At 37.4% G+C, this 558,528-nt stretch overlaps 15 protein-coding genes, 3 long non-coding RNA genes and 3 pseudogenes across 27 annotated transcripts in view; 16 read left to right on the top strand and 5 right to left on the bottom strand.

Moving 5' to 3' along the window:
* Positions 1–7,938: 7,938 nt before the first annotated feature.
* On the top strand, positions 7,939–67,610 carry ARL6 (ARF like GTPase 6). Of its 3 annotated transcripts, XR_012075460.1 has the most exons (10): positions 7,939–8,377; positions 11,413–11,562; positions 17,530–17,591; positions 18,015–18,083; positions 21,219–21,319; positions 44,893–45,022; positions 47,676–47,731; positions 52,693–52,885; positions 58,570–58,703; positions 67,308–67,610. XR_012075460.1 is itself a non-coding variant. In XM_072966882.1 (8 exons), the coding sequence occupies exons 2-8, from the start codon at positions 11,440–11,442 to the stop codon at positions 52,716–52,718; spliced, it is 567 nt and encodes a 188-aa protein (XP_072822983.1). In that variant the 5' UTR covers positions 7,939–8,377; positions 11,413–11,439; the 3' UTR covers positions 52,719–55,497. The 3 variants fall into 3 exon arrangements, 2 of the variants coding, with proteins under 2 accessions (XP_072822983.1, XP_015098004.1); XM_072966882.1 differs by lacking the exons at positions 58,570–58,703; positions 67,308–67,610 and having other exon boundaries at positions 52,693–55,497; XM_015242518.3 differs by lacking the exons at positions 58,570–58,703; positions 67,308–67,610 and having other exon boundaries at positions 7,943–8,377; positions 21,219–21,313; positions 52,693–55,497.
* A 7,025-nt stretch (positions 67,611–74,635) lies between these two features.
* On the top strand, positions 74,636–177,816 carry CRYBG3 (crystallin beta-gamma domain containing 3). Its single transcript, XM_031672287.2, has 22 exons — positions 74,636–74,959; positions 91,476–91,542; positions 105,869–106,299; positions 112,825–118,981; positions 120,334–120,378; positions 120,625–120,740; positions 121,727–121,874; positions 126,263–126,399; positions 127,611–127,725; positions 128,906–128,941; positions 131,322–131,455; positions 134,403–134,529; positions 141,700–141,842; positions 141,950–142,076; positions 142,972–143,004; positions 148,489–148,601; positions 152,155–152,281; positions 166,646–166,785; positions 169,556–169,679; positions 174,074–174,232; positions 175,194–175,353; positions 176,094–177,816. Exons 1-22 carry the CDS (start codon positions 74,811–74,813, stop codon positions 176,180–176,182), a joined length of 8,877 nt encoding a protein of 2,958 aa, XP_031528147.1. The 5' UTR covers positions 74,636–74,810; the 3' UTR covers positions 176,183–177,816.
* On the bottom strand, positions 111,679–115,109 carry LOC140698053 (uncharacterized). Of its 2 annotated transcripts, none has more exons than XR_012075458.1 (3): positions 115,011–115,109; positions 114,148–114,263; positions 111,679–112,655 (listed from the first exon to the last, which is right to left on the bottom strand). It is a non-coding gene; the product is annotated as an uncharacterized lncRNA (long non-coding RNA). The 2 variants fall into 2 exon arrangements; XR_012075456.1 differs by having other exon boundaries at positions 114,999–115,104.
* On the bottom strand, positions 157,530–176,136 carry LOC140698054 (uncharacterized). The gene is made up of 5 exons (XR_012075459.1): positions 176,051–176,136; positions 174,119–175,435; positions 168,432–169,155; positions 166,117–167,360; positions 157,530–163,812 (listed from the first exon to the last, which is right to left on the bottom strand). It is a non-coding gene; the product is annotated as an uncharacterized lncRNA (long non-coding RNA).
* On the bottom strand, positions 177,380–202,744 carry RIOX2 (ribosomal oxygenase 2). 6 transcript variants are annotated; one of them, XM_072966839.1, is made up of 10 exons: positions 202,698–202,744; positions 197,257–197,725; positions 192,370–192,489; positions 191,125–191,253; positions 186,258–186,361; positions 182,937–183,039; positions 181,967–182,162; positions 180,010–180,098; positions 178,729–178,815; positions 177,380–178,234 (listed from the first exon to the last, which is right to left on the bottom strand). In XM_072966839.1, the coding sequence occupies exons 2-10, from the start codon at positions 197,686–197,688 to the stop codon at positions 178,076–178,078; spliced, it is 1,419 nt and encodes a 472-aa protein (XP_072822940.1). In that variant the 5' UTR covers positions 197,689–197,725; positions 202,698–202,744; the 3' UTR covers positions 177,380–178,075. The 6 variants fall into 6 exon arrangements, with proteins under 6 accessions (XP_072822940.1, XP_072822934.1, XP_072822952.1 ...); XM_072966833.1 differs by having other exon boundaries at positions 202,603–202,718; XM_072966851.1 differs by having other exon boundaries at positions 181,991–182,162; positions 202,603–202,718.
* Positions 202,745–214,572: 11,828 nt separating this feature from the next.
* Positions 214,573–263,341, bottom strand: GABRR3 (gamma-aminobutyric acid type A receptor subunit rho3). Its single transcript, XM_072970341.1, has 9 exons — positions 263,217–263,341; positions 253,616–253,734; positions 247,639–247,706; positions 243,376–243,599; positions 239,882–239,964; positions 238,705–238,845; positions 232,207–232,359; positions 221,280–221,476; positions 214,573–215,852 (listed from the first exon to the last, which is right to left on the bottom strand). The coding sequence occupies exons 1-9, from the start codon at positions 263,339–263,341 to the stop codon at positions 215,550–215,552; spliced, it is 1,413 nt and encodes a 470-aa protein (XP_072826442.1). The 3' UTR covers positions 214,573–215,549.
* Positions 263,342–264,060: 719 nt separating this feature from the next.
* LOC140698068 (uncharacterized) lies at positions 264,061–482,105 on the bottom strand. Its single transcript, XR_012075478.1, has 5 exons — positions 481,844–482,105; positions 439,463–439,577; positions 349,075–349,187; positions 269,199–269,290; positions 264,061–264,406 (listed from the first exon to the last, which is right to left on the bottom strand). It is a non-coding gene; the product is annotated as an uncharacterized lncRNA (long non-coding RNA).
* LOC107033887 (olfactory receptor 5AC1-like) lies at positions 285,809–286,724 on the top strand (annotated as a pseudogene).
* On the top strand, positions 307,342–308,274 carry LOC116277693 (olfactory receptor 5AC1-like). Its single transcript, XM_031672327.1, has one exon. The coding sequence runs from the start codon at positions 307,351–307,353 to the stop codon at positions 308,272–308,274; it is 924 nt and encodes a 307-aa protein (XP_031528187.1). The 5' UTR covers positions 307,342–307,350.
* Positions 316,045–316,968, top strand: LOC102537902 (olfactory receptor 5AC1-like). Its single transcript, XM_031672326.2, has one exon. The coding sequence runs from the start codon at positions 316,045–316,047 to the stop codon at positions 316,966–316,968; it is 924 nt and encodes a 307-aa protein (XP_031528186.1).
* LOC102537650 (olfactory receptor 5AC2-like) lies at positions 336,065–336,987 on the top strand. Its single transcript, XM_015242516.2, is given in 2 exon segments — positions 336,065–336,179; positions 336,182–336,987. Coding segments are annotated over 2 exon segments (921 nt in total).
* Positions 350,863–351,785, top strand: LOC102544956 (olfactory receptor 5AC1-like; annotated as a pseudogene).
* LOC102537401 (olfactory receptor 5H2-like) lies at positions 364,776–365,726 on the top strand. Its single transcript, XM_006208066.1, has one exon. The coding sequence runs from the start codon at positions 364,797–364,799 to the stop codon at positions 365,724–365,726; it is 930 nt and encodes a 309-aa protein (XP_006208128.1). The 5' UTR covers positions 364,776–364,796.
* On the top strand, positions 383,595–384,521 carry LOC102544417 (olfactory receptor 5K1-like). Its single transcript, XM_015242520.3, has one exon. The coding sequence runs from the start codon at positions 383,595–383,597 to the stop codon at positions 384,519–384,521; it is 927 nt and encodes a 308-aa protein (XP_015098006.3).
* LOC102537149 (olfactory receptor 5H2-like) lies at positions 392,217–397,967 on the top strand. Of its 2 annotated transcripts, XM_031672324.1 has the most exons (2): positions 392,217–392,228; positions 397,035–397,967. In XM_031672324.1, the coding sequence occupies exons 1-2, from the start codon at positions 392,217–392,219 to the stop codon at positions 397,965–397,967; spliced, it is 945 nt and encodes a 314-aa protein (XP_031528184.1). The 2 variants fall into 2 exon arrangements, with proteins under 2 accessions (XP_031528184.1, XP_006208127.1); XM_006208065.3 differs by lacking the exon at positions 392,217–392,228 and having other exon boundaries at positions 397,017–397,967.
* On the top strand, positions 410,807–411,757 carry LOC102544146 (olfactory receptor 5H2-like). Its single transcript, XM_006208081.1, has one exon. It carries the CDS (start codon positions 410,828–410,830, stop codon positions 411,755–411,757), a length of 930 nt encoding a protein of 309 aa, XP_006208143.1. The 5' UTR covers positions 410,807–410,827.
* LOC102536907 (olfactory receptor 5H2-like) lies at positions 421,495–422,439 on the top strand. Its single transcript, XM_006208064.2, has one exon. The coding sequence runs from the start codon at positions 421,513–421,515 to the stop codon at positions 422,437–422,439; it is 927 nt and encodes a 308-aa protein (XP_006208126.2). The 5' UTR covers positions 421,495–421,512.
* LOC102543886 (olfactory receptor 5H2-like) lies at positions 435,990–436,925 on the top strand. The gene has a single exon (XM_072969374.1). It carries the CDS (start codon positions 435,996–435,998, stop codon positions 436,923–436,925), a length of 930 nt encoding a protein of 309 aa, XP_072825475.1. The 5' UTR covers positions 435,990–435,995.
* On the top strand, positions 458,585–459,508 carry LOC102543639 (olfactory receptor 5K3-like; annotated as a pseudogene).
* Positions 482,106–521,157: 39,052 nt separating the features above from the next.
* Positions 521,158–522,088, top strand: LOC102543139 (olfactory receptor 5K1-like). Its single transcript, XM_015242521.3, is given in 2 exon segments — positions 521,158–521,802; positions 521,804–522,088. Coding segments are annotated over 2 exon segments (930 nt in total).
* A 35,619-nt stretch (positions 522,089–557,707) lies between these two features.
* The window catches only part of LOC102536671 (olfactory receptor 5K1), a 1,339-nt gene continuing 518 nt past the window's right edge, over positions 557,708–558,528 (top strand). The window contains exon 1 of the mRNA XM_006208063.3: positions 557,708–558,528. This exon is cut by the window's right edge and continues 518 nt beyond it. Coding sequence (XP_006208125.2) covers positions 557,805–558,528 — 724 coding nt within the window. The 5' untranslated portion in view covers positions 557,708–557,804.

Genomic DNA, 558,528 nt, shown 5'->3' with positions numbered 1-558,528 from the left:
TTTTATTTATTCTCACATGTTACTTTTGTCTTTAAGGTAAATCTGCTTAAAATTATGGTCTTTAGAACCTCTATGACAAAATCGGTGACCACTCATTTGCTAACAGACTTGTAACTGAACAAGCTATTTTTTGTTGATGTGACTGATGTGAACATTGTTAAAGCAAACTTGTTTGAAAATCCATTGTTATTTTATCTAGAGCTATTATTGCAATATCTTCAAAAGTACCTTTAAAACAATACTGAATTTCATGGACGATATAAAAACAAACAGTGAATGAGGCTTTTAAAAAATTTCTTCACTGCTTGGAAAATAAGGTTTAATATGCATAAATGTTTGTCATTGAAATTTGTAATTTGCTTTGATGTGCTGTTTCTTCCTGTGCCATATATGTGTATTTAAGGAAAATTGTATTAATATATGCAAAAATCTCATTTTCTTCTTACAAGTATGGAGTTTTGATATAGTTTTAGGTATTTTATGCCTCCAAGAGAAAAAAAATCAAAATGTGAAATGGGCGCCTTTTTTTTGGTAGGGCAAAACACCTAGTGTTCCTAACAAATAAGAATATGAGTAACACTGGATTTTAAAGATTACTATATATGCTTTATTTGTGATACATTATTAATCATTTTGTTAATTATACCTCATCCTTAGAACGTGTCATTGGAAATTTGAATAACTTTGGACATTTTTCACAAGCTATACTTGGGTTTAATTTTGTATGCAGTACAAACTTCAACAGCTTAATTTTGACTTTTGAAAGAATAATTGTTAATTAACAGTCTATGTGTCCTAAAATGTTAGTTATACCTTCTATAATAACCTTATTTTTAAAAAAATCAGAGGCAGAGCATGAATGACCAAGTTCCATTAAAACTGACGAAAAGACAAAAAGGTAATACAAAGAGGTGTTTGTGTTAAAACTATTAATTACCTCCTTAAAAAAACAAAAAATAAATAGAAAACAGTGATTGAAAATTATGTCATGTTACTCTTACTGGTAATTTTGAAATTAAAATGCATTTTGAGGATGAGACTCTCTAATATAAATAAGTCCACTAATATTTGTTAAAATATATAGTGCTATATAAAACTAGAAAGAAATGTTACTAAAATATCAAAAATTTAAATTTATTTTTTAAAAGTTTTAAAAGTTTATTAATAACCAAATGATCACAATTATTAACATTTCCCTAATAGTTCTTTTGATTTCTAAGATATATATAATTAAAGAATTTGCCAAAAAACATTGACTATTAGACTGTCAAAGCACTTTATACATATTAATGAATCACTCCTATTAATAATTAAGAGTTGTTTCTTCTGCTTTATTAACTGTAAAACCAGTGTATATAAAATGCAGGTAAAAATAACTGACTTGAAATGGTAGTCTTTTAGAATCAGCTTATGCTTTTATACAGATACATAAATTTTACACGGTCTTAAATGTTCCAAAAATATGGTACCTGCATATTAGTTGTGCATTATATCTTATGTTCTCTAAATGCTTATATTCTTTCAAGGAGATGGCCTTCTCTTTTCAGTTGGTTAAAGTATTAAAAGAGAACTGCTTTATATTTGATATTTCTATTCAATCTCTCTAATAGTGCTTATAACTTTCCAATTCCCAGAGAAGTGGAAGCCAAAAACCATAACATAGTGGCTAGAAGTTATAATTTTTGAAGTTGCTACTCTTCTTTTGTCTAATATCGGTCATATATATCATAAAGTCTGCTGGAGAAAGCAAACTCTTACTTTCTTATGAATGGAAATACCAAAAGAAAATCCTCCATTAGACTTTCTGTATTCAACATAGTGAACGTATGTTTTTATAGTTACTTCCACTGCTTACTGTTTATTCAGTTTTAAAAATTTCATCAAATGGGATACTTCAAACAAAAGTGAAAAGCCATTCCATTTTTGCATAAATTGCTTAGCTTCTTTGGAGTCTCCAAAAATTCCTCTGAGGAAGCAAAATATTCTCTTTCCCACCTTACAGCTTTGATCACTCTACCATTAAATGAAAGTTCAGTGTCTACAGTTTAATATAAAGAATAGCAACAACAAAAAAGTCATGATTTGTCCAGTCAAACTTTTTACACTACAGGGAACAGATATAAAAACAAAAAGACAAAATTAAAGAGAATCACATGTTTGCTAGCCCAAAACTGTGTAAGTCCTAATTTTAAAAATATATATATACACAGATAATGATTTATTTTAAATACATATTTATGCATAAGTCCATTCATTCACTAACTAATGTTTATTGAACTCTACCATGTACCAGTGTCCTGTTCTAAACCCAGAGAACACAAAGTGGCCAAGACAAGCAAAAGCCCCAGCTTCATGAAACTGACCTTCTAATGGTAAAGACAATAAAAAAGTAGTGATGTGCTATGCTGATAATTAAATTAATAACGTCACACAGCATGACTGTGGCTTCTTTATGTAAAATGGTAAGAGAAATCTTCTCTGAGGTTGTGATTTTTAAACTGATATCTGAAAAACCTGAAGGAACCAGTCATGAGAAAATCTGGGGGCAGAGCATTCAAGCCAGAGGGAACAGTTTAATGTGTGAGTTCGGAATGTTTGAGGCCAGAGAGAACGGTGTGGTCGGTATGCAGTAGATGAGCCAAAGTGGCCAAATTGAGAGGGGGGTCAAAGAACATTTATGAGGCTACTGCAGTAATTAAAGGGGAGAAAAGTGGCTTTTGTTAAAGTGGAAATAGATGAAGGAAAGCCAGTAGGTTTTGAATGTAGGGGCTTGTTTGAAGATAGAGGCTGGCTAATGGAATGGGCCTGAGAGATGAAGAAAGAAAAATTGAAGATAAATTCTACATTTGGAAAGTAAGAAACGTAATTAATGGTGGTGTAGGAGAAGCACATTTGGAGGATAAAAATCAAGTTTGGTTTTAACCATGTAATGCCTGAGATACCTGTTAGATATTCAAATGGAACTACCAAGCAGTTATATATAAGAGTTCAAAGGAGCAACCAGGGTTAGATATCAAGATTTAGAAGTCATCAGTATAATGGTATTTAAGGTTTTTAAATCACCTAGGGAAAGCCCATAAGATAGAGAACTAGGCCTTGATTGAGATCCAGAGCATTCTAATGTAGAAGCTAGGCAGAAAATTAGAAGCCAGCAGAGGACACTGAGTAGTGTAAGGTAAGGAAGAGAACAAAGAAAACCAATGGCCACCTGGATTAAATGCTTTAAGCCAAGATTGGAATAAAGAAATGGCCATTGGACTTGGTGACATGGAGTTATTGCTGGTTTTGACATGGGCAGTGTCTATGAAGTAATGAAATCAAAGCCTGGTTGATGTGGATACTTTAAGAAGATACTTTAGGGAAGAAGGTGGAGTCAGTATCTATAAACAACTCTTCCAAGAAGTTTTACCTCAAGAAAGTAAGAAAAATAGGGCAGTAAGTAGCTAAGTATCTGGAAGTAGATATGGGGTTAAGAAAGGGGTGTGGGGGCGTGTGTGTGTGTTAGAGGATGCTAGAGCATATTTACTTATTCATGAGAATGATCTGGTAGAAAGGGGAAAACTAATTATGCAAGAGAGAATTTATAGAAAAGGCTTTGGGAGGTAGAAGGGTTCAGATTCATAGCATAAACAGGGAGGTTAGTTTTTGATAGGAGGAGACACATAGAACTATAATGGGAGGGAAGGCAGAGTGTGTAACATGCTGATAGGTTGGTAGATTTGTGATAAAAAGGTAAGGATGTTACTATGTGAAGAGTTTTATTTTACCAAGAGAATTTAAAAGTCAACATGGGGAGTGGGAAGTGAGTATAGGTTGAAGGAGAGATGTGTAGGTAGTTGGAAAGAGGGAACACACACACACACATATATGTGTACATATATGTGGGTATTTGTGTGTATGTAATACCCAACAGGAAAAAGACCTATTATATAAAATACTTTAAAGCCATTTTCACTAAATATTTTTGAGACATCTTATTTGGAAGATCTGAATTGGAATTCTGAGCTTTCCAAGGATGCTGATAACAGAGTACTCTTTTATGTAACGTAGAGATTGAGCACTTCTCAATGCTATAGATAATTCTCATGTTGTTATTTTTGTCTATTACAGTGTGAAAGACAAACATCTTACAGCTATTCTAAGTCAAAACTTATGAAAATTAAACGGCTTAACCATAAAAGAAGTGTTTTGCATACTCAAGTTGTCAGTTTTCTCAGAACACTATATTGAGAGGGGTTGAGCCCCCATCTGAATTTTTTTTTAAAAAGCAATCAGGCTTTAATTGTTTGGTAAAACAATACTTTTATTATGATTTGTTTTCATATGAAAAACATCTGTCATTTAGGAGAGGGGGGTTATGGTAATTTTTTTCATTATGCCCTCCCTATCCCATAGGAAGGATGAGTTCTTTGTGCTTGGAGCTTCATTTCTAAGTAGGTTGTATGTAATTCAGTGTATTAGAATTTATAGGTACATATTTATTCCTTGGATTTGATGTAAAATTAGATTGTGAATAATGAAATAAGACTGTTCTACTTTTTTTTGCTGTTTTAGCATAGCCAAAAATATAGAGATACATTGTACATATAAATATGTATTTGATTAATCCCTTAATAGTTAAATGGTCATGTCAAATATTAAATGGTAGATTTGACAGTTGCAGTGTAAATAAATAAAAAAGCTATAAAAATCTTTGTAGCACAAATCCTGAAGAATTTATTAAATACTAAATAGTACATTTATATTAAGTGCCTAGATAACATCTGTCTAGGTTGAGACATTTAATCCCTCATAGAGCAATATCTGACTAGTGAAAAACTGCAGCTGAAAACATTTGTCCTTCCAATAAGTATGAATATGACTTTTAAATGCATCTTTTTGTAACCTATCATAAACTTATTTACCATAAATATGGATTTAGCACTGAATCCATCTACTCTTGCAAAAGGGGGAAAAGATCTGTTTGTGAGAATAAGGAAGCACAGCACTGTATTACTTTTTTCTCTCTGGTTTTACATCACTAGTGTTTCAATACATGCCCTCCGCTCAGGTTCCTTACACAGCCTATGTTCTCTTTTCTGGTTGTATCACAACATTGTAGAAAGATAAACATAGTAAGAGGGTGTTAACAATAGAACTGCAATCCTACCTATTACCTACTTTACTATGACAGTGAAGTAGTCCAGACTTACTTGAAGGTGGTATTGTTTTCATCTTATAAAAATCTACTGTAATATTATGATGTTCCATGTAAATTTTCATGTGCTGGCATGCTTAGAAGTTAATAGAGTTATAGAATGCTCAGCTCTCAATGAGGGGTCGTTTGTCGTGAGTCGCATTACATATGTCATCTATCTATTTGATGAAAGAATATGGTGTTTAGCAAAACTACCTGCTGAGCAACATAATAAGATTTTTGTACAAAGTACAAGTAACTAATTACTGTATTTTATTTTTCTATGATTTCCTAAGAGGCATTATCAGGGTCTTACAGATGGAGTAAGCCTGTTTATTAAAGTATCTATTAGTAAATAAAAGTTACAGTTCTGGTGGTTGAATTTGTGACTTTTTTGTATTGTTGTATTGATCATATTTAATATAATCTATTTTAGTCTATTAAATCTAGATGTTCTTTATGAGTAATTCTGGAGACAAAATCATAGCTGTAAGTTTTCAAAATAACATCATTAAGGTCAAGACATAAATCACTATAAATAATTGGGACATACTTTTGTAATGATTGTATATCAGCAAAATATTTTGTGAGATTCAAGTAAATTAAACTGTCCATTGCATAGGTAATACTGTATACAAATTCAAATGACCAAAAGATACACATACAACTATTCAAACAGCTTTAGACCATCAACATTCATTCCAAAAATCTTCCAATAAATTATGAATCATGGATTTTCTATTTATTTTCTTAAAGTTCCTGGTAAGAAAATACATTAATTGTATCTTGAATTAACCAGAATAGTGCTGGATTCATCATATCTCACTCTTCTCTCTTATAATTCTTCTACTACAGTTTCAAAAGCCAGTATGAAATTTTAACTGATAACAAAGTACTTGAAACTTTCTTTCCTTATACAGGTATCTTAAGTAGCCCTCATGAGACTACATACCATTTTAAAACTTCTTATTCTTCTAATAAAATGAGAAGAACCAAACTAACGTCGTAAACCAAGGAAAACCAATTTTTATGTTGAGCCTTGAGTGTGCTGTTGAGAGTTGTTTCCACTGGCAAAGCACCAAAACGGCAGATTCAGCCATATGAAACATTTACTTTTTTTAAGGTTGTTAGTTTTGAAAACTAGCATTTTCTAGGTTATGGAGTAGATTGAGGGTTTCATGACCACTATTTGGTCTCTAATAATGATAAGCCAACAAATCAACTACGCTAATCTAAGATAACTACTTAGCTAAAATTTTTAAGAGAATTATGTACCTTAAGAGAACTATTCACTTAGCTAATTTCTTTTTAAGAATTATATTATCTGCTTAAATTTACTGAAAAGTTAGATATCCAGTCTCCCCATTGTATGTCCAGTTTTCACTAAATATTTTATACTAAGCAAAAACAGAACTCAACCTAGGGGCATAAAATATCAACTCCAAACAGGAAAACTTGTCTGTCTACTAAAGTTTCCTGAAACATAAGATTTCTGCTTAGCTCTAAAAAAAAAAAAAAAAAAAAAGGGTCAAAGTCTGGCTATCTGCATGTAGCTTCCAACTTTTATCAGAGTGAGTCACAATATCCAGACACACAGAAAAGTAATCAACACCTTACTGTAAATTCATTGAGTCAGAAGGTGAAGGACCACATTTAAAAATCCTATCCATATAATAAAAATTTCATGGCAAGGGAAGACAGGAAATTATTTATCGAACATCTACAATGTGCCAAACACATATACTTCTGTTATCCATTTATTCCTCAAAACATCCAGTTGAAGTAGTGTCATTTTGAAGGTGAGGAAGCTGAATAATAGAGCAGGTTAATTGGCCTAAGGCCACACAATAAAGACTATATTTCCATACTCCATTTTTACAAGGACATTGGTAAATAAGTTGTTTTGTATAAGCAACTATTGTTTTTTGTGTTTTGTCAGTTCTTCTCTTTCAACAGTCACTAGTCCAGACCACATTTTTTTTCCATCATAAAAATAACAGAACCATATTTGAAAATTTGGAAAATGAAAGAAAACCACCTCATGATCATGCTAATACAGCCTTTTATATAATTCTTTCTAGTCTCTTTTTTTCAACCTAATTCATTTAATAGGCCCAAATAATTCATATGCCAAAGAACAGGTAGGGTAGTAAACATAACATTAGGTAGCTGGAGGGGGGAAACAATCATACTCATGACTGACAAAGGAAATGAATCATTTACTATTAACACCCCAGAGCAATTTAAGAAGGTGTTTAAGCATTCCGACTATGGATTCCTTTCCTGACCACCCGCAGATTTGATTCTGGAGACTGTAATTTAATCACAGGAGACTATGCCTCATGGAAATCTCTTCAGGAGATCAGACAGCTAAGAAGCCAGGTTACAGGCATATTTCCTTTGCCAAATAATGCCTTTGATATCTCCTCTCCCTACCCACAGTAACAGTCTTGCTTCTCCTGGTCCCCCGGGTATGAGGCCCAGCAGGGCTGGAAGAGGGTAGGTGCGATGGGCAAGGGGCCTGTCCGCCGCACACCTCGCCCTAGAGTGCAATCGGCTCCTGCAGCTGTTGCCACCACGCTGCGCCCCTGCCCGACGCCGACGCAGGCGCCCCAGCGCTCTGAGCGCTGATCCCCAAGAGCGGACATCCCCGAGCTGGCTGGGAGCCTGGCGCGGCGAGAAAAGCCCGCCGCAAAGGCGGACGCCACACGTTCCCAGCAGGCTGTGCGCGTGCCTACAACTCCCGTCATGCTCCACGCGGACTGCCCAGCTCCTCGCTGGAAGGCGGCAGTTCGCCCAGTCACCCTTGCTCACACTTCTTTAATACTCCTCGCTGTGCCTCTGGCATTTTGGGGACCTTTTCAATCCTACAACGAGTGTGCGGCGACTGACGCGCTAAAACCTCTGAGGAGGCGTGGCTCCAGACCGGAAGAACCTTCGGTTGCCACGGGAACGCCACGCACCAAAGGCATCAAGGCGCCTGCCCAGCTACTGATGGTTGGGCTGAAGCAGACGCTGCCCCTTCGCCCAACTTGCAGAGGCAGTTTTGTTCAGGACTCGGCGTCCTTCTTCCGATGGAGGCCTAGAGAGAAAGGCTGAGGGGCGTCCGCACCACATTCCCTGTCGAGAGACGGAAAGGAGCGAGTGCGTCCGTTCCTGTTCAGCAGCTCCTGGGCCCGCGGGACAAACGTCAAAGAGCAGGTATCTCCCACCCCGCAGCGCCGCCCCCCAATCCCGCCGCCAGTTTTAGAATTGCTCTTGCCCATGTTTTTCCCTACGTGTAGTTGTTTCTAATGTGTGAGAGGTAGAAAAGAAGAAGTGGGCTAGGAACCCCAGAAAACTCATTGCACTGCTCTGGGTGAATTTTTGTTTGATTGGGTGGTTTTAACACTACCCAGATTGGGCCTTTTTATTTGGTGTGTACGAAGTATAATTGAAATTCCGTCATCAAAAACTGAAAGCTGAATAAAAATGTTTATTGGGTGTGCTATAATTCACTCTAGAAACATTTTTAAAGTTTATGAAGTACCATTCATGGTGTCTTCTTTGCCCGACCACTCTCTACAACTTACCTTCCAAGCTCTTAGCTGTGGATAGTATCCTAATTCTTCAGAACTTTTCTGGCAACAAGTGAAAAAATCCTTTAGAAAGCAGTTTCTTCGATGACAGCCAAGAGAATTTGATTGGCTGGTATGCAGAGAGGAAAACAGTGAGATAAGAAACTGGAAAGGTGGACTGGAGTCCGATTGTAAACAACTTTAAAAGCTGTGCATGAAAGTTTAGACTTTATTCTAAAAGCCAGTAGTTCTAATAGTGACTGTACATCAGAAACGCTATGTAGCTTTTTAAAACAGATGCCCTCATTCCATCTTCAGATATACTAATCCAATTAGCTGATTCGATTGTGCAGGCAGGGTTGAGAATCATGGCTGTAGGAGTAGGGAGATACAGAAAACTTTAATTGTATCTCCTACTGTGGACTTAGGAGCCTCCAAATGAATGCTGAGAGATTTAAACTGTTATCTTTCATTTCCCTCTTTCATGCATGCAAAAAGTAAACATAAAAATGTAGAATTACTGAGAAATAAAAGCATATATAAGGCTATAAGGTAGATGTTACAAAGCTACTTCAATAAATGTAATTATATCTTTTAGAACATCTGACTTCTCTTGTAAATTGTATGTCCCAGAGTTTTTCAATAACAAGCATTAGGTGCTTGATAATCCATGAAAAAGGGATGGCAAATCACAACCCAAGGTTCTATGAAAAAAAGACAAATATTCAGGTATCAAGCTTTTGACAATCAATGCTTTATATAGATGCTCAGAGGGAGATGATGTGAGAAGTGTGAGAAGTGGTCGTATTTTAAAAAATCCGTTCAAAACTGTATGGAAATTGGAAAGCGAGGTATAAGCCTGTATCAATATGCTTAGTACAATTAATAACAAAGTGAGCTATATCAAATTTATTTTGATAAAATGATCTATATGATTTGTTTCATGATATCAGAAGGCTAACTTAAAGTAGATTCTACAGATGCCTGTCCTTAAGCTGAGATTTAGAGGAACAGATTGAGTGAGATTTGAATCTCTAACACAAGGGGAAAAGTCGATTCAAGCGGCACAAATGGAATTCCTGAAGTCAGACCCATCCCTTGGGTAAGACAGACACCTGTGGCCTCATGCTTGGGTGAGGCATTGCACCTTCTCTTTTCCACACATCACTGAATTGTTGATGCAGCCTGCTTTCAGATGCAGTTGTCTCGGAAGCCTCTTATTTTTCAAGTGGCTGCATTTTTTAAGTGGCCTACAAGGTATGGTCTTGCGTGGCTGGTATGGAATGAAAAATACTGAAATAGCTATAAAATGACAGGTTTCTGGAGCCTTATACAGAGATGAATTAAATGATATTAACATTTAGAAATTTTGAAAATGATGGTTTGGGGAGTAATAGGAAATGTTTGGAATACAGGTGTTTTGTAGTTACTGCTGTAGCAGTCTCTGCAGCTAAGGGCTGGCAAAGGCGATCTCTTTCTTCTCTCACTACATGTTTTTTAGAGTGGGAGTGATGGGCCCAAAGACAGAACCTTGGGAAAGTTTCATTTGAAGACCAGAAGTCTAAATCTAACAGTACCTTAAAGGATATGAATAGCCATAAATTTACCACATAGCCAGCAATATGTCATCAGCAATTTTATTTGACTTCAAAATAGGTGGATTGCTGATGAAGTTTGTTTTTTGTTTTTGTTTCTGTTTTCATTTTTTGAGGTTTTAATTGGAAGGATTTTTTTTTCCCCAAAGGAAAAATTGATAAACAAACAAATGAACCCTTCAGGGACAAGTTAACAAAGAAACTTTTATGGTATTTGAGAAAATGAGATTAAAATATAAGATTAGTATTAGGGTTCCTATATTTTACTAGTATACTAATTAAAGTTCTTTTAAAATAATGTTTAACTACATATTTCAGGTAAGTTATAGTTTCAAAGAAACAGATATTTATTAAAGTTCAGTGAAATTGTGTATTTTATACATAGCCTTCTTCCCAAATGGATTTGTGTTGACTTACGAGGATATATGTAAGGACTAAAGAGAAATTAAGATAAATATATCAGTTAGGATTCTTTGTTTCTACAGATAGAAAACATACCTAAACTGGATATAATCAAGCAAACAAAAAGGGTAAATTTAATATTTATTAGTTCATATTATTGCAAATACAGCAATGAGGCTGGCTTTAGAAAAAGATTTAGCCAATGGCTCAAATGATAGAGCCAAAATCTCAGTTTTTCTCTGTTATTCTGGTCTGCCTTCTGCTTCTGAGCTTCAGCATCATACCCCACATGAATGCCGTTGCCTGTACGTTGTTCCAGATTTCCTGAAAAGGCTGCAGATGCTCTCAGGTAGCACAAATGGCAGACCTCACATGACACTGAATTTAACCACATTTTCTTCTTAAATATTATAAGTTACTATGAGAAATGTAGAGTTATTTCAAGGGCATTATTCTGTGTTACCAGGGGTTATAAGCTGCCAATCTGCATTTCAGTTAAGGCTCCTTTCTGGTAATCAGCTTAAACTCTGTTTACTAAGTGCAAAGCTACATTATCATGGTTTTCACAGTATCCCTGTGTCTTTAAATTATGAAATTTTTGATATATATGCTCATATTTTCCATATTTAAGATACTTGTGGGAGATATATTTTTTTTTCTTTTTTTTCCTCTTGACTTACAGCTGGTTTGGAAATACTTGACTCACATTATGGGATTGTTAGACAGACTTTCAGGCTTGCTTGGCCTGAAGAAGAAGGAGGTTCATGTTTTGTGCCTTGGTTTGGATAACAGTGGCAAAACAACAATCATTAATAAACTTAAACCTTCAAATGTAAGTATATTTATTAGATACTTTATGTATTTTCTGCTAAAGAAAGTTAATGCCAAAGTATTTCATTTGCCATTATAATTTCATTATCATGTTATAAAATCTTGTTAACCTTGTAGTACCTTAAAATAATAAGTATCAGCCAGCCATAATTTGCAGTTTATTTTATGCAGATATGTAGGTAAATCTTGATTAATTAAACCAGAATATTTTCCAAATATTTGTCTTTTCCTCTCAGAAGATCTTGACAAATTTGCAGTTTACTTTCAGGTAGCATTGCCTTCTTTTTACCTCCCTCTTTATAAGAGGAGCAAAACAAGCAGAAAGGTGAATCATTTTTATAGGTTCTATGGATAATTAGACAGTTTCCCAAGAGTGTGGTATGCGTTATCAGTAGTAGCAAGCAGAATGACTTTAAGTCATTTAAGTAGTAAATATGTGAACATATTATTTTAATAACTGAAAAATATATAAAGCTAGCATATTCAATACATAATGCATAAGTTAAAGTTAAGTTCTGCGACAAAGAGAAAACCCCCATAACGGTGGACTAAATAAGATAGAGAGGCTTCTTTTTCTGTCATCTAAGTAAGTTTATATGAGATATTCCAAGCTACACGGCCAAGGCATCTGACATCTTTCTGCCCTGCTATCCTTAGTGCCTGATTTTCCTCCAAGATCCTCAAGATCCCCACGTGGTCACCTTAGCTAACTATCCTGTCTATATTCTGTCACAGGGATGAGAAAAGAACAGAGCAGAAGAATAGGTCTTCTTGCTAAATAAGCTCTCTTTAAAGAGCTTACTCAGGAGCCCCAACTAATGACTCTTAGACTTCAGTGAAGTGGCTACTTCATCTGTAAATGAAGCTGGATTTTTTTTTTTTTTAAGCAAGGCATACTGTTGATTCCATAAATGATCAAGGTCCTATAAGTATGGAAGAAGAGGAGAGTGGATATTGGGTAGATAGCTAACATTTACAATTGTAAATGCATTTGTTTAGGCAAACCATTAGTCAATTAATAAAAAATGTTGATTAAAAAATAGTATAGCCTGCATGCAGTTAGAACAAAAATTAGGAAGCTGACACTCTTAATGACTGAATGGCTGGGGAGAGGGAATTGTTCCTAAGTCTGATGGTTAAAGGTTAAAGTACTTCATTGCTTCCAAACAGTGCTTCAGTTTGGGCAGAATCAGAAGCCTTACTGCTCCATTTTCTTATTGCAACAGCTTCAGTTTTACTTCTGTTTCAGTTTGCTATTACTTTGGAATTACGAAAATGCCATTATTTCTTTTCTTCTGGTCATCATTCCCTTCTTCTACATGGATGAATTTGCCACTTGAAAATAACTAACTGCTGGTGTATTTTCAGGTGGGAATTAGTTTTAGGTAGCTGGAATAAGAAGCTGAAAATGGATGTGGAGAGTAATTTAGGTGTTTTAAGGGGCTCCCCAGCTGAGTTGGAAATCAGCTAAGATATGCTGAAGTTAGGCAGGGATGAAAAATAGCAAGTGTATTGAAAAAGCTGACTTTGAAGGGCAAGGTTTAGGTCTGGTCAGAGGACTTGCTAACAGTCTCTTGAATTATGATTAACATCCCAGAATACAAGCGTTCTTCCTCAGGGAAAGATCCTACTCTTCTAGGTTCACTGCATGGCTCAGAACAGGTGATGAGTATGCATGGTTTAGATAAGCATGTGGCTCTCAAATGAGAGTGAGAGACAGGGACAGAGAGAGGCAGAACAAAGGATGCTTAGTTCCACTTCACACACTGAGCAGTTAAAGAAGTCTGTTTTTTCCCCCATAGAGAGGAGTAAATTTGGAGACGGGAAATAGAGTAAACTAGAAGTGTCATTTCTGGAGTTTTCTCTGTATAGAAACAGGGGGAAAAATATTATTCCCTAGTAAGGAGGACAGGTTAAAAAACCTGTGTACATGGGAGTCTTGTCTCCTGACCTAGGTGAATATAAGAAATTTCGTTATCAGCCCTTAAGAGGAAGATACAGCATCCTACCCAATTGAATGAGGTCCAGGATTGAATTAGAGAGCAGTGAATGTGTCGTAAAAGTAGGACCATACCCAGGTAGTCCTTAATCAATACTGTGAATCAACTATCAGCAGATCAACCTGGGCTAATATTTAAGAAATTCAGTGGCTGGTGACCTGCACTTCTGCAGGTAAGGCCATCAGCAATAAGTGAGCAAGATTGTAAGGAAGTTCTTTAGGTAAGATCCTATTCTATAGGAGATACTTCCATTTTTCTCCATATCAAGGAATATCCTCAAAAGAAAATTTTTTTTGGTTGAAGTAGTCTCAAATAAGTACAAAATGATTGAAACCAAAGCCACAGTTAATAACCCCAAAGTGGAACAGCACCCCACCCCATGCCTGCTATACTCAAATTGGCAGAAATAACATTCAAAGAACAAAACAGAAGTTAGATTCTCTTATTCCATCATCCTCAATAGTTCAGCAATCTTTTGTCCCAAGACAAGTTTATTACCATAGGAATAATCTTTGATACGAGTGGAAACAGCTTTCTTCATTAAATAATATTGGTCATTTGAAGACAGTTGTTCTTATTTTTTAGGTTAGTTATAGATTTTTTTCCATAATTTCTCCTGTCATTTCTAGGAATTTGGGGCAGAAAGAGAGAAAGCAGCATGAGCTCGGTTTATTATCTTGAAATATTCTAATATCTCAATTTCAGACTAGTCTTGTAAAAGACCTGTTGACATTGCCTAAACACCATATTAGTCAGGGAGAGCCCTCAGGAAAACCTGGGCACCCAGCCAATAACTAAAGCATTTTAATTAATCTTCTGCTTCACAACATCCCTGTCTCTGTGTTACCTCTAGTGAATTATGGAACTAGCATAGACTAACTCCAGGGCTATTTTTAAAGGGATCACCTAATTTCTGACACCATATCCTGACACTTAATCCTTATGCAACTGTCCTATCTCCTCAGAACAATTGACATCTACATTCTGAGAGCCAAGTTGCTTTGCTTTTTTTTTTTTAATTAAAAACAACTTGGTGATAATAGCCAAGAGGCTGCTTGAAATGGAACTTCTTAAAAGCCCAAAACTTCCGTCACTCAGGTATAGATGTAAAACTTACTTCCTGCCTACCTTTGAACCCAAGAAGAGTCTCTTATGAATTTATATCCACTATGAGAAAAATTATTTTTAATGAATTAAGTGAATTATAGAAATCTACGGTGCTTTATTAGGAAATGCCTTACAAAAGAAATTACAAATCTCATTTTATAGTAGTCTCTTTATTTTTTGTGGATAAAATCAGTTTCTAGATAACTAGATACCTGCTGAACCCAAACTGATTTTTAGTATTAAGTTGTCCTAATGTTCATTTATTGTTAATATATTGAGGTTGCTGGTGTTTTCTAAACTGATGGATAGGGAGAGAGAGGAGATACATTTTAACCTGGTAACTCTTTTCAAGAATCTGGTCATTTTCTTAAGAGATGTGCTCTATAAACACCTGTCTTTTAAAGTTCCCACTTTTGCCTCACTCCCCAGCATAAATGCTCTCATTCTATCACTTCATCCAGTTTTATATTCTTAACCTTTAAAATAATGTGGGATTATCTTGCATATTCAGTTGGTAACTGGTTTATTAAATTTTTCCTCATTCTAAAACTAAATTTCATATGAGCATAGATCTTGTATTGTTCAACATGAATCCCAATACCTAGACTATTGCTTGGTACTGAAACATATTTTTGAACAAGTGGACTGATGGGTGATCTTTTTATTTTCATTTTTGGGCAGGGAATGATGATTAATAGCATCAAGGATGTCATTTTTAGCAGAATTAATAAAACTAACCAAATAGGTTCTCTCTCAGAAATCTTGTTCTAGTCTTATTGATGTTGGTCTATTCCTGGGCTATCTCAGATGATGTGTTCCACTTAGGTAATAATTTCTACCCTCTTTGCTTAATTTGTAAGCTTTTCCTGTAGCAGGTGAAACAGCAAGTTAAAAAAGAGTTTGTGAAGAAGCTGGGAGGCTGTGGAGAGGCTAGGCCAATTTCTAATTACAATTCAGTGAAAGCTGCTCATTTGAGGTATATTTTCAGAGATTTCCTTCAACTTTTAACTTCCTCACTTTTTTATTATTGTTAGATTTTTCCTGAGTATAATCGCTGATGATTTATCACATGAAAATCCTTAAAATCAAAACAGTAGGGTCTTTTGAGACAACAAAAATTAGGAAACTCTTTATTCCTATGTTTGTTTGCAGGGAAGGGCCCGTAAGGTATGAGGCAGGAATCTGAGTAGCGGGAAATAAAATTTTCTAACATAAACAAAAAGAAAGATATTTTTGGAAGTATACTAGACAGCTCACAAGATGGAAGGAAAAGCTGAGTAAATAAATTTCAGAGAAGCAAAATCAGGGCAACTCGGGGAGGCCTTGTCACTAGCACATTACTGCTCAGGTGATCAAGCTACAGTGACTTTTCAGCTTCTGTCTTTCCACTTGAATTTTAAATTTCCAGAAGTAGACTACCAAAGTGAGCATAATGACGTGAGACATCAATTCCTCCTCTCTTGTCTTTACATAAAAGCAACAAGATGACCTGAAGATGGTGTTTGGTTTTTGTTGGCTTTTTTTAGTTACACTTTTGACAGTATGGAGAAAATTGGGGACAGGACTGAAATCAGTGAGCAAGTAATTCAAATAATAGCAAACATTTCTTGAGTGTTTACTATGGACCAAACACTTGTGTTGGGTATTTTGCATCCGTTAACTCATTTTATTCTCATGATAACATTATAAGTTAAGGTTAATAATATAATATTTCACATTTGAGAAAACTAAGGCTTAGAGAAGTTACATAACTTGTTTAAAGTAGTATCTTAGCAATTAGGGGTAATCAGGAGGCTGGTGTAGTCATTTGAAGTAAGAAATGATAAGGGCCTGAGCCATGTTAGTGAGATAGAACCAGCAAAGCTTAGAGAACGGTTATGTAGGGAACATAAAAAAGGGGAGGTGTCAAGAATAACTCCTAGGCATCTGAATCAGAAAGTGGGTAGATTGTTATTCAAAAAGAAGAACAGTTTTGATGGTAGAAGTATTATGAGGCATATGATGAGTTAACTAGTCGGTTTAAGGCGTTTTACTTGCCAGTGGGATTTGTCAGCAGGTCTCCCGCTGTGCTCTTGCCCCTTGCAATCTCTTTTCCACACAGTCCCCACCAGGGCCTTCAAGGCCCCACCACTCTTACGTGGTCACATACAGGTCTTCCCCTTACTCAATCTACATTAGATGTATAAGCCTTCTACTTTCCCTGAGTAGTGAGTTCCTTCCTGCCTGTGGTCACTGCCCTGGCTAATTCCTTTGACTGGAATGTTCTTTGCAAAGATCTGGTCATAACTCTTCCCCTCCATACCACTCACTCCTGGGTGAGATGTCACCTCAGACAGGCTGTTCCTATGCCAGCCCTCCTCTGCCCCATTGTCCCCCACCCTTACTCACCTTTCATTTCACTTATCACCGCTCACAGTTATGTTCCCTTGTTTATTGCTGTTTACCTTCTCTAGATTATAAATTTCATGAGTGCAGGGACCATGTAGATCACCATCTAGACATGAGGACAGTCCTCTGTAGCATACATAAACTCAGTAAGTGTGTGCTGAAGTATTAGAAAGTCCTATATGTGAGCTAAAGGTGAGTTATCAAACCACTTTAAGTCCATGATAACTTGCAGCAAGTCACAAAATGTGAATTGAGACATATACATTATACAGATTCCTAAATAGTAAACCTTAAATTTTTATGATGAATTTATATACAGTCGTCCCATTCCAAAATTATGATTTTGTTTAATCCTTTCATCTCCTTAGTGGCAGACTTTAGAATTGGAAAATCTGGATGCTTTTTTTTTTAACCTGAGGAAAAATTCACCTTTGCTAATTGCAAATTTCTAAACTTCATCTTTTCTCTTAAAGGCTCAATCTCAAGATATAGTTCCAACTATAGGATTCAGCATAGAGAAATTCAAATCATCCAGGTAATTCACTTTATTATACTTGTGGTTAAGAATTTGTGGGTGAAAAATGATATTACATCTACCTAGTCATTCCTCTGCTCTTAGAAAATAATGATTTGTTGTTTTAAGAAGCCCATAGATGTTAAAATATTTGTACCACTACCTCTGGATTATTCTTCAGACTTTAGGTTTTAGATACACTCTGATAACCTCACTAGCAAAGAAAATATCTTTTTTTATATGTTACTCATTATAAAATCATATTTATATTCAATAAATTCGTCTTATGGCACTTGTACTTGAAAGCTGCTCTGAGTAGAATATTGTATATTCAAGGGTGGTTCCTTTGATTGAAAACAATTTAAAATTTTAATTAAAAGCTATACTTTTAGTAGTTTATAATATGGTTTTTTAAATTTTTGTTTTGTTTGTTTTGTTTTGTAGTTTGTCTTTTACAGTGTTTGACATGTCAGGTCAAGGAAGATACAGAAATCTCTGGGAACACTATTATAAGTAAGTCTGTGAATGTTGGTTAACTAGATGGTCATATTTTAATAACAAGCAATGATTAGAAATCCAAATAATTACATGAGCTGGGTTGCAATGTTTAATTTTTATATAATTTAAGTGTATTTCCTAACTTAAAAAAATGTATAATCATACTTCCCATTATTTCTCAAATGCTACAGATCCTTTGTGACCTTGGGCCTTGCATATGCTGTGCTCTGTTTTTAATGCCCGATTTTACCGTGCTTCTCTGCAGCTTATATTTAAGAACTAGCTCAAAAGTCACCTCCTCTGTGAAGTTTCCACTATTTTGCCCAGTTATTCTGTCCCCAGTGTTCACACAGTACTTTGTCCATTCACATCTCTGTAATCATACTTACTGCATCTTAATGTCATGTACCATAGCTGCCTCCCTAATGAGACTATGAACTCTTCAACAGCAGGGATTTTTTCTTATTCAGGTTATTTCTTCATGACCATGCATGATGGTAGGTATATAGATCAGTAAATACTTACTGAATAAATTTTGTTAAAATAACAGCAGTAATAGTTGATCCATTTGTTCTACAAGCAGTTCTAAACAAGACATTTTTCAGCATGTGCAAATCAAGTGCTAATTACTTGAGATTAACAGCTGTCAAGTTGCTAGGATACAAATGTATTATACCCTCTCGAGATTTGCTTGTGGTGTTAAAATGAATTCAGTAACTTCTGATATTGCTAGGACTCCTTCATTTATTTGTGTAACTCACTCTTGGAGTCTGAAACTTATAAACAGTATCTCTTCACTAAATGCCCTTTTGTCAGAATGAACTGCTATGTGATGACTGCCAGATCAGGTTTTGATTTTCATTGGTTAATTCTTTCGTACTAATGTAGGAACAAATACTGTATTCCTTAGATATGAACCAAAGGAGATTTATTCCAGATATTCTTTTCAGCAAGTACCTTAATAGATTGAAGGCCTATTTAAATCATAAAGATACAGAGGACCTCTGAAGCAGTCTCTTCTCTCTACCTCAGATTTGAGGATCAGTTTGGAAAAAGAAAGGTGGAATGTTTGTGGTATCCTGCATTAAATTCCCTGGGGAAATGTGAGGTGTTTTTGTTTTGTTTTTAAGGAAACTTTGGTTTTCAGTATAGGATTTTTTTTTATTTTTGAAAAAACATACTTAGCTACTTTTTAAAAAATAACATTTAATTACTTTACAGAGAACACAGTACTACATAGAAAACAGTAGTTGAAAAAAGGAAACTTTTTTCTGATTTTAGCTTCTTTTTCTTCAGAATCTTTTGGAAGAAGTTAATGAATTCAGCAATATTATAGATACATTGTAGGCTGTGTGTATTTGGAAAGGAGTTAATGTTTGAAAAATATAGGAAAGAGTATCAAAAAATTGTTTCCCATAAATCTCACTACTAACTACCATTGTTAATCTTGGTATGTTTCTTCTATTTTTAAATACATAATGTACACCTTACATAACTGAGAAAGCAACCTTCTAAAGTATAGACCATGTGTGATAGTTTCCCATTTAATGTTCTATGATAAGGGTAAGTCAGGAAAAATGTACAAAGAGTGTAACTCTCATGGCTGTCTAATATTTTTTCATATTCCTGTGCTAAAATTTGCTTAATCATTTCTCTATTTTTAGACATAAAGGCTGTTCTCAGTTTTTGAACATTATTAACACTTCACTTAACATTTTGCGGCAAGAGTCTTTGTCATAGTTCATGCTTCCTTAGAATAAATTCCAGTAATAAAATTACTGGGCTCAAAATGATTGAACATTTTTAAAGCTCTTGATAGATATTTTCAGTTGTACAAGTTTTTATACCCATCAGTAATATATGACTGTGATAATCTGCATTCATTCTTTAAAATAATAGCAGAAAATGGTATTAAAAGGTTGTTCTATTTTTATATGCATGTGATAACTAATGACATTGAACTTTAAAATCTTAATTTATGACTAGAATAAGTGATTCACAAAAATATATAAATGCCTGATATATATATGAAAATATATTGAATTTAACTAGCAATTAACAAAACACAAAGTTAAATATGTGCTGTTAGAATGGTAAAAAATTGAAAAGAATGGTAAAAGCCATGCTGGCAAGAGGGTAGGAAAAGTGCCGATAGTAGTATAAATTGGTACAGCATTTCTGGAAGATAATTTGTCAATGTTTATCTGAAACTTTGAAGTTTGTGTGTATGCCTAGAAATTTTATTCTTAAGAACAAATCTTAAAGTATCAAGAAATTTTAAAAATGTGTTTAGAAGGATGTTTATCCCAGAGTTTTTCATAGTAATGAAAAATTGGAAGTCATCTACAAAGTCCAACAGTAGAAGTTTAATACAGTATTTAATGACACACCTATACAGTGGAGCACTTTATAACCATTAAAAGAAAGGTATGGAGGGAATCTGGTTTTTGAAGTGCCACTGTGATCTGTAAGTGAATCCTTAAACCAGTTTCAGTGGCTGATTATCAACTTAAAAACATCAAATAGAGTAAAATAAAAGCTCTTTGTAAGTATTGTTTCAGGAGACTATTTCAAATACATTTACATATAGTTACTTGTCTAACTGCATCTTAATGTAAAATGTATTTCTGACTATGGTTATGGTAAAAAAGTATTTGAAAAACCGTAGGACAGGGTTTTAATATTTCATATAAAAGTAGTTCAAACTATACTGTAAACAAAAATCATGTACATATATATCAGAAAGGCAGTATAAAACAGCAGGATTCCCTTTATATACAGATGTAGATAGTCATATGTGAATATACAAAAAGAAAACGTTGAAAGTGATTTACATGAAAGTATTAATGATTGTATCTATATAATAGGATTATAGTTTTATTTGTTATTTTTTAATTTTGAAATAAGTTATTGGATTTACCATATTATGATCCAAAGGAAAAGAAATTATTGTGCACGAAATATGACTCACATGGTTAATATATTAATCATGCGTATAAACTAGTAAGAAACAGCACCAAAGACTGTAATGATAAATGGATATAGGACATGAAGAGATAAATAGGCAGGTTAGAAAATGCAAATGAGTAGTAAACATAGAAAAATGTGTAAGTTTATCTTTAATTTTTCTCATTTTTTTATATTATACAGAGAAGGACAAGCCATTATTTTTGTCGTTGATAGTAGTGATAGATTACGAATGGTTGTGGCCAAAGAAGAACTGGATACTCTTCTGAATCATCCAGGTACACGTATGTGTCTTTCAGACTGTGATGTCCACTGTGCTTTGGAGTCTGATTATGTATGATGTTCTGTTTTTTAGATGAGCAAGAAGTGTTGTTTATACTGTGTAATATACTGTGTAGTATATATGTGTAGCATATATTTTTAAAGTTTCAAATCTTTTTGCAATGTTTTCCAGGTCTTTGACCTGTATTTCCCTGAAAATAAAAATGCCCTTTTTCTGATTACATAAATAACATATGTCAATTGCAAAATGTGAACAGGTAAAGAATAAGGAAGAAAGTAAAAATCCATTTTGCAGCACGTTAACTTTTTTTGATTACCATCTTTTTACATGTATGTATGTGTATGTATGTGTAACCACAGCATTTCTTACATATTTGTTGTAGGGAATTCTTTTAAAACAGATCTTTTCTGTTTTTAAACTAGTGCCAGTTCCTCAACCCCTTTTTAATATATCAATATTATATTATATGATATTATATAATACTATAATATATCAGTATTAATAGTTTGATATTTTTTCTTTCATACCATTATATAATACCATTTCATATATATATGCATATACATATATAGGTACTATAGATACATATAGTCATCCCTTGGTATCCACAGGTGACTAAGGGGTTCTAGGACCCCAAAAGCTGTGGTTGTTCTAGTCATTTATGTAATGTGGTGTAGTATTTCTGTAGAACCTATGCGCATCCTCCCACATACTTTAAATTATCTCCACATTACTTGCAATACCTAACAAAATGTAAATGCTGTGTACATAATGCCAGCATACGATAAATTCAAGTTTTGCTTTTGGGAACTTTCTGTCATTTTTTCCCCGAATATTTTCCATCTGCAGTTGGTTGAATTTGTGGATTCAGAGTCTGCAGACATAAAAGGCCCACTGTGTACAGTTGGGGGCTGTGAAGACTGTCATTGTTACTTACTAAAATGGGATCATATTCTGTACACTCTTCTGCATCTTCCTGTTTTCAAATAACACTGCATGATGAAAATCCTTTCAAGTCAAATTTCATAAATGTAATTATTCTTTTTAATGATGCATAATATGTCATAGTACAAACATGCCACAGTTTATTCAGTCTTTCACCTATTGATAGATACTCTTTTTTTCCCCCACACTACTAACAGTTCTCCAGTAGTATTGTGGAATTCCACATTTTGATCCTTACTCATGCAGAAAGATTTTAAGTAGTTTTTGTGTTAGGACTTTAAGAAAATGATTTAAAAGAAATATGAATTTGTTAGAAATAGAACAGAAATAGTATGGGGCTTTCTGACAATTCTTGCTGCTTAATCATGGTGTCTTTGGTATTTTTATTGGATAACCTCAAGTTTATTCAAATATTGGGTGAGGAGGAGGAATTATCCAAGTTTTTTTCTAAATATATTTTTGTTGAAGTATGGTGTGTCAATTTCTGGTGTACAGCATAATGCATGAAGATTCATATCATTTTCATATTCTTATTCACCGTAAGTTACTACAAGATATTGAACATAATACCCTGTGCTATATAGTATTATTGTTTATCTACTTTATGTATATTAGTATCTGCAAATCTTGAACTCCCAATTTATCCCTTCCCACTCTCTTCCCTTCCTGGTAACTGTAGGTTTGTTTTCTGTCTGTAAGTCTGTTTCTGTTTTGTAAATAAGTTCATTTGTCTCTCTCTCTCTTTTTTTTTTTTTTTTTAGCTTCCACATACAATTGATACCAAATGATTTTTCTGGTTTGATAATTTTCTATTGTATTAGCTCAGTTTCTTTTTGGTTTTTATGATTCTGTTGTATGCTTTTGATTTGTGGTTACCCTGTTTTTCAAGTATGTTACCCTCTTACTCTGTCTTTGCTTTGGACGGATAGTCATGTAGGCTCAAACACATCCTAAAAAGAATGATGGAAAAAATGAAACAAAAAAAAAAAAGAGAGTGACAAAAAAATCTGTATTTTCTTGCTCCCATTCTCTGTAATGATTTTGATGTCCTTTTTTTTTTTTAACATCTTCATGTTTATTCTGTTGCAAATCATTGTGGTTATTGCATTTCCAGTTATGGTTTTCTTGTTCTATAGCTTCCTGCTCCTTGCTTCTTTTCTATTTAGAGTAGACCTTTCAATATTTCTTTTAGGATAGGTTTGATATTGCTGAATTCTTCTAGTTTTTGCTTGTTTGTGAAATTCTTTATCTCTGCTTCTACTCTAAAGGATAGTCTTACCTGATAGAGTATTCTAGGTTGCAGCTTTTTCTCATTCAGGAGTTTGAATATATCTTGCCACTCCCTTCTGGCCAGCAGTGTTTGTGTAAAGAAATCATCTGAAAGCCTTATGGGAGTTCCTTTGTTACTAATTCTGTTTTTCTCTTGCTGCCTTTAGAATCATTTCTTTATCTTTTACTTTCGTCATCTTAATTATAATATGTCTTGGTGTAGATCTGTTTGGGTTCTTCTTTTTTGAGACCCTCTGTGCTTCTTGTACTTGGATATCTATTTTGTTCTTTATATTTGGAAAGTTTTCAGTCATGGTTTCTTCAAATACCTTTTCAATCCCCTTCTCTCTTTCTTTTCCTTCTGGGACCCTATAATGCATAGGTTGGCATGCTTTATATTATCCCATAGGTCCCTTATGTTGCTTTCATTGGTTTTTACTTGCTTTTCTGTCTGCTGTTCAGATTGGGTGAGTTCTGTTATCCTGTCTTATAAGTCACTTGAAAATTCTTCTGCATTATCTGGTCTGCTTTTGACTGCCTTTAGCTCGGCTCTTATCTCAGCCATTGAGTTTTCTGTTTTTAATTGGCTCCCCTTTATAGTTTCAATTTCCTTTTTATAGTATTCTCTCTCTATTCATAGTCTCTCTTATTTCCTTCAATGCTTTTATCACCCCGTTTTTGAAGTCATGGTCTAGTAGATTGTTGAGGTCTATCTCGTTCATTCTTTCAGGGGACTTCTCTTGTTCTTGCAATTAGGAGTGGTTCCTCTGCTTCTTCATTTCACTTGTATTTCTCTGGCTTTGTGGCTTTAGAAGTACCAGTTATCTACTGTGGTCTTGAAGGGGTGTTTGTTTGTTTGTTTTTATTTAAAGTGGGAGTGTTCCTGTGTACACTGTGTGCATCTAACAGTTTTATTGCGAGGGCTGTTCTTAGTATGGATGGTTGCCACCTCTTTCTTCCATGTGTGTTGGCTGTTACCCTTTGATTGGGGTTGTGGTTGGTGTTGTGAGAGCCTGCCCTGATTGTTGTTGTTTAGCTGGGCCTCCTTTTTTTGTTCTGCAGTTGTCAGAGCCTTTACAGGGGCCTGGTCTGCTCCCCTGTTGCTGAAATAGGAGCTTCTAGACCCATTTCTGAGCTGTGGTGTGTAGTAGGCAGGGTTGGAGCGCTTCAGCTGGGAAGAAGAGAAGGCAAGAGATGTCCACTGGGAAGTGCCTTCTGTGGTGTTCTCTGTCACTTGTTATGCGGGCTTACAAAGTACTCTTTGTTGACGCTGCCTTTGTCCCCACCTTTGCTCTGAGAATGTCAGCCACCCACTCTGGTGTCCCCCGGGTTCTGGGCCCCAGAAACCACCAGCGCAGATCCACCAATGTCTGGCACTAGGGCCTGCCATAGTGAGCATGTAGTCACACACTTGAATCAGCACTGCACCACAGGGTCAGCACAGACCCAGCCCCACTTCCATGTGAGGTCAGTACACCGGCCTGTTGTCGGCCTGTTGTAAGTACCTGTACTTGCCCCCATCATGCGTGATGGAACTCTGTTCACTGCCTATTTGTCCCAGAGGTGCAGGTCCACAAAGGGTCCAGGGAGAGCAAATCCACACTCTCTGCCTGGGGCTGTAAACAAATCTCAGTCCTGACTGTGAAGTTGCAGGGCCCTTGGGTATAAATATTTCTTAAATATTTGGGTCAAAGTATTTTCTGATTTACCTTGTAAATTATCTGATGCTTGGATTATTTAGTAGTATATTATTTAATTTCCCAAATATTTGGGAATTTTGTTATTGGCTTCTAATTTAATTGACTTCTAATTTAATTCCATTTGATCAAAGAACCCATTCTGTATGATTTTTATCCTTAGACATTTATAGTCTAACATACTTGGTTTAGTATGGTAAACATTCCATCTGCAATTATGTAGAATGTGTATCTTGCTGTTCTTGAGTGAAGAGTTCTATAAATGGCAGTTGATAGTATTATTTACACCTTCCACATTCTTTGTTTTCACTGAGGTATAGTTGATATACAATATCATATAAGTTTAAACATAGTGATTCACAATTTTTAAAGGTTTTGTACCGTTTATAGTTAATATAAAATATTGGCTATATTCCCTGTGTTGTACAATATATCCTTGTAACTTATTTTATATATAGTAGTTTATACCTCTTAATCCTCCACTCCTATCTTGCTCCTTCCCCTTTTCTCTCCCTACTGGTAATCACTGTATGTACCACATCTTCTTTATCCATTCATCTGTTGGTGGACAATTAAGTTGTTTCCATATCTTGGCAATTTTAAGTAATGCTTCTATGAACATTGGGGTGCATATATCATTTTAAATTAGTGTTTTCAAGTTGTTTTTTTTTTAACATTTTTTATTGATTTATAATCATTTTACAATGTTGTGTCAAATTCCAGTGTTCAGCACAATTTTTCAGTCATTCATGGACATATACACACTCATTGTCACATTTTTTTCTCTGTGATTTATCATAACATTTTGTGTATATTTCCCTGTGCTATACAGTGTAATCTTGTTTATCTATTCTACAATTTTGAAATCCCAGTCTGTCCCTTCCCACCCTCTAGCCCCCTGGTAACCACAAGTCTGTATTCTCTGTCCATGAGTCTATTTCTGTCCTGTATTTATGCTTTGTTTTTGTTTGTTTGTTTGTTTTTGTTTTTTAGATTCCACATATGAGCAATCTCATATGGTATTTTTCTTTCTCTTTCTGGCTTACTTCACTTAGAATGACATTCTCTAGGAGCATCCATGTTGCTGCAAATGGCATTATGTTGTCGTTTTTATGGCTGAGTAGTATTCCATTGTATAAATATACCACCTCTTCTTTATCCAGTCACCTATTGATGGACATTTAGGCTGTTTCCATGTTTTGGCTATTGTAAATAGTGCTGCTATGAACATTGGGGTGCAGGTGTCATCCTGAAGTAGATTTCCTTCTGGATACAAGCCCAGGAGTGGGATTCCTGGGTCATATGGTAAGTCTATTCCTAGTCTTTTGAGGAATCTCCACACTGTTTTCCATAGTGGCTGCACCAAACTGCATTCCCACCAGCAGTGCAGGAGGGTTCCCCTTTCTCCACAGCCTCTCCAGCATTTGTCATTTTTGGATTTTTGAATGACGGCCATTCTGACTGGTGTGAGGTGATACCTCATTGTAGTTTTGATTAGCATTTCTCTGATAATTAGTGATATTGAGCATTTTTTTCATGTGCTTTTTGATCATTTGTATGTCTTCCTTGGAGAATTGCTTGTTTAGGTCTTCTGCCCATTTTTGGATTGGGTTGTTTATTTTTTTCTTATTGAGTCGTATGAGCTGCTTATATATTTTGGAGATCAAGCCTTTGTCGGTTTCACTTGCAAAAATGTTCTCCCATTCCGTAGGTTTTCTTCTTGTTTTATTTCTGGTTTCCTTTGCTCTGCAGAAGCTTGTAAGTTTCATTAGGTCCCATTTGTTTATTCTTGCTTTTATTTCTTCTAGGAGAAAATTTTTGAAATGTATGTCAGATAATGTTTTGCCTATGTTTTCCTCTAGGAGGTTTATTGTATCTTGTCTTATGTTTAAGTCTTTAATCCATTTTGAGTTGATTTTTGTATATGGTGTAAGGGTGTGTTCTAGCTTCATTGTTTTACATGCTGCTGTCCAGTTTTCCCAACACCATTTGCTGAAGAGACTGTCTTTATTCCATTGTATATTCTTGCCTCCTTTGTCGAAGATGAGTTGACCAAAGCTTTGTGGGTTCATTTCTGGGCTCTCTATTCTGTTCCATTGGTCCATATGTCTGTTTTGGTACCAATACCATGCTGTCTTGATGACTGTAGCTCTATAGTATTGTCTGAAGTCTGGGAGAGTTATTCCTCCAGCCTCTTTCTTTCTCTTCAGTAATGCTTTAGCAATTCTAGGTCTTTGATGGTCCGTATAAGTTTTATTATGATTTGTTCTAGTTCTGTGAAATATGTTCTGGGTAATTGGATAGGGATTGCATTAAATCTGTAGATTGCCTTGGGCAGTGTGACCATTTTAATAATATTGATTCTTCCAATCCAAGAGCATGGAATATCTTTCCATTTTTTAAAGTCTTCTTTAATTTCCTTCATCAGTGGTTTATAGTTTTCTGTGTATAATTCTTTCACCTCCTTGGTTAGATTTATTCCCAGATATTTTATTACTTTGGGTGCTATTTTAAAGGGGATTGTTTCTTTACTTTCTTTTTCTGTTGAGTTATCGTTAGTGTAAAGAAATGCAACTGATTTTTGAACATTAATTTTGTAACCTGCTACCTTGCTGAATTCTTCAATCAGCTCTAGTAGCTTTTGTGTGGACCTTTTAGGGTTTTCTATATATAGTAACATGTCGTCAGCATATAATAACACTTTTACCTCTTCTTTTCCAATTTGGATCCCTTTTATTTCTTTCTCTTGCCTGACTGCTGTGGCTAGGACTTCCAGGACTATGTTGAATAGGAGTGGTGATAGTGGGCATCCTTGTCTTGTCCCAGATTTTAGTGGGAAGCTTTTGAGTTTTTCACCGTTGAGAACTATGCTGGCTGTAGGTTTGTCATATATAGCTTTTATTATGTTGAGATATGTTTCCTCTATACCCACTTTGGCGAGAGTTTTTATCATAAATGGGTGCTGAATTTTATCAAATGCTTTTTCTACATCGATTGAGATGATCATGTGGTTTTTGTCCTTTCTCTTGTTGATGTGATGTATTACATTGATTGAGTTGTGTATGTTGAACCAGCCTTGTGTCCCTGGGATGAACTCCACTTGGTCATGATGTATAATCTTTTTTATGTGTTGTTGGATTCTGTTTGCTAAAATCTTGGTGAGGATTTTGGCGTCTATGTTCATCAGTGATATTGGCCTATAATTCTCTTTTTTTGTAGTGTCTTTGCCTAGTTTTGGTATCAGGGTGATGGTGGCTTCATAGAATGAGTTTGGGAGTATTCCCTCCTTTTCAATCATCTGGAAGAGTTTGAGAAGGACTGGTATGAGTTCTTCTTTGTATGTTTGGTAGAATGCCCCAGTGAAGCCATCCGGTCCTGGACTTTTATTTGTAGGGAGGTTTTTAATTGCTATTTCTATTTCCTTTCTAGTGATCAGATTGTTCAAGTGTTCAGTTTCTTCTTGATTCAGTTTTGGTGGACAGTATGTTTCCAGAAACTTGTCTATCTCCTCTAGGTTATCCAGTTTGGTTCCATATAGTTTTTCATAATATTCTCGTATGATATTCTGTATTTCTATTTTGTTTGTTGTAATTTCTCCATTTTCTTATTTTGCTAATTTGTGCTCTCTCTTTTTTCTTCTTTGTGAGTTTGGCCAGAGGTTTGTCGATTTTATTTACTTTTTCAAAAAACCAGCTTTTGGTTTGGTTGATTTTTTCTATGGTCTTGTTAATCTCTATTGTATTTAATTCCTCTCTGATCTTTATTATTTCCTTCCTTCTACTGCTTTTTGGGGCTTTTTGTTCTTCTTTTTCTAATTGATTCAGGTGGTGGGTTAACTTGTTTATTTGAGATTGTTCTTCTTTTTTGAGGAAGGCCTGTATCGCTATAAACTTCCCTCTTAGCACTGCCTTTGCTGTGTCCCATAGGTTTTGAGTGGTTGTGCTTTCATTATCATTTGTCTCAAGGTATTTTTTAATTTCAGCTTTGATTTCCTCATTGATCCATTGTTTTTTCAATAACATATTGTTTAATCTCCATGCTTTTCTTTTTTTCTCCTTTGTTTCTCTGTTGTTGATTTCCAGTTTCATGGCATTGTGGTCAGTAAAGATGCTTGAGATAATTTCTATCTTCTTAAATTTGTTGAGGTTTCTTTTGTGTCCAAGTACATGATCGATCCTGGAAAATGTTCCATGTGCACTTGAAAAGAATGTATATTCTATTTTTGGGGGGTGTAATGCTCTGAAAATATCCACCAAATCTAGTTTTTCTATTGTCGTATTTAATTTCTCTGTTACCTTGTTTATTTTCTGTCTGGAAGATCTGTCTAGTGATGTTAATGCAGGTTAAAATCTCCAACTATGATTGTATTCCCATCAATATCGCCCTTTATCTCTGTTAGTAATTCTTGTATGTACTTAGGTGCTCCTATATTGGGTGCATATATATTAATGAGTGTAATATCTTCATCTTGTATCACTCCTTTAATCATTATAAAATGTCCCTCTTTATCTTACTTTATGGCCTTTGTTTTAAAGTCTATTTTGTCTGAAATCAGTACTGCAACACCTGCTTTTTTGGCTTTTCCATTTGCATGGAATATCCTTTTCCATCCTTTCACTCTCAATCTATATGTGTCCTTCTCCCTAAAGTGGGTCTCTTGTATGCAGCATATTGAAGGTTCTTGCTTTATTATCCAGTCTGCCACTCTATGTCTTTTGACTGGAGCATTTAGTCCATTAACATTTACAGTAATTAATGATAGATGTGTGTTTATTGCCATTTTGAACTTATCTTTGCAGTTGAATTGGTATATCCTCTTTGTTCCTTTCTTCTTCCTTTTGTGGTTTGGTAATTTTCCTTTGTATTATCATGGATTTTATTTAATTTTTGTGACTCCCTTGTAAGTTTTTGACTTGTGGTTACCCTTTTTTGTAAATCTATTAACCTATACCTGTTTTTATTAAACTGATAATAACATGATCTCAAACCCATCCTACTGTTAAAGAAAATTTAAAAAAGAAAAAAAATTCTATATTTCCCTGCCTCCCTCTCCCACTCTCAGTGATTTGTATGTCTTCTTTTATAATTTCGTGTTTTCTTTATTTGTAATTAATGAGTTATCACCTTTCCAGTTGTGAGTTTCTCATTTCTGTAGCATCCTGCTGCTTTTCTATTTAGAATAGCCCTTTCAATATTTCTTTTAGCATGGGTTTAGTGTTGCTAAACTCCTGCAGCTTTTTTTTGTCTGTGAAATTCTTTATTTCTCCTTCTATCCTAAAGGATAGCCTTGCTGGATAAAGTATCCTAGGCTGCATCTTTTTTTCATTCAGGGCTTTGAATATATCTTGCCACTCCCTTCTGGCCTGTAGTGTTTGTGTAGAGAAATCAGCTGAGAGCCTTATGGGGAGTTCCCTTGTAATTCACTCTTTGCTTTTCTCTTGCTGCCTTTAGAATCATTTCTTTATCCTTGACTCTAGCCATCTTGATTATGATATGTCTTGGTGTGAGTCTATTTGGATTCTTCCTGTTTGGGACCCTCTGAGCTTCCTGTACTTGTATATCTGATTCCTTCTTTAAGTTTGGAAAGTTTTCAGTCATGATTTCTTCAAAAACCTTTTCAATCCCCTTTGATCCTTCTTCCCCTTCTGGGACCCCTATTATGCGAAGATTGGGATGCTTTATATTATCCCATAGGTCCCTTATGCTATTTTCATTATTTTTTATTTGCTTATCTTGTAGTTCTTCTGAATGGGTGCTTTCTGTTGCCCTGTCTTGTAGATCACTAATTCGTTCCTCTGCATTAACTAGTCAGCTTTGCACAGCTATTAGATCATTCCTCATCTCTGTCAATGAGTTTACCCATTCTGCTTGGCTCTTTATAGCTTCAATTTCATTTTTGACATATTTTATTTCTCTAAGCACTATCTCTTTTAATTCTTTCAGCAATTTGATCACTCCTTTTTTGAAATCTTGATCTAGTAGGCTATCGATGTCTATTTCATTGATCTTTCTTTCAGGGGATTCCTCTTGTTCTTTTAATTGGGAAAGGTTTCTCTGCTTCTTCATCTTGCTCATACCTCTCTGGCACTGTGGTTTATGGAGTATCAGTTGTCTATTTTGGATCTTAAGGATTTTATCTATCTACTGCCTATTTAGGAATAGAACTTAGGGAAAAAAAAGAAAGAAGAAAAAAAATAAGAGAGAGAGAGAAAGATTTTTAAAAGAAGGGAGAAAGAGGGTTTGAAAACAGTGTATAATGAATAATAGAAGAGCGGGTTGAAGCAGAGTATTAATCGGGTGGAGACGTCCTTTTAAAACCTTTAAAAAAAGGGGGGGTGGGGAGATGAATATATGTGTTTGAAGCCTGTGTCTAATCAATAACAGGACATCAAAACCCAAGAGAAATAGAAATGAATTAAGAAGTAATAATTAAGAGAGTAATTGAAAATAGAACAGGTAAAAACAGATTTAAAAAAAAACAAAAACAAAAAAGGGGTTGTCGGTGTTCTCCTGGAGTCTGTGTGCTTTTAATGTGAAGTCCTTCTGTCTTCGTCCTGTTTTGGAAGCTCAGCTTGTTTTCATAGGCCCTCCCTTGGCGCCCTCTTCTGTGCTGCTCCCAGCACCCGTCGGCAAGCAGATCGCGCCTCCTCCTAACACGGGGTCAGATGCAGCTCTCCTCTGCTGCGGGCGGGCGGGTCACTGCCCCTCCGGATGCCTCAGTCAGATGTTGCAGACTGGCCAGGCAGGAGGGCGGGTTGTGCCCCCTCCCAGCACCTCTGTCAGGGGCTGTGTTCCTGCCTGACAGGCGGGGGGCCGCTCTTCCTCTGCCTGCGCGCCGGTAGCTCTGCTGCTCTGTGAGGCTGCGCGCTCCGCCCTGGTCGTGCTCCGCTCTGGTCGCGCTCTGCGGGTAGGCTCGGGAGAGACCAAGGGGCAGCCTCGTCCCTGCTCAGAGCCAAGACCCAGCTCCTTGTTTGTCTTTGTGGAGCAAGTTCTCTGAGGGACCAGGATGGAAGGATCCTATCTGCCCCGGGCTGTAGGCCCGTCTCAGTCTGGCCTTTGAGGCTGCTAAGCCCTTCCGTGTGGATGCAGGTTTCGCTCCTGCCCCCTCCTGGGTGCTAAGCGCCAGAGAATGTGGCGGCTGTGCCTTGGCCCCGCCTCTCTTCCCCTGAATAGTTTCCGTGGGTTTTCAGAGATGGGGGTATGCACCCTTCCCCTGAGAGCACATCAACCTTGCTGTTTTATGGAGGGCCCAGGTTGTTCTGTCCTGTACACCCACAGCCCCGGCGCCCAGCCCCTTGCAGTCCCCCGGAGCTGCCTCCGTGTAGCCGCCCCCGACCTCCGCCCGGCTTGTGCAGCCAGGCCCTGCCCGCTGCTGCCGGCCCGCGTCTCAGGCTGGGTGTCGGGGGGACGCTCTGTGCCCGTTTAACTTAGTTCTGTCAGACAAGGGCTGCTCTGTACAGATCCGAGCCTCGTGGGCTCCCCCTCCGTCCCGCTGGCCTCTCAGTTGGAGAGGGGAGACCCAGCGAGTGAGCGCCAGTCCTCCTTTGCCGCCCCCTCCCCGCGGGACCCGTCCCGCGCTGCTTTGCCTTTTGTTCTTTCTTTTTTCCTTTTCTCCTACCAGATTTTTGGCGTCTTTATCTTTTGAAGAGGGCGATGTTCTGTCGGAGTTCCGCAGGTGCTCTGGTTGGCTGAGTGGGTCTGTAGATGTGGGTCTTGGTGTATTTGTGGGAGAGGGTGACTTACAAGCGTCCTTCTACTCCGCCATCTTGCCTCTTCTTGTTTTTGTTTTTTTATAAATACTCAGGAATGGAATTGTTGGGTCATATGGTAGTTCTATTTTTAGTTTTTTGGGAAACCTCCATACTGTTTTCCATAGTGGCTGTACCAATTTACATTCCTGTCAGAAATGTACAAGCGTTCTCTTTTCTCTACATCCACACCAACATTTGTTGTTATTTGTGTTCTTTTTATGATAGCCATTCTGACAAGTGTGAAGTGATACCTCACTGTAATTTTATTTGCATTTCTCTGATGATTAAGTGTTGAGCATCTTTTCATGTGATTGTTGGCCAGCTGTATGTCTTCTTTAGAAAAATGTCTGTTCATGTCTTCTGCCTATTTTTTAATTGCTTTTTTTTTATTTTAAGTTGTGTGAGCTATTTATATATTTTGGATATTAATCCCTTATTAGTCATATCATTTGCAAATATTTTCTCCCATTCAGTAGATTGTCTTTTCATTTTGTTGATGGTTTCTTTAGCTGTGAAAAGCTTTTAAGTTAAATTAGGTCCCATTTGTTTATTTTTGCTATTATTTCCTTTGATTTAGGAGACACATCCTCTCCCGCCCACCCCCCAAAATTACTACAATTTATGTCAAAGAGTGTTCTGCATATGTTCTTGTCTAGGAGTTTTATGGTTTCAGGTAGTCTTTAATTCATTTTGAGTTTATTTTTGTATATGATATTAGAGAATTTTCTAATTTCATTCCTTCACATGTAGCTGTCCAGTTTTCCCAGCACCACTCATTGAAGAGGCTGTCTTTTCTCCGTTGTATATTCTTGCCTCCTTTGTTGTAGATTAACTGACCATAAGTGCATGGGTTTTTCTTCTGGGCTCTCTGTTGTGTTCCATTGATCTATGTGTCTGTTCTTGGGCCAGTACCACACTTTTGATTACTGTAGCTTTGCAGTAGAGTATGAAGTCAGGGATCATGATTCCTCCAGTTCTGTTCTTCTTTCTCCAGATTGTTTTTGCTATTTATGGACTTTGTGTTTCCATACAAATTTTTGAAATATTCTAACTCTGTGAAAAATGCCATTGGTATTTTGATATGAATTGCATTGAATCTGTAGATTGCCTAGGGTAGTATAGTCGTTTTAACAATATTATTTCTTCCAATCCATGAACACAGTATATGTGTATCTTTCCATCTATTTGTGTCATCGTCAGCTTCTTTCATCACTGTCTTACAGTTTTTCAAGTACAGGTCCTTTACCTCCTTAGGTAGGTTTATTCCCAGGCATTTTATTCTTTTTGATGCAATTGTAAATGGGATTATTTCCTTATTTACTCTTTCTGATAGTTCATTGTTAGTGTGTAGAAATACAACAGATTTCTGTGTTTTAATTTTGTATCCTAAAGCTTTACTGAATTTTTTATTGAGCTCTAGTAGTCTTTTGGTGGTATCTTTAGGATTTAGTATATAGAGGATTATGTCATCTGCAAACAGTGACAGTTTAACTTCTTCCTTTCCAACTTAGATTCCTTTTCTCTCTCTCTTTCTTTCTTTCTCTCTTTCTTTCTTTCTTTCTTTCTTTTTTGTCTGACTGATGTGGGTAGGACTTCCAATATTATTTTGACTAAAAGTTGTGAAAGTGGCATTCTTGTCATGTTCCTGATCTTAGAAGAAATGCTTTCAGCTTTTCACCATTGAGTATGATGTTATCATTAGGTTTGTCATATATGGCCTTTATTATGTTGAGGTATGTTTCCTCTATACCACTTTCTAGAGTTTTTTTTTAAATCATAAATGGATGTTAAATTTTTTAAAAGCTTTTTCTGTATCTATTGAGATAATTGTATGATTTTTATTTAGTTTGTTAATGTGGTGTGTCATAATGATTGATGTGTGGGTATTGAAAAGTCCTTGCATCCCTGGGATGGATCCCACTTGATCATGTTGTATGATCCTTTTGATGTATTGTTGGATTTGGTTTGCTAATATTTTGTTGAGGATTTTTTCATCTCTGTTCATTAGTGATATTGCCTATAATTTTCTTTTTTTGTGATAGCCTTGTCTAGTTTTGGTATCAGGGTGGTACCGGCCTCAAAGAGTGAGTTTGGAAGCATTCCTTCTGCAAGTTTTGGAATAGTTTGAGAAGGGTGTTAACTCTTTTCTAAATATTTGGTAGAATTCACCTGTGAAACCATCTGATCCTAGACTAATGTTTGTTGGGAGTTTTTGTTTTTTGAGTTTTTTTAACTGACTCAATTTCATTGGTCTGTTGTATTTTCTGTTTCTTCCTGTTTCAGTCTCGGGAGGCTATACATTTCTAAAAATTTGTTCATTTCTTCTAGGTTGTTCATTTTATTGGCATATAGTTGTTTGTAGTAGTCTCTTATGATCCTTTGTATGTCAGTTATAACTTCTCCTTTTTCATTTATAATATAATTGATTTGGGCCCTCTTTTCTTCTTGATAAGTCTGGCTGGAAGTTTATCAATCTTTTTTTTATCTTTTCAGAGAACCAGCTCTTAGTTTCATTGATCTTTTACTGATTTTTTTAGTCTCTATTTTATTTATTTCTGCTCTGATCTTTGTGATTTCTTTCCTTCTACAACTTTTGGTGTTGTTTGTTCTTCTTTTTCTAACTCCTTTAGATGTAAGGTTGTGTTGTTTATTTGAATTTTTTTCCCTGAGGTAAATTTGTATCACACAAACTTCCTCCTAAGAACTGCTTTTGCTGTGTTGTGTAAATTTTGGATCATTGTGTTTTCCTTTTCATTTGTCTCCAGATATTTTTTTTATGTCCTCTTTGATTCCTTCAGTGATCCATTAGTTGTTCAGTAGCATATTGTTTGCCTCCACATGCTTTTGTATTTTGCTTGTCATTTTCTTGGGGTTTTTTCTTGCAGTTGATTTCTAGTTTCATAGAATTGTGGTCAGAACAGATGCTTGATATGATTTCAATTTTCATAAATTTACCGAGGCCTAACATGTGATCTGTCCTGGAGAATATTTCATGTGCACTGAAAAGAATGTGTATTCTCCTGTTTTTGGATGGAATGTTCTACGTATATATCTATTAAGTTAATCTGATCTAATGTGTCATTTAAGGCTAGTGATTCCTTACTGATTTTCTGTCTGAATGATCTGTCCATTGATTTAAGCAGAGTGTTAAAAAACCCTACTATTACTGTGTTACTCCCTTTGTTTGTTAATGTTTGCTTTATTTATTTAGGCACTCCTATGTTGGGTGCATATATATTTACAATTGTTGTATCTTCTTCTTGGATTGATCCCTTAATCATTATGTAATGTCCTTCTTTGTCTCTTATAACAGTCTAATTTTGAAGTCTATTTTGTCTGATATAAATATTGCTACCCTGGCTTTCTTTGCATTTCAACTTGTATGGACTACCTTTTACCATCTCCTTGCTTTGAATCTGTTTGTGTTTAGATCTGAAGTGGAACTCTTGTAGGCAACATATATATAGGTCTTGTTTTTGTATCCATTGAGCCACACTGTATCTTTTGAGAATTTAATCCATTTATATTTAAAGTAATTATTGACATGTATGTTCTTAATTTCCATTTTGTTCATTGTTTTGGGTTGTTTTCATAGGTCTTTTTTGTTCCTTCCTTCATTTGTTTTCTTGTGGTTTGATGAGTCTCTTTAATGTTATATTTAGATTCCTTTTATTTTTTGTGTATGTCTAGTATAGATTTTTAGTTTGTAGTTACTTTGAGGTTTATATATAGCTAGCATATATTAATATGATTGTTTTAAGTTGTTGACCTCTTAATTTCAAATGAATTTTAACAATCCTATATTTGTACTCTTCTCCCCTCATGATTACTGTTGAATATCATGTTTTGCATACAATTTCTTTGTGTATCCCTTAACTGCATATTGTGGATATAAATGATTTTATTTCTGTCTTTTAACCCTCCTACTACTTTTGTGGATGGATGATTTCCTATCTTTACTATATATTTGCCTTTATCAATGAACTTTTTCCTTTCATGATTTTCATATTTCTTGTTGTGTCTTTTTCTTTTTCACTTTAAGAAGTTCCTTTAATATTTCATATAAAGCTAGTTTGGTGGTGCTGAACTCTTTCACTTGTCTGTGAAGCTTTTGATCTCTCTGTCAGATCTGAACAAGAACTTTGCATGGTGGCATATTCTTAGTTGTAGGTTTTTCCCTTTATCACTTTAAGTATATCAAGGCATTTCTGACCTGCAGAGTTTCTGCTAAAACATCAGCTGATAGCCTTATGGGAGTTCCTTTTGTGGTTCTTGTTGCTTTTCCTTTGCTGCTTTTAATATTCTCTTTTTATCTTTAACTTTTACTGTTTTTTATTACAACATGTGTTTCTCTTTGGGTTAGTCATGTATGGGACCCTGTATTTCCTGGACTTGGGTATCTGTTTCCTTTCCCAGATTAGGTAAGTTTTTCAGCTATTATGTTTTCAGGTATGTTCTCAGGCTCTTTCTCTCTCTCCTCCTTCTGGTACCCTTATAATTATAATGCAAATATTAGTGTGGTTGATGTTGTCCCAGAGATCTCTTAAACTGTCCTCATTTCTTTTCTTTTCTTTTTTTTTTCTGTTCAGCATCAGTGGTTTCTGCTACTCTGTCTTCCAGCTTGCTGATGATTCCTTCTAATGTAATTTTCATTTAAGTTACTGTATTCTTCATCTCTGGTTGTTCTTTATACTTTCTAATTCTTTCTTAAAAACTTCTGATTTCTCTCTCTATGCATCCATTCTCTCCCTAGTTCTTTGATCATCTTTATGATCACTATCCTGAACTTCTCTAGTAGGTTGCCTGTCTTCACTTCACTTAGTTCCTCTTTTGGAGTTCTGTCTTGTTCTTTGTTTGAAATATGTTCTTCTGTCACTTTATTCTGCCTAACTTGCTGTTTTTATCATTGTGAATCTGATAGGTTGGTTACATTCCCTGACCTTGGAGAAGTGGCCTTTTTAGATGCCTTCTGCTTCTCAGCAGTGCCCTCCCGTCTCATCACCAGAGCTTTGTGCTTTGGGGTTTCCTCCATGAGTGCTGTATGGGTCCTGTTATGGCAGAATGACTAAGTGAGGAATCTGGTAGGCTTCACTGACCCCTGGTTCATTTGGTTGCCAGGTCCTGCCTTGTGTGGAAGCTCCTGGCTGCTGGTTGGCAGGAGCAGCTGGCTAAGTTGACTGACCATAAATCCAGGGAACCCTGAGGCTAGAGCTGTGTTAGTCTTGGGTGGAGTTAGGGTCCGGGAGACTCTGGGGCTATTTCCTGCCCCTTGGTGGCTGAAGCCAGGTCCTGGAGCTAGTGCTGGCCTACTGGCAGGCAGAGCTGGCTCCTGGGGTCTCAAAGCAGGTGTCAGATTGCTGATGAGTGGAGTCCTCTCTTGACACAGTTGAGTATGGGGATGGGGCCTGAAGTAGTGTTGAAGCTTGTGTTCCGCTGCTATTGGGTGGGGTCAGGGCCAACCCATCCCAGAGCAGGGTCTGCCCTGCTGGTAGGTGGGCTGGGTCCTTAGGCTGCAGGGCTGAGGTTTTCTTATATCTAATGTCTGTCCACTGTTGGGTGGAGCTGGGCCCAAGACTAGAGCAGCCTTGCCATGGGCAGACCCAGGGCCTTAGGGTTCCTGAGGCTGGTGCTTTCACACTGGTGGATGGAGGTGTGTCCTGGGGTATCTGGCTGGGAGAGCCCTTAATGTCTTCAGTCTAGTGCCCATGCACTGTTCTGTGAGACCAGATCCAGGGCCATCTGGTGGGCAGGGCTTTTCCCACAGTTAGCTGTGGGCTCTGGGTGTCTTAAGGCAGCCCTTCTGCTGGTGGGTGGGCCTGTGTCTACGCCAGTTAGTAGCTTGGCCTGAGGCATCCCAGCACTGATGCCTACAGACCACTGGGCCAGGCTAGGGCTGGGTCCTGAGGCTAATAACCTAGAGGGAGGATCCCAAAATGGAGCTTGCTGGCACCAGTGTCCACGTGGTAGAAAGAGCTCCCAAAAATGACCCCTACCAGTGTCTGTGTCCTCAGGGTGAGCTGCAGTTGCCTCCTACCCCTCCATGACACTCCAGGATCAGCAGGTGAGTCTGACCCAGACTTCTGTTGAATTACTGCTTCTGCTCTGGGTCCTGAAGCATGTGATATTTTTGTGTGCATTCTTTAAGAGTGAAGTCTCTGTTCCTGCAGCTCTCTGGGACTCCCAGAAGTGAGCCATGCTGGCCTTCAAAGTCAAATGCTTTGGGGGTTGATCTTCCCAGTGCAGGACCCCTGGGCTGAGGCACCTAGTGTTGGGCTCAGATCTCTCACTCCTTTGGGAGAACCTCTGCAGTTATAACTATTCTCCCATTTGTGGGTCACCTCCCCAGGGTTATGGGATTTGGCTGTATCTCAACTCCACCCCTCCTACCCATCTCATTGTGATTTCTCCTTTATATATTTGGTTTTAGAATCTTTTCTTTTCATTGATGGTTATTTGGTGAATAATTTGTGCCCATAAGAGGAAGTGAGCTCAGTGTCTTTCTACTCAGCCATTTTGCACCTGCATGGGGACAGTCCTTGAAATGAGGGCTCTGTGCTGCAGTTTAAGAAGAACATCTGGGAGAAGCAGCAGCACAGCCAGCGGGCAGACATCTGGGGGTGCAGACATGGCGTTTTCCTCCCACCACCGGCCACACGTTGTCCCAAAGTTGGCTCCTCATTCAGTCCTGTCGAAAATAATCACACATCTTTCACATTCTTAGTGATATTTTTGTCTACTTGTCTATCAATTTCATAAAGAAGGGTGTTGAAGTGTCCACTATGATTGTGGGTTTATTTATATTTCCCTGTAATACTCTCAAATTTTGCTTTATGTAGTTGGAAGCATGTCTTTTAGATACACACATAGAACTGTTGTGTTATTAATTGACCGTTTTATAATTTTTAAATGCCTTTCTTTTTCATTGATAACACCTTTTGTCTCAAATACTACTTTATCTGATGTTAGTGTAGCCATGCCAGCTTTCTTAAACGTGTGCATGTTATGTCTTGCCAGCCTTTTACTTTCAGCTTGTTTGTGTCCTTATGTTCAAAGTGTGTTTCTTGTATACATCATATAGTTATGTCTTGCTTTTTAATCCACTCTGATAGTTTCTTCTCCAGGATAAATTCCAGCTGGACTTAATGTTTAAATATAAAAGTTACATTATTACTGCAGTTGAAGAAACTGGAGGATTTTTAAAATAGTTTGAGGGCAAGAGGAAACCTTTCTAACTACAACATGAAACCCAGAATCCTAGGGAAAAAAAAAAAGGTTTTGAATGACAGAATGAACCATGAGTAGTCAAAGGCAAATGATAAGCAAGGAAAAATATTTGCAATTCATACCATAGCTACAGGATTTATTTCCTTACTGCTTAATGTGTTCTTACAAATCAATAAGAAAATAAAAACAATAGAAAAATGGGGGAAAGATATATAACAAGATAGTTCAGAAACAAAAGAAATATAAGCATGTTTTGAATATATAGAAAGGTTTCTAACCTTTCTAAAAACAGTGTAAGTAGACACATTCTGAGTGTATTTTTTATCTATCACCTATCATATAGAAAAGAACAAAAGGTTTGATAACACTCTTCTGGCATAGGCAGTGGAAACACTCATTCTTTTTTTATTTTTTGACTTATTTTGACCTTTTTTTTAATTAATAGATTTTATTTTTTAGAGCAGTTTCAGGTTCACACCAGAATTGAGCAGAAAATAGCACTCCCCACCCACACATAAATACTCCCCTACCCTCAACATCCCTCATTAGTGTGGCATATTTGGTACAATCAATGAACCGACATGGACACATTATCAACGAAAATCCATAGTTTACATTAGGGTTCACTCTTAATGTTGTACATTCTATGGATTTTGCCAAATGCATAATGACATGTAGCCACCACTATAGTATCGAACAGAATAATTTCTTTGCCCTGAAAATCCCTTGTGCTCCATCTATTCATTCTTCCCTCCCTCTCCCCAGACCCCTGGAAACCACTATCTTTTTATTGTTTCTGTAGCTTTGCCTTTTCCAGAATGTCATTTGGTTGGAATCGTACAGTTTTTAGCCTTTTCATACTTGCTTTATTCAATAATACATCTTTTAAGTTTCTTCCATGTCTTTCATGGCTTGATAGCTCAGTTCTTTTTTTTTAACTGCACATGAATTTTTTTAATTTACATATATGTACTGTTCATTGTTTCTAAGAATGTTTAGAGCTTTGGCTTTTTAAACTTACATAGTTATCAAAGGGATAAAGCCAACTACAAAATAAGAATTAATTCATAAAGACATATATATACCCTGCTGTTAATAGCAACATTATTTATAATTGCCAAGACTTGGGAGCATCCTAAGTGCACATCAATAGTTGAATAGGTAATGAAGATGCAACATATATATATATATATATATATATATGTAATGGAATACATTAGCTCACTCATAAGAAAGAAGGATATTTTGCCATTTGTGGCCTATCATTCACCTTTTTTTCACTTCAAAAACCAGAATTTTGTAACTGGCATAAACATTTCCATTACATCGAAAACAACAAAATACCCAGAAATAAACCTAACCAAGGAGGTTACTTAGACTCCGAAAACCAATGACACAAGAAATGGAAAGATTTCTTGTGCTCTTGGATTGGAAGTATCAACACTACCCAAAGCAATCCACAGATCCAACGCAGCCCCCGTCAAAATACCCACGACATTCCTCACAGAACTAGAACAAACAATCCCAGAAGTCACCGGGACCCACAAAAGACCCCGAACAGCCAAAGCAATCTTTTGTAGGTCTCTTTTTTTTTTTTTTCTCTTTCTTCTTTGTTCTCTTTCCTTATGGTTTGATTGCTAGAGAAGGTCCTTTAACATTTGTTGTAAAGCTGGTCTGGTGGTACTGAAATCTTTTAGCTTTTGTTTATCTGTGAAGCTTTTGATTTCTCTATCAAGTCTGAGCAAGAGACTTGCTGAATAGAGTATTCTTGGTTGTAAGTTTTCCCCTTTCATCACTTGAAATATATCTTTGCCACTCCCTTCTAGCCTGTAGAGTTTTTGCTGAAAAATCAGCTGATAACTTTAGGGGCATTCCCTTGTATGTTATTTGTTGCTTTTCCCTTGCTAATTTTAATATTTTATCCTTGTCCTTAATTTTTGTCAATTTGATGACTATGTGCCTTGGTGTGTCCCTCTTTGGGTTGATCCTGTGTGGTACTCTCTGTGCTTCCTGGATTCGGGTGACTGTTTCCTTTCCCAAGATGAGGAAGTTTTCAGTGATTATCTCTCCAAAAATTTTCTCAAGTCCTTTCTCTCTCTTCTCTTTCTGGAACCCCTATAATGCGAATATTAGTGCATTTCATGTTGTCCCAGAGTTCTCTTAAACTATCCTCATTTCTTTTCATTCCTTTTTTTTTCTGTTCTGCAGTAGTGATTTCTACTCATCTCTCTTCTAGCTCACTGAGCCGTTCTTCTGCCTCATTTAGTCTATTCTTGGTTCCTTCTAGTGTGTTATTCATTTCAGTAATTTTATTCTTCAATTCTGTGTGGGTATTCTTTATATTTTCCAACTATTTTCTAAAAACTTTGTTCTGTGCATCTATACTCCTCTTGAGTTCTCTGAACATCTTCACTATCATTACTTTAAACTCTCTCAGGTAAATTGCCTATCTCCTCATCACTTATTTCTTCTTCTGGGATTTTATCTTGTGCCTTGGCCTGGGAGACAATTCCTTTGCTGCCTCATATCATCTATCTTTCTATGTGTTTGTGGATTCCTTCCACAGGCTTTGGGATTATTGTTTTCTTATTTCTGATATCTGCCCCTGGTGGATGAGGCTGGACTAGAGGTTTATGCAGGTTTCCTGTCAGGAAGAGCCGGGTGCCTGCTCACTGCTGGGTGAAGCTTGGTCCTGGACAACCTCTGGTGGGCAGGGCTGTGTCTAGAGGCCTTTGTGGCTTAGAAAGTCTGCTGATGGGTGGGGCTGTGTTCCCACCTGTATGTTGTTTGGCCTGAGGCTTCCCTACAGGCTGTTGGTTGGGGCTAGGGCTTGATGCTAACGATCCAATCAAGATGTCAGCCTCCAGGAAAGCTCATGTAGATGAACACTCCTGGAATGTCTGCCACCAATTTTTATGTCCCCTGAGTGAGCCGCAGCCATCACCCACGTCCCCAGGAGACCCTCCAAATCCAGCAGGCAGGCCTGGCCCAGGTTCCTATAAAATCACTGCCTCTGCCCTTGGACCTGGCGCACATGAGTTTCTGTGTACACTTACCAAGCAAATGGAGTCTCTGTTTCCCCCAGTCCCATGGGAGTCCCAGAGCCAAGGCCTGCTGGCCTTCAAAACCAGATGTCCTGGGGTCTCCTTCTCCTCACAATGCCGGGACCCAAGCTGGGGAGCCTGACATGGGCTTAGAGCTCTCACTCCTGTGGGAAAGCCTCTGCGACTTAACTGTTCTTCAGCTTGTGGGTCGCCCACCCCGGGGGTGTGGGACCCAATTATATCGTGAGCACGCTCCTCCTGCCATCCCTCTGTGGCTTCCTCTTTATGTTTCCAGTTACAGAAGATCTTTCTTGCTAGGTTCCAGTCTTTTTATTCTATGGTTGTTTAGCATTCAGTTGTGGTTTTGTTGTAGTTGTGAGGAGAAGTGAGCTCATGGTCCTACCATGTCACCATCTTGACCAGAAAAATCAGAAACACTCATTCTTATACACTGTTGCTGAAATTAAATTGATACAACTTTTGAGGGAAGACAGTTTGGTAATCACTATCTATCAAAATAGAGATTTACATTTCTGACCCAACAATTCCACTTCTCTGATTTATCCTATAGACATTGTAGCCCATGTACGAATTTTCCTTTCTACAAGTTTATTCATTATAGCATTATTTATAGTTGTAAATATTGGTAACAAAACAAATGTATCTCAGTTGGGTACTGTATAAATAAATTATGGTAGATAGTAGTAAAAGACAGAACATTCATAACTGTTAAAATAAAGAAGAAACTACTCTGTATGCACTGATACGGGACAATCTCCAAGCTATGAAATTAAGTGAAAAGCAAGAGGTATAAAATAGAATAGCCTGCTGTTTGTATAAAGAATAATACATAATAACCCATAATGAAAAAGAATATGAAGAGGAATATATATATGCATAAGTGAATCACTATTCTGTACACCAGAAATTAACACAACATTGTAAATCAACTACAATTAAAATTTTTAATTTAATTTAAAAAGAATAATATATAATAATTATTTGCAAATATGTAAAATATTTCTATAAACATGCCAAGAAACAGATGAGATGGGTTGCCTCTTCTAGGGAGGTCAGATTGATGGTGTTGGACAAAAGTGGGAGGGAGATTCTTGTGCTGCATAGTTTTATGTCTTCTGAATTTTGAACTATTTAAATGTATTACATATTCAAAACAATGAAAAATATTTCCAAAACTGTATCTAGATAAAAACATCTTGTTGCAGTTTTATCTAGCTTGTCACTTACAATACTGTAACTAAAATGTAAAATCAGACCCAGTTTGTCCTCCTCCTACTCCTGTTTGAAGTTTGCCTCCTTTGTGTTGACAATAAAAATGAAACAAAATGTTTGACCCTTTTCTAGGTGCTGTTCAGTAACTGTCTAATGAGCCCTCCATTCCCACTTCATCCATCTTTGTTTTAAAGTTCCAACCAGAGGGCAGAAAATCTTAGGAAGAAGTATTTTTTAAAGTTTCTTATCACTCAAATCCATACATGACAGTATGTCTTTAAATGTTTTATGTATGTGTGATATGGAAGGAAGTGATTGGAAAACAATTTTAGTGGATTTCAATTTTAAGGATTTGGGGGAAGATAACCCAAAAAGCTGGAAGTGTGATAATAGTCTTATTTTCTCTTGCAGATATTAAGCATCGTCGAATACCAATCTTATTCTTTGCGAACAAAATGGATCTTAGAGATGCAGTGACATCTGTAAAAGTGTCTCAATTACTGTGTTTAGAGAACATCAAAGATAAACCATGGCATATTTGGTAAAGTTTTATATTTACTCTTCTTTTTATCATTCTAAAAACTCCAAACTTAAAGGTTTGTTGTTTTTTTTTTTCCCAAGTTCATTTTATAAGTGACTTAGCATGGTAGTGTAAGGTAAGGATCTTGTTTTATAGAATTGTGGCATTGCAGATATTCATGAATGTACTACCATTAAACCTTTTCAAATCTTTTCATGGGTAGAAAAATAAAAACAAAATCTTTTAGTGGGTAGAAAAATAAAAACAACTCTTTAAACTTAAAAAGCCCACTTACTCATGCAACTTCAGCCACACTGATTTTCTTCTGCACATTGAATCAGCCAACCACAATCCCATCTCTAGGCATTTGTACTTGTTACTCCCTTTGCCTGAATCAGTCTTGAAAATAATTGTCCTACTTGCTATTACACTTCTTTTGGGAAAGAGACCTCTCTTGATGACTCCCTGAAATATCACTATACCTTATCCCCATCTCTTGTTTTTTCCTTTTCTTTGTTTTTATTGCCATGTGACTTCTTGGGCTTTTTTTTTTCTTTTTTGTTTTATAGTCTTATCTTCCTACACTAGTGCATTAGTACCATGAGACCTGGAATTTTATTGATTTCGTTCTCTCTATAGCCCCTGGAATAGTAATTGTACCTGCTACTTAGTAGATACACAATAAATATTTGTTTATATGAATAAATAGAAATGTTAAAATTAGCCTTATTTGGACATACTTGTAAGATTGAACTGTTAAATAGTAGCTGAAATTATTATACATTGTTTATTTAGAAAGCAGTTTCTTACTAATATATTTAACTCCAGTGTGCCTTTCTACCAAAAAATTCCAGTAAGGATAACCAGAAGTTATATGTTAGAGAAGATTTTAATACCTACCACTACCTTATATTAAATTATCCACCCACCTCCCCCTGCCAGATGATATCCTTCTCTTGCCCTTTTTCCCCTTTTCGTACGAAGGTGTCTATTGAGAAAGGCTGGAAACAAAGGCAAAGAACTCTAGGAAGCAAGGAAGTGGTAGAGCTCAGAAAAGAACATTAAGAACTAACCTTGGTGCTGAAAGAGTAATGACATACAGAAGAGCTGAGAACACCCTTGAAACTTCTCAGTACTCAAGAGCACGTATCTCAAGGAAAACCCTCCTTACTTTTCCTCTGATTCTCGAGTTGGAATTTGAGGTTGTGTGCTATTTGCTTGGTAAATAAAGGAGGGATTTGGGGTAGAGAAATATCTTAAGGTAGAACCTTTGTATTTCTCTAAATCATACTTAAATTGATAATATCTAAAGTAGAATAATTTTTTAATTTTTAGCATTGGATTAAGTGCTGTGACTGCTTTGATTAAAAGTACAGCATTCAAAACATGGGTCTAATTAGTAAAATATAGAGTCTTTCTTTTTGAAGTAGAAATTAATTTTGCAAATTTGGAGAAGTCTCTTTCTACTTCGAATAATTAGCAATTGAATTTTAACCAATTTATTTAATTGTGACATCTAAATACTTTTTAGTGAAAGAAAAAGTGGTATCTGATGCTATAAGGATATGGACTATTATATTGCTAGTTTCTGTATTTCTGTATAACCTAGAATGCCAAATTTTTCTTTGAAATTTGTCTAAAATTTTGGCTTCTTAATTCGAACTGGACATCTGACTAAGTTCTAATTAGTGTTTCATTTGTTAAGTTTGTTTTTTACTTTTTGCAATATTTTTAAAGCATGTATGAAATTAAAATTACACTTAGCCTTCTTTTCTAGTTTTAGAGAGAAAGGTAACGCTCAGTGATACTGAGTGTTGACCATGGTACTAAACATACAGTAAACTCTGATGTTCAGGTTTTGATTGTGTTATTGTTCTTCCCATGTGTTCACTGACTCAAGTCTCTGGCGTGACATGTGTATGTATTTGCTTATTTACTGTGTTGTGAGGAAGACGTAATAAAACAAGTAAATAGATGCATAAAATGTCAAAAAATAGAGTAGGATAATAAAAGAAAGGATAACGAGACATGGTTCCTCTCTGACATCTAATTGAAGTCAGGGAGCAGTTCATGCAAAGGTTCAGAGGAATAGCTTTCCAGATAGAGAGCCCAGCAAGTGAAAAGACTCTTGGATGAGAATGTGCATGGTGTGTTCTAGAACAGCAAGGCGCCCGTGCTGGCTGGAATAGAGCGATCTAGGAGGAAATTGTAGGAGATGAGGTTTATACCTCTAGAGATCAGAGTTCACTTTGAATAAAATCATTCCATCCTATGGCTAAATTACAACCCAAGTCAAGCATTTCTAATAAGTAAATGCTATTGAGTCACTGGGGCAGGGCAAAGTAGGATGGCATACTCTATAAAACTCTTCCACTACTGGGAGAATAACTCAGAGTGTATGTTTTGTTAATGTCAACCTGAATAATATTCCTTGAATAATATCTTTTTAATGATACACTCTTCCAAGTGTCTATATAAATTATGAATCATTTTCTCATGTCTTGCTTCTGAGCACTCAGACTTTATATCCTGTGTATATTCAATTGCAGTACTTAACCAGTTTTGCTCAGATATGTTACCAGAAAATATTAATTTGTCATATGAGAAAATTATAATTATTCTTACAGTTTTATGATGTAATGAAATGAGTATTTTTTCATGAATTTTATTTCAGTGCTAGTGATGCCATAAAAGGAGAAGGATTGCAAGAAGGTGTAGACTGGCTTCAAGGTACATCACCAAATACTGTGCATCTTCAGCCTTTATTTCCTTTCCATTCACATTTTCTTTCCTTTTTTACATTTTGTTTTTATTATATCACTGCCTTTTTTCCTCTTGTCTCCATTTATTTCTGCTATCAGAAAAAACAATACAGTAAGTATCCAATACCTTGCTCCATTTACTTCAATTACATCTTTATAAAGAATTTATTTAAATAAAGTGCTTACATCAATATACATGACAACTCTAGGAAATAACTTAAATTTATGGCAACAAATTTCTTTCAGATCTGGTAATAGAAGCACATTTGAAGTTTGGGACATATTTTAGGCCTTACTATCAATAACTAAAAATAAATCTGCATGGCATATATGTATCTTTTACAAATCATGCTGTACTCCACATGTAGCTCCATTTATACATGGCATGTTTATGCAACTTTTAACTCTCATATTTAGTATTATATATACTGATGTTCTGTTAATGTTTTATACATCACAGTTCTATTTGTTATTCCTCAAAACAGCTGTCATGTATTGGTACAGGCTTACTCTACCAGGGAAAAAAATTAAGATACATCATTTTCCCTAAGGTTACATTGTCTTCAACACGGAGGAATGGCTTGAAGCACAATGACCCACACAGAGCAATAAAACATGAATGTTAATGAAACCACGTTCTGTGGGTCCTTCTTATTACAGGACCCTGAGGGTCAGGCAAAAAACCTTCCGTTTGTGAGCAGAACAGCTGAGGGTGATTTCTATTAGGAATCTCCCTGGCCTGAACTAGAGTGAACAACAAGAGATTACAAATTCTAGTTATAGTCTTGTGGCTATACATTTATTTTTTTCTATACCAACCTTACAATTCCAGTTACATGTGATTTTTTTTCTCCTCTGTATGTCATCGTGGATCTAGGGGCAGCCTGCTTGCCCACCACACATAAAGAGACAACATCTCTTTGGTTCAAAGAGCTAAATGTGCATCTGAGAAATATTTCTACATTTTATTAGTAAAACGTGGTATTTTAGTTGCCTGCACAGACTGTTGTATTTCTCTTCCATTTGTGTTTGTGTGGTCATCATGCCATTTACTATTAAACTGCAGAGAACTTTCTAGTCGTATTTTACAATTAAGTGACAATTAAGAACCTCTAGTGGTTCTCAGAACTAGTGGGATTTTTCTGTCAACATACCAACTTAGTTTCTTAGACTGTGCTAAAGAAGTGGTCACAGTGGCCACTTTATGGGACAGATTGCCACAAAACACAGATATGTTACAAAGGAGCATTCCAGAGAAGACACCAGAAGCATGTTTTCAGTCTTTGTTTACTATTTTATTATTGCTCACAGTGAAGTACAGCATAGATGGAAACCCCACTATTACTCCTGATAAAGTAATTGAAAGCAGAGTGCTTACTGAAAATAGGTCACACACGCTCTCTTTCTCTCTGGTTTTATTTTGTCTGTAATAATGAGGCCACTAGGTGTCAGTGACGATCCAACATCACAGTGCCACTTGCCAACTCTGGTCTTGTTACCTAATCTTTCATCTTACCTCCCAATTATTTGTAAGAAGGATACATTATTGGAAACACTTTTGTGCCTTTATGTTGCCGTATTATTTTATGTACCCTTTATAACAGTTCTCTGCAAGGTAAGTTGTACTATCCCCATTCTGTGTAGGCAGCATGCAATAGTAGTAAAAGGCACTTGGGCTTTTATTTATTCCACTAGTTATTTGTTACTGACATCTCTTATTATCTTACAAAGATAATTTTCTTCATATGTAAAATTTTAAAATGTCAAAAAATTGCTGTACAGATTAAATGAAACGCTGTATGTGTTAAAGTGCCTAGCATAAGAAAGCATTCAATAAATGTTAAATTCACCCTTTTACCGAACTGCTCTATTCAGCAGAGGAGGAAACTTAGTATGTAGATTTAAAAGTTTTATCAGTTTGTTTTGAGTAAGAGAGCCTTTGTTCATAATTTCTATGTAATAGTAAATAGTTTACATTTTTGATGCTCCTGTCTCTCTTGATTTGGAAAGAGGTAAAAACCTGTTTCCAAAATAAATAGCAGTAAATACAGGAGACTAGTCTGTGCCTATAACTGTTAATTTATTAGATAAAGGTTTTTTTTTAATAAATCTAACTGTAAGTGTATTCTGAACTCAAATCTCTTCATTTTGCCTGCAAAAATTTGAAATTTCCTAGCATGGCGAACAAGAAGGCCTCTGGTTCATTTTGAACTGATTTAACCTTATTATTTTCAGTTTAAGGTTGAAAAATTTGGAGTAAAATATTAAATGACACATTTTGTACCATGAGTCCGTTCTCTTTTGGAAGGATTCTCAATAATTACCTATGCATTATAGCCCAAACAGAAGAACCCCTGAGCAGGCAGACTACAGAGTATTTTTTAAAACTACCAGGGAATATACATAAAATATTGCAGAGATATAAATTGTTTTCTAGCTCTGAAACTTTCAAATGAGATATTTATAAAAAAAAAAATCCTGCCACATGACTAATGAAACTTACTCATTTTATCACTTTATCTTTATGGGACAAGTTATTAATGCTTCCAGGTTTTAATATAGGACTTCTATAACCTATGCATATAGGTGTTCCAATGAGAGACAGAGGATTGAGCACACACTTTGTTTCATCCCCTCCTCAGATCTCACTAACAGTAAAGAGACTTTTGTTTAAAAACATTAATCCATGAGGACAAAAAGAATGGGAATGACAAAAATGGCAACCAAATTTGGAAGCTGAATATCTGAAGAATGTTGAATAATTTAACATACCTGAGAAAGCTGAATTCTAAGCTAGCCCTGGAGAAAGCTGGAAAGCATCCTAATTTACATTGCAGATCCCCTCAAAGGCTCAGAAATAGACATTGGAAATAAAGATGAAGTGAGACTGAAAGGATAAGGCAATTGTACATCCTTGCCGCAAAAGAAGGCTGCAGTTTCATTCTTTGCAGAGAGTCTAATAGTACCTCTGACTAGAGAATACCAAGCACAACTGTGTGTGGTGATGCTGAACTGAAAATAAAGAGTGACTGAGAGTTTCATACTTAATACGATAACTGTCTTTGCCTTCTCCTGTTTCTCCTAGAAGACACTGTCAGTAAGTAGGAGATAGAAGGTCATCTCTGAAGAATCAGACCAGCCTAAGTGAAAAGACCTAAAGATATTAACACTAGAAATCCTCAAGGAAATGGCTTAGCTAAATACACTAGAATAAAGACCACCTTGACAAGCCTCACACACATAACAAAATTCCAATCAGCACTCATACAAATGAGAAGATGGCAAAGGATCACCAGGTATTTGAAGACCAAAACATTAAGAATTACTAGAACTTAAACAAAAAAAAACAGGTTAAAAGAAGTAGAAGCTCTTTAGGGAGGACATTTCAATAAGCTATTGCAGTATTCTCAGAGAGATAAGAAAAGGTATTGCTTTGGTGAATATGGTCAGGTTACTGCTTGAAAAGGAACAAAGAACAAGAAATGAATTCTTGGAAAATAATAAAATAGTAGAAATGGGAAACTTAATAAAAAGAAGATAAAATAGAGGCAAGCTCTCCGAAAAGCAAAAAATGAAAAATTGGAAAGAAAAGAAAGTAAGGAGTCATTTTAGGACACCCAACATCCAGATAATAGGAATTCTTGAAAGACAGAACAGACAAAATATAGAGAAAAGATCATCAAATATATTAAGCAGTATTTTCCAGAAGTGAATGATGAGTTTTTAGTTGTCAGGTCCCTTGAAAACCCCATGCGGTGGATGAAAATATTTCCACCCCAAGGTGCATCATGATTAAAGTCAACACTGAAGACAGTGGAAGACTCTACAAGCTTCCTGAGAAGAAACAGGTTTCATCTAAAAGATAAGGAAACAAAGTAGCATCAGACTTCTCACCAGCAATATTTGGAAGCAATGCCTGGAAAAGTCTAAGGAGAAAATAATATTCTTGGGCAGTATCAGTGTATTGTGATTATAGAATTAAGACATCTTCAGCTGTGTAAAGTCTCAAGAGTTCACTTTCTATACCTTTTACTAAGGTAGCCACTGAGAAGTGTACTCATCAAAAACAAACGAATAGACCAAGAAGAAAAAATGTAGAACCGTGAAATAGAAAAACCTGCACGAGAGAGTTGGGGAAGGAATCCCAAAAGAACAATAACGGAGATCCTAGAATCCTAATGAAAGCTCTCATACGAAAATAACTGGGCAAGCATGGAGAAAAACTGTTTCAGACTAGAGAGTTTTGCAAGACTCTAAGGGAGAGTTCTTCTGAAATTGATCAACTACGTAACATGCTTCATAATAGTAAAAGTTGAAACACTGCAAGTAGTGGGATTGAATTCATGTTAAGTAACATTAAAAAAACCCAAAAAACTAAGATAGGGTTGGGGATGCAGAGCATTCCCTAACTACAAGAAAAAAAAATGTAATAGAAGAAAGGAAAAGTAACCAGGGCATACCACTGTCTGGGCTGTGAATAGTATGCATATAGGCATCATACTGATGACTGCATTACCGTTAGGAAAATGGGACTACTAGAAGCATCATGAGAGTGGCAGAAGAACAGTATATGAGTGTTTGAGAACAGGAGCCTCATATTACATTGAAGGGACTGATATTTCAAGTAATGATAAAAGCTTATTATTTAGAGTTACAGAGGTAATCACCTAAAAGAAGTTGGGAGTAGGAGAAAGAGGAGACGAGGCAAGGGACTGCTGTTTTTCATTATAAGCTTTGTAGAACTAGTTAACTTCAACTAGGTGCATGTACAGTGACAAAAATAAAAACTATAGCATGAATTGTGTTTTGAAAAAAAAACTGGTGTATGTATAGGTTTCTACCATGTTCTTATAGATTTGTCTTGGATTACTATAGAAAACATTTTGCTCTGTAGAGACTGATGATTTTTTGTTTGGTTTTTGTTATCAGATCAGATCCAGGCTGTGAAGACATGAAAAGATAGTATTTGGAAACCTCAACAGTTTTCAATTCAAGGAATATATCTTAAAGCAAACTGAACTTTAAATTTCTTAAAAGGTGTTTGTACATCTGAGAATACTTTATAATCTTCTGCCTGCATTTATGGACTCTGAATGAGGTTTTTAAGAACATAGGACTTCAGGTATGCTAATCTGGCCATTAATTATACGAAAATTAAATCTTTCCTCAGAAGGGCTCCCTCCCCAGAATTACCGACTTCTTGGTAAAAGTCTGCATTTGATTGTAACTAGAATGTTTAAAGTCAGAGTTATAAGCCATCTCAATATCTCATCATGATTTATGATATCTTTAATGCATTTTACTTTTTTTAATTGTCTTCTAAAACTTTAGTTTATCATATGACTTTTGTAGTATGATTGTGCTTGTGGAAAAAGAACTTTAAATATTTATAAGGGACCATTGGGTAATTAATATATATTAAAGTTTTTCTATATGTCACCACTAATAAAACATAAAGTGTACCAAGTAGGATGCTTTGTATGCTAAAAAGAATAATGGTGTGTTACTATGGTATTTGGTGTTTTACTGTCAAACATTTGTAAATTATCTGAAACCAAGTTAAGCTAAATTTATCCAGTGAATATATATGAAACATCTCTATACCTATACTAGTTTGGCATTTTCCTAGGCAATGGTGATACAAGATAAATGAAACATATTCCTTTTCCTTAGAGTACTTAAATTTGAGGGAGAATTTGAGAATCTTTTCATTCATAATTTTATTACATTGGCTGAATGAAAATACTGCATCTTAAGATTAAGAAGTATAGAAATGAATTAATGTGATTCTTCACAATTATTACAACTTACTTCTTTCTTCTGTTAAAATGTCTCCAGTTTACTGCACTACTTTGTTAAAATAGACTGTGACTCACCAACTATGTTTTTCCTGAGCATAAACTGCTACAAAAATGTTCTTTAGAATTTTAAACATATCTCTGCCATTTACTGTATGAAAATTGTGTTACTTCTCACAACTTGGAGACTACTTATAATTATAAACTCTAAATAGAAGCTTTCATTTCAAATTAATCACTGGGAAACAGTATACTGAACAATGGTGTGAATCCTGAAAAATATTATGTATAAGGAAAAACTGTAATATCAGTGTGTAACCTCTTAAATATCCTTAGCTGTGAAAATGATAAAAAATAGAAGGGAAAAGGTAAGTGAGTAATAAGGATGTGTTATAGTAACTATGGTAGTGGTATTTTCACAGAGATTGAATAAAATAATTTTAAAACTACAGTAAAAATTCTGTAGTCCATTTTCTCTTAGTGCAGAAATCCCAGTGATTTAGAATTTGGCAAATTGAAAGTTATCCAGAATGTTCCAGTGAACCAGCATTTTAGCTAGCTTTCTCTCATAAGTTGTTTTGATGAGGATACAAAGTGAGTCTCGAGTTGCCTCAGATATAAAAAAGGACATGAAGATGAAAACACTGACTTTAATAAAAAAATTAATATTATGTAACTGTTTTAGGAGGATGGAGAAAGGGGTGTTTTAAGAGAATTCAAATCTCATCTACAGTAGGTAACAATAATAATAGCTATCACTATATGGTCACTCTGTTTTGAGCAAGATATCATACATATGTGGGATTTTGCATCATATAATCCTCACAATAACCTCATGTAGTAGATTCTAGTATTTTGTAGAGAAGGAAACTGAGGCCTCAAAGTTTATTTGTTAAAGGTCACAAAGCTGGTAAATGGTGCTGAGATTCAGAACCAAAAGTTCTGTTTAAAATGGGTGATTCAAGAGCTAAGAGTGTTGCTGATTTTAGAAATATAGAGCTATCTGCCATAAGAACAGCTAAAAGGTTGGGAAAGTCTCACTGCAGTGGGAGACCCGAATGGGGCTAGAGGAGGTCAGGAACAAAGGACTACTGTTTTTTTTGTTTTTTGTTTTTTTGTTTTTGCTTCTTTTAAGTCTATTAACACTTCAAATTTTAAACTCTGGGAAGAAATGACTGATAAAAATAAAACTATGTTGATGCTAGTAAGTTAATTAGTATTCCACATACTATAGTAATTCACACTTAAGCAAATATTTAGAAGAGAGGGACATACTAATTTTTTCCTTTGTTTCCATGATCTCCAAATCTAGTGTATAGTCTATAGTAAACATTTATTCCTACTCTACATTTTCATGTAAAGATTATGTACAGCAAGTTGGACTGCAGTGGTCACAGGATGCCATGTAAGTGTGCAAATGCTGAGGTTATTGTGTTTGTATTTAGCATTATGCAATTAAAATTTATTGCATTAAAGCTCAAGCAAGCGTTTTATTTCATGTTTAGACATCACTGTGTTGCAAAGTGTAATTCATTAAGCTCCACATTTCAATATAAAACGTCATAAAATGTTCAAAAGTTAGCCTGTTGTATGTTTTGCATTTAAATATTTATATGTGGTACTATTCAGCCTGTGCCTTATAAACCACAAAAGGGCTGAGTTATATTTGTTTTCTGTTTATAAGTTGTCTGCTAAAACTTACGATTGTCTTATTACTTATTTTTTTCCTTTGAAATTTTTGGCCCACCTTGTTGTGATTTCTATAAATGTAATGCAGTTACTCTGAAGAAAACTTAAGGTAAATACATCCTGCATGTAATTCTGGTACATTAAAATACTGTAGCATTTTAACTGACTTTGTACATATTTTCTGCTTTCCGGTTACTCCCTCTTGCTTCTTAGTTAAAAAATAAATAAAACCAATATTAAAAGCTCACTTAAATGGATGTTAAAATAGGTTTTTTCATTTCTGGGGCTGGAAAGAAATACTGTAATGGTTGAGAAATGGTTATTGTGTTTAATTAAATGTTTCGAGTAACTTAGTTATTACATTTTTAAAGTGAATCTTTCTCATTAACGATGTTCCTTCTGGGGTCTGCAAGGGACTGCCTCAGGACCATTAGTGCCTCTTCTCTCTGATCACTAGATTTTAATGCCACTCTTTAATTTAAATAACTTGCCTACAGTCACACTGCAAATAAACACAGGACCCCGGATTTTGAGTCTAAACTATCTGGCTCCAGAATTTGTGTTCTTAACCTCTACAAAGTTTCTCAAAAAGGTAAACATTATTTTTAAATGGAATAGAATAATTTGAAATTACTTTCTTAAATAATTAAAGATAAAAAAAGCAGATGCAAATGGCTGAAAAGTAATGCTTTTTGAAGTCCTTTTTTTCCCCCAGTTAGATCAATGTCTCAGCCCTTTTCCTTCCTTTTGTTTAAATGGGTGGCAACAGATGGGGCAGATTCTGAAACATCAGACATGTTCATGTCTTAGAGTTTAATCACACACAGATTATCTCCAGGCATCAGGCTTGGACTACCAGATTTCTCAGTGAGTTTTACCAGTATTTTGAGGTAAATGATAACTAGTGTTGATAGTCTTGAAATGTGGTAAAATGTGGAAACATTTATAATTCAATTTGTGGGTATGCATTTTAAGTTAAATAACCACAAGTAACAACTATAGCTAAAACTATTTTCTTAATTACAAATATTTCATGATTTTGCCTTAGTGTTCTGAATTTTTGCTATTTGACTGGTGAAATAGCATATATTCATAAATGCCAAGGCCTAGAAATCAGTCTCTCTTCCTCTTTTTCTCTTTCTTATTCTCTCTTGGAAATATTTATCAATTCTTCCAAGTATTTAATGAAATATCATGATGTTATAGTAACATATCACTGAAATAGGTTTACATTTCCTCCAGTTAAGTGTAACCGTTAATGTTGGAGTTAAAGCCAATTTCACATTTAAGCTCTATTTTCTTAGGCTCAGTATAGTGTATGTATCAGAATGCACCATCCTAAAGGTCACTGGAAGCTCACACTTCACTCATTTTAGTGATCACTGACTTTTTCCCCAGGGCTTTTTGGGGCAGGTTTATAGATATACCTTGCAAGATACATTATTCTTAACCATGTTGTAGGAGTTTTTTTGTTTGTTTTGTGATACTCTTAAATGTGATACATAAGCTCTTGCCATTTCAGGAAACTTCATTGTCTGTTTGATAGAGGTTTTACTGCATTCTTCAGATGTGGGATTATTAGCGTCTTAAATCCTTTTCACTAATTCAGTGAGTTTAATTTATAGATTCACAAAATATCACTTACTATCCCTTTTTACATTGTAAAACCCCAATACTGTGAATAATTTTATTTCATTTATGCATAGCAGGACAAGATTTTTTAAGAGCAAATTAAAAAATTTCCAAGACCCTATATCAATATAGTATCTCACTAATGTTAAAATTTGTTTCTCTAATTTGAAATACATCTAACACAGGACTGTTTTTTAAATGTTAATGCTTTGTTTGCTGATTAAAAGGATGTATTGGTCTCTGTACAAGCAGTGGCAGCTGAAACAAGAGATGTTGAGTCTGGGAGAATATGAAATGGCTCACAGATTTTGTCTGAAACGATATATCTTAAAAGTTAAGAAATCTCTCAGATTACTGGCTTGGTTTGATGCATGGAACTACAGTGTATCTTGGTCATATTTTTAACCATAGATTCTTTTGGGGCCAGGGTAGGTTGTAGATGCTTTGGTATTAATTTCTTTGACAGTTACTGAAGAATTAAGCCATTCAGAAGTTTCCAGGTGACCTATATGAAAGTACTAACATTCAGCTGCCTTGGGCCTACAAATGGTTGTAGGTTCCAGACAACTGTATGTTGGTGCAACTTGACAATGCCCCGCATCTCTCATTTCCTATTTTAGAGCTTCCTACTTTTTGTCCCTATTCCTCCACCACTACCATTCCAAAACAGACGTAACCCAGCAGGGAAACCATTGACAAGTGGAAGATAAGAGCTAATGAATAAATTCTTCCCTCAATCATGGACAGTCTTGAGACTCACTATATATAGCTTTTGGGATGATTCCTCTGATTCTAACAATTAGTCATACTTAGCTGCAGCCAACTCAATAACACCTCCTCATATTGCTACTCTCCTAACCTGCTTCATTCTCCTTTTCTGTGACTTTACTTCCTAATAAAGTAATGCAGAAATCTCTCTGCCACAGCAGTGCTTTCTGAGTACCAAGGCTATATCCAACAATGTTCTCAAATTTTTATCAGATTTTTCCTAGGATTTTTTTTCTTCATTTTTAAAATAGACTTCAGAGCAACTTTAATTTCACAGCAAAACTGAGCCAAAGATAGAGATTTTCTACATACTACTGCCCCACATAATTCATAGCCTACCCTACTATCCACATCCTGATGCCCTAGGATTTTTAAGTACATAAAAGTCACCCTCAAGTGAGCATATGATAGTTGACCAAAAGCTAGCTTGGAAGTTCTGGCTCTGAATAAGTTGGGATAAGCACACTCTGCCCTACCTCCCCCACTGAATGCAACCACAATACCTGCACAGACTGGCCATTTAAATGCATGGACCAAGGGAAGGGTATATAGCTCAGTGGTAGAGTGCATGCTTAGTATACACAAGGTCCTGGGTTCAATCCCCAGTACCTCCATTTAAAAAAAAAACAAAAACTTAAATGCATGGACCAGCTACTTGAGGACTCTGAGAAGTAAATAACAGATTAAAGAAGACCAGAATTTAACATGCCACAAGACCAGCAGTGAGTTTGCCCATTTTTCTCCTTTGGTAGCCTCTCTACTTGGCTTAAGGCTGCTTAAAACCCAGAATTGGGAATCTGTGCAGACAGAGCTCCAGAGAAATTCTCTAATTTTGGCTCAAAGAATAGGAAGAAAATCTAATGATCAGCAAAAATTAAGGAAATACTCCATTTTCTTTCTCTGTTTTCTTGTGCACCAGCTCCCCAGCAATCTGAGGGTGTCAGCAGCAGCACCAATAGCAGCAGCAGCAGTGGAGAACCCACAGACCCTAAAATTCTGAGGAATAGGAACCTCATTCTGCAATCAGAGGAGCTTTGGTCCCAAGAGGATGTGGTAAATCCCATTGCTTTTGTTCTCTCTCTCTTCCCATTGCTTGGCCCCAGACAGGGACATTTTCATAGGAAGTGGATTACAGAGCAGGGTACATAAAGCCCCAGCTTTCTAGCTGGAAGATCAAAAAAGGGAGCCCCAGGAACTAGAAAGTATGGAGGAGGTTGGGAGAGGGAGGAGATTGGCAAAGCAACCCCATAAAGTTGTTTATGAACTCTTAGTCTTGCCCTCAGTGTCAATCTGAGCCTAAAAAGCGTACAAATTTAACAACTCACCTATGACCCAAATCCAAGATTGGCTGCTGGGTGGCTCACACATGGCCTAGAATAAAACTATAAAGGTTTTTGAAAACAGAAATAACATTGAAATTACAACTCCCTCATGGCTGGTTGGAACTTTTAGCCTGAATTCAACCAAGATGAAGGCCTGCTAAAGCAAAATTATCAACAATCTCCACAGAATTAAAAAAAAGAATCAGACTCTCGTAGCATTCAGAATACCCAGGATACAATCCCAAATTACTGAGTATACAAAGCCCATGGAAAACTCACATGGCAGAGAAAAGATGGATGTCAATACCAACGTGACACAGATATTGGAGCTATCTAACAAAGACCTTAAAACAGTTGTTATAAAAATGCTCAAAGTAAGGGTGAATACTCTTGAAGCAAATGGGGAGATAGAAAGTCTTAGAAGATATGACAAATTAATGAAAATTTTAAAACTGAAAGGTAACAATAACTTGAATGAAAACTAACTAGATGAGTTCAATTAAAGAATGAAAATGACAGAGGGAAGACTCCATGAACTTGAAGCAGATTAATGGAAATTACTCAATCTGAATAATAGAAAAAATACTGAATAACAAAAATAAACAGAGCCTTCATGACCTGTGGGTCAATGTCAAAAAGTCTATATCATGTAATCAGTATCCCAGAAGGAGAGGAGAGAGTAAGGAGCATAAAAGTTATTTTAAGTAATAATAGCGGGAAACCTCCCAAATTTGGTGACGGGCATGGTGTACAGATTTCAGAAGCTCAGCTTGAAAGCAGCTGGGGAAGATGACACATTACTTACAGGGAAACAGCCATTCAAATAACCACTGATAGCTCATCAGAGATCATTGAGGTCATAAAGAAGTGGCACACCATTTTCAAAGTGCTTTTTAAAAAAGAACTCAATCCAGAATAATATATCCAGCAAAAAATATCCTTTAAGAATGAAGGTGAAATAAAGACACTGTCAGGATAAGAAAAACAAGAGCATTTATTGCCATCAAGTCTGCTCTAAAAGAATTACTAAAGAAAGTTCTTCAAACAGGAGGGAAAACATAGCAGAAGGAAACTTAAAGAACATTTTGTGTTCTTTAAAACGTATTTGACAGTTGAAAACATTGTGTTATGTCTCCGTGTGTGTAGATGTAATATATAATACAACTACAAAATAAAGGGGGAGAATAAAGGTTAAGTATGGTGTTTTTCTACTCTTGAAGTAGAAAAACATTTTTCTAATTAGACTGTGAAAAGTGTGTTTATTGTAATATCCAAAGAAGCCACTAAAAGACTATACAAAGAAACAGTCAAAAACATAAGTGAGTTTAAATGAAATACTGAAATATGTTCAGATGATGCAAAAGAAGGCACAAAAGGGGACAAAGAGCAACTAAGTGTGGAGGGAACAAACAAAACATGTAATTGTAGACCTAAATCTAAACATACCAATGTTACTAAGTGTAAAGATACACATACCAATTAAAAGAAAGAAACTGAATGGATAAAAGCATTACCAAACTATATTTGCTCACTAAAGTATAGTCTATAACCCCTCTCGCAACTAAAATGCAAGCTCCAAGAGAGAGCACAATTTTTGTTTTATTCACTGCTGTGTCTAGTGCCTTTAACAAGTGTCTAGTGCAGGGCAGTTTCCTCAATAAATGAATGCACCAGGAGATGAATGAGTTAACTACAAGTAATCCCGTTTAAATACAATGATATAGGTAAGAAAAGATTACTATGCAAGACTAATCAAAAGAAAGGGGGAATGACTATATTAATATAAGACCAGCTAGATTTCTGAGCAAAGAAAATTATCAAGAATAAGGACGGGTACTACTCAGCCATAAAAACCGACAACATAATGCCATTTGCAGCAACATGGATGTTCCTGGAGAATGTCATTCTAAGTGAAGTAAGCCAGAAAGAGAAAGAAAAATACCATATGAGATCGCTCATATGTGGAATCTAAAAAACAAAAACAAAAACAAACAAACAAAAACAAAGCATAAATACAGGACAGAAATAGACTCACAGACAGAGAATACAGATTTGTGGTTACCAGAGGGGTGGAGGGTGGGAAGGGGTAGACTGGGATTTCAAAATTGTAGAATAGATAAACAAGATTACACTGTATAGCACAGGGAAATACACACAAAATGTTATGATAACTCACAGAAAAAAAAATGTGACAATGAGTGTGTATATGTCCATGAATGACTGAAAAATTGGAATTTTTTGAACACTGGAATTTGACACAACATTGTAAAAGGACTATAAATCAATAAAAAAAAGTTTAAAAAAAAAAAAGAATAAAGACGGGCATTACATAATGATAAAGGGTAAAGTTACCAAAAAGATAACAATTTTAAATGTGCAGTCACCTAAAAAATCTTAAAATACATTGAATGATTCAAAATACAGAAGAAAATAATGACAGTACTGAAATAGGTCATATATATATATATATATATATATATATATATATATCACAATAATTGATAGAATTATAGACAGATGATCAGCAAGGATATTAATATTATCAAACTGCTAGATTGAAATGACATTTATGGAACAAGCAATCCAATAACATCAGAATAGTACTTTTTCAAGTGTAAGCAGAATAGTCACCAAGATAGACCATATCCTAAGTCATAAAACAACCCTAATAGATTTAAGACAATTGAAACTGCAAAGTATGTTCTCTAATCATGAAGGAATTAAAGTGTAAGTCAACGACACATTTAAACATCTCCAAACACTTAGAAATTAAACACAGTTCTACATAATCTACAGTTCAAAGAGGATGATTCAAGGGAAACTAGAAAATATTTGTAACAAAACAAAAATAAAAATGCACCACATTAAAATTTGTGGGATGCAACTAACAGCACTCAAAGGGAGATGTATACCATTAAATATACAGCATTAAATTAGAACAAAATGACTTAATAATCTATACTTCTGTGTTAAGAAAACTGAAAAAGAGAAGGTTAAACCTAAGGCAAACAGATGGAAAGAAATAATAAAGATTAGGTTAGAAACCAGTGACATTGAGAAAACGATAGAGAAAATCAATGAAACCAAAAGCTCTTTAAAAGAAATAAAGTACCATAGCTTTGAAAGAGATTCTAGGCCTTGAATGCCTAGATGGCTTTGATTCATGTATTCTCTTGTCTTCTGATCCTGATTTCGCTATTTGGTGATTCTCACTAGAAATAGAAAACACTATTGTAAAACCAGATTTTTGAGGCAAACAATCGGAATTTGGGACACCGAGGGATATTTTTCTAGGGACTTGACCAGCCATGGTAAACTAAGCTTTTTAGAAGATAGATCTAAGAACTGGAGACAGATAGCAAACAGCAGCATTGAATTGTTTCTTATTCTTTCACTGTTTTTGACAACTTGGTGTGTGCAGATACCTATGTAAACACATACATAAGTATGTATGTTTGAATCAAGGCAGATTTAGGACTAACTGATTAATTCAAGGGATACCCTAAAGTTTCGGAGAACATTCATTCTCTGAAAAAATACTAAGATAATATGTTTTCAGTTGTTAATGAGGTCTCCAAAATGTTTAAAGCTTGGTGCTTTTTGTTTCATATATGCACATTTTGGAAATCTGGGATGGATGGCTATATTTCAACAGTACTGTTAATCAGTTTCATTTTTTGCTGTTAGATGAAGGCCAAATGGCATAATCTTGTACCCTATTCTAAAATTTACAGTAAGATAAGTAAAGAAAAGTGGGATAATTGAGTAATCACAGTTATATAAATATGCCAAAACCAAAAGAACTTGTCCCTTATAATCAATATTCCATTCACTTTGCAAATAAGTATAGTAGGACAGTCCTATCTTTATATGTACCAACTTGCATGAATTCATTTCGCCAGTCAAAATAAGGTATCAGTGATTAAAATGGGTTCATTGATAGCAAAATAAAATAACAATGATACTGACACAAATTATGATTCATTATACCAAAGTCAATAATCAAATTGAAAACTGTTAAAATATGAAGAAGAGATATAATTTCTTCTCTCATATCCCTCTTACAATCCATCACCAAAAATCCAGAATCTGACCTCACACCACCTCCACTAGTATTTCCCTGGTCCACGCCACTATAAACTCCTATCTGAACCTCTAAATTCACTTCTTAGTCTCTCTGCTTCCACTCTACCTCAACATCAGTGTTCCCTCTTCACAGCAACTAGTGTCATTTTTCTTTTTAAAAAATAAAACATATCACTTTCCTATTCTTAACCTTCCAACAGATTCTCATCATATGTAAAATAAAATCCAAAACTTATCACAGCTTACGAGGGTCCCTACCTAACTTATTTTGGCTATATGTTTAGTCTCCTTCGCCAAAAATTACTGCACTTCATCTTACTCCTCAAATGAGCCAAGCTCTTTCTCATCTCAAGACCACTTGCGTTTGCTCTTTCCTCTACCTAGAATGCCTTTCCCTGGATCCTTGCATGCCTCATTCTCTCATTTCACTCACTTCCTCAGACTTGTCATCTCTGACTATCATATTCAAACTAGCAAATGCACCCTCCTCAATTCTCTTCTACTGCTATATCTTCTTTAAAACACCTTATCATGACCTAAAATCATTATATATGTTAATTTACTCATTGTTGGTCTTTCACACTAGAATATAAATTCCGCAAGTGCAGGGAATTTATTCACACACTACATTCCAAGTGCCTTGGACACTGCATGGTATATATTGTGCCCACATTTGTTGAATGAATAAAAACATAAGTTAATATTATATGTAATATTTGCCCTGGTCCGCAGATTTGGGGGAGCATAATAAAGAAATTAAATTGTAATACTAATGAAGATTAATATTTGATTAAGTTAATCTAAATAAAATATTAAATTATTCAGTGATGAACTATTTTTAATATGTTCATTTAACTTCTATTCCTAAAGATACTCTTAAGCTTCTAACCATGAGGTACTGGGTTAGTAGTGTGTGATCTTTTTAGGTTTAGACTGAATTCTGCTTCTTGTATGGTAGGAGTAAGTTCCTAATAGACCAACCTTCCTACAGTTAACTATAAATGCTGACCAACAACAAAAAAAATCCAGCTACCTGAAGGTTCTTGAGAATGAATAGGAGCAGGCATATTTTGGAAGAAAATTGAAACTTAGAAAGAGGCACTGGCATGGGGTGATTTTCACATTTGGAGGCTTTTAGCCTGAGGACAGGCCACAGTCACAGCATGGGGTGGTTAAAACTCTGACAGAAAACCTGCCATATTTTTGGCTGTAAAAAAAGAGTGCGGACCACGGCACAACCAAAACCACTGCAAAGTAGAGGGAGGAGCCACTGCAAAGTGGAGGGAGGAGCACTCAGTAAAGGAGTGTTCCAGAGACAAAGAGTCTAAAATTCTAAGAACAAACTTTCCTGTCTCCGGCTGAGCCTCAAACCATGAACAAACAGGGCAAACTCAAAGCAGCTTTCAGCTAAGGCTAAAATAATTAACTGAGATTTGACCTGATGCCTTCAGTGAGCAAGGTCAAGTTTGCAGTTTGAGTTTAACCAATTTAATGTCCCTGTAAAACAGAAATGGCAACACTCTTTGGAATCAGTTCCCTCAGCATAACATTCAAAATGCCTAAGAGATAATCTAAAATTACTTCACATGAGCAACCAGAAAACTGTGACCCATTTTCAAGGAAAAAGATAATGGAGGCCAACACTGAGAGGACTCAAATTGGATGATCAGATAAGGACTTTAAGGCAGCTATAATAATGCAGCTCAATGAGGTAAAGGAAAACATTCTTATAACAAATGAAAAGATAAGAACTTCAGTAGAAAAATAGAATATATAAAAATAAATGAAATTCTAGAACAGAAAAATACAACCTCTGATATTAAAAAAATCATAGACCTAATAATAGAATGAAAATGACAGAAAATAAGCAGTAAACTTGAAGATACAGATCAATAGAAAATGTTTCATCTGAAGAAGAGAGAGCAAGAAATGTTTTTTTAAATGATCAGAACTTCAGGATCCTGTGGGATAATGTCAAAAGGTTGTTTTTTTGTTTGTTTGTTTTTTAATATATGTAATAGAGTCCCACAGAGAAAGGAAAAAGAGAATGGGACAGAATATATTTTTGAAGAAATAATGGGTGAACAATTCCCAAATTGAATGAATAGATTCAAGAGCTTAGAACTCCCCAAATAGAGTTAATACAAAACAGACAAAAAAACCAAAGTATATCATTGCAAGTTGTTGAAAACCAAGGAAAATCTCCAAAACAGGAGGGAAGGGTGTTGGGAGATCAACATTATGTACAAAGTAACAATGATACAAACTACTGTGGATTTCTTATCAGAAACAGCAGTGCAATATCTTGAAAGTATTGAGAGAAAAAACATGTTGATTCAGAATTCTCAAATAGAAGACTAGGGAAATATTTCATCAGCACATCTGCACTACTATAAGAAATGTTCTTTGGGCTGAAGGGAAGTGATACCAAAGAGGAACTAATTTTAAGGAAACAACAAAAACTAATGAAATGGTAAATATTTGGGTAAACATAAAAGACTTTTTTCTTTAATGTCCTCAAAGTACATGTTTAAAGCAAAAAGCATAGCATATTCTTACAGGTTTTATAATATATGTAGATCTAATACAAATGACATGACAACTGCAGTATAACTATGGGGTGGCTTATAAAAGACGTTTACAGTTTCAAAACCTAAATTTTACATGAAGTTATACAATATTAATTCTACTAGACAGTGTTAATTAAGAATGTGTATTGTAATCCCTAGAGCAACTGTTTTAAAAATGTAGAGAGGTATGTTAAAAAAGCCAATACATTTAAATGGAATTCATCACGTGATCCCAGTAAATATCATCTGTACTGGGCCAAACTGAAATCGTGGGCATGAGCAACAAGAAGAGCCTAACATTATTTTTGTGATATTTGTGCCAAAAATGCATAGCCTGACTCTAACCATAAGGAAACACTAGACATACACAAATGGAGGGCTGTCTCTGTAGCATTTAAAAGTGTCACAGTCATGAAGGCAGAGAGACTGAGGCACTTCTACAGAGTGCAGAAGACTAAAGAGACTTGACAACTGAATGTAGTATGTGATTCTGGGTTGGATAACTTTGCTGTGATGCACATTAATGAGACAACTGGCAAACGTGAATGGGGTCTGAGGATAAGATGGTAGGATATATTAACACTAATTTCTTGATTTTGAGAGTTGTGTTTGGTTATTTAGGATTTTAGGAGAGTGATCATTTTGTAAGTTATACATCAATGTATTCAGAGTTATAGGACATCATTTTGACAACATACTTTCAGAGAATTCAGGGAATATAAGAGATTCTTTGTACTATTGTAATTTTTCAATAAGTATGAAATAATTTCAAAATAAAAAATTATCTTTAGATATAAATAATCTTACATGAAATAGTAATATAGGGCAAGTGGCATTTTACATAAGAGGGACCAGAATAGTATACAGTAGATTTGACTATGTTATTTTCAAAAAAGAAAGTCTGAAATTGTATAACATATAAAAATTAACTGCTTGAATATGTTGATAATTGCAAACATTATGGGAAATGTGAATATATATATTACATAAGTTACAGATTTCTTGAAATTTATGGATCTAGTATTAGTACAGTACTGCTGCCAGTTTTAGTAGAAAAAACACTTTACTGATCATAAAAATGGATCAGGTAACTTTGTGGATTTCACAATAGGAATAATAGCAAACTGACAAGTTAGAGTGTATTCAAGGTCATAGCTATGAAAAAGGCAATTTATACAAGAATTCCAAACACGTGTTAACTGTTTGATTCTTGTATGCATTTGTTGATTTTGGTCCTCAGTTAGATATTTGTTTGGTAGTAAGACTTGCCCAGCCTGATTTACTGGTCTAACCTGTCTCAGTCAGTAATTGGCAGATATAAACTCAGATTATGTAGGTTGAGTTAGGATCAGTGCAGCAGTTTCTCCACTAGCATATTCCTCATACTTCATCATTGTCATTTACTTTTTAATTATGCAGTTATTTTAAAAAAGGAAGCAAATAGTTCTCATAAAGATAGTTTGATATTAATATACTAAAGTCCTTGAGTATTCTTATGTTACACAGTATTTGATGATTCACAATGTAGTAGCACCCATTGGCTACAATATCTCCTCACCAAATCAGATAACGTATTAATTATGTGTCTATTGCTGGCCTAGTATGGTGTGCACTCCTATAGGACTTTGATACTGCTTTTTGACAAGCGTGACATTTCTTACATAATTCTGTTTCAACAGGTGTTTTACCTGGGTGTGATTGCTGAACTTTCGGAGCCATGTTTCTGGAGCTTGATTTGTGAAATCTATCCCTGACCCCAAGCACAGCCTGCTCATGTGATACAGTTTGGCGCTTTCTTCTCCCTTTTTCCCCTTGTGCGTATTTCCTGCTCTTCGTATTTATCACACTGTGCTGTAACTGGTAACTGTCACTTAGTTCCGTTTCCTTGTTTGAGACTGAGTTTCTTGAGGATGGATCACACTGTGTATTCCAATCACCAAATATAGGGCCTGAAAACATTTAATAAATGTTTTTTGAACTGGTGGAAGGCCGTAAAATAACTTTGTAGATAGGATATTACTTTTCATTTAAAATTTTCTAAAAAAATATACATTCTTCCCACCAACTTTCCTAATCACGTTTGAGGCAACTACCACCAGAAGAATGACTACTAGGTCAATGATCTTTATTTATGCTCAATCCAGATCTTTTTCAGAATTTTCCAGTTTCTTGTTTTGGTTTGTTTTTCTGAAATGTAAACTGATTAATAAATTTTTTAGTAAATACATAATTTTTAAAAAGTTCTCTGACTACCTTCCTCACCTACTAAGGAAAAGTTTTTCCAGTAGCTACTTCTTAAATTTCATTTAAAGATACCTTTTTTCTAAGCTAAATTGTGTTTTAAGGTACAGAGACTAAATATACCTACAGAATGTCCTTAAGTGGTAGGAAGAACTAGAATGAAAATGGCAGAATTTTAAATGAATAAGTTAATTTCCATTCCCTCAGTCTGCATGTGGTTGATAGTTTTATAGAGACAAATTGTGTACTGTGATGTGGTCAGCTTCTTTATTTGATGATGTGCATGACTGATCATTTGAAGTGGAGTTCCTGTTGAACCAGATGGAAATAGAATCATCAATTTGAAGTTACTTAATACCAGCTGTTTTTATGTAAGGTACATAAAAACAATTGGCTCATTTAATTGTCTTCCAGACTTGATACAATACTGCATGAGTATAGTAGTATGTCAATACATTTACCTGCAGTAGAAGTAAACCAAGTGACTTATGATGGAAACTGACCCCCTAGAAGTGCTTATTTGTGGAGCTGAAAGGAAAATAGAATGCAGAAATGAATAAAACTTAAAAATGGTTGTTAATATGAAATCAATTTCAAGAATTATCATTTTACTTCGATATTAGAGTCAAAATATTCCTATTGCAACTTTTTGTCTTCTGTTTTACCCTTTTTCGTAGGTAACTCCTTTTTTTTCTCTTTATCAATGAAAATTTGATTGGAAGCGGTGAAGAGGGAATTCAGTTGCTAACATAGACTGATGGAAATATTTGATGTAGGCTGCTTTTGTATTATATGCAAAACCAGTTAAGTTAGTTTGATGTATTTTTACAAATTTTTTTCAAAATTAAAGTGGGGTCATTGAGAAATATACTTGCTACATTTCTGAAAAATCAAAATTATATCCTCTAGTAGCACTTGATTTTATAAGCCCCATATGGGTTTTTTGCTACTACTACATTTAGCAATATTTTTAAATGAAATTTCATGAACATTGGCTAATGTTATTATTTCATAATGGACCATGTAAAATTTCCATAAATAAGTATGTCAAGTTTATATTCGGCACTGTATTCAGTACTTCATCACCCCAGATTATAAACAAAGTAAATAGACTTCCATTCTATACAAAGAAAATTCATGTTAAGGAAATAATGCTAATCTCAATTTTAAATTAGGTAAAGGCCTTATGTGAAAACTGTGGCTCATTTTATATGACAGCATGTATCATTTCCAGCTGCTTTCTCTCTCTAATCAAAACATTTGCTCACAATAACAGCTGCCTCTGTGCCTTGTTTTTAAACCATTTGCAGCAAATCAAACTGAGAACAACGTGTCCATAGTAAGAGAACTCAGAATTCTGGGACACGTCTGTTCTAAAACTTCCAAATAAGAAAAAAGGAAAGCCAATTCACAAAGCAGTTACTTTTTACTCTAAAGGTTTGTTTCATGAGCCCTAATAAATAAAACTTACAATCAACATTTAATATAGTGCAGTCCAGAAATTTATAAACAACGTTCTTTTTAGAATAAATACATTTAAAATTGTATATCAGATACAGTGCATAGCTTATGTACTCAGATCGATTATTTTGGGAAAACAGAATATAGGAACTAGGTTCCTCATATAATAGTGATTATTCTGAACCATTATCTGTGTCATGCATATGAAGCTGTATTAATCCCAAAGTTAATATTCTACATGTGACTATATTTTAGATAGCATTTGACTCAAACAAAAGACATCAAACTGAACTGGTATGAATAACTATTTTGGAATACATTTTATAACCTATGTTTGCCAGAGAAATCCTTCTATTATACTCTTTAGAATACAATGTTTTGTTATTAGCAAATTTTGCACTGATTAAGAAGTAAATATTTGATTGTTAATATTCTGATTTTGTAAAGTATTCATTTTTCTTCATAAGTATCATCATTATATCAAGGGGAGAAAAGAGTAAATAATTTAGGTCAGACTAACTAACACATCTTAATTTAAGCATTAAAAGATGTGTGTTTGAAAGATATCAATCTCCACATGTTCTGGAAATAAAAACCAGACAAATAATTCAATAAAACTTCACATATCCCATAGAAGTCTGAATAACCAATTACTAAAAATTTCACCATCTGCTCTCATTGAAGCAGCAAGACTGAGGCATTTCCCTGTGTTGCACACCATGATAATCAGAATGTAACAGAATGAGAACTACTAACATCATTTTTCCCCCTTTCTTATTTGCTGTTGTGGTTCTTAATGAAAACCTGAGCTATACAAAGGAAAGGGGAGAATATTCCCCCGCCCCACCTACTAATTGGGTGCTTATACACAGTAATAGCTTTTTGCTGCCCTGGGCAGCATGACATTGTCTCATTTGGCCACGCACAGCTATTATTCTAGGAGGCAGCTAGTGAAGTGCCCCAATCCATCTGCTTGCTTTTCATGGGCTGGTGCTTTCCTTGATGTTGACAGCTGTCTTAATATTCCTGAGCCACCTGCCACATAGTAAATACTGTGCTCTAAGATATATACAGAAGTTTATCCCTCTGGTGGACTTCTCAGAACAAAGAGCTTAGCATTTCTAAACTACCCTTGCATCCTTGTTGAAATGCTTCGGGGATCAGCACTTTGTTCTCACACTTTTGAGGAGCACAGTGCTTACTATGCTTTGGAAATGGTAGTCCACTTACAGTGTGATGAACTTCAGCTTTTCTCACATGTCAAATAAGCTAGTGAATTGCAGACTTTCTGTGGAAGTTGTGGTCACAGGAGGCAGAGAGGAAGAGAGCATACTGACAGTTATCTCTAGTGAGCCTTCCTGGAAACGTGTAGACTAAGTTGAGGGTCTATCCTAGTTATGCCCATAGAAAGATTGCCCCTGTCCTACTCTCTTTGCTCATCTGCTTCCTCCATCAAACCTGCTCCTAGAGGGAAAACACTTGATCTTACTCATCACTGTATCTGTAAGAATGAGTGTGAATCTGACACACAGTCGGGACTCAGGGACAGATCCACATTTTAAGGTATCTAAAGAGTTTTGCAATTTCTCTTTAAAGGAAAAGATTTAAAATGAAAAATAAAAATTCACAAAAGTGAATGAAAAAATAAATCAAATTACCAATTTAAAAGGTTGGCTAATATTACAAATATCACAAAGTCTAGAAAATCAGTATTTTTTCCATTAACTCCCCCACATGCCTCTATAATATTGTTTCTTATACTTTGTCTACTCTTTGATAGGCTTCCCTATGACAATCATTTTCTAATATCATTTTCTGTACATATAATGGAAAGGTAATTCAGTCTTTCCTCCAAATTGGTTAAGTGTATTTATTATTGAGACAAGGGTTACATAAACATACAACACTAAACACACACACCCAATGTTGTGGTACTGCTACAGGTTTGTGCCCTACAAACAAAAATTTTGATAAATTCTATTTTACGTGATTTTCACTGAAAAAATACTGGGGCATTTACAGTTATAAAAATTGTATACACTACATTAATGAACATCTTACTGTTATGAGAGAAATTACATCAATTAGAAGTGATTCTTCCTATTTCACTTTTGTCTTTTGATGCCTGGAATACTTTTCCACAAGTCCCTTTTGCTATTTTACATTTAAAAATCTTGTTTCACCTCTACTACCCACATGCTTTCAGTGTTAGGGGTCTTAGGATATGTTTATGTCTTGTTAGTACCTCTGGTCCTGTATCTTGGGTGTAATGCTTGGTGAGCTGCACAATGGACAAGTTGGAATTTAAGCAATAACAACTATACTTTGGAAAAGCTGATAACCATATAAATATATCCCATTAAATCCGAACTGAATGTATCCCCAACACAAATTTCCCAGCAGATCCCAAAGTGCTCGCAGTAATTCCAATACCAACTGCCTCTAGGAATAATATGATGGAGGGGAAATCCTAGAGGAAAGAGCTTGTGGTCTTACTTGCAGTATAAATACTTGTTTTGGCAAATTTCATAAAAATGCACGACCAAGCGATCGCATTCCTGAATTCACACTGGAAGAGACTGTGCCGGTGAGATGCCTTGAAGTTGTGCTTCATTAGCTTCACAGAAAATGTGCTTCTACTGTAAGTACTCACTCACTAAATGTCAGTGAATGAATTGACTGGAGATAACTGTGCTAAATTAGCATCTCTAAGATGCTTACAACTCTAAAATTTAACGGGAAGTTTTTACTGACTTCCTAACTCTACCTTAGATCTTAGAATTCAGAATGTGTTGTTATGAGTTCAGAATATAAGGATGGAGGACATTAGTACTTGAAAAATAAAGAAATGAAAATTCAGGGGTCATTGATTTATGACTTTAAGCTACATTTTCATAGACAAAAGTTTGCCTTAATGGAGGCTGCGCATTACTCATTCACTCAGTGTGGAGATCAGAATATTGTTAGATATTGTTTCCTTCCTTAAGTAGTTGCTTTTGAGGAAAAAAAAAAGGTTTGTATTGGCACAACTGTTCATTTTAGGTGCCTCTAATAACATTTATATTATCTTATACCCTTCCAAGATGTTTATTAATAGAAGGGATTCTAACTAGATGAGCATTAGCTTTATTTCTACTACTTACACTGTCACCACAAATACTGTAGAAAGTTTCTATATGAATGAAGGACTTCACACATCATGATTCTGATGCCTTCTCGTTTACCCCGGGTAGTGGCTATTGAAAGAATATGATTATCACAGCTTTGTCCCTGACAGCTATTTTTTAGAGAAATTATTTTCTTAAAGAAATAGCATTATTAGTTAAAATCATAATTCAGTAATAAATCTGACTGGCCCCCACCCACGTTTATCTCCAGAAAGACCTCCTGAACAATCCACCCTCTGGGTAGGTATTAGAGCGCAGGGCCTGCTTTTGTCACAGTACAGGTGGTGGACACATCTGGTAGTCATTTAACATCCCTTTGGGGAGATTAATTCTCTAGGCCTTCTAGCTGGAGGGAACAGTTTGTTTCGAACTCTCTTTGCTTTCATATTCTCTGAGCTTTCTGGTAAGTGGGCCTTTAATGGAAATAAGACTCGAATTAGGAAGTCTACTTTTCTTATTCTAGTGTATTATTCTACTTTTTCCCTGTTTTCTCAGACTCACAGAGAAAGAGAAAAGATTTGCCAAAGAGAAAGTGCTGGTCAGTCTTGAGGGATAGTCTGGAATGAACCCAGCAGAAGGAAATGGGGCTGATTTAACTTTGGTAGTTATTGCCATCAGCTGGTGCTGAAATTTTGATCTGGGGCTTATAGACATCCAGTCTACTCAGAAGCAACCATCTCCTCCTCCAGCACTCCAAAACCAGAGCAGGTGATGACCCTAGGGTAGCTTCCTTCCCCTCCCCCAAGTCAGAACTGCCTTGGACATTTCACTTTTATCTCATTTACTTGTATAAAATTTTTAGTGAACAGGTGTGCCATATCATGTCTGTGATTTCTACACCCTCTCAGGTGTAAAGCAGTTGGCTTTAAAACAAAACACCTGGGGTAAATGGGCCTCGATGTTTTCTCTACTAGCTACTAGGGTGTAAAAACTGAAAAAAAAAATTCATGCTACTATCTTAGTGAAATAAGTCAGACACGGAAGGACAAATACTATATTATATGGATTCACTTATATGATGAATCTGAAACAGTCAAATCCATAGGAGCAGAGACCGGAATGGTGGTTTCCAGGGGCTGGGAAGGGAAAAAAGGGAGGGGAGGAATTAGTCAAAGGGTACCAAGTTGCAGTTACACAAGGTGAGTAAGTCCTAGAGTTCTTCTTACAGCATATGTCTATTGTTAATAATACTGTATTGTATACTTAAAACTTTGCTTAGAGGGTAGATCTTACATCTTAAGCGTTTATAGTAATAATAATGAAGGTGGAAGGAAGCTTATAGCCGTGATTATTTTATGACATAGATTGTGTTGGTGGTTTCATGGTGTCCATTTATCTTCAAACTCATCAAGCTGCATACATTAATTATGTACAGCTTTATGTATGTAAAATTTTAAAACACTAAGAAAATTCAGACTACTGTATTTAGACATTATTTAAAAGCAAATCTTAAGGACATTTTGGTTTCCAGATTTCAGTGCCGTCTGTGTAATGACTACAAATATTTGTTTCAGCGTTTACAAGTTTCAGTCACACTTGTTTCTGATCAGTGTCATTTTTGCAAGAGGGCTTGTCGGGGAGTAGTGGGTAACACGGCGTGTGAGACGCACAACGCACATCTGGGTTACTCCACACGTAGTGAGCCAGCCAAACAAGAAGAGTTGTTGACAGACCTCACTTCTGGGACTCAGCCGTAGGGCAACCTCATCTTTTGCAGCCCTGGTGGAAGCTGTTTTAGGAAGAGCTGTTCGTTAGCTGAAAGGCAGCCCAGGGCACTCTGGCGCCGATTTACCCAGGTGCGTTCACAAACTTTAGTTCATGAACCTGTTTCAAATGTTTGATAACTGTTCCGTGCACTGGCTGGAGGATAGAAAAACAATCCAGAAATAGATAAAAATTGAGCGCTAAGACAAATGAGCTGGCAGCCTGAGCTCGTTTGGGCGGGAAGCCGGGAGCCCGGCGTCGCGGGGTGGTGCGTTCCCCTCCGGGTCTCAGGCCCGCGCCAGCCGCGGGGACCCTGCCAGCGGCGGCGGCCGGGCCCGGACTCGGGGCGGGGCCGCGGCCTCTGGCTCCTCCTGGGGGCGGGCGGGCCGTGGGCGGGAGGAGGAGCCGCCACACAGCGCGTGAAGGAGCCGCGCTTCGAGCGCGTCTCGCCCGCGCCTCCCGCCCGGGATGGACTGAGCTGCGCCGGCGGCCCGCGCCGAGTCGGCCCTCCCTCACCGGGTCCCGCGGCGCCGGGCCGGGCTGCGGGCGCAGGACACCGCGTCGCGCGTTCCCCGCCGACGGCTCCGGACCGGCTGCCGCTCCGGGGAGATGTCCGGCGGCCGGAGGAGGGGCGGCGCCCCCTGGCACAGCTTCTCCCGATTCTTCGCTCCCCGAAGCCCTTCTCGGGACAAGGAAGAGGAAGAGGAGGAGAGGCCGGGGACGAGCCAGCCGCCCGCGCCGGGCCGGGGCGCTGCCAGGTGGGAGCCGCGGGGGACGTCGGGGGTCCTGCGCGGACTCGCGGGGCAGGGGCGCCTTGCCCCACTGCCTGCAGCCCGCCGCTCTCGGCCGGGCTGCGCTTCGCTCGCCACTTTCTGTTCTCCTTCCTCCATTGCCCAAGTTTCGTCCTCCTCGCCTAGTTCCCGTGCCGCATCACTTGGTTCGTTCAATCTGGGCGAAGTGCGTGGCCCGCGGCCGGCCAGCCCGCCCGCGGGCGCTCTGCCTCCCCACCTCCCCGCCTCTCCTCCCCGGACGTGAGTCGGTTCCCGTCCCACACTCGCGTCTGCTCTCCAAGTTCTGTGGCAGAAGCCAGTCCCCGGCGTCCTGCCGGCAGTAATGGGAAACAGTTGTGAGCCCGGCGTCCGCCAGGGCGAGGAGGGAGCGATCTGAGAAAACCACTCGTGCGGGAAAGGTGACGCTTTGGGGCGCCAGCTGGTATTTTGCCATCTTGTTCAAATTTTCCCAAAATTATTATTATTTTTTTAAAGAATGGTGATGCCTAGTTCCCAAGACTTCATCAAAATGTTAAACTCTCGCCAGGTTTATTTACCATTGCCTGACGTTTAAATGAGGCCGCCCTTTACCCGTATCTCTAAGGAAACATCTGCCTCAAGTTTCCAAACGGATTCCAGAAACCAAGACTCGCGCTGTCTTGGTTTCAGTAGTGAAAACGTGCCCCTTATCTGCAGCCTTGTCTCCTTCCTCCACCTGCTGCTGTAAAATCGAAAAAAAATTTTTTTAATCCGTGTCTCATGAAAATACCTTGAATCCTTTCATCCGTCCCGAGGGAAAAAGAGGGGTTAAGTGAAATGCAACTTGCTGTTTTAAACTTGGGATGAGAAGAGAGGCTTACTGCTCCGTCTTCCCCCAAATTGCGCTAGAGGAGTGTAACCCATGTGGTTGAAAGGACTTTAGGTGTTAAAGACTTTGTGGAAGGCTTCAAAGAAAAATGGATAGAAAACCTAACTGTAACCGTGACCGAGCTGATTCTGTCAGTCAGTATTCATTCTGGTCTTGTCCTTGGATTCTAGCCGTTTATATGTTCCTCAGTTTCCTTCCTTGTGAACCGTTTCCATTATGACCTTCTGTTAATAAAATGCCGCATCTTTCCAAGAAAGCACCTATGTTATAATTAGTAAACTTGTGGGAAGCTTCAGCTACTATTGCCCTATTAAGACAGAATTTAAAATTCAGAGTTACACAGTAGTTAAAAATAGTTTTGAAGTCTGACAGGACCCAGAATGTCCCAGTGCTGGTGTGGGCAGACAGCCTGTGGTGCCTGCCATCCCTGTAACAACACTAACAGTCTTGAATAATGTGGAAGCGGTGCTTAAAAGAAATCCCAGGTAGACTCAGCAAAAGTTGGAAACTCGAGTCAGCTGTTAAAAGGGAATAGGCCGGCTAGTTTCAGGCTCATGCCAGAATTGTCCTGAAGCCCTGCCTATCTTCCTGCCCTGTGTTGGTGTTTTAGACACTTCTCAAATCTAATTTTTCACTCCAGAGCTAACCACTTCAGCAACTTGTCTCTTGTCTGCTTACCACTTCTCTATTCTCATCATCTCCAGAGAGGCACAGACTGGCTTTTCGACAATGAGAATTTTAATTGTGCTTCTATGAACACTAATTTTGTCCTCATCTCTTTTAGAACTTGCCAGATGTTAAGGGGATAGCAGATAATCCTTTGTGAGGGTGTTTTACCTTTTAAATGAGCTTTAAGCTATCTTTTCAAGGATATAAAGGCCCACAAAGCCTTTACTGAAAGTTTAATGAAACAAATGGAAACACTCAGTAGTACGGAGTGTCCTAGTAACACAACACCCTGTGCTAACAAGATTGGAAACAGAATTGCAATTCGTCACCATGATCTTATTTCAAAATGAAAGGGTATTTTGACTGTTTCTTTTAGAGGCAGTAGAAACTTTTGGTTTTGATGGGAGCCTGGTGTACCTTTTGTACTGGTGATTTTAGATGCAGGGGAGTCTGTTCAGCAGACACAGGATGCTTGGTGTGGTAGGGATGTAAAGATGACTGAGAAAAGGGTCCTTTCTCTAAGGAAACTGAGAATCTGAGACCACTTGAAAATAGTCATACTAGCACTTATGGCACTTTACAATTTTCAGGCTTCTTGTAATAATACTACACTTGAGGTTGGACAAACCTGTATGATCCACGTTCTCATTTTACTGTTTAAAAAAAAAAGTTAGTCTCATAGCTACTTTTGAACAAGTGTTAAGTCCTGTGCAGTGCCTGCCTCTCGGAGGCCCCTTAACATGCATTAAGGATTAATATATGTATTCTAACTTTTCAGAGTACTCAAAATGAAATGCATTCTTTCCAACGTGTACAGTATCCTTTTCTGCACTCCCATTGTTGACTTACATGAATTTTGTGTTGTAACTTCTGCATGTACAAATACAAATGGGACGTGAATTCCTTAACAGAATTCCTTAACACTTAAGAACAGAGTTACAAATTAAACACAAACATAACCACAAGACCAATAAAAGTAAAATTTACAGCATTATCCTGACAGCTCTTTTTTGGCTACTCACAAAATGCATATTGGTACCAGCTGGGACAAACACAGGGTCTTTGGGAGTTGCCATCACTGTACCACTCTACCAAAACATGATTCAGGTTTTCCAATATTTCCCTATTTGAACCATAGGAAAACCTTTGCTTTTATGGTGTGCTGTAAGTTATTTGGGCATCATTTGGTCTGAACGCATTTTTTATATATATAGTGTTTGCTGCTGTTCGTTCTCATTAACCCTGCAGCAGTTAAAGAAGCTCTGTTTGCATCAATACTGGTGTATATGTGAATTCAGGTGTTAACAATTGAATTGCTTGTCAGTACTTAATATCTTGGGTGGTTGACCAGATCCAGGAAATGCTTATATTAATTTGTTTTAGATTAGACAGAAATGAAAACTGCAGTGGAATTAAATCCACTGTTGTAATGATTAGCCCAGTTTATGAGCATGCAAGGAATGGACTCCTTAGAAGTGATAGGGGAGAGCAGGGAGGGCTTCGTGGTAGAGGTGGTTTTACCTGGGCCTTCAAGGCACTGGTAGTGTTTTCCGTAGGTAGAGAACTTAGCCAGGAGATAGAGAGCAATAGGGAATGGGTCCTCTGGGCTGAGCAGAGGCTTTCAGGGGTTATGATGTCTTGGGGGCTAAGTACATTAGTGGGGCAGAGAGAAAGAGGCGGTAAGAAAGTTAGATTAGAGCTGAGCCATAAAGAGTGTTTACCTCTTGATTTAAAGTTTAGAGAATTTTAGTGAAGTTCTCTTAAACAGTTACTGCTAAACTGTGAAATCTGGAGGATACCTGCCTTCTAATTTGCCCTGCTTTCAGAGTGATTGCTCAGTTTTGTTTCTTTGCTATATCACACATTATGGACATGTTTAAAATGAGCTCCGTATAATGTTTGTAACTTGGGAAGAGGACAGATAGGTGGGAACAGCACTTATCAAGAGCTGACTGTGCACTTGCTCCTGGGCTGGATACTCGGACTTGCAGCATCTCATTTAAACATCACCCTCAGTCTGAAAGGTTGGTATGCTAATCGCTATTCTGACAATTGAGGAAACTAAGGGTGAGAGAGTTCTTAGTGGTGGACACTTCCAGCATCTTGGGTGGGACAGTTCATTGTTGACCTGGACTCTCCTGTCCTTGCAGGATATTTGGCATCTGTGGCCCCGCCTACTAACTACTAGAGCATCCTCCAGTCACTGGGATAACTCAGAACACCCCCACCCAGTTGGGTAGGGGAGGGAGTGCTAGCACTCCCAGTGGAGAATGACTTATGCCAAATCATGCCAGGAGCAAGATTTGAACTTAGGTTTCTCTGACTCCAAAGCTCTGGTTCTTTTTCCACACCATCCTGCCCTTCTTGAACTGAGTAGTAAGTCAGTTGGACCTTTCCTTCCTTTGTTCTGGAATGGACAACATTTCACTTATACTCTTTTTGACTGTTCCTTTGAGTATCCCAATATAGTGTCATTGACAGAAGGTGAGACAGGATCACCAGACCCAAGGACAGGGCCTGTGTTTCATTCCTCTTCGTGCCCTCTTTGCCTTGCTCAGGTGAGGGAGTGAACCTCTGTTTGTTGATGGAGCATGACAGCCCTTATTAGTGGCTTTCAGCCCGGGGTGGTATACCTCCTGCCCTCAAAATGGGCATTTTGAAACATGGTTGGGTGGTGGTCTGTAAAGATCTCTAGGCAGAGAGATTGGCTCTTGATTTAAAGTTCAGAAAATTTTTGCTTTTCACCATGACTGAGTGTGATTAAGTGGGTGGAGCCAGGATACTAATGGGCTGTAGTGCAGGAGATAGTTTCATAAAAGATTCAGTACTGCCCTTGGTTCCAGCGTGAGAGCTGTTGACCTTCAAGTTAAATGTTGACCACAACATCAGTTATGTGGGGAAAGGGAGCTTTCTCCTCTGAATTTTCATGGTGATTGCATTTTCATTGATTTGAAAACACTATAGAAGATAATTGGTCACTAGTTTAGTGGAATGAGATACCTATGTGGTGTTGAAAGCCCACATCCTTAGTTCATGCCTGCTACAGTACAGGTGACTGGAAAATTCCAGGAGTCCTCTGCCATGTGTACTTTGTGAGGATCTTGAGCTCCCAGGTTAACGGAAAGCACAGGACCTACTCTTGGCAGTGGAGTAGAAATACAGGCTGTGGAACTGTACTTCTTTTCAAATGAGATTTCTCTTTTGGGTTTAACAGGGTGTCTGCCAGATGTCTAACCTGGGGATTGTGTTTCTTGCTGAGGACATTCCTTGAAAACTAATTCAATTGTACACTTTAAATATGTAAGAGTTGCAAGTGTACCTCAAACTGGCCTGCAATAAATTTAATCAGAACTTCTGACTTTATTAAAACAAACATTTTTGGGTTCTTTTTTTCATCTCAGTGGAAAATATGTAAAAAGGACAATAGCAAATTTTGTAAAGTAACAGGAAAATAGTATTCCCTCAATAAAATACTTCATTTTCTAACCAGAGTTCTGATGAAATATACTGACAGGTATACCAGAAATGCCAATACAACTATGGTAGCAAGAAAACATAGGTTGATGTAAATTGAAACTAAGGAAAGTAATCCAGGCTACCTACTGAAAAGAGAGGATCAGCATGAAATAAAAGTTGAAGAAGTCCTATTTATTTTGAGTCTTTGTTCTATAAGTTGGAGTGACTGCTACGTGTAAAGTGTGTTGCTTAGGAGTGGGATACAAAGATGAATGAAAGGCCAAAACTACTCTCAAAGAGTTCCTGAAGTAATGGAGGAGATGGACACGTCCATCTGCTTTCAAGATGAACTCATTATAAGCCAGGCGGATACTCAGTGTGCATGACTTGTTTCATTCAGAACACGCTGTTTTGTGAGTGTCAAACATTGTTTGAGGACTGTAAGTGGGCTTCACAGTGTCTTCTCGCATTATTAACTTTTCTCGGAGCATGATTTGATTAGCATCCTTTCCCAAGCAGGCTGGTGGGGAGGTGTGGTGGTAACTGTACCAGCAGGGTGAATGCGAGTGCTTTCCCTCCATCCTCCTGCCCTTTCTTGACTCCATAAGGCTTAGACTGGGACAGAAAAGCAGATCCTTTCAAAAATCAGCATTCCAAGTGAGCTGGGATCCTTATACAAAATGGTTTGCTGCTGATGGAGAAACAAGCTGACATTTTGGGACCAGAAGTAACTCCTTCTTAATGTTTATTTGGCAGTTGTGAATGCCAAGTGCTGGTACAACTCCAGCAGGATTATCCCTCAGTGTTTAACCCCTGGGGGTATTTAATTGGAAGTGTCCCAAAGGAGTGAAACAACTGTTTGCTTAGTCAGGTGTGTTTCCCCCCTCCCCCCCCCCCCCCCGATGGATTAGTGGTGACAAAACTAAACCACCCTTTATTGAGGCTCTAATAAGATCCAAGCCCTATGCCTGGGGCTTTAAACATATGCATTCCTTTAATCCTCAGAGCAACCTTATGAGAGAGGAATCTTTACTCCATTTTACAGATGCATAATTTGAGGCTTGGAGAGTTCCAGTAGCTAATCAAAAGTCTCACAACATCTTGTGGTAGAATGAGGAGTCAAATTTTCCTTCCTGAATTCAAAGCCTACTGCATTATGGGACTGCTTCCTCTGCTTAATTGGGAAGATCCAAACAGAAGGCAGGCCTTAGAAAATGGTTTTGAATGGAAATAAGACAATGGCTTGCAACTGGATGTCTGCCCAGATGGCCTGTGTCAGTGCCCATATGATAAAGAATTTATAGTCTTGACAACTGAGAGAGGAAAAAATGTATATTTATAAAATTTATAGATCATTCAAACACTTAAAAAATCACCCTCCTTCAGAAGAGTTACAAATTAAGACTGTAGCAAGATGCCATGTTCCACCTGTTTGATAATCAAAACTTGAATTTGATATGGGGAAATGAGAGCTCTCAGACATACTGTTGGGAGTATAAATTGGTGAATCACTTTGGAGGGCAATTTGACAAGGTCTGTCAATATTTTACATTCACATACTCTGATTTAATAATTTCCTTCTAGGAATTCTGTTGAATGTATACAGTTTACAAACGGGGCAAAAATTGCCTCTACAAGTTTAGTCATTGCAATGTTGTTTTAATAAGCCAGAAATGAAAAAAGTGGAATTCCATCAATAGTAGACTAATTGGTAAATTATGGTATATCCATGTGGTGGAATATCACACAGCTGACAAAAAGAATGTTAAAGTTTTTTATGTATGGATAAGAAAATATCTCTTAGATGCATTAAGTAAAAATTTTTTCAAAAGCAAGGTACAAAGCTTTGTGTATAGTATGCTCCATTTGCATATAAAAATGGGGGTTGTATAAAAAGTCTGTTACTAGTGTTTTGTTAACTGTTTAGGGAGGATGGAGACTGGGTGAAGGAATGAGAAACAAGAGGGAGGCCTTTCATTTTAGACCTTTTTATACTTAAAAAAATTGGGGGAGGGTACAGCCTAGCATGCACGAGGTCCTGGGTTCAATCCCCAGTACGTCTGTTAAAAACAAATAAATAAACCTAATTACCTGCCCCACTCCCCAAAAACATTAACAATTATGTGAATTATTTATATTAGAAAAAAAAATAAGATTGGTTATGACCTAGTGTGTATCTATATAAGAGGGGAGAAACAAGAGAATTTATCATCCTGAGTTGGCAGAAATTCTCCAAAGGAAGAATGTAATCCATTAACTTGTTCAAATGAAAGAAGTTATGATTAAGGCTGTAAACAGATGGAATATATATAATGCAGAATAATTTGATATTTTGATACTTTCTACAAGTATGAGTGAGGATTATGCATTATTAATCTGCAATGTTAAAACTGAGTGGAATTAACAGCTTCAAAAATATCAACTCACTTTTGTGAGATCACCTACATCATACACCGTGAGTAGCAGTGTGACTCTGGGCAGCTCAGGGCTCTCTCAGTCTTGATTATAAAGTGAGGGAGGTGGCCCTCATTTCTAAGGTCTCTTCCAGCTTTAGCATGCCACTCAAAACTCCATAGGGTAATGGGTGTGTACAAAATAAAGAAGTATGTCTTGTAGATTAGGAAGACTTGTACTGGAAAGGTCACATGTGAAAGTGTATGGGGTATTTCCTCTATGTGGTCCTAACATTTGATCATTTGATTTAAACACCTACCTCACCAATGTTTTTAACAAGAATTCATTCCGTACCACTTGTGCCAGGCACTGTGCTAGGCTCTGGGGATCCAGTGCAGTATGGTCTTTGGCTCAAGCACCCATGCAGTTTTGTGGGGAAGGCAGACATAGCACAAATCTTTCTTCCACCCTTAAAATAAATACCGAGTTGTTACACGGGACTGTGGCACATGTCATAGGTGTGGGCCCATTCTTGAGACTCCCCTCTTAGAAGAAACTGTTTTAATCTTATTTAACTTGTTTCTTCTATTCTTTCTGTATGTATGTCTATTTACTATTCTTCCTTGATTTATAAACTTTAGACAATTTATATTGATTCCTGGTTATGGTAGGTGAGGACTTAGCTATTTTACCTCTTCCCACTTTTCTTTGTTCATTCAGCCAAAATAAGTGTTATAATTTTGGGATTAAATAGAAAATCATTCTTTCCACTTATATAAAATATAGTTTTGGTTTCGGTGATACAGCATGCCTTTTAAGGAGCTTATCTTTTATATGTTCTTTATGACAAGTAGCATAAATGGCAGTGCCAGAATGACGTGAATATGGCATTTGAGTGCTCTCACAAATACCAATTTTGTGTGATTTCTACAAGATATATGTTAGAGATTTCTGCTTTACTCTTTGTATTAAAATGTATACAAAACACGGATACTACATTAGTGGCAGACTGTAATTTTTTTATAACTGCCATGATGCTTATGACAAGAAATAAAATACTTTGAATTTCACATTCTGATAACTGGAAACAGATTAGGTGAGGTGTTAACTCTCAGCTTTTTATTGTCTTTGTTATCATAGCACCAAGGAGCACACCCTGGCTGAAAGGGTGGCATTGTGCTATGTTAGTCAAAGCCGAAAATGTGTACGGTAATAAATTTGATTGTTCCATTGTTCTAGGTAGGCAGATAAGGATCTTACTTGGCAATGCTGGATTTATTACGATACAAGAAATTGCCATTATGTACTATGTGTGCTACTAGTATTTAGTTGTCTATTCTAAATTCATTGCTTGCATTTTTTCCACTGCCTTGTTTCTATTTGTTTTTTGAAATCAACTGCAATACTTGGGGATTTTTTTTTTTTTGCCTTTTAATAGTAATATATCCTTTTCTAAAACAGGTATGAAATGATAAGAAAATCAAAAAGAAAAAAAGCAGGACTCATATATAACCCTGTCCACTGAGACACAAGTACTAGATTCTTCTTGGTCATTTCCTGTGCACATATCTGCAGGTATACATATTTTTAGAAAAAGTAAGTTCTCTTTAGGGTTTTGAAACTTGAATTTCTTTTTTCACTTAACAATGGTGCTTTTACATTTTCTGCGATAGTTATATACACTTATATAAACTATAAGAATAATTTTCAATTTAATCCTTTAAAAAATCTTAGATGTGTCAATCACTTTTTCTGATTTGAACATCTAACTACGTCTCCGCTTACAGAGGTTTGTATTCCGATGGGAGAGGGCAGAAAGTAAACAAGTCCTACAGATTTATCTGTAACATGCTTTGAAGTGGAGTGCAGCAGGGTGAGGGAAGGGGACATGGTGGAAGTGGTGAGTCCGGAGTGAGGTGCAGATGGGATGGTCGTGAGAGGTCTCTCTCCTGGGCAATATTTAGCCAAAGACCTGCATGATATTTGGGAGTGGGACATGAGCAAATCAGAGGAAAGGACTTTCCACGCAAGGGAATAGACAATTTCAAGGTCCTGGGGCAGGATCATGTTGACCAGATGCCAGAATAGGCAGAGAGGACAGATGGAAGGGAGCCAGGGGCCAGGTGAGGTTGGCCTTGGTAAGGCTTTGAGATGATGAGATTACTTTTTTTCTTAAAAAGAAGAATCACTTGGGGATGGGTTTGTATGTGTGTGTATGTATATTCTCACATTCTATCAGTTTATTGGTATATGGAAGAGTTTCCAGAGGAGGAGGGATTTGGGCTGGAGAAGCTCTGGGCAGCTCTGGGAATGCCCAGTCTTGCTGTTCTTGACCTCCAGTGCCCCTCTCTCAGGACAGTTTGTTGAATGGTTCATGAATGAGGGTCCCATTTTAGAAGGCAGCTGGAATACTGCTTTGAGTTTATGTCAGCAAAAGTTCAGGGTATTGATTCTGGTGGGGGGGGTTCCAGATGTTGAGGATCTGCAGGGTACACACGTAGAAGACCGTGGGGATGGAGCAGTTGCTGGTGTCATGTACGGATGGACAGCTCAGGTACCCATCAGACACACTGAGCTGCTCGCTCTGTAGCCTGGGATTAACTGTGATTATGGGTCTTGTTTTGGGAGCGTGAGATGGGAACAGGACACAAGTCAGCTTCGAGGTAGATAAATAAATTATAGGGGAGGGCAGTAGCTCTGGGAAAAAAAACTGTGGGAGGAGGCTAGGACCGCAGAGCCGCCGTGCTTCATAATCATGTCTGTTACCTCCTCCCTTCTCCCAGTTTCTCACCGGAGAGCTCTGAAATTCAAATGCCAGATGTTTGAGCTAAAATACATGCTGTTTGACTGTCTTAAAAGTGCACCTTTTAATTTGAAGCCCAGAAATAGCTATAACCACCTGTTTTATATTCTGTTAATGGTCATTAAAAAAAATACAAGTGCTGCTGTACTGCTGGCAGTCACTGTTTATGAACGGACAGTTGTCCAGATGGTTGTTTGCAAACCGTCGGAGTGGAGCTCTGTCTCTATCCCCACAGAAGCAGGGTTGGAGATGCTGGATGAGGCTCTGGGCCAGGGCACAAAAGTCAGTTTAATCTGTAATGTTCCTGCAGTGTAGCAGTAAACAAAGAGAACTCTGGAGCTTGTGCAAAGATGTGTTTCTAAGAAAAGATCCCCGAGGTAGTGTAGATGCCCCCAGGGCATGAGCAGACCTTTTGGAGGGTGTGGGGCTAAAGCCACACTATGTTTAAGGACCAAAGTAAGGGCTGGGAGGAGGGTGGAGTCTAAGGGACTGAAGGATGGTCCTAGTGTGGCCTCAGTCACTCTGAAATAAGGGACAGGAGAAGATTCTGCCTCCTTGTTGGAACAGCCTGGTATTATTTTGACTGGACTGCTTTCTTGGCCATAGTCTTTCTCTTCCTTTACCACAAAAGCCTCGATGTGAGTCTACCTGTTTCTTTTTCCACTTACCCTGCTATTGGAGGATCCTGTGGGGATTTTAGATCTGGCGGAGCACTGGTCTGACCCCTTCAATTTACATATTTGAAAAAAATCAGATCCAGAAAAGGGCATTTTGACAGAAGTGCCTTTTGTCCCTAAGGTGCTGTCCCTGAAACATACATGTCCATGTTGAATTTTTGCAAAGCATCTTGCTACTCATGACAATGGGGAAGGGAGTGGGGAGGGAAGAGACCCCTGCTTGTTCCATATTCTTTCTTCATTAGTCCTCCAAGGCTTTACTGAAGTACTATCACGTTTCAAGGGATGGCCACATTCTGGCTGCTTCTAGGGTTTCATCATAGGAGTTGTGTCAAGTTGCCTCTGAGGTGCGGAGCAACATGCCCGGAAGGAAGGCTGAAAGAAGTTGCGGTAGAGGAGATGCTGCTTAGTGGGCCAGGCTTCTGGAGCGAGCAGGGCTTTTTGTTAACAGGGGAGGAGAAAGCCATAGAGGGATGTACCCTGATTCTCTTTCCTTGTCCTCAGCGGTACTGCTGGTTCCTGTGCTGTGTGGACCATACCTTGTACAATGGAAGTGAAAATCAAGAGTGGGAAGAAAATCTCAGGTAGCAGCAGGCTGTCTGAGTGGGATGGAAGGGAGGCAGAGAAGGGAAATCCTCAGCAAAGTCCCCTAAGAATGGTGTAGGGTTCCTGGGGGCAGCGGACTGGGGGCACTGCTTAGAGGTAAGGCGATACCCAGATCAGGAACGACCTTCTATTAAATGACCTGAGCATCTTGGGATGCTCAGAATTAACAGCCAGTGATGTCATCAGTAGCAAAGATTGCCTCCTGGAAATGGCAAGAAATCATAGACTCAGAGATTCAGTGAGAAGTAGGCAGTCCTCTGGAAGACGGTTATGGAAGCTGCTTTAACATTTCCAGGTTTTTCTGATGCAGCCACAGTAACGGTGAGTGAGAAAAGAGACGGAGTAGATGGCGGTACCCAGCAGTTGTATTCCAGGACGGGGAGGAGTGAAGAGCTTTATCTCCCACACTGTGTGCTCTCCCCCATCTCCTTCTGTGTTCATTGACCTTCTAGGAAACTGTGTTCTTAGCACTTGAGGAACTGGCTCTGGTAGACGCCCCGCCACATCCCTTATGCTTCAGTCTGCGGTATACACTGAAAGAAGGGGATTTTTCTTGTTGGTCTCACTCAGCTCGCGATGCTCTGTGTGCTCACTAGGGTATCAGCTCTTCACTGGGGCCAGCTCTGCCAGGCATCGGTGTTGGAAAATGGGTAATGTTTCACGTGAGTGAGGTTTCTAAATAATTGATACCTACCTTTAAGTATCAACACATAACACACTTAAATAATATTAAGTGGAGATCCCTCCCACCAGATGGTTCTCTTCCCTGGGCAGCTCTCAGTTGCTGGTTTCAGCTGAATAGAGAGGGAGGGTCTCTGACCATTTATCAAGAATGCGGTCAGAGGGCGACCTGCGTCTGAATGACCCCGTGGAAGGGGAACTGGTTATTAAACATGTGGATTCCTGGGCTCCACTCCAGCTGGATCCTTAACTGTCAGGCCTGGATATCTACTTTATAAACACAGTTGCCCAGGTGCCTACAGTACACCTGGGTAGGGATTCTGAAGGAAAGAGGGCAAGGATTTTGCCTGGTGTGTTCACTGCTGAGCTCCTTGTACCAAGAAGAGTGCCTGGTACCTAAAAAGTTTGCAGTGTGTATCTGGTGAGTGAATTCGTGGCCTGGTTTTCTCCTTCTTATTTGCTATGAGTTAGGGAATCTTGTTAGAATTTAATAAAAAAAAAGTTTAATATAGCTTAAGTGACAGAATAGGGACTCTCTGTGTACATTATTTGAGCCTTAAAATGTAAATATGCCCCATTTTTTTTTATGGCCCAGAGGTTTGTTTTATTGTACGTCTGGCATAAAGTCAGTAGATGCTTAATGGTTGTATGTTGGGTTCCTGGTTTTTAGCTATGGTCCTAAGGTTGCTTCAGAAACGAGGAGTTTCTGTGTTACTTTGACCTTGATATTTGGACTACTTTGAAAGATTAATTTCCAGAGTCCTGTTAGCTGAGTAAGACTGAGGCTGCTTAGAAATACAAGGCAGTCCTCTGTGTGCCTACGTGTGGCTGTGATTCCTGCCGTGAGCAAAGTGTACGCATTCTAAAAATACTGCTATTGAAATAGTCCCAGGTCCCAGAGGGGGTTAAATTGTGAGAGAACAATAGGAGAGGCTTGTCGTCTTTCATAAGGTTTGAGATATCTGAATTTGAAATGTTTCTCTTTCCCTCATACTTTTGAGAGTCTGAGAGAACCACTCCAAGCCTTGTGAGATTTTTCTGTAATTTTTTTTTTTTTTTTTTTTTTTTTTTTTGCTGAGCAGACATCCAAGTACCCAGTGTTCTGAGTATCTTTATGGACTCTCTTCTGATTTTTGTGTGTTTTGTTTATAAATCAACTGAAAATATCTTTGTTCCTGTTGAGTAATTTTCTTCTCCCAGCCCCACTGCCTTCTTCAGATAAAGATGATGTGGATGAGAGTGGCTGGTGCATGCTTTCAGGAGCCGTGTGGACTAGGGTTTCATTAAGAAAAAGGACTAATGTGTCTTACTACGTTGTTCCCAATGGAACAGTGTTTTCTGATTCAGCACACACAAAGGGAGTGTATTTTATGTCAGTTATTTTTAAAATTCATTTAACAATATTTGAGTGCCTTCACAGTGCCAGGCACAATGTGAGGCTCAGGGATACAGCCATGAATGATATCATTCCTGAGTTAAATGAGTTCAAACTCTAGTTAGACAAGTGGACAACCAACCAGCCATTAGGGTAAAGAGCAGAAGTGCATGAGGGGTATCACTGGGTGCCGTGGGAGCACAGAATAATACTGGTTAAGATAGAACTAAATTGTAAAGGTTGAAGAGTTGGGCAGAGTGGGGAAGGGTGTTGCAGGCAGGAGAAGAAAGTGGTTGCTGGCATGTGAATTTGGTGTGATCTGAGAATGGGAGTTGGTTCCACACGACAGGTGTATCTGCGACCAGGTTGTGAACGTCTATACTAAGGACTCTTCATTTTATTCACCAGCTCCTGGAGGTTTACTGAAGGATTTTTTTGAACAGGAGACTGTCATGATTACATTAACGATCACATTGGCCAGGGAGAATGAATGGAAGCAGAACAGTCCTGAAGATGCCAGAGACAAATGAGGAAGGGACTCCAGTAAATCTAGAAAAGAAATGGGGCAAGCTTTAAGTAAGGCAGTGATTTTTATATATAACCCCAAGTTTTGAAATGTTGTTTGCTTTAAAACTCAACACATTTTTAAACTTTGGCTTAGCAATAAAATTCATGAAACGTAAACATAGGATATAAGTTTCAGAAAGTTTTATAAAGTGTCAAGTGTTACTTCTTTTAGTGATTTCAGCTTTAAATTCTTTAGTTGTTTGCGCAATACAAAATACTTATGTGCTGACTTACAGCTGTATTTTTCTGGCATTTTGTGTGTGTTTATAGTGCGGAATTAATTATAGCTACTGGAAAACACTGAGTTCTGCCTTAAATCCCTTGGGCGCAGAGCTGCATCTTCCGCAGAGCTCTTGTGCTGGAAAAGACGCTTCACTATTTTCATTTACAGCCTCACTGCAGCAGTAAGTTTATAGAAAGCCCTGTAAACACTCTGAATATAATTTCAGAAATCTTGAAGTAACAACTAGGATACTGAAGTTATAAATGCTTATATATTTAGGTAGTTTTTAGGTCATTCAACATAGATTACAGTTAGAACACTTAGGAAGTCATCAAGGCCAGTAGTGTTCATGATTATACCCCAGGTCCTTGCAGCATGCTCTTTCTACATGTAATTTGCCAGTCTCTTTTTCTTGATTCGAGCTTAAATAGACCAGTATTAATTGACATTTAATTTTTAAAAAACTGAATTGTAAACAACCTTGTGGCTAAAAATACACCTAGTAAAATAGGAAAAAAAAAAGAGATAAGAACCTATTCATATTAAAAATATTAACCATTTGAGACATTCTTACTTTATAGCTACGTATGTATGTATAGGTTACAGTTCTGTGTTGTACATTGTTATTTTTTCTGCATTTGTCTTTGTTTTTCTCTGTGCAATTTCCATGTGTCAAAACAAATAGCTCACATATTTATCTTATTTACATGCTTGTTTGTTCCTATTGGCGTTTAAATGGCTTAAGAGCATGGTTGTATCTTGTTGGACCTTGTAATCCTGCACAGAGTCTGAGACTTAATAAAATCCATTGTGTTTTCCAGATGTTCATGATCTCTTTATGTTTTCTCCCTTTTTTTTAAATCATTATTTGTTTCCTGGATAGTCTGCACAGTTGCACTGGGTTTTATGGGTAGAAAATCTAAGTAGCACAAATCATGTTCTCTCTTTCCATCCTGATCTTAGCTGTTGACCCCTCCTCCTTTCCATTTCCCCTCCCACCAGTCACCAGGATCCCTAGGCTGTTCCCCACTCTCAGTCATTCTCCTGCCTGAAGGCTTCCCAGGGCTGGTAGGACAGAGACCGCATTCTGCAACGGGTCAGACAGGTTCTTCATGGTCTGGCATCCACTAACCTCTGGTCTCATTCTCATCTCCAGCAGGATCACCTCTGCCTGTCACAGGTTCCTGTGCTCTGGTTTTATATTAAAAACAAGTAAACAGAACATGGTTTCCTGAAATGCCGTGTTTTCTATTACCCACTTCTCTGTGGGCACCTCACTGAGCAGGCAGAATTGCTGCCCTTCTTTGTTTCCTCTGTGTTCCATGATACTTCATGCATTCAGCAGTTACAGCTTGTACCTAACTGTATGATTACTTTGTTTGTGTATCAGTCTCCCCTACTAGACTGAGTTTTACAAAGACCCTAACCTACTGGTTCTTAAATCCTCAAGGCCAAGCACAATCCCCAGCACGTGGTAGTGTCATGAATATCTTCGGTGTGGAGCAACCCAGTTTGCCCAGGATCAAGGAAGGATGAAAGCAAAATAATGTGTAAACACAGAGATATATTTAGATCTAAAGTGTATGTGTGCCTAATAGGCAAAGTAGGTTATTATGAAATCTCATAAGACATCTGTGGAGGTATTCCAGACAAGACAATTAGAAGTAACTATCTGGAAAATCAGATTTTTAAGGTGACATCCGGGACACATTTGGGGTTAGATAAACCTGCATCTGTTTTGAGCAACCCCAGAACTCACTATATGTTTATAAAAATTTACTGAGTAGAAATATATTCAAAATAACACTCAGCATAGACATTAAAAGAGGTCAGGCAGCAGAGAGCCTTAGTATACATAAAGTAAAAGAATGCCAACATTCCCCAAGATTACGATAGTCGTGCACTGGTGCTCCTTTGTTCAGGTGCATCATTAGTGTGATGCTGGTCGTCAGCATAAGAAAAGAACAGCGCATGATGGACTCCCCAAATTGTCTGAAGCCTGGATGAGCATTTAAAGGGTCAAGACTCAAATCAACATATTCTTAGTACAGCACTTTGTGTATGAATCTTTTGAGCATTGCTATTAAAAAAAAACTTTTAATTTTTGCATTAAACTCAAAAACTGTATATGATTTTTGATAATTCTCTTTTAATTTCAGAAGAAACTGTGGTTTTTATTTTTCAGTGTTGAAAATGAGCCCATGAGCACAAGTCAGAAAAAGGAAAATGTACTTTCATCAGAAGCAGTGAAGGTATAGTTTTAAATTAATATTATTTTATATCAAGCAAATATTTTTCTTAATTTCTGCTCTTCTTTCTTCTTTTAGATTCTGCCATCTCATTTTACATTTCAAAAACAGCGTGGAGTCTTACTATTTTATGTGGAACTCCAGCCCAGCTCCACTGGACATTTGCATCTCGGGGTGGGCGCTGGGGGAGGGGGGCACCGAGGGGAGACTTCAGACAGTGGTTCTCTTATCTCTTATCTCAGCTGAGCCACTAACCAGCTGCGAGGCCTTCAGCTGAAGCATTTAACTTCTGTGTGCCTTGGTTTTCTAATCTGTAAATTGGATCATCTGACCTCTACAGTCTCTTTTTCCCTAGGAAGTACTTTGATTTTTGTTGTGTTTTCTCAGAAGCCACTGACAACTAATAGTGCTTTTGGGGGCGTAGAAGTTAGTGACATGTCCATACGTGTCATTAGTATGTGAAGATACGTTGTTCAGCTCACATATGGACTGACTGTCTCTGCATCTACGGGACAAGCATGGAAAGTGTATACTCTAACTTCTACCTATATAGTTACTGACTGATAGGTGTGGTTAGAAATCCTTGAGAACCACTAAACCTCGTGACATTTCTTTTTAGCCATAAGTGATTTTCTAGAAACTGGGTGTTGGAGTTGTTTTGGGGGTGTGAGGCCAGGTATATGATCAGGTATTGGTGGCTGTCACACATTCATGGAATTTAGTCCCAGTTATTTTCTTTTTACATGATTTGTGACAGCCAGTCAAGGAGAAAGCGCCTGCTTTCCAGGGGTTGCAGGGTACGTTAGCTTGGTCAGTGGGGGGACCAGAAAGTCATCTGAACTCTTCACTGCTGATACAGGGACTTTTAAGTATTATGAAAGGTCTAAAGGCCTTAAATATGGTAAAGATAAAGCTGTTTTCATTCTTTATTCTCACCTTCCACATCATGGTTAACAATATAAATTTTTTTGAAAGAAAGTTAATAAGTTAATATTTTTAACTTTATTGAAAGAAAAAAAAAAACAACCAGGATCACCTTGCTCCCACTACCTTTCTTCATTCCTTTGTGAATTTGGCTACTGAATCCTGCTCCCAGGTTTTGTAACACTTCCTACCTACTCTCTTGCAGCCAGTTGTTAGCCAGCTTGTTGGTTTACCAGTGCACGGGCTCTGCAGCTTTCTTCCTCTCCTTTGGTTTTTACAGGTCCTGAGTTGCCCTACTTCAAGATTTTTACTTCTAGTTCTCCACATGCAACCTTGCTGTTGAGTTGTTTCACAGGAAGTACGTCTGTTAAATTCTGAGATCTCAAACTTCAAAGATTCTTTGGCTGCCAACTCCTGTCATTCCATCTCTCAGTCCCTCGTTGCCTCTGCACCCACCCTTGACCGTCAGCGAACCTTCCTTCCTTCCCTACTCTCTTGTCTCTACTTGTTCGCCTACTCAGCCTGTGACTCTTAGGTCCCACTTCAGCAACTCATCTCACCGAAAAATAAACCTTGAGTCCTCAGACTTGGCCCTCAGACTTCAATTTCCAGTGGTCCTGCTTTCCACCTGCAGAGATCTGCTCCAGAAAGTCACATCTTTGTGGCTTCAGTGAGGATACATGGTGGACAAATATAGTGGCTGGACCTCCATGATTACAGTCTTTTCTATCCATTCTTAATATCCGTTTGAATGCACAGGATAGTTTCAGTTTGGAATTTGGGCCCCCAAGTAAATACAGTCCATTGTCATGGGACTGTTTCTCCCATGATTGGAGGCCTGTGGGATTACTTCTGCATGGGCAGTCTGGTGAGCCCATAATAGGAAGGGCACCAGGGCTCTCTCACTGGGGTAGCATAAGCATGTTGGCCCATGTAACTTTTTTTTTTTAACTTTCTGGAAACTACTGGTAGGATTTCTTCAACTTGGCTACACAGACGCAGTTGTTGTGGGACCTGTTGCTGCCAGGAATCAAAAATACATTATTTTGCAGGTTACATCCCATTATAGGTTATTAAAACGTATTGGATTTAATTCCTTCTGCTATATAGTAAATCCCTCTTGCTTCAATTTTTTAGAAAAGTGAAAAAATACATATTTTGATAGTATCAGTAGTCAGCCCCATACCTTGGGGTGGGGGTAAAAATGTTAGCAACAATATTTATGATCTCGCTATTTTAAATAGTTTCACTCTAAGTTTTTTTTTTCATTTAACAAGTGGCATAATACATGCATTTGTTTTCTCACTAATGAATGGTTTTCTGAAACATAGCATTCCCCTGATGTGACATTTCTTGCCACGCTTCCATCTTCTTAACCTGAATTTTATGATAATGCCTTCCGTGATGAGAAAAAAATGTGCACCGTTTTCCCTCTTGATCGTAAACTGTAACAGATTTACGTATCGTACATGTTTTTATACATTTCTTTTTGTGAGTATTTGACCTTGAGATACCGAATCAAGATGTTGAAGATTGTTTTGTTGTAAATTTAAGCTACAAAAAATTAATTGCGTTTTTCAAACAAGAGACTACAGCAGCTTTGTTTTCTTTGGACATCATTAGATTCTTAGTTCTTAAAATATCACTTATATGCTGTACATATTTTGCTGTTTTGCTAACGTTGGTAGCTATTTCTCACCCTTGCATCTACCATTCCACTGAAATATATATTTCTTCTTTATAAGTTAGGTTTTTATATCTAGCTGGCAAAACCTTCAGATAGTGACTCCACATTCTACCTTTATTTTTCTGTGGGGCCTACAGTCTTGTCTGGTACCTTAGGCTCTTGATGCATTCGTGTATACTGTTATTTAGAAGAGAGGGAAGGCATGTCCCAACGCCCTGCTCCGTTCTTCCTACTTTAGAGGCACGTTCATTCCCTTCCTTCCTTCCAAGGCTAAGCTCCCTAAAGCCCCCTGCTAGTGGTATTCGTGTCTCATTTCCTGCCCCCTCTTGGACCTCACCTTCACTGTGTTCATCTCTCCGTCTTCACTGGCTTTTTCTGTTTCTCTCTAAATATATGAAATTTAAAAAAATTTATTTTTCCTTTTATGGGTCTGGTTTCCTTTCAGTCTATCATTTCATTTTATTCCTACCCTTTTCCAAAAATTTCTTGAGAAAGTCTGACATAATCACTGTTTAATTCTTAACGCTTTCTAATCTGGCTCCTGTCTCTCTAGCTCCCTTACACCTGGGGAGACTAGTACTGTGCCTGGCACACATGTTATAGTTGTTAAATGAGTGAAAATCATTTCATGAAACTCTGACCGCTTGCTAACCATCAGTGGCCTTTTCTTAGTTCTTACTTTATTTAACCCATTGAGACACTTGATTTTCTAAGTCTTGTCTCCTTTCCAGAAATTTTCCTTTTTATATTTGCTCTTATGATATTGTACTTTCGTCTTTAAATTCCTGTGTCTGGCCATCCCTTCTGTTGTCTTCACTGATTCTCTTCTGGTTAAATTACTTTTCATGTTGATGTTTCCCAAAGTCTTTAACTCTCCTCAGTATCAACATTCCAAAGTAGTATTGTCCAATCGTATTATTGCTTCATCTTTTGGCTCTCAGATCTCTACCTGACATCCCTCTTGAGATCTAGACTTGATCGTTCAGAGTTCCAGACATTTCTATATGGATGGCCTTTGATACCTGAAATTCAGTCTGCCCAAAAGTCTCAGTATTTTCAGAGATGTTCTCTCTGTATATATTTATTTGGAAGGTGAAGTGGTGAGAAGGAGGGATTCTGCTCGTTTAATTGCTTGGGATGGAGGAAGAGCCCTAGGGGTCAAGTACTCCATTTGGAGATTTTCAACCAAACTGTACTTTAAATTCCGTGCCTCACATTGCCCTAAGTAGTGGCTAGTTTCTTCCAGTCGTGCTTTTTCTGGTGGTCTGTTGATAATCTGTCTATAGATTGTTTCCCCTTATGATCAGACTTCCCCGTTGCTGACACTTGGGCAGAAGCTTCTAGTCAATTACCCTGCCTTTGTCTGCGTTTGCCTTCTAAACCTTTTCTGAAATCTCTTACCTGCTAATATCTACTGTCTTCCTCTGTATTCCTCACTTTAAAAAAATCCCTTTATTGTCGTTTTAGAGTGTTTTGTACAAGAGAAGAAATCAGTCTGTGGTTTATCTACAGTGTTAATCAGAATTTTTATCTCTTTTTGTTGTTGAAGAAAGTGACTCCCAGAGAGACTGTCACTTGACAAAACTCACACTGTTCCTTAGAGGAGGCTAGAGAATTCAGATGCAGTTCTGTGCCATACTGCTTCCCATTTGTGAACTTAATTTGTAAGGTATATTTATAAACTTAATTTACCAAAAAGAAATCATGTTAAAAATTAAAAGGACCATGGCAGTAAGTCTGTTTTCAGAATGAGTCATGAGCTAAATAAAGTGAGTTAAACCAGGACCATAGATTACGGACTTTCCAAACCAGGCTTAAATAAATTGATGATTATTAGGCTTGTTCTCAACAGCTTGACATCTGCTTTATATAAAATTTAACTCTCACCCCACTTTAGAGTGGTTGCTCATAGCTGCTCACATAGCGCTGGTGAAGTTTCTGGCATCTTTTAAGAGGCCATGGTTGATATTTGCCTGTGATGGTTCCTATGGATAACCAAGGAGTACCAATCTAGTGCAAATTTCTGTTAGTTATTAATGATTCATAACTCCTATTTTTAATATTATAATAAGTAAATAATTTCCTAAAAACAGCCACACATTTTTAAATTATTACCACTATTTACTGATACGAAAAAATGGAAGAATTGTAGCTCAAGAATATCTCACTGAAGAAAAATAGTCACAAATGGTTCTTTACATCCATGCCTGTATTGAGGGTACAGCACACTGTTTAGTAAGATGAATATATTAAATTATGTATCTGTTCATTTTTTGATTTGTGTAATTCTTCTTTAGTGTTTCCCCCACCCCAACTTTTTCTTGGCCAGAAGTGAAATGGTAGTCAAATTTAAATAGATTAAATGTCTTCATGATTAGAAGAAATTTAATTACTGGACTAATTTTTAAAATAAATTATGGCCTTGCTACATGTTTGCTATCCTTTTTTCCCCCCAATGATGCAGATAATAGCAATATGACATCAGTTTAACATAAAGATTTTCACATTTTTCTTTTTCAAACACAGGAGCTCTTAAAAATTTTTTTTCAGCTATAATTGGATTTGGAACCCTGTGTATGAACAGATCAAAGCAAAGCTCCCCTTTTGGTGACCGGAATGAGTGGCCTGGAGGGAGCCTCACAGCCCCTGTCCTGCCTCTGCCAATGGCGGCATCTCCTTAGAACAGTCTTAAAATTACATGTGTGGTGATGGAAAGAACGCAGTCTTTGGAGTCAGGCATGACTGGGCTTCGGTCCCAGATCTCCATGTGATAGCTTTGTAACCTTGGAAAGTTTACTCAACCTCTCTGAATGTGGTTTCGCTGATCTGGAGTGGGAGTGTTCAATCCTTATTTTATGGAGGTGTTTTAGAATGAACTGAGGTAACGTGTGAAGCGCTGCACGGTACCCGACACAGAGAAGGTCCTCACGGAGAGTTGCCTTCTTGCCGTGTAAAATCTGACTATAGCTTGGGGTCTAACCGTTTGCTTGAGAGTGGTACTGGCTTTTTCTGGGTGAATAGTAGAGGACTCAGCTACTAGAAACATTGATTCTCTATAGAATTTGAAAAGAAGGCGTATGTGAACGTTTACATATTAAACTTCAGCTGGAAATCAAAAATTCTCACCCTTTGATTGCTTCTGTAGAGACTGAGTGCTGTCAGGGTGCCTGAACTGGAGATGGCACTGTGTGTCGCTGTGCCATCTCGTCACCAAAGGGACTACCAGGGCTTAAGCCTGTTGGTCTGGCTGGCGCCGGTCTGGGGCCCGGACTGTGCGGAGTTCTTGGATATTGAATGTATTGTGAGGGATCTGGTTTGATTTGCGACAGTTCCAACCTGTCAGGCCCTGGAATGGTCCTGCTCTGTGGTGTGATAGAGCACCTTACCAAAATGGAAACTGAGGATGAAGGGTCACGTACACACTCAAGATTTTTCTGAGTAAGTTTGTCTCCACCATTGCCGGATACTGATTTGAGAACTTTAGAGGAAAGTTCTCATAGAATTAAAAACATATGTTAGTCTTGCTCAGTGTTTGCATAGCAGGACGGGATGGCTATTCCCCTGTGTGATGTCATCTTGTTCCTGTCTCTTCTCACTACACACACCTGCCCTGGTTTCTGCCTGCATCTTAGCCTGTGGTGAAGCTCACATCTGTCCCTCCAGCCCAGTGTGTGTCTGAGCTTCAGGGTGATAGAGCCAGCCCTTTGATGGACCTTTCCTGCAGATGTTGCTGGGTGTGAGATTTGACTTACTCAAAGTTGAATTCAGTATATTTTATCCTAATTTCCTCCTCTTCCTGCATTCCCTATTCCGCTGAAAGGTCCTGCCAGTTACCCAGTCTTGACATCAGGCAATGATTCTGCCCTTCGTTTCCCTGCCCCCTGTGCCAGGGCCAGCCCTTCCCACGCACACTCCGCTACCACGGCTCAGACTTCTCTCATTTACATCAGCAATTTTCACCCGTATTTTTTTTTTTCTCTGACACAGATGATAGATGACTGGCTTGGGTCACCTGTAGTTGAGAGCACTGATTTGGTACACTGTACATAACTATACCCCTTTATCAGAAATTTTGTAGAAATGAAGGTGACACCAAGTGTAACCTTGGTTCCTTTCTAGAGCAGTTTTTTAAATGAAGTTTCAGCTTTCTAATTTTAGTAACAAATTATTTGTGACATCCCAGAACTGATCACAACACTGGTGGGTCATGAGGTAAAAGTTGCAGATAATTCTTTGTTATGTTAAGTGATGACCAGCTTAGCAAAATATTTGGTGGCAAACCTGCTTTCCTATTTACTTTTTTTAGTGGGGAAAAAAGTTCTGTAATAAAAATGTAATGTTTTCTTCCAAGCAAAATTACTTTAACAACAGGGGTATAAATAGCTCACCTTTGCACCCTAACATTAGCTGTAAAATCCATTTATTGAAAAATATTATTCATGCAAATATGTGTCAGTAGTCTATATAGAGTTAATCAGACAACTTACCACAAACTAAATCCATTATGATAAAGATAAACAGTGATTTTTATTTAAAATTACAGCACTACTTAAATTATAGTTAACTCAAGACATCAGTAGTAATAAGGTGATAAATATTTTCCTCAAAGTTCGGGAAATTTCAACTATTGGTGGTAGAATTTTAAATATTAGCAGATGTGCCAAGTAATGTGTTGTGGCAGAGGTCTTAGGAGAAAACTAACTAGAATTCTCTAGTAAGCAGCTGGTTTTAGTTTATGAATACCAGATTTGGGTAACTGTTAATGATTTAGTTAACAGCCTTACTCATGATGAAAGCGTGAAATTGTTAGCCTTCACCTTGTGGTGACAAGGAAAAATAGGATTTTAGGATTACTGATTGGAAGAACATATGTATAGGTCGTTTCCATTCTGGAAAGCCTGAGTTTTAGTAGGACTTTTCTAGGCAAAGAGGCCAAGGGACAAGTGATTTCAGCAGTGATGACAGCATTGGGCAGAGACATACCTGTAGAAGACAAAGAGGGAGCAGGAGGGGAGGGGAGAGGAAAAATGCTCCTGAGACTCCTGAGCGTGCACATGGTGATGTCAGGCACTAGGAGCGTTGTGAGTGGCAAGAGGTGGTGTCAGAGAGAAACACAGGGGCTGGATCCACCAAGACCTTGAATGCCACGCTAGGGAGTTTGAATTTTATCCTGACAGCACTGCACGGCCATTGGAGGCCTTTAAGGATGATCCAGTTTGAATTCTAAAAGATAGCTCTGGCTTTTGTCTGGAGAGCAGACCTGGGAACTTTAGGAATGGAAGTGAGGAAACCAGTTGTCACTCACTGCCAATAGTATTCGGGGGAGAGGTCATGGTGTCTTGGTGTTTCATCTGACTTTTTAACAAGTGGGAATGTTACAGTTTATAGAAAATGGAAGAGTAGAGACAGCACGGTCAAGTTCAGTTTGGGATATACTGAGTTTGAGGTTCCTGTGAAGCATCCAGGTGGGTACAGATGTCTGGTCGATAGTTGGATATATAGTCTGAGTTAGGAATACAAATCTGGGAATAATTTGATTCATCTAACCTGTGGGAAATGAGACCTCATAAGAAGATCATGAAGGTAAAGCAGGTCCAGGCTGGAAGTTGGGGAAACATGGTGTGTAAAGGATGGCTAGCAGGATGTGAACTTGAAGGAGATTGAGAGAGTATTCAGGAAGAAGGGAAACAGGCTGATGTCAGGAAGCCAAAGGAGGATTGGTTTTCAGGACACCTCCTGTAGGCACATCATATGAGACCAGGGCAGAGGAAAAGTACATTTGAATTAGCAAGTAGGGCAGTGAGATGATGGTCATAGCACAACTGGGGAGGAAGCCAGATTGCAGGGGCTAAAGGAGTCATTGGAAGGAAAGGGAAAGAAGGTGGTGAGGGCTGGTGACTCCTTTTAAGGAGGTTGGTAGTGAGGAGAGAGCAAGGCTGCCCCTGGACTCAGCCTTTTGAATGGTGGGCTTCCAGAAGGTGCAGATGAGGATGTGAGGTTCCTGAGGAAACATCAAAGATCATGAAGTGGTGCTCTGGTGAATTCTTGGAGGAGGAGCCCTTCCTCCCTTCATTGTGGGACAGAGGCGGCTGCTACGGTGCAGGTAGAGGAGAGGTGGAGGCAGAACTGTGAGAGAGGGTCCCCGTGCAGTAGAGGGAAGGGTCCTCTGCTGAGCGAGGGATGGGATGGTGGAGGGGGCGTGGCTTAAGGGATGTGGGGAGGGTTTGAAATAGCTGCTGTGGAAGACCAGGAAGGTGCAGACTGATTTCCAGCAGAGGCTGTAAATCGTGGCTTGTTGGCAGCCCAGATCTGCATTGCTATGCATATCCCTGCGGATTTTTAAAGCAGGATGCATTCACTTATGTGGAAAAGATAAAACTGGAACTTTTCTGGGTGAGGATGACTGAAGAACAGACAGAAGAGGCTTTGAGGGGGTTAGTCGTATTTGATGGCCAGATAGAAAAGATACGGAAATTTGTGGGAACTGAAAGGGACACAGTAAGAGAGCACAGAAGCTGTGCTGAGGCAGAAGAACTGGTATGGTGGGTGCACCCGGGCCAGTGAGTAAGAGAGCTGGAAAGATGAGAGGGTGTGCACACTCGGGAATGCCTGAGACTGAGATTCAGAGGTTGGGTGGTTATAGGTAAAGACAAGGGTCAGGGTTAGCCAAAGGGTCAGGTAGAGCAGAAGTGGAGGTCATTGGACTTGAGGGTCATATGGAATGGGGATGAGGGTGTTCTAAGGATACCCCAGCTATGCACAGTGAAGGCAGAGCCCGACCACGCCAGGTGCTTGACACTGTAAAGGAAGAGTCATCGGGCAGACTCTTTGGTGATGCTCTCTACCCCTTGACCTTGTTCCCTGTGCCAGTCACCATGCTGAGACAGCACCTGCTAGAGCTACTCAATGAGGAGACGAAGTAAGGCTAATTAGGCCTGCAAATAAGTTCTTCCATCACTAGAATGTAGGCTCTGTGAAAGCAGGGCTGCGGGTATGTTTTGTTCACTGTTGCATCAAAGCACAGAGTAGTATCTTGCTGTTCACTGTTTACTGAATGAATGGATGCTTTGAAGTTGGCACTGACCCTGGCTGCTCCTTGGGACACGCGGCTGCAGCCTTTTGCTGCATTCCCCCGAAGCACTCTTCCAAGTCATCTCTGCCTGGGGAGCTCAGACCCCAGCTCCACCTCCGCATCCCTCCATCAGCTCATCGTCTCTCCCCTCACCTTGCGGAGGTCAGAGCCACTTGTTGGGCCGTGCTCACTGTCTGCTCCCCCTCACAGGATTGCTCAGGCTTTAGCTGCTCTCTTACGCTGTGCTTGAAGGAGGAAGCATCCCGGCTCCTCTCCAAGGCTAATGCCTTCCCTTTATTAGAAGAGTTGGCGACTGCACTGGTCTCTTCACCTCATCACCTGCTTTTCTTTCTGGAACTCATCAGCCTTCTCTTGTACGGCAGTTATTCCCTCCGCAACGGGGGTAGAAGTGACCCTTAAAACAGGAATAAAGGTCTGTCTGGGACCTTAAACTGTCACCTTGTTTCTAGTTAAAAAAAAAAAGTCTCAAAAGTATTGCCTTCTACATACTGACTGTTCCTATTTCCTTGCTGTGTATTCACCGTTTAACACCTTGAGTTCAGGGCTGTTCTCACAAATTCCTGAGCTGTTGTAACTCTCTCTCCTGCATTCCTAGGGCTTCTCTACAGTCCTGTTCCTTCATGTGTTAATCCGACAAATATTTAAGCACCTCTTACTGTCAGGCACATTTCAAGATGCTAGAGATACTACAGTGAATAAAACAGACCACAGACCCTGCCCTTGGGGCTTTTATTTTCCAGAGAAAGAAACAGATAGTAAATCCGTGTGTATGTGTGTATTTGATACCAGCAAGTGCAAAGGAGAAAAAAAGGCAGGGAGGGGGTATAGGCAGTTTCAGAGTAGACAAGTTTACTATTTCAGATGGAGTGACTGGGGGAACTTCCAGGGAAGAGATGACTGTTCAGTAAAGGTCTGAAGGAGGTGAGGGGAGTGGGTTACAGAACGTTCTGGGGAAGAACATTCTACGTGGAGGGAAGAGTGAATGCACAGTCCCCGAGGGGTGAGGCCTCCTGTGTGGAAGAACAGTGAGGAGGACAGACCTGTCCTTCTTAGCCTCTCAGTGACATTTGGCCTTTGCTCCTCTTTGCTTTTGGAAATATCCTTCGTCCTTTGCCAGTGGACACCAGCATTCTGGAGGGGTGACTTCTGGTTTTGACCTTCCCCATCTCTTTCACAGCTTTCTTCTCTTCCTTGTGTCTGCCTTTTAATCACCGCCCCCCCGCCCCACCCCAGGCTCTTTTGTTGGTCCCTCTTTCCCCTGCACACACTGTGTATCATTAAGTTGCATTCTTAACTGTGCTCTGACTGCTCCACCAGGGGACCAGAAATTCAACATGTTTGACAACTAAGTAGTTTGTTACCTGACCTCCCCTGACTCCCACAAAGGCCCTAATCTCGCCTCTACTATCTGTCTTATCCATTTTTGGCTTAACTACTTAAATAGTTTCCTAGTTTAGAAAACGTCGTCATCTGTGGCTTTGTTCTCGCTCACCCTCCGCTTCTGGCTGGTCATCTTTTCTACTTCGTTCTCTGTCCTCCGTGGTGGCCCAGTCTTCTTGCCGTAAGAAACATACTTCACACTTCTGTCTTTGTACTTGCTCTACCCTGGGTCTAGAATGCGCTTCTCACCCGTCAGGAGCCAACTCACATGTTTCCTCCTCTGGGCAGTGGACTGTCCCCATCCCCAGCCAGGTAAATGTTGTCCTCCGTGGTGTGTGCCTCCATGGTGTGCATACCTGTGCTAAGCCTCACACAGTGATACGACGACGTGTATCTTGCTGGACTATAAGCTCCTTGAAGCCACAGCTAAGTCTTATTGATCATTGTACCTAATGCTTTCCTGTGTTTCCCTGCATTGTGCACATGGCAAAGAGAATGGATAGATGGACAAGTTTGGACCCAAGGGCACTGCATTACAACATATTGAGTACGAAGGGTGAAAAAATAACTTCCCAAGATTACATGTGCCTTTGTCAGTAGCCTTTATATGTTATGTGCAGAATACCAGCATCTTTGTTGGCAACTGGAATCAGTGTCTTTTGTTGGTGTTTGCTTGAATCCTGAGTGCATTCATTCTGGTACTCACTTGTGGGAACAAAGACCTGTTGGCAGGTGACAGTGGCTCTAGCTTGTGGCAGGGCTGAGCTTCACTGTTCTCTAGGCTGAGGGCAAAGAACAGCTGTTTTAGATCAGACTTTAAAATGTAATTATAAAAATACAGAATTTGTTGTGTTCACTTTGAATAGCAGTGCTCTTTTCTGCTAATTTTTTTCCTCTAAATTTACATTTTTGTTATTGTTGCAAGTATTTTAATTACCAATACAGATTTCTCATAAGATATTGGAGAAAAATTAAGCAATTAAGACATTTAAGGAAACTGAAAAAATGCTCTAGTAAATTTAAGATTTGGGGATTCTTAAATAGCAAAGAAGCGAAAATTGAGGGAAAGGCGAAACAAGTGATTTTTTAAAAATTCATATTTATTGCCCTAAAAAGATTAAATATGAAGGCTTTCGCTGCTTCAGCAAAATGTATCTTCCTGCTTAGAAAGGAATCTACTATATTTTAAAAGGAATTGTCAAGTAAAAATAATTGAGGCAATCAAATAAATAGTATTTTTGACAGAAAACATTTGTCTTGAGATTTTATTGATGTCAAAAATGTAATCTCCATGCTATCAAAGTTTTCCTTTTTTTTGTTTTTTAAATGGTTGCTCCAATTTTATAAAACTCCTTTGTGGATCTGCAGCATTTTGAGAATATTTATTTTAGTGAGTAGCCTGTGGCTCGCTTTCCTCCAGCAGCTCCCCAGGATGAGCAGTGGTTCATACTAGTTACAGAAAAGAAATCACTGTTCTATTCATGTTATACAGTCTTGGTTCACGTGGAAGCAGAAAAAGAGACTGTGGGCAGCCGTCACAACAAATTAAATGTAGTAGTTAAAGGACAAAAAATGTTTACCTTTCATATACATGATCACTTTCAAAATGCCCCCCAGCCCGTTTCCTGCTGCCAGAGTGAGAGGCTCTTTATGCTGTTTCCATGAGGAGAGGGCATAATTGGCTCACAGGGCGGGCCCCCAGAAAGAGCAGAAGGCTGGGTGGGTGAGGTGGAGACGTGTGGGGTCGAGTCGCAATTGAAACCAATAAAAGGTGAGACTTTGAGTGACTCCAGAAGGCTGGTGATATTCTAAATGTAGAGACTCACAAGTTATATTAAGGTTCTAACACATAGAAGAATACTATGTGTTTACTCAAAAATATCCTTGACTCTTAGGGTGGGAACAAACTTAAAATATTGTCCGCTTGAAATGAATTTCTTGGGCTAATAGGTTCTAAACATTTTCTCAACCTTTCCTATGCCAGTTTTAGTGGCTCATGGGACAATTCTTTAAACTGTTTTGAATTTGGATTAAAACATGGAACGAGGTGAACAAATGACATTATAGTTACTATGCTCTTGCCTTCTTGAAGGTGAGCTCCTTACAAAACTTGATCCTTTGAACGTACAGTGCCCTAAGGTGGTTTTACCTTGGCGACTTGATATTTTTCTGACTCACATTTGAGCTTCCCTTTTATAAGGACTTGTGAGCATGACATCTGACAGATACTATCAGACCGCATTCCTTTTACAAGTAGGTGAGTGAGCTTGTTCGGAGGCAGGCGGAATTGGCTCACTGGGCTGCAGCTAACGAGGCTTTGGGGAAGAGCATGACGGGGAGTGCCCACGTGCTTCTGACAGCAGCCCAGCCCTCCTCACACTGAGTCCACGTGAATGGCAGCTCGCTTCACTTGTATCTTACTTACGAGCAGGTAGAATGCACCCCAGAAAGTGTTTGGTGTCTGCAGGGGTTCCCAGTGCTGTCCACTGTTTGCGTTAATGCACATACCAGGGCTTTGTGTTTTACCGTCAACAGTTCATAGTGGGCTTTTCCTCTAAATTGATACATCGTGTTTCTGTCTTTCCTCATCTTCTTGAGCAACAATTTTCCACAATTGGCAGCTTCATGGATTAACACAATGCTGAAATGAGGAAGTCTGTCTAGGTGTCTCATGTATCTGAGTGTATCAAAATACTGTCCATTAGCTCTGTAACAATACAGGCTAAATTTAAACAGATATAAGATTTGCTATCATCTCTCTCTTACTTAAGTCTTCATACTTACCTTTCACTCTTCTCATTTTGTCCCCTAACCCCCAGTCATAGTAAACTCCTTAGAAGCTGAGACCTTGCTAAACCCAGAGTTGAGGAGAGAAGGAGATGGGAGGGGAGAGGACAGGGTAAGGGAGATGCACAAGCATCACACAGGCACTGACATCCTCTAGGAGGCATCCCCCGAGTTATTGCCTCTGCTCTCGCCACCACCGAATCTGGACCAGCTGTGACCGTTCTGGGCTCCCACGTGTGCTGCTCTTCTCCCTTTGTGACATTTACTGTGTAGCCTCGTTACAGATGCGCTGACTGTGCCTTTCAGTAGATTGTGAACTATTAGGGAACAGAAGCCATCTCTTATTCACTGATGTGTCCCTGGCATCTAGCGCAGAGTGTGTCATGTAATAGGTTACCAGTCAATCTGTGTTATTTTTTAAATGATGATGCTTATTATTCTCTATTTTGTTTTCAAAGATTCCCCAGAGTGAGGACAAGAGGAACCATGCTGAGAAGCTATCCACTCTTCCAGCACAGGAAGTTTCCAAAAAGCCAAATGACCTTTCCAGCTCTACTTCAGATGCCAAAGTGGGAGAAAGTGATAAACAGCCAAAAGAAAGCTTTTTTCAGTTTCTTGGTAACTTATTCAATATCTCAGGAAAATCATCTCTTGGTGAAGCCAAGCAATCTTCTTTTAGAGATGACCATGACAAAACTGAGAAAGATTTACGGAACCCCAGTGCCCGTCGTGAGGAAGGGGTCCTAGGGAAGAGGGCCACCGTCGGTGGCTCCCTGGGGGCCCAGGCACTTCCAGCAGAAGAGCTAGAGTCCAACTCAGCTGAGCTCTCAGATGCCTTTTCATTGGATACATCACAAGACAGTGAACAGGAAGCCAGTGATTTGCTAAAGTAAGTTTAAAATTTACTTAGCTAGAAAATTGAGCTTTCGGACCTAGTTTTTGAACCTTAGTTCTATTCATAGTAATTAAGGGGACTGGAAAAGTATGCTGTAACGTCCTTGCTACTCAGGGAAAACCTCTGTGATTCTGTGCACCATACATGTATTTTAGGCCCTTGGGAGCTATGTTAGGGGGCGGTATCGGTACCTTTTAGGTACTTTGTCATACTACAAGGTTTATTTCTGATTTGGGACTTCCTTGAATGGGAGTGTTTTCTGTTGTCTAAAGTATTCTGTAGTACAGCAGGCAGTGTGTTCAGTTATCTGCATTTTAGGAACAAAATAGACCTAAGGTTTGTGTTCACGCTCTGTCAGTATCTTTTCTTTGTGGAATCCAATTAAAGGGGTTAAGAAAAGAAATTAAATTTATACACTTTATTCATAAAACTGGCCTTTTGAACCTTTCCCACAGCTCAAAGAAACAAATCTTGCAAATATTTAAGGAGCATTTCATCACTCTTTTCTTCCCTTTCTGTGATTAACCTTTGGGCACTAACTTGTTTTTCTTTTACTCAAATGAACTAGAAGGAGTATTTTCTACCCCAAAAATGTTTATAACGATTTTGAGTCCATTAGATATTTTGTGTGACATAAAAGTATTTATTCATAACTAAGGAGGATCTGTTTTTATTGATTTCAATTTGACCTCTACTTGAGAATTATTTTTATTATTTGAAGAGGTCATCAATAATATTATTGTCAGATATAGATGATATCTTATAGCTCTGTAGTTCTTTGTAGTTCAAAGTGTCCTCGTGTGTGCTTTCAGTTAATTCCTCACAGTAAGTATCATAATAAGCATACGAGTCAGGGTATGCATGGACCCATATAGTTATTAGAACCGAGACCCAGATAGATGTGAGTTTGCCCAGCAAGAGTGATAGGTGAGGCTTGCCCTACCAAATGTTACAATGTACTGACAAAGCTACATTAATTGAAATGATGTCATACTGATATGATATTTGCTAGACACTTAAATGGAACAGAATAGACAGTCTGGAAACAGGCCCTCATCTATTTTGTGATTTGAACTGTTGAATGTGATCTATTGTAGAAAGGAAGACCTGGGGAAATTGGATAACAATGGGGAGAAAAAAATAAAAGCTAGATAGTCATCTCACTTTTATATTAAAATTAAAGTGGAATAAAAATGTTTAAGAAACTACAAAACAAAAAGTAGCTAAGTGTGAATTATTTTATTTTGGTGAGAAAATTTTCTAAGCATAAGCATGGTAGCAGAGAAGAGCATCAGGAAAGAGGTGATCAGTAGATTGGATTGCTTCCAGTTTTCAGGCTCCCTTATGTCAGACACCATAAACAATGGTACATTAAATCGGCAAATGAGAAAGTTATATACAAAACATATCAGAGAATGCTTTAACTGATAAGAATTTTAGACCTTAACTCACCAACAGAATAAAATGGGCAGTGTAAACAAATCATTCCAATGAAAGAAACACAAACTTCAAGTAAGTGGGGAAAAGGTTTATTCTCACTAGCAATCAAAGAAGTGGGAACTAAAATGAAAACTTTTCTCCTATTAAATTGATAACTATAATAATGAGTGATAATACTCTGGGAGTCAGAGTGGACATGGCTGATGCTCAGACTGAGCTGCGAGTGGACGGCATGTTCAGGGCAGTGTGGATCAAGAACCTTAAAAAGCTTGTGGGTTATTTCTAATGATGTGCAAAGATGTTTATTTGTGGAAACATGTAACTGGAGACAAAAGTCCAGCAGTGGGAAATGATTAAACTGGAGTACATCCGTAAGAGAGGATTGTCTAAAAGCTGTTCAAAGTGTGGTCCCTGCAGCATCAGCAGCACGTGAGAATTGTCAGAAATGCAGATCATCTGATTCAGACACAGTGATTCAGAATTATTAGGAGTGGGGTCCAGCAGTCGTAGCACAGCCTCTCAGGTGACTTTTTGGCTCCAAAGTAATTTAAAATGGAGGGATTTTTGAGGTTACATGGGGATTGGGTAGAACTGAAAGTCTGTGCTTTTTCTCCTTTGGATTTGCTTGGTAGGTCATGTTTATTTCTTTGGTCCTGGACAAGAGAAGATGGAAGAGGATGCTCTGCCTCTTATTTCTTGTTAGTAAAGCCGCCCTTATTAATAGGATAATTGCTTTGGGCAATTCACCAGAACCACCTCAGCAAAGAAAAGTAATTCTCAACTTAGAGGAAAGGAAAAGACCATTGGGCTCCCAGTTTTAGATATAGACTTTCTCCATCCCAGTTTCAGAAATCCTACAGAGTTATAGTTTTAGTAATATAAATGACTTACAGTTAATGATTAATAGTAATGTTAATGACTGACAGACTTTGTTAATGATTGTCAGTTCGATTGTCATATTACCACATGAAAGTTGAATACCGTTTTGGTTAACAGTTTATTCTGACAATATGATTAAGCACTGCTTGTAACTGATTTTAGATATTATTTAAATAATACATTTGGAGAAGGTATTTACTAATAATTTTGAGACTCTGCATTTTAAGAATTAAAATTGTTTTGGTTCTGTGATGTGACTTTACTAAAAGCAAGGATATATTTTTTATTAAGATTATGAACATATTTCAGATATAAAATGTTATTTAAAATTAAGAGCCTATACTTTTAAAGTTACTAGAATTCTAGGTTTTAGTTTCACAAAAAAATTTTGTTTTTTTAATATAAGAAAAAGTGAATTAACTGAAGGTTTTGCATTTTCTTTCTTATGTAAAAAATGCCCCTACTTGTTTTTTTCCCTTATAGGTCTTTCGTAATCAGGGTGCATTAAAAAAGGTTAATAGTTTAATGTAGACAATTTAAGAAAATAACCTGTGCTGTGTAATGCTGTCCATTACTATCATCAAATATATTTTTGATCACTATTAATACAGTTTTCAAAATTTAGACAATAATTTGAAGTGTGTTTTTAAAAAACTCTCATCAAAAAGCATTGTAAATGATTTCATTTTCACTTAATTAAAATAATAAACAGCTTCATAATTGTTTTTATGCATAACTGACCATGCATATTTCATTTTTAATATCCATAAAGCCTTTAAACCTGTTCAGTAATATATTTTAGATTATTTTTCATACATTAATTCATACTTCTGGTGTAATTTATATAGGAAGCTACCTCATTGTTGGGTTGAAATTCTTTAAAAATTTCTCTAGTTCTTAAATTTTTAACAGATTCATATCCATCATCAGAAACTCTAATGTCAAAGCCTTTTCATCCATTAAAAAAAAAATTGCTCATTTTGCATCTTTTCTTTACACAGAAAAGCTAAAAGCCTTCCCTACTGTGAGAGAGAAGATATTCTTAACTATGTAATTTGAAAGGGAATAAATATTAATGCTAAAAAAGTAGCTTAATCATACTTACTAAAAGTGAATTAGATACTTATGTCCTAACTCTATTATTTCCAGGCTGCTTTTATAGAATGTTCTTTGAAGAATGACATGTGTCTTTGGTTGACCTTTGTGGTGTCAGGTACCTCACACTTATCCAGGGTAGAGCACGGCCGTATGTAGCACCCGGGGGCCTAAAAAGCCTTCACATGACAGGTAGTTACAATTGGGCTGAAATGCGTAAAACCTTCTCAGATTTTTTAATATGTATGTCTGTTTTCTTAAACATTTGAAATGTCTAGATGTTTTACTTTTTTCTTACTGTTGTGTGGATCACATACCTCTAGTTATGTAGGATAAGCTATAGCTCCCGTGCACGGTTACATAATGCATGAAATTAATACATTCTTTTCTCTGTTCAGTTTGTGAAAATAAACCTTTTAAATTTTCTGTCTGTATTTATAAAGTTATATGTTTTTGACATTTCCATTTTCTTTCTATTTTCTTTACTAGGGAAAAACTTAACAAAGAACAGTTTTATGGTCTTAATACTATTCAATTATGAAGATTCATCTGCAGCCTGAGAAAGAATGTTGCAGAAAATAGACTATATTGGCATGACTAACCTGTTAAGAAGCTGGAGTGTAGCTCATCAGTACCTGAAGGGACTAATTATAATACATGAAGCTAAGCTTGCAACTTTGATGTTCAGTGCTTTAAAGATGGTAATATAGTTATTTAGTATAAAGAATTAATATTTGAGTTACAAGCATATGACTTTTATGCCCAGGATGCTGCAGGAGATTATCTCGTTAGAAATTTAAACTAGTTTATGTAAATCAATTTAATCAGTTTAGTTGAAACTACCCAGAAAGTTCCAAAAGTGGAAAACAATGATCCCCCTGCTGCCCAAAGGACTCCAGAAACTACCAAAAGGCTTTATTACAGTGAGCGGAAATTTAGTGAATTTGTCTCTGTGGTTTATTTTAAAAGAAGTTCTTTCAGATCAAAAGTTGCATTATTGGATTGATGCAAAGTAAAATGCCTTGAGGTCTCATTAAGATGGAGCTGGTAGTAAAAGAACCTAAGTTTACTGTACTTGAGGAGTAAAATTCTGGTCCTTATCCCTCAATGTCCTATTTCTTTGGACATCATGTACATTTTGGTGATCTTTTGGGGAAAAAAATGAAATGACTGCAACCTGTTGAAATTAGGTTTTAAGTGTAAAATGTAAAAGCTTTGAAAGAAAAATCAAATGATAAAACTTCTTGTCATTTGTTCACACTTCTGGATCTTTATATGTTGCTCTGAAAGACTCTTGTATTTTCTGAGTAATTTATACATTTTGATTTGGGATTTCACCAGTAACGTTAATTTACCTCTATGTGTTTTTCTCTTGCATGTTTTCTTAACAGGTTCCCTTAAAGTTTGTTTCATAACAGTCTTTGATTTGGTCTGAAACTCATGCAGCAGCTAATATCACTTTCCCAAGGCAAAGTTTTTCTCTATACATCTCCCTTGGTTGTTTTAAAATGGACAGTAAAAACAAATTAATGTATCTGATACAATTTTTTTTTCACAGTGGCAGTGTGGTAGGATTTTAGGGGCCAGCAATTATATAGATTGCAATAAGTTATTTCAGCTAAAATTCAAGAAATATGTAAGGGACGCAGTTGATGAAGATTTTACATGTCAGAGGTTTACTTTCTGTTTTATCATTTAGACAAATCTAGCATTTTTCATGATATTGCTTTCAAGATGGGGAGAAAAAACATTTTTGATGTTGGAATACTGATAAGTGGATTTCTTATTTATATGGATTCTATAATGTTTTGTTAATTATATGTTTAATCTGAAAAAGTTAGAACATACATCAAGTTTTTATACCATACATTTTTGTAGTTGGGACATGAAAATGTAACGAGTCCAGAATTACAAACACTTTTGTATCTATAAGAATTAAGACAGTCAGAAACAAATTGCTTAGCATTTAGAATCATGGCTTTACTTATTCATTAATTCACACAAAGTTATTAAATATATACCATTTGTCAAATCTTATGTGGGACACTTAAAAATACAAAGATAATGAAGATACAGTGCCTTCCTTCAAGTAGCCACTAAGCTAGTGGGGAAATAAATCAGTGCACAGATCTTTATAGTTTAATAGGGCAAGTTCTGTGCTCAGGGCCCTTTGCACCCACAGATCAGAGGCTACCTGCCCACTTTAGCAGTAAAGGGGTCCTGGAGTACTTTTGCTTTGAAGATAACTTGAGAGCTGAGTCTTGGATGACACTGGAGTTTCTCTCTGGGGCTGGAATTGAGGGGGGAAAAAAGGGTATGCGTGGAGGGTTGTAAGGCAGCAGAGCATGATGTGAGCGCTCGCAGAGGGAGAGTCTGCAAAGGAAGTTGGACGCTGAAAACATCAGGAACTTCATGTTGGGGTTGAGAAAATGTAGGGAACTTGGGCTAGAAATCAAGATTTCTTGGTTTCTGCATTCATTCAGGCAGTTTAGTACTCATTACGCTGATTGACTATTTGAAGAAAATATCCTCTCTAAACAGCATATTTAAAGGCACTTCTGTCATTTACTGACTTAATACATGTATACGGAGTGCTTAATGCGGGCTAGGCATCCTGCCAGGTGTTTCCCTTTACGGCTTTTCTACTGCTGTGCTGGAAGTTGCTGTTCCACATTCACATCTAAGGGAAGGAGGAGAAGCTTGCTATGATGCTCTGATATGGTGGGGAAATCAGTGATGTAGCCATGCACTTGCGCTATCGATATGAGGCACAAAGCCAGCGTGGTTCCTTCCAGTCGGGATCAGAAGTAGAACCCAAGCCTCGGATTTGTCAGCCCACATTCTCTCCATTAACCACCGTGAGAGAGATGAGCATAACCAGGTGAAGGAGCTCAGACGTCGATGCTGGCTTGACATTCACATGCTGCTGATCAAATCTGTGTTGTGTTTAATAAAGATAGGTTAGACTAAAACATTCTAGGATGTCCTTCCCAAATTAGGACATACTAAGAGCAGAAAAATTTGAAAGATACTTCACCACAATTTCTAGGATTGCTGTTAAGTGTTACTAATTATATTTCCTGATACTCTTATTTCTTTTTGCAGACAAACAGATGGTAAGCCAGAGAGGCCTTTGGTAACATACGCAACATATCGAGGCCCGAGACAGATGAGGAAATATTTGAAGCAACAGGCTGTGTTGGAAACCGTGAATCCCTCAGCCAAAGAAAATGAAAGTTCTGACTCTAGTACGAGCACACACATGGGCCCTGGAAGTGAGGTGGAGGCTGGGACGGTGTCATTGTCATCAGCTAGCACAGACGGATCGGTAAAAGGATACGTGCTCGAGGGCCTGTCAGAAGACACTGATTATAACGAAATAAATCTCAGCACAGAAAGCCATTCAGCAAACAACCAAGAACTGCCAAACACTGCTTCCAAGGATGTTTTAAATGAAAACGATCCTGGGGGACCTGAGAGAAGAAGTTCATCCCCTTGTGTGACCAACTCCAGCTCCACTGTTGGAGAATCTGACTCACAGCACCATTTAAGCTGTGCGCCAGTTTTGCAGACTGACAGAAATTTGGTGTGTTCAGTGTGGTTTACAGGAAGTAACAGTAGCAAAATTCCTTGCAGCCCAGACTTGCAGAGGACAGCTACACCAGGAACTATGGTAAAGGAACACAGCTCGGTGATGAGTGATGGGACACTGGTGCAAAGAGAGGAGCACGTGGAGCCTGAGAACCCTGCTGTTTCTGACTGCTTCTCCAGTAAGTCTGATAGGAGCAGCACCACCAAACCGGGAAGTGCAGGCTTGCCAAGTCCAAGTAAATCAATTAGGCGTGAAGACCTGCAGAAGCCAGAGAGTAAGTGTTCCGACAAGCAGACCATAGATAACTCATCAAAGCAGGCTGCCAATCATACCAGCCCCATTGCTCTCCAGAGACATGCTGTGACAGACACGGAACTTGTAAATGAAGGAAGCAGGTTGTCTGCCCAAGACACACAGAAAAATTTGGCTGTTGCAGAAATCAAGCAAGAAACCGAAAGCATCTCAGTTGGTGAAGCCAAAGCTTCAAGTCATGTCAAAGCTCCAAAAGATAGAATTGAGTCCTTACCCAAAGATACTGGCCAGTTGTTTGTAACAGAAACCAGAAAGCTTGATTTTAGGTCGCCGGGCAAAGCGCCTCCCCTTGTTAGAATAAATCAAAAGGACGCTGCCTCTGTAAAACACATCCGTGAATCAGCAGTTTTAGCATATGGAGAAAATAAAAGAGCACTGGAACTGAATTTTGAACTTAATAGAAATCACATTTCAGAATCTCTTCTTGATTCTGAGAGTCCTCAACCAGCCAAAGCATTGCTTGAGGCCACAACATCTCTTAACCTTGACCATAAAAAATTAGATTCCAGTACTTCATCTCCTACCTTTGTTTCCAAAGTTGGCCTGCTAAGCAAGTTGGATAGTCCTGTGTCCCAGAATGAGGGTTCTTCTCTGCTGGTTGAAACTCGGAATGTCAGCATTGCTGGTATTTCCAATCAGCCTAGTAAGTGTCAAGAAAAAAATGTGACAGATCATGTTGAGGCTGTGGACAGGGGGAACCTCCCTGCTTGCCGTCACCCTGAGCATCCATCTGCAATTCTTGAATCCAAAGCTGTTCTTCCTGATAGTGGGGAATGCCAGTTTCCCCTAGATCTTCAAGCCAGGGACACCCACTTAACTGCAGTGGACTTGAGCTTTGAGTCTGAAAGCCTCTCTAAGGACCACAGTTCCACTTCATCTCAAGACCCTAATAAGGCAGAGTTAATGCTGTCAAACACCACAACAAGTAAGAACGCTGTAGAGAAGTCTGACTCTTTCTCCTTGGAGACCAAAACTGATAACATTGTAGAAATTTTATCGAAAGCTGAAGTGGATGGTCAGAGCCGTGTTCCTGTTGCGTCACCTTCTAGAGGAGGGAAAACTCTAGGTCTCTCCGAAACACCTATTTCCCAACCAGGGCCCACAGACACTTCTTGGGATAAAACTTCGTCTCCACTTGAGATGACAGATGTGCCAGCAAAGCCTATTTTGTCAGAACTGACTTCCCTAGAGCTGGGACAGGACAAAAGTTTTCAGTCAGTTGGTCAGAAAGAGACTAAAGAGAAATATTCAGATGCCGGCCTCAAAGAGAATTGCCAAACTGAGGTTTCTCCTTCTGCTTCCGAATGTCAAGGTGTACAGGAAACAGAGACGGAGGCCTTAGGTGATCCTCCTGCTCTGCTCCAGAGTCATATACCTGGGGCTTTACCTCCTGCTCATGCTGAAAAAGTCACTGGGCAAATGGCACAGAGTTGTGAAGCCAACGCATGTGTGATTCCTCGACCTTCAGCTACCTGTGGGACAGAAAAGGTTCCTGGTTTTTCAGACATGGCAGAACTCAGCTTAACTAATACTTCCCCCAGCTTCCTGGAAACTGACAGCACGAAAGTGAACCCGCCTCTTCTGGATCCTGGTATCAGTTTGGAAAAAAGGGCTTTTGCGTCTGAGGATTCAAGTTTTGTTACTGATCCTTCTGTGCTGAGATCAGAAAAGGGAGCCTCATCTCACAGAAGGAGAGAGAACATTCATCTCCTAAGTGGTGGTACTGACAGCGTGTCTTCTTCCTCCAGTAACTCTGAAGAAGTTAGCGTGGGTGCGAGCTCACACAATCCCCCAGGTGACTTTGGTTCTGTAAAAGTTGCCACGGGTGGCACAAACGAAGGTGCCTCCTTAGCTAACCAGCTGTGCCCTAACGGCTCTTGTTTGGAATTTGAAACATCTGTCACAGCAGGGGCAGAAGTCACCCCGCTTCAGGAACATTTTGGGAATCATCCTGGGATGGTGTCTCTTGATTTCCCAACTGCTGCCCAGTGTGACAGTCCCCTGGCAGCAGGGGCTGGAGCCGTTGCTGGGGCTCCAGCGTCAGTTAACAGCTCAAGCCAGCAGTGTTCTGAAGTGTCTGCTGAGCACATAGAAGCAAGGAGGAGAGCACATGACCAACTTGTGGACCTTGAAAATGGTCTGCATAAAAAGGCTGGTACATTGATTGGTGAGATCTTTAATTCTGTCAGGGAGGAACTAAAATCCAAACACACAGTCGGTACCTGCCAGGAGCCTAGAACCATACACGGCATAATGAATCCAGGTGCCTTGGAAGTAAACACCCCTGAGAAAAACCCCTCAGAAGTGACACTAACAGGGATCCAGCTGGCAGAGCATCTGGAAGAGCAGGCCGCTGAAAGCATGTCAGAAGCCCAAGGGGAAGAAAAGACCTGTGATTCGCCTACTGTTGGTGAGAAGAGCCTCCTTGCAGATTCTGCTAGAATGAGTGTATCTTGGTTGATAGAAGATCGAGCTAGGGAATTGGTCAATGAGATTATTTGTTCAGCCCAAGAAACCTTAACAAATGATGCTTTTGAAGATACAGAGGATAGCTGGGATTCTGAACTTCAGGCTAATACTTCAGAAATTCTGAATAGTGGTAGTGTTAAGCCGTGCGATATAGTAAGGGAGTTCTTAGTGTCGGAGCAGGCAGTAAATCAAACCACATGTGAAATTAGTGAAAAAGTTCTAGATAGATTCTTTGCTGTAAGTAACTTAGTTAATAACACAGAGTCAATTAAAGGAAGAGAAATTGTTCTCTACCAGAAGTCCCCATTTTCAGGAAATAGAGCTGGGCTGTCTGATAGTATAAGTTTGCAGGAATCAGATACTGTTTTACTAGCTGAAGACACACCCGGTACAGGGTTAGATGATCAGGCAAAAACACATTCATTTCTCAATGGGGACTCTAAAGAGAAAATGGAAGTGGAGTGTGCTGATAATCACAAAACTGAGACAGAGGATACAAGAACTCTTGCATTGAATTTCAAATGGCCTCCATTTGTGAATGATGACATCCATGTACCCGGGACATCTAAAAGCAGTTTGTCTGATACTTTTGTATGTATATCTGAGAAAAGCTTGCCAGGACACAGTAATAAAAGCACACCCCTTGCAATGTCAGAAGTAGGGAAAGTGCACAAGAAGGATACTGAAGTAAATGTAGGAAAAATTGAGCTTATGCCTTCCATGTTAGAAATGGGGAAAATAAATAAGAAGGATGCTGAATTGAGTGTCTCAAAAACTGAGGCAACAGCTGACATTCTGAAAATGAGAGAAGTAAACCAAATGGATGCTGAGAGGTATATTGAAGAAACGGAGGGATTACCTGCCAGTTTAGAGGTGGAAAAAGCTTATAAAATGAGGGACACTGAAGGGGGTATTGGCAAAACTGACATGATTCCTGTTATGTCAGAACTGAAAAATACCTATCAAGAAGATGCTGAGAGAATTACTGGAAAGACTGAAGTGATTCCTGCTATGTTAGAAATGGAAAATATTTACCAAAAGGATGCTGAAGGAGATATCGCAAAGACTGAGGTGACACCTGTTACATTAGATGTGGAAAACATTTACCAGAAGCATGCTGAAGGGGATGTTGGCAAGACCGGGGTGACATCGGTTATGCCAGAAATGGAAGATACCTACCAGAAAGACGTTGAGGGGACTCCTGAAAAGGCTGAAGTGATACCTGCTACATTAGAAATGGAAGATATTTATCAAAGGGATGCTGAAGGCATGATGGACAAAACTGAGGTGATACCCATTACAATAGAGATGGCAAATACCTACCGAAAAGATGGTGAGGGGATGACTGGGAAGACTGAAAGACCTATGATGGAAATGGAGAACACTTACCAAAGGGGTGCTGGAGGGGTGCTTAGGAAAACTGAAGTGGTACCTCCTCTTGAGCTGGAAGTGAACAAAGCACCCTGGGCAGCAGTACCTGCCTTCTCAGAAATGGAAGACGCATGCAAGAGAGATGCTAAGGAGACCACTGGGGTGATAGTGCCCAGGCCCTCTAAGACAGAGACAGAAGGAACGTCCCCAGGAGATTCTGACGGGACTGTCAGGAAACACAGAGTGTTGTCCTGCGTGGTAAACAGTGAGAAAACGTATGGGACAGGTCTGGAACTGCCCGTCACACGAGTGGAGGCCACACCTCCCACACCTGAGGCTGGGGCAGCGCGCCAAGAGTGTGCTGAAGGGAGTGCGGGGGAGATGGCGAAAGAGACGACGGAGATGAAGGCGGGCTTGATAGCGTGTGACACCAGACTCGCCTCCTATTTCAGGGGACATGAGTCACCTACGCTGAGTAAGGATTATGAAGGCTACCCAGCAGTGCCGCATGTTCAGCCCGAGGGCACCCTGGGAAGGCCGGACAGAAGGACACCTGTTGCTGCAGTGCCTAAGAGAACAAGACACCTAGATTATGGGGACGAAAAAGGGGAAGCCAACTTGGCCTTCGTTTCTCAAGATGAGCAAGAAAATTCTTCCTTTACTATATTATATGAGGAGCCCCTTCGAGATGAGGACAAGTGTGCTACTGCAGAGGTAAGAAGAACACGTTCTCTCTTGGTTCCGGACACATCCACCGACAGCATGACTGTTTTCGCGTGTGAAAGGTCTGAGAGCAGAACTGACCTCGTCCGGCATTTTGAAAAGGAAACCAAAGTAGGTGAGGCGTTCGACGGTGATAGTTCAGACGTGTTCTTAGCAGTGGAGGCCAAACGGTACAAGATCTATCCCTTAGCTCTGTCTCCCATTTATGAGGACGACAGCTCCCAGGAGGACGTTCTCTCCAGCGAGGTCTCACCCGGTCATCACGGCTCCACGAAGTCAAGGGAGAGTGCAGACCAGCCCTCCTCTGTTCTGTCGCTTCTCCAATCAGTGTCAGAGCGTTTAAAGTTGAACTTTGAGGAAGATGACAGGCAGGAGGGAGGGGAAGAGGAGGAGAAGGAGGAGGAAAGGGAGGAAGAAGCATCACATGAAGGAAGTCTGAGAACTCGAAGGCGGGAAACTGTTACCTTCAAGCTGCCAGATTCTTCTGTCACATTTTACCCCGATGGTGACCAGGAAAGTACTGGAACTTCTGAGACTTCGTATGTGATGTCAAATGAACCCACTACCTCTAATCTGCAGTTTGGATTGTGGCCAGAAAAGGCCTCATTTCTACAAAAATCCGACCTTACTTCCAAGCTGCACTCTTCTCTGAAGAGTGCTTACCATCAGTACTTGCAGACTTCCAAAACCCATTGCTCGGAAAAAGGAGCCAGATTTGGTGGAGTTTTCCAGGAACCCGTGTCAAAGTATTTCTGTGCTCAAGACACCTCAGGCCGATTGAGCCTCTTCACAGAGGTGAGTTATTTTGATTATTGATCAGTGAAGTAGTGCTTTGGGTCATGAAGTGAGCTAAAAGCTTATTAAGAAAATAAGTGTTTTGAGGTTGTGTAAAGGATTTAAAAAACACCACCGGTTAACTTTGTCCTTTGATGGAACTGTACCATGATTCAGCTATTTTAGCTGAACTGTTATATTTCAGAAAACAGAATTGCTTCATCAGAATTTAAAAGGCAGAAGAGAGAAGCAAATTATTTTCCAGTTCTTTGCTAATTTTTAGTTTTCAAGCTAAATTAAGTGACAGCATTCTGAATTTCTCGAGGTACTGTATGTGGGAAAATTGTCACTTTCCGCTGAGCGTGTGTCTCACGAAATATTTTAAAATATTTTAAAATATTTTAAATGCTTAAAATATTTTAAGTGTTTGCTTGACAACAACCTCTCCCTGTAATTGCTCATGTCCTGGGTCCTACATAGCAGGGCAGTGAACAGACTAATTCAGAGGAAAGGAGAGGAAAACATCATAGCCGGAAAATGTCTTGAAATTCAGTTACATCTTTCTTTGCCTTAGAAGTATTTAAATGTCTAATATAGAATATTCATCGAACATGGGATATTCCTTTCTGACATTCCCAAGATCATGGAACTTTCTCTAGGATTCCCAGTGGCGGTGTCTTTACTTTGAATAGCCTTTGTAACAGAATAATAATTGAATACCAGCCAATAGTTTGTGAGGCAGAGTCGTTTTAAATGAAAGGTTGGAATTTGGAGAAGTGTTTCTTCAATGGTTCCCTATTGCCTACTAAGCCAAGGGCAAGCTCTTTGCTCTGGATTACAAGGTCGCCAAGTTCTGTTTGTTTAACCTTGTCTCTCTGTGCTCTGGGTACACACCCTATAAGAGATAAGTACTTTTTCTCAAGATGTCGTCTTCCTGGAATTTTTTTCTCTGCTACCCCTACCCCAACCTGCCACGTTTTTCACTTATTGAAAGTCCGTTTTTCAAAGTCCTCTCCATACCAGTTCCCCAGATAAGCCCCTTGGGAACGGCCTTGTGCCATCACCTCCCCTCCACGCTCATGCCATTCCCCTTGATTTCCATAACCTGGCGTTTTGTTCACCCAGAAGAGTCATGGGAATGTGATGGTCTGTTTCCCCTTCCTAAGCTGTAAGCTTCTTGAGGGCAGAGTCAAAACATTATTTTCCTTTATGTCTACCTTTACATTCCTCGGAGTATCTAGAGGTGCACCTTACAGCTAATGGTCACTAAGTAAGTATGCGATAAGTTGGATTTGTGACTGCTAAGAGAGTGAACTGTGTATCTTTCCATTGATGTTTCTTCAGATTTACTTCTTCCACTTTTATTATTTCAGAATGTTGACAAACAAACTCTGAAGTGTAACCCAAGACCTGGCAAGGTAAGCATACATTTCTTAGGTAGAATAAGATAAAATATGAAAAATAAGGTTACTTTTAGGTTTGGGGAGTTTTAAGTAAATACTTTTAACTGACATAGAAAAATAATTATTTTACTCAGAGATTTAGCATCTGAAGTAATATTTGCTTTTTTACATTTAGATTTTGTTCTCTACATTCTAGGATGTTTTAGAACTGTAAATGTGTTCTTAAAATGAGTTATCATGCCTACTTACTGTATGTTGCAGGTGGTTATCTATGATCTCCATGGAAGTAAAGATAAACAAGAGATCTACTGTAATATTCCTGATGCTACATCTTGGTTCTTTCCAAATGGGGTACTGATAAAAGTTGTAAGGGGCTGGTAAGAGAGCTCTTGACATTTTATAGCATTTTCCCTTTAAATTAAGTGTTTTCTTCTTGGTTTTTTGTTTGTTTGTGTTTTGTATTTTTAAATTAAAACCACATTCCTTTCCTTGTAGAATTTTTAAAATATTATTAGTGTTTTATAACTTATTCGTTCTCTGTATTTTCTGTAGCAAAAACTACAGGTTGTTCTTAGTACTTAAAGCCAGCAGTAAGTAGTGAGACGTAATAAATACGATACAATCGATACCATTTTGTAACTGCATTGTTAGCAGGATAGATTTGGCAAGTCGAGCCATAGGCTTCAGTTGAATGAATAGCTTTGGAAATGAGTTCAAAATCTGTGGGATGCTAAGGAATGTGAAGGCCACAAGCTTAAAGTCATTTGTACAGCTGACACGCTCAAGAAGTGAAGGACTCTTTGTATGGTGTAAAAATGATGGAAAAGCTCATTTGTTATTATGGACCACGTCCCATGGATGTGCAGGGGCCAGAATTTCTCTGTCCAGTGTTTCGGTTACCCACTGGGCAGTATGCATGTTGTAAGCAGTGTGGTGCAGTGCTGTCTTCATGTAATAAAATGAGACACGTGGGCTCTGTTATCCAGCAACAGGAAAATTAGGGTGGAAGTGGAATTTGGAATTGTTAAGCTGTTGTTTTTAATATAAATGGATACTTTTGTGTATCCAGCATCTGTAAAGTGTATGTATACATGAATATAGGCACAGCATACATTGTGGTGCTGTGTTCAGGAAGTGTCCCTTCCAAGTTGTGTGCACTTTTATTCTTGCTAATGCTATTTGCCTATACTTACATTAGCATATATCACTGTTTCAAAATAGGGTTATATGGAGTAGTGGGAAATAGCCCAGACTGAAAAAATACAAGTAGAGAAGATGGTCTGTAACTTATCAGTATCATTTGCTTTATGCCTCACTTCTTAGAAAATTAATCATAACTGATCATGCTTTTATATTTGTTCAGCTGGATTTTATATGAGAAACCACATTTCCAGGGTCAGAAATGTGTACTAGAGGAAGGGGAAAAAGTATTAAACCGTGACTGGATCCTTCAGAACAGAAAGCATCCACAAAGAGACTTTGTATTGGGTTCTATCAAGCGTGTCTTAAAGGTAACGGGACAGTTGATCTTCCCCTGCTATTTGTTTTGTTTTGTTTGTTGTGTAATGAAGCTGTGCTTTGGCCCAGTAGTGCTTAGAAATGGTTGCTAATATTTGTGCTAATTTTATTAATCTTCATTATCGTATTAATATTTTTACCAGATATGTATAAAGCACTAAGTGAATGAAAATTTAAAATATTACATGTAATCTGACCTGTAAAATGTTACATGTTGTAATTTTTTTTAAAATAGTAGTAGGAGTGTACCATCCAGACATCTTTAGGAAAAGATGTTTCCAAATATGTCTTTTTCTAGTGAATTTTACTCCTCAGTGTACGTGTGTGCGTGCATGCGTGCATGTGTGTGTGAGAGAGGTGGGTATTAGGGAAATTAGAGAAGGAAGGATGATGAGCGGAAGGGAAAGTGTGTTGCTTTTTTATTTTCTGTTTAGAAAATATTACGGAATACTAATGTGGGGAAAATCTTGCCATATAATAAGACATTTTGTGGGAAGTGCCTTGCTGGTTTAGTGGCAGGGTGAATTAGTGATAAGGACAGCATTCTCCCATGTACTCTTAGGAGCTCCTCCCACAGCAATGTACTACGTGACTTAGTGCAGTTGCTCCTATGACAGTCACAGATATGTATACATATATTTCAAACTCTGGAGATTCCATTTATATGCTAAAAAAAGTAGGAATTGAAGTGGACCTTATCATGATTTGGGTTAATGTCATTAAACCCTTGAGAGTTGCAGATAGCATCCGGAAAAATATTATCATAAGGGGGCATCTGCATGTATTTTATGTGAATTAATACTTTCTGCAAAACTGTAGACAGACCTGTGGCTAACAAATGTGTGTGTCTGCACTTGGACCTAATATTGTGGTAGGCACTGGGAATAGAACTACAGGCGAGGTGCGGTCTCCTACTTGAGATTGCTCAAAGTCTAGAGCAGAGATAGGGGGATGACCTGACCATATGATGTGAGAGGTTCTCTGCAGGGACCTGCAGGTGCACAAAGAAGAGGCACCTCCCCTGGAGGAGGTGGCACCTGATTGGAATCTTGAGAGAGTAAATAGGAGTTAGGCAGCAAGCCACTTGTGTCAGATACGGAAGTGAGCGTTGGTGTCTTGGTGGTAGTGTAAGGAGATTGATGGCTACAGCATAGAGGGCCGTGTGCCTTTTCACTGCAAAATTTAATTGCCAGCAGTTCAGCTGAGCAAGAACATTTGCATGCTCACTTAATTAGCTCTCTCACGAGAAATGCCTTAAAACAAATAATTAGTTTATACGTAGAATCTTCTAAGATTTAAATAACTTGTGGTTTAGTGCCTGCCTTGTGAGTGTCAGGCACCGTGCCAAGGCTGGTGAGGGAAAAAAAGATGAATAAGCTATTGTAAACGGCAACCTCCACACACCCCCACCCAAAATCAAACAATAATAAAATCAAACAAAATACTCAATCTGTTGAGCATGGGTATATAAATGAGTATTTGCACATCCGTCATTTGCTTAGAATATATTATAAGAAAGAATAAGTCATGCATGCATTTTTTTCCTTCTTCCATTGTTTGTTCTTGGACTCATTTTTTAAATTGCGGTGTTAGTGCCCACTCCTCTTGGACAGGCTAGCAACTTTTAGTGAGGGAGGAAAATAAAACTATTCAGCATTGAATGGGAAAAGCATTATATTGTTCTAAATATCTGACAGAGCAAGAGTGAGGCATCAAGCTGCTTCCTTTCTCCAGCCTTGTCAAAATCCTGCCTATTGATAGCTTCATTTTCATGGTGGCCATTCCACATTCACTTAGGCCTACCTATGCTAGCTTTATCTTGTTTCATCATCTTTTAGTTGCTCTAATCTGAGTAGTCAAAACATTAATGTTCTTTAAAGATAATGCTTTCATGATGTCTTCGCTTTGCTGTGAGTAGATACAGCAGGAAGCAAGCGACATAGTCAGTTATCAGAAATTGTAGATTCCGCTCAAGTGTCATCTTAGCTCCCAGTGGAAATAATTCACTGCTACAGTGAATCTTGAGTCAAGAGCTTTGTTTTCTTAAAAAGGTGAATACTGCAAATTACTCTGTTTATTAAGCATTTAATATTTTTTTAAAAAAGGAATGACATTTCCTTCCTTCAGAGGTGACTTAGGTTGTTTCCTCATTAGTGAGCCAAGAAGAGAGATCCATTGTTAGATCAGGGGCTGAAGGTATTTCATACAAGGTGGAGGCAAGCAGTTTTTGTCACTGGGTTTGTAATTCATTCCTACCCAGCTTCTCTCCTTTAGCTTGGTCTCCATTCCTCCTGATTGCTCTAATAGTCTAAGCTTGTAGATTTCGCTGAGCTATATTTACAAAGTATATTGTGACTGGAAAAGCCTGGGAGGAAGACATATAAACCTTTCTTTACTAAGAATAAACTGCTTATTGTTGCTAGGTTACTAGAAGGCGCCCTTCAGTTGCTTGTGTTTACTGCCTCTGTCCATCAAGAATTATACAAATCTTGCAAAAGACATTATTTCTGTGACTAGCCACTGTGGAGAAAATAGAATTATCAGTGAAATTTTTTTCAGTCAACTAGAGAAAATAATTGGTTTTCTAGTAAAGATAGTTGAGAACATAAATGATCTTATTTTTGTTTATTTTCAGTTCTTTAGCAGTTTCCATTATGCTGTTTCCTTCTGTGTTGTGTTAGTCTGGATTGCCTCTTAGCTTTTTCCCTTTTAAAGTACACCACCCAAACATTGTTTGTATAACACAATGCAGAGGAAACTTATTTGTGTGAGACACTTAGTTATGTATTCTGTTTCTGTACCTCAGATCCCTGCGGAAACAGTAACATTGGCCACGTTTTAAATAATGTTACTAGAACTCTATTTTTAATAGCAAACAAAAGAGCCTTAACGATTGACAGGTGACTGTTTTAGACATTGCTGGCTATTTTTTAAATGAAACTTTAGAAGTAAATATACTTCTTAAACTTTAAAGGATATTTGAGGTTATACCTTTTTACCGTATTGCATTTTAGAACTAACTTTCTGAAAATAAGCAGTATCAATTTGTTTGCTTTTACATATTAATAATAATGATTAGTAAAAACTCAGTTTGGAGAAAGATTTAAAAATCAGAAAATTGCAGTTTTTAAAGTACAAAACAGATTATAATAAAAAATATAATTGTTCAACCTAATAAATTTCACCCCTGATTGTTACTGCATTTACCTACATTATTAGAGCGTAACTATTTAAATTTCACAACATCCTAGATGACAATTGTGTTACTGAACCTTGAATTGTATAGTTAAACACTCATGACTACTGAGATAGATTGTGTGTTCAAAGCACATCTGTCATTTCAGAGAAGGGAAAAACAGTTGTGTTTTGATTCTTTAAGAAAAGATGAAGTCTTTTTTGAATTAGGACCTGACTAATAAAGATTTTCTTAGGTAAGAATACAGAAAATTATGTCTTTAGTTGCAATGAGGGAAACATTTACAGCATTCAGAAAGGCTAAAAGGGGAAGTGGAGATAGCACGGATACCAGTATGACTGAAGAGTTCTGGGGAGTTAGTATAGGTCACTAGGTTGGTGCCACACTGTAGAGAGGAAAACAGAAATATAAATTTGAAATGCTTAGGTGCTTGAGTCTTAAGCCAAGGAGTATCACGAGGAAAGCGGTGTTCACACAAGCCCAGCTGTATAAAGAGGGAAGCTAGTACCTGCCTGGTGATGCAATCAAAGTCATGGCCTTGATGAAGGACCTTGACAGTGGAAATTTTAAAGGGCGGTTTGACAGGACATGGCGACAGTGCACGTGTGATGGAGAGTAGGGTCAACTTTCATAATGCCTTTCTTCTTCAGACCAACGTGTGCTGAAGAAAGTAAGTAGAGTACCGCAAGTAGGAAAGGAGATTTCCTTTACCCTCACCTCTAATTCCTGCTTCCTTTGTCGATGTAAATTAGATAACACGCTAGGGGAGGAGTGCCTCTCTGTTGTTTATTTTTTATGTTCCCCATGAGATCAGCTTTTATTTAACTCCCTTCCTCCCCATGGCTTTGTTATGCTTCTGAGAAGGAAGGCTTATAGACTTTTGGCACTCACATAGTTTGGTGATTCTGAACATTGCTTAATGGAGCAAGACTTTTAAAAACAAAGCAGAAAGAATTGGGCTAATACTGTTTCAATCAGTAATCTTTCAATCAGTTTTCATGTTATCCATGTAACTCCTTAGAAAAAAATTATTTTAACAAACCAGTAAGGAGGAAAAGTATTTCCATTATGTTTTTGGGTAGAAATTCAACTGAACAATGAGAATAATTGTAACTGTATGTCCAGGGTGTTAAGAAGACTGGACTGTGTGTCTCTAGATATTTCAAAACCATTTTTTCCCCCCAGGATTGCAGTATTCCAGAGATAGAACTTTGCCCACAGTCTGACCCAGCATGTTGTCCTATCTACATACAGCAAGCGATCCCCAATTTGGAAGAGCTGAATATCCCCAAGTCTGTGTCCTTCACTGTGAAGTCAGGAGTGTACGTATCCGTTTCTCTTTACAACAGTGATTGTTGGCTACCTCAGCTACCTTGTTCCGTATTTCAGTAGTTTAGTTAATTTTACCATATATGCTTCTGAATACCCAAGAAAGACTTTTGCAAGCATTAAAATAGATTCTGTCTGTTTTCAAATCCAGTTAAGCGTTGGATATATGACTCACTGGAGCAAATACAGATTCTCAGAGAGGGTTCTTGATGGGCACATCCATTGCCTTTTCACCACCAAATTGTGGGGCTGAGAAATAAAAACATGTCCCTGGCTGCAAACTCTGGATCCTGAGCTATTTGTAGGGTGTCTCAGTGCTAATAGTTATTGAGGGTCTTCGTGGCACGTTTTTATTACTCCTCTATTCCTACAAGGCTGGTGGAGCTACTTGCATGTCATACACCAAGAAATTGGGTGGCTGGCTTGACGCTACCAGCCAGTGGGCATATATTTGATACTAGGCCTTTCTGATTCCAAAGGTAGCTTCAGAATTGTGGGTCTGAATTCAGTCTTAACTCAGTCCCATATTGACTGGAACCACAAATTCTGAGATGCCTGGCTCAGCAGGGATCCCTCTCGTGTCTCTCTCGCTGTCTTCATCTACTCTGACGATGGTTGGTGCCAAATTTGGGGGTCACTGTTAGAACTCTTGGGAAGACCCAGTTATTGACCCTATCCAGGAGAAATGTCTGTAAGTATCAAGTGTAGCTGGATGCTGGATGGGTCTGTTAGGAGCCTTTTCTCAAATACTGTTCCTGAGGCAGCCCAGGAACTGATACTGATTCTAAGTATGTGGTCAAAGATGTAAAATGCCTGCTCTGATTGCCCCAGTTGAAGGAAGAATGGAATGTAGTGGAATGGTTTTGATTTTTCAGTTATACCCTGATTGAATTAAAGGTGTCACACCTTTTAAATATTGGAAGTCTGAGGAAAGTAATAGCAATGCTTGGAAAACATATACTAGACTTAGAATAGTGTTTGAATGTTAAGTACTTAACATGTTAGCTCATAGTTATATACTGTCTGGCAAAGTGACCTTGAGAGTGTTTTCCTAAATTCTGTGACAGAGGTTTCTTTCTTTCGTTTTCTTTTTCTTTTTCTTTTTCTTTTTCTTTTTCTTTTTTTTTTTTTAACTTTTAACTGTTGAAGTACCAGACTAAAGCATTCCGAGTATACTTTAACCAACCATTCATTTCTTATTTAGTTGGCTTGCCTACCCAGATATTAATTTTAAGGGGCAAGCTACAATTTTGGAGGAAGACCAAGGACTCTTTGAGATTTCTGCAGCAGAAATGAAATCACTGCATCCACTTCAAATGGTAAGCAAATTAAAAAAGAAGCATTTTCCCAAGTATCCATGATTCCAATATTAAGATAGCTCTGATAATTGCTCATGCACCTCAGCCTTGAGATATGAATATGTATGCTACCGACTTGGCAAATTATTCATACATTGTCTTTCTGTTTCTTTATATTACAGAGAATGTCTGTGTGAAAATGTTAATGTTTTCTAGAACACAAATGTCTGAATTTACTTTGTGCTGCATTTATCACAGTACATGCAGTTTCCTTTAATAAGATTCTGTGAAAGTTTTGCCTATTTAAAAAAGTTCTGAATTTGTTTTTTGATGCTTATTAGAAAACTGCTTGTTGTAAGTTATACTCTTCCACTGCAGTAATGAATAATAAGTTCAGCATTAATAATAAATGGGCAGAACTGTCACTGGTTGCTTTCTAAAAGATAGTAAATGCCTGCATTAATTACTTATTTTGTTGCAAACATTTTTATATGAAAGACAAGCTGTTCAATTAAATGTCAGCTATATGACAAACCAGTTTTGGTTGTGCTGTACCTTAAAAAAAATAAAAACCATGAAAAACAGAAATTTTTTGAAATATCACCATATGGAATAGCATTAGAAACAAGGAAATTATAGAATTGAGAGCTTTTGTGAGTGGGGTTACTTTTTATGCTCTACACTGTTGTGGTCACAAAGACACTGAGTGTAATATGAAGTGTTGATGCAGCGTGGGTGAGGAAGTGCTCTCTCTAATGTAGAATTCCCAAGCAGCTGTAGAGAAGAAATTTAGTCTTAAGAGGTTTAGAAATCTACTCTGCCAAATAAAATTTTAAATCTACTAGCAATTTCACTCTTCTTTCTGAGACACTCTGTAGTGGGATTAAATCTTTAACTGGTTGCCTGTACTTAAGGACTAAAGCTGTTCCCTTCCTTGTAGTGGTTGTAATCTAGAAAGTATCTTTTTAAGATTTTTCACCCCATCTACATTGATGTGGAGAAGTCTGACTTGATTTTGACAACTGTGGAGTTCTGTACTTAAGTTTTTAAATTAAAAAATTTTTTAAATACCACAACTTTAATTTGATTAGCATGTACTCTTCACTAATCAGATTTTTATGTAACCTACATGCACCACTTTGTTACTTTCAAATATTTTAAAATGTATATACCTAATATTAAAATTTCTTGTCCTCTTAAGGGTGGACTGAAAGTGGAAATGCCTATGAACTTAAAGGTAAGTCTTGGACAGACTTTAGGAGCAGGCTAAAACGTTTGAGTATTACTCTTTAACTATTTTGAACTATTAAAATAAAAGAGGATTACCTGAATGCATACTAATAACACCTTGCTAATGTGTACTGGGGTGGTGGGAAGTGACCGTGCACTGCGGTAGTTGGGGGCCCAGCTTGATGGAGGAGTGGGCTCAACAGACAAAGACGGAGGTCTGTGCCGCCAACCCATCAAACCCAATGAGCACCTTCTGGCAGGGTGGAAAGATGGTAGGTTTGGTGGGGGTGAGGTGGGGTGGGAGGCACTGGGGGGATGCTGGGGTGGTTTGAGGTGATAGCTGGACATTTAAGTGGAGATACCTGGCAGGCGTTTGGGAGTGATGCTCAGAACAGACATCAAGGATGATCAGAAGGAGGTGGAGGCAGCTGCTATCAGGCAGATGTCAGTTTGCACGTGTGAGTATCTGAAGAAACAGCAGAGGCAATGAAAACTGGGGTGAGAGTAGTGCCAGGATTAAGCACATTTTGGGAAAGGAAATGGAATTGCAAAATGTCTGTAAAAAAGAGGAAGAAAACCAGTGTAGTGATCAAAGATGCCAACTGGCCTCGGTTTAACTAGGTCACAGCACTTTCCAGAGGCCTGTAGGGAGACAGGGAGTCATCCATCGTCCTTTCCTCCAAAATAAGGCACAGCTCCTCCAGTCTCCCCATTTCTGGGCTTCCTGCTTTGTGGAATTGACTACCATTCTCTCAATCACATGGGTGGAGTTTCTAAAACCTTAGTATCTGAGTGTATCTAATATACCTTGGCTATATGTTGGAATCATACATATGTGAGTTTTGAAAAAAATACTTATGCCTGGGTTCCACTCAGGAGATACTGCTTTGGTCTGAGTGTGGTCAAAATGTTTCAGAGCTCCCCAGGTGACTCTAACATGCAGCCAAAGTTTCGGACCAGTGACCTAATAGATGCAGAACTAGGCGTGACACTCCCTGAATGACTCTCCTCTCGGTCTCCTTGTCTGCTGAATGAGGACTCCAGCTGCGACAGGCTGAGTCTCCCTTGGACCGCTGCAGTCTGACGGGTTGTAGAAGTGAATGAATGATGACTGTTGTAGACAGTCACGAATTCCAAGTTGTTAGATGTTGGCTTATGACTTACTCACCAAAGAATTATTGCTTCCAACTTATTTGAATGTGTTCAGCTTATGTGGCATATGTTAAACCCAAATAATGCTTCATCACTTCCAGTACAGCACTCTGTGAAAATTTAATTTGTAGAAAACAGAGTGGTACTACATATTTTTTTTCAGTGTCTATTATATTCTCAGTTTTTTTTTAATAAAGAAGCGATAATTTGCTGGTTCAGTGTGTCTAAGCTTGAGGTCTTATTCGCCAGTTGCACACAAATTATGCCGTTAGCCATAAATAGGACCAGGTGACAGAGTGTGGAGAGATTAGTGCTGTTGTCACTTCCCTGTGCTAAGGGCAGCTTGCGCTTGGGAAGGAAAGGACATCAAAATGGGAGAAGGGAAATACTTGTACCAATCCAAATTTGAAGCAAATGAAATGCTAGAACTCTGTTTCCTACTATCTTCCCTCCTTCCCCATTTGAATCAAATAGCCAATAAAAATACCAAAATTTTTCAATAATTTCTAACTTTTAGAAAGTTTTGTATTTAAATTCAGTGATTTGCATGTCTAATTCTTCTCAGTAATTAGTAACGACATACAAGCAGTGTTATAATAAACAGCGTGTTTTCTCAAATCAGTAGATAATTTATCATTATTCCCTGAAAGCTCAAAGAGTTTTTATTTCTTTTTTTAAATTTATTTTTTAATTAAAAAATTGTTTTAGGGGTAGGTACGTAGGTTTACTTACTTACTTTATTATTTTTATTTTTAATGGAAGTACGAGGGATTGAACCCAGCGCCTCAGCATGCTAAGCATTCACTCTACCACTGAGCTATACCCTCCCCACCAAGTTTTTATTTCTTATAGAGGAAATTCAAGAAATAAAAGGCCGGTCTGTATCAAATTCTAAACAGAGATAACCTTAGAAAGATAACTCAAGAATTGTAAGTCATTACCAGTTATAAGACAGTTTATGAAATTGTCCTCGTATTTGGGTAACCAGAACAATGTAATCATACTTGAGTATATTGAAGCATATTATTAAGATATTTTTTTACCTTTATGATGATAAAGACTCACATATTCCTTGTGAACATCAGCTAATGTGCTATATTTTAAGTATATATTAATGAAGAAAATGGACAGTGGTCCTGAATTCATGTTGTAGCCCTTAGTGTCACTTAAATAAATCAGTATGCATCTATTCTAAAATATAAACATGCTAAGTAATTTCCTTTCATATGTTTCAGGTTATTATTTATGAGAAACCTCACTTCTGTGGACAGGCCAAAGAATTTAGTGAGCATATAGATTCTGTCCCTAATTTTTTAAAAAATGATGTGGATTTTCATGGAATTGGATCAATCCGTGTCATCGGTGGAGTGTGAGTGTTATACTTTCAATAAGTGATTCAGTTGTCTATTTTTGAAGAACAGCACAAAAAATGTGCTAAGCAGAGCAAAAACAACCTGCCTTAATCTAAAAATATATATTCCCTTCTGTAATGTGGGAAATAAACAATATTACTTACCGACAGCTTTCTGTGAACTCTTGTTGGCATTAGAGGTTTTGAGATAGATTAAATGAAGAAAACAAGTTTCTAAAACTTAAACACTTAGTGTTTCTAAACACAATATAGAAGATAAGAATTGCAAGATAAAATTATCTTGTTACAGAGTATGCATGTGAATGAGATTCCCCAGTTTTTGTTCTCTGTTCTGTCTTAGTTGACTTTCCGTGCTGAGGATATAGGCAGTGAGTCCTCCCTCATTGAAGAAGTATCCTGGGTTGTGTGTTTCCAAAGTCAGGGATTCCTGACGCTGGTTACCCTCTGGCCTTGCACTGGTTTTAAGGAAGCTCTCTAGGAACCTCTAAGTGCAAACCCAAGTGTAACCATCATTGCTGCTATCCCAGTCTCAATCCGCAGTTACGGGGGCAAGAACCCCAGAAAAGCTATGACTGGACTGGGATGTGCTTTTGTATTTACATCCTGGCAGGTAAAACCATAGAGAAGAAGCTGTCCTCATCGCTTATTTGCCATTGTCAACTTAGTGTTAGAATCCCTTCAGACACCTTCTATTAATCTCTCTGTTGATACGTTGGATTATTTGGAATATTGGTTCATTTTAATTTAAGCATCAATATCTCTTTATTTGCAGTAACATTGCGTAACTTGTTCATGCTAACCTAGCAAAAGATGCTGCTGAAATATTTTATTCACAGAAGTTAAATGACTTGCTTAAGATCACTTAAGGGTCTACATTTAGAGGCTTAGCCTTTGCAAGTCTGACAATAAATCAAGCAGTGGTCACACTAGCCAAAATGGAAATAAAGGAGATGATGTGATGCTTTGGATATATTGGTCATCTCCATAAATGGTCTGACATATTAGTAATCATTTAATTACTTGTTTTTGAAATTTTGAAAATTTATTAGGGGCTTGAAAAACAAATGTTTTGGATAAACAAATTTTTATTATATTGTACGTTGCATTCCTCTCTGATCTGTGGACACACATGCTTCTTGCTAATCCTGCTATAAAATGTTTTCTCCTTTTCTCCCCTTTGAGATTTGAATGGTTTTATCGTTAGCTAGTTTGTGATTTGCATTGTTATTTTCTGTGTATTTGCAATTCTCTTATGAAAATCTTAAGAAAGTATTATGGCTTATAAAACAGCACACATGCTCTCACTTTTTACATGACAATTGCAGGAGAAAAACGTGTGTCCCTATTTAAAGATGAATAGCTGACTTCATTATTTTCTATTTCTATTTTTTTTTTTTTTTACTATTTTACTATTTTTCACTTTTAACTTCTGTGTGTAGTATGAACTCTTCATCTCTGTCCTCTCTGGAGGAATCTGAGGAAGGTGAGGTTGATGTTTCTTAATTTTTCTTAGGTAACATCTATTTTTAAGTATTCCAAATGGATACAGAAATTGAATCTTAATGAAAACTTAATCTATTGAGAAAAGCTGGGCAGAAGATTTTTGAACTGTCAGTATGTAATAATTCACTAATTTGTCCTTTAATGTTAGGTTTCCTATACCTTTTATTATTTTTTCCCATTCAGGTGTATTGAATAACCACATTTATATAAAAGAAAACTTAGAATTTGAAAGGTCTCTTGTGAAATTTATCTTCACGTAATAGTTTAAGATTAAAAAAAGGTTAGTTTCTTTACACATTTCAAATATACTAAGATGTATAAAATTTTTATTCTAACTCATGTGGACCCTCATTCCTTTCCCTGCCATATGCACACCTACACACAGAAATTGAGGAGGTTTTCATGGTTACTGAGCAGCTACTGTTATTTTGTAACCTGTGGAAACAGTTCTTTGGAATATTTTTTTTTTTTTGTATCTTCCCAAAACAATAGTCGTCAGCCCTACTCAGCTTCATTTTGTCAAGCTCCATAATTCAGAACCCAGGAGCCCAAAATAGTCATCCTTAGAATCTGCCCTATTGGAGGGGGCCCCACTCTAACCACACAGCACCAGCTGAAGGCACATGTAAGCAGGTCAGCGTGTTATGAACCACCTTTGCCCACATTGCGTTAGCTATTGTGGATTACTCCATATAAAGGTAAGTTTCCTGGAGGAGCTTAATGACTAATGCTGTTTATCAGTGTTCTGTGCTGATAGTTTTAGGTTAGAAGTCAAGAAACCGGTGTCCCTGGAAAGCCTCTCCCACAGTGCTTCCTGTTTCCATTATCACCACTGATAAAGCGGTGGGAGCAGCATTTCCTACCCGTAAATATTTACAGAAGTCTTTGTATAAATTTAGGCCACCAGGGCTGACACCATCCCAGTCGTATTTCCCAATTCCCCGTTGCTAAACCCACCTGTAATGTGTTTCAGATCCAAAGCCTGGTTCCTTTGATTTAAACCCTAAATAAATGTTTAATATAGTAATCATTCTGTGATTCCAGCAGGGCTTAATCAGAGGGAAAAAAACCTGATTATCTTTGAATCTCAGTGTGAGTTTGTAACTTTTCTCATTGGCTGTACCTTCCATTATTTTTTACTTGGCACCCTATTCCCCGACCACGCTGAGATATGACACCAGGTCCTGCCACAAACAATGAGCATTACTCTGTTGCAATTCTACAACAGTTAACCTTTTGTTGGGAAAAGCCTCCAAACTATAAAAGATATTGATCCATGAAGCATACACTATTTGTTTGCCTTTGTAAATGGTAGCAAAATAAATGTGTTGCTTTTTAAAATACAGTGATGTGCAACTAGCTGCTTTATCATGATTTTCTCTCTTGCTTTCTTGACTGCAGTTCTATTAATAACTCAGTTGGTTGTCCTCTGTATTTCTAGTTGGGTTGCCTATGAAAAAGAACATTTTAAAGGCCAGCAGTTCTTGCTTGAAGAAGGAGATTTTGAAGACAGTAATGCCTGTGGGGCGTTAAGTGGTTCCATCTTGTCTTTCCGGTACTTACAAGCTGTGAGTTGGCTTCCTTATTCTTAATTTTCTATCTGTTTTATCTTTCCATGAAAACTGGACATGACCTCTGATAGAACATACGGTTATGAAATGTTTCTAATATCTGAGAACATTAAACTGAACGGCTTATGTGACTTGCCTGCTCTTCTTAACTGCCATGGTTATTATGGAATACTTACGTTTACTTTTCATCCTTTGATTCCATAGTCATTTTTGAGCATCTGCTTTGTTAGGTGTATTATGTCAGGTGCTGGAGACAGGGTGGCCAGAGACTCAGTCCCTGCATTCTCAGAGTAGGCAATCCGGTAGGGAAGGCAGCAGCTATGTAAATGTTTGATACTGTTTTTTGACTATGATTGGATTAAGCATAAAGTGCTCAGGATACCCAGAGAAAGGTCAAGTACTTCCACGGGAAGTAGAGGAAAAGACGGCAGCTGAGCTGAAATTTCAAGTGTAAGAGTTAGCCAGGTGGAGAGATTTTGGGACAGAGTGAAGAGGAAAGGTAGGTGTTTTAGCAAGAGACTAACATTCAAAAAGGCAAGGTTGTGAGCCAGTGGTTCTCAGCTAGGGGTGACTTTTTACCCCCTAGGGGGCATTTGGCAGTGTCTGGAGACGTTTTGGATCGATCTGACTTGGGGCAAGGGGTGCAGCGTGCTACTGGCGTCTAGTGGGGGGAGGCAGGGATGCTGCTCAACACCTGCAATTCCCCCGACAGCCCCCACAACAAGGAATCTTCGGCCTAATGTGTTACTGGTGCTGACGTTGAGAAACCCTCGTGTGAGTGAAACTGGTGAGTTTTGGAAATGCCGTTAAGTCACGGTATTAGGCAGAACTTTAGGAAGATGAGTCCAGAACCAAATAGTGAAGGGCCTTACCTGCCATGTTGAGCTCATACTTTTTTTCTTGGCTTGACCGTAAACCACTGATGAATTTTGGGCCTAGTGAGCACGACTAGATTAGCCGTTTGGGAAGATCTTTTTGGTGAGTGTGTCAAGAAAAGGCATGCAGTGAAAGAGGCAGCCTGGAGGCAAGAGGTCTAGAATGTTACAAGCCTCCAGCTGGAAGCTGATACAGGCACAGAGAAGAGGAGATAGGTGGTAGAGAGTCCTGCAGGATGTCAGGGCTTCATCAGACGTTGTTCATTTTTCTGACCAGCTCTGGAGACTTCTTCAGTGTGTTCAGAGAGGCATGTTTTCTTACAATTCAGGAGTTAGCACTGCAATGTCTTTCCAAAATAATCTTTACCAGTGTAAACTCTAAACTCTCTGGCATGGCCTCCAAAGCCCTCTTTGAAGGAATTGATAATGGGTCTGCATGGACTTTGGATGAGCGCAGAAGTTGTGCGTTTTGGCCCCTTAGGTGTTTCTGTCTGTCAGGGCCACTAGCAGCACTGTTGTTACCCTTCAGCTGGTCGGGCAGGAGGAACCAGAATGGAAGAAGCACAGGGAACAAGGGAGCATTTTGTGTTTGTGTGTGCGCACGCATGAGTGAGTGATCCTTGTTACTAAGAAAGTGAGTTGCAAACCATTTCTACCTAAAATAAATGTAGGACAGTCCACTGATGACTGGGCACTGCGTTTGCTCCAGCAATGGACAGCTAGCTTTTGAGGTGTTTGGTTCACAGTTGTAATGTACAAGGGCTGTGGGTTTTCTCTGCACCGCCACTCCTCACTTGCCCACTAAAAGGCAAGCAAGATAAGATAGAGCCTTCATCTTTTTTTCTTTTAGGTCATTGTGACCACATGCCTTGAGGAAGCTATGGGTCATGATTCAAAGCATCTTCAATTTAAAAAAATTTCCCCTCTTTTTTTTTTTTAAAAAAAAAAGACTTGACTGGAAGTGTTGCTTCTAAAAATGTTCAGCAGTGGATGTGATGGTATCTTCCAAAGATGACTGTGGCTAAGACAAGCAAAAATAGAAACCAAAACCCCAAGGCGCTAGTTGAAATCTTCCAACACTAGAAAATGTGGAAAGAAAAAAAAACTGTATAGCTGAATAATTAGGAGATATTTGATATAGATATGCTATAAATAGTCAAAGATAAAGTACACTGGAAAAATTGGCATGTTAATTACTGTTGCTCACAGAACTGTTGGGTATTTACAAAAATGATTTATAGTTTTTAAGTAAGTAAACATTTCTTTCAAAGAAAATCTGTTTTCTTCAGATTTTTTTAAAAAATTGGAAGATGAGTTTAGCTTGTGAAGATGCTATCGTGATTCTAGTTGTAGTAACCCTAACATTTTCAGGTACTTATTCGTGCCTTTACATGCATACCTCGCACTTAATCTTCACAAAAGCAATGAGATATAGAGACTCTTATGAGTCCCATCTTACAGATGCAGAAACTGAGGATATAAGAGGTTAGGTCCTGTGCCTGAGTGTAGAGCTGTGATTTGTGGGCAAGTCTGTCTCATTCTAGAGCCCAAGGTGTATTACCCATTTTCCTCTGTTGTAGAATGATTAGACTAAAAACAGCACCTCAACAGTGGAAAATTAGAGTCTCATTCGACCAAAGGCTTACTAACATTTCATTTGTAGCTATAAATATATAGTCACTTTGGGGACTAATGCACATATATAATGAATAATTATTAACATAATTTCATGCTGTTTATAATTTTATGTTCACTAAAGTGTTTCAGATGAAATATTTTATACTCTCCAGACATAACACATAATTGGAGAGGAGTTCTCTCTCTTTTAAAACTGCTTTATTGAGGTATGATTGATATGAAATCCTGTATGTAACAGTGTGTACTTAATGTATATACCTGATGCGTTTGGGGATAAGTATACATGTGGGAAACCATCACCACCTCAAGGCCATAGAAATATCCATCTCCTCCCAGAGTTTCCTCCTGCCATCTTTATATTTATTAATTTTTTTGTGATAAGATAAAACATAAGATCTTCCCTTTTTGAAAACTGGGCATGTGGTACAGTATTACTAGACATAGGAGTTGAAGCTCGTGGGGTGTCACAGCCTGCGTAAGTTAGCAGGTAGAGCGCTGTGAGACATCTGTTCCCCAAGTAGACTCTCAGAGGTCTCTAACTTGGGAAAGAATGAGGCGCTGCATTTAAAACCGAAGTTGAAATAATATAAAATGAGCAAGAGGACAGATAGAAAAATTGTGCAACACAATGCAATCTGCTAACGTCCTGGCTCGAGTATGGGGAACACTCTGGATCTACTAAGGTCAGATCTTGGACATGTTCCGTAGGGAAAATGTGATATGTGTCACGGAGTGCTTTGGAGGGGACAACCAGAAATGTGTTTCTAATTCCAAATGAGTCAGGCAGATCCATTGACTTGCAGTTTATTATTTTGTAAAAAGAAAAGGACCAGAAGGAATACAGCAGTATTTAGACTCCAGGGATGAAAGTAGGAATTTTTATTCCTTGGCTTCCTCGATGAAACTTTCTTGGTATGCTTGTTTTTCCTCAGTTTTATAGTATCTGAACTTTTGGATTTGCTTTTGTTATGATTTTCAGACTTGGGGCCTTTTTGCAGATCTCTGAGGCCAGGTGGTATGCAGCAGACATCACTGTGTCTCCTCAATTAATGGATTCAGCAGATCTCCACTGGTGTCTCCTGTTACGTTGCCCACCCCGGGGGTTTGTGTGAAAGAGTGCCAGGGCCCGGTGAGCTGAGGGATTTTATGGAATTTAAAAACAATCAAATTACTGATCCTGCAGACTGATTTTTGGTCCTGAAGCAACGGCTCATTAGTTTTCTCTAACAGTGGGGAGGACAGTACATGAGGCTATTATATTAGACTGTCGAGATTTTTCATTGGATTTAAGTGCTGTAAAAATTTCAAATGGAATGTAGATTGGAAGTTCCTTCATTATTCATTCTTCTGGAGCAACAGAGCTCCACTTAAATCTGTGTGATTTTCAAAGTTATTTAATTGTGCTTATGGTTGGACTGACGGTAACCCAGTAACTGAACAGGGCTTACCCTGGGCGTGACTCTGAGAGTGCCTGTGATGATCACTTCATGAACAAGCCAGTTAGGAGTTCTGGTTTTTGTGTTTTCTTGCGCATTTTATACCATACTTTGTACACGTGACCCTTGGAGAGTTAGCCCCAGGTGATTGGGTTTGGCTTAGAGTTAGAGCTCTGCCCAGCAAGGGTACCATATGGATGGCAACTAGTCAACTACATCAGATACTAAATATATGTTCAGTTTGACTGAAAAACACAGAGTGTCAAAAATCAGGAGACTGGCTCAGAAAGGTACTTAGAAAAAGATGGAAGGCAGAAGCTACAAGACAAGAAAAGCCACAAATAAACAAAAGCAGAAGATAGAAAAAGAGAAAGGCATCACCTAGGAGACTCCTGTGGCCCTTGGCCATGTGTCTGGGAATGGTCGTCAGGGTAGGAAGGACACAAACTCAAGCATGTGAGTGAATTTATTTGTGAACTTATATGCTGCCAGCACTTGTCCTTGGCACTGGGTCCTGTGACAGCGGACCCCACCTTCTCTGCTCAGCTCCTGGCTGTATCATTGCCAAATGGCCTGTGCCTCCAGCCCGTTGCCCAGCTCACCCTCCTGGCTGCTGCCACTCTCCCACAGCCCACACAGTGGGATTTGTGCAGAGCATTGCTCAAGTAAAGTACGTCACATCATGACACAAGTGATTTCTCAATGAAAGGGCTCAGCCACAGCCCATGTGCACCTGTCTGTATTTATCATTTTCTACCCTTGTCCCATTTTACTCCAGCATGACACAGTGACCCATGGTATATGTCAGCTTGTCCCTGCTCCCTCATTCCTACAACCCTAACAGGGAGCAGAGCACAGTGGTAGGGGCCGAGGAAGTAAAAGCAGGCATGGAGCACTGCAGTCGCCAGAGGGGGGCCAGAGAGGTCCATTTGTGAGTGTGGCTCAAGCCCCACCCACTGCAGTTGGCGTCTGACTCTGTGGCTACTGAAACCAGTTCCTGACCAGGACCCAGAAGGAGCCCCTTGGGTTGTCATCACCACATTGTACCCTCACAGCCACCTGGAGCTGGTTATGCACTTTCAGGTTGCAAGAAACGGAGGCATTTTCATGTTCCTCAAGTGACGGAAGTTTATGTTGTCAGTGTAGCCCGGTTTGCTGATGTGGCATCTGGCTGTAAAATTTAATTTGGGAGGCTTGTCCAGGGGACCTTGAGGCAAATCTCTTACAGGCTGTTAAAGCCTTGGTTTAATATATGTGTATTCCAGATTTGTATCGAGAAAATGGCAGATCTGTATCTGTAGCTGTACTGAGACAGACATATAAGGAAGGATGGTGAGAGTGATGAACATAAAGCCGCTCAGCCCCCCCCCCTTTTTTTTAAGAACCATGTGAAAGTAATGAACGTGACAGGTGTTCTCTGGTTCCAAAGGTTTAATCTCAGGGAGGAGTTGAAAACACAGATATGGGTTAGGAATAATTTTGTAATAAAAATTTTAGGTGAAAAGCATTTATCTTTTATTCTAAAGTCTCAAATGAAATTTAACCCACCTGTGTCAGCAGTTTTTCAGTCCTTGAAAGTTGACAAGTAAGTAGTGAGTGCAAGAGACCTTTTTTTAAAATGTATTTTCTTTCTCTCCTCATTGATGCTTTGTTTTTATTGGACACTGTTTTGCTTGTTCATGTAAAATGTATGTTTATCCTAGAAATCTTAGAGTATGTTTATATAATAATCCTGAGAAATTTGATAGTGTTTGAGATGTACAGAAGCTGATAACATTTCTTCATAGGTCTAAGTCTTGATTTATAAACAGTGAAGTAGTAGTGGAATGAATGGAATTGTTTCTTTTTTTTAATGTATTCTATATTTTCCAATTAAAAATATACATATTATAATATTTTGAAAAAAAAGTAGAGTAAAATTGTCCAACTTCCCTGGACCCAAAGATAACCACTCGTGGTCTTTTTTTTCCCTTCCAGTCTATTTTTTTATGAAAAGTTGGGGTTTTTTTTGAGAGCTTGTAGTCTTACCAAGTTTATAAGTTTGAGTTTTTGTCCCACTCCTTCATCCTTCCATTTATATCTGACAGTGATTAACAGTTCAGACTAGGCAAATAGATTTAGATGCAGTCTCTGCTACTCAGCTGTGTTGTACCAGATGAATTACTCAATTTTGTTACTGTAAAATGGGAACGATCGCAATAAAATCACATGTGGTGACTCTTTTGGAAATAATGCGTGTAAAACTCCTGACCAGTGTGAAGTACAGGATGGGTTTTTAGCTGTTAGCTTGTTAACAACTCTTCTTAATTGTATTTATTTCATCAAGTGGTAGATGCATAAAGTTGTTATGTTTATAAATCTTTTGGACACTTACACCGTTGACAGCATGTCACTACGATAAATAATGCGTCTTTGCGTATAAGTTGTCCATCATTTAGTTTTAGGAAACTTTTCCTAAGAAAAAAGGAATTTCAGGCTCAAAGAATATAAACAGTTTCAGTCTTCTAAATATATTTCTAAATTATTTTCTAAAATAGCTGTAAAATTTTTACTTCTACCAGCAACGTTCCATGATAAAACTGGGTTTTAGATCTCTCTTAAATTAAAAAGTGAAATTATATCTGTTTTAATTTGAATTTCTATATTTTTACTAGTGAAATTAGACATTTGTTTTTAAGTTAATCTTTTTTTGTGAATTATCTGTGTCTTGCTGATTATCAAGTTGGGTCTTAGAAGTTTTCTGTTATTTTTGTCTTGTGTGTGTTTTCTGACTATATAAATATGTTGTCCTTAATTTTTAATAAACAATTTTTGTCAAGCAAGTTTTTTTTTCTGTCACATTTAAGCTCATAAAATGCTCTCCCATGGTACCCGCCATACATTGTATATTTACTTTTTGTTTCATGTGGCTTTTGCTCTTTGGGCACAAGTGAGACTTCAGTTTCCTTTACAGTTAGTGTTTCATATGATAGTCTGTAAGTCCCAGCAATTTACTAACTGTTTTATAAAAATGTTATGTTTTCCTGATTCAATTTAGACTTTTTTTTTCTTTAAACTATTTAAGAGTAGTGACTATTAAAACTGTTTCCAGTGCCATTTAAAATTCTTGCTGGAGTTATTTGTGTGAAAATTATCCCACAAGTATGTGAAAAGTGCTGACACAGCAGTCCATAAAGCAGAATGCCTGTGTTCTCCTGAACTTTCTTTCCTCTTTTTAGAATTTCATAGAATCTTCTATCACACTGTTTGAATCTGATCTAGAGAGTGGGAAGTTTATTGACATTACGAATCAGGAAGTTTCTGACTTAGAAGAAATTGGCTTTGGCAGTGAAACAAGATCCATTCACGTTAAAAGTGGCGTGTAAGTTGTCTCCTATTCTGAGAACCTGGAGAGATTCTTTGGGTTTTAAAAGTACTGGCTGCTTGATTCTATGTCACCTCTGTTCTTTTTCCTTTTGTCCCTGCTAGATGGGTTGCCTACCAGCAGAAGTTCTTCTGTGGAGAACAGTACATTTTAGAGAAAGGAAAATACAAGTGCTTTTTTGACTGGGGAGGATCAAATAATACAGTCATGTCAATAAGACCTGTCCAGCTGGTGAGTCAAATGCAAACATAGCCAGCGCCAGTGACGTGTGCAGGCGTGCAGCTGAACGTGTGGGCCAGCTTTTCCAAAGGGGAGCTGTTCGATTATGTTGTGTGTACCTATAGAGAAAATGAAATAGCATATGAACGTTATAGACTCACAGAGAGCTAGTAGTTGGTATTAGTGCCTCGATGATTAGGGGCTGTCATTTGATCAGCTCCTTCATTCAGCGGCATTCATTTAGTGCCTCTGATAGGTCAGACAGGACTGATCATGAGACAAAAGATGAGTAACACCGCCCTGATGGGTCTCAGCCTCTAGACATGTGCGTAGTTACTTATATTGTGACTCATGAGAAATAGAGTGTGTGGGCTGTGCTGGGGGAGCAGGGGATGGGGGAACAGAGAGCGTGGGGAGTTGGGGACCATGCTGCGCCTCAGGAAGAGGATGCACTGAGTGATGTCTTAGGGGATAAAAACAATTTTTACCGGTGGGGAAGTGGGGCAGAAAAGGCGGTCCCACAAAAAGGGAATCATGCAAAGTCCTGAAGTTATGAGAGTGTGGCCAGTGAGGATGTTAACCAGCACTGCAGGACAGTAAGGGTGCCCACGGGATAGTGGGGGAAGGGAACGGTGGGAAGATCAGACTCTGTCTTTCTGATGGACCTTGGGGCATGTTTACTTCTAACTATAATAGTACTCAAAGTGAATTAGTAATAAACACTAAAATTATTGTAAGATAATTCAGTATGTTATTTGACAGTCCCAAATCTAACCAGTTCAAGGAATCTAGTAAATTGCTCAGACCATTTATTCTTTTTTACTTTTCAAAGGATGTTTTCAGTACTTTCAAAATGACAACTAAGATTATATGATTGTAATTTTTTAAATGTTTTAATATGTTTCAGGAACCGCTTGGGATAAATGAGCCTCTACATTTGGTATGTTTAAAAATATTCTGAACTTAAAATTGTTAAATCGCTTACTAGAAGCACTGATGCCCTCTCTCTCAAGCCTGTCTCTTTCCCTCAGATGACATTTATGTGTCTGTGTGGCAGGGCGGTTTATGTGGTACTAGGAGCCCGGAAGCACAGAAGGGCCTGCTGTCTTTGGTACTGGTCTCCCTGGCCTGGATTTGTCACAGTCCTTTTGTTTTCTCCTAAGAGAGCTTCAGCTCTGACCACTTTGGGCTCCTCTGGATCCTCTGTCACTCTCTTTCCCGTTGCCCGTCTTCTCTCGAGTGTCCCCCTCTAACTCAGCACAGGATGTTCTGTTGTCTGTGGAGGTGCAGACTTAGCGTGGAGGAACAGCATGCTTGTTGTGTGGATGTATTTCTAGTAACCCAAGTCATGTATTTCTGAAAAGCACTGATAAAACTGCAACCCTGCTTCTTTATTTGTAGTGTGTTAATGGTTTGAAGGATTGGGCAATACCCTGGAGCTTAATGTTTATTTACTATCCATTGAAGGCTAGAAATTGTGCTTATTTAGTGCTTCTAATAACTCTGTGAGGTCAGGATTTATCCCATTTATTAATTAAAAAAATGAGGTTTAGAATTTAAGTGTCATTTTATACAGCTAGAAATAGCAAAATAGGCATTTTTTCAGTATCTAATGCCAAGATTTTATATCAAAGAAAGACATATTGTGTTATGAACAGTGATAGGAACATAGGAGAAAGAGGGGATGAGAGACAGTGCTTCTTCCTTCTGTCTCATTTTAAGTAACAAATTCAGAAAAATGTCTTCAAAAAGCCTAATATGGTGATTAATTTTAAATATTTGACATTTGCTGGTTTTACGTAATGCTGAATCTTTTTCTCTGAGTGTGTATGTTTTTCATGTTCAGGTCAGTGTTTATATATTTTAAACTAGCTTAGTTTAACCATGTTTCCATTCGCAGTGCTTTCAGGTTTTATTATTTTCTGATTAGCTCAGGCCTCTTGGGAACATTTCCTCGCTGAATATAACTCAGTTGCTGTTCTGAAGACATTTCCTGCCAGATCTTTATTTTGAATCTTAGAAAACTCCAGCTGTGGGCTTTTCAAAGCACTTTTTTTTTCCCCACATGCATCAACATAACATGAATTAGATAAAGAAATGAACAGGGGTAATTCCAAACTGCACATTTTCTGAGTTTCAAGTGCAAATAAAAAGTCACATTCTTTTGAGCTCTGCCCCACCTCCACCCCCATCCCTGTCCTTTTTTGCGAACTTCCTTGTTTGGGGCAGATTACTCAGAGCGTTTTCTTTATAGTATTTCCAGTCCAACTTGAAGAGAAAGGAAGCAGCAGCAAACGCCCGGTGACATTGGCCCTGTTTCATTTTTCTGATTTGGGCTCTGCCATTGCCGTGGGAGATGAAGGTCTCTGACAAGCGTGTGATGGCTGGATGTCTGGTAACATGCAGACAGAGCCTCCTTAGTTTACCCAGTACCAGAGCTCTTAGTATTTCACATTAGGCCAAATTTTCTGAACGTTTTGTTTGTTTTCACTTACCCAAATAAGAACAGATGGATCTTGGCTGACAGTCTGGTGCATTCAGTAACCAGAAAGTATTTTCTCCTTCAGGAGTAGTCGTGACAGGTTGACAAGTCAGAGGCTGTGTTCAGATGGGGTGGCTATTCTCCCTGCCTGGGGAATAAGGAGGAAGTCACCTCGCATGTTCACGTCAGAAGAGAGAATTTTCTTTTATGCTGGTGATTTGAAAGGGAACCTCAAGCAACCTGAGAAGGGAAAAGGCCAGAAAATATTTGTGTGTAGAGATAAATATATAGCCTGAGAGTTATGCTAGTAAAAATATTATTGCTGATGTGTAAGCGTATTATGATGATACATGTGTCTTATTTGGGACACAGAATGCCACCTTTTATTGAGAAGATTGTTTTTTTTCCTGTGGCTGAAGATCAGTCACCAAGTCTAATTGCCAACTCAGAATATTTGATACAATGACAAGATCATTATAGAGTTTTTCACAGTTAGCAAATGGCCCTTTCTTTCTGCTTTTACTTTTCCTCAAATAAAACAATGTGGATTATTTCATAGTGTCTTCATCTCCTGCTCTTAGCAAGTCCTGAATATCAGAAATCTCACTAGATTAAATCTTAGAAAAGTGAGTTTTGTTTCCAGAGAGGTTATAGTCGGGCAGCCACTGTCTAGAAGTTGTAACCAGTTCCCCACTTTGACCCAGCAGAGGACTTTACTTTCTTAGAATCTTTTTGAGTCCCCTTGCAGATACAATTAGAAGTTTGGATTTCTTTACCTGCTGAGCCTCTGTTCCATTTCATACATGATTCTAGCTGAGAAAAAGCAACTGAATATTTTCTTGTATTGGATAGTTTGGCCAAATTGAATCTTAGGAAGATCACAGGGTCTTTAACACTTGTGGTTACTGTTATATGTCTGGGGGATAAGAAAACAATAGTTTTAGTCAAGTATCAGTAAGATTCAAGAGCAGCAGGGGAAAACATTTCTTTGCGGTATGATAACCAGATCATTTTTAGACTCAAGAGGCCAGAAATACTCATGCAGTAGTACTTACTTATCTAAGTAAAGAAAGGCTTCTATGGGTAAACAGGGAAGTAAAATCACTGTAGAGTAAGTAATTGATGTGAAAAGTACATAACACTATGGGGCAGTGTGATGTAATACAAGAGTGAAAACAAGACTGTTCTTTGTTGAACAATCAGTATGTTTGTGTGAAGGAAGTCCAAAGGGCTACAGAAAGTCTCATTTAGACAAGGTAGAATGTTTCTCATAGAAATTATTTTAGCACTGGAGTAAATAAAATTACATTAAAAATTATTTTGATATTGTGGAATAAATTAAGTGAACACAACTTCTTTTATTGGGTCAGTAATTCAGCTCTTGAGTCTCTGGTTTGTCAGAGAAGATTGCATGTGTTTGTGTATATTATAAGTGAAAAGTACATAGCAGAAAAAGAAAAGAAAAAGGTTTTCTGTGAAATTATCATCATAAACGGATGATGATTTCTGCTTCAAAGCGTAGTTCTAAAGAACACAGAAGATATATTTGTGAAAAGGCACCTTGCAAACCAGTGATACACTGCCTTTTTTTGTTTTTCCTTGCTTCCATACAGTTCCATGTAGGAGGCGGGGAGTGCTTGAGCCATGCTCCCGTGGCTCGGGGGGATGGGTGTGGTTCAAAGTAAACTAATTTCTTGTTCATCTGACTATTCATCTGCGTTCTAAGCAACCTATCTGAGTTGTTTTGTACATTTATTCTGCACTAATCTGGAAGGGAAACCAAAATGGCGAGTTTATCTTGCTAGCTTTTCACGGGACTTATTTTCACCAAGGCACTGTCACTTAATTTCACCAAGTATGGAAACCACAGATGAATGATTATAATTAGAAAGCACAGAGTTGGTTTCTGTAGGGATCCCTCCTCAGAACATTGTTATGAGAATTTCTATTCTCAGGCATTTGTAAGGCTGTCAAAATGAGGTGTTACTTTTCTGGGGCTGGACAAGTCTTGGGTGAACCATATACCATATCTCATTTTGGGGGTAAAAATAAACTTAGATCTGTATTAAGCTCATTTTTTTTAGTATGGGTAAAGAACGTTTTAACTCATTGAATCAGAACAAGACTTGATGGCAGAGTGAGTACCTATGTGTGAATTTTAATTAATGCTTCTGAGTATGAAGACTGAGACTAAAAAGTAGAGGTGGCTGGTACAGATACCATCAGAAATATGCTGAACTTGCACTGTCAGCTGTCCAGGATTTGACATTTCATGGCTTCACGGTGAAATATTGAAGTATAAATCTTAAGCTCAGCAATATGAATATAATTAATTCAACAAACTGGGAAAACACACAGTGAACAAGGCAGCTGTGATTTCTGTTCTCCAGTGGCTTTTCTGATTCTTGTAGTGAATAAAGATAATATTTGGCTGTAGGAGCAATTATGCCACACTTTTGGAAGTTAAATGTGATTCACTTTTTAGCCTCCCATGTTTTACAAGCCTTTAAGTTAAAAAACATACTCTGAAAAGCCACTAACCAAAATATATGCTGTTATGAAGGAATTTAGGGCCGTTTGCCTGGACACAAAGAATTGTTCAGGGAGTTGTTCCAGAAGTCTTTATTGTTTTGGACTTGCTTTTTCTCGCTTTCTCCTGCATCCACCAAAGGACCACGATAGGAACTTGATGGATCACACCTCCATAAGGCAAGGAGCCCCTTGGTGTTTTAATGCTCCAAGTGCAGCCTCGTTTCACAGTAAGAAATCATACTGTGCAAGCCCCGGTGGTCGGGGGAAGTGGTTCTCTCAGCTTCATGGTTTTGGGTTCTCTTTGATATCAGGCCAAGAAGCAAAGTCAGAGCAGAGTGAGATAGCCAAGAAATAATTCCTCAGAACTCAGAGACCGTCCATCTCTGAGAGGACCCTTGGGAAGATGCAGGAAGTGGACATCAGCTGCTGAAAGAAGCCTTGTTCTCGATGACAGCGCTGGCGGGAGAGAGGGCGGCGCTGCAGATGGTCATTGTGATGCATTCTTAGCTACAGTGCAGGCCTGTCGGAGTCGGGTGGATCTGTGGGCCATGTTATTTCAAGGCTCCAGTGTATTATGAAACATTTATAGGGCTCATTAATTTTTTCTTGCCTATTAGAGATCCAGGGCCACGAGCGCTGCAGATGATTCTATCTCTGGTCCAAAGGGAACTGTTGAGATTTCATGAATTTTCCTTGACAAAAATAACTGAAGTAGAAAGGTAGTTATATAAAGCTGTAAGCTGTGCGTTCAAGGTATTCCTATCAGTAAACTGAAGCCTGTGGGCTGGAATGCATGACACAGACATCTTCCTTTCTTCCCCGTAAATCTTCCACTAATCTCATCATTATTATCTTCTCTGCCATCTGCTCCTGGGGTCTCGCAGGCCATCTCAGGCTCATTTATGGGCATCGCCTGTCCTTTCTCCGTCTCCCTTTGATGAACTGTGGATTAGGAAGACTTGGGGAGGGAAGAGGAGTGGTCACCAGACCCCACACCAGTCCCAGCAGCCTTCATGTTTAGCACTAAGTTGCTTCTTACTTTAGACATGCAGTCTCACCGCAGGGGCTAGTAATTGTCTGATACAATGGGCGGGGACCGCATTTTAGTGGAGGAGGGATTCTGGCTTACTCCTGTGGGTAGAATTGTTTCCTGGGCCTCTGCGCCCAGACCCTGATGCAAGGGGTGGGTGGAAATGGTAAATAAATCTTGACATTTCTGGAAAACGCTTAAGGAAAAAAAGAGTGAGTTTAAGGAGAATCATCCTGAACATGGATTCATTGTTAATAAGTAAAACACGAGTGTAGTGTTTTGCTGAATTTTTGTAAGTACATGAAACGAAAGGTTTTCATTTGCTTTTGTGATGATGTCAAACTGTTCTCTGTGTAATTGCTGTGTTGTTGCTCTTGTAGCTCAAAGCATTCAGTAAACCAGGGTTCCAAGGTGAATGTGTAGATTTCACAAAAGAGATTTTGGATTTGACGTCATCATTCTGGCCATGTTCTTTTAAAGTTCTTCGGGGTTGGTAAGTGTGCTTTATTGAATGATTTCCACTGTTGTTTAATAACTAAATTTCTGTTAAATTTATGGAGATTTGACTTTTATTTTTTGCATACACAGTGAAATCAAAAAAATTTTAACCAGTAGTCAGAAGCTAATTAGCCTATATTACCTTTGCCCATCTTGTGTCATGAGCCATTGTGCACTGCAGAGAAACAGGATGCTGACTGGCCAACTTTGGGAGCGTTTTGGTGATTTTTTTGTCTCACTGTTATCTTAGATTATTTCCTAACTATTTTGAATGTTTCATTGTGTGTTTACTGTATAGTGTAATAGAATGCTATAAAATTAGCATTTTTGTCCAGATAATACATATTACTCCTAAATTTAAAAAAAAGTTTTTGTTTGTTTAAATTATTTGTTGCCCCCATTTCACAGATTAGGATCCCTGCTTCAGAGTTAAGGTTTCCCAAGATCCCACACCAAGTGTCAGACCCAGGATTATGTTGGCTGTTTAGTGTGTGTTTGTTTTAAATTCTGTGTTCTTCCAACTGCAGCAGCATACTGGACCTTTCTCACGTGGGTATATGAGACTGTGTGTTTTTCAATTTATGTTCTAATATATTCTATCATTTTTATTGTGGTACAATATGTATAACATGAAATTTACCTTTTTAGCCATTTTTAAGTGTATGTATCTTCAGTGGCATCTCTGTATAGCAGATATCCACCTAATAACTCATCAGAGTCTCTTTCCCAAGATATCTTGGGTTCATTGATTCTCCTCCTTTCTCTCTTGAACCAGTAGAGACAAGGATCCTACTTTCCACTTGAGGAATTTCAGTCTCCTAATTAGTCCTACCCTGATGTCCTCTTATTTCCAGTGTTTGTCACAAACCAATCGGAGCCCAGTTATCTGTCCCAAAATCCAGTTTAATGTTTTCTACTACTCTTCTTTAAATCCCAAGGTCATGCTCTCATTACCAATCAGATCAAGTTCAAACTCTTTTTTCCTTTCCAGGATTTGTCATCGCCGAATCTCATTTTCCATGTCCATGCTCCAGTCTGTCTTTGTACTGTACCCCATCCTCTCCTCACTGGGCATTTACTCAGCTCTGTGTTTCATGCCTTATCCTCTTTACTGGGGGTCAGCAGACTGACTCTATAAAGGGCCAGGTAGTAAGTATTTTCAGCCTTGGGGCCACACAGGCTCCGTGCCAGCTACTCAGCACCGTCACTTCAGCACCAGAGCGGCTGTGGGCGATACACACATGAATGAGCATGGCTGTGTTCCAGCGAAGCTCCGTTTGTGGATGTTGAAATTTGAATTGGATTTAATAGTCACATATCACAGTTTTCTTTTAATTTTTTAAATCATTTAAAAATGCAAAACCAGTCAGCTTGTGAGCTGTTCAAAAACTGGCAATGGGGAGGATTTGGCCCACAAGCTGTGGTTTGCCGTCCCCCCACTCTGTCTCAAAGTTTGTGGGTTTCAGGTGAATCTCGCCAGCACATGTTACTTGTTTGGCCTACACACTATGTTTAAAGTTTTTGTATCAATACTTAAGTTTAGGATATTTTTCAGAAGAACCTGATTTTTACCTTCTCTTTAAAAATTAGAAGGTTTGAAAACTGGGGAAACATTCATCTTTGGTATTGAGTAGAGAGGCATGTGTGCTCCCCAGCGTACAGTAACACTGCTCATTTTTATCTGCCAGACCTCCCACAGGTATGTAAGTTTGTGAACCCTGCTTAATATTAATCCAAATACGTATTTTTAAGATTTAGTCCATCCTCATTCCCTCTGTTAACCTTCTTGATTAACCCTAAATCAAGCAGTCTTTTCCTTCTCTGCTTTCCTTAGCTCTCACTACTTTGAACCCCTTCGTATCAGTTACTGTATTTATAGTTACTTCCAAGAAGAATATGAACGTTTTACAGTAGTAAAACATGTAAAGTAGGACACGGTTAGTTAAATAGATTATCTGCAACTCTAGTGAGAAATATTATGTATACACCAAAGACCTGAAATAATTTTGTTACTAGTATTTGGCTCTGAGTTTCTTCTCCTCTAAGATTAAAAAAAAAAAACATTTTGAAAGATATATTTTAATTTTCTGATGAGAGGGAGCACTGAAGTTTTTCTGGAGGGGAATATTTTTTCCTGACACTGAAGTCTAGGACAAATTAGTCATATATGTTGCTTCATGTAGGAAATATTTATTTTATTTATAAATATATATAATATATATACTTTCTATATATAGTGTATATATTTTACACCCCCCCCAACACACACACACGTGTGTATTTATGGGGGGGAGAGAAGTCCCTAGGTATGTGCAGGGATTGGTTCTGGAGTCCCCACATATACCTAAATCCATGGGTGCTCAGGTCACTTATATAAAGTGGCTTAGTACAGTCAGGCCTCCGTATCTACAGAAGAGACATTTGTGCATACAGAGGGCCAACTACGTACAAAATGTACATTTTATATATTTTATTTATATTTATGTGTAGTTTATTAAACTATGGCTTTAATAAAAGAATACAAGAACCATGGTGATTAAGTGCCTGTAGTGCTTTAGAGATCTGGATTTGAGCCCGGTACACCACGTCCTCATTCTGTAACATTAAGCACTTTGGACCATCTGAACCTCAGTTTCCTCCTCTGTAAATGTGGGATAATAACAGTACCTACCTCAGAGGATTCTTACAAGGACTGAAAAATTAATGCACAGAGGGGCTTAGCTCCATGCCCAAAATACTGAAAACCTTTGATAAATATTGGCTATAAAATGCTTATTACATAGAAGACATGGCAGTAAATTAAGTCACACAGCATTTCTGTGGTTATCAAAAGTTAGTGTCGTCTAGCTAGAGTATAGTTCTGGTGATCTTAAAGTATAGGGCTAGAACTTAAACACACGGAAGCTAAAAAAGTAACAGCCAATTAATTTCTCCCTTGGGCTCCTTCTTTCCAAAAGAGCATGTCTTAACCAAGCTTTTGATGGCTGCTGTGTTGAAGATAATTTGCTATGGAATATTCTAAAGGGTTCATTTCTTTTGAAAAATCTCCACTAGCTATCAGCTGTGCAGGTGACATATTCTTAAATACTGTTGTGTGAATTGTTAGGACTCTGGCTTATAACTCACCCTAGACTGAAAGCAAGCTCATTAAATAAGAATACAAATTTTTATTTTTCTCAAAAAGAACTTCTCATCTGTCCAAGTACTTAATAATCACTATAATTTGATTCCAGGTTTTTTGTGCTTGAAAGCACTGAATGAAGCTAATGTCTTTAGCTTACAGCGGATGCGTTACTTCAAATCTCAGCTCTGTCATTTAATAGTTGGGGGAGTCTTGGGCAAATCATATAACCTCAGTTGTGTTGACTGTAAAGATAAGGGCATGTTTCTACCTCACAGAATTATTGAGTGCATAGTGAGACAATAGTCTGGCACGTGGTAAGCACCAGGACTTTTATGTCCTACTCCTCATTCTGGTTCCCACTGCATGATGATGAGTCAAACTGCCAGCTGATGGAGTTTGAATGTTTCACTGCTTGCTTTCTCAGCTGGCTCCTGTATTACCAAGAGGACGTTTCCAATAACGAGTGTGTGTTAGAAGAAGGCCTCTATGCTGACCTTACTTCCTGTGGCTGCCCAACATCCAGAGTCAAATCCCTCAAGCCTATTGACTATGTAAGTTCCTTACTGAATGCATATTTATAAGACTTTTTCTTGTCCAGTTTAATTACCATGAATGATAATGTGAAGTTGGAAGAAATAATACAAGGGAAAATATAAAAATCTTAGTGAGTGACTTGTAGATTGTAAAATTGAGATTCACTCATGAAATCCAGCCAAAGTGTGAGATTGGTATCTTTCTTTCTTCCTTTCTTCCTTTCTTTTTTTCTTTTTCTTTTTCTTTTTCTTTTTTTAGCAGAATGCAAAATTTAGGAACTAGAGCAATTGAGGCCTGAGCTTAAATTAATACTTTAACCAGTCTGGATGACATTGGCAAAGTTACTTAGTTTTCTCATCTGTGGTAGTACTTCGTAAGGCTACTGGGACACTAAATGTGATGGTGCTTGTAAAATGCTTAGCACATGGTGAGCGCTCAGTATTAGCTATTAGTATCGTGGTTGTAAGTGTTATAGCTGCTTAAAAGAAATAATAACCTGATCATTTTCTTATTCTATTAGAGAAGTCAAATGACAACTTGTCTGCTATGTAGGCTTACAATGTTACTTTAAGGCGTGGACCACCACTGGTTTCATTTCAAACCTTGTCTTGGGGGAACTAGGGCTTTCCTGCCTGGTGTGTAGAATTGTCTGGGTCACCTGAGACGGCTACATTTATATAGAGTAAGTAGTTTCTCCTTTCTGTCATATTTACTCAGAATTTTAAATGTGAGAAAAACAGGATAGCTACTCTGGGACATTCACTCTGGGCTCTTGGTTACTGGTGTTTACGCAGAGGAAGTCGTGGGGATCTGGAATATTTTCAAGATGCCTAGTTATGATAATTCCCTAGGAGCATCTGGTCAAAGCTGAGATTTACACGATGATGACTAGAGGCCCTACATAGTGGTAGGAGGGACTCAGACCTTTCAACCAGAGCTGATGATCATACTCGGGATCTTTGATCCCAGCCTCAGCAACGTGGTCTTATTTCACAAGGCATTCCTGGAGAGAGTATTCTTGGTATCAGGCTAAGAATAGAGTCTTGGCTGAGGAGCAAGAATAAAAATAGCATCCTGGTTGTGTCTCAGTGGCCTTTAGACACCAGCTTGGAAAGACTAAATGGCTACTGATGCTTCCTGTCTATTGGAGGAAAACTGGTTAAAAACAAAATAGTAGGGGAGGGTATAGCTCAGGTGGTAGAGTGCATGCTTAGCATGCATGAGATCCTGGGTTCAGTCCCCCAGTACCACCTCTAAAAATAAGTAAATAAACTTAATTGATCCCCCACCCCCACAAAAATAGAATGTATTCTGGTCAGTCTCTCCAGGTATTGATAAGGCTGAAAAAGGCATTGGAAAGTAGTCTGCGTTTACTGAAAAAGGAATTTTCTTAGCAAACTGTAGTGGTAAAACCAGCAGATATATACTTAGATGATCCAAATTGGTGGTATTACTATTTTTCTTTGTAAAATTTTCTTACATTCATAAAGTCAGAAATGAGTAATTAAAATTAGAAGTGAAAATATATAGAGAGAAAAGAAACATCTTTACACAAGATATAACGTGCAGTTGCATGTCCCTGGTTTGGTCCTGTGGGATCCAGGCAGTGTAGGTGAAGGTGCCTCTTGGGAGGGACTTGAGAGCTACGGCCTTTTCACTCCAAGAATTGATTAAAGAGCATGTTAGTTTTCTTAATGCGTTTCCCAGGTATGTTTTAAATTTTTGAAAGGTCTTTGTTGAAGACACGTTTAGGCAGTAGGTTTGGTGTTGAAATGGAAGGGAATATGAGATGAGGTTGGGCATCCCAGCAAAGACCTGCAGGTTGACCAGGAAGCAGCCTCAACAGGTACTGTGTCCTTGGTGATGTCAACTGTACTTCATCCTGATGGCCCTGAGTTGATCAGACCTAGGAGACTGATAGGTAAGACAGAGGGCCAACCTAGTGATTTGTAGTGGGTGGATTCTGGTGACTAGAATCCTTGGGAATTCTGTCCTGGGCATTTTTGTGCCTCTCTGGAAGAACCTAGGAAACTGAATTAGTTACCAGAATGTTACTTGTTGAGCTTAAGATTTGGGTAAATGGTGGTTGTCTGGAGAGTAGCTTCCCTATTAACATTCCCCACAAAAGGGGCCCCTCCCGTTTCTCCAGGGCCCCTCGTGGCTGCATTTTCCAGATTCTGTGTCTTCTTTCTATGGAAAATTCTAGACACAGTGTACATCACCTGCTTCTCTGACTCCTTCCACAACTGTGCTCTTACTTAGGGATTGGTAGGCCTTTTTCTGTAAATTGGTTAATACTGTTGCCTATGCAGTGTGATTCTGGATTCATTCTGGGAAATGTGACATCCAGTTGAATTGACTTTACATATATATATGAGCTGATTTTTTTATTTTGCTCTTATTATTATTTGGATTCTTTTTCTTTTATTGAAGTATAATAGCTGTACAATAGTATATGAATTACAGGTGTACAATATAGTGATTCACAATTTTTAAAGGTTATGCTTCATTTATAGTGATTATAAAGTATTGGCTATATTCTCTGTGTTGTACAGTATATCCTTGTAGCTTATTTATTTTATACATAGTAGTTTATACCTCTTAATTCCCCACCCCTATCTTGCCCCTCTGCCCTCCTCTCTCCCTACTGGTAACTACTGGTTTGTTCTTGGAATCTGTGAGTCTGCTTTTGTTGTTGTTGTTATAGTAACTACTTTGTTATATTTTTTAGATTCCACATATAAGTGGTATCATACAGTATTTGTCTTTTTCTGTCTGACCTATTTCACTTAGCATAGTGCCCTCCAAGTCCATTCCTGTTGTTGCAAATGGCAAAATTTCATTATTTTTTTCAGTTTTGCTTTTATTAGTTAAAACTGCAGAATTATGAGGGTGTTACCCATAGTTGGCATTCCTAGACACCCTGTGACTTAGTGCTAAAGTGTCGTCATGGTATAATACTGAGGAGCCCTAAGACTCCATCTTCATACAAGATCAGTGAGTCTTGAATTTGACACAACATTGTAAAATGACTATAACTCAATAAAAAAAATGTTAAAAAAAAATCAGTGAGTCTTGCAAATGACAGTTTGCTCCAGGCTGATTTTTATTTGTGCAGACATGTGTTTCATTCTAGAGGTCCATGGATGCATAATTTGCAGTCATTTTATAGTGAAAGGAGCTGTGAGCATACGTTATAGTTCTGCTTTTCACTAGGGTGACCTTGTACAAATCACTTAATTTATTTTGACCTCAGTTAACTCATCTGTAAAGCAACTGCTAGAACAGGTATTTTTAAATCTTTGACAGCCTCTAGTATCCTGGGCATGTTTCTAATTGGACATGAAAAACAATATATCCAAACTTAAGACTCACATGGTCTGAGGGAATAAGATGGTATATTAGCTTTAGTAAGGTTATGCCATTATAACAGTCCCCAAAACTGTTGGTAAGGGGCTAGAGGTGGGTGGGGAACCTAAGTAAATGTTTAAAGCATTGGTCTAGTAGTTTTTGGGGTAACCTGCTTCTGTTCCATTTCCGTGGGAGCAGCAGTCTGCTCGTTCCGTCCTCAGTGTCTCCATGGTGGCTTGGCATGGAAGTTGGCCTCCTTTGAAGTATAATCCAATCCTGGCAGCTATAAGCAGGCAAAGCAAAAATAACATTATAACAAGAGGTTGAAGGAAAAGTTCACATGAAATTTATGACTGTGATGACATAAGTGATCTTAAAAGGTAAAATAAGAATTGGCAAGGCAGTAATTCATTCTGTGCAAGAGTAATGAGTAAGGGGTAAGCTATAAATAGAAGGCTCTAAATCCAGCCACAGATGAAAGGAACAAATGACTTTATAAAGTGTAGAAGAGTTCGGTTGCTATTAAATTTTCAGCTGAACTCATGTGTAGTTAATAGTAGAGACTCCGGTGTACATTTTGAACACGAAGGCCAACAGAAAGCTGCGGTAAACATCATACTTCCAAGTGAGACATCTGAAGCATTTCCTTTTAAATTCAAGCAGAAGACAAAGTTCTCAACCATCACCATTTCTATTCAGCATTAATTTGGAGTCTTAGACACTTTAATAAGATTAAAACCAAAAAAGGTTTAAAGCAAGAAACAAAGTTGTCAAGAATATCAACTGACAAGTTATTAGGACTCATATGAATTCTTTAAAAGTTGCTGGATACGAGATTAACGGTAGTTAAAATAGAGGAAATGTAGGAATAAATCTACCAAGCCAAGTAAGCCCTTTGTGAGAAAAACTGTACAAACTTCTTTAAGGACATAAAAGACGGAGAGAGATTTTTATAGATGAAAAGACTCTATTGTAAATACTGTGGTCTTCCCCAAATTAATAAAATTTCAGGCAAAATGCTTACAGAATCTTTTGTATTTTGGGGTGGTAGTGGTGGTAAAACATGACAAGCTCATTCTAAAATTAATTTGGAAAAGATGGGGGTTCAGAATAGCCAAGATTATTTTTAAGAACAATAGACAGGATCACTTGTCTTCCATTATTTCTCAGTAGTAATTAAGGCAGTGAGCGTTGGTGCAGGGAGAGACAAATAGAACAGCAGGATGGGAGAGCACAGGAACTGACCTACGTAAATAATGGAATTTGGAAGATGACAGACAGCATTTCGGTGGGGCTGTTACGAAAGACAGTTGGCCCTTCATGTGGAAAAATATACAGTTAGAATCTTGCCTTATTCCAGACACAAAGATAAGTTCCAGATGGATTAATGGCAACTTAAATGTGAAAAACCAACTCGAATGAAATGTACAGTGTGGGGAATTTAGTCAGTACTTATGAAATATCTTTGTGTGATGACACATGACAATTTATCATGGTGATTGTTTTGAAATGTGCAGAAATATTGAATCACTGTGTTGTGCACTAGGAACTCACACAGTGTTGTAGGTCAAGTACTTTACTTTAAAAACAAGCCAACAAACTCAGAAAAAGATCAGATTTGTGGTTACCAGAGGGTGTGGGGAGGGGGAACTGGATGGAAGTAGACAGAAGATACAAACTTCTAGTTATAAGATAAGCAGTAAGAATGTAATGTATAATATGATAAACAGAATTAACACTGCAATATGTTATGTACAAAAGTTAAGAGAGTAAGTCCTAAGAGTTCTCCTCATGAGGAGAAACATTGTTTTCCCATTTCTTTTATTTTGTATCTATGTGAAATGATGGGCATTCACTAAACTTATTGTGGCAATCATTTATTTCATTGTGGCAATCATTTCACAGCGTGTGTAGGTCAGATCATCATCTTGCACACCTTAAACCTATACAGTCCTGTGTGTGTCAATTATATCTCTATAAAACTGGAAGGAAAAAAAACTTGAAAATATCGGAGACTATCCTAACGATATTAGAGTAGAATGTACAAGTCAGTGAGGGGTAGAAGGCAAGTGTGTCAAGTTTCCTGTTGCTTCTGAAACAAATTACCACAAATGTAGTAGTTTAAAACAACAGAAATGATACTACAATTCTGGAGGTCAGAAGTCTGAAATAGGTCTTACTGGGGTAAAATTAAGGTGCCGGCAGGACTGCATTCCTTCTGGGAGACACAAGGGGAGGATCTGTCTCCTTGCCTTGCCCAGCTCCTAGAGGTCCCTGGCGTTCCTTGGCTCGTCGTCCTCTTCATCTTCAAAGTGTATCACTCCAGTTCTGCTCGCTATCCTCTATCCCTGACCCTCCTGCCTTCCTCTCATATGGACCCCATGCGACCATGTTAGGCCTATCTAGAGAATCCAGACAAATAGCCCCATCTCTAGATTCTCAACTCTCAATCACATTTGCAAAGTGCCTTTTACTATATCAGGTAAGCTGCTCCCAGGTTCCAGAGATTAGGATGTGGATATTTTGGGGGGTGGCGGGGAGGGCAGTGGAAGTGAGGGGACATTAATCATTGACCAAACCAACCACAGCAAGCCACAGATTGGAAGAATGTATTTTCAGACCTTTATAAACTGCAGAGGTTTAATGTACAGAGTATCAAATCAATTGAGAAAAAAATAAAAGCCTATTTCAAAAATCAGAGACTATGAAGAGGCACTTCAGAGATGTGAGAATAACGGCTAAGGACATACAAAGGATGTTAAACCTCACTAGTGATCAAGTAAATGCAAATTAAAGCAGTAATTAGGTAGTATTACCTTACTTTAGATTTGAAGATCTGACACCAAAATTTAGTTTAATGGTAGAGAAGTGGGATTATTCATACACAGGTAGTGGAAGGAGTGCCAGTTGTGATGAGGGAAAAATAAGGATGTTTGATGCATCATTTATGGATGGAACAAACTATACAGCATATTGATAAAAGGAAATACAATATAGTAGGCGAGGTTCACGTGTTACTAAGGATGTTACAGTAAGGATGTGTAAGAGCTAGAAAGATTCACGACAGCTTCAGAGTAGTGGGGGGGGATTAAAATTCAATTGGACATGTTATATTTTACTTGTTTATACAATTTGATATAAATATAGTAAAAATGATTTACTTCTGGGTGCTGATACATGGTCATCTAGGTATTATGTATTTTTTTGAAATGTATTATAACTTTTTTGTTAAAAAGGAAAAAGATGAGTTAGAAAGTGAAATTGATTTTCTAAGCTAAATGGAAGAAGCTTTTATGAGGGGGATTATAGTTCACTGTAGAAGAGTTTGGTTTGGGAGGCTGACAGACCACTACGTGGTGGCTGAGTGACCCTGAGCATATTTCTGGCCACTCTAAGCCTCAGCTTTCTCATCTAATAAAATGAGGATTAAATGAGCTAGTGCATGTGAAGCCTTTAGCACATGAAAACACACAATAATATTATAATACCTCATAGACAATAATTAACATTTGTTGTACAACATCAAGATTTGATAGACTGAAGGTATTTATATGATTTTATTTTAAATAGGCCAGGCTTAGAAGATTCTAGGTTACAGTCTAATTAGAGGTTTATGAGCCTTCTATTACATTTTCATTTCAGATACCTTTTTGGTATTTCTTTGCACTGAGGAACACAGCACACACTATGTTTACTTTCCTTGAATTCAGTCCAGTTGCCCTTAGTCTTCTTAGCCATGGTTCATTTGGCAAAGATTAGGGTGACGTGATATTGTCAGCTGTACTGATATGGCTGTTCTCAGTGGCTGTTTGCAAGATATTTTTAAAATAAAATAACATGTTATATTGAGAATCTAACCAAATAACATCCTGAGGTACTATCAACACCTTTTCCACACAAGCAGTGATCTGAAACTCAAAGAACTGTACAATGCCAATGTACAAGTCTGTAGGGTTTGTGTGTGTGTGTGTGTGTGTGTATGTAAATAAGTGAGCATGTTTATTGCTCAAAAGGAAAGAGCCAGAAAAAAATGGAAGGTGGAAATGTCAGAGAGAGGAAGAAAGCTGATGATGAGAGACAGTTGATAAGGGACGAAAGGATTCGACTGGACTTGACAACTGGAAATACCTGGAAGCGTGAAGATCTGCTTAAGGCAGATAAGGATATAAAGTGCTGAAATGCAAACGATGATAGCTAACTTTGCTACTCTGGCAGATGAGGCCGCAAAGACGGCTGGAGATCAGAACGTGAAGGGCTCTGTACACCAGGAGAGGAAGTTTTGGACACTTGCTAGAGATCAGGGCTCAGGATTTCCTTCCAGCTCAGAGATCGAACTTGTTTAAGTATCCCAGGCACTTGGCAAATTATCTGGCCTGCAGCAGGAAATCAGAAATGTTTGCTAAATTGAATACTTTCTTCTCCCTTCTAAGCATTGAGAAGCAAGGCAAGATTTTCAAGCCTTGTTTTCAGTATTGTCAGTCAATAAATTGTCCAAGTGATTTTCATCTCTGTTCTCACTTCCCGGATGGCCTCTTTTTCTCCAATAAATGTGGTCTTTGAAGGGGACGTTCCCTTTGATTATGTTTTTGTCAGCAATCTCTCTCTCCCCTTCTCCCCCCGTCATAGTCTTACACAGACTCTAACTCGAGACGTTCTGTGTGATTACCCAAGCCATGCTTCTAGGACACCAACATATTTCCACTTCAAAAACATTTTGATTATGTGCTTTCAAGTTATGGTTTTTGTGCTCCCTGGAGCAAAAGCTTAAAGTCTTGGCCCCATAATGACACCAGGCTAATCAGTATAATTTAATATTTGCTTCATCTATAAAGTTAGGAAAAGACCATTCGACAGACTTCATTCTACCTCAAAGACCTATTATAGGAATAAAAATGAATGAAAAAATATATAAAGTACATACATTCTTTTTCCTGTCTTAAAGTCATACAGTTGATGATTAGGGAAACTACATGAGAAAAAGGAAAATATATTTGTATAAATTCATCCCCATTATTAAATCCTAGTTCAAGTCTGTGTAGCTTTAAAGAATGTCAAAAATTAGAAATTGACACAATATTATAAATTGACTATACTTCAATTAAAAAAGTCAAAAAGTAGTAGTTGGATTTTAAAATTTTATCCAATTATATTGAAGATGCATTGATATAAGTACATTCCTTCTAGTAGAGTGCTTGTACCCAGGGTCTCAGAGCTTCAAATTTAGATGGTGGGCACACCTGTTAAGTAGATGGGTAGGTAGGAATAAGGGTCACACATACTTCCCTGCTGAGCAAGTTGAAGTCAGCTCCTGGAGATAATATCACACCTGCCAATCAAAAATATTCTATATGGTAAAATTACTGGTACTTAGAACATTTTAGAACCGAAGGGTAAGGGTTAAAAACATGGCCTCTGGGGCCATAATGTCTAGTTTTAAATGCCAGCTCTTTTACTTACAGTATGTGACCTGTGCCTTGATTCCTTATCTGTAAAGTGGGGATGATAATGGTACCCATGTCAGTGGGATGTTGCATGGATTACATGAGTGAACATAGTTCTGTGATCCCTAACATGAATGTATTATGGGATTTGGCATTTTTCACATTTTATTTTTTATTTTATTTCTTTAGCAATTTAAAAAATTTATTTAAATTTACATATGTGTACTGTTCATTGTTTCTAAGAACAGTTTAGAGCTTTAGCTTTTTTTTATTTTTAATTTTTTTAAACTTTATTGAGTTAGTCATTTTACAATGTTGTGTCAAATTCCAGTGTAGAGCACACTTTTTCAGTTATACATGAACATATACATTTATTCATTGTCAAATTTTTTTTTTCGCTGTGAGCTACCACAAGATCTTGTATATATTTCCCTGTGCTATACAGTATAATCTTGTTTATCTGTTCTACATATGCCTGTCAGTATCTACAGATTTTGAACCCCCAGTCTATCCCTTCCCACTCCACCCCACCCCCAGCAACCACAAGTTTGTATTCTATATCTATAAGTCTGTTTCTGTTTTGTATTTATGTTCTTTTTTTTTAGATTCCACATATGAGTGATCTCATATTGTATTTTTTTTTCTTTTTGGCTTACTTCACTTAGAATGACATTCTCCAGGAGCATCCATGTTGCTGCAAATGGCGTTATGTTGTCGGTTTTTATGGCTGAATAGTATTTCATTGTATAAATATACCACTTCTTCTTTATCCAGTCATCTGTCGATGGACATTTAGGCTGTTTCCATGTCTTGGCTATTGTAAATAGTGCTGCTATGAACACTGGAGTGCAGGTGTCATCCTGAAGTAGGGTTCCTTCTGGATATATGGCATTTTTCACATTTTAAACAGTCATATGGCTCACGTATAGCATATAAAAGAATACCCTCAGAAAGGCTCTGGGCAGCACCCCATAATTGAGCACATTTCTATTTCTGTAGCAAAATATAGTCATAGCTATGCAAATTGGATAAATATTATAGTCTTCTACTTAGGCTTTTTGCCAAATGAATTAGATTTTTAAAAATTGGAGTTTTAGAGCTTTTTTCGATTTCAGATATATATATATATATCTCTCCATCCATCCATCAACCATCCCCTACCTATAGTGTGTGTGTACATATGATGCCCAACATATTAAATGCCATATATATGTTAGTTATTACTATTACTGTAATATTTTAAAATATCATTTTAGTTGATGGGATGAGGAGTGATGAGTTGTTTTCATTTTTCCTTACTGAAAGTTCGTTTGTTCAAGTATTCTTTTCTTTCTTAACCACATCCTCCTTTTAGAAATTGTATCCTCTCTGCATGGCTTAGACATGACCCAGCAGGAATGTCCTGTTACTGCTGACACCTAAGAAGAGCCTTTGGCCCCAGATGGTTGGCTGTCTTCTAAGTTAGTGTGGACTGAGGCCAAGAGATTTGTAGAGCTCAAATTGTAATTAAATTCTGGCAGTTTCTGTTGTCCTTGGAAAGTTCCAGTTACTGTGTCATCTTCAGTTTTGAAGACTATTAATAGTCTATATCTCTACTTTCATGTTTGGAAAATGTGTCAGAAAAATAAGATTCTGAAATAGTTCTTCAGCACCCTGTATTTCTGAATGATTACCCTCCTAGTCTTTCTAACCTTTCAGCACATATATGAATCAAGTACATTTATAAATGTAAGTGCCGTTGACCCTTGAACAACACAAAGGATTAGGAGCACTGAACTCCCCCTACAACCCCTGCAGCCAGTGGAAAATCTGTATACTGCTACTTCTGCCTCAAAAACAAGGGAACTGATAAATGTCTCACCCAAGGGCAGGAAGCTGAAACAGTCTGGATAGAATCAGGACTAAAACCTAGTTCTTTTGATTCCACATATTTTGATCTCTAATCAAACAGAAACTTTTACCCGCACTTAGTTAAATATCCATAAAATGAAAATACACATACTATTTTTATTGGAAAAAATCCACCTGTCAGTGGACCCACACAGTTCAAACCTGTGTTATTCAAGATCCAACTGTATATTTGTGAATTAAGACCATTAAATTAAAACAACTTAAATAGAGAAAAGTCAATTTAAATATATATATATATCTCAGACATCTAGAGGGGGAATGACTTTAAGCTTAGAAACAACAGATGTTCTAAGATGAAAAGTTTGACAGTTGGGACCACATGATGATACCCATTGTTGTCAGTGGAGAGGGGGGAGATTATTCCACATCAGTTAGTCATATTTCTTCCTTGGTTAATGCTGTTTGTTGGTTTGTGTTCTTTACCTGTTAATGTATTGGGTCTCTTAGAAGGTTCTTAAACTCATAAAAATATTCAAAGTCATTTTCTACAATTTTTTCCTTAATCTCCTTGCATTGTCATTTTTAAAAATTAAGTAAGTTTTATTAGGTTTTTAATTTGGGGCGGGGGTTATTTGATTGATGGATGGATATTAATGGAAGTACTAGGAATTGAACCCAGAACCTCTTGCATGCTAACTAAGCACATGCTTTACCACTGAGCTGCATACCCTCTCCACCATCATCATTTTTAAAACAATTTTTGTGATCCTTTCCATCAAATTTTGCATTGTCACCTTAACATAAATTCTTAGATATACTGTTGCTAGATTGTCTTTGAATGGGGGAGCGAATTTGATGCAGTCTGAGTGACAATGGCAGTCTTTTAAAAACATCTTTGTGGCATTCTGCAAAAGGAAGAGGGAAAATACACATTTTTCTCAGAACATTACTTAGCATTTAATTTACATCCCCAAGTAAGCTTTCAATTTTTCCCCCGTGGAACTGAAAATATTATGTCAGCATCAAATGCCTTTAATGTAAGTGTCTGTTGCTCTTGTCACAGCAAACTCTTTACTGGGGAGAGTGTTGCTGATGGCTGACCATGAGCCAGACCCAGGCTCCTTGCCTGTCTGCCCTTCCTTACTAATTAGTAACTCAGTGGGTAGATGTGTGAAAGGTACGCTGAAATGCTTTTTCAAAAGCTCGAGGGTGAAGATGCTGGAGAAAGTCCAGCAGTAAAGTCGGGGGCTTATCTGTGGATTTTGATTATCCATTTGTTTTCAGTCACCAGTTTTAGTGGGTAATTTAGAGCTGGCTGTTGGCTGCGTTTCTAACCTACTGCTGCTTTGGATTCCTACACGGATATTTCTTCTATAAATGGTTGGGATGCTTCCAGTTCCTATTTTGCAGATAGCAGAAGAGAAGCTTGATCTTGCTTGCAGTCACTCAGGAACTCAGTGACTGGAGATGAATTTCCATCCCTGACCCAGTTTTTGCTGTTTACTGAAGGAAAATCAGCACTCCAGGGCAGCTTTCTCACGCATGGCTGACTGTCTCACTGTGCACAGTGATGTGCACCTTCTTTTCTAGCATCCTCTAACCCCTAAACCTGCACTATCCGATACCACAGCACTAGCCACGTGAGGTTGTTTAAATTTGAATAAATTAAAATGAAAGAAAATGAATTCATTTCCCATGGCCACATGAGCCACATTTCAGATGCTCAGTGGCCACGTGTGGCTGGTAGCTCCCGTATTGAGGAGCACAGATACACAACATTCCTATTGCTGCAGAAAGTCCTATTGGACAGGGCTTCACACCTTCCCTGACCCACAGGGAACCTTTGCCACATAACGTACAGAGAAAATTACTCACATGTTTACCTAATTTAAAACCCTAGAGATATCTTGGCATTCTTTTTCTATCTTTCCTCGGATTTCAGAGGAAGCACAGTTCATCCTTTTCAAAGCAATCCTTTCCCTCATGGACTGAGTCCAGTCAGAGGTTCTGAGCTGACGGGACAGGGGGTCAGACCACTGCCTTCTTCCCTAGAACCACCCCTCTTGCCAAGCATTCTTTAGCTTCTTCCTCCAATGCTGCCACTTTCCACGGGGCCCACGGGCGTTCACAGAAGCCTCCAGCCCACTTCCCTCCTCCTCTTCATCAAACTTCTCTAAAAAATAGCCTGTGTGCCCTGTCTGCAGTCTCTCCCCACACACTGTTTCACCGGTGAGGAATCTCAGGTACCAAGAAATGAAGTGACTCACCCAAAGTCACAGTGCTTCTGAGGGGCAGAGCGAGGGTATTTGCCCCTAAGATATATATCTTGCAGAGCTTTTGTAACAATCTCCTCATTCTTTCTACAGCGGTACAGGATTCCTCCATGAATGCACCGTAATTTATTTTATCAGTGCCCTCTTGATAGACATTGAATTCATTCTCCGCCCTCTGCTACTGCAAACACTGCTGCCAGGGTTAACGCTTTCACAGTGCATTTTGCTCTTACGCAAGTATATCTGCAGGTCACCTGAACGAGCCAGTGTTTGACTGTTTATTTACTGTTCTGAACATCCACAGTCCCTCCACTCATGCTCTGCTTCTCATGTACCACTTTATGGATAGTTCAGCCCAATCCTAGTCCCCTGCCCAGAAGCCTTCAGGGATGCCCAGTTTACAGGCATAAATCTGGCTCTGCCCTGTCGGTGTCGGAGAAGCGGGCGACTCAATACACAGTAGCAGACAGTAGGTGCACCTGACACTATTTCTTGTTGGACTCTGTGTTGGAGCTAAGTGGGTCTACTTGCCATTTCCCTAACGTGACTCGCATATTTCTGTCTCCCTTCTTTGCACAGAGAGCCTTCCTTCTATTCTCCCTAGGGCCCCCCAGATCCATTGCATCCTTTGAGACTGAGCTCACACACCACCACGGCCGGGAAGCTTCCTTGAGTCCTGCTCCCTTCTGCTAAAAGGGATCCAGGCTTCCACTAGGAACTCTCACAAGGCACATGCTTCTCCGCCCTGGACTGCATTACAGCATCTGCACAGTTCTCCTAATTTAGCCACTCGTTAGTAATGCCCCAAACACAAGGATGGTGACTTGTTTTGATTTCTTCCCCATCCTAGCATGGTACCTTGTACATATTCATGAATGAAAAAGAACAAAATTGATTCTCTTCTTGTCTGACATGAGGGCTTGGGCGAATACTTACTTTTAATGTAGAAATCACTCCCATCCCTGTGCCTTTGGCTTTTTGTCGCTGATGTTAAATGAGAAATGCCTTTTCTCCCCCCCCCCAGTAATGTTTTTAAGAGCCTAGATCCATGAAGTCTTGTTTTCTCAGTGACTGCTTCCGTGACCTCCTGGGAAATGAGAGTGCCCTTCCGTTCTGTGTTTATTCTCTTGCCGGCCAAAAGCAAGGCAGGACCAAAATGTGGTCCGTATTACAGCACAACCAGACCTTAATATGTGATTGGAGCCAGGTCTCCACTTTCATTACGAGATTAAGATTGCTTTTCCAAAAGTTCAACTTCAGTATACAAAGGAAGTGAGGAAAAATTAGTAACGGAATCTAACCTCACCACTGCACTTTTGACTACAACACCGTCAGAGGGTAGAGCAGTAAACGACATGTCCGTGAGAAGCAGTGGGTCCAGGGCGCCCTGCGTTCTGACTGGGAGCCACTGAGGTATGGCTGCCCTGTATGGTGATGCTTTTTTTTGTCTTTTCTCTGCTGTTAGGTCTTTGAAGAGCCCTCTATTAGCCTTTTTGCTCTGGAACATTGTGAGGGGAGAGAGTTATACCTGGAAGAGGCTGTGAACTCTGTTCTGAACAAGGACCTGCACTTCTACACCCAGTCCGTGTGCGTGAAAAGCGGACTGTAAGTCTAAGTCTGGGACGGGGGCTGGGCTTGCTTCGGTCACTCTGGTAGGACGGAGTTGCACGGCTGCGTTTCAGTGCCCGCGCTGCTGTTTTGGTCTGATGGTCCACTTACTCCACTTCTCTCTCCATGTAATACCAGTAGTTCCTCTTCAGGCACGAGAAGGCTGTGGCCTGTGTCCAGTGGCACAGCAGGCAGTGGTCTGGGAGAAGAGCCCTCGGGGAGAGAAGGGCTGCCTTGTGTTCAGACCATGTGTCCTCGAGTAGGTGGACCATGTGAGCTTAACCATTTGCGCCCACCTTCCTTTCAGGAGAAACCTCATTAAACTGGCAACTCTGGCCAGTTGAGACCATTGCCTGCTTAAGACAAGTGACTGTCTGTAGGACTAACAGGGTTTTGTGTTTTGTTCTGCCATCTCCTTTACTCTCGGGCTGCTGGCTCCAGAGCGCTTACGCTCACGCTTGGAGTCCTGGCTGAGCCAGCCCGCCTGCCACGGTTGCTGTTCATGCAGGTTGTCCGTCAGGGTGGATCCAGGTCCTGTGGGGCCTGCACCTTCACAGTCTGGGGAGATGACTCTAAGAAATGAAATGAAATATGATGGATACATAAATTCGTTATGAACTTGCATATTTATTGAAAACAAAAATGACAAGCAGCCTGCAAGTGAGGGGCACTGAAGTTGAAGTTCCAATGCTTCCTAGAAAAATCTGCCTCTCAGGCCATTTTTTTGTTTTGTTTTATTGTAAGTACTGAGCCCAGGACCTTCTGCATGCTAAGCACACGCTCTACTGCTGAGCTATGCCTACCCCGCTCGGGCCGTTTCTGAGAGGGACTGTCAGCATGCATCTTTGGTGTTTTGGTACCAAAAGTTGACTGAAAGAACACACATAGCTCTCAGTGATTAATACAGACGCCTGTTTTCATGTCCTAAGACTTTCAAACTGATAATCGACTGTTTGTTTTAAATATTTGGGGATAATGAAAGAGAAAGCTGAGATTGTGAATTGATTTGAAAATTTACTGTAAGTGGTTTCTGTATCATTCACATGTACAGCAGTTTAAATTTCCTTCTGCAAAGCATTTCACCTGGTTTGATGTTTATTAAACATAAATTGATTTGCTCTCTAAGCCTCATAACCCATATATTATATCCCAGTATATTATTTACCACTGAATGAAGTCTGAACTGAATTCTTCATCCCTGTGGTACAGGACTTTCATAGCATTCTTGTACATTTTTTTTCCCACATTTTGAAGTGCAACTGATGATTACTGATTCACTTCTGGAAATTTCTCACAGGCTAATTTCACTCTTTGTAGATAGAAAACTGGTGCCATTTTATCTTAACATCATATTTCTTCTCTTGAGCTCACCTTCACTCACTGTTCTGGATTCTCTGCAAGAGAACTGCTGCATGGAGTGAGGAAATGGTGAAGGCTGTCTGAGGATCCTTCTAGGCTACAGACGGCGCACAGAACACCCCCTAGTGCACAGCCAGCTACCCTCAGTGACAAGTTTTGTTTTGTTCTGTTTAATCAGCATGTTTTCCCATCTCTCTGATCTTTGGTGGTAATGGGGGCCAAGGTTTAACGCTTTGCAGCTGTGGAATTCACATCTTGCTTAGGTTTTTATAACTGAGACTCACCTGCCTATAAGCTAGAGAGGTGGGTCAGCCTCTCCATGGTCCCGCTGTCCTGACCCTGCTCCAGTCTGGTGGTTTAGATTGTGTCAGCAAGAAGGGGCAGAGGGGAGGTTGTCTCTCTCACTCATTCATCTGTAATCTGGCCAGGCCTGAACCCGGCTGTGGGGAGCAGGGCACTTTGTCTGAACCAAGCAAGGCAGCTGCCTCATCTTCCATGCATACTTTCCAAAAGCACCTCTTGCGGGTGACCTAGAGTCCTGCTGAGAATTTCAGAGCCTCCTGGCAGCCCCACCAGATTCTCCTTAGCTGTCCAGCTTGATAACAACCTCGGGCTGGGCTCGGCAAACTTTTTCAAGAAAGGGCCAGATGGTCTTTTCAGTCTGTTGGCCGTCCTGCCTCTGTCACAACTGTTCCACCTGCTGTTGGGGTACAAGAGCAGCCAAGGCCAGCCTGGAAAGGAACGGGCTGACTGTGTGCCACTGAGTAGGGCTCCGGATACTCACCTCCAGGGCCTGCATGCTTTTATACATTTTCCGACTTGGTGCATGGTGAAGGTCCCCGGAGTACTGAGGAGTTGCTTTGGAGCCAGACCTTGAAGGAGGAGTTCAGACAGGATCCTACAGATAATTTTAAGTAGTCCTCTCTTGGAGAAGTTGTGGAAGGGGGTGTGCCTGGAGTGGTGGCTGGAGCCTCCCGGAGAGGCTGCTGAGGATGAGGGACGATGAGCCTGAGAGTGGGACAGGAAGCTGGTGTCTCTTACCTGGGTGATGGGCAAGGGTTACAGTCTATCCTTGAATGTTACATTATGGAAAAAACTTGGTATTTATTATCAAAGGAACATGGGATTGTAGAGCTGGAGGGAACCTTGTTTTGGAAGTAAGGAAACCAGAACCCTGACTGGAATCTAAATCTTCGGCGCCCCAGCCCAGTGGGCTTTCTCCTAGTCCTCCCTGCTTTTTCCTGCATTTTCCCTTAAAATACACTCTTAAACATTGTTTTTCCTAAAAGAAGAATCTACAAACTTAGAAGTTTTATAGAATGAGCCCTGTATGGTATAGTAGCAGGTATTTTTTGATTAGAAATTGCTTTCTGATTTAAGCATCCCATTTCTTCTTGTTCTCATGTAGGTGGATAGCTTATGAAGGACCCAATTTCCTAGGAAGACAAATCCTACTCGAGCCTAATGAGATCCCAAACTGGACAGCGTTCAGTGGATGGAAAACAATTGGCTCTCTCCGTCCTATGAAGCAGGTAAGGAGAAAAGAAGCATAAGTCCCCAAATAACTTGATTTCCTAGTAGAAATGTTGTAAACCACAGCATCTGAACCATGGACTGTTTAATTCAGCTTGCCATTTATGTTCCGGGGGGATCGGATTAGGATGAGGATCTTTATAAAATTGTACCTAAGGTCAGCATAGGGTTTTAGCTTTGAGTCCAAAGCTTGAACTTGTCGTCTTTTCTTGGAAAAATAAGTATCTTAAGCTCTGTGGCAAGCAGCAGAAAACAAAAATGAGCTCTGAGAGTGCACGAAGTTTTACCTCCTAAGTACCTGGCTCCTCCCTTCCACTTACATAACCCTCAGGAAGGATCCTGGCATCTAGTTAACGGGGTATTTATTACACACCTACTGCTTGTCAGTCTTCTATTCAAAAGCTTCCCACTGCACGTGGGGTGCAGTCTAATCTCTGCAACGTGGCCTCTGTGATCTGGCTCCCCCGGCCCCTCCAGCCTCGTCTCTCACCGTCTCCGTCACCTGCACCGGCACAGGGTGCTTCCCCATGCTAGCACGGGCCGTGCCCTCTGTCTGCAAGTTTTCATCCCTCATTCTTTGGCCAGTTCTCACTCCTCTAAGTCCAGCTCAAGTGTCAGGTCCTCCAGCATGTGTCTTTCACTCTCTCCCAGTGGAAATCAGATCCTTAAAGACCAGGTTCTTTTTCTATAAGACACTGCGTGCGGCTGGTAAGCAGTAGTTGTTGGGCCGGGCGCTTTCTCACTCTGCTGCGAGGCACGGACTGTGCACGTGTGCTCACTGCTCTGCACCTGGTGCCCGTCACCACGTCTGGCACATTGTGAGAACTGAGGGCCTATTTGTCTAATGAAGGAATGAATGTGTAAGTGGGTAAATGAATGTCTGACATTATGCAACGAATTATGGACGATATGTAAGGCTCGACATGGTTTCTGCCTTATCGGAGCTTACATTTTTGTTGGGTAAAACACACACTCAGAGCAGTAATGTAAAATGCAAAACAGTGTATGGTCATCTAAAAGCCACAGGCAATGCCTGATTTAGAGGAAGTTCGATAGGAGGTTCTGTGGAGGGTGGGAACCCAAACTAGGCTGCTGGGACGCCATGGCCCATAGACGTGCCATTTGGACTTCTCTCATCCCTTTAGAAACGCTTTCTTGCTTGATTCCAACAATAGTCCTTTAAGGTGGGAGTTATTACCGTTGACCCTTGAACAACACGGGTTTGAACTGCGCAGGTCCATCTATATGCAGATTTTTCCGGTAAATACTACAGCACTACAGAAACGACCTGCCTGGGTTGGCTGAATCCACACATGCAGAACTGAGAATATGGGGTATAACTATAAGTTATGCTCAGATTTTCAACTGCACGATTGATGCCCCAACCTCCACATTGTTCAGAGGTCAACTGTATTCCCATTTTCTGGAAGGAAAAATAAGGCTCAGAGAGAGAAAGCAAATTGGCAAGTCATCCAAGTGTCAGAACAAGGATTTGAACCCACATCTTAAATGCTCTAAAATCTGTGTTCTTAAACAACCACACCCTACTTTCCTGCAAAATAAGACAAACATTTACAGGGTGGCACCATATAGCTCAGGTCCTGAGCTGAGGGTAGCATAGTGGTTATAAATGCTGAGGCTCTGAGGCTAGATGTGACGCATGAAGTGGTAAATACACGATAGCCAGTTAAAAAAATTACCCTAATTGGTCTTGCTGCCCCCTTCTCTCCCTCCCTCTCTCTGTCTCTCTCTCTCACAGAGACATGTGCATGTGTGCACACTATGCTCACCTCCACCGCTCTGGTTCTGTTGGTTCAAACCCTAGCTCTGCCCCTCAGAAGTGAAGCAGTAGTCAGTCAGGTAGTCTCTTCATTTCTTGGCACCTCAGATCCTCAATGATGAAACCATAATCACATCGCTTACCTCTCAGTATCACCGTGAGGATTAAAGAGCCTGGCACAGCATCTGGCTCTGGTGTTACCACAGTAACACATTTATTTTGAAAGATTATTCATGATGTCCCTTGAGAACCAGAGATGCTCCTCTAAGGGATACCAGAGTTCAGTGCACTTTTCTGGCGGAGTGTGTGGTGCAGCCTCCCCTGACCTGCACATCTTGCTCATTCCGCACTCGTGTCACATGGGATGATGGGTAACACTCCACCCCAAAAGCCTTGGGGGTGAAAATCAGGACCAAAGTGGGATTTCAGTTTAACTTTTACTAACTATTTAATAATGCTTAATCCCATGTTGTTAGAAACTTTAGAAACCAAGTTGGAGGCTGAGAATATTTACCTCACTTTTGAAAGGGGGTTCCTTGCTGGTAAGGATGTCTCTGCCTATTGTTCAGGGTCCTGAGATAAAGGAGATTTAGAACAGTAGCCTCTCCTTTTCCATAGACGTTTTATGACAATTGCCATCATGTCTGTTACTCTCCTTACATCGTACTTTAAATGTTTAACCAGAATAGGAATCATTTAATTTCAAAATATTCTAATAGATTATGCTCCCTTTGTTTATTTCGGCCACAGCTCTGAAACCCAGCAAAGGAATTCTGGGTTTCTAAAACAGTATTATGAGTCATATTTCCTCGTTGGTAAGGCTGTTGGCACCGCTTTAGTTCATATTCTTGTTTAGAAATGCAGGAGTAATTAACACGTGATCCTCTCTGAGGCTGGGAATTAGGAAGTCACTAAGGCACTTGTAATGCGTATCAGTGTTTGAATGTATAATTACAGAGGAGTCAGACTACAAGTGTGTAATAAGGGTAATTAGTACCTTGCTTGACTTAATTGATTAAAACTGTGATGTTTGGTGCTAACATAATTGGAACGCTGTCCTCTGTGAAGGTCACACCTGTTTCCTTGCGTGTACAAGGTGAGGACACTGTAGTAGAGGATGTCCTGAAGCCTCAAGAATTAATCATTGCAGTGGGAGACTTAAAGGGTTATGTGAGTTACAGACTTATGAAGTAGAGACATGTTAAGTCCTTACTGTTGCCTTATGCATGTGGAAGTAGTGGTATGAAACATGTAAAACATTTTGCCTAGGAGAGGTCTCTTTCACCTGCTTTAAGTTACCAGATATAAAAAAAAGTGGCCTTTCATTCACTTACGTGGTCAGAACGTTTATTTCCTTAGGGAGCCTAAACATGACAGCAGTTTACCAAAATTCAGCTGGCCTCGTGTCTATCCATCGTAAGTTTCAAAATAGAATATTCACAGGCGGCCTCACCCTGATACCTTGTTGCAGGTCCCTGGCACTTAGGTTTCCCAAAGTGACAGTGCTCCCTCATTAAATAACAGGCTACGTGTTATTACTGTTTAGCGAGGTTTCAGTCAGGATGCTAACAGACACCTGACCCAAGGCGGGGATGTTGGGCATCCTGTATTTTATTACATTAAGCCAGGAGTCCAAGTCCTGGTTCTGTGCAGCTTCAGTCATGCGCTGTGTCCCCGTCATCACTGCCACCTTTGGAACCAGTCTCTCATACCCTGTGTCTAAGAGTAACTAGTATGTTTCTGCACTGGCCTTAGAGCAACAGGATGAAGAGGGAGGGTTTTGGTGCAGAGACCTGGCTTTTACATATCTGTGTTAACCTTATTTATAAAATGCAGGTCATAATTGTACTTTCTTAAAGGGTGGTTCTGGTCACTAATTCTGATAGATGACACAGTGGCCCAGAAAGCATTTAACACACTGCTTGGTATGCACTAAATCTCAATAAATAATAACTCATCCTTAGAGGCAAGTCCTAGATTTAACATTTTATTTGAAAACTTCCTGTATATATTCCAAGCCCAGGAGATGAAGTCCCTTGTGACCCAGTTCTTCCCTTGAAGTATAAAAGTCAACAAAGTCTAAATGTAAACAGAGATTACCCGAGCTACATGGGCCCTCAGCGGCCTGGGTTTTTTAGCACCACCCACAGCGGTCAGTTGGCACTTAATCGCAGCTCAAGCCAGTATGTCTGATTATTGTCCTGTCTCTACTGAGATGTTGTTAGATGCAGGTAGGTAGCACCTTGCCCTTATTCCTACTCCCCTGCCGCTCCCAGCCCAGCATCCCAAATGAAACATGTCAGGTCCCTAATTCTGCACCACTGCCTTGCCCATAATGGAGTCCTAGTGAATGAAATGACCACCTTTTACGCTTCTGAAACAGCATACTTCAGAAAAATACACTAGAGAGTGTTCAATTTAAGCTGTATGCTCAGTGGGCTAAGGATTTGTCCATAGAAAATATTAACTTAGACATACTTCCTTAAAGGGTGAAACTGATAAATCAGCTAAATTCCATCACCTCTCACTTCCCCTCCAAGCTTTCCTTTGGAAGGACTGACTTCCAGATTCAAAGGTTTTTTTTCCTAAATGGCTCTGTTTCTCCCGCCACAGCCTGCAGTGTACATTAGGATAAAGAACCGAGCCCAGGATGAGTACCTGACCGTCACCGGGAACGTGGCTGACACCCGGGCGACCTCTGTGTGCTTGTCTCCATACAGTGGGAGGAACACTCAGATCTGGCACTACTGCCGAGGACTCTTTAAATCCAAGGTAACCAGCCCCACGGACGCTGTTCCCCGCTCTGTGGTCTGTGGATTTTTTTCTGTTGGAAACCAGAATCTTGCCTAATCAAATGGCATCATAAGGTAACACAACTTCCTGTAAACAGTTTGTTGCATGATTATAACACTGACACATGTTACTGAAGCATTTAAGTGAAATGGGCTCAGAAACCAGATTTTCTACATCAAAAGTTTCTCCATTTTAAAGTACAAAGCAAGATTATCATATACTGTGGATATTCCTCAATGATTTTTTCTAAACCCATGAGAAAAGACACTACCCAGCTGGACACTGTGCTTCTGTGAGACATTCCTCACACTCTATGGCCCATAAAATCGGCCGTCTTTGTGATTCCAAATATGGTGAGGCCTTCTCATTGTCAAAATATACAGTGAAAGAAGCAGCAAGCTGCTGTTTTTGAAGAAAGCTTAGAAAATAAAATTTAGGTCTGCTTTTGTGCAACCCTTCCACTGATTTTTGATGCTGTGGGGAATGGAACACCAGTTTTATTGTATCACCAGCAAATTAATTACTTTTAAGTGCTTTTCATTTTTGTAGAAGCATGAGAAAAAAGTAGATATTGTCTGGGTATCTAGAACATCACCTGATGTTTTTGTCAGGAAAACAGGCTCGACCATATACATATAAGCTAACAGGGACTCAACACTTAATTCTAATTCTACAAAACTTTTTTTGACCATCTGTTGTCAGATCCAGATGTCCTTTTAAAAACAAGTACCTCTAGTTCTATACATTAATTCCATACCATCTCCTCCCTTCAGCCATAAAGACTCAGAAAGTTGACTGAGATTATAATTATGCTGTATAGTTTTTTTAAGACAAGACAGTCATGGAATATCTGATTTGTTCACATGAAAGAAGAGGGACCCAATCCAACTGATTGTAGCAAACACCACAGTTCTGCCCATTTATTTCTTGACCCTTTTAGGCCAATAACACATGTCTTGATGTGATCGGTGGTCGGGACACACCTGGAGCTAAAGTCGCCCTATGGACTGAACACGGCCAGTTGAGGCAGAAGTGGAGACTGAACAAAAATGGAACCATCAGCTCCTACCTCAGTGATCAACTTGTCCTTGACGTTAAAGGTGGGCCTGTGCTGAAACCCAGCGTTCTGTGTCCTTGAATATTCATTTTACGTTCCAAACCCCCTCCTCAGTAAAAGAAGTCCTTGTGTACAATAGAAATATTAAGTCATTTTAAATTATGCTTGAAGAAGTTGAGATATGCCATTTTAACAAACAAAACAATTAGCGCTATATATGGATCAAGCAGAAAAAGCCTCAGGCTTTGTTCATCAGTACAGTTGTAAAGCTGTCACTATATGATCTCTGAGAACAATTCTAAGTTTGAAGCATCATCAACCATGAGATGTCATCTTTTTCTTAAAGAAACACCTCTGACTTTCTATCGTGAATTGTGTGGTCCTTAAAAGCCCTGCATTAAAATTCATGGTAGGTATCATTTAAACGTGCTTTTGAATTCAGCAAGGTCAGGGCCAGTGTTACTCAGTGCTGTTGCTCTAAGTGGGTTAGTCATAGCCACCTTTGGTGTAGAAACAAAAACCCAGTACCTGACTTGGAGCCAGGGTGCTGTCAGAGCACCGTGTTCTTAAGCCCATTGTTAGGAACACGGCTTATGCAAGCATCTATTACAGCTCTTAGTTTTTCAGTCTGAGTCATAAGGTGCGACTTGAGGTAAGGAAGAGCTGTGCCTGTTTAACCTCAGATTCTGCTTTACAAATGACGTAAACAAAAGCTCGTGAAAATTGAAATTGTTACGCACCTGTGTGAACAAACGATCTTTCCTTTTGGAATTTCTATTTTAGGAGGAAATTATTATGACAAAACTCATGTAATTGTAAATCAGCCCCTGGAGGGAGAAGAAACACAGAAGTGGGACATTGAAATATTGTGAGAGACCCTGCAGCCTCCCTGAGAGTCAGCACAGGGAGCAGGGACCTCGCCCCGTGGAAAGGAAGCTGCTCACCCTCACACTCCTGGATCACTGAGCAAACTTCTTCCCCAACTACAAGACTGTTGCTCTTAACCATGGCAAAGCTCAAAATATTCTTGCCAGTCATTCCATGTTCCTCTGAAGAGCGTGTTCTGATTTCTGGGAGATTGTATTCCCACCTGATCTCCAGCTTTGCTGAGCAAGTTTCCTGAGGTCTGTTTCCTCTCCTCTCCACCGAACAGGAATCCTAGTCCTGACTGTTGTCAGACGCTGGTGATGCTGTCATCCTGTGTTAGCTGTTAATCCCCTAGCAGACGCGTGTATGAGCGCCAGGCACAGGGAAGCAGGGTCCTATAGGTCAAGTCAGACTTTTAAAAGGGTGAATACTTCTTTAGCAATATCTGAAAACATATTTAATAAACCTTCCTATTAAGCTGCTGTATTAGATAAACATTCAAGGTTCTCTACTGAGGCTTTTTATAACTGAAGCACCGTAAGTATTCACACTTGTCACTGCCCCCAGGGAGGGGCCTCAGCTTTGTAAGGAAAAAGGGTCAACTACTGGAGTGTTTTGTGGCTGCTCTTTGCTCGGTCCTTCAAACTAAAAAAGCACAAATAATATGCAGCCATCCTGGCACTCTCAGTATTAACAAAGACACCCTTCTGGGTGACAAGACTCTAACCAAGGCTTACCTGTCCCTGAGCAGAGACCTCCCTGGTCTGCCCTCACGGTATAAAGACTCTGTCACCCTTGTAAAAGATCAAATTTTTCTTCGCCTGAAGTAAAAGGAAATTTCAAACGTTCAAAACCAAGCGGTATTTGAGCTTGACTTATATACCATTTTACTTTACAAAATGACAAACTGTTTTTTACTCCCGTTTGGAATAGCTTTCATTCAAGCAAAATCAGGTAGGACATCGTCTTTGACTTGATTACAAGTAATCGTTACCACCAGTCCCCCTGCAACCCACAAGCACCTTGCCCTCCATTGACACAACAGTTTCCATCATCCCCAACTTTTGCCAGAAAGCAGAAAACCATCTGCCCTATTTTTACATAGAAAGATTAAATTCTCCAGTGATATTTTTTAAAGTATCAACCTATATGCACTTTAGAATATAAAATAACAGTGAACTGTTTTAACTCAAGACCCACTATTTTGAGTATTTTTTATAGAGACTTGGTCTTTCCATGTAAATATTATTGGGGCTTTTTTTTTCCTTCAATCTCAGGCTCTTTTGTCACCTTTCAAGCAACATCTGTAAAAACCCCTTTATGCCCATAGCTGCGATGGCCTCTTACTAGTAAGGCAGTATTATTTAATGAAATTTATGTTATAGGAGTAACTTTATTTTAATGGGGGGGAGCTTGTGTATACATAAAGGTATGTATATTTTCATTGTAAAAAACCAAGTTAAATTTTCTTTTTCTTCATGTTAATTGTTTAAAATTTTTCCAGAGCCAGTGAGGCTCTTTAAAGAAGCTGTTTCTTCCAAAGAACAAAGCCAGGTAACATTTAATTTTAAATGAAACACTTCTTATTAGAGCTGTGCCTTTTCTACCACACTGGATTAAATAAACTTGTCAGAAAGTATGGTTTTGTCACTTTCTGGGGCATTTAGTAAGTAATCTGGTGTTCTTTCTTCCATGTGCCTGTTAATACTTATGGCCAACTGACCCCCTGTATCGGGCAGGTCTCATGTTATAAGATACACAGGTGTGAGACACACGGGTGAGAAACATTACATTCATCTCGTCCTTGGCTCAAAGCACACATATCTGTAGAATCAAGTGTCTATATAAGTATCTTAAAATCAAGTAGCTATAGACATATTTAAGGCTAAGTGAAGGCACTAGACTACTTGGATTAAACATTCTGTCCAGAGGGACACTACCAGGCTGTGCTTTTCCTCATCCGTAGTAAGTTTCAGGTCCTTGACAGAAACAGCTGAACTGCTCCAAATTTGCTTCAGTGCATCCATGTGCGAGAAAGGAAAGAGAAGTCCATGAGACTGAAAAGAGATAAACCATTTAGTCCAGTAAGATTCTATTTTAGTCACTCAAGTGGCATTTTCTACAATTCTCAATACAGCATCATTTTGATGCTCTTCACAAGGATGAACCTTGTTACAGATAAGCTATTTACAAAAAGTATAATTAGATAACTTACAAAAGTTGCCAATTCCCATATGAAAACTCAAACTTCATGGAAGGCACGCTAATTTATACAGTGAGAAACGTCAGGCATTTGAACTTCACATTTGTCACATTGCACTTTCCCTACAAGGCTACCGGTCCCAGCCAGTATCTTTAAAAGCTGGGATATGAGGATGCACATCCCAGAAACGGTGGACTGACTCATCGCTGTGCAAGGGCTGGTCATCTGTGAAACGTTAAGTCCACACTGCAGTCATAAAAACCACATTACCCATAAATCAAAGGTAACAGATTTTTCCCAGCCACCACCCAATCACAGGAAAGACATTCATTTTAGGTTGGAACAAACCTCTGTTTCCTCACTTCCCATCATGTGTGTCTCTCTTTTATTCTTTAAGGAATGATAGATGTAAATGACCTTTTCTCTAGTTTCATCCTTAAAAAAAAAAAAAAAGTGTCAACACCAAAATATGATCACTTGGATACCAGGAGGGTTTTCCAATAATACAGGTCAACACTAAGGAAAAAAGTCTCAGTGCTCAAGGGAAATTTATTAAATGCTAAAGAATCCTTTTGGCAAAAAGTTACTTATATAAGGATATATATATGCTCACACACAATATGTGATATATACATTACTTCGTTATCGTCATCACAGATTACCATTTGTAGGTAGCAAACAAGCACTCAAGTCATTTTTTTAAGAGAGCAGAGCATCTTCAGAAATTTGATTTGATGAAAAAGTAATCATTTATATGTCGGCTTTCTAATGAAACACTCTTCATTTAATCATACCTGCACTCTTTTTGCATCAGAAAAATCTGACACTCCCAGGTATACATAAACCGACAACTTATGAACACCATGGAGCAAATATTCCTTCCTGAGAAACAGCAGCTGTGGGATCTATAAAAACTCCCATTTCTTTATAGTGGCCTCGGAATGGTCTCCACTTCCCCTCCCTCTCCATCTGCCCTGCACCGTGCAGTTTATTGTCTCTTCCAGAACCTTCAGTCATTCCCTGTCACCTCTCAGATGAGGATCAAACACCTCGGCCTGACACAGAATGCCTCAAATTGACTGGCTATCAGTTTAATGGGGAGGTGGGAGGTTTTGTGTGTACATTATAGACCAGATGAAGCCCAGGAATTTATAATTTCTAAACATTTTCCAGTTGACTATATTCAGCCAGCTTTAGGAACTGCTGTGCTAGGTGGGTAGTTAGAGAATGTAGATTCCCCTTGACACGATCCATAGATTAGAGATTTTTTTTTAGAAGAAACATCAACAAAACCATGTGTAAAGACAGCTCTGCACCGTATACAAGACAGGAGAGGGGCCGGGAGAGGGAGACGCATGAACGGGGTCTGCAGCCGTCTAAGTGAAGGCAACCTGGCCTGCAAGGAGGAGGAGGGTTCTGTGGGGGTGAGGACAAGTCCTCAAACGCCCAAAAGGCAGGAAACTTTGGAACCAGAAGAGCTATAATCTGATCTAGTGACGACGGTAAGTAAGCTGTGAGAAGATGGGCTCCCAAAGGAGGAGGGCAGGGGCACTGTTAGTCTGATAACCTGGGGCCTGTGATGGAAATGCCCTGAGCAGGGAGGAACCCGCTTCCCCTCTGCACACTCACAGATGGATCCGGATCCGGTCCTACAGTGAGGACAACGTGGTCTCTAAACTGCAGTCTCACCATGCTGTCCAACCTCGGTAACTGTCCACCTAGGAAAGCCAGAGAGAGAAACCTCCCTTCAAAAGAGGGAACCAGCAGGCTCAAGCTTGTTCCCAGGGGCAACTATTGAGAAAATACACTTAGTAACAATTTGCAGCCGAAGCCACATGTGGGGCGCCCTCTCCAACTCAAGTATTTGCTTACCCCCAAGTTTCCAGTGATACTAAAAGCACAGTTTATAGCTTAATGGAGCTCATTCTTAAAGTGAACACTGATGCACAGTTAGATAAATAACCAGAGAAATTGGGAAGTTCACTGAATAGCTGTCACTAGTACCAGGGGAGCACACACCATCACATAACAGACAGGGCCAGCGTGCCTTCTGCACGGAACACTCACTTCTCTGGTTTCCCCCCCTTCCTGCTCTACACATGGACTGTGAAAGGACTTCCTGGGCTCAGGGTGCACCACCCCACCAATTACTAGTTGCACGACCACGGCAGACTATTCAGTCTATGTAGGCCACATAAAAGCCACCCAATAAAGCTCACAGAAAAACACTGCTCTTAACTAAATTGGATCTAACTTAATGAAAAAAGCAGCCACTGCAAACAGACTAGCCTTACAGGGTCATCTGGCTGCAGAAAGAGTTGAGGGATCACAACTTTATAGACTATGAGGGCTGAGACAGGAGAACCTGAGATCAAACATCCTGGGCCATAAGCTGGCACTCAGGAAACTGTTCTGCTGAGGATTAAAACATATGCTGGGAAAACGTGCTATTTTGAATAGATGTTATCAAAAACAAAATTTAAACTCCTCCCAGAGATTATAATAAAAATGTCCAAAGAATCACGTTAGAAGGGACTTGTAGACTGTGTATCTTGGTGGTTCTCCACTGGTGACGAATAAGGCTTTTATGAAAGTCAGTGAAAATTAAAGTCTCCCTCTACCTGACTACGAGGGAAGCAGCCCGAGAGCTGGCTGGGCATCCAAGGCTGTGTCCCCAAGTTCTCCCGACAAACACAGGCCACTGCACAGAACACCAACATTAAACAAGGTAATTCTGCGACTGAGCAATCAAGACAAAATCAAGACCACTTCATCATCAGTGCAACACTCAGACAAAATCGAGAACGCTGTCCAAACCACAGAAGCGACAGAACTCGCCCCTCTCCTAGTTCATCTGAGTGCTGCTGCTCCTCTACCAACCCCTCCCTTCAGCCCGCTCCCCTCCTCCCTGCTGTCACGGAAGCCTGACCAGAGACCCAAGCCCAGAACCCCTCCCATTTCCCAACAGCATCCAATCCAGAGCAAAGCCGTGTGTCCCTGAACCTCCCTGAAAATCACCTAACTCAAACCCAAGTCCTCTAAATCCTTTCCAACATCCTTTTACTGAGATACCCCCACAGTCCCCAGTGGTGTGTGGTCTTCCCTGTTATGACAAATCAATGAGCTGAGCTGTGTCCGACTACAGGACTACAGGACTGTGGTGTTGGTGGCCTCTGCTCCAGGACACTGATCCACCCAGAAGTCTGTCAATGTCATCTGTAGCCTCAACTTGTCACAAAATACGTCACCTGGGACTTGGGGAAAATCTGTGAAAACGGGCATTCCTGGCAGGTCACCTGAGGATCATGACATTTTATCCCCTCCCTGAGTTAATTCCAACAAGATTATTTCCATGTTCACATCCTTAAAACTTCCTGAGGATGATGAATACTGGAGGGGCCATAAATACACAACATTTCTCACCTAATATCACAGGCTCTCACTCCCCATCAAGCAGCATGTCTTGTCCAACCTTAACACACTAAAGACAGGCCCACGTTAATTCCAAAATGCTGCATACTCTCCATCAGCTTAAAGAGGTGCCCACCCAGGAAAGCCTAAAATGCCCATGTTAGCCCCTAACCACCTCGAAGAAGACAATCAGCTCCACCTGGTGTTGAAAGCTCTGCTCCGTCTCCCATGTAGTAAGGCGGAAGTCTGTTCATGGCAAAATCCTTCTTCATGTCTGCTGAAAGCAGTTCTCCGGTGCCCTCCAGCCGGTCTGCAAGCATCCTCAGAAAGCCACTTAATCTTCTTGTTGCAACAGCTGTGGTTTCCACCTGCTGGAAACAGAAGTGAGTTCTGGCCCCGACGCCAGCGCCCGGACTGCCCAGGCCCCACCTCTCCTGAGTGGTCCACTCAGCACCCCCCCACCAGTGCACATCGCATCACTCCTTTAAAAATAACATCCCGCTACACCCTTAGAACCACTGTTCATCTTAAGCTGCTCATTGTTTGAGGGGAAAAAAAGGTCGATTTTCAGCAGTGTGCCTGGAAAGAGGGATCCCTGGAGATAGGTGCAGTCCTGGCTTTGCCTTTGGGAAAAGAAGTCACTAAGGTGACTGCTCCAGACGGTGAAAGCACCCTTTGCTCAACTCAGCACTAATGCTCTCATCTTCTCCAAACCAGCCTAACCGTGCTGTTTCAAAGGTACAACAGGATGGACAGAAAAGTCAAGGAAGATGGCAAGGCCAGGCTCTGCAGTGGGTCTCTCCTCACTCGTGATCACTGCTGAAGCTATGGTTCTCCCAGCCACATTAGTTACTTGTTCAACCACGTATGCAGCCAGCATCCCCATAGTGCCTGCCGCTGCGTTTACTGCTGCCCTGAAATACAGAAAGTGGGCTGTTGGCACAGAACCCCTGGTCTTTCGGGGAGCATGTGATGGGCGGCACTCCATTCATTCTGCACACCACCCAGTCTGGCAGGTCAGCATGGGAGGAGGCTAGCTTGGCTCACGTGGGGAGAAGGATGCTGGGGTCCCAAGGAGGCTGCCACTGCTCTAGCTGGCCTGGGCTGCGGCTTCCCCTCCTTTCCCACCTGCCTTCACTCCTCACCAGGAGCAGCTGCCGAGGGATGCCGGCCCGTAACTCCACATCGGCCTTCGCGGTATCAAACACGAGCCCCGAAATGGTGTCCAAAAGGAAATCTCCCCATGAACTGGAAAGTGCACCAAGAAAATAGAGAGGGAATGCGTAAGAAATGTGCCTAAAACACTGACTATTAAAAGCCTAGAGCTACAAATTGTCAAGCCAACTCCCCTGCCCTGGCACCTTGAATTCTGTAATTTCACGTCACTCAGCATGAAAACTCAAGGCCTCCATCAATCACAGGCTGCCCGCCCTCCCCATTTCCGGACAGTCACATGGAAAGTTAAAGGTGGGAAGCTAGGCTTTATTCAGGATTTATCTCAAATGTAAAGATACCAGAAAATTAACTACATACTGTCATAAATAGGAAGTTCAAGAGACCAATTTTTTTTAATGTTTTCAGCTGTAACCCAGTGCCTATGAGGAGAGCTTCGCAGGAAACTTTAACACTCAATCATTATAGGACCTGAAAAAATTTTTAAGTGCAATGAATCCAAAAGCAATACATTTAAGGTAACAGCAAGATTCCCCAGACTGTGTGACAGTCTGAACAGTTAAAACACTACATGTTCCTTTGTCCCTTACAAAAAAGAGGGACACTGTTTCTCAGTAAAATATCCAACATCCACGATTTCAAAACAATTGATTTTGCAACTTGTTAAATTCTAGCAATGGTTTTCCTGGGGTAGAAGGCAGAATTCAGAGGCCCAAAATAACAGCTCAGGATGAGCGTCAGTGTTCAGCTGTCTCTGACTTCTCTGGGGCGTTTCAACTCGATCCTAACCGTGTGCCAGCGGGGGAAGCCCACGCTGTGGGGCTGCCCTCTCTCAACATTTCTGAGCTGTTCAAAATTTTCCTCTGTGTCACCAGCAGATTTCAAATTGTTAGCTACATGCAAAATGGAAATTCACAGTGTGGCTCTTGCTTCTCGCTCAGTAAGCAAAATTAACACTTTTATGCTTCCCTCCTGGGAAAGTGGCAAGAGGATGAAAGCCACATGAGACACTTTCCCCAAGGTGTCCACTCCTACCTGGTGGTCTCACCACCGTGTGATTTAACACTACGCCCGACCTCACACCTTTGATTGCGCTTCGACCTGGAGGACGCGCGCAGGCCTCCCAGCAGCAGGAAGTGAGCTCGTCCTTCGCGGGGTCCCAGGTAGCCGTCACACAACAGTAGCTCATGGAGGGGGTTAAGCGCAGTTAAACTGATCTCCGTGCTCTTTCTAGAAGGTATCTCAGGCCTTTCCAAAGTTTGGGAATAACACCTCTTGAGGGGTTCACTTTAATAAAACAGCCAAATCGACCTGCCACTGTCCCATAGAGCAGGTACCAAATGTTCCAACAACATGACCCCTGAGAGGCCAAGTCCATTGTGCCTTAAGGAGCACCAGGACCAAAGCACAGGGGACATCTCTGGGGAGCAACGGTCCTCACATTACATCTGTCCCATTCTAGCGCCAGCCCCACTGACAAAGGCACAGGTCAGCGTCCAGCCTAGACTCACGGGTCCTGGTGCCCGCCCACAGCCCTGGGGCATCCTCTGTAACTCAGACAGCTGGTCCCCAGCCCCGCTGACTTCGGGGGGTGGGGAGAGCCGGGAAAGCCTACCAGATCCTCATTCCTGGGACTGGGAAATAGCGTGTCAGGCACCCAGGGGAAGCACAAGCTAACAGGTTCAGCAAGGTCAAGGGAGGTCAGAGAAGGCACTGATGAGAGTTTGTGATGAGCCAATGTTGTGAGTAAACAGAAACTGAGGAAGGAAAACCAGTTACTAGAAAGCCAGTTGGTGGCAGAGAAATGAAAAGGGCGGAGAAGGAGGGAAAGAGGGCGCAGCTGAGTATCGGTGATGGCAGGACACCCAAGGATGCATTCATGGGCCAAACTCTGTGGCTGCCAAGGCCCAGAGCCAGTGTGGTCCACAGTCAACTTCTGGTCCAGCCTCCCTGCGGCTGCCCTTCCCCACATGCTACGACGCGCTCCTACGACCGCCCCTGTCTTCAGCTGTCCTCAGAGGCCTTCTGCTCCTTGTTATGCAAGAAACCTAACTAGCTACGGTGACATGGGCATTTTTCATAAAGGAAGCCTGAAACAAGCTTCGGCTCCTACCTGTGGGCAAAGAGCCTAACTTCAGGCCCAACTCCAGCTGGTTCCTCCAGTCTCTTCACTTCACACTGAAAAGCCAGATGAGGAGGCCGAGGAAGGCTTACTCACTTGTTCTGCAAGCTCCAGCTCTGAAGTCAGAGGGGACTTGCTGCCCCTTGGGCTGGAATGGCCTCGCCTGCTCTGCCCTTCTGACCCACCTCTACTTCCTCATAAATCTCCCTCAGCTCAGGTGTCATTTCTGAAGCCTTCCCTCATGCCCCAGCTGAGCTAAGAGCATTGCTCTGTGCTCCCAGGGTCCCCTCCGCACACCTATGATGGAATATATCACACTGCCTGGTAACTACTCACACCCTCCCCACCACTTCCAGAGTGTAAGTTCTCTCAAAGCCCCTCCAGTCCAGTGCCTACAATCCCAGCAACCAGCACAAGGTCTAGCCCCTGCGTGATGAGTAAATTAAGCTTTTAATGGGATCTGGACCAGCAAGGTGGCTGCTGTCAGGAAATCACTCCCAGGGCACTGCAGCCAGGTCCTGTCACGTGACCAGGTACTCACCCAACTGGAACATGGTTTTAATTGGAACTGTTTTCAGCACATGTGCTTTTAGGACTCCTTGTTCCAGACTTCCTTTCTGATTTTAATTTCATGAACTATAAAAGATGGAGACCTTAAAAAGAGACCCAGAGGTTTCAATGGATACAGAGTTTCTGTCTGGGGTGATGAAAGTGTTCTGGAAGCAGATGGTGGTGATCGTTGTACAACACTGTGCGTGTAATTAATGTTACCAAAATGGACACTTAAAAATGGTTAAAGTGGCATATTCTGTGTTATAAATATTTTACTGCAATAAAAAAAATTTTTTAAGGAGAAAGACTACTAGCCCAGCCTGGCATCACAAACACACCGCCACACCCACAGCTAAGGTTCTGTCTTCCCAAACCCCGAGAGCCTTTACTTGGGCAAGTCCCAGCATTCTGTAGAGTCAGGTTCGTGACGTTCCAGGACAATACCCAGATGGGTCAAGGGCACAGGTAGGACACTGAAGGGATACAAAGTCAGCAGGGGATGCCTGAAACCCCGGAGCTAGATAAGTGGTAAAGAGGCGGCCAACTCCCCACCACCGCCTCCTGACCGTGGCTGCCCGGAGGAGCTGTAGGGGGACAAGGCCGGGAGAGGGGCGCTCACCTGCCCTGGTAGGTGCTGATGGTCACGTGAGTCGAGTGCGCCAGCCCCGGGGGAGTGTCTGCCTGATGAATGGTCCCCCTGGGGAAGTACAGCAGGTCTCCTGGCTACAGGAAGGAGGAGAAAGGGGGGAGGGAGTTAGAGCAAGGGCTGTCTTCTCATTCCTCTACATTTTAAAGAGACAAATGCAGGCTGTGAGTGTCAGATCTGCACCCTAGATACCTCTGCCTGGTGATCTAGCCGTGGTCTGCATGCTGGGCTCAGCAGTGCCCGCTGGTCTAGCTCGGCAGTGTCTGTGAGCCTGTCACCATGAAGCCCAATCCTGGAGGGGCTTCCAGCACCTCAGGTCACTTTCTTTATTCACAAGCTGAGACCAGATTCACCAGAAACCACCCCGCCCTGATCCAGGGATCAAGGAGGTGATACCCTGTGCCCAGGAGCCTGCTCTGTCCCCCGCACCCTTCCGTGGAGCAGTGAGGAGGAGCTGCACCCACTGGCTGTGACCCCCAAAGTACCTGACCTCCCAAAGCCTCAGTTCCTTTACGTGTGAAATAGAGGCAGTTGCCCCAAACCTCACAGGGTGACTTTGAGGATGAAAGGAGACACTGTACCCAAAGCTCTTGGAGCAATGATGGCACGTGGCTGTGTTATAATTATGACTTTACCTGCCAGCCCTTGATATTACCTGTGAGCTCTTACAAGCAGAGTCTACGTCCACCTTGTCTCTGCAGGGCCTAAACCACCAAAGCACCCAGCACACGACAGAGGCTCAAGAGACATTTGGAAGAACAGATGAAAACCCCCGTAACCCTTCACTTGAACCTAAACACTAGACGTAACTACAGATCAGTCACTGTCTTGGGCCAGTAAGCCTCCTCCACCCTGTCCTATTCCTCTCCCAAGCCAGTGAACAGAAATATTCTCCCCAAATCACTCCCGTCCTGGAGCCACCTCCTCCCTCATCCCACCCAGATGGAAAACACTCAGCAGGGCAGTTGCCTCAGAAGAGGAGAGGGAATCATGAGAGTCACTCAGCTCCTCTCCACAACCATGGGAAGTGGTCTGCCTCACTGGTTAGGAGCATGGGCCCTGGAGGAAGAGCTCAAGAAATATCAGTAAAAACTTTTTTTTTTGAAATGTTAAGATTTGCCTTAGAGCAAGAAATAATACACAATAATATATGTATTCATAAGTGCTATCTTGGTGGCTCATGTGCCCTGAATGACACCAAACTGACAGGGAAACTAGTACTTCAATTTAATAAATGCATTACTCATAATTACACCCATTATATGGGAGAGGCTGCGTGCTAGGCCTTGAATGAGGCTCTCACATGTATTTCATCCATTCATTCATTCACTCATCCCACAAACATGTGATGAGCCCTTCCCTGCCCAGGCACCACGCTAGGCACCGGGGAAAGAGCATCAAACAAAACAAAGACCTGCTCTGATGCAGCACATTCCAGAAGAGAAGACAAACACCTGAGAAGGGAGAAGAGACAATAAACACAATGAAGACAGTCTAGTGAGGCAAGAGGGATGAAATAAAGTAGCAAATAATGTCAAGTGGTGAATTCGATGGAGGAGGGAAATGATGCTCCTGGAACCGGGGGCAGGGTATGCCTGGAGTAAGAGGTGCTATTTTACCCCAGGATGGTCCATTAAACCTTACTCGGCTAAGGTGACATGTTGGTAGAGACTTAAGGAAATGAGTGAGCCAGCCATGTGACTACCTAGGGAGAAAGGATTCAGCTGGAGGAAAGAGCAAGTGCAAAGGTCCTGAGGCTAGAAGGTGTCTGGCAAGCTGAGGGACATAGGTAGGCCAGTGTGGCAGGACAGTGAGTGCAGGTGGGAATGAGGGGAAGGGAGGGGAGGTGAGCAGGCAGCAGAGGACATTACGGGGTCTTCTGGACCATTTCAAGGACTTTGGTTTTTATTCTGTGTTTAATAGAAAGTCACTGGAGGTTTGGGCAAAGGTGCACAGGATCATAAAAGGATCAGTATGGTTGTTATGTCAGAAAGTCTGCAAAGGGGACACCAGATAGGAAGCTTTTGTATACATGTGTCTAAGAATTTTGTCCTGAACAACCAGAAAAATGGCGACACATTTGCATGAAGAAGGAGGCTGGGGACAGGGTGGGACATGGGATTCTGGTTGGGGGAATATTAAAGTTATGGCATCTTCTACCTTTCCAGGGGAGACATAGAGTGGGCAGATGGATTATGAGTCTGGAGCTTAGAGATGGGGGCTAGCGATCTAACACAGCATTTAAAATATATCACTGTAGAGGGTATTTGAAACCTTGGGAGGGAATGCTGACTCATCAAAGAAGTCCAGGAAACGAGCCCTATATCCTAACTAACAAAGGTGGGACGACTGAGGACAAGACAGCAAAGGGGATGAAGAGGCCGCTCAGTAAGGTGGTGAGAGGACCAGGAGAGGGTTGCACCCTGGAAGCCAGTGAAGAAGACGGGGGTGACCACTGTGTCAAACACTGACGACAGGCAGACTGAGATGGGGTTCAGAGCTGACCACCTGACAAGGTGGAAGTGACCTTGAGAGTAGTTCTAGAGGAATGGTGGGGAGGAAAGCCTGCTGGGAGGGGTTCCCAAGAGCAGGAGAGAAGAGGAAAGGAAGACAAGGCATTGTGGCAGGGTCCCCAAAAATGTCTACCTCCTAATCCCTGCCACCTATAAATAGGGAGGTTACATGGACAAGGTAACTCAAGGCTGCAAATGGAATTAAGGATGCTGACGGGAAGATTATTCTGGATTACCTAGGAAGGCCCAATGTAACCACAAGGATCCTTAAAAGTGGAAGGCGGTATTGGAAGACAGAACCAGAGAGAGGGCAGCAAGAGAAAGACCAAGCCCCTTGGTGCTGGCTTTGAAGATGGAGAAAAGGGCCATGAGCCACTGAATGCAGGTGGCCTCTGAAGCTGGGAGAGACAAGGAAATAAAATTTCCCCTAAAGCCTCCTGCTGACACCTTGATTTCAGCTAAGCGAAACCCCTGGACTTCTGAACTGCAGAACAAGATAATACATTTGTGTTGCTCCGAGCCATTGAGTTTGTGGTAATTTGGTAAGCAGCAATAAAATGACACACAGCCATCTTGTCCAAGGAATTCCACTATAAAGGAAGCATCAAAGTAACATTTTAAAATCCTTACCACTTACAAGGTCAGCATTATGATGTCCATTTTAATAAAGAAGAAATCAAAACTGAGATCAATAACTTGCCCAAGGACATGCAGCTTGTAAGTGACAGCAGCTGAATTCAAACCCAGGTTTGTTAGTCCCCAAGCCACAGAGACACGATACCAACAGGGGTGGTCCTCGCCCCAAGACCCCATGCTTGGCAGACATACCAGCCAGGCTGCTGCTGGAGCAGGAAGGAAAGGGTGAGGAGGGCTCCAGGCCTCCGACTGCAGCCACCACGCCCACCCCTGCCCAGAGCGACTCAGCTTTTCTATTTCATATATTGGGCATTTATGCCAGATTTCATTAGAAGAATTTCACTGATTAAAAACTCAATCAACATCAACTTGAAAAACGTTGCAGGACACAGTGCTGTCTTTCTCCTTCCAGAAGACTCAGAACTTCTCTCATGAACTGTGATCAGGATGGGTGTTGCGACCAGTGGGCACTGCTCTGCCTCCTCCAAGCCCCACACCTCGAGGACCACCATGCAGCCCGACCTTCTCAGGCAGGGCAAGATGTCAGCCTGAGGAGCCCAGCCCTGGCCTCAGAGACCATGGATGGCTTAGTCTTTGGCTTAAAAACAATCAGCCAAGAGCAGGGCCGGCTCTTCCTGAAAAGGGCCAGATAATAACTATCTCTGGTTTGTGGGCCACATGGTCCTGGTGGCAGCTAGGCCAGTTGGCTGACCGCTGACCAAGAGCATAAAAAAAACAAAAGGTACCTTTACTGTTGTATTTATTCAAGTCCCCTATGACACGGGCACCCATCCTAAAAAGGGAGATTGTTTCTCCCAGCTACGGCAGGCAGGCAAAGATTTTACAATCAAGAAAGAGCCACAAGGCAGTGAGTGAGAATTAGATACTAATTACAACTTTAAGACACAAGAAATACAAAAACAATAGCCCTGTGCAAGTCTACCAGGTGACTTAGAATCTTTGGAATGGTTTGAATCAACTTTTACCACTGAAGGAAATTAAATCGAAGTTTTGTAGGAAAAGGTATAAAGTTTAATTATGCAGCTGTTCTTATTTCTCTAAGATTTCTTCGCAGCAGCCTCACCTGCGGGGTTTGGCTCTGATCCCACCCAGGCTAACAGCTCAAAGACATGCTGTCTCAGCAGCAGGTGCCAACAGGCCAGCACATGCTCCGTCCAGCACAGGTCTCCCCGGAGCCTGCAGGGTGACTATTCTGGTGACTGTATGCGGGGAAGGGAAGGGCGCGCGGAGAGTCTACCGCACAAGCACAAGCACAAGGGATCAAACTGGAATTTTACCTACAGAAAAGCTAAGGAGTCCCCGGCCGTGGGCTGCCTAGGTGACCTACGACCCAGCACTGACCACTGTCTCGGACCTGGTGAAGCTGCCAAGGCCGTGCCTTCCACGTTTACTCTAGAGAAGTCAGCGGTCACTGAATCCATACTTCATTCCTGTCGAACTTGGATTATATTCGGAGGCAGGTGGTATGCAAAACGAACCTAACATTTGCTCAGCTCAGTTCCATGAGTACCGACCACCAGGGCTCCCTCAGAAGCTCCCCGCACCAGCTACGTGGAATGAGAGCCACCCGCCCACAGTCTCTTGGATACGTTCCCAGGGGACCAGGACACAAACACTAACCCTCAAGCCAAACTTCTCGCCGGAGAGGCACGCACCACGGCAGCCCGTACCTTCAGCGTAAACTCCTGTGCCGGCCTCCCGATCCTGTCCTCGGCCACCACGCTGTACTCCCGCGCCAGGGGCACCGTCGGGCGGTACAGGCGCCAGTGCTTCTCTCCCTCCAGCTGCAGGATGAAGACCTGCGGAGCCCAGGGCCCGGGAGTGTCAGGGAGCCTCCTGACGGCTCACAGGCAAAGTGCTCCTAGAGTCTCCCCTGCCGGGGCTTAGACGAATTACAAATCTCAGATGAAAAATAAAAATGAAAGGTCACAGATGCATTTCACTCCACACTGAAATACAAGTTACCATTACCAGTAATCACTTTTAAAACCAGGTCATCATGAACCCTGACACTGGAAGACTATTCATTCTTTTCACTTTCATAAAGCCTCACAAGAGTTCTTTATATTCCACCATCCAGCCCACTATCGCATCCCCATAAATCTCCTATCAAGACAGCAGAAAGCCTATAATCTCTGATGGAAAAGCCAAGCTTCAGATACTACTGGGTGTCTAAAATCCTGACTATAATCCCTGGCACAGAGGAAGACTTCAAGTTTTTTAATTCTTCATTCAACCAAAGATATTTTAAAGTTCTGTTAAAAAATTTTAAAAAAAACTTTTGGAAAATGTCTTGATATCAAATTGCTCTCAAAGGAGGAAAAAACAGGTTTCTTCTGACTAATAACTCTATGTTCACACATTGTATTAGTACAAAAATAAAATTACAAAATACCTAAGCCAAAGAGTTAACTTTTTTTGGCAGCCACATGAGAGTGAAATCAACACTTGTCAAGGTGCCAGTGCTTAAGTGAAACCATGACCTTCATTCGAGCTTCCCCAAGAATTTCACAAATGGAAAAAATATATATATTTTTGGCAGTTACAGAAAAAGGACAAAATGAAAGCAGATGGAAGGATTACTTGTGACCCCACCTTATTAAAGACCATACGTTGTGAAATTAAAGAAAAAGGCCAATCACACTTTTCTGTAGATAAATTCAATAAATACCTGCTTCATAAGAATGTGCGGCTTTTTCTATTAGGAAATAATTTCTCCCCTTTCTGAAGGAGCAGGAAACCAGTTTGGTGGGATTAATTTTGGCCCCTCACCGAAGTGAGGGAGGTCTAGCTCTCCAGAGCCCACACAGGAAGAGTGGGCGAGACCCAGCTGGTGAGCTGAGCTGAACCCTACGACCCCCTGACCTGGCAGCAACTCTCTCCTCCCGGAGCCCAGCAGTTTCCTCCCCTCTCACCTCGACATCATCATAATGGGGTGGCAGGCCTTGAGCTCCTGCGGGCGTCATGTACACATTCGAGCCAACCAAGGAGCCAAAGTAGCATTCCAGCTTCTCCTGGATCCTCCAAAGCTCATCCTTAAAAAAAAGGGAAAGAAAGGTGGAGGAGGAAGAGGTGAAAAATACATTAGAAGTAAGAGGAGAACATGATCCTATTTGCTCAGCAAGTCTTTAATGCACAGCTGCTACGTTCCAGACACTGGGAGTTCATCCGTGACTGAGCCAGCACCTCTGCCCTCAAGACCCTTCCGTCCAGCGCAGCACAGCAGAGAAGAGGTGGCAGATAAACAAGGCAACAGCGAGGCAGGCAACAGGGAGTCACGAAGGATTTTAAACAGGACAAAGATATGGCCCAATTCTCGTTTATAAGAGTTCTCTCCAGCTACGGTATGGAGAATGGATGGTAGAAAAGCGAGAGAGGGCAATCAGGAAGCTACTAAGGCAGCAGCGTAAGGGGGAAGTGACCAGAGTGGTGGTGTCACTGAACCAAACTTGGGTCCGCCCACCTGCCCGCGCACGCAGTAAAGCCAATCTACTGGCACCGAGTGGTGGTGAAGGAGAGCACAGGGTTTACTACAAAGGCGCTAATACAAGGAGTATGGGTGGTTCCTGCTCTAAAACCCCGACTCCCTGAAGGGTTTCAGCAAAGCACTCTTAAAGGTGACGTGGGCAGTCCCAGGGTATGCGATCAGCTCGTGCACAATTCTGTGATGGGCTGATGGTGAGGTAACAGGGCGGTGTCACAGGGGTTAACAGTATTAATCTTTAGGTGCCAGTAGGTCTGGGGGCTATGTGCCCATGATTATCAAGTAGTTAACTTCTCCCATTTGGTGGTGGTTTTAGCATCTGTAAAACAACTCAGGAAATGCGCATCAGATACTGTTATCTGGGTACTTCAGAGAGGAGCTACAGCAGAGGATGTGAGGGAGGGTCCTGCTTGGTTACAGGAGAGATGAGCAGCAATGCCGAGATGTGCTCTAGAAGCAGCACTGACAGGATCCCGATGGCCCAGCTACAAAGGGGTGTGGGAGGGGGCAGAATAAGACCGACAAATACTCTTGGGCTTTTGACTGAGGCAGTTGGTTAGCTCCCAGTTCCACTGAAATGGGAGATTTGCTAAAGAACAAGTTTTCAGGGAGAAAACAGAAAAGCTGTACCTCAGAAACGTTAAGTCTGAGCTGCTAAGACCCCCATGTGGAGGCATTTTTAAGGAAGCCTCTGGCTGGCGAAGTCTGAAGTTCCTGCAAGCTATAAGGACTGGGATTTACACTTGGGGACCAGCCCTCACAGCACTGGTATTAGAGCAATGGGAGAGGAAATGACAGCTTAGGAAGAGGGTACAGACGGAGAAGGGGGCTCGGAGGCGAGTCATGCTCCCTCCCTCCGGCCCCAGTCAGCTCCCCAGGGCCTGACCCAGAGAGGAGCCACCACCCCTGGGAGGGAGAAACTGATCTTCCCAAGGCAGGCGAGGAGCGGAGAGGCCCAACCTGGCCACGTGGGTGCCAGCGCTTCTCACAGGCCAGGCACTATCTCCGAGGGCTTTACTTCACACTGTAGTTCTACCCCTCTCCCAGCAACTCTCTCTTGGATTCAAATCCTGGGATTCAAATCCACGCAGCCTGGCTGCAGAGCCCACACCTTTGCCACAACTCCGCACTGCCTCTCCAGGGGACTGTCTTAGAGAAGAGCCACCTACAAAGAACACTGGGGCCCCACGTTTCAAGCATATGAATGTCCAGTGCCTGGCACTCAGAAGACATTGAAGTATTTAAATATTTGCTAAGGAAACCAATGACCGCGGCTTGGGAGTCAATCCTGCCACTGGAGTGAAAAAAAAAAATCTGCAGTATTACAAATACCAAGTGGGGAAGAACTGGGTCAGCAGGAAAGAAGCTTTGAGAGACACCTGTATATAGACCACTGGGCTACTCTGCATCTCAGGGATTCTACTTAACACAGGAAGGATAATAATTTAATAGCATCTGAATAGCTCCAAAGAGTTAGCAGATCTCCCAAGCAGCCTAATGGATACCTGGCTCTGTAATTCCATTTATACAGTAACTGGAACCGGCTTCTCTCTCCCTGCTTCCCCTCTCCCCACCCCCAGCCCCTCTGATGGCCCTAGTGGTGTCTCAGAACCTTGAGTGACTTTATGGCTCCTAACTCAAGCTTCTGGGTCTGGAATTGAGGAGTACACATCTCTTTTCTTCTTAAAGGTTACTGAAAACCCTATCCTTTGTACAGTTTTTCTCTCGGACCTCTAGCTTCCGAATCTGGCAAGTGTGGTCCACTAGAAAGAGATCTGGAGTCAAACCACGTCAGTCCAAGCTGTAGTTACAAGCTAGGTGACTTCAACTTCTCTGTTTGTATAAGTGAAGACTCCTATCCTAAGATGGTGGGGAACAGCATAAAACTCATCTCAGATCCTATCTAAAATGCAAAGCAGTATACAAATGTTACAGTTTCACCAGAGCTGACTTAGGCAAAAACAAGGCTACTGAAATCTGTCTCCTTTAACTCCTGTCTCCCAGCTATGTCTGGAGAAGCCAAGGAGGACCCCAGGACAACAGGAAAGCGAGGGGGGAGCCCCTCCTCTCTCCACTGACCTACAAGCATTATCAAAGCCGAATGCAACGGCTAAGCCCAGAAGCCCACGTTCATGCCTAAAGAAAAGCAAAAACAAGCATGCCAAAAGCCCTACTATAATTCAGTTAACATCTTTAGACATATGGTTAGGAAAATGCCCTCAATCTGGAGTCAGAAGTCCTTCCTTAGTAGCTATGGAAGTCCCATTTGTGAACTTCAATGGAGACCACAGCGACTGCTCTAATGATTTCAAATGTCTGCTGCAAAGACTGACAGTGAACACACGTGCAAGTATTTGGTAAATTCAAGTGGACTTTTGATATACAGATCACACAAAGCAGGTGGGCAACAACCTCTAGGCTGTTCATTTCCAGACTAACTAGCATAATAAGCTGTGCACATTCTGGGACCTGATAAAGAAAGGGCTGACTGTTCACTCTGACAGTCTCTCACCCTGGCCAGAGAGGAACTGCTCCAGATTTTCTCTATCCTGAGAGCGCTGTGTCCACTAGTAAACATACACACGCAACACGAAATTGCCACATAACACTACTTAGAACCCAGCAAGCGGGTGAGAGCCTGCAGCTGACAGGTTTCTCAGGTCCTGGTGGTGGAGAGAGAAAACAAACAGGATGCACCCTAGTCTGGCCTGGGGGCGGAGTGGAGACTGGGAAAGTGCATCCTTCCCGCTTTAATGAACACCGCTAAGAGCTGAGTCAACAGGGCACAGGGAATGCGTTCGGCCACAGGAAACTGGGAAGGAGGAATGTGCAGCGCTTAGGCAGATGAGCAGAGAGCCCAGGATGATTCTGAAGCACAGAAAAGACAGCCGCAGAGGACCCCCCCCACACACACACACCAAACAATAACTTCCCGCTGGTCTGCAACCAAATTACATGTAATCAACCTCACTGGTCTTTTCCAGTCATAGTTCTTAGGCGTTGAAAAAACACTCTTAAAAAAAAAAGTGCTGATTCTAGCCAAGTAGAGTCAAAGACTAGCTCAGAGCGAAGTACCCTGTTGTCCATATTTTCTGAATGCAAATCACCACTTGGTCTGGCAAGTGATTCATAAATTCCTTTTGGGTGCTAGAGCCAAAAGGCTGGCATTGCAGGGGCATTTCAACTGCTCAGGGCTGCATGAGATGGAATATCTGGAGTGAGGACTTATACTGAAAAGTTTCAGAATACTTTCACTTTATGCAAGAGTACAAACAGGTTCAGGAGGCCGTGGACAAAAAAGGGAAAGGCATTCACAAGATGAGTGAGGCCTAACGGATCTAACAAGGCACCTTGAATTCAGTCATAAGAGGCATTCCTGGTAGCTGGTGACAAGGCCCTGGGAGCCACACAGCCAGAACTCAGCCCCTCGACGTGGGACTTCACGCACTGCTCTCCCCCTCCTCCCGTGCTGATGGGGCAATTCAGCCACGGGTCACAGAAGGGGATTTCTGAAGGGGGATGAACTTTTACCTAAGAACAGGCCCTCAGTTGCTCTGAGCTACCTGTCACATAAAGATCTCAAACCTCTGTGAGAGCAGATTAGCTCATCCTAGGTCTACGTTTTACAAACACAGAAAATGAGCATGGGGTGGAGGGTGGGGTGCAAATTATTCCTCAAATGTCAACCACTGATGGAGAATAAAGAAAAGTTAGCCAGTCTTTCCAACTGGCAAATCAAAGCTACCGTCCACCTATGACTGCCCCCAGCAGCAGTTCCAGGGCCCTGCCCCTCAGCCCGGTGGCTCTTAAGAAGGGTGAAGTCTCTTTCTTGAACATGCAGCTGCTGTGTGGTCTGGTCACTGCTCCAAAGCCTCTGATTTGGCAGATGGAGGCAGCAGAGGGAGGCAACTTCATGAAGAAAATGATCACCTTGATGCTATCATGCCTTAAATCATAGTGATGGGACAAACCAAACAGAGATGCCTACCATATAGCAAAACATACACCAGCCCACGGAGATGCTCCTGGAGCTGTCATGTCACTTTAACAAACTTTATAAACTTGCAATATAATTTAGTTTTTGCAGCTCAGTGACACCTAGCCATGTCCACCCCAAGCTGTTAGAGATCCTGTTTAGCCAAAAGGGAACACAAAAATCACTGAAGCTGGAGTGCATCTGAAGACCAGACAGGTGCTACCTCTTCTCAAACTCAACTGATGGCAGGAGGCTAATCATAATCAAACCCCTGAGCTGATCAGCAGCCAAGTGTTAGTGCTTCAATACACACGAGGCCCCTGCACCGCGGAGATCCATTACCTTGAATCTCTGAGGTTGGTGAAACTGAATTGTTGCCCTTTTCTGGTCGAAGTCTTTTCTCAGCTGAAGGAAGTGCACTTTGCCATCTTTATTTAAAACCTTTTTCTTCCCACTGACACAACGGCAGACGTTGATGTCCCTCCCGTAGTACACACCCTGGCGGCACAGGCTCTTCAGGTCTGAGAGCCTGAACAGGGACTGGTAATATGTGGCCAGCGCTAGGTCATCTCTCTGGATGAGAAGGGGCTTCTGCTCCCAGAATTCCTGGAAAAAAGTCTCTGCCTTGACGGGTGAGATTAAACTTTCAAAGAGGCCACTGGGGCTGTCAAAGTTCAAAGGGAAAGGCCCCTCGGCCACCTCCACCTTCATCTGCTTACAGGGAGCAGGCCCCTCTTCCTGCCCATTTGCTGCAGGCTTCGCTTTCTTCGGCATTGTTGTCTTCAGCACAATGCTGCAAGGAGCTGCAAACCTGCCAAAAGGACAAAACACGTGTTTGGGTTTCCCAGTGCCGGCGTCAGGAGTGCACACACAACAAGCACACGGACTCTTCTCAGCCAAGGCCATTTCCTCCAGGATAAGATTCAGTGGGAAGCCAACACCACTTCTTCCAAGGTATGACTCAGCCTCAAACACCACTCAGATCACACATTCACAGAAAGCATGTTTCTCCTGTACACAAGCACTAAGTCACAGAATGCATTACTTATTAGGAGGTATAATTATCCCAAATTAAACAATTCAATGGCCTCAGCAGTTCCGAGTCACAGTTTTAGCCTATGGCCATTGACGAAGCAAAGTCGAAATCTTATATTTGGCTTTAATCAGCACCAGGTCCCGGCTCTAATTAGATGCACTGAGTTAAAAACACTTGACCTAGAACTACCAAGGGCTGCTGTCCAGACCATCGGGGACAGTGGTGCCACCTGGTGGCTGAAGCAAGAAGTAGCCTGCTCCCAAGTCTTTCCTCAAGCCCCTGGGCCACCTTACTTCCAACCTCAGCTTATTGTTAAAAATCGACACTTTACCAGAAACCTCCCATTAAAAAATAAAACAAGAAACTAATTAGGAGCTGAAAAATGAAGAGTAAATACAGTTACATCCCAAGCCTTTTAAAAGTTGTAACTTTTTAACTAACATAAGACACAACAAATAGCAACATCATTAACCTCTAACACAGCGCTCCTCCCTCTGGCTTTCATGGGCACACACATCCCCTTGGGCACCTAGACGTCAGGTGGGGCTTGAGAGTCTGCATCTCTATCAAGCTCACAGGTAATGATGCTGCTGCTGGGCCACAGACCACACTTGAGTCTTAAGAGAAGCAACCCTCCTAAGTGTTGCCAAGGTCTCTCAGAGCCACCCCAAACCACAACTGCCGTCCCGCTCGCAGCGCAGATGCCCTTCACCTGGACTTCAAGAGCAGGACTTCAAATTATGTGAATTTCCTGAAACTGCAAAATTCTGTTTTATGGTACATTTTTTCCCCATAGGAAGGCTAGGGTGGAGGGGATTCACTGCTTTAACCAGATTCTTAAAGGAGTCCCCATCCCCTCAAAAGGTTAAAAACCACTGTGCTTAGGAAAACCACTTTTTCCCAGAGACCAGTAACTTATTTATAAGTGTTATGCATTTCTATTTTATTGGGTTATCAGAATTGCAAGAACAGTTTTCTGCTCTTTTATCATTATAACTAAGCTGTATTTCAGTTACACTGTGGACTGAGTAGAATGAATGGTCTGGCCTGGGAAGCAGGCAGCAGAACGTGTCACACTTACGACAACTTACATATAAATTTAGAATTGATTAAGTTCAGAATAAATCTAGAAAATAAATTTAGAAGATCCCTTTGTCCAGTGTAACCAGCCCAATGGTCACTTAGTGGCCACCGTGGTTATCAGATTGTCGATGTTATTGCAGAGATGGTGTGCAAGTGACCCTTGTTTTACTTGATAATGGCTTCAAAGCACAGAAGTAGTGATGCTGGCAATTCAGATATTCTCTTACTGTGCCTAATTTATAAATTAAACTTTATTGTAGGTATGTATGAATAGGAAAAAACTCTTATTATATATAGAGTTCAGTACTATCCAGTTTCAGGCATCCACTAGGGGTCTTGGCACATTATCTTCCACGGATAAGCGGGCACAAATATATAAAACTCTCTAGAAGTCTCATTTTAGCTCCTAAATTTTGAACCCATAAGCAGCTCAGTTCCTTCAAAAGACCAAGTGCTTTTGGTAGGGAAACACAGGACCATGGCAGGAAACTAATACAAACTTATTCTGAAAGCTTCCCTTGAATGGGTAAGGGCTTAAGCTTAAAAGCTTTTTCCCTTAAACTTAGGGGAAGAAACAAATTTGGTGCTTTAGGATTTATCATCAATGAGACACATTTTCTGAAAATGCTTCCTATTCCTTTTCAGTGAAACAGACCAGCTTGATTTCTCAACTGAAGAATCAAGGCTTCAGTGAGACAAAATATTGCTAGAACTTGGAACCCAGAAATGTAGAAATACAAAAAGATATGAAAACAGATTCAGTCAATAGTCCTGCGTGTGCAGAAAATTTACTTGTTATCCTTTGAAACGCCAGCATGTAGCCGAGAGTGTTCTCACCGCCATTAACTGATAATAGGAACTCACTGAGCCTCAACTCTACAAACGATGGGGGTTATGACCATCACCTGCATTCCTTCTGGGCGTCAGGAACTTTGATGTCTGCCAGGCAAGGAGGTCCTGCCTGATCAGCCCCCAATAAAAACCCTAGGCACTGAGTGTCTAATGAGCTTCCCTGGTTCGCGGCACTTCACACGTGTTGTCAAAATTAGCGGCTGCAGCAATTGTGCGCTTGGTCTTCTTTCGCTGTAATAAATCAGCTGTGAGTCCTAGCAAATCACCAACCCTAGGGGTTGTCTTGGGGACCCCCTGACACATGGCTCACATTTAATTTTTAAAAACTCTTAGGTTGGCTCAGAAGGTTTGGATCATTAAAGGTATCCTATAATGATAAAATAATTTCATATTCAGCCACACATCTCTTATCCCTCACAACCTGTCAATTAAGTTTATTTAAGGGATGTGAGCAGCAGGAAGATGCAAACAAAAGGCCTGTTTTCTTTAAGCATAATAGATGGAAACAGCATAAGCATGCTCACCAGGATGAGTGGTAAAAAAAATGTGCAAAATACTTCAGCCAAAAATAAAATCACTTGGAGCATTTTTCCCATCTCCAATCACTGACAAAATAAACCACAACGGTGCATAACAAATGCTTTTGTTAGAACATAAATTTCAGTACTTATACTGCCAAAAGTTACATCATTTACTGCTTATGTTCATATTGAAATGATCTGTTGCTTAATTGGAACCAAGCTTAGAGGTTACTGGGTAAACATACTATTTCTCTGATTCTCACTCTATCCATATTGTAAGACAAACATTTTAACAGCTTTTGGAAGGTGGAGAGGACAACAGAGGACACAGCCCACCACAATAAACATACAAAAATAATAAGCTGCATCACAATTTCAGAAGTGTAAAAAAAAAAAGTGTGTCTTGGAATCTAAGAAATACAAGAATTAAGCAAGAGAATGCTTTGTCTAGAAAAGTACAGCCAACACAAGCCTGCCTCTAAACTGCACGGACCACCCAAACAGAAGAGTAAATATTTTTATAAAGCTGGGGGGCGGGGAGCAAGCTTTTAAAAAGCAACTGTTTCCACTTTGAGTTAACTATAGCATTAAAATGTAAAAAGTCTAAAGATTCAAGGTTCATATTTTACTAACTGCCCCCAGATAAAAAACACCAGCTAATGTAAACAACTTTGAAGGATTAAACTCCACAAGAAAATCAGTACTGGTACCCATTCTACAGCAAACAAATATACATAAAGCCTTTATATTTTTAAGTGTCCCAACCTTCTTCTCTATGGAGAGAACCTTCTTCTCTGAGAAGTCCTAACACAAGACAGCTATCCGCACACTCCCAGAGCCTAGTACAGAGCGTGGCATGTAAGTCCTCAATAAACATTTGCTGAATAAAGTCTTTTTCCCCTTCTTTCATCTTTTGTATACAATTTTAGAGGAAAATCTCAAAAGCCTTACACAAAACAGAGTGGGGGAGGGGGACAGATGGTTTGTTCAGTGGGGATTATTCGGATGGCAGCTGTAGCCTGGGTATTTAAAAGTACTGTCAGAGCTGAGAGGCCTCTTAGCCATCAGTGGTCATTACCAAGCAGGGAAGGTAGGCGTGTCTTTATAATCTCCAGAGCTGTGTTTTACAGAGTGTAGTCAAGTGACCAGGAACGCTTGTTAGCATGCAAATTTCTGGGCCCCATATCAAGCCTACTGGATTAGCAATTCTGGTAGCTAGGGCCCAGAAATCCGCAGTAACACAGTTTAAAAAAAAAAAAAAAAAAGGAGGAGGAGGAGAAGTCAAAAAAGAAGTTAAAAAAAAAAAGTAACCACCTAAAACATTTCTCTTAGGCCCACGTTAAAGTTTATCAAGTCAGGGAGGGGAAAGTGGTTCTCCTATTGACTTAAAGCTGTGATTGGTACTTATGTTTTTGGTTCTATTTTAGAAAGAATGGGTCATATCTCATTAATGTATTTTAGTAACCATGAGGTTACAAAGGATGAGGGCAGAGAGCCGATGGTGGAAGAAGCTGGGTAAATCAGGCTCTTCCACTTAAAGTTGAGACCGGTGAAATGAAAGGCCTGGCGCTGGATTTACAGCTTGTTAGTGAAGTAATCAGAGCCTGCGATTCACAGGCCTGTACGTCCTGAAAACACAGTGACCAACCTGGTCTAATTAACCCGATGGACGCCAACAGTCGGGCAGCTGTCCTAGGCACATTCGGTGACCGATGAATGAAGCGGAGGAGTAGGCTGTAATTTGAAAGTCAGGGTGTGGCGGGAGAGACGCAGCTCCCTAAGCCCGCACTTCAGGTTTCCCAGCAGTAAAGCCCGGCTCTTAGGCCCTGCCTGCCGCCCATGTGCGGCGCCCACGTGGGGGCCGCGCTCCAGGAGAGCCCGCCGCGCCGGCGCGAAGGCGGGCACCACCCCCCATGCCAACCCTCCAAACTTTCCACGTGCTCGTCCTGTCTCCAGACCACAGGCCGAGCACGTAGCTACACGCTCGGCGCCCAGGCCATTCGCGACCCTAGTCCCGGATCCCGGCGGCGCCAGACCCGGCGTGTCCAGCGTCCCCGTCCCCGGGACAGTGGAGCGCGTCGGCGCGCGTCCCCCATACCGCAACCACCAGCGCCCGCCGGCGCGGGCCCGACCGCAGCGAAGCTCCCTGCCCGAGTCCGGGGGCCGGCCCTGAAGTCCTCCCCCCACAACCCCGACCTTGCTTCACCCGCACTAGCGCCTCGGCGCCCGCAGGATGAGCACGACCGCCGGTCCCGCGGCGCGGGGCAGCGGGCGGGGATCGCTCCACTCACCGGGCTCGGCCTGTTGCGCGCGGGTGCGAGCCGAGCCGGGGCGGCGCGGGCTGGGGGCGGGGCGCGGGCGGGGGGCGCTGTGCGCACGCTCGGGGCGGGCCCTCCTGCTCCGTGCCCGCCTCCCGGCCGCGCCGCCGGCCGCCCGCGGTGGGGGTGCTTCCGGCACTCGGATCCCGAGTGTGGTCAGGGCTCACGCCGGTACATTTCCTTCTTCGGTGTAAAAGGAAATAAATGAGGATTTTGTTGTTGTTTTTTGAGTCGGGGCGGAAGGAGGCTCAGAATCTGGGGACGCATTCTAGTACAACCATGTTCCTTCAATGAATGAGAACCTGAGGCCGGGAGAGGGGAGGTGAGCTGCCCAGGTTTAGGGAGCTAGTGGTTCAGGTTCTCCATCACTTTCTTAGACACGCTGTCTGCTACGCTGTGCTGCTTTGTACTAAGACAGCTTTAATGTAAAATGTGTTGCTCCCGGAGAGAGAATGAATCCTGTTTTAAAAGAATACTGGAAATTCTTGCAACTGTGGCGGTAGAAGCAAAGAACAAAAGCAATGATTTGACTAATTTCGGCCTAACACTCTCTCCTTTTGACTCATTATCAGGACTTCGGGGTTGAGAGGTTGGGACCAGTGGGAAGGGGGTCAGTTACTCACCTCTGCTCTGGCCTGTGCCCTTCTTTGTTCTGTTGACAGCCAAAGGGGACACAGAGGAAAGACGTCTTTTCATTCTGTTAACATGATTGAGACCAGCAGCTGTATCTGATGGTTAAGTGACACGTGAGCTAATGGAAACGAAGTATACATACCTTTATCTGACACTTGTCCAAAGTAACAGTAATAGTGTTAGGTAGTTGAGATAGAAATGAACGCTGGGCAGGGGGAGAAGAAGGGGAAAGGAACAACCCAGAAAATGGCAATGTCTGCATTCAGGAAAAGGGACACCAGATATTTTTACTTTCTCTGAATAAGGGCCAGTAAAAGAAGCCAGTTAAAATCAAAGCACTGCAGCTGCGCATAGGAGGGGACCTGGTATAACTTGACCCGACGAACCTGCCCAAAACGGGATGGGTGTTAACAGAGCACAGGGAACCTGAGTTGTCAATCAATCAATCAATCAATCATGAAACCAGGATATGAAAACAGGAAAAACAAAGGAATGGCGCCATGTTTCCTCTCTTGGATTGGCCTGCTCCCAATTCTCGGGAGTGTAGTATCTTTTACTATTTTTTTTTTTACTTCACTAATAAAAATCTTGCTTATATCACATTTTCTGTCTCTTGTCAAAAGAAAGTTTTTTTCAGGTGACTAAGAACCAAGGTAATTCTTACTTTCCTTTTCCCGGTAACCATAGCAAGGCTTGAACTGAATTCTTCTGCTTTTCGGCACCATGCTAGGTGTTTCATAGACTCCTCACCACAAACTCCACTTTACAGCTGAGGAAAGTGAGTCAGGAGAGGTTAAGTAACTGCACAAGGTCACACAGCTAGGAAGTAGCAGAAACAAGATTGGAGCCAAACCAGTCAGTCAACTGTTTAGTCCTTTCCCAGAGTGTTGTGCTTTCTGCCTCCCACCATCACCTGAAAGCTGCCGGGCAGATTCCAGTCAAGGAACTTGGAGTTCAGTTCAAATTTAGCCCTTTCAGAGAAGACTACGTAAAAACTCTACTCTACTTCACATGATGTTGGTAACATACCTTGTTCTTTATTTGTACTTCAAACCATCTCCTGAAGATAATATAGAGCAGTATGGATGTTACAGGGATTCAGAAAATGGTAAATTCTCACCCTTGTCCATTACATGGAAAAGCAGTACTTTGTGTCTGTCATAAATAGTTCCAATGTCAACACAAAAAACTATTTCCTGGCATATAGAATAGTACCTAGGATGTCTAACAGAACAAAGCACATATTGAAGTCAGCTCTGCTAGGGAAAATCATACATCGCATGTAGCAGTTCCCCTAATGCAAAATTAGACTTTCAGTATTCTCTCTGATATTTTCATTATAGTCCAGATTTCTTAGTATGGCAAGCAAAAAAGTTATGATCTTCGGACCTAAACACGGTGCCTGGCATGTCTGTAAAGCAAAGGAGGAAGGAGCGGACGTGAGGGAGAGGAGGGTTGAGGGTGGCCAGTGGCCCATTAACTTGCCCAGGGAGCTTCTAGGATCTATGGCATTCCTAATGTACTGTTTCCAATACCTTCTTTTTCATCTTTTGCTTTTAGTCAGTTGAGTTTAAAAGCTCTGCCAGAAGACAAGAAAAGGAATACTATCCAGTCCCCAACTTATTTATTCCAAGAGTCATTAAAAAGTCAATTATCTCCTTTCCATAATTCATTTTCTCATGAAAACAGTGTCATAGATAGTCAGGGTTGGCTCAGCCACTCAGACCTGCCTAGAAGTCCCCAGAATTCTGAATCAATCAACTTGGGATCCTCCTGCAGATCCTGGGAACAAGATGCCAAGATGACAGGAGAAGGTAGAGAATTCCCTTCTTGTCTTGTCTTGGACATAAACCCTGAACAGATGTGTTTGTGATTCTTACAAAACTAAGTTACACTCCTGCAGAGGTCCTTTATGTTCGTAACCTTGGGGTTGCTTTGTTAAAAGTTCTTTTCAGACCCAGGTTTGTCATCCTTCTCTGTGGCCTCCTCCTAGGCTGTTCTCCTGGGAGATCCTTAGGAATTTAGCCTCCTCACTGTGACTCCACCAGGCCTGACCTGCCCAGGGTCAGGCTGCAAACGTGCACCCCTGTCCTACCTCCACCTCCAGTCAAAGTGCAGCTGGCCACAATCTAAGAAACATGGTGTGTGAGTGCACTTTTTAAGGTTGTTGGGTCTACCTCGGGGGGGAGAGGCCACCAAGTATATGAACTCGGACAACTCTCTCTCTTTGCTAACGCTCAGTTTCCTCATTTATAAAAAGAGACCGAGCCAGATGTTCTGCCTTGTCCCTACTGACTCTCAAATTCTGTGATCCTAAGGGTCTGTGCACCGAGTTTCACAGGGTGTTAGGAGAAAAATCAGTCTGGTTGGAATCACTCATGCATCTATAAACATTGATGAACTTGTAAAATGACTAGTATTTGTACATTAAAGTTTTTTGTTTTAAAACTTTCTTTTAATTTGCAGGGCTGCTGCATTGCAGAACTCTAGAAGGCACACACATGGTTTTAAACTATGTGAATGGTGCCCCTTATGTACTTGTATTCACTTTGGTCCAGAAAATATCTAAATAGTTTCTTTCTTATATATGACTTTATTTTGTATCTATACCATTATTATCATTTTTATAAACAGCATTAGATATAGAAATAGATATATAAATAGACTGATTATATATATATGTATGTATATATATACATATATATATACTATATATATATATATATATAGTATATATATATAAACTGAGGCATAGCAAGGTTAAATAACTTGCTCAAAACTATGGACACTGAATAGCAGATCTGGGACTTAAATCTAAAGCCCATGCTGCCTAGCTACTGATCCTCTCTTTCTGCCTCTTTTATCTGCATCTGTAAAAGTGGTTAATTTTGCCGAACTCATAAAGCTATATGAGTCTTTAGGTGAGTCTCAGGTGAGAGAGAGTAAGCAGAAAAGTTTTAAAACCATAAAATGTGATTCACCCGAGAGGCATTGTTGTTAAATCCTTTATAGCATCTTGAACGTGATCCACAGAATGAATTAAATGCAGTTGAGCCTTTTACACATATATGCTTCAGTTCATTGACAAGACTCATCAAGCAAGGCACCTTCAACCTGACATGCTTATCACCATGGAATAATTTTGGGATTGCGGTAACTTTAGAAGAGACTTTTGGCGGGGGGAGGGGATGATCCAGGTTGAGATCGTCCAAATTTTTAGTTGTGACATATACCTCATGGAAATCAATATATTTAACTTGAAAAAAAGCATACCATCACTGTTTGGAATTATATTTTACATATAACTGTGTCTGTTTTGCATGTCTTAGAGGCAGGAAATTGTTTTCTTCCATTCTGAGAACTGGAACAGAACTTTGCATTGTAGCTACTCAGTGTTTACAAAAGTGAATTGAGCTAGTATTCCCATTTTCTTACTTACTGTCTAATTCCTTTTAGAGCCTGTGCATATAGGAAACTCAGTTATTAGGCTGTATATCTCTTTAAATGAAATGATACTGCAGATTTCCCTTCTCCAGCAGCTCAGCACATGTTAGAACACACCTTGGGTTTCAGCCAATGACTTTTCCTCATGGAGATGTTTTGTTACTTAATATGTTACCTCTAAACCTGAAATAGAGTTGTCTGTGATTCTTATAAAAATAAGATACACGCCTGCACAAGTGCTCTCTGTTCATACTTATTGGATTGCCTCGTTAAAAAAGTAAACAAGCTCCTATTGAAAATGTTTCCTGGGAGACTAAAAATAATGTACAGATGGATGAGAGAACTTCGGCATAGTGATTGTACATTAGTTTACTTATTTTCTTTTAAAAAATTTATCAAAATGACCTAATTATGACCAACCAACTGATATCCAGTGTGGTAGTAGCCAGGAACTGACAGGTCTACAGATGTTTTTTAACTTCCAAGGAAAAGGAAAATATACACAAACTGCTTCTAAATATAGAAAAGAAAGATAACCCTAAAAAGGAAAATATACACAAACTGCTTCTAAATATAGAAAAGAAAGATAACCCTAAATTACAGAGACTGTAATTTTATTTCTAAAAATGAATGCATAAACTGCAATAAAATAACTTGTATAGGAGTAGACCTAATGGGGTTTTTACATGATATTTCAGCGAAAGCCCCAAAACAGGAGACAGTCATATTTGTTCACCACCTACCATTTTCCAGGCACTTTTTTAAACTTCTTACTCAAACTTACTAGTCCACACAAAAACCTGTGAAAAAGATGCTATAATTCTCCTCATTTTGCATGTGAGGAAACTGAGGCCCCAGGAGACTAAGTTATTAGTCAAAGGTCACAGAGTAGCAGGAGACAGAACCAAGATGTTATTCCAGTCAGTCTGGCTCTAGAGCAGGCTTTCTTAACCTGGGTGTTATTAGCCCCTGAGACTTGGCTGTCCTGTGTGTCACAGGGTGTTCAGCAGCATCCCTGGCCTCTACCCACCAGATGCCAATAGTGCCTGCTCCCAAGCTGTGACAGCCCAAAATGTCTCACCACTGCTTTAGTGGTAACCCCCACCCAGCTTTTAACCTCACACTGTGCTGCAGTTAAGCACCACATTTCTCCAGAGACATTGCCCTTTAGAACTCACTAAAAGGGCCCGAGCTGATTCCATGAGCATCATCCACCTTCCGAGTACAAAGACTGAAAATCTAAGGGAAATCTGTGGAAGTAGGGAACATAGAAAAGCAGATCATCAGCCCAGTGGAGCTCGCTGTAGCACTTTCCTTCCTCCCACCAAGCCAGGTGACACGGACTCCAGAGCCCGGCAGAGAGACTGGGGTCACCTGTAGGGGAGTCCCCAGCCAGCTGCTTGCTGAGCTGTGGGATCTGCTGCTCTGTTCCAGGGCTCCTATCAGAGAATATCTGAGTGTAGTTCCAAAGCTCCTGGGTTTCTGAGACACGGTTGTGGGAATTTGGGGATGATTTGTGAACAAGTGGCTGCTTCTTGCCTGGAGGACCCTGAAGAAGAAGGCGGCACGCAGAGGCCAAAAGGCAGTGTGCGGCAAGTGCTCAAACACCCTTTGTTATGTCAAGGATCCTTGCGTGTCCTCTGGGCTGAGGCAGTGCTGTGGAAAGTATTTGCATTTGGTCCACCTGCAAGGTGCCAAAGAGAGTGACATAGCAGGTGGTGAAGGCCAAGCATTATGGGACAGCAGGGTCCACTGGCATAAACAGGGAAGGAGGTGTGGGGCCACAGGAGGTCAGTCAGATCAGTTGAAAGGCTCTAAAAGAACTTTCACCGGCGTCCTTTGAAAGCTTCTACACGTTACCAGGACCAGCTACATCATGCGCGGGGCTCAGCGCAAAATGAAAATGTGGAGCTCCTTGGTCCAAAAGTAGAGGGGGAAGCAGTCATTAAAAGTACTAAAATATAAGGTGGCTCCTTTCTTTTGCAGTCTCCCTCTTCACTATCGTAGTGTTGTTTTTAATTTGCTATTTAATGTCGTGCTCTCGCAAGCACAGAAATACCTGAAAGGTGAGTGCAGACATTCAGGGGCATGGGAGGGCCCTACGGTGCCACTGGGACCCGGGTAGGCACAGGAGCCTCTGGCCCACAGGCTGTCGAGTTCCCCCACCTGCTAACTGCTGGACCGACAGTACTGTGCTCTGGCCAGGGGTTGGGATACCACGCCCTGATGCACTGGTCATGGCCCCAACTCACAGCAAACCAGCAACCCTCAGGGGATTGCAACCTTCCACCCAGGGACCACTCCTTACCTGGATCAGGGGTGATGGGAGGCCTGTTCCAGTCCAGCCATCCTCCAAACTCACCATGGTGCTGCCAGCCCAGGGTGGTTACAGGGTTTGAGATGTGTGCACTGGTCCCAAACCACCCTGCATCTGTGTACCAGCCTCTGCATTGGGTAGAGAACGGAGAGGGAGGTGAGAAAGTGAGGTCCAGAACCCATCTCACAGGATGGGAGGCAGAACTGCATGTGCCAAGCCCTGGTCCATGCTTGTTGTTCCCAAAGGACTTCACTTACAAAACAGATCCAAAGAAGACGTTATTAAGAATGTCAAGATGGCAGCTGCAGAGCATTAACCCCGAAGGTGAGGCCCTGCGTGAAGGCACTGGTTTCATGCCCCGGAAGTAGGCTCTGCCTGCCACCCAGAGGACATCAACAGACTAAAAGAGCTGAAGTACATATCATTTAAGTAAAAGACTTGCCAACTCTTTCCCTAACCCTCTCCATCCGTTCCTGGCCCCCGAACCAGGTGGAATGGAGGAGGGTGGGAGAGAGGCCTGTATTAAAGGGCAAGTTCGCCCTTCTTCCTCAGGCAGTTTCCTCAGTTCAGAGTGGGCGCCAAGCTGTGGGAGGGAAAACAGACTTGACTCAGTCTAGGCTTTCCACCTGAAAATTATCATCGCTCTCATCAAAGTGAGTGTTGGGTATGTATGTATATAGGTAGGTGTTTGTTGATTGACTGATAACTCAAAGTACCCAAAAAGCAATGGGATCCACCTGAGAAGTCAGCAAGGGGCAGAGAAGGAGTCGTCCATAAAACACGTTTGACAATTATTGATGAATAATACAGCCATTTTCTGTCTATACCCCTGACTAACTCAGCTTGTTACACATAAAACAAGGGTTCAGTAGTATGAGAAATGGGTAACCCATGTTAACCAAGTAGAACTCACCAGAAATTCCACTAGTAAATTCACTGCACAAAAGGGGTAAATGAGAGTCATGAGAGAGAAATTTGAAATGGGTTGGTTGTCCCTCAAGATAGTATGTTGTACTGATTACTTAGTGACCAATATGTAGGTTAATTGTTTTGATTGCTCAAAGACACACCATCTTTTGTGGGAATGAGCTATAAATCACCTGGTTGCATTCATCTAGACAAGGATATTATCCAAAATAGTCAAATATAATCAACTCTACATTCAAATCCAAATATTTCCCCAAGATACACGGGACTTCAAGTAGTTCATTTTGTGGCTCAAGTACATTTTTACCTTCCACCTTTCTCTTTCCTTTGCCTTATTTTCCTCTCCTACTTCAAGTACATATTATCCATATAAGTCATATTAAATATAAGTGTTCATTTTCACAAAACTGTCTCCTCTTTCAAATAAATATGGATTGCATATTTATTTAAAAGCTGTGTATCAGGTCCCGCGCCTCCTTTCACCTTGATCCATGATTTAATTTAAATATGACCTCACCCAAGATGCAACCTAATTAACAAAACACATTTTAAGTTATTTTGGAGAGGTGTGATAGCTCTAAAAATTTGTTTGATGTGTGGGTTTGTGTTTTTAGCACTTTTTGTAAAGTGCAAAATGCTGGAAACACCTGCATTAATGTTCTCTGAAGAAGGAAGAGAAGAAATAAGTGTGGGTGCAAGCACTCCCTTTCTTAGGAAGCCTTGTTCAATCCGCTAGTCTTTTTGGAAATATCAGAACATATGTCACTTTTAAAGGACACAGGCTTCTGTATCAAACTTCAGAAAGTCTTATTACCTCACAATAGATTTTTAAATAGTTGCTAATGACATTATAACGTCATTGACTTTTGATTGCCTAAGGCAAGAAGAGATCAACGAGCAGCACAATTTGGTAGAAAGCCTTTGAAGCACTCTTGTAGAAAATAAGTTTTTATAATGAATTGTACTGATCCTAGGATTAAAAGTAATAGCTCATCCTTCAAATGACCTAGTTGATAATAAAACATAGTTCAGTTTTTCCTTCAAAAAAGTAAGTATTGATATATTGAAAAGAAAATTCATAATTTTTCCCAGTGACTGTGAAATCTATTTTCACTTGGTCCCATCATCGACCAAAAAGCATTATGATTCAGCAGTGGATTGAAATGGAAGGATAACTGACAATGGTGAACTTTTCCTGAAGCCCTTGTGTTCCTAGAAAGTACAGCAAGGTTGAAAAACCCCCCACCGTTTCATCTTCTGGGAAGTAGCCACCTTGCTCTCGTACATTCTGAGATAAGACCCACCAATACCTTTCCTGAGTGAGTGTGACCCCTTTGTTTATCTGCCTCTTTGAAGTTATCGACCCCCTTCCTTTACTCTGAGATGTTCCTCAAAATGAACACCCTTCCTATTGCAATAGCCTGAAAATCATCTCCTTAATCTTGTGCATTTAGTCTTTCATTGTTTCTTTACAAGAGGGAAAATAAAAGTTCAAGTTCTATATTCTTTGTTAAATCCAGGAAAGTCGCATAGCAGTTGGAAAGTGATGTAACTTTGAAATGAGGCAGGACTTCACAGTTTGGTCAAGTGTTTTAAGGCAGTGTTTACGAGGACAGAGTAGGGGCTCCGTTCTTAAAGGAGGCAGTTGGAGTGTAACACTGATTGCTTTGCCCGAGGCCTCACCAGGAAATAGCAGCACCAGGTTCAGAATTGTCGTTGAAACAGCAATTCCCTCACCACCTCTTTCCCCTGCTTTTTAGAGGATGTTATGTAATCTCATTGGCATTTTTACCTTAATCATGATAATAGGATTAGATATAATCCCTTTCCTCATTAATCTCCATTTTAAAAAAATTATATGTATGTGTATGTTTTATGTGATTTGAACAGGTTTATAAGTGACACAAAATGAGAGACCTTATTCATGAAAACTAACCCACCTGCAAGGATTAAGACAATGTAACCATAAATTATGATTTTGTAGCAACTCATACGCAAATGTTTGCAACTTCAGTTACTTACCTACTTAACAAAGGCGGCTTGTGGTGGCCATAACAGTCATGGAAGGAAGCAGGATTCCTGTCATGTAAGTATTTTATACAATGCTGAAACTTCTTTTATATAAAGGGAATGCCAGTGGATATATATATACCTATATATACATGTATGTAGGCTCTGCTCTGGGAGAAGACATAAACTAAAACTTTTAAAGTTTCTTCGGTTACAGTGATCTGTACCCCAGAGCATCTGGACAAATAGATGAGTCTGACATAGCAGATTCCAGAGGCAAACAGGGATTCTTATAAAAGAAATAAACGCTGAAATTTGGATAAGGCTAGAAATTTCACTTGTTTCTACAACAATTTCACATCTAAATATTATTTATGTTGCTAATTGCAGCCATTATAATAGCACCCAAGGGGAATTAAAGAAAATGTCCCACAGGAGATGGGTTAAGTAAACTACTGCATACTCACTCAGTAGATTTCTCAGCAGCGTATTAAAATTAGTTCACAGGAAAACATGGCATAGTTGTCTATGAAAAAAATTAAACAAATTGAAAAAATTTTGCTTAGAGAAGAAAACCTGGTTACAAACGGCATAATTTGGACACATTTTCAAATGGAATGTGCATTCAATGAGTCAGGGAGTGTCCATCTTTCATTACTGTATCCCTTGCAGTGTTTGGATGGCATAACGGTTTATGTCAACAAAGGAAAGTATACAAAGTGATTCCACTAGAAAAATATGTTATACATAGAAAAACTCTAAGAATATACATTAAAATGTAAACTGCTTAATTTTGAGTGGATATTTTTGCAAATTAGCATTTTTAATTTTTAAAATGAAATTATATTTCTTTTGTAATCAGATCAAAAACAATAAATTTAAGTTAAAAATCTATCTTTTTAAAGGTTTTTCGGAGCAGTCCTTATAACATAGCCAGTTTCTGTATTTAGACAGTTTATAGAGCTGGCTGGCTTTTTCTTAATCTTGGAAAGCAACTTATTTTCTGAAATCCTCGCATTTTATCCAAGCTTATCTCTCAGTGAACAACCACACACAGTCTGTTCCGGATTGTGATCAGTAAATGAAGTGAAAATCACGATGAGGTAACTATTGTGTCCTCTCTGTCACTCACAGATTTCCCAGGTAACTGTGATTTTATTCTTCGTGAAGTAAGAACTGAAACAGAAAACTTGTTGCTCCCCTATAGAAATGAAGTTCTCAGGAACAGCTCTGTCCTCACAGTCTTCAACAATCCATTGGTTTGAGAAGAAAATGAGCTATAATCCTAGGAACTCGTTCTGAACACTCCAATAATTCTCTTGAGCAGTAAATATATTTTAGACACTTATTACTAAATAATGCAATGACTGTGTTTCTAGACATTAACAAAAGTTACATTTGATTGGTCAAAACTTGTGCATCAGTGCCCCCCAAGAGGAATGTTGAGAGCTTGTGCAGTGCAGTAGGACCCATTTTTCTAGTCTAGATTGCCAAATATATTCAGTGATGCATTTGATTTCAAATTGTGAAATGAATATGCCCAAGGGAAGCATTGGACATCCTGAATGTTATAGTTCAAAGTAGAAGAAAAAACAGCAATGTCTGGAAAACCAGAGAGTTAGAAGAAAGGAACTGTGTAGATTTGTTCTGTTCGTTGGTAGATTTGTCTTCTTTTTTTTTTTTTGCATCAATTATATGCAGAGTATGTCAGAATCAGAAATATTAATCCAACTGTAGTGCTTTGCTTAAATAATGGCTACGAATTTCCAAAGAACCACCTCGGATATTAATCTGTTCTGTATTTTGAAAATATAATCCTAGAAAATGTAAAAATTTTACGTCAAGCCTAAAAGCTACTAAATAAGTAGTTTTAAAATTTATTTATAGTCTATCTTCAATTAAAGAGAAAGGTTTTAAATAAATTATATCAGCTCAATTTGGGACCCTTTCCTAGAAAAACACAATCTTTGGAAAGTTTTGAAAGAATTGGAAAGGTTGTATTAAGAAAATAGAATGAAGTATCCCAGAATTAGCCTGCCCATGAGGAAAGTCATAGTAGAGAAAGAATTTGCCTTTAAATCTTTTGCACCCAAGAGGAAAATAAGTTTCTAGAACCTTATGTCATTCACAGCAGAGAACCAAAACCAATGTTACTGGTAAACAAGCAGGAAGCCATCTTCACCTAGTATGAAATAATTAAAATCTCTTTAGTTCTCTCTCTGGTAAATAAATGCTAAGACACTGAAAGTAATACACCAGTAATTTATTTCCCTTAATTCAATACCAGTAATCAAAATAGGATGGGAAATATTTCATACGTCCTCCCAAGAGCTTATCTTTAAATGGACTCTTTTTCATAAATACTCAACACAAAAGCACATACACCGTCAATCTACAAAATGAATGCTGATCATTGGAGATTTTTCTATGTAACAAACCTTTATTAAATACCCACTTGACCTGATTTATTTGGTTCAAGCAAAGTTACTAAAGATTGCTATGGGGATATATAAATTTCATTCCATTTTTAACTCAATACTATGACTGGAATGGAAGCATCTTCAGTTGCTTATAATTTGAAAGTCCACATTCCTTCATGGATATTCTTTTTCTCCTTTCAATATCTGCTTTTCAGACCCAGGCAGCACAGTGTATTTAGCTCTATTTTAACATACATTCCATTTATTATTTATTGTAGCTACCAATTCACTGTTCTTACTGTGCTGTGCACTCACTGATGGCAGGAATGTTATTTTGTATTCATTTCACCAAATAAAGTGGCTGGCACATGTAGGAGGCCAATAAACATTGGGTGAATAAAGTAACTACCTCCAAAAATCTATGAAAGCTATACCTAACTACAAAATACAAGATGCTATTATTGAAGATTGACATATTACTTTAACATTAGGATGGTAAGATTGAGTGAAGTTTAGATTTTTTTTTTGTCCCCCTTGGTCTCAACAATATATGAAACTTAATAGAAAAATAAGATAAAAGACTTGATTGGATATGGACGAGAGAGGCTTTTTGTGGGAATCTCAGCTGGTGACTGTCCATGGTACTACCTTGATGCTGATGTTCATCTTTAGAAGGATTCAGCTCTGTTAGGTAATCTGGCACTTGGCTGGCACTAAGGAACGAATTCTCCTTGAATTACTGTCATAGTCCAGCTTTATTCCTTAGTTAAATGCTGGTAATTTACATTTAGAAAGCAAGCAGAATCCAGATGAAGTAGTTATAAAGCTTTTCCCTATGAAAATTGTTTTTCCATAACATACATGCCTGTGACTCTTATTGATGGTGTCAAATTCTCCTGGGACCTTAAACTTTTTCCGAGATGGAAATTAGTCAACTTTCAAGCCTTCTTTGGGCCAGGAAAGATGGCTGACTCCAGTTTAGTCTAGTATCGTCCAACTCATAGTTAAGAATTGTTTGTCATTGTTGTTTTAAACATAACTCCAAAACAAGTTTTATACATTGAGAATTCCTCTTTACACATAGATACCCCAGTAAATCAAATTAAATGTAATGTACACAATGGGAAATAAAATCCGTGAATAGGAGTCAATGACATGGTTGTTCTCCACGATGATTCTACCAACGTGCCCTCGTAGGGATTTTCTTCTCTTTATCCAAGGTGAATCTATGCTGGGGCTGCCTGTGAATCTTCCTTGCATGGAGTCCTCTTCTGAGTGGAGAGAAAAGGAAGTTTGGTCCATGTCTGTCTTACTGTCATGGTAACAACCATCAAAGGCCATGGCTCGAGCTGCATCAATATTGTATATTCCAGAAATCTGACAAAAAGACTTTTGTTAGTAAGTCATGAATATGGTTTTAGGAGGAGGAATTACACTAAAAGTCTAAACAATCAGATTTTAAACATAGTTTCAATAAATGTTAAGAATGTTTTGCTTATTTTAAAGAACAGAATTCTGATTTTGTTTCTGGTGTCTGATTAAAAGTCACGTTCATAATAAATGGAAAACATCATTTTAGAGACCCATTTTTAATAGGTATTTAGAGAGAGAGAGAGAGATGTGCATTATTACAAATAAATGTATCACGACTATAATTGCCAATGTGTTCTAATTTAGTTCCTGGCCTGATAGACTGTTACACTCCATGTGTGTTTCCCAAGAAGGGAACATTGTTTTTGAGTTGTATGAATTGTTTGCCATAAGTTTGTGAGTTAAAATTGAATATGATTTGTCAGAAGACTAATATAAGACAATTGGATTTGTCTTTCATTGTATTTTTTCCCCTTCGCAGAAAACATAGCAGTATGCCCAATCAGTGTGTTTTCAATCCCAAACAGAACAATATCTGATGATCCATTTATGCTTAAATCTGGGGTGGGAGTAGGGAATGATTTTAACTGCTCTTTTAAAATGCAAATTGGCCAAACCTTTCCATTTTTGCTGAAAATTACCTATGAGTGTTACTAACATAGCTCAATTAAACAACTTGAAATTGGCTTATTTTTTGGAAGGAATGAATTATCAGTGCTTTCTGGCTCCACTGCCTGATTGAATCTAAACTACCATTTTTCTTTAAGGTTTTACTCTAAGGGAGATAATGGTTCTCACCGGTACAGAGCTGTGTCTAGGAAGCAGCTGTTACTAATCTCTTTCTGAGAAAACAAAATCACTTCTTGATCTATAGGGAAGTTAAAAAAATGAACAAACATGGACAGGCTACTACTGGATGTAAATATTCAGAATTCAGATTGGACACTGCAGAGTAAATTCTGCCAAAACATGTATTTGGTTCATAGTGATTCAAAACCCTAGTATTTTACTGAATTCAAGAGACATGGGGACTATTTTGTGTGGTAAGTAAACTAACCAGGGACTGATACTCAAATTATGTTGTCCCTTTTTGTTTTAGTTGCAGAAACTTTCCACAGTAAAATGTAAGTGTGTAAAATAAACATGAAATGACATCAAGACTGAATTACTAGTAGCCAATGATAACAATAATATATTAAACTCTTGATCTAAGGATGGAGTAACTATGTATAGTCTCCTTGGTGGTTTTGCTAGGCACCCAGAACGCTGCTGAGTCGTCCCAATGGACATTCACATTTTTATGTTAACAACAATGTCATTAGTATGTTAAAGAAGAAGTAATCTTCTTTGAAAAACAAGAATATCATTTTCTTTCTTCATTATGATAATCTAGATCTATACAATTGATTAAGTCTTGCAGTACACCATTTACCAATGGGCTACTAATTTCCACAAGTTTACAAGGTGGCTCTTCCAACAGAAACAGTTTTAGAACTGGTCTTTAATTTTTCACTTCAGCCCACAAATAAGCACATAGCTAAGGCATATTATAGCTGAATACAGATGTAACTGTTTTAGAAGACTGAGTTCTAAGCCCTGGAATTAGGAGACCATGTGGATGACGGAATAAAAAAGAAATCAGCTTCCTTTCACCTTTCTGGGAAAAGGTCGACACTCAGCACAAATTTTCGATGGCCCCTTGTCTCTCCCAGCTCTTGGCATCTGGGGGTGATGGGCACAGGTGTGCGATGGTGGTGATGGTGGTGGCGGTAGGGCATGAGCTTTGCATGACTTTATGATTTCATAGGGAGGAACTCCATAGCCTAACAGTCCTGGTCTTTCTTACCATCCCTCAATAACTCCATCCTAGGGGTTTGGAGGAAGGAACTGGCATATGTGGCTCAGTCCCTTTTGAGTTTTCACTTTCAGATCTGTATTCGTGTCCTGGTTTGTTCTCTGAAATAAGGCAAAGGAAACTGTCCTTACAGGGGGAGTCCTAAATCATCTAGCTTCACCAGCAACCAAGAGAGTAACTACATTTAATACAGCCATGAAATAATAATGACATTTCCTGCTCACAGACCTAACACACTTTCTCCAAACTGCTTTATCAGTAACAAAGATAACATCATCACAGCAATCAGCCTGACTCCCACATCTCTCTCTCTCACTGGTTCCCCAGCTCAGGGATGATGGGGAGAGATGCCATTCATTAACCCCCAAACCTGCACACGTATCCTTCTTCCCTGCCCCTTATCAGAGCATCCCACCCTCTGGTCTCAAACAGCCTGTTCTCACTATCCCTATTAAAACTACTACTCCTTCAGAGCATATGGTGTGGGCACTGATCACAATAGGAACTTAATATTTGTGGAGCACTTTATAGTTTGAAAAAATTCAAACCCACTTATTATATCATTTGACCTTTGTAACAGCCCTGTGAGGTAAACAGGGAAGAAATTCCACCATTTTGCAAATACAGAATGAGGTTTAGGAGACAGCCTGGAACACAGAGCCAGCAAGTTAGGTTTGGCATCATTTCTGGCTCCAAATCCTGTGCCCTTTCCTTTGTCCCACAAATATATGAATTGCAAGTGGGACACTTCTCTGAGATAACTGCACCTTTGAAGGAAGATGCTTAGAATGGTGGTTTCCCAAGGATCAGAGGAGGGGGAAATGGGGAGTTGTTTAATGGGTACAGAGTTTCAGTTTTGCAAGAAGAAAATGTTCTGGAGATTGGCTGTACAACAATGCAAATGTTCTTAATACTACTGAACTGTACATTTAAAAATAATTATGGTGAAAATTTCTATGTTGTATATATTTTACTACAATTAAAAGTCAATCCCACTCCTGGGCATATATTTGCAGGGAACTCTAATATGAAGAGATACATGCACCCAATTGTTCATAGCAGCACTATCTACAATAACCAAGACATGAAGCAACCTAAATGTCCATTGACAGATATTGGATAAAGAAGCTGTGGTATATTTATATAATGGAATATTACTCAGCCATAAAAAAGAATAAGATAATGCCATTTGCAGCAACATGGATGCACCTGGAGATCATCATTCTAAGTGAAGTAAGCCAGAAATAGAAAGAAAAATACCATACTATATCACTTACATGTGGAATCTAAAAAGAAGGTCATAAGTGAACTTTTTTTTTTTTACAAATAAGAGAGACTCACAGACATAGAAAGCAACCTTACAGTTACCAGGGGTAAAAGGGGTGAGAAGGGATAAATCAGGAGTTTGAGATTTGCAGATACTAACTATTATATATAAAATAGATGAACAATAAGTTTCTTCTGTATAGCACAGGGAACTATATTCAATACCTTGTAGTAACCTATAGTGAAAAAGAATATGAAAACGAATATATGTATGTATATGTATGACTGAAACATTATGCTGCACACCAGAAATTGACACAACATTGTAAACTGATTATATTTCAATTAAAAAAAAGATCAGATAAAGACAGGAAGGAAGAAGAAAAAAAGAGAAAAAAGAAAAATTGTTTTTAAAATCAAAAAATAAATTTTTAAAATGAACAACACTTATTAAGTCAAAAGAATCTCTTCTGTGGTATACAGATTGTCTACAATATGATGAAGTGAAAAAAAATTCAGGTAGTGTGAACATGTGTGTTGTTTCTACACTGGAATTTGACACAACGTTGTAAAATGACTATAACTCAATAAAAAATGTTAAAAAAAATGTGTGTTGAGTGGCAGGTGGGGGTGGGAGATGTAGATATTTGTGAGTCAAAGGACTAGACAGAGGTAAGCCAACATTACTTTAGTGCCTCTTTCGAGGGTTAACCACTCCCCATGTAAAAACAAAACAAAACAACAAGAACAACAAAATTCTTTCCCTCATCACACATTTTTCTCTGTCACCTTTCACTTCACAGATGATCAAAATCATTGCTTTTCACAGCGTGGGCTAAGGATTGGCTGCCTCTGGGGCTGGTGAGAAATGCAGGCTCTCAGATTCCACCCTAGAGCTACTGAACGAAAATCCTAACAAATCCCAGGTGATGCGTACATGCCAATTACCACATACTCATCTAAGGGCTCCTGACCCCCTCACCCCTGCAGAGCAGTCACTGTGGGTGTGTGCGACAGGACCCACACTCACATGCGGTCAACAAAAGAAACTGAAGCATCTGCAATAAAGCAAAATCAGCTTCAATTACAGCTTTGACTCCAAGGATATGAAATAAAAATGAAGCAGCATTACAGGAGATCTGAATTGCAATTGCAGCTCTGTTGGCTGTGGATCTTTTGGCAAATCACCTTACTTCACTAAAATTCTGCTTTTGGAGTTTTAAAAGAGAGAAAATAATCTCTGCAAAGCCGCCATCCTGGAGCTGATCTGAGGGTTCAGTTCAAGAAGACGATATAAAAGTGCTCTGAAAAGTATGAAATGCTCTCACTAGAAGTATAAAAATACGAAATAATGTTTGGGGCATGTATAAATGCTCATATAAGAATTTCTTAAACCCATGTGAATATATTAGATTAAAATTATACATATATACAAATACACATGCACATATATATAGCAAAGAAATTAATTTGATCACTTAGGCTTCTGAAGCAAAATACCTCATGTCAGTTCTCATAACAACAGGGAACTGGTGCCCTAATCCTTTATGAAATGAAGCAGGTAAAGATCAGTCTATCCGGATTTATTAGCAATGTCACAAGAAACATGTGATACATTTAGAGCCCAGAAGGCACCTTATTCCCACGATACTGTGCAGAGAAGAACTTCCCTTTATGCTCTACCACTTTCCCGAGTGACAAGAAAAGAGCAACAAATCCTAGCCCTTGGCGAAGAGCTATCTTTATTGGTCAAGTGCATAATCTTTGGAGTCAGGAAGCTCCAGAAACAAATCCCGATTCCTCTCTAGCTGTGTGACCTTGGCCAAATACTCCCCTTCTGCTCCTACTTCACCTTGGTAAAATGAAGCTGATAATGTACCCACCTCTCGGGGTCACTCTGAGCATTAAATGACACAATACGTTGGGTGGTTAGCCCGATGCCAATGCATAAGAAACTCTCATTAAAGTTGGCTATGATTATTATCGTCACCATCATCTACTTGAAAGGATGTGATTTGTACAACCCCTTCTTCCCAAGGGTTAGAGTCAGTGGAGGGGAGCACACAGAGAGAAATTCCTCACACAAAATACCTCCTCCAAAGGCGAATGAGGATCTGAGGAAACCAGCCAGCACAGAGCAGAGAGAATCAGTATGAAGTTCCATATTAAACGGTCATCATCCTGCAAACCTGCATCCCGCCAAGGCACAATGGACTCTATACAAGGGTTGCAATGCTGTCAGGAGTGGGCAGAAATGAGGGTAGTCTTTTTCATATTCCCAAAAGGATCCAGTAGTCCAAGCAAGCCAGTACCTTTCCTGTCTTTTTGAGTCGTTTCCGTTCTTCCACTGTGGTGAGGTAGTTCACGGCTGCATATTCAATGACCGACAGGAAGACAAAGAGGGAGCTGACCCACAGGTACACATCCACGGCCTTGATGTAGGACGCCTGGGGCATGGAGGCACTCACACCAGAGAGGATGGTGGACATGGTCAGCACCGTGGTGATTCCTGCCATTTGAGAAAGTGATGAGCTCAGTGACAAAACCACTCAGTTCCAGGTCCTGGTGCTGGACGACATGAGGGGATATATTTCTAGAATATCTGGTGATCAAAGGTGTGTGTGTGGAATCCCTTCATGTTAACCTAGAAAAAGCTTGAGCCTAAGCAAGAAGCTCTCCTTAGATTTCTCTGTCTGTCTCTTTTTCTTATCCTCACCTCCATCGTCCATGACGTATCCTTCCCTCCAGCTAAAGTCTTCAGGACTCAGACATGCTTTTTTTTTCTCATTTTTTATTGAAGTGTAGTTGATTTACAATATTAGTTTCAGGTGTACAGCAAAGTGATTCAGTTACACATATACATACATGTATATATTTTTTTTCTCTTCAGATTTTTTCCATTATTTGCTGTTACAAGAAATTGAATATAGTTCCCTGTGCTATACAGTAGGTCCTTGTTGTTTATCTATTTTATATGTAGTAACATGTGTCTATTAATCCCTAACCCCTAATTTATCCTTTCCCCTTTGGTAATCATAGCTTATTTTTTATGTGTGTGAGTCTATTTTAGGTTTGTAAATAGAATTTGTATCTTTTTTTTAGGCTCCACATATAAGTGATATCATATGATATTTGTCTTTCTCTATCAGGAGTCGGATATGTCAGAAAGGTATGTCAGAAGTTGGATATGTCAGAAAGGTATGTCTGGAGTCGGATATGTCAGAAAGGTAAAAATGTATTCAATTTTTTAAAATTCTGGGAAAGAAATTCTGAAACTATTTCCACTACCCTTCCCATCACTTCACTGTTAAGAAATTGTCTTCATGTCAATCTTTAACCTTTCATTTGTCATGGAATGATCTTTAGTAGCCTTAAGGACCGCTGTCTCTGTACATAGAATACTTAGAAGCCAACATTACTGCTATCACTTTGTCCCTTGTTACTGAAACCACAGTTCAGTTGAGATTCAGAATGGAAGTGTGCTATTGGAGGCTCAGTTCAGTGAAAATATTTACTAAGCAACTGGTAAGTGCCAGTGACGTTTTCTGCTCCCTTCCCTTCCCCTCCCTTTCCCTTGTCTTCCCTTTTTCCCTCCCCTTTCCTTCTATTCCTTTCCTACTGCCTCCCCCTTCCCTTTCCTGGTCCTCTCTTCCTTTCCCTTCTTTAATGTCTGCCATGAGCATCAGAGGTAATGAGAGCAGGGTTCTGGGGGATGGTGGAGAAAGAAGTGACTCAGATTTCCTTAATAAAATGCCAGCCTCGAGGAGGGCTATTCTGTGTCGACACTAATTTCTCAGAGGGATACTGTGAGAGCACTGCCTGGAGAGAAAGCATAGGATTGTAAATATTTGAAATGTACACTGGCTGGCATGGTTTTATTTCTTAACTTCCCACCAGAGAGGTGCAAATGGAATCCTTAATGATTTTTCTAAGTTGTGAGGACATTTTAATGTCAACAGACAGAATCCCAAACAGCAGGAAGAGCACTGTGATTTACTCCTAAATGGACAGACGCAGCATGTGCACAGCTTCCGCCCACACACTTCCCCCTTTTCTACAATAATTCTGCAAGGCTCTTATCTGAGGGAGGCCCACATCAAAGACAATGACAATTATTCAATTTCAATTAAGATTTTCCTTTGAATGATCAAGACCAAAGCAACTTGGCAATCCTGCTCCTGACATAAACATGGAGATGTCAAATTTTTGTTGACAGTACAGGTGTGTGTGTAGCTGAAGTCGAGATGATTAAATAAAACTTGCTTGCCTTTATTCAGTGTTTACCCACCATAAACCTAGGTAAATATTAGCCACACACTGCAGAAAAGAAATATGAGTGGTGTGGCTAATCAGCCTGAGTTTTGTCAGGAGCAGGATCGAAATCTTTCTCTCTGAGTGTAGGACACATTCTTTTTACATGCAAATATGCGGCCTCTCATTTTGAACCCATAAAGGGAATTTCCTTTTGTTGTTAAAATTATAAACCAATCTCTATAAATGGAGCTTCTCTGAGGAAAGATGTCATAAAACGGAATGTAGAATTATGTCAGGAAGCATGAAGGTGATTTGTGCTTTTCAAGGGGCCAAAAATCTTATTCTTTCCAGGATTTTGCTGACGTAAGTAAATGAATCCTAAATGAACATTTGTATTTAGTAGCTAACCTCATTTGTTCAAAAAGTTTTTAAATATCTTCTCTTACTGGTTATCTAAGATATAGAGGTTAGAATTTGACTTTTTCCCCAGTGGACAGTAACATGGGGCTTAACGGATAAAATAAGGGTTTAGAACAAACACACAAGTTTACATGTCAGATAGGTCTTGTCATGCATTTTAAATAGATGATTGTTGCATCAGTAAAAGGGAATTGCATTATCTGTATTTGCCAGATAGCAATCAACTATCAGTCATTTTCGTTAGAAGGCTGCTTAGTCCTACTAATTTATGGTTGCTTTATTTATTTTGAAATTAGCATTCTAGATTTTCCTGTTTAAAATGAGAAAAAAAAAAGGGTAGAGAGAGAGACTGGGGAGAAGGGATTGTCGAGTATAGGGAGTAAAGGATGAGAACTCTGGTACATAAATTCCTAAAGCAACAGAACTTGGAGTCAGGAGCATTACAGCTACATTAAACATACCTATTATGTCTTGAGCCGCCCCTTAGAAATACATTCATCTTGAGAAATCGTCTTCCTTCCAAGCCCATTAAAGTTAACATTGCAGTAAAGGAGTTTTGAATTACATGAAGTGACCAATTTAGTCAAAAAAAGGTCCCGTGCTGGAATTAGAGATTTATCTTCCTGCCTACTGAAATTGCTATGCATAGTCAGGAAAGCATTAAGAGACAATATTTAGTTTGTCCCCTGGGAACTCAACTTCCCTGAGCCTTGCAGTTGCACCATATTAACTCTTATGGACAGATATGGGGTCCTAAGAACCCTTTAGTTAGGGGAGAATTATTAATCTGTGTGTTTCATTGGCCGCGTTTTTGCCACACATGATGGAGTGGTTCATTGACCTCTGTGACAGCAGCAGCGCCTGCAGGCATCACCTAGAACCATTGAGTCAGTAGCTGTGCTGTGGGGAGCCCTTTTGAAGGAATAGGTATCTACATTCATCTTTAAAAGAGTAAAAACATTTTCCTAGTAGGCTTAGGCAGAAAGGAAATATCAAGTGATGTGAGGGAGAGGAAGATGGGCTGGATATTCCAACACTGCTCAATGGTCAGAGAGTAACAACCATTATCCCACTGCAGTGGTGCCAGGGTCCACTGCACCGAGGTTCTGGTAACCTCTGTAATGGTAAAATGAACACCACCGGAATGCTTACTTTCCCAGGTATATGGCATATCTTCTGTCGGACATTTTCCTTTATGAGGACTGCCTGAACACTTTAGTTGCCTTTCTCTGCCATGTCTATGTCCTGATAAATGACCCCGTTACTTCATATGTTTTACTTGAATGCCATACCCCATGCAGAGTGGCCAAACAGGAATGATGGAGGCAAGGAAAGAAGGAGGGAGACAGAAGGGAGAACCTCCAAGAGGGTTAAAACATCCTTGAACAGCTAATAGCCTCTCTCTCTCTCTCCATACCAAATTGAATGGAAACATAGAATAGTATTTTTAGCCCATTCTAAGTTGGGATGGCTGTATCTCTTATGAGAATTGCCTAATCACAGTTGATACCTCAGATTGTTCTTTATCTGAGACATGACACATGTGGAAGGGTCTTAACCAGTAAGTGATTCATCTTCAATCAGAAAATGAACCCAAATGTGGGTTTTAATAAGCAATGAATTTTCATTTGTTTTCAGTTAGTAACTGAAGTACAGTTACTAAAAACATGATGGGCTGAATACTGGCAATTTAACAACTATGTATCGAGCACAAAATCTGTGCAGGGCACTGTGCCCATCACTGCAGGAACAAAAAAGATGGAAATAATGATGCTCATCCTTAAGGAACTCATACTTCAATAGAGGAGACAAGATAAGCTACCAACCCAGCCCATAGCTACACACAAAATTGAGGAAGTAGGTACCTTAGGAGAGATACAAAGTGCTCTGTGGTTCAAAGATGGGAAAGATCATATCTGCCTGGAACCATCAGTAAAGGCTCCTGGCCATTCAGAGATGGCAGGACTTTGACAGAGAAAGACAGGCAGGGAGGACAACGCTAGGCAGAGCAAGAGCCAGGACAAATGTATGGAGGTGAGATAAGCACAGGTAAGAGGGCCTGCCTGACAACACTGAGTATTCAGATTGACTGAAGCCCAAGCCAGGTATGCTGGGGCAGGGGTGTGGTTGAAGACTTAGCCAATAAAAATACAGAACACTCAGGTATATTAGAATTTCAGACAAACAATGAAGAATGTTTTAGTATCAGTATGTCCCATGCAATATTTGGGATATGCTCATGCTGAAATATTTTTTGGTGCTTATCTAAAAATACAAATGTAACTGGGTGTCCCATATTTTATCTGGCAACCCTCAAGGGACACCTTGGATTCCAAGTTGAGTGTATTTACACGATGACATCTGAGATGAGTGTATTGTGACTGTATTTGTGTTTAAGAGACATCACTCTGGCAGTAGGATTGAACTGGGGCAAGAACAGGAGGTGAAATAAGCAATTATAAGTCCTGTGTAATCTGTGCAAAATCAGTAAGAGATGCCCCTTCCTCCAGAGGATGTCACCTCAAACCACGTTCCATGGAGCTTAAGCTGGATTTCTGCTCCCTACTCCCCAGTGGGACAGATGTCACAAAACCTAGCAGATAGTGATCTATTGGGACAATCCAGGGAAGAGTTAACAAGGCTCGCAGCACTGGTCAAGGCAGGAGGAAGGGAAAAGAAAGGGTAAGCATATCTGGAGACTTCTTACAGAGAAGGCTGACTCTGAAGAATCAGATACCTTACAACCATGGTTCTCAAAGTATGGTCTGCGGGTCCTTTGGGGACTCCAAGACATTTTCAGAGGTTCTGTATAGTAGAAACAAGTTTGATAAGAGTACTAAGACATCATTTACCCTTTCCACTGTGTTGACATTTGTACTGGTGGGACAAAAGCAATGCTGGGGAAAACTGCTGTTGCTTTAGCAGGAACCAAGGCAGCAGCATCCAACCCAGCTGGTAGGCACTGCATTCTTCAGCCCCCAGCATCACAATTTAAAAAATCAGTAAAAATTGTTAATTTTATTAAATTACAGGCCTGAGGATATGCCTTTGAAACATTCTAGTTGAGGAAATAAGAAGTATATATAAAATACTTCTGCATAGAAAGGTACAAGGGCTGCCTTGGGGGAAAGGGCTCAGGTAATTGAGTTGTGAGCTGGACACTAGGCATTTTTTTAAATGAAAAACTACTTTTACTCAAAAGAACAACTGACAGACAAATGATGGTTGTACAGATCTGAGTATCTGACAGATACTTCCCTCAAACTGAGTAGTCAGCCTATCACTTGAAGTAAAACAACTAATGGCATTTGTTGCCAAATGATAAACTTTGAGCTTTCAAGCCAAAATTAGAAGGATGTTAAACTTGGACCCATCACCATGAGTTTGAGAGCTTCCTACAACTCAAAAACTTTTGGGTAAGATTTTTTTTTCTTTAACATTTTTTATTGATTTATAATCATTTTACAATGTTGTGTCAAATTCCAGTGTTCAGCACAATTTTTCAGTCATTCATGGACATATACACACTCATTGTCACATTTTTTTCTCTGATTTATCATAACATTTTGTGCATATTTCCCTGTGCTATACAGTGTAATCTTGTTTATCTATTCTACAATTTTGAAATCCCAGTCTATCCCTTCCCACCCTCTACCCTCCTGGTAACCACAAGTCTGTATTCTCTGTCCATGAGTCTTTAGATTCCACATATGAGTGATCTCATATGGTATTTTTCTTTCTCTTTCTGGCTTACTTCACTTAGAATGACATTCTCTAGGAGCATCCATGTTGCTGCAAATGGCGTTATGTTGTCGGTTTTTATGGCTGAGTAGTATTCCATTGTATAAATATACATCTTCTTTATCCAGTCACCTGTTGATGGACATTTAGGCTGTTTCCATGTTTTGGCTATTGTAAATAGTGCTGCTATGAACATTGGAGTGCAGGTGTCATCCTGAAGTAGATTTCCTTCTGGATATAAGCCCAGGAGTGGGATTCCTGGGTCATATGGTAAGTCTATTCCTAGTCTTTTGAGGAATCTCCACACTGTTTTCCATAGTGGCTGCACCAAACTGCATTCCCACCAGCAGTGTAGGAGGGTTCCCCTTTCTCCACAGCCTCTCCAGCATTTGTCATTTTTGGATTTTTGAATGACGGCCATTCTGACTGGTGTGAGGTGATACCTCATTGTAGTTTTGATTTGCATTTCTCTGATAATTAGTGATATTGAGCATTTTTTTCATGTGCTTTTTGATCATTTGTATGTCTTCCTTGGAGAATTGCTTGTTTAGGTCTTCTGCCCATTTTTGGATTGGGTTGTTTATTTTTTTCTTATTGAGTCGTATGAGCTGCTTATATATTTTGGAGATCAAGCCTTTGTCGGTTTCACTTGCAAAAATTTTCTCCCATTCCGTAGGTTTTCTTCTTGTTTTATTTCTGGTTTCCTTTGCTCTGCAGAAGCTTGTAAGTTTCACTAGGTCCCATTTGTTTATTCTTGCTTTTATTTCTTCTAGGAGAAAATTTTTGAAATGTATGTCAGATAATGTTTTGCCTATGTTTTCCTCTAGGAGGTTTATTGTATCTTGTCTTATGTTTAAGTCTTTAATCCATTTTGAGTTGATTTTTGTATATGGTGTAAGGGTGTGTTCTAGCTTCATTGTTTTACATGCTGCTGTCCAGTTTTCCCAACACCATTTGCTGAAGAGACTGTCTTTATTCCATTGTATATTCTTGCCTCCTTTGTCGAAGATGAGTTGACCAAAGCTTTGTGGGTTCATTTCTGGGCTCTCTATTCTGTTCCATTGGTCCATATGTCTGTTTTGGTACCAATACCATGCTGTCTTGATGACTGTAGCCCTATAGTATTGTCTGAAGTCTGGGAGAGTTATTCCTCCAGCCTCTTTCTTTCTCTTCAGTAATGCTTTAGCAATTCTAGGTCTTTGATGGTTCCATATAAATTTTATTATGATTTGTTCTAGTTCTGTGAAATATGTCCTGGGTAATTGGATAGGGATTGCATGAAATCTGTAGATTGCCTTGGGCAGTGTGACTATTTTAACAATATTGATTCTTCCAATCCAAGAGCATGGAATATCTTTCCATTTTTTAAAGTCTTTAATTTCCTTCATCAGTGGTTTATAGTTTTCTATGTATAATTCTTTCACCTCCTTGGTTAGATTTATTCCCAGATATTTTATTACTTTGGGTGCTATTTTAAAGGGGATTGTTTCTTTACTTTCTATTTCTGTTGATTTATCGTTAGTGTAAAGAAATGCAACTGATTTTTGAACATTAATTTTGTAACCTGCTACCTTGCTGAATTCTTCAATCAGCTCTAGTAGCTTTTGTGTGGACCTTTTAGGGTTTTCTATATATAGTAACATGTCGTCAGCATATAATGACACTTTTACCTCTTCTTTTCCAATTTGGATCCCTTTTATTCCTTTCTCTTGCCTGATTGCTGTGGCTAGGACTTCCAGGACTATGTTGAATAGGAGTGGTGATAGTGGGCATCCTTGTCTTGTCCCAGATTTCTTTTGGGTAAGATTAGCTGTGGTATTAACGAATGTGATTTTTTGGTACATGTAAGGAATGATGTGAACATTGGGAAGATTCGTGCAACCTAGGACACTGATATTTTTCAAATGACCAATGCATGCATCAGAAGATCTAGTCAAAGTGCAAGATAGAAAAATCGATTTTAATTTAACAGAGTAGAAAACATCCATTGATATAGCTTCAGATTCCACATTGCAGCTAACCTTAAAGAAAGTGTTGCTTGCTGAACTTTGGTCTAATGCCAAGGAAGACTACGCACAATTATCTGAAAACATTATGAAAATATGACTCTTTTCTCCAACTATGTATTTGAGTGAGGCCAGATCTCTTTCTATATGCCTAGCACAACAAGTTGAATGAAGAAGCAGAGGTAAGAATCCCGCTGTCCTCCATAAAGGCAGACAATAAAGGTCTGTGAAAATGTAAAGCAATGCCACTCTTCTCATGGAAAATGTTTTGTTTTAGAAAAACAGTTTTCATTCAGTATGTTATTATGGTAACTTGTAATGAGTTTATTATCACTATATTTAAGTGAATTGCTACATACTTCTAAAAATTCTGTTTTAATATCCAACATGGGTAATAATGACAGATACAACTGACAAAAACAAAAGCTCTCTGGGGTCCTTAATAATTTTTAATGTGTAAATAGATCCTAAAACCAGAGTTTGAGAACCACTGCCAAAGACCAAGAGAGAAATTGAAGGTTCAAACATGACAGGCTCAATGAATTGGTGACCCTTAATAGAAGGGCTGAAGTCAGGAGAGTAAGTGGGAGTCAGGTGTGTGTGGGAGGAGAGTGGTTGCTCAGTTTTGACCGTGCTGAGTGCCTGTCCACCTGAAGGTGAAGTCCAGCAGGCAGCAGTGCCTACCTCTCTGGAACCTGAGAGAAAGACGTGAGATAAGGACATAAACTGGGGATTTCTTTTCATAGGGACAGACATTGGAAGCAGGGGCCGTGGTCTACTGGATGAAAGAACCAAAAGTGAGCAAAACCTTGGGAAGGAGTGACTTAAGGAGTGGAAGGAAGAAGTAAAAAATGAGAAATGGAAGAAAAGTCCAAGGGAAGAGAAAAACAAGACCAGTGCAGAGTAATGAAAATGAATGTATTTTTTGTTGGTTGGTTTTATCCAACACTACGGCATAGACGTCAGCCTGGCCCGTGGACACAAATGCGCCCATTTAATTCCCATGGTGACCTTCAGGAAGGGAGTGTGAATAATCTCATTTTGCAGATGAGGAAGCTGAGGCTGGGCTCTGGACCACTACATTTGGTTCTGAATTTGGAGAGGATGCTTAATAGTGTAAAGTACTTTGGAGAAAGTGAAGTAGGGGAAGAGCTGAGAAGACAGCTTGCTGAGGGACCTTCCAGAGAGCTGTGTAACACCGCATTTGGGAAGAGCGAGCAAAACAGAGCAAAGCATCTTTGAAAGAATGTGAGGGCAGTAGGGAGCAAAAGCCTGAGAAGATAGCAGTGTTCTAGGAATACTGAAATTCTCTTACTAAAAAACAAACAAACAAAAAAGGACAGGGACACATCTGATTCCACTTCTGATTTGTATATTCTTTTACATAAATCTGCATAGTGGTTCCCTATGCATCAGATGTAGGCATCAGATGTAGCTGCAGGAAGCACAGAATTCCAGGGGTGTCTTAAATGCATTTTAATGTTCTCCATTCACCCCAACCTGCCCTGGAACCAGCTTTTATTGCTTTAATTTTCAAAGTGTAAGAACTGAGCGTTCAGTTTTTGGGATCCCATTGAAAAATCTTGTTCATAAACCTTTAGAGACTGAATGCCTTTCTCATCTGCCTCGAGGGCTGGAAATGGGCCTTTGGTGTCCTCTTTGGGTCTACTCTGCCCTCTTGCTGAATGTCCTCAGGTCAGAACCAGGCTGCTCTGATGTGAAGGAACAGCCACAATAATTTAATTACTCATTCAGCTGGTATTTTTCCCCCTGAAGACATTCAAGCCTCAAATTCTTGTAGATTGAAGCTTTTAACAGGGGAAAGATGTGAACAAATTATTAATATTAATGACAATTTAGGTCTTTCAAATCATCTTTTGAAGTATGCATATAATTTGTGAGCATTAACTTAGAAATCACCCTTTCTGGACTGAATTGTGTGATAATTACAATGATTGTGAACCACTTTTAACAATCTTTGCTCTAGACAGAGCATTACAGGTGAAAGAAGAAAATCAGCCCAGATGAGAGAGTTCTGCAGTTTTACCCTGAACCAGCCAAGAAAGCAGATGGGATAGACTCCTGGGTTCTCATGAAGTAACATGTTATCTAAGTGCTTAGCTTGGCACCTCCACTTTGTTGGGTCTCAGTAACTGCTAAGTGGGTCTGAAATGGTTCCATAAATCTGTATGTGTGACAGTGGCACATAACACTCTAGACAGGGTAGATAATCACACCTGTGTGGCAACTTCAATGAGGCTGGCAACATCCTGCCACCTAAAATCTCTCGCCAACTGAATTGACACCATGCCTAAAAGTTCACTGTGGTTGATTTGGATTTTGGCATTTTGGTTAAGCCCTAATTTCTGCTTAGCATTCATGTTTCCGAATTTAAGCATTCCCCTTCTCCAAAAAGAAATTTATTAAGGTACCAATAGTATAGTGTAAATTAGTTTGAATGGAACCCTTCTATGATGTAAATGTTGGTCAGGCAAAGCGAAAAGAAACTGGGCAAGGGGCGGGGGCTTTTCCTGAAAAGGAGAAGAGAGACATCTGTGCTTCACCACTGCACCCTCTCCTTACTGTCACCCGGCTTTGGCCGCTTGGTGCAGCTTCATACCTACGTCTGGGTTCCCAGGGAAAGAGGCCAGCCGCACTTCGCTCCTGAAGTTCTCAGCCAAATACTGTGACCTCAGTAATCTGTAACCAACCCTACTAAACTACCACTCTCGTTCCCTCTCCACTTATCACCCTTTTTATTTACAGCCCTCGACATTTCTCCTATATTAATATTTCACAAAGATGTGGAAAGACTTACCCAAGGAAACTCTTGCAGGAACAGCTCTTCGGTCAATCCAAAATGAGACCCATGAAAGCATGACCATCAGCATAGCTGGGAAATACGTTTGCAGCACAAAGAAGAAAATATGCCTCCTTAGCACAAAGTTGATGAAAAGCCTGTTGTACCAACCTATGAGAAAAAGCCGAAGTTTTCATCAGAACGGGCTTCCTTGTGGCAACCCCACGCTTAGTGAAATGACCTGCTTCTGCAGTCTCCAAGCTCTTAGGAAACGTGGAACTTAATGCTGTCACCCTAGTTTACCTGCACTGCATCCAATGTTTGTTGAGCTACCTGAACTGCAGTCTGTTTAACTATCTGACTCAAATATTCTCCCTTAAATTTCATACCTGCTGTTTGGGGATGAACAGTAATTTTATTTTGTGGGATGGCCTTTAAAGACCTTTTGCCAAACTATATTGTGTTTGCAATGTTTCTGCTGGTGAAAAAGTCTTCAATACGTGACTAATGACTGACCACAAGAGGCAATAAACCATTTACTCGCTGTAACAAATGAAAGGAAACATTTTATCTGAAGGAAGAGATTCACAGTAGCTACTAGGTCACTGGATTCCAAGTTAGGATCCAGACAGCTAAGCATTCAAAGAGGGACTGGGGGAGGGAGTATCTGTGACCTATTTTTATTATTTCAAAGTTTTATGGGTACCATTAATTTATCTATGACAAATCTGCCAAAAAGTAGCCAAATGATAATGTTTCTTTGTTTCTGTTGGAATTATATGAACTCATACTGGTACTACTGACTGATTAGCGCTGATCAAGAACACCAATTGTGGTCATATCTACACACATACTTTGTTCAGGTTTCCCTTTTCACATTGGCTGCAAGGAAGCCTACAGGCCAAAATTTTGGACTATCTATAGGACTTCTCTGAGTGCTCTTCTCTAATGACCAAACATCGGATTTCATACAATAACTTACCCTTGTTCTACATTTTACTCTCTCACACATTTTTAATTCATATAATGTTGCTTTATTTCACAATTACTGTGATGCCAATTTTATTAAATCTCTTCTCAAATAAGACAGTGAATAATAAAATACATAAAAATGAAAATATGCTTACATTAATAAGTGGTGGTTATTTTTTCTATGATAAATGCTGTTCACTTTGAGACAAAATTATTCAAAACACGGGGATTACAGGTTAAAAATAGTAACACTAAATCACAGGTGTTGCAAAGCTGGAAAACCCTTCTACTTCCTCAGCAGTAATTTCTTATGTAACCCAAGATGGCAAACCTATTAGATCAGGTAAATATTTAGGTACTCAGTCTAAGATACACACCTATCCAATCCCCCACGAACTGGCAGGCTGCACTCCTAGTACTCTATTCTTAATTAAGTGCTGACCACCCTTCTCTTTCCTGCTTGTTCTGAGGTCCTCTCAGCATCAGTTGATATGTTTCAGGAATACCCAACAATTTCATTACAAGGGTAATGTAATAAAGGATACACTACATACTACATTCTAAAGTAAAATATACATTCTGTTTTTAAGCTGCCCATTGTCTTGTATTACCTATGTTACAGCCCACTTCATTATAGTTCGCAATTGAGAATTTTGAATATGGTTGTAGAGTGGAATAATAGCATCTCTCATGTTATAGCTTCATATAATTATTGTGAGATTAAAAGAAATGAGGAAAAGCTGTGAAAGTACTTCATAAAGAAAGACACGTTAATGTATATGGTTTTAAGTCTTGAAATAAATTTAGGTAATGAAGTCTTTTCTTTACTCATAATTTTCTGAATTTTTTTTTTCTGCACTCAAGCAGGAGAAATGCTGCTCTGTCTTGCAGTTCTTCTGGGAAAGGGAGACTAGGGACAGTTTGTTGCTGAAGCTGTAGCCAGGAAGAGTTCCCTTTACTCATCAGGAAAAGCAGTGCTGCTTTGGAAAGAGAAGGAGCCCTCATTCTGGGTAGTGTCATAAATACAAAGTCTGACTCCATTTTTGGTATTTGACTGCTGCTTGCTCTCTAGCCCCACGTCCCCTTCTGCCCCACACCTGGGCAAGCTAGTAAGAAAGCCCCGTGCTCCCTCTTTTGGCACCAGCAGTGGAAGATCAAACTGTGCAAACACGGCTCTGTGCAAGGGGGCCCTCACCCCAGCCCCACTGTCTAACCACCGCAAAACCCAAGCCAGGCTCCCCTCCCTGTCCTCTCAAGCCATTTTCAGACCTGCTTGGGAGCTGCCCTGCTTTCTCTAGAAAACCTCACTTATTAAGTAACAAATCTCTTTATACCTTTCAGTACGTGTGTGGTATCAGGAATTTAGACATCTGAACTCAACTGTGGGTGGAAGTGTCCATCCACCTCCATCAGGTTGCCACACTATAGAAAGAAGGGGAGTTTATGAAAGAAAGCGAAAGGGCAGGAGAGTGAGCAGCAGGAAGTGGAAGAGACAGGCAGTAACTGGGGAGACAGTCCAACACAAGGTTCAAGAAGGTTTTCATACCTGGAGACTGTCACCTTCAATGGCCTGTTGATGCTATGGCCTCAATTTGTGTTGAAAGGATAAGGATGATTATGTTGATAAAAAGGGTGATAATGACAGCTACTAGCTAGTATTTTTTGAGTATAGCAGGCAGTATTCTAAGTTATTGGAATTTATTAAATTATGTATCCTCACAACCCTACGAAGGGTGATAATGACAGCTACTAGCTAGTATTTTTTGAGTATAGCAGGCAGTATTCTAAGTTATTGGAATTTATTAAATTATGTATCCTCACAACCCTACGAGGTAGAAACTAACTTAAAGGTGAGGAAATTGAGGCTTAGAGAGATTAAGCAACTTGTCCAAGGTCACATTTGTAATAAGTGGAGGAGTCAGGATTTGAACTCAGGCAGTCCCTTTCCAGAACTTGTACTTTCAGCCACCACATTAAGCTGCAATAAACAGTAATTGTTCAATGCATCTCACAGGGGCAGGAGTCATTTCTTTCTCCTGCTAAATTAACAGTGCATGCTTTTGAGGGGCTCTGAAAGGGATGAGGGGCAGAAGCCCTCACCTGCTTGTTAATATTGACAGAGAGTGGTGAAGGCAATGACACGGGAAAAAGTGAGTACATGATGGCTCAGCTATCAAATGCAAACTAAAGGTCTACAACTATAACTATACTTTTGCTTCTTGTAACCAAAGCCACAAATACAGCTTTTTTTTTCCTGTATCACTGATTTGGGAATGGTGGTGATGGTAGTTGTTTTAGTGATAGAAATGAAGACAAAATATAAAATATTTTTGATAAAATGAATGTTTAATCTGAGAAAAATACTTGAATTTGGCTCTGTGTAGACTGGTAATTTATGGAAAATGTGAGGTGGAACTATCACTAACTAAAATCAATTTATAAATGTTGATCTGAGACCTCAGAAATGGTTGAATGAACTGAGATATCATTATTGACTTGATATTTGAATAGAACTTCCAACATACTTTATTTTTTTAAGTCTTAGGGTCTATTTTAATCTTTCTCATTAAAAAGTATGTCTATTTTAACAAATTAAAAAATAGAGAAGTGTTGAAATAAAATTGAAAATCTTCCTAATATTTATACTTACTTCTCAAAGGTATCTATCATTAATCTTTCTAAACATTAAAAAACTATATATATATATATATTTACAAATAGCAAATATGGGATTATATATATATATATTTTGTTACTTGTTTTTTTAATTTTAATTTATTATGTAAACCATGTATATTTGAACCTAATTTTTTTTTCAGTTTTCTTCAAAAATCAAAATGCTATTTCTTAAAAATGCAACTACATTGGAGTGATAAGAATTTTTACTACATTTTAAAACGACTAAAAGCATCTTTCTGAGCAGTAAGTTTTTCAATGCAAGTATTAATTTGACCTTAGGCAGACTCTAAAACATGACCAGAAGGAGATAAAAATCAATTAGTGTCAGAACTGCTTGGTAGGGCTAAAAAAATCTGACAAACACAAATCAAGAGACAGTGGAGCCAGTAGAATGATACGTGGGTGAAATTAGAATTTAGAAGTGAAATTTAACTGCTTTTTAAGAGACCGTCTGCATGTATGCTAATGGATACTTAGGCTTCAAGATCTGAGGAAATTGCCATTGTTATTATATGTGTTATATGTATTCTGTGCAGGAAACAATACTCTTGAATTTCTATGCTTCATATATATCACATTTTAATAGCTTCAAATATTGCAAAGTTTATTCACAACTTACCATGTGCCAAAGTTATTTCATCATAGCAGTAGTAAAACAAAAAAGGCTAAATGATACTTCAATGTGCATCATTGTTCACTGCATTACTTTGTTTAAATATTAATTTACTTTAGAACTAAGGGCATTAAAAATCCTGATTAAAAAAACATACCTATATTTACTTATATAGAGAAAGACAAAGAGAGAAAAGAAGAAAAAGAAGTAGAAAATATATCAAAATAATAACATAGTTTATATCCATGAGGTGGGATTATAAAAGCTTTTTCTTTAAACTTTTCTGAATTCTTTCCAAATTATCTACCATTCATTCATTCATTCATTCATTCATTTAACAATTAGCTATTGAGTGTCTACTGTGTGCCAGGGACAGATCAATGATCAAAATGAATATGTCACTTATATAATCAGAAAAGGCAGGAGGAAGCATTATCACAATTAATAGCATCACCTGCTAAATCCGAAGCAATGTAGACAAACAACGGAGTGAGATACAACATTTCTTCTGGACCTAAATAGCGACATAGCTATTGGTCCTAGAAAGTCCTTTAGCTTCTGTGTGATGTAAATTTTGATTTCTCTCTTAATGGCACAGGCTTTTGGTAACAAGAGAGTCCAAGGACAGAGTGGTGCACTCAGCGGCAGCGGTGGCACGCTTTCTGGCCTCAGCAGGGCTTCAGGAATGTACAATGGTGTTTTATACGGGTTCTGTCTGAAATGACCGAGAATGCTACCAACCAGGGAAGACAAGGCCCCTTGTAACTTGAATCCATAGGGATCCAGAACAATTTTTTAAAGTGCCTTGGATAAATGTTGTCACAGCACAAATATATCTGTCATGGAAAGGAGTATATCATTCAGGCCCAGTTTTGAATAGGTTTTCTATTTTGAGCAGTGACACACTTTACTGATTGATCAATCCAGCTGCTGTTTATTGAGCACCAATCACAGCCCAGGCACTTTCCAGGTGCTGGGGAAGAAATGGTGAACGAGGCAGACAGATCCCTGCAGCCTCTCTAGCTGGCCCTCAGACAATAAAGCAATCACACAGAGACGTATTTCAGGAAGGGGTAAGTGCTGTGAAGACAGACACAAATTGGGGGTGGTGAGGAGGGAAGACTCTTCTAGACAGGATGGCTAGGAAAGCGTTCATGGAGGAGATGATATTTGAACAAAGTCCTGAGCGAAAAAGGAGGAAGGAAGCTGGTCATAAAAAGATGGCAGAAAAGCATTCCAAGCAGAGAGAGGAAAGGGCTAAAACAGAAGCCCTGTAGATGGAATGAGATGGGTGTGCTTGAAGGCAAACAAGAGGCCAGAGTGGGGTGAGCAGGTATGGTGGAGGGGCCAGGAGTGGCCGGTGAGGTCAGATCGACCTTAGGTGAAGCCAAATCATGTAGGGACTTGTAGGCCATGGTGAGCTTAAATTCTTCCATAGGTTTGATGGAAAAACACTGGAGGGTTTTGAGCAGGAAAAAACTCATGCTCTTTATGTTCTCAAAAGAATACCCTGTCTGCTGTATAATGAGTAGCCTGCAGGGGCTGAATAGAAGCAAGATGTCTAGTTAGAGGTGGTTACATGAGGAAGACAGAAATGTGATCAGATGGTTGGTCCTTGACTTTGGATGACTTAATTTAGGATTTTTCGACTTAATCATGATGTGAAAGCAATACACGTTCAGTAGAAACTATACTTCCAATTTTGAATTTTGATCTTTCCCTGGGCTAGCGATATGCTGTTTCATGACACTGGGCACAGACAGTGAGCCACGGCTCCCAGTCAGCCCCACGATAGTGAAGGTGAACAACCGATATGCTTACAACCATTCTGCACCCAGACAACCATTCTGTTTTCCACTTTAAGTACAGCATTCAACAAATTACAGGAAAAAGTTAACATTTTATGATAAAATAGGCTTTGTGTTAGTTGATTTTGCCCAACTGCAGGCTAATGTTAAGTGTTGTGGGCATGTTTAAGGTAGGCTATGCTAAGCTATGATGTTCTGGAAGTTAGCTGTAGTAAATGTATTTTCAACTTACAGTATTTTCAACTTAGGATGGGTTTATTAGGAGGTAACCCCATTGTAAGCTGAGGAAGATCTGTCTTGGAAAATGGAGATGGCTGCCTGTAAATGAAGGATGATGTTATTGGCCAAATGGGATCCTTGTTGGACTTAAGTCTTTCCACGTGTGCTTTGCAAATGATAGATGCTCAATAAATGCTGATGAATTGTCCACATAAAATACTGTACCTGTACTGCTATAGAAAGCAAATCCACTGGATGCACTGAACTCCTCGATGAAGAACTGAGAAAGGGAGATGTGTTCATCAGTATTTAGGGACTTGTTTCCGTGTTTCCAGTACAGCATTAGATCCTCCTCATTGTAGGCATCTAAGACAGGACAATAGCATTCTTGTAATTAGAATAGGATCTTGTAAGTTAGTTCCCTGAGGTCTACGACCCATGTTTTATATACTTCTGTATCCCCAGGGACATGTATACAATGTCACATATATATCAGGTGCCAAATATGTTTGCCAACAGACTGATGAAACTCACACCTTCAAAAAGGAAAAAAAAAAAACCCTTCAAAAATTAGACTCTGACTCCTGACATAGTGTGGAGACTTTTCTTGTGCCCACATGATGCATTAAAACTCTCCAAAGAGCTGCTCCCATGTCTGTGTGCACTGAGCGACGTCATAGCATCACCTCTCAGGCACAGGCCTGACGCCAAGTCTTTAGACTCCTTCAGTTCTATAGCTCTCTTGGATGAAATTCCAAAGTGAGTCGAGCTTGTAAAGAATATTTTTTTTCTAAAATCGATAGTGTTATATAAAGTTTATAATGGATTTGGGGAAAGGTGTCTATGTAGGAGACATTCATTGAGATTCCCAGCATTTTACCCACATCATGAAAAACTGCAGTCAGCTTTCAAGATGTCATGTCAAAAACAGCTGGTGGGTCAAAGTTATTGACAGGGAGCTGGCTTGGTTCTTTGACAGGACTCTGATTAGGGGATCTTTGTGTAGAACTGGACTTTTCTGGAGAACCCAAGAACACTTAATGGAAGCTTGGGATTCATACGGGAACAAAAATTCCAGAGCTTTCTAAATCTGTCAGTCTATGTTAATAATGTTAGTAAGAATACACTTTTCTAGGGAGATGTCCCTTTAAAACCATTGTGGAAACCGCAGAATATGTAGTTATCAAAGCATTTTTTCCTTGAATTATCTATCTTCTCATTTGAGAGAAAATTTGCCATCATCCTTAGTAGAAAACAAACCAACCACACAGCTGTTTTGGATAAACATATTTAACTTGTATGAAGATGTTTAAATGCTTGTTAAGAGTGTGCGCATTTATACACAAGTTGTGAGGATGAGTTCCGATCATGCATACTCACTCCATCAAGGAGTAGCACTTACAGCTTTCCAGTTCAAGGGAACAATTTTGAGTGTCAAGAGGAAACCTGCTGAAATCCATAAAGCACATGGCCGAAACAGTTATCCTACAGAAAAAATGAGAGAAAGAAAACTGCAGATCATTTAACTACATGGTCAAATAAACCACGCAGCATTGAAGCTCTCCTATCGAATGCAAAATTAGCCTCTTTCATCCAAGTAACCCAAAAGGAAGCGAACACAGGAAGGTGGGTGATTTGCTAAAGACACAGAGTTAATGAGTGAATTCCTGCTCTAATAATTGCTTCTGATCTCACCACTTCCTGGTCAGCTTCGTCTGTATTTTCTGGCTCTGATGTTTTCAGAAAAACACACTTCAAAGTTAGAAGATTTTTCAATAGATTTAAATATTTTCTACCTTTTGGAAAACCCAAACTTTAAATGGTTTCCAGCAATAAAGAGCTGGAAATGGTGGTCATAAAAACCTTTGGGTAAAGGTTTCTTTCACAAAGCAAGTTTACTCGAGGAAATTATCTTTCCAGGAGTGAGGGGTAAGCCTGGAACATTTACAGTTATAGACCTATGTGCAAAATGCGTAATTCAGGTGCTATTAAGTCGAAAGGTTTGCATATTGATTAGGAATTTTTTCCCCAAATTTTATGTCCTCCTAGATTTTCCTGGCTTGGCTTCAGGCAGAGGTTGCTGTACTATGGTCCTGCCTCAAAGTAAAAGCTTTGGTATCTACAACAGCAGATCAGAGGTTCACAAAAGGCCCCTGAGCAAGTCTGCAAAACACAAAGGCAACAGCTGCTCCTACCCCTGGTGCCCCCAGGTTAATCAGAGAAGCGGAACCTTTTTTTTTTTCCTGCCGGGGGTTGAATTCTACCGCCGATAGTTATGCAGCAAAATGCCAGGTCAGGGAGGTGTCTGGATGACTGTGTCACAAAACACACTCATCTTGACATCTTCCTGGTACTTTAAAGCTGGAAAGGACTTCTGAAGTCTTTGAGTCTACTTCCTTCAGAGTACATGTGAATAAATTAACAACCAAGGAGGTCAGATAGGCACTGTGAAAGAAAAAATTATTCCTGACACTTGTTAAAGAATGGTAAGGCAGACTCCATTTAAGAGGATTACTATATATTTTTTAAATAGGGAAGAGAGATTGGGCTCAACTCCAAATATAACAAGTGGAAATTTATAGCGAAGGAACAGGGGGTTGGGGGTCAGTGGATGGAAAATTACCAAGAGGAAACATCAGGGGTTGGGGGGTTCCGGCTAAATGGACCTGAGAGGATTCTTGCTGAAGACGGGCCAGGGTGATCAGATATCACCTGGGGTTTGGGGGCAGGGTAGGTGGATGCGGAACCTCATCAGATATGGAGGGTGATCAGACGTTGAGAATGGGGGATTCTGGCTAAACTAACTTAGCAGACACAAACATAGAAGCTCAAAATCAGGGTCAAGGTAAGAAGAGAGTTCAGAGGAAATGGAGCAGAATTTGGTCAAGGAGAGAATCACTGTCTGTAGATGGTGTGAGAACCCAGCCTGAGGCCAGGTGACCTGGCTCTGGGCTTGGACTGGCTCTGCCGTCAGCTGAAATCGCTGTGCAGACAACAATTCTGAGTCTTTCTGTATTCGGGATCTCCAAGACCAACATCAGGTTCAACAATTCACTAGAAGGGCTCACAGGACTCCTCAAAGCTGTTAGGCTAACAGATGATGGTTTACTGCAATGAAAGAGACCAGCTAAAATCAGCAATGAAGTAAGGTGCACAAGGCAGGTTCCAGGGGAGACTAGGAGCGAGTTTCCCATTGTTCTGTTCTCGTGGGTCTCTGTGGACGGCGCTTCTCTTCGCAGTGATGCGTGACAACATGCAAGGAAGATACGTGAGCCCTGGAGTCCAAAGTATTAACTGAGGGTTGGTCACGCAGTTATGGCTGACCTTAGTCTTCAGCCCCTCCCGAGGTCAAGTTGATACCATGTGGCTCAAGGCCTCCAGTAAATAAAGACACACTTATCAGGCAGGACATTCCAAGGGCTTGTAGGTTATTTCCCAGGAGCCAGGCAAGAGCCAAACATTTCTTTGGAATATGCAGAGTAAAGGACAACCCACTGAATCAATTCTTTAGTGGATATCCTCTCATCAAAATAATACAAAACAGTAGATGCTGCGGCCAGATGGGGCTGTCTTCTTCTGATTCCCTAGTGAGGCTTGACTCCAACACTTCTTACAGTCCTATGTTACTCCTGATTTAAAAGTCCTATGGAAAGTAATATTTTCCTTTAATAGCACTTTTAAAAAAAACATGGACAACTTTTATGAAATGTCTGGTAATAGCATCTTTGTACTAAAGTGAGCAAGGTGTTTTTCATGAACAAAGAGACTCGGTATTGCTTTCCTGTTTCCACTGTAACAAATTACCATAAAATGTGGTGGCTTAAAACAACAGAAATTTATTCTCTCAGAGTTTTGGAGGCCAGGAGTCTGAAATTAGTATCACTGGACTGAAATCAAGGCATCAGCAAGGCCCTGTTCCCTCCAGAGGCTCTGGGGGGAGGTTCATTCCTTGCCTCTTACAGCTTCTGGCAGTCACCAGCATTCCTGGGCTGCTGGTTGCAGGGTTCCAATCTCTGTCTTCATGGTCACACTGCCTTCCACTCCTCCACATGTGTCACATCCTTCCTCTGCTTATCTCTTACAAGGATACTTACGGTTGCATTTAGGTCCCAACCAGATAATCCAGAATAATTTTCCTATCTATCTCAAGATCCTTAATGTAATCACATCTGCAAAGATTCCCCCCCCCCCCAAATAAGGTAACCTTCATAGGCTCCAGAGATTAGGACATGGATATCTTTGGGGGAGCTATTTTATTTTCAGTTTACTACTGAATCTTTCTGGGATTTCTAAGACATGCAAAAAAAAAAAACTGAATTGCTTGGATTTACCAAAACTTTTTGGATTACCTAAGATAAGCCACTTAGTATGTACAGGACTCATTAGGTTTAAATAACATATGGTATGTTAAAGATGGAGGACACCCATGGCATAGTGTCAGAACAAATGTTTTAAATTAAAAATTTTTTCATTTTCAAAATTTTTTAAATGAAGAAATTAGGGGTAACCTGGATGATGATGAGATCTTCCTGTGAGAAATGGGGATAGTTCACAAAATTATTTAGTTAATTCAAGATTCCAAGACGACTTGGTGGGATGCAGGGTGGGGTGGAGTTGGTGAGGAGGAAAAGCAGTTTTGTGTACCCAGAAAATTGACTCTTAAGGATGTCCATAATTCTCCAATATATGCCCAGAGTGGGTACAGTTAGACTAGGAAACCACTCTTTAAAACCTAGAAATTAGAACCAAGAAAAAAATCACATCTTCTGCTTGCCCCCACGCTCTAGCCTGACTACATACAGCACTACTGTGAGTTTAGCCTGAAGTGAGACCCACCAGCTGTGGTGTGGATGGTGGGGTATGAGAAAGCCAAAGGCAGCAAACAGCGCTCCTTACCTGACACTGAACAGGACGTTTCCATCAGGGTGTACACGTAGCATGATGTTCTCCATGGTTGTATCATGGATGAAGGATCTTTTAGAATGGACAAAAAAGATATCAGGCACCCAAATCTTTTTGATTAATCTATGATCAAAGGTCATGCTTTTGTTGGTTTTGCTGGGAAAGGAGAGCCTTTCATCTTTCCAGTAATGCCTGAGATAAAAAGTCATTGTAAAGTCCTAGGCAGAGAGAAAAAGAGACATGTCAAAGCCAGTAGGAACACAGTTCAGGATGACCAACCAACCCTATTAGTCTCAACTGGTTTCCACGGGTGTTAATGACTTATACGTGAATGACTTCTATTGTTATTTTCAGAGGTAGATTTAGAATGAAGCTACTGAGCTTCAGTTACAGAGCCTCTCCCTCACCTGGACTCTGGTGAATGTTGAGAGTTTCTGAAAACTATCAAGTAGTCAAGTTGGTGAAAGGAAACAGGTTATAAGTGGAAAGCATTTCTACCTAAGCATCCTGGTAAATCACCTAAAGAGATCTCAGAAGAAAGGGACCTGAAACCCCATGGCCTAGTATTTTATTTTTATTTCTTTTCTCATTATAAATACATACTCACTTTTATACTTGATTTTGTATCTGTAAATTGATATCATGTTTGTTAAAGAAGACCTCCCCACGTGGGAGAAGCTACAGTCCGACAAAAACCTGGACACAGCCTTTACTGCAGCTGTTAGTGGAAGGCATATTGTCAGAGGTCCTGGGACAGAGACAGTAATCTCCCTCAGCTTAAGAGACAAAGTGAATACCATGAAATGGTGGTCCTGAAATTCAAGGGTGCAAAAGAATCACCTGTGAATTTGTTAAAATGGCACATTTCCCAGAAGCTAGTTCCCAGAGACTCTGGCCCAGTATGGCTCAGGGATTTCAATTGTTAACGTGCATTCCAGTTGTAAGGAGGCAAGGATGAGAAGAAAAAGCAATATTAACATTATTTTAGCAGAAAAAAAATGGTTATGTCAATAATTTGAGCTCTGTTTGACTCTCAGATGCTACATTTAATGTTTTGTTTGTTTGAACAGAAACTTTCTTATCTTGGTCCAAGTCACAGGTTTGGGTAACGACAGTGTACTTAACCTTTCACAACTGCTTACTTCTTACTATCATTTATTTCCCAGCAATACTCAGTTTTTTTTCTTGAACTAATACATATGACAGAACTTTGACATTTATTATATAAGCAAAGGATAAATCTCACTAAACCACAAATAAGTCATCAAGTAATGGTGAGCTCATTTGTTTTTCAGAATAGAGGTATATTGTATCATTGTTCTGGGTTAATCTGGGAGCATCAGGCATGTGCAGTTTTGGATTAGGGTGAGGGTGAATAAATAGGATGATTCATCCATCACCATAACACCACGACACAGGGAACTTTGTGGTTACCGTATGCATTGCTTTAATAAGCATATATTTAGAATCAGACGCTCAGTCTGATCTGAAGGGCCCTGGCAAATACTGAGCCTGTGAAGGCACGTGGCCGACACTGGTGCCTGTCAGTGATGTATGAGCATCACGGCTACTTGGCACCATCAAGATAAGGAGGCTGAACAGCATGTTGGGAGGAGAGCAGGGCGAAACTGAAAGGGATTGAAAGTGAATTCACGGTGGGGCAAGGGAGGGTGGAAAAGTGATAAATGAGAAGCAAGAGAGGCCAACACTGGGGGTCACTGATAATTAGAGAGCATTTTCAAGTTGGGAGTGGAGAACACAGTTGTTTTTGCTGATACTGAGTACCAAGGCTGACCTTACACAGCAGAGAAGGATGAGGTCGTTTTAGGGGCTGTGGGGTAGACAGTGAGAAGTTTAGATGCAAACTGGGTCATTCAGGGATGACTTCACGATTATATCAGGAGAGCGGAACTGAGAGCCTGCTTCTGGAGCACAAGATGCTCAAGGAAATGTCAGTAAAAGCCATTTTTGTTCGGAGAAGAGCCAACGCTTTCTAACCAAGGCATTTTTGAGTAGTGGGTAGTATTGGTGCTTAAAATGAAGGAAGTTTCATGAAAGGCTTGATACTGAACTGAAATAAATATTGACTTAGATAATGACAGGGACCAGAAGGACATTAACTGAAGATTAAAATGAGATTTCGGATCATAGAAGATTTTGCTTTGACTTTTCTGGACTTTTTATGTGTTATAATTTTTCACTTAGTTATCACTCGGGTGGTAATGATTGGTTAGAAGAATCACTATCAATAAAAATACTAAGTGTATATATGAAAAGGTTATTTGATCTTTCAATTAAGTAATTTATATTTTTCTAGGTCCTGCTTCCTTAAGAGAGCCCTACTTTATTCTCTCTCTTTAAAAAATTTTTATCTTTAATTGTGGTATTTGCATACTAAAAATAATACAATAGAATCTAAATTTCAAAACTGAATTCTATGGAAAACACTATATATAAGCTACAATTCATACACCAAAAATACTTTTATTCCAAAAAGTACCCTAAAGCTTCTGAAAGTTTCACAAAAGCCTACATGTAAAAGATTCCAGAAAGAGGGGTGAAATGCAAGGATTAATGTGCATAACCATGTACACAAAATGACTAGGTTGTATAAACAACAAACTAAACCTTTCCAGATGGAAAATGGAGTTTGAAATGAAAGTAGTTCATACCCTCTCTAGTCACGGAGGAGACATTCCCCGGTTTTATTTTTGACCCCCTCCCACCTCAAAATGAGCTTCCATAGTCAAAGTAGAAAATGAAAGACAATAAGCATTTGGCCTAGGGTTGCAACCCCAGATGACCCCAGGGCACCAGGGAGGAAACATCAGTGAATGAAGCAGGACGAGTGAAAAGGAAAGCCAGGCATGGTTTCCAGGGCACACTGCAGGGCACAGGCCCCCGGGATGGCACTCACAAACTCCCTAATGCTTTGTGGGGAGGTGGGAACAAAACTAAAGTTCGGACCAAAGCCAAAATTGATACCACCACCAAAACCAAAACATACTCAGAGCTGCGTCTTACCAGTTAATACCCATGAGAGCCCTTGTCAATAACAGGTGCTCACAGTGTAGTTTGATAGGAAATAAAAGGAACGCAACTACAGGAGATGATGGAAAAGACAGCACAATTGAAGAGAACAAAATTAGGAGGAAAGAGTGATTCAAATACAAGAATATACACCAATTAGGTAACAACAAGGAAATGGAAATTGTAAATTTGAAACTGTAAAGCACTTTTTATTTGGCATAGAAAAATACTAAAATGGGCTACACAAAACTCTAAAACATGAACAAATTAATAGAACAGTAGAAGGTAAAAAGAAATTCCAGCTATAATGCACGTGATTGTACACGGAAGCTAGTTGTGGTACGAAGCACTATTTCTTAAAGTAAAATCTCGATAAGACCTGGAAATATTTTAAATGAAAAATGGTTCTGGTAATTATGTAGACACAGTGGTTCTAAAGTAAGAATAGAGAAAATAAAATGGGGAAATTATGGTAGTGGATATTAAAACATAAGAACAGCAAAAATGGTAAAACTGAGTTGGGGGTTAGGGAACAGGAAACAAAAAAGTAAGGCATGCAATCTGGCAAAGAAGACAGAAAAAGGCTAAAAGGAAGGTTGAATATGGTAACAATTGGTCAGTTTAAAGTTTTAGGGACAATGGGTTTAAGTAATACTCCATGAAAATGACAGATATTCAAAATGAAAGAACAGCAGTCTCTTCTAGGTTTCTAGAAAATGAAACGAATGGACAATATTTTCTTAATTTAACTTGTTAGTCCTATGAGTTTTTAGAAATGCTTTTTTTTATCCTGCTATTATTTGTCTACAGATAAGCAAATTTAGTATCGACTGAGATATTTGGAAAGAGTCCATCCACCCAGGTTCAGCTGTCCATCATCTTACGGTTTAGGACTCATGGCTGTGATTTCATATTTCACATATATTATGATCATCTTTCTTCTTGTACAGTTGTTCCTAGTTCATGTCACACAGCTAAATACGCCACGATGTCCTTCAGTGCTCCACTACCGTAAAACCATTAGAAGGAAAAGAGGGAAGGAATGAGAATGGAAAAACAAGGAAAGAAAGCAGTGAACACAAGACAGGAAAGCAACTTCCACTTTATTAAGCAAAGTAGGAAAAATAAATAACATACACGATCAAGATGATCTATTAAAACACCACTGATTTTGACACCGTTGAGACCCTATCTTTTCAGAAAAAAGTGTCTCATGGAGAAACTTACCATGTTAACCTCGGAAATGCTGTCAATGCTTTCAACCTGGACATCTATACCCACTGGCACTGGAGATCCTTTAGAAAGAACAGATAATATAATGAGGAATCAAGGTTATTTTGGAAACATTTAAAGTGGAGAGTGGTCAACGTTGCAAATGAATTATTTCTCAAGTTTTAACAATAAATCTCTCCATTATTTATTGATATATTAGGACACACTCAGAGTAGTGTGTCTTAATAGTAGTAATAGTAGTGTGTACTCAGGAGCAGAGCAGTCCTGAAGTTCATGGCTCTGGGAAATGTGGGAGACTTTTTTCTCTCACCAAAAAATCAGCCTCTTTCACTTGGATGGTGCACAGCAGGCTAGAGGAACACACTGCTATTCCAGTGCTACACAGGGAAGCCGCACATTCAGAAGTGTCCCTTCCCAGATCATCAGTAACCACAGCCTGCATTTGGGACGAAGCAAACAACCTGAGAAACGCATTTGCTGAGAGTAACCTGAAAGTCAGAATGAGAGCAACTTCAGACAGACAACCGCTGAGATTTGTCTGCAGTTGGGTGTCACAGGCTCGGGTTCACGGGCCCAGAGAATGCGAATGATAAGGCAAGAGAATCCAGACCAGACTGAGACCAAGACACTTCCCTGTTACACCGTAGGGTTTCACCGGTTCTGTGTGATGGGATGCTGATGTTAATAACTTCATTATTTAGTATTTGTATGTGAAATTTGATGCAGATATATATTACAATAATTTATATATTTATACATAGAGTCTTCACGTTTTCTTTCCATGGAGAGCAATTCTCAATTAAATTTTATAGTTCCCAGTTTAAAAATGCTTTCAACTCCTTGTTGAAAAAACAGAAATCTTGCCTAGAAGGATCCCAGGTGGCTGTTTCAATCAAGATTTTGGGATTCAGAAGGGTCAGGCCAGAAAATCCTCCTTCCTTACTGAGCTAATTAATGTCTGGGTGTACAACATGTGACATATATGTGCATATAGGTCAATAAAGCACCTAATCATTGTGTTTTAAATGTACAACGCTTTATAAAATGAGACAAGCCTCACCAGTCCCTGTCCACCATCTATGAGTCCCTCCATTAATTGGCTGACATGAGCTTCTCTTTATCAACACAAGCTCCCTTTTCTGCTCCCTAAGTCTAAACCTTCTTACTTACGAGGATGCAGCTGGCCTGTCACTAGAATATATCTCTGCTTCAGGCTTTAGGAATACCTCATTTGCATCTTAACCACCAACTACTTCCTGCCATATTGGACCAATTACTTTCTACAACATTAGTAATGACAGTTCTATTAAATATTTATTTAATGATAATTATGATTAAGCACTGACTTGGGAACAGCTTAATATTATTCCTTTATTGATTTCAGCTCTGATGTTTTTATTTTGTTTTGTTTGCCTTTTTTCTTGAGTTGGTAGAGATATCAAAATAAAAATTCATGGAAAGATCTCATCTCTGGCCCTACACAGCCTTTCAGGATGAGTAAATCTTCCCATTAACTCCAGTACTCTAAGGGACTGAAGGGACTGGAGAGGTCTGAAAGAGGGAGCAGAATGTCCTGGAGAAAATTCTGGCATGTTAATACCAGACTAGAGTTGGAACTCAGCTCCACAACTCACCTGTGATCTAGGGTCAGTAACTTCTCTAAGCTTAGCTTTCTCAGGTATAAGATCTGAGTAGTAGTACTCACCTTGGAGACTTATTTAAGGACTAGAAATAATACTCAGTTAGTACTCGATAACCGGCACAGAATGTTACTGCTACTGAAATTCAGCCAAAATGTGAGTCTGCTCCTAGGACTGCAAACCATAATTCCCAGTCCTGCACTCAGACATTCAGACAATCAGTCCACTCTTCGTAACAAATGATCCAGTGGCTCTCAGAGATTATCATGACTTGTGAGTAGGACCCAGTTACCGATGACTATCCCTGCAAGTCTGGGGACAGTCTTATAAAGCCACTGTACAAAGACACATTCATGCCACCACTGACAAGCACCGGGCCCTTGAGGTTGTTTGAAGTCACTTCGTTAGGTAGCTGGGTAGAAACAATTGGAGCTCTTTTTGACATATACAGGAAGCCATGCTCAGAGAGGCTGAGAACTTGCCTGAAACCCAGAGCCAGTGAATGCAGGGGTACAACCAGGTCCCTCTGGCTCCTGGTCTAGTCGGCCCGTTTGACAAGCAAAGACTAGACAAGTGGCCTTTACAACTCTAGCTTCGGTTTTGACTCAGTAGCCGGTATCTAGATGCCGAATTGATTTCACTTTAAAGAAACAAAGACATCATCATCTATAAGACTAAAACAAAAAAGCCCTTAGTTATGAGAGCTGTAAAGGGGAGGGAAAACATAAATAAAGAAAATGAGCTGCAATTTATAACCCAAGTTAAACAAAATGCTCCTCTAAATTTATACCCTCCTGTTTCTACATAATGAGTCAATTAATCTTCTAATGCTTTATAAAAGTGAAAAACACTGTGGTAGCAGCTGGTTTTAATGTTACAGCTAATTAGGAAAACATTAAGGCAAGAGAAGTGCTGAAGTTACATTTAACTCAAGAGGAAAGGAGTATGTGTGTGTGTTAGTGTTACAGACAAGTAGAAAGGGAGAGGAGATAAATTTAAGTCTGTCTTTTACATCCTGCAGTCTGATTTTCCCAGGAAGGCAAGTTTGAGAGAGCAGAGAATGGGTCACTGGTATAAAAAGCTGTTATGCAGGGGGAAGGTATAACTCTGTGGTAGAGCACATGCTTGGCCTGCATGAGGTCCTGGGCTCCATCCCCAGTACCTCCATTAAGTTAAAAAAATAAATAAATGAACTCAATAACCCCCAAAATTATTTTAAAAAATTAAAATAAAAAGCTGTTCTCACCAAGACAAGAGGAGGTTAAGGACTATATTTCACAGAGTTACCAGACTGACACTTCTGACTGAATTCATGCATTTTTCTGCCTGAACTGACTGAACACGCAAGCCGTTTGGATATCATTTAGCCCCAGTCCACGATTGTCAGAAAAATTTCTTAATCGAGGGATGATTTGCCACCTGCCACTAAGTAGCACATTTCAATTGCATTTTTAAGAACCCCACAAAGTAGCCTCAGGAAAAAAAAATTGTTTAAAAAATGTTAACACGCATCTCTAACAGATCAGGAGAAGTGGAAATTTAAGGTCAATGTTATGTTTTCCTGTGGGATGGGGATGATATAGAAAAGGGAGAATAAAGGCATAAATGTTTTAAGATAAAAGCAGAGGGTCAGCTCTTAGTAATCTATGACAGTGCTTTGCAAATTGTAAAGTGTACTGGATTCACCTGGGGATTGTGTTAAAAATGCAGATTTTGATTCAGAAAACCTGGGGTGGGGCCTGATCGTCTGCGTTTCTAACTCGCTTCCAGGTGATTCTGCTGCTGGTCCTCGGACCACTTTGAGCTACAAAGTCTAGAGCGCTCGTTTCAAGGTCCAAATTCAAGGACAGTAATTTTTCTCTTAATCTTTCTGGCTTTTAACGGTCTAAAATAGGCCCATAAAAAGCCTTTCCTCTAGGACAGGAATTCATTTATTTGAGGAACCTAACCTGACAGGAATCAGGGCAGGTTTTCAAATTGCTGTTGAGGAGAGCACAGCACGCTGAGCTGCTGAAGTCTACTCCGGAGGTGTCTATTTCAAACCATTCCTGTGAGTCTTGCGCCCTCTAGTGGCACAACAGACTCATAGCCGAGCAAATTTAACTTCGTAGATTTTCTCTGACTAAACGTTTGGTAGTAGGGCAAAGATTTTAGAAACTCTTTATAGAGACCAAGGTTCAGAATACCTGCATGATAGTCACAGAGTATATTATCCAAAGTCTTGGTAAATTTGGTTAGGGGAAAGAAAAATCTATCAGGAGTAGTAGTTAGGGCCCAGACATCTGTAGGAGAACTGTGGTAAGAACGACACATCTGAGAAGTAGTGATGTAAAACAAAAACAAACACAAACAAAAACAAAAAAACCCCAGAAGATAAGGAAACAGACTTAAAAGTAAAAAACGCACACGTCTTTAAACTTGATTTATTCTGAGGCTTTTAAAATCTTAAATTAGGTTCAGTAAGTGTGAGAAATGCTCTGGAGAAACAAAAACATTTACACTCACCATGCCTTAATCCGATGCTGATAATCTGATTGAGTAGTTATCAAATGTGATTCTCAGATTGGCAGCATCAGTATCACCTAGAAATTTATAAGACACGCACACTGGTGGCCCCACCATATCTAGTGAATCTAGGCCTCTGTGGGTACAGTCCAGTGATATGCGTTAAGAAGCCCCCAGGTGCTCTGATGCTTGCGGAAGTTTGCATAGCTGTACACCAGAAATTGACACAACACTGTAAACTGACTATATTTCAAAAAAACAAAAGACAAATGAACTTATTTACAAAACATAAACCGACTTACAGACATAGAAAACAAACTTGTGGTTACCCAGGGGGGAAGGGGGTGGGAAGGGATAAATTGGGAGCTCTAGATTTGCAGATACTAATATATATATAATAGATAAACAAAAAGTTTATACTGTATAACACAGGGAACTATATATTCAATATCTTGTAGTAAACTATGGTGAAAAAGAATATGAAAACAAATATATACATATGTTCCTGTATGACAGAAGTATTATGCTGTACACCAGAAATTGACACAACATTATAAAGTGACTATGCTTCAATAAAAAAATAAATTAAATTTGCATCATTAACCTAATAAAATCAAAATCAGACCCTTAGAATAGCAACCCAATAGATTCCAGGAAAGTAAAGAGCAAAAACCAAACAACCCTCAACATAACAGCTACCTGATGTACTTCTTAACCTGTTAACAAGTTAGTTTTCTATGGTACCTACATGCCTGTTTGCTTCCCTTTGTCACAGACACAATATGATGAGTATCAAGTTCTCCCTACCCACTGCTGAGGACTTCAAGTATTAGCTGCTTATCAAAAAGTGGTACCTCTGGGGGATCCTGCCTCCTCACCCCCACACTCACTTCTCTTATCTCCACATCTCTAGCATGAAAAGCTGTCAGTTCAGGAATCATCAGACTGGGGGACCTTAGGTCACTGGCAGAAGAGTCAGGATGGATTTAGCAGTAAGGTAGAGTGTTCAGTTCAACTAGTTGATTTCGCCACATCCTGTCTCTCTCTCGAAAACTTGGTACCCTCAGTGGTACAACTATGCCAGTTAAATAATCTCAGGGCAGGAAAGGCTTTGTTTCAAGGGCATCCATCTAATACGGCTTGCTTCTGTTCTTTCTTGTCCTTGCATCTTGGTTCTACCACTTACTGCTTTTTCATGTCCTTGAGCAAATTTCTCAACCTTTCTAAGCCCCAGTTTCCACACCAGAATATGAAGGATCATAATATTGCCTACTTCACAGGGTCACTGTGAGGGTGGAATGAGGCGGTGCATCAGAGGGCTTAGCACAGTGCCTGACACTCCAACATTTCCATCAATTTTGGTTGCCAGACATGATAAGAAGAAAACACCTCAGCAGAGGTGGTTCACAGGGAGCCATGGCGTTTAGCATGCTAGTTCTTCCACAGAAGTCAGGCATTTCAGCTCACAGGAATAGCCAACATGATTTTATGAGTATTATCATGTAACCCAATATAACATTTTAATTAAAACAATAAGTTGCTGTATGGGCAGGATATATACATTGACTATTTTTTGAACACATTCTATTTATCGAACACCTATTTAGAATAATATATATAGTAAAACATTGAGTCTTTTTGGTTAATTTAAAATGCATACATTATCAATGGTTATTTAAGAGAAGATCACTATAAAAGGTTTTTTGTTTTTGTTCTTTGTTTTAATTGATGGTCTTGTGTTTTGGTTGCAATTGCTTCAAATTTTCAGCTCAGTTCTGACAGCACAATGGCACACGGCACGAGAGTTTTGTAAAGACAGTACTCACCTCCAAATCCAGGTCTCATTGCAAAGTCATGGTCCTCTATGTGGAGAAGTTGCTTGTATTTCAGGGGCCACACTTTGGTGCTGTCGTCTTTCCTCATTCTAGTTTCTTGTTTGCTGTACCTTCAGGGGAGAAAAATGCTTTTGAGATATATATGCTTCTGGATACTTCAATTTAGGTTAGCTTTCTGTGCTCAACATGGTATGCTCTAAAATAGCCACATAAAAGCTCACTTTTTTCAGTTCATATTACATGTGATTAAAGATCCACCAAAATTTACTCTTTATTATGTGAGGGTGGGGCAGGGAAGGTAAAAAAAAATTTGGAGTACCTTAAATGACAAACTGAGTTTGGATGTAATTACTGAAGAGCAGTGTTTCTCAGAATATGGTTTTTAGTAGGCAAACCTGGTCACTACCAGCTGGGTGGAGGTGATCAAGACTGAGATCCATAGACCCTATCCCAGATCAGTGAAAACAGAACCAGAGGAAACAGGGCCTTGGGATCTACATTCAAAGTGCTAGCTAAGTGGTTCTTGGAGTCACTGAGGCTAAACTACTTCTTGCACCAAGACAGTGAAGAAAAAAAAAAGCCCTGCAAAATTGTAAATTGATGAACACAGTGTTTTACAAAGACAAAATATGCAAAAAGTATAAGTGGAGGCTGAGATTAGAGGAAGCCCTGCAGTAGATCCTGGCTCTTGAGAGAAGGCGATGGGAACGGACAGGGAGAGCAGCCGCAGGGGAAACGGATGTGCTGACGGCTGACTGGCCTTGACGGCAGGTATAGCCCTGAAGTAGGTGCAGCTTACTTCACTGCAGTTTTCTAGCACAAAGGCAAAGAGGGGTGGCCTGACGGGTGGGTGTGGAGTCCCAACCTGGGAGTGAAGCCTGCCTGCTCCCTGGTCTGTGAACTCACTGGGTCTCGCTGACTCATTTCCTATCCCGTGACACATTCTTCCCAGCAATGTTCTAAGTGCAGCGGCAGAATGTCTGTGGAAGCCCAGCCCTTCTAGAAGTGACAGGTAGCTGTCTTCTTGTCTCAGGTGCCCCAGACCCTGCTCAGCGCCTCCTTCCAGGAGAGCGTGCCTGTCATCAGCAGCAGCAGCAGTAACACGAGACACTTAGGAATCTACTGGGTGAATTCTAGTTACTCTGAATTTCTGATTTGCTTTTGCACAGATACATGTCTTCTTCAGAAAGTGTATGTACCTTTTTTGTGTGCACTTTTTTTTTATTGAAGTAAAGTCAGTTTACAATGTCATGTCAATTTCTGTTAGAAAACACATGTACATTTTTAACATATGACTTGTGGACACAATTTCTTAACTCAATAAAGTGACTTTGATGGTGGGAATTTCACATCCTGAAGCAGCTGGTTTAAGAAATATGTCCAGGCTTATGGGCACCTGAGATCACCCAGTGTGGTTTTTCAACAGGGAATTTTCCAGCTGAAACCCTCAGAAATTTATGTATGTATATTTGCCATTGATAGAAACAGGGAGGTTGGAGGAGCAAATCTGTTTTGGGTAGAAGACAAATGAGTTTGATCTGAAACATAAGTCATTTTATCCTATGAATAATGGAACACATAGAACTATTTCTTCCAAGGATCCCGAAGTAACTAGAAAACTTCTTTCAAGGAGCTAGGATGAACCACTTACTTAAAAAGTAATAGCAGCTATTTTTTATTAAATACCTACTATGTTCAAGGCCCCCCACCAGATGTTCTGTAAATATAATCTTCTTTGGCCTGTATCTGAATCACCACGTTTGCTGGACCCCCATGCCCAGAGTTTCTGATTTCATAGTTTTGGGTTATAAGATTTGCACTTATAACTATTTCTCAGGAGAACTACTGTTCTAGAAGATAGTAGATATTTAATAAAAGCTAGCTAATTATTATTTTAAGAAAAATGGAATGTAACTTTGGGTGGAAACTCATAGAAATCTGTGAACTCCTTTGGTAACATAGCACACCAAAATGCCACATTTCTAACACTCTTTTCGGAAGCGTACTTTTCCATGAGGTTGGAAGGGATAAATCTAATTAATCAAGAATCCCGAGAGCAATAAACATGGACTGTGCTATGAAGGGTACTCCTGGCAGTGCCTGAAAGCACGTGCTCCTGCTCTTAGCTGTGGGCTCTTCTGAGGCCCAGTGCGATGTCCCATCTATTTATTTTTGACCTTATTTATACATCATCTACTTCTCAAAAAGGTTTATGTGGCTTAGGTATCCTCTGAAAGAATTTCAAAAACCTCACACATACTTAAGTAGACATCCAACAATTTTTTTCACCATAAAATTTAAAATTACTTAATATTGATAATTTAAACTAAAACTTATATGCCTCCTTTTACTGTATCCCATGAACTTAAAATATCCACATTAAACATTTAAAAATAAGCTCTTTAAAAACCAGAAGTTTGATCTCACACCTTATTTTCTTGGAACTTTTATTTCCATTTTATTTCCTTTATAGAATTTTATCACCCCATCATGCTTCTTGGCAAGAAACTATATGTATACATTGAAATGAACTTTTTTTAAAGCCTCTATGATGATTACAAATGGAGCAAAACACAACTTATACAAATGTTGGTAAATATTTACTAAAAATATGAATTAAATTTTATTGGAGATGTATTTCTTAATGAAGTGATGGTACATTTCCCCCAATTATTTCATGCATTTGTATATAGATATTACTCATTGAATGTGTTACTTCTCGTCTTTTTGATAAAACCCTTTTTAATTGGTGTGAGGTGATACTTCATTGTGGTTTTGATTTGCATTTCCCTGATCCTATTTTTCACTTTTATAAATGAAAATATTGAAAAACCTTGTTCCTATATGTAAGTACATGGAGTTTGAAGGAATGTAACTTAATTATTTAAATTCTTTCTTACTTATTTTCCAGAATTCACATTGTGGCCCATCATCAACAATTATTTCTAACGATTTGTTTCCTGACGAATTAATAGGTTTCTTTATCCAATTTTGTTGAAATCAAGGGAAAAAAAAAGGAAATCACCCAGTTTGGAGAAGGACGTTTTATTTGAACTAAAGTCATCTCCTATCTCAACAACAATATTTAAAATGGCTTCTCTGTACCCAGGAGGATTTTATACACTGGGTAACACACAGTAAGATCTGAGAAGAGGGAGAGGTACGCCTTTGTTTAGCTAAATGGGACAGAGCAATCATTTCCAGAGGGAGGCTATAAAGAAGACGGCAGGCAAGTTTTCAGCTGGATCAATTTTCAGAAAGAGGTCAAAGAAAGTCAAAGATCCAGAAATGATTGCTTTAAAACTATCCACTCCCACAGGCCCCTCTGATAGCTTGTGTGTACCCTTAGGGGTACATTATACCCTAGGAGTGTGAGTGCCCTGTTTGAAGACACCTGGCTTATTTAAAAAATGACATATGTGGAAAGGCTGATAAAATGAAGACTAAAATAGAACAACGGCAAGAGCAGCAAACATGCTTCACAAGCGGGTTAACTTATGAAGGAGCATCAGATTTAGCTCAGAGATTTCTGGTCTGGTTCCATATATGCATCATTTTAAGCCCCTTTGTGTCGTCTGCCTTCTCCCCTTTCCTAGAAAAAAATGATTTTGTTTTTAGTAGTTACTGAAAGAAAGCTTTTGGGTAACTTCTGTCTGAGGAGAGGGTCTTCCGGATGGCTGAGTCCTGATGAGACAGAGCGAAGAAGAAATCTCAATTCATGGAATAGTCTTACACCAGCATTCTTAATCTTTCCCCACAAAGTATTATGAACACTGCTTGAGAAATAGCAGGTTTCAGTCCAGGTAATAGTTACCATCTTTCTTTTGAGTTAGAACCCTTTTTTCTGGATGAAACAAAGAAAACATATTTCTATGCTCCCAACTCTTGTCAGTATTAGAAACTCTAATTTTGTGAGGAAGAAAGTGGGACCCAGAGGGAGGAAAGGCTGGATTTTGAGTGGTTTCGGGGGAATAAAGGAGTTTTTTGAGGTGGACATATTAGGCAAAAAATTTAAAAGTACTCTAACTGGTTGAGGAAAAGCAAATACATCTAACTCATCCTGATGCATTGGTGTTTATTAAGTGGAAAGACAGAAACTCATTTTGAGTCACACTCAACTGGTTGCTTTACCAAACTGCTTTCGTAAGGGCCTCTGCATTTGATTAGTTTACTAAGAACAGGACATGAAAACAACTAGGCCTGTTTGAATAGGCTGTTTACCCAAGGGAGGATATAATAAACAAACTTATTAAAAATATTTAACCTAGACAGTTAACAGTGAGATACCAATTAAAACTATAAATACCATTTTATACCTATTAAATGAGCAGAAAACAAAAAAAATTTAGCTGCTAAGGATATGATGAAATGGAAACATTTATACTTCGTAGGTAGCAATAAAAATATTGGTAAAACCCCTTTAGAAGTCAATTTTGAGAGCTATGAAGATAATTTATATGCTTTGACTTAGTAATTTAATTCTAGGAATATTATAATTTTTATTGGTAAAGGAAAAATTACATGCATGAAAATATTTATTGCTTTTATTTATAATAGTGCAAGCTTGAAAATAAATGTTCAATAGTGAAGTAGGTAATTTTGGTCCTTTAGTTCAAAGTAATAGTATGGAGTGATTAAAAATACCATAATGATGTCTATGACAGTGTGGAAAATGCTTAAGAAAATGAAAAATAGTTCCTACACTAGGAATTATTCCTATTTAAATTATTCATATTTAAATATGAAAAATCACGTCAGGGAGAGCATAATCGAGATTCTCTGTATTTTTTTCTGTGTAAAAATCATTATTAGATTTGTGCAATAAGTGCTTTATGAATTATCTAGACCAGATTGGACTTGTCATCTAGGGTCTTTTCCAAATAAGGATCCAGCCGAGGCTTAGTACCACCTCGTCCCTGCATTCTCCTTGTCCTCCTGGGAGCAGGGCCTGCCGTCAACACGGATATTTTCTCCTCACACGAGCGCTGCTGTGAACCAGGGCACCTGAAGCCCAGCTTGTATTCTCAACGTGGAGGCAAAATTTAAAATCCTTTTGTAGACTTATTATTTTTCTTTAGAAAAATACAAAATGTAGCAAAAAATGTTCTATTAGGCTACATGGAGGCAAATTCAAGGAATGCGGTAAAGTATGGGAAAGTCAGTTGATTCGGTTTTTGATTACAAAGAAAACCTTGATAATTCTGGATCCAAGGTCTATTTCCAGGTCCCAGATGCTTTTGAAACTTCTAAGAGAGGACATGGTGCATTATACGGAGCAAATCTTGGGGGTCGATGAAACTGCTCCCGAACTCGTGAACTCTGGGAATACACATCTGACGTTACTTAACGGCCAGTCTCCTATAAAGGAAGTATCTCTGCAGAGCATTTCTGTGGATGAGCCACCAGATAGTGCCTGCTTGAGACACCACCGTTTCTATGACTTACTGGGTGCCTATGAGATCATGAGCTCAGTGAGGTCTCCGTTTCTTCATCTGTGAAATGAGGAAGTCAGACCGGATTAAGAGATGGTCTGCAGACTGGATAGCCCATGTGGTGTATTAAATTGGAAAATTTCACATGAAAATATGAAATTTTCTTTTGAAAAATCAGAATCTGGCAAACACTGGGCTCAAGTTCTCTCATCAGAAGAGAAGGCTAAAACTGTCCAGCCACCCCCCCCAGGGGAGCAGACTGCCTGTAGTTGCCACCGTCTCTGCCACTCACTCCCGTCTCACCTGCAGTAGCAGTTAAATTGCAATCTCTGGGAAACCCTTGGCTTTTACATTAGGTTGATATGCTGGTTAATTGTTTAACACATGGCTTTCCAGAAAAATTTTAAAAAAGCCCTATATGTAGTGTTTGCTGATTTCCATGACATAAAAATACTTCCACTGAAGTTGATTTCAAGCTATGGATATGACAGAGATATGCACAGCCTATAGTGTAGTGAAGTGTAATATAATATAATATAATATAATATAATATAATATAATATAATGTCTTATTGTCTATAGGGGAGTATAGCACAGTATAGTGTAGTATTTCTACCACATAGATACGAGGTGTCATAGCCATAAATAACCTTGAAAACAACAGATCATAGTAAAATGGAGTAAAGTAGGAAGTGGCGAATTTTAAGTATTTATTACTTTCATTTTAAACATAATTTATTTGTGTGTTTATACAATTTAATTTTTAATAATGTTTATTTTTTAACAGCCTTAAAATTGAACAGTTGGCTCTTGCAGGTGGATCTGAGCAGACTTGGGCACTCTGCAGATTATTCCTAAGGCCAGAGACAGTATGTGGTTCCTCCTAAGCCCCGACCCAACACTTGCCATACTAGAAGCACTCAGTACAATTGTTGAGAAAGAATGAATAAATAAATATTTAGTGAGTCTACTGCCTAATCCTCTTTGCAGCCCTAGGGAGCCAGATGTCTCCCCCACGCAAAACAGGAACATTTTCCCCTGCCATATTTACTTTGTTCTCCAACTCCTCCTCTCCCCCATTTTGTTTTTTAAGAAATAAAGGGAATCTTTGGATGAAAGATTTTTAAGATATTTGGATGAAAAACAGAATCTCTGAGCAAAAAGTAAAATTATATTCTGAATAAAAATAGTCAATAGCAAAGACTTCAAGGGCCTGACTGTAGAAAAATTAGCTCAAAATAATGTATATAAATGCAAGCTACTGTATATAAATATACTTATTAATTTTCAAAGAAAGTTGAGGGCTTTCTTCTATGTTCATTCTACTAGTTCTCTTGCATTTTGAAAGAGTAGATTGTTAATTCATTCCGTTATTACTTGTTTAGTTACTGATAATCAGACTGGGCATGTGGCAAAAAATGTCACAGTATTTATTCACAGACTAAGGTCTGAAGAATCCTGGGCTCCTTACTCTAGAAACTGCATTATATAGTAATTTCAGCATTTTTGCTAAAATGTCTTAAAATCTACATGAGTGAGTGCTGAGTGACAGCTCAGAAATCGGCTGGCTGAATTACTCTGTTCACTCAGGAAAATGCCTGTCTTTCATCCTAAGTGGCTACTTCAGAACCAAGGTCTATGTTTTATGCAATCCCTTGTGTCCTAAAGGATTTTTTCTTTGAAGAACAAAAGAATCAGATATACATTTTAATGAATCATATTGTAGCTTTTCACTGAAAGGGGTACATCACTTAGGATATAAAGAAGTGAAAACAAACATGCTTGGCCCTATAATAAACAGGACCTTATGGGGCCTTCCCGGGGCAGAACTCTACCCCCACGTCCTCTGCCTACCTCTTGTTTATAGAAAAGCTGTAGTCTCCCAGGCCTCCTCTTAGTCAAAAATGCCTGGCTCAAGAATTAACGATTGAAAGGATGTGAACATGTAGTGACAAAAGTAGCAGTTGGGCCAGAAGAACTGGTAACAAGTTAAACAGTAAATCAGCCATAGGGAAGTCACAGAATCTTTAGTTTCTCCCTGAAGTACACAAATAACAGTATCTGATGCACATTTCCTGAGTTGTTTTACAGACGCTAAAACCTCCATGAAATGGAAGAAATTAACTACTTGATGACCATGAGCACATAGCCCCCAGACCTACCGGAGCCTGAGGATTGATAATGTTAACTTCTGTGACACCGCCCTGTTATCTCACCATCAACCTATCAGAGAATTGTGCATGGACTGATCACACACTCTGTGACTCCCCTCCCTTACCTTGCTTTTAAAAATGCCTCCTTGAAACCCATCAGAGAGTTCAGGTTTTTTGAGCATCAGCCATCCCAAACTCCTTGTCTGACACTTTAACAATAAACGCTGCGCTTTCCTTCCCCACCCAATGTTAACAGATTGGCTTTACTGTGTGTAGGAAAGTGGACCCAAGTTTGGTTCAGTAACAGTGCCATGGAGTAGAAAGCCTGAGTTTCCAGGCAAGGGGGTATAGCTCAGGGTTAGAGCATTTGACTGCAGAAAGCCTGAGTTTCCCTCTTCATTTAAACTTTTAAAGAAAAACATTTCCACCCTACCACAAAGAACAGGTGTTCTCCTCTTGTCCCTTAAAAATGACACCTAAAAAACATACATAGTAGATTTTTCTGCAGCCACTCTTCCAATGACAGGGGACTGGTGAAATTAACTCCTGTGACAGTCTCCCCTCTCATCTACACATCCACCAAACAAACTGGACAAATCTACTGTTTGAGTAGCAGATGGTATTTTTAAGCAGTCTCCATTTGTTTCAAAATTAGATAAAATATACTACACAGATGTTATAAGCAATCTGAAAAAGCATATAGCCTGGTTATACAACCCCACATTTCCCAAGTATTGCTTGCCTAGTTGCCTTGAAGAAGACTCAGAAAGTGGTTAAACTGGACAAGATTTCATAGCATCTCAGATCTGCATGTGGAAGCAGAAGCCCGGAAGGGAAGTATGAGAGGCAGTCCTTCATTTTTAAGAGCAGAGCAGAGATCAGGAATCTAGTGACCTCTCCCTACCCCACATCTCCCTCCCCCAACCTCGCTTTTGTTTTTGTTCATTAAACCTGAGTCTTCAGGAGGATTTATTAAATTTTTATGTTCTCTTTCATGACCTTATTGTGAGTTCTTCATAAATATTCAAGATGTGAGGGCGATCTGGCTGAGACATATGTCACCTCACGGATGCCACGGTTGGCTGAGTGGTATCACTCACCTTCAGACCTCAATTTCGCCTACTGGGCCTTTTTGGAAATCTTGTGCTTGTTGAAAAGGACAGATTTCCCCCAGGACATTCTTTGACCATTAAAGGTACATACGTAGAAGGGTGACTAATTGTTCTAGTTTGCCTGGGACTGAGGGGTGTCCCTAGGACTTTAGTGCTAAAAACCACAAAGCCCCAAGCAAATCAGGAAGAACTGATCATTCTAGCAGAGAGCTGTGCCCCTTCACTAGCAGGTCCAAATACACTCTCCATTATTGATGATAAGATAATAATGGTGATGTAGTGACATTCAGGATGATATTTCAAGGGTGATTTTCAAAACAGAAAACTAATCTTAAAAAAAAAACCAACAAATGGCTTTAATGCCTTTCAGTACAGTCTCATTAATATACAAACTATACACTCTGCAAGTATTTGACATTAGAAATTGGTGCTTAGACTGATGTGTACTCAGAGAAGTTCTGAAGAAACATTAAACATGTTGTTTTTTATAATAAATGCATTACTCATTGGAGAAATACATTACCTGGAAGAAGATTCATGAAACATGAGCCCCTGAACTGTATTTTTTTTCCTAAAGAATGCAAACGCCAGCAGAGACCCCAAATTCTGCTCTTTCCATGCTAACCAGAGGTGATTTATTTTAATAAGTTAATGCTATCTCTAGAGACAATCAGTGCCACAAATTTGGGCTACCACTGAAGATTTATTTCCCCACAGGTCTGAGGTGGCTAGTGAGGGAAATAGAGATTAACTTATGGCTATCTTTAGGTCATTAGGTTTATTTATTTGTTTATTTTTATAAGGAGGGCACTGGGGATTGAACCCTGGACCTTGTGCATGCTAAGCACACACTCTACCTTTGAGCTATAACCCCCTTGGGTTGTGGATATCTTACCGGGTCCATTTCATTGAAGAGGAGCAGCACTGGTGGGGCTTCTTGATTTCAGCAGCAGCAAAAGCATTTGGCGTCAGTGTAATCCAGATGCAGGTGAAGACGACCAACAGGGATGCCAGGATCATCTCTTCCAAAAGAAAGGAAGGTAGACGGATGCAACCAATACTGTTACCAATATTGCTTCTTGTTGTGTCTTTTAAAAAGTAATTAGAGTGTCAGGGAAAAAGGCATCAAGGGAAAAAGAGAGACATTGCCTTTGATGGTCTTTTGTTCTAGTAGGTTAAGTAGATTGACATCACTTACAGGCAAACATCTGTCTGGATCGTCAGCAATTTAAGGAAAATAAAGCAGATTTTTTTCATTTTCAGTTTCCACCCTTTAGTCCCTCTTTCCAGGGGAGGTTCTTAGTGGGATGCTTGATCCCCTCCTCAATAAACTCAGCTGTGGTCCTCGGCAGACAAAGAAGTGAGGTCAGGCACTAAGTCCCCTTAATCCCACACAATATCATTTAAATACATTTAAATACTCGGCAAAATAATACGCTTAATGAGAACGTAGATGATTAATATAATTTTAATTACACTTTAAAGACCTTTTCCTTTATCTCACAGTTCCTTTTTAATCCAGAAAGAAAAGAATCATTCCCTCCCCAAATGCATACAGATGGCCAGAGTACAAACAAAAAATTAAATTATTATTTTGTCAAATTAATAAACATAGTTTAAGATGATGGTTTATTCCACTGATATCAAAAGTGGTTAAGTTTAAGGTTTAATATGGTGAGCAGCCAGATAAATAAAAAGAAATTAGTCTTCGGCAGTGGGTAAATTATGGTCAAATAGGCAAATAGGCTTCTAAGGGTACTTTGCACACATAGAGTAGAAATATTCCCTGGAAATATTCCCTTTATGATGAATGGACATGTCAGTGAAATTCAATTTCTCCAACTGGGAAATCGCAGGGCGAGCAATACAGTGACATCTGACCTGTTTACTAGGACTCAAGAAGAATGCTGTTCTCTTCCCAGGAATATGCTGTGAAAGAATTCTGAAATTTCCTCGAATTGATTTGTCTCCTTGACGCCTTGTGCAATTGCTTGATTGTGTTCATTCATTTTGGCTTGGGTTACACCTTCTCTTAGCTGATGCATTATCACCTCCTCCTCCGTTTCTTCGGCATGTCTTTCTTTCCTTTTTAAAATATGGTTAATATAAAATATTATAAATACTGAAATACTACAATTATACAGAATGATGTAATAAATCCTTACCTCTTCCTTCATCCCCTATTTAGTGTTTATCATCAAATAAAGTTATACTATTATATATATTCGTAAATAATTCACAAATCTTTTGCATGTTTCAGGAAACTTTATAAAAATGGTGTTAAATTATACTTTTAATTCTGCAACATGTTTTTTCTGTCCCACATTGTGCTTAGATTTATCATGTTGATAGACGTAGCCCTAGTTAATTCATTTTTAACCACTATTTCAGTGTGTGAATAACTAAAACCTTTCTTATTCATTCTTCTGTTGATGGACTTTATTTCTTACTTTTTCTATCAAACAATCTATTATAAACAATCCTACAGTGCATTTTTGTCAACATTATCTTGCACTCATGTGGAAGAGTTTTTTTAGGGTAAATACCTAGAAGTAAAACTGCTAGGCTGAACATTTTCACATCTTCAAATTTACAGGAGACTACCATAATGCTCATTAACACAACGGCCCCAATTTAAAGCCCCACTAGCAGTGAATGAGAGCCCTCAGTTCTTAAAATCTTTTCAAGATTGATATTATCAGGCTCTGAAAAATTACCCAATGCAATGAATGTTGTAGTTTTAATTTTAATTTCCCTAATGTGTAGAGAAATTTGAGCATTTTTTTCATGTATTTCTGGGCCGGTAGGCTTTCCTAGTGTGCAGAAAGCCAGTCAATAGAGGAAATGTAAGGGAAGTTGCTGGTCTTAAGCTACTGTCACTTTGGCAGCTGGAGGATGTCACTGTGGTCAAAGTTTGGCTTCCATCGAAGTGCTCCCATGAGATCCAGGGCCCCCAGCTCTTGACCCCAGCTCTCTGTGCTACCCAGATCTGTTCTCTTCACTGGGTACTATTATCTACACCGACATTTCCCAGAGTAGTTCTTGGCTACACTGGAGATGCTTTGTGAGAAAATGTTCTGTGCTAAGTGAGTTTGGGAAACACTATGCATTTCACTGCCCTCTCGGGGATTCACAGTTCACACTACATGGTTCAGTGAGAGTGGCCCTTAGCAACGAGGAGGATGTTAGTCTGACGGTCTAGTCGCAGTCCTTGTCTTACTTGATCTACTGGACACAGTGACACACTTGATTTCTCCCTCTTATTTGAAACAGTTCCTTTACCTGTCCTCTCTGTGCTGTGCTGTACTCTCCTGTTTTCCTCTTACCTCTTGGTCATTCTCTCTCTGATCCCCTTTCTCTGTCAAATTCCACAGCATTAGAGCAGTCCTACACTCAGTACTTACAGAGTACTTGCCTCTCTCACATCTTTAGTGATCTCACCCAGTCTAGAGGCTTTAAAAATTATACCAAACACTCCCAAATTTATATTTTCAGTCTAGGCTTTCCTCCCAAAGTCCCATTTCATATTGCTATGGTTTCAATGTTTGTGTTCCTCAAAATACAAATGTTGGAATCCAAACCTCCAAAGGTGATGGTTTTAGTAGGCCAGGTCTTTGGGAGGTGATTAGGTCACGAGGATGAAGCCCTCAAAAATGGGATTAGTGCCCTTATCAAAGAGACCCCAGAGCGATCTCTTACGCCTTCCATCATGTGAAGACACAACAGAAGTCTGCAGCCCAGAAGACAGTCCTCAATCTGACCAAGCTGGCACCCTGATCTTGGAGTTTCAACTTCCAGAATTGTGGGAAATAAATTTCTGTTGTTTATAAGCTGCCCGTGTGTGATATAGTATTACAATGGCCCAAGTGGACTAAGACACATACCCAACTGCCTGCTTAATATTTCCACATGGATGTCTGATAAATACCTCAAGTTCAACATGTCCAAAAGCCAGCTTGTTAACACCCCCCCAACCCACTATAGCCTTCTTTATCTCAGCTGATAACAACACTGTCTGTTCTTGACTCATCTCTCTGACACTTCTTGTCCAATTCACCTTAAGAATGCATCCAGGATCCAAGTACTTCTCACCACCAGCTCAGCTACCGCCTTAGCCTTTTAGTCATCATCACCTGTTGCTTGAATGATTGCAGTTGTGCCCTGTCTCCTGGCTTCTTCCCTGGCCTTGTTTCAGTCAACTCTCAACAGAGCAACCAGTGATCCCTTAAAAATATAAGTCAGATCAAGTTACTCTTCCCTTCAAAACTCTGCAATTGCTTCTCAGTCTCTTCAATTTAAAAAGTCTTTACTATGGCCAGGAAAGCCCTACATAATCTACAACTCCCCCCTCCTCCTTGCCTTCTGGCTTCTCAGGCTGTTCCCTCCACCCCACCACCTGTTCCACGAACACTGGCCTCTTTGCTGTTCCTTGAACATACCAAACATGATCCCACCTCAGGGTCTTTGCACTGGTGGTCAACCTTGCCTGACACACTCTTCGTGTGGGAATCCATATGACTAACTCCCTTAATGAATTTAAATCTTCGCTCAAATGTCATTTTTTCCATGATGCATACCCTAACCACTCTTTAAAAAAATGCAGTATACTCCCTTTCTTCCCACAACCTGTGTTACCAATCTATCATACACTCCATTAGCATGTTTTATACAGTAAACTCATTGTGTTTATTATTCATTATTGTCTAATCCTGCTAGAGTGTAAGCTCTACAAGGAAGCATTCTTTGTTTTGTTCCCTAGGGTATCCTAAACACTTCTAACCATTCTTGGCATGTAAACAGTGTTTAATAAATATTTTTTCCCTTAAAAGCTTCTGTGAAAAAGCCTGTTTAGTTCTGCTGAATTCTGTTTATCAAACTTGGTTGATCTCAGATCTCCTTTAAAAAAAATTCCACCAGATTTACTAATATTTCTCAAAAAAAAAGTGCTCCTCCAGAGGACCCAGTTTGGAAGTTCTGATTTACAGGTAAATCTATGCTTTATATATCCTCCTCATCAAAATTCTGGGTCCTAGCAATCGAGACGACTTTTGATGAACACTAAACTTTTATGTTCATAATGAAATAGTGGTAGCCGAAAAGGTGTAAGCAAGACAATAAGAGGGGATTTCTTGAAGCAATGCTTTGATCTGAAGGAATGAAGCCCTAAAGTGGAAGTTATCGACCTGTCAGGCCAGCAGTGGAGCTTTTTTGGAGCACATGTTTTTCAGAAATATGTGGCAGATCATACGCCTCCTCACCGTCACATAATCACATCAGGGTTCCCCCCTCTACAATGTAGAAATTAACCAACGATACAAATCCAGCTGACCTCTTTATTGAATAATCTCTGCTAGACCAGATACCCATATCCACGTTAACCTTAAGGGAGGAATAAAAGCAGTTCATATTTTGTCAGTTATGAATATTAAGTCTGCATAAAAATAAAAATAAGGCAACGGACTAGCTTACAAAGAGTTGGCCCACAGAAGGTCTCAGAGTTTCAATTCAATTACAGTAAGGCATCTGTCTCTGTTGATCCTGAATCCACTCCCTAACCTTATCCTTTTAGTGCTTTCTTTGCAAACCCAGTTAAGCTTCTTAAAAAAAAAAAGCAGAAAACCACATCTGTCAAAATTAGGAAGTGGTAACTACCAGGAAACAAAATTAATCACAGGGTCACTGAAGAATTTTGTAATGGTTCAAGCTCTGCCTTGCATCAACTGCCTCCTGTCCACTCTCCTTCCACTCTGATGATGTCAGCCAGTTTCTGTTCCTTTGGCAAGGAGCCAAAGAGAAGACCTGGATAGCATGGCTGTGTCCTCAATATTCATCTTGGGACATGCAGCTATTTTGCTTACGAAGAGAAAATACAAGGAAAGTGAAGGTCCTGTTTATATTGGATCAATAACATCTGATAACAACAACAACAAATTCCAAGCCTCTAGAAATTTCCCAGTGTGTCTGCATGATGTCAAACAGGCAAAATATCTTGACTGGGAAATTGCAGAGTCATAGAATGTTGGTATGAAAAGACCTTCCGAGATTATTTAGACTACCTACATCCTTCTTTTTTTGTATTGAGGAAATTAAGACGGGGGAGATTAAGCACACAATTCATTTGCTTTGGTACCCTGGAAATAAAACATAACCTGAAGTGCCAAGAGCACCCAGTAGGCGGCATTTGCTATCCCCCCAAAAACCTTGCTCTCACTCGAAATGGTGTTTCCACTTCCGTTTCCCCGAATTATAAGAGCCTCACTAGAGTATTTTTTCTTCCTACCCACTCTTTCATTCCCCTCTCACTTCACTCCTGAGATACAGAACTAGCTGTGATGGGAGTGGTGACTCCCTTTTAGTGGAAAGTGGGTGACAGGAAAGCAATCTTCATCATAGTGTAATAATAGAATATAACCACTAGATGGAAGCATATATACGATATTTCATTAAATATGTATTCTCTTCCTTAGGAAAGGAAAACCACAAACGGATTAGCGCTTCCCAACACTGCAAAATTAAATGAAAAGATTAATGACATAATGCCAAATGATTCAGGCAAAAAGAAAATCCTTGTTATTGAGGAAAATGCAATTTACCTTGCATGAAGATTGACTAATATGGTTTCTCTGACTGAAAACTTCAGGTCTTTCCTAGATGTAAAAAAAAGCGTTTTATGTTCTCTTTCATGTCTTTTTAAGCTTTCATGTTTTTCCTAGATGTAAGAACTGCATTTTATTTTATCTCTAGGAACGCTAGGTGGTAGAGGTGAACATTGGAAAAGGCAGCTTTCTATCAAAATAAGTGCAGATAATGAGTAATATATTGAAAGGACACAGGATAAGGAGCTAGGCGACTTGGCTCTGGGCGACATGGCACTTACTGTATGATTTTTAGAAAGCCCTTAACCCCTTGGGCTTCCATTTCCTCCTCTGTATTCATTAGGCAGATGGATTTAGGTGACTTTTAAAATCCCTGAGGAGACAAATACAGTGGTTAAGAATGTGATTTTTGGCAACAGATTTTCTAGGTGCAAATCCTAATTCTTCCACTTACTAGATGTGTGAACACTGGCAATAGCTTGATATTTCTCTCTGAGTCAGGTACTTCATATGTCAATTAGGAATGATATTGCTAGGACCTGTCTCTTAGGGTTATAGTTAAAATTGATGGGATAGTGCTATGTGTTCAGCACAAAAATTTGGTACATTGAAAATACAAGAATTAATTTAATTAATGTTAACTGCCAATTTTATTCATCTCTATTAATACAGTCTTTGCATTTCCAACATCATGATTTTGATCAAAATGACCACCATCTTCCAGTCTCCCAGTCTTGAAATGTTGAAGTCAGTTTTGACCCCTCCCTTTTCAAGACTTGAATTTTTTTGGTTTGTTTATTTGGGGATTTTTTGCTACAAAACTTTTTTTAGTTTCTTTGTATTCCCATTGCCACTAGACCTTTTTGTCTCTAATATAAATATATACCTCAATCAGTCTCCTTGCCCCAAGTCTTTCTGCTTTCATGTCTTCCATATGCAGTGGCCAAATTTATACCAATGATACTTCTTTTCCTAGTTTTTTTCTCTGGTTACAATGTTTTCCTATTGCTTACAGGCAAAAATCTATTCTGGTACATTGGCCTATGTTACTATATTTTTGCAAATACTGTCTTATCACTGTAACTTTATAATAAATAAATCTTAAGATCCTTCAACTTTATTCTTGTTCAAAGCTCTCTTAGTCATTCTAGTTCCTTTGTTCTTCTAAATAAGTCTTAGAGTCAGCTTTTCCACATCTACAAAAAATTCTGCTAGGATTTGGATTGGTATTGCATTAAATCTGTAGGTTAGTTTGGTGAGAATTTAAATCTTATGTTGACTCCTCCAATCAATGATCAAGGTATGCCTCTGCTTAGGGTTTTTATGATTTCTTTCAACAATGTTTTATAGTTTTCAGCATCTAGATCTTGTCTGTACTTTGTTAGGTTTATACCTAAGAATTTTATGTTTCTGGAGTTATTATAAATGGCATTGATTTTTTAAATTTTGGCTTTCTGGGGGATGAGTATAGTTCAGTGGTAGGATGCATGTCTATAGTATACAGAAATATAATTATCTTTTACCCCAATTAAAAATTGGGAAAAATCCAAAAATGACAAATGCTGGAGAGGCTGTGGAGAAAGGGGAACCCTCCTACACTGCTGGTGGGAATGCAGTTTGGTGCAGCCACTATGGAAAACAGTGTGGAGATTCCTCAAAAGACTAGGAATAGACTTACCATATGACCCAGGAATCCCACTCCTGGGCTTGTACCCAGAAGTAAATCTACTTCAAAAAGACACCTGCACCCCAATGTTCATAGCAGCACTATTTACAATAGCCAAAACATGGAAACAGCCTAAATGTCCATCAACAGGTGACTGGATAAAGAAGAGGTGGTATATTTATACAATGGAATACTACTCAGCCATAAAAACCGACAACATAACGCCATTTGCAGCAACATGGATGATCCTAGAGAATGTCATTCTAAGTGAAGTAAGCCAGAAAGAGAAAGAAAAATACCATATGAGATCACTCATATGTGGAATCTAAAGACTCATGGACAGAGAATACAGACTTGTGGTTACCAGGGGGGTAGAGGGTGGGAAGGGATAGACTGGGATTTCAAAATTGTAGAATAGATAAACAAGATTACACTGTATAGCACAGGGAAATATACACAAAATGTTATGATAAATCACAGAGAAAAAAATGTGACAATGAGTGTGTATATGTCCATGAATGACTGAAAAATTGTGCTGAACACTGGAATTTGACACAACATTGTAAAATGATTATAAATCAATAAAAAATGTTAAAAAAATTGGGGTAAAATATACATAACATATAATTGACTATCTTAGCCATTCTTCAATGTACAATTAGGTGTGCACTAAGTATATTCAAATTTTTGTGCAACCATCAACACCATTCATCTCCAGAATTCTCTCTCTTTCATTTTTAATTAAGACATTAAAAAAAAAATTAAGGGAGGTAATTAGGTTTTTATTTATTTTTGATGGAGGCACTGGGGATTGAACTCAGGACCTTGTGCATGCTAGGCAGGCACTCTACCACTGAGCTATATCCTCTTCCCTCAAGACATTTTTTTAGAGCAGTTTACAGTTCACAGCAAAACTGAGAGAAAGTACAGAGAATTTGCATGTACTCTCTTCTTCTACACATGTAAAGCCTCCCCCATTATCAACATCCCACACCACAGTGGTATGTCTGCTACAATTGATGAACCTACACTGATAATTCATAGTCACCCAAAGTCCATACTTTACATTATGCTTCACTTTGATGTTGTACACTCTATGGGTTTGGACAAATGTGTAATGACATGTATCCATCATTATGGTATCACACAGAATAATTTCACTGCCCTAAAAATACTCTGTGCTCCACCTATTCTTATCTCGACCCACTACCCTGGCAACCTGTGATATTTTTTTCCTGTCTCCATAGTTTGCCTTTTCCAGAATATCATATAGCTGGAATCAGACAGTATGTAGGCTTTTCAGATTGACTTCTTTCACTTAGTAATACGCAGTTAAGTTTCCTCCATATCTTTTCATAGCTTGGTAGCTCATTTCCTTTTAGCGCTGAATAATATTCCACTGTCTGGATGTACCACAGTTTATTTATCCATTAACTTACTATAAAGGGCATCTTGGTCCCAGTTTTGGCAGTTATAAATAAAGCTGCTGTAAACATCTGTGTGCAGGTTTTGGTGGGGACATAAGTTTTCAACTCCTTTGGGTAAATACCAAGGAATGCAATTGTAGGAGTATGCAATGTAAGAGTATGTTTAGTTTTGTAAAAGACCACTAAACTGTCTTCAAAAGTGGCTGTACCATTTCATATTCCAACTAGCAATGAATGTGAGTTCCTATTGCTTCACATTCTTGTTAGCATTTGGCATTGTCACTGTTCCAGATTTTGGCCAGATTTGGTGTACAGCAAAGTGATTCAGTTATATACATATTCAGATTATTTCCACTATAGGTTATTAAAGATATTGAACATAGTTCCCTATGCTATGCAGTAGGTCCTTGTTTATCTATTTTATATATAGTAAACCTGTTAATCCCAAACTCCTAATTTATCCCTTCCCCAACTTTCCCCTTTGGTAACCATAAGTTTGTTTTCTATGTCTGTTGAGTCTGTTTCTATTTTGTAATAAGTTCATTTGCGTCATTTTTTTAGGTTCCACATGTAAGCGATATCATGATATTTGTCTTTCTCTGTCTGACTTACTTCATTCAGTATGATAATCTCTAGGTCCATCCATGTTGCTGCAAATGGCATTATTTCATTCCTTTTTATGGTCAGGTAATATTCCATTATCTATCTATCTATCAATCTATCTCAATAGACATTTAGGTTGCTTCCATGTCTTGACTATTGTAAATAATGCTCCTATAAACATTGGGGTGCATGTATCTTTTTGAATAGCTTTTTCCATATATGACTAGGAGTGAGATTGCTGGATCATAAAGTAATTCTATTTTTAGTTTTTTAAGAAATCTCCAAACTATTCTCCATAGTGGCTGCACTAATTTATGTTCCCACCAACAGTGTAGGAGGGTTCCCTTCTCTCCACACCATTTCCAGCATTTACAATTTGTAGACTTTTTGGTGATGGCCATTCTGACTGGCGTGAGGTGACACCTCATTGTAGTTTTGATTTGCATTTCCGTAATAATTAGTAATATTGAGCATATTTTCATCTGTCTCTTGGCCATCTGTATGCCTTCTTTGGAGAAATGTCTATTTAGGTCTTCTACTCATTTTTTGATTGGGTTTTTTTTTTATATTAAGCTTTTTGTATATTTTGGAATTTAATCCATTATTGGTCACATCATTTGCCAATATTTTCTCCCATTCTGTAGGTTGTCTTTTCATTTTGTTTATGGTTCAGTTTGCTGTGCAAAAGCTTTTAAGTTTAATTAGGTCCCATTTGTATTTTTGCTTTTATTTACTTTACTCTAGGAGACAGATCCAAAAAAACATTTCTTTGATTTATGTCAAAGAGTGTTCTGCCTTACACTGTGTAGCACAGGGAAATATACACAAAATGTTATGATAAATCACAGAGAAAAAAATGTGACAATGAGTGTGTATATGTCCATAAATGACTGAAAAATTGTGCTGAACACTGGAATTTGACACAACACTGTAAAATGTTTATGAATCAATAAAAAATGTAAAAAAAAAGAGTGTTCTGCCTATGTTTTCCTCTGTGAGTTTTACAGTATCTTGTCTTACATTAAAGTCTTTAATCCATTTTGAGTCTATTTTTGTATGTGGTGTTAGAGAATGTTCTAATTTCATTCTTTTACATGTAGTTGTCCAGTTTTCCCAGCACCACTTATTGAAGAGACTGTCTTTTCTCCATTGTATATTCTTATCTCCTTTGTCATAGATTAATTGACCATAAGTGGTGGGTTTATTTCTAGGCTTTCTACCTTGTTCCATTGATCTATGTGTCTGTTTTTGTGCCAATATCATGCTATTTTGATTACTGGAGCTTTGTAGTACAGCACAAAGGCAGGGCACATAATTCCTCCAGCTCCATTCTTCTTTCTCAAGATTATTTTGGCTATTTAGGGTCTCCTGTGTTTCCAAACAAATTTGAATTTTTTTGTTCTAGTTCTGTGAAAAATGTCATTGGTAATTTGATAAGGACTGGATTGAATCTGTATATTGCCTTCGATAGTACAGTCATTTTAACAATATTAATTCTTCCAATCCAAGAAAATGGTATATCTTTCCATCTGTTTGTGTTGTCTTCAATTTCTTTCTTTAGCATCTTACAGTTTTCTGAATATAGATCTTTTGCTTCCTTAGGTAGATTTATTCCTAGGTATTCTATTCTTTTTGATATAATGGTAAATGATACTATTCCCTTAATTTCTATTTCTGGTAGTTTGTTGTTAGTGTATAGAAATGAAACAGATTTTTGTATATTAGTTTTGTATCCTATAACTTTACAAAATTTGTTGATGAGCACTAGTAGTTTTCTGGTACCATCTTCAGGATTCTCCATTTAGTATCATGTCATTTGTGAACAGTGACAGTTTTACTTCTTCCTTTCCAATCTGCATTACTTTTATTTCTCTTTCTTGTCTTATTGCTGTGGCTAGGACTTCCAAAACTGTGTTGAATATAAGTGCCAAGAGTGGGCATCCTTGTCTTGTTCCTGATCTTAGAAGGAATGCTTTCACCTTTTCACCGTTGAGTATGATGTTAGCTGTGGGTTTGTTATATTCAGCCTTTATTATGTTGAGGTATGTTCTCTCTCTGCCCATTTCTAGAGAGTTTTTATCATAAATGGATTTTTAATTTTATGCAGCTTTTCCTGCATCTATGGAGATGATCATATGACTTTTATTTTTTAATTAATTAACGTGGTGTATTACAGTGATTGATTTACAGATACTGAAAATTTTTTGTATCCTAGGGATAATGTGATCATAGTGTGTGATCCTTTTACTATATTGTTGGATCAGGTTTGCTAGTATTTTGTTGAGGAAGTTTGCATCTATGTTAAGTTGTGATATTGGACTGTAATTGTCTCTTTTTGTGTGATATCTTTGTCTGATTTTGGTGTCAGGGTAATGTAGCCTCATAGAATGAATTCAGAAGTGTTCTTTCCTCTGCAAATTTTTGTAATAGTTTCAGAAGGATAATTGCTAACTGTTCTGTAAATGTTTGGTAGAATTCCTCTGGGAAGCCATCTGGTCCTAGACTATTGCTTGTTGGGAGTTTTTAAGTTACTGATACAATTTCATTACTGCTAACTGATCTGCTCATATTTTCAACATTTCATTCTGGTTTAGTCTTGGAAGATTGTACTTGTCTAAGAATTTGTCCATTTCTTCTAGATTGTCCATTTTATTGGCATGTAGTTGTCACAGTAGTTTCTTATGATCCTTTGTATTTCTGCGGTGTCAGTTGCAACTTCACCTTTTTCATTTCTAATTATTGATTTGGGCAGTCTCCTTTCTTTTCTTGATGAATCTGGCTAAAAGTTTATCAATTTTGTTTATCTTTTCAAAAAAACACCTCAGTTTCACTGATCTTAAAATTATTTTTTAAGTCTCTGTTTCATTTATTTATGCTCTGATCCTTACGATTTCTTTCCTTCTACTAACTTTGGGTTTTGTTTTTCTTTCTCTAGTTTCTTTAGGAGTAATGTCAGGTTGTTTAAAATTTTGCTTGTTTCCTGAGGTAAGCTTGTATCACCATAAACTTCCCTCTTAGAACTGCTTTTGCTATGTCTCATAGGTATTGGATTGTTGTGTTTTTGTTTTCATTTGTCTCTAGGTAATTTTTGATCTCCTCTTTGATTTCATTAGTGATCTATTCTTTGTTTTGTAGTGTTTGTTTAGCCTCCATGTGTTTGTGTCTTTTGAAGTTTTTTTCTTGTAGTTGATTTCTAGTCTCATAGTGTTGTGGTCAGAAAAGATGCTTGATATGATTTCAATCTTCATAAATTTACCAAGGCTTGTTTTGTGGCCTATCATGAGATCTATGCTGGAGAATATTCCATGTGATCTTGAAAAGAATGTGTATCCTGCTGCTTTGGATGGAATGCTCCCTATACAGCAATTAAGTCCATTCAGTCTAACGCATCAGTTTAGGTCAATGTTTCCTTAGTGAATTTTTGTCTGGAAGATCTGTCCATTGATGTAAGTGGGGTGGTAAAGTACCCACTAATATTGTGTTACTGTCAATTTCTCCTTTTATGTCCATTAATATATGCCTTATATATTTAGGTGCTTCTATGTTGGGTGCATATATATTTACAAATAAGTTATATTTTCTTCTTGGATTGATCCCTTGATCATTATGTAGTGTCCGTCTTTGTCTCTTGTAACAGTCTTTATTTTAAAGTCTATTTTGTCTAATGTAAGTATTGCTACTCCAGCTTTCTTCTAATTTCCATTCACATGGAGTAACTTTTTCCACCCTCGCACTATTAACCTGGTTCAAAAATGGGCAGAAGAATGGAATAGACATATTTCCAAAGGGGAAATGCAGATGGCCAGCAGGCACATGAAAAGATGCTCAAAATCACTAATCATCAGGGAAATGCAAATCACAACCACAATATTACCTCACATTGGTCAGAATGGCTATCATCAAAATGAATACAAATAATAAATGTTGGCGAGGATGTGGAGAAAAGGGAATCTTCATACACTATTAATGGGAATGTACATTGGTTCAGCTGCTATGGGAAACACTACGGAGGCTTCTCAAAAAGCTAAAACTAGAACTGCCATATGACCCAGCAATTCCACTCCTGGGTATATGTCCAAAAAAAAACAAAAACACTAATTTAAAAAGATACATGCACCTCAGTGTTCATAGCAGCATTATTTACAACTGTCTCGATATGGAAACAACCTCAGTATCCATCAACGGATGAATGGATAAAGAAAATTGTGATATATATATATACACACACACACACACACACACACACACACACACACAATGGAATACTACTCAGCCATAAAAAGAACAAAATTTTGCCATTTGCAGCAACATGAATGGACTTAGAGAATATTATGGTAAGTGAAACAAGTCAGATAGAAAAAGACAAATACTGTATGATTTCAATTATATGTGGGATCCAAAAAATACAACAAACCAGAGAATATAATTTTTGTTATAGTTAGAATCAAGCTATACATGTGAAATATTTGTAGTTTACTGTACAGGAATCATACCATAGTAAAGGTGTTAAAAAAAACAAAAACAAAAACAAAAGTGAGATGATTAAAACCAAGCACATAAGTATATCAATTGTCCTCTAAAACCAAATTTGCTGCTGGCAATTAAAGCATGATACAAATATTATCATTAATTTAAAAAAAGCAGACTAATAGACATAGAGTGTAAACTAGTGTTTACCAGTGAGCAGAGGAAAGGGGCAGGTGGAATACTTGGGTAGGGGAGAAGAGGTACAAACTATTAGGTATAAAATAAGCAACAAAGCTATAATGTATAACCTGGGGAATCTAGCCAATATTTTATAATAACTATAAATGAAATACAGCCTTAAAAATTGTGAATCACTATATTGTACACCGGAAACTTATATAATACTGAATAGCAACTACACTTTAATAAAAGAAATAATTAAAAATAAAAATAAAAAGAATTAGCCATAGGAGACCTAAAAAAACACATAAAATCCATTCAAAAAGTGGTATTTCCCTAAATGTTCTAAAAGTGTTCTAATAAGAAATAATTTGATCATTAAGAGATAGAAAAACCAATTTCTTACAACATGTGAGAAACAGAAATCACTCAACCAGACAGAATTTGGAACAATTTACAGTTTAATTGACTCATCTCCTTCCTTTCAAAGAAGATTCCAGACCAGGGTCCACTGTAACAGACACTCAAATATATTTGCTGACTGAATGGCTAAGTTATACCAATTAAGTCTTTCCTGAATCATTAACAATTTGACTGCATCTAAGAAGGAAGTGGGCTTTTGGAGAACTTGGAGAAGCATCTGAACTTCTGACAAGGTCAGATAAGTCAAAATAATGTTTAGACATTTGCTTGAAATTTCTACTTCTTTCTCTATGATACATGTCAGATCTTATGCCACATTTTCCTTTTTTTCTAGTCACAACTAGAAAATATGCCACTTAAATGAGGTAGAAAAGAGATAAAATTAAAAAAATTCAAATTAAAAACCATTAAAACTCCAAATAACACATTTGAATCTGGAAGGGATCATCAAAGGACCCCCCCCAAAAGAAAAGTTAGCTAAAAAATGGATGAAGATCTGGACATTTACAAGGTACTAAAGGATCATATCATTAATTACTTGCTAGATGTAAGGGAAAACAAACATGGAGAAATCTTGCTGTTACCTCCTTAATCAGTGGATCATACTGAGCCTCAGTAACAGTAAGACAAACAGACTTCTTTTGCTCCCTGGTGTGATGCAATATGAAGTTCATAATATCATCTATGATGTATTCTTGCCAAAGATGCTTAATCAAGCCTTTGGATATAATTTCCTCTGGGAACAGAAAAATACAGGGAATAGGAAAACAAGTCAAACAAAGCCAATTAAACAAATCCAGAATGTGGAACCCTCCACAAGACAATTGAAAAACTGGCCCAATTACTCCAGACGTCATAGCCATTTGGGGAAAAAAAAAAAGCCCCAAACCATTGAGATTAACAAAAAGAAATGATAATGCTCTGTATCGACAAATATAACAAACAAGTGCAATGCAGTGCTGCATAAGACAGTTTGGGAACTGGAGAAATGTAAATATAGATGGATTATTAGATGGTATTGGGAGAATAGTATTAATTTTGTCTGATTTCAAAATAGTACTGTAGTTAGGAAGCAAAATGTTCTCGTTTGTTAAAGATGCAGTTTAAAGTGTTTAGTTGTGAAATGTTATGATATCTGTGATTTTCATGAAAATATTTACAATGTTTCTCTTTGGAGAGGAGATAAAGATGGTGGAGTAGGAGGACAAATCTCACCTACCCCCATGAACACATCAAAAATACATACACATGTGGAGCAAATATTACAGAAAACAAACTGAAGACTGGCAGAAAGACTTTTATATGACCAAGGGTGCAAAGAAAGATCCCCTGGAGAAGGATAGATAGGGAAGAGAAGCAATCAGGTCAGGACCTGCACCACTAGGAGGGGTCACAGAAGAGCAAGGGGATTACATTGGCTTGTAGATCCTCCCTGGGGAGTAAGCAGTTCAAAGCATATAGTGAGTTCCCCAGCTTGGGGTCTGACACTGGGAAGATGAGTCCCCTTAGCTGCTTTGAAAATCAGTAGGACTGACAGGAGGGCTGTAAAAAACCTAGATTCTACTCATGAAGACTGTGTAGACACTTACATACTACCAGAAATGTCAGAGGAAACCGACTAAAACTGCCTGGGATTCTCCAGGTTTCCACTGACTGCCCCCGCAAGCGCATGCCCTAGCCCACTCCAAGCACCTACCCCAGCCTCTCTGGCTCTGCCACAGATCCACACTAGGGCAAAGACTTCCATTGTCAAGGAGAATGTGCACGTGGCAGGGATGGAGCCACTGCATCTGAATGGGACATGGGCTGTCATGCTGGCACTCACAGAGGTAGTGGAGAGGAACTGTCTCGAGCTCTGACTGCTATGGTGGGATTGCCCCAGCATGCACCCCAGCTCACAATGAGAGAAATTACAACTGATATCAAAGAGACACAAAAAATCACAAGAATATACTACAAACAGTTATATGCCAACAAATTGGACAACCTAGAAGAAATGGATACATTTCTAGAAACATACAATCTTCCAAGACTGAATCAGAAAGAAATAGACAATCTAAAAAGACCAGTCACGAGTAGTGAAATTGAATTACTAATCAAAAAACTCCCAGTGAACAGAAGCCTTGGACTGGACAGCTCCACAGGAGAATGCTACTAAATACATAAAGAAGAGTTAATACCTATCCCTCTCAAACTGTTCCAAAGAACTGAAGAGGAAAGACCACTCCCAAATTCATTCTACAAGTCCATCATTACCCTGACGGCAAAACCAGAAAAAGACACTACAAAATAATTACAGGCCAATATCTCTGATGAATATAGATATGAAAATTCTCAATAAAATATTACCAAATGGAATTCAACAATGTAAAAGATTATACACCATGATCAAGTGGGATTTATTCCAGGGAGATAAGGATGGTGATACACAGTAACAAAAGGAAGGACAAAAATCATGTGGTCATCTCAATAGATGCAGAAAAAGCATTTGACAAAATTCAACATCCATTCATGATAAAAACTCTCACTAAAGTTGGTATAGAGAGAACATATCTCAACTTAATAAAGGCCATATATGACAGATCCACAGCTAACATCAAACTCAGTGGTAAAAACCTGAAAGTTTTTCCTCTAAAAACAGGAACAAGACAAGGATGCACACATTCATCATTTTATTGGACATAATAATGAAAGTCCTAGCCACAGCAATCAGACAAAAAAATAAATAAATAAAAGACATCCAAACTGGAAGGGAAGGAGTAAAAAGTCAGTATCTGCAGATGACATGATACTCTATATCGAAGTCTCTACCAAAAAAGTATTAGAATTAAAAAATGAATTCAGTAAATTTGTAGGACACAAGATTATTATACAGAAACCTGTTGCTATCTTTATACACTAATAATGAACTATCAGAAACTGAAAGCAAAAAATTCCCGTTTTCAATTGCATCAAAAAGAATAAAATACCTAGGAATAAACTTAACCAAGGAGCAGAGAAATCTATACTCTGAAAACTGTAAGACACTGATGAAGGAAACTGAAGATGATACAAAGAAATGGAAAGATACTTGCGTTCTTGATTGGACAAATTAATGTTGTTAAAATATCCATACTACTCAAAGCAATCTACAGATTTAATGCAATCTCAATCAAAATACTTAGGACATTTTCCACAGAACTAGACCAAACAATCCTAACATACGTATGAAATCACAAAAGACCCTGAATAGCCAAAGCTATCTTAAAAAAGAACAAAGCTGGTGGTAAAACTATCTTTCAGTGATTTTGTTTGTGATTGCATATAATTTATATGCTAATTTGGGAAAATTAACACCTTTACTGGATCAAAGTCTTTCTATTTAAAATTTCTTTCTATTTAATGTATGAATTTTCATACCTTAAACAAACGTTTATACCTTTCAGTAGTTTTACGTTTTTGCCAAATACATATAGGTCAGGCATATTTCTTGCCAAGTTTAATCATAAAAATAGATATAGATAAGTATGATTATGTGAATATATGTATGTGTGTATGTATATATGTGTGTGTGTATGTATATACTTATATACCCTCTGCTCATTTGAAAATCAGTACAACTTGTAGTAGGCTCTCTAAATATACGTTCCTCCATATCCAAGTTTCCTTTGTAACCATGGTTCTGCATCCATGGATTCAACCAAAAGGGAGGGGATTGTGCAGTACTGTAGTATATGCTGTTGAAAAAAATCTGAGTATAAGTTTCCCCACCCAGTCAACCCTGTGTTGTTCAAGAGTCAGCTGTATTTTAAATTTCCCAGTCTTTACACTACCAAAAAGTAAGTAAAGATTGGGAAATTTATTATTTGCTATTTCAAAATTTGTAGTGTAACTCAGTACAATTTTCCCAGGAGGCCCACTGAAGATTTGTTATAAGAATATTCTTAATGCCGTGCACACATTTGGACAAATTAGCTTCAATTCTAGAACTTTAAAATTACAGGTTTTTTTTAGGAAAAACGATGTAGCCCAAGAGATAATCTACATGTTTTTCAAACTAAGAACATAAGAAAATATAAATGATATATTATTCTAACAGCATAATTAATGTAAAATATGTGTGGCAGTATTATAATTATTTATATATAATTGTGTATATAACTTTTATATCTAAATATACACCAGTATAGCTACATGCATGGGTTAAAGGTCAAAGAAAACAAACCTCAAAAGTTAACCATATTTTTCTGTGATTAGTGAGATTACAACAATTTTTCATCATGCTTTCCTACATTTTAATTTTTTCTACTATTAAATTGAAATTATTTTTTAGAAGAAACAAGTTATAAAAGTAATAGGTGTAAATGGATTTTTTCACAGTGATTTGTTGATAGATCTGTATGCCCAGTAGATGACTTTATTCTACAAGGAATCTTTTAGTGACATGGAGGGAATTTCAATATTATCTTCCCAAACAGACATGAAGATGAGAGGACATAAATATCTTTCCTTCCAAGCTGCATTCTTAAAGAAGATTAATATGAGATGAATAATTGTTTTGGACATTTTTGTTCTTATAGCATGAGTTCTTCATGACATTTTATATCTTATGGCATCTCTGCATCTTCTTATTGGAACTGGGTGAGAATGCAGTGCTTTATTTTATTGTCATTATTCTTTCCATGAAAAGTGATAGAACATATTTTAATACCAAGAGTTTCTTAGGAGCTGTCGAAATATCTGAATTTTTTTTTCAGATGATTTATCTACTAATTGGAGCAGAAAGCAATCTGAAACTGAATAGTTAAATAAACATATTCAAAACTCTGAACCCTTAAGGATACAAGCTATATATTTATAGAGTGAAGATTTGAATTAATGCTTTTACATATACAGCTTAATTGCTATACTCTGCTGTATACTAAATAGCAAAGAGGAGTCATAGTCTTAGACTGTGAGCAGATGTTCCTTAGAAAATCCAGTGTTTTACCAGTGAGAACCTTAAAACAAGGTCATAAAGTGGTTTAGGCATAATCATTTAATAATTTAGAGGTGGAACTGACTCAGAAATTTTGTTACATTTCTGTGAATATTTTCTTTGCCAGGATAATAAGTTATAGAACAAATCTGTTGAATACTTTGTATCTTCAAAAGTAGAATTCATTCTGGGCTTTACTATACTGTCATAGAATTTGGAAGATTTCTTAACAGTGAAGAATCATAGAGTTATGGGGCTTTTTTTTTTTCTTTTTACATTTTTTATTGATTCATAATCATTTTACAGTGTTGTGTCAAATGAGTTATGGGGCTTTTAAGAGCAGTAAATGCCTTTGCCTTCAACCTGGTTCTTTTTTAGATTGTACTTCTCTGGAAATGAGCAGAAAGGAGTTCCCCACATCTGCCCAGAGCCACACCTCATTATTTTATTCTAGACAGAAGGTAAAATGAAGATAATCTGGTACTTTCAGAGATTTGACAGCAGTGTGCTTACTCAGTGACTACTGCTAATGTTACCAACCCCTCTTTTGTATTATTTAAAGTCTAACATAAATCTCAAACAAATTTTCTCTTATACTGTTCCCTATGAAGATGCAGAACTGTTTCTTTTAATGTAGCCTCCCTTTTAAAAGGAAAAAAAAAAAAACCCTCTCCATGACTTTCTGTAGAAAACACCCCAATTCTTCTAAGTGTTTACTGTTCAAAGATTATTCTTATCAGAACTGAAATCACAAACCCTATCTTACTCAAATTTTCTACATGGTTTTCTTTTCTGAATTACAAAGCAGGCACTTTGAGAAAACATTTCAGCACAGCAGACTTGGCCGTGAAACCTTCAGCTACATTGTGCAGAATTGGTGACTAGGTTATAGAAATAAAAATATGTGTTGGAATGTCTCCCACTTGGCTGGACATGTCATGAAAGGCAGCGAGATATGAATCCAAGACTTGTAAGTATTCCCTTGCACAGTTATAAACTTAGAGCAGCCGTTTCTAAACGGCTAGACCCGTCTTTAGATAACTGAGGCAACATTTTGAATGCACAAAACACATTTTATGTTTTGAATATATATCATTTGTCGTTGATAAGATGCATTTTGAGGATGAGGACTTAGGTTTACCCTCTCCCCTCCCCGGGTTTCCACTTGATTCCCAGGATTATCAAACTAACAGATACATTTTTAGATTGAGGCTCTGTTCTGCCTTCCTATCTTCATATTAGCCATTACCTACTAATGTGCTTCATCTTCTCTCCTCATTTGATTTGGATTTATACAAAATTTAATTTTTTACTATTTAAATTGCATCCAGATATTCAAAACAGTGGCTATTCTTTCCACTGTGCTGTCTTCTGTAATGTTATATTTCTACCCTGGCTTTCATACTCACACTTGTAATCTCAAAAAGGGCAGGGAAGGGAAATCCTTATAATTGTTTTAGAATTATGTGCCTCTTACATATTAAAAACATTCTTGGTTCAAAAATGACAAATGCTGGAGAGGCTGTGGAGAAAGGGGAACCCTCCTACACTGCTGGTGGGAATGCAGTTTGGTGCAGCCACTATGGAAAACAGTGTGGAGATTCCTCAAAAGACTAGGAATAGACTTACCATATGACCCAGGAATCCCACTCCTGGGCTTGTACCCAGAAGGAAATCTACTTCAAAAAGACACCTGCACCCCAATGTTCATAGCAGCACTATTTACAATAGCCAAAACATGAAAACAACCTAAATGTCCATCAACAGGTGACTGGATAAAGAAGAGGTGGTATATTTATACAATGGAATACTACTCAGCCATAAAAACCGACAACATAATGCCATTTGCAGCAACATGGATGCTCCTAGAGAATGTCATTCTAAGTGAAGTAAGCCAGAAAGAGAAAAAAAAATACCATATGAGATTGCTCATATGTGGAATCTAAAAAACAAAAACAAACAAACAAACAAAAACAAAGCATAAATACAGGACAGAAATAGACTCATGGACAGAGAATACAGACTTGTGGTTACCGGGGTGGGGGGCGGGGTAGAGGGTGGGAAGGGATAGACTGGGATTTCAAAATTGTAGAATAGATAAACAAGATTACACTGTATAGCACAGGGAAATATACACAAAATGTTATGATAAATCACAGAGAAAAAAATGTGAAAAAATAAAAATAAAAATAAAAACTATTTTCCTAAAAAAAAAAAACAAAAAAACATTCTTGGTTAATGGCATGATAATTGTCTACATTAATCTGGAGAGTCTTAGCTCTTAGATTCTTCCCAAATCTGCAGATAAGCTGGCTAATGCCTATTTTTATTTTCTTCTTACAGGAGGGGTTATTTTAGCATCATTGGTGAAATACAGTTAGGTTTTAATATGTGACTGAGCTAGGATAGACAGTACTATACCTTAGGAGGCATTAAATAAATGATGGCTGAATGAATGATTATGTTCACATATGAGAATTTCTTGAGTAAAATTAAAGAGTCTATTTGAAATTTAGGTGTCATTTGAAGAATGTATAACCAAGAGTCTACTAGGAATTTGGGGTACATATTGATGAATATATAATCAAACAACATAAGAAGAGATTGGAAACAGCAAAAATGAAATTTTAACTTACTGTCTTATTACTCTATCCATTAATGTCTTAGTAGGAAATAATAACACATATCAGTAATACAAAGATATAGCCCATTTTTTGGTTCAATAGAAAAGTTACAAAAGAGTTCTTGAGAAATGGTGAAAACATTTTGGAACCTGAACAAGAGTCTCACTTTTTAGAGATTGCAGAATAAAATGCATTATATATTTTTTATTCTTAACTTTGTACAACATTTCACTGTTAACACATTCAGTTTTAAGGTATTTATGAGTGACAAATTATGTCTACAGCCTCCTCCAGAAACCTCTAAGTAAATGTATATAGATTTTTAAAAAGCATCTAAAAAATCCTTCCTCATCAAAATTCTTTATAATTTACTTAATACTCTTGTGTGTGTTTTTAAAAAGACAAAACCCTATATCTTCATATTTGCCCAGTAAAGTATATGTGAAATAGAGAAATATGACATTGACACTTGAGATAAGTTTTCATGAATCTTGATTAACTTTTTCATTTCCATTCTCCTATTGCAGTGACAGCCTGAGTAGATATGATGGAGGCAAATAAGACGCTGGTGACTGAGTTTGTTCTCACAGGACCTTCAGATCTTCCAGGGCTGCAGGTTCCCCTGTTTCTGGTGTTCTTGAGCATCTACTTCACAACCATAGTGGGCAACCTTGGGCTGATTTTTCTCATCTGGAAGGACCCTCATCTTCACACCCCCATGTACTTCTTCCTGGGCAGTTTAGCCTTTGTAGATGCCTTTTCTTCATCCTCTGTGACCCCCAGGATGCTTGTCAACATCTTAGACAAGAGTCAAATGATATCCCTCTTTGAATGTATGGCCCAATACTATTTTTTTGGTTCCAGTGCAACTACAGAATGTTTCCTCCTGGTAGTGATGGCCTATGATCGCTATGTGGCCATACGCAAGCCCTTGCTTTATCCAGTGGTGATGTCCACCAGACTCTGCACTTGGTTGGTGAGTATGTCATATGTAATTGGTTTTCTGCATCCTGTGATTCATGTAGGATTGTTATTTAGATTAACCTTCTGCAGATCCAATATAATACATCATTTCTACTGTGAAATCTTGCCACTTTTCACAATTTCATGCACTGACCCATCTATTAATGCACTGGTGCTTTTTATTTTTGCCACTTGTATACAGGCTTTTACTTTTATGTCCATTATAGTCTCTTATACTGGTGTCCTTTTTGCCATCCTGAAAAAGAAGCCCAAAAAGGGCAGGAGCAAAGCCTTCTCTACATGCATTGCCCACCTGCTCTCTGTTTCCTTGTTCTATCTTCTTCATGTATGTGTGTCCTGGGTCTGGCCGAGATCAATACCAAGATAAAATGTATTCACTATTCTACACAGTCATAATTCCCTTGCTAAACCCTTTTATTTATAGCCTAAGGAACAAGGATGTTTTAGGTGCCCTGAGAAAAGTGATAAAAACATAAATATTTTTCAGGAAAATAGTCAGTTTTCTCCTTTTAACTCTCTGTTTAAATAGAGCATAATAACTGGTCCTGGGCTTTGCACATGGTATGGTCTAAATAAATAGTCTTTAAATGAATGACTAATAATATTTAGACCAGATATGCTTGTGAAAGTTTTAGGTTAATGTGATCATCAAATTATTAGTAAGAACAGATATCACCAACTTTTTGCTGTTGTTGGTGTAAATCTGCCCTTGTAGTTGAAATTGAAACTGAAGCCCCCAAATTCCTAAGTTTGTGATATAGATGAGCACTTGTGTTTTCAAATATACACATTTTAAAACTCTTTAGAACTTATATTCTTTTAAAGGAAGACTCAGTGTGTAAATCCTCTGTTTAAAAATATTGATGCCCTCCTAAGTCATTCTTGTGTAAGTAATTTTTAAAAATCTTCCATTCTGTGGCTATATATGATGATCCAAATGATATGTACATCAAAGTAACATTGTTAGACTAAATATGACAAGATATATTTATCTGGAGGCATTTAAATGATTATTTATAGGAAGTTTAACAGTAATTTTGAAAATTAATTTATATTTGTATTGCATTCATGAAAAGATATGCAAATATAAAAAATACTTAAAATAGGTCACAGTGTGCCCTGGCTAAAACAGGCACCCACAGGCCCACAAGGACATCCACGTCCTCATATCCAGAACAGGGAATATGCTAGGCTACATGGCAAAGGAGAATCGAGGTTGCAGTGGAATTAAGGTTGCTAATCAGCTGGCTTTAAGAAAGGGAGATCAGCTGGGATTATCCAGGTGGGCCTGATGCAATCACAAGGGTCCTGGGAAGAGGGAGACAGAAGAACCAGAGGCAGAAGAGGTGTAAGAACACACGGGATCCACTGTGAGAAGGATCCTACCCACCACTGCTGGCTTTGAAGACAGAGGAAGGGGGCCAGGAACGAAGGGGGCCAGGAGCAACGGAAGGCAAGCAGCCTCCAGAAGCTGAAAAGGCAAGAAAATGGATTCTCTCCTAGAGCCTCCAAAAGGAATCGGCACTGTTGACACCTAGCTTTTAGCCCTGTGAGACCCACATCAGGCTTCTGACCTGCAGAAGTGTAAGATAATAAATGTCTGTTTCTAACCAGCAAAAGAGAAAAAAAAAAAGTACTTAAAATAATCAATTTTCTTGCAATATAAGGAAAAGTTCTGAGTTTTAAAAACTTCTTTAAATGTATTAAATAATCTTTGGAATACAGTGTTTCTGACAAACTTACACTGATTGAATACAGATGTGTGTGTGTGTGTATATATATATTTTTTTCTGATATTGATAACTACCTGAAATAGCAGGTGTGCTTGATCGACTGATAATTACATAAGTTAAATGGATTTTTCCTTACAAAAGTTATGCATGTTTTCCACCTGGTCCTTTTGCCCTTTGGTCTCCTGACTTTATTACATTTGGCCTTGTCAATATCCTAGCAGAAAATACGGGAAAAATATCCTCATATACCTGATGCATTCTCCTTACCTCTAGCCTGTTCATTGATTTGAGGGAATAAACCACTTGTGGGTCAGATAACCCCAAGCCCAAGGTGGGCAGGCTGCCTTCGGCACAGGTGTGTCAGCCTAGTTTCCTGAGACCCTAGTCACTGTCCCTGCATCTGAGCTCCGCCTTCTGCTGTGAGGGCTCCTTCTAAGCAGCTTGCTCCCTGTGGTGCAGGGAGCTCCTGTCTCCATCCCTCCACAGTCAAGACCAGTGGCAAAGCTTCCTCTCTTTCTTCTATTTGCCATACAGACTATTTAGGCTCGGCTGTCATACAATTGTTGTGTGTCAATAGATGGTCATTCTCTGTATCCTTTATAACTTTATTATTTCAGGCAGTGGGATGCCTGAGCCCATACTTTTTTCCTCTGCCCTATGCTTTTTCTACATTCCTGTAAGGTGGTATGTGAGGGGGAGGAAAACACCAGATGGGCGAGGGAATAAAAGCCAAAAGCCAAAGGTGACTAAGGACAAGTAAGTATGTTCATAAGAGTAAAACAGGACAACAGAATGACCTGACGCTGATGGCTGAAGAGCACAGGGAAGGAGATGCGGCCAAAATACCGCCAACTGCTTCTTCTCATGCCACCCTGTGCCCTGGGCTAAGGGAGTGAAAGGAACCCTCTGGATATGCTTCCTAACTTCATATATTTTACGTGTAAGTTCAGGTCCCTGTGCTAGGTTTTCCATAGGATCCTGTGAGCTCTTTGTAGAAACTTATTTTTCAAGGTTTCCTATTTTAAATGAAAGATGGCTTGGAATCCACTGAGTAGCCTCATAATCAGGTGCGTCACAGTTCAGTTTACAGAGTACTATAAAACTGCATAATTTTTTGATGCATCAGACCCTTCTGATAACAAGTAACAAGACTAAGTGTCATCAACCAGGTCTTGCATATTTTCTTCTTCCTCACCCAGAGAGTACAGATAGTGGTTCTCACTCTTGGTTTTCAACCCAAACCAAACAAATCAGAGTCTCTAGAAGGAGGTTTCAGGCTTCTGTACTTTTAGAAACTGCTCCAAGTGATTATAATGTGCAGCCAGTGTTGGTAATGACTGGAGACCGTGGTGAAACTTAGCAAGCCATTGATGGAGATGTGATGATTAGCACGGAGTAGAGGAATTCTCTGTGTGACTGCTACAGTGATTTGTCTATCAAAAAGGCTACTTTATGATGCTTTAGCCCATTTCTCTCAAGACTTTCATTCTTCCATGTTTTTGACAAGACAACCAGAATAATGATATATACCTGCTGTGTACTGCACAGTATACATATTTATTTGAGACTGTGGGTCACAATCCTAGGGGCATGATGGCATCACCTAAGGTCTTTTCAAATAAAGATCCTCCGATGAAATCTCAGACCAGGAAAATCAGGTTCTCTGGAGATGTAACCCAGCTTTGGTCTATCTTTAACAGCCCAGGTGATGCCAATGTGCAGGCCAGTTTGAAAGTTCCTGTTTTAAGAGGCAAGTAAAATCCTGAGATGGTTCTTGTTCTCTCATTGTTCTTGGAAGTTGAAAACAACTATCTCAATGATAGTGAGTGTGGACGTGGAGTTTGCTGTCTGAAAGCAAATGCATTCATGAAAACACTGTAGATGACACTATTTCTTTCAAATTGCCATCAGATTATCAGTTTGGGGAGTTAGGCCATACATATCCAGAGAGTTCACAAAAAGCTGCTTACAATTCTTTCCTAGCAAATACTTTTCTTGCCTTCTTAGAGTCTCATAGTTCAGTAGTGTTTTCTTTATGTGGGACAGTTCTCCATTTTTCCCCTATCACAGTGTAGTACAGTCAATCCACTGAACATCTACTAAGTGTCTACTGTGTATCTAATTTATATATTTGGAGTGTACAGCCTCTATATAGCATTGAATCTGGTCACTAAAATAGAAGAGGGGCCAAAGATGTAGAGATTTCTCACTTCGGTATGTTATCCTCAAATTCATGAGTATGAGCCCACAGGTGCTGGATTCAGCAGATCATTGGTGGGCCTGAGGTTCTGCATTATTCTGAAGCATCCAGGTGATTCTGATGCAGGTGGGCCTTGGACCACCTTTTGAGAGACAAAGCAGTAAAATGCTCAAGCATCCATGGCCACCGCTTTACAGTTTGAATTCTGACTTCTTCTACATAGGAAAGCCTACCTCTATGGTCTGAATGTTTGTGTCACCTCAGCATTCATATGTTGAAATCCCAAGCCCCAGAGGTGATGTTTTTAAGAGGTAGGACCTTTGGAAGTTGCTTAAATCACATGGTGGAAGCCTCATGAATGGGATTAGTGCCCTATAAAAGATGTTTCAGAGAGAGCCCTAGCCTTTTTCTCCATCTGAGGACATATTTGAATGTGGAGGCTGTGGACCAGGAAGAGGGCATTCACCAGAATTCCATCATGCTGTCACCTTGGGTTTAGACTTCCCAGCCTCCAGAAATGTGAAAAATAAATTTCTGTGTTCATAAGCTATGCAGACTATAGTTTGTTTTGATATTAGCCTGAATGGACTAAGTCACTATCTCATATTAAACCTTACTCAATTTAATGTTTTCATCCGAATTATCTTAATTGACCCTCTCAGGCACTTTGGAAGAATGGAAAAGAGGAGGTAATTCTTCCCTTCACAAGTCAGGCAGCCCAGAGTAATGGAAAAGCCCAGGATGTTAAATCAGAAGACCTATTATTTTTTACTATGACTCAGATAAGGCCAGAAGTAATCACAGTAGCCTCCATTAAATCTACTATTGCTTAGAGAGGTGAAAGAACAATGTTTGATGCTAACTTAAGAGTGCTGTAATTTCTTCATTTGTACAGTGGTGATAATAATATGCATTTATGCCTGTGATAAGCTGATTAGGTGATTTAATATATGAGGATGTACATTACAGAGACTATATCACTATACAAATTTTTATACTTTTTATGAGGAAAAAATTTTTTATACTTTTTTATGAGGTTTTACTTTTATTAGGAAGTTTAAGATCTAACTTTCCCAAAGTTACAAAATCAGTAAAGGGTCTTGCTTAAAGAAGAACCACTGTCACAAGGTATTGTCTCTAGACTGCCAGTGTGACCACTTTGTAATTCTTTTCATTTATATCAAGATACTGTGAGAAATGTCAGGAGCTCCAACACTGTAGAGAAAGAAGGTAGTTCATGTGAAAAAATTTTTGAAAAGTTAAATGAAACAAAATTAAAATGATATTACCATAATTACTGTACTAGCCACTCAAATTTATTTGCAAACTGAATGACTAAACTATTTCAAATTAGCCTTAACTGAATTAGTAACAGTTTTTTTGCATCTTAGGAGAAGGCTGGGCTTTTGGGGGACTTTGAGAAGCAGCTCTGAACTTCTGTTAAGGTCAAATGAGTCTAAACAATGTTTAGACATTTGATTGAAATTTCTATTCCTTTTATATGATATGGTTCAAGTCATTTTGTCATATTATTCTCATTTCTGATGTGTTACAGTATGCCAGCTAAAAATGAGGAAACAACTATAGAATAAAAATTTACCACTTTAAAATAAAAAGTATCCAAATTGGAATGGAAGTAGGAAAGTTGTTCTACTTGCAAATGGCATGATGCTCTATATAGAGAACCCTAAAATCCCCACTCAAAAACGATTAGAACCAATAAGTGATTTCAGCAAGACTGCAGGATACAGGATTAATATACAGAAATCTGTTGCATTTCTATATACTAATAATGAAATATCAGAAAGTAAAAAAAAAAAAATCCTGTTTAAAATTGCATCCAAAACCAAAGTAGATTACCTAGGAATAAAGTTAACCAAGGAGGTGAAAGAATTATATGGTAAAAACTATAAAATATTCATGAAGAAAACTGAAGATGATTCAAAGAAATGTAAAGATAGCCTATGGCTTTGGATTGGAAGACTCAATATTATTAAAATGACCATACTACTGAAAGCAATCTACAGACTGAGTGCAATCTGTCAAAACACTCATGGTATTTTTCCCAGACTAGAACAAATAATCCTAACATTTATATAGAACCACAAAATATGCCAAATTGCCACAGCTATCCTGAGAAGAAAGAACAAAGCTGGAGGTATAAATCTCCTAGAATTCAGACTATACTACAAAGATACAATAATCAAAACAGTATGGTATTTGCACAAAACAGACACATAGGTTAATGGAACAGAAGAGAGAGCCCAGAAATAAACCCTTGTACCTATTAATTAATGACAAAGGAGGTAAGAATATACACTGGAGAAAAGACAGTCTATTCAGCAAGTGGTGCTGGCAAAATTGGACAACTATAAGTAAAAGAATGAAATTAGAACACTCCCTCATACCATATACAAAAATATACTCAAAATAGTCTAAATACCTAAATATAAGACATGAAGCCATGAAAATCATAGAAAAGAGTATAGGAGAAACACTTATGACATAAATCATAGTAACATATTTTGAATCAGTCTCCCAAGGCAAAAGCAATGAAAGAAAAAAATAAACAAATACAACCTAATTAGATTTAAAAGCTTTTGCACAACAAAGGAAGCCATTAACAAAACGAAAAGAAAACTTATAAAATGGGAGGAAATACTTGTGAATGATATGACTGACAAGAGGTTAATATCCAGAATATACAAACAGCTCATACAACTCAATGTTAAAAGACCAATCCAATTAAAAACTGGGCAGAAGACTTGCATTTTTCCAAAGAAGACATCCAGATAGCTACAAGGCACATGAAAAGATGATCAACATTGCTAATTACTGAGAAATACAAAAAACCCCAAAACTGCACCAATGAGAAATCACTTCACACCTGTTGATGATAGCAGAACAGCTATCATCAAAAAGTCTACAAATAACAAATGTTGGTGAGTATGAGGAGAAAAGGAAACCCTCATACACTGATGGAAGAAATGTAAATTGGTACAGCCATTAAGGAAAAAAGTGTAGAGGTTCCTTAAAAACCTAAAAATAAAATTTCATATGATTCAGGCATTCCACTCCTGGGTATATATCTGGAAAAAACCAAACACACTAATTCAAAAAGATACATGCAATATTGTTGACAGCAGCAATATTTACAATAGCCAAGACATGGAAGCAAACCAAGTGGCCATCAAAAGATAACTGCATTAAGAAGAAGTGGTATATATACAATGGAATGTTACTCAACCATAAAAAAGGATAAAATTTTGCCAATTGCAGCAATGTGGGTGGACCTACAGAATATTGTGCTTAGCGAAATAAATCAGACAGAGAAAGACAAATACTATATATCACTTATATGTTGAGTGTAAAAATAATACAAATGAGTATATATACAAAAGAGAAACAGACTAAGACATAGAAACCAACTTTTTGTTACCAAATGGGAGAGAGAGGGAGAGGAGGGACAAATTAGGGGTATGGGGGTAATAGATACAAACTACTATACATAAAATTGATAAGCAACAAGCATTTACTATATAGCACAGGGAATTATACCCAGTATCTTGTAATCACCTATAATGGAATATAATCTGCAAATATACTGACTTACTATGCTGTACACTTGATACTAACAGAATATTGCAAATTAACTATACTTCAATAAAAAATTACCACTTGAAATTCCTAATGACATAATTGATTCTGGCAAGGATAATCAAAGGATGCTATAAACCCTAGCAAAAATGTGAATGGGGGCAGGGAATATTTGCAAGGTGCTTAAGAATCATATCATTAATTACTTGCTAGATATAAGGAAAAACACATAATTTTACAGTGGAGAGATCTGGCTATTACCTTAACCCACAGTTCACATCAAGCCTCAGGAATAATGAGACAGACTTTCCAGTGTGATGCAATATGAAGTGCATAACATCATCTATGAAATATTCTTCTCAAAAATGCTTAATCAAGCCTTTAGATATAATTTTCACTGGCAACAGAAAAATACAGGGAATAGGAAAATAAGTCAAAAAAAGCCAATAGGCAAATTCAGAATGCGGAACCTTCCACAAGACAAATGAACAACTGGCTCATCTCTCCAACAAGTCATAGCCATTAGAGAGAAAAATGATTAACAATAAAAATAAAAACAAAAACAAGTAAATGAAGTGGAAAGAAATGAGACGGCTTTGGATGAAAAGTTTTGATAGCTACAATAAATAAATACAATGCAGTGCTATAAAAGACAGTTTGAGCACAATTGGACAAATTTTAATATAGATGAATTCCTAGATGGTATTGAGAGAACAGTATTAATCTTTCTGATGTCCAAATAGTATTGTGGATGGGAAGGAAAATGTCCTTGTTTGTTAAGATGCAGTCTGAAGTGTTAAGCTGTGAAATACCATAATGTCTGTAATTTTTAGGAAAATATTTAATGTTTCTTTTTATAACATTATACCTATGTTTTTTCCTTACAGGTGATGTATCTCATTTACCCCACAAAAATCCTATTTTGTGTTCTCTGTGCCAGCTTTCAGATGGCTTGAGCTAGATGTAAAAGTTATTTTATGTACAAAGTTAAACTGCCCTCATCACAAATTGGTAACAGAATAATACATATCTCAAATTTGCTCACCCAAAACACCATGCCCTAACAAAAGAGCTTAGCTGCCTTCCTTTGCATAACGAAAATAGCTGACAGACAGATACTTAAAGTTATTATTAATGAGCCCTTGTTATCTGTCAAGTACAAGGTTAAGACTACACATTCATCCTCTCTTTTGACTCTTGCAACAACCTGTAAGTGCACATTATAACTTTCTTTTAAAATGAGGAAATCAAGGCTTAGAGAATTTAACTTACTGACCAAAGTATTAGAGGAAAAGTCAGATTTGAATCCAAGTCTGTCTATCCAAAGTGTATGCTCATAATCAACTCTGCTACTCTTCCTCTTGATGACTTCCTACCCCTAGTGAACTGTGAGGACATCAAGCATAGTTTCAATGGTGTATTGCTATATTGGGCATGGAACGTCTTTATTTTTCTCAAATAATCTCTTTACATATGAAAACAAATTTCTTCTTCCAGATGAATTAGAATTTACTAGTCAAACTATCTCCCAATGATTTTGTTTGTGATTGCATGTACTTTATAAAATGTATATATTAATTTGGGAAATTTACCTCCTTGACTAGATCAAGTCTTTTTGTTTAGATAAAATTACAGATTTCATATACTAAACAAATTTTATACCTCTCAGTAGTCTTACATTTTTGCCGAATACACATAGGTCAGGCATATTTCTTGCTAAGTTTAATAAAAAAAAATAGAATTAGATAAATATCATTATGTGTATATGTGTGTACATAATTATAGGTTTTTATGAAAACGACATAGCCAGGGAGATAACCCAAAAGTTTTTCAAACTAATAACATAGGAAAATATGAATGATATGTTATTAAATTAAAAATCATTTGTGAAACATTATGTGTAGCAATACTCTGATATTATTTATATATGTATAAAGGTTTATTTAAATTAAGTGTATATAAATGTATATATAATTTCTGTAAATAAATATACAGAGATATCATTCCATGGGTTAAAGGTAGAAGAAAAAAACCCAAAAAGTTAACTTTTGGGTAGTAAGCAGTGATTAGTAAGATTACAGCAATTTGTTTTCTTTGTGCTTTCTACATTCTCAATTTTCTTCCACAATTAAAATGTTGCTTTTTATTTTTAAAAGAAGGAAACAAGCTGTGAAGGAAAAGGGGGGCTGGGCTAACTCGTATATCTAAGTTCATAAGTGTTAGATTGGTGATTCCCTGCTCATGTTTTTTTTTTTTTTTCTTAGCCAGCTGGATTTTCAGAGAGACATATCTGGCCTTGAAATGTTGGTTTGCTGCCTCCCTGCCTCTACTTTTGTGATAATTATGCTGCTAAAGCTATTCCATGACTATTGGCCAAATACCCCTAGCTTGTAATTAACCCTATAAAACCTCATGCACACGTCTTGGAGGTGCTCAGAGCTTTGAAGCAGAAGCCCCTCTGAGCCTGCCGCCATAATAAATCTGAGTACTCCAACCCTACGAGTGGTGCTTGTTTCTTGGTTGGCTTGTCGTTTCCGTACATTTCTGGAGGCCCCAGCGAGGTTCAACCACGCCAGCCACTTGAACCGCTGGGCTGGTGGCTCTGGCCGATGGGGGGATGGGACTCCGGCAGCAAACGAGGTGGCGCCGCCGAACGGTATTCCGGGTTCTGTTTCATGATGGTGACTTGGCCCCCCCGGGTGACTGGGCTACAACCAGAGCCAGAATTGGTGGACGGATGGACAGACGCACCAGGTGGCTGTCTGGAGAAGGTAGGAACCCCCGGGGAGAAATCAGGTCCTGCCCCAGTGGACAGAAGAGGAGGCTGATCCCCTCCTACAGGAAACAGGATATTGGGATTGGTGGGACTGATGTTAACCTCTGTGTGTGTGTGTGTGTCTGTGTGTGTGTGAATGAATGTGTGGCCTGTGAAGCATGCAATCAGGCTTGAGTTTGTAGCTCCATGGCATTCTGCTACGGAGTTCGAGTGAGTCCCAACCTGCAGCTCCATGGTGGCCTCATATGGCCCAGGGCAGTATCAGTCCCTTAGGGTCCCGATCAGAGTCAGTGGCTTCTACGGACCCACCAAAGCTAAGTGGCACCTTCGTCCCCGCGAGGGGAGTAGCCAGGCGGACGCAGCAAAAACCCTCCTTTGTCTTGTCTGCGACACCAGTACAGGGTGGCTACACTGGGAGGGAAAGGGACATAAAAGAGCCAATGAGTCAACACCCCCTGTGCCCTCAGAGGCTAGGATGCTATTTCTTCGAGAAAGTCTCCTACCTGGCTCTGTCATAGAACACCCGAGACTTATTGTTCCCCTATTGAACTGACCCAAGGAGTGCCCCTTTTGCCTAGCCTCAAACCCCCAGGACTTGAGTTTAGAAGATGAATTTCTTCAGGACCGGGCTAGTCCAGCCTTGGATGTCCCCTTTCTAGTCCATTTGTTTTGCCATCAGCTGTCAGTCCCACACCCTTGGTACGTTAGTTCAAGATATAGAGAGGATTTAGTGCGGAAGCCCCTGGAACTGCTTGAGGCCTTGAGCTCCAGAGACATCAGCTGTGACTGGAACCCAGACTCCCTTTAAACAACTCATAGACCCAGGAAGAGACCGGTCTTTCTGGGAACTCCGGTGTTTTGAAGAGTGAAGAAGGAAAAGATATAAAGGCTACCTTCCCAAACACCCAAAGCAACAGATCTATTATCCTTAAACATCTCGACAGAATGGGAGGCTCGAAGTCGAAACCCACCACCCTAGGCTGCATGATGAAAAATTCCAGAAAGTGGTTCTCAGGAGACTATAGAGCTTGAATGACCCGTGGCAGGCTCCGCACTTTTTGTGAGCTTCAATGGCCAACCTTTGGAGTCAGGTGGCCCTCAGGAGGAACTCTGGACCTAGCAACAGTGCGAACAGTCTATCAAATAATCACTGGAACCCCAGGCCACCCAGATCAACTCCCTTACATTGACTCCTGGCTGAATATTGCCCAGACTCTACTCCCATGGATTTGGTTCTGCTCAAATGGACCTGGACAATGCAAGATATTAGCAGCTCAGCCGGTCCAGGCCAAAAAGACAGAGAGAGAAAAGCCTATTTTCCAGGGAGACACAGAGGACAAGATGTGCCTGCCCCCTCCATATGCCTCTGGGGCACCGACACCTCCAGTCCCACTGGTGACACCACCACCCTCTGTGTCACCACCTCCCTAACCTGAGGACCCAGAGGCAGAGCCCAGCCCCCAGCCTGAGCCTGTAGGAAGGAGACTCCGCTCAGCACAAGCCGGGAGACCAGCACCACCGGCCCTCCAAATGCCACTGCGGGAGAAACAATGACTGCAGCAAGTTGGGGAAGACGGGACTGTTCAGCCCAGGTACCCCGTACTCTACTACCAACCCTTTAGTACTACAGACCTTCTCAATTGGCACCATCATACTCCTTCCTACTCTGAAAAGCCGCAGGCTATGATTGACCTCGTAGAGTCTATCTTCCATTCTCACAGGCCCACGTGGGAAGATGTCCGCCAGCTGCTTCTGATTCTTTTCAATACGGAGGAGAGGAGACGCATTCTCACTGAAGCACGAAAATGGCTACAGGGCCGAGCTCCCGGGGACACAATGGATGTTGAGGGGTGGGCCATGACACGGGCCCCTGACAGCAGGCCAGATTGGGACTTTAACACCCAAGAAGGAAGAGAAGCACTGTGTGAGTACCAGGAGGCCATCCTACAAGGGCTGAGAGCGGGAGACAAGAAGCCAACTAACATGTCTAAAACGACCACGGTGACAAAGAGGCCAGACGAAACCCCCACTGACTTCTATGATAGACTATGTGAAGCATTCCGAGTCTACACTCCTCTTGATCCTGAGGCCCAAGAAAACCAGCGGATGGTCAATGCTGCCTTCGTAGCCCAATTGTGCCCAGATATACGCTGGAAACTAGAAACTGGATGGATTTGCAGGGATGAATGCTACACAGCTACTGGAAGTAGCAAAGTTTTTGTAAACTGAGAATGGGAAGTCCAACGAGAAGCAGACCAGCGAATGAAGGAGAAAGCCACACTCCTTGCAGCAGCCCTGGGGAAAACAGGCTTCAGCCAGAATCCTGCACCACCCCAGAAGAGGGGACCCCGACCATGGATGCCCTTGGGTGGAGATCGGTGCGCATATTGTCGGGAGACAGGACACTGGAAGAATGAGTGCCCAAACAGAGAGGATGGGAAGAGAGCCCCCTGCAAAAGGCCTCCTTATCAGCTGGGGCCACTAGCCAGTAATTGCATCAGACTGGCTATGGTTGACTCAGAATAGGAGAGACCGGGCTCCCCCAGAAGCCCAAGGTCAAAATGTTGATAGGGGGCCAACCAATGACTTTTATGGTGGACACAGGAGCAGAGTATTCTGTGGTGACTCAACCTGTAGACCCCCTGACCAAGAAAAAGGCGACTATTATAGGGGCTACTGGGGACTTGACTGCCCCCCATTTCCGCCAACCACGATCCTGTCAAGTAGGGGGCCACCTAGTGACACATGAATTTTTATACTTGCCTGAATGCACGATACCATTGCTCAAAAGAGATCTTCTATCTAAATTGGGGGCACAAATCACCTTCGTCCCCGGGAAACAGGCACATCTGACCCTACGGGGAGAGTCTATGATTCTAGCCATCTCAGTTCCCCGAGAAGAAGAATAGCATCTATATGAGAGCAGAGAACTCCAGGAAAATCCTAGCAAGCTCCTGGAAGAGTTTCCATTAGTCTGGGCTGAGAATGGGCCACCAGGCTTGGCACATAATCAGGCACCACTGGTGATTGACCTCAAACCTGGAGCCAGACAGAAGCAATATCTCATGCCTTGAGAGGCTCACCTAGGAATCCAGAAGCATATACAGCGCCTCCGACAAGAGGGAATCCTAACCGAGTGCAGATCTCCTTGGAACACACCATTGCTCCCAGTGAAGAAAGCTGAAGGAATAGATTATAGGCCAGTTCAGGACTTATGAAAAGTGAGTGAAGTAGTCACTACAATACATCCAGCAGTGCCAAATCCATACACTCTTCTAGGCCTCATTCCAGCAGGCGCCAAATGGTTTACATGCCTAGACCTTAAAGACGCTTTCTTCTGTTTTTGACTCTTACCTGTGAGCCAGCCCATATTCGCATTTGAATGGGAGAATCCCCACACAGGAGGGAAAACTCAACGGACATGGACATGTCTCCCCCAAGGCTTTAAAAACTCACCCACCCTGTTTGGAGAGGCACTAGCCTCAGACCTTGTAAAGTTCCCTGGGGAGACATTGAACTCTACTCTCTTCCAGTATGTGGATGACTTGCTGTTAGCCAGCCCCAGTGAAGAGGACTGTTGGAGAGGAACTTGAGCCTTTCTAGGGTTACTCCAAACAACTGGATATAAGGTCTCATGGAAAAAGGCCCAGATCTGCAAAAAGACAGTCAAATACCTGGGATTTATTATCTCAGAGGGACACCAAGCCCTAGAACCAGAGTGAAAACAAGTTATTTGTGCCATACTCAGACCAGAAACAAAAAGAAACCTGCGAGAGTTCCTGGGCGCAGCTGGGTTTTGCCGGATCTGGATCCCCGGGTTTTCAAGAATAGCCAAGCCCCTCTACAAAGCAACTGCTGAGTCAGGAAAGGAAGCCCTCAAGTGGGAAACTGAACAAGAAAATGCCTTTAGGCAATTAAAAGAACTGCTCACCCAAGCCCCAGCACTAGGCTTACCAGATGTAACGCGAGAGTTTAACCTGTTTGTGCATGAAAGAGACCAAACTGCTCTTGGAGTCCTGACTCAGAATGTGGGGCCATGGCAGCGCCCTGTGGCCTATTTGTCTAAAAGACTGGACCCTGTAGCATCAAGATGGCCACCCTGTATACGGGCCGTCACTGCCACAGCCCCCCTGCTCAACAAGGCAAACGCACCCTGGGACAGACTTTAAATGTAAAAAGTGCCCCATTCTGTGGTGGCCCTGATGAACGGCCCAGGTTACAAATGGATAACTAACACAAGAATGACCCACTACCAGGGGCTTCTATGTGAAAATCCAAGAGTCCGTCTAGAGACTGTGTGAACCTTAAACCCAGCCACATATTTGCCTGAGAGGGAAGGGCGGCCTGACCACGACTGCAAAGAAATCATTGAAGAAGTGTACGCGAGCAGGCCTGATCTAACCGACAAGCCCCTGCAAAACCCAGACCTGGAACTTTTCACTGACAGCAGCGGTTACATGCAGGATGGACAACGGCGAGCAGGTTATGCTGTAACAACAACTGGAGAGGTAATAAAGGCAGAATCCCTTCCCCCAGGATGGTCTGCTCAGCAAGCAGAGATCTGGGCACTGGTCCAGGCACTAAGGGAAGGGAAAGGAAAACAAGTCAATATATACACTGATTCCAAATATGCATTTGCAACCTTGCATGTACATGGAGCCATCTATAAGGAGAGAGGACTTTTGACTGCTAGAGGAAAGGAAATCATAAACAAAGAAGAAATTTTACAGTTACTGGAGGCAGTATGGGATCCAAAGGAAATGTCTGTTATTCACTGTAAGGGACACCAAAAAGGAAATGACCCAGTGAGCCAGGGGAACAGGCTGACTGATCAAAAGGCAAGAGAGGCAGCCACCCGGGAACACCCAGTAATGAAAATTATGACAACACCAGAGCTAACCACTGCCCCAGAATATAGCCACGATGAAAACAAGTGGGCGCAGGCTGAACAATGGAAGAAAGGAAAGGATGGATGGTGGATCATAATAGATGGGAGGGTTTTCATTCCAGAACGACTAGCTTATCGCATAGTCCAACAAAAACACGAAGCCACACACATGGGAAAAACGGCTTTGGAGGCCCTGCTAGAGCGGTATTTCCTGATTTCTCGTCTCCCTACTCTTTGTGCATCAGTCTCCCAACGCTGCTTGCTCTGTGCCCAAAACAATCCAAAACAAGGGCCCAATGGGCCAACGGGAATACAATGATGTGGATTGGCTCCCTTTGAAGATTTAGAAGTGGACTTTACTGAACTTGGGCCCAGTAAGGGATATAAGTATCTGCTGGTTTTCATCTGCACCTTCACAGGGTGGGTGGAAGCCTATTTCACCAGGACAGAGAAAGCAAGGGAGGTGACCAAGGCTCTTCTGAGGGATGTCACCCCTCGGTTTGGAATGCCTACCTCCATCAGGTCCACAATGGACCCACCTTCGTGGTAGAGATTGTGCAGCAAGTGGCAAAGACAGTGAGCATCCATTGGAACCTAGACACAGCATACCAGCCTCAAAGCTCAGGGAAGGTAGAACGAATGAACAGAACTCTAAAAATAAATGACAGCTAAAATCAGCCAAGAAACTCAGCTCCCCTGGGTGGACATTTTACCTCTGGCTCTGTTGTGAATTAGATGTACCCCAAGATTTAATACTGGGTACTCTCCCTTTGAAATCCTCTGTGGGAAATCCCACCCTGGAGATAGGAAATTTAGGGCTCCACCAACAACTGTTGGGACTAGTACAAGGACTATGGGAAGTTTGGGGTTGGGTAATAGAACCCCCATTTCATTAGAAGTCCATGTGCATCCCCATAAACCAGGTGACCAAGTATGGGTGAAGGACTGGAAAAAGGAACCTCTGAAACCAACATGGAGTGACCATATTTAGTGGTATTAACTACCCCTACAGCTGTTAAAGTTGCAAGAATCATCCCTTGGATCCACCACTCCAGGGTTAAGAGAGCGACTTCACCTCAGAAAGAGGGTACCTGGAGATTTGTGAGCGTCCCAGGAGGCCCACTCAAGATCAAGATCATGAGGGGCCAGAGAAGGATCGACGAGCCCTGCTCTAGCCACACCCGGAAGCTGGCTAGTCAATGCACAGCCAAAGCTTGAGGAAAGCTGAATGAAGCTGTTAAATGTATTCTGCTTGTGCTCCCTTGCCTCTTTCCTTGTTTGCTCTACTAGCCTGAGTATTAGCAGTGGGGCTAGCCAGCACCGTCCCACCTGACTGGAATGTAGGCCATAACATCCTGATAGCTATTTTATACCTTATTATAACTAGTGCCATCACTGCAACATTTTGTCTAAGACAATCATAAGGCTGATACTACTGACACTAATGCCTTCACTCCCCTTGCTAGTGGGGCTCAAAATGACAACAGGGGTGGGCACAGGACTCGGTGGCATAGTCTCATCCTCTTACTACTATTATCAGCTTACAGGTGAGTTCAGCCAAGATCTCCAATGAACAGCAGAAACCCTGGGAGCTCTGCAAAATCAGATTGACTCTGTGGCTGAGGTGGTATTACAAAACAGGAGGGGTCTGGACCTACTCATGGCCAAAGAAAGGGGACTATGCCTCTTCCTAAACGAAGAGTGCTGTTTTTATGCCAATGAGTCAGGAATTGTCAGAGGGATGGTTCAAGAGTTATAAGACCGAGTGGAAAAGAGGAAACATTTTAGACAAGAGCCCATGTACAGGCCCCTGGGGCTGGACCTCCTGGCTGGCATTGTTCATAAAACCCTTGGTCCTGATTTTTGCAGTTCTGCTATTTGGGCCCTGTGTCCTAAACTTCCTGACCCGCTTTGTCAGTGAGCAGATAGAGGCTATAAAACTCCAGATGTTAGCCTCCAATTATGAGCCCCTGCAACAGGTGAAAAATGATGCTTACTCCAACAAGGGTTGTAAAAGCCTCAAGAGGGGGGAATGTGAAGGAAAACCTGGGATGGGCTAACTCGTAAATCTAAATTAATAAATGTCAGTTTGCTGATTCCCTGCTCTTTTTTTTTTTTTTTTTTCCTAGCCAGCTGGATTTTCAGAGAGATGTATCTGGTCTTGAAATGGTTTGGCTTGCTGCTCTCTGCCTCTATTTTTGTGATAATGATGCTGCTAAAGCTATTCCATGCCTATAGGCCAAATACCCCAAACTTGTAATTAACCCTATAAAACCTCATGCACACGTCTTGGAGGTGCTCAGAGCTTTGGAGCAGAAGCCCCCCACCCCCGAGCCCGCTGCCGTAATAAATCTGAGTACTCCAACCCTCCAAGTGGTGCGTGTTTCTTGGCCTGTCATTTCTGTAACAAAGCTATAAAATTAATAGTTGTAAAAGGGTATGTTTGAAGTGATTTGCTGATTATTGTAAAGTGCCCAGTAGGTTGACTTTATTCTACAGGGAATCTTTTGGTGGCACTGAGGGAATTTCAGTATCATCTTCACATAGAGATTTGAAGATGGGAGGATATAAATACCATTTCCTTCGAAGTACATTTTCCAAGAAATTTAATTTGCAATGAATAATTGCCGTGAAACTTTGATTCTTGTACCTTGAATTCTCCATGAAAATCTATATTTTATGGCATCTCTGGATCTTCATATAGGAATTAGGTGAGAATGCAGTGCTTTATTTCATTGTCATTATTCTCTCCATGAAATGTGATAATATATCATTTTAGTACCAAAATTCTCTCATGAGCTATCAATATATCTGAAAAAAAATTTCAGCATGATTTATCTAACAAATGGAATAGAAAGTAATCTAGAACTGAGTGGTTAAATAAATATTATATTTAATCTTCTGAATCTTTATGGATACAAAATTATATATCTGTAGAATGAAGATTTGGACTCACAGTCTTACATACGATGTTGTGTGCTTAACTGCTTTGTTCTGCTATATACTTAATAGCAAAGAAGAGTCATAGTCTCATAGACTGTGGGCAGATGTTCCTTAGAAAATCTAGTACTTTATGGATGAGAACCTTAAAACAAGGTCATAATTGGTTTAGGCATAATCATTCAGTAATTTAGAGATGGAACTGACTCATAGCTTCAGAAATGTTGTTACATTCCTTTGAACATTTTCTTTGCCAGGATAATGAGTTATAGAACCAATCTGTTTCATACTCTGTGTCTTTAAAAGTAGCATTCATTCTGGCCTTTACTATACTTTCACAGAATCCAGGTTTTCCAACAGTGAAGAATTATAGGGTTATGGGGCTTTTAAGAGCAGTCTATGCCTTTGTCCTCAGCCTTGTCCTTGATTAGATCATACTTCTCTGGAAATATGCAGAAAGAGTTCCCCACATCTGCCCAGAACCATACTTCATTATTACATTCTAGACAGAATGTAAAACAAGGAAAATGTGATCCTTTCAGCGATTTGACCAAAGTGTGCTCACTCAATAATTACTGCCAATGTTACCAGCCTCTCCTTTTGTACTTTTTAAAGTCTAATATAAATATCAAGCAATTATTTTCTCTTTCCCTGTTCTCTATTGTGAAAGAAAAATACTGCAAACTGTATCAGTAAACAAAGAATGCTGAAACCATCAAGCCATCAGTAGCTACTGCCACTCCCCATTGAAGACAAGCCTGAGCCCAGCCTCTGCAGCCACTAACAATGGTGCACCCTGAGGGGACTCAGAATAAGAAAGGACAGTATACTGGCCCTAGATAGCTAGATGCATGTCAAAGGAATGAATTCAATGAGCCCAAATGTTTGCTTCCTCCCGTACAAAGAAAAGCACGAAATTCTTTAACTTGAGATGCCTGGTTTTCTTTAGTTAACAAGTAATCTTTTATTGTTCCAAGGTCTTTGTTGTAAAGCTCCTATATATCCTAGCTCCTTCTCTAACTTTTTGGAGCAGTCCCTCAGAGTGATCTGAGAGGCTGTCATCCCAGTTCAAGTCCTCCTGCCAAATAAAACCTAACTCTTAAGTTTTAGGCTGTACATTTATTTCAGTCGACACTATGAAGATGCAGAAGAGCTGGGTTTTTTTCAGTGCAGTCTCCCTTCTAAAAGAAAAAAATAAAAGCCTCTATTTGACTTTTCATAGAAAATACCCCCATCTTCTATGCATTTACTGTTCAAAGATTATTCTTGTCAGAACTAAATTTTCCATAAACTCTATATTCCTTAAAATTTCCAGATTGTTTCCTCTCTTTGAATTACATAGCAGGCACTTTAAGAAAATGTTTTAGGACAGCAGAGACTTGGCAGTCAAATCTTCAGCTACATTGTGCAGAATTGGTGACTAGGTTATAGAAATAAAAATGTGTTGGAATGACTCCCACTTGACTAGACATGTCATGAAAGCCAGAGAACTGTGAATCCAAGACTTGTAGGTATTCCCTTGCATGATAATACACTTAGATCAGCTAGTTCTAAATGGCTGGACCATCCTTTACATAACTGAGGCAGGGATTTGAATACACAAAACATATTTTATGTTTAGAGTTGTGCATATTCTGTCATAAATGAAATGCATTGTGACCATGTGAACTTAGATTTACCCCCCTGGTTTCCACAGGACTTAGCCTTCTCATTTGCATCGCAGGATTATCAAACCCACGGATACATTTTTAGTTTGGGGCTCTTTTCTGCCTTGCCTATCTTTATGTTAGTTATCATTTATTAATGTAGTTGACCTCTCTCCTCATTTGATATGGTTTTAAACAAAATTGATAATATTTATTATTTAAATTGAAACAGCTCTAAAACACTATTTTTTCCACTGTGGTGTCTTTTGTAATGTTGTAATCCTCTCTGACTTTTGATATTCTCGGTTGTAATCTCAAAAAAAGCAGGAAAAAACATTACAATTATTTTAGGATTATGTGCCTCTGACATATTAAAAACATTCTTGGTTAACAGCATGATAATTTTTCATTTGGCATATTCAACAACATTGCTTAGATCCTTCCCAAACCTGCAGGTGAACAGGCTAGTGTCAGTTTTTTCTCTCTTCTTATAAGAGGGGTTATTTTGGCATCTCAGTGTAACCCCTGGGTTAGAGGTTCTATATGTGACTAAGCTAGAAATGACAGTGTTCTGGCTTACGAGGCACTAAAAATACTTAATTACTGAATGAATGATTATGTTCACATATGAGAGTTTATTGGATAAAATTAACAAGAGTCTTTTTGAAATTTATAGTGGTTTTGATGCATAATCAATCTTATAGGAATTTGGGGTAATTTTGATGTATATAAAATCAAACATAATAATGATAACAGATAGAAAATAGCAGAAATGGTATTTTAACCTTCTTACTACTCTACCATTAATGCCTTAGGAGGAAATAATTATGTATAACAGTAGTGTAAAGATATAGCTCATTTTTTGGTTCAATAGAAAATACATGAAAGAGTTCCTTTGAAATAGTGAAAAATTTTGATCCTAAAACAGAGCCTCACTTTTTAGAGATTTTGTTATAAAACGTATTATATATTTTTTATTCTTAATTCAGTATAACATTTCATTATTAATACATTCAGTTTAAAAAATTTATGAGTGACAAGTTATTGACCAAGTCAATTAGAGCTACAGCCGCCTCAATAATTCTTTAAGTAACTTTATATATGTGCCCTTAAAATAGTCTGTACTTCTAAAAATTGTTTAAATGTACTTATAATATTCTTAAGTGTGTCTAGAAAAAGAGAAACCCTGTACCTTTGTATTTGTTCAGTAAGGTGCATCTGAGAGAAACATGAGAGAAATTGTCACCCAAGATAAGTTTTCGTGAAACTTGATTAATTTTTTTCATTTCCATTCTCTCATTGCAGTGATAGCCTGAGTGGATATGATGGAAGCAAACAAGACGCTGGTGACTGAGTTTGTTCTCACAAGACTTTCAGATCTTCCAGGGCTGCAGGTCCCCCTGTTTCTGGTGTTCTTGGGCATCTACCTCACCACCATGGTGGGCAACCTTGGACTGATTTTTCTCATCTGGAAGGACCCCCACCATCACACCCCCATGTACTTCTTCCTGGGCAGTTTAGCCTTTGCAGATGCCTGTTCTTCATCCTCCGTGACCCCCAAGATGCTGATGAATTTTTTATCTAAGGATCACACAATATCTATGGTTGAATGCATTGCTCAATTTTATTTTTTTGCTTCCAGTGCAACTACAGAATGTTTCCTCCTGGTAGTGATGGCTTATGATCGCTATGTGGCCATACGCAAGCCCTTGCTTTATCCAGTGGTGATGTCCACTAGACTCTGCACTTGGTTGATAAGTGTGTCGTATGTAATTGGTTTTCTTCATCCTGTGATTCATGTAGGATTGTTACTTAGATTAACTTTCTGCAGATCCAATATAATCCATCATTTCTACTGTGAAATCTTGCCATTTTTCACAATTTCATGCACTGACCCATCTATTAATGCACTGGTAGTTCTTATTTCTGCCATTTTTATACAAGCTTTTACTTTTATGTCCATTATAGTTTCTTACACTCGTATTCTCTTTGCCATTCTGAAAAAGAAGTTTGAAAAGAGCAGGAGCAAAGCCTTCTCTACATGCAGTGCCCACCTGCTCTCTGTTTCCTTGTTCTATGGCACTCTCTTCCTCACTTTCGTGTGTCCTGGGTGTGGCCCAGATCAGTATCAGAATAAAATGTATTCACTGTTCTACACAATTATAATTCCCCTGCTAAACCCTTTTATTTATAGCCTAAGGAACAAGGAAGTTTTAGGTGCACTTAGAAAAATGGTAAAGAAATAAATATTTTTCAGGTAATCTTTCATTATTCTTTCCTTTTTACTCTGTTTAAATAAAACATAATAACTGGCTCTCATAATAGAGAGCAAATGAATAGCTGTTAAGTGAATGAATAATAATATTTATAACAGATATGTTTGTCTTAGTTAATAAGTTAAAGTGATCATCATTATAATTAATGAATACATTAAGAACAGACATCACTTTTTCTTGTTTTAAGATCATCCCTAAGGACGGAACTGAAATTGAACCCCCCAATTTACAAAGTCTTTATAACATGAACAAGCTCTTTGGTTTCCAGATATGCATAATTAAAACTCTTTTGAACTTATATTCTTTTACAAGAAGACTCATGTAAATCTTCTGTTTAAAAAGTACTCATGCCCTCTGAAATAATTCTTGAGGAAGTAATTTTTCAAAACCTTATCTTTAGTGGCTATTTATAAAGATTCAAACAATATGTACACCAAATTAATATTGTTAGAGTAAATATGACAATATATATTCCTCCTGAGGGATTTGAAATGAATATTTCTAGACTCAAAAGTAATTTGAAAATTCTTAAATCTGTATTGTGCTCATTGAAAACTATAAAACTAGTAAATACTTAAAACAGTGAATTTTCCTGCAATACAGTAAGAAGTTCTGAGTCTTTAAAATATTTCCCTTTCAATTTATTATGTAATCCTACTGAATACCTTGTTTCCAACATGCACATACTAATTAAATACATTTTCCCCTCTGGAATTCACAACCTGAAATAGCAGGTGTTCTTGTTCAACTCATAATTATGTAACTTAAATTGTCTTGTTTTCCTTACAAAAGCTTTGTATATTTTCTATCTTGCCCTTTAGCCTTTTGGGTTTCCTGATCTTATTCCATATAGTTTTGTGAATATCCTAGTGAACGAATAAGGAAAAGATGTCCCCATATACATGACACATTATCCTCACCCCTAACCTATTTTTTTTTAATTTGAAGAAATAAATAGTTTGTTGAGTCACAGAACCCAAAAGCCCACAGTGAGACAGGCTGCATTCAGGACATTGATGGGGCTCATTTTCCCCAGATCCTGGTTCCTCTCACTGCATCGGAGCTCTGCCTTCTGTGTGGGCTCATTTTAAGCAGGTTGTTCCATGTTTACTGATTCTCTTAGGAATTTCTGTCTCCATCTTTCTGCAGTCAAGGCCAGTGGTGAAGCTTCCTCTTTCACTTTTTTAATATGCCATACACTGTTTAGTCTTGGCTATGCAATGGCTATATGTTAATGTACAGACCTTCTCTATTACCTTTATTACTTCTAGAAAAACTATTACTAACTTGGAATATAATCTAGAGGCAGATGATTACAATTTGTATTCTTTTGTCAACACATGCTGATATATATATAGCAGGACTGCCATCTTCACAGTCCCCCTAGAGACAGACAGTGACAGGAAGTTCCAGAGTCAATAGGATAATATTTTTGCAAATATTAAACAATAAAATTTTAATTATCTATTTTTAACATGTTTCTTTTCATGGTGGAAAAATCTAGTAATTGCTTTTTAGCAACTCTTAAGAGTAGGCTTTCTAAATTCATTTATTTCCTCCTTTGGTACATCTTTTATGAAAGATATACCAGATTTGGTAAACTCACTTCTTGCTTTTTCTGTCTATGACTAGAGGATCTTAAACTTGATACTCTGTTAAAAGGAGGACATGTCATAATAGGGGGAAAAGTCTGCCTCTTCTGGCCCCTGAAGATGGAGGGAAAGATAGAAGATAGGGGAAGAATCAGACCTGACTGGAAGTGGAAGTTGATTCCTTCATGCAACCACAGTGTCTTGGCCCTCAGCCCTCAGCCCCAGCCCACAAAGCTGGAGGCATAACTCTCCTTGACTTCAGATAATACTACAAAGCTACAGTAATCAAAGCTGCATGGTACTGATTCAAAAACAGACATAAATATCAATGGACTAGAATAGAAAACTCAGAAATAAGCCCACACACCTACAGCTAATTAATCTCAAGACAGTATACAGTGGAGAAAAGATACTCATTTCAGCAAGTGGTGTTGGGCAAGCTGGACATGTAATCAATGAAATTTGAACACTCCTTCACACCATATACAAAAATTAACTCAAAGTGGTTTAAAGATGTAAATATAAGACATGACACCATAAAACTCCCAGAAGAGAACATAGCCAAAACATTCTCTGACATAAATCATAGCAATATTCTCTTAGGTCAGTTTCCCAAATCAAAAGAAATAAGAGCAAAAAAATAAACAAATGGGAGCTAATTAAACTTAAAAGCTTTTGCACAGCAGCATTAACAAAACAAAACCATCCATCAACAAAACAAAAAGAAAATCTACAGAACTGGAGAAAATATCTACAAATGATGCAACCAACAAGGGGTTAATTCCAAAATATACAAACAGCTCACCCAACTCAGTATCTAAAAAATAAACACCAATTGACAAATGGATGTAAGACCTAAATAAAATAGATGTTTTTCCAAAGAAGACATACAGATGACCAACAGGCATATGAAAAAGTGCTCAACAAATATATCTCTATTTTATTTAGGCATATCATTCATTTTTGGTGCAAATGGAGCCATTCTCAGAAACTGAAAAAGGCTGCAGAGGTGGTGGTCCACATTATATCCTTATTTATTTTACCATCCTAGTCTCTGCAAAATCTATATAGGTCATGGCTGGTAGTGGCAGAAACCACAAACTTAGCCATGTTGTGCCCATTGTTGTTTTGCAGATATGCTGCTCTTACTAGGACCCTTCAATACAGTATCTGGTATGAGATATGTGGCTGCTGATGTGTGGAAAATGTATTCTTTGAATACCAATCATGCATGAGGATTAGAAGCATTTTACATTCATCTGGGATGGGTAACAATATACCTTAATGGTCTTGCCCCAGGGCTATGCTGACTCTTCTGCTCTGTATTTAAAGAAAATATTATTTTCTAGACATTTTGTAGAAGAGTAGGTTGGTTCATTATATTGATGATGATATGTTAATTGGACCTGATATGTACTCTGGATACCTTTGTAAAGTTCACATGCTCCATAGGATAAAAAAATCCTACAAAAAATTGCATATCAGGAGGGTGTAATTATAACATGTGGCAAAACAATATATTCAAAACAACTCTTGGTACCTACACAAAGAACAGCCTTAGCTGGAATTGGTGGAGAGAACAGAGTATCACCTCAAAATCCTGTTTTTTGTTGAGATAGGTACTAGATGGGAGTGGGGTTTGAATCCCCAGGAGTAAGGCTGAGAGTGTTCTCTATGTGGGAAGGAGGGTAAAACAGGTAAATGACAATCAGAAGTACAGTAGAAGAATCTGTTAGCTGATCACCACATCCTTCTCGTCTCTTCCTAGATACACAGCCTCTGTTTTCAGTTGACTGCAGTGATACATATCACTTCCACTTCTAGCTCATAAAAACTTCATATTGGGAATCCCCTGTGAACTTTCCCCTTCCAGCTTGATCCAAAAGAGAACACAAGTGTTGAAGAAAGTTATGTGTGTGGAAAATGCTTGAAAGATGAGCTGGAAAGAGTCTAGGACTCTGAATCACCAGTTGGAGTAAAACAGGCTATCAGTTAGGAACATGTGCTTTATACTTATCATGAAGAAGTTAACTTCTATTTTATCAGTCTACCTAACATACTGAGAATTATCTGTCAGTTCAGTTAGTGCTAGAACAATATACACATATAATGCAAGAAAAATTCTCAACTGCATACAGTTAATTATTGGGTCTGTCTATAGGGACATGGATATTAGGCTTAAGAATTTTAGTTGTTACTCTATATGCAATGAGAAATTATTAATTAATTAATTATTAATTAAATGGGAAAGTGTGTTGTGGGGTGTTAATGAAATGGTGTATGTCTTATAAAAATTAGTCTGGCATCAGTATGGAGAATAGATTAGATGACTGTGTTAGGAGATGCAGATAGTGCAGTTATGAGGTTACTTAATAAGCCAGGCAAGAGATGACTGTATCTTGGATTTTAGTACTGACTGTACAGATAAAAAGAAACAGTTGGATTTTAGACATCTTTAGTAGATAAACATTTGCTTTGTGACCCAATTCCCTGAGACAGGAACACTGAAAGAAAACCAGGTTTGGGGGTAGAATAGAGGAAGATCATAATTATAAGGTACTTTTGGGATTTCCAAGTGGGCAAGTCAGGTAGGTAGTTGGGTAATGGCAGCATTAAAATAAATAAGAGGAAGGAAAACAAGCTTATTCTAAACTCCACTGAGTGATATTTTATAAACATGCCCATATAGTGACCCTTGAGGACACACCATGTAGTTTTAATTGCTAAAACTAGCTGTGTATGGATGATTTGAAGATTAGCTTACAATGCCCAGTAGAACAACTTGGACTTAATCCTACTGGAAATAATTTGGAAGCACTAAGGGAATTTCAAAACTTTTTAAAGAATGGGTTTGCAAATATGAGAAAGAAATGCTATTTCCTTCCAGTTTGGAGTTTCTAAGGAAAATCAATGCATAAATAATTCTTCTCCATTTCCATGCCTTCTATATTACTTTGAGAAAACCAGCACATTTTCAGTTTCCCATGTTTTACAGGAACTGGGTAAGAGTGCAGATATTTTCATAATTTTCATTAATATAGCTTTGTAATTTGTCTGTATGGTAACAAAACATCTAAGTAAGAAATTAAAATCCTAGACAGCCTTTTTCCCTTTTTAAAACAGCAAACAAAATCTGGCTGGACAGAAGTAAATGTTTGTCTGAACATGCATATTTCAGTTAGAACTATTACTGTGTAGATAACACATTTATTGAGAGTTTTTAAATAATAAACTTTGATTAATAGAAGAATGAAAGAAAAATTAAATAGCAATGATAAAAAAATCCAAATTTATTTTATAATGGGATGTTTTCTTAATTGAGACAAGCTATGCAGCTCAAATTTAACTTGCTTGTAAATTTTCTGAATGAGAAATTTTGGCCTCAGGTTTATTGTTGTACAATAAAAATTCTTTAATTTCATGGAATTATGAGAATATGGGCTAAAGTCGCTGAAAGTAACTTCAAAAGACTCTGTGTTATCCATCACACAACTGTTGAGAAAAAAATCACAAGGGTTACTAATTCTTGTCTAAATTATACATTACAGGAAATAAAAGTAGGAATAGCAATAATTTGGTTATCTGAGATAAGAAAGTTGGGCCAGTTTATACAGGGTAAATATTTCCTATGGTTCTTAATTCCCAATTAACATTTTTGCCTGTTTTGTACATATTAGGGCTCTCTGTGGGCATATATTTAAAAGTAAAGATTCTGAAACTCTAATTCTTCACTTATTTTTAGCATAGATAGGAAAATATTTCACAATCTCTTCTGCTGATCATTGATTCTTAGGGAAAGAGCCTTTATTCATATTTTAAAATTAGACAAACTCAGTTTTTCTAATATATTCTCATAGTAAAAATTTTTTGTATTCCATAAGTATTGAGAGGTATGACTATAATTTATGAAAATGTTTTTTTCTTCATACATGGATCTATCATAACAATCTGTATACCTAAATGTATTTATTTTTCTTTTAAAGGTAATCTAAAAGTATCTATATTCACCAGAAAACTCCTTTTTGGAGTTCTTTCATGCAAACACCAAATGTTGTGTTCACAACAGTGACAAAACAATAAGTATGCAGGAATTAACTGAATAACAAAATTACTGAAATTACAAAAAATAACTCTTAAAAAACCCTCCATTAGTCTACTTGAATCTACCTTATGTCATTATAGGTAACTTTGGAATATTAAAAAATTGTATCTATTTTCAATGGTCAAAAATTGGCTCCCACTGATAATATCCAAAAGAAAATGCTAATTTCCCTGAAGGCCATTTCTGCATTTAACTGATGTTTATGTACACAAATTTAGACATACTTACATCCTAATTTTATGTTTGAATTTTCAGTTGCAAAGCACCTCCTTAGAAAGGTGGCAATAGGATTTCAGTGTTCTTGTTTATTTTCTCTACTATTAACATGATGGGGGCCATTCTTTCACACATACAGATATATATACACACATGTAAATCAGTTGCATAGTTTATGTGGTAGGGAATCATAATATACATGCTGCCCTTCTCATGGAACTGTTACTTAGACTTCTACTCTCCTTCACTTCCCTCATTCCTGTCTCTACTCTCACTCTGGAAAAACCATTGCTATAAACTTAGTGTCTATTACTCATGTATTTCTCCCTATAAAAGAGAGATTTAAAAGTACATTTCTTTATTTTACAATGATGAGATCATAATTTTTACACTTCTTTGTATCTTACTTTTCTCAGATAACTGTACATTGTGGAATTTCAAAATCAAAATCAGGTAGAATAGCTCTTTTTCATGGCTGAATTATATTCCATAATATGAATGTAGTGTGATTGGTTTAACCATTTCACTGTTGGTGAAGACCAAAAGACCAAACTGGTCTTTGCTACCTTAAACAATAATGCACTGATTATTCTTTGTATGTTTATCTTTGTGTAGTGGTGTTTTTATTTCTAGGACATATCTAAAAGAGAATGGTAGTGAAAGGGTATATATATTAAAAAATTAAATAGGATCATATAAAATTGCCGTTTAAAAAGGCTGTTGAAATTCATATTTCTACAAGTAAAATATGAGAGTCCCACTTTTCTCACCTCAGTCAGCAGTGAGTATTTTTATTCATTTTTATTTCTCCTATTCTGATTCATGAGAAAGGATGTATCTATGTGTGTGTGTCTGTGCATACACACATGTATCTATCTATGACAGAAATTTGGGCATCTTTTCATTTTATTTATTGATTATTTTGATTTGTTCATCTGTAAACTTGCTTATTCACATGCTTTACTCATTCTTCTTTTATATTATTTGCCTTTTCTTATCTAAACCTAACAGTTATTTTTATATTATACACATAAATAGATGTCTTCCATATACATGGTAAAATATATTTCCCAGCCTATTATATGCCCTTTGACTCTGTTAGGTATTATTTTGATATTCATTCAAACTATATATACTTATATTTTTATACTGACTTTCTTCTCTTGGATAAGGATTTCTCTATTCTCCATGTTACATTATTGTCTCCTAAATTTCTTAGAAAATATTCATGGTGTTAGGTAGGAGCCTAGTCTTACTTCCAGACAACAGTCTGCAGAGTCCATTAAATCAATCACCTGTTTCCTAATGAACTTGTCTTCTGCCACATTCCTTTCTATTTCTGAGCTCTCTATTCCATTGCGCTGATTCTCTTGCCTCTTCTTATGCACTATCTTAATGTTTTGATGACACAGAACATTATATTTGTTCTTAATGTATCTCTATATTATAGTTCAACATCAATTCTGGTATTCTTGACTACTCTTAATATCTATATTTTTCTTGGGAAAAATGGGAATTCTTTTCTTCCATATGAGTTTTAAGATGAGTATATACAGTTCTAAAACCTGTATCTAACCCATGTTAGATTGAAAGGAATCTGCATTATATTTACTTGTCAACTTAGGTGAATATAATTTAAAAACTTTTTATTATGAATAATTTTGAATGTATATAAAAGTAGATGAATGGAGGTAAAAATTAGTAACTACCAATTAAATGAGAAGCATCTCTTATGAATATGTTAATCTCATATAATTTCACTGTTTTAATGATTTTTTTGTGAATGTTTCCTCACTTATTCTTTCATTTTAGTGATCAGCCAGGTCAGATATGGCAGAAGAAAACAAGACACTGGTGACTGAGTTTGTTCTCACAAGACTTTCAGATCTTCCAGGGCTGCAGGTTCCCCTGTTTCTGGTGTTCTTGGGCATCTACCTCACCACTATGATGGGCAACCTTGGGCTGATTTTTCTCATCTGGAAGGACCCCCACCTTCACACCCCCATGTACTTCTTCCTGGGCAGTTTAGCCTTTGCAGATGCCTGTTCTTCATCCTCCGTGACCCCCAAGATGCTGATGAATTTTTTATCTAAGGATCACACAATATCCATGGTTGAATGCATTGCTCAATTTTATTTTTTTGCTTCCAGTGCAACTACAGAATGTTTCCTCCTGGTAGTGATGGCCTATGACCGCTATGTGGCCATATGGAACCCCTTGCTTTATCCAGTGGTGATGTCCACCAGACTCTGCATTCAGTTTATAGGTGTCTCATATTTCATTTGTTTTCTACATTCAGCAATTCATGTGGGTTTGTTATTTAGATTAACTTTCTGCAGGTCTAACATAATACATTATTTTTACTGTGAAATTTTACAACTGTTCAAAATTTCTTGCACTGATCCTACAGTTAATATACTTCTGGTTTTCATCTTTTCAGCCTTTATACAAGTCTTCACTTTTATGACCATCATGGTCTCTTACACCCATGTCCTCTTTGCCATCCTGAAAAAGAAGTCTGAAAATGGCATGAGCAAAGCCTTCTCCACGTGCAGTGCCCACCTGCTCTCTGTTTCCTTGTTCTATGGCACTCTCTTCTTCATGTATGTGCGTCCTAGGTCTGCCCCCTCTGAAGATCATGACAAAATGTATTCTTTATTTTATACAATAATAATTCCTCTACTAAATCCTTTTATTTATAGCCTGAGGAACAAAGAGGTTATAGGTGCCTTGAGACGAATAATGAAGAAATAAATATTTGCTAGATAATTTTCAAATTGTTTCTTCTTTACTGACTATTGAAAAAAGCCCCCAGTCCTCAAGATTAGCCATGACTCTGCCAATTCATCGTGACTAGTGGTTAGGGTGGTCTGTGAGCTCTGTGTGAAGGAACCCAGCTTCCTATTATGTTTACTTGGATATGGTACCAGTGAAAGGTTGGTAACCTTACCTATTACTAGCTCATTTAGAAACATTGTGCTCCATTTTTAGCTTTTAGCATTTAGCTTTTGCTAATTAGCTATTTTTATGGGACTTTAAAAATTTCAGATAGTAATTGACAGTTTTACTGAGAAACAGCTGTAAGTAATGCTGGCATATAGGGTTAGTTCCTGAATGAGCCCAGCTCACTGCTCTGGACTGGCAAGGTAATAAGGTTTCAATGTCTTCCACCATACACATTAGCTCCAGTAGATGCACAAAAATAAAATTCTGCTTCTTGGTAGAATATATATTCCTGGGAAGGAATGTACTGTTTAGTCATAAAAGTTGGGAAAAAGTAAAAAGTTCTAAAGAAATTGGTGGACTTAAGGAAGAAAAATGGAAGCTGGCATGAATTTAGGAATGGAGCCTCAAAATTAATCACAGTTCATATTTATAATTCCATATGATATTTTTATCAGGGATATTGCATGTAGTCATGATATTTAATAACTTATAAATATAGGAATATTTGAGTATAATACAAAGCAATTTCAGAGATCAGCCTTGACTGCACTGCTATTCCTAACAGTTGTAGCAGGAGCTGACTGGGAAGAAGGCAAAGAGCCTAGATCAGAGATAAGAACCTAGTTTTGTATGTAAAGATATGGGTGAAAACTTGTGTCAGTGAATTCTCTGCCACTAATGTACTTCAATTTGGGACACAGTCACTTAAAACATATACATTCTAATTTATTTTAGAATTATTATATAGACATAGATGATTATTTTAGCCAAACAATTATGCTCCTTGAACAATCTGTATGTGTGTGTGTGTGTGTGTTTTTTTTAGCACATTCACTTAGGAAAAATAATTATACAAAATGGAAATGAAGTTTAAGTTGTTGAAGAATAAAAATATGACTGTTGTTCTAGTATTTTTAACACATTTTAGATCTCAGTAGTTCCAAAAATATACTAAAAAGTATTACCTAAAAATGTAGGTATATGATAAATATCTTTTATCACTTAAATTTATTTGTCATATAAATATTATGGGAAAAAGTCACCTTGTTTGTACGGCCTTGACATTAATTCATATTGATCCCCAATAACAAAATTTATTTTAAAAATACCCCACATGATTAAATTTATTCTCTTTAAAAACTATTTGTACTTGTCGGTGATTTTCAGCAATTTCAGTCTTTGCAACTCATTTTGCAAACGTTGTAAACTAAATATATTTTCTTAACATTTTTAATTTTCTTTTTGAGAAAAATCTTTTTTATATAATTTACCATTGGTCTTTTAAAAATAAACCCTATTTTTATTGTTTATATAAATATAAATACATTTATTTCTTAATGTACATGGTATAATATGTTTATTTGGAGAATTTGCAACAATAACTATAGGAGTCTCCTATTATCTGTGGGGGATACATTCCAAGACCCCCACTGGATGCCTGAAACCACTGATTGTACCGAAACCTGTTTTCTGTTCATATCTTCCACCTACAGCTTTAATGCCTTTTCCATCTTAACAAAGTACTTATCTCACACTGTGGCTATGACTTCTGCAATTTGAGATGTGACAGCAAACTAGCATGGATTTCTTTTTCCTTCTTTGCAATTTCATAGATAGAAAATTCGTTCCCACAATAGATCTTAGAAACTACAGCATACAATTTTTTCCTTCCCTACTAAGTTGAGAACTTTCATCTTTTCACTTAAAGGAAGAACTTTATAGCTTTTCTTTGGCATATCCAAATTGCCAACAACAGTACCCTGTGCTTTGAAGCCATTATTAAGTAAAGTGAGGATTCCTTGAACACCAGCACTGTGATACTGTAGTAGTCCATCTGATAACAGACAGCTACCAAGTCACTAAGGGCAGCTAGCATAGTGTAGCATGTACACTAGTCAAAGGGATGGTTCACATCACAGGCAGGGTGAGGTGGGATGGTGTGAAATTTCATCACAGTACTCAGAAAGGTGTACAATTTAAAACTTATGAATTGTTCATTTCTGGAATTTTCTATTTAGTATTTTCAGACCATGGTTGACTTTGGGTAATGGAAACTGTGGAAAGCAAAACCACGGATAAAGGGGAACTACTGTATGTGTTATAATATTTACACTCTTTTAATATCTTTATAATTGCACAAGTAATACAGGAGTTTATCAGGATTATTTTCAATAAAATTCCAGCTTAATTATATACATTACCTTGGAAATAAAGGGTTAAATTGAATTTTATTTAGTATTGTCTTCCAGTTCGATGGCCCCATGAGAAATTGACATTTATACAACCTTGCCATGTCAACTCAAGAGATGCATCAATTTAGGATAAATTAGATCTTAGCTGGGATTGGTAGGAACTGATTGCTGATCTGAAATGTTCCTAAGTATGTTGTATGTCAAGCATCTCAAGACTGTTTACTGTACAGCCTGTATTTTATGGAATGCAGCTGCACTAAAAGGTGGATGTGAGACAAACATGCTTCTAGGTGGTGGTGACAAGCAAGTTACTTAAGCTGAGAGACCCCAGACCCTCTCTGTATCTTCCCAGTACTGAGTGAGGTACTTAGGTCAGTTTGCAAAATGGGTTAGAAAACAAAGGCAAGTAGGGAAAATAGCTAGAAACATTGCTTGTTTGCTATTAATAACATTGACAAAATGGAAATTCTATCAGGAGAATAGAAAGAGATTGACTGACTTAGGATAGCTGAGACAAATATGTAAAATAGAAGATGTTGATACCAGCAAGAGAAATAAACTGATGAGGGTGCTACATAAAAGTTGGTGGTGAATTATTACTGGCTAGGAGGTGGAAAACCCCTGGTAGTTTGGGCAACGGCACTTGCCTTGCTAAAAAGACCTCAACAAATTTGTTCTAATTACTCCTATTTGGGATCTGCCAAAAGGTATTGGGAAAATAAAGTGTGTGAGCAAGGTGCAGGGATACTCCATTTATTATAGCAAAAGAGTAAGAGGGTTGAGATCTACTTGCAAAGTTTTAGCAGGGAAATCTAAAGATGTATGACTGGTATAAGTTAAATGGCTTTATTAGGGTGGTAAAGAGAGTCTTCTGGGATTACCAAAAACAGAAACATAATACATGGTGACGTGAGCTAAAGACAAAGAGGACAACATTAGAGGACCAACAACAAAACTCTGAAGATAATGTGATGCTATATAAGTAGGTACAAAAGTTATATTAAATTACAATTTGGAATATGCAAAGTAAGAAAAGCCTGTCGAAATGTCACCTACCTCTATCTGGGTGTTTTATTAGATTTGATATGTTGTGAGAATGGAGGGCTTTGCCATGGCTTGCTATTATCTATCAGGTATTAGTCAAGTTGGCCTCCACTCGTTTCTACTTTGATATACAAGTGAGAAGCATTAGAACTGTGCAAACTCTCCTCTGGAGTGAATATTAAGAAATACTAAATCCTTAGAGGACAACATTAAATTTCTCCCTTAATTTGAGAGATGGTAGCAACAGGTGATGTTTATCCAAATTGACAAATTGTATAAAAGTTCTGTCTGGTCTCTAAGAAAAAAAATTTAGTTCATGGAGATTAAACATGACCACTGAGGACCAAAGAAAATAGTTCTACTGACAGCCTCCTCTGTGCTCAGTACGGTGAAAACAATTTAAGAAGTACAGTGAGCTAAAGGTGGCTGGTACACTACTATAGATTTGGCTAATGATTTGTGTTTTTATTCTAATTTCAGAAGAAAGTTGAACAACTTTCTTTCATTTGGCAAAGACTCCAATACATGTTTGAATAGTTAATCACTCTTGTGTAACCACCCACTTTGGTTAGAAAAGATATAGATTTGATCCCTATAAAGAGGGCACTGGTTTATTATGTTGAATATACTATGATAATTTATCTTTCAGAGGAGGAAGACACCTAGGAATTAAGAACTGTGGTGACATACATGATTAATCCAAAATGGCCAATCTATTCAGCTAAAATATAGGGTCTTGCCTGATATATAAAATATAGGGGAATAAATTGAACTGAGACCACAAAAGACATTCTACAAATAGTATGGAATAAATTACCATCTTTTCAGACTCTCTAGGATTAGAAGAGGGCTATATGCATGTTGGAGAGTATATGTACTACACTTGAACATTTTATTAAACCTTCACTGAGTTACTCAAAAGAAATCTGAACTTTAATGGAGTTGAGAAAAAGTTTTTAGAGACTTATAAGCTGTACCCAAGCAGTCTCTTTGGAACTGTATCGTCCTAAATCACAAATGATTTCAAATGTGTCTACTATGCAGTTGCAGGGATTGGAGTCTCTGGCAAACATTAACACAACCACACAATGGTATCCATTTGGAATTTTAGACTTGTAAATTACTTGGTGTACAGCATGGAAGAACCCTTTGGAAAGCTAAATTCAGGTCTGTTATTAGGCTCTGGTGGAAATAGTTTATTCCAGGGAAATATAGCAGATAATTTAAAAACTTGAGATAACTATTGTGTATGAGCAATGCCACAGAAATGGTCCCCTAAAAGAGAGAATACCACATAGCTCATGGACTAAATGAAAAGAGGAATAGCCACTAGTGGTGGCACTGGGGGACGTATCTCATGTTTTTGTATTCGTGACTAAGTTATAGCTCTGCCAGTGAGACTGAATTTAGGACACCCAAAGGAGATATCAGCTCCTAGCTCCTAGTGCCAAATGGTCTGAACCTTATGTTCTTCCCCTGATAAAGCAAGCTACCTGGGTCATTACCAGAAGATGCAGAACTGAGATAAGATGCATTTTAGAAATCTGTAGCCATTTACCTTGCAGATCAAGGTTATGTATGGGATGAGTTAAGAGTTGCTCATTTTATTTCACATAGATATCCAGCTTTTCCAGTCATATTTTTTTGAAAAGACTATCTCTTCCCCCACTGAATTACACTGATACTCTCTGAAAAAATCAGCAGACCATATATACCAGAGAGAGTTCTCCAGAGAAACAAAATCAATATATTTATTTTAAGGAATTGGCATGTGTGATTGTGGGAACTGGCAAGTCCTGAATCCAGGCAGGAAGGCTGGCAGGCTGGAAACTAAGGCAGTGTTTCTATATTACAGTCTTGAGGCAAAATTTCTTCTCAAGGAAATCTCAGTTTTTGCTATTAAGGCCTTCAACTGATTGGCTGAGGCTTGCACATGTTGTTGAGAGTAATCTCCTTTTTGTAAAGTCAACTAATTGTAAATGCTGATTATGTGTATAAAATACTTTCACAGCAATGCCTAGGCTAGTGGTTAATCAGACATTTCTGGGCTCACCTCACATGTTCTCTGGGGTCTCAGCAGTCCTGTGCTGCCTACTGTCTGCTGTTGGAAAAAACAGTTGTTTCATTTATTTCATATATTTCCTCCAGTTTTCCAGCTGTATACAGTGGAAGTGCAAGCCCCACAGCAATTACTTTTTTGTTGAGGGAAATGGAAATATAAAATACTCCTCTTTGTCATTTCATATCTCTAACTAAAATCTCCTAGTACTTCTTTTCTGGCTACATGATAGAGTCTATGTCACTTAGCATAGTGTGAAGATCCATAAAATAACCAAACAAATATTCTGTATTCTTGCATTAAATAGGTAACTTACTTGTTTCTATGATTTTGTTCCTATTGCTCCCTTCTTCAAATGGAAAAACTTCTCCGTCTTTACTAATTTCTAAATTGTTGCCATTACAATTCTAAGAGGTTGGATCATCCCAAAAGTTATCAGTTGTCTCTTTGAGCTTTAATTTTTGATACTTAAGCCAACTTAATAGTTCATTCAATCATTCACACTTCTTTTTAAAAGAAAGCTTATTAAACATCTAATAGATAAATTTAGGGACCATATTTGGAAACCGGCTATCACATTCCATTTCCTTCGATGGTTATTCTTTTCAAAGAATTCATAGTTTAACAAAGGAAATAGGTTGGTAAAAATGTTGACTGTAACAGAGAATGAAAGTGTTATAAAAGAAGTAAGTACAAGGTACGGAGCTGGTGGATGGGATACTGCTCAATTCTATTTTATAGTAATAACGGAGGAGAATCAAAGATAACTTTCTAGAAGATGGCACTGATGCCAGATTAGAAGCAGAAGAGAGTGTTAACAGGAGTTACAAGGCGAGAGCAAATTATTCCAGAACGAGAGAGCAAAACACATAAAAATACTGCTCTAAGTCATTAGGTGCTGGGGGATAAGTGTATCACAGCTGAGATTGGAGGTGTAGGCAGGGATTAGACAATGGAAAACCACTTACGTCATGCTAGTAAGTCGGGCTTTATTAGATGAATGAGTACCAATGAAAGCTAATGAGCAAGATTGAAAAACACATTTTGAAGGTTCAATTATTGTGAAAGTATGAAAAATAGATTAAAAACAAAGAAAGACTGGGAGAAAAAATTAGGTTATTATCACAAATAATTGATATTTCCCTTCCCTGAATTTCTGGAAACATTATTGCACTGAACATGGCTGGATATATGTTACCACTGAGAAAATCCGATGCCAATCTATTTTTCTTTCCTTTCTTTTTACTGCCATGGTGAAGCCCATGGTATTTTCTTTATTTTAAAATTTAATAGTTTTAATGTAACATGTCTCAAGTTGATTATTTCCCTTAATTTTTCAAAGTTTATAATGGACCTAATATATAGATTCATATATTTTTATTTCTGGAAAGTTTTGTCAGATTATTATTTTCATAATTTTATTTAAATGATTTTTCTTCTTTAGGAGTTCATTATATATATGTTGGATTTTATTTGCGTATCAGTTATATCAATTTTTTTTTCTCTATTTTTACCTCTTTTAACTTTCGTTTTTCTCACTTGGTTGTTTTCATGACTTTTCTTAACGTTTCTATTATTTACTTATGCATAAAAAGTGACCAAAGTTAGCGACCTGCCAATAGTCTAATTACTATCTCTCACAATTCAGTGGTTTGGCCAGGCTCAAATGGGCGATAATTTTGCTCCATGTACTGTCAGCTGGTCTGCAGGCAACTGCAGACACGATTAGTCTGGATTCTCCAATATGACTCATTTACAAATCTGGTCCATTAGTGAAGATGACTGGAATACTGGGTTCAGCTGAGATGCTAGAGTCTTTGGGCCTGTCTTATTCCCTATATGGTTTCAGGTATTATCTCTCTGTGTGATCTCTCTGGGTCCAAAAGTGGAAGTAACTTCTTATGCCTGACCTAGTACAGCAATAGTTTTGCCACAATCTATTATTTAAAGTCCTTGGGCCAGCCCAGATTCAGTGTAGGTGGGGACTACACAAGAGCAGGAATACCAGGAGATGCGGTTCATTAGGGGCCGTCTTTGGAAACTGGCTATCTCATTCAATTTCCTTCAATACGTTTTCAATAAAGTCTATTTTTCTTTCACACCTTATAGTTAAATCTATTTCTAAGAATATTTTGTCTTTGATTCTTTCCCGAGTCTGGTCAACTGTTACCTCACACCTTAATTTTAGCCCTTATCTGTTCTTAGTTTTAGAAGTTTTGATTTTTTTAAATATATATGTGCTTATTTAAGAATGTTTATTTGAGTTGGTGTCCTATGATACTATGTCACAATTATGTCCCACTCTATGAATGTTTTTAGGGGAAAAAAGTAGAAATGCGTTGGTTTTAGTTTTGTTTTATTCTTATAATAGCTTACTAAGGATATCTGTAATTGCTTTCTGGTCATTTGAAATGTCCAATCTTCTAGGACTGTCAATTCAGTTATGGATAGACAGGTAGCAGTATAGATAGTTTACTAGGTTTTTTTTTTAGTTCACCATGTCCTTCTGTTGGCCTATAGTGAAACGAAAGTTTCAGATTTCTAGAACCTTCCTCGGAGGAGAGTTTGAAGTGTCCCCTGATTTTGTGATTCTCTTTTGTTTCTTTAGGACTCTAATTTCCTTTTTTCTCTTTACTACCAGGCTAGTTAGAGGTTCATCTGTCTTCCATGTCCCTCCTTCCACAGAGGTGATGCTTTCACTGAGGCTGCTTATTTCACTCCCGCATCCTTCCAGGTGTCTTCCTTTCAATACTTCATAGCCTTTGCTCTTACCTACCAAGTTTCAGGCTGGTCCTCGATATTTTCTCCACTGAGGATGGAACCTCCTATATCTGGGATTGATTTTATCTGTATTCTGCTGCTCTGAGGCCTCAGTTCTTCTCTCTCTTTCTCTCTCTTTTCTGTAGAGTCTCCATCATCTTTTTAGTCTGGTCCAGTGTCTAGAGTGATTGCTTGGGTATAATTTACTGCTTACCTGTAAATTAAATTTCATAGTATTGTCTGTTTCCTAGTTATACTGAAGGTGTGTTTTATGAATGTTTTTGTTCTCCTTGCTCATCTGTAGTTTTTCTTTTTTTTTTTTTTGACTTGAGAATGTGTGGAGAGATTTGGACTTTTCCTTGTTTACATTATCTTACAGAAAACATATGGATAAAAAGGATTAAATTAACTTTTATGAGCCAACATTAATTACTTTTGTAAGACGCAGGGTACAGATAAAAAAAATCAACTGAATCTATTGTATACATTTTTCAAAAATTCTCTGTATGAGGCAAGTATAGTATGGAGTGAGTCATAGCCATTTTAAGGCCTCAAGATAGAAACCACTATAGTCTTCTCAAAGATAATGACGGTTGGGACATTTTGACCTTCACAGATATTCATATTTTAATATATATTCTTTACAGCAATAAAAGGACCCTTTCGCATGCTTGATTATCTGAACAGAAATGACGTTAAGCCTTGGGTTTATTATTTCTCACGTCTGTGTCAACTATGATGTTCCATTCACAAAGGCCATGGCCAGGCCATTGTACATTTACTTGATACTTTATAAAACTTTTCTCTGATCAGTTGGAGCTGGATTAAGAAGATGTTGAAACTCTGTTGCTGTTTTGATAGAATTCTGTACACTTGTAGACTATTTCTGAATCTATGTTTAAAAGCCACAGTAATCATACACCTGCAGTGTTATGTTAAATATCTCAGGCACTGTTAACTAAGAAGCAGAGAACTAAATCGATATGGTGATCATGCTCTTTTTGGAGAGAGTAACGGTAGATAAACAGAACTTTGTGTCAGTATGACATTAAAGTCCAAGCTAAGGCCAAATAAGTCAAACATGCTCATCTTATCTATAACCATAAAATTTGAATCTTCAAACAATATAATACTTGGATTCTGCAGCAAGGTTGATCCATACCACCTGTAAGTTCTATAAATATTTATTCATACTAAACAACACATAGGGGTTCACTAACCTGCCAGCATTTTTGTGTTGGTTACCACTTTTCAACCACAGAAGACTGGTCACCATGAAAGAATAAACAACCACTGCTCCTATTTAGGATAACCTGAAGAGGGCATTAAACAAAGTCAGGGAGGGCAGATGGAAAACTTGAAAATTTGCAAATGTAAATACTTCTTTAGGACAAATGAACCACTACCAGATTTCAGAGTTACCTGTTTAGTAGTTAATACTGTACGTTGTCTTATTTTTGTTAAGGAATTCTTGAAGTATTGAAGACTAAAAATTATCATGTTCCCAATAAAGGGAATCAAAGTAAACTGGGGATAAAGAAGATAAAACTTTGCCTCCTAGTTTAGTGGGCTATAAATGTAGAGTTTCAAGCCTGTTTTAAAATAGCTCAGAGAGTTTTGCAGCACATCTTTTGGGATAGTTTGCTCTCCTTTTAAGAGGCAGCCTTAGATCAATATCCAAGGTGGGTAATTAAGTGAGAAGAAAGTGGGCCAGGAAGAATCTCTTGATATGCACCTGAGGAGATGCTGGCACAGGGGAACTCTCCTTTCAATATAAACTCATTTAGGACTTTCAGAAAGCAAGGATGAAACCAACTATGATTACTGAAATACAGACTATATCAAGTCCTGTGTTATGCCAGACTTGAGAGTAATCATCTTTGCTCCTATAGGAGGAAAAAAAAATTTTAACAAGGTGCCATGAGAATGGTAATTATTTGAGATAATGAGAAATTGCCCAAGGGAAATTAGCAAAAGTTTGGTTTGGTGACAAGAAATTAGATAACAGTTTCACTAAGTAACTTTTCAATTCTCATATGAGGAGCAATGGGCATTATTAGTAGATATTTCCATCATTCCCTAAAACATCTCTAAATGAGTGCTGGGGTGATAATGAGAGACTTTAAGTCAAACTCAAATTATATAGGGTATTGGTTAATTCAATCCTTGTTAATCCTGATTCAAATCAGGTCCTTGTCAGCTGGGAATTCTCACTTGCCTCTTCTTTTCTGAGTTCCTTCAACGTCAAGATCCCTGACTCTTTACGATTCAATTATGGTATGAATTGGTGGCAATAGCTGACTGATTCCCAAAATACATTTGGAAGCAACCAGTTCCCAACCTGTAATATGTATATACTACTTAACTCTTATTATTGACTGCAGAAACTTTCTCAATCCTTTGAGTCACCAGTGTTACTTCCTTTAAAGTTTCAAAAATGAATCTCTTCATGGAACCACAAAAAACCCCAAATAACCAAAGTAATCTTGAGAAAAAAGAACAAAGCAAGAGTAATTGTCCCTGACTTCAGACTATACTACAATACTACAGTAATCAAAACTGCATGGTACTATCACAAAAACAGACACATAGATCAATGGAGCAGAATAGAAAGTCCAGAAATAAATGCATGCACTTATGGCCAATCAATCTATGACAAAGGAGGCAAGCTTATACAATGGAGAAAAGAGTCTCTTCAATAAGTGGTGCTGGGAATACTAGATAGCTACATGCAAAAGAATGAAATTAGAACATTTTCTCACACCATATACAAAAATAAACTCAAAATTAAATACAGGCCTAAATGTAAGACCAGAAATCATAAAACTCCTAGAAGAACATATAGGCAGAACACTCTTTGACATAAATTGTACCGATATTTTTTTGAATCTATCTCCTAGCTTAAAGAAAACAAAACTAAAAATATGCAAATGGGATGTAATTAAACTTAAAAGCTTTTGCACAACAAAGGAAACCATCAAAAAAAAAAAAGAAAAAATAACCTACTGAATGGGAGAAAATATTTGCAAATGATGTAAGTGATTATAAGGGGTTGATACCCCAAATACATAAACAGCTCATAAAACTTAAGATAAAAAACAAACCACCCAATGAAAAATGGGCAGAAGACCTGAATAAACATTTTTCCAAAGAAGAAACACAGATGCCCAACAGGCACATGAAAACATGCTTACCATTGATAATCATCAGAGAAATATAAATCAACAGCACAATCACCTCATGCCTGTCAGAATGGCTATCATCAAAAAGACTTCAAATAACACATGCTGGAGTGGATGTGGAGAAAGGGAACGCTAGTACACTGTTGGTGGGACTGTAAATTGGTGCAGTCATTATGGAAAACAGTATGGAGGTTCCTCAAAAAACTGAAAATAGAACTCCCATATGATACAGAAATTCCACTCCTGGGTATAAAGCTGAAGAAAATTAAAATGCTAATTCACAGTGATAGATACATGCACCCCAATATTCATAGCAGCATTATTTGCAACAGCCAAGATATGGAAGCAACCTCAATAATCAACAGATGAACGGATAAAGAAGGATATATAGATATATACAGATATAGATATATACACACACAATGGACTACTACTCAGCCATAAAAAAGAATAAAAATCTTGCCATTTGCAACAACACGATGGACCTAGAGAATATTATGCTTAGTGAAATAAACCTGACAGAGAAATACAAAGGCTGTACATTATTACTTATCTGTAAATCTAAAAACTGAAACGAATGAATATAACAAAACAGAACAGACTCATAGATACAGAGAACAAACTAGTGGTTACCAGTGGGGAGAGGGAAGGGGGGAAGGGCAAGATAGGGTTGGGGATTAAGTTGTACCAACTACTATATCTAAAATAAATAAGCTACAAGGATGTAATGCACTACATAGGGAATATAGCCAATATTTTATAATAAATTTAAATGGAGTATGACCTATAAAAGTATTGAATTGCTACACTGTATATCTGAAATTTATATTAATATTGTAAATCAACTATACTTCAATTAAAAAAAATACCATATGGTAACTGAAGATAACCAGAAATGGTAATTTTAAAAAGGTTAATGTAACAAATTCTATAAATATGTGTCTTTCTTTCCTTTTTATCCTTCAGCTCATTTAAGAGCCATAAGACTATACTAAGCAACCATTGTAACAATTGTCCTGTAAGGTATATAGATGTAATAGTACAGGTCTTATTTTACTAGTGTTAAATTAATATAAGTCTGAAGTAGACTATAATAAGAGAAGATGTATATTATAAATCCTAGGACAAGCAGTGAGAAAAAAACTCAAGATATATTTTAAAAACTATTAAAGTTATAATAACAGTCTAGAATATACCTAAAAAGTAACAAAGGAGGAATAGAGAGAAAATATAACATAAGACATATAGAAAACAAAAATCAAATGGCAGAAGTAAATCCAACTATATTAATAATAACATTAAATGTGAATGATTAAGCAGTCCAATAGAAAGGCAAAAATTGTCAGACATAATAAAAAATATACAACCACACACTGTCTAGAGAAGATACACTTTAGATTCAAAGATACAACTGGCTTTCATTCTTCTAAATAGAAAATCTTATACCATACATACAGCAACAAGAAAGCTGTGGTGGCTATACTAATATCAGAAAAACAGATTTCAAGACAAAAGGCAAAATAAAAAATATTTGAGATGCATATAAACAAAAACAAAGCACATCAAAACTATGAAATGTAGCTAAAGCAGTACTTAAAGGGATTTTATAGCTGTAAAAGAGAAAAAAAGATCTTAAATAAACAGTCTAAATTTCCATCTTCGGAAATCAGAAAAAGAGTAACAAGCTAATTTCAAAGTAAGCGTAAGGAGAGAAATAATAGAAAAACATTAATGAAACAGAAAATAGAAAAGCAATAGAGAAGATAAGCAAAACCAAAAGTTGATTCTTTGAAAAAAAAAATTAACATTCCTTTAGCAAGACTAACCAAGACTAAAATAGAGAAAACTTCAATAACTAAAACCAAGAATCAAGGAGGGGACATCACTATTGACCATACAGAAAAAGAATTACAGGGGAATACTATGAACACCGCTATGCCAATAAATTAGATAGAGGAAACTGATTAATTTCTAGGAAGCAACAAACTACCAAACTAAGTCCAGAAAATCTGAATAAACCTACAATAAGAGAATAATAAATCAGTAACTTTAAAACTTTCCACAAAGAAAAGCCCAGTCTCAGATGGCTTCATGGGTGAATTTTACCATACAATTAAAGACAAATTAATACTAATTTTTATAAACTCTTCTAAAAATAGAAGAGGAGGGAACATCTCCTAACTCATTCTATAGGGCCAGTGCTATAGACTGAATGTTCATGTCTTCCAATATTCATACTTGAAATCTAATTCCCAAGGTGATGGAATTTAGAGGTGGGGTTTTGGGAGGTAATTAGAATTTTATAAGGTGATAAAGTTAGAGTCTTCATGAATGTGATTAGTACCCTCCCAAGAGTCACAACAGAGCTGGTTTCCTCTCTCTGCTCTCTACCATGTGAGAATATAACTGGAAATTGACAGAACTCAACCATGCAGTAACCCCGATCTTAGACTTCTCAGAAATGTGAGAAAAAAATTTCTGTTGTTTATAGTCCACCCAGTCTGGTATTCTATAATGGCAGCCCAAACAAACCATGACAACCAGTATTATCCTGATAACAAAAAGCAAAGACACCACAAGAAAAGAAAACTAAAAAATATACCTTATGATTTTGAAATAAGGCAAGCCAAAGAAATAAAAATCATCCAGACTGGAAAGAAAGAAATAAAACTATATTTACAGATAATATGATATTTTATATAGAAAATCCTAAGGAATCTACTAATGAACAAATAGAACTTATAAACAAATTTAGCACTGTTGCAGGATACAAGATCAATACACATATCAACTATATTTCTATGCACTAGCAATTAGCAATGAAAAAATTTCTTAGAAATTAAGGAAACTTATATTCAATAGCACCAAAATAAATTAAAATGTATGTCCAAATAAACAAAAACACCCTTATACATGAATGTTTATAGTAGCATTATTCATAACAGCAGGAAAGTGGAAACAACCTATGTCCATCAACTGATGAATAGATAAACAAATGCGTTATAGCCATACAATGGAATATTACTCAGCAATAGAAAGGGATGAAGTTCTGTTACTTGCTACAATATAAATGAACATTAAAAACATTATGTTAATGAAAGAAGTCATTAAAACTACATAGTATATGATACCATTTGTGTGAAATATCCAGAATAGGCAAATCTACAGAGAAAGAAAGTGATTAGTGGCTTCCCATGATGGAGGGAGGGAAAAATGTGTGACTGTTTTTAGTCATGTTCTGAAGTTAGACTGTGGTGATGGTTGCCCAGCTCTATAAATATATTAACACTGTTGAATTGTATACTTAAGAAATCACACCTGTCTCATTCTTTGGAGTACTATTTGATAGAGTACTTGGAAGTACATTGTTAAGTATAGCTCAGTATATAAATACAGGTTTACCCATTCTACTTCTTAAAGTAGCTAGGGTTGCTACAACCAGTACATCTACTCAATGTAAATGAAAAAATAAAACTGTATGTAGTTAAATATTGTATCTGTATTATGAAATAGGATAAAGGATAACCAGCTTAAAATATTTGGTCTTTGGTTTAAGTGCAATGGAAAAAAATTTACAAGTTTTAAGTGGAGGTGGGATGGGTGGATATATTAGTTTACCATGGCTGCCATAATTAGTATCACAGACTAGACGGTTAAAACAACAGAAATTTATCTTTTCACAGTTCTAGAAGCTGGAGGTCCAAGATCAAGGTGTTGAGAACGATTCAGTGATTTCTGCTGAGGCTTTTCTCCTTGGCTTGCCAATGACTGACATTTCACTGTCCTCATGAGGTCTTTCCTTTGTGTGTGGGCATAGCTAGTAACTGTGTCTTCATATGTCCTCTTCTTATAAAGACACCAGTCAGATTGGATTAGGATCCACCTAATGGCCTTATGGTGCTTACGGTGCTTACTTATGTTTTTTAGGGGACAGAATTCATTCAGGCCATGACAGTGGTAGGAATGGAGCATGGGTAGTGACATAAGTTTTACATTTCATAAGATTGGTCTTGGGACAGTGTGGAGAATGAATTGGATGAGTGTATTAGTGGATGCAGATGGGTTAGTTAGGAAGTTATTTTAGTAATTCTTGCAAGAGGTGAATGTAGCTACAGACAACATGAGAAGTGGATGAATATGAGAGACTTTAGGAGATGAAATTTATAACTTGGCAAAGGCTAATGCATCGAATCAAAGGGGGAGTTCAGTGTCAAGAACTTCTCTATTTTATGATTTGCATGACTAATTGTTTAGTGGTGTTACTCCTTGAGATGGAGAACATTGGAGGGTAATTATGTTTCGGTGTAAGGTTACAGAAGATCCTAACCTCAAATTTGGACATAGTGACTCTAAGTTACCTTTGATACTTTCAAAGGAACATGTAGAGTAGGTATCTGGATGATGGCATCATTAAAAGAAAAAAGAAAGGGAAAACACATATTTCCTAAAGCCTGTTCATTGATTTCTCTGTATAGATGTTCCACAGTAATCCCTCTAGATTATAAAGTTTTTGATTGTTACAACTAGTTGTGAGGGTGAACTAATAATTAACTCACCATGCCCAGTAGAATGAATTTGACTTTACCTACAGGGGATCCTTTGGAAGTGTAGAGGGAATATCTTTCTTTCATTTTTTTTAAAGAACAAATTTGGAAACAGAAGTAATAAATATTATCTCCATTCACTTTGGAGTTGCTGATGATAATCAGTGTGCCAGTAATCACTGCCTCATTTCTACATTTTCTGCCTGACTTTAGGAAACCATCACTTGCCAATTTCCCAGTGTTTTGCGGGATCCCGGTGAGAGTGCAGTGATTTCTACAGTTTCCATTACTTAGAGTTTTGCAATTTATCTTTAGATAACAAAATATCTATATAAGATATTTATGCAAGAAATTAAAATTCCAGTGAGGCAATGAGATTTTTTTCCGTCAGCCATAAAAATCTGGACAGATGGGAGAGGATGGTTTACTATAAAGGAGACATATTTACCACAAAATTTTGTAAATAATAAACTTTAACAGTAGAATGAAGAAAATGGAAAAAATTAAAATAACCACAATAAGAATGATTCAACAGATTTAAATTTTATTTTAGAGAGTTTAGAATTGAAACAGCCATGAAGCTTTGTATTCACCTTTTTTGTAGTTTTGCAGAATGGAGAGAATCCTAGCCTTTAAATTTGATGGCTGACCATAATGCATAGCTTTTAAAATTTCAGGGAATTGTAAGAATAAGGGCTAAAGTCAGCAGTCAGTCCTTTATATAATAGATAATAGATAGCTAGCACTGTCTCCTTTACTCTAACGTGGAAATGTGTTTTTATGTAACTCTTAAGGAAAAAAAAATTCCCAAGGCTTGCTACATCTTAGCTTAATTATGCTGAATTCATGAAGTGAAAATAGAAATGTCTATTATTTGGTGATTTGGGTTGCAAAGAAAGTAAGGCTACTTTATTTAGGACAAAATCTCCTCTTTAGAAAGAAAATATTTCCTTAACATTCACTTATAGTCCATTTTTAGCAAATATACTCCAGTGAATCTTTTAAGGTGTCTATATTACAATAGGGATCCCTGTGAGTAGGTATTTAGTAACTTAAAAGAACTAAATCTTTTTTGTTTAGATTAGTGAAGATGGAGAATAATAACTCATTGTTCTCCCTACTAGTTAAACAAACCTAGCTTTTTAAATGAACTTTCATTCAATGTCTCTATGTGTTATGTGTCTAGAGGTATGGCTATAAATTTATCAAATTGATTTTTAAAATAAGTTATTTATTTTAACTGTTACTATTGTGGCAAATGTATTTTCTTTTCCCTTTCAAGGCAGGTAGGAGGTTACACATTAACTCTAAAATATTTGGGAATTCTATTCTGGACTTTCTTTTAGATATAGTTCATAAGTCATAGAAGGAAATCTTATTACTGCATAAAAATAATAGATATTATATTCATAATAGCAGTAAAACCTATAAATCCCTTAGGAATAAACAACTGAAAAGTACTGAAACTACATGAAGGAAACTATAAAAACGACTACTATACTTAGACACCATCTTAAACAATTTCAAATACCTTTTGACTATTTCAAATCATAATTCCTGCTCTCAATCATCTATTATCAAATATTTAAATGGAAAGTATCATTAAGAATTAAAGATTGTTAATAGATATTTTCATAGAAAACTTTACAGATTATTTGTTTCTAATTTTAATTAGAGTTTACAGTGTCAAAGTCCTCCTTAAAAGTAACAGTAACATTTTATTTTTCCTATTATCTATTAATATACCAGTGATTATCCTTTTATATATCTTTCTAGGCACACACATGCATGTAGACAGACACACAGGCATAAACACAAATATACATTCATATGTAAAACAATTATATGTTGTCATATATGTTGTATAAAAAAGTTATATGATACATTTTTTTTTTTTTTTTGGTCGGGGGCAATAAAGTACCTCTCTCCTGCTTCTGCTGTCTTTACCTCCATATCTACTGGAAAATCAGTGTTAGCAACTTGGTATATTAGCCCACATCTTTATCCACACTCATATCGTCATATTTATTTATATTTATAAACAAAATTTTTAATTATATAAATGAGACCCTAAAATGTAAACTTCCTTATATTTTGATTTCCTCTTTTAATAATACATTGAGAAAATCCTCCCATAGTTAACTGATTCAGTTCAAATTCACTTCTTTCATGGCTGAATAATAATCCACAGTAAGACTGTACCATAATTTATTCAACCATTTTATAGTTGTGAATGTTCTTTCTGTTTCCAGGCTTTGCCCTCATGAACAATGCTTCATTAAAAATCTTTGAACTTTATTCTTGTATAGGATGAATATTATTTACAGAATATATATCCAGCAGTAAGACTAATAGATCAAAGTTTATATAAATTTCTAATTTTGACAGATAATATCAAATTCAAAAGACTGTTGTAATTTACATTTTTTCCAGTTATATTAGAAAATGTTTCCTCTCTCACTTTCCTGTCATCAGTAGGTATTACTTCTCATTTTGCATAACTTATAAGTGAAAATAATGCATCAATTTAAAAAATATTTCTAATTATTAAGGAGGATGAGTATTATGTCATATATTTATTGCTCACACTGACATGTCTGTTCATAGTTTCTGCCCATTTGTTTCACTGGGTCATTTAAATTGTTTTCATCTAGTTTGTAAGAGGTTGTATGTGTGTGTTATAATTACCAGCCTTATAAATGCAAAATATGTTACATATACTTTCCCAACACACTTTTGTCCTTTCACTTTGCTTACGGAATTATCTCTGCAATAAAAGTTATATGGTTATGCCTATATGAAATTATTACTCTATTTCTCTTCCACATGCAACGGTTTTGCATTTGTGTCTCTTCCTCATCAATTGTCTTCCACGTGGTTTTAATATTCCCTCACATATTTGTACTTATTTCAGTTTTTTTCCAATTTTAGAGTCAGACACCTGAACATAGAATTTGTAAACAGATTTACTTTTGGATGAAAGTTAAACTTTAAAAACTGCGAATTAAATGGAAAACAACACTAAGGTACAGTTTAATTTGCAAATAAAATGTTACTACTTTATGTTATCTTTAGTGATTGTCTTTGTCACATATTTTCTCATAACAGTGATCAAGTGTGAGTATGTCAGAAGGAAACAAGACTCTGGTGACTGAATTTGTTCTCACAGGACTTACACAGAGACCATGGCTGCAGGTTCTCCCCTTCCTCCTGTTCTTGATCATCTACCTCACCACCATGGTGGAAACCTTGGACTGATGGCTCTTATTTGGAAGGATGCCCACCTTCACACACCCATGTACTTGTTCCTTGGTGGTTTAGCCTTTGCAGATGCTTGCACTTCAAGCTCTATAACACCCAGGATGCTGGTCAGTTTCTTAGACAAGACTGCAAAGATATCCCTAGCTGAGTGCATCACTCAATTTTATTTTTTTGCTTCCAGTGCAACCACAGAATGTTTCCTCCTGGTAGTGATGGCCTATGACCGCTATGTAGCCATATGCAATCCCTTGCTTTATCCAGTGGTGATGTCCACCAGACTCTGCACTCACCTGATTAGTATTTCATATGCAATTGGTTTTCTGCATCCCCTGATTCATGTGAGCTTGTTATTAAGATTAACTTTCTGCAGGTCTAGTGTAATATATTATTTCTATTGCGAAATTTTACAGCTGTTCAAAATTTCATGCAATGACTCATCTATTAATGCACTAATGCTACTTATTTTTGGAGCTTTTATACAAATTTCCACTTTAATGACCATCATAATCTCTTACACTCGTGTGCTCTTTGACATTCTGAAAAAAAAGTCTGAAAAGGGCAGAAGCAAAGCCTTCTCCACGTGCAGTGCCCATATGCTCTCTGTTTCATTGTACTACGGCACTCTCATTTTCATGTATGTGCGCCCTGCATCTAGCCTAGCTGAAGATCAGGACAAAATATATTCCCTATTTTACACAATTATAATCCCCCTGCTAAACCCATTTATTTACAGCTTGAGAAATAAAGAGGTTATAGGTGCTGTGAGAAGAGTTGCAAAGAAGTAAACAGTTCCCAAGGGAAATTTCAAATTGTTTCTCTTTTCACACTTTGCATAAACAAATCCCCAAGTCTTGCAGATTAGCCATAGTTCTTCCCTTTCACCAGAGTGGTAGAGGTTAGGGTGGTCACTGAGCACTGGGTGAAGGAACTCAGCTTCACACAATGTTTACTTGGATGTGGGTCCAGCTGAAGTTACTACTTCAGTTGAAATGACACACACCATCTACAACTGACATTAAAAATACTGCTGTTCCTTTTTATCTGAACAGTTAGTCTTTGAAAATTTGCCATCTTCAGGGGATTCCTCCCCCAAATTTCATTAATTTCATTTAACAATTGACAGTAACTGAGGCTGGTGTATAACTGCAAGTCATTTAGTTCATGACTGATCCTAAGTCACTAAGCTAGACTTCCATGTTAACAAGGCTTTGTGTTGCCACACCTTGATAAAGTGGTGAGAACTTAGATACTTGTTTCTAATATAGAAGTGAGGATAATAAAAAAAAGTGAAGAGGTTTAAAAAATTGCGGCCTCAATAACAATGAAAAAAAAAGTGGTTGACTTGAATTGAATAATGAAACATCAAAACTTGAAACTTTCTATATCTAAAAGTCCACACACTACTTTCATATAGGACATTATATGACACATTCATATTCAGGAATTTGTAGATTTGCAATATCTAAAGATATTTGATATCTCAAGATAATCTTAAATATTGCAGATTCCCTGTACTCTATTTACATGAGTATTTTGTTTGTAATAGTAATCCTGGTCAAACACTTGCAGAGAGATTGCATTGCTAAACTACAAGAGGCAGAAGTCAAGGATGAGAAACTGGTTAAGAGTACACGGAGGTGGGTGAAAAACTGAGGTAGTGATCACTCAAAGCTGAGACTAAGTTCTTGCAGTCTCAGCCACCAATTTACTTACAATTCAGTGACAGGGCCACATTAATATATATTTGCTAATTTACTTTAGTATAATGGAACTGACACAGAGCTCCTTTTTTTCTTTTGCAAAGACTTGATTATGTTCCTTGAGCAATCTGTTCAAGCACTGATTTTAGGAAAAAAAGAATTCACAGGACATGAAAATTAAATTCAGATTGTTGAAACAAGAGTGAAATGTTTCTCTTATTGAAGTATTATAAAATTATTCTTAGTTTTATAGCTATAATTCTAAAAAATATATCAAATACTTATCTAGGATAAAGACGTGGTATATATTATATATTTATTGATTATTTGATTACGAATATAAATGAAAGAAATTCTATTCATTTGTATGGGTCTACTGTTTATTCCTACAGTTTCCCACTGACAATTTTTTTAAAAAAATTACACACCTGAAATATATTCTTTTTAAAAATACTATTGACATCCAGGATATTCTGATTAATTTTACTATCTTGGTGGCTAACTTAATAATTCAGGATATTTTTATTTTATAAGTTAGGATTGATTTTTACTATTATATTTTCTCTCCTTTTGATTAGGGCTCTATACCCTTTATGTTCTGATATACTCTATTAAATTCTTGCTATCATTTTGAAAAATATTATTCCTACATGTACATGTCTTAATATGTACATTTTTTAGTGTGAATGTATGACAATCCATAATGTTTCTAATTTCTGTAATTATTTTATGACTGAACTATTAGAGCTACAAACAATTATTAAATTTTTATTAACCTTTTAGTGCATATAATGATAACAAATATTTTGTATTCATCTAACCACAGTATAATTACCATATGCAGCAAAATTAATAATAGTTAATATTTAATATCCATATGTGTTCAATATTTCCAATAAATATCAAAAATTTTCCTATCTCTGTTTGAATCAGTATTTAAATAAAGTATACACATTGCATTTTGATGATAGTTTTTAAGTATTTTTCCTAAAGACTTCCTCTCCCCACAGCTCCTCTAGACACGGTTTTGCCCACCAGAAAACCAAGACCAGCTTCACCCACCAGAGGTCAAGCACTGGATCTGCCCTCCAGGAAGTCTGCACTAGCCTCTAGACCAACCTCGCCCACCAGCAGGCAGACACCAGATGTAAGAAAATCACAACTTTGCACCCTGTGGAGCCAGCCCACCCACAGCAGACCAGACCCTACCCTGGGACCAGCTAGACTCTGGCCCTGCCCAATAGCATGCCAACACAAGTTTTGGGACACCTTGCATCACATACTGAACTGTGTCAGAAACCACTCCCTCCCATACCCAACCAGTGATCTGATTCCAGCTCTGGGATTCCTGGATCCTGAAGCCAGACTCCAGGATCCAGCTCTGCCTGTCAGTAGTCCAGCACTAACCCCAGGACCTGGCTTCACCCACCAGTGAGGGGTGATGGGCAACAGCCCCAGGGTCTTCTGGATCCTGACTCTGCCCACCAGTGAGCCAGCACTAGCGCTGGGGCCCCCTGGGGTCTGCAGTCAGCTGCCTTGTGACCAGGCCCCACTAACCAGCAGCCAACAGCATCTGCATAAGGCAAGGCCTGGAAACCAATCAGACTAGGGGCCACCTAAATCTACCAGACCACCTACATAGTCACCCGCCACAACAGAAGGATCCACAAAGCCATCTTAGGGGGAAACCCTAGAGAATACAGCTTATGTGATGAGAGGGGATTCTGCTACTGGACATCTGTAGAAGGCCACCTCTCCAAGGTTAAGAAATGTAACTAGCCAACCACTTTCATTAAAAAAACAAATAGCAACTTAGACAAAATGAGGTGGTAGAGGAACATGTTCCAGACAAAGGAAAAGACAAAATTCCAAAAGAAGAACTAATTGAAATGAAGACTGGAAAACTACCTGAGGAAGAATTCAGAGTATGATGATTAAAAAACTGATGAGTAAACTCAGGAGAAGAATGGATGTACAGAGTGATAAATTAGAATTTTTTAACAGAGTTAGAACATATAAAGAACAACCAAACAGAGATAAAGAATGCAATAACTGAAATGAAAAATATAGTAGAATGAAGCAAAAGCAGACTAAATGATAAAGAAGAATGGATCAGTGACCTGAAGACAGACTAGTGGAAATCACTGCCACTGAACAGAAAAAAAAAGAATGAAAAGAAGTGAGGACAGTTTAAGTCCTCATTTATGTCCTCTGGGACAACATCAAGTGTGTTAATATTTGTGTTATAGGGGTCCCAGAAGGAGGAGAGAGAGAAAACAAGGCTCAGAACATACCTGAAATCAAATCTTTCTCTAACCCAGGAAAAAAAACAACCATCCAAGTTCTGTAAGTACAAAGTCCCATATAGGATTAACCCAAAGAGGAACATATGAAGACACACTGTAATTAAAATGACAAAAATTAAAGATAAACAGAGAACATTAAAAAAACAGCACGGGGAAAGCAACAAAACACATACAAGGGAACTCCCATGAGACTATTAGCTGATTTGTTAGCCGACACTCTGCAGGCCAGAAGGGAGTGGCATGATATATTTCAAGTGATGAAAGGGAAAACCTACAACCAAGAATACTCTATCCATTCAGATTTGATGGAGAGATCAAAAGCTTTACAGACAAGCAAAAGCTAAAAGAGTTCAGCACCACCAAACCAGTTTTAGAACAAATGTTGAAGAAACATCTCTAGGTGAAAAAGTGAAGGCCACAACTAGAAACAAAATAACAAAGTGAAAAAGTTCACTGATAAAGGCAAATAAAGAGCAAAGATAGAAAATAATCCACACACAAAGCTAGTAGGGAGGTTAAAATAAAAGTACCAAAATTATCTATATCCACAATGAGCAATAAGGGATATACAGAATAATTAAATGTAAAATATGGTATCAAAAACAGTAATTGGGAGGGCAGTACAAATGGTTTTTAAAAATGCATTTGAAATGGCAAGATCAGCAGCTTAAAACAATCATATATATATAGACTGCTATACAAAAACCTCATCATAACTGCAAACCAAAAATCTATAATAGATAAACACACAAAAAAGAAAGAGGTATCCAATCATAACATTAAAAATAGTCATCAAATAAGAGAAAAGAACAACAAAATAAAGGGGAAAAAAAGGCTTACAAAAACAAACCCAAAACAATTAGCAAAATGGCGATAAGGACAAACATATTAATAACTACCTTAGTTCTAAAGGTATTAAATGTGCCAACCAAAAGACATAGGGTGGCAGAATGGATACAAAAATAATACCATATGTGTGCTGCCTATAAAAGACTCATTTCAGATCTAGAGATACGTGTAGACTGAAAAGTGAGGGGATGGAGAAAGGGATTCCATGCAAATGAAATCAAAAGAAAGCCACAGTAGCAATACTTATATTAGACAAAATAGACTTTAAAATACTGTTATAAGAGACAAAGAAGGACACTATGTAATAATTAAGAGATCAATCCAATAAAAAGATATAGCAATTATAATATATACAGACCCAACATAGGTGCACCACAATACATAAGGCAAAAATTAACAGACATAAAAGGAGAAATTGACAGTAACACAATACTAGTAGGGGACTTTAACAGCCCACTTACATCAATAGACAGATTATCCAGACAGAAAAGCAATAAGGAAACACTGGCTTAAGTGACACATTTGACCAAATGGAATTATTTGACATATATATATATATATATATATATATATATACATATATATATATATATATATATATATATATATATATATATATATATACACTACTAAACAACCAATGGATCAATGACAAAATTAAAGAGTAAATGAAAAAAAACACCTGGACAAATCAAATGAAAACACAATAATCCAAAATCTATGGGATGTAGTAAAAGCATTTCTATGAGGGAAGTTTACAGCAATACAAGTTTACCTCAGGAAACAAGAAAAATCTCAACAACCTAACCTTACACCTAAAGGAACTAGAAAAAAAAGAACAGATAAAACCCAAAGTTAATAGAAGAAATCATAAAGATCAGAGCAGAAATAAATTAGAGAGTAAAAAAAAAAATAGAAAAGATCAATGAAACTAAGGGCTGGTTATCTGCAAAGTAAACAAAATCGATAAACCTTTAGAAAGACATATCAAGAGGAAAAGAGGGCCCAAATCAATAAAATCACAAATGAAAAAGGAGACGTTACAACTGACACCACAGAAATACCAAGGACTATAAGAGACTACTATGAAAAACTATAAGCCAATAAAATGAAGAACATAGAAGAAGTGAACAAATTTTTAGAATGGTACAATCTCCCAATACTAAACCAGGAAGAAACAGGAAATATGAACAGACCAATTACCAGGACTGAAATCAAATGAGTAATTTAAAAACTCCCAAGAAACAAAAGTCCAGGACCAAATGGCTTCATAGGTGACTTCTAACAGCATTTAGACAAAAGTTATCACAAATCCTTCTCAAACTATTCCAAAAATTTTACAGGAAGAATGCTTCTGAACTCATTCTACAAAGCCAGCATCATGCTGATACCAAAACTAGACAAAGATATTACAAAAAAAAATTACAGGCCAATATCTCTGATGAACAAAAATCCTAAACAAAATTCTAGCAAACTCAATCCAACAATACATTAAAAAGTATCTAACACCATGATCTAGTGGTATTTATCCCAGGAACGCAAGGTTTTCAATATCTGAAAATCAATCAATGTGATACACCAATTAAGAAATTGAAGCTTAAAAATCATATGATCATCTTAATAGATGCAGGAAAAGCTTTTGATAAAATTCAACACCTATTTCTTATTAAAAAAAACTCTCCAGAAACTGGGCACAGAGGAAACATACTTCAAAGTAATAAAGGCCATATATGATAAACACACAGCTAACATCATACTCAACAGAGAAAAGCTGAAAGCGTTCCCTCTAAGATCAGGAACAAGACAAGGATGTCCATTTTCACCACTTTTATTCAACATAGTTTTGAAGTCCTAGCCAAAAAAAGCAGAGAAAAGAAATAAAAGGAATCCAAATTGAAAAGGAAGATGCCATTATCTGCAGATGACATGATACTATACTTAGAAAATCCTAAAGACACCACGAGAAAACTATCAGTGCCCATCAATGAATTTGGTAACATTGCACGACACAAAGTCAATACACAGAAATTGGTTTCATTTTTATACTCTAACAATGAACTATCAGAAAGAGAAATTAAGAAAACATTTGCATTTACCATCACATTGAAAAAAATAAACACCTAGGAATAAACTAAGGAGGGAAAATATCTGTACTCAGAAAACAATAAGACACTGATGAAAGAAATTGGAGACAACACAAACAGATGGAAAGATATACCATATTCTTGGATTGGAAGAATAAATATTGGTGTTTTTTTTTTAACATTTTTAAATTGAGTTATAGTCATTTTACAATGCTGTGTTTAATTCCAGCATAGAGCACAATTTTTCAGTTATACATGAACATACATATATTCATTGTCACATTCTTTTTTCTCTGTGAACTACCACAAGGTCTTGTATATATTTCCCTGTGCTATACAGTATAATCTTGTTTATCTATTCTACATATGCCAGTATCTACAAATTTTGAAATTCCAGTCTGTCCCTTCCCACCTCCAACCCCCTTGGCAACCACAAGTTTGTATTCTATGACCACCTCCAACCCCCTTGGCAACCACAAGTTTGTATTCTATGAGTCTGTTTCTGTTTTGCATTTATGTTTTGTTTTTGTTTGTTTGTTTGTTTTTTTAGATTCCACAATTCCACATTGAGTGATCTCACATGGTATTTTTCTTTCTCTTTTTGGCTTACTTCACTTAGAATGACATTCTCCAGGGACATCCATGTTGCTGCAAACGGCGTTATGTTGTCATTTGTATGGCTGAATAGTATTCCATTGTATAAATATACCACCTCTTTATCCAGTCATCTGTTGATGGATATTTAGGCTGTTTCCATGTCTTGGCTATTGTAAATAGTCCTGCTGTGAACACTGGGGTGCAGGTGTCTTTTTGAAGTAGAGTTCCTTCTGGATATATGCCCAGGAGTGGGATTCCTGGGTCATATGGTAAGTCTATTCCTAGTCTTTTGAGGAATCTCTGTACCGTTTTCCACAGTGGCTGCACCAAACTGCATTCCCACCAGCAGTGTAGGAGAGTTCCCTTTTGTTCACAGCCTCTCCAGCATTTGTCATTTGTGGACTTTTGAGTGATGGCCAAAGAATTAATATTGTTAAAGTGACCATACTACCCAAGACAATCTACAAATATTCAATGTAATCCCTATCAAAATATCAAGGGCATTTTTCACAGAACTAGAATAAATAATCTAAAAACGTGTACAGAGACAAAACACCCTGAATAGCCAAGACAATCTTGAGAAAGAAGAAAAGAGCTCAAGACATCACACTTCCTGACTTCAGACTATACTGCAATGCTACAGTCATCAAAACAGTATGGTACTGGAAAAAAAAGTGAAAGAAAAAAGAAAAAACCCCAGACACATAGATCAGTGGGACAGAATAGATGGTCCAGAAATAAACCCACACACTTACAGTCACTTAATCTATGACAAAGGAGGCACGAATATACAATGGCAAAGAGTCTCTTCAATGAGTGCTGCTGGGAAAACTGGACAGTTACATGCAAAAGAATAAAATTAGGACATCCTCTAACACTATATACAAAATGAAGTCAAAATAGATTAAAGAACATTGGCAAAACACTCTTTGACATAAACTGAAACAATATTTTTTTGGATCTATCTCCTAAAACAAAGGAAATAAAAGCAAAACTGAACAAATGGGACCTAATTAAAGTTAAAGGCTTTTGCACAAAATGAAAAGGCAATCTACTGAATGGGAGAAAATATTTGTAAATGGTATGACTGATTAGGGGTTAATATCCAACAAATACAAACAACTCATACAACTCAACAGTAAAAAAAACAACTTGATGAAAAAAGGGAAGATGACCTGAGTGGACATTTTTCTAAAGAGAAAGTGCCAATGGCCAACAGGAACATGAAAAGATGCTCAGCATTGCTTATCATCAGAGAAATGCACACCAAATCCACAATGTGATATCATCTCACACCTGTCAGAATGGCTATCATCAAAAAGAACATTAAATAACAAATGTCAGAGAGAATGTAGAGAAAAGGGAACCCTCATACACTGTTGGTGGGAATGTAAATTGGTGAAGCCACTATGAGAAACAGTTTGGAGATTACTCAAAAACTAAAAAATAGAAATATCATATGACCCAGCAATTCTACTCCTGAGTATACATTTGAAAAAAATAAAAATGCTAATTCAATATGATACATGCACCTTAATGTTTATAACAGCATTATTTACAATTGCTAAGATATGGAAGAAACCTAAGTGTCTACCAATAGATGGATGAATAAAGAAGATATGGTATGTGTATGTGTGTATGGTGTATATATATATATGTATATATATATATATGGTATATATATATATACATATATATATATATACACACACACACACACACACACACACACACACACACACACACACACCATAATGGAATACTACTCAGCCATAATAAATTATGAAAATTTGACATTTGCCTCAACATGGATGGACTTGGAGGGTATTGTACAAAGCGAAGTAAGTCAGACAGAGAAAAATAAAAACTGTATAATATCACTTATATATGAAATCTAAAATGTAGAACAAACTAGTGAATATAACAAAAAAAGAAGCAGACTCACAAATATAGAGTAAAAACTAGTGGTTACCAATGGGGAGAAGAATGGGGGCAGGCATAATACAGGCAGAGGGGATTATTAGGTACAAACTATTATGTGTAAAATAAGCTTTAAGGATATATTATACAACACAGGAAGTATAGCCAATATTTTATAATAACTATAAATGGAGTATAACCTTTAAAATTTGTGAATCACTATATTGTACACCTGTACTTTATAGAATATTGTACACCAATATACTTCAATAAACGTAAGTTTAAAAAAAGGCTATCAGAGAGTGTAATATTAATAAGGATAGTTACTCCAAGAAAACTACTGAAATTTCTATTCCAGGTCCAGACTAGTCTTATGTAAATCAGTGGAACACAATCATTTCTCATATGCCAAGGGACACACCACCCATTTAAGAGCTGAATTAGATTTGAATGTGTGATCTAATATGTGGGCATGCACTTAGAATGCTAGACAACATAGTTGATGAAATAAAGAACTGTGAGGTACTAGCCATTCTATAAAATCTGAGAAAAAGACAAATTATTGAGAAATTAAATATCAATCTCCTACCACCACACCTCATCCCCCCAAATCAGTGAAACCTTGCTTCTATAACTGCCACCATTTAAAAAAAACCCTGCCCTATAAAAAGAAGACTGGATCTGATTTCACTGGAACATTTTATCACATTGAAATAATAGCAGTTCAATGGAAACACTGTAGGATATTTAAATCTATGCCCGTGTTAAATATTAATTAATTAGCAGTCTGGGCTATAGGGAGAAAAATATATATCTTTAATTTTCTGCTGTGTCACTTCCTTTCTCACTGACCCAAGGTATGAAGAATAGCATTAGAACCTCTGAATACTGAACACTAGTGGGGTATTTGGGATGAAATTCTTTCTTTCCTTTAGTACTTGTGAATAAGGCTGTTTCTTCATAAGAAATCTGACCTGTAAATTTCCACCTCCCTACTTGCAGTGATATATTGAAAAAAAAAAAAGCCTGAGTTCTGAGTTACAGCCAAATCAAGTAGAAGAAGAAATATTCTCTTCCCCTCTCTACTTTTCTTCTTTCAGGATCTCCCTAAATGCTCCTAGATCCCAATAAGCTAAAATTCCTTAGAGTTCCCAGCCCAATGGAGAGTAGATGTGTAAAGGAATTAGGATCCTCTAGTCAAACATCTTCATTTTTCACAAGTGAGGAGTGTTATGCTACATCACACAGAATTAACAGAAGGAGTTTCTTATCACTCCAACGATCATTTTAACCTCTCTACATTAAACAAGCTGCTACCTGGTAAGAAGTGATACTATCAATTATTAGAATTCAGGAGTTCGTTGCAGTCATCAGTCTCTGGATTTGAGTTGTGAGAAATGAAATCAGTCAACTGCAGCAAAAGTCAGAAACTGGAGGGAAGGCATGGAGGCACTGGTTGAGTAAGAGAGTGTTAAAGAGGGCCAGGCTGCTCTGAGGGAGGGTGAGGGGAATGAAGCTTCCAGCGAGACTGCGTGAGAAAGCCTCTGCCCAAAAGTAAAACATAATGCAAGGTTTAAAAATTACTGCTTTGATAAGAAATCATGAGATCTTCTGTATTAAAGTTGCACAAACCACAGGGCTACCCAGAGACAGCATAATTTTCCCTTTCATTGAATAAATCTCACTCACAGTTGTATACCACAAGCAATTCTCAGAGGAAATCTTTGCAGCTCCAGAGATTTGTCAGAAATGTGAGGTTTTACTATCTTGTACCTAGATCAGATTTTGTGGTATGTTCTACTATGTCCCAGGCAGTGAAAAGGACAAGTTCATAATTCTATGTCATTTTCAGACTTGAAAACTTCTATGGCCTGCTTACATTACTGAAGAAAGCCTAGTCCCAACAGTTGGCCCTTTCAGAGCTTCTTCAGAGTTCAAGAATTCTGTCAGCCTCAATCACAAAGCATGTGTGTTCCTCCCCTCACAGGGTCAGCATGTCAGGCAGAAGTCTAATGGGCCTCGAGAGATACTAGTCACCTTTCAAGGAGAACTCTTTTCTTTCTTATGATAAGATTAGGAAAATAAAGGGATAAACTCTGAATTTTGTTTCACAGCAACATCACATACAGAAGGCACAAATGAAATTCTGAATTTTATCAACTCCTAGATCAATTTTATTATCAAAGAAATATCAGAATCATTCACCTGAAAAATCTATGAATTACATTAAACAAAAACTTTGAATTTATAGAGGTATAGAGGATTATTGGATATGTTTTAGGATGAAGGAAGGGATATAAGAGCTAAAGGATTTCATTCCTTCTCAGAGCCACTGGAAATTATTTGTAGGTTTAGGTGGAGTTGTAGCAATGGGGGTGAGAATGGTGGTGATGTCAGCAGTTTGACTTTTTATAAAGATGACTTTGCTCCAAATATAGGGAATGGTATAGGAGAAAATGTTGGAAATTACATAGAATATTAAAAGGTTATGTCAGTATTCTAAGTAGGAGATGAATTTTCTTGAATTTAGAGAGATGCAGACAGTTTGAACAGACATTGAAGAGATACAAGCTGTCGGTCTGATAATGGTTTTGACATGGTTTTGAGGGATAACTCTCAGGTTTATTTCTTTTAAAATGGGGAAGATGGTAATGTCATTAACTGAGAATGGGAAGACAAGATGAGGTCTATGTTTAGTGACAGATTAGAAAAGACTAAATTTGGATTTGGACATGTTGAGGTTGACAAGTCTTTGAGATATCTTAAGAAACTATCAAGTCATTGGAATGTAGCAACATCAAGAATAATAAGATAGAGGAAATTAATGTCTTAAAAATGACTCAGAAGCAATTTATCAAGTTCCCTGCATAGTAAACTCTAACGACACAAAGTGTGGTTCTAATTGTTACACTGGGTACGTCTGGGGTGATTTGCTCGCTGATTAGCTCATAATGCCCAGTAGGACAACTCTGCCTTCATCCCACAGGGAATCTACTGGTAACTTTCATTAAGGGAATTCTAAGATTCTTTTTACTTTTTCATGAATAGATTTGAAAGAGTACAAAGAAATATATCCCTGCCATTGAGGATTCCAAGGAAAATTCTTGCACAAGTAAACACTGTTTCATTCTGCATCTTCCACTTTTCTTCATTGGAGGGTTTTAAGAAGATATGCAGCCATACATGTGAGAACAGTGGTGGCCTCATCAGTTTGGCGATTTGTAAAGGTGACTCTGGCCCTAGTGTAAAGTATGGTAGAGGGAAATATACATTTTTAATTTATTTTCTTTGAAAAACCATCTTCTTTCCTTCAAGAAAACTATTGCTTTGTCATTCTTCCCACGACTTATAGAAACTGAGTGAGGACACCAGGATCTGTCTAATTTTAATTATTTGTTGTTTTTCACTTTGCTTACCTGATAATGAAATATCCAGGTAAGAGAGAAAAATCTTGGCCACCATACGTGATTTTCTGTTCCTCATCAGGACAAACAATTCCATATGCCCGTCATAAATACTAGATGTTTTACTGTTGAGAAAATATGCATAATAAGATTTATTTTTAATAGTAAACTTGGGATATGAGAAGACTAAAACAATAAAAAATAATGATAATGATTCAAAAGTTTCAGAGGTTATTTCATACTACAGAAAAATTTCTTGTCAGGGTATGGACAACTAAATTAAGCTGCTCAAATTTCCTTAATTTATTCATGGAATCATGAGAAGATGAGGTAAAATCACCAATGATAAATTTCTTAGGCAACTTAATTCCAAATAGATGGGTCTTTCTCTCTGTCTATTTATCTACCGACCTACCTACCTATCTTCATCTATCTTCTATATCTTAAGGGCAAAGATCCAAAATGCTTAAAAGCTCTTGACCTAGTTATGAAAATTGAAAATATTAATTATAGTTGGGAGTTGGCAAGAAAACTAGGTAGGCTCACTCAGGACAAAGCCTCCACTTTGGAAACTAAATGGCCTACACTCATTTCCAAAAGTCCAATTTTCAGTGGAGACATAGCAGTCAATCTTCTTACTTTTTGTATTATGTTTTCGGGGCTCCTTGCAGGTACATACTTAAAAAGATACATTTTTAAAACTAATTATTTTCTTGTTTTATTCTCAGTGAAGGTGGAAAATAAAAACTCAGATCTATTTTAAGGTTAAACAAATCCAATTTTGGTAAATAGAAAAAATTTTAATGTATTTTAATCAGCAACAAATACATGTATAAAATTATGTTGTTCATTTAATTTTGAGTACAGCTGAGTCTACACACTAAATTATAGGTGGGTTTTCTCCTTCTAGGTAATTGAATAATCTCTGCATTCACCTCCAAATATATTAGGATCTTTTCTTTTGGATTCAATTTTTGGCAAAATTTGTATGTCACAGAACAAAGTCAAATTATTTAAAGATCACATCAATTATTCCATCTGTATTATTGACAAAAATTATAAAATATGTACAAAAAGAAAGGTACTTTGTTATCAAAAAGAACAAAAATGTACTGAACTTGTATGCCTAACTTTATTCATTTACAAAATACCTTGTTGAGTACTACGAAAAAAAAAACCAAAAAAAAAAAAAAAAACAATGAGGGAGAGAGAGAAAGAAATCACTCTCAATGGTTGAAGACAGATGTTACTGAAAATATTCAAAAGCATATGTACTAATCCAAAATAATTACTGGACTGAAGATATATATTTTTACAAAAATTTTACTTACAATGAATTCTAATTTTTTAATTAAAATTTTTATTGCTACCTCTTAAATATAATAATAGCATTTTTATTGTTTCTTTTTCTCATCTTCACCATATTTAAATAGCTTGATTCTTTTCCTATTTTAAAAGATTTTTATATCAGAAGATGATTATTAAATTACAATCAACTTTTCCAAATTACAAAATAAGATCTCTTATACAAGTCATGGAATCATCAGTGTGTGTGTGTGTGTGTGTGTGTTTGTGTATATATATATAAATGTATTTTCCCCCTAATTTATAAGACCAGTTTACTAAATACTTATTGTTTGTAAAGAATATTTACTCAAGGGTAAAGGTAAATGTCCTGATTAACAGGGATACATAAACAAGGAAAATGTATTTTTTTCAAATGAAATGTACTGATTTTCATCGTATTTCATGACTGTGTTCTTCATCTACTCTTTCACTGCAGTCACAGGCTGAGTGGATATAATGGAGGCAAACAAGACTCTGTTGACTGAGTTTGTTCTCACAGGACTTACAGATCTTCCAGGGCTGCAGGTCCCCCTATGCCTGGTGTTCTTGTTCATCTACCTCACCACCATGGTGGGAAACCTTAGACTGATGGCTCTTATTTGGAAGGATGCCCACCTTCACACACCCATGTACTTGTTCCTTGGTGGTTTAGCCTTTGCAGATGCTTGCACTTCAAGCTCTCTAACACCCAGGATGCTGGTCAGTTTCTTAGACAAGACTGCGAAGATATCCCTAGCTGAGTGCATTACTCAATTTTTTTTTTTTGCTTCCGGTGCAACCACAGAATGTTTCCTTCTGGTAGTGATGGCCTATGACCGCTATGTAGCCATATGCAATCCCTTGCTTTATCCAGTGGTGATGTCCAATATCTTCAGCACTCAATTATTAGGTGTTTCTTATTTTATTGGGTTTCTTCATTCCATGATTCATCTGAGTTTGTCATTTAGATTAACTTTCTGCAAGTACAATTAATACATTATTTCTACTGTGAAATTTTACAACTATTTAAAATTTCCTGTACAGACTCTAGGGTTAATATGCTCCTGATTTTTTTATTTGCAGTCTTTATACAGGCTTTCACTTTTATGAGTATCATTCTCTCTTATTCCTTTGTCTTCTTTGCCATCCTGAAAAATAAGTCTGAAAAGGGAAGAAGCAAAGCCTTCTTCACATGCATTGCCCATCTGCTCTCTGTTTCTGTGTTCTATGGCACTCTCTTCTTCATGTATGTGCGTCCTGGGTCTGGACCAGCTGAAGATCAGGATAAAATGTATTCTTTATTTTATACAATCATAATTCCCCTGCTAAATCCTTTTATTTACAGTCTGAGGAACAAAGACATTATAGGTGCCTTGAGGAGAATAATAAATAGATAATTATTAAGGCAAAGTTTAAACTTGTTCTTCTTATTTATTGTTTTATTGAAGTATAGTCAGTTTACAATGTTGTATCAATTTCTGGTGTACAGCCTAATAGTTCAGTCATACATATACATACTATATTCCTTTTCATATTCTTTTTCCATTATAGGTTACAGTAAGATGCTGAATATAGTTTCCTGTTCTATACAGCATAAACTTACTGTTTATCTATTGTGAATAAAATAAAATTAAATTAAATTTTTATTGAATTATAGCAAACTGGTTCTTTTTCAACATTCAAATTAGCCTTGGTTTTATAATTTTAACTGAGGGCAGTGTCTATACTGTATTAATCTTTACATATTTTACAAAAGCAGAAACATAATTTATATAACTGCCACTCATAATCTCTTATTTTTACTATTTAAGTAAAAATAATTTATTTCTGCAATTACACAATGCAACAAATCTTAATTTGGGTAAGTGCCACTATGGGATGGTTCTCATTTCTGAAATGACTGTAAAAACTTTCAATGTAATATTTATTGTTCTTTCATAGACAGCTCTGTAAGGAATTTGTAATAACTTTCTCTGTTGGCCATATTCTAAATTTAAAGGAACTCTAAAGTAGTAAACATACAATGTTTGATTTTATAATATCATTGGCAACCCATTGCTGTTTCGAAATCCCCAGGTGATAACCTGATATTGCTGAGCAGTAAGGGAGAATTAAGAGGAAGTCATGTATACAGAAAATCTGATGTATAGACTTAATAGGCATGCAGGGTAGGAGGGTGCAAGACTGAGAAATGAAGTCGGCACTACAGCTTCTCTGCACTGTTACAGGCCATCTCCAACTTTTAACAGGGCATAGAGAGTAAGTGAAATTAAAATAATTATATAAATGTAATTGGCTACTTAAACAGGCAGTGACAAGAGGAATGAACACATTGAAGCTAAATGAACTTAAAAATTCTACATATCAAATTAGTATTGGGAGAAAATGGTCCTAGTTGTGGAGGAACTTAATAGGGGCATATTTGGTGCCGATAGAGATCAAAGTGTCTAATCCATCTATGCTTCTGCAAGGTGCTCTGTCTTGTCTTCAACTAGGCAGGGGGAAAGGTTTAGATTTGTGAATGGGGACACCATTATTTCACAAGTGCTGTGAAGCCATATATTCAAACTCATGAAAAAAATCTCGTATGTTGAAGTATTTATTTTTTGAAAGTATTTTTAAGAGAAGTGACCACTGGAGGGAGTCCATAGTGCATTTACATCCTGGTGATTCTAGAATAGGCAAATCAGGCTCACCCAGTCTAAAATGTAGCTCATCAAGCCTAGAAACAAAGGAAATCTTGGATTCCTAAGCTAAGTAATCTGCAAAGGATAGCACTGATAGTGCACCAACCACAAGAAAACTGCTCCTGGCAAACGGTCCCAGACTTTAGGAGGAAAGAGAAGATCTACAACCTCCTAGATAGAGAGACTGGGTTACTGACAAAGTAAAGATAAGAACAGTAATATCTGACTTTCTATTTGTTGCACTGAAAGTACAAGACAATGGAATGACATTAATAAATTATTGAGAGAAAAATAATGGGTTCCATGAATAGTGTTGTGACAAAGTATATGCAGAGGGATTGTGAATGACCATTCAAGCTGTGTGCACTGCTTAACTCAGGGGCACTATTTACAACACAATATTGTGTTGCTGACTGCACTGTGTATAAGACACCATAAGCAATGACCTAATGGATGAAGATGATGTGACTGGGAACAGTATTGTAAGTATTAGTTAGATTTTTAAAGATTGTAAAATAAATTAAATAACATTTCATTGCTCTTTTAGGGAAATTTTGGCAAATGTCAGAGGAGACTTTCTTCCAGTCAAGAGGCCCTATGTTAAGTATTATGTAGTACAGATTGTATGCCATGACTCACTTCAAAACACTGTTTTCCACTTTTCTAAGCCTATGAGAGCAAGTTTCATCATTTCTTTTGTTATTTGTGGACAAACCTTAATTTAAGGTTTTTGAAAATGGGTTGCTTAAGGGATAGCCTGATACACTGTAATAGCTAGTGTTGAATGACTCATTCAGTGTGAGTCTCAGATCACACTGCCCTTGATTCTTATATATTCCCTGTCACAGATACTGCTTGTGTCTCCCCTTATCTTTTCTAACTGCACATCTGCGTCTGAGGGTTTTCTCTGATGGCCAGAGCCATTTTACCCTCATTTAAGGCAGACTATAAGAACTGGGAAATGATTACTATTCAAAGAATCTCCCTTAGATCATTTATCAACCAGTGACTTGCAGGAGTTGGTGAATAAATACCCCAAATCCTTTGCCCTTTGGTTGATATAAATTTGATGTTCATGCTTCATACTAGCTCATGGTGTTTCCAAAAAAGAGTAAGCTTGATTGCTTACAATTGTAACTTGTTTGGTAAATTACCCTTTTTGGCTGCATTCCTCTCCCTGTCTCACTTCATCACTTTATCACTCATCAACTATTAACAAAAAACTACTGCATTCAAATCATGTCTCAGTCTGACAGAACACAAACTAAGATACCCCTTTTCCCCAAAGGTAGAACTGAATGTCTTATACAGGAAGCAGGCATACCCGAAATATCCCATTTCAATATGACAAAATTATTACTTCTACATAAATCTCAATGGTTGAGGGTCTTTCCACTATGGATATGCCCCATCTATCCAGATGCTATTCAGCTCTAAGCATAATCTTAAAGTGGTTCTTAATTTTACCTCATACCCTACCATACAGATACAGAATACAGTCTTTCAAAGTTGATAATCAACGTCCCTTTTAACTTGGTATCTGAAATACAGATATTTCAGCTATTAAAAGTAATTTTAGGTTTTTATAATTCAGAATATTTCATTTGTCCTCTTAAGTACTGTTTACTTCCATTTTTACTGTCCTACACATGAAGACCAGATTTCATTAAAAATTGTGAAACAAACAAGCAAACAAAAAAACCAAGAATGAAACAACACAATGTCAAAAGGCAAAACAATTGCTGGTCATTGATTCCCCCAGCAATTCCCGGGATGAATTTCCTTCCACCAGCGGGGGTTCTGGGCATAAGAAAGGTCCTGGGGATATGTGTAGAACCAGGACCAAAAATACACGATTTAATGAAAGTGTCATCCCAATCCTCTTCCTCCCTAATCATTCTGATTAACTCCAGGAAACTGGGGAGACACTCCTGCTCACTTGCATACATTCTGAGAAGATTCTTGAGCCTAAAGTGCAGGTCCCCATTCAGCTCAGCCCCTAAAAGGAGCTGGTGCAGTTGAGTCTGGTTTGTATCTTTCTGAGCTATGACTCCTGCCTGAATAGCATTCTGGAGCTGCACCTCTAAACGGATCACATAAAGGGAGGCTTTCTCCCCTTGTGCCTGCAGGGTGTTAAAAAATTTACCATGAGAGGTCACACTGCTTTCAGACTCCTCAAACACCAATTTCATGGCGTGCAAGAAATCTGCCACACTTAGGTTGCGGATCGCAGCCTGCAGCAAATGCATGACCTCTCGCGCGGGGCCCCTCAGGGTTTTAAGCCAGCACTTAAATTTTCCCTCCTCAGACATATTCCAATCGGGCAGGACCTCACCGACTTGGATCAGCCAGTTTTTAAAGGTTTCTTCCCCCTGAGCTGGCACCACCCTCCCTGAGAACAATTTCACGTTTCTCTCTGCCATGTTGGCCATTAAATGACCAAATGAAATAATTGATTTAATACAAAACATAATCTATAACAGAATTAAATTAGAAATCAGTAAGAGAAAGATATAAAATCTCCATGTATTTGGCAATTAAAAAATCATCTATCTAAACATCCACAAATCAAGGAAATAATCACAAGGGAAAGAAGAATATATTTTAAATTCAATGAAAATGAAAATACAAACATTTAAATATGTGGGGTATAGCTAAAAGAGTGTTTAAAGAAAAACTTACAGCATTAAATACTTACACTAGAAAAGAAGAAAGGATTGAATCAACATTCTAAGCTTCCACATTAACACACTATAAAAAGAAGAGCAAACTAAACCCAAACAAACAGAAATAAATAAATAAATAAATAAACATAAGAGCAGAAATCAATAAAATTGAAACAAAAGTGATAGAGAAAATCAATATAATGAAAAGCTGGTTATTTGAAAAGATCAATAAAAATGATAAACTTCTGGCCAAACTGGCCAGGAAAAAAAAAAGAGAAAAATCTTAAGTCACTAAATGACAGAAAATGCATATATCAGAAGAGCAAGAGAAACATCAATACAGATGCTATAACGTTTAAAGGACAACAAAGAAATACAGTGAGCAATTTTATGACCAAAATTTTGTCAACCTAGATAAAATTAGCACATCCCCTGGAAAAAAATAAACTATTAAAGCTTATTTAAGAACAAACAGATAACCTGAATACTTACACGATTTTTTTAAACTTGAAATTTTAGTTTTCAAAAAAGAAAAGCCCAAGTCCATATATTTTATATAAAACAGATAAGCACAAACAGCGAAATCATCTTCTAGGAGTTTTTTGGGAGATGTATATAAATGTTCTTTTAGACATTCTAGAGAAAGAATATAAGAAAGGAAAAGAAAACAAAGTAAAATATATTGCAACTTGAGCTTTGGTCAAAATAAGACAGAAAATTGTGGTCTAGACTAGAGGTCCAAGGAGCTTTTTCTCCTTTAAGCCTAATCTGAATCTTGATTTCTAGTGCTGGAAGAAATGGAGCTAGCAGTGTAGAAGTTAACCCTTGGTGCACAAAGCTAGCCAGACTAAGCCAGGTGGCCAGTTTGGAAAAGAAAGAGTGAAGTGGAGCTGGCCATGTTTGGAAGGAAAAGTCCATGAGTGAGCTTATTTTTCTGGCAGGAAGAATAGATGTTTCAAGGGAGCATGCCTGCGGGCTACTTAGCATTTCTGCTAAAAGAAGACACAAGCTACGGTCAATCAAATCGACAGTCTGACCTCTGGATGCCCCTTAAGCCCACCTACGGAATCCTACCAGAATCTCGTAATTTCACACATCGTATTAACATCTCCTTGCTTCAGGAAAAGGAAAAAGGGAATTGTGAAAGGATCAGAGTAGGAATTTGAACTCCTTTCTCTAGAGTTATCATTCCACATATATTAAGCAGGAATAGCAGGTTGCAAAAATATGTATATTGCATAATTTCCTTATCTGCAAATACACAGATGTATGTATATTTGTATAATATATGATAGAAAAATTTTAAAGATTGATACTAAAATATTAGTGTATATTTCTAGATAATTATAAAATATTTTTACTTTCCTATTACTTATCAATATCTTTAAATCTTTCTATAATAGACAGTTTTACTTGTGAAATAAAATAATTCTAGAGTGATAAAGATAATGATAAAGATTCTCTCACTCATCAAATTCTACTCAGACTCCTCTGAGCTCTTGTTCAACCACGCCTGATTTCTGGACGTCCATATTCATCCGCGAATTGTCCAATTTTGGCAAGAATCCTGCTGAATCACTTTGATCCTTATCTTTGATATCTGATCACCCCTGATACATATTTGGGTTCCTTATCCTACACCAACCCCCAGGTAATGTGCTATGGCCCTAGCCTGCCTTCAGCAATACTGTTAGGTTGGTTTAGCCAGAATTGCTCTTATCCCTGATGTTTTCTCTCGGTAATTCTCCATCCACTCTCCTGCACCCTGCTCCTTAGCTATAAGTACCCACTTGCCTATGCTATGTTGAATTCAACATCTCTCTCCCACTGCAAGATCCCATTGAAATGGTTCCTGCAACTATTATAATAGCCTTCCCTTGAATAAAATCTTCCTTACGACCTTCAACAAGAGTCACTGATTTTCTTTAACAGCATCCAGATTGAAGAGGAAGAAATAAATAATATTTAAATAGATAATATAATTATCCCTCCAGAAAAATCAAATGGAGTACAAAAAAGTTACTAAAACTAGTAGATGAGTTTAGTTAATTTCCAGAATACAAAATCAATATTCAAAAATCACCTGTATTTCTGTATAGTAGTAATAAACATTCAGAAATTGAAGTTAAAAATACTGTGTACAATAGTAATCAGCATATGAAAACTTAGTGATAAATCTGACAAATAATGTGCAAGAGCAATAAATTGAAAAAAAACAAAGCTTTTATAAGAGAAATTAAAGAATACCTAAATATATGGAAAGATGGATTGGAAGAGTTAATATCGAAAAAATTTCAATTCTCTCCAAATTCATTTATAGATTTAATAAAGTCCCAATCAAAATACTAGCAGGATTTCTTGTAGAAATTGATAAGCTGATTCTGATATTCATATAGGAATGCAAAGAATATAGAACAGCCAAGACAACTTTGAAAAAGAAGAACACAACTAGGGATCTAACACTATCTGACTCTAAGATTTAACATAGAACTTCATTATCAACACAGTGTGGACTTGTTATAAAGACACACAAATAGAGGAGTGGAACAGAATACAATCCAGATATATACCCATAAATTTATGGACAGCTGATTTTGAATAAAGCTGCAAAGGTAATTCAGTGAAGAAATGACCGTCTTTTCAACAAATGATACTGGAACAATTGGATATCTATATGCAAAAAATGAACTTTGATGTAGATAATATAAAAAATTAACTCAAAATGTGTCATAAACCTGAATGTGCAAACAACAAATAAGACATCAAAAGCACAACTTATGAAAGAAAAACCACTGACAAATTAACTTCATTAAATAAAGAACTGCTGTTCAAAAAAAGTGCTAAAATGAAATGACAAACCATAGAATTTCAGGAAATATCTCTAAGACATATATCTGATAAAACACTCATATGTAGGATATAGGAAAAACTCTCAAAGCTCAGAAATTAGAAAACAATAACTCAGTTAAAAGTGGACAAAAAATCTGAACAGACAACATTTGACTGAAGATGGCCTGCAGATGTCAAGTAAGGGCAGATATAATCATCATTAGTCATCAGGGAAATGCAAATTAAAACCACAATTAGATACCACAACCCACCTATTAAAATAACTGAAATTGAAAGGGCAATCCATGCCAGAAGCAGCAATACACACCTTTGTACTTATAGACAGACAACACAAAACCTGGAAGATAATTACTCAAAATTGAAGGGGACAGTAAACTTAAGTCAAGTTTTTGTTATGTTAAAGCTCCCTCTGCACATCCTGTACTTATTCAATCCTTCTGTAGAGTTTTCACAGTGAATTCTCTTTTATCTATGTTACTTCTTCTCCATTTCTCTCCCTTTCACAAACAAGATTCTAAGGAAGCAGGAAAGGGATTAATGAAGCTATCAAACAATATGCCCTTTTTTCTCCCTAGGTTGCCAGTCACATTTCAGAGGTTATTCTTTATCTTTTTTTAAAAAACTTTATAGATTTCAAATCCAAATATCACAAGTAAATTAAGGTTTATTTTATGAATGTTCATGGATAATTTTATCTGTTAATGCACAAAAAAGCAAATTTGGACACATTACCACTCTGTTCAAAATCCCTCAATAGTTTTCCTTTAGGCTGGGGTAAAGAACAAAGTCCTGACATAGTCTCCCACATATGCTGGCCTCTCTAACCGCATATGACTCCTCCTTGCTTCTCTGTTTGCAAGCTACATTTATCATGTTGTGCTTCTCCAAATATGTAGGCTCTCTGATACTCTGATAGTCCCTCCAGTGAGGAAGACCCTGTGGCCCTGTGGAAGACACCTGTCCATAGGCAACAGTCACCTTGCTAGAGATGAAGACCCTTCGGCCCCTCACAGACCTACTGAAACGAAATCTTCATTTTAACAAGCTCTCCAGGAGATTCATAGACATTAAAGTTTGAGAAGCACTGATGTAGGCCACCTCCCACTGTGGCCCTTTGTTCTGTTTTACCTTTGCTTCTCCCCTTGACCTTTGCTTAGTAAGATTTCTCATCAGACTTCTCCACTAATGTGTGGAGCTAGGTATAGGTATGGAATGTGATTTACAGTTCGCATGAGGACAACTTTCTTGGGATTGGCTCCTGAAGGGGTTCTAGAACTCTGGCCTCATTAAAATCAAGTGTGATTAGCTCAGACAAGACCATACTAAGCTGAGCATCAAAATTTACACATGAACTGAATTTTCATAAACATATCAGAAGTGTCATCTATGGTTGAAAGTAGTGGCATAAAGTGCAATTTCTACTGTTAAAACTGGAAAGGTCTAAAATGATCGATTTTTATGATTTCAGAGTTTATAATGCCTGGTGGAATAATCTGGATTTCCTCACACATGTCCAGGTTCACAATGCCCAGTAGAAAAGATTAGCTTTGTCCTAAAGGGAATCCTTGGGCTCTATCAGGGGAATTTTGGTACTTCACCCCTTCTTCTGGTAAAAGCACGGAGTTGTATAATTGGTTGACTATTCTATTCAAAAGAAATTAATATAAATAATAACTTCCTTAGCTTGAAAAGTAAAGCCTCCAAAATCAGTATGCAAAGAATTGCTACTTGTGTTATTGTCATTTCCTGTACTATCGTAGATTTTTCTACTCTAGAAAGCCTACTGTATTGAAAGGATATCCACAATTTCTCATAAGATATGGGTAAGAGATAAATGATTTGCATAATATTCATTATTCTTTATATAAAAAATTTAAAATACTGCTTAATTTACAGTAATTTTAGATTGGGCACATAAGATGTCAAAATAGCCAAGTGGAAATGGAAAAAAATAGTGAATTAATTGTGTCTTTTACTTTTGTGACTAAAATTCATATATGTAAAATAGCTTAAGACAGAATTGTTCCCTTTAACAATGTTTTATTATTTTGTTAACCTATCTCTAACAATTTTATGAGGTGAATTTTGGTGAACCAGAGGTTAAATAGTTTAAAACTGGGTTTAATGTTTCATTTCATATGATTCTTATATAAGAAATCATTTTGATGATTCTGACAAAAAGACTCACTCTGATTAATTAAACACTGATTAAAACTTTTAAGGCAAATTATTTAAATATTAATTTCTGTTTTTTCACCCACTTCTGAGAATAACTTTATTGAGTATTTTGTACATATAGCATAGAAATATATATGCACTATGGAATATAAATGAAAAAAAGATATATACATATAAATCATTGAGTACTTTATATATATTTATATAATATATATTTTATTTATATATAGGATATATGTAGAAAATGTTTCCCTACTATGCTTGCCAGCATTTATAAATAAATATCCACACACAAATTAGATTTGAGAATTTTCAATTATTTAGTGATTGCAGGGAAGGAAGGCAATTCTATATAAAAATTGAATTAACAACGGGAATTATTGATGTTCATTATTTATATTGCCTATACTCAAGATCTAATTTTGGCTCAGTTTTTGTTTCCCCCCAAAACTAAAGAAATTGACAACTGGTGGAGAAGGAAGTGGTCTGAAGTTAAACGAACAGGATTTCTAGAGAAGTTCAGTTCTAATTACTCTAACATAACAGCAAAGAGAAAGCAAGTTTTAAATATTGAAAGAACTTTAGGCAGAGCCAATATATTTACGGGCAACACACAATTTATAAAATTTAAAATTGAAGTCTCTTTTTCATACACAAATTCCATAGGAAAATAAACTTTGACTTAAAAAAAAAAAGATTCTTAGGACTGACCTTTGGGAACACCAGAGTTAAGACAAACATTCACCCCTAAGTCTCTAAGCCTTTCCCTTTATAGATTTCCCCCACTATCTGAAAGTAGGGTGTTCTTATGAAACCTTTTAAAAGCTGAAATGGCATAAAGAGAAGAAGCTACTTTTCCTAAGAGATGCTCAGAATAAATCGAGATAAAGCACAGATACAAACAGACACAGTTCAGAGCTATTGTGGCTTGATGCTGAGATGCTAAATGTAGTTTCCAGGGAAGGAGCTTGGCGGAGCACTCTGGCTGCCAGGGGTTGAGGAGTGTGGGGGGTGGGGAGGTGTGGGAGGTGGTGGTATGAGGGAATATTGGTGCGATCCTTCTATAACCGCTTCTTGCAAAAGGAATGCTGACAGCTGTTTTACCCTTTTTTTTTTTTTCAGTAGTAGCAAAAATTCTCTTTGGATCTCTTTTGATTAGTGAAAACAGGTGCTAAGTAGTTCTTTCATAAAAGTGAAGTGGCGGTTCAGCGAACTTCTGAAAAGCAGGGCATATCTGTATTTTCTGTTCAGCCTTTCCCAGATAGTTTCTCTCAGGTCTTCTTTGGCTTGTTTTCCCAACATTAACCCACCTACGTCTTTGTTATTTTCCATCTGTTACTCACCTCTCTGCCGTTTTTATTTTCACCAATACATATGCCTTCCCACTTTTCCTGTTCCCTTTCTCCTCTCAGTTCCTTACTCTCCTCTCTTTTGAAAACTTTCCTTAAAATGTTCTAGAGGGGAAAAAAAACCCTACATGTGTATATGAGAAGCAGAAAAATGCCAATGGTTCTTCACATTTCTTGGAGTACTCTGTATCATTCCGTCTACTTGTTCCTCTTTCACTTCTCCTTATTGTCTGGCCTCAACTCAATCACCAAATGCAAGCTGCTCTCACTAAAGTCACTAAAAATCTCTTAATTTCCACACTCAGTGAAATCTGATCATTTATTTTGACATTTAACATGTCCTTCACTTTGTTCTTCTTGAATATCTTTTCTCTATTTAAGTTCACAACACTTAACTTCCCAGTTTCCTCCCACCTCTCTGCTCGGTATCCTTTCTTGGTCTCTCCCTAGTCCTTTTTTGTTGTGAGCCAGGCTTCTTGATTGTCACAGGAAATGAGTTAATTGAATGGAAATTGGCTCTCACATAGAAATGCAGGAGAGATTAAAGAAATCTGGTGAAAAAAAAATGGTCAGGAACACAAGGAAGCAAAGGAGACAATCAGCAGCCAAAATCATGTCCTAACACCAGCTCAATGAAACCTGCTCTTGCTACTGCTGAATTTGGAATGCCAGCTCACACTCACAATGCCATGGTCATGGATGCAGGATGCGTTTGCTGGAGTCCTGGTATTGCTGTCTTTGCAACCGATATTCTCTTTTGTCCCTGTACCTTTTTCTCCCTCTTTCTCCATATTCTAAATGTAGGTTGAGTGGATTTGATTTGCCAAATCTAGGTCAAATCCCCTCACTTCAGGTGTAAGAGGAATGGGAAGTCAGTTTCTAGCTCTTTTGGCTTGTTGAATGAATGATAACCTCTACCAGCCACCAAGAGTGTATGGGAGAAAAGAGGATGAGATGTTGGTTATCTAATATATGCAGTGTACCCACTGTGTAACCTCTCTAATGTAACTTCAAGTTTCTTTCCATATCCTTCTTTTCTTTATTTTGTGCAGACTCTTTAATGGATATCAATACATATACCTTCAGCTACCCCAGTAACTCCTAAGACATTATTTCTACTAAGCTATAGTTGACTTATACTACTGAGTACATCTCATCCGAATGTTCAGAGAATGCTCTCTGCAAAAACTGGCTACTGCATCTGAGTTCTTGATCTCACTTTTTGATGACCATGGTTAGGTAGTTAGATAAGTGAGGGCACTAGGCAGATAGGTGGAGGAGAGGGAGGATGGTCCAGAAGATGGTGTTAACACCCACCTCCAGCATAAAGGGACTTTACTTCTTCTAAATGAGTGTCAGCAAGAAACCAGTTAAGACCCAACAGCCATGACTGTGCAGTTGTGGAAAGGATTTAACTGGACACGACCCAACATCCATTGCATTACAGTTAACTTTGTAGTTTAGCCACCCCCCAACCCTGCCCATGGGTTTTTCTATGTATACCACGGGTAAGGACATGCGTAAAGGGACTAAACATAACTAAGCATTCCAGGAACAAAAGCCATCAATCAATCAAAAGACCACCTCTAAGTGAGGGTGTAAGACAAAGGAGAGATAAAAACCACTGTGATTGTCCCTTGAATAAACCCACCTCCTGTTCTTGGACGTGTACTCTTCTTTTTCTAAATAAATCTTTTAAAATGTTTTTGCTGTACAACACTTTCTGTCTCCCATCTGTAAATCTTATCTTTCAAGTAAGACAAGAATTGGGGTCTTTTCAGTTTCCCTTTTGGGTAACCTATCTACCCAGTCACCAGGTGGCCTCTCTCTCCTTCACTGATCACCCCTTCCACCAAGTCTTAGGGACTCCACATTTTGAATTTTTTTGCATCTATATTTCCATCCTTCTCACAACTTCCAAAGTTATATCACTAATGAACTAGGCACTCCACATGCATTTGAATCACCTGTGGAGCATTTTTTTAAAGTACAGATTCCTAGAACTCAATCTTGACCCACTGAATTAATTTCTACAGTAATATCTCACAATGTATATTTTACACAAAAAGCTTCACAAACAATTCTGATGTGTAGTCTGGTTTGAAAACCATTGGGCAATAGCAACATTTCCTGAATAGTATCCCTGACTTCCTATTTCCCCTCCATGACACCTATTTTTTGCCCTAACAAAAAATTAATTTAAGATACTTTCCAATGCCTCTCCCTGTCTTGAAATTTTTCAGTACATATCTGTTACCTGAGGAAAAGAGTTCAAGATTCTTTGCATGCATCCAGTTCATTTTATAATCCAGATCCTTTAAACATCTATTCTCTTGACTAATAATCCATGTCCCAGACTCAGAATTTCCCTACCACATTCTATCGAATCTCCACAAATTTTGAAAATGGTTAGAATGTCTTTCATACATGAATCTATGAATTTCTGCATCTTATTTGAACTGAAATTATATTTATCAGCATTTCTTCAAGTCCCAACAAGTTTATTATAGTACTATTTTGTGAGATTAAAAGGGCATTCTGATAGAAGTATAAGTTATTTTGACTCCAGAAGTATAATTTATTTTGACTCCATTCTCCAAGTTCTCAATTCATAAATCCATAATGAATATTCTTTTTACATTTATTGCATTTTATTTCAGAGGAGATCTAGTGAGGATATGGAAAAGGAAAATGCAACATTGCTGACAGAGTTTGTTCTCACAGGATTCTCATACCAGCAGGAGTGGCAAATCCCCCTGTTCCTGGTGTTCCTGGTCATATACCTCATCACCATCGTGGGCAACCTTGGTCTTATTGCTCTCATCTGGAATGACTCTCAACTTCACATCCCCATGTACTTATTCCTTGGGAGTTTGGCTTTTGTGGATACTTCAATATCATCCATAGTGACCCCCAAGATGCTGGTCAACACTTTCACCAAGAATAAGATGATATCCCTCTCTGAATGCATGGTCCAATTTTTTTCCTTTACAGTCAGTGCAACCACGGAATGTTTTCTCCTGGCAAGTATGGCTTATGATCGCTATGTGGCCATATGCAACCCTTTACTTTATCCAATGATTATGACTAATAGACTATGTATGCGGCTGTTAATCTTATCATTTGTAGGTGGTGTTCTTCATGCCTTTATTCATATTGGTTTTTTATTCAGATTAACCTTCTGTAATTATAACATAATACATCACTTTTACTGTGACATCATGCCATTGTTTAAGATTTCTTGTACTGACCCTTCTATTAATATTCTGATAGTTTTCATTTTCTCTGGTTCAATTCAGGTGTTTACCATTCTGATTGTTCTTATTTCTTATACACTGGTTCTCTTTACAATTTTAAAAAAGAAGTCTCTACAAGGTATAAGGAAGGCCTTCTCCACCTGTGGAGCCCACCTCTTATCTGTCTCTTTATATTATGGGCCTCTTCTTTTCATGTATGTGCGCCCTGGCTCCACACAAGCAGATGATCAAGACATGATGGACTCTCTGTTTTACACTGTCATAATTCCTTTGTTAAATCCAATCATCTACAGCCTGAGAAATAAGAAGGTCTTAGATTCATTAACAAAAATGTTAAAGAGAAATGTTTAGTTGACATACTAATAGGTGTTCTTTTTTTAGTAAAACACAAAATTTTGTAGATTAGATGTTGCTCTGTATTGATTAGTGCTCAAAGTTCTTTGCATTTATAATTGTCTTATTATTTTAATGACTTAAGATGCTAGTGTCTAACAAATTCCTTAAAGTCTCTATTTTATTCAATAACAAATAAGGAATTTGAATTAAGTGTTTATATAATACTAAAATAATTAAAACAGAAAACAAAAATGAAAATATTTCACATTCTTGCATGTTCTTCAATGTGGCTTTATAAATTCATCAAGTACTATAATAGTGCAGTTCTTCCGAACAGGACTTTATTATGATGTATTTTATACCTACACAGGTGTACAGCCTAGAGACTCATATCACATTTAACTCCACAGTGGAGGTAGGTTTGTGTTTGAGTGAACAGAAGCAAATCCCCAGAATTCTGCCTGCCATCAAAAGGTCTTACATTCCACTTTATTTGAGACATTATAAATTCATTTCTTGTGGTGATCAACTCTCATATCACAGAGAAATAAATAGAAATTTGAAAACAATGAAAAAAATAGCATGAGAGGTAATGGAGTGAAGACAGTGCTACAGTATAATAGATGCTCTTAGCTTAGTGTGCTTCTTAGAGAAAGGCAAAGACGCAAGGTGCCTTTCACTATCTACAACGCCTTCTGAGGTCCTTTCTCACTGTGTCTGTATTTGTAGGTCAATCTGAAAAACTTCACTAATTCAGAAAGTTAACAGATTAGATAGATGATTTAATTTGGATAGAGGCATAATTTGGATAGGCATAAGAAAAAAAGAAAAGTATGGCAGAATAGGAAGAAAATGGTCAATCTTTCTAGAATTAAAAAAGTAAAGATAAATAAAAAACAGTAATATACAATAGTTATTGGAATGTGTTGTTGACAAGAGAAGCATTAAATGCACAGTATAAAAGTTCAAATAACATTGAGATGATATGACATCATAATGCTCAGTGGGTGGCTGGGAAGGACATAAAAATGTAAGAAGAGTTTGAATGTTTGTGCCCCAAAGTCTTTAAATGTTCATTTTCATCACACTATATTCTAAGAATAATGAGTAATTCATCTTCAGGTCTACTCCTTCTCCTCCTCTTACCAATGATTCTGTGTATATTCTTACTGATACCACTGAAATCCTCACCTTCATCCTCACCTTCATAACTACCCACTTCTGTGATTTGCAAAACTCAAGTTACTTATCCCCTCCACTTCACCGATTCTCTCTTACTATTCAAACATAGCTGCCAGTTTATTCTATGTAAACTGTACTCGGATCAAATCATACACTAGGCATTCTCAATGCTATAATAACGTGATTTTTACTTCTGAGAAGACACCTTCTAAATGAGACTTATTTGAGGAAAATGGCTAACAGTAGCATCATGGTATTTCAGTCTAATTTTCAATATGAAGCAAGAAACTTGCTAAACGAACTGTATTTGTATTAGTATAGGGTTGTCCAGGTTAACAGAACAAATATTACATACATATAAATATATATCATATAAATGTTTTTATTATACAGTATTGGCACATACAATTATAGAGGCTGAGAATCTGCCCTCTGCAAAGAGGTCTAGACCCAGGGCAGTAACTATTCACAGTTCAAAGGCTTGAGACAGTAGAACTAATGGTATAGATTTCTGCAAGAGCCTGAAATCTTAAGAACCAAGATCATCAAAGGAAGAAAAAGAGCAATGTCTATGAGTTAAGCAGAGAGGAAATTCAACCATCCACTGCCTATTTTGTTAAATTCAGTTCCTCAGCATATCAGATGATGCCCACCCACACTGGGGAGAGACATTTGCTTTACTCAGTCCACCAATTCCATGCTAGTAACTTCTGGAAACATCCTAACAGATACACGCATAAATAATACTTTTCAAGATATCTGGATGTTGCGTGTCCCAGAAAAGCTGACACATAAAATGAATCATCACAAGTCTACCTGCTGTCAACTTGGCACCTATATATAATTCCTCATCCATATTTAATCTCCAAATAAAGACAACAAGATCACAATTCTGCCTAACATAATACAACTATGCTATGTTCAACAAAAAATGCACTAAACCTTTCACCAGAGGAGGAGGTAAAATGCCTGAGTGATGTTTAGTCTTCTCCTTGATATCTGGTAGCTTAATACTATGATGTCAAATTAACAATGCTTAATTACAATGATATAGAGTCTATACATCTTACTTTACGTGATAAGAAAAGGAATACTGGAAGGAAAACAAATATATTAGCTGTATACACACACACACGTGCACACACACATACATAAACACACACACAAAAGGTATTCTTACCAAAGTAAGAAGAAATATGACATTACTGTCCTCAAATCTGTAACTGATCACATGGTATATATAACTGTGTTCTTCCCCTACCAGTCATGTCCCCATTGCCTTTAGGAAGCACTTCAGCTAGTTACTGTTATTTACCTGGTGGGGTGACACAAATCTTCATTCCCAAATAATCTGGATCATTAGAACTCCTGGCCAACTTGTTTATTAAAGTTTGCCATTGACCTTAATCATAGGGAAGAATAGCACCACTAAGACAGAGCCAAAGTAATCTGCATTTTAGATATGCTGATCCTTCCCTACATGGTACTGTAGTATTCCAATTTCTCCTTGGTTGTCAGGATCAATCATCCCAGCCAACACAGCAACTCCCTTCTTTGCCTGATGATTCAGAGTAATGAGGAGCCCAAAGTGGTCCAGTGGCAGTTTTAACTTCCAGCTCAACAGAATCATCATTCTGTGTTCTGATGGAAGTATTTCTCTCTCAGGATCTAAGATCTCTAGGTCATCAAAGCATAAGATCAAGGAATATAAGCAAAAATTATGCCAGTGGGCTTATAGGGGTAATAGTGAGTGATAACACTCCCATTTCCACCTCTTGATTACTGGATCTGTGAAACCTGGCTATGGGAGAAAATATAGCCTACATTAAATGCTGATTCAGAAAATAGAAAGCCCTCTGGAGAATGCTGCCCTAACTCCGCAAAATATTTCCACTTAGTTCTTCTGTAAATGAGTCTACAAGAAGGTTTTCCTCCATTCAATAAAATAAGTTGCCTCAGAATGGTGGGGAACAGGTTAAGACTAGTGAATCCTACAAATCATAGGCCTATTGCTACACTTCTTTGGCTGTGGAGTGAATGCCTTGATGAGAAGCAATGCTGTGTGGAATACTATGACAGTGGATTAGAAATTCTGATAAGCAAAAGGATGATTGCTTTGACAGAAGCATTGACTTCATGAAAGGCAAATCTCTATCTAGAATAAATATCTATTCCAGTAAGAACAAAACACATCCCTTCTATGATGGAAACTGTCCAATGTCATCAACCTGCTACTAGGTAGATGGCTGATCACAGCACTGAATGATACTATATGAGGGACTTAATGTTATCTTTGCTCCTGGCAGACTGAAAACTCATCAATGGCTGCAGCCAAGAGCTGGCAGTAGTTAATGGAAGTCCATGTTCCATTTCTTCATGAATGATCACTTCAGTATGTTGCTGGGAAAACTGGACTGCTACATGGAAAAAAATGAAATTAGAACATTTTCTCACATCATATTCAAAGACAAACTCAAAATAGATTAAACACCTAAATGTAAGACCAGACACCATAAAACTCCTAGAAGATAACATAGGCAGAGCATTCTTTGACCTAAGTCATACAAATATGTTTTGGGTCTGTCTCCTAAGGCAAAGGAAACAAAAGCAAAAACAAACAAATGGAACATAATTAAACTTAAAAGCTTTTGCAGAACAAAGGAAACCAACAACAAAAAGAAAGGACAATCTATGGAATGGGAGAAAATATTTGCAAGTAATATGACCAATAAGGGGTTAATATACAAAGTATATAAGCAGCTGGTACAACTCAACATCAAAAGAAAAAACAACCCACTGAAAAAATGGGCAGAAGACCTGAATAGACATTTTTTCCCAAAGGAAGACATACAGATGTCCAACAGGCATACGAAAAGATGCTCAATATTACTAATCATCAGTGAAATGCAAATTGAAACCACAATGAGATCTCTCCTTGAACTTGTCAGAATGTCTGTCATCAAAAAGACCACAACTATACAACACTGATAAAGAAATTAATGATAATTTTAAGAAATAGAAAGATATCCCATCCTCTTGGATTAAATGAATTAATATTGTTAAAATAGCCATACTACCCAAAGCTATCTGCAGATTCAATGTGTCCCTATCAAATTACACAGGACATTCTTCATAGAAATAGAACAAATAATCCAAAATTTATATGGAATCACAAAAGACCCAGAATTGCCAAAGCAATACTGAAAAAAATGAACAATGCTGGAGGCATATCCCTTCCAGACTTCAGACAATACTACAAAGTACAGTAATCAGAACAGTGTGATATTGGCACAAAAAACAGACATATGGATCAATGGCACAGAATAGAGAGCCCAGAAATAAACCCACACAACTACGGTCAATTAATCTTTGATAAAGAAGGCAAGAATATACAATGGAGAAACGACAGTTTCTTCAGCAAGTAGTGTTCGGAAAACTGCACAGTTGCATGTGAATCAATGAAGTTAGAACACTCCCTCACACCATACACAAAAATAAACTCAAAATGGCTAAAAGACTTAAACTTAAGACAGGACACCATAAATCTCCCAGAGGAGAACATAGGCAAAACATTTTCTGATATAAATTTTAGCAATATTCTCCTAGGTCAGGCAATAGAAATAAAAGCAAAAATTAACAAATGGGACTTAATTAAACTTGTAAGCTTTTGCACAGCAAAGGAAACCATAAACAAAACAAAAAGACAACTGACGGACTGGGAGAAAGTATTTGCAAGCAATGCGACTGACAAGGGCTTAACTTCTAGATATATACAAATAGCTCACACAATCCATTAAAAAACAAACAATCCAGTCAAGAAATGGGCAGAACACCTAAACAGACATTTCTCCAATGAAGACACGCGAATGGCCAATAGGCACATGAAAAGATGCTCAGTATCACTAATTAGAGGAATGCAAATCAAAACTACAATGAGATATCACCACACATCAGTCAGAATGACCATCATTAAAAAGTCCACAAATGATAAAAGCTAGAGAGGGTGTGGAGAAAGAAACACTCCTACAGTGTTTGTGGGAACGTAATCTGGTGCAGCCACTATGGAAAACAGTATGGAGGTTCCTTAAAAAATTAAAACTAGAGGGAGGAGGGTATGGCTCAAGTGGTAGAGCACATGCTTAGCATGCATGAGATCTTGGATTCAATCCCCAGTACCTCCATTAAAAGCAAATAAACCTAATTATCTCCCCTCCTTGCCAAAATAAAATAATACAATAATAAAAAAAAATTTTTTAATTAAAAATAGAGCTATCATATGATCCAGCAATTACATTCCTGGGTATGTATCCAGAGAAAACTCCAAGTTGAAAAGATATATGTCTCCAATGTTCACAGCAGCACTGTTTACAATTGCCAAGACATGGAAACAACCTAAATGTCCATGGACATATGACTTTTATAAATATTATAAAACAACTTTATTATATATATATGGATGATGACAAATGAGATTCAGAGTAACATTTCCGTATGATTCCAAAGATTGTTTTGTAGTGTATCACCCATCCATTGCTTTAAAGGGAGCAGTGTGCACTGTTTTGTAGGTTACTTTTTTCAGGTGGTATTTTGAGGGTGTGAAAAACAGAATAAAATTACTTTAAACTCAAAAATACACACACACACACACACACACACACACACACAGTGGAACACTACTCAGCCATAAAAAAGAATGAAATAATGTCATTTGCAGCAACATGAATGGACCTAGAGGTTATCATACTAAGTGAAGTAAATCAGACAGAGAAAGATAAATATCACATATCACTTTTATGTGGAATCTAAATAAATGACCCAAATGAACTTATTTATAAAACAGAAAGAGAGTCACAGAAATAGAAAAAAACTTGCAGTTACCAAAGGAGAAAGGGTAGGGGAAGGCTAAATTAGGAGTTTGGGATTAGCAGATACAAACTACTATATATAAAATAAAAAGGTCCTACCATACAGCACCAGGAACTGTATTCAATATCTTATGATAACCTATAGTAAAAAAGAATATGAAAAAGAATATGTGCATATATCTGTATGACTGAATCATTATGCTCTTCACCAGAAACTAATACAACATTGTAAATCAACTATATGTCAATTTAAAAAAAGACCACAAATAACAAATGTTGGCAAGGCTGCAGAATAAAGGGAACCCAAGTACAATGTTGGTGGAAATGTAAATTGGTACAGCCACTATGGAAATCAGAACGGGGATTCCACAAAAAACTAAAATTAGAAATACCATGTGATTCACCAATTCCATTCCTGGATACATATCCAAAGAAAATAATAACACTAATTTGAAAAGATATCTGCACCCTAATGGTCATAGCATCATTATGTACAATAGCCAAGATATGGAAGCAATCTAATTGTTCATCAACAGATGACTGGATAAAGAAATGTGTATACATTTACAATGTAATACTACTCAGCCATAAAAAACAATGAAATTCTGTTACTTTCAATAACATAGATGGACCTAAAGGGCATTATGCTTAGTGAAATAACTCAGAAAGAGAAAGACAAATACCCATATGTTATCATTTATATGTGGAATTAAAAAAATAAAACAAATGAATAAACATAACAAAACAGAAACAGACTAACAGATACAGAGAACAAACTAGTGATTACCAGCGGGGCGAGGGAGGAGGGAAGAGACAAGACAGGGGTGTGGGATTAAGAGAGATATGCCACTCAGTATAAAATAAATGTGCAACAAGGATATATTGTACAGCAAAGGGAGTATGTCTATTATTTTATAACAACTTTAAATGGAGTATAATCTATAAAAATATTGAACCACTATGCTGTACACTTGAAACTAATATTGTAAATCAACTATATTTCAATAAGATAAAAAGAAAATGACAGTTCCAGTCTCTACACTTATATTCTAGTAGAAAAGAGAGATTTAAAAAAAGTAATTAAATTAAGTAGTAGTATGTACTATGATTGGGGAAGACCCTTTTGCCTCTACGCAGTTTAATGTTAGGATTCGATAAGGTTCAGCTGTAAGATTCTTTATTCTATTCTTTCTATTCTTTTTTTATGTGGCTCCATCTATTTTTATAGTTTTTACTATCATCTACATGAATGAATATTTCCAGCTCTGTCATCTCCCCTAATCTCCAGACTTACATGTCTAATTGCCACACAGGATATAGTTCTTTGAATTTCCCAAAGACATCTCAAATTTAATGTGATCAAAAAGCAACAGAAATGTGGGTATTCCTGGTCTTCTCCATCTTGATAGTAGCATCCTCCAACCATTGGGCAAGGATAAAATTAGGAGTAATCCTCCATCTTCTCTCTTGAGATCCACTCTTTCACAAGATCTGTAACTCTGTCTCTGAAATATATCTGTAATGTGTCCAAATCTCTCCATTTACACTATCTTCACACAAGTCTATGTTGTTTAACATCTCTTACCTGAATAATGTCAATGGCTTCACACTGGTCTCCCTGCTACTGGTCTGTTTATGTCTTTTAAATTTTTATTCATAAACCAATTTAAAAAATGTTACCAAAAGTGCATTCAAAAATTATAATCCTTTGCCCACCATAACCTATGCATATCAGATATAACCACTTTCTAATTATTTTTAGCTATTTCTCTTTTATAGTATCAATTGTAGACATATTAATCAACTTCCTGCTATGTTATTAATGTATGCATCTACATATATATGTATTTCACACCTCCCCATTTATCTCATTCTTGATGGTAATCACAATATTTGATAATTTAATCATTAGGCTTTATTAGGGTCCTGCAAATACTTTTCATTGCTGAGCAACTAGTGCACTAAGATTATACTTCCTTCCTGATGACTTTGTGGGATTTTTTTAAATGTTACAAAAAACTTTATTTCCCATTTGCTCTATTAGATCCATCATGTGTCTATCAAATATATTCCTTAAAAACTCTACTCTATTAAATAATTTTTTTTTAATCCTAGAGACTTCCTCCTGGTGCTCCTGTCTGGAGAGGCTGCTCTCTAGGCCCAGTGCTCAGCTGTCCTGCTGAGACATCCCTTTGCCGACTCCTTATGTTGGATACTCTGCTTCCAAACTCTCTATATTTCTCTCCATTTCACTAGGAAATCCTGATAATCTTGTTGGCAATAAAGACTGGGAATCCAGACGTGTTGCAAATGACCTTTGTTCTTTCTTCACACATGACGAGTAGTTTGGCTTCTACAGAATTCTGGATTTGAAATAATTTTTCTTCTGATCATTAAAGGCATTCTTCCTTTATATTCTAGCAAGCAGTGTTGCTTCTGAGAAATTTCATTGTCATACTGATTCACATTCCTTTATTTTCTTTTCAGAAATTTTTAGACATTTTATTTATCAATGGCTGTATAAAGTTGCAGAATGAATATCTTTGGCTTTTTCCTTTCATTCATTTTTCTATATGATGTGGATTCTTTTTTCTTTCTTCCTTGCCTGCTTAGTTATCTTTTCTTTTTTCTTTCCTTTCCTTCCCTTATTTTCCCTTTCCTATTTCTTCCCTCCTCTCATCTAGTTCTCTTCCAATTTCTTCCCTTTCCTGCCCTGCCTTCCCACTCCTCTCTCCTTCCTCTCCACCCTCCCCTGTCCTCTCTCCCTGTATCTATCTCTCTCTTTTCTTTTTACTTTCTTTCAATTTAAAGACTCAAAGCTTTACTTCATCAATAAGACAACCTGAGAGAACATAATAGATACAATTTACATAGAAAAATCAGAATGAAGAAATCTTATTACTAGTTGTCAGAATAGATTGTTTCCCTAATATGCTATGAAGATCTTCAACATATTAAAAATGATCATTCTAAACTAATAGATTTTAATATGTTTCATCAGCTTAAATCCATTATACTTACTATTCATTTTGATACCAAAATTGTCTCATCTTTGGCTAATAGAAACTCAGTCAAAAACTTCAAGATGGTCCTGAGTCTTTCTGATATGACTACAGTAGTCTCTGATAGATCTCATGCTCTCATGTACAACATGTCTAGACTAAACTTGTGGATTTCCTGCCTCAAAATGGGAATTAGACATTTTTCTGAAGAGGCCCCATAAGCAATAATGTTAACTAGTTTCTGATCTATATTTCTTCTTTTTCTTTAAAAAAATAAGAAAACACACAAACATGCATGCATATCTACACAATCTAATCTCCTCTTCCTTCTTACTCAAATGGTAGCATACACATATGCACATACACACACACATACACACAGACATACATACGAAATATGCATTGAGGTTTTTTTTCCCTTTACTTACAATGACCTGGAAATCACACCATATCTATATGTAGTGATATCCCTCTCTTTTTTTGTAACAGTCATGTAGCACTTAGCTGTGTGTTTACTGAAATGGTCTCTAGGAATGGGTTTTTAGGTTATTTCCTATACTTTATCTGACACAGCTCTATCTACACATTTATTTGTAGCCTTTCGGAATGACTTTGTTGTAGCTGTATCTCTTATCCAGATTGTAAAGCTGACTTTTCCTTTTTGAGCAATATGAAAATCTCATTGTAATTGGTGAATTAATTCCATTTACATTAATTTCTGATTGGTCCAAATTCTTGCATATTATTTTCTCTAATATTTACCAACCAACTGTATTATACAATCTTTGTTTCATTTTTGCATGGCTTGTTTTCCTTGCTTTTTCTATTTCTTTTTGCATTTTGGATGGAAGGTATTTTTGTTAGTACTGTAATATTACCTTTATGTTAATACTTTTATTACATATTCAATCCCCACTTTTCTGAATTTATCATGCTACCTTTGGTTTGTTAGCATTCAACAATATTACTTGACTATGACTAGAATTTATGTAGCAGTCAATAAGCTTATTTACTTTAGCTTTCTCTTCTCCTCTGCTGATTTTTTAAAAAATGTGTTAACATTTTATTTTGTAATAATTTCTGATTTCCAAAGGAGTTAAAAAAAAAATCCAGAGAGTTCTCTGGTACATTTCACCCAACTTCCACTAATGTTACATCTTAAGTAATCATGCCACATATATCAAAGCTAAGATGTTAATTATACATTTTATTCTGGATTTTAACAGTTTTTCCGCTAATGTCATTTTTCTGTTCCAGGATTTAATTAAGGATGCCAATTTGCATTTAGTTTTCATGTCTCCTTGGTTTCCTCCAATGTGACAGTTCCTCTGTGTTTCCTTGTCTTTCATGATCTCAAAAATACTGGAGGACTCATAAAATATTTTGTAGAATATCCCTAAATTTTGGTTTGTCTGGTCTCATGATTAGACTTGTGTTATGGACTTGGAGGAAGAATATCACAGAAGTGAGAAGTCCTTTTCATTCTATCATATTGGGGGTACATGATAGCAACATAACTTATTACTAATGATGTTAATCTTGAACACACTAAGGTGGAATCTGCTAGGTTTCTCCACTGTAAAATTAACTATTTATTCCTGTTCATACTCCATTTATTAGAAACAAGTCACTAAGTCCAGGCTACACTCAAGGGAAGAGGTACTGTGCTATGTCTCCTGGAGGGGGTAGAATCAGAGAATCTGGAAATATATTAACACCATCCAGTTTTGGGGAGACTATAAAATATGTTGTTTCTTCTTGAAGTTTTGCCCACCACTGGGTCTTGCCTAGTAATTACTACTTTGCATTCTCACAGTAATTTCCTATTTCCCTGATTATTTTTATATTATTAATTAGAAAGTGTAGCTTAACTAGATATAAAATTCTAGGCCCATATTCTTTTCCTTAAGTTTATCGAGAATGCTGATCTACAGTTATCTTGTTTTATACATTGCTGTTGAGATGCCAATCTGATTTCTTTTCTTTGTAAGTGAAGAAGTGCAGATAATTTTCTTTAACTTGAAGTCTAATAGTTTTACTAGCATATATCTTGAAGTTCACTTTTCTGGGTCAATTATCACAATTATGTTTCAAAATGTATGTTAACATTTTCTCGTTTTCCCCAATTTTTACTTAGATTATAATTTCTGTTCCATTATTTTTTCTTTTTCAAGGACTACAATTCTATGTTTGTGTAGCAGTCTGCTAATTTTTACAGTATCATAACTCTTAATTCTTTCTACCCCTTTAAATGTGTCACTTTCATTCTTTTAATCATTTCCTTTCTTCTCTTCAATGGCCCTTTCACAGATAATAGAATCCCTTACCTCTTGAGAACCTTATAATTTAATTTTAATTTCCAAAATGATCATGTCTTTTTCTCCAAATCTTTTCTACATTTAGTCAGTTATCATCTTATGTATTTCTTTTTCTCCATCTCTGTTTTGGTTTTAGAATTTTTGATAAAAGGTATTTTTCCATATCTACAAGAGTGCAGGCTGAGAAACTGTAAGAATTTTTTTCTTTCTTGCTGTTGTTTTTCTGGAAAGAACTTTATCAAATGAAACATTCTATTCATATTTTTAGTTTTCTCCTTATATTGGTTTTGTGGGGATGTAGCCTGTAATTTTTCTGTTTATTTTGAAATGACTATTTTTTCTCTGGATCGGTAATGATAGATTATCTAGCAGGGGTAAGGATACACTACAGGTTACTAAGTTACTAGTTTTGGAGCACTCTGCTCTGTTGGTACAATATACTACTTCTTTAATAGTTCATCTTTGAGAGGTAAGGTTAATTGTGCCATCTGACCTTGTGATTTTTTGTTGTTGTTCTGTAGCAACTTGTTTAATTTGAGATATCCAAGAAACAGACTCTGAGATGGAGATGTGCATGTAAGAAGCTTGTTGGGGAATGTCCTTAGGCTCAATACTTATTGGAGAAATGAAAGACGTAAGATTGATTAAAGGATATTGAATTTAGTCATAACAAAGACCTTAGCCAACCCATGGAGAAAAAGAGGTTTGGGATGTTCCTTCAAAGTTTCCACACCTTAAGTCAGGGGCCTGGAATGTATATCTTCCGTAAAACAGTCATTGGATGCCTCAAGTAAGGAATTTGACCTTCATAAGACATTTATCTTCGGCTAAGACTATTTCCTAGAAAGGGACTCAGAAGAGAGGAGTCATTAGCACTCTTACTGCTGTGGAAATAGGTAGGATCTAGGCTGTAAACCACAGACCCATTATTGGCCACCTATTATACTGTTCAGAGCTTCTTATTTCTTATAAGTTCTGGGAAAGCCAGGATTTGGGTCTTGCTCTTTTCCTGGAGAACCTTACAAGATAGTTAATTAGACACCTGTGGTTTCAACTGTTGCAGTTAGTCTCAGAGTCACACTAATATCCATCTTTCTCTTCTTGACTCCTTTCACCTTTGTCTAATACCTCTGTTGCACTAGGAGAGTAACATGGGAGGATGATCCAGAATTCAGATCTCCAGGGATCTGAGCCTTTAATCACTATGCCCTTTTCAGTCCTGGTTGTTACATTTGTCTATTTACCATCAAATTTATGCAAGGGAGTACCAATGAATGCCTATGGATCACCTGAATACAATTCAGGTCTTGTTATTCCAAGCTTCCAGGCTTTTATCATGTGATTCCCTCATACTAATTCTTCATATGCTTTGCTTATGAAGTCCTCATGTACCTAAAAAGTTCATCTGAAATGACACTTCCATTTAGAAATCTTTCTTTTTTTCTACCAGGTCACCACTCACTTCTTTCACCATATTTTTGTATAACATACTTATACTCTTATACTTTTGTATATCACATCTTGAATTACCTGCTAGTTAGCAATGTGCCTTTCTATTCACTAGATTATGAGCTTCTTATCAGAAGCATTTTTAGAACCTGCGAAGGTCTTACTCCCCACGCTCACATCCTATGCTCACTCTAACAATTCTCTTTTCTAATACCCTGTCTATTGCAATCACTTAAGGTTAAACAGAACTGAAATTTTAAAAATCAAAAAAGCACACACTAAAGATATAGCTCAGTTTGTTGACAAGGGCCCAAAATATATATGACATAGTCAGTGATATGGTGACTTAAGTATATTTAGTCAAGATGTTTACAATCAAGACACATACAAGTCACACTTGAAAAAGTGGCAAATGCATTACAAAAACAGGTAAGTATCATGCAGATCAGGAAAAGTCAACTTAATTTAAAGGACTTAGGACAGTCATCATGGAGGAGGTCTGACTGGAGATCAAGAATGAGTAGTACTGAGAGGAAAGACAGTGAGAAGAAGTTGTTTCCAGTGAGGGAAACATGAGCAAATTAATAAAGCAGGTGCACAGAGGAACAGTGAATGGATGCATACGGCCACATGCCTTGAAGTGAGAGGAAGAAAGCAAGGTGACTGATAGGTAAGACACAGACAGACTGTGGAGCATCTGGAAAGCAAAATAAGGAAAATGGATTTGTTTGAAAACTAATGACTATTTCAAATTCTTGAGCAGGGAAGTATAATTTTTTTCACTAATTGAACACATATTTGTTGAGTACTATAAAGTGTGACATATTATTCAGGGTGTTAGAAACATATGAATGAACATAATAGAGAAATCCCGTCCCTCTTAAGCCAAATGCTAATGGTGGTTGGGAGGGAAGGAGTGACTGATTATAAATGTACTAACAAATGAAACATAGCATATTGAAGGTGATCAGTGGAATGAAAGGGGAAAAAAACAGAGTAAAAAATATAAAGGCAGCTGGGGTAAACTAAAAAGAAAGGAGAACCATCTCAGTAATTCATATGTGGTAATAAATAATAATATCAGAGTTTCCAATGAGGTTTTTGCAGGATATTGGGACAAACTCAACTCACAGAGTAAAGCTGGTGACCCTGGCTGAATCTACCACACTTTTGAGTCTCTTCTAAAAATTCTAATTATCTTTCATAAACTATATTAATTCCTCCAGTAAAAGGCCAAGTTAACATGAGACTGTTTTTTGCTCATTTTAAATTTATGCAAAAGTAAACAGAATTTTAAAATGAGGTCGGATACATAATAATCAGCAAGGTGATCATCAAATAACCTGACCTTAGTGACCTTAGTGAAGGTGATTTGCTTTAACCTTGTTGTCTCACAGGGCATCTTTATATGTGCAGGGGATTGACTCTCCCCACAGAAATACATGGATATCAGTGCTGGGAAATCCCTTAGGATTTGATGGAAAATTTTAACTGCACATTGTAAGGAACATAATTATTGACTCTGGCCTATTAGTAGTCTCCTAGATTTTCCTTCTTTTAATCCCAAATGTCTTAGAGACCAAAGTTTACATTCTGAAATTCTATGAGACCTAAGACCATGAAGCAAACATAAATGGCGACAAAATATTTTTCAGTGGAATCTAGGTAAGGGAAGTATTCTAATTTATTTTTACTTTTAATATTACAGTCCATTAATATGTATTCATCTGAATTACTAAGCATCATTTTGTTGCTGTTAGAGTTCAACTACTCAAGTTATCTTTCTAGCTCTTTTCAGAACCAAAGGCTATGGGAAACTAGGATGAGATTCAAACTGCAATTCATGCTGGACTTTTTTGATTAAGGTGGAACTTCAAAATAGGTAAGGACACAAAGTAACTTTGTTCAATAATTTAAGCATTTACACTGAACATTTTTCTGATTTAGCTGAATAATTAAATGACTTATTTTTAGTATTTTAAAACAAATAAATAAATTTTTCATTTGGGGCCTTTACCTTGATGTTTTGATTATGGAAAAATAAAACTATTTTGATCATAGATTTATATGATTATATGACCATAGATTTATATGATTTATATATAGTCCTAGTGGATCACTAAATAATTGTAGAGATTGGCCTTTCAAAGGAAAACAAAGTTAATTTTCAAAAATTGTATTAACATTTAAAGAGTTTTATCTCCTTCTGAGTGTTTGAAAAACTAAAGTATAAAGGCAAGCTTACTTTTATTATTAGCTTTTAATCTACTGAGATATACTTCAGAAAATCTTGTAATTTTCTTAGAATCAGAAAAATAGTAGAAGAGTCAACTCAGATGAAAGAAGTATAAAACAAACAAACAAAAAACCTATTTTGGGAGGATATAGTTCAGTGGTAGAATGCATGTTTAGCATGCACAAGGTCCAGGGTTCAATCCTCAGTACCTCCATTAAAATAAATAAGTAGATGAAAAAAGGAAACCTATTTTTTGATTAAATATATATACACAGTATTATTTATCATAAAACACTGTGTAAGTTTAACATATATCACATGTTGATTTGATACATTTGTTTATGGTAATACCATTGTCACCATAACATTAATTAGCACCCTATCGCATCACATAATTGTCATTTCCTCTTTATGGTGGAAATAATTAAGATCTAGTCTCTTAGCAGTTTTAATGATTATAAAAAATATTTTTGTCTACTTTCACTATACTGTGCATTAGATTCCAAGACTTATTTATCCATTAATTTCAAGTTTGTTAAACAACTTAACTCCTATTCTCTCACTCCTTATCCCCTGGTAACCACCATTTTACTGTTTTAATGAATTTGGCCTTTTTAGATCCACATGTAAGTTACATCATACAATATCTGTCTTTCTCAATCTGACTTATTTCACTTAGCATAATGTCCTCAAGTTCCATCTATGTTGTTACAAATAGCAGGATATCATTCTCTTGGCTGAATAATATTCAACTGTGTGTGTGTGTGTGTGTGTGTGTGTGTGTGTGTATTCCATAGTTTATTAATTTATTCATACTATGACAGGCACTTTGTGTCTCTGTATCTCACCTATTTTGGGTAATTTTGCAATAAACAGCAGAATGCAGATATCCCTTTAATAACTTGTTTTTTTCCTTTGAGTATATACCCAGAAGAGTAACTGAGGGATCATATGTTTTATTTTTAATTTTTTGAGGAGCCTCAGTATTATCCTTAGTGGCTGAACCAATTTACATTCCCACCAACAGTGCACAACAGCTCCCTTTTCTCCATATCTTTGCCAATGCTTGTTATTTCTTACCTTCTTGATGACAGGCATGCTGATGGATGTGAGATAATGTCTCACTGTGGTTTGATTTTCATTTTCCTAATGATTAGTGATGTTGAACATCTTTTCATGTACCTGTTGACCATCTGAATGTCTTTTGGAAAAATGTCTTAGTTCTTCTGCCCATTTTAAAATCAGATTGTACTTTTACTATTGAGTTGTATGAGTTCCTTACATATTCTGGATATTGATCCTTAATTTTTAAATGATAAGTTTGAATAATTTTCTCTGCAGCCTCTTCTTCAAAATTAACAGACTCAATTTTTAGAAGAGGTCAACAGGATCATTGGTAGGACCACCAAAGAGGTCATACCATATGATATCACTCATATGTGGAATCTAAAAAAAAAAAAAAGAAAAAAGAGGACACTAATAAACTCATCTACAAAACAGAAACAGACTAGCAGACATAGTAAATAACTTTATGGTTACTCGGGGAAAGGGCTTGGGAAGGGATAACTCAGGGAGTTTGAGATTTGCAAAGGTTAACCACTATATATAAAAATAGATTAAAAATAAATTCCTTCTGTATAGTACTGGGAACTATATTCAATATCTTGTAATAACGTTTAATGAAAAAAATTATGAAAATGAACACATGTATATATGTGTATGACTGAGACATTAATGCTGTACACCAGAAATTGACACATTGTAACTGACTATACTTCAATTTAAAAAAAAGAAGAGTCATTGATTGGACACTGGAAACAAGTTCACACATCCTAGCTCACTGGAGTGGAGGCAGAACTGGAATCAATACTGCTTTTTCCCCACAGCACTGTACAGCTGTTATAAGGAGTATAAGTCAGTAGTTAACCTCAATGTGCTAATAATTTAATAAAGAAATTGTCTATTCACATATATAAAAGAAATGTGGATTATACATAAGGAGTTCTAGGTTGTGTTGAGTATGCAACATGCTTGAAAGTAGAGAAAATGGCGATCAGTGTAGTCTGGGGCATTTAGTTAAATTTTTAAAATTTTCATTATTTATAAATTATGTTTTATATAAAGGAGGAAATGATTTAGATATATGGGCAAAATCAACAGAAATAATCACAGATAGAGTCAGTGTTTATGGAAATGGGTATGACACTGGGAAAAGGAATAAAAGACTTGATAATCAGTGGATATGTAATTCCTCAGCTATCCAGGATTACTGTTTTTAAAACTGAATAGCCCTCTCCTTAATCTTACTGATCTTCAAGCAATTCCTAAGATACAACTTTAACATATCTATTGTATGCATTTCTTCAAACAGGTCCTCCACTGGGAGAGTATATGAAAACCTTTTGCTCAATGAAAAAAACATGTATATAAAGAAAAAAATGATTTTAAATTTATTTTTAAAAATCTTTAATATAAATACTGACACTGAACTTATTTAAGAATACTGAACCAAATGTGGGTACCCTAAATTTGGACACTATGCTTATATAAATTCATATAGACAAACTTTTCCACCATAAGCATCCTCCCTGGAATTATCAAAACAGTCTCATGATTCCTGAGTTTCAGATTTGAAGTCATAGAGGCTGACATGTTAGGGGAGCAAATGTGCCCTAGAGTATGTGTGTTTGTATCAAAGAGACAGTAGGAGAGGCTAAAGAGAAAGTTCCTCTCCTTGTTGTAAAAAGAAAAATTTGAAGATAAAATTATGTACACGTTCTAAATTAGAATCTTTTATCTCCATAATTGTTATCTCAACAGACAAAGTAGAGATGACAGAGGATAACCACTCCTTGACAACAGAGTTTATCCTCACAGGATTCACAGATCACCCAGAGCTGAAGACTCTTCTGTTTCTGGTGTTCCTTGCCATCTATCTGATCACTATGGTGGGGAATCTTGGCCTGGTGGCATTGATATTTATGGAAAGTCGTCTTCACACACCAATGTACATCTTTCTTGGTAACCTCGCTTTGATGGATTCCTGCTGTTCCTGTGCCATTACTCCCAAGATGTTACAGAATTTCTTTTCTAAGGACAGAATGATTTCCCTCTATGAATGCATGGCACAATTTTACTTTCTCTGTCTTGCTGAAAGCGCAGATTCCTTTCTCCTGGCAGCAATGGCCTATGATCGTTTTGTGGCTATATGTAACCCACTGCAGTACCACACCATGATGTCAAAGAAACTCTGCATTCAGATGACAACAGGGGCCTACATAGCTGGAAACATGCATTCCATGATTCATATAGGCCTTCTATTTAGGTTAACATTCTGTGGGCCCCATCAAATCAATCACTTTTTTTGTGATGTTCTTCCATTATACAGACTCTCCTGTGTTGACCCTTATATCAATGAATTAATGATATTTATCTTTGGAGGGTCAATTCAAATCTTAACTATTGTCATAGTAGTAATCTCTTACCTTTTCATTCTTTACACGATTTTCAAAATGAAATCCAAAGAAGGAAGAAGGAAAGCTTTATCTACTTGTGCATCCCACTTTCTCTCTGTCTCAATATTCTATGGTTCGCTTCTCTTCATGTACATTCGACCAAATTCAGTTAATGAAGATGATAAAGATATACCTGTTGCTATTTTTTATACTTTAGTGATTCCTTTATTGAACCCCTTTATTTACAGTCTAAGAAATAAGGAAGTAATAAATGCTATGAAAAAAATTATGAAGATGTTATAATGTTCTGAAACAATTATCATGCTATGTGGACAACTGATTTTGATTTGATTAAAACTCTTTTCAAAACCAAGGAATAGTGAGAAAGTAGAAAATCGTAACTTTATACATAAAGTAATAAATTATTAACACATGAGTGGTGTATGAGTCAGATAAACAAGTTCAAAAAGGAGTTATTCTGCTAAAACATATTTCAAAATCTAAGTTACTACGTTTCATTAGGGGTGAACTAAATAATTATTCTTGATGTCAAAAATTGTGTCACAGTGTAATTAGTTCTACAGTTCTACCCTTTACTATTCATTTCAGAGTACAATGAGTTAACAATTTTCAGCAAATCCAACAAACCCTAGGAATAGAAGTCATATAAACACAGGTTGCCTCCACTTAATATTGTTGGCAAATTTCTGCAATCTGAAGGCATAATCTAACAAATTCTTCTATATCACAGGTTCTCAAAAATTAATCCCTTCTTGAGCAACACCATATGACAGAAGTAAACTATATATTTCTATTTGAATCTCAATTTTGAATTTAAGAGATTATATTTGAATATGAATTCATGCACAATACATAACTGCTAATCAACAACACTTTCTTCTTTATTGTTAGTTAATTTTCTATCAAGTCCTCTAAAACAGAGTATCTGAGTAATTGGTGATTTATTAATCTGTAGTTGAACATGCTGCTACTTATACTGACATTCCTATATATTGGATATTTTCATGTAGTTTCTTTTGTTTGGTAGTCCAGCATATATGACAGTGTAATTCCTGAAGATTTTAGTTAAATAAAAGGTTTTTTTTCTCTCTGGTATTAGTACTTGAACTCCTTGTTATTAGGAATACCACTAACATAGATTGATTTCAATGAAAAGTATTGATATAAGCATAGCACAAACAAAAAGCTGGAGATGTTGTTCAAACATAAATGAGGCAGAAAATATTGCAAATTACACATATATAAACAAAAATATTTATTGATCCTACATGTGCAATTAAGAAAGGAAAAAATAATTTACTGAAAACCTATTGTCTGTTAGGCACTAGGCTAAACCTTTCATATATATTAACTATTAAATAGTTAGACATGATTTTTTATGCTTTTCCTCAGTAAAAATCTCATTCTTTAAAATATTGAGGACTTTGCCCAAGTTTGTCCAGGTCATCTGGATTAAGCCAGAATTTGAAATAATACTGCATTTTCCCCACATCCTTGGGAGTTCAGAAAGTGGAGATCCTTGTAGCCTGGGATATTCAGTCTTAAGAGCATCAGAAGTAAACTGTGCCTTAAAAATGGGGACAATTTTCTGATATTTGGAGAAAAACAATAACGGGCATGACCAGAGTCAACATTTATGGAAAAGAGTGTGGCACTGGGAGTGGGGGATGACGTAGGTGACCCATGGGACAGAGTCAGAAAGTTGACAAAACTATCAGTGAGAGCTGTTGGTGAATATGGTAAAAAATGTTAGAAGGGGATCAGGTTACTGAGAATCTTAAACTCCACTCTAAGGAGTCTGAATTTATCTTAGAGAATCAAACACTGAATTCTTCCTGGAGCAGAGTAATATGATTGTATCTTTCAGAAACCTGATCTTGCAACTTACTGGAAAGAGACCTGAAGCAAGGAAACTAACTTCAATAATTAATATTTTAGGTGAGGAGAACTGACACTGGAGAATACTCTAAAAGGAGAGGGGTGCACAGATATGAGCAAAACTTCAGGAAAAAAATAGTAAATTGTCATATTGGATAATAAAATGAAAACCTATCTTCTTCCAGTGAATTTCAAACATGTCATAACTGATTTCATAGCAGCAACACTTAAGAAGGTGCCTAAGACATTTGGCCATTCAATGAATATTACCTTCAATATTATGTTTTTAATATAATTATGGAAGTAAATATATAATAGGCTTACTATTTTTATTTTTGAATTGAGTTGAATAAATTTAGTATTTCTTGGTTTTAATTTCTAATATTATAAATACTGATAGATATAACCCATACAAACAAAGCTCTTTAGGGTCCTAACATTTCACCAGCAAAAAGGAATACAGATACAAAGTTTTGAGAAGCTCTGAATTAGATGGATGTTGTACATTCTGTATCCAACACCTATTAGTGGACATTTTTAGTTATCTGACTTGCATGCATTGATTTAGTTTCCCTCTTCAAAGGATAACACAATTTTTGTTAAGTATTTCTGCACCACCTGCCCCTAAAACTTAGCACCACTGAATCCCAGAGGTCTGTTAAGGGAATAGTATGTGACTTATTTCAGGCCAATGAGAAGAAGAGGTGATTTTCTGGAAGTTTCTGGGAAGTATGTATCCTTTACTTTAAAAGAGATCCATGAAAAAGGTACTATTTCTCCCTCTAAACCTCATGGTTTGTGTATATGAAACCCAGCACAGCCTACATCCATTTTGCCACCAAGAGGAAAAGTAGCCTGGAGATGAAGTCAATATACAAAGGAGGGCATAGCTGAGCAACTCATTGGGAAACTGACCTAGAGACACTGGAATAAACCATTCCTTTGCATAATCCAACAGACCTTCTTACTATTTAAGCTTATTTGGAAAAGATGCTTTATTTGCAACTAAATAAATAAAACATAACTGATACATTTATGTCCCTTGCCTAATCTTTCATTTTTATATTCGTTTAAATTATCATTAGGCCTTCTTTAGCTTACAAATAACTTTTCGGCAGTATTCACTTAACTATTCAGCATATCTATTAAGACTTTTACTATCCTTACTAAATTTTAACTTCCTATAACCCCACTTATAAAAGTATAAAGGATAGACAGGTTGCATCATTTGTCCAAGGAAATACTAAGGTGGAAATCAGGAATCAGACCCAGGGTATCTGTCTCCTGAATCCATTTACTTATCCAGTAAGTCATACTATACATAACATAAAGAAGTAAAAGTAGCATGAGAGGATAACTTTCAAGAAGCTGAGTTGTTAAGTGGTCAGAGAGATAAGGCAAAGATGCAGGAAAGATGTGGATCAATAATATTTTCCTCCAAATTTATTCTGAAAATCTTCAAATTTATAGAAAAGTGGTGAAAATAATACAATTAATGGGTGTGGGTTTTATTAGCCAAGATTAAACAATTGTTAACATTTTAGCACATTAACCTATGTCCAAAAGTATATATAATATATTTCCTTCATTTATATATACAAATATGTATGATGACATAAAGATACTTTATGCATTAGTAGACAATGACATTCTTGTGGCTAAAGTAGGGACAAGGGCAGCATCAACAAAGAGTACATTAAGTGCTCCAACCCCACCTACCATGCACCACAGCTCAGAAATGAGTCTGAAAGCCTCCATTCCAACAAAAGGGGAACAGACCTGGCCCCTGTCAGGGCTGTGACAATCACAAAACAAAAACGAGGCCCCGCTCAACAATGAGGGCAAGCTCTGATCACCACAATGCCGGCCATACTCCCAATCAAAAGGATAGAAGCCAACACACGTGGAAGAAAGACGTGGCAACCATTCATACTAAGAACAGCCCTCACAACAAAACTATTAGATGGGGACAGTCTACACAGGAACATTCCCACTTTAAATAAAAACAAACAAACAACTAAAACAGCCCTTCAAGACCACAGTAGATAATTGGTACTCCTAATTCCATAGATCCAGAGAAATATAAGTAAAATGAAGAAGCAGAGGAACTACTCTTGATTAAAAGAACAAGAGAAGTCCCCTGAAAGAATGATCAGTAAAATAGACTTCAATAATCTACTAGATCATGACTTCACAAAGGGGATAATGAAAGCACTGCAGAAAATAAGAGATTATAAATAAACCTGCAGAATACTATAAAAAGGAAATAGAAGCTACAAAGAGGAGCCAGTTAAAAACAGAAAACTCAATGGCTGAGATAAGAGCTGAGCTAAAGGCAGTCTAAAGCAGACTAGATAATGCAGAGGGATGTATAAGTGACTCAGAAGACAGGATAACAGAAATCAACCAATCAGAACAACATACAGAAATGCAAGTAAAAATTCATGAAAGAAATATAAAGGACTTTTGGGATAATATAAAGCATCCTGAGCTATGCATAATAGGGGTACCAGAAGGAGAAGAAAGAGAAAAGGGGATTGAAAAGCTATGTGAAGAAATTATGACTGAAATCTTCCCAAACCTAAAGAAGGAATCAGATATCCAAGTACAGGAAGCACAGAAGTTCCCCAACAAGAACCCAAATAGACCTACACCAAGACATATTATAATTAAGATGGCCAAAGTTAAAGATAAAGAAATGATTTTAAAGGCAGTAGGAGAAAAACAAAGAGTCAGTTACAAGGGAACCCCCATAATGTTTAAGCTGATTTCTCAACACAAACATTGTAGGCCAGAAGGTAGTGGCAAGATATATTCAAAGTCCTGAATGAGTAAAAGCTGCAACCTAGGATAACTCTATCCAGCAAGGCTATCTTTTAGAATAGAAGGAGAGGTAAAGAATTTCACAGATAAGCAAAAACTAAAATAATGAAGCAATACTAAACCTATTCTAAAAGAAATATTGAAAGGTCTACTCTAAATAGAAAAGAAGCAGGATGCTATAGAAAGGAAAAAACTGTACTTGGAAATGCAGTAACTACAAGTAGTTGCAATACCATAAACATAAAGATGTAAAAGAGGATATCAAAATCATTAAGAGTGGGAGAGGGGAGCAATAAAATATGTAGATTTTTTTTTCCTTTTTTCATTCCTTTTAGGATGTGTTTGAGCTTATATGACTATCAGTTTAAAGCAAACACACCCTAAAAGGAATGAAAAAAGGATATAGTAATGGGTTAATATACTTGAAAAACAGGGTAACCACAAATCAAAGGCATAAAATAGTCACAAAAAACCCCCAAAAAGAAACCAAGATAATACAAGAAAATTATCAAACCACAAAATGAAAAAGAAAGGAACAAAGAGGAGATACCAAATCAACTGCAAAACTAAGTTCAAAAAGGCAATAAACATATCTATCAATAATTACCATAAATGTCAATGGACTAAATGCTCCAATCAAAAGACATAGTGGCAGACTGGATAATAAAATAAGAACCTACAAAATGCTGCATACAAGAGACCCATTTTAGGGTGAAGAACACACATAGACTGAAAGTGAGAGGATTGAAAGAGATATTTCATGCAAGTGGAAATGACAAGAAAGCAGAAGTAGCAATACTGATTTCAGACAAAACAGACTTTAAAACAAAGGCCATAAAGAAACATAAAGAAGGACCCCATATAATGATTAAAGGAGCAATACAAGATGAGGATATTATACTTGTTAACATGTATGTACCCTATATGGGAGCACCTAAAAATACATAAAGCAAATACTAACAGACATAAAGGGAGAAATTGATGGGAACACAGTCACAGTGGGAGACTTTAACACCCCATTAACATCACTGGACAGATCTTCCAGACAGAATCAATAGGGCAATGGAAATACTAAATGACACAAAAGAACACTTGGACTTGGTTGATACTTTCAGGACATTACATCCTCCCGAAACAGAATATACAGTCATTTCAAGTGCGCATGGACATTCTCTAGTATAGATCATATACTAAGGCACAAAAGAAGCCTCAACAAATTTAAGAGGATAGAAATTATTTCAAGCATCTTTTCCGACCATAATACCATGCAACTAGAAATCAACCATAGAAAAAAAATGAAAAAAAAAAAAGACAGCATGAAGATTAAACAACATGCTACTAAAAAAACCAATGGGCCAATGATGAAATCAAAGAAGAAATTAAAAAATACTTTGAGACAAATGACAATGAAAACACAACCACACAAAACCTATGGGATGCAGCAAAAGCAGTCCTAAGAGGGAAGTTCATAGCAATACAGGCCTTCTCAAAAGACAAGAAGAATCTCAAGTAAACAACCTAACCTATTACCTAACACAATTAGAAAAAGAAGAGCAAACAAAACCAACAGAAGGAAAGAAATAATAAAGATCATGGAGAAAATAAATAAAATAGAGCTAAAAAAATTGAAAAAAATCAAACCAAAAGCTATTTTTTGAAAGAGTAAACAAAATCAACAAACCTTAGGCCAGGCTCACCAAGAAGAAAAGAGAGAGAACATAAATAAACAAAACAAGAAAAGAAAATGGAGAAATTACAACCAATACCACAGAAATACAAAAAAAAAAAAAAGAGAGAGAGACAGAAAGAATACTATGAACAACCATATGGAAACAAATTGGACAACCTAGAAGGAAAGGACAAGTTTCCAGAAACATACAGTCCACTAAGACTGAACCAAGAAGAAACAGACCACTTGAACAGACCGATAACTAGTAATGAAATAGAATCAGCAAATTAAAAACCTCCCTACAATGTCCAGGACCAGGTGGCTTCACTGGGGAATTCTACCAAACATACAAAGAAGAATTCATACCGATCCTTCTCAAACACTTCCAAAAGATTGAGAAGGAGGGAGTACTCCCAAACTCATTCTGTGAAGCCACCATCACCTTCATATCAGAACCAGACAAAGACACTACCAAAAAAGAAAATTAGAGGCCAATATCATTAATGAACATGGATGCAAAAATCCTCAACAAAATATTAACAGAATCCAACATTACATAAAAAAGATCATACATCATGATCAAGTTGGATTCATCCCAGGGACACAAGGATGGTTCCACATATGCAAATCAATCAACATGATACACCACATCAACAAGAGAAAGGACAAAAATCACATGATCATCCCAATAGATGCAGACAAAGCATCAGATAAAATTCGACATCCATTTATGATAAAAACTCTCACCAAAGTGGATACAGAGGGAACATATCTCAATGTCATAAAAGCTATTTATAACAAACCAACAGCCAGCATCATACTCAACAGTGAAAAACTGAAAGCCTTCCTGCTAAAATCTGGAACAAGACAAGGATGCCCACTCTCACCACTTCTATTCAACATAGTCTTGAAAGTCCTAGCCACACCATCAGTCAAGAGAGAGAAATAAAAGGGATCCAAATTGGAAAAGAAGAGGTAAAACTGTCACTATATGCAGATGACATGGTATTATATATAGAAAACCCTAAAAGCCCCACACAAACACTATTAGAGCTGATAAAAGAATTTGGCAAGGTAGCCAGATACAAAATTAATACTCAGAAATCAGTTGCATTTCTTTAAATTAACAATAAAATAATAGGAAGAGAAAGTAAAGAAACAATCCCTTTTAAAATCACATCCAAAACAATAAAATACTTAGGAATAAATCTGAACAAGGAGGTGAAAGACTTATACATGCAGAACTACAAACCATTGATTAAGGAAATTAAAGATGACAAAGAAATGGATTGATAACCTATGCTCTTGGATTGGAAGAATCAATATTGTTAAAATGGCCATACTGCCCAAGGTAATCTACAGATTTAATGCGATCCCAATCAAATTACCCAGGACATTGTTCACAGAACTAGAACAAATAATCCTAGGATTTATATGGAATCATAAAAGACCCAGAATTGCCAAAGCAATATTGAAGAAAAAGAATGAAGCCAGAGGAGTAATCTTCCCAGACTTCACACACTGAAATTGACACATTGTAACCAAGTGTACTTCAATAAAAAAATGGGCAAAGATCTTACAGACACTTCACTAAACTAGATATACATATGTCAAATGAGGTCACAAAAATATACACAATATAATTTGTCACTGGGGAAATGCAAGTGAAGACCACTATGTGATACCATGTGATATCACCTATTAAAACGACTAAAACTGAAAATACTAATCATACTGAAAGCGGCAATGCAGATCTTCATACTCATACATAGGTAACAAAATTAGATAAAAGATAATTACAGAAAATTTAAGGGGACACTAAATTTAAGTCAAGTTTGGGCTATGTTGAAGCTACTCATGCACATTATACTGATGACTCCGCCCTTCTGCTGAGTTGCCACATGACTTCTCTTTGGTCTATAGTGATTTTGTTTTCATGCTTTTTTTAGCTTTCATTAGCACAATTCTAAGGACACAGGATAAGCGATTAATGAGTCTATCAAAGTCTATGTCCTGTGCTTTCCCCCTAGCTGACAATCTAATCCCAAGCAGAGGTTAAACATTTTTGAGTTTTCAGACATCAAAACCAAAATATTAACATTTTCATATTATACTATTTTGACAGAAATAATGTCATTATTTTTCTAAATGAATGATCAGTGGTAACTTCTCAATAATTAAAGTCAAATCTGAACATGTGAGCAGCATGTTCAAAATCTCTCAACAGTTTTCCTTTAAGATGGGGTAAAGAACAAAGCCCCTGACCTAGCCTCCAGATCCTATGTGATCCCACCCATGTCAGTCTTCCTTGTCCATTCTGGCTTCTCAGCTTCTCTTTGAATACCAGCTACAATTGCCTTTTTTGTTTTGTTTTGTTTCTGTAATGATCTACCTCTCTGATCAGCTAAACCTGCAAATGAAGGGAGACCCTGAGGATGGCAAATGTCCAGATGCATCACCTTGTTAGAAATGAAGACCCTCAGGACTCATCCCTGACCTACTGAAACAGAATCTGCATTTTAAGAAAATCTCCAAGAGATTCACAGGAACTCAAGTTTGAGAAGGACTGATCTAGGCCACCTTCCACTGGGGTCTTTCCTTTTGTTTTTCCTTTGTTCCTCTCCCTGACCTATGTCTAATAAGATTTCTCATCAATTTTCATTGTAAATGGGGAGTTAGGTATAGGTCTGGATGTGAGCCAGTTTCCATGAGGAGGACAACTTTCTTGGAGCTGGATCCTGAAGGAAATCTAGAACTTTGACCTTATTAAAATCATGTGTGATTAGGTAAGCAAGACCAAACTGATCAAAGGACTCAGAGTATCAAAATTCACAGATAAACTGGAGTTTGCATAAAATGTAAGGAATGTCATCTGTGGTGGAAAGTAGTGCCACTTCAATTGTTAAAACTGGAACTGTCCACAATGACTTGATGTTTATGATTTCAGAGTCTGGAATGCCCTGTGGGACAGCCTGGATTCCTCACACATGTCCAAGTGCATAATGCCCAGTAGAAAAGCTTAGGTTTGTACTAAAGGGAATCCTTGGGCTCCATCAGGGGAATTTTAGTTCTTTACTCCTTCCTTCCATGGCAAAAGCACACAGTTGTACAGTTAGTTGACTCTTGTATTCAAAACAAATTCATATAAACAAAATTTTCCTGAGTTTGGAAGATAAAGCTTCCAAAATGAATCAGTGTGCAAAATATTGCTGCCTCTGTTATTATCATTCCAGCACTCTTGTACACTTTTCTACTTCAGAAAGCTGCACTCTGAAAGGATCTCAACAATTTAACAGATACTGGTGAGAGAAAAATCACTTTTATAACTTCCATTATATTTTATAGAAAGTTAAAATAATGCTAAATTTATAATAATTTTGATTTGGTTACAAGGTACCAAAATAGTCAGTTGAAAATGGAAAACAAATAGTGAATTATCTATAATAATTTATTATTGTAAATAAAATCTGGATAAGCAAAATAGCTCTAATACTACATTGTTACCCTTTAATGATATGTAATTATCTTTTCAGAATAATTATAATGACTCCATAGGATAAGCTTCCATGAACTAGGACGTTAAACAAATTAAAAGCGGGTTTACGGATTTAGGTCATAATGTTTCCTGTATAAGAAATCTTTCTGATAATCGTGTTCAAAATACTTATTCCACTTAATTAACTACATCCTCTGATTAAATTTTAAGTTAAATCACTTAAATGGTAACCTCTCCACTTTTCACCCACTTCTGACAATAATTTCATTGAAAAAATATAATGGAAAAATGCACAAAATGTTTTTCCAGTGCTATTTTCAATTTTATGACTTAATAAGTGTCCATACACTGAATTGAAACTTTTGAATACTTAGTTATTTGGGATGCATGGAAGAAAATCCATTCCAAATAAATGTTCATTTAACAAAATCAGTTATTGGCAATAGTTATTTATATTGCCTGTATTAAGTTCCAGTCATTGGCTCAGTTTTTTTCTGATAACAAAACTGGTGGAGAAGCAAAAGCTGTCAAGCAAACATAGCAGGATTTCTAGGGAAAGTCTGCTGTAATCACAGTGATAAAGATTCTAGGCAGTGGCAGCATATTTATTAATACAAATTTATAAAATATAATTCAAGTGAAAGTCTCTATCCCATACACAAATTCCATAGGAAAATAAACTTGGGGTTTTGAATAAAAGTAAAAGAAATGATTCCCAGTGCTGACAACTTTTAATGAAAACCAGAGTTAAGACAAATATTTAAGGCCTACCTCAAGCCTTTCCCTTTATTCATCTTCAGCCTTTGTCTGATACTTTCTCTCTGCCTCTTTATTGCTTTGTGTTTCCTTATCCATCTATGCCCCCTCTTGTCTTCTTGCTTCTTTTCACTCACGCAAATTTCCCTTTCCATGCCTTTATCCTGTTTCCTCTCAATGCCTTCCTCCCACTCTTTTGAAAACCTTCATGACGTTTTTCCTCAAGACAAGAAATTCACATGTGTCTCCACATTTTGGCTACTCTTTCATTCTCCTCACTGCTGTGCCACTTGCTCCCCATTCATTTCTCATTATTCTCCGACTTCAACTCTATCATAAAATGGAAACTGCTCAAACTAAAGCCACTACAAATCTCTTAAATCCTACATGCAGTGGTCTCTGTTCACTCTTTATCCTACCAAAGCATTTATTTTGCTTTAGGAACTGTACTTTCCTTTGTCATTCATGACTGTTTTCCTCTCTTTAAGTCCTCAACACTCAACTTCCAATTCCCAACCGCTTCTCTGGTCAGTCTGCTCAGTAGCCTTTTCTGGTCTTTCCTTTTCTCTTTTTGTGGGAGCCAGTGTTCCTTGTTGCAAGGCAAAGTGAGTTAACTGAATAGACAGTGGCAATAACAAATAAATGCTAGGGAAGCTGGAGAAATCCACTGGAGAAATGGGCAGGAACACAGAGAAAGAAGAGACAGTAGACAGCCAAAATCGTGTCCCAACTCTAGCTCAATAAGAGCTGCTGCCATTGCTGCTGAACTTAAATGCCACAACTCACACTGACAATGCCACTGTTGTGGGCACAGGACACATTCTGGTATCATGATATTGCTCCTTTGGTTGATTTGCAACCAAAAATCTCTTTTTCCACATTTGAACCCTTTCTCCCTTCTTCGTATTCCAAATTCAGTGTAGGTGAGTTTGAGTGGATAACCTTAGTTAGCCTAGTTCCCTCATTCTAGGTTCAAGAGGAATGGGAAACAGTTTTTAGAATTTTGGCTTCCAGAGTGAATGACATTTTGTCTACCACCCAGAATTGTGTGGCAGTAAAGAGTATCAGATATTTTCCATCTAATAAATGATGGATACTCATTTTAATTTAATACAACTCCCTCACATTTATCCTCACTACTTTCTTCTTTTTACCTTATTCACATTGTCCACTGGAGAGGTCATATATTCTATGCTTTCAGCCACCTCACTGATGTCAAAGTCGTTATTTCTATTAAGCTCTTGTAGAATCACACTGCTAAGTTTATGCCACTTTGATGTTCAGGAATGGTCCTTGCAAAAACTGGTCACTGCATCTGAGTTTTCAATCTCAATTTCTGATGATCATCTACCCAGACATCAAGTGACTCTTTCACCTTTACTAACCAATCCTTCACATCTAATATATCACCAAGTCTTAATGACTTTACATTCTGATTTATTTTGATCTATCTCTTTGTCTTCCTCAAAACTCCCAGTGAACTAAGAACTTCACATATATTTTAATCACCTGGGAAGCAACATATTACTAAATGCCATTTATGACCTACTGAATAAATTTCTGAAGTAATATCTGAGAACCTGTATTTTATACCAAAACTCCTCCAGATAATTGATGTGTAACATGGTTTGGGAATCACTGGACAAAAGTCTCAGCTTCCTGATCAGTATTTCTGGCACCAGATTCTTCATTCTGAAGCTTATTTTCTAAAAGCAACTATTTATTTTTTTAAAAAAGTGGTGATGCTACTCCCTGTCTTAACAGTTTTCAGTGTTTTCTTATTAGTTTGAAGAACAAAATTTAAGGTCTTTTACATGGCACTAAAAAATATTATAATCCAGGCCCTTCTAACATCTTTACTTTTGATGTTGCATCCATAACCTAAACACAAGATTAACTCATTTAATAGTTTCCCGATAAATTTGATCATGTTCAGAATGTCTTTCTTCTCTTCATTCCTGTACATATTTTGAAATAAAATAATTGTATGTTTCCAATATGACAATTTCCACAAATACTTTTTTATGTATTTTAGTAAGAGGAAATAAAACAAAGGGAATTTAGGCTAGTGTCTGGTTTTACTTCAGTTACATTCACCAAATTCTTTTTTTAAATTCTTGATGGCTGTCCATTTTACATTTACTGCATTTTATTTCAGAGGCCAGCAATTAAGGAAATGGAAATGAAAAATGCAACAGAGCTGACAGAGTTTGTTCTCACAGGACTTACGTATCAACCAGGGTGGCAAATCCCCCTGTTCCTGATGTTCTTGATGATATACCTCATCACCATCGTGGGAAACCTTGGTCTGATTGCTCTCATCTGCAATGACCCTCAACTTCATATTCCGATGTACTTATTCCTTGGGAACCTGGCTTTTGTGGATAGTTGGTTATCATCCACAGTGACGCCCAAGATGCTGGTCAACACCTTCACCAAGAATAAGATGATCTGTCTCCCTGAATGCATGGTACAATTTTTTTCCTTTGCAGTCAGTGCAACAACAGAATGTTTTTTGCTGGCAACAATGTCATATGATCGATATGTAGCCATATGTAACCCGTTACTTTATCCAGTGATTATGACTAATAGACTATGTATACGGCTGTTATTCTCATCATTTGTAGGTGGTGTTCTTCATGCACTAATTCATACAGGTTTTTTATTCAGATTAACCTTCTGTAATTACAATGTAATACATCACTTTTACTGTGACGTCATGCCATTGTTTAAAATCTCTTGTACTGATCCTTCTATTAATGTTCTGATGATTTTTATTTTTTCGGGTTCAATTCAGGTGTTCTCCATCTTCATTGTTCTTGTCTCTTACACACTAGTTCTTTTTACAATTTTAAAAAAGAAGTCTGTACAAGGCATAAGGAAGGCCTTCTCCACCTGTGGAGCCCACCTCCTATCTGTCTCTTTATCCTATGGGCCTCTTCTCTTCATGTATGTGCGCCCTGGATCTACACAAGCAGATGATCAAGATATGATGGACTCTCTATTTTACACTGTCATAATTCCTTTCTTAAATCCAATTATCTACAGCTTGAGAAATAAGAAAGTCATAGATTCTCTGACAAAAATGTTAAAGAGAAATATTTAGATCTAATATTAGTAAGTGTTTTCTTACATGAAATAACACAAAATTATACAGATTAGACATTGCTGTGTGTTGATTAGCATTGAAAGTTTTCTTGCATTCATAATTGTCCTATTATTTTAATAAGATTTTACTACCTAATATATCTTTAAAATATTTGCATAGCTTATCAAAAATACAGAATTTTAATCAAGTGTTCATCTCCTACTAAAATAAGTAAAGCAGAAATTAAAATGAAACATTTTTACATGCTTGTATATTCTTAAATGTGGTTTTATAAGTACATTTATTAAACTTTTATTAAGTACTAAAATAGTGTTGTACATCTGAAAAGTACTTGAGTATAAGGTCTTTGATAGTAATACAGCCTGGAGACTTGTGTCACATATAACTCCACAGGGTTAGCATGTTTGTGTCTGAGTGAATAGAGGCAAATCTCAGGACTTGTGCTAGCCAGCAAAAGGTTCTTTCATTCTACTCTATCTGGGACATGGATTCACATGTCATGTAAGACAGAGAAATAAAAAGAATAGAAAAAAAATGAGGAGAACATAAGAAGGGAGTTAAGATAGTGAACGTCAGGCCAAACCATATGAAGATGCTCTTAACTCAGTGTGCTTCCATGAGAAGCTGGAAGAACTGAGTTGCATCTCCCTGTCTATAATGCTTCTTAAGTCCTTTTCTAGCTGTTTGTTTGTTGTTGGGAAATCTGAAAAGCTTTACTAATTCAGAAAGCTAAGAATTTAGATTGAAGAAAAAACTGGGATGGGGAAGAGAGAAGTGATAGAATAGGAAGGAAATGGCTCAATCTTCCAAGAATTAAAAAGAAAATAACATTTATAAGATTAAGTAATCAGTAATATTTAAAAGTTATTGGATGTGTTGTTGACAACAAGGAGATTTAAATGTGTATGATCATAGTTCAAATAATGTTAAGACCATATAATGTCATAGTTCTCAGTGGTTGGGACAGGCATGAAAATGAGCAAGCTTTTGGATGTTTTCTGCCCTAAAAGTCCCTGTAAGTCCCTGTAAGTTCTCATATGCCATACTGTTTAAGTATAATAAGTAATCCATTTCCAGGTCCATCTCTGCCCTTCCTCTCTCAACACTGAAATTCCACATGCATTCCTACTGATTTCACTCAGGCCTTCACCTTCAAAATTATCAGCCTTTGTATTTTCTAAAACTCTAGTTATTTATCCTTTCCAAGCTGTTCATATTCTTTTCATTTCCAAACATAGCTGCCAGATTAAACTTGATGAACAGGACTCTGATTAAATCATATCCTTCTTCAACAACTTTTAGAGGATTGTTTTTGCTACCAGATTATAGGCATATATGGTATACATATCTAGAGTTGTATATATACCTATGCAGATGATTATTTCTTGTTATGTATGTCAAGATTATATTACATATAAATATTTTTATTATACATATCTATATATACAGATTATACGATATATAAATACATCTACATATTTATTTATTTATTTATACCTCATCCTGCACTTGTTCACTCTGACATTATTTGAGGTCCTTTCAAATAAAACATTGATTTAACTTAGTTTAACTTGGAAGGCTCCTCCTCCACAATTCTAAGTTATAGACTTCATCCTGAAAGCCTTCTGGACAAACCTCTCTGCCTCAGGTTGATGCTTCTGCTCACACAAGACCCTCCGCAGAGAATCCTCCCCACTCAACTGCTTCATCTTCATTTAAAATTGAAATGGTATGATTTCTTCAAATTCTCTCTCAAATGTTACAACTCCCAAGACGCATTTCCAGATTATCTCAAAGAAAATAGGAATGCTCACTGATTTAAAACATTTAACAGTTTATTTATATTTCTTGGCCACATTTGTCCTTGTAAAATAATATTTTTGGACTACAAGTTCTTTATGATTACAATGTAGAAGTCTTTCTGTCTTTTGTAGTAGGTAGCACAGTAGCACAGTAGCTTACACACATGAAGTCCTAAATAAGCATTAGTGAAATATTGGTAATATTAAAGTAACTGACAGCACAAATACATGAACTGTGTAAGTGTGCATATCACTCTTTTCGAGCTGGTAATGAGCCCAGCGACATTACTGGGCCTGGGATGGCTGCTGCATGCCAGCTTATTTCTACGATTTCTTTCATGACAATCACAAATATCATACATCAAAAGGAATTATTCTTGCTTTTATTATAAGTAGGACTGGACCCTTGGACAGGATATGACAAAATATCAGGGAGAAGTCCTCAAATTAAGAAGTTTAGTTTAAAGATACAAGTATTATATAAATATCATTACTCTATATTCTTGGAGGTACAGGTCACAAGATTAGACAAAGTCACCTGTCTTATTTTTGTTCCTCTGAGGGATTGCCTCCAGGTCCTGGGAAATGGGAGTGGATTAATCACATTCCAGTTGCTTTTACTCTTCTCCCTAAAGAATTATTGTTATTGCCTATCTCCATAGTTTGTTTTTTTCCTTTTTATTGCTTTATTGATTGAAGTATGGTCAGTTTACAACGTTGTGTCAATTTCTATTGTATAGCATAGTGATTCAGTTACACACATATATACTCCTTTGCATATTCTTTTTCATTATTTGCTATTATAAGATATTGAATATAGTTCCCTATGCTATACAGTAGAACCTTGTTATTCATCCATTTTATATATAGTAGTTAGTATCTCCAAATCTGGAACTTCAGTTTGGTCCAGTTTATTCCTAAGTATTTTTTGATGCTATTTTAAGAGTTTTTTGTTTTTTGTTTTCTTACTTTCTGCTATTTCATTGTTAATGTAAAGAAATGCAACAGATTTCTGTATGTTAATCTTGTAACCTATTTTGCTGAATTTGTTCATCATCTCTGGTAGTTTTTGTGTGGAGTCTTTAGGATTTACCATATATAGTTTCATGTCATCTGCGTATAATGACAATTCTACCTCTTCTCCTCCAATTCAGATCCCTTTTCTTTCTCTTATCTGTTTTCAATGGCTAGAATGTTCCATACTTTGTTGATTGTTATTGCTGTCTAATGTTTCCATTGTTCAGGTGGTTTCCTGTCAATGATTTAGATTTCTGCTTGCTCATACATTGTAATGATCCAAAGACTAACTGAAAGTATAGGCAATTGATGTATATTTCTTATGTCATCACTTAGAACCGTTTCCTAATGGATTTTTCTTTGAATGAGAAGTTTGATGTCAACCTATGAGTCTATGAGTGGGGTACAGTCTGTCAAGTGAACATTACCTGTCAAGTCCTAATTTAGGTTTGTGAATATGGAATAGACAATTGGCAGCCTCTCAGAAACTCAGATTTCCTTGTAGCCTTCTCTTGTATATGTCTGGTCAACAGATTCCTGTGCTGTGATTTGACCTTACAAAAATCCCCAGTCAAATGATGTGATCTCACTCACTTCTGTTACAGATTTATTCATTTTGTACATTATTTTCACCATTTCAGAGGCATGTTGGGAAAAAGGTAAAATATTCACCTGTGAAAAGTCCATATTTTGGATAAGATATTCAGCTAATTCCTTTAAAGAGAAAATATGAAATATATATGAATACTAAATATATACTGTTTAACAGCTACTTAGGTGTGAAGGATGATACATCATTTTGCTAAATTCACCCAGTTGTCTGGAACACTGCTGATACTGGATTAAACAATCCCTTGGAAATACAAATAGTATCCTTGAAATACTCTTTCTTATGAAGGTGCATTCAATAACCTGGAGATTAAAAGGAATGCATAATTCCTCTTTATATGCATGTATATATGATTTTTCTCATCACCTTATGTAGGCCCCCACCTGAAGGCTCTAGAGAATAAGGCATGGGCTGAACTAATAAACAAGCTGTGAGAAATGTCACATAGCTGGGTGGATAAGAGATGGTCATGTAGCTGGGTGGATAAGAGATGGCTATTTAATGTATTCAGTATGGGCGGCTGGATAGCCAATGATGGGTAGGATCCTCAGAGGAGGACAACCTAAGACAGGCACAGGCGGCTGGATAACAGATGGCCTACTTAATGAAGTTTGGTGACAAACTTTAAAACAATCTGTCCTTGATCGTGTAACATCCTGGGTGCTTACAGCTGGAGCCTGGGAACCTAAATAGCTTAAGATTTTTAACATTGTTATAACTTAGATGGTATGTGAGTCATCATGCATGTCCTATATAAACCCTTTTACAAAAAGCAATAAACAGAGAGCTGCTTCGCTTCTCTCCACACGGTGTTCACGTGTACATGATATCACGCCACCGACACCTTAGAATACCTTCTAGTAGAAGTGAGAATTCTACTGTTGAGGACCTTGTGGATAAAATTATCCTATACTATGTCCAAAGAAATAACATTATTAGGATTAGGCAAAAACAAATCATCGAAACTAGAACGATGTAATTAAATTTTGGTTGTTGACTAACTATGGCAAATCTTATGTACTACACGTATCTGCAATGTGTCAAAACCTCTCGGTATAGGCTTTCTCTCTCTTTTTTGTTGTTCTTTTAAAACAAAGGTTCTCAAAATTCAGTGGGCATCAGAATCACCTGAGAGCTTAAGAAAGCACAGATTGATGGGTATCATGCTTGAGCTTCTGATTCAGTCCTATTAAAGCTGTTGTTTTGGAACTACACAATGCAAGCCACTGATGGGGACTGAATGTTGGCTTCCCTCAAAAGTCATATATTGAAGTGCTAACCAACTACTACGGTGCTACTTAGAGTGGGGTCTTTGGGAGGTAATTACGCTTAAATTAGGTCATGTGAGTAAGGCTTTCAAGATGGATTAGTCCCCTGTTAAGGAGGGAAGAGATAATAGAGTTATCTTTCTCTACAGGAGTTACTCAACCAGAAAAGGCCATGTGAAAAGGCAGTCTGCTACTAGCCAGAAAGCAAGTTCCCACCACGTACAGTATCTGCTGGCCCTGTACTCTTGAACGTCCCATCCTCCAGAATGTACAAAATAAATGTCTGTGATATAAGGCCAAAATATCTATGGTATTTCATTACAGCAATCTGAGATATGATAATCACTACTTTAAAATAACCAGTGAGGCAATATTGGTATAATATTAAGATATTCAGACACCAGACAGAATGGAGTTTCTACATATCCTCTATTCCCTACTTAAATAGCAGTATAAAAATATTCTGAAAGTTTCCAACCTCAGTTTATATTTCCCTCCCAGTTTTGGGCAAAAGGACACAGGGCATGTGTTTTAAAGAATGAAGTATTGTGGACTTTAAAAAAATTATTTTTTCTTGGGAACCATGATTGACAGGTGATAGCCAATTAAAACCTCATTGCCTGATTTCAGTAAGGTTAATGGGAGGCATCTCTGATACTTTAAAAAAAATTAATTATCAAGGTAGACTAGCTTTTAGACCTTCTTTTTCAAAAAAATTTCATACACGAGATGTTCCTTATGAAGTAATGATGTAATGCTTACCTCTTCTGAAAAGGTAGTGAGACTTTTTAGAGCAATACCTAATAGCTGCATCATGATAACTCCCACAATTTGCAAGATAAAACAAGAAGTTTACTAAACATACAGTGAGTTCTTATTTTAGTCATGGTTGCTCAGGGTAAGAGAACTAGGAAGACCTATCTATATATGAACATCATGTATCTATCATCTCAAGACACTTATTATGAGATATTGATTCACAATTTCAGAGGCTAAGAGGCTCCATGAAGTGCCCTATGCCAGCTAGACACTGAGGACAGCAAGTGTCATACTTCAAAGGCCTAAGACAGGAGGGCCAAAGGTATAGATTCCTCCTAAGTATGAAGTCCTGAGAATCAGGATCACCAAGAGCAGCTGAAGATCACTGTCAACTAGTCAAGCAGAAACTGAATTCAACTTTCCTCTCCCTCACTGTTTCATTCAGACCTGCAGCAGAGTGAATGATGCCCGGATATACTAGGGAGAGTCAAATGCATTACTGAGTCCACCAATTCCATACTAACAACTTCTGGAAATATTCTCACATACACATCACAAAATAATGTTTAACCAGATATCAGAATGGCCCATGGCCCACCAAGTTGACACATAAATTAAACATTACATTACCCATAGCCACTTGGCACCTATACACATATCCCCAAACCATATTTTATCACCAAATAAAGAAAACCCCAAGGTTATATTCATGCTAGCATGATACAGCTATGTGTGTACAATTGAAATATGTAATCCCCTTCTGCAGATGAGGAGGTAAAATCCTTGAGTGATTTTTTACTCTTCTCCTTAATATCTGGTAACTTAAATACTATGATGTCAAATTAACAAAACTTACCTACTATAATGGTAAGTCAATACCTCTTATGTCACATGATAAGGGTATAAGGGTGGAAAGAAAACAAAGGTATTTGTTTGGTATTACATACACACACACACAAATGCATTCATGTCAAACTGAGAAAAAAATCTCTTGGCAGTTACAGTCCTCATATCTGTGACTGGTCATGTGGTTATGGTCAGTATTTTAACTAACTTCTTTTTCTTTCTGTATTCCTCTTGCCTTCAGCAAGCACCTGAGGTAAACATTGCTCTTTACCTGGTAGGGTAACCCAAAATTTCAATACTGAAGAGTCTAGTTCACTAGAATTACTGTCTGGATTGGTTTGTTGAAGTTTCCCATTGACCTTAATCATGGGAATGATAATTCTATGAGACAGTCCATGAGATCTTCTGTATTCCAAACATTCTTTTCCTTACCCCCTTTGTAAAGCAGTAGTTCAGTTTTCCCTTGGTTGTTTGCTTCAATCACCTCAGCCAACACAGTGACTCCCTTCTTTGTCAGATGATTCAAAGGAATGTAGAGTCAAAGGGACCAAGTGTCAGTCTACTTTCAGGTCAATGGAATCATTATTGTGTGTCCTGATTGAAGCATCCCTCCCTCTGGAAGTGAGACCACAAGGTCAGAACAGCATCAAATTATAGGAACAGGCAACAAATATTTTGCTAGTGGGGTATTAAAGGTAATGGTGCCACAGGTGCTACTCCAATTTCCACCCCTTTATTCCTGGACTCATGAGCCCTAGCTATGGGAGAAACAGTACCATGTATTAGAAGTTGGTTCAGAAACATTCAGCCTCCTGGAGATCCCTGCCCCAGTTCTGCAAGACATTGCCATTTAGTTCTGCTGTAACTGAGTCTTTAAGAGGCCATTCACCATTCTATCAAACTATATACTTCAGAATGGTGGGGAGAAGGGTAAGACGAGTGAATTTCACAGGCATGGGCACACTGCCACACTTATTTCACTGTGAAGTTCCTTGATCAGAACCAGTGTTGTTAGGAATACTGTGGACAGTGGATAAGGAATTGTGTAAGACTAAAGATACACATTTTAGCAGGAGCATTGATTGCCGGGAAGTCAATGTATCTAGTTGTATCTGTATCTGGAGTGAAGTGTCTACTCTAACATGATCAAAACACTTCCACTTCTATAATGAAAATTTTTCTGTGTAATTAAGCTGTCTCTAGGTACTGGTTGATCACTGCAATGAATGGTGCCCATATCAGGCACTCAATGTTGGTCTCTGATTTTGGCTGATTTGGGAACTCAGCTGTGGCCAGAGTCAAGCTGACCTTAGTAAGTGGAAATCCATGTTGAGTCTGTGCATCACCTCTATTCCTGCCACCATGGCCACTTGGTTTATGAGCCCATTGAATGGTCACAGAAGTTGTATGAGTAAGAGTGACTCATGTCCAGAGATTGGGTCATCTTAAGCACTTGATGATAAAATCCTTTTCTGCTGAGATCACTTTTTTGTTTAGCATTCACATGGGACAGAAATATCTTCATGTTATTTGCCCATTCAGAGAAATCTATTAATATAACTCTTCTCCAATTTCCTTGTCATGAATTTCCAGTCATATTCCTTCAATATCCCTAAACATCCAACCAAATCATTGGCCATAGCCAATGAATTGGTATATAAATACACTTCTGACCATTTCTCCTCCAAAATAAGGTGAAAAACCAGGTGCAATGCTCAAAGTTCTTCCCACTGGAAGGTTTTCACTCCACCACTGTCCTTCAGGAATGTCACAGAGAGGGGCTGTAGTGCTGTAGCTGTCTACTTTCTGATGGTGCCTATATACTAGGCAGAACCACCCAAAAATCAGTCCTCAGTCTTCTCTTCTCTGTCAACTAAAGATAAAGAACACCCTATGGGACCAAAGGTGCCGGCTGGGAGAGAGAAGCCTTGGCAGCAGAAGTAGAGACAAACAGCATTTTAACCTCTTCTTTATGTAACTTACTTGGGCCCTCAGGGCCTGTCCATGCTTGATCAAGTGTATGCTACCTCCATTTAATGAAGGCATGCTGCCCGCAAAACCAACGCTATGGTCAGTGGATCAGACAACACTGAGTTTGTCAAAGGCAGCTCTGGATTCATGGCAAATTGGTGGCCCATGGTCAAATATTTGTTTTTCACTAAGGTTCACCAGCAGGCCAATGACTCTTTCTCTAAAGTAGAGTAGTTATCCACAGAGGATGACAGTGCTTTGCTCCCAGCTTCTAAGGGCTGGCATTGTGATCCATCTTCAGAGGCATATTAAAGGGTCCAAGCATCTTCCACTGCAGCAAGCACCACTGGATGTGCTAGATGTGGCCCAAGTAGCAGAACAGCTTGCATAGCAGCCTAGACATGTTGAAAAGGCTTCTCTTGCTCTGAGTCAAACTCAAAACTAGCCTTGGTAAATGGGATGAAGTAACACATCCAAATAAGACTAATATTGCCTCTAAAATCCACAGAGGCATGTTATGTGTTGTGCCTCTCTTTTGGTTTCAGGAAGGGCCAGAGGAAACAATTTATACTTCACCTTAGAAGAGTCATCTGGCTATGTCCTATATCACTGGACACCTAGAAATTTCACTGAAGTAGAAGGCTCCTAAATTTTTATCAAATTTGTTTTTCACCTCTGTCCTGTAAATATCTTACCAATAAGTATTACTTTTTGCTAAGACTAACCAGCATAATGTCATTAATGTAATAAACTACTGTGATGTATCATAACATTTACAAATTATATATCTGATAAAAGACTTGTATTCAGGATGTATGAAGCACTCTCAAAACTCCCAACAACAACCACACACACACACACACACAAAAGCAAACAAATAACCTAATTAAAAACTGGGCAAAATGTTTGCACAAACACTTCACCAGAAAAGATATACAGATGTCAAAGAAGGACACAAAAAGATGCACTATATAATTAATTACTAGGGAAATGCAAACAAAAGCACAGTGAGATATTACCTATTAAAATGACTAAAATTGAAAAGACTCTTCATATTGGAAGCAGCAACACAGGCCTTTGTTCTTACAAATAGGCAACCAAATAAATTAGGAGGTAATCACACAAAATTGAAGAGGACAGTAAATTTAAGTCAGGTTTTGATTATGTTGAAGCTACCTCTGCACATCACACTCTCTGCTATGCTCTTCTGTGCACTTTTTACAGGAACTCTTCTATGTTACTCTTCTCTATTTTGTCTTTCACCAGCAAAATTGTAAGGAAGCAAGATAACTGATTAATCAGTCTACCAGAATGATGCTGCTTGCTTTCCTCTTGTCTAGCCAAGGAAGTCTCAAGTGGAGGTTATTTTTTGTTGTTGTTGTTCAGATATAAAAATACCACAAATAAATAAAGTTTTATTATTCTGAATGAATGTTCATTGACAACTTTGTATGTTGTGTACAAAGGGCAGATCTGAATATGTTACTACCATGTTCAGAATCCCTCAATAGTTTTCCTCTAAATTGGGGTAAACAACAAACTCCCTGACCTAGCCTCCAGTTGCTGTGCTACCACATACACAGGCCTCCCTGTCCTCGTCTGGCTCCTCCTGGTTCTCTCTTTGCAAGCCACACTTACCATGTACTTTTCCAGCGACCTAGTCTCTCTGATGGCATAGGTCTGGAATAGGAGCTACAGTTTACTTGGGAAAAACAACTTTCCTGGGGTTGGCTCTTAAAGGGAATCTAGAACCTTGACCTCTTTAGAATCGTGTCATTAGCTGAGACAAGAGCATAATCATCAAAGCACTCAGAGTATCAAAGTTTAGAGATACACTGAAATTTGCATAAACATGTCAGAAGTGTCATCTATGGTGAAGGTAGTGGCAAAAATGCAATTTCAACTGTTAAAACTACAATTGTCTACAATGACTACTGTGTATGATTTCAGAGTTGTAAAGCCCTGTGGAACAACCTGGATTTCTCATAAATGTCCAAGTCCACAACGCCCAGGAGAACAGCATAGCATTGTCCTCAAGGGAGCCCATGGGTGCTCTCAGGGGAATTTTAGTTCTTCACTCCTTCCTCTTCTGGCAAAAGTACACAGTTGTACAATCAGTTGAGTCTTCTGTTCAAACAAATTTATATAAACAACAATTTCTTGAGCTTGGATAGTGAAGTCTTCAAAATGAACCAGTGTGCAAAATATTGCTGCCTGAGTTACTGTCATTCCAGTGCTGTTGTATTTTCTATTGCAGAAGGCTGAACACTGAAGGGATCTCAACAATTTAACAGATATTGGTGAGACAGAATGAGTTCTATAAAATTCAGTATTTTTCATAAAAAGTTAAAATGTTAAATTTATAATAATTTTGATTTGGTTTACAAGATGTCAAAATAGCCAGCTGAAAATGGAAAGCATATAGTGAATAATCTGTATATATTATTTTTGTGAGTATTATCTGGGTAGGCAAAATAGCTCTAAGACTACACTGTACCCTTTAATGATATACAATTATACAGTCAAAATGATCATAATGACTCCATAGGATAAATTCTACTAAACAAGAACATTAAACAAATTAAAAATGAGATAGAGATTTAGGTCATAATGTTTTATATGTAAGAAATCTTTCTAATAATTCTGTTCAAAATATTTATTCTATTAAATTAACCACACTCTAATTATATGTTAAGTTAAATCACTTAAATAGTAACCTCTCAATCCTTCCACCCACTTTTGAACATAGTTTCATTGGAAATGAAAAATAATTTATCTGACATACAATTTAACAAATATATATATATATATATATACAGAAAATGTTTCCCCAGTGCTCTTCTCAGCTTTTTGACTTAAAAAGTACCCACACATCAAATCAAAATTTTTGATTATTATTTATTTGGGATTGCGTGGAAGGGAACCCAGGCTAATAAATATATATTTAACAACCACAGCTATTGGCATTGGTTATTTATATTCCTGTATTAAATTCTAGTTTTTGGCTCAATTTTATTCTCCTATAAAACTGGTGAAAAAGCCAAAGTTCTAAAGGAAACCCAGTGAGAGTAGTAGAAAAAGTCAGCTCCATTTACAGTAATACAAAGATTCTAGGAGGTGGTAATATATTTATTAACAATACAAATTTATAAAGTAAAATTTAAATGAAAGTCTCTATTCCATAAATTCCATAGGAAAATAAGCTTGGGATTTTGAATAAAACAAAAAGAAAGGTTTCCCAGTGGTGACAACTTTAAAGGAAAGACAGAGTTAAGACAAATATTTATGCCCCACCCTTAGCCTTTCCCCTAATTTCACGTTCAGCCTTTCTCTAATACTTTCTGCCTCTTTATTGCCTTGTCTTTCCTATACTTATCAAACTATGTCCCTCCTTCCCTTCCTGCTTCTTGTTTTTTTTCAGCTATCCAAATTTGTCATTCCACTTTCTATCCTCTATCCTCTCAATGTCCTCCTCCTTCTCTTTTGAAAACTTTCAAGTCATTGTTCTACAAGACAAGAAATTCATATTTGTTCTCCACATCTTAATCTATTTCATTCTTCTCACTGCTGTGCCACTTCTTTCCTACTTCTTTCTCACTATTCTCTGACCTCAACTCTATCATAAAATGGAAACTGCTCTCACTAAAGCCATTAAAAAATGTCTTAATCCCCACACTCAGTGATATTTGTTTGCTCTTTAATATTTCAATTATTTCACTTTTGGCACTGTACCCTCCTTTGTCCTTTAGCATTTCCTCTCTTTAAGTTCACAACATTCAGCTTTCCAATTCCTTACTGCTTCTCTGATCACTCTGCTCAGTAGTGTTTTCGCTCCCTTTTGTGAGTGAGAGCTCTTGGTTGCAAGACAAGAAGAGTTAACTGAATGAAAATTGGCTCTAATAAATAAATGCTAGGGAAGCTGGAAAAATCTACTGGAGAAATGGGCAGGAAGGCAAATAAAGAAGTTAACAGTTAACACCTAAAATCATGTTTCAACTCTAGTTCAGTTGCATTGCTGCTGAACTTGACTGTCACAACTCATGCTGATAATGTCATTGTTGTGGGTGTAGAATGCATTTTCTGAGGTCACGATATTGCTCCCTTGGTTGACTTTGAACCAAAAATCTCTTCTGTCCACATTTCATCTCCCCTTAATGTATTCTAAATCCAGTGTAGATGAGTTTTAGTGGCTAACTGGAGATCTAGTTCCCTTACTTTATGTGCAAGGAGAAAATCAGTTTCTAGAACTTTTGGCTTCTAGAGTGAACGGGAGCTTTGGTCAACATGAAGACTTATGTTGTAGAAAAGATGATCAGGGTTATCCATCTAATAAATAATGCATATTCATTTTTTAATCTCTTTGATATAATTTTATCACTTTTATTTTCATGCCTTCTTTCAACTTTATTTATACTGTTCACTGGGTAAGACATACATACAATACTTCAGCCGCCTCAATGACTTCCAAGTCTTTATTAAGCACCTGTTAATAATATTGCTAAGTTTATGTCACATGGATATTCAGAGGTTGTAAGTTCTTTTTCCATTTACTGCATTGTATTTCAGAAGCCATCTATTAAGGATATGAAAACAAAAAATGCAACAGAGCTGACAGAGTTTGTTCTCACAGGACTTACGTATCAACCAGGGTGGCAAATCCCCCTGTTCCTGATGTTCTTGATGATATACCTCACCACCATCGTGGGAAACCTTGGTCTGATTGCTCTCATCTGCAATGACCCTCAACTTCACATCCCCATGTACTTATTTCTTGGGAACCTGGCTTTTGTGGATACTTGGTTATCAACCACAGTGACCCCCAAGATGCTAGTCAACTTCTTTGCTAAGAGCACACTGATATCACTCTCTGAATGCAAGATACAATTTTTTTCCTTTGCGATCTGTGTAACCACAGAATGTTTTTTGCTGGCCACAATGGCATATGATCGCTACATGGCCATATGTAAACCATTACTTTATCCAATGATTATGACCAACAGACTATGCATCCAGCTGTTAGCTTTGTCATTTTTAGGTGGCCTTTTTCATGCCATACTTCATAATGCTTTTTTATTCAGATTGACCTTTTGCGATGCCAACACAGTTCATCACTTTTACTGTGACATTGTACCATTGCTTAAGATTTCCTGTACTGACCCTTCCATTAATTTCCTGATGGTATTCATTTTTGCTGGGTTAATACAGGTATTCACCATTCTCATTGTTCTTGTCTCTTATACACTAGTTCTCTTTACAATCTTTAAAAGAAAGTCTGTACAAGGCATAAAGAAAACCTTCTCCACCTGTGGAGCCCACCTCTTATCTGTCTCTCTATACTATGGCCCACTTCTCTTCATGTATGTGCTCCCTGGATCTGTACAAGAAAATAATCAAGATATGATGGACTCTCTCTTTTACACTGTCATAATTCCTTTCTTAAATCCAATTATTTACAGTTTGAGAAATAAGAAAGTCATAGATTCACTTACAAAGATGTTAAAGAGAAATGCTTAGATATACTAACATGTGCTCTCTTTTCATTAAAACAACAAAAATTGTACAGATTAGATGTTGCTATGTGTTGATTATTGTTTACAGGTTTTGCACTTACAGCTGTCCTATTATTTTAATGATTTAAGATGTTAGTATCTACTAAATTCCTTAAAACATTTGTGTATTTAACTTTTTATATCATACCAAAATAGAGGAGGAAACAGGAATGAAAACATTTACAAGCTTGTATGTTGTTCAATGTGGCTTTATAAATGTGTTAAGTACTAAAATAATGCAGTTTCTCTAAACAGGACTTGTTTATAACGTGTTTTATACTTATGCAGCCATATAGCCTAGAGACTCATATTTCATTTAACTCCGCACGGAGGCAGATTTTTATCTGAGAGAGCAAAGGCAAATCCCAGGAATTCTGCTAGCCATCAAAAGGCCTTACATTCCACATTATTTGGGATATGATAAATTTTACTACCTGAGGAGATGAACTCCATGCCACACAAAGAAATAAACAGAAATGGGAAAGCAATGATTTTTTAAATGACATGAGAGTTAAGACAGTGAAGATGGATCTATACTGTTTAAGAGATGCTCGTGGCTTACTCTCTTCTTAGGGAAAGGCAAAGAGGTGTGTTCCCTCTCACTGTCCAAGGTGGTTCTAAGGTTATTTCTAGCTGTGTTTGTATGTTGTAGGTCAGTCTGAAAAACTTCATAAATTCAGAAAGCTAACAGATTGGATTGAAGATTTAAGCTACATAGGCACAGAGAAGATGAAAAGTGGCAGAACAGGTAGAAAATGGTCAATCATCTTAGAATTTTTTAAAAATGAAGCTAGTGAGATAAAGAAATCAGTAATATGTAACGGTTATTGGAATGCATGGTTGACAACGAGGAGCTTTAAATGCATATTATCAACATTCAAATACTGTTAGGTTGATATGATGTCTTGGTGCTCAATGTGTGGCTGGGAAGAACATGAAAATGAACAAGAGTTTGTATGCTTGTGATCCAAAGTACTTAAGTGTTCATTTTCATCCCACCCCATATTCTAGAAACAATGAGTGATTCATTTTGAGGTCCACTCCTTTTCTTCCTCTCACCAATGATTCTACATATATTATTACTCTTACCACTGGGACCCTCAACCTCCTAACTACCTACCTCTATGATTTACAACATCTTGTGATTCTTACTTCCCAACACAGCTGCCAGAGTATTCTTTGTTAAAAAAACAAAAATAAACAAACAACCCCCCCAAACCTCAGGTAAAATCAAATCACTCTTAAACAATTTTTAATGGACTATCAATGTTACTGTGTTATGTAGATATACGATATATATACCTAGATCTGTATACATACTTAAGTATATATTTATTTGTTCATTTCTATGTGCAGATTACACGAAATATATCTACATCTATAACTATATTTCTATCTATCTCTATCTCTACCTTCTTTACCCTACATTTCTTCATTCTGGGATAATACAAGGTACTTTCAAATAAATAGTGTTTTAACTCTGAAGTCTCTTCCTTCACATTTCTCCTAATAAACTCTGTGTCATATTCAAAATGAGTTACTGAAAGCATGTGGGGCACACCTCACTCCTCATGATCATCCTTTTGCTCATAAAGGTCTCTGCACAGAGAATCTGTCCCTCGCTCCCAACAAATGTCCCATATCCATTTTACAATTGAAATGATGTATTGTCTTCAAGGTCCGTCTTATATGTTAGAACTTCAATTATGCATTTCCAGATTACCCAAAAAGGATTGGAATGTACACTCATTTGAAACCTTGTTAGTTTATTCTTCTTAGATTACACTTGGACTTGTATAATACTTACTCTACAAACTCTTTTAGATTACAATTTAGAAGTCCTAGTAATTTTTCTATTCCTGTCAATTATCTAAATTTTTCTAGTTCATTTATTGTTATGACCTAAAATCTAGGTTGATAAGCTATAAAAGCTACTAGGGTGTCTTTATTCTGCACACTATGTAATTAAATGGCTTTTTCTCTGAATGATAAGGTTGACCTCAAGTTCTGAGCGTATGAGTGTGGTTTGTTGCTGTCAAGACTTACTCAAGGTTAGGTGACTATAGAGCAGACAGTGAGGGCCTCTCAGACACTCAGAATCAGTCTATAGCCTGCTCTTTTTCATACGTGATTCCTCTGTTCTGATTTGTCCTTCAGTATAATCCTCTTTATGCCTTCTAGAAATTCACCATCCCTAGTCCATTGATGTGGTCCCATTCTCATTTCTGCCATCAATTTATTATTCATTTTGTACACTATTCATGTCAGTTTAGTCCAGGTTGGGAAAGAGGAAAAATGTCTCTTTGTATCTGTGCAAAGCCCACATTTCAGATGAGATAAATTCTGCCTATTCCTTTAAAAAGAAACTATGAAAATACAAATGTATTATTTAATGGATACATAGATGTAAAGGCTAATATCAGAATATTGCATTTACACAGTTGTCTGGAACATTGGAATTGTTGGATTAAATCATCCCATAGAAATACAAATAATATACCTGACACACTATTTCTTAAGATGATGTATTCTTTTTCTTAACATGGAGATTTAAAAAAAACTTCATAGTTCCTATTTCTTTAAATATATATGTATACATTTTTTCCTCACCACTCTATAATACTTCCTGCTGTTCAGAGATTGTTGACAAATTTGTCTAAGATTGTGTTCAAAGAAATAACATAATTAGGGTTAGGAGAAAACAAATGCCAAAAAACTAGAACAGTATTTCCCAAATTCTGATTTGTACAATACCATGGCAAAATCTTTGTCTATATATGTATTAGATACATATTTGCTATATGTCAAAATCTCTCTGGCAGAGGCTTTCTTTTGCTATTTTTGTCCTAAAATTGTAATTCTCAAACATAAGTGGACATCAGGATCACTGGAGAGCTTGTAAAATCATATATTGATAACTTCATCTTTAGAGTTTCTGATGCAGCAATGTTGGTGCTGTTGTGTCGGGACCACACTTAAAGAACTAACATTCTAAAATAATCAGTGAAACTAATTTCTATAATATCAAGATATTTACAGACCATCAAATGGAGTTTTACACATACTCTGTCTCCTACTTAATCAGTGCTATGCAAATATTCTAAAGGCAGCCACCCTCTATTTTATCCTTTCCTCCATGTTTGGACAGCTTGGTATAGATTTCAATGGGACATCTGTTTCAAAGGATGAAGAACTGTACACATTTTTAAGATTTTTCTCTCGGGAACCATGATTGAAAATAATGATAGCCAATCAATATCATTCCCTTACTTAAGTGAGGCAAATGGATGGGACCTCAATTTACTTTTAAAATTGTCAAGCTGGATCAAATTTCTCAATGAAATTTCATATTACAGAGGTCCAAATGCTGTAATAAAGTGATGTTTTATTCTGAGAAGGTACCTTCTAAATGAGACTTATTTGAGGGAAATAGCAGTAGCAACATGTTTCTTGCTAGTTTTCAACATAAAGCAAGAAGCTCACTACATGTATAATGATTATTTGTACTAGTATAGGATTTTCCAGTCTAGCAAAACCAATATGATATATAGAGATTGATTGATTGATTGAAAAAATAAACCTATATCTATATACAGATTTTTATTATAAGGTATTGGCTCATACAGTTATGGAGGCTGAGAATCTGACCCCTGCAAGCAGGACACCTAGGACAGTAGGTGTCATAGTTAAAAGGCTTGGGACAGTAGAACCAGAGGTATATATCCCTGTCTGAGTCTGAAGTATTGAGAATCAAGAGTACCAAGGGTATGAGAAGAGCATGTCTACCAGTCAAGCAGAAAGCAAATCTGATCATCCACTGCCTCTCCTGTTCAGTTCAGCACCTCAGTACACTGAATGATGTCCACTCACATGGTAGAGAGCCATCTGATTTACTCAGTCTACCAATTCCATACTAATCACTTCTGGAAACACCCTCAAAGACATAGCCAGAAATAATGTTCTTCAAGAGAGCTCTGGATCAAGACGGTGGAGTAGGAGGATGTGTAGTTCACCTTCCCCAACAAACATCAAAAATATATCTACATGTAGACAATTCTCACAGAAAACCAACTGAAAATTCACTTAAGAGTTCATTTTTAACAAAAAAAGGAAGACTATTTAATGTAAAATATTATATATTATAAGTATATAATATGGTGATTCATAATTTTTAAAGGTTATACTCCAATTATAGTTATTATAAGATATTGACTATATTCCTTTTGTTGTACAATATGTCCATAGAGCTTCTTTTATACATAACATTTTGTATCTCTTAGTTCCTACCTCTATATTGCCCCTCCCCACTCCCCTCTTTACATGGTAATCACTAGTTTGTTCTCTATTTCTGCAAGTCAGTTTCTTTTCTGTCATAGTCACTAGTTTGTTGTATTTTTTAGATTCCATATATAAGTGATATCATATGATATTTTTCTTTCTCTGTCTGACCTATTTCACTTGGCATAATGCCCTCCAAGTCTACTCATGTTGTTGTAAATGGCATAATTTCATTCATTTTTATGGCTGAATAGTATTCCACTGTATAAACAAAACAAATCTTCTCTATCCATTCATCTGTTGATGAATACTTAGGTTGCTTCTATATCTTGGTTCCTGTAATGAATGCTACTATGAACACAGAAGTGTATGTACCTTTTAGAATTAGTGTTTTTATTTTCTTCGTATATATCCCCAGGAGTGGAACTGCTAGATTATATGCTATATATCCTGGGTATATATCATTGCTAGATGATATAGTTTTTTGAGAAACATCCACAGTGTTTTCCACAGTGGCTGCACTAGTATATAATAGTTCTCTTTTCTCAACATTCTAGCCAATATTTGTAATTTGTGGTTTTTTTGGTAATAGCCATTCTGACAGGTGTGAGGTGGTATTTAATTGTTTTTGATTTGCATTTATTTGATGATTTGATATTAAATGATACAATAGACTAGTTGGACTTAATTGCTATCCACATAATATTACGTACAAAAAAAGAGAATACACATTTTTCTCAAGCACACATGGAACATTATCTAGGTCAAAAACATGCTAGGTCAAAAAATAAGTCACAACAAATTTAAGAGACAGAAATTATTTCAAGCATCTTTTCTAACCACAACAGTGTGAAACTAGATATCAACCACAGAAAGAAAAATGGGGGAAAAATGAACACATGGATACTAAACAACATGCTACTAAAAACCCAATGGATCAAAAATCATGTCAAAGAGGAAAACAGAAAATACTTTGAGAAAAACAACAATGAAAATGCAACCTCACAGAATCTATGGGATGCAGCAAAAGCAGTTCTAAGAGGGAAACTCACAGCCATAGAGGCCTTTCTCAAGAAACAAGGAAAATCTCAAATATACAATGTAATCTGCCACCTAAAGGAATTAGAAAAAGAAGAACAAATAAAATCTAAACTCAGCAAAAAGAAGGATATAATAAAAATCAGGGAGGAAATAAAGCCAAATAGGGATAAAAATAACAATAAAAAAGATTAATAAGACCAAAGTCTGGCCCTTCCAAAAAGATAAACAAAACTGCCAAACCTCTAGCCAGGCTCACAAAGAAAAAAAGATAGAGGACACATATAAACAAAATAAGAAATGAAAGAAAAGAAATAATAACCAACAGTACATAATACAAAACATAAGAGAATACTATGAACAGCTCTACCAACAAATTGGACAACCTAGAAGAAATGAACAAATTTCTAGGAATACACAGTCTGCCAAAACTGAGTCAAGCATAAACAGATAATCTGAACAGACCAATCACTAGAAATGAAATATAACTGTAATAAAAACCAAATTCCCTTTACATAAAATTTCAGGGCTGAATGGCTTCACTAGAAATGCTGCCAAACATACAAAGAAGAACTTACACCGATTCTTTTCAAACTATTTCAAAAGACTGAAAAGGAAGGAACACTCCCAAATTCATTCTATGAAGCCACAATCACCCTTATACCAAAACCAGACAAAGTCACTATCAAAAAAGAAAATTATAAACAATAAATGGTGGAGAGGATGTGGAGAAAAAGGAACCCTCCAACTCTGTGGGTGAGAATGTAGTTTGGTGCAGCCATTACGGAAAACAGTGCAATTTCAACTGTTACAACTGGAACTATCTACAATGACTTTATGTTTATTATTTTAAAGTCAGTAATGCCCTGTGGGACAGCCTGGACTTCTCCTACATACTCAGATCTCCAATGCCCAGAAGAACAGCTTAGTTTTGTCCTAAAGGGAATTCTTGGGCACTATTAAGGGAATTTTAGTTTCTCACTTCTTCCTCTTCTGGCAAAAGCACACAGTTGTTCAACTGGTTGACTCTTGGTTTTGAAGCAAATGTACATAAGCAGCATTTTCCCGAACTTGGCAAATAAGGCCTTCAAAATGAATCAGTGTCTAAAGAATTTCTACCTGTGTTATTGCCATTCCTGTCCTATTGTATTTTTTCTACTTTAGAAAGCTTAACACTTTGAAGGAGTTTTTTCAATTTCTTACAAGATGGGTAAGAGAAAATATTTCTATACAATTTATTTTTCTTTATATATAAAGTTAAAATACTATGCAATTCATAATAATTTTAGGTTGGGTTTACAAGATGCCAATAAAGTCAGGTGATAAAGGAGAACAGTGAAGAATCTATGTATTTTAATGACTATATGCTAGATAAGTAAAATGGCTATAAGACTAAATTATCCCCTTTATCAATGTTTTATTATCTGTTATCATAATGAAAATGACTTACAAGTTTTGGTGAGCTGAACATTAAACAACTTAAACTGCATTTAAGTATCAGTCCACAATGATTTTCAGCTAAGAAATATCTCCTATTATTCTTAATGAAAGATCCATTCTATTTAATCAATCACATTCACATTTTAATGTAAGTCATTTTAATATTAATCCTTCCATCTTTCACACACTGCTGACAATTTATTTGAACATTTTATATACGTGTAGCAGGAAATATGCAGAAAATGTCTCTCCACTGCTCTTTCCAGCATTTCTGACTTAAGGACCTATACACATATTGAATTTAAGAATTTTCAATTACTTAAGTGATTTGGGATTGCATGGAAGGATGTCCATTCCAAATAAAAAAACATTTAACAATTGCAATTATTATCACTGGTTATTTCTGTAGACTGAATTAGGTTCCAGTATTTGGTTCAATTGGGATTGCATAGAAGAGAGCCATCCCTCCCCACCAAAAATTAACAACTGAAATTATTGTTGTTGGTTATTTGTATAGCCTGAATTAGTTTATAAAAATTTGGTTCAGTTTTATTCTGCTAAAAATAATCTGTTGGAGAAAAAATGCTGTCAACTAAAACCAGCAGGATTTCTAGAGAAATTCAGTTCTAACCACTGTAATAACAAAGATAAAGCAACTCAAATACGGAAAGAGTTTTCCAAGCAGTAACAGTATATTTATGAAAAGTACAAAGTTTCTAAGGTAAGATTTAAAATGAAAGAATTTTCACACAGATTCCATAGGAAAATAAATTTGAAACTTTGAATGAAAGAAAAAGAAAGGATTCCTAGCGTTGACAATATTTACTGAAAACCAGGATTAAGTTAAATGTTTCCTGCTGGATCTGAGCCTTTCCTTTCTTGCCCTCTTCAAACTTTTTCTGACAAACCCTTACTCCCCTTCTGTGGCTTGTCTTTCTTACTCCCATCCACCTACGTTTCTGTTATTTTCCGCTGATTTCTCTTCCTCCATCCTGTGACATTTTTACCCACCCAAATTTCTCTTTCTGCTTCTCCTTTCTCTTCTTGATGCCTTCCTCTCCTCTCCTCTTTTTTGAAAACATTTATTAAAATTATCTACAGAAAAAAAATATATCTGCCTATTTGACAACTGTTCTCCACAACTTGGATACACTATTTCATTTTCCTCACTGTTGTGCCATTTGTTTTCCATTCACTTTTTTTTTAAATTATTATTCCCTGGCCTCAGCTCTATCTCATAATGGAAATTGCTCTCACTAAAGCCACTAAAAAAAACCCTCTTGTTTTACATGCTGAAGGACATCTGTTCATTCCATGTCCTACTATAGCATTTACTTTAGCAACTGGTGATAGACATTTATTTGCCCTTCTTGAGTATCTTTCCTTCTTATGTTCGTAACACTTGTGTCTCCAGTTTCCCCTTCCTTCGCTCATTTTTCTGCTCAGTATTCTCTGCTGGTCTCTCCTTCTCTTTCACTGATGCCAGCCAGGGCTATTGTTTGTAATACTGTTTGCAATATTGTTTTTTGAATGGACATATTCTCTAATGTAGAAATGCTGGTGAAATTACAGGAATCAGCTGGGAAAATGGACAGCAACAGACGGAAGCAAGGCAGTCAGTCAACAGTCAAAAACACATCCCAACATTAGTTCCATGAGGGCTGCTGTCAATTCTATCTTGGATGCCACTGCTCATACTGAGAATGTCATTGGTGCTGGTGAAGGATACAGCTGCTGAAGACTTCCATTGCTGTCCTGGCTACCTTAGCAACCAAAATTCTTTCTTCTTCTTGCCCCTTTGTCACCTTCTCTCCAAATTCCAAATCTAGTGTGGGTGGATTTGATTTGCTAAACCTACATCAAGTCCCCTCACTCTAGGTGAAGGGGAGTGGAAAAGTCAATTACTGGCTCTTCTGACCTCTAGAATAGGTTGGTAGACTGCCTGCTACCAGATTATGTCATAGAAAAGAAGATCACATGAGGCTATCTAAAACATGACGTATATCCTCTAGAACAGCTTTATTTTCTCGAGTTTCATTTTTACCCTACTTCTCTTTTCCTTGTACACACTTTCCAATGGATAAGTTAAGTATGCCTTAAGCTACTTAAATGACTCCAAGTCATTACTTCTGTTAAGCTCGAATAAACTCATACCATAAAATATGTATCACCTAAATGTTAGAGGACACTATCTCCCCAAAATGGTCACTGCATCTGAGTTCTCAATCAATTCTTCATGAAAATCTACCCCGTCACCAAGTGACCCATCTATTCTTCACTTGCACTTCATATGTTTTTTAATCACTTGAGTAATTTAAAATGTAGGTCATTAGACTTCATTCTTAACCCACTAAATCAATTTCTACAGTAAAACCTCACTATCTATATTTTGTACAAAAATTTCCTCATAAAATTCTGCTGTGTAATCTGGCTTGAAATTCACTGGACAATGGTAACAGCTTCCTGATTACTATTCCTGACTTTAATTTTTCATTTCTGTAGCCTATATTCTATACTGTTATATATTTATTTAAAAAATTCTTAGAGTGCCACTCCTATCTCATAAGTTTTTAGTGCATGCTTCTTCATGAATAATGCTCAAGATCCTTCACATGACTTTAAATTTTTTATTACCCAGGCTCATCAAGCTTCTTTCTCCTGATCCTATAACCATGTTCCAGTGTAATTTTACTATTACACTCAATCCTATTCCTATAAATTAAGGACATATTTAGAATCTTTTGTTGTTCTAAACTGGTTCATTGCTTCACATCTTTTAATTTAAATAACTGCACTTATTTCTATTCAAACGAAATATTTCATCCATTATAAATGTAATAAAATTAAGAGGGAATTCTCATATGCATGATTTATTCAGACTCTCTTCCCCATATTTTCATGTTGTAAATTCTTTGTGACTTTTTTATTTACTCCATTTCATTTCAGATAACACCCAGTGAGGATATGGAAAAGGAAAATGCAACATTGTTGACAGAATTTATTCTCACAGGACTTACATATCAACCAGAGTGGCAAATTCCTCTGTTTCTGATGTTCTTGGTGGTATATCTCATCACCATTGTGGGGAACCTTGGTCTGATTGCCCTCATCTGCAATGACTTTCATCTTCACATCCCCATGTACTTCTTCCTTGGAAATTTGGCCTTTGTGGATGCTTGGATATCATCCACAGTGACCCCCCAGTTGCTGGTCAATTTCTTTGCCAAGAGCAAAATGTCTCTCACTGAATGCAAGATACAATTTTTTTCCTTTGCAATCAGTGTAACCACAGAATGTTTTTTGCTGGCAACAATGGCATATGATCGTTATGTGGCTATATGCAAACCATTACTTTATCCAGTGATTATGACCAATAGACTTTGCATCCGACTGTTAGTTTTGTCATTTTTAGGTGGTCTTTTTCATGCCATACTTCATAATGCTTTTTTATTCAGATTAACTTTCTGTAACTATAATATAATACATCACTTTTACTGTGACATTGTACCATTGTTTAAGATTTCCTGTACTGATCCTTCCATTAATTTTCTGATGGCTTTTATCTTCTCTGGGTCAATACAAGTGTTCACCATCCTTATTGTTCTTGTCTCTTATACACTTGTTCTCTTTACAGTCTTAAAAAAGAAGTCTGTACAAGGCATAAGGAAAGCCTTCTCCACCTGCGGAGCTCACCTCTTATCTGTCTTTTTATACTATGGGCCTCTTCTCTTCATGTATGTGCGCCCTGGATCTGCACAAGCAGATGATCAAGATATGATGGACTCTTTATTTTACATGGTCATAATTCCTTTGTTAAATCCAATTATCTACAGCTTGAGAAATAAGAAAGTCACAGATTCACTGGCAAAAATGTTTAAGAGAAATGTTTAGATATCATACTGATATGTCTCCTCCTTCATTAAATATCATAAAATTGTGCAGATTAGATGTTTCTGTATACTGATTCATGTTTGAAGTTTTTTGCATTTATAATTGCCCTAGAGGTTTTTTCAAAAATTTTTTGCAGTTATAATGTGTCAGTTTCTGGGGTACAGCATAATGTTTCAGTCATACAAATACATATATATATTTGTTTCCATATTCTTTTTCATTATAGGTTACTACAAGATATTGAATATAGTTTCCTGTGATATACAGAAGAAATTTGGTTTTTTTAGACCTATTTTATATATAGTAGTTAATATTAGCAATTCTAGAGCTCCCAATGTATCCCTTCCCATCCACTTTCCCCATGGTAACCATAGGTTTGTTTACTATGTGTGTGAGTCTGTTTCTGTTCTGTAGTCTTTTTTCTTTTTCTTTTTTTAGATTCCACACATGAATGATATCATATGCTATTTTTCTTTCTCTTTCTGGCTTATTTCACTTAGAAATGACAATCTCCACGTGCATCTGTGGTGCTGCAAATGGTATTATTTTATTCTTTTCTATGGCTGAGTAGTGTTCCATTGTATAAATATACCATAGCTTCTTTACCCAGGCTTCTGTCGATAGACATTTAGGTTGTTTCCATGTCTTGACTATTGTAAATAGTGCTGTTGTGAACACTGGGGTGCATGTGTCTTTTTGAATTATACTTTTCTCTGGATATATGCCCAGAAGTGGGGTCGCTAGATCATATGGTAAGTCTAATTTTAGTTTTTTGAGGAATCTCCATACTGTTTTCCATAATGGCTGCACCAAACTGCTGCATTCCCACCAAGAGTGTGGGAGGGTTCCCTTTTCTCCACACCCTCTCCAGCAATTTATGGACTTTTTAATGAGAAATGCAAATCAAAACTACAATGAGTTATCACCACACACCAGTCAGAACAGCCATCATTAAAAAATGCACTAGAGTTTTAATGACTTAAGCTAAGAGTGCTAATAAGTATCTTAAAATGTTTATATGTTGCTGAAAAACACAGAGAAAATTCTAATCAAGTGTTCAAGTCATACTAGAATAACTAAAAAAGAAAACAAAATATTTCACACATATCTTCTAAATGTTTCTTCACAGATGCATTAAACACTTTAGTAGTATAATTCTCTGAAAAGAATTTGAATACCATGTCTTTGATAATAATAGAGCTGTGCAGTCTGGAGAATCATATTATATTTAACTCCACAGCGGAGGCAGGTTTGTGTTTGAATGAACAGAGGTAAATTCCAGGAATTCTGCTAGCCATCAAAAGGTCTTTCATCCACTCTATTTGGGACATGGTGAAATTCACTTTTTGTAGGGTTTTAACTCATATCATACAGAGAAATTAACAGAAATGGAAGGTAATGAAAAAATTTGAGAAAGGAGTTAAAGTAGGGAAGGTCAGGTCAAACTGTAAAAGGATGTGCTTAGCCCAATGTGTTGTCTGTGAATAATGAGAAGAGGGAAGATATCTCTCAGTGTCTATGATGTCTTGAAAGGCCATGTCTAATTTGTATGTTGTAGGATAATCTGAAAAGCTTTAGTAAATCACAAAGCTAAGCAATGAGATTGCAGATTTAACTGGGATGGGAATAGAGAGGAAAAGAGAAGCAGCAAAATAGTAAGGAAATTGCCTCAACATTCCTGCAATTTTAAAAAAATGAAACCAATCAGAAAAAGAAAGTAACATGTATAGATTATTAGAAAATGTTATTGAGAACAAGAGGCTTCAAACGCATATTGTCCAAGTTCAAACAATGTAACGATGATATATATTAGAGTGTCCAGTGAGTAACTGGAAAGGACATGAAAATGAGCAAAGGTTTGCACATTTTCTCCCCCCAAAGTCCTTAAATGTTAGCTTTCATCACACTCCATACTCTAAAAACAAGAAGTGATTCATCTTCAGCTCCATCCCTGACCTTCCACTCTCACCACTGATTCTATCTACATTTCTACTGACACTGCTGAGGCTCTCATCCTAAAACTGACATCTGTCATTTGCAATAGTCTTGTTGCTTATCTGAAATCCTGTTGGTAGTCTCTTACTTCCCAAATATTGCTGTCAGATTATTCTGTATAAACATAATTATGAATGAATAATATCCATCTTCAATAACTTTTATTGGATTGTCATCACTACCAGATTATGTATACATAGATATGGTATACATACCTATAACTCTACATGAATATGGGTATATTTACTTGTTTATATTTATAAAAAGATTAAATGATTTATATATACATATATGTATTACCCTGCATTTGTTCACATTAGCATTATTTGAAGTCTTTCCCAATAAAATCTTGATCTAATTCTGAAATCTGTGCTTCCACAATATCCTAATGGACCCTATGTTATACCTAAATGAATTACTGAAAGCCTCTGCAAAAACCTTCCTCTCAGGTACATCATTTTGTTCACATAGGTCTCTCCACTGAGAATGCTCCCTCTAGGTGAATCTGACTTCATGTACAACTGAAACGGTCCTTTATGTTACAGCTTCCATGAAGCATTTCCAGATTACTTAAAGAGAATAAGAATGTTCCCTCATTTGAAATACTGAGTAGTTTATTTATTCTTTAGGCCACAGATGACATTGTGTAATACTTATTTTTGACCTACAAGCTTTTTTAGATGACAGTTTAGAAGTCTCACTATTCTTTCAATCCTTTGTGATGCCTAGCATAGTCATTTATACACAAGAGGTCCTAAATAAGCATTTATGGAAATATATATAAAATTGAAATGATCCTGACAGGACAAATACCTCAAATGAAGTACAAGCACATCACTTATTTTCAGTCTTATAATAAACCCACAGAGATTAGAGGGGCTGGGATGGCTACTCTATGCCAGTTCACCTTCACACATTTCTTACAAGACATCCACAAGGATCATATACCCAAAACTAACTAATCTTATTCTTGCTAGCAGGAGGATTAGTTCCTGGGATAGAGTATGACAAAACGTCTGGATGAAGGTCTTCAGTTACATGTTTGGATTAAGGATACAAATCATAAAAATATTTACAACAAATATCATTATTAGATATTTATGAAAGTGCTGGTCACAAGATTAGAATAGATTATTTGCCTCTTTTTTGCTTCTTGAGGGATAGCCCCAAGTCTCAGAGAGGGAGTGAAAGGATCACAACCCAGGATGCTTTCATTATTTTTCACTAGGGAATCCATGTATTAAATATGTCCATAGTGTATTAATTTTTGTTGCTGTATAATATTCCCATTGTTCTGTTTTTTCCATAATTTATTTAAATCTTTGCTTGTTCATACACTTATAGTTATGACCCAAAGACTATATTGATAATATAGATAAATGTTGTGTATTTGTTTTGCAATCATAAAGGTTTATTTTCCTAACTGGCCTTTTGTTTGGATGAAAAGGTTGATACCACCTAAGAGTACATGAGCACGGTGTGTACTGTCAAGTTCTTCTTTAAGTAGGGTAGGTATGAAGTAGGCATTGGTGGTCTCTCAGAAACCCAGGCTTCCTGTGTAGCCTTCTCTTGAGCGTGTCTAATCTATGGATTCTACTGCTGTAATGCGTCTTTCAGAAAACTCCCGTCTATTTTCTGCCTTCCAGAAATTCAGAAAATCTCTTCTTCATTGATGTGCTCCCATTCTCACTTAAGTTACAAGTTTTTTTCATATTTGCACACAATATATGTCATTTCAGTGGCATTTGGGAAAGATGTAAAATATGAACTTGTGCAAAGCCTGCATTTTAGAAGACAGTCTGCAGAATTCCTTAAAAAGAATCTATGAAATTACTTATGTATTATTTAATGGTATTTAGATATAAAGGTTGACATCACAATGCTAAGTTCATTTAGTTGTCTGGAAAACTGCTGATACTGGATTAAACCATCTCTTGGAAATGCTAATAACATAACAGAAATACTCTATGAAGGTTATTAATTTTTTAACATAGACATATAAAAGAATTCATAGTTCCTCTCTCTTTACGTACATGTATAAATATTTTTTCCTCATCATTTTATAATACCTTGTGCTGTTGAGAAGTTGTTGACAACATTATGCTAGGCTATGTTTAAAGAATCAACAAACTTAGGAGTATGTAAAAACAAACACCATCAAATCGAGAATAGTATTTCTCAGTGTGAGCTGTGCACTAGCTAGGGCAGAATCTTATTAGTGTGTACACATTAGGTATGTGTGTATGTGTGAGCACCTCTGTAGTCTAGCCTATCTTTTTTATTGTTGTTTTTCCTTTAACATAGTAATTCTCAAACTTTAGTATGCCTCAGATTCACCTGGAGCGCTGGAAACCCATTGATGCACTATATTATGAGTTTCTGATTCAAACGCTAATACTGTTGGTTTGGGACCATACTGGATAATCACTCTTTTAATAATCAGTGAAGGAAAAATTTTTAAATCAAGATATTAAAGACCAGTCAGAATGGAGTTTCTGCATTTATTCTGTTCCCTACTTAAATAGCACTATGCAAATATTCTAAAGATTTCCACTCTTGGTTTTGTAGTTTCCTCCTTATTTGGGGAAGCTTGATGAGGATTTTAATAGGGCATCTCTTCAAAAGGATAAAATATTATGGACCTTTTCATAACTTTTTCTTGGGAAACATGACTGACAGTGATGGTAACCAATCAAAATCCCATTGTGTCATGTCAATAAGGTTAATAGCTGATACATGTTTATTAGAAAAAGTAATTATCAGGCTGGTTCAACTTTTGGACCATCATTTCAAAGAAATTTCATATACAAGTTATTCTGTGAGTTATAATATGATGATGATAATGTTATATGAGATAGTAGTTTCTAAGTCAGCCTTATTTGAGGGTAATAGCTAACAACTCTATCATCATATTTCCTACCATTTTTCATTATAAAGAAAGAAGTTTACTAAATGCACAGCGAGTATCTGTATTAGTCAGGATTAGCCAGAGTAATAGAACCTGTAGGATATATATATAACATATATATTATATATATGTTGTATTTACATCTATATCTACATCTATATCTATATCTAAAGACATTTGTTATAAGATATTGGTTCACATATTTATAAAGTCCAAGAAGCCCCTTTATCTGCTATCTGCAAGGTAGAGACCCAGGAAAGCTGATGGTAGTTCCAAGGCTTAAGAATATAAGAGCCAAAGGCACACATTCTAGTCCATGTATGAAAAACCTAGGACCAAGAGCACTGATGGCAAAATAAGATTCATGTTCTTGATCACTCAGGAACAGAGCAAATTCAACTTTCCTCTCTCTTTTCTGTTACATTCAGACTCACAATGGTTAAATGATGCCCACTCACAAAAGGTATAGCCATTAGCGTTACTCAGTCTAACTCATACTAATCTCTTCCAGAAATACTCTCACAGACATAAAAACATTTAACCAGATAATCTGTACATCCCTAGGTCAAGATGACACATAGTATGAACCATCACAAGTCCATCCACTGTCAACTTGCAATCCATACACAATTCCTTAAACTGTATTTAAACTTCAAATAAAGATAATGGCAAGGTTATAATTCTACCTAACACCATAAAACTATGTTGTATATAATAAAAAATGTGCTAACCCCTTCCCCAGAGGATAAGGCAAATGTTTACTTTTCTCCTTAATATCTGATAATTTAAATACTATAATGTCAAATTAACCTTTAATTATATGATACTTAATCACTACACCTTACCATATGGGAATAACTTGTGTAAAGAAAACAAAACTATTTGCTCTACACATACACACACACACAACATATTCTTACTAAACTAAGGAAGGAATTCTCAGGGCTTGTCTGTTACTGATCAAATGCTAGTTATAACTATCTCCTTGTACTACCAAACCCATATTCCCTTTGACTTCATGAAGCACTGTAGTTAGTCATTGTTCTTTACCTGGTGGGGTGAATCAAATCTTCATTCCCAAAGAGTCTGGGCCATTAGAAGTCCTGCCAAATTGGCTTGTTTAAGTTTACTATTGACCTTAATCACAGAAATTAGTACTACTCAGAGATGCCCTACAGGATCTTCTTTTTGCCGCACTTCACTGCGGTGTAGCAGTCCAGTTTCCCTTGGCTCAAGATCAGTCACCTCAGCCAGTATAGTAACTCCCTTCTTTGAGGATTCAGAGGAATGAGGAGCCCAAAGTGGCCCAGTGGCAGTCTTAAATTCCACTTCAGTAGAATTGTTGTGGGTGCTATAAAGCCTTCTCCCCTCAAGTCACCTCAGCCAGTATAGTAACTCCCTTCTTTGAGGATTCAGAGGAATGAGGAGCCCAAAGTGGCCCAGTGGCAGTCTTAAATTCCACTTCAGTAGAATTGTTGTGGGTGCTATAAAGCCTTCTCCCCTCAGGCTCTAGGACCTGCAGGCCATCAGAGCATAATATTAGGGAACAGGAAGCGAAAATTATGCTAGTGAATCAGTAAGAGTAATAGTGAGTCATGCATTTCCATTTCTATCCCTTGACTCCTGGAACTGTGATGCTTAGATATTGGAAAAACAGTAATGGATGCTGATTAAAAAATACACAACCTTCTGAAGAACCTTGACTCGGCATGGTTTTCTCTTCCAGGAAGTGCTGTAACTGAGTTCTAAAAGGCCATTCTACCATTCTTTCAAATTAGCTGATTCACAATGGAGGGAAACAGGGTAAGGTAAGTAAATTCTATAATCCTGGGGCCATTACCACATTTCATTTGTTGTGAAGTACGTTTCTTGATCAGATAAATGTTATGATGAATGCGAAGACAGTGGATAAAAAATTCTGTTAAGTCCTCAGATAGTTGTTTTGGCAAGAAGCCTGCCTGCAGAGAAGAATAATCTATATCTAGAGTAAGTGTCTATTCTGATAATAACAAAACACCCTTCCATGATGGAAGATTGTCCAATGAAATCAATGTGTCACCTGGTAGCTGGCTGATTACCTCGATGAACAGTGCAATATTGAGGACTCAGTGTTGATCTCTGTGCTGGCAGACTGGGCACTAAGAAATAGCTTTAGCCAAGCTGGCCATGGTAAGTGGAAGTCTATGATGCTGAGCCCATACATAATCTCCATTCCTTCCACCATAGACCCTTTTTTATAAGCCCATTTGGTTATGACAGGGGTGGCTAGAGAAGGAGGTTGACTGGTGTCCATAGAATGCAACATTCTACCCACTTGCTTATAAAGTCTTCCACGGTTAAAGTCATCTTTTAGTGAGCATTCACATGGGACATGTTTTTGTGCATTTAGACCTTGTCATCAGTTTTCCAGTATTACTGCTTCAAAGTCCCTGACCATTCAGCCAAACCATTGGCTAAAGCCCTTGAATCATTACATTATCATACATCTGGCCATTTCTCTTTCTAGGCTAGTGAATAACCGGGTGCACTACCCAAAGTTTTGTCAACTGAGAGGATTTTTCCATCACTACTATCCTCTAGGGATTGTTACAGACAGTGACAGTAGTTGTCCCCTTTCAGATGGTGTCTACATATTTTGCAGAACCATCTATAAACCAGGTCCATGTAATCTCTTCCTCTGTCTACTAATTATAGAGAATGCCCCCCTACCCATTATGAGGCCATATTGCAGGCTAGGATAGAGAAGCCAGTGTAGCAGGCATGGAGACCATGGGCATTTGGGTCACTTCTTTATGTAGATTATTGGTACCTTCAAGGCCTGCTCAGGCTAGAGCATGTGCATAACAATTCTATTTAATACTGGTGTGGCAGTGCTCTCACAATTTTATGGTTTGGTAGTCATATAATACCACCTGACCCCATGAAATTCATGAAAGGCAGCTCTGGTCCCATGGAAAATTGGTGGCCTATGGTTAAGCAGTCAGTTTCTAATAAGGCTCAGTAGCAGGCTGACAGCTATTTCTCACATGGAGAGTAGTCATCTGTAGTGGGTGGCAGGGCTTCGCTTCAAATTTACGGTCTGCACTGCTTTTTTTTTTTTAACCTATAAAGGCTTGCCAAAGGCTCCAAACAGCATCCCTGTCTGCCCCTCCCTCTTCAGGCACCATCGTTTCCGCCTGATCATATGGCCCAAGTGGCAGAGCAGCTGGTACATCAGCCTAGACCTTTTAAAAATTCTTCTCCTATTCTGAACCACATTCAAAAGTAGCAACTTCTCTGATCACTTGCTAAAGTTGTTGGATTAATGCACCCAAACGAGGATGCTGTTGCCTGTAAAATCCAGGGGCCCACTAGGTGTTCTGCCTTTTTTAAAATTGTAGTATGAGCTAGATGGAACAACTTATCCGTCACCTATGAAGGTATATATCCACATGATACACACAACTAAACCCCTAGAAATTTCACTAAGTTAAATGGGACTTGAAATTTGTTGGATTTATTTCTCATCTTGTAGCATGCAAATGTCTACCAATAGGTCTACAATAGTTGCTGTTTCTGGCTCACTAGGTCCAATTAGCATAATGGACCAGTACCTTGTGGGAGAAAAAGAAAGCAAGATCCTAAAGAAGATATCTGCAAATCATATATCTGATAAAAGCCTTGTATCCAGTATATATGGAAAATTCTCAAAACTCAGTAATAAGAAATTATATAGCTCCACTAAAAATGGGCAAAATATTTGAACAGATATTTCAAATATTTTTGAACAGACAATTCACTAAACTAGATATACACATGTCAAATAAGGGCACAAAAATATACTAAATATAATTTGTCATTGGGGAAATGCAAATGAAGACCACAATGTGATACCATGACCCAACTATTAAGTATGCTAAAATTGAAAAGACTTCTCATACTGAAAGCTGCAGTGTAGACCTCTGTATTCATCCAGAGGCAATAAAATGAATTAAAAGATAATTACACAAAATTGAAGGGGGCATTATGTGTAAGTCAAGTTGGGTTATGTTGAAGCTAAATAATGCACATTATACCGCTAACTCTGCTGAGTTTTCACAGTGACTTTTCTCTGATCTGTGTTGTTTTTTCACTTCTTATTTAGCTTTTACTAGCACAATTTTAAGGACACAGGATAATTGATTAATGAGTCTATAAAAAATACGCTGTTTGCTTTCCCCCAGCTACCAATCTAGTTCCAAGTGGAGGGTAAACATTTTTCGACTCTTCAGATATCAAAACATATGAAACACTTTCATGTCATACTATTTTGACATAAATAATGCCATTATTTTCTCAATTCATGTTCAAAACCAATTTCCATGTTAATAATTAAAGACACATCTGAACACGTGACCAGCATGTTCAAAATCCCTCTATAGTTTTCTTTTCAGCTGGGGTAAAGGACAGAGTAAAGTCCTTGACATAGTCTCTAGATTCTATGTGATCCCACCCATGCCGGCCTCCCTTGCCCATTCTGGCTACGCTTTGCTTCTCTCTTTGCATGCCAGCTACATTTGTCATTTTGTTTGTTTGTTTGTTTCTGTAATGATGTGTTCCCTGATCAGCTAAACCTGCAAATGAAGGGAGACCCTGAGGATAGCAAATGTCCCAAGGCGTCACCTTGTTAGAAATGAAGACCCTCAGGCCCAATCCTTAACCTACTGAAACAGAATCTGCAAATTAAGAAAATTTCCAGGAGATTCACAGGAATTAAAGTTTAAGAAGCACTGATCTAGGCCACCTCCTACTGTGGTCCTTGGATTTCTTTTTCTTTTGCTCCTTCCACTGAATTTTACCTGGTAAGGTTTTTTCATAAATTTTCATCTTAAAGTGAGAAGTTACTTGTAGGTCTGGAATGTGAGCAAAGTTTACATAAGGAGGACAACATTCTTAGAGTTGTTACCTGAAGGGAATTTGGAACTCTGGCTTAATTAAAATCAAGTGAGAGTAGCTCAGACAAAACCACACTGATCAAAGCACACAGAGCATCAAAAACTACAGATAAATAGAAGTTTGCATAACTATGTCAGAACTGTCGCCTGTGGTGGAAAATACTGTAATTTCAATAGTTAAAACTAGAACTGATGTTTATCACTTGATGTTTATGATTTCACAGACTATAATGCCCTGTGGGACAACCTGGACTTCTACATGTTCAAATCTATAATACCCAGAGGAAGAGCTTAGTTTTGTCCTGAAGGGAATCCCTGGGTGCTATTAAGGAAATTCAGTTCTTCATTCCTTCCTCTTTTGGCAAAAGTGAAACAGTTGCATAACTGGTTGACTCACGTTCAAAGCAAATTTATTTAAACAACAGTTTCCTGATCTTGGGCAATAAAGCCTCCAAAATGAATGGGTGTATAAGGAATTGCTACTTGTGTTATTGTCATTCCAGTGCTGTTTTATTATTTTCTACTTAGAAAACCTAACTCTTTGAAGGGATCTCCACAATTTCTTACAAGATATGGGTAAGAGAGAAATTGATTCTATAATATTCATTGTTCTTTAAGTAAAATAGTCAAAATACTGTATAATTTATAATAATTTTAGATTGATTTACAAAATACAAAAAAATGCCAGTGGAAAATGTAAAACAATGAATAAATTGTCTATATATCTTATTTTTGTGACTAAATCTGGATAAGCAAAACACCTGTAAGACTGAATTATTCCCTTTAATGATAATTCATTATCTTTCTAATACAACTAAAATGACTTTGTAAGTTTTGCTGTACTAGAAAGTTAAACAATTTAAGCTGGATTTAAATATCAGGTCACATGTGTCTTATGTGAAAAATCTTTCAGTTATTCTCATTAAAGATCCATTCTTTTTAGTTGATCACAATCTCAGATTAAACTTTTAAGGTAAGTCACTTATATTAGCTTCTCTATTCTTTTGCGTACTTGTGACAGCAATTTTGTTGACTATTTTAAATACAGAGAAAGAGAGAGAACGTGCAAGAAGTATGTGGAAAATATCTCTGCTCTTTCCAGGTTTACAAGTTAATAAAGACACATACACATATTGAACTTGAGAATTTTCGATTATTAGTGATTTGGGATTTCATGAAAAGGAGCCTATTCCAATTAAAAGTATATTTAACAACTGGAGTTATTTGCATTGGTTATCTTTATCACCTGAATTAGGCTTCAGTCTTTGGCTCAATTTTATTCTACCAGAAAAACTGGTGGAAAAGAAAGTGCTCTCAAGTAAACCCAGCAGTATTTCTAAAAAAAGTCAGTTCTAATCACTGTAACAACAAATATAAAGCAATTTTTAATTATGGAAAGAACTTTCCAACAATGCTAGTATATTTATGAACAAAATTTCCAAGGTAAACTTTAAAATGACATACTCTCTTTTACACACAAATTCCCTAAGAAAATGAACATGGAATTTTGAATTAAAGAATAAGAAAAGATCCCCAGTGTTCACAACATCTAATGAAAACCAGAGTTAAGACAAAGATTCACCTGTAAACTTTCCCCTTATATCCTTTTCAGGGTTTATCTGGTACTACCCCTGTCTTCATTTGCTTGTCTTTCCTACATACCTCTCCACATCACTGCTATGCTTTTCTATTCCTCTTCCTCCTTTTTCTTCCACCCTCCAGATTTCTGACTTCCAGTTCTCCTACCCTATTTCTCTTTTTGATGCTTTCCTCTCTTCTCTTTCAAAAACTTTTATTTATTTTGTCCATGGGCAGTAAACAAATTCCAACTGTTGTCCACATTTTTTTAGTGTAATCAAAAATACTCCCTTCATGTTGTGCACCATGTTTCCTATTCATTTGTCACTATTTTCTGGCATCAACTCAGTCGTAACCTGAAAACTGCTCTCACTAAAGACACTAAAAATCTTTTATTTCTCACACTCAATGAACTCTGTTTACCCCTTATTCTACCACAGCATTCATTTTGCCAGTTGGTGCTGTACTTACTTCATTATGTCCTTGAGTGTTTTTTCTCCCTTTATGGTCACAACACTCAATTCTCCAGTTTCCCTCCTGCTTCTCTGATCAGTCTGCTCAGTATCCTTTTCCAGTTTCTCCCTTATTTCTCTCTTTGGTTGGAGCCAGAGCACTTGTTTCTAACAGGAAACTAGTTATCTGAATAGAAATTTACTATTACATAGAAATTCCAGGGAGATTGGAGGAATCAGGTAAAAAATGGGCAGGAACAGAAGGAAGCAATACAGTGAGTCAACAGCCAAAATCAAATTTCTACACTTGCTTGGTAGAACTTCCTATCACTGCTACTGAGCTCTGGATGCCACAGCCCACACTGATGATGCAGTTGGTGCAGACAGAGGATACATTTGCTGGGGTCTTGATATAGCTGCCTTGCCTGACTTTACAACCAAAATTCCCTTTTTTCCATTTGTTTCCCACTCTTCATATTACAAATCCAGTGTGAGTGTGTTCGACTGTTCAAACCTAGATCAAGTCCTCTCACTCTAGGTGCAAAGGGAATGGGAAAGTGAGTTTCTGGCTCTTTTGACTCCTAGAGAAGTGGTTACTTTTGCCTGATACCAACAGTCATGTGGTAGAAAAGAGGACCACTTTTTATCTATCTAAAAATGACATGTATCCACTTCAAAACTTCTGTAATATAACTTCCTCTAGTTTCTTTCCATGCCCTTTTTCTTTTTACCTTATGCACACTTCCCAATGGTTAAGTCATCCATAAGTATGCCTTTAGCTACCCAAATACTCCAAAGTCATTGCTTCCATTAACCTCTAACAAACTCATTGTTAGTAAGCTATCTCACTTGGATGTTCAGAGGAGAACCATCTAATCATCAAATGTCTCCGCTCTCCTTCACTGTCCACTCCCTTCAAATCTGTCACAGAGTCCTAGTGATTTTACATTCTCATTTATCTTGATCTCTTTGTCCTCCTCATCACTTCCAATAACATATTATACATTGACTAAAAACCTCACATGCATTTCAATCAACTGGAGAGTATTTTTGAAATACAGATCATTAAACTTCAGTCTTGCTCCCATAGAATCAGTATGTACAGTAATACCTCACTATCTATATTTTGTACAAAAAGTTCCCCAGACAATTCTGATGTGTATTCTGGTTTGTGAAACACTGGACAAGAGTATCAGCTTCCTAATACATTATTCCTAACTCTGGTTTCCCCTCCCTACAAAGTATTTTCTCCATCCCAATATTTAATTTAAAAAATATCTTACAATGCCACTTCTAGACCTAAAAGTTTGCAGTGCATTCCTAAGGAACAAAATTCAAGATCCTTCAAGTGGCATCCAGTTCTTTTTATAATAATTCAAACTTCTTTTCCCTAGACCCTCATCCATGTCCCAGACACAGAATGTCCCAAATACGCTAAAGTATCCCCATAACTTTAGCTCATGCTTAGAATGTCTTTCCTTTTGTCTAAAACTTCTAATTCCTGCACATTTTTTGAACTGAAATATCTGCATTTTCCATTACATTCCCAAAATTAGTTTCCATTATAGTAGTAGTAAATTAAATTAAAGGCATTCTGATAAGCACATGGTTTTATTTCAACTACTTATTCCAATATTCTTTTTATATACTTTTAGTGAATGTTCTTTTTACATTTACTGCATTTCATTTCAGGAGCCATCCAGTAACAACATGGATATTAAAAATGCAACATCACTGACAAAGTTTGTTCTCACAGGCCTTACATATCAACCAGAGTGGCATATTCACCTGTTCCTGATGTTCTTGATGATATACCTCATCACCATCATGGGAAACCTTGGGCTAATTGCTCTCATCTGCAATGACCCTCAACTTCACATTCCCATGTACTTACTCCTTGGTAGTTTGGCCTTTGTGGATGCTTGCATATCCTCCACAGTGACCCCCAAGATGCTGGTCAATTTCCTAGCCAAAAGTAAGATGATATCTCTGTCTGAATGCATAACACAATTATTTTCCTTTGCATTCAGTGCAACCACAGAATGTTTTCTCTTGGCAACAATGGCATATGATCGCTATGCTGCCATATGCAAACCATTACTTTATCCAGTGATTATGACCAGTAGACTATGCATTCGACTATTAGTTTTAGCATTTGTAGGTGGCTTTATTCATTCCATAATTCATATAGGTTTTTTATTCAGATTAACCTTTTGTAAGTCTAACATAATACATCACTTTTACTGTGACATCATGCCATTGTTTAAGATTTCTTGTACTGACCCTTCACTCAATGTTCTGATGGTTTTTATCTTCTCTGGGTCAATTCAAGTGTTCACCGTTCTTACTGTTCTTGTCTCTTACACACTTGTTCTCTTTACAATCTTAAAAAAGAAGTCTGTACAAGGCATAAAGAAAGCCTTCTCCACCTGTGGAGCCCACCTCCTATCTGTCTCTTTATACTATGGGCCTCTTCTCTTCATGTATGTGCGCCCTGGATCTGCACAAGAAGATGATCAAGATATGGTGGACTCCCTATTTTACACTGTTGTAATTCCTTTTTTAAATCCAATTATCTACAGCCTGAGAAATAAGACAGTCAAAGACTCACTGACAAAAGTGTTAAAGAGAAATGTTTAGATCTCATACTGTTGTCTGTTGTCTTTTTATTAAAATTGTCATAATTGTAAAGATTGCACATGGGCTCTGTTTTGGTAGTGTTCCAAGTTTTTTGCAGTTACCATTACTCTAGTGTTTTAATGATTTAAAGTGTAGCACTAATATACTCCTTAAAATATTTGTATATGTTGTTTAAAATATACAAAAAATTTTAAATAAGTGTTTATATCATGTTAGAACAATTAAAGCAGAAGACAGTAAAAACATTTTAAATGCTTGTATGTTCTTCAATGTAGCTTTATAAAATCATTAAGTACTGAAACAGTGCAGTTCCTCTAACAAGACTCGATTATGTTGTCTTTGACAGTAATGCAGCTGTGTAGCCTGGAGATTCATATCACATTTAAATCCACAGTGGAGGCAGGTTTGTGTTTGAGTGAACAGAAGCAAATCCAGGAATTCTGCTAGGCATCAAAAGGTTCTTATATTCCACTCCATTTGGTACATGATGAATTATACTTCTTGTAGGGGTTCAATACTCATAACACATAGAGAAAAAACCAGAAATTGCCAAAGCAATGAGGAAAAAATGAGAATGGATTTAAGACAGTAAAGGTGGAGCCAAACTGTAAAAGAATGCCTTTAGCCTAGTGTTTGTCTACTGAGTAACCAGAAGGAGAGTTATCTCTTGCATATGTTGCCTTGAAAGGCACATTTCAGCTATGTACGTATGTTGTAGGGTAACTTGAAAAGCTTCACTAATTCAGAAAGCTAGGAGATGATATTTAGGAATAATCTAAAGTATCATACACCTCAAGTAAATTATTCTTATTCTTATCACTAGTATTAGCAACTGGAACAGACTATGACCAAATATCAGGGAGAAGCTATTCAATTAGATGTTTTATTTAAATACTTGTTTTATTTAAAGTAGATAGGCATTCAATAAATATAATTATTTTATAATCTAAAAGTCTACTTCACAAGATTAGATTAGGTCATCTGCCCTCTTTTTGTTGCCCTAAGGGATACTCCAAAGCCCTTGGAAAGGGAATGATGGAGCACAATCCAGCTGCTTTTATGTTTTGTCCCAGAAAATTACTGTTATTGCAAGTCTCTATTTGGAAAAAAATGTGACAATGAGTGTGTATATGTCCATGAATGACTGAAAAATTGTGCTGAACACTGGAATTTGACACAACATTGTAAAATGATTATAAATCAATAAAAAATGTTAAAAAAATTTTGTTGCTGTGTAACATTCTAAGTATATTAATGGTTCCCTATCAATTGACTTGATTTTGACTTGTTCATTCATTACTATGACCCCAAAACTAGATCAATTACATAAATAGCTAGTATCTTCTGCATTGTAATGGTCTGCTTACCTAATTAATCCTTTCCTTAAATCAGAAAGTTAACTTCAAGCTATAAATATATGACAATTTGTTACCTGTCAAGTCTTAATTTAGGCTAGGTGACTATGGAACAGACAGCTGGAAGTCTCTCAGAAATCAGAATTCCCGTGTAGCCTTCTCTTATATATTCTGGTCTATAGATTCCTCTTCTATGGTTTATCCTTAGTGTAATGTCAGCTACTTTATGCCTTCCAGAAATTCACCAAAATCCCTAGTCCACTGATGTGATCTCGTTCTCACTTCTGTTATATTTTTCTCTTTTTTGTACTTCATTTTTGTCACTTCAATGGCATATTGGGAAAGAGATAATATATACACCTGTGCAAAAGTCACATTTTGAACAAAACACGGTATTATTTAGTAATTATTTAAATGTAAAGGATATCATGTTGCTAAGTCTACTCAGTTGTATGGAACACTGGTGATGTTTGATTAAATGATCCCATGGAAATACTAATAATATACACAAAATACACTGTATTATGAAAGTATATTGAATTTCTTAACTGGGAGATTTAAAATATCCATAATTCTATCTTTATAAACATGTATATACATATTTTTCTCACTATTTTATAATACCTTCTACTGTTCAGAAATTATCTGACGAAATTATTCAATATTTCGTTCAAAAAAACAAAAGAATTAGGATTTAGGAAAAAACAAAGAGATACCGATTAAACTAGAATAGTAGTTCTAAAGTCTGTTTTGTTGACTGACTATGGCAAAACTGTATTGAGAGTACATTGGGTATGTGTCAAAAACTCTCAGTTCTCAGCTTTTTTTTAGCTCTTTTTAGAAAGAGGTTCTCAAACCTTAGTGGGCTTATAATTACACAGAAATCTTGATAAAACACAGATTGACAGGTTCCATCAATGTTTTTGATTCAGCAATGTTAATGCTGTTGGTTTGGGATCATATTTATTGAACCACCATTTTGGACTAAATTTTGAGACCTCTTCTAATTCAAATGTTGAACCCCTAACTTCTAATGTGGTGGTATTTGGATTGACAACTTCTGGAGGCAATTAAATTAGGGCTAGATTATGTCATCATGAGGTTGAGGCCTTCCCAGTGAGATTAGTGCCCTTATAAGAAGAAAGGAGAACTCTCTCTATGTGTGTCTATTTGAGTACTCACCAAAGAAACACTATGTGAACTCAGTGAGAACACAGCTGTCTGTAAGTCAAGAAGTGGGGTCTTTCCATGTACTGTATTGCTGGCACCTCAATCTTGAACTTCTCATTTTGCAGAACTGTAAAAAATAAATGTCTGTTGTTTAAGCCACCCACTGTATGATATTTTGTTATAGGAGTTGAACAGAATAGGAAATCACTGTTTTAAAATAATCAGTAAAGCAAAATTGTTATAGTATCAAAAAATTTAGAGAACAAAGGAGTTTTTACATATCCTCTATTCCCTGCTTAGATAGTGCTATGCAAATATACTAAAAGTTTCTACTCTCTGTATTCTACTTTCTTCCTTATTTTGAGCAGGTAGATAATAGATACTGATATTAGATGTCAGCACCTGTTTCAAAGGATGAAGAAATGTGAACTTTTTAATATCTTTTTATTGGAAACCATGATTGACAATGATGATAGCCTATCAAACTTCATTGCCTCATTTCAATAACATTAATGGGAAGAAAATCTGTCCATTAGAAAAAAAGTAATTATTAAGCTGGATCAAATTCTGCATCATTCATTACTCTTTAAAAATTTTTATATACAACATGTTTGACTTGCCAAAATATTGTGATGTTTGTCCCTTCCACGTAGGAAGTCCCCCCTAGGTGAGACTTAACAACAATAATTAATAATCTTCTCATAATATCCCCTAAATTTTTCTAAAAAAGAGAGAAATTCCCTAAATATATAGTGAGTATTAAAAAGACTTCAAAATTTGTGAGATTGTAAGTTTGGAGCAAAAAGCAAGACCCAACTATACAGTGCTTATAAAGGACCCATTTTAAATATAAAGACCCAAATAAGTTAAAAGTAAAAGGATGGGGAAAATGTATCATGAAATACTAGAAAAGACCCTGAAATAGCTCTATTGAAAGAAATCAAACTGATATATTGATATTATTGACATTATTGACACTCTAAACACAACAGCAGAAAACATAGTATTTTAAAGTACACAAGAAACATCTATCAAGATATAACAAGTATTGAGTTGGATATATCACTTATGTATGCTTTCTCTGTTTTGAAATATTCTATTGTAGTCCACTCTCTTTCTGGAATAAATTAAATTGGAGAGAGATTTTAAAGCATGCAAGTACATTTTAAATGTGTCATGTCAATTCTTTCTCAAGAAAGAATCTCAAACTAATTATCCTCAATGAAGATTTACTGACAAAAGTCAAATAATTTATACCTAAAGGATTTATACCTCCCATTGTGCTAGAGACCAATGCTTTAAAACGAAGGAGTAAAGTTCTGCTGTAGTTTCCTTACCCTTCCTTTCTCTCCCCTTCCTTCCTTTCCTTCCTTTTTCTCCTTATAGTGATCTGTTACAAAACAATTTTCTAACAAATTTCTTTATAAAGATTCACTGTAATTAGTGTTTTATATACGGATTAGAGTCTTTCAATTTGACAAATTCATGAAATATTTGGAAAGCAAAATGAAGCAGTGGCATTTTCTCTTCCAGTGCAAGTGAATATGCAGGCTCAAGATGACACGAGTAGGGCAGCAGATACCTTTCTGTCCCATTGTTTAGTAATCAGCGTTATGAGAAGGGGAAGCTCGGGTTGCAATAGCAGTGGTAGCTGTGGTAGCAGCAGCTTTCTGATCTCTATATGGAGCAATAGAGCTGTGACTGAAAATAAAGCCCAATGATTTTTTTTAAAAGCAACTAATTTCTTGTACTTTTCCTGACATTTGAATAGCAGTTTCTGTCTCAAAATATGACAGCATCTTTTTGAATGCATTTCTATAGCTTTACAATATTAGAATCTTCACAAGGGTCTCATATTATAAAACTAGTTTAATATCTAAATGAGTTCCTGTTAGACTATTCATAAATATAAATATGTATGTGTGTATGTGTACATATATGTATATATAACATATACATATAATTGGCAAAAGATTAATCATAAATATAGATAAATAAAACTACAAATTTAGATATACAAATAACTCCTTGGTTCAACAAAATATAGAGATACCTGAAAAAGTACCAAGCATAACATAGTGAAGAAAACTTGCAGTAGAAAATCAAGCTTCTTATTTTTCAAGCACAAATTAGAGCAAGAATGAATATGAAGATGATTCATGAAAACTAGATTAGGCTATAATTTATACTGTTGGAAGCAGGCAGGCTTCAGGAGCCCCCACTGAACTGAGACTAACACCATCAGGCAAACACCACAAGTTCCAGAAAGGAGTCAGTCAATCAACAAATTATAATAACTTAAAATTGATTCTTCTCCTGTTTTTTTAAAAGTTTGTAAGATGATAGGAAGATAACTATATTTACAGTCTGAATACCTAGTTACAATACACTATATGATTTAGAGAAAGTCTAAATGTGAATTTATCCCATCTGCTAAATGGGGAAAGTAGCAGTATCCTTTAAGAGCTGTTGTGAGGGTTAAATGAAGTAAGAGAATTTGCTTTTTAAACAAAAAAATACTTTGCATTTTTACATTTTATGTCTAGTCGTTCTTCAGCAAAAAATTTTAAATCCACAACTTTCACAACCCTACAGAGTGAGGTCTGTTATGGCCTCTTGAGTCCCTGATTCCTCTCTTAACTCATTCTGAGTTTGGCCCAGCCAAATGGTAGAAGATGAAACTTGTTTTGATAAGCATGAACCTCCGAGTGAGATACTAAACTTGGGTAAATTCTGCATTTTATTTTTTGTGCAAAAGAATATTTCACTATAATATATATCAAAATAATCAAAGAAAAATTTCTTCTGTATGTTTAATTATATACCCCAGTAAATTTCATGATAATAAAGGCATATTTAATAGAAACTTGTTTCATTTCAATCATACACATAAGGAAAAGCCAATAAATAAATTTTTTCACCTCAAAGACATTGCTAGCTCACATTATTTCTCCTGAGTTTGTTACTCTGATTCTGTTGTACTAGTTTTAATTTAAATATAAAAACACTTAGGTAAGATTTATTACACTACTAGGCATCTTATATAAGCTGCTTAGAAAACTTACAAATAAATTATGTAACTGGAAAGTGAAAATGTGCTGATTCTAGAAGACACAATAAACTGAGTTGTATATCACCTATAAAGGAACTAAGAAACAAATGACCTCTTCAAAACAACACAACAACAAAGACAAACAAATGATCATTCACATCTCATCACAAACAATAGAGCCCAAAAGACAGTAGAACATCTTTAAAGTGATAAAAGAAAATAAAAAATACGTCAACTGAGCACTCTATATCTGATGAAAATATATTTCAAGAATAAAAGCACAGTAAAGATATTTTTAGACAAGAAAGACTAAGGGAATCTACTATTAGTATCACTATGGAAAAAGCAACTCTTAAAAATAAAGGAAAATGAGTTCCAGTGGAAACTTGGAACTTCAGGAAGAAATTAAAAACTCTGAAGATAATTCTGTAGATAAATAAGAAAGAGTATTTTTCCATTATTTTCTTTAAAATACATATGGATGTCTACAGCAAAAATTACAATTCATATTGGGGCTATAAAATATATAGACTTTTTTAAAACCACTTTTTATTGATTTATAATCATTTTACAATGTTGTGTCATATTCCATTGTAGAGCACAATTTTTCAGTTATACATGAACATATATATATTCATTGTCACATTTTTTTCTCTGTGTGCTACCATAAGATCTTGTGTAAATTTCCCTGTGCTATACAGTATGATCTTATTTATCTATTCTACAATTTTGAATATATAGATTTAATATACATGGCTACTATGCCTCCTTACAGGCAAGGCAGTGTATAAATAGTTCTATATGACTATATACTGCTCAGTTTTGTCTGAAATGGTATATTAACTTTAAGAAAATTTTTAAAAGAGCTAAGAATGTATACTGTAATCCTGAGAGCAGTCATACACATACACACACACACACACATAAACAAGCAGAGAAGTATAGAAAAAACAGACATTACAAACATAAAACAAATAGTAAAATATAAGACATAAGTCCAATCCTATTAATAATTAATTAAAGATAAGTGGACACCAAGTACTCACATAAGATGACAGAGATTCTTTCAACAGATTATCAAAAAGCAAGAGAGGATTCTGGAAAGATGGTAGGAGCACCAGAAATCTTTCTCTCTACCTAAACAAAAATTGCACTGGCAGAATCTAATAAAAATACTATGGAACTATTAGATCTATTAAAGGCTTGTAACTTCCAAGGAAGGTTTGGACAGTAAATTGTGGTTAATTTTGGTCAGTTTCAGCTCTTAGCTCAGTCACCTATCTGGAGCAGCTGGCAAACATGAAGGAGCAAGGGCAGGCAAAATGGATCCTCTTATCCAAATATTGGGGATTTGTGCAGTGATTGCTGATCATGAATTCTGATCACAGAGATAGAGACAAAGAAGAAATTGTCATTATTGTTTATCTCTAATCATTGTTATAAGCCCATCCCCATTTGACTGAAGTGACACCCAGGGAATTTAACAGGCTGGCACCCTTTCCCTTCCCTTAATTTTTCTATTTTTTCCCCTTTTGGATCCAAAGACTAGTATATCCAAAAGCAACCACATGTATGGGAAAAGTTAGAAAGTTACCATGCATGCCCAGGGAAAGATGCAGGCTCAGAAAGAAACCTGAAAAGACCTTAAATTCATACTTCAGGTTGATCCTCAGTAAAGAGACAGCCTATAACAATGAAAAAACAAGAAACAAAACAAAACCCAAAACTGAAAAGAGCAAACCCTGGAGAAGGTGAGAATTTAATTTCCAGAGTTAGCACATTATTAGATCCAAATGTTCAATTTTTAACAAAAAATTATGAAACATACAAGTAAACAGGAAACTATGACCCATTCAAAGAAAAAAAATCAACAGAAATTGTCTCTGAAAAAGATCTGATGTCTGATCTACCAGCTAAAGACTTTAAAATGATTGTCTTAAAGATACTTAAAGAACTACAGGAAGATGTGGAAAAAGTCAACAAAATGATCTATAAAAAGTGGAAATATTAATAAAAATAAACCTACAGAAATTTTAAAATTATGGAGCTGAAAAACACAGTAACTAAAATAAAAATTCACTATAGGGATTCAAAGACAGATTTGAATAGTTAGAAGAAATAATCAGTGAACTTGAAAATGGGACAACAGTAATTATCAAGTCTGAAGAACAGAAAGAAAAAGATTGAAGAAATGTGAAGAGAGGCTAAGAAATCAATGATAAACCATCAATAAGACCAATATATACATGTAGGAATTCTAGAAGAGAAAGAGAAAGGGGCAGAGAGAATATGTGAAGAAAAAAAAAACTGACTCAAAACTTCTGATAATTGATGAAAGACATGAATATAAGCATCCAAGAAGCTCAACAAACGCCAAGTAAGATTCGCTCAAAGAGTTTAAGACACAAAATCAAACTTCCAACAGCTGAAGACAAAGAGAGAATTTTCAAAGCAGCAAAAGAAAAGTGACTCATAACATAAAAGGGATCCTCAATAAGATTATCAGAATATTTTTCATTAGGAACTTTGGAGACCAGGAGGCAATGGGCCAATGTAGTCAAAGTGCAAAAATGAAGAAAACTGTCAACCAATAATTTTACATCTGACCAAATGTCTTCAAAAATGAGGGAGAAATTAAGACATTCCTAGATAAACAAAAACTTTGGGAATTCATTACCACTAGACCCATGACACAAGAAAGGCTAAAGGGAGTCAGTACTGCAGGTTAGAGTAAAAGAACAGTAAATGGGAACTCAAAACTGTTGGAAGAAATACAGATCTCAGTGAAGATAAATGTATAGACAATTATAAAAGCTATTATTATTGTAACAATGATGCATAACTCTACCTTCTGTTTTCTACATGATATAGAGACTAACATATTTTTAATTGTTATTTACTAAAAAGTTAGTGTTATTATAACTGGTGGCAACTCTCAGAACACATAAAAAGACAAAGTATATTACCAGAAATTAAAAAAAAAACATTTACACTAATAAAGGGATCAATTTCTCAAAAAGATATAATAGCCCTCAATGTGTATGACCCTAGTAATAAAGAATAATGGAGGAAACTGATGGAATCAAAGAGAGAACTAGATAAACCTATTATCTTTATTGAAGATTTTAACATTTCTCTCTCAACAAGTAATAAAACAACTCAACTAAATGATAAACAAAAGTATAGTTAGAAGAAACAAGATCTGGGGTGGGGAGGGTGTAGCTTAAGTGGTAGAGCATATGCTTAGCATGCACAAGGTCCTGGGTTCAATCCCCCACACCTCCATTAAAAGCATAATTAAACAAATAATTTTTTTAAAAAAGAAGAAACAAGACCTGAAGAACACTATCAACTTTCTTAACATAATTAACAATTTGCAGAACAAGACAACCAATATCATCAGGAAATAGATTCCTTTCAAGATAATCACATGCTGGATTCACATGTCTCCACAAATTTAAGAGAAATAAAATTATACAGGGTATGTTCTTTATCCATAATGGAATTAAACTAGAAAACAATAATAAGGTATCTAGAGAAATTGCAAATATTTGTAAATTGAAAAAGGTACTTCTATATAATCCATGCATCAAAGAATTCACAAGGGAAACTAGAAGAAAATCAAAATTAAATGATAATAAAAATAGGGAGAGGAGCCAAGATGGTGGAGTAGAGAGACTCAAAGCTCACCCTCTCCCACGAATACACCAAGAATTATGCCTACAAACCCACAGAATCCAATAGCACACAAGGAACATCTTACATCATGATGAAGTTGGGTTCATCCCAGGGACAAAAGGATGGTTCCACATATGCAAATCAACATGATATACCACATCAACAAGAGAAAGAACAAAAATTACACAATCATCTCAATAGATGCAGAAAAAGCGTTTAATTAAAGTTCAACACCCATTTATGACAAAAACACTTACCAAAGTGGGTATAGAGGGAACATATCTCAACATAATAAAAGATATTTATGACAAACCTACACTCAGCATAATACTCAATGGTGAAAAGCTGAAAGTCTTCCCCCTAAAATCTGGAACATGACAAGGATGTCCACTCTTACCACTTCTATTCAACATAGTATTGGAAGTCCTAGCCATAGCAATTAGACAACAAAAAGAAATAAAAAGGATCCAAACTGGAAGAGAAAAGGTAAAACTGTCATTATATGCAGAAGACATGATACTATACATAGAAAACCCTACAGGTTCTACACAAAAACTACTAGAGCTAAAAAAAAGAATTCAGCAAGGTAGCAGGATGCAAGATTAACACACAAAAATCAGCTGCATTTCTTCACATTAACAATGAAATATAAGAAAAGGAAAGTAAAGAAATCCCTTTTAAAATTACATACAAAAATTAAAATACTTAGGAATAAATCTGATCAAGGAAGTGAAAGACTTATATATGGAGAACTACAAACCACTAAGGAAATTAAAGACGACTTAAAGAAATGGAAAGATATCCCACTTTCTTGGACTGGAAGAATTAATATTGTTAAAACATTCATACTACCCAAAGCAATCTACAGATTTAATGCAATTTCTATCAAATTACCCAGGACATTTTTCACAGAACTAGAACAAATAATCCTAAAATGTATATGAAATCACAAAAGACCCAGAATTGCCAAAGCAATATTGGGAAGAAAAAGAATGAAGCTGGAGGAATAACCCTGAGACTCAGACAATACTACAGAGTTACAGTAATCAAAACAGCATGGTAATGGCACAAAAACAGACATATGGATCAATGAACAGAATAGAAAGCCCAGAAATAAACCCACAAATCTTTGGTCAATTAATCTTTGACAAAGAAGGCAAGAACATACAATGGAGTAAAGACAGTCTCCTCAGCAAATGGTGCTAGGAAAACTGGACAGCAGCATGTAATTCAATGAAGTTAGAACACTCCCTCACACCATACACCAAAATAAACTCAAAATGGCTTAAAGACTTAAACGTAAGACAAAACAATATAAACCTTTAAAGAAAACAGTCAAAACATTATATGACAGGAATCTCAGCAATGTTCTCCTAGGGCAATCTACCCAAACAATAGAAATAAAAGCAAAAATAAACAAATGGGGCCTAATTAAACTTACAAGCTTTGCACACCAAAGGAAATCATAAGCAAAACAAAAAGACAACATATGGAATGGGAGAATATATTTGCAAGATGAGACTGACAAGGGATTGATTTCCAGAATATATAAACAGCTCATACAGCTCAGTAAGAAAAAAACAAAAAGCCCAATCCAAAAGTGCAGAAGACCTAAACAAGCAATTCTCCAATGAAGACATACAAACGGCCAATAGGCACATGAAAAAATGCTCAATATCGCTAATTATCAGAGAAATGCAAATCAAAACTACAATGAGGTATCACTTCACACCAGTCAGAATGGCCATCATTCAAAAGTCCACAAATGATAAATGCTGGAAAGGGTGTGGAGAAAAGGGAACCTTCCTACACTGTTGGTGGGAATGTAGTTTGGTGCCGTTGTGTAAAACAGCACAAAGATTCCTCAGAAGACTATAAATAGACTTACCATATGATCCAGCAATCCCACTCCTGGGCATATATCCAGAGGGAACCTTAATTCAAAAAGATACATGCACCCCAATGTTCACAGCAGCACTGTTTACAATAGCCAAGACTTGAAAACAACCTAAGTGTCCACTGACAGATGACCGGATAAAGAAGTTGTGTTGTATTTATATAATGGAATACTACTCAGCCATAAAAAAGAATAAAATAATGTCATTTGCAGCAACATGGATGGTCCTGGAGAATGTCATTCTAAGTGAAGTAATTCAGAAAGAGAAAGAAAAATACCATATGATATCACTTATACATGGAATTTTAAAAAAGACAAATGAACTTATTTACAAGACAGAAACAGATTTACAGATATAGGAAACAAACTTATGGTTACTGGGCAGGGGGAAGGGAGGAGGAAGGGATAACTTGGGAGTTCAAGATTTGCAGATACTAACTACTATATATAAAATAGATAAACAACAAATTTATACTACATAGCACAGGGAACTATATTCAATATCTTGTAGTAACTTATGGTGAAAAAAGAATATGAAAATGAATATATGTATGTTCATGTATGACTGAAGCATTGTGCTGTACACCAGAAATTGACACAACATTGTAAAATGGCTATTTTTCAATAAAAAAATATATAAGGAAAAATAAAAGAAAATAGAAAGACAGACTCCAAATCTGAAAAGAAGTACTTAAAATGCTATTGTTTGCAGAAAACATGATCTTATATATAGAAATCACCAAAGACCCGACATAAAATCTTTTAGAAATAATAAGCAAATTCAGTATCACTGCAAGATACAAAATCAATATACAAAAATCAGTTGTATTTCTACACACTATTAACATATAAAAGAAAGAAAAATTAAGAAAAATATCTCATTTACAACTGCATTACAAAATATCTAGAATAAAAGACCTAGGAATCAATTAAAGCAAGGAGGTAAAAGACCTATAAAATGTAAGCTATAAGAAACTGGGGGAAAATTAAAGATGACACAAATAAATGGAAAAATGCTCAAGGAACACAGATTGGAAAAATTAATGTTGAAATGTCCCATACTACCCAAAGCAACCTACAGATTCAAAGCAATCCCTATTAAAAATTCCAATGGAATTTTTCAAGAAACAAACAATCCTAAAATGCATATGACATCATAAAGGACTTCAAGTGTCCAAAGCAATCCTGAGAATGAATGAAGGTGGACATACCATGCTTCCTTATTAGAAAATATACAGTACAATGCTATAGTAATCAAAAAGCATATTAATGGCATAAAAGCAGACACAAGTCAAAACAGAGAGTCCACAAACAAACCCATTCATGTAAAATCAATTAATTTAAAACAAAGGGACCAAAAGTATAAGATGGGGAAAGCTCAGTCATTTCAATAAATGGTGCTGGGAAAACTGGACAGCAACATGGGAAAGAATGAAGGTGGACCACTATCTTATACCATACAAAAAATTTACTTGAAATAGTTTAAAGAAATGAATATAAAACCTGAAACCATAAAACTCCTAGAAGAAAGTATAAGCAGTAAGCTCCTGACATTGATCTTCATAGTGATTTTTTGGATTTGACACTAAAAGCAAAGTACAACAAAAGCAAAACTAAACAAGTGGGACTAAATTAAACTATAAAACACCTGCATAGCAGAGAAAGCCATCAACAAAATAGAAAGTCAACCTACTAAATGGGAGAAAATATTTGCAAATCATGTATCTGGTGCAGGGTTAATATGCAAAACATATAAAGAACTCATACAACTCAGTAGTGAAAAACCAAACAATCATTAAAAAAATGGGCAGAGGACTTTAACAGATGTTTTTCCAATGAAGACATAACAGTTGGCTAAACAAGACAAAACATGAAATGGTGCTAAACAAGACAAAACATGAAATGGTGCTCAATATCACTAATTATCAGGGAAATGCCACAATCAAACCACAATGTGTTATAACTCCATACTTGTTAGAATGGCTATTATCAAAAATCCAAGAATTACAAGTATCGGTGAGACATAGAGAAGAGGAAACACTTGTATCATGTTGGTGGGAATGTAAATTGGAACAGTCACTATCAAGAAGTATGGAAATTTATTTAAAAATTAAAAACAATTACTTTATGATCCAGCAATTCCACTTTTAGGTCAATTAGTTAATTAGTTACTGCTTCCATTTGTGTTAAAATTCGTGAGACTCCCCCCAGTTTCAGAGATACTTTATAAACATAATTTGTATTTTTTTCTTTTTCCATAGCTTAAACTTTTTTTACATAGCACTTATACTCAACTGGAATTGTTTTTAGAATGCAATAAACTGAGAATTAGTTTGATTTTTTTTATAGCTAACCAGTCATTCCAAAAGCGTTTATTAACTAACTCTTCTCTTATTCATTGATTTATTATGCCTCCATTTTGCTCATGCACAATCATACACTCATATGCACATGCATAAACAGAAAGGCCTACTTCAAGCCTATGTAATCTGCACAACAAAACCATGACAGTCCCAACCCATAAACTTACATTTTAGTAGGGAAGAGAGAAATTTTTAAATGCTGTTAAACTAAACAGTAGTAAGTATTATAATTGGGGAAGACTCTTCAGCCTCTATGCAGTCTAAATGTTAGGATTCTATGAGATTCAGCTGTAAGAGTCTCTATTCTATTCTTCCTATTCTTTTAAATGACTCCACCTATTTTTAGACTTTTAAAACCATCAATACGAAGATGATTCAGAATGTATATTTCCAACTCTTACAACTCCTCTAATCTCCAGACTTATGCACTGAACTGCCAAGCAGGACAGTGTTATCTGAACACCTCAAAGACCATCTCAAATTTATTATGATCAAACAGCAACTCTCAAACTGTCCAACAAAAATGGTTTTCCCAAGTCTTGTCAGTCTTGATTTCTGCCACTCCCACCAGCTGAGTAAATTAGAGGTCATCCGCCATCTCCTGCTATCCCATCCGAACTTTCACAAGAACTGTTAACTGTTTCTGAACTATCTGAAATGTGCCCAAATTTCTCCATTTACATGAATTCACATAATTCCATGTTGCCATCATCTCTCACCCAAACAGTATTAATAGCTAAGACTGGTCTCCCTTACTGCTGTCCTTGTCTTCTTAATCATCATTCAGAAAATAATTTTTAAATATTACTAACAGTTAAATTCTAAAATGAGTAACATCCTGCCCTTCAAGAATATGCATTTTCAGGTAAACAACTGCCTAAATTTTAGCTATTTCCATGAAAATTTATCTTTATATTTCTTAATATCAATTGTAGACATTAATCTATTATGGTTGATGAATACCTATTTTTTAAACACCTCCATATTTCTCTCACCTTTGACAGTATATGAATATTTTTGATAATTTGATACTCAGTTTTTATTAGGGATGTGCAAATACTTTTCATAGCTATGCTTATATTTTCTTTCCTGTATGACTGTGGCATTATTTCTAAGTTAATAAAAACTCCATTTGCTCAGTTAGATCCATCATGTGTCTATCAGATATGTTCCTTAAAAACCCAACTTTATTATATAATCTTTTGTTCTTTTTTTATCCTAGAGACTTTCTCCTGGTGCCCTCCATCCTCCTGCTCCTGCCTGGAGAGGCTGCCCTCTGGGCCTGGCACTCAGCTGTCCTGCTGAGACCTTCCTTTGCTGACTCCCTGTGCTGGATACTCCTGTTTCCAAACTCTCTATATTGCTCTTCATGGTTTATTCTCTAACTTTGCTAACAAATCTTGATTGTCTCTTTGGCAGACAAATTTTGCAGTCTAGATGTGCTACAAATAATCTTTGTTCTTTCCTCATTCATGATTAATAGTTTGATTTCCATAGAATCCTAGATTTGAAGTATTTTTCATTTTGAATGTTGAAGGCATTTTCCCTTCATACTCATACTTCATACATATTTTCTTTTTCCTACCTTTTCCATCTCTTCCCTTTTCCACCCCTTCACTTTTCCATCCTTTTTCTTACCCATTCCTCTCCATTTCTTTTCCATCTCTTCCCATCCTTTTTTCATGCTTCTCTCCTCTCTCCTTGACTCCCCTTCCACCCATCTCCTTTTCTCTTATCTCTCCTCTCCCTACGTAACTCCCTCCTTCCTTTGTTCTTTTCCTCTTACTTTCTTTCACTCTGAAGATTCAAATCTTTACTTCCTCAACAAAGTCAAACCTGAGGGTACATAACAGGTATAATTCACATAAGAAAAGCGGAATAAAATCTAATTACCAGTTTTTAGAATAATAAGTTCTTTTCCTAATATCCTATGAAGATTGACATATTAAAATTATCATTATGAACTCATTGATTTTAATATATTGTATCTTAATTACTTATCCTTACTATTCATTTTAATGCCAAAATTGTCTTATCTTTGGTGAGCAGGACTTCAACTCAAAAACCTTAGCATGGTTCCTAAATCCTTCTGATATGACCACAGTAGTCTGTGATACATTTTCTGTTCTCTGGTGTAAGATGTTTATGTTAATTTTGCACATTTCCTGCCTCAGAATGGGAATTAGTTTTCCACGGGGGCCCTAGGAGCCTAGTTCACTAGATTCCGGTCTGTATATCTGATTCTTTTCAAATACAAAAAATATTTAATTACTCAAATGGTAACATACACACAAAACATTATACAAGCACATACAAAGACACACATATACTTTGTGCTTTCATTACCTTCCTTTGGAAGTGAGATTGCCTTTCTACATAGGTGTGGATCGTGTTTATCTAACTTGAAGACTAATACTTCTACTTTTACTAAGACATATCTTAGGGTTACTTTTTCTAGGTCAAGTATGAATATGTTTCAAAATGTACATTAAAGTCTTCTGTCAATCCCCAAATTTCCTTAAATTACAGTTTTAAATATAAATTTGTTACATTATTATTTTCCTTTAGGGGCTCCAATTTTTGTGGGGTATATCCCCCTTGCTAATTTGCCATACTATCATATGCTCTGTCTCTTATTCTTTTTATTCCTTCTTAAATATTGTATTAGTTTCAGGTGTACAACATAGTGATTCAATATTTTACAGATTATAATGTATACGTTATAAGATATTGGCTATATTCTCTGTGCTGTACAATATATCTTGTAGCTTATTCATTTTACACATAATGGTCCATACCTCTTAATCACCTATCCCTGGCTTGCCCCTTTTTCCTCCCCTTTCCTCAACAGTACAAACAAATATGCTATCTAAATCAGTGAATCTGTTTTTGTTTTGTTATACACATTAATTTGTTTTATTTTTTAGAGTCCACATATAAATGACAACATACAGTATTTTCCTCTTCTCTGATTTGTCTCACTATGAATAATACCATCCAGGTCCATCTATATTGTTGCAAACAGCAAAATGTCACTCTTTTTTATGGCTGAATAATATTCCATTGTGTGTGTGTGTGTGTGTGTGTGTGTGTGTGTGTGTGTGTGTGTGTGTGTGTGTACATACATCATATGCTTTATCCTTTCAGCTGCTGATGGACAATTAGGTTGCTTCCATATCTTGACTACTATAAGTAGCCATGTTGCTATTAAAATTGGTATGATGTATATTTTTGAATTAGTGTTTTTGTATTCATCAGATATATACCCAGCAGTGGAATGGCTGGATCATATGGTACTTCTATTTTTAGTATTGTGAAAAATCTCTATACTGTTTTCAGAGTGGCTGCACCAATTTACATTTCCACCAATAGTGTACAAGGGTTCCCTTTTCTCCACATCCTTGCTAACATGTGTTATTTGTGGTCTTTTTGATGGTAGACATTCTGACACAAGTGTAAGGGGATATCTCACTCTTTTTTTTAAATGTATTCTTCAATTAAAAAAATCTTTTAATCTGTAAATTTCATATTCAAAATCCAGATTTTCACTTTTTCTTGAATACTTGGAAGGCCGGCACTGTGGGATCTTTGTTCTTTTTTTTTCTTTTTTATATTTTTATAGAAGTACAGTCAGTTTACAATGTTGTGTCAATTTCTGGTGTACAGCATAATACTTCAGTCTTATAGGAACATACATATATTCGTTTTCATATTCTTTGTCACCATAAGTTAGAAGATATTGAATATAGTTCCCTGTGCTATACAGTATAAACTTGCTATTCATCTATTTTATATATATTAGTATCTGCAAGTCTCGAACTCCCAATTTATTCCTTTCCATGCCCTTCCCTCCCTGGTAATCATAAGTTTCTTTTCTATGTCTGTGAATCTGTTTCTGTTTTGTAAGTTGAGGGGTTTTTGTTTTTGTTGTTTTTCTATTTTTTTAAATTTCATTCAAGTATAGCTGAAAACAAACTTATGGATACCAAAGGGGAAGGGAGGAAGATAAACTGGGAGGTTTGGAATTAGCAGATACAAACTACTATATACAGAATAGATAAACAACAAGGTCACAGTGCATACCACATGGAAGTATATTCAATAACTTGTAATAACCTATAATGAGAAAGAATATATATATATATATATATATATATATATATATATATATAGTCACTATGCTATACACCAGAAACTAACACAACACTGTAAATCAACTATACTTAAATTAAAAAAGAAAAGATGTCTGGGCTAATTTTGTGTATTTCCTGACTCATAATGAAAATCAGACACTTTTTCAGGTAGGCCCTGTAAGCCTAGTTCACTAGGTTCTGGTCTATATTTCCTCTGAATCTTTTCAAATATTAAGAAAACTACTTCAGTAGTAACATACACACAAAACATTACATACACACACACACCGACATACACTTTTTGTCTTGATTTCATTTCTTTGGAAGTGAAACTGCCTTTCCACATGGAGGTGCAGGTCATTTTTCTTTAACCTGAAGATTAATACTTTCACTTTTACTAGGACATATCTTAGACTTCCTAATTGTGAACCAAGTATCACAAGAGTGTTTCAAAATATATAGTAAAGTCTTTTGTTATTCTCCAAATTTCCATAGATTATAATTTTAAATATTATTTTTGTTTCATCGTTATTTTCCTTCAGTGCATCCAATGATTTGTGTGATGTATCATCCTTGCTAATTTTCCATACTATTCAATTCTCTTTAATTCCTTTTTTTATGGAAGTTTGTTTGATGTACAGTATTATGTTAATTTCATGTGTACAACATTGTGAGTCATTATTTTTATAGATTATACTCCATTTAAAGTTGTTATAAAATATTGCCTATATTCCCTGTGTAGTACAATATATCACTATAGCTTATTTATACATAGTTAATCCTTTAACCCTATCTTAATCATGCCATTTCCTCTACCACTGGTAACTACTAGTGTTCTCTACATCAGTGAGTCTGTTTCTGTTTAGTATATTCATTAATTTGTTTTATTTTTTTATATTCTACTTATAATTTGCTTTAACCTCACTGTCTCACAGGGCATCTTTATATGTGCTGGTATTGAATCTCCCTACAGAAATACATTGATGTCAGTGCCAGGAAACCCCTTAGGATTTAACAGAAAATTTTAAATTAGCACAGTAAGGAACATAATTATTGTCTCTGACCTATTTGTAGTCACCCATATTTTCATTCTTTTAATCCCAAATGTTTTAAAAACGAAGGTTTATATTCTGAAATTCTGTGAGACCTAACCTAACACCATAAATCAAACAAGAGGTGTTACAAAACTCTTTTCAGTGAAATCTAAGTAAGGCAGGTACTCTAATTTATTTTTCACTTTGAGTATTAGTATTCATGAATATTTACTTATCAAAGGAATTAAGCATTTTTTATTGTTGTTAGATTTCAACTACTCCATTATTTTTCCAGCTTTTCCCAAACTCTGGGGAAAAAGTAGGATGAGATTGACACTTCAATTCACTCTGAACTTTTCTGATTAAGAACTTCAAAATACAAAGGTAGGGACACAAGTAATTCTGTTAAATAATTCAGGCACTTATATGGAACGTTTTTTCTAGCTAGGCTGAATAAACAGTTATATGTCCTATTTTTAAACAAATAAATAAAATTTTCAACAAAGGGCCTTTATTTTGATATGAAAAAATAAATCCATTTTGACCACAGAATTAGTATGACTAAACACATCAGTCTTTATTCCTACTGGATCACTAAATAACAGTAAAAGATAGCCATTTAAAGGAAGACAAAATGTGTTTTCAAAAGCTGGATTAATATTTAAATGGTATTTCCTTTTTGAAAGTGCTGGAAAACTAAAGTATAAAGGCAAGCTTACTTTTATTAGCTTTGAATCTACTGTAACATACTTCAGAAAATCTTACATGATTTTCTTAGAAACAGAAAAATAATAGATGAGTCAATTCATATAAAAGATACCACATTTTTTATTTAAAAAATACATCATTGAAATATATCTGATATTGAAACATATTTGACATATAACATTGTGTAAGTTTAAGGTATTAAACATGTTCAGTTGATACATTGGTATATGGCAATACGACTGCTATAGTAGCATGAGTTAGCACATTATCATGCAATATATTGTCATTTCTTTTTTGTAGCGGGAATAATTAAGATCTTGTCTCTTAGGAATTTTGATGATTATAATAAAATATTGTTGTCTATATTGAGTATAATTCACGTTAGATCTACAGACAGATCTATTAGGTGCAAGTTTATGTCCTCAAACATCATTCCAATTCCTCCACCTCTGGCATTTTACTCTGTTTTTATGAGCTTGGCTTTTTCAGATCCACGTGTAAGTTACATCATACAGTATTTGTTTTTCTCTGTCTGACCTCTCTCATTTAGCATAACATCCTCGAGGTCTACCCATGTTGTCACAAATGGAAGGATATCCTTCTTTCTCATGGCTGAATGTGTACTTTCATCCATTCGTCCTATGATAGGCACTTAGGTGCTTCTCTATCTTGGCTACTGTGACTAATGCTGCTCCAACACAGGAGTGCAGCTATCGCTTTGATAATCTGTTTTCAATTCCTTTGAGTACATACCCAAAAGTGGAAATGTGAGAACATATACTAGTTCTATTTTTAATTACTTGAGGAACCTCCATATTGCTACCCATACTGACTAAATCAATTTAAATTCCCACCAACAGTGTTTTTCCTCCATATTCTCAGCAACACTTGTAATATTTTGTCTTTTTGATGACAGGTATTCTTACAAATGTGAGGTGATATATCATGGTTTTAGTTTGCATTTTCTCAATGATTACTAACGTGAACATCTTTTCATGTGTCTGTTGGCCATTTGGATGTTTTCTGGGGAAAAGTTCCTTTTAGTTCCTCAGCCCATTTTGAAATTCATTGTTTATACATCTAGCATTGAGTTGTCTGAGTTTCTTAAATATTTTGGATATTAATCCTTAATTTTTTTAATGATGAATTATGAATAGATTTTTGATATTTCTGTCAAAATTAACAGACTCAATTTGCAGAAGAGGTCAATAAGGATCCCTGTGAGGACCACGAAAAAAGTCACTAAGGTTTCTTGGTAGGATACTGAAAACAAGTTCACACATCCCAGGTCACTGGGGTGGAGGTAGGACTGGAATCAGTACTGCTTTTTCCCCAGAGCAGAGTATAGCTGTTACAAGAAGCATGAAGTCACAGCTAACCTCAAAATCCCTATAGTATAAAAAGGAAATTGTGTGTGCACATATGAAAAAAAGCACTGTGGATTGTACAACAGCCATTGCAAACTGTGTTGGGTACATAAAGAATGATTTAGAGTAGAGAAATTGTAAAGCAGAGTGATCTTGGGCATTTGGTTAAAACTTTATTAAGTACCATTATACATATACACTAAGCTTTACATAAAGGAAGAAAGGATCCAAATATATGGCAAAAATCAATAGGAATAATGGCATGCACAAAGTTAGTCTTTAAAGAAATGGGTACAACACTGAGAAAAGGGATGAAAGAGGTAATAATCAATGGATATTTAATTCTTTAGCTCTCTGAGTTTACTTTCTTTAAAACTGACTAGTCCTCTCATTAATCCTTAGTCAATTTCATGAAATTCCTAAGGTATAAATTTAACATATTTGTAGTATAATATTTTCAAACATTCACACCACTGGGAGAGTATATGAACTTTATGCTCAATGAAAAACTATATGTAGGAAAATTGATATAAAATTTATTTTAAGGATCTTTAATATAAAAACTAAAATCGGCATTATTTAGGAACAGTAAAGCAAGTATGAGTACCCTATATTTATTCACTATACTTGTATAAATTCATAAAGGTAATGGAAGAATCCTCCTTATGAATCTCAAAATAGTCTTGTGAATTCTGAGTTAACAGAGTTGAGGTCATAGAATCTGACATGTTAGGAGAACAAATGTACCCTAGAGTTTTTTGACTGTATCACAGGAGACAAGAAGAGAAGCGTGGAGGAGAAACTATTTTTGTTGTAAAAAGAAAAATTTAAAGGGAAAATTATATATATTCTAATTTAGATCTTACATGTCCATAATTTCTATCTCAACAGACAGCATAAAGATGATGGAGAATAACCACTCTTTGACAACTGAATTTATCCTTGTAGGATTTACAGATCACCCAGAGCTGAGGACTCTTCTATTCTGGTGTTCCTCACCATCTATCTGATCACTATGGTGGGGAATCTCGGCCTGGTGGCATTGATATTTATGGAGCATCGTCTTCACACACCAATGTACATCTTTCTTGGTAACCTTGCTCTGATGGATTCCTGCTGTTCCTGTGCCATTACTCCCAAGATGTTACAGAATTTCTTTTCTAAGGACAGAATGATTTCCCTCTATGAATGCATGGCACAATCTTATCTTCTCTGTCTTGCTGAAACTGCAGATTGCTTTCTCCTGGCATCAATGGCCTATGATCGTTTTGTGGCTATATGTAACCCACTGCAGTACCACACCATGATGTCAAAGAAACTCTGCATTCAGATGACAACAGGGATCTACATAGCTGGAAACCTGCACTCCATAATTCACATAGGCCTTCTATTTAGGTTAAGGTTCTGTGGGTCTCATCAAATCAATCACTTTTTTTGTGATGTTCTTCCATTATACAGACTCTCCTGTGTTAACCCTTATATCAATGAATTGATGATATGTATCCTTGCGGGGTCAGTTCAGACTTTTACTATTACCATAGTAATAGTCTCTTACCTTTTCATCCTTTTCACAATTTTCAAAATGAAATCCAAAGAGGGAAAAGGCAAAGCCTTATCTACTTGTGCATCCCACTTTCTCTCTGTCTCAATATTCTATGGTTCTCTTGTCTTCATGTACATTCAACCAAATTCAGTTAATGTAGAAGATAAAGATGTACCCGTTGCTATTTTTTATACTCTAGTGATTCCTTTATTGAACCCTTTTATTTACAGTCTAAGAAACAAGGAAGTAATAAATGTTATGAAAAATCAGGAAGATAACATAATATTCTAAAACAAGTATCACTTCCTATGGATAAATGATTTTAATAAAGATCCTTTTTCAAACTCAAGAAATACTGGGAAAGTGGGAGATGGCCACTTTGCACATAAAGTATTAAATTTCTAAAACATGATGGTGTATGAGTCAAATACATAAGTTCAGAAAGGAGAGATTCTGCTAAAATGTATTACAAAATCTAAGCTACTAGGGTTCCACCATAGGTGAACTAAATAATTACTAGATTACTAAATAATTAATAGAGGTAATACATGATTCAGCAATCCTACCTGGGCATATATCCAAGAAGATGAAAATTCTAATTCCAAAAGATACATGCAACCCAATGTTCACAGTAGCACTACTTAAAATAGCCAAGTCATGGAAGCAGCCCAAGTATGTAGCAACAGACAATTTGTCCAAGAAGAATTGTTATATGTGTGTATACACACACACACAAAACAGAATATTACTCAGCCATAAACAAGAATGAAATAATGCCATTTATAGTGACATGCCACTGACACTTGCACTAACATGGATGGACCTAGAAAATATTATTTTAAGTGAAATTAGTCAGAGAAAGACAAGTATTGTATGATATTACTTACATGTGGAATCTAAAAAAAATGACAACTGAATCTATATACAAAGCAGAAACAGACTCACAGAAATAGAAAACAAATTTATAATTATGAAAAGGGAAAGGGGGGGATAAATTGGGAGTATGGGATTAAAAAATACAAACTACTATACGTAAATTAGATAAGCAACAGGATTTACTGTTCAGCATAGGTAACTATATTCAATATTTTGTAGTAACCTACAATGGAAAATAATCTTTAAAAATATATATATAAACTGAAAAAGTCTCTGTACATTGGTGATTTATCAATCTGTAGTTTGAAGATAATTCTATTTATATGGACATCCCTAGAATTAGAAATACCATTAACCTGATTCCAATGAAAAGTACTAACATATGCTGAGCACTAGCAAAAAGTTGCAGGTACTATTCAAGAATAAATCAGGCAGAATATAGTAAAAATTTAAATATCTAAACAAAAAATATTTATTGATCCTTATATGTGCAAGTATGAAAGAAAAAATTTACTCAGAACCTACCATCTGTTAGGCACTAATCTAGACTTTTCATATATATTACCTACCAATTTAATACACATAATTTTTCACCCTTTTCAACAAAGACTCATACTTGGAAATATTGAGGAACTTGCCCAAGTTCATCCAGGTCATCCAGACTGAGCTAGAATTTGAATCAATACTGCTTTTTCCTCACATGCTCGGGAGTTCAGAAAATGGAGGTCCTTGTAGCCTGGAGTATTTAGGTCTTAAGTAGCCTCAGAAGTAAACTGTGCCTTTAAAAATAAAATTGGTATTTGGAGAACAATAGGAATGGGTATGACCAGAGTCAATGTTTATGGCAATGAGTGTGGCACTGGGAGTCGGGGATGAGGGACAGGAGCAATGGCACAAAGTCAGAAAGTGGACAAACCTAACAGCGAGAGCTGTTGGTGAATGTGGGGGTAAAAGTTAAAAGCAAATCAGGTTACTGAGTCTCTTAAATGCCACCTTAAGAAAACTAAATTTATCTTAGAAGCATCAAAAACTAAAGTCTTCTTAAATGCCACCTTAAGAAATCTAAATTTATCTTAGAAGCATCAAAAACTAAAGTCTTCCTGGAACAAAGAAATACATATCTTTCAGAAGCCTGATCTAGTAATTGATTGGAAAGCCCTGAAGCAAGGAAACTAAATTCAATTCTTCATGCATTAGATAAGGAGAACTGAAACTGAAGAATACTCTAAAAGGAGAGGAGTGCACAGATAAAAGCAACATTCAAAGAAAAAAGTAAGAAATTGTAACTGTTGGATAATAAAATGAAGATCTATCTCTTCCTGTGAGTATGAAACATGTCATAACTGATTTCATATCACCAATACTTAATAAGGAACCTGACACAGTTGGCCATTCAATAAACGTTCCCTTCAATAAGTGTTAATATAATTAAGTAATTATGTAATAGGCTTATTATTTTTATTTTTAATGAATTCATAAATACATATATTTTAATTTCTTGGTTTTAATCACTAACATTATAAATATCGATAGATTTAATCCACATAAACAAAACTCTTTATGGTCCTAAGACATTTTATGAGCAAAAGGGAATTTAGATACCAAAAATTTGGAGGAGCTCTGAGTTACATAAATGTTGCACATTCTGTATCCACCCTCTATTTTACTGGATATTTTTAGTTTTCAGACTTGCATGCATAGATTTTGTTTCCCTTTTCTAAGGGTATCACAATTTTTGTTAAGTATTTCTGCACCACCCACCCCAATCCTTGGCAACACTGAATCCCAGAGGTCTGTTAAGGGAAGAATGTGTGATTTATTTGGGTCCAATGAGACAAAAGAAGTGATTTTCTGAAAGTTTCTGGGAAATATGTATCCTTTATTTGAAAAGATCCACAAAATAGGTAGCAGTTTCTCCCTCTGAATTTCATGGTGTGTGGATATGAAATCTGGCACAATCTATGCCAATCTTGCCATTTAGAGGGGAAGCAGCCTGGAGATGAAGTCAATATATGAAGAAGGGCATAACTGAGGGAATCATGGAGAAACAGACCCAGAGTCACTGGAATAAACTATTCCTCTGGTTTACAATCCAACAGATCTTCTTACTGCTTAAGCTTGTTTGAAAAAGATGCTTTATTTGCAAATGAATAAATATTAACTGAAATATACATGTCTCCTGCTTTATCTCTCATTTTTTAATTGAAGCATCATCAGGTATAATTTCTGGTGTACAGCATAATGTTTCAGTCATACATATGCATACATGTATTAATTTTCATATTCTTTTTCATTACAGGTTACTACGAGATATTGAATATAGTTCCCTGTGCTATATACAAGAAATTTGTTTTTTATCTATTTTAAATTAATCCTCATTCTTTAACTTTTCACCTGCATCCATTCAACTATTCAGCACATTTATTTGTTTTTACTTTTGCTGCATTATTTTAATTTCCCATAATTGCACTCTAAAAATATGAGGGGCAGAGATGTTCCATAATTTACCCACAGAAATACTAAGGTAAAGTTCAGGAACCAAACCCAGGCTATCTGGCTCCAGATTCCATGTTCTTAACCACTAATTTGTACTATATATATAACATAGCATAAAGAAGAACAAGTGGCATGAGAGGATAAGTTTCAAGAAGTTAAGCTGTTAAGTGGGCAGAGGAATGGAGGAGAGATTCAAGAAAGATGTGGATTAATGACATTTTCCTTCAAATGTATTTTGAAAAGTTTCAAACCTAAAGAAAAACTGAGAAAATATCCATGTATTTTTTAAACTAAGATTTAAAAATTGTTATAAATTTAGTGCAATTAATCCACTTAATTTGTATACATGTGTATGCGTGTACATGATGAATAGCAGTTTCCCTATAAATACTTCAACATACATCTCAAAAGAACAAAGACATTTCTTACATTATCAGAATATCATTATCACCAAGAAATTTAACATCACCTAATAATAAAAAGTTCACAATCAATTTTTTCCAATTTTGCCAAAATTAGCCTCTATAGTGATTTATTTTCTTAATCAAGAATTCAATTAGAAACCACTATGTACATTCAGTTTTTATTATTATCTAGTCTCTTTTAATCAAGAAGGATCTCCTGCATTTTTTTTCCTTTCATGACATTTAAATTCTCAAATATTCAGGTCAGATGTCATGTAAAATATCCCACAATCTGCTATTTTATAATGTTCCCTCATGATTAATTACAATTAAATATTTCAGCAATAATAGGTGTAATATGTTTTCCTTCTTGCTTCATGAGCTCTGTTAACATCAAGTTGTCTTGTTACTGGGGATGCTGACTTCGATAACTTGGTTAAGGCAATATCTATCAGATATTTCCACGGTAAAGATAACTTGCTTCCTTGCTAATTAAAATCTCATGTGTAGTGTGATACATTGAACCATGTGAATTTCCTGTTCATTAATAACTTTGCATAAATGTTTTGAGCATCTAATCACAATCTTTCCTTGAATCAATTACTATAGTTGAGGGTGGAAAACTGGTGGTTATTTTCCCTCCAGTGTATCACCTGGCTTCATTCTGAAAAGAAGAGCTTTAACTCAAAGCCGTTTTCTTTAAATACATTTTTTAAATTTTATAACAGTTTTAGATTTGTAGACAATAACAAAGATAGAGAGTTCCCATATATCACACACCCATTTTCCCATATCATTAATGTCTTACATTAGTATGGTACCTTAGTTATACTTAAAGAACCAGTAAGGATACATTATGATGAACTCTGTACTCTATGCAGATTTCCATTGTTTTTTAACCTCATAGCCTCCTGCTCCAGAATCCCATTCAGGATAGCACATTGTATTCAGTCATCATTACTCCTTAGGCTTCTCTGAGCTGACAGTTTCTCAGACATTCTTTGTTTTCATATCCTTGTAAGTTTTGAGGAATACTAATTGCACATTTTGTAGACTGTCCCTCAGCTGAGATTTCCCTGATGTTTTACATACGATTAGACGGAGGTGAGGTTTTGGAAGGAAGAGCACAGGGATAACTTGTCATTTTCACCATATTATTTCAGCGATAAATACTACCTTTATGACTTGTAACTCTTGATGACTTTGACCACAAGGCTAAGGGACTGTTTGCCAGGTTTCTCCACTCTTTCTTCAAAAGTTACTTCTAAACTTCTCTAAAGTTACTCTTTCTTCTCTTTCCTGTGTCTTATATTTCAGGAAGTCAGTATGCACAGCCCACACGTAGAGAGGAGCTAGGTATGCACCACGTACTTGGGGCAAAATATCTACTTAAATTAGTTGGAATTCTGCACAGGAGATTTTTCTATTCACCTAATGTATTGTATGTTCAATCATTTATTTACATTACTACAGATGCATGGATATTTATTTTTTTACTTGAGACATAATCAAGTACTACCTTTTTTTTTTTTTGCTCAAATCATTCTAGCTTTGACCATTGGGAGCTGTTTCCTTTGGCTCCAGTATCCCTTTGACATACACCTATCCACAGTGTATATGCGGTAGTTTTTGTTTGTTTAGCTTTTTGTTGTTGTTTTTGTTTTTAACTCTCTGGCATTACAAGATGCTCCAGGGTCATCTTATATAATTCCTGCTCTAGTCCTAGAATCAGACATTTCTCCAAAAACCTCTAGTCCCTATTATTGGATAACGATATTAGAAACCATGATACAGGCAGTAGGTATGCTACCTGCTTGTGCATTGTCTTTGCTTCAAGGCCCACACAACTGGCAGAGTGATATGTGTGTATTTTTTGCTGTTTTACATTCTTGTCAGTGGTTGACATTTCTTTCTATTTTAATCATTCTTTTAGGTATCACATTAATGCTTTTACTTAAAATTCTCTAATGACAAATAATTGTTGAATACCTTTCACATGCTTGTTTTTCATCTGTACTTCATATTTGGTAAGATGTCTCTTCAGATCTTTGGCCCATTTTTTTAAATTGGAGAGTTGCTTGTTGATTTTTCAGCATTTGTATATTTTTATGAAAGTCCCTTATCAGAATATTTTGCAAATATTTTCTCACAGTCCTTGGTTTGTCTGTTAATACTTTAAAAGTATCTTTCATAGAGTTGAAGTCATTAATTTTATTATAACTTAAACTTAGTTTTTTCTTTCATAGACTGTGTTTTTTGTTTTGTATCTAAATTTCATCATCATACAGAAGACCACATAAATTTTCCATGTTTTCCTGTCGAAGTTTTATAGCATTTCATTTTACATTTAGATCTATGGTCTATTTGGGGTTAAATTTAATAAAATGTGTAGAGTTGGCACCTAGGTTATTGCAGATGGAGGTCCAATTGTTCCAGGACCATTTATGAAAAGACCATCCTTTATTCATTGAATTGTCCTTTGCTCCTTTGTCAAAGATCAGATGTGTTTGTCTGGATCATTTCTGGGCTATTTTCCCTTGACCTATGTGTCTAGTCGTTCTAAAATTCCCTGAAGTATTTATTACTGTAGTTCTAGAGTCAGGCTTGCATTCAAGTAATGTGAGTCCTTCAATTGTATTCTTCTTCCTCTTCAGTATTTTATTAGATATTTCTGTCTTATGCCTTTCAATACAAACGTTAGAACCAGTTTTTCAATTATGAATAATGCGGCTCTGAAGATTCATATGTTTGTGTATGGACATATGTTTTCATTTCTCTTGTGTATATACCTTGGGGTGGAAATGCTGGGTCACAGATACAGTAAATTTTTTGTACCATTTTCAAAAACTGCTATACTGTTTTCCAAAGTAGCTCCACCATTTTACATTCCCAACATGAGTGTGTGAGACTTCCAATTATGCCACATCAGCAACAGTACTTGTTACTACTGTTGGCCTTTTTTATGACAGCTTTATATTTCATGTAAAGTGGTATCTTACTGTGGGTTTCACTGATTTCCTAGGCTAATAATGTTGAGCATCTTGTCATGAACTATTGACCTGCATCTTCTTTGGAGAAATGACTATTCAGAATCCTTTGCCATTTCTGTCATGGGGTAATTTGTGATTTTATTACTGAGTTGTAAGAGTCCTTTCTATTTTCTACATACAAGTTCATTTTCAATTTTATGATTTCCATATATTTTCTCTCACTCTGTTAGTTGTCTTTCTGGATGGCAGCCTCTGAAGCAAAAAGGGCTCAATTCTGATGAAGTCTAGTTTGTTTAACATATTGCCTGTGCTCCTGGTGTCATATTTAAGCAACAATTGCACAATACAATGTCATAAATATTTACACCTATGTTTTTCTTCAGAGTTTTATAGATTTAGCTTTCACTCTTTAGGAATTTAATACAATATATGTTAACTTTTGTTTAGGTTTGGAAGCAGAGGTTCAACATCACTCTTTTGCATGTGGATATCTTGTTGCCCCAGGACAATTTGCTGAAGAGATTATTCTTTCCCCCATTTAAATTATCTGGCTTTCTTGTCAAAAAATCAACTGCCCATAATTAGAGGGTACATTTCAGGAACCTCATCTGTTTTCCATTGATCTATAATGTTGAGCTTTGTGCCAGTACCAAACTGTTTTGATTATTGTATGTTTCAAACAAGTTTTGAAATCAGAAGTATGAGTTCCACTGCTTTATTCTTCTTATTCAAGACTGTATTGGCTGTTTGGAGTCCCTGTGAGTTATAGGATTAACTTAACAGTTTCTATAAAGAAGCAAGCTGGGATTTTCAGTTATTACCTTGCATCTGTAGATCAATTTGAGGTGCACTGTCATTTTAACAGTATCAAGTCTTCTGATCCATGAACACAAGATGTCTTTCCATTTATTTCTACATCCTTGAATTTCTTTCAACAATGTATTATAGCTTTCAGTATAAGTTTTGTACTTCTTTTCTTAGATGTGTTCCTAAGTATTTCCTCTTTGTTGCTACCAAAAATGGGATTCTTTTCAAAATTTTCTTTTGGTTGCTCATGGCAAAGGGACAAAACACAATCAATACACATATATTAATCTGGTTTCCTGCAAGCTTGCCAACTTGTTTATTAGTTCTAACAGTTTTTTAAGTTGCTTCTTTAGGATTTTTTATGTACAAGATTATGTTATCTGCAGAAACAGGTACATTTTTCACTTCTTCCTTTCCATACTGAATGCCTTTCACTCCATATCTTGCCCAGTTGATCTGCACAGAAATTCCAACAATGTTGACTAGTAATGGCAAGAGCAGATATCCTCATCTTTATCTCAAGTTGGTAGGAAACTTTTCTGTCTTTTATCACTGAGTATGTTAGCTGTGAGTTTTTTAATAAGCGTCTTTTGTCAGGATTCATGAGTTCTCTTCTATTCCTACTTTTTTTCTTTTTTTTTTATAACAGAAGAGTGTTAAAATTTTGTGAAGCATTTTTCTTTCTCTTTGGAGATGCTGACATAGTTGTCCTTTTGTCTCTTGATATGATTTTATTTGATTCCTTTTTTTGAAGGTTAAACCACCTTGCATTCATGAAATAAAATTCACTTGGTTGTTATGTATAATCATTTTTATATGTTGCTGGATTTAATAGTTTTTTTTAGAATTTTGCAGGTATATTCATAACACGTATTGGTTTAGAGTTCCCTCATGATTTATTTGTCAGGCTTTGGTATGAGAATAAATTTGTTTTTATTTCTGTGGTATCAGTTGTTATTTCTCCTCTTTAATTTCTTATTTCATTTATTTGGGTCCTGCCTCTTCTCAGTGAACCTGGTGAATACAATTGTTTGTTAATTTTGTTTTCTTTTCAGAAAACAGCTCTTGGTTTTACTGACCTTTTCTATTCTTTTTCCTGTTCTATTTTATTTATTTCATTTCTGATTTTATCATTTCCTTCCTTCTGCTCACTTTCAGGTTTATTCTTTCTTTCTAATTCTTTAAGGTGGTAGGTTAGGTTGTTTACTTGAGATTTCCTTGATTCTGGAAGGCCTGTATTGCTATGAACTTCCCTCTTATTTGGTTTTACTGCACTCCACAGATTTTTTAAAGCTGTGTTTTCATTTTCATTTGTTTTGAATTATTTTCTGATTTCTCTTTTAATTTCATCATTAAACGTTTGGCTTTTGAGTAGCATGTCATTTAGTCTCCATTTGTTTCTTCTTTTCCTGTTTTTTCTTTCTGTGGGTGATTTCTCATTTCAAAATATTTTGGTCAGAAAACATGCTTGAAATAATTTTTATCTTCTTAAACTTGTTGAGACTTGTTTTGTGACCTAGTATTTGGCCTATCTTAGAGGATGGTACATGCACAATTGAAATGAATGTGTTTTCAGCTTTTCTACATGTAGTGTCCTGTAGATATGATTTAGGTCCAATGTGTCTATTGTGTCATTTAGGACCTCTGTTGCATTATTTATTTTCTGTCTAGATGATCTGTCCATTGATGTCAGTGGGGTGTTAAAAGCCTACTACTATGATATTGTGAATTTCTCCCTTTATATCTGTTAGTATTTGTCTTATATATTTAGGCTCCATTACTGGGTGCATTTATGCTAACAAATGTAATATCCTCTTCTTGTATTGATCCATTTATCATTATATAATGCTCTTCATTGTCTTTCATTATGGCCTTTGTTTTAAAGGACTGTTCGCTTTTAAGCTATTGAGTTATATGTATATTTGGATATTTTGGATCTTAGCCCCTTATCAGATATATTATTTTCAATTATCTTCTCCCATTCAGTAGGTTGCCTTTTCATTTTGTTCATGGTTTCCTTTGCTGTGCAGAAGCTTTCCAGTTTGATATAGTCCCACTTGCTTATTTTTACTTTTGTTGCTTTTGCTTTTGGTGTCAGATTAAAAAATCTTCGCCATGACTTATGTCATGGAGCTTATGACCTATGTTTTCATCTGGGAGTTTTGTGTTGTCAGGTCCCATGTTCAAGTCTTTAATTCACTTAGAGTTAATTCTTCTATATGATATAAAATAGTGCTCCAATTTTATTCTCTTCTATGTGGCTGTCCAGGTTTCTCAGTGACAGTAATTGAAAAAACTGTCCTTTCCCCATTCTATATTCTTGGTTCCTTCATCATAAATGAATTATAACATAAATGCATAGGTTTATTTCTGGGCTCTCTATTCAGTTCCATTGATTTATGTGTCTCTTTTATGCCAATATGCTGTTTTAATTACCATAGCTTTGTAATATAGTTAGAAATTAGGGAGAGTGATGCCCCTGGCTTTGTTCTTTTTTCTCAATATTGCTTTGAGAAATACTGCTTTTTTTCCTTTTGGTTTTCTGTATATCTCATGTACTTTTTTTCATCTAATTTTTTAATGCTTCATCGAGTATTTCCTAATGTAACGTTTTAATTTCTTTAATAAGTCACTCTTTCTAAATATCATATTATGTTATATCATATTATATCTTATCACATTTATATTGTATAGTTTTCTGTGATTGCTCTAGGGTTTAAACATACATCCTACCAGAATCAACATCCAATTTATACTAGCTTAACTCTAGCAATATATAAAAATGTTACACCTATAGAACTCTTTTTACTTTCTTCCATTTTGTGGTATTAGTGTTATAACATATTATAGGTATTAATGTTTGAGACATATACAATATTATAATTTTCACTTTACAAATCTGTTGACATTTCCTTAGACCAATACATTTTGTTACAACTAACCTTCTTTGTTAGTTATTAGTAAATATGTTACACACATATTACATTTCTGTATGATACAAGTCTGCGATTTTATTATACACATATTATTTTTTGCAAATTGGTTTTTAAATGAATCATGAGAAAAAAAATTAAAACAGGCATTTAAGGTGAGAAGGGTATATAGCTCAAGTGGTAGAGTAAATGCTTAGCATGCATGAACTCCCAGGTTCAATCCTCAGTACCTCCTCTAAAAATAAATAAACCAAATTACTTCTCCTGCCCTGCCCATCCCCACCAAAAAATAGGCATTTAAACCATTATAATTGCTTACTTATTTTACTAATGCTCTTTGGCTTTTTGCATGGATTTGAATTACTTCCTGTGCTACTTGCTTTCAGCTTGTAAATTTTCTTTAAATGTTCTTTAAATGTTCCTATAAGGTACATCTGCTAGCAACAGAGTCTCTGTCTGTGTTTATCTGAGTCAATTTACAATTTGTATTTATTTTTGAAATATAGATTTACTGGATATGAGATTCTTGTTTGACAAGTTTATTTTCTCCCTGAGCACTACAAATGTGTTATCCAACTGCTTTTAGCCTAAATTGTTTCTACTGAGAAGTCAGCATTAAACTACTTGGGGTTCCTCAATAATTGATGGGTGATTTTCCTCTTGCTGTTTTCAAGGATTTTTGTCTTTGAGTTTCAGCAGTATTACTATTATGTATTTCTTTATTAATATGCTTGCATTTTATATTTTGAATATCTTAAAACACCCTGGATATGTAAGTTATGGTTTTGCAATAAATTTGGTAAGTTTTATCCCATTATTTCTTCAAAATATTTGTTCTGCTTCTTTCTCACTTTCTTCTCTTCCAGGTACTCCTATATGCATATGCTGATGCATTTAGTGGCGTCCCTCATTTCTCTGATACTCTGTTGATTTTTCTTCATTCTTCTCTCTCTGTATCTTTTGAATTGCATAATCCCTATTAATATAGCTTCAAGTTAACTCATTCTACCTTTTGTCAGTTCAAATCTACACATGAGAAGTTGGTTGCCAAGATGGTGGAGTAGGAAGACCCTAAACCCACCTCATCCCATGGGCACACCAAAATTATAACTATGTAAATATAAACTGTTCATGAAAATGGCCAGAAGCCTAGCAAAAAAGATATTCTAAAGCTAAAGATATGAAGAAGGAAGCACACTGAAGTGGATATAAGAGGAGGAAATGCAGTAGTCAAGACCCATACCTTAGGTGGGTGACCCTTACATGGGAGGATAATTGCAATTGCATAGGTTGTCTCTAAGAGGGAGGAGTCTCAGTTCCACATTGGGCTCCCCAGCCTGGAAAGTCCTGCACCAGGAAGATGAGTAGATCTAAAGACACACACAAAATTAAAGTGAGGGGATAGGAAAAAGGTACTCTATACCAATGGAAATGAAAAGGAAGCAAAGCTTGCACCAGACAAAACAGACTTTAAAACAAAGACTGTAACAAGAGAGAAAGAAGAACATTTCACAATGACCAAGGCATTAATCATATAACAAGATATAACAATTGTACATATTTATACATACAACATAGGAACACCTAAATATATGAAGCATGTATTAACAAACATAAAGGGATAAATTGACAATGACATAATAATAAGGGACTTCAACACTCCAATTACATCAATGTACAGATCATCCAGACAAATAATCAATAAGGAAAGACTGCTCTTAAACAACATATTAGACCAAATGGATCTAACATATTTATATAGAACAACTCATCCAAAAGTAGCAGAGGACGCAATCTTCTCAAGTGCATATGAAACATTTCCTGGATAGATCACATGCTAGGCAGTAAAAATAGCCTTGGTATATTTAAGAAAATTAGAATCATATCAAGCATCTTTTCCTCACACAAGGCAATGAGATGAGAAAGCAACTACATGAAAAAACTGCAGAAAACATAAATAAAAAAGGCCAAACAATATGCTACTAAAAACCCAAAGGGTCACTGAAAAAAATTAAAGAACAAATGAAAAACATCTAGATATAAATGAAATTTAAAACACAATGATCCAAAAATCTATGGTATGCAGCAAAAGCATCTTAGAGGAACACTTATACTGATACAAGCCTACCTCAGGAAACAAGAAAATTCTCAAATAAACAACCTAACCCTACACCTAGAGAAATTAGAAAAAGAACAAACAAGTCCAAAGTGAGTAGAAGGAAATAAATTATAAAGATCAGAGCAGAAAGAAATGAAATAGAGACTAAAATACAATGGAGAGGACCAGTGAGATTAAGACCTGGTTCACTGAAAAAAATACACAAAAATGATGAAGCTTAGTCAGAGTCATAAAGAAAAAAAGCAAAAATCAGTAAAATCAGAAATGAAAAGGGAAAAGTTAAAATTAACACAATAGAAATAGAAATCATAAGAAATCACTATGAACAATCATATACCAATCAAATGGACAACCAAGAATAAATGGACAAAGCTAGAAATGTACAATCTACCAGGACTGAACTATGAAAAATATGAATAGAGCAATAACTAGTAATGAAATTAATCAGTTATTTAAAAATTCCCAGCAACAGGAGTCCAGACCAGAAGGTTTCTTGGGTGAATTCTACCCAACATTTAGAGAAGACTTAACATCTTTCTTCTCAAACTATTTCAAAAAAATTGTGGGGGAAGAAATGCTTCCAAACTCATTCCGTAGGCCAGAATTACCCCAATACCAAAACCAGACAAAGATACCATATAAAATGAAAAATTACAGGTCAATATCACTGATGAACTAAATGCAAAAAATCCTCAATAAAACAGCACATCCGTTTGAGTTTATATGATTTGAGACTATATAGTTTGACTCTATATGATTATCAGTCTAAAGCAAAGAGATATACAAATGGGTAAATATATTTGAAAAAACAAGGTAACCACAAATCAAAAGCATAAAATAGAATCACAAAGCCCAAAAAGAAAAGAAATAAAGCTAATACAAAAGAAAATTATCAAATCACACACACAAAGAAAGGAACAAAGAAGAAATACAAAATCAGCTGGAAAACAAAGTATAAAATCTCAATAAACACACATTTATCAATAGTAACCATAAATGTCAATGGATTAAATGCTCCAAACAACACAGAGTGGCAGACTGGATAATAAAACAAGACCCTACAATATGCTGCATACAAGACACCCACTTTAGGGAAAGGACACACATAGATTGAAAGTGAGAGAACAGAAAAAGATATAGTATGCAAATGGAAATGACAAGAAAGCAGAGGTACCAATACTCATATAAGACAAAATAGACTTTAAAACAAAGGCCATACAGAAAGATAAAGAAGGACACAATATAATGATAAAAGGAACAATAAAAGAAGAGGCTACTATACTTGCTAACATATATGCACCCAATATAGAAGTGCCCAAATAGAGAAGACAAATACTAACAAATATAAAGAGAGAAATTAGTGGAAATACAATAATAGTAAGAGACTTTGACACCCCACTAACATCATTGGACAGGACTTCCAAACAGAAAAGCAGTAAGGCAATGGAGACACTACAAGGCACAATGGAACAGTTAGACTTAATTTATATTTTTAGGACACTACATCTCCAAAAAACAGAATATACATTCCTTTCAATTTCACATGAAACATTCTCTAGGATATACCATATACTCAGACACAAAAGAATTCTCAACAAATTTAAGAGGACAGAAATTATTTCTTTTCTGGCCACAATGGCATGAAACTAAAAATAAAACACAGAAAGAAAAATAAGAAGAAAATGACTGCATGGAGACTAAACAACATGCTACTAAAAAAGCAATGGATCTATGATGAAATCAAAGAAGAAATTTAAAAATACCATGAGACCAATGACAATGAAAACACAACCACACACAATCTACAGGATGCAGTAAAAGAGTACTAAGAGGGAAGTTCATAGTGATAAAGGCCTTCCTCAAAAAATAACAATCTCAAATAAACAACCAAGACTACCATCTAAAAAAAAAATAGAAAAAGAAGAACAAACAAAATCCAAAGTCACCAGAAGGAAAGCAATAATAAAGATCAGAGAGGAAATAAATGAAACAGAAATTTTAAGAGAACAATAGGAAAAAAATCAATCAAAACAAGAACTGGTTTTTTGAAAGAGTAAACAAAATCAACAAACCTCTGGCCAGGCTCACCCAAGAAGAAAAGAGAGAGGACACAAACAAAATAAAAAAAGAAAATGGAGAAATTACAAACACCACCACAAAAATACAAAGAAACCATAAGAGAATACTATAAACAACTATATGGAAACAAGCTGGACAATTATAGGCCAATATTGCTGATGAACATAGAGTCAACAATTCTCAACAAAATATTAGCAAACAGAATTCAACAACACATGAAAAAGATCATACACACTATGATGAAGTTGGATTCATACCAGGGACAAAAGAATGGTTCAACATATGCATCAATCGATGTGATACACCACATCAACAAAAGAAAGGACAAAAATCACATGATCATCTCAATAGACATAGAAAAAGCATTTGAACTTCACCACCCACTTATAATAAAAACTCTTACCAAAGTGGGTATAGAGGGAACATATCTCAACATAATAAAAGCTATTTATGACAAACCCACTGTCAACATAATACTCAACAGTGAAAAGCTGAAAGCCTTCTTGCTAAAATCTGGAACAAGACAACAATGTCCACTCTCAGCACTTCTATTCAACGTAGTATTGGAAATCCTTATCTTAGTAATCATACAATAAAAATAAAAAGGATCCAAATTGGAAGAGAAGAGGTAAAATTGTCACTATATGCAGATGACATGATACTATGCATAGAAAACCCAAAAGCTCCACACAAAACCTACTAGAACTGATAAAATAATTCAGCAAGCTAGCAGGATACAAGATTAACAAACAGAAGTCAATTGCATTTATTTACACTAACAATGAAATATCAGAAAAGGAAAGCAAAGAAACAATCCTTTCTAAAATTGCATCAAAAAACAAAATGCAATACTTAGGAAGGAACCTAAACAAGGAGGTGAAAGACTTATACATGGAGAACTACAAAACACTGATTAAGGAAATTAAAGAAGAATTTTTCTTAACATTTTTTATTGATTTATAATCATTTTACCCATTTATGATAAAAACTCTCGCCAAAGTGGGTATAGAGGGAACATATCTCAACATAATAAAAGCTATATATGACAAACCTACAGCCAGCATAGTACTCAATGGTGAAAAACTCAAAAGCTTCCCATTAAAATCTGGGACAAGACAAGGATGCCCACTATCACCACTCCTATTCAACATAGTCCTGGAAGTCCTAGCCACAGCAATCAGGCAAGAGAAAGAAATAAAAGGGATCCAAATTGGAAAAGAAGAGGTAAAAGTGTCATTATATGCTGACGACATGTTACTATATATAGAAAACCCTAAAAGGTCCACACAAAAGCTACTAGAGCTGATTGAAGAATTCAGCAAGGTAGCAGGTTACAAAATTAACATTCAAAAATCAGTTGCATTTCTTTACAGTAATGATAAATCAACAGAAAAAGAAAGTAAAGAAACAATCCCCTTTAAAATAGCACCCAAAGTAATAAAATATCTGGGAATAAATCTAACCAAGGAGGTGAAAGAACTTTACACAGAAAACTATAAACCATTGATGAAGGAAATTAAAGAAGACTTTAAAAAATGGAAAGATATTCCATGCTCTTGGATTGGAAGAATCAATATTGTTAAAATGGTCACACTGCCCAAGGCAATCTACAGATTTAATGCAATCCCTATCTAATTACCCAGGACATATTTCACAGAACTAGAACAAATCATAATAAAATTTATATGGAACCATCAAAGACCTAGAATTGCCAAAGCATTACTGAAGAGAAAGAAAGAATTATTTTTTAATGGAAAGATATCCCATGTTCCTGGATTGGAAGAATCAATATTGTTAAAATGGTCATACTGCCCAAGGCAATCTACAGATTTAATGCAATCCCTATCAAATTACCCAGGACATTTTTCACAGAGCTAGAACAAATAATCCTAAAATTTATATGGAATCACAAAAGATCCAGAATTGCCAAAGCAATACTGAAGAAAAAAGACAAAGCTGGGGCCAAAATCTTCCCGGACTTCAGACTATACTAAAGAGCTACGGTAATCAAAAAGCATGGTATTGGCACAAAGAGAGACATGTGGATCAACGGAACAGAACAGAGAGCTTAGAAATAAATCCAGACACGTATAGTCAATTAATCTTCAACAAACGAGGCCAGAATATACAATGGAGAAAAGACAGTCTCTTCAGCAAGTCGTGTTGGGAAAGCTGGACAGACGCATGTAAATCAATGAAGTTAGAACATTCCCTCACAACATACACAAAAATAAACTCAAAATGCTTTAAAGACTTCAACATAAGACACTACAAATCTCCTGGAAGAAAACATAGACAAAACATTCTCTAACACAAATCTCAGCAATGTTCTCCTGGGGCAGTCTATCCATGCAATAGAAATAAAAGCAAAAATAAACTAATGGGACCTAATGAAACTTAAAAGCTTTTTGGCATAGCAAAGGAGACTATAAACAAAACAAAAGGCCTATGGAATGGAAAAAATATCTACAAATGATGCAACTGATAAGAGCTTAATCTCCAGAATATATGAAAAGTTTATACAACTTAATTACAAAAAACTGTCCAAAAATGAGCAGAAAACCCAAACAAGTAATTTTCCAATGAAGCCATACAAATGGCCAATAGGCACATGAAAAGATGCTCAACATCACTAATTATCAGAGAAATGCAAATCAAAACTACAATGAGGTATCACCTCACACCAGGCAGAATGGTCATAATTAAAAGTCCACAATGAATTCTAGAGAGGATGTGGAGAAAACAGGAACCCTCCTACACTGCTGGTGGGAATGTAATTTGGTACAGCCATTATGGAAAACACTATGGAGATTTCTTAAAAACTAAAAATAGCTTTACCCTTTGATTCAGTAATCCCACTCCTGGGTATATATCTGGAGAAAATCCCAATTTGAAAAGATACATGCCCCCAGTATTCATAGCAGCACTATTTACAATAACAAGGACATAGAATCAACCTAAATGTCCATTGACAGATGACTGAATGAGGAAGTCATGGTATGTATCTGTGCATGTATACATATGCACACACACACACACACACACACACACACACAGGAATACTATTCAGCCATTAAAAATAATGAAAGAATGCCATTTGCTGCAATATGGATGGAACTGGAGATTGTCGTTCTAAATGAAGTAAGCCAGAAAGAGAAAGAAAAATACCACATATCACTTATATGTGGAATTTAAAGACAAAAGACATAAGTGAACTTACTTACTAAATGGAAAAAAGACTCAGACAAAGAAAACAAACTTAGGGTTCCCAGGTGGGAAGGGGTAGGAAGGGATAAATTGGAAGTTCGAGGTTTGCAGATAGTAACTAAATATATAAAATAGAAACAACAAGTTTATACTGTATAGCACAGGGAACTATATCTTACAACAACCTACGATGAAAAATATGAAAATAAATACATGTATGTATGTATACAACTGCAACATTTTGCTGTACACCAGAAATGGATACATTGTAAACTAATTACACTTCAAAAAAAAAGAATAAAAAAAGAAATTTTTTTTAAAAACTTTAGCATATCAAATTCAACAATACATTAAAAAAAATCATATACCATGATCAAGTGGGATTTATCCCAAGGATGAAAGGATGGTTTAATATCCACAAATCAAACAAAGGCTACATTAATTAATTTGAAAAGAATCATATCATCTCAATAGATGCAGAAAAAACTTTTTAGAAAATTCAACATTTATGATAAAACTCTTCAGAAAAATGGGTATAGAGGCAATTTACCTCAACATAATAAAGGCCACATATGACAAGACCACAGCTAACATCACACTCAGTGGAGAAAAGCTGAAAGCATTTCCTTAAGATCAGGATAAAGACAAGGATACCCATTTTTGCCACTTTTATTCAACATAGTATTGGAAGTCCCAGCCATGACAATTAGACAAGAAAAAGAAATAAAAGGAATCCAAATTAGAAAGGAAAAAGAAGAAAACTGTCACTGCTGGCAGATGAAATGAAAGCATACACAGGAAATCCTCAAGATGTTACAAAAAAAGCTACTAGAACACATCAATGAGTTCAGTAAAATTGCAAGACACAAAATTAATGTACAGAAACCTGTTGCATTTCTGCACACTAACTACAAATTATTAGAAAGAGAAAGCAAGAAATCAATCCCATTTACAATCTCATCAAAAAGAATAAAATACATAGGAGTAAATCTCACCACGGGAAGTAAAAACCTTGTTCTCAGAAAATTTTGAGACACTGATGAAAGAAAATGAACATGACACAGATGGAAAGACACACTGTGTTTATCTACTGGAAGAACTTGTTAAAACGATAATACTATCCAAGGCAAAATACAGATTCAATGAAATCCCTATCAAATAACCAACGTATTTCTCACAGAACTAGAAAAAAAAATTCTAAAATTTGATGGGAAACCCAAAAGACCCTAAATAACTAAAAAAATCTTGAGAAAGAACAAAGCTGAAGGTATCACACTTTCCGACTTCAGACTATTAGAAAGCTACAGTCATCAATATAACATGGTCTTGGCACAAAAAAAGACACACAAATCAATGGAATAGAATAGAGAGACCAGAAATGAATTCACACTTACATGTACAATTAACCTACAACAAAGGAGACAAGAATACATAATAGGAAAAAGACAGCCTCTTCAACAAATGGTGTTGGAAAAATTGGACTGCAACATGCAAAAGAATCAAACTGGACTACTCTCTCATACTATGCACAAAAATTAATTCAAAATGGATTCAAGACTTAAATGTAAGGCCTGAAACCGTAAAACTTCTAGAAGGAAACATAGGCAGTATGCTCTTTTACATTGGTCTTAGTAATATTTCTTGGGTATATTATCTCAGGTAAGGGAAACATAAGCAAAAATAAACAAATGGGACTATATCAGACTAGAAAGCTTTTGCACAGTACAGGAAACTATCAATAAAATGAAATGGCAGCCTACAGAATGGGAGAATATATTCTCAAATAATACATCTGCTAAGGGGTTAATACCCAAAACATGCAAGAGCTCATACAACACAACATCAAAAACAACAACAACAACAACAACAAAAACAAGCAACCTGATTTTAAAATAGGCAGAGAATATGAACAGACATTTTTCCAAGAAAGATATACAAATGACCAACAGGCATGTGGAAAGTGCTCAACATCACTAATTACCAGGAAAATGCAAATCAAAACCACAATAAGATATCATCTCACACTTGTCAAAATGGCTATCATCCAAAAGAAAAAAAAAATGAGCATTGGTGAGGATGTGGAGAAAAAGGAACCTTCCTGAACTGCTGGTAGCATATGAACTGGTGCAGCCACTATGGAAAACAGAGTGGAGACTCCTAAAAAAATTAAAGACAGAACTACTTACCATATGATCCAGAAATTCCACTCCTTGGCATTTATCCAAGGAAAACAAAAACATTAATTAGAAAAGATATATGCACCCCTATGTTGATTGCAGGATTATTTACAATAGTCAATATACAGAAGCAACTTAAGTGCCCATTAATAGATGAGTGAATGAAAAAGACGTGGTACACATATTCAAGAGAAAAATACTTAGCCATTAAAAATGATTGAAATCTTGCCATTTGTGACAACATGGAAGGACCTAGAGGGTATTATACTTAATGAAACAAGTCAGAGAAAGACAAATGCTGTATGATTTCACTTACATGTGGAATATAAAAAATACAACAAATGAACAACCGTAACAAAACAGAAACAAAACAGAGAACAAGCAGCTGGCTGCCAGAGGGGAAGAGCGCGCAGGGAGGAAAGAAATAGGTGAGGAAGATTAAGCAGTACAAAGTTCCAGTTTCAAAATAACTGAGTCACAGGTATCCAAAGTACAGTGTGGGGAACATAGTCAGTATCTATGTAATATTTTCATATAGTGACATATATACTTCCAGTGGTGATTATTTTGAAACATACAGAAATATTAAATCACTATGTCATGAACCAGGAACTACTATAGTGTTGTAGGTCAATTTTACTTCAAAAACAAACAAGCAAACTCATAGAAAGATCATATTTGTGGTCATCAGAGGCGCATGGTGCGGAGGGGAGGAGGAATTGGATGGTGGTAGTCAAAAGGTGCCAACTTCCAGTTGTAATACAAATAAGTACTAAGGATGCAATGTACAACATGATAAATATAATTAACACATGATAAGTATAATTAATATCATTTTATATATATTTTACATGAAAGCTGTTAAGAGAGTAAATCCTGAGTTCTCATCAAAGAAAAAAATTTCTATTTCTTTAATTTTTTATCTATATGAGATGATGTATGTTCCCTCAACTTATTGTGATAATCATTTCATAAGGTATGTAAGTTAAATCATTATGTTGTATACCTTAAACATACAGTTCTGTATGTCAATACATCTCAATAAAACTGGAAAAAGATCACTATGATACTGGCATGAAAACAGACACATACATCAATGGAACAGAATGGAGAGTTCAGAAATAAATCCACACAAACCAGGTCAACTAATCTTTAACAAGGGCACCAAGAATACACAACAGGAAAAAGACAGTCTCTCCATAAATGGTGGTGGGAAAATTGGATATTCACATGCAAGAGAATGAAATTGGACACTGATCTTACGCCACTCACAAAAATAATCTCAAAATGGACTAAATACTTAAATGTAAGTCCATAAAACTCACAGAAGAAAACATAGGGGAAAAGCCTCTTGACATTGGTCTTGGCAATGATTTTTTTTTGGATTTGACGCCCAAGCAAAAGTTAAAAAAAAAAAAAGCGAAAATAAACAAGTGGGACTACATCAAACTAAAAATACTCTGCACAGCAGAGGAAACCATTACCAAAATGAAAAGGCAATCTAAGGAACGAGAGAAAATATTGACAATACATGTATTTGAAAAGGGGTTAATATCCAAAATATATAAGAAACTCAATAGAATAATAATAATAATTCTATTTAAAGTGAGCAGAGAACATTAATAGACATTTCTACAAAGAAGATATATATATAAGGTGGAAGAAAAAAGCTCAACATTACTAATCATCAAGGAAATACAAATCAAAACTGTACTGAAATATCATCTCACATCTGTTATAAGAGCTGTCATCAAGGAAACAAGAGATGAGTGTTTGCAATGATCTGAAGAAAAAGGAACCCTCATGTACTATTGGTAGGAACGTAAATTGGTAATCACTAAAATACAGCATGAAGGTTTTCCAAAAGTTAAAACAGGACTACCATATAATCCAGCAATCTCATTTCTGGTTATACATCCTAAGAAAATGAAATTATCATCTTGAAGAGAAACCGGCACCCGCAAGTTCACTACAGCATTATTCACAATAGTCAAAACAGAAAACAACCTAACTGTCCGTGGTGGAATAAACAGATGTAGAGAATGTGACGCACGCACACACAATGGAATCTTATTCAGCCATAAAAAGAACGAAATCCTGCCATTTGAAACAATATGGATGAACTTTGAGTACATGCTAAATCTAAAAAAAAAAAACAAAAAACAAAAAAAAACAACTTACAGACGCAGAGTAGGATAGTGGTAGTCAAGGGCTGAGGACCGGGGAAATGGCGCGCTGTTGGTCAAACAGTAAAAACTCCCAGTTATGACAATACAACTTTAGTTACAGTTGACACTACTGTTTTAAACACTTGAAATCTGCTGAAAGAGTAAATATTGAAAGTTCACACCACACACCAAAACAAGGGTAATTATGGAAGGTAGGTAACTAAACTCATGTCGCAATCACTTCACAATATATACCTGTATCAAATCATTACATTGTACCACTTAAACTGACACAGTGAAGCATGTCAATTATTTCTCAAAAAGACAGCAAAAAAAAAAAAAGAAGGAAAAAAGGTACTTACCACTATGCATGTACCTGAGGCTGTTCCTCAGGGGAAAGATTCCGCGAACAGGCAGCGGCTGCCTCCTAAGATGAATTCCAGACAGGTTCCTGATACCAGGAGGAACAGGCCCTGAGGGTATGCACTGCAACAGGGTGCTTGGGTGGCTGTGGCCTGGGACCTTGGCCGACCTTGGACCGGTGCCCCGGTTCCCAGTCAGAAGCTGGCACAGCTGCCAGGGGCCTGCCGCCTCCGCCTTCGCCTCAGGAAGGAGACAGACCGCGGGTCCCCTGCGCATGCGCGCTTCACGCCCCCGTGCTGGCCTCGGGCGGTCGCGCGCCTGCTGTCTTTCCGCCAGGAGCTCAGTCTTCAGTGCCCCACACCTGGCGGGGCTTCTGGAGTGAAGTGCTTCTGCGTTGTGACTCTGACCTGGGCGCTGGGGGAGGCTTTGGTCAGGCTTCAGTCAAGATTAGGATTTGCTTCATAGGTTGCGTTGGCCAGACTGCTCACAAACGGGTCCAAGAGGAGGAGCACCCAGGTGTTTCTCATCCCAGACGTTTAATTTTGATGTATATTTTTGTTTATGGATAGGGAGCTATTTCAGCTTAATATTTTTAAGTTAAAATGCTCTTTCCAATATGATCTCACTTTCTTAAAGGAATATGAGAAATATTCTGCAAGAATATATTTAAAATGACAGTAGTTACTTCACATAGCCACCAACGGTGTCTATTTCTTTAAATTTTAGTTTCCTTTTATACACTTCTGATTTTATGTCTTTGTTTCATTTTTTCTATGAGAATGTATGAAAGTAATCATTTTATAGTAATAACTTTTCATTCTAATAAATGTAAATTTATAAAGAACTGGTGGACATTGGCATTCTTTTCTGCCGGAAAAGTTACCTTCACTTACTGTTTTTAATGCCTGTGTCAGATTGACATGTCCAAGTCAGGTTGGCTTGATGCAGAATCTGTTCCTCGAGTTGGAAAACCACCTTAAGTCAGTGATTGAGTCAGTGTATTGCTCATTTACTAAAAGAGAAAAGCCAGCCTCTTTCTCCCAAACGCTAAGGCTTGAAGGGACCAATCATAGTCATCTCACTTCACCCTCCCTGGAAGTGCTCTGATTATGGGCTGATTCAGAGCCCCAGCAGGAACCCAGAATAGAGAGTGATGAGGTTGAGCAACCAGCTATAATGAGCCCAGGAACCTGCACATACACTTACACAAGTGGAAGGGAGACCAGGTAGGAGAACCGAGGGGAGAATGGAATCAGAGAGCTGCTCTAAGAGGTGTGGAGAAGATGAGGAAGCGGGCAGCAATAGGGATAGAAACAGACTGGAGTAAGGAAAATGGAAAAGACAGTGAGGTAGAAGAAAGGGAGCTACACAATGAAGGGAAGTACTGTAGAGGCTACTCCAGAGTGTGTGTCACTCACTTAAGGAGAAATGAAATGACACCGAGCTTGATCTAGTGGTGATTACATTACATGAGTATATTAACAGGTAAAAATGCATTGGGCTGCACACATAAGACAAATATATATATTACATGTGCATTATATCTTAATTTTTAAAAATACATCAAACTTCAATGGTGAACTCAGATTCTGATGGCTGAAAGGCCCCTGGTAATTGAGGAAGGAAGTCAAGAAAAATCCATTCACACTAACAGGGAGCAAAGCAAAAACAAAAACTCAAAGAAAAAAATTATGATTTTCCAAAAAAGTACCAAATGGCAATTCCTTTTCTTTCTTTCAACTCAAGCTGCACTGCTATCTTAATCATCAAGATTATAAATATAAATAACTTGATATATGAATCAATATAAATTTATAATATCAATAACTGATATTTATGTTTAATATAAATAACTAGATATTTATATCAATTATATAAATATATCAAAATATTGATATGTCTATAATATTAATATAAATGAGATTCTGATATAGGGCACCAAAATGAAACAACTTAAAGATGCTTCTTTTTTTTCAGCTCCAGGTGAAAAAATACTTAAGATTCTCTTGGGTAAAGAAATCATATTCACTAAAAATCATTAATGCCTCCTTGAAGATGAAACTTTTATTTTTTGAGGTTTTGTTGTTGGTACTAAGTTATATTTGTATAAGGCTTCTGTTCCCAATCAAAGCAGCCATTGCTTTTGTTACTAAGTGCTTTTGTAGTTGGAAGGCCTCACATTTGACAAGAGAAGGAGGGCAAGAAATATTTATTGACTAAATTACTGTGGTTTGATGGTGCTGGGAATTCAGGCCAATAGCAATTCAAGGTACCATTTTAAGGCTGAAGACAAGAGTGTAGAGGTCCTTTATGAAACAAACCTTTGATACAGACTATCTAGGGACCAGGAACTAGAGTAATTTGCCTGAGATTGGATTGTTGTCATTTCTTTAATAATAAGAATTGGTTATCAGCTTACTGGAGAGATTTTCTAGGGCTCTTTGTTTCACATAATGAAAGTGTGATTCTTGAAGGATAGTCTTAGCCCTCCTTGCTAATGATGTCTCTGGCCCAAAGGGCTGCCTCAACACAAACTGTTTCTTATTCTGTCACCCCTTTACCAGAAATCCCTATCGGTTTCCTAGTAATGTCCATTGTGCATTGTTTGCAAATGAAACAAAACTTATTTGCAACTGTGGAACTTATCCAGTCTCTAAGGGCCAAACTTTTAATAAAGTCTCCAGTGAGGACAGTCAGGTTCACTACACATTTCACTGGATATCATTAATTCATGCAAATCTCCCCCAGCTAACTAGTTACAGTTATAATTAACCAAGTCATACACAGACATAAGTAATTTTAGTAGTATGCTCTAAAAAATGAAAAGACACAGAAGCATTAAACAAGACAGCAGTATTTATAATAAAATTACTACTCTAGTATAATAAAGTTTCATAGTGTCTGCAAAAGTATCCACTATTAATGAAAGCTTTTCTTGGCTCCCCTTCATACAGTGTTTCTGTGTTAAAAGAACTGTTCACTGGTTTGACCAAGCTCTCTTATGTATCCATAAGACAAAATTTCCACATTTTTCTATGGGATCAGCTCAGTGTTATGGTGTACTTCTGACCACCTGTTTACTGCAAGCAACACCCTGCTCTACACTTCTCAGGACCCACTCAATGAATATGCCATTTGACAGACAGTACCATCTCAGTATATACTGTCAGTTACAGAAAAATAAAATTTTACCTATTAATCAAAATACGGGAAATAACTTGATCAAAATTGATCTAATTGATCTCAAGTTTGTGGCCCACTTGTGCAGAGCCTGAAACATAGGAGCTGAGAATCATGGGATCCAGTCCTGAACAAGCTTAGTAGAAGGAACTGACATCAGAGATGTTATAAAGGAAGAATCCATGGGACTTGATGACAGCTTGATAACAAAGTGGATATGGATAGTGAGGATAATAGTGTCTTAGATGATCCTGAATGTTTCGAGGGGATGCCTACTGTCTTCCTGTTGCTCTTAGGATACACTTGAGAATCTTGACCCTGGACCACAAGGCCCTGTGATATCTGACCCCTCACTTCTGTTCTAGCTTCACTTACCACCACTATCCTCCAGGGTGGAGCCTGGATAGGGCAGTGGTGGCCATTGTTGGCTGCTACTCAAGTGGTGCCTCAGAAGACATCCAGGCCTCTTATGGTGACTGTCCTGCTACAGCTAATCTCTAAACATACCCTAGAGTCAATATTGGGCCTCCCTAGGAGGTCCAGAAAAAGAGTGGGAACAGGATGAAGGCAGTGATTAGCTGTAAGAGACAAAGGGGATTCGTATCTAAGGCTGCGTCTGAGCAGAGTCAAAGACGCCTATACAGGCAGTGCACTGAACTGTGTACAGAAACCACCTGCTTTAGTCTTCTACTTCTCTAGAGCAAAGGACCTGGTGTGGGAAGAGGGAAAACACACACTTAAAAGGAATGCAGCCAGCTCAAACACAATCCTCAGGGCTTCTGCTCCAGCAACTTGTAATTAGACCCTGCCCCTAACATAGTGGTGACAACCACCACCACCTCACAACAAGCACCAGCTCTAGACTCTCCAGCTGCAGCCTCACCCCCATCAAGGTGATAGCTGCCAGGACACTGTCAGGAAAGACGTCACTGGTATCCTTGTCAAGCCCAGTTCTCCCACCTAACCCACTGCGCACACACAGTCTGTATAGAGACACTCCTACACCTGCACCCCAGTGTTCATAGCAGCACAATTTACAATAGCCAAGACATGGAAACAGCCTAAATGTCCATCAATAGATGACTGCATAAAGATGTGGTATACTTATACAATGGAATACTATTCAGGCATAAAAACCGACAACATAACGCCATTTGCAGCAATATGGATGTCCCTGGAGAATGTTATTCTAAGTGAAGTAAGCCAGAAAGGGAAAGGAAAATACCATATGAGATCGCTCACATGTGGAATCTAAAAACAAACAAACAAACATAAATACAAAACAGAAACAGACTCATAGACATAGAATACAAACTTGCGGTTGCCAAGGGGGTGGGGGATGGGAAGGGACAGACTGGGATTTCAAAATTTGTAGATACTGACAGGCATAAGCAGAATAATCTTATTTATCCTGTATAGAACTGGGAAATATATACAAGATCTTGTTGTAGCTCACAGTGGAAAAAAAATGTGACAATGAATATATGTATATTCATGTATAACTGAAAAATTGTGCTCTACACTGGAATTTGACACAACATTGTAAAATGACTATAACTTATTTCAAAAATGTTGAAAAAATAAATAAATTTACCAAATAAAAAATTCAAAAATATGTAATAAAATTACAAATATAAACTGAATTAGGAAAAAGGATTGATCTAAAAACTGAACATTTTAACAATGATCTGGAAAATATTTTTTAAAAAGATGCAATCAACAGTTAGTAATTCACTAGCTGAGATTAAAAAACACACTAGAAAGAACGAACAGCAGACAAACTGATATAGAAGAACACATAAGTGATCTGGAAGACACAGTAATAAAAATCAACCAATCAGAACAGCAGAAAGAAAAATTTAAAAATAAAAACAATTTAAGAGATCTTTCAGGTAATATCAAGTGTTCCAATATTTGCATTATAGGGGTTATAGGAGAAAAAAAAGAGAAGAGATCAAAAATATATTTGAAGAAATTATGTCTGAAAATTGTCCTAAGCTGAAGAAGTAAACAGATACCCACATACAGGAAGCACAGAAACTTCAAAACAAGATGAACGCAAACAGACCTACACCAAGTCATATCATAATTAAAATGGCGAAAGAGAAAGAGAAAATTCTAAAGGCACCAAGAGAAAAACAGTCATATAGTAGGGAATCCCCATAAGGTTATCAGCTGATTTCCCTGAAGAAACTTTGCAGGCCAGAAGTGAGTGGCATGATATATTCAAAGCACTAAAAGGGAAAAACCTGCAGTGTAATATACTCTACCCAGCAAGATTATCATTTAGAAGGAGAGATAAAGAACTTCCCAAACAAACAAAAACTTAAAGAATTTACCAATACTAAATCTACAGGGAAGAAATGTTGAAGCCTCTTCTCTAAATGGAAAAGAAGAAAGAACCTATAGGAAAGGGAAAAACCCCACAAGAAAAGGCAAATATATACTAAGGACAGCAGACCAACAAATTGAATAAGCCACTATGTAGATTAAAACACAAAAAAAGTAAAATAAATTATAACTAAAATTAATAGTTAAGAGATAAGCATGAAGATGTAAAATATTACATCAATACCACAAATTGTCATGGGGAGTAAAAATGTAGATCATTTAGAATGTGTATGAACTGAAATGATAAGTAGTTTAAAAGAGTAAGGTGTAAGACAGGTCAACATTTATGAACCCCAGGGTAGCCACTCATCAAAACCCCACAATAGATACACAAAAACCAAAAAGAAAAGAAAAAAAGCATACTGCTAAATGAAACAATAAAACTGATACGGAAACAACAGGCCAGCCGAGAAACAAGCACCACTTGGAGGGTTGGAGTACTCAGATTTATTACGCTGGTGGGCTCAGAGGGGCTTCTACTCCGAAGCTCTGAGCACCTCCAAGACGTGTCCATGAGGTTTTATAGGGTTAATTACAAGCTTGGGGTATTCGGCCAATAGGCATGGAATAGCTTTAGCAGCATCATTATCACAAAAGTAGAGGCAGGGAGGCAGCAAGCCAACATTTCAAGGCCAGATATGTCTCTTTGAAAATCCAGCTGGTTAGCAAAAACAAACAAACAAAACAAACCCATGAGCAAGGAATCAGCAAACTGACACTTGTTACACTTAGATTTACGAGATAGCTTGTTAGCTGAGCCTGTCTTTTCCTTCTCATTCCACCCTCTTGATGCTTTCACAACCCTAGTTGGAGTAAGCATCATCACTTATCTGTTGAAAGGGCTCATAATTGGAAGCTAACATCTGAAGTTTTATAGCCTCTACCCGCTCACTGACAAAGCGGTTCAGGAAGTTTAGGACACAGGGCCCAAATAGCAGAACTGCAAAACTCAGGAGCAAGGGACTTATGAATGGTGCCAGCCAGGAGGTCCATCTCTGGGGCCTGTCCATGGGCTGTTATCTAAAATATGTTTCTTCTTTTCCACTGAGTCTTGTAACTTTTGAACCATCCCTCTGACAATTCCTGATTGATTGGCACAAAAACAGCACTCTTCATTTAGGAAGAGGCATAGTCCCCCCTCTTTGGCCGTGAGTAGGTCCAGACCCCACCTCAGCCAGAGTCAATCTGATTATGCAGAGCTCCCAGGGTTTCTGCTATTCGTTGGAGATCTTGGCTGAACTCACCTGTAAGCTGTTAATAGTAATAAGAGGATGAGGCTATGCCACTGATTCTTGTGCCCACCCCTGTTGCCACTCCAAGCCCCACTAGCAAGGGGTTCAGCTGTATGGTTTGTTTTATTCTCCGTGGATGCTGATGAGTTATGACAGGGATAGGTGGACTTTGATTATTAGGCATAATGTCCATTCGGGGAGTGAGATAAGCCAAAGCACATAACCCTGCCCACCCGGCAGGAGGGTATCGAGGCAAATTCACCACATACACAAAATAAGTCCCATTATTAGGACACCATCCTTGTGTGGGCTGGCACCCTAGACCCATACACTGTGAGGTTTTAATACATTGTTTTATAGTTAGTTTGCCCTCTAAAGGATTAGTTCCATTATTGAAATAACATTCTGGTGTCTTGTAGGCGAGCTGTACCCAGTTCAGCCTGGAACTCCTAGTGGTAGAGGCAGCATCGCTATTAGTCATAGTAAAAGTTTTAGTGAGGTTTGTCAGCGGTAAGGCCAGGTGCTGGATGGGGTCAGGACGCAAGCATAGCCAGCAATCTTTAGCCAAGTCTGGATTGGAATGATTGAGAATCCCATGGACTGTGGCTAACAGCCCATTTATTTGTGGATCTAGATCCCGAGGCTTGGCTAAAGATGAAAGCTTTATTGGCTCCCATGTAAGTAATAATTTCTGGTGTTGCCTCTGGACTGCTTGTTCGACTGCTTGCCAGTGTGCCTGGTCCTGTATCCCTCCTCCATCACTCATCCCATAATGTGTTTGCTTGGTCCAGCACACCAGCTTGCCTGTTGTGCCATAGCACTTGATGCCAGATACATAATAAGCCTTAATTGTGCCGATCCAGTAGGATCTTCCCTGATACGTGCACTCTGAAGTGGAGTCATAGCATCGACTTGGCTGGTAAGTATAAGCTGAAAATACAGGTTGGTACACGGACCACCTGTCACCCAGTTCAGTGCAGGTGCATTGTGCAGCCAAGGGGAGTGAGGGCATTAGTGTCAGTAACATCAGCCTTATGATTATCTTAGACATGATGCTGTGGAGATGGCACTAGTTATAACAAGGTATAAAATAGCCATCAGGATCCTATGGCCTATATTCCAGTTAGGTGGGGTGGTGCTAGCCAGCCCCACCGCTAATACTCAGGCTAGTAGAGCAAACAAGGAAAGAGGCAAGGGAGCACAAAAGAAATATGTTCAACACCTGCGTTGAGCTTTCCTCAAGCTTTGGCCGTGCATTGACTAGCCAGCTTCCTGGTGTGGCTAGAGCAGGGCTCGTCGATCCTTCTCTGGCCCCTCTTGATCTTGATCTTGAGCGAGTCTCCTGGGACGCTCTCAATTCTCTAGGGACCCTCTGTCTGTGGTGAAGTTGCTCTCTTAACTCTGGAGTGGTGGATCCAAGGGATGATTCTTGCAACTTTAACAGCTGTAGGGGTAGTTAATACCACTAAATATGGTCCCTCCATGTTGGTTTCAGAGGTTCCTTTTTCCAGTCCTTCACCCATACTTGGTCACCTGGTTTATGGGGATGCACATGGACTTCTAATGAAATGGGGGTTCTATTACCCAACCCCAAACTTCCCATAGTCCTTGTACTAGTCCCAACAGTTGTTGGTGGAGCCCTAAATTTCCTATCTCCAGGGTGGGATTTCCCACAGAGGATTTCAAAGGGAGAGTACCCAGTATTAAATCTTGGGGTACATCTAATTCACAACAGAGCCAGCGGTAAAATGTCCACCCAAGGGAGCTGGGTTTCTTGGCTGATTTTAGCTATCATTTATTTTTAGAGTTCTGTTCATTCGTTCTACCTTCCCTGAGCTTTGAGGCTGGTATGCTGTGTCTAGGTTCCAATGGATGCTCACTGTCTTTGCCACTTGCTGCACAATCTCTACCACAAAGGTGGGTCCATTGTCGGACCTGATGGAGGTAGGCATTCCAAACCGAGGGGTGACATCCCTCAGAAGAGCCTTTGTCACCTCCCTTGCTTTCTCTGTCCTCGTGGAGTAGGCTTCCACCCACCCTGTGAAGGTGCAGATGAAAACCAGCAGATACTTATATCCCTTACTGGGCCCAAGTTCAGTAAAGTCCACTTCTAAATCTTCAAAGGGAGCCAATCCACATCATTGTATTCCCGTTGGCCCATTGGGCCCTTGTTTTGGATTGTTTTGGGCACAGAGCAAGCAGCGTTGGGAGACTGATGCACAAAGAGTAGGGAGACGAGAAATCAGGAAATACCGCTCTAGCAGGGCCTCCAAAGCCGTTTTTCCCATGTGTGTGGCTTCGTGTTTTTGTTGGACTATGCGATAAGCTAGTCGTTCTGGAATGAAAACCCTCCCGTCTATTATGATCCACCATCCATCCTTTCCTTTCTTCCCTTGTTCAGCCTGTGCCCACTTGTTTTCATCGTGGCTATGTTCTGGGGAAGTGGTTAGCTCTGGTGTTGCCATAATTTTCATTACTGGGTGTTCCCAGGTGGCTGCCTCTCTTGTCTTTTGATCAGTCAGCCTGTTCCCCTGGCTCACTGGGTCATTTCCTTTTTGGTGTCCCTTACAGTGAATAATAGACATTTCCTTTGGATCCCATACTGCCTCCAGTAACTGTAAAATTTCTTCTTTGTTTATGATTTCCTTTCCTCTAGCAGTCAAAAGTCCTCTCTCCTTATAGATGGCTCCATGTACATGCAAGGTTGCAAATGCATATTTGGAATCAGTGTATATATTGACTTGTTTTCCTTTCCCTTCCCTTAGTGCCTGGACCAGTGCCCAGATCTCTGCTCGCTGAGCAGACCATCCTGGGGGAAGGGATTCTGCCTTTATTACCTCTCCAGTTGTTGTTACAGCGTAACCTGCTCGCTGTTGTCCATCCTGCATGTAACTGCTGCTGTCTGTGAAAAGTTCCAGGTCTGGGTTTTGCAGGGGCTTGTCGGTTAGATCAGGCCTGCTCGCGTACACTTCTTCAATGATTTCTTTGCAGTCGTGGTCAGGCCGCCCTTCCCTCTCAGGCAAATATGTGGCTGGGTTTAAGGTTCACACAGTCTCTAGACGAACTCTTGGATTTTCACATAGAAGCCCCTGGTAGTGGGTCATTCTTGTGTTAGTTATCCATTTGTAACCTGGGCCGTTCATCAGGGCCACCACAGAATGGGGCACATTTTACATTTAAAGTCTGTCCCAGGGTGCGTTTGCCTTGTTGAGCAGGGGGGCTGTGGCAGTGACGGCCCGTATATAGGGTGGCCATCCTGATGCTACAGGGTCCAGTCTTTTAGACAAATAGGCCACAGGGCGCTGCCATGGCCCCACATTCTGAGTCAGGACTCCAAGAGCAGTTTGGTCTCTTTCATGCACAAACAGGTTAAACTCTCGCGTTACATCTGGTAAGCCTAGTGCTGGGGCTTGGGTGAGCAGTTCTTTTAATTGCCTAAAGGCATTTTCTTGTTCAGTTTCCCACTTGAGGGCTTCCTTTCCTGACTCAGCAGTTGCTTTGTAGAGGGGCTTGGCTATTCGTGAAAACCCGGGGATCCAGATCCGGCAAAACCCAGCTGCGCCCAGGAACTCTTGCAGGTTCCTTTTTGTTTCTGGTCTGAGTATGGCACAAATAACTTGTTTTCACTCTGGTTCTAGGGCTTGGTGTCCCTCTGAGATAATAAATCCCAGGTATTTGACTGTCTTTTTGCAGATCTGGGCCTTTTTCCATGAGACCTTATATCCAGTTGTTTGGAGTAACCCTAGAAGGGCTCAAGTTCCTCTCCAACAGTCATCTTCACTGGGGCTGGCTAACAGCAAGTCATCCACATACTGGAACAGAGTAGAGTTCAATGTCTCCCCAGGGAACTTTACAAGGTCTGAGGCTAGTGCCTCTCCAAACAGGGTGGGTGAGTTTTTAAAGCCTTGGGGGAGACATGTCCATGTCCGTTGAGTTTTCCCTCCTGTGTGGGGATTCTCCCATTCAAATGCGAATATGGGCTGGCTCACAGGTAAGAGTCAAAAACAGAAGAAAGCGTCTTTAAGGTCTAGGCATGTAAACCATTTGGCGCCTGCTGGAATGAGGCCTAGAAGAGTGTATGGATTTGGCACTGCTGGATGTATTGTAGTGACTACTTCACTCACTTTTCATAAGTCCTGAACTGGCCTATAATCTATTCCTTCAGCTTTCTTCACTGGGAGCAATGGTGTGTTCCAAGGAGATCTGCACTCGGTTAGGATTCCCTCTTGTCGGAGGCGCTGTATATGCTTCTGGATTCCTAGGTGAGCCTCTCAAGGCATGAGATATTGCTTCTGTCTGACCGGGCTGGCTCCAGGTTTGAGGTCAATCACCAGTGGTGCCTGATTATGTGCCAAGCCTGGTGGCCCATTCTCAGCCCAGACTAATGGAAACTCTTCCAGGAGCTTGCTAGGATTTTCCTGGAGTTCTCTGCTCTCATATAGATGCTATTCTTCTTCTCGGGGAACTGAGATGGCTAGAATCATAGACTCTCCCCGTAGGGTCAGATGTGCCTGTTTCCCGGGGACGAAGGTGATTTGTGCCCCCAATTTAGATAGAAGATCTCTTTTGAGCAATGGTATCGTGCATTCAGGCAAGTATAAAAATTCATGTGTCACTAGGTGGCCCCCTACTTGACAGGATCGTGGTTGGCGGAAATGGGGGGCAGTCAAGTCCCCAGTAGCCCCTATAATAGTTGCCTTTTTCTTGGTCAGGGGGTCTACAGGTTGAGTCACCACAGAATACTCTGCTCCTGTGTCCACCATAAAAGTCATTGGTTGGCCCCCTATCAACATTTTGACCTTGGGCTTCTGGGGGAGCCCGGTCTCTCCTATTCTGAGTCAACCATAGCCAGTCTGATGCAATTACTGGCTAGTGGCCCCAGCTGATAAGGAGGCCTTTTGCAGGGGGCTCTCTTCCCATCCTCTCTGTTTGGGCACTCATTCTTCCAGTGTCCTGTCTCCCGACAATATGCGCACCGATCTCCACCCAAGGGCATCCATGGTCGGGGTTCCCTCTTCTGGGGTGTTGCAGGATTCTGGCTGAAGCCTGTTTTCCCCAGGGCTGCTGCAAGGAGTGTGGCTTTCTGCTTCATTCGCTGGTCTGCTTCTCGTTGGACTTCCCATTCTCAGTTTACAAAACTTTGCTACTTCCAGTAGCTGTGTAGCATTCATCCCTGCAAATCCATCCAGTTTCTAGTTTCCAGCGTATATCTGGGCACAATTGGGCTACGAAGGCAGCATTGACCATCCGCTGGTTTTCTTGGGCCTCAGGATCAAGAGGAGTGTAGACTCGGAATGCTTCACATAGTCTATCATAGAAGTCAGTGGGGGTTTCGTCTGGCCTCTTTGTCACCGTGGTCGTTTTAGACATGTTAGTTGGCTTCTTGTCTCCCGCTCTCAGCCCTTGTAGGATGGCCTCCTGGTACTCACACAGTGCTTCTCTTCCTTCTTGGGTGTTAAAGTCCCAATCTGGCCTGCTGTCAGGGGCCCGTGTCATGGCCCACCCCTCAACATCCATTGTGTCCTCGGGAGCTCGGCCCTGTAGCCATTTTCGTGCTTCAGTGAGAATGCGTCTCCTCTCCTCCGTATTGAAAAGAATCAGAAGCAGCTGGCGGACATCTTCCCAGGTGGGCCTGTGAGAATGGAAGATAGACTCTACGAGGTCAATCATAGCCTGCGGCTCTTCAGAGTAGGAAGGAGTATGATGGTGCCAATTGAGAAGGTCTGTAGTACTAAAGGGTTGGTAGTAGAGTACGGGGTACCTGGGCTGAACAGTCCCGTCTTCCCCAACTTGCTGCAGTCATTGTTTCTCCCACAGTGGCATTTGGAGGGCCGGTGGTGCTGGTCTCCCAGCTTGTGCTGAGCGGAGTCTCCTTCCTACAGGCTCAGGCTGGGGGCTGGGCTCTGCCTCTGGGTCCTCAGGTTAGGGAGGTGGTGACACAGAGGGTGGTGGTATCACCAGTGGGACTGGAGGTGTCGGTGCCCCAGAGGCATATGGAGGGGGCAGGCACATCTTGTCCTCTGTGTCTCCCTGGAAAATAGGCTTTTCTCTGTCTTTTTGGCCTGGACCGGCTGAGCTGCTAATATCTTGCATTGTCCAGGTCCATTTGAGCAGAACCGAATCCATGGGAGTAGAGTCTGGGCAATATTCAGCCAGGAGTCAATGTAAGGGAATTGATCTGGGTGGCCTGGGGTTCCAGTGATTATTTGATAGACTGCTCGCACTGTTGCTAGGTCCAGAGTTCCTCCTGAGGGCCACCAGACTCCAAAGCCCAGCCATTCAAGCTCACACAAAGTGCAGAGCCTGCCAGGGGTCATTCAAACTCCATAGTCTCCTGAGAATCCCTTTTTGAAATTCTTAATCATGCAGCCTAGGGTGGTGGGTTTCAACTTTGAGCCTCCCATTCTGTCTAGATGTTTAAGGATAATAGATCTGTTGCTTTGGGTGTTTGGGAAGGTAGCCTTTATATCTTTTCCTTCTTCACTCTTCAAAACACCAGAGTTCCCGGAAAGACCACTCTCTTGATGGCTCTATGAGTCATTTGAAGGCTAATTTGGTCAGGGAGTCTGGGTTCCAGTCACAGCTGATGTCTCTGGAGCTCAAGGCCTCAAGCAGTTTCAGGCGCTTCCTCACTAAATCCTCTCTTTATCTTGAACTAACGTACCAAGGGCGTGGGACTGATGGCTGATGGCAAAACAAATGGACTAGAAAGGGGACATCCAAGGCTGGATGAGCCCAGTCCTGAAGAAATTCATCTTCTAAACTCAAGTCCTGGGGGTCTGAGGCTAGGCAAAAGGGGCACTCCTTGGGTCAGTTCAATAGGGGAACAATAAGTCTCAGGTGTTCTGTGACAGAGCCAGGTAGGAGACTTTCTCGAAGAAATAGCATCCTAGCCTCTGAGGGCACAGGGGGCATTGACTCATTGGCTGTTTTACATCCCTTTTCCTCCCAGTGTAGCCACCCTGTACTGGTGTCGCAGACAAGACAAAGGAGGGTTTTTGCTGCATCCGCCTGGCTGCTCCCCTCGCGGGGACGAAGGTGCCTCTTAGCTTTGGTGGGTCAGTATAAGCCGCTGACTCTGATCAGGACCCTGAGGGACCGATACTGCCCTGAGCCGTATGAGGTCACCACGGAACCGCAGGCTGGGACTCACTCGAACTCCGTAGCAGAATGCCATGGAGCTACAAAGTGGAGCCGGATCTCATGCTTCACAGGCCACACATTCATTCACAAACACACACACACACACACACACACACACACACGGGTTAACAACAGTCCTCCCACCAGTCCCAATATCATGTTTCCTGTAGGAGGGGATCAGCCTGCTCCTCTGTCCACTGGGACAGGACCTGATTTCTCCCCGGGGGTTCCTATCTTGTCCAGACAGCCACCTGGTGAGTCTGTCTGTCCCTCCACCGAGTCTGGCTCTGGTTGTAGCCCAGCCACCCGAGGGGGCCAAGTCGCCATCACAAAAGAGAACCCAGAATACCGTCGGGCTGTGCCACCTCGTTCGCTGCTGGAGTCCCGTCTCCCGGTTGGTCAGAGCCACCAGCCCAGCGGTTCAAGCGGCTGGCATGGTTAAATCTCACTGGGGCCTCCAGAAATTTATGGAAACGACAGGTCAGCCAAGAAACAAGCACCACTTGGAGGGCTGGAGTACTCAGATTTATTACACCAGCAGGCTCAGAGGGGCTTCTGCTCCGATGCTAAAAGCACCTCCAAGATGTGTGGATAAAGTTTTATAGGATTAATTACAAGCTTGGGGTATTCGGCCACAGGCATGGAATAGCTTTAGCAGCATCATTATCACAAAAGTAGAGGCAGGGAGGCAGCAAACCAACATTTCAAGGCCGGGTATGTCTCTTTGAAAATCCAGCTGGCTAGCAAAAATAAAATTAAAATAAAATATAATAAAATAAAATAATAAAATAAAATAAAATAAATAAAATAAAATAAAATAAAGTAAAATAAAATAAAATAAAACATGAGCAGGGAATCAGCAAACCAACACTTGTTACACTTAGATTTACAGTTAGCTTGTTAGCTGAGCCTGTCTGTTCCTTCTCAAAACCACAAGAGAAGAAAGAAAAAGAAGAACAAATAGAGAACTACAAAAACAACTTGAAAAAAATTACAAAATAGCAAAAAGTGCATATCTACTAATAATTACTTTAAACATCAATGCTCCAATCAAAGACATAGAATGGCTGATTGGATAAAAAACAAGACTGTTCATATGCTGCCTTTAAAAGACTCACTTCAGGGGTAAAGACACACTAGACTGAAAGTGGGAGGATGGAAAATGATAATTCATACAAATGGAAATGACAAGAAAGCAGGAATAGCAATAGTCATATCAGACACACTTTAATACAAAGCCTATAACAACACAAAGAAGAGCATTATATAATGACAAAAGAATCAATATAGGAAGAGAATATTATATTCATTAACATACGCACCCACCAGAAAGAGAAAGAAAAATACTTATATGTGGAATCTAACAAAAAGACAATTGAACTTATTTACAAAACAGAAACAGACCCACAGATATAGAAAACAAAATTATGGTTACCAGGAGGGAAAGTAGGTGGGAAGGGATAAATTGGCGGTTTGAGATTTGCATACACTAACTATATAAAATAGATAAGTAAGTTCATACTGGATAGCTCAGGGAACTATATTCAATATCTTGTAATAACTTATGATAAAAAATATGAAAACAAATATATGTATGTTCACATATGATTGAAACATTATGCTGTACACCTGAAATTGACACAACATTGTAAACTGACTATATTTCAATTAAAAAATATATATATAAACATATATGCACCCAATACAGGATCACGTAAATATATGAAGAATATTCTAACAGAAGAACCTGATATTTACACAGTAAGAGTAGGGGGTTTTGCATCATCTGTCCATTGACATTGAGAAATTCATTAAAGCAGTTCTGCTCTTAAATGATACAATGGCTCAATTAGACTTAATAGAAATCTACAGGGCATCACATCCAAAAAGAGCTGAATAAACATTCTTTGCGGTGTACTTTGAATGTTCTCCAGGATATATCACATGGTAGGCTACAAAACAAGTCTCAACAAATTTAAGAGGATAGAAATTGTATCAAGCATTTTTCCTGGCCACAATGGTATAAAACTAGAAATCAATTATAGAAACAAAACGGTAAAAGAAAAAACATGGGATGACTAAACCACATGCTATTGAAAAAAAAAAAAGAGAGAGAGCCAATGAAGAAATCAATAAGGAAATTAGAAAAATACCTTGAGACAAATGAAAATGAAGGCACAACATGCCAAAACCTATGGGATGCAGCAAAAGCTGTTCTAAGAGGGAGGTTTATAGCAATAAAAGTCTACCTCAAGAAACAAACAAAAATTTAACTAAACAACCTAGCCTAACACTTAAAAGAATTAGAAAATAAGATCAAATGAAGCCTAAAGTCAGTAGAAGGAAGGAAATAATGAAGATTAGAGAGAAATTAAATAAAATAGACATCAAAATACAATAGAAAAGATTAACAAAATCAGAAGGTAGTTTTTTGAACAGATAAAGTTGAAAAACCTTCAGCTACGTTCACCTATGAAGAAAAGAAAGAAGGCCCAAACAAACAAAATAAAAAAAGCAAAAGGAGATATTACAACCAATACCACAGAGGATTTTTTTTACAAAAAATGTCATAAGAAAACACTATGAACAGATTTATGCCCACAAGCAGGACAACCTAGAATAAACGGACAAATTTCTAGAAATATAAACCTAGACTGAATCAAAAAGAAACACAATTTGAACAGACTGATCACTCATAGTAAAATAGAATTTGTAATTTAAAAAAAAAAACCTCTCAGCAAACAAAAGTTCAAGACCACATGGCTTCACAAGGGAATAATGCCAAAAATAGAGGGAAAAATTAGTACTTATCTTCCTCAAACGATTCCAAACAATGCAAATGGAAGGGATACTCCCAAATTCACTATACGAGGTGACCATTACCCTGATATCAAAACCAAAGACATTACAAAAAAAAAGAGAAAATTATAGGCAAATATCTTTGATGAATATAGATATAAAAATCCTCAGTAAAACATTAGAAAACAAAATTCAACAATATATAAAAAGGCTCATATACCATTATCAATTTGGATTTTTTTCTAGTGTCACAAGCATTTTTCAACATCGGCAAATCAGTCACTGTGATACACCACATTAACAAAAGGAAGGGTAAAAATCACATGACCATCTCAATAGATGCAGAAAAAACATTTAACAAGATTCAACATATATTTATGGTAAAAACTCTCATCTAAGTGGGCAAAGAGGGAACATACTCAACAGAGTGAAGACCATTTATGTTAAACTCAGAGATAACATTGTACTCAGTGGTGAAATGCTGAAAGTCTTTCTTCCAAATTCAGGAACAAGACAATGATGCACACTCTCACCAATTCTATTGAACATAATATTGAACATCCTAGCCACAGCAATGAGACAAGAAAAAGATATAAAAAGGCATCCAAATGGAAAGAAAGAAGTAAAACTGTCACTATATATAGATGACATGATATTACATATAGAAAACTCTATGTCTCCACCAAAAAACGATTAGAACTAATAAATGAATTAAGCAATATTGGAGGATACAAAATTAATATATAGAAATAGGTTGCTTTTCTATGCACTAATACTTAAATATCAAGAAAAAAAGTTTTTTAAAATTCTGTTCAAAAGCCACAGCAAAAAGAATACCTAGGAATAAACTTAACTAAGGAAGGGAAATACCTATATTATGAAAAGTATAAAACACTGATTCAGAGAAGTGGAAAGTTATCCGGTATTTTTGGATTGGAAGAATTAATAATGATAAAGTGGCCATGTTACCCAATGCAAACCACATGTTTAATGAATTCCATAACAAAATAGCCACATTTTTCACAGAACTAGAGCAAATAATCCTAAAATTAACATAGAACCACAAAGATTCCAAATTGTCAAGGAAATCCTGAGAAAAAAAGAACAAAGCTGGAACTTCCCAGGCTTCAGACAATACTACAAAGTTAAAATAAACAAAACAGTGTGATAGTGACACAAAAATAGACACACTGATCAATGAAACAAAATAGAAAACCCAGAAATAAACTTGTGCAACTGTGGCTCACTAATCTACAACACAGGAGGCAAGAATATACAATGGAGAAAAGATAGTCTCTTCAACAAGTGATGCTGGGAAAACTGAAATTAGAACTTTCCCTCATACCATATACAAAAATAAACTCAAAATAGTTTAAAGACCTAAATATAAGACCTGAAATATAAAAACCTTAGAGGAGAACACAGGTAAAACATTCTTTGATATAAATTAGAACAGTATTTTTTTTGGATCTCTCTCCTAAGTCAAAAGAAATACAAACAAAAATAAACAAATAGGACCTAGTTAAACTTAAAAGCTTTTTTGCTCAGCAAAAAAAAAACAGTTGATAAAATGAAAAGACAACCTATGAAATGGGAGAAACATTAGCAAATATATGACCAATAAGGGGTTAATATCCAAACTATATAAACAACACATACAAATCAATATTTTAAAAAAAACCAACCTATTCAAAACTTGTGCAGAAGACTGGATGGAATACATATTTTTTCAAAAGACATACTGCTGGCTAACAGGCAAATGAGAAGAAGCACAACATCACTAATTATTAGAAAAATGCAAATAAAAACAATGAGATATCACCTCATATTCAGCATAAGAGCTATCATCAAAAATTAGTCAAATATCAACTTTAAAATTTTCTAACTGCCACTATGGAAAACAGTATGGAAATTCCTCAAAAAACTAAAAATAGAACTACCATGTGATCCAGAAATTCCAGTCTGGGTATAGATCCAAAGAAAACACAAACACTAATTCAAAAAGTTACATATACCCAGGTGTTCATAGGAGCACTATTTACAACAGACAAAATATGGAAGAAACCCATGTGCCCATCAATAGACTAACTGATGAAGAAGATTGGCATGCATGTGTGTGTACGTACACACACACATACACACAGTGGAATACTACCCATAAAAAAGTATGAAATTCTGCAACATGATGGACCTAGAGAATATTATGCTTTGTGAAATAAGTCAGAAAGAGAAAGACAAATACTATGTGATATCACTTTTATGTGGAATCTAAAAAATAATACAAACAAATGTACATGCAAAACAGAAGCAAATTCAGAAAATAAACTAGTGGTTACCAAAGTAGAGTGGGAAGGTGTGAGGGACAAATTAAGGGTGTGAGTTTAAGAGACACAAACTACTAAGTATAAAATACATAAGCAACAAAGATATACTGTATAACACAGGGACTTTCAGTCATATTGTAATACTTTTAATGAATTATCTGTAAAAATACTGAACCACTATGTGTAGGATTGATGCTAATATAATACCATAAATCAACTATATTTCAATAAAATATAAACATATTAATGTAATAAATAATACCAATACTTCTCAAACTCTTCCAAAAACAGAAGAGGAGGGAGCATTTCCAAACTTATTTTACAAGGCCAACAATTCTCTGAACCAAAAATGAACAAAAACTGCACAAGAAAAGATAGTAACAGGTTAATATTCCTGATGAACACAAATGAAAAATCCTCAAAATATATTAGCAAATTGAATTCAATAATACATTAAAAGGATCATATAAAATGAACAAGTGGGATATATTCAAGGGATGCAAAGGTGGTTCTACATCCACAAACTGACCAGTGTGATAAACCACATTAAAATAACAAAGGATAATTACAAAATAATAACCTCAGTCGATGTAGAAAAAGCATTTAACAAAATTCAAAACCCATTTATGATTAAAAACTCTAAACAAGGTCATATAGATGGAATGTGCCTCAATATAATGAAAGGTCATATATGATAAGCCCACAGCTAACGACATTAAACAGCGAAAATCCGAAGTTTTTCCTCTAACATTACTGCATTGATCACAGTAATAGAAATCCTAGCCAGAGCAATTAGAGAATAAAAAGAAATAAAAGGTTCCAAATCTGAAGAGAAGTATAAAATGGCATTATTTTCAGATAAAATAGTATTACATCTAGAAAACCTAAAAGATTCCATCCCCAAACTGTTAGAATTAAAAGACAATTCAGTAAAGCTGACAATACAAAATCAATATACAAAAATCAATTACATTTCTATGCACTAATAACAGAGAAATTAAGAAATAAATCTCACTTGCAAATGCATCAAATAGAATAAAATACATAGGAATATATTAAAGCAAGAAAGTGAAAGAACTACAAACTGGAAACTATAAGAAACTGATGAAAACAATTTTAAAAAGACACAAATAAGTGGAAAGATGCCCTGGGCTCATGGACTAGAAGAATTAATATTTTTAGAAGTCCTAGGCTTATTCAACAACTTGTAATAAACTATAATGGAAAAAAATCTAAAAAGAGTACATGTATGTATATATAACTGAATCACTTTGCTGTACACCTGAAACTAACACAACATTGTAAATCAACCCAAACGATACACTTACATTCTAGTAGGGAAAAGAGAAATTTTAAAAGTCAGTAAACTAAATAGTAATAAGTATTATAAATGGGGAAGACTCTTCTGTCTTTACCCAGTCTATAAGTTAGGACACTATGAGGATCAGCTGTAAGAATCTCAATTCTGCTCTTCCTATTCTTTCTTTTTATGTGACTCAATCCATTTTTATGACTTTCATAAGCATCAATATGAAGATGATTCCAGCTCTGACATCTTCCTCAATCTCTAGATTCATGTATCCAAGCGACAAGCAGAACACAATTATTTGAATGCCTCAAAGACATTCAAGTTTAATATTATCAAAAGCAACTTTAAAATTTTCTAAAAAAAATGGTTTTCCTCAGTCTTCTCCATTTTGAAGATAGCTTCTTCCAACCAGTTATTCAAGGAGGAAATTAGAAGCAAATCCTTTTCTTCTAATGCTTTTCTATCCAAACTTTCACAGGACTGTCAACTTGTCTCTGAAATATCTGAAATGTTCCCATATCTCTCCATTTACACTAATTCATACAATTCCATTCTGCCATCATCTCTCACCTGAATGATATAAATAGCTTTGACTGATCTCTCTTACTGTTATCCTTATATATCTTTATAATTTTTCTTCAGAATCCATTATTTAAAATAGTACTAAGATGTATATTCTAAAGTGGGTGGTTTTCTCATCATGACATTTGCATTTCAGGTAAACAACTTTTTCTTCTTTTTTAGCTGTTTTATGAAAATTTAACTTTATATTTCTTAGTATCAGTTTTACACATATTAACCAACTCTAAGTTATAGTTAATGAACATTTATCTATTTATTTAAATACTTCATCACTTCTCTCATCCTTGTAGTAATTTCCAGAATATACAAATAGTCATACAACTTAATAGCAAAAAAAAAACAAACAACCCAATCCAAAAATGGGCAGGGGACCTAAACAAGCAATTCTCCAATAAAGACATGCAAGGGTCAATAGGCACATGAAAAAATATTCAGTATCACTAGTTATCAGAGAAATGCAAATCAAAACTACAATGAGGTATCACCTCACACCAGTCAGAATGGCCATCATTCAGAAGTCCACAAATGATAAATGCTAGAAAGGGTGTGGAAAAAAGGGAACCCTCCTACACTGTTGGTGGGAATGCAGTTTGGTGTAGCCATTATGTAAAACAGTATGAAGATTCTCAAAAAACTAGAAATAGACTTACCATATGATCTAGCAATCCCACTCCTGGGCATATACCCGGAGGGAACTCTAATTCAAAAAGAATCATGCAGCCCAATGTTCATAGCAACACCATTTACAATAGCCAAGACATGAAAACAACCTAACTGTCCATCAACAGATGACTGGATAAAGAAGATGTGGTTTGTTTATACAATGGAATACTACTCAGCCATAAAAAAGAATAAAATAATGCCATTTGCAGCAACACAGATGGACTTGGAGATCATCATTTGAAGTAAGTCAGAAAGAGAAAGAAAAATACCATATGATATCACTCATATGTGGCATCTTAAAAAAAAAGGAAAAAAGACACTAATAAACTCATCTACAAAAGAGAAAGAGACCCAGAGACATAGTAACCAATCTTATGGTTACCAGGGGAAAGGGGATTGGGAAGGATAAATTGGGAGTTCGAGATTTGCAAATACTAACTGGTATATATAAAAACAGATAAAAAATAAATTTCTTCTGTATAGCACAGAGAAATATACTCAATATCTTATAGTAACCTATAATGAAAAAGAATGTGAAAATGAATATATTTGTGTATATGTATGACTGAGACATTATGTTGATCACTAGAAATTGACATATTGTAACAGAATACTTCAATTAAAAGAAAGTTTAATGGACCAAATTAAAAAAAATTATTAACCATTTCCTCAATTGGAACTCAACTCCATTAAATAAGCTTTTGCTATTTTTTTTTTTATCCTAAAGACCTTTTCCTGGTGCCTGACATCCTCCTGCGCTAGACTGGAGAGGTGGTTCTCTAACCCCAGTGTTCAGCTGTCCTGCTGACAATTCCCTTTACTTATTCCTGGTGTCTTATACTCTGTCTCCAAGCTCCCTATACTGCCCTTCATGGTTCAGGCTCTCATTTTGCTTCTAAATCTTGACTGCCTCATTGCGAGTCAAAATTTGAAATCTAGATGTGTTGGAAATAATCTTTGTTCTTTCCCCACACAAGATTAATTGTTTGGTTTCTATAGAATCCTATATTTGAAATAAGTTTCCTTTGTAACACTAAAGGCATTCCTTTACATTCTGGTAAGCAGTGTTGCTTTTGAGAAATTAAATGTAATTTTGGTTCCCATTTCTTTGTTGTCTCTCTGGAAACTTTTAGTTTTATTTATCACTGGCATCATAAAATCTCGGGAAAAAAATCTTTTCATGTTTTTTCTTTCATTTATTTTTTTACGTAATAGTAGATGATTTTTTCTTTCCTACTTGCCTGCTTGGCTCTCTTTTATTTGTCTCTTTTTAAAAATTTTTTTATTTCTTATTCCTTCCCTCTTCCATCCCTTCCCATTTCCATACTTTACTTGTTCATTCCTTTCCTTCTCTTTTCCATCTCTTCCTTTTACTTCCATCCTTCCCTCCCCTTTCCATGACTCCTCTTCCTTTCCTCTATTCATGTACCTACCACCTCTCCCCTCCTCATTTCTGGACTCCCTCTCTCCTCTTAATTTCTTTCAGACTTAAATATTCAAAGCTTTACTTCAACAAAGACAAACCTGAGAGTACAAAACAGACACAATTCACATAGAAAAAAACAGAATAAATAAACTTAATTACCATTTTTCAGATTAAGTTGTTCTCCTAGCATCCTATAAAAGTCATTAACATATTAGAAAAATCATCATGAACTCACAGATTTTAAAGTGTTTCATCAGCAGAAATCCATTATACTTCCTATCCATTTTGATGCCAAAGTTGTCTCATCTTTAGCTAGTAGGAATTGAACTCAAAATTTTCAGTATGAGTCCTGAGTCCTTCTGATATGACCGCAGCAGCCTCTGATACATTTCTCATTCTCTAGTACAAGATGTCTAGGGTACTCTTGTGCACTTCCTGCCTTAGAATGGGAATTAGACATTTTTCCAGAGGCGCCCTCCCTGTAAGACTAGTTCACTAGATTCTAGTCTATATTTCCTTCAATTCTCTTCAAACATAAGAAAATATTTCTTACACAAATTGTAGCATACAAAAAAACTTACATACTCAGACACACACATACACTTTGTGCCCTAATTTCCTTTCTTTAGAATTGAGATTGTCAGTTATGTGGAAGTACAGGTCATTTTTCCTTAACTTGGAGACTATTACTTTTGTTTTAGGTTTTTTGTAATTTTTTTAATGGAGGTAGTGGGAATTGAATCCAGGACCTCTTCCATGCTAAGCATGTGCTCTAGCACTGAGCTACACCCACCCTGAAGACTATGACTTTTACATTTACTAGGACATATCTTAGAGTTTCATTTTCTGGAACAATTATCACCAGTATGTTTTAAAATGTATATTAAAGTCAGTTATTCTCCAAATTTTTCTTGGATCATAATTTTAAACATTATTTCTAATGCATCATTTCTTTTAATTATTAGGTATATGCTTTATTATTTGCTTTTGTGTGAGATGTATCACCTTGCTAATTTTCCATACAATCAGACTCTTTTTTACTTTTTAATTATATTTTATTTACAGTATTATATTAGTTTCATGGTACAACATATTAAATACTTTTTAGATTATGCACCATTTAAAGTTGTTATAAAATATCCCTGTGCTGTACAATGTATCCTTGAAGCTTACCTCTTTTATATACAGTAGTTTGTATCTCTTAATCTTTATCCACTTACATCTTCCCACTGGTAACCACAGTTTGATCTCTGCATCTGTGAATCTGTTTCTGTTTTGTTATATCCATGTGTTTATTTATTAAATTCCACATATAAGTGGTAACTACAGTATCTCTCTTTCTCTGTCTGGCTTATATCACTAAGTATAATACCCTCTAGGTCCATCCATGTTGCAAAAGGCAGAATTTCATTCCCCTTTGTAGCTGAGTAATACTCCATTGTATGTATGTATATATATACACACACACATACACATACACACACACACAAACACACACACACGTCACACCCTTTTAACCATTCATCTGTGGATGGGCACTTAAGAGGCTTCCGTATCCTGGCTACTGTAAATAATGCTGCTATGAACATTGAAGTGCACAGAGCTTTTCTAATTAGTATTTGTGTTTTTCTCAGATACATACCCAGAAGTTGAATTGCTCGATCATATGGTAGTTCTATTTTTAGTTTTTTGAGGACTCTACATACTGTTTTCCATAGCAGCTACACCAATTTACATTCACACCAATAATGTACAAAGCTTCCCTTTTCTCCACATCCTTACCAACATTTATTATTTGTAGACTTTTTGATGACAGCATTCTGACAGGTGTAGGTGATATCTCATTGTGGTTTTGAACTGCATTTCCTGATAATTAGTGATACTGAGCATCTTTTCTAGTGTTTCCTGGCCATTTGTACACCATCTTTGAAAAACTGTCCATTCATATATTTTGCCCATTTTTTAACCATGTTGTTTTGCTGTTGCTGTTGTTGTTGAGTTTTATGAGCTATTTATATATTCTGCATATCAACTTTTTACCAGCATATCACTCGCAAATATATTCTTTCACTCAGTAAATTGTCTTTTGTTTTGTTGACTGCTTTGCTATGTAAAAGCCTTTAAGTTTAATTAGGTACCATGTGTTTATTTTTTCTTTTGTTTCCTTTGCCTGAGAAGACAGACCCAAAAATATATTGCTATGATCTACGTACAAGAGCATTCTTCCTGTGTTATCTTCCAGAAGTTTTATGGTTTTCAGTCTTACATTTAAGCCTTTAATCCATTTTCAGTTTATTTTTGTATATGGTGTGAAAAAATGTTCTAATTGCTTATATATGTAGCTTTCCAGTTTTCCCAGCACCACTATCTGAAAAGACTATTTATATCCTGTGTATTCTTGCCTTGTTTTCCATAGATTATTTTACCATAAATGTGTGGGTTTATTTTGGGCTCTAATTTATTTTGTTCATAGATCCATTGATCTATGTGTCTATTTTTGTGCCAGACCACACTCTCTTGAGTACTGTAGCTTTATAGTGTAGTCTGAAGTCAGGGAGTTTGATACTTCCAATTTTGTTCTCTTTTCTTAAGATTGCTTTGGCTATTCAGGGTCTTTTCAGTTCCAACACATTTTACGACTATATGTCTTATTACTTTGAAATATCTCATCAGTATTTTAATAGAGATTAAATCTGTAGTTTGCTTTGGGTAGTATGGCCACTTTAACAATGTTAATTCTTCCTATCCATGAACACAGGATATCATTCCACTTGTCTGAATCATCTACAATTTCTTTCAACAATGTTTAATAGTTTTTAGAGTATAGATCTTTGACATCCTTGATTATGTTTATTATTTTTGATGTGATTTTAAATAAGATTTTTTTTTTACTTTCTCTGATAGTTTGTTATTAGTGTTAGAAAAGCATCCAGTTTCTATACATTAAACTTGTATCCTCCAACATTGCTGAATTCATTTACTAGTTTTAATAGATTTTTGGTGAAGACTTTTTTTTTCCATATAGTATCATGTCATCTGCAAATAGTGACAGTTTTACTTCTTCCTTTCCTATCCGGATGCCTTTTATTTCTTTTTTCTTCTCTGATTGCTGTGGCTAGGACTTCCAATACTATGTTAACTAGAAGTGGTGAGAGTGGGCATTCTTTGCCTTTTTCCTAAATTTGAAGGAAAGGCTTTCAGCTTTACACCAATGAGTATGATATTATCTGTGGGTTTGTCATATATGGCCTTTATGATGTTGAGGTATGTTCTTTCTATGCTAACTTTGATGAGTTTTTATCACAAATGGATGTTGAATTTTGTCAAATGATTTCTTCTGCATCTATTGAGATTATCATGTAATTTTTATCCTTCATTTTCTTAACATGAGGTATCAAATTGATTTACAGATACCATCCTTGCATCCCTCATAAATCCCACTTTTTCATAGTATATGATCCTTTTCATATATTGTTGAATTTGGTTTGCTAATATTTTGCAGATTTTTGCATCTATATTCACAGGACATATTGGTCTGTAATTTTCCTTCTCTGTAGGGTCTTTGTCTGGTTTTGATATCAGGGAAATGGTGACCTCATAGAATGAATTTGGGAGTACTCCCTCCACTTAAAATTTCTGGAATAGTTTGAGAAGAGTAAGTATTACCTCTTCTTTATATATGTTTGGTAGAATTCCTCTGTGAAGCCCTCCAATTCTGGACTTTTGTTTGCTTGGAGCTTTTTTTTTTTTAATTACAAGTTCAATTTCACTTCTATTGATCTATCTGTTTAGACTGTCTATTTCTTCTTCATTGAGTCTTGGTAGATTGTTTGCTTCTAGAAATTTATTTATATCTTCTAAGTTGTCCAATTTGTTAGCATATAACTATTCTTAACACTTTCTTATGATTTTATTGTATTTCTGTGATATTTGCTTTAATTTCTCCACTTTCATTTCTTATTTTGCTTATTTGGGTATGCTCTCTCTTTTTTTTCTGTCAGCCTAGCTAAAGTTTGACCAATTTTGTGCTTTTTCAAGAAAACGGCTCTTGGTTTCTTTGGTTTTTATTGGGCTTTTTTGATCCCTATTTTATTTATTTCCTGTCTGATCTTCATTATGTGCCTCCATCTGCTGACTTTGGGCTCTGTTTTCCCTCCTTCTAATTGCTTTAGATTTTCAGTATTTGAGGTTGTTTTCTTGAAATTTTTCTTGTTTCTTGAGGTAGGCCTGTATTATTACAAATTTCCATCTTAGAAATTCTTTCACTGTGTGCTAGAGATCTTGGAAAGTTGTGTTTTTATTTAATTTTTTCCTAGGTTTTAAAAAATTTCCTTTTTGATTTCTTGATTGGTGCATTGTTTTCTTAGCAGCATGTTTTTCAGTCTCCATGTATTTTGTGTTTTTCTCATTTTTCTTCCTGTAATTGATTTCTAGATTCATATCATTACGGTTGGAAAGAAAGCTTGTTATAATTTCTGTCCTCTCAGATTTCTTGAGACTTATTTTATGGCCTACTGTGTGTCTGATCCTAGAGAATATTCCATGTGCACTTGAAAACAATGTGTATTCTGTTGTTGGGGATATTATGCCCCATAGATATCTATTAAGTCTAAGTGGACTATTGTGTAATTTATAACCACAGTTGCCTTATTGGTTGACAGCCTGAATCAAATGTAAGTTGGATGATAAAGCCCACTACTATTATTGCATTATTGTCAATTTTTCCCTTTTTGTCTGTTAGAATTTGCCATATATATTTAGGTGGTCCTGTATTGGATGCATATATGTTAACAAGTGTAATATCCTCTTCTTGTATTGATCCCTTACTCCCTGTATAATGCATTTTTCTTTTGTCATTGACTTTTTTTTAAAGTCTATTTTGTCTAAAATAAGTATTGCTATCCCCAGCTTTCTTGGCATTTCTGTTTGTATGAAATATCTTTTTCTATCTCTCTTTTTCAGTCTGTGTATATATTTAGCCCTGAAGTGAGCCTCTTGAACAAAGTGTATTCAAGGATTCTGTTGTTGTTTTAGGTTTTTTTAATCTAATCAGCCACCCTGTGTCTTTTGACTGGAGAATTTATTCCATTTACATTTAAAGTGAATACTGATATGTGCTTATTCTCATTTCATTATTTGTTTTCTGGTTCTCTGCTCTTTTTTCCTTCCTTTAGTTTCTTCTCTTGTGGTTTGATAATTTTCTTTAGTGGTATACTTGTACTCATTTTTCTCTAGTTTTATGTATTTATTGTAGGTTTTGATTAGTGGTTACCATGGGACTCATATATGTTAACCTATATATCTACTTGTTTAAAAATGATAGCCATTTAAATTCAAACCCCAATCTAAAAGATCTACTTTTTTCTCCACTTCCCCACATTTTGTGTTTTGGATATCATATTTTACATCCTCATGTCTATTTCTGCTTGTTGTAGTTATAATTTTGTAATTTTTGCCCTTAACTCTTCATCCTAGCTCATTTAAGTGGTTGATCCTAGCTTTCACTATATAATTGTCTCCACTATTGGGATTTCTCTTTTCCTATAAATTCTTCTTGCTTTATTCATTCCTCTTCCATTTAGGGAAAACCCTTTCCCATTTTCTGTTAGGATCCATTTAGTATTGATGAATACTTTTTGTGTTTGCTTGTGTCAGAATTTCTTTATCTATCCTTCAATTCTAAATGTTAATCTTGCTGGGTAGAGTATCCTAAGTTGTAGGTTTTTCCTTTCAGCACTTTAAACGTATCATGCCATTTCCTCCTGACCTGCAAAGTTTCTGCAGAAAAATTAGCTGATAGACTTATGGGTGTTCCTTTGTTGTGACTCTTTGATTTTCTCTTGCTGCCTTCAGGATTCTCTATTTTTAATTTTGGCATTTAAATTATAATGTGTCTTGCTGTGGGTCTCCGAGTTCATCCTGTTTGGGACTCCCTGTGCTCCCTGTACCTGGATATCTGTTTCCTTCTTCAGGTTCAGGAAGCTCTCAGCCATAATTTCATCAATCAAATACATTTTTGACACCTTTCTTTCTCTCTTCTTCTAGGATCCCTATAATGTGATTGTTGGTACACTTGATTTGTCCCAAAGGTCCACAAACTGTCATTTTAAAATTGATTATTCTCTTTGCTATTCTGATTGGGTTATGTCCATTCTTACATCTTCTGGATTGTTTGTGCATTCTTCTTTATCACCTCATCTGCTATTAATTTCTTTTAGTTTGGTTTTCATTTCATTTACTGTATTTTAAGCTCTGACTGGGTCTTTTTTATATTTTATAGTTCCTTGTTAAAATTCTCACTCTCTATTCTTTTCCATAGTTCAGTTAGCACTTATTACTAATGCTTTGAGCTCTTTATCTGGTAAATTATTTATCTTTGTTTCATTAGTTGTTTTTCAGTTTTCTTGTTCTATCATTTGAAACAAATTCCTCTTCTAATTTTGCTTAATTTACTCTGTCTCTATGTAATTAGGTGGGACCATTACCTATCCCAGTCTTGAAGAGGTGTCCTTCTGTGGGATCATCCCTATGCAGCCTATGTGAGCCTGATTTGAAGTGGGCATGGATCACGTCTTCCCCGAGGGTGTGCTGGCAAATATCACTGCTGGAAGGAGGACTGAAGACTGAGGCACCAAAGCCAAAGCCATGTGTGAGCTGGGGCTTCTCTTATGCTCAGTAGCTGATAGCTCCTTATGAGGGAGTGGAGAAGAGCAGGTAATGTAGTTCTAGGGGAAAGTCCTAAAGGTCAGTTCTGAGTTGGTTCCATTTCCTCTAAGTGTGCACTCTTCATACTCTCAGAATCAACACCTTCCCCTCAGAGTGGAGCAGCACTGGACAAACAGGATAGAGCCAGCATTCAGCATGGGCCAGGGCATGTGTTGGGCCAGTCCTAGAACACCATCACAAACTGCTCCTGATATGCCACCTCCATGATGCCAGTAATGGCCATCCTTGACCCATGTTGATGCAGTGCCCTACCCAAGCTGGTTATGTCAACCACAACTGTGCATTCTTCTCAGCAATGGCAGTCTTCAACCTAGCAGGAAGCTGCACCAGGCCTAAGGGGACCAGAGTGGGTGCTTGGTGTTTGCCAGTGCATGTCCTGGGGAGGTAGCAGGTCATTTTCAATCTGCTATATCTGTCTTGTGACTGTCATGTGCAGAGTCTTCATGAGTGGAATCTTGGTTTCTTACAGCCCTTTTCTTAGTCTTACTGATTTTCGAACAGGCTAAAAGAACTTGTCTTCCTGGTATTGAACTACAGGCCTGGGGTTCCAATATGTGGTTAGAAAATGTCACTCCTCAGGCAGGATCTCTGAGTCCATGAAACTGCCTTCACTTCTCTGTCCCCTTCCAGGGTCACAAACCCTGACATGATCACGTCTCCTCATTTTCTACTCAACTCTGTTAATTTTTCTTTAGTCTTGGTAGTATAAGAGTATTTCTACCTGTCCCAAGTTTGTGTTCAATGAAATTGTTCCACGTGTAGATGTATTTTTAATGTCTTCATGGGAGGAGATGAGCTCAGAGTCCCACTCCACTATCACTATCTTGATCTCCTCCTCTAATTCTTTTTACTCCTTTGTTTCACTTTCATTCTCTTCATATTTCCTTTCCTCTCTTCAATGACACATACAGATAATAGAATCTCCTACATCTTCAGAATCTCATAATTTAATATTTATTTCTAATGTGACTACGTCTTTTAATCCAATACAATTTCTTTTGTACCCATAGTTTTCATCTTATACATTTTCTTTTTGTCCAGCTCTCATTTTGATTTATGAATTTTTGATAAAAGATGTTTTTCCATATATGCAAATGCTATTTAAAGATAGTAAGTTCAGACTGAGGTATCGTGTAAGAGTTCTCTGTCTATGGTTGTTTATTCTGGAAAGAATTTTCATCAAATTAAATATTTCTGTTCATATTTTCTAATTTGTTCTTATATAAGTTTCATTCTGATGAAGCCTATCATTTTGTATTTTGTATTCTATTTCTAATGTCTACTTCATTCTGGGTCAGCAAGGATAAATGATTCTATTCAAGGGGCGGTGAGGGGATGCTATAGTTTAAAGTTATTAGTTTGGGACTAATAGGTAGGTACAGGAAAACACTATTTCTTTAATAGATGGTTTATCTATGGTGGATAGATGCAGATGTGTCTTCCAAACTTGTGATACTCTTTCATTTATGTAGAAACTTGTTTAAGTTGAGGTACCCAAGAAAATGACTCAAGACGGAGATTTGCATCAAAGAAGTTTGTTGAGGAAGGCCCTCAGCTTCATACATACTGAGAGGGTGAAGGAATTAAACTGGGCAGAAGAGTCAGTTGAATGTAGTCATAAAAAGACTTTACCCAGTCACGTGTGAAGCTGGAATGTCTCGTCATAGTTTTCATGCATTAAGGCAGAAGACTGGAATTTGTGCCTCTATGAATAGTAACTGGATGCAGGCTTCACTCTAGAAAGGTTATATAACCTTCAAAAGTGAGTTCTCTTCAGCTAAAGACATTTCCTGGAAAGGAACTTAGTTGAGAGCTGTCACCTACTAGCATTCTTATAACTCGGCAATTAAGGTGAGATCTGGATTGTGAACCACAGGCCTATTAGCAACCACCTCTTATATTGCTCAGTTATTTACTATAACAAGTTCCAGGGAAAGCCTCACCATGATTTGGGTCTTTCTCTTTTCCTAGAAAATCTTATAAGATGAAGATTAATGGGTCACCTGTAGTTCCCACTGTCGCAACTAGTCTCAAGGCTACACTAATACTCACCTTCTCCCTCCACTTGATTCATTTAACCTCTGCTGGTCCAGGTGACTAACATAGTGGGATGATCCAGAATCAGATCCCTGGGGGGTGTGAGCCTGGATGCCTGAACGATTTCAGGATATTGCTGTAGTATTTGTCTACTTATTGTCAAATCTGAGTAAGAGAGTAACAACATATGCCTATGAATCAGCTGAATGCCAAACATATTTTTTCCTTCTCCAATTGCATCATAATAGCTCTACCTCCTCCTGATAACCTGGGTTAATTACCCCAAAAAGCTTGTGATCCTTCCCTTTCCTGGTAGAATCTTGGGACAAGAAGCCCAAAGAGACTGAATGGCAGTTGTAGCTTTACGTATAATGGGCCCCTTTCTACATTCCCTGTTCAGAGCATTTTCACTCTGAGAACCAACACATATGTACCCATATAATCCACGGATATAGGGACATAGAGTCCAAATTCCCCAAGAGTTTGTGGACACTTTTTGGTATTCATTTACTGAAAACATGGCAACAAATAATGGCCACTCTTCCTGGTTGATCCTGCACCCTGGAGTACTGCAGTCCTAATACCTCAATTATATTTTCATTAGGCCATTTCATACATCAGTTACTAAACCAGTAACTTCTGAGTGAATATAATAGAATAGAACCAAATGACCAGCCACTAACCAATACCACACCATCCTTACTGCAGACTAGATTTCTTGATCCAATGCAATTTTATGCAACAGTCTATCAGCCTCAGTGGTGCTTCCTGAGGCTTTGCACATAGGAAAGATAAAAACTTACTGGGGTTATGCTGATTCTATTCAAGATGAACTTCTTCCCACTTTAGAGTGGAAAAGGTTCAGAGCAGCACTCTTGCCACTCTGACTGATCTCCTGGAGGGGTGTTGCCAAACTGGGGACACTGCAGTGGTCTCTGTTGGACAATTTGAACACTTGGCAGGGACAGTTGCTAGATCAGCCTGGAAAATTTGGAGCCTATGCCATGAGATACATGGATGGCTCCATACTAGTCATATAGCCAGTTTTCAAGTGTCCATAATCCAGCTATGAGGTGGCAGATGAACAAAGTAAGATGATCTCAATTGGCTGAGTCATTACCTCTACTTGGTTGTTTAGTAGCCCTTCCATGGTAGATGCTCTCTGCTGGACATTTACATGAATATGAGGATCTCCACACTTCATATTTACTCCAGGAGATCCATTCATAAGTCTCTTCCTCGGGTATCCTGGTCCCTGATCTTCTCATCTTTCTCCTCTCAGGCCACTGACCAATATTCAAATCATTCACCTCTACTTTGAATCTATATATTCTTAGCTTGGACCACTTCTCTGTCTATACAATGACAATGGATGATCATTCCACTGTCTAAAGGAGAATTTTCCCTTATTGGTGCCTTTCAAGGTCACCCTGGGTGGAGCTATAGCTCAACAGCAATACATTTTGGTTTGCATCAACATACCAAGTTAACTGTCCAAGAGCCAACTTGGCCTTTTAAGGCCAGACATGTGAGCTGAGGGAAAAATACCAGAGCAATGATAGTTGATGACAAGGAGGTCTGGGTAACCCACTTGAGTAGCTTACTCTATTCTCTCACCCTGCTCATGCCTGATTCTGAAATGTGGCTTCTTCATCTTCCAAAGAATTGGTCTTGGGTCTGCTCAACCTTATACTTTTTAGTCTGATACAGTCCAGTTCATGTAGTCAGTTCTGGCCTCTTGGTCATTTGATGTTTCAAAGTCAAGAACTCTTTATCAGGGTTCATAGCATACTAGGCAGTTATTTTTTTTTGAGTAGTTCATAATTCTCTGCTGCAGAGAACAAAGCCTTGCTCCAAAACCATAAGCAATTCTCCTATCAGAGTTTTCCATAAGCTTTCCATTCCCATCTCTTCCTACCTCAGATACCTCTAGTAACATTGGCCTGTTGAGTCATTTGGCCCATCGAGGCTATTTACCCCACAACATGATCTGCTAAAAAGCCCTCTCCTGTTTTGGGATGCTATTAAAAGTTGCAATCTTTTCCATTTGGACAGATTTATCTGTGTGTAGGATCTTTTCAACTGTGTCAGACATTAAGATATATTTGGAAATAAATTCAAACAAGATCTTAAATTGCTGTATCACAGCCCTAAGATTTTATTAATACACCACAGAATGTTACATTTTATTCTCTGAATGTAAGATTATGATTATTTAATTAATAAGTGTTAGTGGGAACAACATTGTTTTTATAGCATTAATATAAAAATTAAACTTTTAATACCATTTCTTTAATTCTTATTCTTTTTAAGTTATCTTTCTTATTTTATAACATACATAATATCTTAGCACAGTGGTACATTTACCTATTCATAGATAAAAATGTATATATCTAAAATATACTCCCAATGAATTTAGTGATATGAATATACACCAAAAATAGCTTGGAACTCTCCTCTAGTCATGCCACCAAAGGATGGAATATAGTGGAGATACATAATTAGATGAGATAATCTGGGGGAAACTCTAGAATTAAAGAATAAGGTCAAGTATAGAACCAAGGGGAACATACGCATCATTAAAGGAAAAGTGAGGAAAAAAAGACAAAGATCTAACACTCAGGAAGACAGCAGCAGTGAGTGTTATCACAGAACCAGAGGTGAAGAATTTCTATACCCAACACCACGGCTTGGTTAGGAAGAGAATTAGATGTTTTTTGAAGGTGGCATTTAGAGATGGTTGTGATCTCACTGAGAAAGAAGGTTTAGTGAACTGATAGGGGCAGAAAAAATAAATGGGAAAGAACCAAGTAGAACTATTTCCAATCTATTTTCCCATTTTCCTTATACTACCTATAAGTATCTCCTATATCACATATGAGTAAGCTTCAGCCACCCCAGTTTAAGATCCATATTTTAATTAGGTCTTACTCTTTCAACCTTCCAGGCTTTTATTACATGCTTCCATTAGGCTTCTTTTCCTCATGTGTATTGCTTATTATAATCCTACTTATCCTGCAAAGTTTATCTGAAATGACACTTCCAATGAAAAATCTTTCTTTTTCCTTCTGGGTCTTCATTCACATCATTCACCATATTTTTAAATAGAATTTTACTCTTTTTACTATCACAGCTTGAATTACCTGCTAGTTAGCAATGTAAGTGTCTTTCTCCCCACTCGATTATGAGCCTCTTGTCAGGAGCCATTTCTAAAATCAAAGAACTTCTTATCCTGTTCCCATTATACTCATCATCTCTTCCAATATCCTTTATAATGTAAGTATTTGATTTTAAGTATCAATACAGTGTGTCCTGGGGATCTAGCTCAGTTTGTTGTCAGAAACCCAAAATATAGATGACATGACTGGTCACTTAAGGATGATTAGCAATACTTTTACAATCAACAAATAACAAGTCAAACATGATAAAGTGGCAAATGCAGTATAATATCAGGTAATTATCAAGTAGATTAGGAAAAGGAAAATCAATTTAATTTAAAGGACCTAGGGATATATTCATGCAGGTCTGATTCGAGATAAGAATGAGTAGGGGAAGAATGAAAAGAGAAGTTGAAGAAGGTGTTTTTAAAGTTGAAGGAAACTTTATAAGTAAATGAATGAAGCAGGTACACACAGGAACAATGAAGGAATAAACATGGCCAAGTGTCCTGTGTTGAGAGGAAGAAAGCAAGTTCATAGTTAAGATACAGAGAGACTACAGCGCATCTGGAATACCAAAATAAAGAAAACTGATTTGTTTGAAAACTAATCAAATATCATTTCAAATTCTCGAGCAGGAGAGTATAATTTTTTCACTCATCTGAAATACTAGCTGAGTACTACAAAGTGTCACATACTATCAAGGTGTTGTAAATACAGGAATGAACATAACAGAGAAACCCTTTTCCTTTTAAGTCTATATAATGATGGGGGGTGGGTGGAATTAGGGAAGGAGTAACCTATTACAGATGTACTAACAAATATGTAGTGCATTAAAGAGTGATTAGTGAATGAAGGGGGAAAAGGCAAGGTAAGAAAGATAAAGACAGCTAAGTAAACTTAAAAAGAAAGAAGAACCATCTTAGTAATTCATATGCCAGACTATATAATAATACTAGAGTTTACAGTGAGGTTTTTGTAAGACATTAGGATAAATCAACTCACAAGTGAATTTGCTGACCCTGGCTCAACCTATCACAACTTTCAGTCTCCTCTCAAAATTCTAATCATCTTTCATAAGCCATATTAACTCCTTCAGTAAAAGTTCAAGTCAACATGAAACTCTTTCCTGCTCATTTTACATTTATGTAGAATAATTAACAGAATTAAAAATGAGGTCAGTTACATAATAACCAGCAGGTGATCATCAAATGACCTTAGTGAAGGTAGTTTGCTTTAACCTGTCTCATGGGGCATCCTTATGTGTGTTGGTGACTAAATCCCCACACAGAAATATAGTGATGTCAGTGCAGGAAAATCCCTTAGGACTTAACAGTGATTTTTAACTTTGCATTGAGAGGAACAGAGTTATTGATTCTGACCTATTTGTCCATGTTTTCAAAAATTCTTTTAATCCCAAATGCTTTAGAGACCAAGGTTTATATCTGAAATTCTATGAGATCTAACACAACAAAGCAAACATGAGGTGTTACAAATCTAGGTAAGGGAAGTATCCTAATCTATTTTTACTCTTAATATAAATATTCATTAATACTTATTTATATGAAGTTTTAAGCATTGTTTGCTGTTGTTAGATTTCAACTACTCAGTTATCTTTCTAGCTCTTCCCAAAACTGAAGGCTATGGAGAAACTAGGATAAGACTGAAAATTCAATTCACATTGACCTTTTCTGATTGAGGTAGAACATCAAAATATACAGGTAAGAATATAAAGTAAATCTGTTAAATAATTCAGAAACTTAACAGTGAATTTTTTTCTAAGCATAGCTGAATAATTAATGGGCTAATATTTAATATTTTAAACAAATAAAATTTTCAACCAATATCTTTATTTTAATATGTGATTATGGAAAAATAAACTCATTTTATACATAGAATTCATATGATTAGACACATCAGTCAATATTCCTATGGATTACTAAATAATGGTAGAAGACAGCCATTTAAAGCAAAATGGAATTTGTACACAAAAATTTTTATTAAGATTTAAAGGATTTTCTCTTTTTCTAAGTGTTAGAAAACTAAGGTATAATGGTAAGTTTACTTTTATTAGCTTTTAATCTACTGTGAAATACTTCAGAAACTCACATAATTTTCTTAGAAACATAAAAATAGTAGATGAGACAACTCAGATAAAAGAAAGATAATTAAATTTTGTATTAAAATATACATATATTATTGAAATATATTTGACATATAACACTGTGTAAGTTTAAGATATATAACATGTTGATGTTATACATTTGTATAAAGTAATAGGATTGCCATTGTAGCATGAGTTGGCATTCTATCACATCATTTAATTGTCACTTCTTTTTTGTGGTGGGAACAATTAAAACTGGTAGTTTCTTACCAGTTATAATGATTATAATAAAATATTGTTGTTTATATTTACTTTGTGTGTATTAGGTCTTCAAGACTTATTTACCTACCTGTTGCAGGTTTGTACCCTTAAACAGTCTCTCTCTTACTTCCCTACCACCCAGCCCCTGGTAACCACTATTTTATTATATTTTAATGAGTTTGGCTTTTTCAGATGTACATGTAAGTCGTATCTTATCTTACAGTATTTGTCTTTCTCTGACATCTCTCTTAGCATAATGTCCTCAAGGTTAATCCATGTTGTTGCAAATGTTAGGATATCCTTTCTGAAGGCTGAATGTCCATTCCTTTTTATCCATTCATCCTTTGACAGGCACTGAGGTGTTTCTATATCTTAGCTATTGTAAATAATGCTGCTATAAATATACAGGAGTGCATATATCTCATTGATAATCTGTTTTCATTTCCTTTGAGTATTGCAGAAGTGGACCTTGCAGGATCATATGTTAGTACTATTTTTAGTTATTTGAGAAAACTTCGTACTGGTATCCATAGTGGCTAAACCAATTTACATTCCCACCAACAGTATTTCCTTCACATTCTCTATTCATCACATTCTTGGCAATATTTATCTCTTACCTTCTTGAGGATAGGCATTCTGACACATGTGAGGTGATATCTCACGGTTTTGATTTGCATTTCCCTAATGATTAGGGATGTTGAACATCTTTTCATGTGTCTGTTGGCCATTTGGAGGTCTTTTGGGAAAATGTCCTTTTAGTTCCTTAGCCCATTTTTTAATCTGAATGTTTTGTACTTTTATTACTGAGTTGTATGTGTTCCTTACATATTTGGATACTAATCCTTAAATTTTTAATGATGAGTTTTGAATAATTATCTTTGCAGACTCTTATTCAAAATTAAAAGACTCAGTTTGCAGAAGAGGTCACTAAGGATCACTGGTGGGACCACCAAAGAAGTCATTAACAGTCATTGGTATGACCCTGTAAACAAGCTCATCCATCCCAGGTCACTGGGGGGAAGGTAAGACTGGAATCAATACTGCTTTTTCTCCAGAGCATGTACAGCTGTTATAAGTTATAGCTAAGCTCAAAATGCCTAATGTACAATAAGGAAATTGTGTCCATGTATGAAAAAAAATGCAATGTAGATTAGACATAAGTCATGGTAGATTGTGTTGGGTATATAAGATGAGAGTCTAGAAAGTGGAAATCAGTGTAATCAGAGGCATACATTTAATTTCATTAAGTAGCATTATTATGCAATGCTTTAGATAAAGGAGGAAAGAATTCACATATATGGGCAAGAAATCAACAGGAATAATGATGTGAACAGAGTCAGTGTTTATAGAAATGGGTATGACAATAAGGATAAAGAGGTCATGATCAAATATTCAATTACTTAGCTTTCTAAGTTTACTCTCCTTAAAACTGAATAGCCCTTTCATTAATCCTTAGTAATCTTCAAACAAGTCTTGATATAAATTTAACATATCTATTGTATGCTATTTTTAAATAGTCACTCAACTGGGAAAGTATATGAGAACTTATTGTTCAATGAAAAAGTTTATATGTATGAAAAGTTGACTTTAAGTTCATTTTAAGGATCTTTAAAATAAAAATTGACACTGAAATTATGTGGGCAACTGAAATAAACCTAAGTATCCTAAATTTATTCACAAATATGTCAAATATATTTATATAAATTCATAAAAACAAACCTTTTCCACTGCAAGCATCCTCCCTGTAATTATCAAAACAGTCTTGGGAATTCAGTTTCAGACTTGAAGTCATAGAAGCCCTTATGTTATAACGAATGTCCCCTAGAAGTCTGTGTGCCTGTATCAGAGAGAGTAGTAGAAGAAGCTTGATAACAATCTCCCTTGTTATTTAAAAAGGAAATTTTAAAGGAAAAGTTAACTACATTCTAAATTAGAACCTTATGTCTCCATAATTCCTATCTCAACAGACAAGACAGAGATGACAGAGGATAACTACTCCTTGACAACAGAGTTTATCCTCACAGGATTCACAGATCACCCAGAGCTGAAGACTCTTCTGTTTCTGGTGTTCCTTACCATCTATCTGATCACCATGTTGGGGAATCTTGGCCTGGTCACATTGATATTTATGGAAAGTCGTCTTCACACACCAATGTATATCTTTCTCGGTAACCTTGCTCTGATGGATTCCTGCTGTTCCTGTGCCATTACTCCCAAGATGTTAGAGAACTTCTTTTCCAAGAACAGAATGATTTCTCTCTATGAATGCATGGCACAATTTTACTTTCTCTGTCTTGCTGAAACTGCAGATTGCTTTCTCCTGGCATCAATGGCCTATGATCGTTTTGTGGCCATATGTAACCCACTGCAGTACCACACCATGATGTCAAAGAAACTCTGCATTCAGATGACCACAGGGGCCTACATAGCTGGAAACCTGCACTCCATAATTCACATAGGCCTTCTATTTAGGTTAAGGTTCTGTGGGTCTCATCAAATCAATCACTTTTTTTGTGATGTTCTTCCATTATACAGACTCTCCTGTGTTGATCCTTATATCAATGAATTGATGATATTTATCTTTTCAGGATCTGTTCAAACCTTCTCTATTACTTACTACAGAAATAATTTCTTACCTTTTCATCCTTTTCACAATTTTCAAAATGAAATCCAAAGAGGGAAAAGGGAAAGCCTTATCTACTTGTACATCTCACTTTCTCTCTGTCTCAATATTCTATGGTTCGCTTCTCTTCATGTACATTCGACCAAATTCAGTTAATGAAAATGATAAAGATATACCCGTTGCTATTTTTTATACTCTAGTGATTCCTTTATTGAACCCTTTTATTTATAGCCTAAGGAATAAGGAAGTAATAAATGTTATGAAAAAAATTAGGAAGAAGTTATAAGACTCTGAAACAAATGTCAAGCCTTGTAATCAACTGATTTTAATTTGATTAAAATTTTTCAAAATCAAGGAATACTGAGAAAGTGGAAAATGGCCACTATGTGTATAAAATATTAAATTACTAAAACATAATGGTGTATGAGTCAAATAAACAAGTCCGGAAAGGAGAGATTCTGCTAAAATGTAAAATTCATTCTAAAATCTAAGCTACTAGGTCTATCAAGGGTGAACTAAATAATTACTCTTGAGGTCACATTGTGTCAGGGTATATTTAGTTACACTAGTAACATTTGATTCAGTCTTAGTGTCATTATCATCACCAAGAAATTTAACAATAATCAATATGAAGTTCACATTAAAATTTTTCCCAATTAGCCAACCTAAACATTCTCCCATGTTTTCTTTTAGGTTGATAGTTTTGAGTTTTACATTTAGATCTGTAACCTATTTTGGTTATTTTCTGCAAAATGTGTAAGGTCTATGTCTAGGTTTTTTGCATATGGACACAAATTTGTTCCAGGACATATTTTTTGAAAGTCCATTCTTTATTGAATTGCCTTTGCTCCTTTGTCAAAGATCAAATACATTTGTGTGGCTTTATTCTGGGCTCTTCATTCTTTCTTTCACCTCTGTGTCTATTCTTTCAGAAATACCATGCTGTCTTGATTTCTGTAGTTCTGTAATTAGTCTTGAAATCATGTAGTTTGAGTCCTCCAACTTTATTCTTCTTATTCATTGTTTTGTTGGCTATTCAAGTCTTGTGCCTTTCCACATAAACTTTAGAAACAGTTTGCCAAATATAAATGGTACTGTTTGCACATTCATGTAGATTTGTGCTTGTGCATATTTTTTCATTACTCTTTAGATTTTAGCTAGGAGAGGAATTCTTGAATCATATGGTAACTCTGTTTTGCCTTTGAAGAACTACTAGACTGTTTTCCAAAGTAGCTGTATTATTTTAATACTCCCAACAGCAGTGCATGAGTGTTCCAATTTGCTACAGCAGCAGAAGCACTTGTTATTGTCTATCTTTTTTTATTACAGCCATTATAGTTTATGCAAAGTGGAATGTCATTGTCATTTAGACTGATTTCCTGAATGGCTACTAATGTGGAGCATCTTGTCATGTACTTAGACTCTATCTTATTTGGAGAAATGACTTCAGGATCCTTTGCCTTTTTACAACAGAGTAATTTGTTACTTTATTATTAAGTTGTAATTGTTCTTTATATTTGCTTGATACTAGATCATTTTCAAATATTGATTTCCATATATTTTCTCCTATTCTATTGCTTGTCTTTCACTTTCTTTTTTTTTTTAACTGAAGTATAGTTGATTTACAATGTTCTGTTAGTTTCAGTGTATAGCAGAGATTCAGATTTATAAATATGTATTCTTTTTCAGATTTGCTTCCTTTATAGGTTATTACAAGATATTGAATACAATTCCCTGTACTACACAGTAGATTCTTGTTGTTGAACTATTTTATATATGGTAGTGTGCATATATTAATCCCAAACTCCTAATTTATCCCTTGACCACATTTTTCCCTTTGGTAATCATAAGTTTGTTTTTGGTGTCTGTGGGCCTATTTCTGGTTTGTAAGTAAGTTCATTTGTATAATTTTTTAAGATTCTGCATAGAAGGGATATCATATGATATTTGTCTTTCTCTGTGTGACTGAATTCATTTAATATGATAATCTGTAGTTCCATCCATGTTGCTGCAAGGGGATTTTTGCATTCTTTTCATGGCTGAGTAATATTCCATTGTATATAAATATACCATATTTTCTTTATCCATTCATCTCCTCCATGGACATTTAGGTTGCTTCCATGTCTTGGTTATTGTAAACAGTGCTGCTGTGAATATTGGGGTGAATGTTCTTTTTGAATTAGAGATTTCACCATATATATGCCCAGGAGTGGGTTTGCTGGATCATATGGTAACTCTATTTTTAGTTTTTTAAGAAACTTCTGTAGTGCTCTCCATAGTGGCTGCACAAACTTACATCCTGACCAACAGTGTAGGAGGGTTCCTTTTCCTCCACACCCTCTCCAGCATTTATCATTTGTGGACTTTTGAATGATGGCTATTTTGACTGGTGTGAGGTGATACCTCATTGTAGTTTTGATTTCAATGTCTCTAATAATGAGCAATGTTGAGCATCTTTTAATGTGCCTGTTGGCATCTGTATGTCATTGTTGGAGAAACGTTTATTTAGTCCTCTGCACATTTTTTGATTTGGTTGTTTGGTTTTTTGGTATTAAACTATATGACTTGTTTGTATATTTTGGAAATTAACCCCATGTCAGTCTAATTGCAAGTATTTTCTCCCATTCCTTCAGGTTGTCTTTTCATTTTGTTTATGGTTTCCTTTGCTGTGCAAAAGCTTTTAAGTTTAATCAGGTCCCATTTGCTTATTTTTGCTTTTATTTCCATTACTCCAGTAGATGGATCAAAAAAAAATATTGCTTTGATTTATTTTTGTCAAAAAGTGTTCTGCTTATGTTTTTCTCTAGTTTTAGAGTATCCAGTGTTACATTTAGATATGTAATTTTTTTCAGTTTATTTTTGTGTATCATGTTAGAGATAATTCTAAGTTCATCCTTTTACCTGTAGCTGTCTAGTTTTTTCAGCACCACTTATTGAAGAGACTGTCTTTTCTTCATTGTATATTCTTACCTTCTTTATCATAGATTGACCATAAGTGCTTGGGTTTGTTTTCGGGCTTTCTATCTTGTTCCATGTGTCTGTTTTTGTGCCACTACCATACTGGTTTTGATTACTGTAACTTTGTAGTAGAATCTGAAGTCAGGGAGCATGCTTTCTCCAGCTTCATTCTTCTTTCTCAGGGTTGTTTTGGCTATCCAGGGTCCTCTAAGTTTCCATACAAATGTTAAATTTTTCTTTTCTAGTTCTGTGAAAAATGCCACTGATAATTTGATAAGGATTACACTGAATCTGTAGATTGCCCTAGGCAGCATGGTCATTTAAATGATACTGATTCTCCCAATCCAAGAACATGGTATATCTCTCCATCTGTTTCCATCATCTTCAATTTCCTTTACCAGTGTCTTACCATTTTTGGAGTATAGGTCTCTTGACTCCTTAGGTAGGATTACTCCTAGGCGTTTGTTTTTTGGGGGGGTTTTAGGGGGTTTTTGGGGGTTTTTTTATGTGATGGTAACTGGAATTGTTTCCATAATTTCTTTGTCTGATATTTTGTTGTTAGTGCATAGAATGCAACCGATTTCTGTAGATCAATTTTGTATCCTGCAACTTTACCAAATTCATTGATGAGCTCTAGTAGTTCTCTGGTAGTGTCCTTAGGATTTTCTATGTATAGTATCATGTCATCTACCAACAGTGACAGTTTTACTTCTTTTCTAATTTGGATTTTAAAAAATTTCTCTTTCTCTTCTGATTGTGATGTCTATGGCTGCCAAAATTATGTTGAATAAAAGTGGTGAGAGTGAGCATCCTTGTCTTATTCCTGATCTTAGAAGAAAGGCTTTCAGCTTTCACCATGGAGTATGATGTTACCTGTGGGTTTGTCATGCATGGCCTTTATTACGTTGAAGTCTGTTCCCTCTATGCCATTTCTGGAGAGTTTTTATCATAAATGGATGTTGAATTTTATCAAAAGCTTTTTCTGCATCTATTGAGATGACCATGTGGTTTTTATTCTTCAATTTGTTAATGTGGTATATCACATTGATTGTTTTGAAGATATTGAGAAATTCTTACATCTGTCGGCTAAATCCCAATTTGTGATGGTGTATATTCATTTTACTGTATTGTTGGATTGAGTTTGCTAGTATTTTGCTGAAGATTTTTGCATCTATGTTCATCAGTGATGCTGACCTGTAATTTTGTCTAATTTTGGTATGAGGGTGATGGTGGTCTCATAGAATGAGTTTGGAAGTGTTCATTCCTTTGCAATTTTTTTGGAATACTTTAGAAGGACAGGCATTAAGTCTCCTCTAATTGTTTGAATGAATTCACTCATGAAGCTGTCTGGTCCTGGACTTTAGTTTGTTGGGCGTTTTTTAAATTACTGATTCAGTTTCAGTACTGGTAATTGATATGTTCCTATTTTCTATTTCTTCTTGGTTCAATCTTAGGAGACTGAGCCCAAGGGCCAGGGGCCAGTTGGTCCCAGGGTAGAGTCTGGCCTGCCTTTGTGGACTCATTCCACAGGCTGCAGGATTGTTCTTTTCTTGATTCTGGTGTCTGCCTTCCAGTGGGTGAGGCTGGTCTAGAGGCTTGCACAGGTTTCCTGGCAGGAGGGGCTGATAGCTTCCTGCTGGAGGGTGGAGCTGGTACTGGCCATCTGGTGGGCAGGGCTGTGTCTAGGGGCATATCTAGAGGCAGTCATGAGCTCAGGAAGTCTCTAGGCAGCCTGTCTACTGATTGGTGGGGCTCTGTCCCCATCTAGTTAGTTGTTTGGCCTGAGGCATCTCCGTACTGTATCCTACGGGCTTTTGGGTAGGGTCGGGGCTTGGTGCTAATGATCCAAGCAATGTCTGCCTCCAGGAAGGGGGGTTCATGCAGATGAATACTCCCTGATATATCCTCTGCCAGTTTTTATGTCCCCAGGGTGAGCCACAGCTGCCCCCTCCAACCTCTCCAGGAGACCCTCCAAGACTAGCAGGTAGATCTGGCCCAGACTCCTATGAAATTACTGCTTTTGCCCTTGATTCCAGTAAGCATGAGATTTTGCATGCATCCTTTAAGAGGGAAATCTCTTTTTCCCCCAGTCCTGTGGAGCTCCTGCAATTAAGCCCTGCTGGACTTCAAAGCCAAATACTCTAGAGGCTCCCTTCCTGGTGCTAGCCCCCTAAGCTGGGGAGCCTGATGTGGGGCTCAGAACTCTCACTTCTGTTGGACACTCTCTGCAATACATTCTCCAATTTGTGGGTCACACACCTGGGGTGAATAAGATTTGATTGAGTTTGCCTCTCCTACCCCTTTTGTTGTGTTTTCTTCTTTATGTCTTTAGTTATGGAAGAACTTTTCTGGTAGGTTCCAGTCTTTTTATCAATAGTTGTTCTGCAATTAGTTATGATTTTGGTATGTTCATGAGAGGAGGTGAGCTCCAGCTCCTTCTACTCTGACATCTTGGCTTCCACACACATTGTATTTCTTATAATCCATGGTATTTCTGTACATTTGACACAGTAAAGTCCTCTCATTTCTGAATTTATTAATTTGTCTTCTCTGTTTTGTTCTTGGTAGTTTAATTAAAGGCTGTTATTAAGCTTCTTAAAGAGCCAGTCTTTGGGCATGTTACTTCTCACTACTGTTTTCTATTCTCTGTTTCATTATTTTCACCTCTAATATTTATAATTTCTTTCTCTTTCTTGCTTTATTTTTAGTTTCCTCTTATATTCCTTTAGGTAGAGTTTTAAGCTATTTATTTCAGATCTTTGTCTCTATAACATAGATGTTGAATACTATAAATTTCCCTCTTGGCACTGCTTTAGCTTCATACCATGTACTTAGATATGTTGTGACATTATTTCCACTTATCTCAAACTATTTTATACTTTCCTTGTGCTTTGTTCTCTGAACCACTGATTAATTGAGAGTGCATTGTTAAATCTTCATTTATTTGTGAGTTGCTCAAATTTTTGAGGTTTTTACCATAAATGAGTGTTGGAATTTTTGAAATGAAAAGATTTGCTATGATCAGTTGATATGATTACAAGATTTCTTTTTTAGTCTACTGATGTAAAGGATTATATTTGTTTCTCTGCAGTCAATTTAAATAGTATAAATAGGAAATTAGACTTTTGGTTGGGTACCAAATTAATAAATACACCTCATGAATTTCTAATTATTTTAATTCTCGTATGTTTTCTTCATTATACAAAAATATCCTAAGAATCATCTGGAAAAATAAATGTTTGCTGAGCTTTTAAATACTGTAGAATAAGTGAAAATAAAGCAACATGGTATATTATCAAGATATACTAGGAGATATAAGAAACCAAATAAAAGTACAGAAATAAACACAAACTACCTAAAAATTCAGAATATGACAAAGGTATAATTTCAAATCAATAGAGAATGGTGGTGTTTTGAAAACTGAAATGTCATTGAAAAATAAGATTGGATCTTTATATACACCTTATACCAAAATATATTTCATGTGAACTGAAAATATAAGAATCAATACAGAATATAAATAATAGAAGTAATCTTCAGAGAGGAAAGGACTTATTACAAAAACACCAAATCTAGAAATCATAACATAATAATTGATGTATATAATTCTCTTAATTATTGTCTGTTTACCCTCAATCCATTTCCCTACTTCCTCTCCTGTATTGTGTTTCACAATCAATGAACACTGTAAACTCTATTTCTCAGATTTCCAAATATTTCTGGCTAGACTTGGAAAATGGGAGGTAATGATAAGCTGGAGAGTGGGGAACAAGAAACCACAATATTTCTCCCTCTTTCTCTGCTATACACAGTGTTTCCAACACAAGCTACATCTTCTTACTGAGTACAGTTCCTGCAGGAAAACTGCTCAGGTGGCTGAAATCATGGCATCTGTTAACACCACTCATTCCTGTTGGAGCTTCCCATCATTAGTAGTATTTGGGTTGCTTTACTGTACCCTATTTGACTTTTTGCTTTTACCACCCTTTTGAATTGTTAATTAAATTAAAATTTTCTCTTTTTAACTAGTGGCCAAGGTCTCAATTCTCCCTGACTTGATCCTCTTACAATGACTATGTAAATTTTTTTAACTTTTATATAATAATAAACTGAGTTAACAGTCAAATAAAAATATAAGGAAAAAATATTTAAAACATTTATGAGGGGAAGAAGAAGTTTAACACATTTACTATACAAAGAGCTCTTACAATTAGTATAATAAAGCAAACAACTGAATAGAAAGAAGGATCAATGGACATTCAAATAATAAATTAAAATGTCCAGTAAGAAAATATATTTATTTCAATTTAAAATAAAGAAATTCTGCTCTTTCTAGAATACCGTGATGTATTTATTACTGTAGTTCTACAGTCTGGCTTGCATTCAAGTAATGTGAGTCCTTCAACTGTATTTTTCTTCTTCAATATTTTGTTGAATGTTTCTGTCTTATGCTTTTTCATACAAATGTTAGAACCAGTTTTTCAATTATGAATAATGCTGCTCTGAAGATTCATATAAGTTTGTATATGGACATATGTTTTCATTTCTCTTGTGTATATACCTTGGGGTGGAAATGCTGGGTCATATAAATGGCAAATCTTTGTGTAGCATTTTCAGAAACTGCTATACTGTTTTCCAAAGTAGCTCCACCATTTTACATTCCCAACATCAGTGCGTGAGGCTTCCAATAACGCCACATCAGCAACAGTACTTGTTACTGTTGGCCTTTTTATGACAACTTTATACTTCATGTAAAGTGGTATCTTACTGTGGGTTTCACTGATTTCCTTGGCTAATAATGTTGAGCATCTTGTCATGAACTATTGACCTGCATCTTCTCTGGAGAAATGACAATTCAGAATTCTTTGCCATTTTTATAATGGGGTAATTTATGATTTTATTAAGTTATGAGTCCTTTCTATTTTCTACATACAAGTTCGTTTTCAATTTTATGATTTCCATATATTTTCTCTCACTCTATTGGTTGTCTTTCTTGATGGCAGCCTCTAAAGCAAAAAGAGTTTAATGTTGATGAAGTCTAGTTTGTTTAACATATTGCCTGTGTTCTTGGTGTCATATTTAAGCAACAATTGCACAATACAATGTCACAAATATTTACACCTATGCTTTTCCTAAGAGTTTTAAAGCTTTAGCTTTCACTCTCTAGCTATTTAATCTAACATATGTTAACTTCTGTTTCAGTTTGGAGCAGGGGTTCAAAATCATTATTTTGCATGTGGATATCTCACTGCCATAGCACCATTTGTTGAAGAGACTATTCTTTCCCCCATTTAAATTACCTGACTTTCTTGTTAAAAAATCAACTGCCCACGATTAGAGGGTACATTTCAGGAACCTCATCTGTTTTCCATTGATCTATAATGTTGAGCTTTGTGCTGGTATCAAATTGTTGTGATTATTGTAGTTTTTAAATAGGTTTTGAAATCCAAAGTGTGAGTTCCCCTGCTTTATTCTTCTTATTCAAGACTATATTGGCTGTTTTGAGCCCCTATGAGTTTTAGGATCAACTTGCCAGTTTCTACAAAGAACCAAGCTGAGATTTTCATAGTTATTACCTTGCATTTTTAGATCAATTTGAGGTGCACTGCTATTTTAACAATATTAAGACATCTGATCCATAAACACAAGATGTCTTTCCATTTACTTCTACCTTCTTGAATATCTTTCAACAATGTATTTTAGTTTTCAGTATAAGTATTGTACTTCTTTTCTTAAATGTGTTCCTAAGTATTTTCTTTTTGATGCTACTAAAATGAGATTGTTTTCAAAATTTCCCTTTTGGGTTGTTCATTGCAAAGGTACAAAACAAATTCAATGTACATGTATTAATCTTATTTCCTGCAAGCTTTCCAACTTGTTTATTAGTTCTAACAGTTTTTTTCAGTTGCCTCTTTAAGATTTTTTATATACAAGATTATGTCATCTGCAGAAACAGGTACATTTTTCACTTCTTCCTTTCCATACTTAATGCCTTTCATTCCATATCTTGCCTAGTTGATCTGACTAGAACTTTCAGTACAATGTTGATTAGTAGTGGCAAGAGCAGATATTCTCATCTATATCTCAACTTAGGAAGAAAATTTTCTGTCTTTTCACCACTGAGTATAATGTTAGCTGTGACTTTTTTTTTTATAAGTGTCTTTTATTGAGTTTCATAAGTTCTCTTATATACCTACTCTCGCTCATGTTTTTCTCATCATAAAAGGGTACAAAATTTTGTGAAATATTTTTCTTTCTCTTTTGATATGTTATGGTTTTTGTCATTTTGTCTATTGATATGATTTTTACTTAATGCCTTTTTTGAAGGTTAAACCAACCTTGCATTCATGAAGTAAAATTCACTTGGTATTATGTATAATTCTTTTTATATGTTGCTGGATTAAATAAATTTTGAGAATTTTGCATGTATATTCTAACACATATTGGTTCTGGTGATTTATTTGTCTGGTTTGGGAATCAGAACAAATTTGTATTTATTTCTGTGGTATCAGTTTTACTTCTCCTCTTTAATTTCCTATTTCATTTATTTGGGTTCTGTCTCTTCTAAGTGAACCTTGGGAACATAATTGTTTGTCAATTTTGTTTTCTTTAAAAAAAAAACAGCTTTTGGTTTTCCTGATCTTTTCTATTCTGTATTCCTTCTCTATTTTAATTATTTCCTCTCTGATTTTTTATCATTTCTTTCCTTTTGCTGACTTTCAGGTTTATTCCTCTTTTCTAATTTTCTTTAGATAGTAGGTTAGGTTGTTTGAGTTTTCCTTGATTCTGGAAGGCCTGTATTGCTATAAATTTCCCTCTTAGATCTGGTTTTACAGCACTCCAGGTTTTTTTTTAAAGCTGTGTTTTCATTTTGATTTTTCTTGAGGTATTTTCTGATTTCTCTTTCAATTTCATCATTAATTTTTGCCTTTTGCATAGCATGTTATTTAGTCTCCATTTGTTTCTTCTTTTCCTGTTTTTGTTAATGTGGATGATGTCTCATTTTAAAACATTTTGGTCATAAAACATGCTTGAAATAATCTGTATCCTCTTAAATTTGTTGAAGCTTGTTTTGTATCCTAGTATTTGGCCTATCTTAGAGGATGGTACATGCAACTTGAAATGAATGTGTATTGAGCTTTTTTAGATGTAGTGTCCTGTAGATATGAATTAGGTCCAATCTGTCTATTGTGTCATTTAGGATCTCTGTTGCAGTACTTATTTTCTGTCTAGATGATCTGTCCATTGATGTCAATGGGGTGTTAAAAGCCTCCTACTATTATTATGTTATTGCCAATTTCTCCCTTCATACCTGTTATGTTTGTTTTATATATTTAGGCTCCTATACTGGGTGCATATATGCTAACAAATGTAATATCCTTTTCTTGTATTGATCCATGTATCATTATATGATGCTTTTCATTGTCTTTCATTATGGTCTTTGTTTTAAAGGACTGTTTGCTTTTAAGCTATTGAGTTATATGTGTATTTGGATATTTTGGATTTTAGCCCCTTATCAGATATATTATTTTCAATTATCTTCTCCCATTCAGTAGGTTGCCTTTTCATTTTGTTCATGGTTTCCTTTGCTGTGCAGAAGCTTTCCAGTTTGATATAGTCCCACTTGCTTATTTTTACTTTTGTTGCTTTTGCTTTTGGTGTCAGATTAAAAAATCTTCGCCATGACTTATGTCATGGAGCTTATGACCTATGTTTTCATCTGGGAGTTTTGTGTTGTCAGGTCCTATGTTCAAGTCTTTAATTCACTTAGAGTTAATTCTTCTATATGATATAAAATAGTGCTCCAATTTTATTCTCTTCTATGTGGCTGTCCAGGTTTCTCAGTGACAGTAATTGAAAAAACTGTCCTTTCCCCATTCTATATTCTTGGTTCCTTCATCATAAATGAATTATAACATAAATGCATAGGTTTATTTCTGGGCTCTCTATTCAGTTCCATTGATTTATGTGTCTCTTTTATGCCAATATGCTGTTTTAATTACCATAGCTTTGTAATATAGTTAGAAATTAGGGAGAGTGATGCCCCTAGCTTTGTTCTTTCTTCTCAATATTGCTTTGAGAAATACTGCTTTTTTTCCTTTTGGTTTTCTGTATATCTCATGTACTTTTTTTCATCTAATTTTTTAATGCTTCATCGAGTATTTCCTAATGTAACGTTTTAATTTCTTTAATAAGTCACTCTTTCTAAATATCATATTATGTTATATCATATTATATCTTATCACATTTATATTGTATAGTTTTCTGTGATTGCTCTAGGGTTTAAACATACATCCTATCAGAATCAACATCCAATTTATACTAGCTTAACTCTAGCAATATATAAAAATGTTACACCTATAGAACTCTTTTTACTTTCTTCCATTTTGTGGTATTAGTGTTATAACATATTATAGGTATTAATGTTTGAGACATATACAATATTATAATTTTCACTTTGCAATCTATTATCATTTCCTTAGCCCAATACATTTTGTTATGACTCACCTTCTTTGTGAGTTATTGGTAATATATTACACACATATTATATTTCTGTAAGTTACAGGTCTGAGATTTTATTACATACATATTATTTTAGAAAAATTGATATTTAAATCAATTATTAGGGAAAAAACATAAAAATGGGCATTTAAGTGGGGGAGGATATGGCTCAAGTGGTAGAGTGCATGCTTAGCATGCATGAAGTCCTGGATTCAATCCCCAGTACCTCCTCTAGAAATACATAAATCTAATTACTTCCCCATCCTGCCCTGCCAGAATAAAAAAAAAAAAATAGGCATTTAAACTGTTACAATTGCCTAGTTATTTTACTAATGCTCTTTGGCTTTCTGCATGGATTTGAATTACTTCCTAAGCTACTTGCTTTTGGCTTGTAAATTTTCTTTAAATGTTCTTTAAATGTTCCTATAAGATACATCTACTAGCAACAGATTCTCTGCTTTTGTTTATTTGGGTGAATCCTTAATTTGCATTTGCCTTTGAAATATAACTTTACTAGAAATGAGATTCTTATCTGATGGGGTTATTTTCCCCTGAGCACTATATATATGTTATCCAACTGCTTTTGGTCTAAATCATTTCTACTAAGAAGTCAATATTAAACTTCTTGGGGTTCCCCAGTAAGTGATGGGTGGTCTTCCTTTTGCTGTCTTCAAGATTTTCTATCTTCGAGTTTCAGCAGTAGTACTATGTAGTACCTTTTTATTAATGTCCTTCCATTTTTTACTTTCTACTGTCTTTGAGTTTCAGAAGTATTAATATTATGTATCTCTTTATTAATGTCCTTGCACTTTTTATATTTTGAATACCTTAAATACCCTGGATATGTAAGTCACTGTTCTGCAATAAACTTGGGAAGTTTAATCCTATTATTTCTTCAAATATTTTTTCTGCTTCTTTCTCACTTTCTTCTCTTCCTGGTACTCCTATATGCATGTGCTGATGCATCTAGTGGTATCCCTAATTTCTCTGATACTCTGTTGGTTTTTCTTCATTCTTCTCTCTCTGTATCTTTTGAAATGTATATTCCCTATTGATATAGCTTCAAGTTAACTCATTCTACCTTTTGTCAGCTCAAATCTATGCATGAGAAGTTGGTTGCCAAGATGGTGGAGTAGGAAGATCCTAAACCCACCTCATCCCATGGGCACACCAAAATTATAACCATGTAAAGATAAACTGTTCATGAAAATGGCCAGAAGACTAGAAGAAAAGGCATTCTAAAGCTAAGGACATGAAGAAGGAATCACACTGAAATGGATATAAGAGGAAGAAATGCAGTATAGTCAAGACCCATACCCTAGGTGAGTGATTCTTACATGGGAGGATAATAACAATCATACAGGTTGTCTCTGAGAGAGAGGAGTCTCAGTTCCACACTGGGCTCACCAGCCTTGGGAATCCTGCACCAGGAAGATGAGCAGATCTGAAGACACACACAGGATGAAAATGAAGGGATAGGAAAAGGGTATCCCATACCAATGGAAATGAAAAGAAAGCAAAGGAAGCAAAGCTTATATCACACAAAATAGACTTTAAAACAAAGACCATAATAAGGGAGAAAGAAGAACATTTCACAATGATCAAGGCATCAATTATATAACAACATGTAATAATTGTAAATAAATATACACCCAACAAAGGAATATCTGTATATACAAAGCATACATTAACAGATAAAGGGAGAAATTGACAGTAACATCATAATAGTAGGGGACTTAAACAATCCTGTTACATCAATGTACAGATCATCCAGATAAATAATCAATAAGGAAAGACTGACCTTAAATGATATATTAGACCAAATAGATTTAACATATCTATATAGAACATCTCATCCAAAAGTAGCAGAAGACACAATCTTTTCAAGTGTACATGAAACATTTTCCTGAATAGATCACATGCTAGACCATAAAATGAGTCTTGGTCTATTTAAGAAAATTAGAATCATATCAAGCATCTTTTCCTCACACAAGGCAATGGGATGAGAAATCAACTACAGAAAGAAAAAACTGCAAAAACACAGACAGAAGAGGCTAAACCATATACTACTAAAAAATAAAAAAATTAAAGAAAAAATGAACAAAGTCTAGATACACATGAAAGTGAAAACACAATGATCCATAATCTACGGTATTCAGCAAAAGCAGCTTAGAGGAACATTTATACTGATACAACCCTACCTCAGGAAACAGGAAAAAAACTCAAATAAATAATCTAACCTCACACTGCAGAAATTAGAAAACAAAGAACAAACAAGTCCAAAATGAGTAGAAGGAACTAAATTATAAAGATCAGAGCAGAAAGTAATGAAATAGAGACTAAAAAACAATGGAGAAGATCAATAAAACTGAGACCTGACTTACTGAAAAGATGAAAAAAATTGATGAAACTTAGTCAGTGTCATAAAGAAAAAACTAAAGCCAAAATCAATAAAATCAGAAATGAAAAAAGAAAAGTTAACATCAACACCACAGAAATACAAAAGATAATAAAAAATATTATGAACAATCATATACCAGTCAAATGGACAACCAAGAATAAATGGACAAAGCTAGAAATATACAATCTACCAATACTGAACTATGAAAAATATGAATAGAGAAATAACTAGTAATGAAATTGAATCAGTAATTTAAGAATTCCCAGCAACAAGAGTAGGACTAGAGGTCTTCATGGATGACTTCTAAACAACATTTTGAGAAGACTTCACATCAGTTCTCAAACCATTCTCAATTACTTGCAGGGGAAGAAATGCTTCCAAACTCTTTCCTTGATGCCAGCCCCATCCTAATACCAAAACCAGACAAAGATACCATATAAAATGAAAAATTACAGGTCAGTATCACTGATGAACATAGATGCTAATAATCCTCAATAAAACATTAGTACATCATGTTTCAGTCTATATGATTACTAATCTAAAGCAAAGAGATTTAGTAATGGGTTAAACATTTGAAAAACAAGGTAACCACAAATCAAAAGCATAAAATAGAATCACAAATACCAAAAAGAAAAGAAATAAAGCTTATACAAAAGAAAATTATCAAGCCAGACACACACACACAAAAGAAAGGAATAAAGAAGAAATACAAAATCAACTGGAAAACAAAGTATAAAATGGCAATAAACACACATCTATCAATAATAACCATAAATTCAATGGACTAAATGATCCAAACAAAAGACATAAAGTAGTATATTGGATAATAAAACAAGACCCTACAATATACTCCATACAAGAGACCCACTTTAGGGCAAAGGATACACACAGATTGAATGTGAGAGCACAGAAAAAGATATAGCATGCAAATGGAAATGACAAGAAAGTGGGGGTAGCAATACTCATATCAGACAAAACAGACTAAAACAAAGGCCATACAAGACAGAAAGAGAAAGAAAAATACCATATGATATCACTTGTACGTGGAATCAAAAAAGAAAAAAAAAGATGAAATTATTTACAAAACAGAAACAGACTTACAGACATAGAAAACAAACTTATGGTTACCAGGGGAGGAAGGGGGGTTGGGAAGGAATAAATTGGGAGTTCAAGATTTGTAGATACTAACTAATATATAAAAAATAGACAACAAAAACATACCGTACAGCACAGGAAACTATATTCAGTATCTTGTAGTAACTTATGGTGAATGAGAATATGAAAACAAATATATGTATGTTCCTATATAACTGAAGTATTATACTGTACATCAGAAATTGACATAACACTGTAAACTGACTATACTTCAACAAAAATAATGTGAAAAAAACAAAGACCATACAGAAAGATAAAGAAGGACACCATATAATGACAAAAGCAGCAATAAAAAAAGAGGCTATTACACTCATTAACATATATGCACCCAATATAGGGATATCTAAATATAGAAAACAAATACTAACAGACATAAAGGGAGAAACTGGTGGGAATACAGTAATAGTAAGAGACTTTAACATCCTACATCATTGGACAGGACTTCCACACAGAAAATCAATAAGGCAATTAGATGACACAACAGAACAATTAGATTTAATTGATATTTTTTAGAACATTACATCCCCAAAAAACAGAATATACATTCCTTTCAACTGCACATGGAACATTCTCTAAGATATACCACATATTCAGACATAAAAGAATCCTCAAAAAATTTAGGAAGATAGAAATTATTTCAAACCTCTTTTCTGATCACAATGGTATGAAACTAAAAACCACCACAGAAAGAAAAACAAGAAAATGACTGCATAGAGACAAAACAACATTCTACTAAAAAAACAATGGATCAATGATGAAATAAAAGAAAAAATTAAAAAATACTTTGAGACCAATGACAATGAAAATACAACCACACACAATCTATGGGATGCAGCAAAAGCAGTACTAAGAGGGAAGTTCATAGTGATACAGGCCTTCCACAAAAAATAAGAACAACCTCAAACACCCTAACCTACCACCTAAAAAATTAGAGAAAGAAGAATAAATAAAACCCAAAGTCAGCAGATAGAAATAATAATAAAGATCAGAGAGGAAATAAATAAAATAGAAATTTTTTTAAATAGGAAAAATCAATCAAACCAAGAACTATTTTCTTGAAAGGGGAATTCTACTAAATGTACAAACAAAAACTTATACCAATCCTTCTGAAACTCTTCCAGGAGATCGAAGAGGAGGTAATACTCCCAAATTCATTCTATGAAGCCACCATCACCCTGATACCAAAACCAGACAAAGACTCTACCAAAAAAGAAAATTATAGGCCAGTATCTCTGATGAACATAGATACAAAAATTCTCAACAAAATTTTTGCAAACAAAATTCAACAACACATGAAAAATATCATACACTATGATCAAGTTGGATTCTCCCAGGGACACAAAAATGGTTCAACATACTCAGCAATGTGATACACCACATCAATAAAAGAAAGAACAAAAATCACATGATCATCTCAATAGATGTAGAAAAAGCATTTGCTAAAATTCAACACCCATTTATGATAAAAACTCTTACCAAAGTGAGTATAGAGGGAACATACCAAAATATAATAGAAGCTTATTTATGACAAACCCACAACCAACATAATATTCAACAGTGAAAAATTGAAAGCCTTCCCACTAAAATCTGACACAAGACAAGGATGTTCACTCTCAGCACTTCTATTCAACATAGTATTAGAAATCCTAACCCTAGCAATCATGCAAGAAAGATAAAAGGGATCCAAATTGGAAGAGAATAGGTAAAAGTGCCACTATATGCAGATGACATGATTCTCTGCATAGGAAACCTCAAAGGTTCCACATAAAAACTACTAGAGCTCATAAAAGAATTTGGCAAAGTATCAGGATACAAGATTAACAAATAAATCAATTGCATTTCTTTACACTAACAATGAAATATCAGTAAAGGAAAGTAAAGAAATAGTCCCTTCTAAAATCACATCAAAATCATAAAATAAAATACTTAGGAATAAACCTGACCAAGGAGGTGAAAGACTTATTTGAAAGAACTACAAAACACTGAGAAAAGAAATTAAAAATGATTTAAAGAAATGGAAAGGTATCTGATGCTCTTGGACTGGAAGAATCAATATTGTTATAATGGCCATACTGCCCAAGGTAATCTACAGACTTAATGTGATCCCTATCAAATTACCCAGGGTATTTTTCACAGAACTAGAACAAATAATCCTAAAATTTATATGGGATCACAAAAGACCCAGAATTGCCAAAGCAATACTGAAGACAAAGAATGAAGAAGGAGGAATAACCCTCCCAGACTTCAGACAATACTACAGAGCTACAGTAATCAAAACAGCATGGTATTGGCACAAAAACAGATCTATGGATCAATGGAACAGAATAAAGAGACTGGAAATAAACCCACACACCTATGGTCAATTAATCTTTGGCAAAGGAGGCAAGAATATACGATGGAGAAAAGAAAGTCTCTTCAGCAAGTGGTGTTGGGAAAGGTGGACAGCTGCATGTAAATCAATGAATTTAGAGCATTTTCTCACACCATACACAAAAATAAACTCAAAATGCTTTAAAGACTAAACATAAGACACTATAAACCTCCTAGAAGAAAACATAGACAAAACATTCTCTGACATAAATCTTACCAATATTTTCCTAGGGCAGTCTACCCAGGCAATAGAAATAAAAACAAAGAAACAAACAACAACAAAAAAAAACCCAAATGGAACTAGTTAAACTTATATGCTTTCGCACAGCAAAGAAAATCATAAACAAAACCAAAAGCCTATGGAATAGAAAAAAAAATTTGCAAATGATGCAACTGACAAGGGCTTAATCTCCAGAATATACAAACAATTCATATAACTGAATAACAAAAAACAAACAACCCAGTCCAAAATGGGCAGAAGACCCAAACAAGCAATTTTCCAATGAAGATACTCAGATGGCTAATAGGCACATAAAAAGATGTTCAACATCGCTAAGTATCAGAGAGATGCAAATCAAAACTACAATGAGGTATCTCCTCACAGCAATAAGAATGGTCATAATTAAAAAGTCCACAAACAGTAAATTCTGGAGAGGGTGCGGAGATAAGGCAACCCTCCTACACTGTTGGTGGGAATGTAATTTGGTGTAGCCACTATGGAAAACGGTATGGAGATTTCTTAAAAAAACTAAAAACAGCTTTACCCTTTGATCCAGTAATCAACTCCTGGGTATGTATCTGGAGAAAAGTCCAATTTGAAAAGATACGTGCCCTCAATGGTGATAGCAGCACTATTTACAATAGCCAAGACATGGAAGCAACATAAATGTCCATTGACAGATGACTGGATAAAGAAGTTGTGGTATATTTATACAATGGAATACTATTCAGCCATAAAAAATAATAAAATAATGCTATTTGCAGCAACATGGATGGCCCTGGAGAATGTCATTCTAAGTGAAGTAAGCCAGAAAGAGAAAGAAAAATACTATATGATATCACTCATATGTGGGATCTAAAAAAAAAAAAGACAAATGAACTTATTTACAAAACAGAAACAGACTCACAAACACAGAAAACAAATTTATGGTTACCAAGGGGGAAGGAAGAGGATGGGACAAATTGAGAGTTCGAGATTTGCAGTTACTGACTGGTATATATAAAACAGATGAACAAGTTTATACTGTACAGCACAAGAAACTATATTTGATATCTTGTAGTAGCTTAAAGTAAAAAAGAACATGAAAACAAACATATGGGGTGTGGGTATAGCTCATTGGTAGAGTGCATGCTTAGTATGCATGAGGTCCCGGGTTCAATCCCCAGCACTGCCATTAAAAAAAAAAAAATAAGAAAACAAACATATGTATATTCATGTATGACTGAAGCATTGTGCTGTACACCAGGAATTGACACAACATTGTAAACTGACTATACTTCAAAAAAAGAATAAGAAAAGACTTTTTTTAAAAAACCACTAGCACATCAAATTCAAAAATGCATTAAAAGAATCATATAGCATGATCAACTGGGATTTATCCAGGGATGAAAAGATGGTTTATTATCCACAAACCAATCAACCATTAATAAATTGAAAAAGAATCATATCATCTCAAAAAAGGAAGAAAACAAATATCTGTATATTCATGTATGACTGAAGCATTGTGCTATACACCAGGAATTGACAAAGCAAAAGCAAAAAAAAAAAAAAAGCAAAAATAAACAAGTGGGACTACATAAAACTAAAAATATTCTGCACAGCAGAGGAAACCATTACCAAAGGGAATGGGAGAAAATATTGACAATACATGTATTTGAAAAGGGGTTAATATCCAAAATATATAAGAAACTCATATAAATCAACAGAATAATAATAATTATTATTATATTAAAAGTGGGCAGAGAATGTTAATAGACATTTTTCCAAATACATATACAAGGTATAAGAAAAAAGCTCAACATTACTATCCATCAAGGAAACACAAATCAAAACCATACTGAAATATTGTCTCACACCTGTTAGAAGAACTGTCATTTAGGAGACAAGAGATAAGTGTTTGCAATGATCAGAAGAAAAAGGAACCCTCATGTACTGTTGGTGGGAATGTAAATTGGGACTATGAAAAACAACATTAAGGTTTTTCCAAAAATTAAAATAGGACTACCATATAATCCAGCAATCTCATTTCTGGTTATAGATCCTAAGAAAATGAAATTATTATCTAGAAGCAATATCTGCACCCTCAAGTTCATTATAGCATTATTCACAACAGCCAAAACAGGAAACAATGTAAGGGTCCGTGGTGGAATGAATAGATATAGAGTATGTGATGCACGCACACACAATGGAATATTATTCAGCCATAAAAAGAACGAATGAAATCCTGCCATTTGAAACAATATGCATGAACTTTGAGGACATTATGCTAAGCCTAAAAAAAAAAAAAAAACCAATTCATAGAAACAGTAGGATAGTGGTATCAAGGGCTGAGGACCGGGGAAATGGCACGCTGTTGGTCAAACGGTAAAAACTCCCAGTTATAAGATGATAATATAACTAGTTATAGTTAACGATACTGTTTTATACACTTGAAACCTACTGAAAGAGTAAATAGTAAAAGTTCACACCACACACCCAAAAAAAGGGTAATTATGTAACGTAAGTAACTAAACTCATGTCGCAATCACTTCACAATATACACCTGTATCAAATCATTACATTGTACCGCTTAAGCTCACACAATGTTGTATGTCAATTATATCTCAAAAAGACAGCAAAAAAAAGAAGAAGAAGGAGAAGAAGGAAGGAGAAGAAGGAGGAAAACGAGGAGAAGGAGGAGGAGGAGGAGGAGAAGGAGAAGAAGAAGAAAGGTACTTACCACTGTGCATGTACCTGAGGCTGTTCCTCAGGGGAAAGGCTCCGGGAACCGGCAGCAGCCGCCTCCTGAGATGAACTCTAGACACGAGCCAGGAGGAACAGGCCCTGAGGGTATGCACTGCAACAGGGTGCTTGGGTGGCTGTGGCCTGGGACCTTGGCCGACCTTGGACCGGTGCCCCGGTTCCCAGTCAGAAGCTGGCACAGCTGCCAGGGGCCTGCCGCCTCCGCCTTCGCCTCAGGAAGGAGACAGACCGCGGGTCCCCTGCGCATGCGCGCTTCACGCCCCCGTGCTGGCCTCGGGCGGTCGCGCGCCTGCTGTCTTTCCGCCAGGAGCTCAGTCTTCAGTGCCCCACACCTGGCGGGGCTTCTGGAGTGAAGTGCTTCTGCGTTGTGACTCTGACCTGGGCGCTGGGGGAGGCTTTGGTCAGGCTTCAGTCAAGATTAGGATTTGCTTCATAGGTTGCGTTGGCCAGACTGCTCACAAACGGGTCCAAGAGGAGGAGCACCCAGGTGTTTCTCATCCCAGGCATTTAATTTTGATGTATATTTTTGTTTATTGATAGACATATTTCAGCTTAATATTTTTGTTAAAATGCTCTTTCCAATATGATTCCACTTTCTTAGAGGAATATGAGAAATAAGTCTTAATATATTTTTAAATGACAGTTATTTCAGGCAGCCACCGAGGGTGTCTATTTCTTTCAATTTTAGTTTCCTTTTATACACTTCTGATTTTATGTCTTTATTTCATTTTTCCTATGAGAATGTATGAAAGTAATCATTTTATAGTAATAACTTTTCATTCTGATAAATGTAAATTCATAAAGAACTGGTGGTCATTGGCATTCTTTTCTGCCGGAAAAGTTGCCTTCTCTTACTGTTTTTATGCCTGTGTCATATTGACATAACCAAGTCAGGTTGGCTTGAGGCAGCACCTGCTCCTCGGGCTTGAAAGCCACGTTAAGACAGTGATGGAGTCAGCGAGTTGATCATTTACTAAAAGAGAAAAGCCAGCCTCTTTCTCCCAAACACTAGGGCTTGAAGGGACCAATCAGTCATCCCACTTCACCCTCCCTGAAGTGTCTGATTCTGGGCTGATTCAGAGCCCCAGCAGGAACCCAAATAGAGTGATGAGGATGAGCAACCAGCTATAATGAGCCCAGGAACCTGCACATACACTTGGGACACAAGTGGAAGGGAGACCAGGTAGGAGAACCAAGGGGAGAATGGAACCAGAGAGAGCTGCTCTAAGTAAAGAGGTGTGGAGAAGATGAGGAAGCGGGCAGCAATAGGGATAGACAAAGAGATAGAGCAGGGAAAATAGAAAAGAGAGTGAAATGAAAGAAAGGGAGCTACACAATGAAGGGAAGTACTGTACAGGCTACTCCAGAGTGCATGTCACTCACTAAAGGAGAAATGAAATGACACCAAGGTTGATCTACTGGTGATTACATTACATGGGTATATTAATAGGTAAAAATGCATTGGACTGCACACATAAGACTTATATATGTATTACATGTGCATTATATCTTAATTTTTTAAAATACATCAAACTTCAATGATGAGCTCAGATTCTGATGGCTGAAAGGCCCCTGGTAATTGGGGAGGGAAGTCAAGAAGAATCCATTCACACTAACAGGGAGCAAAGTAAAAACAAACAAAAACTCGTAGAATAAATTATGATTTTCCAAAAAAGTACCAAATGGCAATTCCTTTTCTTTCTTTCAACTCAAGCTTGACTGCTATCTTAATCGTCAAGATTATAAATATAAATAACTTGATATATATCAATATCAATTTATAACATCAATAACTGATATTTATGTTTAATATAAGTAATATAAATAACTTGATATTTATATCAATTATATAAATATACCAAAATATTGATATGTATATAATATTTATATAAATGAGATCCTGATATAGGTCACCAAAATGAAACAACTTAAAGATGCTTCTTTTTTTTCAGCTCCAGATTAGAAAATACTTAAGATTCTCTTGGATAAAGAAATCATATTCGCTAAAAATCATTAATGCCTCCTTGAAGATGAAACTTTGTCTTTTGAGGTTTCGTTGTTGGTACTAGGTTATATTTGTATAAGGCTTCTGTTCTCAATCAAAGCAGCCATTGCTTTTGTTGCTAAGTGCTTTTGTAGTTGGAAGGCCTCACATCTTACAAGAGAAGGAGGGCAAGAAATATTTATTGACTAAATTACTGTGGTTTGATGGTGCTGGGAATTCAGGCCAATAGCAATTCAAGGTACCATTTTAAGGCTGAAGACAAGAGTGTAGAGGTCCTTTATGAAACAAACCTTTGATACAGACTATCTAGGGACCAGGAACTAGAGTAATTTGCCTGAGATTGAATTGTTGTCATTTTCTTTAATAATAGAAATTGGTTATCAGCTTGCTGAGAGATTTTCTAGAGCTCTTTGTTTCACATAATGAAAGTGTGATTCTTGAAGGATAGTCTTAGCCTTCCTTGCTAATGATGTCTCTGGCCCAAAGGGCTGCCTCAACACAAACTGTTTCTTATTCTGTCACCCCTTTACCAGAAATCCCTATCGGTTTCCTAATAATGTCCATTGTGCATTGTTTGCAAATGAAACAAAACTTACTTGCAGCTGTGGAACTTATCCAACTCCCAGTCTCTAAGGGCCAAACTTTTAATAAAGTCTCCAGTGAAGACAGTCAGGTTTACTACACATTTCACTGGATATCATTAATTCGTGCAAATCTCCCCCAGCTAACTAGTTACAGTTATAATTAACCATGTCATACACAGACATAAGTAATTTTAGCAGCATGCTCTAATAAATGAAAAGACACAAGCATTAAACAAGACAGCAGTATTTAATAAAATTACTACTCTAGTAATATTAAACTTTCATAATGTCTGCAAAAGTATCCACTATTAATGAAAGCTTTTCTTGGCTCCCCATCATACAGTGTTTCTATGTTAAAAGAACTGTTCACTGGTTTGACCAAGCTCTCTTATGTATCCGTAAGACAAAATTTCCACATTTTTCTATGGGACCAGCTCAGTGTTACGGTATACTTCTGACCACCTGTTTGCTGCAAGCAACACCCTGCTCTACACTTCTCAGGACCCACTCAATGAATACACCATTTGACAGATGGTACCATCTCAGTATATACAGTCAGTTTTAGAAAAAGCAAATTTTACCTATTAGTCAAAATATGGGAAATAACTTGATCAAAATTGATCTAATTGATCTCAAGTTTGTGGCCGACTTGTGCAGAGGCTGAAACATAGGAGCTGAGAATCATGGGATCCAGGCCTGAGCAAGCCTAGTAGAAGTAACTGACATCAGAGATGTTATAAAGGAAGAATCCATGGGACTTGATGGCAACTTGGTAACAGGTTGGAAATGAGCAGTGAGGATAATAGCACTGTCTTAGATGACCCTGAATGTTTCAAGGGGACGTCAAATGTCTTCCTGTTGCTCTTAAGATACATTTGAGAATCTTGACCCTGGACCACAAAGCCCTGTGATATCTGACCCCCTGACTCCCGTTCTAGCTTCACTGACCACCGCTATCCCTCTAATTTGCTGTGCTACAAGTGCACTGACCTCTCAATTCCCTGAACCCCCAGGCTACTTCCCAACTCAAAGCTTCCAAATGCTACCTACGGCATAAATGCCCTTTGTCTTGCTTCTTCCCCAATTATGTGGTTAATTCATGTACTCTCAAGGCTTCAACTTATGGGCTGTTCTCTCTGAGAATTTTTTCCTGCCTCCAACCCCAGATGAATGAGTCACCTATTATATGCACCTGTACTTTTCTGTACTTTTCTTCATGGCACTGAATACAATTGTAATCATTCGTTTAATGTGTCTCTCCACCACTAGATGATAAGCTCCATGAGGGCAGAGACCAAGTTTAACTTGCTCATTGCTTATCCCAAAGACTAGCACAGAGCATGTCATGTAATAGTCAGATGACACTGCTGACAAAGACATGAAAGGGTATTTGAGTGAACAAATGGCATCTACAACCTGCATTACTGTTTCCCTTAGTCTTCCCCTGTTATCTGGTTAACGCTTATGTACTTCCAGCCCTCAGCTAAGAGGTTGCTTTTCCAGGGATGCTTTTCCTGACCAACCTCTGTCACATGCTCTGACAGCCTAGGGGAATTCGGAGGGAAAAGTCCTTCCTGGTAGAAAATAATTCTCCTTTCAAGTATGGCGAGTTTGAGGGGATGATTAGATATTATGGAAATATCCCATAGGTATCAGTTAGGTGGAGTTATTAGGGCTGCAAATAAACATTTGGGAATCAGCTGCATTCAGTGGTGAGTCACTAATTTCTACATGAATAGAAATGCTCAGACTTGGAACTTCAAAAAATGCTTATGATGAAATGGAAAGTAACAGTTTTAAGAATGAGAGAATATTTAATCTTTCAAATATTTTAGAGAGGTCAAGGAGAACAAAGGTCCAAGAAAGATAATAGGACTTGATGGACAGGTCGCTGGAGCGTGTAATTTTCACAAAATAATGGGAATGAAAACTCTACGTTGCAGATAATTAAAGAGAGTTAATGAAAACAGCAGGGGTAGAACACTTTTTAAGAAGTTTGGTGGTAAAAATAGAAAGAAATGAGACAGGAACTAAAGAGTTGACAATGAGGTCAGTTAATGTTTTCCAAAATAGGGCAGAACAATGAAGCTTTTGGGGGGAAAAAAAAACCAACTTTGATAGCGGCAAAGTCTGAAGTCAGTTGAATCTTTTGACCACTAATTTTTTGGGGAAATATTGTCCCTTGACTTTTACTGCATTATCCTACATCTCTTCCTCTCCCTCTTGCTCTCTCTTTTGCTTTTCTCCTCCCTTTTCTCCCTACCCCTAGACTTGTGCCAGCCAATAGGCACCAAGCAGATAGCTATTGATTACTTGAACTGTGTGTATTCTGAATTACAGTGTGCTGTAAGTATAAACACACCAGATTTTGAAAATTTGGTATAAAAAAGTAATGTAAAATCTTATTAATAATTTTGTATTGATTACATGTTGAAATGATAATATTTTATATTTATATAATTAAATGTTTATTATTAAAATTAAATTCATGTTTCTTTTTACTATCTTCTAATGTAATTACTAGAAAATTCTCCATTACATATGTGACTCACAGGATATTTCAAATGGACAGCATTGCTCTAGGCTTTCTTACCTGTATTCTCTCTCTCGGCTTCAGAAACCACCTCTAGACTGTTGGCTCTTACATCTTCACAGAAACGTATGATCAGACTGCTCCTTTGAACCTCAAACCCTTGTATTCAACTGCCAATTAGACATCTTCTAACATCTCAAAGGTACCTCATACCAAGCGTCTGTGAAATCTTACCTCCTTCTTGCCTCTTTCTCCTTCTTGCCTCTTTCCCCAAGCCTGATCCTCTCCCAGAGTTCCCAGGCTCAGTGAGTCATCATCATCCTGTTGCATAAGCCAGAAATTCAGATTCTTCCTCTCTGAACCCTACAATCTACCACAAAACCCTGCTCATTCTACATCCTAAAAATTTCTCCAGTTTGTCCATTCCAGTCATCACCACCACCTAGTCCATGCTACCATAATCTCTTTCCTGGGCAGTTTGTCCACATCTAATTTTTCCAGCTTGCAAACTAGTCTTCATGCTTCATCCAGAATTAGTTATGAAATATAAATCTGACCATGTCATCCTTCTATATAAAAACTTACCATGTATTTTTATTGCTATCAGAATGAAGTCCCAGATTCTTAATATTGTTTAGAAAACCCCCACATTATCTGTACCCTGTGCACAGCTCCTTTTTCCCTTAAACCATTTTCCCCTTAACTCTCTTTGCCTCAATGTTTCTTTGAGACCTTGAAATTACAATGTTCACTCCAGAAATAAGGCCTTCGTATATGTTATTCTCACAACTCACCCACTCCACTTTTCCCTAGTAAATTCTGTTCAACCTCCAAATTTCAGCCCAGTCATCACTTTTTCAGGAAATCTTTCTGTCACCTCCCCCAGCACCCCACCTACCTCAAGTAATAATGATGGTGGTGGTGGTAACAGCATTTAGCATTTATTGGACATTTACTACATATTAGACTCCTTTCTATGTTTTACAAATAATTCACTAGGTCTTCAAAACTACCTTTTTAGTCTCCATTTTCAGAGTATAATCCATGATAATATCCATTTTTCTGATAAGGAAGTTGACTAACAGAGAGGTTAAGTGATCTTCCCATGATCAGTGATGAAGTGGCGTAGCCAGGATTTAAAATTAGGTCCTGTTTCCAGCCAGAACCCACAGGGTTAACTACTACATTATAATACTTTTTCAGATCAGGCCAAACCTCTCTGTTAGAGGTCTCTGTCTCCAATAACCTGGCCTTCATAATAGTGAAGTCATAATTTTAAATTCATTTAAATGATTGTTTGGTTAATACCTGTCTCCTGTAACTTTCTTTCAGTTCTTATAAAGGGAGAGGAAGCAGATACCATGTCTGCATTTGCTTATTGCTTAACTGTAGTGCCTAGTATTGTGGCTGACATAAAATAGACACACAATGCATGTGAATAAAATTATACCAAATAACCGTGTGTATATATGAAGAAGAAAGTAAGGGAGGAAGACAAGGGGCCAGGGAGGAGGAAGAGGAGGAGAGAGGAAGAAAAAGAAAGCAAGCTCCATGTCTCCAGTTAGGAATTTCTGTACTGAGCACAACTTAGTCTAACACTTTCTATCTCTTAATTCCTACATCTGTCTTAGGAAGTCTTCTATGACAACAGATTCGGGGATTTTTGTCTGGCAGGTACTGAATGACTTTAGAACTTCTCCTTAGTAATCACTTGATCATGAATAGCTAGTTTATTTGATATTATTTTGGCAGAGGACCTCAAAACTGGATCAGTCATTAAGCAATCTACCTATAAGACAATTACGGTTTCTCTAATACACCTTACACTCTGGCCAGACTGGGGGCTGCTTTCTGTTCCTCCAACAATCCACGAGCTTTCATACCTTTGATACTTTGCTTAGCATCCAATCTTCTCTGCTGAGAAAATATCTGCATATTTTCAAGGCCAGTGTCAAATATCCTCTCCTGGGTAATCTATAATAAAACATGCCCCACCCCTGTGTGTGTGTGTGTGTATTTCTTATAGAGATGCTGGCCTAATGGTAGGATATGTTAATATGATTTCTTTGTTAGGAATATTGGGTCTGTTCTGTGGTTAAGGTTGGATGCTCCCCTAAAGGTTTGGGCGTTTGCAGTAGTGTCAGTCTCAAGGGGAAGAGCTCAGCCCTTGGGCAAAATACCAGAAGGGGAGCCCCCGCCCACTCTCCTGTCTCTCACACTCTTGGAAATAGATCTCCTGTGGCTGAGCCAGGCCTAAACTTCCAGGTGACTGGGAAAAGACGGCATCTCCCTCTCAGGGACTGACTTAGAGATAAGTAAGGACACCCAGCTGTAAGGAACCATAAGTACAAGATGACTGACTCACTCATCTAAACCAGATTATCAAGATCAGCAGCATTCAGGCCATTTCAACACCTGGATCTGTCACAATCGGTTATGAGATGCATCACAATTAATGTGTTTCTAATAACAAAGTACCATAGATTAACATGATTTACTTTTTTATAAAACTAGAGTTGATTCCAAACTATCTTAGTAATACCTTCCTCACTCCTTTACATTACAATACACTATCTTGAATGGGAGCAAATGAAGAGGCATCATGGCTAGCCAGTGGGCAATTATTCATTACCTGACAAACGCCATAGGAGTGTGCCAGGCAGTCAAAATCATCTGCTGACGCACTTTCTCAGTGGGGGAAGGTTTGGGACTTACTCTTCTACTTGTACATTACCACATTTTGTTTCCTAATGGTTATCTCCAAGTCTAGTCAGGGCATGTACAAATGATCCTTCTTAAACCGTTCTACAGGAAATCACTTGGACCAGAGTGAATGGGAGAGAAATGCTTTCTTGTGGTCACCATGGTTTTGGCAACAGTGGTGACTACTTCCCCAGGGGGTACATGAGAATCTGGGGAAAGGTTTGGAGAATGTGTTTTGCCCCTCCCACATGGAGATTTGCTCTCTACTGCCAAACTAGAATGTTTTTTTATTATGGAAACTAGAGTTTTCTTCCAGAAAGCTTTTTTAACACCCCCAGGCAAATTAAGTCACTCCCATCTGTTCTCCCATAGTTCCCAGTGTATGATTATACTATAGATTCCTGTCACTTTGCATTCTAATTATTTGTTTACATGACTGCCTCCCCAGTACATTGAGAAGTCACTGCAAACAGGGATTGAGCCTTATATGGCTTTGAATTTACTATTGTTTATTAGCACTATGCTTGGCACTGCCAACTCTTGAACAATGGGTGAAACACGACCAAAAGAGCAAATCAATATTCATCACATTAAATTTGGGGTCTTTTTTTTTGTTGTTATCTTAAGTTTTTTAAAATATCAACCTTAAAGTCATATTTATCCCACAGCTTTAATCTAAAATGGTATGTGACGGGCACCCAAACACTTGTTTATTAATCTGTCATTTATGCCACATCAAACATGCAAAATGTAGTGGAGAAAAAGCAATGAGTCATACACAGAATTGTTTTTCTGAAACTCAGATTCGATAGACTCAGTCCCTTGACAAATTTATTCAGGACCTACTAAATAGAATTCAAGCTCCTTGATTTGGCACTCTGACCTTATTCTTTTCAGGATACGTCCTATAATTTCTACAGCACTGTATTCTGTCCCCTCCAGACATTCTGTATCCCAGATAATCTGGTATAATCTAAACCAGAGAATCCCAGAAGGCGTTCTCTCAGGCACCCTTCTCTTTTCTGCCTTGTCACTCTCCCTAAATGATCTCACTCAGTTCCAAGTCTTTAAATATAAATGCTGATGACTCCAAATCTCCAACTTTGTCTTTTATATTCAATTACCTGTTTGACATCTCCACTTAGATAACTGATAAGCACCTCAAATATTCTCAAATATTTCTAGCTCTATATTCCCCCCAAAAATGTATTCCTCCTCCAGTCTCCTTTAACCCAATAAATGCTACCTTGTTCCCCTCAGATGCTCAAGACAAAAAAATCTAGGCATTTTCCTTATTCTTTTAACCTCGATTCAAACAGAAATCATTAGCAAATCCTGTTGACTCATCCTCCAAAACATATTGCAATCATCTGCATTCTCCATGTCCACGGCTATCACCCTTATTCTGGACCACTGCAATGTCCTCCCAGCTGCTCTCCCTACTTTCATCCTCACCCTGCATGATCCCTTTTCTGAGAAAATGTGAAAAGGTAATGCCATTTCTCTGCTTTAAAAAACTCTGGTTTGGTAGGCAGAGTGATGCTCCACCCCAAAAATGTCCACATCCTCGTCCTCAGAAATTGTGCATATGTTATGTTACATGACAAGGGGGAATTAAATACTCCTAGTAACCTTCAGGTGGGCCCAGTGTAATTTTTTAAATATTGAAAACAGAAGCAGAGGAGTCAGAATCGGAGTGGTACAGTGTGAGAAAGATTTAACTGGCTATCTCAGGCTTTGAAGATGGAAGGCAGTCGTGAGCCAAGGAATGCAGTGAGACCCCAGAGGCTGAAAAAGACAAAGAAGCAGATTCTCCTCTGCAGCTTCCAGAAAGGATGTTGACACCTTAATTTTAGCCCAGTGAGAATCATTTCAGATTTCCAACCTCCAGAATTGTGAAAGAATAAATATGTTGTTTCAAGCTACTGAGTTTGTAGCAATTTGTTAGAGCAGCAATAGGAAACTAATACACCCTCCCAAGGCTTCTCATTGAGCTGAAAATAAAATGCAAACTCCATAACCTGTGTTACAAACCCTGCAAGATCAACTGTTCAATCCCATCATCAACCACTTTCCACTGCCTTTTATGGGTTCCGCAAACACGCGGAACTTAGTTCTGCCTTAAAGAGTTTTCACTATCGCCTCTGTACCTAACATGCTCCTCCCCAAACTGCCATGACTGGCTTCTTGCTACTCATGTCTGAGCTTGCCTGTTCACCTTTCCTATAGATGTTTTCCAAATCACCTGATCTAAAGTAACTCCCAGTCATTCTTTATCACATAACTCCATTTTACTCTCAGCAAAGCACTTACTAGTTTGTCACTTTTCTTATTTATGTATTTGTTTACATTTGCTTCCCCAGTCTCAATGAGCATGGAAGCTCCATGAGAATAGAATTTATAATTGTGATAACACAGAGTTGCTGATTTGCAAACTGGCCCCTGGACACAGAGGGCAAGGAGAGACCAAAGAAAGGCAGAACACTGCAGATTGGTAAGTGGTAGTTTTAATAAGCAAGAGAACTTACATACAAGGCTTGTCTTGGGCAGCTACAAGACAAGTAGATCTCCACTTCCACTTGTCAGAATCTTAAAAGTTGATACAGAGGCCTTAACTGGGCTTAGTCCACGTATACCACTCAGACGGTCTCAACACCACCTTGCTCTCTCAAGACTGTGCCCTTGGAACAAGTCCCACTGTGGGAAAAGTGGGCAAGAAGTACATTCCAAGGACAGGGGAGAGGGTGACTACCCAATTGCCCAGGTCCAGGATTCAGGTCAACCAGCAGTCACGTCTTCTTGATGACCTCCTCCTCTAACAATAGTATTTATTGCATGAATGTATGAAACAATAGTGCAAGAAATGGCAGCTGTTTTGTGATACTGAATGTAAGGACTTTTCAAAATGTTCAAGTAAGCCTAAAAATTTTCATAAATTTGTAAGAAAGGCAAAATAACAAGAAATGAGCTACATGATCCTTTTCACCAACTCCATGAGTCTTTCACTGAGCTTACATGGTTTCATGGGTAAGAGGTGAGCTAGGAGCAACATTCATCCTTCTCCCACAGTTCCTTTGGCAGAGCCTTGTGCCCAGGAAATCTTAAGCTCTCCTTGTAGGAGAAAGTCTCCCCATGGTGCTATATCAACACACTTCGTCCTGCATCTTTATAGTAATGTGGCCCTCCTCTGAAATAATCACACTGCTCAAGAGTTAAATTCTGAGGGAAATTCTTTATTTCTGCCTTTTTTTTTTTTTTGCTGTGTCTTCAGGGTACATCTCAGAAATATATATAATCCTGATATAAATGAGGTTGTAATCACACTGAGGGAAATAAGACCTACACCCATGAAGTTCCAGAGGATCACACAAGGCAAATACTGAGACCTGAGAAGGTGTTATATGGTAATATGAGTTGGGAAGTGAGAAGGAGATAGATGAGCTTGTCCTACATAGATCTTGATTTGACCATTAAGGGAGGGGTAGGATTTAGACAGATGGAGGAAAATGGTGAAGGTAATATGGTTAAGGCAAAAGGCACCAAATGAAGAATGAAAGTGACTCACTCAAAAGGCCATGAAGAGAAGGGCTTGGCTTAGGGATGGTAAATGGGAGTGCAGAATACAAGGAGGTAAAGTGAACTCAGATGAGGTAGGGTTAGGAAAATCAAGATATATAATTAACCAAACAAATTAAGAGTTGAGTTTGATGGGCTACAGGGATTCATTACACTATAAATGATGGGAAAGTTCTAAATTAGGGAATATTTTGAAGAAAGAAATCTTTTCAGAAGCAGCTTCTGGATTTGCAAGAAAAATGTAAAGGTTATTCTAGTAACTAAGGTTTAAGATTAAAGACATTATATATGTAATTTCAAAAGAAGATTCTAGAAATTGTATATTGACATTAAAATGAGGTGGGAAATGTGCTACTTTAAGACGTCTGCTCACACAATTTCTCCCCTCAGAGTCAGTAAATCCTAGCTCAGTTCCCACTTCCTCTATGAAGCCTTTGCTCACCAATCCAGTGGGAATTTTTTCTTCCAATTAGAATTTTATATTGAGATTGGTAATAAGGATAAACAGTATAAACTCACATGAATTAAAAATCAAAACATGGCCTTTAAAATTTGCTTAGAAATGGGCATTTTCCTTACTCTTTAGGTCTCAAAGGATACACTTAATTATCCCAATTTAGAATGTTTGTAATGTTTAGGAGATTAGGTCTCTCAGGCTATACTCTGATGTCAATGCCAAGTAAATCCCTTTAGAATTATCTAAAATATTTGAACCATTCTCTACCAATGACATAAATATCATCATTGACTTGTTGGTCTCCTAAGCAATCAGGAGGTTAGAATTTTATTTCTGGATCTACTTTGAAAACCATCATCAGGTAACCAACTAGCCTTTATAAAACTCTTACTGGGGAAATCCAGGTGAGAAAGCATTTAATTTTTTTCAGTAGAAATATTAACCTCCAGAAACATTTAAGTTCTTTAAGGTTTTTTCCTTATAATTCTTAAGGGTTTTTTTAAATTTTTAAGTTCCTTGAAGTCTCTCCTCTTCCTTAAGATCCATTGTATAAAAACTGGACAAATGACTATAGTTTGTTTGCATCACTTCTGACTTTAGAGGAGCCTAAATTTACCCAAAATAAATAAGCAGAGGCATACATTTATAGTAATAACAGAAAACACTAGCAAAGCTTTTGGGTTTTTTTTTTAATAATGTGGTTTGCCATATAACTTACAATTTAACAGATGAAATGGATTATTAACCTGTATGATGAAATGATGTTTAAAATTGTATCAGACATTCCCTATGTATTAAATAAATTATATGAAGAAAAATATATTTTAACCCCCTGATGTAATTTTAGGGAGCTTTTTAGTTTATCTTTTGATTTTTAGAGAAATAAAATACCAATGTAAAACTTATTTCTGTCTGATTAATTATCAACTGGGAAAAGTGAAGGAAAACTATGTTATGTGACTTCAACTTGGCAAGTGCAAGACATTTAATGAAAAAACTCATTCAAATTATGTAGCTTTAAAATGTTCATTTTTTAGACCTCAGGTTACCAAGAGTAAGGCATTTAATGAAAAAAATAACAACTCAAATCATATAGATGTCAAACATTCACTTTGAATATTGTTTCTAAAGGTATCAGTCACAAATAGTCTGAGATTTAAAAGTTAGTAACTGTTTCAGTAACTGCCAAAAGGAAAGAGATCTCCTCTCCAAAATGTTTTCCCTGTGTTCCAGGAATGTAGAGTGTAGTTATGGTTGATGCATATCCAGTAAATTATCAATGTGGAAATGTCCAGGAGAGTCAACTGATCTTCTAAGAAAGGATGTAGCACAGAGCAGGTGTTTACTAAATAACAAATCAATGAGTAAGTCATTCTTGAGTTAACTAAAATAAATGAAGGTAGGTTGAAATAAAGCATTCCCCAACAGATTAGAATTCTTGGTCTATAAGGAAAAACATAAGGGATAAATGAGGTTTAAAAATACACTGGAAGTTTAATAAATGTGAGCATCATAGAATCAGAATATTGTGAAAACACTTGACGTTCAAAAGAGTAAAACTTAACACTGAAGAATTATTGCTTTAGAGGCAAGTGGTCTCAAGAATGCATTACCACAAGAGGTGAATATATTCCTGAATGGTCTGAGATACCTGCAAGATTGTCAGCAAACTCTTACTATTTATAACCATGAATGTCATTATCACCAGAACGAAGCAGACACTTCCTCAACAGATCCACTGTGATTTAGCCACTACAGAATTGTAGAGTGCAGAAAACATTAGTTGGATCTCCAATAATTATTTGGGGATTATCAAGTTTTAAACTAAGAGCATGTCATTTTATTTATTTAATTAAAAAAGTGCTTTCTGATTGTTAAAATAGCACTTATTGTAGACAATTTGAAATAGAAGAAAATATAAAAATGACAATTTCCATAGCACAGAGAAAACTAGTGTTAAAATTTTGATATGTTTCTGTGCTGCCTTTCCTTTTCATTCATATGTAAGTATTTATTTGGAAAATTAAGATTATTCTCCATATAAAATTTTATATTTTATTTTTCACATACTGTTTTACTGTACTTTGTCATTACATTGAACATTCTAAATAAACACTATTTTTAATCATTGCACAATATACTATTATATGGATGACTCACATTGACTTATTCATGTTGACCAAATGTTTTCCATTTGAATTTTTCACTATTACACTATTACTATTACAATTACATGAGAATGGGCATCATTTTATGTCAATCTTTGTCAGAGATTTTAAATATTTCTTTCTGCTAGATTCATGGTTACTTGTCACAGGTCTGAACATTTAAGACTTTCCTTAATCTATTATCAAATTATTTTCCAATGATTGCACCCATTTATACTTTTACCAGGAATGCAAATAGGTTTCCACTGTGCTGTATGTTAGACAACACTATATAGTATCACTTTAAAAATCTTGTTATTTTGATAGGCAAAATAAATATGCCCTCGTAACTTTCAAATTATCCTTCTCTGATTAGTAATGACGTCATTACTAAACATTTTTAATGTGTTAAAATTGTATTTCTTTTGAGGTTTTTCTGTTTCTGTCCTTTATCTATTTTCTACTGATTATTCCTACTGATTTGTAGAAGCTCCTTATGGAACAAAATCACAGAAATGGTATAATATTTATTGCAATAATTTCCCAATTTGTGTCTGACGTTTGATGTTACTCATGATGTTTTTGACAGATAGTTATATAGTTGAATTTATCAATTGTTTAACCCTTAGGAATGCTTTAATTTCTTTTAATAGCATTTAAATTTCTTTATATTTCTTTATGCACATGTGCACATGGGCAACTTTATGTTGCATGCATAAGTAATATAATAAGGTCATAAAGGCCATGAAAATAGTTTGTAAAATCTTTTATAGTAGAAAAACATATGTAACATAAAATTTATCATTTTAGTTATCCTTAAGCATACACATTTCAGGAGCACTAAGTAAATTTATATTGTTGTGGCACCATCATCACAATCCAACTCTAGAACTTTTTGATCTTCCCAAACAGAAACTCCGTACCCACTAAACAACTCCCCTTTCCTTCCCTCCCCTAAAAACTACTATTCTACTTTCTGTATGTGTTTGACTACTTTGTTCATGTTAAGTGGAATCACAGAATATTTGTCGTTTTGCATCTAGTTTATTTCACTTAGCATAATGTCATAAAATTTCATCCATATTTGAACATACGTCAGAATTTCACTTTCTTTTAAGACTGAATAATATTCCATATTCTGTCTATACCACATTTTGTTCATCCATTCATCCAGTTGAGTTGTTTCCACCTTTGGTTATCCTGAATAATGCTTCTATGAACATGGGTATGAAAATAGTCTTTCAAACAACCTTGTTAATGTGAACAGATACAGTCACTGAAATTGTTTGCAAACACTGATACCAATTGCTAACACCAAAATTATGAGTCAGTTTTCCCTAATCCATACAGAGAAGTTTTTTGCACTGATTATTCCTCTCAAGACCTGAAAAGCCATCTTTGTGCATCTAATCTGATGTCTTTCTTGAAAAGATTCTGGGAAAATGTTAAGTAACTAGCTTAAAAGTTAACAGCTCGAGGAGATTGATACTCCCCAGAAATGAGCATGTACCAAAATCCATGTGAGTTGTGAAAGCATTATGGAAGATGCTCTTTGTCCTTCTGAGTCAGAGAACGCTCAGTAGTTGAACTGGGCATATTATAAAGTACCTCATTTCTCTACAATTTTTTTCTCAACAGAGGAGTCAGGAATGGCTAAAGAAAATCATACCACAAAAAATGAGTTTATACTCACAGGATTTACAGACCATCCAGAGCTGAAGACCATTCTGTTTCTGGTGTTCTTTGCCATCTACCTGATCACCATGGTGGGGAATCTTAGCGTGGTGATACTGATTTCAAAAGAGCATCGTCTTCACACACCAATGTACATCTTTCTGGGAAACCTTGCTCTTGTGGACTCTTGCTGTGCCTGTGCCATTACTCCTAAGATGTTAGCAAATTTCTTTTCTGAAAACAGAATGATTTCCCTCTATGAATGCATGGCACAATTTTATTTTCTTTGCACTGTTGAAACTGCAGACTGCTTTCTCCTGGCAGCAATGGCCTATGATCGCTATGTGGCCATATGTAACCCACTGCAGTACCACACAATGATGTCAAAGAAACTCTGCATTCAGATGACCTCAGGGGCCTACATAGCTGGAAACCTGCACTCCATGATCCATGTAGGACTTTTATTTAGGTTAGCTTTCTGTGGATCTAATCACATCAACCACTTTTATTGTGATATTCTCCCTTTATACAGACTCTCTTGTGTTGACCCTTATGTCAACGAACTGGTACTATTTATCTTTTCAGGCTCAATTCAAGTCTTCACAATTGGTAGTGTCTTAATATCTTATCTCCACATTCTCTTTACCATTTTCAAAATGAAATCCAAACAGGGAAGGGTCAAAGCCTTTTCTACCTGTG

The sequence above is a fragment of the Vicugna pacos genome, chromosome 1 (assembly GCF_048564905.1).
Source record: "Vicugna pacos chromosome 1, VicPac4, whole genome shotgun sequence".
In the NCBI taxonomy this organism is placed as follows: domain Eukaryota; kingdom Metazoa; phylum Chordata; class Mammalia; order Artiodactyla; family Camelidae; genus Vicugna; species Vicugna pacos.
The sequence above is the reverse complement of the archived record's forward strand: the minus strand, read 5'-3'. Positions and strand labels throughout refer to the sequence as shown.

Excerpts from the sequence above, each read along its gene's own strand:
- LOC102544417 (XM_015242520.3), top strand. The coding sequence starts at position 383,595 with ATGACAGAGGATAACCACTCCTTGACAACAGAGTTTATCCTCACAGGA.
- LOC102544146 (XM_006208081.1), top strand. The coding sequence starts at position 410,828 with ATGAAAACAAAAAATGCAACAGAGCTGACAGAGTTTGTTCTCACAGGA.
- LOC102536907 (XM_006208064.2), top strand. The coding sequence starts at position 421,513 with ATGGAAAAGGAAAATGCAACATTGTTGACAGAATTTATTCTCACAGGA.
- LOC102543886 (XM_072969374.1), top strand. The coding sequence starts at position 435,996 with ATGGATATTAAAAATGCAACATCACTGACAAAGTTTGTTCTCACAGGC.
- LOC102537902 (XM_031672326.2), top strand. The coding sequence starts at position 316,045 with ATGGCAGAAGAAAACAAGACACTGGTGACTGAGTTTGTTCTCACAAGA.
- RIOX2 (XM_072966839.1), bottom strand. The coding sequence starts at position 197,688 with ATGCCGAAGAAAGCGAAGCCTGCAGCAAATGGGCAGGAAGAGGGGCCT. Across the intron at positions 192,490-197,256 it reads ACCAACCTCAGAGATTCAAG|GATGAGCTTTGGAGGATCCA; the intron begins GTAATGGATCTC and ends CTTTTTTTTAAG. Across the intron at positions 186,362-191,124 it reads CACAGGAGTTTACGCTGAAG|CCAGGAGACCTGCTGTACTT; the intron begins GTACGGGCTGCC and ends TCCTTCCTGTAG.
- LOC116277693 (XM_031672327.1), top strand. The coding sequence starts at position 307,351 with ATGATGGAAGCAAACAAGACGCTGGTGACTGAGTTTGTTCTCACAAGA.
- ARL6 (XM_072966882.1), top strand. The coding sequence starts at position 11,440 with ATGGGATTGTTAGACAGACTTTCAGGCTTGCTTGGCCTGAAGAAGAAG. Across the intron at positions 45,023-47,675 it reads GATAAACCATGGCATATTTG|TGCTAGTGATGCCATAAAAG; the intron begins GTAAAGTTTTAT and ends ATTTTATTTCAG. Across the intron at positions 47,732-52,692 it reads AGGTGTAGACTGGCTTCAAG|ATCAGATCCAGGCTGTGAAG; the intron begins GTACATCACCAA and ends TTTTGTTATCAG.
- CRYBG3 (XM_031672287.2), top strand. The coding sequence starts at position 74,811 with ATGTCCGGCGGCCGGAGGAGGGGCGGCGCCCCCTGGCACAGCTTCTCC. Across the intron at positions 74,960-91,475 it reads CCGGGCCGGGGCGCTGCCAG|TGTTGAAAATGAGCCCATGA; the intron begins GTGGGAGCCGCG and ends TTTATTTTTCAG. Across the intron at positions 169,680-174,073 it reads CTCTCCGTCCTATGAAGCAG|CCTGCAGTGTACATTAGGAT; the intron begins GTAAGGAGAAAA and ends CTCCCGCCACAG.
- GABRR3 (XM_072970341.1), bottom strand. The coding sequence starts at position 263,341 with ATGATCCTGGCATCCCTGTTGGTCGTCTTCACCTGCATCTGGATTACA. Across the intron at positions 247,707-253,615 it reads AATGAGACCTGGATTTGGAG|GATCTCCAGTGCCAGTGGGT; the intron begins GTGAGTACTGTC and ends TTCTTTCTAAAG. Across the intron at positions 215,853-221,279 it reads GACTCAAAAAGACAGGAAAG|ATTTCTGGAATATACAATAT; the intron begins GTACTGGCTTGC and ends TCTTTTTGTCAG.
- LOC102537401 (XM_006208066.1), top strand. The coding sequence starts at position 364,797 with ATGGAAAAGGAAAATGCAACATTGCTGACAGAGTTTGTTCTCACAGGA.